This window comes from Lissotriton helveticus, chromosome 3_1 (genome assembly GCF_964261635.1).
Source record: "Lissotriton helveticus chromosome 3_1, aLisHel1.1, whole genome shotgun sequence".
Lineage (NCBI taxonomy): Eukaryota > Metazoa > Chordata > Amphibia > Caudata > Salamandridae > Lissotriton > Lissotriton helveticus.
In genome coordinates, this window is record NC_136061.1 from 2,105,428,572 (window position 1) to 2,106,005,287 (window position 576,716).

The window sequence follows — 576,716 nt, forward strand, 5'->3', positions numbered from 1 at the left end:
AGCCAGATCCAAAGAATCCAATGAAAGCCCACGACCAACACACCAAGCATCAAAATTATCCCAATGCCTGGCATAGGACCAAAGTGTAGCAGGCCTCCGGGACTGTTGAATGACCCCAGCCACAGTCACAGAACAACCCACACGAATCCGAGAATCCCTCTCAAGAGCCAGGCCCACAGACCCAGGGAACTGAACACAGGCAGAGGAAGAACAGGACCCAACAGAGGATACGGCACGAACGGCAAGGTCCACCCCGGAGACACAGCCAACTCTAACAGAAGGGGAAACCAAGGGCGACGCTTCCAACAAGGAGCAACCAGAAGCACAAAGGACCCCTCCCTCATTATCCACTGCAACACAGCTGGAAACAGGGGAACAGGGGGAAACGCATACAACAGACCCCTCGGCCAAAGGAACGAAAGAACGTCCACACTCCAGGCAGCCGGGCAAGGCAGAAACGTGCAAAAGCATCGGATCTGGGCATTCACCTGGGAGGCAAACAGGTCCACAATTGGACAGCCAAACATCACCTGCAACCTCCTGAACAACCACCGCGTGAGGGACAAGGACCCCACGGAAGGAAACACCCGGCTCAGACAATCCGCCACAGTGTTCTCCGCGCCAGGCAGGTAAAGGGCAGATAGGGACTCCAGATGCACCTCTGCCCAGCAACATATCCGACGGCAGAGGCAACGGAGGGAGCGAACCAAGCACCCCCCATGACGGTTCACAAAAGACATTACAACCTGATTGTCCGTTCGGATCCGCACACGGCGACCCCGAACAAGATCCGAGAATCTACCAGACCCAGAATGACGGCCTACAGCACCCAGCAGATGGAGGAACATGACAACACCGACTGAGGCCAAACCCCCTGAGTCGTCGAATCCCCCAGATTAGCACCCCACCCCAGCAGGCTGGCATCGGTAGAGACCATGCGGGTGGGAACAATCAGAAAGGGGCGGCCCGTGGACAGATGACCTCCGTCCAACCACCAACACAGGACCACCCGAACATCCTCTGACAAAGGAACCAAAATACCTATAACGAGGGAACAGGGGTCCCAATGCGACAAAACGCGGGACCCCATCGGGTACATGTGGAGGCGGGCCCACGGCACCGTCAAAAACGACGCCGACATCAGACCCTGAACCTTCAACCATAGGCTCATAGGATGAGAACGCCCCAACAACAGGTCACGAACCGCAGACATCAGGGACAGAATCCTGGGAGGGGGCAGGAACACCATCCCCAACAGAGTCCTGAACAGAGCCCCAACGAAAGTCAATTCCTGCGCAGGAACCAGGGAGGACATCGGCACAATCACGAGGAACCCATGATGCTCCAGGACATGGCACACCCACTGGACATGCAACTCCGCCTCAGGAAGAGAAGAAGCAGAAATCAAATGACGTCCAGATAAGGAAAAACACTGACGCCCTCCCCATGCAAATGTCCGATAAGAGGAGCCAGAACCTTAGTAAAGATCCTGGGAGCAGAGCAGAGCCCAAGGGGCAGTACCTGGAAATGGAAATGACGACCCAGCACGCAAAACTGGAGAAATCTCTGAGAGGCTGGATGAACAGGGATATGCAGATAAGCATCTCACAAGTCAATTGAAGCAAGGAAGACGCCCTGAGACATCAGAGGAAGGAGCAACCGAAGCGAAACCATTTTGAACTGTATGTGAGGGATGCAAGCATACAACCACATCAGGTCCATCATTGGCCGAAGACCCCAGTGCGCTTGGACATCAGGAACAGGATGGAATACACACCCAACCCCAATTGATCGCGGGGAACAGGAATCACCGCTCTTTAGACCACCAGGGAATCGATGCCGTCCCAAAAGCGCCAATCTCCTTACAGGGTCTCTGGGACAAGGCGCGGCCCTGAAACAGTCTGGGGAAGTCTGGGAAAACCCAAGACGAACACCCTCCGAAACCACTCGAAGAACCCGCATGTCCGACACAGTCTCGCGTCAATAGTCCATGAAACAAGGGAGACGACCCCCAACCGGGCCGACACCAGGAGCGAGCCCTACATGATTAGGGAGCGGAGGAGGCAGAAGCACCAGATAACCGGGACTTGTCAAAGGAAGGAGTACCCTGGCCACGCCCCCTTCCATGAGAGGGCCGACCATCCAAGAATGACCAAAAGCACTCAGGGAACCAAAGGCACGGAAGCGATCTCCAAAGGAGGATCAAACAACTAAACACCCGAAAAAGGGATCATCATCCGGAGAGTATACAGCGCAGCACCATCTATCCAGGAGCGAAGAACAAAGGAAAACATCAGAAAGCAGGTGCACCCGCTGCTCCAACATCACCAGAGTAGAAGAATAACTACCCTGTGAACCAACAAGCAGGCACCGATCAAAATACTTAAAGCAAAGACCGGATCGCATAAGACGAATAGGCATCACCCCTGATAGAAAAACAATGCAGCTGCAAAAGTGCGCCTCACCGCACCAACCATTACTCACAGCAAAGTCCCGCAGCGGGTATCGTGAACATAAAAACGTGAAAACGAACCCCTGGCCACATACTTCCATACATGTATCCATATCAAAAGAGAAGAATGTATAGGCAAAGAATCAGTCTCAGGGCGCCCATACCGCGAAAACAGATCGTCCACTAGATCCACCAAAAATGCAGGAAAACCAAGTTCACACGAATGTAACCCAGCACCACCATTAGGCAGCACCCAGCACAAAGCGACCTCGGACATCAACGTCCACAACATCGACAGAATCAGCAGCAGTAGCGTCATCCACCTTCGCCTCATCATCAGGATGAACAGGCACCTGACCCTGCAATGCCGAAGCCATAGCAGAAGTAATCAAAGCTGCAACAATTCAAAAGAATGAATTGCCACCTCCGACCCAGAAGTCCCATGCAAGGACCCAGGAGCAGGAAAGTCTAGAGAACCACGCCCCATCACATCCACACACGAGTGGACGAGTGGAGTCAACACAAGCAATGAACAGGACAACATGCCTGGCCGAAAAAGGCCCGAGGTTGCTAGGCAACCACATAAATCAACCCACGCATGACTCCAATAACATAAATGCATTGAAGAAGAGCCGCGCGCATGCGCAAAAAGACAGCCATATACCGCCGTGCGTGGTCGGAGAAATCCGAAAGTTGATCGCAGCTAAAGAATATGCCCAGAACTGCAGCAGGCAAGGAATCCGGCCGGGAGCCTCCGGCCCAGACAGCAAGCGCACCCGGCCCCGGCAGCAGGTAGGGAAATGCGACCGGGAGCCTCCGGCCCCCACAGCAAGCACACCCGGCCTCGGCAGCAGGGAGGGAAATGCGACCGGGAGCCTCCGGCCCCCACAGCAAGCGCACCCGGCCTCGGCAGCAGGTAGGGAAATGCGACCGGGAGCCTCCGGCCCCGAGAGCAAAGGCACCCGACCGCGCAACGCCCGCTCAGCAGGACGCGCGGTCGGAAACAAAAAACGGCTTCCAGGAACCCATGCGTCCCGCAAAACAAGCCGAAAGAACAAGCCCAGAAGTCCGCTAAAGCAGGACGAGAGGCAATAATGGCAAAAGAAGGGGGCAAGAAAATTTAAAATTACGAGACAAAATGAAAAACACAATCCACAAAGTGCATAGAAAAACAACACTAGCACAACACTACTACCCCCAAACTCAATACCAAAAGGGCAGAAGGGGACAGCTCAAGCAGGATCCCAGCCCCACTCACCTGACCAGCAGGGAACACAGCACTCGGAGAAGTGCAGAAAAAAAGAACAGGTCGTGTTGCTGTCTATGTATCCCTTTATGGGATTGGCTGGAGCCACTGGGGGCCATCTTGGAGGAGGGAGGGGAGACTAGAGCGCTGTTTTTTTATTAGACTTGGAGTTCTGTGTGGAGCCGGAGGCTCATCTGTGATTACTGTGGCGAAGAAGACAGGACGAGGAGGTAATGCCTGTCTCATGCATCGTTCTTGCATGATAGTTAGAGGTTTGAGCAGGAGTTTTTCAGCATTTCTTGTTCCTCACTGAGGTCTAGAAACTATCAGTTTTCCAACCAGGTTTTGTGGATGACTTTATGAGTACAGAATGCAGTCTTAAACTGGGCTCTTGCATCGAAGGGGAGCCATTGCAGGGTGCAAGGAATAGGAGAGATGTGGTTGAATTTCCTGTGACCAGTCACAAAGCGGCCATCCGCGTGGAGCACGACTCGTAGCGTACCTCCACCTGCTCAGGAATGAACTGCCTGAGGTCCCAGAGGAGTCTTACCTTGAGGTCTGGATGGCTGTCAAGTATAAAGCCCAACAATCCGGCGTTCTCCACAATGCCACGTTGCAATTCAGGGAAGTGAAGGATTCCAGCCACTCTTGGATAGGGAGGTTGGATTTGTTTTGGGAGATTAGCAGAAATTCAGTTTTAGGGGTATTGATTTTTGAGTGATAGTTGGACATCCATTCTTAACCTTGTGGAGGGTGGAGGAGAAAAGAAAGATCTCGTCGGAGGATGAAACCTTCGGGCAGATATGAGTATCCTTTGCATATGGATGATATAGAATTCCACATGTTCTCAAAATCTCACCAAGAGCTTCAAGAGATAGATCAAAGATGACAGAACCCTGTAGAACCCCTTGATGTGGGTTAGTTTTTCCCAAGACAGAACTCTTTATTTTCACTTTTTGTGAACAGTTAGACCAAAAAGAGGCAAACCACTTTAAGTTTATCCTATTTATGCCCATCCGTTCCTTAAGAATGCTAATCGGAGCATGGTGGTTGGCTGCATCTAAGAAAGCTGAATGGTTTAGGGGCACAAGTAGAAAGGAGGTCCATGAGTTGATGAGGTAGAGAAAGTCACCCACAATTTGCAGGAAGGCCGTTTTTGCACCCTAGCTGCCTGCAGTCAGATTGGGAAACATTGAGGAGGTTATTGAACTGGATGTGGAGTGAAAGCTGTGATGTGATACAGTTTTCTATTACTTTCCCTAAGAACAAAAGTGTAGAAACGGTGTGAGAGTTGTTCAGCTCATTGGTGTCAACATTACGTTTTTTCCAGGATGGGGGAGACCTGGCCGATTTTCAGATTGTTTAAGCAACCACCTTGTATCAATCAGGAGTTCAGCAGGGAGGGCTAGTAAGGTAGCAGCATCTTGTCCATTTATTTTCTTGCACAGTGAATCAGACCAAGTGTCAGAGAGGTGATTGGAATCTTTATCCTAATTTAGAGTGTCAAGTAACTCTGACTCAGCAATTGTGTCAAAGTGCGACCAGGTCCACTGGGCTTTGTGAGTCAGCATGCAATCATGTGGGATTGTTGATTTTGCAGAAGTGGTTGTTGGACAGACTTTACTTTCTCTGCAAAGGAGAATGTAAATTCTTCACATTTTATTGCTGTTGTGGAGATTGGTGGTGGAGGAGTGGGAGTTTGGATTTAATATGGCTAGATTTTGCTTTGAAGATGGCTCATTTGTAGTTGATCGGACTAAATCTACTTGAAGTGCTGTAACCTCAATCAATCAAATCAATCAATCAGGGGAATTGTAAGCACGCTACTCAGTGTGAGGGTCTCAAGGCGCTGGGGGCGCTGGGGGTGGTGGGGGCGGTGGGGATAAGAGCTCCGTTCAGTCGAAGAGTCAGGTTTTGAGTGTCTTCTGGAGCTCGTTCCAGGTCTTGGCCGCGATGTAGGGGAAGGCTCTTCCACCAGTTCTGGCTGTGCGGATGCGTGGGGTTTCAGCAAGGGTGAGGTCGGCAGATCAGAGGTTTCTCTTGGGTATGTGGAAGGAGATTCTCTCATTGAGGTATTGGGTTCCGATGTTGTGGAGTCATTTGTAGGCATGGGTGATAATCTTGAAAGTAACTCTCTTCTCAACGGGGAGCCAATGGAGGTCACGCAGATGTTGGGTGATGTGTTCGTGTCAAGGGATGCCGTGGACGAGTCTGGCTGCGGTGTTCTGTATGTTCTGGAGTTTGTGGAGCAAACACTTGTTGATCCCGGCGTATAGGGCATTTCCGTAGTCCAGTCTGCTGGTTATGAGTGCGTGGGTGACGATCTTACTTGATTCGGGGGGGATCCATTTAAAGGTCTTTCGGAGGATGCAGAGGGTGTTGAAGCAACTGGAGGCGACAGTGTTGACCTGTTGACTTCATGGGGAGGGAGGAGTCGACTAAGATGCCAAGGTTTCGGCCATGGTCTGTGGGGGTGGGAGGGCTGCCGAGGGCAGTGAGCCACCAGGTATGTCCCATGCTGAGGGGAAGGGTCCGAGGATGAGGACCTCTGTCTTCTTCAAGTTGAGCTTCAGACAGCTGCTGCTCATCCAGGATGTAACTTTCTTCATTTCTTCCTGGGAGTTGAGTCTGGTGGTGACGGGGTCCTTGGTGAGGAAGAGGATGAGCTGAGTGTCGTCGGCATATGCTGAGTCTGTGCTGTCTGACGATGGTGGCGAGGGGGGCCATGTAGATGTTGAAGAGCGTGGGGCTGAGCGATGATCCTTGGGGTACTCCGCAGTTGATTTCCGTGGGTTAGGAGAGGAAGGGTGGCAGTCTGACTCTTTGGGTTCTGCCGGTGAGGAAGGAGCAGATCCAGTCGAGGACGGTTCCCTAGATGCAGGCGTCGTGTAGTCTGGCGGTGAGTGTGCGGTGGGAGACGGTGTTGAACACAGCAGAGAGGTCGAGTAGGATCAGGGCTGTGGTGTGTCCTTGGTCGAGGAGGGTGAGGATGTCGTCTGTGGCGGTGAGTAGAGCGGTCTCGGTTCTGTGGTTGATGCGGAATCTAGATTGGTAGGGGGCGAGGAGGGAGTTTTCTAGATGAACTTTGTTAGCTGGGCATTGATTATCTTCTCGGTGACTTTGGCCGCAAAGGGGAGGAGGGAGATGGGTCGGTAGTTCTTGAGGTCCATGGAGTCTGCGTGGGGTTTCTTGAGCATGTATCTGACTTCTACTCATTTCCAGTCATTGGGAAAGATGCCGGTCTTGAAGGTGTTGTTGATGGAGCATCGTAGTTCTGGAGCAATGGCGGTTGAGGCTCTGCAATAGATGTGTGGCGGGAAGGGGTCCGTGGGGGCCCCGTGAGTGAGTGCCTTTGATGTTCGAAGTGATGTCTTCTGTGGTGACTGCGGTCCAGGAGGAGATGGTAGGCGGGCTGGCGTTGCTGGAGAGGGAGGTGGATTCGGGGTCAGGTATCTGGTCATCGAAGTGATCGTAGAGGCCCTTGATTTTCAGATGGAAATAGGATCCAAGCTTGTCGCAGAGGTCCTGGGAGGGGGTGATGTCTGTGATTTCGCTGGGGGGCTAGGTGAATTCCTGGATGACGCTAAAGAGTTCCTTGGAGTTGTTGGAGTTGGTAAGAATCTTGTATTGGATGAAGGTCCTTTTGGTGGATCTGATGCATTGGTGGTATTTTGTCATGGCGTTCTTGTAGGTGGTGCGATTTTCTGATGTTTTGCTGTTTCTCCACTTGTTCTCGAGACGCCTGCAGGTGCATCTGGAATCTTGGAGGTCGGTGGTGAACCAGGTGGCCTTCCTGGGGCGCTGTCTTTTGGGGTTACTTGGGTGTGCAAGTATGTCTGCGCGGTTGGAGATCCATCTGTGGAGTTCTTTGGGTACGAGGTTGGTGTCAGTCGAGGTGGTGAGGGCGTCGCAGCTGAGGGTGGAGTTGTGCTTTACTACGCCTATGTATATATGTGTATATAGTGTCCGTGTGATTTAAGGTTTCATGAGTGTTATTGAACTCTGTATACTAACAAGAATTGAACAGCACAAATTGAGTAATTGTACACAAAACATTGACTTTTTGGTGGTAAACGAGTGAATGTTGTAGCTCTACTGTATCCAAACTGCACAGTAAGCAGTCTCAGAATCAAATCATGGCTTCCCCACTTGATTAAATTGTGTGATCCATGGCCTTTCGTTTTACTTCACTATGCATAATTTTTCTTAATCATCCAGTTTGAGAGCACACTGAAGTGATTAATTTCAGTATCTGCACTCTACGAAGACATCAATCATATATGCTTAACATAAAATAATTTGTCCTCACATTTCGTGACATTGTCAGGCATGGGGGTCGTCTTCAATGTTTCATGTTTCAAAAAAATATTGTTTTCAATAAATGTCTCTAATTTCAATATTATCATCATATGTTCTTGGAAACACTGAGAAATGTTGACAAATATCGTTTTCTTTTTAAAGTCTTTATCCTGTTTTTCATTCTATATGTTGCCCCCTTTTACATGATGACTCATCTTGTGCTTTGGTATTAGAAATGTAGTGTCTCAATCAATCAATCAGGTGTTTGTTAAGAGCGACCACTCACCTGTAGGATTCTCAAGGTGCTGGGGCGAGGGGGGGTTGCAGGTTCCAGTCCATCAAGGAGGGGGTCTGTCGAACAACCAGGTTTTGAGATTTCTTGCAAAGATGAGGAGCGATGTTGCCTGTCTGAGGTGGAGGGGATGGTCGTTCCAGGCTTTGGCCACGAGGAAGGAGAAGGAGCTACCTCCCAATCTGGTCTTTCTGGTACGGGGGACCACGGCGTAGGAGAGCTGGGCTGATCCTGGGGTCCTTTGGGGTACGTGGAATTTGAGTTGGCTGTTTAGGTATGATGGTCCGGTGTCATGGAGGGCCTTGTGAGCGTGGGTGAGCATCTTGAAGGTGACTCTAGCTTCGATGGGGAGCCAGTGGAGTGTCTCCTATGCCCATGATTAGTATGTTATGTTATTTGTATACTTCTATAGCGCACGGCCAATCCACTGGAGTATCCCGGCGCTTTAACAAAGGCACCCAACCGAAGAAGGGAGGAACATAACACTAAGGAAAGCGTGCAAACACCAGAGACAGCATCACAATTAAGGGAAGAGCCAAGTCTTTAGGGCCCTACGGAACAACAGAAGACTAGAGGTCTGACTTAAAGAGATTGGAAGATCATTCCAGGCAAGAGGAGCCAAGTAGCGAAAAGACCGTCCTCCTGCTCTTGCCCGTTTGATAATGGGAACACTCATTTTTGATAAGAACGAAGATCTGAGAGATCTAGGGGGGTTATACCAAGACAGTCGTTTGGAGATATATTTAGGACCTATGCCATGTAGGGCCTTGAAAGTCATGGTCAAAGTTTTGAATAGAATCCTTTTAGCAATTGGGAGCCAATGCAGTGTAGAGAGAAGATCAGTGGCTCTGGCTTTTCTTGGAAGACCAAAGATGGCTCGGGCTGCAGAATTCTGGGCGATTTGCAGACGCCTGACCAGATATTTAGGAAGTCCCAGAAACAAAATATTTGCATAATCCAGCCTAGAGCCAATCAGTGCCTGGACAATAATTTTTCTGTGTTGAATAGAGACTAGAGGGAGAAATTTACGAAGCATCCGCAGGATGCCGAAACATTTCCCAGTGAGAGATGAAATATGTGGTCCGAAAGATAGCTTGTTGTCAATCACCACTCCCAAATTTTTTGCTTTCACAGACGAGCTAGTGGGAGGAAACATGTCTTGCGGCCACCAGGTTTTCCAGTCAGGCTCAGATGAGCAGCCAAAGAAGAGCAACTCCGACTTGTCGGAGTTGCACTTCAGCCCATGACGTCCAAACCACTCAAAAACAGCACTCAAACAGCCCTTGACCTGGGCACCATCAAACTGGCCATCCTTGTTACTTACAAAGAGGAGCTGGGTGTCGTCAGCATAGCTGACAATCCGGGCGCCGAAAGACTCCGCTGTCACCGCCATGGGGGCCATAAAGATGTTAAAGAGGAGAGGGCTCAGGATGGAACCTTGAGGGACCCCCACTTCAAGCGGTGACATTTCGGCGGAGAAGGGAGGCGCCCAGATTGTCTGTCGGCGGTCGGCTAAGAAGGATTTGAGCCAATTCCACACCGTTCCCCGCAGACCAAAATCCCAAAGTCTGGAAAGAAGAAGTGCATGGGGAACGGTGTCGAACGCCGCCGACAAATCCAGCATAATCAGTACCACTTTTTTCCCAACATCCAACTCCTCCCTGATGGCATCTGTGACTTCCAGGAGCGCGGTCTCCGTGCTGAAATTTGCACGGAAGCCAGATTGAGTGCTATGCAATAGACCCCTTTCCTCAATGAAGTTGGAAATGGATCTGTGAGCAAACCTCTCAGTCACTTTCGCCAGAGCAGGGAGTAAGGAGATGGGTCTATAGTTTGCATGGACTGAAGGGTTGAGCGCTGGTTTTTTGATGAGTGGCAGGATCATGGCGCTCTTCCAAGCTTTGGGGACTACCCCGGAAGAGAGCGACAGATTCAAGATGGGGTTTATCAGGTCATTTAATACAGGTGCCCTATTTGCTAGACACTTAGCAGGGCAAGGGTCCTGTGGAGATCCGGATTTAAGACTTGTCAGGATAGCAAGAGAACTCTCATGATCTAATAAGGGAAAATCGCACAGAAAAGGACCATAGTCTGGTAGGGGACACCCCAGACTTGTCGTGTGCTGCTGAAAAGTAGCCTGCAGAGATGATTGAATAGAGGTAATTTTCTGTACAAAATATACAGCTAATTCCTTCAGCCAGGCTTCGGAGTGAGCATGGGTCGGAGTATAGGCAGAGGGAGAGGTGAAATCTTTAACCACCCTGAAAATTTCCTTGCAAGAATGCTCCGCTTCATTTATTCTAGATAGGATTTTTTACCTTCCCAAATTAATTTATGGTAGGCTCGAGTCAGCATCTTAAAATTTAGCTTCTCAGTATGATCATAAGATCGCCTCCATGCTCTTTCTGCTTTCTTAAGATCTTGTCGTGCTTTCTTTAGATGAGGTGTAAACCAAGGGGCGGAAATTCTCTTATCTGCAGAATTATGTTTCTTGGCCGGAACCAAGCTCTCTAGACGATCAGTAAGCCAGTTATGAAAGAGAACAGTATAATCCTCTACATTGTCAGAGGTGGGACACGGGAAGTTAGTTAAAGCATTTGATAGCATCTCTCTAGTAAGAAGGTTGAAAGATTTAGAGAGAAGCTTTAACGACCCAGCTGGTTTGGACCGTGATGAAGCCATGACAGAGATGTAGAAAGTGATCAGAAAATGATCTGACCACAGAACTGGCACGGGAGGGTCAACACAGATAGGAAGAGTAGAAAAAATCTGGTCCAGCGTGTGGCCTTTATTATGAGATGGTCCTGCCACATAAGGGGATAGGCCAAGCACGGAAGTAATATCTAACAGTTTTAGAGTGTCCGGGTCAGAGCTATTGTCCATGTGAATATTTAGGTGACCTAATAGAAAGCAATGATTATAACTCTTTTCTACCCGTGACAAGTCCCCAAAGCGCTTTAATAAAAAGAAAATATAGTAACCTTAAAATGCATGTATTCAATCCTGTAGATTGCAAATAATTTTATATTTTGAAGCTCTTGAGTGTGTCTGCCATGTGCTAAACATACATTTTAATGCCCACAGTTCAACTGCATCTGACTCAATTTTGAGACTAACCGTGCACAGGACTCCAATTTAATGAACGCATTTAAGGACCAAGGCCTAGCATGTTTAGACAGAGTTGCATGCAGTCATGCATAGCTGGCATATGTAACACCTTCAGAAAGTCCCATGTTTATAGCAAATTTACTGCACATTTTGGACCCAGGAATTTTATCTTTCCCTTCATAAGCATGGGGGTTGTTTATGGCTAGTGCACAAGTCCAAGTTTTCTTTGTTCACTGTGTCTCGGATGACCCTCGGTTCAGTGATGGCGGTCCCTCTGGCAAATTCTCTTTCTCAGAGTGGGCTCCAAGTCACTCGCGGCATCACACCATGGTCAGGTTGGCTGGGAAACTGAGTTACAGAGAAAGTGCAAGGAACTGGAGACTACAGAGGAGTCTCTGGTTCCATTAATATGATGGTTCAATGCAAGGCAGGTCGTCGGATACATGCATGCTACAGTGCTTGTGAAGAGGTGTAGGGCAGAAGAACAATACACTAATGTTCATTTTCTGGCTGGCAGCAACAGCCAAACAGTGTACGAATGCCTATGGCAACTGGATCTCTGGTACCAAGGCAGCACTTGTCATGGGGTAGGAAGAGCACCTCGGGCAGCTCTCTCAAAGCAGCAGTTCGCCCCAGAGGTTTTTTCTCTCTTCTTTGACACAATGTAGGAAGAGCTCTACCAAACAAGGGTCTCTCTGTCTTTCAGGAAAATCTAGAGTGAGGTTGCAGTGTTCATGTTATATTTCTTTTTGGTCTCTGCGAGCATTGTACAGGCACAGACATTCTTCTCTTTATACATATCCTCACATCTGCTCTTGCAACATCTGGCCTTCTGCAATTTTCAGGTGATTTCAGGCAGGCTTTCCGCTTACACGGCAATTCACCTCCTTCTCTTAAGACCTAAGTACAGGAGGTCATTCTTACTAAGGCATAGTGTATGGTGCTTATTTCTTCGGGGGAACAACCAAACGTTCTGTCCCTGGTCCAAGCCTTTCCTTTGCCTACAGAGCCTTTAAGTCAAAAGGTGTATGTGAAACCTTAGTCCAAAGACTCACCTTATATAAAAACAGTGGCAGATGATGTTGGACTAACTAGACACTCATATTAAAAACTACATGTGAAATTTAAGGGATCCAGTCAATGCCAGTTGTTTCTTCATGTAGGTGTGGCTCAGTCCTTAGGGCACCACTATTCCAAGATGCTGGACTACATGGTCACTCTTGTTCCTTGTTGATGGTAAGCATCCCTATAAGGATAGCATTTCTGACTCAAACTCTCCTGCAGCCAATAACTGACTTTTGCTTGACTCAGCCCTCCTTGACAGAAATAAACAAAGGATTAGGGTGGATGAATAGGTGTCATATCTTTGATGAATTGTGCAGATTAATTTATGATCTTGCCCTCAGTTATTTGATCAGGTGTTCATCCTCTCTGAGGTAACAGGCTAATGTGTTGAAAGTGGCTTGACCCGTGAAACATTACCATAAAGATATCACTCCTGTCTTTTATGACTGGTGTGAATTCAGAACAAGGCACACAAAACCTGGATTACATTGGATGAACCAAAGAGGCGAAGCAGAGAAGCAGCAGCTCATGGGGATATCTAGGAAAGGGGAGAATGGTCAATGTTCTTAGCTATCACTATCCCTGTGCAGTACCCTACAAATTTGGGACTACATACTTACATTGACTGCCTTACAAGAGTACCCCATGTCTTATATGCCCAAACACTCCACATAAATGCCTCTACCATCAGGGATAGGGATGGGACCTAGTCATGACACACTACCCATATTTTATCAGGGATATCCAGTAGGCAACTTCTCTGACTTGGGAGCATGCAAGCAGGCATGCAACCCACAACTATTAGGTTGATGCCACCAACAATTAGTCATGTAATTGCCTGGTTATGAGGACTTCAGTAACCCATGTTAAAAGAAGTTCTACTTTGTGTGGACGCCTTAAGTCTAATGGAGCCTAGACATATTGTGAGGAACAACAACAAAATCATGTATATCACTTGCCTGATAACAAAGTGACAAGGGCCGCCTAGACAGGAAGACATACCTGGCCTCTTATAATGGTGAGATGAGGCACAGGGCAGCACTTGGTATCTGTGCCAGTGACTTGATGGTTGCAGAAATGGTGGTGAAAGAATGAGAGGTAGAGAAAGAGGTAAAAGGAGAGAAGAAAGTGGGAAATGAAACCAATAGCAAGCACCTGCCAAAAGGTGTATTGGTGCATTGTAAATCACTTTGAAACAAAGACAGCACTGTTGCTGAGTGGCATCTTTTATGTGTCTGTGGCTTTTATAACAGAGAACACCAACAATTTACAGGGACTGAACCTCTTGATCTCTTGTAAGTTTGTGAATCAAGTCCCTCAGAATACTGAGGCTGGGTTCACATCTTTAGACGTAAAGAGAATAAAGACGGGTCAGATTATCTTAAAGAAGAAATTATACACTGCATGAAGACATGGTATTCATCTCACCTCTCCAAATGGCAGTCAGATATTAATTTGCTAGTTAGTTGCAACCCATTGTAGCTGTGCTCCTCTTGCTTTGTTCTGAGCCATTCATAGTGCTGGTTTGACACTGTGGCAATGTGGATTTGATCCAGCGCTCCTATTGAAAAACTGTCTCAATAACACTACTAATTCCCACAATACTCACCATTAATAATGAATCACTTAAAGGCCCATAACACCAATGAGACAATTTTTGAGCGACTGAATCTGGTGGCCTGATTAATAAAATCTATTCACATATTATCTACATAACTATATACAACTGCAGTTTTAACTATCTTAACCATGGTTTTAAACATAAATCAATTTTTAATCAAGCCACTAAGGCGATTGAATCAACTGATGGTAACTAGATCATGAATAAACAAGACCAGCTTGTCATATTAAATCTAATTTTCTTTTCTTTATTAATCAAAAAAGAAAGCATTTAGCATTTAGAATTTTTATTTCATAAGCAATCAAGAAAACAGCATTTTAGTGAGGAAATGAATTATTAAACTGACATTTTTGAAGCAAGCTCAGAAAACATGAATTTAATAGCAGAATAACGGTTTCCATTCCCTAAATCTATTTCCCTGTCTAATTCTCACTCCACCTAGAATGGAAAAATCATTTAAAGTCTGCTGTCCAACGTGCGCCAAAAGTACGACAGCATGTCACGTCAATCAGGAATCGGAAAGAAGAGAGTTTTTTCTCTGCTCCAAGTGTCAGGTTTTATACCTTTCTTTCTAGTTAAACTAACTACATTTTGCATCTTTTCATGAAAATCCAGGCTTCTCATTGGCTGTGCAATGTCAGTCCACAATTAAATGTTAAATCACGTCCGTCACTTGACCAGGCCTGGTCTTTACATAAGCCCTATTGTCTCTCAGTACCACGTCTTCTGACTTTCTCAGAAATGATACTTTTCACGGGCTTCAAACTTTAACTTCCTAGCCTTGGCAGACACAACAAGTTCCTGTCCTTGAGCTTTTCTCCGATTGCACGTTCATCTCAGCTGTAGAAACTGCTTTTTCAATTTACGTGATGCTTGTGCAGTAAAAGTCTTCACAGCTGCCCATGTGCAGGGCATTACTCTGGACACGTTTTCATTCAGCAAGTCTGTCAGCCATACTTTTTGAATCACTTCTAGGCCTCACTTCGGAAACTATTATTAAACAAACACATGACATCAATTAATTAAAGAATTGAGACCAATACTGTTACCCACCCCTTTACTAATTAATCCTGTTAATTAAGTTACCTAGCTGAGGCACGATTAAGCAGCATTAATATCTACCTTTCATTCAGGAACTGCAGGAACTCTTTTATGAATTTTGTCACAGAAAATACATAACATAAGCACACAAAATAAGCACATGCCATTAGTTAAACAGCCGCATTTAATACTGAAAAAGACAATAGACAAGGTTAGTTTATTATTTTTCTCTTTTGCAGTTTGCAACATAAAAGCACATTTGTTATTCCGCGTGTTCTGATGCAAAAACTCTTGTACTATGTTGATTAGTATTTTCACCACAAGCATTTTAATTTAATTATAATTATGGAAGATTAACTTCGCAAGTTTGAACAAAATTTTGTTTGACACCTTGCTCCATCAACTCCCTCATCTGGTGATTTAAAAATCACCAAACAATACCCAAAATGTATAAATTTTCAACCCTTGAACATGTTTTGGACTTTCTTATCATTAGTATTTCTAGAGTTTAGATTCATTTACTTTTCTGCAGCTTTCATATTGAGTTCTCCGAAATTCTTCTACTTCTATTTCTTTTTCTTTCTCCTTTCTGAGTTTAAAAATTCTTTTCTTTTCCATTACATGTTTTCTTCTCTTGTGTATCATGCAACTAATTTTTAACAAAAGTATCACTATAGCTATGACTATTAAAGAAAAAACTATTTTACCTATAATTGAATTACCAATTTCTTGAAACCAGTGTTTTATAGCTGCAAATCTTTTACTTAGACGTTCTGAAAAACTATCATCTTCTAAAGGTTCTATTTCATTATGTAATTCAGTTATATTTCTAATGTACATTTCTATAGTCTGACTCTTATCTGGGATATATGTACAGCAATGCTGGACATGCAAAATTCCACATACTCCATCCTCTTTTGCTAGCAAAATGTCTAGAGCAAGACGATTCTGCATTACCATAGACCTCATGGCAATAAGCTCTGTATTCACTATTCACTAATTGGAAACCATTTGCAGTATCAGTTGACAATCTATCAATAATTGTAGACATTTTCCTAATCTTAATTGCATTTAGGGTTATACCCACTATTGGTATTACTGCACCAAATATGTCTCCCACTATTTCTGAAAAGCTCTCCCTTTTAAATCTATTCAGATGATTGCTAATTTCAAATGAACCTTTTGCATTTCTATCAATATGGAAAATTTTGGGAAAAACCAAACCTATATAGCATGTTCCATACCAGTGGTCAGGGAGATTATAATAAGCTTTGTTCCAACACACAAAATAAATTCCAGGAAAAATTGGATCTTTGCCTCCTTTAAATCCCCAACCCCCCATGATACGATAAGTGTCTTCACATTGACTTGCACCAACAAAATAATTATCAAACAAAGTATTATCTCTTCTAATGCAGAATTTTCCACTAACAGGTGTGTCTATATTATACTATATTAAGTTTTTCATCTTCCATCTGCCAAAATATTGACTTAGTATGTTTCAACATCTCATTTCGCTTGTAAATAGCCCTTCTCTCTTCCAACAAATTTAAGAATGATTTTTCTTCTGCTCTCAATTTACATGTTAAATTATTTCTATAAGCATACTCATAAGTGAGTTCATTAGTTACTAGGAAAAATTCCCTAATCTGTTTAGCATATTTCAATTTATTCAGGCTATCTACAACTTTTAAATTTGCAAAAATTTCATCAAAATCAGAGTAGTAATATTCTAAACGACCAGTTTCATAAAAACAAGCTAGCTATCACACTACAGGTTATGCCATAAGTAAGTGGTAACATATTATAAGTAACCCCTTCAGACACAGAAGTAGGTAATTTCACACAGATGTAGCAATCTTTTACATCCATCACCTTAACATATTCAGTCTTGAAAAGGTATTACTAGAAAAATCTCCTACAGATCTATCTTGGTGAATTTCTGGTTTGTGCACAATGATTCTATTAGTCTTATCAATTACATCATGATTAACCACAACTTTACTTGTCATATTAGTTTTGTACATTTCTTTATCTATTCCTAAAGGAAAAATGACAGCTAAAATTAACCAAACTAAAATTGTCAAGATTACACATATTAAAGAGAATTTACAACATCTCCTGAGAATTGAGCATCTCAAATTATTATTATAAGAAGGCATCTTTTCTTTCAGACAAAAGCCCTAAAAAGAAAAGAAAAATTAAAAATGACTGAATGTACGCCCCTCTTTTTTTTTTAACTAACAAATAACTTTATATTCTTTTTTTTTAAAGAAATTTTTATTAGCATTTTAGAATAAAGACATTACATATGTCATAAACAAGTGGAAAATGAAAATATTAAGAAGGATTACAAAACATATGCATTGATGAAAAAAGAAAGACAAATAGGAGAGGGGATGCAGAGAGATGGAAAAAGGGAAAAGAGATACGTGAAATAGAAAAGAATGAGAGGAGAGAGAAAGAAAGGAAAGAAAAGGTCAAAGATGGAAAGGGAAAAGAGAGAGAGGGGAAGGTAAAGAATAAGTGGGAATACTGAAAGTCCTTCAAGGAGGAGAGTTGGAAGAAAGATATGAGGTAAAAGGGAGCCAAAGGAGATCGGATTTAATTTTAAGGGGAACAGAAGAGGATGAGGCGATAGCAATCCTATGTTCATCGCAAATAAAATTCCACCAAGTGTGAACTGAAATTTTAGAGTTATCTTTCCAACATAATAAAATGACTTTGAATGCAAGAGCAATAAACAAGTCCAATAATCTCGCAGAAGAAGAGATAATATCAACATCAGACGACAACGATCCCAAGAAAATAGTCTGTAAAGATAACTGAACAGAGCAGGAAAATATTCGCATGCATAACTTCCAAACTTCTTTCCAAAATGATAAAACAGGGAGACATTCGTATAATAGGTGCTTAAGGGACCCAGTTTCTCTAGAACATTACCAACAGAGGAAAGAAGATGTTGGGGAAAACTTATGAACACTGACAGGGGTGAGAAGGACTCTATGATAAATGAAAAATAAAGATTGGGTAATACGAGCAGCAGGAGATACTTTAAACAATTTGGACCATATACGATCCCACAAAAGAACAGAGAAAGAAATATCAAGGTCATTTTCCCATGCAATCTCAACAGTTGTTTTAGGGTGATCTGTACTAGTGGACATTAACATTTTATAAACAAGGGCAGCTTTAGGTTGTTGAGTGGAAAATAAGGGATAGAGTGGAGAGATAGGAGAAAAAGAGGGTAAAACATCAGGCACAGAGAAGGAAGCTAAGTGTGTTTGAATAGCAGACGTAATAATGATAAATTCAGTAACATAAGATGCAGGCAAGTTATATAAATTTTGCAATTCTGGAAACGAAATGATAGAGGTATTATCAAAAAATTGATGAACAAATAAAACATTCTTTTATTTCCAATGCTTAAAATAAAATGATTTGCCCTTATACCGTAGAAATTTGTTATACCAAACAACAGACAATAAGAAACATTGTACAGGAGAAAGGTTGGGGGAAAAGACATTATATAACACTGTCTGGGAGTATTTTAAAATAGGAAATTTGGTTATAAAAGAGCAATTTGACATAAAAACAATATGTTGAAAGGAAAAACCTTGGAGAAGAGAGCGTTCAAGGAGAACCCAGGAAGGTGTAGGAGTTTCAGCAAAGTCATAGGCCAAAGAAAAGGATTGCTTAATCAAAAAAGCGGAGTGATAAGCTTTAAAGTTGGGAAAGCGAACACCCCCTTCAGATTTAGGGCGAATCAGCTTATTCAATGCTATTCGAGGATGTTTATCATTCCATAAAAATTTAGTACAAATAGTGTTTATGCGGGAGAAATATGAAAAGGGAATTTTGAAGGGAAGCATAGAGACGACATAGAGAACATGTGGGGCAACCATCATTTTAATAGTATCCAATCTACCCCACCAAGAAAGAAAAAGTGGGGACCAGAGTTGAAGTAGGGAGTTGAGTTTCAGTATAAGAGAACCAAAAGTAAATTTAAGGGTATCTCTCAAGGAAGGTGCGAACCAAATACCAAGGTACTTAATTTTAGAGGGACACCAAGCAAAATCAGTATGAGTACACATGAATTGATAACAAAGCGAATTAAGTGGGAGGACTTCCGTTTTGGACAAATTCAACTTATATCCCGATATAGAGGAATATAACTGGACCTCATCCAAAAAAGGTGGAAGGGAGGATTCAGGATTAGACATGTACACCAGCACATCATCCGAGTATGCAGACAATTTAGTTTCAGTAGAATGCAATTTAAAACCAGTGATGTTGGGATTAGAGCGAATTCTTTCTAAAAAGGGTTTGAGACAAAGAATAAATAAAAGGGGGGAGAGGGGACAACCTTGACGAGTGCCTCTAGATAATGAGAAGGGCTTGGAAAATTGGTTGTTAACAAAAATACTGGCACGAGGAGAGGAATAAAGGAGTTTGGCCAATTGAATAAAAGAGGGACCAAAACCAAACCAGTGTAGGGTACGAAACAAGAACTGCCAGTTGATACGATCAAAAGATTTTTCAGCATCTAGGGAGAGCGCTGCTAAAGGGACTTTAAGATGCTTGCTGTGGGTAATGACATTGGAAAACATACGTGCATTGTCCGCAGCAAGTCTACCCTTCACAAAACCCACCTGGTTCGTGTTGATTAAACGGGGAATAAGGGAATCCAGGCGTGAAGCAAGAAATTTAGCAAATATTTTGCAATCGTAATTAATTAGGGATATAGGGCGGTAATTTTTACATTGGGTATGATCTTTATCAGGTTTGGGGATTATGATAATTAGTGCATCCAAAAAGGATCCAGAAGCCTTTGCGTCTGAAATAAATGAATTAAAGAGTTGAAGGAGTTTAGGAGCAAAAAAGGAATGAAACGAGGAGTAAAATTCTACAGGTAGGCCGTCCGGGCCAGGAGCCTTAGATCGTTTGAGTGCATTAATGGCTCGAGTCACCTCCTGTAGTATAATTGCTTCTTCCAGGAGAGCAAATTCATCCGGTAAGGATGGGGGGGTGGAAGACCTTCAAAAAAGGATGATAAGTTTTCGTCAGTGGGGTGAGTGTCGTCAGTGTATAAGGAGTGATAATAGGAATGGATAATCTCCGCGATGTCTTCATCAGCCGAGACCAATGTATTGAGAGAATCATTAAAAATTGGGCCTACGTTTTTACGTTCAGATTTAATTTTCAAATAGTTTGCCAACATTTTTCCCGCCTTGTTTTGGCCACCATGAAATTTGGATTTAATTTTAAGGAGAGTGTTACATGCCTCATTAGTAATAATCTTATTAAGTTCTGTTTTGGACAAAATTAAATCTTGAAGGGAGGTGGAGGACTTAGAGGAGAAATACACATGTTCTAGGTTTTTAAGTTTTTCGAAGTTGGTCTGCATAACGATGCCTGTTAAGTTTCTTTTTCTTAGCAACATAAGATATGGTGAAAGCGCGGAAAGCAGCCTTAAAAGCGTCCCAATTATTTGGAATGGAAGTATCAGAAGGATTATTAAATGTAAATAATTCATGGAAAAATTCCGTACTTTCTTTCAAAAAAACAGAATCAGATAAAAGAAATGTGTTAAATTTCCAACGACTAAATTGAGAGGAAATCCGGGAAAGGTCAAGGGTGGTATACACAGGAGCATGGTCAGAAAGAAATATGGAACCTGTTGTAGAATGTTGAATGGAGGGGAGTAAAGATTTACTAACCATAATGTAATCAATTCTGGAACGGGTGTGATGAACATTAGAAAAAAAGGTATATTCCAACACATCAGGGTTACACAATTTCCACGAGTCATATAAAGGACGTGAGGCAATGGCAGATTGGAAGCTCTTATGAGATTTGTCAGGTTGAAATTTACTGGAGGATAATCTATCAGAGAAAGGATCTAACCATTGGTTAAAATCACCTGCAACAACAAAATCGGGGCAATCAATGGAAGAAATTAGGGTTTTATTAGCGTTCCAAAATTTAGGGTCAGGACGTACCGGACCATAAATATTTAACAAAACCAGTGTCTTATTATGGATAATAACCTTAGCCATTGCCCAACATCCTTCATCATCATGTTGAGAGGAGATAATTTGTACATTCAAAGCTTTGTGAAACAAAATAGCAACCCCCCCTTTTTTAAGAATAGCAGGAGAAAATACAACCTGACCCACCCATTGTCTCTTTAACTTGAGTGATTCAACATCAGAACAATGCGTTTCTTGAAGAAAAACGACTTGAGAACCAAGTTTGGATAAATGTGACAATACCTTTTGACGCTTGACAGGGTACCAAGACCTCGTACATTCCATGAGACAAAATTACACACCATTATGGAAAGGGATGATGGATGACACGGGGAGAGAACGCACGGCAATAGAGGCACTACAGAAAAGGAAATAACAAAGACATAAAATACGTAAAAAGAGAGCTCTCAAAAGACTCATACCAAAACAAAAAAAATCTGGTCAAGATAATGGAATACATCATGAGAGAGAACAATCTTGAAAAAGATTGCAAAGGGAAAGAAGAATGTAGAACAAAGGAGAAAAGGAAGAAAAATCCAGTGAGAAGAAAAGAGAAGAAGCCAGAAAGATAAGAAAGGAGATAAGAAGGAGGGAAGAGAATAAAGAAAAGGAAGAAAAAAGTAAACAGATCAAGGCAAATAAGCCTGATCAGTAGAGCAACGGACAACAAAAACATCAGGGGCAAGGATACACCAGGCAGGGAACAAATCCCCACGAGCTACCGAGAAAAGGACATAAAAAACAAGAACAAAAAGATATAGAAAATTGTAAGAGCAAAAAATAGGAGAAGAAACAGAAAAGACGAAAGAGAAGAATCAAAGATAGGCAGAGGAGAGAAACAGATAACCACAGTGAGAAGGAAAAAAGTTACATGGAAGAGTAATATGAGAAGTAACAATAAGTAAGATTAGGCAACAGTGTCCATCGTTGAAGGAGTAACACTCTGTAGATAGGTGTGAAGTTGTTGAGGGTCATCAAATGATCGGGTGCGACCATTATGAGTGATCTTGCATAAGCACGGATGAAGGATGCCATATTGAATGTTAAGTTGTCGCATAAGAGGTCGGAGATTCAAGAATTCTTTCCGTCGGGCATTAGTCGCAGTCGAGAGATCCTGTGAGATGAAGATGTTATGTCCGGACCACTGGAGACGTCGTTTAATCCTGGCAGCTTTTAAAACAGTCATTAACTCCGTGAATTCTACAAAGAGCATGATAACACCCCGAGGTTTGCTAGAGTTAGAGTTAATACGGCCAAGGCGGTGGGCCCTTTGAATGTTAAGGGTGTGTGACGTGGGTTGGAGGTCCAAAAGTTCCTGTGGAAATTTTTGTAGAAAAGACACCATATCAGACCCTTCCACATTTTCTGGAATGCCATAAACGCGTAGGTTGTTTCTGCGATTACGATTTTCCAAATCCTCCGTGTGTAACTTGAGTTTGTGGATTTCCTTTTCTAAAAGAGGGATTTTAGTCGAGGCATCCTGAATGTCACTAACCCTTTGCTCCAAATTTAAAACTTTGCCCTCCATAAGGACCCATCTATCTTCAATCTGTTTGAGCCGCTCATTAGTAGCAATCATAAACGGTTGGAGGCCGTGAACCTCTTCAAGGATGGAGTCTAGAACAGGATTTGAAGAAGACTTAATGGGGGAGGGCGGATCATTCTTGGACCGCTTAGGTTTGGTACCAGTTTGAGATAGTTTGGAGTCGTTCGCCATGTTACTGATGTAAGCAGGGAACAAAAGGCAAAGTAGGACACTACCCTGGAGGAAGCAATGAGGAATAATATCAGTCACTCTCAACAAGCTGAATGAAAAAAGATAAAAACGCAGCAAACATGTGATGATGGCACTGAATTGAGATGAAACACGACAACAAAATGATGCGTTAGGGCTTGAAAAGTAGAAAACCATCCTCACACGGAACAATGATAATAGTCAGCACATGAAGGGTATGGAGCAGTAGGGCCAAGACTGCAACTGGTAATACGCTGTGGCATATGTAGCAAAGTCAATCCAAATTCGGCAGTCTTAAAATGGCGGCACCTCTTCCTGTCATAGCAGATCGATTCAGTCATGAAAACGGTGGAAGGGCAAAATAAATGGCAGAACACCAGCAGGAAAACGCCACTATAATAGCGTAAATTGAACGTGTGGTAAGGTATGTACCAAACACGCTGCCTGGGAGTCAGAGCGTTGAGGAAAATAGCGACGCGGGCTCAGCGGTCAAAATGGCGGCCGCCCGCGTCGCAGTGAAGGGATAGGATTAGCGCTCTATAAATAAGACTCCACAAACAACAAAAGCCTCGTCCGGTGGCAGCATCAGGGGGTATGGAGCATTAGGGCCAATACTGCAACTAGTAACACACTGTGGCATATGTAGCAAATAAGAAAGAGAAAGTCAATCCAAATTCGGCATTCTTAAAGTGACGGCACCTCTTTCTGTCAAAGCAGATCAATTTAGGCATGAAAACGGTGGAAAGGCAAAAAAAATGGCAGAACACCAGCAGTAAAACGCCATTATAATAGTGTAAACTGACCGTGTGGTAAGGAAGTTACCAAACACGCAGCCTGGAAGTCAGAGCGGTAAGGAAAACATCGACGCGGGCTCAGCGGCTAAAATGGCGGCCGCCCGCGTCGCAGTGAAGAGATCGAATTACCGCTCCAGAAATAAGGCTCGACAAACAACGAAAGCCTCGTCCGGTGGTAGCATCAGGGTCACGGAGCCTTCCGCCATCTCTGGATTCGACTCAGCCGTCCAGGAAACTTGAAGGAGCGCTCTCACGGCATCCGCAGAGAATGTCCGATGCGGAGCTCACGGAGAAGCCGTCCACACCTGCCGGCGCGCAAGCCACGCCCCAATAACTTTATATTCTAACAGTTTTTCTTCGACCTTATGTCATACATCAATGTGTTTTCCAGCTAACACAATTTCTTCGACCTTGTGTCACCTAACACAATATCTTCAACCTTGTGTCACCTAATGAATGAAATCAATCATTATCACTTGCATCATCAAAATTACTTTGACTACTATCTACTTCTACCATCGGTGGAATTATTATATAAGTCCACTCAGGCGACTTGTACTTCTGATTAGGCTTTATTACTCTTTTTGCTCTGCTGTTTATCACTTCTATTCTCTTTCGCGCTTGAACTTTCTTATTTGATTCTTCTTCTTTTTGACTTGTTATTTCGTTTACTTGCTCTTTTGCTAATTTAAACTTTAAACTTTGGTTTTCATTTGGCCAATTATCTCCTTTTCTTGATAATTTCTTTTTCGGCTCTGTCAAATTATATTCGACTCTTCAAGCTCTTTTTCTTGAACTTTTCACTCTTGATTCATCTGCACTTTCATCTGTCTCGCTTTCTGTGTTATCAGCTGATTCATTGATAATCAGTTTTGCTGTATCTGATTCTTTTTTAGATTCAGGAACTTCTTTACCTGGCAGTTTCACTCTGTTAAGAACATCATCCTTATAGCTGGTACTTGGAATTTCTTCTTCTTCTTCTTCTATTACTTCCAACTTCCCAGTTTCAGAACTTTCGTTCCTGCTTCCAGAGCTTCCAATCTGCTTTTCAATACTCTCCTGATCTTGATCTTGAATCACTACTTCTTCAGTTTCTTTTTCTGCTTCTTGATCTAGCAGATCTTCATCATTTTCATTGTCTTCAGAATCTTGTATCACAATTTCTTCATTCAATGCTTCATTCGCAATTGAATTTACCAGATGTCGACTTTCTTGTCGATCTTCAGGATCTGGATTTCTTTCAGGTTCTTCTTCTGAATCTGAATCAGCAGTTGTATCACCTTCGTCAGGATTCTCAGGTGCTTGCACTCGTATGGTGTGGCTAGCATGAATCCATCGCTTCAATCCCTTACACTTTACTGCATTTGTTGTGACTAGTATCACCTCTCTTGCCTTCTGCCACCTTGGTACTAGGCAGTTTCTTCTTCGGTGAACTTTCGTCCTCACCCAGTCTCCAGGTAACAAATCATGTGCTTGTTCTTTCTCTTTTGTAATTACTTCAGTTCCCACCTGATGGAACACAGAAGTCACCACATCAGATAGATTTTTACAGTAATCCATTATGATGCTATCATTAATGCTTAACAGTTTATCAACTGGAACAAATGCTTGCCTCATGACCCTACCCATTAGTATCTCATGAGGGCTCAAACCTGTTTTTCTATCTGGAATGCTTCTCAAAGACATCAAAACAAGTGGAAGTGCATCAGTCCACTTCATTCCTGTAGCTAAACACATTTTTGCTATTCTGTTTTTTATTGTACCATTCACTTGCTCAACAACACCTGATGCTTATGGTCTGTAAGCACAATGCAATTTTGTTTTATGTCCAGAGATTCACAAACCAATTGTAGCAATCTGTTTTCAAAATGTGTGCCACGATCTGTCTCGATAGTCACAGGAAATCCATACCTTGGTATGATTTCTCTCAAAAGTAATTTTTCCGAAGTAATTGAATCATTGCGGCGTGTTGGAAATGCTTCCACCCACCTTGAAAACAAATAGACTATCACCAAGACATATCTGAGTTTGTTGTGAGGTGGCATGTCAATGAAGTCAAGCTATAATCTGGTAAATGGACCACCCTCCCGTCCTATGGTTCCCATGCTTACAACAGTTTTTCTGTTTGGGTTGATCTGTTGGCAGACAAGACACCTCTGACAAAGGGATTCTGCAATTATTCTGTATTTTGGATTGTACCATGTTTGCCTAAATAACCTAATCATTGAATCTCTGCCAATATATCCTGGACCATGATACATACGTGCCATGTCAGAAATCATACTGTTTGGCATTACTGGTCTGTCATCTTTGTAAACCCAAATCTCATCTTCTTCTCTCTGTCTGCATCCTGCTTTTAACCATGTGTTTTTCTCTTCATCATCTGCTTCATCTTGCAACTGTTTTACTCCCTGCCAAGTCTCAACTACAGATGTTAGCATAAGTGAGTTCAAAACATGTCCATTTGCTTTTTCCAGATTAATTACCATATTTTCTTTAGCACATAATTTTGCTATTGTGTCAGCATATGAATTTCCTTTTGTTATGTAATCTTCACCTTTTTTATGTGCTGTACATTTTACAACTGCACTTTTCTCTGGCAACTGAATTCCATCGATCAGTCTTTTAATCAACTGTGCATTTCTGATTGGTGATCCCGCAGAAGTTAAATAACCTCTTTGTGACCAGAGCTGGCCATAGTCATGGACTACGCCATATCCATACTGACTATCAGTCACTATGGTGATCTTTTGCTCTTTTCCCAATTCACGTGCACGAATCAAAGCAATCAATTCTGCTACTTGAGCTGAACGAATTCCTTTGAGACAAGATTCCTCAATTACATCTGCAACTGTGCAAACCGAATATGCTGCATTCAGAACACCTTCATCTGTTCTCAAACATGAACCATCAACAAACAGAACATAATCTGATTCAGCTAATGGGCCATCTTGTATATCCTGTCTGGGTTTTGTGCAATATTCTAATACATCCAGACATTCATGATCAACAGCCTCATCTCTGATTTCTGTTTCAGAAGTATCAGGTAATAATGTAGAAGTATTTAGATTCACACATCTCGCAATCGAAACATTATCTGAACCAAGAATAACCTTTTTATATTTTGTTAACCTACTGTTTGTCAAATGTTGTGTTCTGCTTCTTGTGAGGAGAATATCAACTGAGTGTGGTACATATACTTTTACTGGAAATCCCATTATTATTCCTTCGCTTTGTTCCAAACTTACACTGGTTGCAGCTACTGCTTTTAAGCAACCTGGTAATGCCTTTGCAACAGGGCCAAGAACAGCTGAGAAATATGCTATTGGCTTTCTCAGTCTTCCATGTCTCTGAATCAGAACTGATAATGCACATCCTTCTCTTTCACTGCAATACAGCTCAAACTCCTTCTCATAGTCAGGCATTCCCAATGCTGGAGCTTCACACAAACTTTTCTTTAACTGTTCAAAAGCTTTTAATTCTGTTTCTGTTAGGACAATCGGGTCTTTTATGTCTGCTTTTGTCAGTCTCTGCAGTGGTTTTGCAATTACTGAAAATCCACTAATCCATTGGTGACAATACCCAACCATACCTAAAAACATTCTAACCTGTCTCTGTGTTTTTGGAGGTTGCATTGCTTGAATCATTTTTATTCTTTCTGTTGTCACTTGTCTGACTCCCTTTGCAATTCTGTGACCAAGATATTTTACTTCTTGTTTGCAAAACTGTAATTTTGCAGGAGATACTTTATGTCCCTCATCTGTCAAATGATTTAAAACAGTAATGGTATCTGTTACACAATTATCTCTTGTTTTTGCATCCACAAGGAGATCATCAATATACTGCACTAACGTAGATTTTCCAGGTAAATCTAGATTTTCCAAGGATTTCTTTAGCAACTGATTAAAAATAGATGGACTTTTAGTATACCCTTGAGGGGTACGACACCATGCTGATATACGCTCTTTGAACCTGAACGCAAAAATTTGCTGGCTTTCTGGATGCAATGGAACAGTAAAAAATGCATTACATAAATCTATGACTGTGTACCATTCTGCATCATGCAGAATCTGATATAAAATTACCGCTGGGTTTGGCACAACTGGGCAACATGGAACAACAATTTTGTTAACCTTTCTCAGGTCTTGAATAATCCTGAAAGTACCGTTTGGCTTTTTAATTCCCATAATCGGTGAATTACATGGGCTGCTCTCAATTTCTTTAAGAACACCTTGTTTTATGAATTTGTCTATTACAGGAATAACTCCTTCAATCACTTCTGCTTTCATTTTATACTGAGGAATGTTTGGATAATCTGCTCCTTGTTTTACTGTTATTTTTACTGGGTCAACATTTTTCATCAAACCCATTTCATCTCCAGTGAAATCCCAAATTTTAACATTCACTGTGTCTTTTAATTCTTCTGGTAAATTATTTTTATCAAACACAGGAAATAATTTGCTTTCTTCTGCCTCAACCATTGACATTGTTAATTTGTAAAGCCCATCTTCTTCTGGAGTTTGTAGCTCAACACCATCCGGTGAGTAATATTTTTTACAATTCATCTTACAAAGGATATCCCTTCCTAAAAGATTTACAGGACTGCTATTACAAACTATAAATTTATGCATGTCTTTAAATTTACCTATTTCAACTTCAACTGGTTCAGTTAGATCTGTTTTAATTTGCTGATTAGCTACACCTACTACTTGGATCTTTTCACCAGAGAGAGGGAGGTTTTCTATTTCCACTGATCTAACAGTAGAACGGGTAGCACCTGTATCCACTCGGAAAGTAATTTCTACATCATTTACTTTACCATTTACAAATGGACCAGACTGATCTACCTCAAGAGTGGCTCCAAGCACACACTCTCCCTCCTCACTCAGGCACCGTCAGAAGTTATCATCAGATTCACTCCCACCATGTTCTTTCAACCAATATTGTTTTGACACATTTGACACATTCACTCTTGGAGATCTGTTTACCTGTTCACCTCTGGTGAATCCTGTTTCTGCACTGTATCTCTGCACATTTACACAGTTTGGAAGTGGCGGTTGTGGTATCTGACTTTGCTGATTCACTACCTGTTGCTGTAGCTGTTGCTGCAGATTTATCTCATTCTGCATCTGTGGATTCAATGATGAATCTTTTTAATTTCTGGGCGGATTCTTACATTCACGCATCCAGTGTCCAATTTCGCCACAATTAAAACATGGGAGTTTCTGTTTTAACTCATCTAAATTTCCCATCAATTTTGGCTTATTATAATTACCTTTAAATTTTCCTTGATTCTGATCAGCATTTTTATTTCCCAAAGTTGTTGATTGCTGTTCAGCCACTTTTACCTGTGCCCACATAGCTTTTTCTTTTAGCTTCTTTTGTTTAGCATCTATTTCATCACTGCAGTATTTTGCTTTGCTCAGGATCTCATCTACTGAGTTTGATTGCCAACCAACTATTCCATTTCTTATCATTTCACCAATTTCAGGTCTCAAGCCATATACAAATCTGTATATGAAATGGCTCATATCCTTTGCACTTAAATTTTCATAACCACTGTATTGTTTGAATACCAGCAGTAATCTTTCATAAAATGAATGTACTGATTCTTTTGGCTCTTGGGTAGTTCTGTCTATTTTAACCCAATCTATTTCTTTTGGGGGAATCTTGTTTTTCAAAAACACAATTACCTGATCGTATTTTCTCATTACCTCTGGTGAAGGAGCACCTGTTACTTTATGTCGAGGAAATTCCTCTGTGGGCCAATTTATACTAATTTTACATTCTGCCCAAAGATCTGATGGGACAACTATGTCAAAGAATCCATCAAGATCGATCCACAAAACTTTTGAAACTTTCACAAATCTGTCAACCTGTTGATACCATTCTACAGGTTTTTCTCTTAACCGAGGAAAATCATTTGTGAACATTAAAATGTCATGCCTTGTCCAAGGCACATGCACATACCCTCCTCCCGGTATTTCTCTCATTGGTAATTCGTTTACCACTTCCACTTCCTCTTTCTTTTCTCTGACAGGAAAAGCTAAGCTTGTTCTGTCTTCCTCTCTTTTCTTTGTCCATTTCAATCTCCATTTACTCAGTTCACCCCATGTTCTCAAAATCACAATTAAGTCTTTTATATGAATTATTCTTCCTGAGGTATTCATATTTTCAATATCTTTTTCAGAAAAATCCACCCGGTAATGTTTCTGCATGTTCTTTTGCTTATTCAAATCTATTTCTAATTCAGCAGCCATTTCCTCTAATTGATCATATTTGTTTTTAGTTTTCCATGTTATGCTTTTGCAAATAAACAGTAATTCATCATCCTGATATAGCTTCAAACTGTCAGTTTCAATTGTTCCAATTATTAATTCCTCAATATCTGCTTTCAATTTTGCTACATCAAGTAATTTACATTCTGGGGTTTGTGTTAAATCTATTTTATTCAGACTCTTTTCTGGAGTTCCAGAGTCAGATTCTGCACCAGATGGAGTTTTACTTATTAAACTTTGATTAAAAGTTAAGTCAGGCATCATCATTTTCTCTCGATGTATTTCAGACAAATCTGAATAACATTTTTCAGTCACTTTCTGTATTTCTGAATTTAATGGAACAGTCAAAGCTGAATGTCTAATTTCTTTTTGATCAAATACTGGAAGAACAGGTCCAATCGTTACAGGTACTGTTACTGCTTCCATGCTTTTGGTTAACTGCTGTATTAAATCATCCTTTGAACGATTATATTCTGAAATATTTAGTAATTCCTCCTATCTTTCTGTTCTTTTTCCATTTGGGGTTACATTTCTCTGAATTTGGGTTTCATTTCTATGGACTGGGGTTTCATTTCTATGAACTGGTGTTGCTGCATAATTTCTATTTTCACCAGATAAATCTGAACTACATCTTGTTTCTACTTTTTCAGATGTTTTTCTATGATCAGGATTTGTTTTAGGAGATGCCTCCTCAATAATCTCTCTCGGTGAGGCACTAGGAGAAGTCCAAGTACAAACTGGTTGATACGGTGGCGGTTTTCTAGTATAAATTTCTTCTAACACCGGATCTTCTAAATCACTTTCTTCACTATTTCTATTCGTCTTTTTTGTACATTTCTGTCCAGTTACCTCATCAATTAGTCTCACCGGGTACAAGCCATCACACATGTCTACACTTCTTCATCGACGCATTCTCTCCTGATGTGTTTCTCTATTTAGATCTAGCCCTGTTCCCCTTGATATTCCTCTACTTTCTCGTTGTAACTCAAACGTTTCATCCTCCCATTCAACTAGTGCTTCAAATTGAGTAGGTCTAGGCTTTGGTACAAGTTTCATAATTTTTTCTCTTAAGTTTTTCAAAACTGCCATGTTAAATGATCCATCTTCTGGCCAAGCTAATACACCATCGTTTTTAGTATATTCCATCCAATTCTCAATCCAAAGACAAGTATGATAACCATCTTCACCCAACATATACGCTGCAGGTGTTTTGTACTTATGAATTAATTTTCCACCTCGCGTTGCAATTTTCTTGTCAGGTTTAAGTTTATTTTTCAATTTCTGAAACCATGAAAGCTTCTTTTTCTTTTTCATGTAATAATAATCCATGTTTTAAAACGATTTCCCTTACTTCGGAAAAGATCGTAATAACTTCTTGTTATTCCGCAACACCAACCAATCCGTACGCGAAACTCACCAACAAGCCAATCAGGTGAAGCTACGTCAGTATTTTACTCAACCAATAGAATTTCTGCTTTTCAGGATGAGCCAATCAGCTATGGCTTGCCTTAGTCACGTGAACCAATCAGTGCGCGAACACTGTGACGTATGTTAGCCAATCACAGCACGTCTCTTGTGACGTATGCTGCTGCTGCAGTTTCCTCGTCTCTCGCTCTGCTCCTAAACTGAACCCCTCCTTCACAATTTGCAAAACGCCATATTTACAAATCCTTCAATTGAATTCTGTTAATAACTCCACAAATAAACAAACCATTTGTCCGTTTCGCTAAGTAAAGTGATAGCTTTTCCAAACATTCAAGTATTCTTTTCGCGTGAAATAGACAACGCTATTTTCACAGAATATATAAATTCGCCGATAAAGTAAGGCTACTCTACCCTTCTAGCAGGTAATAACGAACTTGTTTCCCTTTGAATGCACATACAGAGATGTTTTACACCACCTTAGAGACAATTCAGAGTTTGACTCGATCGAGTATTACAAAATCATTTACGCACATCCATACGGTAAATATCCCTAACCATGCATACATGAAATCTTTAGTAGGACTCTAACCCACCAATAGAAATCCTCATTCGCCAGTAAGATAGACGACGCTCCTTACCCTTCACTCAAGCTAGATAAATTCTACTAATCTTTTCGCAGTGAGTTTTAAAACAGGCTCCAAGTCCCTATACTCAAAAGCTACGATTTCATAGACAATCCTCACTATACATTTTACCTTACACACCTAAGATCCCTAAATTTGTGCTGTACGTCCACAACACTAGTGATATACGGCGATACCACGATTTGAAACAGAACAAATGCACTGTGTAACTTCACCTGTCACACTTCTCTTGCCGGCACAACTAGGAATTTTCACACTGCTGGAAAAAACCTTTCGACTACATATAACAAACTTAACAAACTTAACATGTGTTAGACATGAATCCTATGTAATTAGCATGTAACTTGTCAGTTACCATAGTAACCATCCTATGCTACCAAGGGATTTGATCCAGCGCTCTTATTGAAAAACTGTCTCAATAACACTACTAATTCCCACAATACTCACCATTAATAATGAATCACTTAAAGGCCCATAACGCCAATGAGACAATTTTTGAGCGACTGAATCTGGTGGCCTGATTAATAAAATCTATTCACATATTATCTACATAACTATATACAACTGCAGTTTTAACTATCTTAACCATGGTTTTAAACATAAATTAATTTTTAATCAAGCTACTAAGGCGATTGAATCAACTGATGGTAACTAGATCATGAATAAACAAGACCAGCTTGTCATATTAAATCTAATTTTATTTTCTTTATTAATCAAAAAAGAAAGCATTTAGCATTTAGAATCTTTATTTCATAAGCAATCAAGAAAACAGCATTTTAGTGAGGTAATTAATTATTAAACTGACATTTTTAAAGCAAGCTCAGAAAACATGAATTTAATAGCAGAATAACGGTTTCCATTCCCTAAATCTATTTCCCTGTCTAATTCTCACTCCACTTAGAATGGAAAAATCATTTAAACTCTGCTGTCCTTACGTGCGCCAAAAGTCCAACAGCATGTCACGTCAATCAGGAATCAGAAAGAAGAGAGTTTTTTCTCCGCTATAAGTGTCAGGTTTTATACCTTTCTTTCTAGCTCAACTAACTACATTTTGCTTCTTTTCATGAAAATCCAGGCTTCTCATTGGTTGTGCAATGTCAGTCCATGATTAAATGTTAAATCACGTCCGTCACTTGACCAGGCCTGGGCTTTACATAAACCTATTGTCTCTCAGTACCACGTCTTCCGACTTCCTCAGAAATGATACTTTTCACGAGCTTCGAAATTTAACTTCCTAGCCTTGGCAGACACAAAAAGTTCCTGTCATTGAGCTTTTCTCCGATTGCACGTTCATCTCAGCTGCAGAAACTGCTTTTTCAATTTACGTGATGCTTGTGCAGTAAAAGTCTTCACAGCTGCGCATGTGGAGGGCATTACTCTGGACAAGTTTTCATTCAGCAAGTCTGTCAGCCATACTTTTTGAATCACTTCTAGGCCTCACTTCGGAAACTATTATTAAACAAACACATGACATCAATTAATTAAAGAATTGAGACCCATAATGTTACCCACCCCCTTTACTAATTAATCCTGTTAATTAAGTTACCTAGCTGAGGCACGATTAAGCAGCATTAATATCTACCTTTCCTTCAGGAACTGCAGGAACTCTTTTATGCATTTTGTCACAGAAAAGACATAACATAAGCACACAAAATGAGCACATGCCAGTAGTTAAACAGCTGCATTTAATACTGACAAAGACAATAGACAAGGTTAGTTTATTATTTTTCTCTTTTGCAGTTTGCAACATAAAAGCACACTAGTTATCCTGCGTGTTCTGATGCAAAAACTCTTATACTATGTTGATTAGTATTTTCACCCCAAGCATATTAATTTAATTATAATTATGGAAGATTAACTTCGCAAGTTTGAACAAAATTTTGTTCGACACCTTGCTCCATCAGAAGCTTGCATGGTTGTGTGCGTGTCAAGATCCGTGGACTGCCTGTGTACGCCGGGCAGGCACAGAGCTCCACTCCCCTGAACTTCAAAAGTGCTTCAGTCTTCTGCTGCGTAGGAGGTCAGTTATGTAAGCATTGTTCGCACGCTTGATGTGAGGCTTAATGGGTGTGATGATTGCACTGCAAGACACGTGCAAGTGTCATTGTTAAACAGGCTGTCCGCAGTAAGATACAGTGGCCAAATACCCAATGTGCACAATGTAATTAATAATTACAAACTAGCTTTGTACAAAAGTTAAACCGTTATGATGTAAAGAGCCTATGTAATCTAAACAACCTTCAATGTGAATGTCTGCTCTATTCATTAAACATTAATAAAACAGATTTAAGCAAAAAAAATGAAACATGTAAGTGTAATCAATACAACCTACATATCCTAGATTGTCACCAGACTCTCAAGACTTGCAATGATGGTGGCCATCTTAGATCCATGGAGTATAAATCCTCGTGCTTCAGTGTTCCTTGCTAGGCAATCGTGATACTTTCTTTTTGCAGCTGAAACCTTTTCTCCAGGAGATGGGAATTCATTTTTCTTTCATCAAGAGTCAGCAGGGACTTTATTCTCAGAGGCATACTCTTGATAAACATTAGAGAGCGAGGATTCAGACTTTGATGTGCATTTAATTTTGGAGTCACCCTTCCAAGGATTACAAACTCTTGACACCAGAGTAATCTTTAAGAGGGCTATGTACTCTATTGCACCTATTAATGAGAGGATTCAGGTAATCAAATACGTGGACAGGCATTCTTTATAATGTGTAATCATACCTTCCTGAGCGTTCGATAGAAACCTATGGCTTCCTTATAAGTGCCTGAAGAGGTGCATATCAGTAGCAGCCCTGATGCGTGTCAGGTTCTGCCTCTCCAGTCCCCAGTGGTTCTTGATAGATGACACCACTGCCTCAAAGAGTAAGAAGTGCCCCCCACCACCACCAGGATGTCAAGTTTCTGCTGTAGCTCCAGAAACTGAATCAGTTCTCCTACCCCATATAGTCACGCGCTCGGGTAAAACTCATGGTCACCCAATTAGTCAATCCTCGCCAGTCTCCTCCATGCAATAATACCTCCAACCACTGTAATGGAATATCAGTAGAATATGGAAGATATGTGCATGTTTTTTGCAAAGATCGTAGCCAGCATTGTCTTATAACTCGGAGCTCTTCTGAACCATCTTGGAGCCTCAGATGGGACGTCAAGAGCACCCGAAACAGCTGTTGACACTCACTGCGTGAACAACTGCATCTGTACCCGCTAAATAATAAACCTCAAAGTCTGGGGTCACAAGCTCCCCAACTGTGACTGGTCACTGCAAAGTAGACAATGCCACTCTACAGCGGTCTGTACCCCATATAAAAGGAATAGTGAGCGACTCGAGCTCCCTAAAGATACTACGAGGAGCCAGTAATGGTACCACCAACAATAAATAAAGCAGTCAGGAAAAGGCAACTATTCTGGTAATAGACATACTGCCAGCCACTGAGATTAGTAATGCCCCCCAAAATGTCATATTGGACTGAAAGTCCCGAATGGCAGTCCCAACATTCCCGTACAGCACATCCCATGTATCATGATAGACATTGATCCTTAGCATGTAGGTTCTCATTTCAACCCTCTTAGGTCCTGGGTCGGTACCTGTCCTGCACACACAGTAATCAGCTAGACAGCTGCCTGTTAAAAAAGAGACCTAATACATCTCCAAATCAATCCAGCAATCCTATAGCTCCTTTAATCTTGGTGGACGGTGCCTTGTAGGAGAAAAGCATATCACCGGCATGGAGGGCAACCTCAGACCTCCACTCCACTATAGGGGACCCTGGTTCCAGCCCAACAGGCCAGAGGTTCAACAGTGAGTGCAAAAAGCAACAGGGCTAATGGGCATCCCTGCCAAGTGCCCAGTCTCACCACTTATTTCTTGAGATCACCCCATTAGTTTTAATACGGGTTACAGGGCCGAAGTATAATAGCCTTGTCCAGTTTATGAACCCATTTCCCAGTCCCATCTTAACTAGCACCCTATAAAGAAACCACCACTCTTGGCTATCAAAGGCTTTTTCAATGTCTACTGCCATAAAAACCACTTGGTGCTGATTGTATGTATCATCTCTCATCAACGCTATGAGTCACCGAATGTTGATCGGTGTGTTGCAGCCTGGAATAAATCCAGCCTGATCTGCATGGATCAATCAGGTCATATATACGTCAGCAATCGTGTGGCCAGGGCACAGTATCTTCTAATCTATGTTGAGCATCTAGAGCAACTTATAGGCCTTCATATCATGGGCCGGGTGGCCAGGTTTTAGCCATGAAATTACCAGTTCCTCACGTGTGGAGGGCAGAAGATGTTGATGGGTGCCTGCTGCTTTGCTAGTTTAGGGTTGAGGACATCCACATAAGCAGCGTACAACTTGACCAATAGGCCATCCGCCCCCGGCACTTTTCCTCGAGCCATATGTTTCAGCGCTGCTCTAATCTCTGCCACTGTGATGCCGTCTCCTAAGGCATCAGCTTCTTTGCGACTAAGCCCTAGAAATGTGAGGGGTGCTAGAAAACTATCGATTTCGGCCTGAACAGGAGCAGGGATCGTCATATATGAGGAAGTGTAGTATTCCAGGAAGTTATCAATTATATGATTCTGTATACATATAACCTCTCTTTCTGTCCATTCTCCAACTACAGTATCATAAAGTCTCTCTTTGAAGGGTTAGCCAGCCATGCCAGAAGGCAACCCGATGTGTCACTTTCATAGGTTGACTGGGCCATATATTCCCAGTAGTCAAAGCATCATAGTTTCTCTACCTGCCCTGCCAGGATCTCCTTGGTTTCCAGTAGAACCTGCTGCAAGTTGGGGCTCCCTGGCCTCCTTCTCTCCACATCCCTCAACACCTCCTCCTGAACCTGAACATCCCGCAGCAGAGTACGCTGAACTCCCACCGCCTCCACTATGCATCTCTCTCTGATCACCACCTTAAAGGCATCCCATTCAATCTGCGGTGTGAATGCCATGGTTTGATTTGTCTCAAAGTACTGCGTTATGCCATCCCCAATGGAGTTCGAGCCCAGCGCCTCAATTCTATGGAGCTATGTGAGAACAAGGAGTGCGCCAACCCCAGGCCATGCTTAATAATATTGGACTGTGATCTGAGATTGTCTGGTCAGGTACTCCACATCTCACACTGTTATATGCACCACCCCAAGAGAGCAAAGGAACGTATCAAGGCACACATGCGTGCTCGAGAAGAAAGAATAGTCTCTAATCAATAGATTTGTGAGCCTCCATGAGTCTATCAACCCCAATATGTCTGCCAACTTGTGAATTTCCATGCCAGTCACGTCACCAGGGAGTCCCACAAGGGCAGTTAGGATCTGTCCAATGCAGGGTCTGCTACACTGTTAAAGTCGCCCCCCTAATAGAACAGGGTGTGTCATATAGGGCACTAGGACTCCAAACAACTCATCTAGGAAGATTGTTTGGTTCACATTCGGGACATATATGCTGATCACTGTTAAGTCTCTACCATCTAATCTCCCTGTGACCAAAAAATGATGTATCCCCCTCTGCAACGACTTGCAACCCAGCAGAGAACAACATGGCATATTGTACTCCCATCTGGTGGAGGCACCTCTTAGTCTCAAGGAACGAGGCCCTGTGTCTCTGAACTTCCCTCATGAAGTGTTGAAAGACCATGACTCTATGGTTATCGACAACTATGTCTCCTTGCAGTCTGGCCTGTCAAAGGATAAGGTCTCTGTTCTTGTAATGGAGTAATTTGGCCACTGCAGGCCTCAAGGTTGCACCAGGCAGGAGGTCTCGCTGAGAGCCAGTGTGCTATTTTCTAAAGAATAGTAAGGGAGAGTCTTTCAAATAATTTTTCGTTGACCCATACGTTCATTAAGGCCTTGAGCCCACAAGCACTTTTACACGGTGATGCCTTCTTGGAGACTCCTGGTCTCGTTCTATAAAGGAATTGTCTGGTCATCAATGACATAGGAATGATTTTCTTCTAGTTTTCAACCTTCGTGTCAGTTCTTGATATTCATTAAAGATTTTGCTTGATTGATTTTGTCGTTTTGTCTCATACTATCGGATTCCTAAAAAAACAGACTTTTTGGTTCACCTTCATATTGAGAAGATAACTCTACTTCTGGTAGTGTTGGATGACCTTCAGAGATTCGCTTGGAAGTGCATTTAAACCAAACATTTTCCTTGGTTCAGTACTAGCATTAATCCTCAATGTGGTTTTCCTGATGAAGGTGCCATGTTTGCCAAAACGCGTGTTGATACATTGAAGAACCAGCATTGTATCATTTTATTTATCCCCATCCTTGTCCCTTATCTATCCTATTGACTTTTTGTTTTCTTGTGTGTTGTATGTACACATTGTGACGTTATGTTTATATAATTTTATGTGATTATATGATTATGCAGACTCGATCTTTATGAAATTCCATCAAAGTACCTAGAGTTGCACTAATTTTATTGTGACATAGCTATTTAATAACTTTGTCTCAAATTGTATTACAATGGTCCGTCACTTCATGTTTGTTTACTATCCATTGGCATAGAACCTAATGAATTCATGAGCTTTGAGCCATTTTTCAACAACTGTTTATATTAATAACATTGATCTTTTTATAATTAACAGTGGTACATTGAGTTTAGTGCTATTTCTGTAAATTTATGGTCTGATATATTTTATGACCATCTAGTTGTCTAGGGATTTCTCATATTCACAATTGAGGCCTCTTGCTTAATCCATTTCTCCAGAAAGTCAATCATATTGGGATCTTCAGCCCTCTCCGGCAGACCGACAGCTCCAACATTGTTTCTTCGGGCCCTATTTTCAGAATCCACAGCTCTGGATTCCAATGTTTTGACCCTCCCTTCCATGGTCTCCAATGGTTTTCAATGTCTGAAAAACAAGGAACTGGGAGTGTGGAGAATACTCAACAGTCCTTGAGGGTGGAGAGGTTCTTTCTAACCAAAGACATGAGAGAGGGGAATATATCCTCCAAGAGCTAAACCAACAGTACCTATTGAGTATGCCTCCTTACTTTACGGCACTGGGTGCAATGAGGGCGCACCTAGACTCAACTCTACTCAGAGTGTGGAAGGAAAAAAATCATTTTTTGGTCCCACCTAGGCAGCACTTGCTCTGTCTCTTTAGACCAGCTCTATCTACTGTATGGGTATTTAGCACACTCATCGCTTATGATTGGTTCCTTTATGTGCTTTTTCAAATTCCTTTGTTTTCATTGGTGAATAGCTTACATTTGTCCCTCCTTTTTATGTTTTGGTCACGCCCTGGAGACTGCCCCTGTTAGATGGATTATTTCACCATCGGCCACATACATTAGTGTCCTGCACTACTTTTTGCCTGGGCTTGTATTGTTAATTTCCTGCTCATGTCCCATGCTCGTGGTTGTAACATCAAGTGGCATCTCCTACTGCTTTTTGATTCACCTGTTATCCAAGTTGCCTTTAGCCCCTCCCGTCCCATCATGCTGTCCAAGTAGTAAATTCCACGCTCCCCTCCCATGCCTCAGGCGAGCAGAACAACAAAGGCGACATTGTGGTGCGCACTCTGTGCCACTCCCGCTCCCCTTGTCTATGTTGTTACCGTGAAGCGTGTCCGTGCCTCAGGCAAGCTGAGCATCGTACTCGACATCACTGCACGCATTCCCTGCCTCCGTGGCGAATGCTAACATGAGCCATTGAGCCATATATGTCAAATTTTAGCTTACTGTTTATCGTAGTTGTACTTTTTTTTAAAGGATACCAGTTAAAACCTGTAGTATTTAGAGCTGGTTTACGCTTCTCACAATTACACATAATTCTGAGTGATTTTGCTGTAATTACCGCTAATTATGAGAATTACGCAAGTTACGCTCATCCCTACTTAGAATCTTCTTCTAATAGTCCCTTTTACAAGGGCAGTCCCACAGTGTGTGTATATCAAGGTCCCTCTCTCTTGTCACCCACTAAGGCGCAGGTCAATATTTGGTTCTACCCATTTTAAAATAGTTACGTTCTCGTGAAGTAGACCCTGTGAGTATTTTCAACTGTACCAACCAGAACCACACATGTATGGCTACTTTTCTGGGGTACCGGCAAGCCTGCCCCAAGCTTCATCTTCTAGGACCCCCATGACCTGTTTCCATTTATTTCTGAGTGTGTCGAGAGGTGGTAGATTATTCGGAAGGGGTGTGATGTAAATTTGAGAAAATTTGAGTTTGTGAAATGGGGTTCCCAGAAGTCTGAATTCCAATGGTGTCTCCTCTTTGAAATCGCACAGCAGATCTTCAAAATTCTGTAGCATGTGTTTCACTTGTAGGTAACAAAGGATTTGACTTCCTGTCAGGTCGATTTACTTTTGAAGCTTTACAAATGGTATGATCTCGCCAGACATCCTCCAGCTTTGCAATGCCTATTAGGTTCCACTTCCCATGTCCCTTCACTGCTAGTAGCCCCCTTCATTGACTCAGAATCCCAGAGCTGTGTCTCTAGGGTGACTTTACCCTTCCACCCAACCAGGTGTCTCCTGTTCTACTAGATCTTTACCACTCTGGCCGCTGGGATAAGTAGTTTAACATTTCTACCATCCTATATAGTTGGCTCAGGTATCCTCCCCGGTCCATGTTCTTTCTGTCCACAAAAAGGGAGAACTCTTGCTAGGTCGCAACTGAGCTGCGCAGTAGTATAGTCTCAGGTTAGGGTTGGCTGCCCTGTCGTGAGGGTTCCTAGTCATGGAGGTCATGGCTATTCGTGGTGTACCACATTCCCAGAGCTGTTGACTCATTAATTCTTCTACTTCTCTAAATAAATGGTCTCGAACTTCGAACGGGGTGTTTTGAAGAATGTAGAGGAAGTTGGGTAGATATATAAACTTACATAATGCAGCCCTGCCCTGCATGGTTGGGGAGCTTCAACCAGTACCCCACGTCTCTCTTGTACCCGTCCAATTTCACTTTTAGATTGTCCCAGAAGAATAACTTGTGATTTGTAGTTATGTAGATACCCAGAAACATAATGCACCTCATTTACCAAATTTACTGGGCAGTACCAGTCTCTCTGTTGCACCCAGTTAGTCAACGGGAAAGCAATGGATTTACTCCTGTTGATGCGGATCCCAGCAAATGTACTGAACACTTTAAGGATTCGCAGTAATTCTCTGGACCGATCTCTCTGGGTCCGTCAGGGAGGTGATGGGCGTTGTGTGTCTAAAGCTAGATAACTTTCTCACAGTCCGGGTCCAATTCCAGGCCCTGGATCAGCTCATCCCCCGTATCCACCTGGCTAACAGCTCAATTGCCTCTGCAAACAAAACAGAGGACAAAGGGCACTCTACTTGTGTGCCCCTCCCCAGCCTGAATTCTTTTGAAACCGTCCTGTTGACTCAGACACAGGCCAAGAGGTCTCTGTACAGTAATTTGACCCAAGTCATGAAGGGCGGGCCAAAGCCCATGTTCTGCAGGAGTGCCATCAAGTACAGCCATGCCACCAAGTTGAATGCTTCTGAGGCTAGCAGCAGCCAATCTCACTGGACCAAGCAACCAAACAGGCATCGTAGGTTGTGTCTCGTTGCTCGATAGGGAATAAATCCTGACTTGTTTTGGGTGACCACTTTGTCAACTACTCGGATCAGTTGATTTGCCAGTACCTTAGCAACAACCTTGGTGTCCAGATTGAGGAGCGAGATTGGCTTATAGGTAGTTCACGCCACTGGCAATTTCCCCTCCTTGTTGATAAGGACAATATTGGCTTGACACAGATATCTGGGCAGCATACCCTGCTCCCTTGCTTCACAATGCATGGCCCACAGGGGAGTTCCTACTTTTTAGCTTGGTTAGAGCCTCCACGATTTACAGCACGCCCCCCCTCCAGCTACTGTCTAGCTGCCACCCAGTCCCTTATAAAACTTTCCATATTTTTCCGTTCTCTCCGAGCTGCAATTGATAGACTGGGCCAAGGTAGTCTGTAAAGGTCTGTGAGATGTCTAACGATCTGCCTGCCGAAACCCCTATCTCTATGGACACATAGTGGATCCATCTTTGGCCTTCCTATCTCTGGACTAGCCAGGCCAGCAAGTTCCCAACTTTGTTGCCCACTTCGTAGAGCCTACTGTGTGTATTTCTGTAATGTGTTCTCTCCTCTTGTAAAGCAAGGGATCTATGTTCCTCCTGTAAAGTTTCTAGACTCTTTGCCAGATCCATTGTAGGACTTGCCACATATTCAGTTTCTCTCTTCACACATTTACTCTCTAAGTCACTGAACTCATTCTCTCTTTGCCTGTTTTCCCACCACATGGGTAATCAGGTGTCCCTTCAGCACTATTTTATAGATACTGTGGGTCTCATCTACAATTGGATGCACTGCAGTGTAGTGCGTTCCTGCTGTGTTGCCGTGCATCAAAAGAAAAGGGGAGGAATGCGCTGTATCTACAAGATACAGCACATTCCTGTCCTTTCCCCCTGTGCTGGTGCACAATAGGCTGCCATTCATCAATGCAGGCACTTTTGCGCCATGGTGCATGGGTGTCTGCATTGTAGGGGTGATTGTTTATGTGCAGGAATGGACACCTTTCTGCACAAAAATAATCACAAGAGGGGGTTTCCTCTTTCTATGTGTGCTGCATATTGCAGCACACATAGATAAAGAAAAAACGAGGAATAGTATTTCTCCTCATCGTGCCACCCTAACCCCTCCCCTGGAAAGGCATAGGATTCTGACACATTCCCAGTTTCACAGAAACTTGTAAATCTGGGAATGTGTCAGATTCTATGGATATTGCATGGGAATACCCACAGCAGCCCCCGTGGAACGCCCCTTTCATGCAGAGTAATGCATGAAAGGGGCCCATATGTACCAGTCCATGAAAAATCACACTGGGTGACTTTATGTGGCCTTGTAAATATGGGCTAGCCCACTGCGCCTCAGGAGCGTAAAAATGAGTAACGTTGTGGTGGCACAAGGGGCCTCCTAAATGAGGCCGTCAGTATTTTGTGAGTCTCTGAGTCTATGATGTTATGTCAACAGATAGTCTAGTCGGGAGAGGCAACTCATTGAATTAGAGGCATACGTATATTGTAGTCTCCGGGAGGTGTTCCTCCCTCTAGGGATCAACCATTCCCACTGCATCCATGAAATCACAAAGATGAGTATCTGGTATGGGCTTCAACCCTGTTTTAGTCACCCTATTGACATCCCCTTATAGCATCAGGTTTAGGTCACCGCCCACTATTAATAGGATTTCAAGTGTCTCTGTTATCCACTCCCCCAATTTAACCAGTCAGTTTTTCCTGCAGTCCCAGGGCCAGATAGAAGGATGCCAAAGCCAGGCACATGCCGTTCCAGTAGCCACTGATCACTGCAAAGCAGCCCAGTGGACCCACCCAGGTATGAGTATAGTGCAGCTATAGAGATTTGAGCACATGCATTCCCACCCCGGTGAACCTGCAAAGAATCTGGCATGCACCAGTAGCCTGTATCGGCTCGAGGAAGGATCCTGCACTTGTCGCCTGTCAAATGGGTTTCCTGCAGCAAGTCCATATTTGGGTCATGTCTTTTGAGGTACTGGACCACAATCCCCCACTCACTTCAACCTATTACCTAGGCCACTGACATCCCAGGAGAGTATTTTGAGTGGCAGACCCCGCCCGCACCCCTTTGAGAAGTTTTGTTCATGTGCCAGCCATGTGGGATTTGACAGTGGTCCTCTATGTGGCTGTCACTCTGGAAACAAGTATGGCCCCATCCCCCCTTGGCAAACCAAAACCCTCCCCAACACCCGTTTTACCACATCCTTGTGCTGCAGGCCTGGACCTGCCCACCTCCCTAACGCTTGAGGTGTCTGTCTCCCCATCATGTTAAACATTGATAATGAGATTTGTGACCAATGAGCCACAGAAAGTCTCCAATAGTATTGCTGGCGGGGCTTGACCTGTGAAGAAAGTGCCAGTCCTCCATATTGCTGTGTTCCTCCGTGGAAGTTGTACATGATCTGGCAGGGTAGGTTAGTGGCTCCCAGCTTGTTCATATGGTATCGGCCAAAGTCATTGGGATGATCACTGGTGGTGACAGTTCTGCATCATAAAGTATGCACACTGAAGATCTCTCCAAGTGATAATGATAATGTGTGAAAGAGCCAGGTACCCCACCTCGGCAAAGCCACGTCATTCCTCGAGGTCCCGAGCCCCGCCACCCGACTCTGTGGCGTCCATGGCAACCCGGCCTCCACCCCTTTCTGCTTCGTTTCAGGAACCTATCGGAACGGTCGACCTCCAGGAAGGACTGCCCCATGACCCCGGAAGTACCTCCCATCATCCTGAGGCGGGACGAAGAAAAGCCGGAAGCAAGAGAGACCAAGCGTTCGAGCCAGCGGACTCGTGGCAGGAGAAGGCGTGCGACGAACCGGAGGAGAAAGAGGAGCGCGGAGACGAAGAAGGAGACGAAGTCTGGACCGAGGACTGGTGGAGTCCATCGGAGGAGGCTGGAGAGCGGCCGTAACTCGGATGAGAGTTACGGCGGGGCGGGTGAGTAACGAACCCTGTTTGCTGCCAAGTATAGCGATAGTGTTGATAGTAGTTACACCACGCACCCCTCACTGTAGAGAACTTGTATATACCACCCATCACTGTATATTGTTGTATAGCACCAGTGTGGCCCATCACGAGCACATCTGTATCATAGCCCTGCCCTTACCCATCACTCGTCACCCTACCGCCTTCCTAATCTCCTTCTTTCCCCTTCTGGATCTCACCCTACCTACCTCACGGTCCTCTTCTCCTCCCACCACCCCCTGGTGTCGGTAGAAGGCCACGCCCGCGTCCTGTCCACCGGAATAACTGCCCCTCTCTCTCTCTTTTTCCACACCTCCGAGAGACCCCCAACCCGACCGGACAGGCGATGAGAGACCATCAGAGGAGGACCGACACCCGACATCGTGTGAAGCATCTCGTCGGACTTCTCCTTCCAGAGTGTCTTCGGATTCATCCCTTGTGTTTCATTGATATCTTGTACTTGCACAATAAACCGGCTCAGACATAGCCCACTTTATCCGGCCTCCCCGCTTGTTATTCCGGCCCGCCTACCCCCAACGACTACAGGTGGTGTCAGAAGTGGGATTGTCCTGAAGCATGGAGGCCGCCGTCAAGAAGTTAGCAGAGACCCAGGAGCAGTTGGGGAAAATGATGGAGCAATTCCTCAAGACGGCAGAGGACGACCGAGGACAATTGCACGATGTCCTTAAGGGCCAAGGCGCAGCTCAGGACCAAGCTATGGGCAAGCTCACCGATGTATTAGGCCAGCAAAGACCGGCCACCTCCCTCCCGTCCGTGGTCCTTCAGAAGTACGTACCCGGAGAGGACCCGGATTTCTTTTTCACCAATTTTGAGCGTTTGGCTCAGGCCGCTGCCTGGCCCCTTGACCGTTGGGGTCACTACCTAGGACCTCTTCTGACTGGAGAGTTACAAGCGGCCTACCAACAGGCCAACATCCAGGGACAGACCCCGTATGCGGACATAAAAACGTGCATCCTAGAACGTCTGGGCATTGATGATGAAACCTATAGGGTAAAACTGCGCCAAGCCAAAGAAGGGCCCCAAGAAACTCCCCGGGCTCTGTCATACCGCATTAGGGACCTGGCCGATCGCTGGCTACGATCCGCCACGGCATCGAAAGAGGATATCCTCTCCAAAATTTACTTGGAACAGTTCCTGGCCTCTCTACATCCGGCCACCCAAAAATGGGTTCGCCAACATGCACGCCTTACCCTGGAAAATGCGATAGAAATCGCCAGTGCCTACAGTCGGGCCCAGGACTTTCAAAAACCCAAAGATGAGCAACCCCACCGTCCGCAAACCCATAACCCCCACCGGGGTCCGAGGCCTCCCTTACCCAGAAAACCAGAACCGGTTCCACTGTTCCCTTACCCTGTTCTGCCTCGCCCAACCCCGCCAGGGCCTCAGTGTTATCATTGCGGGGGCTATGGACACATCGCGAGAGTATGCCCCCAGAAGGAGGAACCAATGGAAGTGGGTCTCGCCCGGAACTATGTCTGTCTCCCTGCGGATACCAACCCTCCCAAGTTTCATTGCCCGGTGAATGTTGAAGGACATCCGCTGCTAGCCCTTGCTGATACAGGCTGTAGGCGGAGTGTGCTCCGACCCCAGGAACTCCCCACCCCGGTGGGGCCAGTGACCGGCACAGTAGCCATTCAGTGCGTCCATGGCGACACAAAACTGTACCCCACCGCCCGGATTGTGGTCCAACACTCCAGAGACCAGGGAAGCACCCTTACCGTGGGACTCGTGCCCACTCTGCCAGAACAGGTGATATTGGGTAGCGACTACCCCGGTCTGCCTCACCTCCTCCAAGACACTACAGACTCCCTGGAAAAGTGGTGGTCGGAAGCCCCATTTCCCCAAGGACTGCCCTGCACGGATGAAATGGCTAGGCCATACAAAACAAAAAAACAAAAGAAAAAGGAAAAGAGGAACTATGCAACCGCATTCCCCGTTCGGGTGGAGGAACACCCCTGGGAAACGGACAGGGAATTCCGCGCCGCACAACAGGAGGATCCCATTCTACAGGACGCCTGGGGACGGGCCCTGGACAATGAAGACCCCCTTCAAGTAGGTCCCTATTTCTATAAAAAGAATGGCCTTTTGTACAGAAAGGGTGGGTCCAACAAGCTCCCCAATTAATAATCCCGGGGCCCTTCCGGGATAAGGTGTTATTCCTCGCTCACAGCCACCTGTTGGGGGGTCACTTTAGCGACGAGAAGACCGGACAGGCGATCCTGGAAAAGTTCTACTGGCCAGGCGTCTACCAGCAGATAAAACAGTACTGCCGGACCTGCCCGGTCTGTCAGAAAAACAGCAGATATCGACCTCCCCGAGCGCCTCTTCAACCCCTGCCCCTTATTGACGTTCCTTTCAGCCGGGTGGGGATGGATATAATAGGCCCCATGTTGCCTTCCAGGAGCGGGTGTCGGTACGCGTTGGTCCTAGTCGACTACGCCACCCGTTTTCCGGAAGCGATACCCCTACGACAGCCCACTACCCAGAACATAGCCAAGGCACTGATAACGATCTTTTCTAGGGTAGGCTTCCCTAGGGAGATCCTGACGGATCAGGGGACTCCTTTTGTATCCGCCCTCATGAGACAAGTATGTGCACAATTAGGCATCAAGCAAATAAGAACATCCGCCTACCACCCCCAAACGGATGGGCTGGTGGAACGATATAACGCCACCCTAAAGACCACCCTAAAAAAATTGTTGTCCCTAGAGAGTAAGAGGTGGGAAGAAATGCTACCACTGGCTCTGTTTGCGATTCGTTGCAAAGTACAAAGCAGCACCGGATATTCGCCCTTCGAGCTTCTCTATGGGCGACCTCCGCGTACCCTGTTGGATATGGCCAGAGAGGCGTGGGAGGCCGAGCCCGACTGGACCCGACCCCTCCCGGAGTATGTGGAAAACCTCAGAACTCATCTGGGTCAAATCAGGGACATAGTGCGACAGAACCTGGTGTCCGCCCAAGCAACCCAGAAGCGACAATACGATAAGGGTACAAAACCCCGGTCTTTCAAAACCGGCGACCTCGTACTCCCCCTTATGCCCTCCTCAGACCATAAACTACTGGGTCAATGGCAGGGCCCCTTTTCAATCCTACGACAGGTGACACCAGTCACCTATGAGATAGAAGTAGACCCAACCCGGCAAGTCACCCAAATCTATCACGTAAACCTGTTGAAAGAATGGGTAGGCCCTCGTCCTGTGCTCAGTAACACAGCACCAGATACACCCCTCTCCTTCGAGGTATGTCTCGATGTCAAATTAGGGGAAAAGCATAAACAGACCCTCCGAGCTACCCTAAAACCCCTGCAACGAGTGTTCTCCTCCTACCCAGGGCATACGACAGTCATCAAACATGCCATCCATACAGAACCCGGGAAAACGGTGCGCCAACGACCCTATCGGGTTCCTGAAGCCTGTAGACCCGTTATCAAGGAGGAGATCACTCAGATGTTACGCATGGGGATCATAGAACCCTCTGTTAGTTGTTGGAACTCACCGATTGTGTTGGTGCCAAAACCTGACGGGTCGGTCAGATTTTGTATCGACTTTCGTGAAGTGAATAAAATCTCCTCCTTTGACACATATCCCTTGCCCCGTGTTGATGAAATGATTGAACGCATAGGGAAAGCCAAGTACATCAGCACGCTCGATCTCTGCAAGGGATATTGGCAGATTCCCTTGAGAGAAGAGGACAAAAAGAAAACGGCGTTTTCAACGCCAGAAGGCCTATACCAATTCACCGTGTTGCCCTTTGGCCTCCACGGCGCCCCCGCCACGTTTGAAAGAGCCATGAACCAGGTGTTGCGTTGTCATTCGCAGTACGCAGGGGCCTATTTGGACGATATCATCATCTACAGCGATGACTGGGAGCACCACTTAGGTCACCTGCAGGACGTCATCTCCTCCCTAGGTTCATTTGGCTTCACCATTAATCCCGCAAAAACAACTTTAGCGGCACAGTCAGTGAAGTATTTGGGATACCTGTTAGGGGAGGGGGTTATCCGTCCACAAAATAATAAGATCACTGCAATACAATCCATCCCCTTTCCCCACACAAGGAAAGAACTCCGCGCGTTTCTAGGCCTTCTGGGGTACTATAGGAGATTCGTCCCTAACTTTTCTCAGACAGCAGCCCCTCTAACCGATCTCCTAAAGAAGACCACAAAGACAGAAGAAGCACTAAGGCACCCTGACCCCTCCTTGCTGCACGCATTCAACACCCTTAAGCAATCCCTGATGTCTGGTCCTGTGCTCATCAGCCCGGACTATTCCCATACCTTCATCCTTCAGACAGATGCATCAGACCAGGGCTTAGGGGCTGTGCTGTCACAGAAAGACCCCAACGGGGAGGAACGTCCCATCCTCTTCCTGAGCAGAAAACTATTTCCTCGAGAGAAGAACTACGCGGTGGTAGAAAAGGAGGCTTTAGCTATCAAATGGGCGGTGGAGAGCCTCCGATACTACCTTGACGGACGAGAATTCACCCTATACACCGACCATGCTCCGCTGGAATGGATGGCCCGTAACAAGGGACACAATGACCGCGTCCTGCGCTGGTTTTTGTCCCTTCAGCCCTTTAGGTTCAGGACTATGCATCGGAAAAGCACAGATCAGGGCAATGCCGATTATCTGTCCCGCCACCCTTTACCTCCGCCCCGATCAAGAAGGACAGCTAGGGGAAGGGGATGTGAAAGAGCCGGGAACCCCACCTCGGCAAAGCCACGTCATTCCTCGAGGTCCCGAGCCCCGCCACCCGACTCTGTGGCGTCCATGGCAACCCGGCCTCCACCCCTTTCTGCTTCGTTTCAGGAACCTATCGGAACGGTCGACCTCCAGGAAGGACTGCCCCATGACCCCGGAAGTACCTCCCATCATCCTGAGGCGGGACGAAGAAAAGCCGGAAGCAAGAGAGACCAAGCGTTCGAGCCAGCGGACTCGTTGCAGGAGAAGGCGTGCGACGAACCGGAGGAGAAAGAGGTGCGCGGAGACAAAGAAGGAGACCAAGTCTGGACCGAGGACTGGTGGAGTCCATCGGAGGAGGCTGGAGAGCGGCCGTAACTCGGATGAGAGTTACGGCGGGGCGGGTGAGTAACGAACCCTGTTTACTGCCAAGTATAGCGATAGTGTTGATAGTAGTTACACCACGCACCCCTCACTGTAGAGAACTTGTATATACCACCCATCACTGTATATTGTTGTATAGCACCAGTGTGGCCCATCACGAGCACGTCTGTATCATAGCCCTGCCCTTACCCATCACTCGTCACCCTACCGCCTTCCTAATCTCCTTCTTTCCCCTTCTGGATCCCACCCTACCTACCTCACGGTCCTCTTCTCCTCCCACCACCCCCTGGTGTCAGTAGAAGGCCACGCCCGCGTCCTGTCCACCGGAATAACTGCCCCTCTCTCTCTCTTTTTCCACACCTCCGAGAGACCCCCAACCCGACCTGACAGGCGACGAGAGACCATCAGAGGAGGACCGACACCCGAAATCGTGTGAAGCATCTCGTCGGACTTCTCCTTCCAGAGTGTCTTCGGATTCATCCCTTGTGTTTCATTGATATCTTGTACTTGCACAATAAACCGGCTCAGACATAGCCCACTTTATCCGGCCTCCCCGCTTGTTATTCCGGCCCGCCTACCCCCAACGACTACATAATGATAATGAAATTTATAAAGCGCACAAATACCAAAAATGGTGTCTCGGCGCTAGAACCATGAACAGACACCCCACCAGCCCCCCTCACTGAAACAACCAGGTTTTCAAATTTTTTCTGAAGCCCAAAAGAGAGCTAGCCTTCCTAATTTCTGGTGGCAGCAGGTTCCACAGCTTAGAGGTGCCATATTGGAAACTCCGTCCTCCCCAGTGCAGAGTTCGAATCTTTGGTACTGCAAGGAATTTTGCCCCTGAGGAACGGAGAGATCTGCCTGGCTGATACCAAGCAAAAAGCTCCCTCGTGAACAGTGGACCCTTCTGTGTCAAGGCTTTAAAAGCCACACAGAGTGCTTTAAATTTGATACGCTGCTTCACTGGAAGCCAATGAAGCTTCCGAATCTCTTCTGAGATAGATTTGTGCCGGGGTAGACTCAGCAGTAAACAAGCTGCCGAGTTTTGGACAGCCTGAAGTTTTCTCAGGCACTGCGTTTGGGCATTCAAATATAGCCCATTGTAGTAATCCAACTTGGACTGTATCAGGGAGGCGATGACCACTTTCCTGGTTTCCTCCGGAATATAGGGAAGTACCTTCCTGATTTTTTTTATCAGGAAGTGAGAGGCAGACACGATGGCATTTGTTTGAGGAATAAACGTAAGCCTATTGTCTATCAAAATGCCCAGGTTTTTTGTCTTTGCCGTAGGGACGGGCGGGAGGCCCATTTCCACAGGCCACCACAGCCTACTCCAGGAAGGTTGCAAGTTGATAAAAATCAACACTTCCGTCTTCTCAGAATTTAATTTAAGGCAGTGACTGCTCATCCAGATGTTAATGGCGGCCATGCAGTTGTAAAACTGCACCGCAGGGGAGCTCATTTTTTTATGAGCTACGACCACAATCTGCGAATCATCTGCATATGATGTTAATGAGAAGCCGTGGTCCCTGATAAGAGATATAAGCTCAGTAACATAGACATTGAACAGCAGGGGGCTCAACGAGCTGCCCTGCGGACCCCACAAGGCAGCACATAGGGTTCCGAGTTAAACCCGTCAAGTGACACCGTTGATCTCCTCTCCTGCAAAAAGGAGGCCAGCAAGGCCAGCGCCACGCCATCCACACCAAGAGTTTTTAGTCGGCGAGTCAGGAGAGTATGATCAACGGTGTCAAATGCGGCGGAAAGGTCAAGTAATATTAATGCCGCTGTACCACCACCATCCATGACTGCTCTAATTTCTTCAGTCACCTTAATGAGAGCTGTCTCTGTTCTATGTTCCTTGCGGAAGCCAAACTGAGAATGGTCCAACAGCCCATTGTCATCAATGAACTGGGACAGTTGGGTGTTCATAATCTTGTCCACAATTTTGGCTGGAAGAAGAAGGCGCGCAATGGGGCGATAGTTTGAAGTCATGGAAGCATCTAAGGAGGGTTTTTTAAGAAGCGGGAGAACGGAAGTCTCCTTCCAAATAGTGGGAAAACTTCCTGAGGAAAACATCTTATTAAAGATGTCTGTCAACACAGGACTCACCAGGTCTGCCAGCTCTATCAAAAAACCTGCCGAGCAGGGATCCAAAGGAGAGCCCGATTTAGAGGCCAGAATGTAGTGACTCACTGTGTCAATTGACACAGGGGAAAACTCTAGGAATCTGCTCGTATCGGCAACTATCGCCTGTGTATTAGAAGCCGGCTGAGCACTTGAGCCATCTTTAAAATTACGGACGATGTCCAATACTTGGTTTTAAAATTGGACGCCATGTCATCCACAAATTGTTGACTGCCCAATTTATTCAGAGCCTTGGGGACTGTTAATTTGTTTATAACTGTAAATAACTCTTTAGAAGAGTATTTAGCTGAGTCAATCTGGGCTTTAAAGTATTTACTTTTCTCTGCAATTACTAATGCTTTATAGGACCTGATTGAAGTCTTATAACTCTGTTTATAGGAGTCATGATAGTTCAAACGCCAACGCCGTTCCACACGGCGGCACTTCTGTTTCTCCTTGCGAAGGAGATCCGAGAACCAGGGAGCAGATGGCGCCGCCCGGTTGCCGGAAATACGCCTGGTAGGAACCGCTATGCTAATGGCGTCGGATAACCAGTTGTTATAGCTATTAACTGCATTGTCCACATTAGCCGAACTTAAGGGAACGGAACAAGCCAGTTTGGTTCGAAGGGCAGTTTTGTCCACTTTACTCCAGGCTTTACGAGGGGCTGCTTGAGACTTGGGCATATGGTCCTGTTGACCAATATTTATGGGAAGGGTGAATCTAATAAGTGAATGATCGGACCAAGGAAGTAGAAACCCTTTACCAACTTTAAGTCCGGAACAAGAAGAGAAGATCCCATCCAGCGTGTGCCCCGCTTCATGAGTGGGAACACCAATCAATTGGGCCAACCCTACGGCACCCAGAGTGTCCAAGAGCACCGCAGTATCTTTGTTTTCATGATCTTCTAAATAAAAGTTGAAATCACCCAGGATGGTGAATTCCCTATTGACTAACACTGATTCAAGAAGTTCATCAAGTTTGTTCAAAAATACAGCTTTGGCTCCAAGTGAGCTGCGTTGGCGGGTAGGAGAGACTAGGCACAGACTTGCAGGCTATCTGGGAGCGCAAATCATCGGCGCTCAGTCCAGTCCTGATGAGCAGAGTCAGGATTGGCCGCAGTTGACTCCGGGAGCCTGTGTCTGCAGTGGAGAACATAGCGATGCGGCGATGCGGCAGGTAAGTGTTTTTTTCATTTATTTTATGTGTTTCTGTGATCCATCCATCCATCCCTTGCCCCCCCACTCACCCGCCCCTCCACTCTATCCACACAACGGCTGCTACTGGCCCCATGGAACCAAAATGTCTGCGTCCACAGGCCGTGTGCACCAGAGCTCGGTTCCCATGCGTCCGACTCCATTGGACCTAGGCCACATCCCCTTTGTTTTTGTTCTTGAGAGGTGCAGAAAAGCAGGTGAGACCATATCTTATGAAGGAACCATCTTGTGTGTAGTTTTAGAAGGTGAGTGCTAGATCTGGAGAACATAAAGGGAGAATTTAAAGATGAAGGAACAATGATTGACTGGAGCAAAAATGTGTGTACAGGTAAATACTTATTTCCAAAGACAAGGATTTTTGAAGAATAGCATTTAGAGCTTGTTGTTGTTAGGTGTTAAAGGTCATGTTTCATCCTGACCTTCTAGAAGCTTCAAAGTGGCATTGAGTGAGTGCAGTGCCAGCAAGGGGGGGCATGGTCCTTAGTGCAAACAGGAGAATATGGGCCTCTTCACTGCTGGCTGGCTAGTAAAGTAGTGTAATAAACAGGGTAAAGTGGGATTCTTAGGCCTCTGTGCCCTGGTGTCACTGTACATGCTGCACCAATATTAATTATCCTCCTGGAAAGTAATGTGGAAAGTGCTGTCAAGAACCAGGGCTAAGGAGCCCCCCCCCCCCCCAATGTGTCCATCAGGTGCAGCGCAAACTTGTTTTTCCGATTCACTCAAGCTGTGGTTTTCCTTTGCTATATCAGGGAAGTCAGACTGCCAAAGCATTTATAGGTGGTTCTCGAAGGATTTCCATTAATAACTAACAGGTCTCTACTTTTGACAGCTTCGTCACAGCTGTGTAAACGAAAACAGTCTACAAATAAATTTCCATTCCTCGGTGTGCTGCTAAGAGCCTGAAATGAATAAACCATAATTCACCGCGGCCAGAGAATGGAATGAGGACAGCCTGTTCTGTCTGAGCTGTGAACGGGGCAGGGTCACCCTCAGAGGGGGAGCACTGAATAGCTAAATTGATCTTACACACACGCGCACAGGATGGCAATGCATTTTGTAAATGCACATCTACCTATAGTATAGCCCGGTTAGCAGTGTATTAAAATGAACAGTATACTGTGGTGCTCTCAAATGAAATGAAATGAAAAAGAAATGTATAAAGCGCAAACCAATTACCCGAGGGTGTCAACACTTGTAAGATCTTGACACCTGGTTAGAGGTTAAACAACCATGTCTTCAGCGCCTTCCTGAATGCCAACAGGCGAGTCGCGTCCTTCAATCTCTGGGGGAGAGAGTTCCAGAGTTTAGTTGTCCCAACCAAAAAGCTTCTACCGATTGTGAGATTGAGCTGAGCGTAGCTGACGTGCAGGGACATACAGGCGAAGGTTTTGCTTGAAAAAGACTGGCTCTATATCATGAGTTGCTTTAAATGCTATGCACAAGGCTTTAAACTCAAGGTAATATACCTCCTGGCACCTGGGAGGAAACACAGGGCCTCATTTATGAAAAGTGACGCATCGCTGCGTGAAAACAGCGATGCGTCACTTTTCACTGCGCTCTCCTTGCGACACCAATGATGCGTCATATTTACAGTATGACACATCATGGCGCAAGGAGTTACAGATACGTTAGTATTTCTGACGTATCTGTATGGCGCAAAAGTGACGCATTGCTGGAGTGTATCACAAAAGTGACGCAACTCCAGCAATGTGTCCTTTCACATGGGGCAAGCCCCATGTGAAAGGGCCTGCGTCAGTCTTACGCCTGCTATGAGGCAGGTGTAAGAAATTGACGCATTTGTGTCCTAGAAGTGGCGCAGTGAAATCTTATAGATTTCACTGCATCGATTCCATGACCCTTTCTTGCGTCAAAATTCCCCCCTTGCATACATTATACCTGGCGCAGGTATAATGTGGCGCAGGGGTTTACAAAGTGACGCATCTACCTAGATGCGTCACTTTGTAAATTTGGCACAACAAGGTGCATTTTTTACGCCACTGGTGCGTCACAAAAAGTGCCAAGCAGCCCAGGTGCCAAGCCCCCTGCATCGAGTCTGACCACAACAAGAGCCAACTTCCACAGATGTATAATGAACGACTGGATGAAGGACAACTATCTCTAGCTCAACACGGACTTTCCAAAAGTCCCCATTTTTGGGAACAACACCTTGATAAGCGTGGCTCAAAACCACCTGAGCAAACTTACCTCACTCAGATATCATTCCCATAAAATAAGCCAGCCAGACAGTGGAGAAGAATTAGAAAATATTTATTAGGCCATTAGTTTCTCTATAGAGAGGACCCGTCAGGACTGCACTCCAAGAAGTGCACCGAGAGGACTGACGGTTCTCAAAACGACAATACATTATAACACGTTACAGCAACATTAGTCACGCCCCTAATGGAAAAGTACAGAACTGGAGAAATGGTGAACAATGAGCGCACACATGAGGCCCCGGCCCCTGCACCTGCGGGAGGATGGCTCTGTTATCACCACCAAGGCCACGGAGCCAAGACTCCGCTTCTCCCGGGCATGGGAACATTACTGATAGCAAAGAAACACATTTTGTTGTTAGTTTTCTGCCGATACTAACTCAAGACGAGAAACGCTGAGACCAGAGATTTTCTGCTCATAAGGGAGGGGGCATTGCAGTCTGGTTGCGGAGACATGTTCCCAAGATGGCGGCACAGAAGCTAAACTAATAAATTGCTAACTGAAACACGAAAATAACCAATTAGTCCTAAATACATATATAACACATCATTCGGTTAGACACACTATGCTAACTTATACGTCATCATGTTGAGTGAATGGAGGGGCGGGAAATGCAAAACCTATCAGACCCTCCTTTTAGCATTGTGTGGCTAATATGAGCGCAGCCTTTATTGGCCAAAAGGAGTGCCTTTACAATAACTATGGGAGAAGCAACTGGCTAATAATGTCCTCAATCCTCAAAGATGCTCTCATCAATAGCCATAAGTGATTGAATCTCTTTGTGTATCACATTATTCAAAACTGGATATTGTTGAGATTGATATTTTGAGGAGGTCATAGTACTGGCACAAAGCGAGCAACAAGGAGGAAGGCAATAAACACAAAAACAGCAAGTCAAGATAATCCCCAAAACTCCCACTACCCCCATCAAAATCTTCCAACCCCAGGAAGTGAAAGCACCCCAGAGCCACCCACTCAATGACCAGGTGCCAGTGTCCTGATGTAACTTAGCAGCCAATCGATGAAGTTTTAGTACAGCCAAATTAACAGTGGGAGCAGAATCAGGTATATAAACACAACAGGAGGTCCCAATGACGTGGCAAGCTCCACCCCTATCAGCCAGGATGACGTCAAGAACCATCCTATTTTGTAAAGTGAAAAGTCTCATAACCTGCATCTCAACGGTCATGTTGGTCACAATATCAGCTTCTGTATTGACCACCTTCTCCATAACCCTAGATAGTCTCCTAATAGCCCTACTATTGAACATGGGACCCCAAAATGGTAAAGAGGGGCTGATGGATAATTGGATTGAAGAGGTCACATTACAGGAACTGTTACCAATCTTTATAGTTCCCCTTCCTAGAATGCAGAATGGAGATTGAGGACCCACCACAGCAATAGGGACTAAGGGATGACTGCTGCTATTCCCCGGGGGAGGACGTCGGAAAATCAAAGAAGAGTTCAACTGCCAAAAACTCTCTCTAACGAGATCTGTGTCATTCAGTGCAGTATACCGTCCCACCTTTCTGTAATGTGTACTGACAAAAGTCTGGTCAAAACGTCCGTCATTAAGAAACGGTCCACAAGGGGATTGGTGTATGGGGCGTACTCGCATTGTCAGGGTGGATCCACTATTGGTGAGTAGGGGCTGCAAGAAATCAGGTTGCTGGAAGAATTTCACCAAACTGATCAGGGTGTACCATCCCACACAACTATTCACATAAGATGGAAGCGCCAACAACCTATCCTTTTTGTGTACCGCTGAAGGCAATAACCCACAAACCCAACAGTCAGTAACATTGTATACAGCATGAGCATGATGTAATGTCTTAATGAAAACATTATCCTGGTAGCCCTTACGCAATAATTCCTCTCGATAGTCTAAAGTAACCACATTATGTTCAGGAGTCGGGGTAGTGGTAGACATGAATTGGTGAACCGGGTACTTTTCATCAAGGAAAAATAGAATACCAAGAACTATTATGAATAAAATGATGATCACCACTATAACTACAATTTTTGCGTTCCTGGATAATGATGACCAGGATGAATCAGGTGCAGCTCTGCGAGGAGCCGCAAAGGGCTGCTCCTCCTCGGGAATGGGAATACCAAAAGGGTACATATTCACCTAGCTATATGTCCAATAAACTAAAATAAAGGATCAGTTCACACTGAGGCCAAACAGAGGGGATCTTCTCCCTGTGTCCGTTAAAGCCTCACAGGCAGGCTCCTATTGTTCAAGCCCTAATTCCCACGTCGGAGTTGCACAGCTTCACAACTCAAAGGAGCACTTAATCTGGGCCCAGACACGACCTAATATTCTCATAACACTGTCTCGACTAGTGCACCAGGGCTCAATCTACAGTCCTTCCCTACTTCTCTATCTTTAGTCCTTCCATATTTCCCTCGCTCAGCCCCTCTTCCAGTGCACTGTTCTCCTTTTCTGGGCCGCAGATTATAGCGAGTGCTCCCTCGCACCTCTGGATCTATGAACAAAATGGGGGGGTCAACGGCAAGGGACTTATCCACTGATGTCGAATCAGCTCGATCTCGAGAGGCTTCGTCTCTCTCAACTGAGGTCAGCCTCTCTTCGTTCTCAGCTAGTTCCTCTCCCCTCAACTGAGCATCAGAGAAGGACACATACCGAGGAACCGTTTCACTTTCCTGATCAGCGACGCCCTCCCTCACACACGCATCATAGGGCAATGGAAGTGGAACCTTCTTCACATGACTGACATGCGTCCAACGACTTGTGGCCATGGATCGTGAGTGTGGTACGTGTTGCCAGTAGTACCAATCGAGGCTCGCTCCACCTTGGCTCCAAGCAGGATTTCCGTTGATATCGACGAACCAATACCCAGTCACCGGGTTGGATGGAATGTCCAGGCCCCTCCGGTTGCGGCTTCAGCGTGTCTGCTACCTGCTGGTGAAGGGAACATAGATCTTTAGTCAAAGCATACAAGTAGTCTGTCAACAGAGGATATTCAATATCAGCAAAGCATTTAGGCCTCGGGACACCCCAAACATGAGCTGAGCGACCAAAGACCACCTCATACTGGAGATACCTGTCATGGAGTTCATTGTCACCCGAGTAGAAAGCAGAGCTAAAGGGAGTGCGGCTGGCCATCGCAGCCCTGTACTCTCTTGAATCTTAGCCAACTTTAACTTCAAAGTCCCATTATATCTCTCTACCAAGCCTGCAGATTGGGGGTGTCATGCTGCATGAAATTTCTGCTGAATTTGTAGTCCTTTACATATTAATTTCATCAATCTGGCATTAAAGTGTGTCCCGTTGTCACTCCAGATCACCCGAGGCAACCCATATCTGGAAAAATATTCCTTAATCAACACCTTTGCTGTTGCCATAGCTGTGCATTCTTTCGTTGGGAAAGACTCCACCCATCTACTAAAGGAACCCACCACCACCAAAACATACTTGAGATTGTTAACCCTCTCCATCTCAATATAATCCATCTGGATCACCTCAAAAGGGAAAGAAGGGGGTGCAAAATTACCGGAGAGAACAGGTGTCCCCCTCCCAGGATTGTATCGCAAACAGACCATGCAACGTTGTACTAATTGTGTCGCCACTCTAGAGATAGTGTCATTACGCCATACTGGGTCCAGTAATTTACAAATCCCCTTTGCACTAACATGTGCCGGTCCATGAGCCATTGTGACCACAGGAAGAACATATGCGTCAGGGAGCAACCACCTTCGTTTGTCTGATAAGTCTGTCCAACAATCATCCGAGTCCAGTCGCCCCACACTCTCCCTCCATATCTTCAACTCATCCTCTGTTGCCCCGTATGAATATCCTGTACACTCTCCAGAGTACTCATAAACATGTCATTGTCTGGTACCCACCTAGCCGGTCCTGCCACAAACATGCGTGGGAGTTTTGTCTTAGCAGTTTCTTTAGCTGTCTGATCTGCAAATGCATTACCCTGGCCCACATCCTCCACCACTGCTTTGTGTGCACTGCATTTGAATACAGCCAGTCTTTTGGGAAGTGTTAATGTTGTTAACAATCGTAGCATCAATGGGCCATGCTGTATCTTCTGTCCAGGCGATGTCAAAAAACCCCTTTCTGCCCACAGTCGCCATAACTATGAGCCACGCCGAAGGCGTATTGGCTGTCAGTATAAATATTCAAGTCCAGTCCCTCACTCAATTCACACGCTCGTAAAAAGGCTATCAACTCCGCAGCTTGTGCTGACTGATAAGGGTCCCTAGATGTCTCTACAACCATCTGCCATGTTGTTATGGGCTGCAGTCATAGTGCCATCTGGAAGTTTAAAACATGAGCCATCGACATACAATTCCCCTTGGGGTTCAATTAGGGGAATGTCTGACAAGTCTATCCGTCCCTTCGTTTCTTCCTCAGTCCGAAACAAACAATCAAGGACATCATTGTCCTTTTTATCCGAAGGGAGGCGTAGTAACGTGGCTGGATTCAGAGTGGCACATCTTTTAATTGTAATATGAGGGGCAAACAACGTCAACTCATAGCCCATGAGACGAGCACTAGTTAAATGTTGCGTCTGTGTCTTATTCAATAGGGTGTCCACAGCGTGCGGTACCATCACTGTGAGATCAGTGCCAGGGACGAGCCCCGCCGATTGTCTAATCGACACCGCAGCAGCCGATGTGGCTCTAAGACAGTTCGGCAACGCTCTTGCCACATTGTCAAGTGTAGCGGAAAAATACACACAGGGTCTCTGCTTCCCCCCTGAAACACTGGGTTAACACGGAGAGCGCGCAACCGTCCGCCTCATGCACATAAAGTACAAAAGGCTTCTGGTAATCAGGGGTGCCAAGTACAGGTGCAGAACACAGAGCAGTTTTCAACAACTCAAAAGCTTCCTGGCATGCGGGGGTCCAAGGCAAGGGATCATGCACCTCCTTGGTGGTCAAATGAAGAAGGGGCTTGGTTAGTAAAGCATCGTTAGGTATCCACTGGCGACAATACGATGTTATGCCCAAGAACTCGCGCACCTCTCGTTGGGTCTTAGGAACAGACATATTAGTTATTGCCATAACACGCTCCGGCGTCCACCTCCTCCCCTCCTTCAATAGGAGATGACCTAGGTAGGTAACCTCCTGTCGACAATACTGAAACTTAGAGAGTGACACCTTATGCCCATTACGTGCCAAATGATGCAAAAGTCGGACAGTGGCCTCCTTACAACCTTCCGCCGTGTCAGACGTAATCAACAAGTCATCTACATATTGCAACAACACATTACCCGCAGGGAGTTCCAAATCATCCAATTGCGTTTTCAATGCTTGATTGTAAATACTAGGGCTCTCAGTATAGCCCTGGGGAATTCTACAAAATCTGAAACTACGGCCAGATAACGAGAATCCAAAAAGATGGCGGCTATCAGGATGAAGAGGGATACTGAAAAATGCATTCTTGAGGTCCAAAACAGAAAAATACTTGGCCGTGGGAGGAATCATTGTCAAAATTGTTGTGATATCAGAAACTACCGGATATTGGGGCTCAACTACTTTATTAATCTGCCTCAAATCAATTACAAACCGATAAACTTCTTTTTGATCACAGCTAGCATCAGCAGAAGTCTTCTTAAGAATCGGAAGAATAGGACTATTGCACACATTGGAAGCCATCTCCTCCACCACTCTAGATTGTATCAAATCGTGAATGATCTGTAAGAGAGCCTTTTCACCCTCCTGTGAAATCGTATACTGAGGAATACGCGGTAAACAAGCTCCCTGCTTGACCTTAATGGAGACGGGTGTAACATTCAATGTACCCACATCAGTGTCACTACTTGCCCACAAAGCTTCTTGCACCTCTTTAAGCTCCAGTGGGAGAGGTTCGTCCTTAGAAAAGCATTGCTGAGCCCGTGCAACAGAGGGGCCCAGGGTAACATAAACACCATCCAGTGAACAGTAAATCGTAGAATGCAATCTCTTCAACAAATCTAGACCTAAAAGATTTTCACCACAATGGGACGTGAGAAGGAACGGAGAATCAACAGTAAAAGGACCAATCATAAGAGTGAGTGGTTTAGAAATGGGGCTAATCACCGGTGCACCTGAAAACCCAACGGAGATGTTATTCTGGCCAGACAGAGCCGCCCCAGGGACCAGGGAATGTGCCATGGAACTCTTCATAGTTCGCGTATCCACTAAAACTTCTTGGTGGACCCCAGCAAATCCGCAGTGACATAGGGCCCTCGCTGATCTACCTGCAATGACACTGGTCCCTTAATCTGCCCTACGCTGTCCTAATTGTGAGAGAAACCTGTCACTTCGTCTACATCATAGTCATCTTGATACTACTGTCTGTCCCGCTCCCCGTCACAATCTCCTCGGTAATGCTGTCTGTCCCTGTCACCATCAAAGTAGTTCCCACCTGTCCGCCGACCCTCACTAGGTTGCCAGTCATCCCTACGTACTTCCCCATGACCTCTACCTCTGCCCCGACCTCTGTATCCATCCAGCGGCGCCACTCCCGCCACCAGTGACCTTCCTTCTTACAATTAGCACACTGATTTTCCCCTAATGCCAAACTCTGCCTTCCTCCACGTCCGTACCCACCTCCACCTCGCCCGGCCGCAGTGGGTCGGGCCCTACGTCCCCGTCCTCTGGCTACTTGTTGCAACAACACTCTCGTTTTCAGGTCCTTTGCTTTTTTCTCTGCTTTATCTTTACTCTCATATTCCCTTTGCTCATAGTACTGAGCCATACTCAAAATGCCAGAAGGGGTGGACGTCGTCCACGTACTCTCAGAAGCCTGCAACCAGGCCGATATTTCCGGTAACAAGTTATGTAGAAATCTGTTCACAAAAAGCCGCACCCCGCCATCCTGCGACAAATCCTGACCACTGAAATCAAGGAATGCCTCCTCAAAGCGAGTAAAGAAGTCAGACACACCCTCCTCTTTCTTCTGATGACATGCAGTCAACTTATCCCAATCCACTTTCTTCGGTGGGAGAAGAGAATGCATGTACTTAATGATACATCCAGGCAGGGCTAAAATCTCCTGTCTTGGTTTATCCCCCGGCTTCCTTTCCTTATCCCAATCCTTAAACTCCTGCCATGTGTCCCCCAGCTCGTCTGCATGATCAGTACCACTCACTTGTCTCCATACATCCACAGGAACAAATAATCCCAAAAATAACTCTATGTCTGCAAATGTCATGACCGTTGAAGTAGCCGCCTCTGTCAATTCCTTATAATAGGCAGTCGGATTCTTTCTGGAGTCAGGTAACTGTCCCTTCAGTGCCAACACCTCACTCCTCTTCCAGGGGACATAAACCCATTGCTCTTGAAAGCGAGCCTCTACCCGCGCCCTTGTCACTGCGTTTGTCACTGGATCCACCAATTCAGGTATTTCAGGGTGAAAGACGGGGTGGACCTCATGCATGGGGTGTGCCCCAGACGTAGAGAGACATGTAGACTGTAATTTATTTCTGTAGCCAACCAATGTACGCATATTTCCATAAACGTCTCCCAAACTAGTATTGGCCCTGTAAGCTCTGTCTCTAATATCATAGATAATCTGGGGTGCCAGGTCCCCGTGGCACTGCTCCCACAACCCTATCAACGTCGCGGACATATGCCACAAGGCATGCTGCTGCATCAAAGGTTCATAATCTTTCATCGTAGACCAAATATCCTCCATTGTATAAATGGCATTCCGAGCCCATTGACATGCTTGTTTGGCCACAACCTGTTTCTCTTCCATACCCACATTAGAAGGTGTAAGTAATTTACGTACATGGTCAAATATCATACGCCCATCTGACCCCTCTCGACCCCGAGTCGGAGTCTGAGGTATAGTCTGTGGGGTAACACTCGCCGAAGCCGTAGGTAACGCAGATGCAGATAGCGGTGTAGCCACAAGGGGGGCAGACAGGACTGAAGTTCCCGCCAACAATAGAGAATCGAGGGGCGAGGTCACAGAAGTCAATGCAGCTTCAACACCTTTCAAAACACTGGAAGGAGAGGCTAGTATAGCGGAAGGGTCAGAGGAAGAGGGTGCCTGCGAAGAGTCAGAAGCAGACAGAACAGTCGGAGAAGCAGATAGCGTGGGAATTATATCGATTGCGGTGCATAAGGGGGCGGGGGGCGGGCATCCAAAAGGTCCTCTATCTCATCCTTCTCCTTCGCTCTCACCACATAACTCTTATCTGTTTGCAACCTATGAAGCCTATCTGCGCGCTCAATCCCTGCCTCAGTCTCCGCTTTATTATAGGCTCTCACTTTCTTTATCATCGACTGGGTAGCTTTCTTCTGGGCCATCTTCTCATCTCTCATCTGTCTTTGCCGAACCTCTTTTTGCCACATCCTTAGGGAATCGAACATGCTCTAACGACTGCGCCTAGCAAACAATCTCTCCTGCAAGTAATCTATCTTAGCTGCATTAAATGAACCGGTCAACGGCCATTTCAAATCCACATTACTCTTGGTGTACCGATGCCACAAAGTATTAAACAAAATCAGGGAAAGTCCATATTTCACATACATCTCAAAGTTAGGAGAGCCTTCTAAAGGAGCAGGCTGACTCTCGGCCAATCTGGCATCAGTTGAACGACAACAACACCCAAAACATCGCAACTTACTGAAACGCGGCATCTTGCCCACACAGTCAGACACCGCCAAAGAATTTACATGCACCCAGACACAAAAGGATAAAATAGCAATCCCCACAAACAACTACTCATGTCCTTACACACACTCATATCTCCTATGGGCATACATCGAGTCACCATACCAAACACGTGTTACCACAATGGGACAAGGCCCTTCGACCAAGTCCTGGGGAACCAGACCCTACCGCAGCACTGAACAGTGCAGAAACTGTTCCGGAGGCCGGAGGACAGGTCAGCCACACGGGCGGTACTATGGACCACTGCACAGATTCACCCCGGGAGACCTGGGACCCTTCCAGCAAACCCCCCTTCCCGGTTAGGCTTGGGTCCTTTCCCAGCATTCCACCAAGAGCAACCGCGACTCCGTCCGAGCACCGTCCGGCCAGATGCTCCACAACATAGGAACATCAGGCGTCCCCCCGAATCTCCACCAAACCACAAACAGTCTGTCAGAGCATCTCATGCACTCTGAGTTCCCCGGGGCACCCTAGCCCCTCGGAGCACCCTAGCTCCTTCACTCATCAGTCGGACCACTCACCTACTGTTCGCGGAACCCGACATCCACTGTTCTCCACGACCGGCTGCTTAGACCAACACGGTCAGCTCCCAAAGGTCCGCCTTCTGGACCCCGGCGCAGGATCATAAGCCGGGACCTCTCCCGATCAGCAGGGTGGGGCAGCGCTGCGAGAACCAAGCCCGGCATCAAATGGGTACCCAGACCCACCGTGCCGACCAGACGGTCCCCGGCCTTCTACAACCCACCTACGGACGAGAAAGATCCTTATCGCGGGGTCCCTGTTTGGGCGCCATCTGATAAGCGTGGCTCAAAACCACCTGAGCAAACTTACCTCACTCAGATATCATTCCCATAAAATAAGCCAGCCAGACAGTGGAGAAGAATTAGAAAATATTTATTAGGCCATTAGTTTCTCTATAGAGAGGCCCCGTCAGGACTGCACTCCAAGAAGTGCACCGAGAGGACTGACGGTTCTCAAAACGACAATACATTATAACACGTTACAGCAACATTAGTCATGCCCCTAATGAAAAAGTACAGGACTGGAGAAAAGGTGAACAATGAGCGCACACATGAGGCCCCTGCACCTGCGGGAGGATGGCTCTGTTATCACCCCCAAGGCCACAGAGCCGAGACTCCGCTTCTCCCGGGCATGGGAACATTACTGATAGCAAAGAAACACATTTCGTTGTTAGTTTTCTGCCGATACTAACTCAAGACAAGAAACGCTGAGACCAGGGATTTTCTGCTCATAAGGGAGGGGGCATTGCAGTCTGGTCGCGGAGACATGTTCCCAAGATGGCGGAACAGAAGCTAAGCTAAGAAATTGCTAACTGAAACACGAAAATAACCAATTAGTCCTAAATACATATACAACACATCATTCGGTTAGACACACTTTGCTAACTTATACGTCATCATGTTGAGTGAATTGAGGGGCGGGAAATGCAAAACCTATCAACCTCACCATGGAATGACGCATGATGGCCTGCCGTACTTGGTCCATCCCCTGTCCTGACACACCAGGCTCGCAACCTCTGCATCATCTCGAACAGCAAGCTATCTACAAAGAAACAATTAAACAAATTCTCATCCACCTGCTTCCACATCCTATACATGCTCCACAAGATTTCAGGTGGTTTCCATTTAACACCAGAAGGACTGTCATGAACGCTCTTGTCACCAGCAGACTGGACCATAGGAACACACTATGTAGGAATCACCGCATGCCTCCTGAAGAGACTACAAACTATGCGAAATTTAGCTGCAAGACTCAATCTAAACCTGCCCAGATGGACCAACATCACACCCCACCTCAGGAAGCTACATTGGCTCCCGATCCAGAAGAGATGCCAGTTCAAGATGTTGACCCACGCATATAAAGCCCTGCACAATGAAGGACCAGCATACATCAACACATGCATGACCTTCCACCAACCAGACACCTATGATCTGTCTCCATCTGATGGCTAGAGCTTGCACCTCAGGACAGCCACATTGTTGTGGCAATTCAGGAAAGGACTCAACACCGGTCTGCTCTAATTAGCAGATAACTGCAAAGCAGATAGGAACTCCAGTGCCTTGAGACCCTGACAGGTGATTTGCCACGCTTTACAAATCCTTGATTGATTGTATTCTGTTTACCCTGAAAATCAATCAATGTGCTGAAAAGAGACTTACCCTGCTCCATTCGTTTGGACAGGAAAGCATGATTGCATAGATTTGATAGTTTTTATTTGGTTTAGTCTTAGCCCACTTCTGTCCAGCTCGAAATGCTTACTCCATTTCCATTTTGTGTAAGCATTTATGCGAAAAAGTTACCTTTCCTCCAATTTACAGGTGACCTTACTCCCCTTGGTCATGGCCATGGGAGATCAGCTTACCTTGCACTGATTGCCACTTTTTGCTAATAGACTGTGCAAAATGAGTTCTTGCTTGAACCTATATTTCTTTACAATATACCAATCAAAATCCAAACAGAGGCAAAAAGAAAGGCACCCTATGAGGATAGTTTTAGACCGTAGAAACTTTGAACAGCAGCCTAATTATGTAAGGAATGGATTTGAGCTTAGGATGGATGGTTGAGTAGGTAGATGAATGAGTCCCTGCCCGATAAGGTGATAGGGGAGATGATGAGTGGGGCATTGGATGAGTGGATGGAAGAGTAGGTTGATGCTTGGGTGACTATATAGATGGACAGCTAAATGCACGAGTAGATGATGAGAACAGAGATGAATGTTTTATTAGGTGGCTGGAATGTAGGCTAATAAGTGGTTAAGTGTATGATTGAGGGAGTAAGTGGATGTTTAGATAATATATTGTACATCACACTGTATTTATCTGTTATACGCGCTGTACATAAAAGGTGTTACTACTGTCTAATTTAATAGAACTCTACTTAGTTACTTTCGAGCTTTCCAGGATTCGAACTTGGGACCTACAATACAGGCATCAGTGAAAAGAGGTTAGCTCATAGAGCCAAATTAACAGCAAGGAGTAAATTGCATGGTTTGGAAAGGTGAAGTGTCAGTGAGTGAGTTGGATGGGCACACAGCTTAATGGGAGAGTAACTAATGGATCTATAGATGATTGAGTAAGTAGACCCGTGGATGAACAAGTAGGTGAATGGTGGATACGTATGTGGCTCATGGAAGGATGAATGTGTCAGTTGATTTGGCGTGTGAGTAGCTGGTCGAACATATGCATAGGTAGATGCTCGAATGAGTAAGTGAATTGTTGATGGATGGAGATAAATGGATGAGCAGAAATTCTAACGTCCATTAAGAGGCCAGGATGTATCATTTCAAAAGCTTAACTCTTGTTGTGTGGGGTAAGAACTTGCAATCCCCACCGTGACTGTCCACCACCAATTGAGGCTGGGCAATTTTGAAATTGCCCTGAATTCCATCTATAGAGTGAATAAAGCAAACAAGTCCGACTTGTTGAAGTTAGATTCATGGGGCCTTTCCCCCAAAGAAAATGCTGGGAAAAAACGGGCCAATGGTGAATTTTGAAGCATATATTTTTAAAACAAATTGGATGAAAATTCAGAGGATATAAAAGGGAGCAAATGAAAGATTTCAATACTTTTCTGGTGTTCCTGCCAATCCCTACTCTCCTCAGGGCGTTGGCGTTTCACCCCCACAAAGAAAGTTGAACCCGTTGTGGCAGTGTAGTTTTCAGCACAATTTGCATAAACTTAGTTATAAAGCTATAGGTATCACATGCTGTTTAAAGAATCTGGGTGTCAATTTCACACGGCCTATTCAGTACTTTTTGATTTCTGCATCCATTCCCACTGCCATTCTTTTCCCCACAATGCTGTTCCAAGTAGGTTCTCATGCATATGTTTATAAGTGCAAAGGATTTGGGTGGAAACCTTAGAAATTATTTAAATGTCAGGAAGCAGACGGCAGACGTAGATGATGCAGGATATTACATCTGCTCTGGTATATCCTCGAGCATTTTCTTCTCTTTGGACCCCTATGGTTTGACTTCCACTGCGTTATGCACAGCCAGGCCTTATTAAATGCAGCTCAGCTTGACAGTCAGAACATCCTTATACACTCAATGAGGACACTAGGTTGATATTAAAAGGTGTAAAGCATTAACAGCTTGACCAACAAGAGGCAGCATGACCGGCATAGTCTAGCTAGAAAGATGAATGAACAAAATAGTCGGAAAGCCTGTGTCAGCGCATTCAGCATGAACATCATCTCCATCACAAGTGAAGCAAGAAAGACAAGTCTAGTCAGGAGATGGGCTTAGATGGTAGCGAATAAGGAAACCCTCTGTATAGAGACCTGAGGAAACCAAACCTCATCCTATGTTGGCCGTGGTAGTTCACGTCCTTTCATAACTGACTATAGTGCTAATGAGAGTATTTACCAGTAAGGTATGAAGCAGCTTTGCTACAAAGAGTCCATCTATATAATAACAAAAAATAATAATAAAGTCATTTGTAAAGCGCTTGGTTACACCTCATCGTTGTGCCCCCGCGCTGGACCAGAAAATTTGATGAGAGGTCAGATGAAGAAATGTAAAAAACAGAAAAAAACCTGCCTTGGAATTAGATCATGTTGCAAAACAGCCATGTTTTCAGATTGCTTCTAACCTCAGATTCTGAGGGAGAGGCTCTCAGGGCGCAAGAGAGTTCCACATTTTTGCAGCTAGAACGAAGGTTCTAGCTCCCATTCTGGCTTTCCTGGTCTTGGGGACTCTAGCAAGTTTTGCTTCCGAGGATCTAAAATTCCGACCGGAGATATACGCTTGAATCAGAGGATGTAATTAGCGTGGGCCTTGTTTATTTAGTATACGACGGCAGAAACCCAGGGCTTAAAAAACAATTTATTTGGACACAGGAGGCTAATGAAGCTGGTTGAGAGCAACAGAAGCTGACGATCTTTTGTGGAGATTCAGTACCATCCTTGCTGCTGCATTTTGAACTCGCTGCAACGATTTGCGACTTCCCTTTGTAGTTCTCAGATATTGTAAGTTTCCATAATCCAGCTGGGAAGTGATGAGAGCATGTACAATAGTTTTTCGAGCTGTAGTTGGAATCATATCTAACATTTTCCTAAGGGTCTTTAGAGTGCCAAAGCACTTCCCTGCTGTTTTTCTAATTTGATCTTCGAATTAAAGTTTCAAATCGAACAAAACTCCTAAATTCTTCAGCCTTTGTTTCGGGACAGGAGGTTTGCCCAAGGCTGCTGGCCACCAAGCAGGTGCCCATATTGAAAGGGTTTTTCCTACTCACAAAAGCTTGGTTTTGTTAGCATTCAATTTTAAACAACTGTCTCACATCCCTGAGGTGACATCCGATAAGCAGGATTTAAAAAGTTCAGCTGAGGTAGAATTAGGTTAAGAAAGATGTATTATAAGTTGGGTGTCATCAGCATATGACACCACTTGCACATTATATTTTTTAATATCTGCAAGTGGTCCTATGTAGACATTAGACAGTGTAGATATTAAACAGTATAACTTTTTTTTAATTTTATTTTATTTAGAAAGTTTTATATAGCGCGAACGTGACCCTTGGGTATCAGAGCGCTTCCTTGACTTTCTCCACCTTTGCCCAGCTCAGACATTTCATGGGGCTGTGGTAAAGGATTGGAGTACAAGGGACTCATTCATGGGTCTGGTGATACAACTGGCTTTGAAGAGAGGGTGGCCTGATACCTAGGTTCCTGAGATGTGTTAGAGGAGAGACACTCTGAAAAGCACAGGATGTATTTATGATAATAGGAGCACATGAAATAGAAATGGACAGAGAAGAAAGATAGCGTAGAGATCGGCTAACTTCAACCAGGACACTTTGGGGCGTTGCGATTTGGAAACAAAGAGGGATTTTGCACCACTGAGGTGCAGGGTAAGAACTTTCTTTTAAAAATTGACCCCTGCTTCAAAGACTTCTGTTGAACTGCACACATTAGTGTATAAAGCAAACTCTTCATAATATTTAGATCCTACAAGTAGGGGGTAAAGGGTACATATGTCTGTTGAAGAACTGGCAGCCTAAAGGTCCTGAAAGAGTGGTGCAACGTGCAGAAGCCACAGACCTGTGGAGTAATTCAGATTTCACTGGAGGTGCTAGGAGTACTGGGCCCAGTTGTACCAGATGGTTAAAGAGACTTTGTATGCGGAGAGATTCTGGGTGGGATACTCCATTTATTGTATCTAGATGCTGAGAAGATCCTGCCACAGCTGAATCCCGCTAAAGGGATCTCAGCCAGCCTGTGTGATGAGAGTATCTTGTGCGTTGGTACTTGGGTGTTGGAAACCAGTTTTGGAGGATATACACTGCTCTAATATGATGAGCAAGAACATTCTGCAGTTGCAAGGAGTCGATTTTACAGTATGGAATGGAACAGGTTAGCCATAGAGAGGGTCCCTATTTCTCCTCAGCTTCCTTGTCTTTGCACACCTGAGGAATCTTAAAAGGATAAGATAATTGATCCTCTGGAAACTCTGCCAATGGAAGGAGTAAGTAGGGTACTGTGGTTTGGTCTCAGGTGCTATTTGAGCTCCGTGTACAACACCTTTTGTTTAGTTTGGGGAACATTGATGGCACCTCACTCTTGCAGACAGGCAGAAAGTGAGTGGGCAGGTACGTGTGCCTGTCTGTCTGTACACTACTTTGCTGCACTTCGACAGCTGACTCAGCACTTCAGGAGGGGTAGATCTGTTTGCCCATCCTCTCGTCCTTCCAACCTTGTGGTTAGCTGGGACTGTGCCCCAAAGACTCTGCTGGGGTAGAGGTTGGTAGACATACTTCTAGGGAGTTCAGATGCATTGGAGAAGGCTTCTCTTCTTTTGTGGATTTCATGTTTGGTGGTATTTTACTTGGAGTGGGTACATGTGGCGAGAGAGAGGTTTTCAATGTGTACTGTTTTGCAGAAGATGAAACAAGATGAGTGAGCAAGAGCAGCCAATTGAGATTTCTGAGAGGGTTCTATATATTTATATTTATTTCACCTAGTTAAGTAGTTTTAGGTGGGAGGTCGAGTGGAAAATGGCATTGAATTCTGTGAAATTAAGTATACAAGGCCTGTGACAAATCATTTCCCTTCTCAATGTGTGCGAGGACTATCGTTTGAACAGTGGAACTGAAGATGAACAGAGGGTGTAAAGGTTTTCTTTATGAAAGAGATGGCTTTTTTATTATGTGCTCTTAGAAAAAGGCAAGAGGCCAGTTTTGATTAGGTGCGTGTGGCAGAATAGGCAAGAAACAAGTAAGTAGCACGACGCTGACCCATTTCACAACATGGGGTAGCAGTTTGCCTCCATTGAAGGGTTTCCAAATACATGTTGAACAACATGGGGACAAAGGGAGAGCCCAATGGGGTTCCCTGGTTGAAAGTGACACGTGGCGATTTTAATATGTTCATGTGGATTTGTTGGTGTTTGTTTGCAGCAATGTAAAGCACTTGAGGATGTGTTGGAAGATGTCCATGCAGATTTATCTTTGCCCCAGTGTGCCAGCACAAGCACCCCTCATCAAAATAATTATCTTTATGCTACCCTTGTGGACCATCATCAAGTGAATGCATGGGACTCTGCACTCCAGAGAAAATAATCCAGAGATTGCAATGGTGCCTTAAGGCGCTGTAAGAGGAGCTATCTCCCCTTCTTCAGGACTGGTGGAATCACTGAGCATTGGGGACAGGGAGGCAGGGTTACCGCCAGCTCTGAACTGCGGGCCTCATCGTGACCCCATACCTTCCATTCTCTCTGCCAAGCCACAAACAAATCAAGTGGTGAATACTGAGACTTGCCTCTTATAGGACAGAGGTTTCCCAGGTTGCTGGCAGAGGCAAGAATGCCATCATCTAGCAGGCGGTATTGCCACTTCTGCCCCTGCTTTGTTAGTGCACATGGATAGCGGCACCTTGGAAAGGAGGGCTTAGCCTCTCTCTCTGCCAAGATATAAGCATTTGCCAAAGTTCTTCACAAAATTTAAATAATGTTCACCGAATTCCGCAAACAATAATAACCAACTTTTGTTTTGGGGCCGTTGCATATTTTGAAAACTTTTATTAACTTTCACCTGTCGTCAAATGGTACCAGAAATTATAGGACACCTCTACTACTCCAGTTTGCCCTTGAAACTGCACTCATTACTCAGGCTTAAGGGTTTTGGTCTCCTCCTTCAGCCATGTGCCATAATACATGTGGGGACGGTAAGGAAAGATGCAAGAGCGCGCTCAAGGACCCATGGCCGGCCCTCCCCCTTCCTCACACCAGCCACTGCACAACCTTCCTTCGTTTGAATGTTCAGTTTCCACCAAGGAGGCTCAACACTCTTCCTTCAGTTCCGCGTATGCATAGAACATTGCACATTCTGCCACACTCTTTACATTTCTTCACCTATATGTGACATGCCTTGTTGCTGACACGATAGAACGTCCTTTCACTTTTCTGTTTCCTGTACCCTCTACGCTCCACTTTTTTGGCATGCAAGTGATCCACAGCTGAACTATTTTCTTACGATAACTCACCTACATGTGTAAAAGACTGTTTATATTTCATTTGGTTTTGAAAACATTTCTTTTGTTAATCTGAAAATAAATTGTAATGATATTTTTACATAAACTCTTTACTATTCTTCATGTAGACTGTTTTTCTTTTTTCCACACATCACTAGGTTCACCATCTTTTTGCTTTAACAAAAATACTACAAGCAGAGTATTTTCATCAGGATGGCCTCATAAAATATAGTATACATCTCTTTTGTACCTAACCAAGCTATTGTGTGGACGTTGCCCCTTCACAAGCGGTTCCTCAGCTCTAGAGTGTTGACTTATAAGACTGATTAGATAGATACTTGACGGTTCAAGGCTTTTGTTCCTACCCATGATCTTTTTAGATCGAATACTTCCAAACAGCTGTAAGGTTTCAAAAGACTTGTTAAGGACATGTTGATAGCTATCCTGGAACACAACTTCGCCCATTGCTTCCCATTGGTTTTTTGTTATGTCACTCTTATTTTCTTGCTTTCTATTAAACAGCTTTATTTGTTTTACCCCATCCATCTAGACTTTGTCCCTACCATGGAGCAAATACCATTTACCATCTATCTAATTGGCTCCTTTTATCCTTCCATATGTCTCTGATTTAATGGAACTGTTTGTATTTTTCTAAAAGCACTCCATGAGAGTGCACGTTTCCCTTATTTCCTGTTTTGCAACTTTTCCAAGGACATTTCTTTTCATAAGGTTATAAAAATGTAATTATTCCATAATTTTGTCCTTCGAGCCACTCTTATGTATTCTTCAACTCCTCTTTGTGGATTCTTCTATCCGCTCACTTCCACCCCTCCACCTTGCTCTGTCTACATTTGCTTCCCTTTCTACACCCTCCATGTGTCTCCCCCCTTGCTCTTGCTTCCTCCATCTGCGTCCCCCCCAACCCCCTGTCCACCTAGGTTCTTTCCCTCCTCCACTCATGTGACTTTTATTTGTTTACTGATCTAATTTGGATCGTTAAACTAAAAGAAAAAAAACTCGTGTCATTTTGTAAGGCATGTGCATGCCTACAAAATGATGCAATGTGCCATGTAGGCTTTGTTTCTCTGTTTGGTAGCCATGCTGATGTGCAGCATGGGTAACAACATTTTCAAACCTAATAGGACCCACATTTTTGAAAATCCCATGAGTTGAATTGTGTCAATACCCCTCATCTGTCCATCAAGAATGTGTCATCCATGTGATGGAGTTAGCCCGTTGTATTTGTGGTTCATTTTCCCACACAAAATGTCTGCCATTGAAAGAGAAGTTGTTGTGTTCAAGTATTTTGGAAAGTAACATTTTAGAGATTCACGGCTGTCCTTTCTCAAAAAGGAATTTGAAACCCAAGGTTTGACAGTTTACCTTATTCATAATGTAACGTTAGTTTACTGAAGGTTAAGATTTGTTCAGCATATAAGATTTGATTTGAGTTTACATTCAAAAACAATTCTCAACATATGACCGCAAATTATTATTTTCATAAATTATTGTGTATAAATGAAACAAAGTCAGCAGTGCTCGACCCTAGTGTTTCTATTGCATTTTACACAGCGAACTAGCTCAGTAGGCTGGACACGCACACAGTAACCTTCAGGGGAGAGGTAGGAATGCTGTCAGTACTGACTCAGCTATTCATCCTTCCGCAATTAATAGAATGAATTGGGTAATGAAAACACAGCTCACTCGGGTGCGCAGAGGCAACTCAGTCTGTGGTTTTTGAAATGTAAATAGCCACTGTTATTAAATCTCTCAAAGACATTGCTGGTGACTCACGTCTTTTGAGACATTCAAATAGATCACTGATAGATTATTCCTGCTTGACAGCAATCTTTTGAAACCTTTACATCTTTCTTATCTGCAGGTTTTATGCCAAACCTTTCCAGTGGGACCTACTTAGAACAGCCTGAAAAAAACCTGCTCCCTACTTCTAGTATTGTTTACAAGTACAATGTGTCTCCTTTTCTCCTGGACCTTAAGGCGCTGAGACCCCTCAATTAAATGTATTTAATTCATGATTCACCATGCAGCGCAGTGGCTGGTGGCCACTGCGCTGCATGGTGGGACGCACATTGCAGTATTTTTCAGTACAGTGCAGTTCATGGTACCTATATTGTAGAGCATTGGTGGAGAGAGCTCTCTTTTACCAGCAGATCATAGGTTTAAATCAGAGCGAGGACTTCGTCCTTGCACCATCGAAAACATTGGCACCTTCCAGGAGGTAAATAATATCACCCATTATTGGGCGCCAAGAAACACTTTAGTGCTTGATAGCTGTTCTGTAAAGATACGTGTTATTATTATTATTGTTATTAATAGTGGCAGTAGTGGAAGTAATATTGGGAGTATTTTATTAGTGACGCACTGCATTGTATATTAAAGCAGAGGTACAGGAAAAGCAGGATACATATGGAAATGTCAGGCTTCTCAAGCACACAGGGTGGATCAATTTGATTACTTTGAAAGCGGGTGATGCAGCGAGATTACCAGCTTGGGGTTTACTCTAAAACACCATACTCTCCTGGGCCCATAATACACGCAAACAAAAGCTGATAATCACCGCTGGTGATCAGGACTTATATTTACCTTGTGATAAATGTTACCTTTTACACCATTTCTTACCAAACCTTATTACCTTAGTTCTTAATTTCCTCTGGTCAATAGTTCAGGTTGTTAGCAGAATAGGTAGAAATTACATTTACCTTTATTATTTTGAATGACCACAGACTCAAGTGAGTTTTTAACAGCTTTATCTATGCAATCATTTTGTGAGTCAAATACCAATACATGTCAAACACCAACTTTAAGGAGAGAATGATCAAAGTAAACATAAAGACTTAGTAAAATCTCAAGAAGTTGGTACCTGAGGAAGGGTGAAAAAAGAAAACAGTACAGGGACATACCACACAGATTTATATTTACCTAGAATGGTGTGAGGACCAACCCCTGGCCAAGGAGCTGGAAAAGGGACTCCCGAGTTGTCAGGAGCCAACAGATCAGGACAGGTTCAGGACAGAACAGGTGACTTCTTCTAAGTGCAACGCCATCGTTACACCCCTCTCTGGTACTACTCTCCTCGATTCTTCCCCCTTCTGGATGGACAGATTCTTCTCCTTCAGCGATCTCTCCGGCTCTTCTCTCTCTCTCCATCTCTCCTTTCTCGATTCTTCTTTCAGAGTGCTCATGCCGCGTCTCTGACCTCCATGGCATCCGCCGTCTTCTTCTGCAGTGATGGGTTGGTGACAGGTCGGTGACAGGTCTGTGACAAGTCTGACAATCTAACTGACTGAGCCTACCTTAGTTATACTATTCTAAGTGTATAATCCCTCCCCCAATGTTTCAATATTCGTGAATCCCCTACTTCTGATTGCACAATTGGATGGGGAGAGGTCATCACACCATACTAATGTAATGTCATTTCTTAAACTTATTGTTCTATGTTCCCTCCCCTTAATTACTTTCCCAAGCTTTATTTCCCACCCAACAATTCAATTCAATCTATTTATTTTGGTTTGGAACTCCTATGGAGCTCCACAAAAACACACCAACAATTAAGAGGACATACTTTACATACAATACAAAATTCTTCCTTATACATTGCTATAAAATTATATCAGACATACTGAGAGATGTACAGATAATGCTATAAATACATAAGACAATCACATAACCGACCAATAAAAAATTCTTATATCAAACATACTAAGAGATGTGCGAATAGTGCTATGAATATATGAAACAATCAAATAACCAACCAATTGGTATTAAATCATATTTATTTCCCACCCGCATCTCACATTAGGACCAATACATTGTATGCAAATTTTGACTTTTTCTCCTTCCCCTCTCCGGGTCAAGAGGTGGTGTTCCCAGGCGCTTGTCTGGTTAAAGTGTCCTTGGCTAGGTTTCAATGTAACAGCACAGAGTTTGACAGAGTCCAGTGCGCTTGTGCATAATCAGGCAAGATTGAGATTTAAGTCACCCTCCAGGGCCAAATACGAACTAATAACAAAGTTAAAGAAAAACATGTTAGAATATGAATATAAATGAATGCAATGTATACCACTTATTCCTCTAATATCTTCTAATATCTTCAATTTTTATTTAACTATTGCATTAGCAGTTTAGTAAGACGTGCAATGTTTTAGTTTAAGCGTAGCATGTGCATTTAGCATGTGAGGTTCAAGCGGCCATTTTAAATACTACTGCGCAGCTGCAAAGATTTCCCAGCAAAGCAAAAGACGTCATACTACGTAGATGCAGTAGACGCATGCGCAGAAGATTCCCGCGTTTTCGGCAGCCATTTTAAGTCACTCGAATTACTTGTTAGTAAAGCACATTGAAAAGCTTCCCCTAGATGATGTAAAATGTAGTGTATTGCTATTATTAGTATTCACGAAACATGTTGGTTACATTATTACATGTTATTCGAGAGGATTACATCCAAACAAGTTTCTTACGTACGAAACCTTGCTCCATCAATCCCCTCTTTGATGGCATTGTATGCCAACACTAATTACTAAACCAGATGCCAACTTTAGCAATTTCCCATTTCAATTTCTTCAATTCTTTTGGAATTTTCCATTCCTTTTCTCTTTTGGAAATGATGACATGTTACTCCTTCTGCTACAGATGTCGGCAATGTCATACATACATAACAATCGCTAACTTCCATGGTTTCTACATAGTGTACTAACAGGCTAGCAAAAACATTTAGATCTGTATCATGTTTATACACGCTGTGATGTAAATCTGTCTCATCTGGTGCTTCTAGGCCTACTCTATTTATTTATTTATTCGAAGGTTTTATATAGCGCAAACTCTATATTGTTTAATGTTAGCTACCTTTCCATGTGCATTAGTGTTATTCTGTTTGTTTGCGGTCATTAAATAGGGAATGGCTATTGTCAATACTAACCATACTACAAGTACTAAAAATATACTACATATACACATTCTACAGCATCTTTTTACACAATTTTGTGGCTCTATTGTCAGCCATTTCAGACTAAAGAGATTTCTTCCCTCTTTTTAACTTTTGTACAGAATACAACCTGGGGAGTTATTTCTTCACAGTGGTCCCACTTCTTCGTCAATTCGATCAGCATTCAATTCTTCAACACTATCCCCACTTATTTCCAGATTCTCGAAATCTTCAAGAATCACATATGTCTATTCAGGACCTTTCAATCTATTATTCAGTCTTTTCAATCGTGGACTTCTCCTTCTTGGCTTTTCTGTTGATGGTCCAGATTGGCTGGTTATTTCATTTACTTGGTCAGGTTCTTCACCTATTGTCTTAAGGCGATATTTCAGTCTCTTGATAATACTAGGTCAAGTATCACCCTTCCTGATTCTTTTAGCTTGAACTGTGCTTTCAGTTTCTTCAAGAGCTCTTTTGTTTTCACACAACTTCATTATTTCCGTCTTCTGAATTCCTCTCTATCTGACATTGTCCAGGGCATATTACTTTAGCCATTTCTGCCTGGATGTATTCTTCTTTTCTAATCAGGCCCTGTTCAGGATTTTGTTTGTTTTGGCATTTTTCTTATTCCTGAACTTGTTTTTCTTTTCAGGTCCTGCTCAGGTTTTATATTTATTGATTTTCTTCTGCCTGGGCCTTTTCTCTAATGCCTATCTGTCCCTCCTCAGACTTGTGGATGTTGCTTTTATTTTCTTCTGCCTGAGTAAAGTTTTCTTTCCTTACCTGGTCCTGCTCAGGTTCAGTATTAGCTTTATTTTCTGTAATCTAAGCGCGTTCTTCCATTCCTGTCTCGTCCTCACTCTTGTCCTGTCTTTCTAATCGTGATTGACTTCTTGTTCTCACAATAATTTCAGGTATGCCCACTACTAGGATCCAGTCATCCTGACTAGTGTTAGGTTGTTCTTGTTCAGCTACTTCAGGATCTGTTACTCGTGATCCCTCAGCTGTATAACCATCAGCCTCCTCAACTGCTTGAGTTTGTTGTGGATCTACTTCATCAGGTGTTGGCACTCTCTAGGTATGGCTTGCATAAATCCAATTAGGCAAGCCTGCACACTTTACAGCTGTTGTTGTAACCAATATAACCTGATGTGGCATTTCCCACCTTGGTGCTACACACGATTCTCGAGGGTGATTTTTCACAACTACCCTGTCACCGGGATTCAGATCATGCACTTGGTTCGGCTGCCTGGCAACAGAGTCTTCCCCAACCTGTTTAGAGATAGAACGTACTTGGTCAGACAACTCTTTGGAATACTCTAGGACCAAATCATCAAACATATTTAACAGCTTGTGTCCTGGAATACATGCTTGCCTCGTTGCCCTTCCCATGAGTATTTCATGGGGACTCAAACCGGTATTTTTGTCTGGGATACTTCTGATTCCCATCAGGACAAGAGGTTGAGCATCAGGCCACTCCAGTGGGGTGGAGGCACACACTTTCCCAGTCTTGACTTGATTGTGCCATTCAATTGTTCTGCCACTCCAGAACCCTCTGAGCGGTATCCACAGTGCAGTTTTTGTTCAATTGTAAAAGCTTCACAAATTAATTGAATTATTTCATTTTAAAAATAAGACCCTGTCTGATTCAATAGTTACTGGAAAACGGAATCGAGGAATGAGTTCCCTCAATAAGAGTTTGGCCACTGTCAAGCTGTCATTCCTTCTGGTCGGGTATGCTTCCACCGACTTTGAAAATAGACAAACTATGACAAGTACATATTTTAGTCCTCGACAAACAGGTAACTGAATGAAGTCTATTTGAAGTCTTATAAATGCACCCTCTGCTTTCCCAATTTTTCCTGTGCAGACTACAGTTTTCCTACCTGGGTTAATTTGTTGACAAATTAAACATCTCTGGCATAGACTCTCTGCGACATTCCTGAACCTTGCATTGAACCAATCTGTCTGAAAAGTCTAATCATAGCATCTCTGCCTATGTGAGTGTCTCATGGTACATTCTAGCCATGGGTGCAAGCATACAGTCTGGCAGCACTGGTCTTCCATCTAGGTAAATCCACACACCATCATCAGCCCTTCTCTGACAACCTATTTTCTCCCACTCCTCCTTTTCTTTTATGTCTGTTTCATCTTGTAAGTCTCTCACTTCTTCCCATGTTCCACGCCCCCAAGTAGCATAAGTTGACAGCTGATTCCACATGCTTCAATTTTCTTATTTACTGCTATTTTGTATTTAGCACAATGTTGGGCAACTTAGTCAGCATAACAATTACCAGCGGTCACCTTATCATTTCCTGACTGGTGAGCAGCACACCTAACCGCGGCCACTTCTTTTGGCAACTGAATTGCTTCAATCAATTCTTTTACAAAATGTCAGTTTTTAATAGGGGTTCCTGAAGAAGTCATGAAATCCCTCTGCATCCATAGTTGGCCAAAGTCATGCACAACCCTGTAACCATATTGACTATCAGTGTAAATGGTTACTCTCCAATTTGTCCCAATTTTGCAAGCTTTAATTAAAGCAATCTATTCGGCTACTTGAGCAGACTTGACTCCTGGTAAATGGGATGCTTCGACTATTGCAGCCAATGTGCACACAGCATAAGCAGCACTCAATCCTCCTTCCTCATGGCGCATACATGAGCCATCTACAAAAACTCATGTTCTGCATATTTTAGGGTTTTTTACTGTATGTTTGGACAAGGTATGGTACTTAGTCCAGTGACGTAGAGACATTCATACTCGACTTCATCTTTTACTTCTTCATAATACGGATCTGGCAACTAGGTTGCTGGATTTAAGACAGTACATCTGGCTATCGTTACATTCTCAGCCCCTAATATGAGTCACTCCTATTTAGTCAGTCGACTAGGAGTAAGGTACTGAGTTCGCGTTCTTGTCAACAGAATTACAACTGAATGTAGGACGTACACCTTTACAGAGTGTCCTATTACAATTGATTCACTTTGTTCCAAACTCATGCACGTTGCAGCTACAGCTTTCAGACACCCTGGAAATGCAGATGCCACTGGGTCCAAAGTAGCAGAAAAACATGCCACAGGACATCGCATTAAGCCATGTCTCTGTGTTAGAACTGAAAGTGCACAATTATCTCTCTCATCACAGAATAATGCAAATTCTGGCATACCAAGAGCAGGTGCTTCACACAGACAGTTTCGTAATTTTATAAAAACTGGCATGCTTTCATCATCCCATTCTGCTGGATCTTTTGCCCGTTTCTTGGTCATTTGTCTCAAAGGTTTAGCTAGTACTGCAAATCCCACAATCCCCTGCCTGCAAGAACTTACGACTCCAAGAAACATCCTTATTTCTTTTTGGGTCTGTGGTAACATATGTCTTATTATTTTTACTCTTTCTGAGGTCACTTTTCTGACTCCTCTTTCTATTTAATACCCCAAATATTTGACCAAATTTTTTAAAAATTTTAATTTTTCCGGTGACACTTTATGTCTACTTTCAGTCAGGTGATTTAGTAATGCAATTGAATCAATAACACAATCACTTCGAGTTTTTGATGCGACCAATAAGTCCTCAATGTATTGCACCAAAACTGATAGTCTGGGCAACACCAGAGATTCAAGACATTTTTTCAAAATGTGGTTAAAAATCGAAGGACTTTCAGTGTACCCTTGTGGCACACGATTCCAAACGTAAACGTGCTCCTCAAATTTGAATGAAAATAAAAATTGGCTATCAGAATGCAATGGAATGGAGAAAAAGGCATAGCATAAGTCAATTACAGTAAACTATCCTGCTGTCCACGGTATCTGGTATAAAATTACTGCTGGATTTGGCACTATCGAACAACATGGTATGACAATTTTGTTAATTTTCCTCAAATCTTGGACCACCATATATTTCCCGTTAGGTTTCTTTATTCTAATTATAGGCGAATTACAAGGGCTACTCATTATTTCTTTTAGAATGCCTTGCTCAACCCATCGAACAATTTCTGCTGCTACACCTGCTTTAATTTCCAGGCTCATTTTGTATTGTCGGATATTTGGATAAATTGCACCTTCCTTTACAGTTACTTTTATTGGGTCTACATTTGCCATTAATCCTATTTCTTTTCTGGTAAAATCACAAACATCAGGATTTACTGTAGTTTGGACTTCGTCTGGTAACTTGTTTGGTGTCATCATAGAAAATATTTCATTTACTTCTGTTCCTTGTTTTGCTAGTATGATTTTGTTTACCCTGTCTTCATCAGGAGTCTGGATTGCAAAACCATTCGGTGTGCAAAATATTGTGCAGTTCATTTTTCACAATAAATCCCTTCCTAGCAAGTTCACTGGACTTGAATCACACACAACAAATGTTTGCATTTCTCTAAGGTTGCCAATACATACCTCCATTGGTTCAGTTATTGGGGTCCTAATTTGTTTATTAGAAACGCCCACTACTTGGATCACTTCTCCCGAGAGGGGTAGGTTTGGGATGTCTACTATTCTCACAGTAGAACGGATAGCACTAGCATCCAATAAGAAGGTGATGTCATTTCCTTCAACCTTACCATCTATATATGTGGACCTGACTGATCTACTGGCAAGGATGCGCCAAATTCGCATTCCTCTTCCTTCCCTTTCAGGCACTGTCATTGTATGTCATTCTCAAAAAATTAATCCTGCAAAAGAAACTGGAGTTACTGAATTGTTCTTACCACTTCCCTCCTGGAATCCGGTGTCCACAATTTACTTGGCTTGACTCACAAAATTTGGCATAGGGGCAGGTGGCAATTGACTCTGTACAACCTGCTGCGGTTGCCTCATTAGTTCAAACAAAATTGGTTCTGTCGGGTGCGATCAACAATTACTTTGTCAAAGAATACCTGAGTTCTTTTTAATTTGGAACTGGAAAGAACACAACAACAACAGCTCAAACCCCTCTGAAAACAAAAGAAGCAATTTCTTACAATCAATGACAAGAAAAGCCTTTTAAGTGACTATATATCCTCTTTATATTTTATATAAGTCACACTTTTACAAAAAACATTCTGTCAATATCTACAGTATAGTGCAAAGCAGTGAAAACAGTGAATAGTGATCACGTGACAATATATACAAAGTTAATACATTCAGATGAAATATACAAAAATACAAAAATTACAATATTCGTAATTTACAAAGGCCTTCCCTTGATGTAAACTTCCTGAACTCTTTTAATTCCTTTTAATTCGATGTAGTTCTAGAGTTATGGGGCCTGTGGGGAAATGTCGACGTTTCGACCCTGTTAGGCGCCGATTTGTGGGTCGCGACGGGTCTTTCTCAAGACCAACATAAACACGACAGTCCTAGCGTCAAAGTGCATATATGTCACCTGGAGACACGATAATTTTACGTCCTCTTGTCATAGGTTTCTGAATAACCTCGCTCTGTATACAATGGCGTATCTGTTATCTGTTATCTGTTAATAAAGTCCGCTCGTACGAACAGGCTCTGGGTTCAATGGCGCTCACTCGGGAAACGGCTGGGAACAAGCGGTTGCCTCTTTAACACCTCATTCTGCGCCTGTTGATTTAAATTTTTATTTTGGACATTATTATTCTGTATAAGCTTACACTTGTTTTTCCAATGCCCCAATTTTCCGCACCGTGACAGGGAAACTTTTTCTTTGCCTCTTCTCTGCTCATTCGCCCTCTTGGTTTGCCCCCACTATTGTCACCGTGGCCTTGCCCTTTCCCTTGACTTTCTGCCTGATTACTTAGCTGAAGTTCTTGCTGCTCTGCTAATTTAACTTGGGCCCACATCACGTTTTCTTCTAAATTCTTTTGTCTGTTGTCAATTTCATCCCCACAGTATTTTGCGTACTTGAGGATTTCGTCTATGAGCTTTGCTAGCCAGCATAACATGTGCAGTTTTCTCATTTTTTTGTTAAAACAATGTAAGTCCTCATCTCACCATAGAGCATCTGCAAATATAAGCTAGAAACCAACCTTCAATCTTGAGCGCCCAGGGTTTCTGCTATTGCAATGGCTATAGGCCTAACCAGGCCAGCTTCTTTGTACAAAGCCTGGTGTAATCATTGGACTTGGATCTTAAATCAGCCTCATTTCTTTGCCCCACTCGAGGAGCTGTGCCCAGATGCTATACTCAACATTAACCAGATGGCCCGAGTCCAGCTGGGCCATAGCCAAAGCAGCTCGTAACCAATTCTCATAGAGCGGGGGGATGGATCCTTCCATAACCTATAGATCTCTCTCCGGGCAATAAGAATCAGATACATTAATAGACCTTTCTGCCCTGCAGGCACTATAGACAGGGGATTGTTGTCAACTCCGAATATTACCATTGGTAGATTCAGCTTAAGATTGGCCTTAAAAATGGCACCAAGCGCTCAACATTCTGCCAGAACCCCTTCAAAACTCCACACTCATAGAATATATGCAAATCGTCAGCCTGAGTGGAATCACATCTAGGGCATTTTGAAGATGCAAGGGAAGCAAATTTAGCGATTTTCTTAGGGGTATAGTATAAACGGTTAATTACGTAAAAATGGTTCTTCTTTAAGGATGCGGGTTTAACTGTTTTATGTAGCATCTGCAGAGAGGGTTCGAACAATTCTGGAGCCACGGTCTCCAGGACTGACGTGTTTCAGACTGCATATTGTAAAGGGACAGTTTTATCATTTGTGATATTTCCAACCATAATCCAGACACAAAACGGTGCACAAAATGTGTCATGTCCTTGTTCTCAATATTCTCAAACCCGCTGTACTGCTTGAACACCTGTAAGAGACGTTCATAATATGCATGTACTGACTCATCCTTTTCTTGGGTTGTTCAGTCTATTATTTTTATCCAATCAATTTCCTTTGGGGGAATCTTTCCTTTCAGGAATGTAATTACCGGATTATATTTTTTCATTACCTCAGCTGATGGGGCTCCTATCTTTGCATCTCTTGGGTACTCATCATTAGGCCAATCTATCGTAATTTTACATTCTGCCCATAAATCATCAGGAACAACTATGTCAAATAAACCATCTAAATCTTTCAACAAAACTTTTGAAACCTTAACAAACCTTTCAACTTGCCTATACCATTCTACTGGTTTTTCTCTAAGCTTTGGGAAATCATTAGTAAATGACAAAATATCCTGTTGGATCCATGGGACATGTACATAACCTCCTCCTGGAACTTCACTTATTGGGCACAACATTTCAACTTTTTCTGTTTCTTCCATTAAATACTCAGATGTCGTTCGATTTGCCTCTGCTTCTTCCTTTTTCTTTGTCCACCTAGTTTCCATCTATCCAAATCTCCTCATTTTTGAAATGGTGTTAACAATTCTTTTGTCTGTAATTACCTTCTTGACACATTCATATTTTCTAAATCCTTATCAGAAAATTCTGCTCTATATGGTTTCTGTAATACTTTGGATTTCCCTATGTAAATTCCCATTTCTGAATTCATCAATTTCTCATGAAATATTTTCGTATTTCGGGTGATGCTTCTGCATATGAATAACAATTCTTCCTAACTGAAGGTATTTAATCTTGCTACCCCTACATTTCCAGCTATCATTTCTGCCAATTCTACTCTTAATTTAAATATATCTAATACCTTTGCCTGTATTTTTGACTTTTCTATTTCTCTGGTCCATCTTTCTATTTCGTTTGGGGTTACTACATTGGCACTTTTTGTTCCTGTGGATGTTTCAATCTGTACCTCTTTTGAGCATCCGGGTGTGATTTTTCTGAAGGAATCGTTTATTGGCTCTCTTATTGGCAAATCCATTAAGGAAATTATCGACTCACACTCACTTGCCTGATCATTAATTATTATATTTTCTCTTCTTAGTTGTGTGATCGGTGTAGTCAGTACAGGTATTTTAGGACAACTTTTCTTATCCCCCTACAAGGGAACAATAGGACCTATAGTCACTGGTATTTTTAGTGCCTCGGGATTTGTATTTAGCTGAGTTATTTTCTGAATTAACTCACTTCTATTTGTATGTATTGCCTCTCTTTCTTTTTCTTGAAGTACCCTTTCCATTGTAGTCTCAGGAAACAGAGAAAGTGTCCTATAATGAGCTTGTGTAAAGTGATAAGCCATATAAAAACATAAAAAGATGCATGTATAAAGTTGACATGCAGATAAGACAAAAACATTACAGGCTAATAATGAATGTTGAATGTTTAAGAACACATAGGTGCATGCAAAAACGTGGTTCTTTGTTTTTGCTTCAAGGAGGAGCTAACTCAAGAAAGGAAGAGAAGCCTATGGGAGATAACACATAGAATGCTACCAAATGAGAGTGAAAACAAAAACGATTAATGGTGTGCTGTGGTCAGGTTATAAGGCCACTATATAGAAAACAACATGTCTAGCATAGAATACACTGTCTGTATGCAATACTTAATGAAAATGAAAGTAGTTTAAGCAGAATCACTGGAGCCAAGTTCGAGGAAGACTGCAAGGCTGGCCCTGCAGATAGTTTGGGGCGGTGAGATGAACAAAAGCAATTGAAGAAAGGACAGCTTGAGTGTGGGGAGAGGGGTGTGGGGCTCTTGGGGGACAGACATAGCCAGCATTGGGGGCGGGCAGGAGGAGACACCAGAACTCGTAGCTTTGCCTCATGCTGAGCACTTAGCCAGAAGACTAGGTCTACCATTGACCAGCAGCTGTCCACCTGCAGCCTTGTGCAGCCCTGCACAGGAGCTGGAATAGTTTCTCACTGCTGCTGCGGTCTGCTGAAGCTGACCTCTTTCATGGACGTCCAGCCTTGGCCTCAGAGGTGGCAATATTAGTGCCAAGAACACAGGGGTAGCTCCACTCTCCTTGTTTTCAGTCCATTTTTTATTGTACTGATTGTGAATACTAGCATGTACTCACTATTTGTTTTATTTAGAAAAAAAATGGATCACCAGGAGCTGGAACGAGACTTTCATTGGCAGCTGTATGTAGTGTGTATGCTTGTGGGTAGCAGTGTGCTTGTGTGAGTGAGACAATTTGTATAGGTGGGTGTCTGCATGTGGGTATGTGAGTGAAAGTGAGCGAATGACAGTGGCAAATAGTGAGAGTAAGTGGCAGTGAGTCAGAGTGAGTAAGAACAGTGAGTTAAAGTGATCGCAAATATTAGAGTGGAGGAGAATTAATCAGAATGAGTGTGAAGAACTAATGTTTCTTGCAATGACTGAGCATGAGTGACATAAATAAGGGTACCTGTGAGTGAGAATGAGTGAGTCAGAATGGGTCACAAGTGGAAAAGATTGAATGTAAGAATGCGTGTGAGAGAGAAAGTATGAGTGGAAGTAAGAGTGAATGTGAGTGAAAGTGTGAATAAATGAGAGAGTCAGAGGGAGTGAGAAAGTAAGAGTAAATACAAGTGAGTAAGAGTCAATGAGTCAGAATAAGAATGAGTGAGTGTATGGCTGGAGGAGAATGAGGCAGAGTAAGAGAATGCAAAGACTGCGAATGAATGAGTGAAAGAAAATGTAAATAACTATGTGAGTGTGGGAGAGTGAATGTAAGTGAGCATAAGTAGGAAAGTGATGTTATGCTTGGAGGTCTGTTGCCAACCCTGGAATACTGAAGGTAATTATTGTCTTATAGCGACGTGCATGGCAAAATACTGGCATAATGGATGCATATCTTATATAACGGGCATCTATCACAAAATACTGGCATAGCAGAAATAATTCTTGGCATAATTAACACCCATGATAAAATACAGGTACACTAAATGAAATTCTTGGCATATTGGTCATCTATGGCAAAATGTTGGATGCTTGTTGGAAGTAATATGGAATATAAGAGGGGGAAACCATGACAAAATGCTGGCTCTGTCATACTAGACCTATTTTTTTTTACATATGGTCACCCATGGTATATGAACAGCATTAGTGGCAAATTTCTTGCACTGGCATGTTGTATGTAATTTTTGGCATAACGGGCTCAAGGGCATATGAGGGGTACCTATTAAGAAGTGTTGTCCTTGGCAAAATGGAGGTAATTTTTGACAATAGCAGGTTTTGAAAAAACATGTGGTCAACCCTTGGGGATTGTCAGGTTTCATAGGCTTGGCACACTATGAAAGAACATGAATATTTAAAAAATGCCCTTCAGAGCATATGGCTTTGTAACAAATGTAGGTGAAAATTGTATTTTGAAATGCTTTATTTACCTTATTTCTTCAAAATGTTTTCGGGAAAAACCACCTGAACTCCCCTAGATGTCTCCTTTCCTTAATTCGCCTGTTTGCTACAATTCAGGAAAAAAATTACCAGGGGTGGTTTCTTCATTAGGACGGAAGGGCATTGATCCCCCACTCAGTTTCAGTATTAAATCACGTTTATTTGGACCATGGTCCACAAACAATACATATCTTGTATAAAATACCTCTAAAAGAACACTTCAATAAACATGCTAAAATACATCTTAAAACACATTCCATGATAAAAACCCTCTGTTACCCAAATTACGGATAAGCTATTTACTAAAACTCATTTAAAAGGTGTAAAAAAGTGCCTTCACTCTTTGCATAAATTTCCCGATAGCAACGGCAATATCTAATTGGGTCATTTCAGTCAATAAGGTTACAGCCTGGGCCCTTGTTATAATCTCATATTTCTTAAATATCGGTTTTAAGAACATAATTCGTAGATCCAGAAACTTTTGATAATCTATTAAAATATGTAGCAAATCACATGAGGTGCCCAAAGTACAAGTGCATTTTCCCATCTTATCAATCATTGCACATTTTACCACTTTACTTATATAACACAGGTTCACCCCAATTCTTAGCCTAAAAACCTCACTTCTTAAACGGCAATCCGGTAACCTATCAATATAGGGAAAGCATTGATCATTTTTCCATGCGGCAGTCATAAAATGCACTGAGGTTTTGTTTGCAAAATAATTTTGGTCCAGTGCATTAGATATCTCTTTCCCCAACGTCCTAAGTATCTTCTTGTCGAGGCTAACCTTAGAGATAGTGGGGCCCAAATTAACCTCCATCATACGACATAGCTTCATCATAATCACCCTAGCCTCTCTTGCCCATTTTAGTTCGCTATTCTGTATTTCGTTTTTACACCATTGAGATATTTTGGTGTTTTTGCCTACTCCTAGGCGCTGCCAGAAGCGAAGTAGGGCTATACCGGCTAGGATGCGCCATGAAGTCAGTCCTAATTCCAGTCTAACGGCCTGGACCATTGATTGCTGATAAGGGAAGTGTACATAGATTTTTTAGATTTTTACCTTCCTCGACATCCCAGTCTTCTTTGCCACTCAAATATAACAATTCAGGGCCATACAGAAATTGTGGGGGGAACATGGCCGAATAAGCCTTTAGCACTGGTCGATCTGACAAAGCACCATAGGAACAATTTCAGGCCGCTAATCTATGCAGAGGTTCTTAATTTTGACGCCTCTAGGTGAGTGTACCATTTCATACTTTTCTCAAACCATAGCCCCAAATACCTGTATTCAGTAACTGATTCCACTTTCTCTGTCTCTATCCACCATGTGAACCCAGCCTTCCTCCGGCCAAAGCTCAAGGTTTTGGTCTTATCCATATTAATCACAAGTTTTTTCTTGGAACAGAAACTTTAAATATATTCAATTTCCTTTGCAGGCCATCTTCAGTCTGGTCCTTATTCACCAGATCGTCGGCATAAAGTAGGCATGCAATATGCTTACCATCTTGTTTCGGGCTTTCCCCAATGACGTTCCCCAAGGTCACTGGCAAATCTGCTAAGAACAAGGAAAACAGCAGGGGAGCCAATACACTTCCCTGCCGCAGCCCATTTCCAATCTCTATCTTCCCAGATAAACTATCATCTATATCTAAAATTATCTGTGCCAAGTTTTTAGTATGGAGTATTTGGATCAGACGTAACAGATCATTTGGGATTCAATATCTGATTAGGGCCTCCCACAGCAGCTCCCGGTCCACCAGATCGAAGGCTGCACGGAAGTCTACAAAACAACAAAATAAACGTCCCCGCATTTCCGTTAATTTCCGTACAATGGCCCAGAGAGCAAAGCAATGATCAATTGTGGCTATGGTAGATTCAAACCAGGAGATTCCATTTCTAAGTTGAAATTCTTCTATAGGGATTGCCTGCTGGATTAGCTTTAATTTTTAATTTTTACTTTTTTTTAATGCCTGCTTTAAACCCCCCCTGTTCCGGGGGGATAATATGATTTTCCTCTGACCAATCTTTTAATAAACCCAGTATGGTTTTTGCAAAGATTTTTCCCCCTATATCTAGGATATTTATCAACCTGTAGTTTTTCGGTATTTTGTGATCACCCTTTTTATGTATTGGTCTTATAATTGTACCCTTCCAACTTTCTGGTACAATTCCTGATCCCAAGATTACTTGGAACATCTTTACAAAAAACTGAGCCCACCATTCTGGTCTAGTTTTTATTATCACTGCCGGAAGGTTATCAGGGCCTGCATCACAGGTAAGATTAAAACTTGCTATTATTTTTTTTATATACCTTGGGGTAAAATATTCCTTTATGTCCTCCCTCACCTGTGGCCAGTCTGAAATCCTTGGCTCTTCTTGTATTGGCCATTTCCCGTAGATTTCGACCAGGTAGCCCACCCAGTCATCTTCAGGAACCATACAATCCAAGGCACATACTTTCCTACCCGCACTTTCTCGGACTAATTTCCAGAATCCTTTAACGTCTCTGGTTTCAATTACTTCCAACATATTTGCCCAATACTTATCTTTATAAATTCTTTTTTTGTTCTGAATTAGTGTTTTATATTTTAACCTTAGTTGCTGGAGCGACAGATATAAGTCCACCTTAAACCTAGCCCTTAGTCTTCTCTCCTTCTATCTAATCTGTGGCTTGGATGCTCTGCACTCGTCGTCAAACCAGGTCTTCCTTTTCTTATTACTATGGCTCCCCAATCCTGACTTTCTAGCCTTAAATTTTGTCTTTAAGGAGTCCGCCAGCTTAGCTATGGTAGATTAAAACCAGGAGATTCCATTTCTAAGTTGAAATTCTTCTATAGGGATTGCCTGCTGGATTAGCTTTAATTTTTCTATATATTCATCTGTTATACAAGTCGTCAGCCATTTTAGATAGTCCACGTGAACCTTTAGAATCCTTTCTCTATTTTTACTTCTCGGTAGTTCTGCCCTCAATGGATAATGATCACTACCTGTCATTTTCAGCACCTCAAAGTTTTTAAGTAGCTCAAAGCACCAGGCCTGGCAAAACACATAATCTATTGGGCAAACTTGCTGGCCCCTCACAAAGGTCGGTCCCGCTGGCCGATCTGGCTGAAATCTCCCATTTGCGCATACCATACCCAGTGACCCCCATCAGCTGGGTAAAAGATATGTACTGTGGTGAGATCTCTCCTCTTGGGAAGATGGCCACTTCAATATTGTAAGATTCTAAAAATTCTTTGTGCCAACTACCAACCCTTCGGGGGTCTAATCAATGATTGAAGTCATCTACCACCAATAATATATCCTTCTGGTACTTTACGCTAACGGATGCTATATCTTTTTTCAATTTTCCTTGGTTCACATTATATTCATGGTACTTTCCCTTCTGTATATATACATTTATGATACATATTCCTTGATAGCGGGGATCTGGATTCTGCAATAGAACCCTACAACCTAATGCCCAATCGCAAGGTAGTTTTACCTTTTCAGTCTTCCTAACTATCTGTGAGGAAATCAGCATTAGTTGACCCCCCGATGGCCTCCCCAGGTTATTTTTCTTTGCTGCTTTAGAGTATTGGACAAATCCTTCTGTAACTAAGGTTTCTAGGGTATCGTCACACAGCCAAGTCTCCTGTAGGCACACCATATCATTACTTTTTATAAATTGATCAAACTTAATCAGTGCCGATTTTTTCTTGTAGCCATTTATATTCCATGATAGGACTGATAGGCTGTGTGACGACCCATGTTCCTAGTCGATTTCACTCAGAAATACCTCCTCTTCATACTCCCTAAATTCTGGGGATGCTAGGACATTAAACCTATTTCCGGCAAATCTATCTTTTCCATATCTTGCAAATTCGCTATCAGATATAGTTATTGCAACACCCTCCTTCTTATTCCCATTTCAGTTAATTAACCTTATCTGCCGTAGCCCTAGACCAGCATGATTCCTCAGAAAATGCTATCCCTGTATTTCCTCCTTTCTTACCAGTCTAAACGTCTTTCATCAAGGCAGAGTAAAAAAGGACCTTGGTCACATCACCCCCTGTGCTACTTGTAACAAACCCAACTTCTCTAAAGTCCTTTGTGCCAATACTGTCGAGACTTGCACATTTTGCCATGGAGAATAGAAGTTGAGATCGATTTAATGGGTTTAGTTTTCTAACTTTTTTCCCGCCTTTACCATTGCTATAAGGTTCTAGGAAAACCCATAAGTCGGGGGTACATTCTTGCCTTACACCATAGGTTTCCCCCTTTAATCTGATTTCCCTTTTCTTTATCATAGGCTCTCCCTCATCTTTATCTATAGGGGCCTTGTCGCAACTAGGATTTCCAGATCTCACTTGTGTCATTATCCTCCTTTCAGTAACTTTCAAATCGTTCCCCTCCTTCTTACTCATTGGAGGTGCCAGACCACTTTTACTGCTCTTTGATCTTTCTAATCTTTTCCGATATTCTTCTTGTTCCACTAGGGGCTTTACCTTGATCTCTTTTGGCCTTTGCATTGTTTCCCTCTTTGTTCCATCTTTTCTCCTTTCCCTCTTCTCAGCTTCCTTACATGATGTTTTATTAAATGCCTTTTTGAAAGGGTGACCTCTCCCCCCCCCTTGATCTTGGGAATCTACTCATATAATATCTCCTTTCACCTCATTTCTTCACAACCATTGGCTGCCGGGATATATATATACAGTTGTTCCTCTTTCTTTGAATTAGCAGGCCTTAATCCAGCATCCTCTTCCTCATTACTGCCTGCCCCCTCCTGATCTCCGCCAACCGGTCTAACTAAAGCCGGCATTAGTCCTCTAATTTGAGTCAGCTCACCCAACATTGCTTTAGACTGCTCCGTTTGTGTTTTTAAGAGATCATTATTTAATACAGAAACCTCAAGCAGGCCTTGCAGGGTTTTTTGGAGGATCCACATAACCTCAAGCATGGAAGTACTCGAGGTTCCTGTAACCTCAAGCCCATGCAGTGGTGAGTGTAAAAGTCCAGTCCCTGTACCAAAAGAGCAGTCCACACCTTCGTTCTCCTTAGGATGGGTCATTGTTCCATTTATGTCTTTCAAACTTAAATCCTTGCTGCTTGATGTTACATCCTCTCCTTCACCCTCCATATCACATTCAAGTGACTGCTGGAACGTTCTTGGCGAGGAAGACAGCCGTAGATTCAAGGAAACCCCAGATATATTGAATATAGTCTGGTTTAGGGAGGTTAAATCCACCACTCACATGGACTCAGAGGTTGGGTATGCCACGGCACTTACCTCCTTGTTCGCCACATCCTTGCCCTTAAAATCCCTTCCCAAGAAGTCTTTAATCGAGTTAGACACTGAAAAGCCACCCTTTACTAATTTTGGTTTTGCTGATTTTGGCGTTAATGACAAAGATTGTACATTTCTTGTCACTTGTTTCTACCTTCCAGCTGGCTCGCTCAGCGCCCCCTTTGATTTACCTACTCCACTCCCTTCGCCAGTCACTGGAATTTTCATCTTAGACTTTTTACCGGTTTTTGTGGTTTTACGGGTTCTTGCTTTGGCCGATGCCATCTTTTTAAATTCTCTTCTTCATTTGACACCTTTGATCTCGGGTCACAAGTGCTATGGCCTGGTTAGGTACTACTTCCCCGTCCCAATCTCCGTTGGGGCTACACGGCCCCCTTTGCAAGACTCAAATTACAACTTGTGCACATAAAACTTCCGCAGTCGCTTTCATGTAAAAATAATGTCCTCAGTTGTTTAAGGAAAACAATTACAACTCTTCCACATTTAAAAAAAATAAAATAGGAAAAACTGCCCTACACTTACCTCTGTTCCACGGTTTACTGCTGCACACTTCCTACCCCTTGCTACCATCGGCAGGTTAACAGTTCAGGTGATCCCCCAATCCATGAGCTACCACAATCTCTAATTTAACGTTTTTTAACTTGATTTTGCCCCGATCCTCAGTTGCATCGCGGGTTGGGTAACTTACTCTTGAAGATGGAGTGGGGCTTGATTGGCAGCAGTGAGGTCTCTGGTGAGGGATAGAAGTAAAGTGCGTGTGTAAGGTTGGACTGGTGTCTTACTGCAGCCATAGTGACATGTGCCCTTGAGGTTTCTCGAACGTGTGCAGTGCTAGGGAGCCGGGGGGATTACAGCCGCAGGCCCCCGGTTTCTTTTTGACCACTTGTTTTGTCTGCTGCAACCAATCCTGGTGCTGCTTCCATGTTGTTTACTAACATTAGAAGCCTTTGCAATGCAATAGGCCTCGCAGTTACAAGAGTTTCAGCTATTGGCATTGTAAATAACAATGCCTTTTATTTATGTTTTTAAAACAAAAACAAAAATAAAAGGCATTATTATTTGCAATGTCAATAGCTCAAACGCGTAAATGCGAGACCTATTGCATTGCAAATGCTTGTTATTTTATGAAAATGGGTAAGTGGGTTACTGCTTTTAAGACAGGGATGCTTTTGTTGCTGGCTGTACATAAATTGTAATCCTTCTAATATAGCTCTTTGGAGTCTGAAGGAAATGTGGCTCCTACACCTTGTAACCTGCACTGTCTTATGTAACACATCCTTTATATTGATGTACACACATATGATTTATTGTCAATGTATAATCTGTACATGTGATGTAAAGCACTTTGACACCCTGCATTGGGATGAGTGGTGCTAAAGTGCTATAAATTAAATACAATTTGAAAATTGGTATTGAAATTGTTATTTGTGTAAATACTGGGGCGACCATCAGATCTGACATTCTTACAGCGTATGCATATCACTTATATACAGGGACTGAACAAAGTCAAAAGTATTCCTCTCTTAAATACCTGTGAAGTGATAAGATGTGAGCCTTTGTTTCCCCTCCATTGCATCTAGGGGTGAGGCTCCCGATAGCTCCCAGCCAGGATACTCCAACAAAAAGAGGCCTCATGGCCCCTTAACTCTGGCTTTTGTTACGGGCAAAGCTGGAATCTGACAAACCTCTTTCCTGCCTGCACGTGTCAGCTCAGAACAAAAGCAGACAATGTGCAGGCAGTGCTAAAAGTGTCCCAGTGTCAGAAAATTACACCACGACAAGTTCAGCATATGTGAATGCCAGAGAAGTAGGAAAGGAATGTGGCACTTCTCTGAAATTGGCCAGTTTTGCAGCAAGGTAGATGGCGCCTACCTGCATCTACCCTCGACTCAAGCCCTACCTGGATGGAACTGGATTACCAACTGAGAGCACAGCTCAGATGACTACATTAAATAGGAGGGTGGGGCAGGGGCTGGAGAGAAGCCTTTCAGTGCAATTGTCATTGTGTGCATGAGCACCATTTCCCCCACCACAACATTCTATGTTTGTGTGGGTTGGCACATTGCATAATTGACAATGCATGTGTGTGTGTAATAAAATGGGTGATGTTGGTATATGTTGGAGAGCTATTGTGAGTGTGATATCAGAAACAAAAAAAGCCAGACTATTGGTTTTACCAGTTCTTGTACAAAATGTTAATGTGGTGGTCAGGGATCTCATAAGCGAGCTGCACTCTCTTGCTTTCTGCAATTTGGTGGCTGCTATGACAAATTTTACTGGGGCTGCTTTTGCTACCCAACTCAACGCTGGCCTCAGTGCCAGATTGACCATTTATCCCATTGTGCATTTTCCCGGGCGGCTGGAGCCAGTGAAGGCTGGTTTTTGAGAGTGGAAAGCTGCTGTCTATTTCTCCAGCTCCTGAGATTAATGGAAGCAGAAAAAAATAATATGAGTGTCAGACAAGAATGGTTTGGGTACTTTTGCATGGACTGCTTTTGGTCCCCAGTACGGCCCTCCCTGGTCTGTTAGTGTGTCTCAACCAGCCAAAGTGCGACTGATCTGGGAATATACGGACTGGCCCGGCTGTCGCAATGCCAGTCAAGTCTGTTCTTTCACACATTTTGATGCATCCTGTATGCATGTTGCCCTAGAGTGACCAACAGGAAAAGTAGCATGCAGGCAGGCTGGGCCATTCATGACTGGAGCTTTGCGCTGGACACCGGTGAGCAACGTCAGAGTCCACAACCAAACAGCAGCACGTTCCATGTCTTCCCCTCTGCTCCTTGAATCGTGCAAGCAGGAAATCGGAACATCTACAGCCTGATTCATCAAGCTAAATTGCACTTGCAAAGGGCAAAATTCTCAGAATCTTGCCTTTTGCGAGTGCAATTTTTGCATTTGGGATTCATCAACCCAAATGCAAAAATCGCTATTAAAGAATTCGCACATTTGCGAAGAATTGCATTTAAGGAATCTCTATTTCAGATTCCTTAAATGCAATTCATGAATCATTTTAAAATTGCGAAATTGCAATTTTGGGCCGCTATTTACCGAGAGGTCAGACCTCGTGGTAAATAGCAAAAACTTAGAAAAATGCATTTAAATGCATTTTTCTAAGTTGCATGTTACACACACACATGTCCTTTGGACATGTGTGTGCGCAACACCAATGTAGATTACATTTCAGGGGTGCTACAGGGTGTCCTTTGGACACCCCTGCACCCTTGAAATCGCATCCTTATTTGCGATTAGCTAATTGCTAATCGCAAATAAGAAATAACTCCCCATTCATTCCTATGGGCCTGTGGGCCCATAGGAATGTATGGGGAGTTATTCCTTATTTGCGATTAGCAATTAGCTAATCGCAAATAAGGAACATGTAGGAATCGCAATATTTTTTGCAATTCCAACATGAATCCTGTTTTGCAAGTCCTTAATAGCGATTCCTTATGAATCGCTATTAGGGGCTCGCAAAACGGGAGATTGATGAATCAGGCTGCTAATCTCGTGGCTGTGGGAGTTTGGAGCTGGCCATTTGCGTAGGTGCTACACGAGGGCCAGCCCACACATTTTCTTTACGCACACAGTGGAGCGTGCTGGTTACAAGTGTAACGAGTCTGAGGAGACTGAAGGGGTGCGCCGAGGGTGACGCTGGTGCTGTGTGGTGCCCGCGGGACGGGAGTGTGGGAGTGAGAAGTTCCACGGATGAAGGACTCAGTCACACAGGAGACATCCAGGCGCAGAGAGCGAAGCTTCGAGCATTCCCAACACCATTGCACACAGCTGGAAACTAGGCACAAGTCACAACAATATGGTGTGCTGGTGTGACGTCAGTCAGTTGACCTGGGTGGACTGGGGGAGACGGGTCAACAGCAGGGACAGTTCAGGGGCGCTCACTTTGGTCTGTGAGAGTTAAAGAAAATATAACTTGTTTACTTGCTTACTTGCTTGTAGTGACATTGCACTGCTTTGCGTTCTGCTTGTTGTGTATTTTGCTGTGTCTTTTTTTCATGCAGACCTGCTGTGCTGTTCTCAAAATGTGGCTGATATTTCTAGAAGGCTTATTTGAACCTGGGTGATAAGTGCTAACTGGCAGTGTTTGGTGCGAGCCTGCATGGTGCTGTGTGGCCACAAATGGGATTTATGCATGGTTCTTGTGTTGGAAATTATTCAGGTGTTTATCTTAGTCCACGTGCATATGGAATACGTGCTACTGTTTGGCCTTGACACAGTGACTGTACAGTTTTGTCCTGTGATTGCCATTTAGAGAATGCGCTATGATACCACAAAAATGGAGGTTGGTGCCATACAAATGTGAGTAACACAACAATTGAATGATCCCTTCTAGACCAGAAATGTACATCTTAGATTAAAGGCCATATTGCGGCATTAAGCCTTTCAATGACGTTTAGAGACCAGTATTGACCCCAGCTGCCACTGCAACCACCTGCATGCTTGACAAGCTGTCACCGTGAGAGTGAAAGCGTTCTGCTCAAACGCCGCGAGCGCGGACAGGAGATGTACGAACGCATGCACAACTCCTGTCCTCTGCACACGAGCGTGCACATGTTCTGTCCCCCTTTTCAGCTCTGAAATGTATGTGTCTGTCTTGTATAGTTGCAGCGCTCAATGAAACTGAAAGCTAAATCAAGCGCGCGGTGGGAGAGTGTGAAAGCTAACGTCGCTAGAGAGGAGACGCCATGCGCATGCACATCTCCTGTCCGGGCACGCAGATGTCCTGTCCCCCTTCGCCCACCAAACCGACAACAATAGTCTCGCCAAAGCGTGTAGCGCATGCGCTGCATCGCTAGGCGAGACCTAAAAAGCAAGAGAGCTGGTCAGGATTTGATTTGGGTATCAGGTGCTAGGTGTCTAGTCCATCAACAACGAGGTACTTTCACATAATACGGCAAATGACTGTGTGGCGTTATTTTTAAGCCATACCGCCATTGATCATGTGCTTGGGTAGCAAAATACAACAATTGTTAGGGTTCAATGAGGCCCTAGGGGACTTTGGGTCTCGGTGCTACTGAACCTGCTGCACCACCGGTAGCTACTCCGTAAATATTGCTTGCCTCACTTCATTCAAGCTGCCCCCGACTCGGGTATGAATGATGCGATAACTGAGCTCTGTGGACAGGCAGAGGTGAGAGGGCAGAGGTGAGATGAAAGTCGAGAGTAGAGCATCTATCCGGCCGGGAGGGGTGGGCAGGGCTGTTTCGGGTGGAAAGGTGGAGGGGGCGGGCTTGAAATGGGCGGAGGAGAGAGAGGGCGGGGTGGGAGACTGAAGGAATGAAGAAAGAGGTGCTAGTGGAAACCGCGGAACAGGGCTGGAGGAGCAGGGTTGAGGAAGGGCTAAAGAGAAGGGGAGGGCAGAGAGAGTGGTAGCGGGGAGTGGAGCAGAGAGGGCGGAAGGACAGGTGTGCGCCGCCCCGGGACAGGCAGGGCTGGGAGCACCGGCCGGCAGGTGACAGCTCTCGCAGCCCGTGTGCGGTGATTCATCCGCGTGGTTTCGGCGAGAGGAGCCCTGGGGAGCGCTGCCTGTGGTGGAAAAGAGGGTCTCTCGGGCAGAGTGTCCCACCGCAGCTCCCGGACCAGGGCTGGATCAGAGACCCCCGAGGGTGGGACCCCTGGCTCTGCCTCTCTGCGCTCTCCAGTGAGTGAACACGCTCCTTCTCAGGAGTTTGGCAGACTCGCCCCCCGGACCAGGGCTGGATCTGAGACCCCCGAGGGTGGGACCCCTGCCTCTGCGCTGTCCAGTGAGTGAGCGCGCTCCTTCTCCGGACCTTGGCAGACTCGCCCCCCGGCTCCCATGGGGTCCAGCGAGGAGGTGTCCAGCCCGGAGCTGCGCCGCCTCTTCCTGGCCTGCGACGTGAACCGCTCGGGGCTGGTGGAGTTCGAGGACTTCTCCACCGTGTGCCGGGAGCTGGGGGTCAGCCCCCGCCTGGTGCGGCCGCTCTTCAGCAAGCTGGACGTGGACCGCGACGGCGCCATCGACTTCCAGGACTTCTCGGCGCGCTTCCAGGAGGTGTCCGAGACCCTGGACCTGGCCTCCTTCGGCTCGCAGGGCATCAGCGCCTGGGGGGAGTTCGAGGAGCGCCTGGGGGGCGAGGTGCACGAGCTGCCAAGGTAAGGAGAGCGCCTGCAGAGGACCATCGCTACCGGGGCACTGGTGCAATAGAATTGATTCTATAGGTGCATAGTACGGTATGTCTGTGAGCAACAGGTGCAGCGGGAATCGCAGCGTGACACTCTGGCAAAATACCGCAAGTCGTGCGTGAGGGACAAGTGCTGCGCCTAGTGCTAAGAGCATAGTGTACCGCAAGTGCTGCTTCCGCTGTCCGCGGGTGGCATTACCACATGCATAACACACCGCATATGTCCACATTGTATCAGGTCAGCTGTCAGCAAAGGTGCAAATGTTGAGTGGAGAGAATGCAGGGTGTCTACATTCTCTCCACGTAACATTATCACTTGCAAAATACCACGCGCTGTGAGTGACAGGAGTTACGCCTAGCGCTAAGAGCAAAGCACATCAGAGGAGCACACATTGTGTCGGTAGGTACGTGTACAACAGGTAGAGTGATGCAACTTCCTAGTACATGCATGCCTCCAGAAACAGATCTTCCATAGAGGCTCCCGGCTTTCAGGGGAGACACAATTGTACAGGGGGATGGTGTTATTCAATGACACCCCCGTGGGATACGCATGTAACGTGTGTGGGTAAAGACCACCCAGTATGGGCCGCACGCTAAGAGACTGGAGGGGCAGCAGTGTCAATCATCTGCACAGCTCATCAGTGACCCACATGGTAAAAGGAAGCACCATAAATACACCGAACAAGTAGTGGCAGGTCATGCTGTCTGCCTCCGTGGTTACCTGGTGTGATACAGTAGTGTTTGTGTAATGTCTACTTTTCCTCTTCTGCTTCTGTCCCTTGGCCTTTTCAATTGGTTTTTAAATGTACTTCCAGTACTCCTGTAAGTTGCCCCTTTCTGAACTCCTTCCACCCTAACAAGTCTTCTTCAGATGCCTTTGGAGCAAACCACGGCAATGCTGGAGTGTGCGCACCCCTCCTACGCCGTGCTTAGGTACCTTAGTTATTGAATTGCCATGAATGTATGATCCCTCTGATGACACTCTAGGTTTATACCATCTGCATGAACTCGCATAGCTCCCTCCCAACTAATGATCACACCCAACTCCTAATTTATCACCACACAGAAACTGGAGTAAACGAATGCAATGTTGTTCCGGACAGCAAGAGACTAATCTCAATAAGCATCAATAATCACTGGATGATTAACTACTAACTTTAGGTTCAAGGGTAACGTGCTACCCAGCATAAAGCACTTCAACGCCTTTTCAGAGGTATTAAATACTACCTAAATGCAATTACAATAAACACAATATATTTCTAGTTAGCCTGACACACCTCTCCTTAACACTGTCTATAACTCATCTTTAACACGCTGGGGCTGTGACATCCGGAAAAGGGCGAGTATAATTTAGTGTACCATAGCTGCATTTTGTTTCCATTTAGTCCAGTAATAATAAATGCCTTTTTGGATTAGACAAACATTGTATTGTAATTTCATTTATATAGCGCTTACTACCCCTGACGAGGCGTCGAAGCGCTTTTTCAGAGAGGAGCACGCTACTCCGGGACCCATAGAGGATTAGTGTTGAATTAGTTTAGTGAAACATGCAAGTACATTTTAAGTGGTGGATAGGTTAGTCAGTTATTTGGATTCGGAAAGATAGCAGAATCTTGAAGCACGCTACTCCAGAAACGCATAAAGGATTAGTGGTGAATTAGTATGATGAAATATGAAAGTAATTTGAGTGGTGAATATTAGTCAGTTATTTGGAGTGAGAAGGGTAGCGGAGGGATAAAAGGGAAGAAAGGTTTGCATTCATGTAGCACCTGTTACCCCTGATGGGTGTTGAGGCACTTTTCTGGCGAGTAGGACGCTACTCTGGAACCCATAAAGAATTGGTGTTGAAAAAATGAGTATAGTGAAGTATGAAGTAATTTGAGTGGTGGATATGGTATTCAGTTATTTGGATAGAGAAGGGTAGGTTACGGGATAGAAGAGGGAAAGAGGTTTGTATTTGCTACCCCTTGATGGGGTTTGAGGTGCTTCATTGGTGAGTAGCACGCTACTCTGAAACCCATAAAGGATTAGTGGTGAATTAGTGTAGGGAGTTTAGCCTCCCTTAGATGACGTAGGATGTGGAGGAAGAAGTTTAGATACCGGTCTGGCATGCTCCAGTAGTCTCACCGGCCTCAGCTCAACTTTTCTTCTCTGGATGGACAAGTCTTTTTGGAGATCGAGAGCAAAGATTGAAGAATGTAAAAGGCTAGGGCACTCAAAGTGTAAGACCTTCACAATCTGCGTTTTTCACAGTGTAAGACATTCACACCTTCACACTCTGCGGCTTCCACCGTTTAAGACCATTACAGGTTCACATTCTGCAGAACTCACAGTGTAAGACACGACCTCATACTCTGCGGCACTCACAGTGTAAGACATTCACAGCCTGACACTCTGCAGCACTCACAGTATAAGACATTCACAGCCTCACACTCTGCAGCTCTCACAGTGTAAGACATGCACAGCCTCACACACTGCGGCATTCACAGTGTAAGACATTCACAGCCTCACACTCTGCGGCACTCACAGTGTAAGACATGCACAGCCTTACACTCTGCGGCACTCACAGTGTAAGGCATTCCCAGCCTTACACTCGACGGAACTCACAGTATAAGCCATTCACAGCCTTACACTCTGCGGCACTCACAGTGTAAGACATTCACAGCCTGACACTCTGCAGCACTCACAGTATAAGACATTCACAGCCTCACACTCTGCAGCTCTCACAGTGTAAGACATGCACAGCCTCACACACTGCGGCATTCACAGTGTAAGACATTCACAGCCTCACACTCTGCGGCACTCACAGTGTAAGACATGCACAGCCTTACACTCTGCGGCACTCACAGTGTAAGGCATTCCCAGCCTTACACTCGACGGAACTCACAGTATAAGCCATTTACAGCCTTACACTCTGCGGCACTCACAGTGTAAGGCATTCCCAGCCTTACACTCGACGGAACTCACAGTATAAGCCATTCACAGCCTTACACTCTGTGGCACTCACAGTGTAAGACATTCACAGCCTCACACACTGCGGCATTCACAGTATAAGACATTCACAGCCTCACACTCTGCAGCTCTCACAGTGTAAGACATGCACAGCCTCACACACTGCGGCATTCACAGTGTAAGACATTCACAGCCTCACACTCTGCGGCACTCACAGTGTAAGACATGCACAGCCTTACACTCTGCGGCACTCACAGTGTAAGGCATTCCCAGCCTTACACTCGACGGAACTCACAGTATAAGCCATTTACAGCCTTACACTCTGCGGCACTGACAGTGTAAGACATGCACAGCCTCACACACTGCGGCATTCACAGTGTAAGACATTCACAGCCTCACACTCTGCGGCATTCACAGTGTAAGGCATTCCCAGCCTTACACTCGATGGAACTCACAGTATAAGCCATTCACAGCCTTACACTCTGTGGCACTCACAGTGTAAGACATTCATAGCCTCACACTCTGCGGCACTCACAGTGTAAGACAGTTACAGCCTCACACTCTGCGGCACTCACAGTGTAAGACATTCACAGCCTCACACTCTGCGGCACTCACAGTGTAAGGCATTCCCAGCCTTACACTCGACGGAACTCACAGTATAAGCCATTCACAGCCTTACACTCTGTGGCACTCACAGTGTAAGACATTCACAGCCTCACACTCTGCAGCATTCACAGTGTAAGACATTCACAGTGTAAGACAGTTACAGCCTCACACTCTGCGGCACTCACAGTGTAAGACATTCACAGCCTCACACTCTGCGGCACTCACAGTGTAAGGCATTCCCAGCCTTACACTTGACGGAACTCACAGTATAAGCCATTCACAGCCTTACGCTCTGTGGCACTCACAGTGTAAGACATTCACAGCCTCACACTCTGCGGCATTCACAGTGTAAGACATTCACAGCCTCACACTCTGCGGCATTCACAGTGTAAGGCATTCCCAGCCTCACACTCGATGGAACTCACAGTATAAGCCATTCACAGCCTTACACTCTGTGGCACTCACAGTGTAAGACATTCATAGCCTCACACTCTGCGGCACTCACAGTGTAAGACATTCACAGCCTCACACTCTGCGGCACTCACAGTGTAAGACATTCACAGCCTCACACTCTGCGGCACTCACAGTTTAAGACATGCACAGCCTCACACACTGCGGCATTCACAGTGTAAGACATTCACAGCCACACACTCTTTTGACTTGCGTTTGTTATTTGGGTATCTTCTTTTCAAGCCACTTCCCCTTTATAGAGGTATCAAAGCTTCGTTTTGGAATACAATCTGTTGGTGTACAAGGGAGCTGTCATAAGATGTCACTTTGAACCATCTAATGGTTTATTCATCCATTCTTTCACCCATGTACGCATCCTTTCAGTAACCTATTATTTCACATTTCCATACATTTAATCAACTATCCTCAACCCACTCTTCTTTACTTTCTCCTGTGCCTTCCCTTATCCATCCATCATTTTACTCCTCCATTCTTTGCCTCTTCATTACATCATTGATACATCCATCATTTTGTCCGTCCGTCCAGCCGACCGACCGACCATCCATTCTTTCAACTGTGCATCCTTCCAGACTTTGCTCCCTCCTTTCAGCCTTGCATCTATTCTTCTTTTCCAGTCCTTTCCACTCCTTTCCTCTTTTCGTTCATTCCTATTATGCTTTCTTCTGTCCTTCTTCTCACATTTCCTTCCTTCTTTATAACCGTTTCTTCTTCCTTTGAAACCGTCTTTCTTTTTACATTTCCTTTCTCAAATCCTTACGTCTACCCATCTTTCTTTTTCTAACCATATTTTTTCTTTTGTCCATTTCCTTTCCTTTCTTACTTCTTCTTTCTAATTTGTTTTTTTCCTCTCTCTTTCTTTCCCTATTTTCATCATTTCTCTTTCCCTATCTCCTCTAGGCCCTTTGCTCACTTGGCAGCATCGGCCACACACCCCTCAGCTCTGACACAGCTTTTTTTAAGTGTTAGTTATGGCCTTTTGTCTGCAGGCAGAAGACGCAATACACAACTAATCCCAACTTTGGCGACCCCGGCCTCCTAGCCCTTCAGGCCCAGAGTTAGCTCCAGCCCCCAGCGCTAGCGGATAGAGGGAGGTGGAAGGGGGGGGGGGTGATATCGCCCCTGCTCGTGTGCAAGCTGTGACCTACCTCCGGCGTCTACTCCTGCCAAGTGTTTTAAAAGAAAGAGGATGAGCGGCATCCAGTGTCATGACATCGAATCCTGTTCATTCTCCCTCTCAGCTGCGTAAATACAAGTTTATAATATTATCTAACGATAAGGAGCCCTGGCATTCCTGTTCACAGCCGCTCCTGCGTTCATGCATGCCCCCACCACTCTGCCACCATTCGAGAGCGCATTTCATGAGACGGTGTAGTGTCGTCGGTCGCAGCCCAGCTGACAGTCGTGGTCGGGCTCTTGTCGCCCTGAATTTCCTCGGGACAAGTGGAATCCTCAGTAGAAACGCGCTCTTTGCCGACCCTTTATCAGTGCAGTTTCCTTACAAAATCAGCCACGCCTACGAATTTATGCGTCGCGGTTTATATATGTATAAAGTACTGCATGAGCAAAATTACAAAAAACCTTAAACTGTACTGTTGCCTGATCGCTTCCATTTACTCGCAAGCTTCAAACATGGAGCATGAATTATGTTGAGTGTCCCACTTACTCGCACAAATCACTGCCACCAGAGTGGCAAGTCAAGCTGTTAAGTGCAAACAGTGTTATTTTTTAGGTTGTGTTTGTGGGGAGGAAAGGGGTGGATGGATTGTTAGGAGGGTGCGGGTGGATGGATAGGGGGGTGGAAGGATGGATAAAAGAACTAGGGGGACAATGAGTCCGAGACCACCTCTTCCTCATAAAAGTGACAAAGAAGGATGCCTTTGTCTACTGTGGTGAATTCGCACCGAGGTTTACAAGCATCAGGAGTCACGGTTGGCTGCCTGGGGCCTCTTCTGAGTTTTTGAATGGGGCAGTTTCAAATCCACGGCCTGGTGAAACCCAGGCAACAGTGGGTCTCTGAGACCAAGGGTGTCAAAAGGAGCCTGGAGTTGGGAGGCAGCACCTTTGTCCACACTTGTTTACAGTGGGGAGGCAGAGCTAAGCCTGTCGTTGTTGAGGACTGGGTCAAGGCACCTGTTTATATTGGACTTATTTAAACTACTGGTTAGTGAGAATGGTTGAGTGGATGGCTGCACAATCTTTGAAACATTTTTAGGAGTCTGGTCTAAGGGTGAAAAGCTCTCATGTAGACTTCTGAATGTGTGCTTGATGGTGGTTTAGCGGTACAAAAGGGGGTGGTGATGGACGGAGCATATGAACCAATCAAACACTCACACCCAGTCAAAAGATCTGGGTTTGATCAATCACCGTTCTTTAGCCCACTCTGCCACCCCAGTTCAGACATGGCTATATGCAAATCAGCCTGACCCTGTGCCTCAGGGGAACAGTCCAGCCCGAACTGCCAAGCCATGCCTTCCCTGGACCGGAAACAAGCTTCCGAGGACCGGTTTCTTGCATTCCAGCTGTCTTCAGCCCGGCTTGCTTGAATCCAGTGGCAAAGTGAGCAAGGGACTCACGTCTGAGCATACCCTGCCACACTTATGGCGGCCAAAAGCGGTACAAAAGGGGGTGGTGATGGACGGAGCATCTGAACCAATCAAACACTCACACCCAGTCAAAATATCTGGGTTTGATCCATCACCGTTCTTTAGCCCACTCTGCCACCCCAGTTCAGACATGGCTATATGCAAATCAGTCTGACCCTGTGCCTCATGGAAACAGTCCAGCCCGAACTGCCAAGCCATGCCTTCCTTGGACCGGAAACAAGCTTCCAAGGACCGGTTTCTGGCATTCCAGCCATCTTCAGCCCGGCTTGCTTGAATCCAGTGGCAAAGTGAGCAAGGGACTCACGTCTGAGCATACCCTGCCACACTTATGGCGGCCAAAAGCGGTACACAAGGGGTGGTGATGGACGGAGCATCTGACCGCGATCAGTTTCTGTTGCTGATCACTTTCACGCGCGCGCACAGAACTCCCGTCCATGGCTGCACGTCTTGTTTAAACAAACATTACCAGCTTGTTTTTAACAAATAAATTGAGCGCGTGCATTTTGTAATTTTGAATAGTTAGGCAATATTACTAAACATCCCGCCATTTACTTTTAAGGAAAACCACGTGCTCTCTCATCCAAGGCAGGCTCGCGTGGCAATTATACAATTATTTTGTACTTAAAAATACTTTTCCATCTTGTTTTGCGGGGGTAATCACAAGGGTTTTCCGCCACAAAAGAATAACAAGTTTTTGCTACCGTAGCCCATGGAAGAGACTTCACTGGATGATATTTAGTTTTTCCTAGTGCTTGGCGGATGTCTTAGCAAACTGTGAGTTCTGGGGATTCAGCAGAGTGCTTTCCCGGCCGCTTGGAAGTTTGCTTCGCATTGCTAAAAGGTACGTGGGGGTGCTTCTTTCTTACTTCCACAGTGCTTGAACTGTTCAAGATGGGGGAAATGTCGTTTGTGCTCGTTTGTGTTCATTGCGTTTCATTTTGAAGTGTTCAGCTTGCCGTTTTCGTCTGTGAAAAAGCTGAAAGATGTGAGCACATGGACAAGTAAGTGTATGCAGTGTTTACTTTGGGTGAATGTTTAGGAGTCGGGTAAGCACGCATATTAATTTGAAGAACAACAGTGAAATATCTGGCATTATCTCTGTTTAACTTTAGATCCAAAGATGGTCATAAGAATGGATGTTTGATGTGTAAATCCAATTAATATGTACATTTTGTTATTGAGAGTAAATAGATGTTAAAATATCCCAATTGTCCTTTTGGTGATGCAAAGCCAACAGAGTTGGTTGCCCATTGGATTTGCAGAACGTTCATGTTTTCAGTCATGGAATTTCCATTTATTTAAAACTTGTTATGAGGTCATCTTGTCTTATTTGGTTCAACTGAAGCAAAGTGAGACTGTAAATCACAGAATTCTATGGTTATTAAAAAGAAAACCCAGATCTGGAAACAAGGTGTCGTGCTGCTTTGGAGCCATCTGGGAAACCTGGCTCTCTATGTAAATTTAGGAAAGGCCTCTCACAGATGTGTTCAAGTATGTGAAGATTTTCTCTTGACTAATCATTGAAAAGAGTATATTTGATTACTAGCAGGAGTTTTTATTTCTGAGGAAATAATGTCAAGTTCCAGTCAGCAGCATCATGAGAGACGAGAATAAATAAAGGTTTAAACTGCAGGTCCTAGTCTATCTTCATCCTTCAACTTTGTATGCTTAGTGCGTTGTCTGTTGTGTTTTCATATTTACTGTCTAGCTGTCTTTGTAGGTAGGTGCTGACCAAGCAGTTGTAACTCCTCTTTTCCTGAAGTGCATAAAATAAGCTTTATTGAAACTCCGTATTTACATGACTCAATTAGCTTGGCCACTTTAAATTTGTGGCATCGGGTTTGGACTAGGAAAGAAACTCATTTTATGAGGGATATTATTTTAGATTGCCTATCCCAAGACCGATGTAAGAATATATCATGGTTAAGTTACATCACTGGTCTTTTAGAAGATTGCAATCTAAATGTGAATGATATTCGACCAGATTACGTAGGATATATTAGCAAGGTCGAATTAAAAAGGAGATTTTTAAGCGTGAGGGAAGCCCCAAGAGATGAGGCTACAAGATCTAAGAAAACTGTTATATCCTATCTTGAGAGTCCCATTGTTGCGGGCTTACAACCATACCTTGTATTTGTAACGAATGTACAACACAGATTCTACCTAACCAGACTGAGGTTGAGCACACTACACTAACTATTTGCCTTCCCTAAAAGGGGCAAGTGGTGCTCTAAACTTCCGAATTGTACGTGTGACGGTAGGTCCAAACAAACTACCCTCCACTTTTTACTTTTTTGTAAATTTTATATGGATATTAGGAAAATATATCTCCGTTCAATTTTTAAGGTTAATAGCCTGTTCTCCTATAAAATCGCTTTTAATTATTTAAGGAATTTGGAAAAAAATAACAGTATGTAATGGAGTGATTTGTTACATACAGTTGGCAATGAAACAAAGGAATGATTTAGCTTACTTAGAAAAACTGAATTATGAATTAATGTAAGCATATCTGTATTATGGACCTGTATACTTTTTTAGAATCATATCATAATGATGTTTTTAACATTATGTTTGGATAAAACTTAGATTTTGCTTAAAAATGAATAATTGTATTTTATAGTATGCTTTTATGGACATTTTGGATGATCTGAATAAAGCTTGATTTGATTTGAATGGCAATTACCCCAGAGTCCAGGCAGTCTGGGTATGAAAAGTTTATCTAGAACTGCAAGTTTTTTCCAAATTTTAAATGATGTAAAGCAATGGATCTGCCAGTTATCAGTACGCTAAAGATTTTTATTGTTTTGTTATGGGGGGGAGGTGCAGTTTTTGCTGCTCTCATTCTGAATAGCCCGCACCTGCTGCAACACTTTTACCATCCGCAGTCTGTTGGCTAAGTGGTACTCTAACAAACATTTATGGGAGGTTGGGCATTAGTGGTCTAGATGTAGTGGCGCTGGAACAATTTTCAGAGTGGGGGTGCTCCCATCAATGTCACAACACTGTAGTCGTAGGCATTGTGAATAATCCAGCCGTTTAACAGAGAATACGTATAGCTACTAAGCCACACCCATTCAGCATGAGAGTGGTAAGAGTGGTAAATAACTGATGGGACTACATTGTCACAAATATATTACTAAAGCATGGTGTGCTGACATGCTGTCATTAACGGACTGCACATTTTCCATAGAAATAATCATAAATTTCACCTTTACATGCAGTTTTATTGCTTAACCTATTTAGTGCACAAACGATAATGTGTGGAAATTGGGTTTCAGCAAATGTTTATCATTTGCGCATCACCAAATAAAGTGTCTTGAATTGATCCTATTAAAATCTTTTTTTCAATCTCATGCTTTCCTAACTGCTGATATATTTTGATATATGCGTAGAGTTCATTTAGAGTTATTTTAATTTGATTGTGTCTAAGATAAAACTGACATCCTACAGACTTTCCTTTCACTCTCAATTACCCAGCAAGATTGTCAGATACTTTACCTTACAAAGTCCTCTAACTTTGCATTCAGAGAATACCACTACTGAACACCAATGTGAGGAGGATGCAAACCATTCTCAGGCAGCCACAATCCTTGTCAGAGTGAACCACAGAAGTCACTAAATCAACGTGTGCTTAACCCTCTGGTAGGTTGCCACAAAAGCAGTCCAGGTTAAATTCGTGGCAGTGTGCAAAGTCTTTATACAGCACTCAAACAACAATAAAGTGAAAACACAGCACAACTGAAGTCCTAAACCAATTTCGAAAATTAGAGTACATTTTAATAAATTAAAGGCCACAAATGGCTAGAAATACAATCAGTTGAACTGGAATTATAAATTACAAGGCGTTGTTGTGATTTCAGCTTCTGGAATACCACTTTCATACCTAGGGCCAGCCTGTGGGACACCCCTTTGTTTAACACTAAAACTGGTTCTGGTCAGCTTTTCCTTTTCCCCTGGGTTTGGCTCCAGCTTGTCTAGAGAGACAAAAGGTAGGCAGACCCAGGTGTGAGCTGCATGTGCCAGTGACAGGGTAGGCATCTTCTGTAGTCGGGTATGGGCTGGATACAGTCTCAGTCCATCCTGCTTAGTAGATTAACTGTCTGGGATCAATCTACATCACACCACAGGAGAGCTGTTAACAGTCAGGTGACCCTGGACACTGACATAAAGGCACATTTGGCTTAGGCAGGATAATGGCAACTTTCTAAAAGTGATGTTTTCAGAATAATAATTAACAAGCATTGGCATAGCCAATAGGTCTCGCCTTGGGGACCCTAGAAGTGTTTAGTTATACAGCCCAATATCCTTGGTGCAACAACATCAACTGTTGCATGGCTAAACACTTATAAGGTCCCCAAATTCAACTCCGCGTCTGCTCAACAAATGACTCTCTGCAGAACCTATCTGCCCGTTAAAAGAAAATCCACCAGCCCATAGATAACATCACCACTGATACAGGGAGGCTGTTCCTGGAACATTTTCTCCTTGAACTCGCACACTGTAGTCACACGGGCAACAATCAAGCAAAATATTTACACTATTCAGGCATAAAGGTTGAGAAATTACCCAGACTACTGGAGCAAAGTAACGGTATCCGGCTGCACTTACTGTCGCTTCTCTAAAGCACCACCTTTGTGTAAACTACCAGCTTCTAGCTCTTACTAGGCGCTACATGTATACACGAACCACATACTTAATCCAGGCACTACCTTAAAGTTCCACCCTCCTTATCTGTTTGACACTTGATTATTTGATCCCCGCTTTAGCCAGCCCCGGACTCTCCTCTAGGTACATCAAAAATGATACTCTATGGATGCAATATTATTTGTAGTTTATGTGGCCCTCAGTGGAGATATCAGTCATCTGGTATCACTCCTTCAAGTCCTAGCACTGGTGTCCCTGCATGGAACCTGACAACTCTTTCATTAGATAACAAACAAAGTGTTGGGGCGGGAAAGATTTTTTAGTTTGAATTCTATTAAAATGCAAACAACTTCACACAGTGGAGACGGAGACATTTTGTTTTTAAGTTCTTATTTGTTTTGTGCTAACTTTTTTCTTGTACCTCTTTGGGCTTCTAACCTTGAGCCATTGATGGCTTATTTCAGGGGCGGCCGGCAAAGATTGGGGGTGACAGGGCAGGGGGCACAGAGGGGGGAATTGAGGTGTTAAAAAAGAAAACACATTACTTTATTGCCGCGTTTCTGCCGGAACAGGAAGTACCCAAGCTCCCCTAAGCCAATTACAAAGCAGCTGTGTGATTGGTCTGAGCGCCATAGTTTGGCGCTCAGACGGGATCTGGGTCCAGGATGTAATGCAGTCTAGGTGGAGAACATGCAAAGTCGCATGACTGCTTGACAGGCCCAAGTCGGCCGGGCATACATTCATGCGCACTTTACAGAGTGCCTACCACTTCTCTGCTGCTCAGTGATCAGAGCAGCCCCACCAAGCTTGCAGCCGGAAAAAATAAAATAACATTGAGTTATCATTTTACTTTTACTTTATTTACACTGCTGCAAAGCAGTGGGGCAAAGCTCCTCCGCCTTAGTGAATGAGCCATCCCTGCTTTATTTCACTGGCTGGCTCCAACTCACAGCCCTCCCTCCTATTTGAATTGGTGTTAAACCATGGACTTCTGGTAATGCCCTTCCTACTCACGTCATAGCCTGACAAACTTGAGGCAGTAAAGGAGGGCAACTATTACAGTGAGTTTCGATTACACATCCAGCTTGCACAGCTTGAACATGCATAGATAATGGCAGCAGATGCCCCTCCTCTAGCCAGATCCGACTTCCCCATTGTCCCCTCTCCATATGTAACCCCGCAGGCATGAAATGAGCTCCACCGTTTTGCCTTTTGACCCACACCCCACTCTTGTCTGGCCCAGGTATATAGACTGTGTCACTGACATGCACACCCATGCACATCACTCAGCCTGCAAAAACAAAGTGATACCCTGCTATCATCTCTTGAGCCAGGAAGTGCCTAAAGGCAATTCCATATATGGCATCGCACTGTTCAAGTCAAAGGTGAAATCGAACCTCCTAGGATACGAGCTGGAGCTTCAGATATCAATCAAGCTTTGGGTAAACCAATTAAACAAGCGTTGAGTAAGCCAATTGGGTCTTACCTTTGCCAATATAAAAAAGCAAAGAAAAAGCAAGGCACAGCAGCTTACACATATAGTTGCATGCATCATCATTTATGCGCCCATATGCATCATGATGCTGGGCAAGCCCAAGAATGATAACAGAGATGCGTACGTGTCCACCATGCATAAGCACATATGCATTGATGTTGTGACCATTTTTTTAAATTTACCATTCCAAAATATCCGAAAAGTTTAAAATGTTCATCAAAGCACATTTTTAGGTTTCGCCTGCGATGTGCTTGCAAAATCTCTTGTAAAAAAAAAAACTGATGCCGCGCTTTGAGCCCCTCCTATTACTTATCTTTACTTACCATTGGTTAGCTCCAACGTCACTCTATTTCCCTTGCTTCTAATTGGGGAGCGCCATCTTCTTCCCCTTTCTTTTCAGTTCTTCTGGCCTCCCTCTTCAGTTCTTCTGGTCTTCATTGGAGCTCAGATAAAGTACAGGTTTCTGCCTGCTGTCAGTGGCCTCCCACATGCAGAGGGACTTTTTTTCTTATTTCAAACTAGCACTCCATAATAGTGCATGTGTTTTAAGGCTGTCTCCATCTCTCCCCACTGCCTCCTGATCTTGTTACATGCCCTATCCCTCTAAATCCCTCCAGCATTGTCCTTTTATATACCCCCCCTCCCGCTTTGTCCTTACATGCCCCATCCCTTCCACCCCCTCCTGCTTTGTCCTTATATGTACTCTCCCCCTCCCCCTCTCCCACTTCGTCCCTGCATGTACCCTCCCTCCTAACCCCTCCCATTTCATCCTTATAGGTCCCCTTGCCCCACTGTCTGCTTTGTCCTTGTTTGCCCACCACCGGTCCCCGTTCTCAATCTTTGGCACGAGCTGGCCACTTTTTGTTTCTTTGCTTTGGCAGCCATGTATTACCCTCCTGCGATGCCACCCTGGCGGAGGTGTAATTTGGAGCTAAGGCAGCACTGGGAACCATACATTAATATTTAAATGCATATTTTAAGATTGATTATTCTGAATTCATTTTTATGCCCGATGAATACCAAGGTCAGGATAAGCAGAGACAACATTCTAAACTGTCCGATCCAGCTGTTTCCTCCAGCTGTTTCGATAAAACTGCCCCAAACAGCGTCCATCCACCTCCGAAATAAACTCCATCGCAAATACCATTTATTGTGGCAGGCCTCAGTCCTCTTCATTCATGGCGAGTTTAGGCGAATGGGCAGAAGATCAGACAGTGCCCGACTGGTGGAACAAAAAAGCAGGCCTGATTTAAAACAAGCATCGGCAAAAAAATAGGTTTTGCCTACGGAAAATCTATTGGGTTTGTCAATGTCTTTTCACATGTTGCACAACAGTTGATCTGCTGTCCAACATAGATTAAAGTTAAAAAAAATCCCACAAAAATAACTTTCCCACGGTTAATGATGGCCGCGTCATAGCGCTTTTTTATGGCATTATAGTACTTTTTTTTTTACTTTAAATCATGTTGCACAGCAGCTCAACAGCTGTGCAACATGTAAAAAAAATTTTTTTTACGAAGCCGGTAGATTTTTAATAGGCGAAACCTATTGGCTTTGCCAATGCTTATCCTTAAAACTGAGCAGCCAGCGAGTAGATTGCAGTTGCTGGGCCCTTCCAAAAAGGGTAAAAAGAAAACAATGGTGAGCAATGAGGGACGTGTAGGGTACAACAGTGGAGCGGGGTGGGAAGTTAAAAACTAACCACCACCAAGTGATGACAGCACTGAGGAGTGGGTTTAAAGGTGCAATTGAGCAGCTGGGTGGGAGAGGAGTTAAATATTAAGTTAAAACACAGAAGCCGAGTATGACAGGGAGGATGGAAGTAGCAACAGTGAAATGAGCGGGAGATAGATTAGAAACTAAATGCAACTGATTGGCGGCAGAGGTTTAAATAATGCAACAAGCATTGGCAATGCCAGTAGGTCTGACTTTAAAGGAATGAGGTTTGATAATGTGAAGCATTACAATAAAATAGCATAGGTATAAATATGCATTTCTGTGGAAGTAAAGAACTGTACAATAATATTGGTGTAGGTTTAAAAGTCAGGTGACCCTTGCACTGTCAAACCAGGCCTAAAAATACATGTAGGTTAATGGCAGCCCTCCTATCTATGCTGCTGCCTGAGATAAAACAACATCAATTATCTAGCTATGTAAGACACTTTATTGCATTCCAATGCCATGTGTGCCCCTGAAAGTTTAAGCTGGATAAACAATGTTCACATCTGTGTGGGGTGCAAGCACTTTTGTGTAGAAACACACTGCTTCTTCCCAATAAAACCTGTACTCCTGCCTCTCAACATGTCGGCGGAGCCACGGCCCCTCTCTAGTGATGCCACACAATTGCCTGCCGACCACTTCCGAACCCTAAAAAATACAAGTCGAGCAGGATGGAGATGGGTAGGAGATGCGATGGGCGAACTTGGATGGGAGCAATGGGGAGGGGGCGGGTGCTTAATTAGGAAAATGCAACACCCAGTAAAAAGAGAGCAAAAAATCACATGAACTCCAGCTGACAATTTGAAGCAAGAGAAAAAAGTAATTCCCTAATATAGAGCTATTGAAGGGTACAAGACCTCCAATTAAAAGGATGGTTAAGAAGCTGAGCTTGAGGGGATGGACAAACACAAGAAGAGGAAAGAACGCCGTAGTAAAATGCAAGCAAATAAGATTGACAAGAAAAACGTCCAGTGTTAAGCAATGGGCTGAGACAAAGCGCACTCTTCGTACTGTCATTGTTTACAATAGGTCTCTAGGCGAGACCTAAAATGGGACTTCTAATTTGCTGAACTTTTTTTGCACATCTAAGGGCTTTGTTTTTTCCTTTGCTGCTGCACGGTTGCGAAATTCTGCTTCATGCCCTAAAGGTAAATAAAAGCTGCATCAACAAAATCCACTTCCAAAAATAACAGCACACAGCCCTGTATGCAATTATTGATGTGCTCCACTTCTCGGACACATTTTCAACCTGCATCAACAGCAGAATACCAAATCATCCAATGGGGTGTTGTATCCGTTTTCACAGAGACCTAGCTTGTGGTGGGTTTGGATAAATGTGTTTTCTAGGTGCTCACTCATTTTAAAATCCCACTAGACTGCACAAAAGAAAGAAGCACACACAGATTTTTCAGATTTTTTTTTCTAAGAGCGCATTACCGTGACTCACCCTGATTCCGGAACTAGGTTTATTCTCTTCGCTGTATGTTTCCACCCAAGTTGCAGTCACAAGGCTCGTTTATAGACTTGGGAGATACCACGCACAGCAGGTGCAGGGTGGCCCATCACGCAGCCCAGAGGCTCGAGACAGGGCTGTGACGCGCCACTGAGCACTCCCTGCAGACCGCAGCCGCCGGGAGGTCTAATGCTGCCAGACCTGCTGGTCCAGTCTCTGGCGTGGCCCGGAAGCATTCCTGGGACACCTGGTGAGACCCAAGTAGTGCCTGTTTTTTGGGGATGTGGGCCAGAGGGGTTATTCTGCCTCTGTGCACAACTGTCATCTTCAGTGAGTGGCATAACACATGTCAGTGATTTCACAACTATCCTAATCTGGGGTTATGATTTTGTAGGTCTTTGTAGTGTTCTGCTCCGGGGCTACAAATAATCACTGGAGACCACACGTGTACTTCGTTAGTGGTCAGTACACAACAGTGGTCAGTGGCCACAACATTACATTCCTCCTTTACCCTGAAGTGAAACAAATCAACACAACATAACGTTACATTCAAAACATTTAACCAGTCTCTGGAACTTGCACGGGTACATATGGAACAGTCTTACTTTTCTGTAGCCTGGGGTGCCTCTCGAACCCTTTCACCATTTGCATCGGGCCACAAAGTCTCAGTACTTCTGGGATGGTCTTGGCAGGGTCGCAGATCGTACCTGCCTTGGCAGCGTTCACTTGGTGGAGTTGAAACTGGTTCATCAGAGTTCTTTGTCCCAGCTGCTTCTGAGAGATCTTGGGCCGCCGGTGATTCTAGTCCACTTTGGGCCAGAGGGGTTGAATCGGTTCTTGTGTGCTCCTCTTCCTCGCTAGGGCTGTTTCCCTCCGCCGGCCCTCGGGGGTCTTGAGTCGGTTCTGAGGACCATTCTGTGGGGTCAGGGAAGTCCTCGCTCTCTCCACCTGCGATTTTCTTGAAGAACGATACATTTCTTGTAACCCTCTCTCTACCTCTTGCCGCCATGATCATGGTGCCATTAACGTTGATGACCGTTCAGGGGTCAAGTTCGAACGGAAGGCGGAATTTCCCGCCTGGATGGCGGTCTTTCACAAGTACTCGGTCGCCCACTTGGATGGGGCTGTCTGCCGCCCTTCTCCTCCGGGATGCTTCTGTATTGGACCTTGTTCGCTGCTCCATGGATCGGTTGCAAGGAGCAGGGGCCGATGCCCACAATGGATGGTGAGGGACTCCTGTGGTACAGTGCGGTGTCAATCTGTATTCCCGTAGGAATTGGTACAAGGCTAGCTCTAGGTTTTGGCCATCTGCCACTGCGATTTGGACCGTCTTGTTCAGAGTCCTCATCAGCCTCTCAACTTCCCCGTTGGCTTGAAGCCATCTTGGGGTAATTTTCCGATGCTTGATGCGGTGCGATTGTAGGTACTCTGTTATCTCGCAGCCATTAAAAGGGGGTCCATTGTCTGTGCGTAGTATTTCCATGAGGCCATGGGTGGCGATAATCTTTTCTAGCTTGGGGATTACCTCGGAGGCTGCAGTGGAGGGCAGGATCTCAATTTCGGTGTATCTGGAGAAGTCATCTACTACCACGAACATGTACTGCCCACCAGGAAGGCTGCCAAAATCAGCGCTAGCGCGCACCCACGGGGACGTCGGTCCCTCTTCCGTGATCACAGACGCAGGAGGGTTGGGTAGGCTGGTTGCTTGGCACACAGGGCACCGCTGGATGACTTCTTCCACTACCTTGTCGAGCCCGGGAAACCAGAGCTTGCTTTGAAGTCTGTTTTTGGATTTCACAATACCCTGGTGTGAACCGTGGGCCAGGAGGGCAGCTTGCTGGGTAAGTTTGTCAGGCAGCACCAGGCGAGGGCCCCTTAGGAGACATCCTTCCGGAGAGATGGACAGCTTGTCCCGGACTTGGTGGAGAGCTCTCAGGGTCGCTTGGGCGCTCACGGTACGGAAGGACGCTGGGCTCTGGAGTGGCTTCCAGTTTCCTGACTCGATGGCTTGGATGGCGATCTGTAAGCAGTCGTCGTCTTTGGTGGCTTGCGACACGTCTTCAAGGGAGATAGGCAGGGGCCTTGATCTTTCCACTATCAACTTGACGTATTCTTCGGTGGCAATGGCTTCAGCAGCTTCCCCTGCAGTGATCGGGCGGGCGTGTCTTGACAGATAGTCGGCGGGGTTTCGGGTGCCGGGTCGATATTCCACGGAGAAGTGAAATTCTTGTAGTTGGAGGACCCACTTCCCGATGCGAGGGGGGGGCCGTGAAGATGAGCCTTTGAAGAGTGGGACCAGGGGTTTGTGATCCGTGATGACGACAAAAGGGTGTCCATATAGATAGATGTGGAAATGTCGGCACCCCCACAAGATGGCTATGGCCTCCTTCTCGATCTGCGAGTATCGTTGTTCTGTCGCCGTGAGGGTCCTACTCGCATATGCCACCGGTGCCCATTCCCCGCATGCTTGTTGTTGGGCCAGGACGGCTCCCAGCCCGGTCGGGCTTGCATCCACCACGAGCTGTGATTCGTTGCGTGGGTCGAAGTATGCCAGGGTTGTGTCCGCCGACAGCGCTGCTTTGGTCTTCTGGAAGGATTCTTGCTGTTGGGGCCCCACTCCCAGGTGGCTGTAGATTTCGTGAGTTCACGGAGGGGGCCGGTGAGGTCTGATAGATCTTTGATGAACCTCCCACAGTATGTAACCATCCCAAGGAAACTGCGGACAGCAGTCACAGAGGTTGGGGCAGGAGCTTCGTGGATGTCCTTGACTTTGTCGGGGTCAGGTCCCACACCTTGGTCCGAGAACTTGTAGCCAAAGAAGCTGATGTCCTTCCGTAAAAATTCACACTTCCCTTTTGTGAAGGGTTAGACCTCGCTCTTGTAATCTGGCAAAGACAGCTTGTAGCCGCCGGATGTGTTCCTCCAGGGTCGAGGGGTGGACCAGGATGTCGTCGCTTACATTCAACACGCCGTCCAACCCTTGCAAGACATTCTGAATAATGTTCTGGAACACCTCTGCGGCGCTCGATATCCCGAAGTTGAGCCGGGTATATCTCCACAGGCCGGCGTGGGTTGAAAATGTAGTGATCGGGCGTGAGTCTGGGTGCAAAGGAATCTGGTGGTACCCTGATCTCAGGTCCATCTTAGAAAACCACTTCGAGCCTGCCAGCTCACCTATGATGTCGTCTATTGTTGGCGTCAGGTGGCGCTCACGTTTAATGGCAAGGTTGGGGATGCGCATATCAACGCAGATCCGCACCACGTTGGGTTGCTTCGGTATCTTGGCTACCACGATGGGTGACACCCATGGGGTGGGCCCGCTCACCCGTTCGATGATCCCAGCTTGTTCGAGTACCCGCAGCTCTGCTTCCACTTTGGGTTGTAGGTGAAAAGCGATGCGTCGGTGCCTGAGAGCTACTGGGGCGACCGATTGGTCTATGTGGAGACGGATGGCAGGCCCTCTCAAACAGCCAATCCCTTCAAACAGTGAGGCGTGTTCGAACACCAGATGGTCGAGGCTGTGGGCTTGGACGGTGAGCGCAAAGTGTATGAGTCCCTGGTCTTGAGCTGTTCGGCATCCGAGTAAGAAACCGGACCCTTCTTGCGACACATAGATCTTGGTTTGTAGGTGAGCAGAATCATGCGATAGAGACGTTCGGAAGACTCCACACAGGCGTAGGGGCCGACTGGTGCCATCGGCGTATACTTGTACTCGGGTTGGATGGAGTACTGGTGGAGTGTTCAGAGTTTGGTACACGCTGGCCGCCATGAGATTGATGGTTGCTCCGGTGTCAATCAGGGCCGCTACCGCTTGATCTTGCACGTTGACTGTGCACATGGGCTCTGTAGAGGGTGTTGCTGCTAGGGTGTTGAGAATTCGCACAACGTGGACGGACGCTACGTCGGTGTCGTCATTGTCCATGTCGCTGCTGGCGGATGCGTTGTGTAGTGGTTCGAGCTGTCTCACTCTCCTGGGCGGGCCACCCTGCTTTTTCCTCTGCGATGACAGGCACACACTTGCGAAATGGTTGGCCTTTCCACAGGCGCTGCAGATCTTTCCATGAGCTGGACATGCTCCATTGTGAGGAGTTGCTCCTCCGCACCAGGCACAGGTGCGCTCGTGAGAGGAAGTGGCAGGGCTTGGCTTTCCTCATCGTGGTTGTCTCGAGCGTGTCTCCGTGGTATTGGCTTTGATGGCGCACACCGGCTCTACTTTGACTGCGACTGCGGGCTTCGGCTCTGTGTGCGGCTCTAGCTTTCGATAGCTCTTTGGATCGCCCCAACGCTAAGATGTCGCGCATGGACATGTAGTCTGTTTCTAGGACTCGCTCTCGCAGTTTCGAGGAAGCGCAGCCTTGGATGAATTGGGCGCGGATTTCGTCGTCGACATCGGGAAGGGTGCACGTGCTGGCCAACTTCTTTAGCCTCGCATAGAAAACATCCACTGATTCCTCGGGGAGTTGGCGGGCTTGCCGGAGCAGGAATCGTTCATAGTCCGCACTGGCAAATGGTTCGAAATATTCTGTGATGGCGTCGCGCAGCGTGGCGTAGTTCCGGGGTGGGCCACCTTCCGCTACGTCCTTCGAAATGTCGTGGATTGCTTCGCCTCCCAGGTGTAATAGCATCGCGCGTCTCCGCTCAACTGCGACGTCCGCCGCCACGAAGTAGTTCTGCAGGCGTTCCACCCACTTCTTCCATCGAGCTGCCTGCGAAGGTGGCGTGCCCGTGACCGCGAAGGGCTCCAGCGGGGGCACAGCAGCTGTGGCCATTGGTCGAGGTGTGAGGGGACGTCAGCCGGGTTAGCCGGGCCACCAGGTGGTTATTTGCGCTTGGACGCGCGGAGCTGGATTCCCAGGGACCTGTAGAGTCCAAAACAGCGTTGCACACGAGATGCGTGGGGAATGGCAGGCCGGCACACGCGAGATGCGTGGGGCTTGGCAGGGGCCGTGGCGTTGCACACGGGAAGCGTGAGTAACAGCGCCCGCTCAGCGCACGTGGCAGACCCAGCAGCTCAGCGAGCCGGCGCGTGTCCAGGGAGGAGGGCGGGAGCCAGTGGAGGCAGCGGAGGCACCAGGGGCAGCGAAGGCATGCACCTGAGGCTCGTGGAGTCTCCAGGGAGGAGAGGAGGGGGAGGCCGGTGGCAGCAGGCTTCCCTCACAGGAGGTGACCACACGCTGGGCGTCTGAGTGCAGCGGAGGGCCCCTCAGGAGATGGGGCACAAAGCGGTGCACGGCGAAGGAGCCGCCGGTAAGGATGTCCGCCGACGGGGAGCAGGCTCCTGGCAGGGCGCAGCGAGCGCCGTGGGGGGTGGTGTACAGCGGCAGCAGCAGCGGGCTCGGGAGGGGCTGAGCGGCGGGCTGTGCACGCGATGGGGTGGCGAGACCACCTCGTCGCCAGTGTAGTGTTCTGCTCTGGGCCTACAAATAATCACTGGAGACCACACGTGTACTTCGTTAGTGGTCAGTACACTGCCTGCCACGCCCAGGGCTCCGGCCTATTTATTTACTTTGTAACGTGCCCTTCGTAACAACGTCAGGCTGGACTAACTACCCCACGCTCGTGGGGGCGGAGACCTCAGGCTCTGTAGGCTGAAGGCCACAAATGGTTGCGCCCATCTGCCACAACATTACATTCTTCTCCCCTTAGCTGAGACAGCTGTTTGTGGTCCGTGCTGTGGAGCTGCGGGGAAGCTTTGCAATGGTTGTCGGGTAAGAGAACCTACCACCCCAGCAGTTATTTCTAAGTGAAGCAATTGTCACGTGCCACGTCCCACTAGTCGTCCATGACCCTTACCGGATATATATAATGCCAGAGAAAGAGAAGAGGGCTCTGACAGTGGTGAAGCCAATCTGATGGGAGCTCAGGAACAATATATTTATTTACCTACATGTACTTTTAATCATTCTACTAATACAATATAATTATGAAATATTTGCAACAGCCCAAAGCAGAGGCTGTGCAGAGGCGGGGCCTCTGCTGCCAAACGTTTAGCCTACATTTTCATGAGGTCCATCGAGGTGAATTGCCAAGGGCGCTATGGAAGTGCTGTGACATCTAATGCCTTTGAAAACCCTCTACTCGGTGCCAGCCTAGACCTGGTGCCAAGCAGCTGCAATATTATTGTGGTCTGTGTCCAACCACTTCAGTGTCAGTGCTGCCGTCAAGCGGAACACATTTTAATGCAGAAATCTCATTACCACACCAACCTTTTCACCCTATCACCCAGCCCACGGTTCGCCAGCACTTTCACAGTCCAGCAACACTCGCCTAAGTTCCTTGTTGAATTTGCTCTTTCGGTTTTATATATCTCTTTCAGCAATGTTAATTTAACTACATCTTAAATACTTCAGTGGCCTAACGCCCAGATCTGCCAACCTTCGAATTGGAGAACCAGAATTACTGCTGTCCTCGCTCGACATCTTGTGATTCTAGTCCAAGCACTTAATATAACCCCCCACCCTAAAAAATACAGCAACAAAACACAGAAATATAGGTATGTTATTTAATAGGTAGCAAATTCATAGGGTTAGCCAAGGTAGAGTTCGGCTTAAAGAGTGAAAGCATAATTGAACCCAAGGAAAGGTTTGGCAAAAGAAGCACACAACAAACATTCTGTAAAATATGATAAAGACCGTTCAAATCCGGACGAGTTGAGTTAAGTTTCAAAGAGTAGGGTAAATTATATTTATTGGAGTTTATCCTGGTGAAGGCCGTGTTAAATCCTATTGACTCACTTACTTGAGAATTCATAGACTTTAAACCCTTTCCGCTCTTTGAGGATACTATTGACGAAATTGAAATTCAGATATAAGACCCTCACTCTACCACTAAATTGTTTTGTAGTAAGTGGTGAAACAATCCATCCTCTAATGGTATTTGTCCAGCTTGCAAAGGAAACCCTGAATCCTTAAACCACCTGCTATTTTTTTTGTCCGTACTATGAGAATTTGAGGGCTAAGTGGATTATTCTCTTGTGTACGTCTCCGGACCTGGTCACTATCTGGATGTGCTTAGAATCCTTAGTACAGATAACAGTAAAGTAGGGGTCTTTGGCTTAGCAAACTTCTTGTTGGCTCTATGGATTAGACGTTCAAAGTGTTTTGTGTAATATCCTTATATTGTAGTCTTTTATAATAATATATATTTATATAAATGATATACATTATTATATGGTTTTTATTCTTACGTGGCATTTTTAAGTGTTCTTTATCTATAGAATACTTTATGCTCTGGTTTTTTTTTTATAATCACCTTGGCGACTAATGTATGTATGCATTTGGCTGTGATGCCCTTTTTAAGATCATGTGATAGAAAAGAAAGTTTTGATGATGAAACCATGTAGGTTTGGTGATTTTTAATTGTGCAAATCACGAATTGCTTCAAGATGCTCTCAAATTGATTCCTTGTGATAAACGAGGCATTGTGAAATAAAGTGGTTTGCCTAAGGTCACACAATTTGATCTAGTAAGGAAGGTAGGATTTTAAATTAATCAAGTGAGCGTGATTGGGAGCTCAGTTATTATGCTGAAATTACATTTATCACACTAATATGCTTAACGGCTTCTGTGACCCTTCCTTTGCGTCCAGGGAAGAAAATGTTTGATTTATAGGACTGTTGTTCCTTTTATTTGACTGGAAGTTTTACATGCATTGACCTTGCAAATGATATACCATTCATTGTGATAAATCTTATGCCCTGATGAAGCCTAACATTTGCTAGTGATAGTTGCGAAACATCTGTAGGCCCTTTTTTGGTTCTTTATAATCATTGATGATTTTTGTTGAACTGAAGGATAAAATATTATTATGAACCCTTAATAACTCCACTAATCCTGTGTCACTTGAAATTTTGTACATTATCTCATCACACGAAGAGTAACATTTGGAAGAAGCTATGAAACTAACAATAAATGCATGTGGATCTCAACCATTATTCTTTTTATTATTATATTCAAGGTTTAGTTTGAATTCAGGTCTCCTGGCTGCACAACGTGCAGTTTAGCCACTAGAAAGGCAACACCTGCATCCTCCCATTTAAACAACAAAGGTCAATGGGTTTTGTTTAGTCATTTCATGAACTAAATTAGTACACTGCATTTAATAAATACACATATTACGTTAAATCAGTTTGAGGCTATATTTATAAAACTTTATTTCTAGAGAAATTGCAATGGTAAGTGAAAAGGATGGCAGGCCGATTTGTTGTTCTTCTAAAATCTCTGGCTTCTCCTGACCAATGAAATGCAGATTAGCTTTAGGCGTGGCACTGTGACTTCAATTACATAGGTTAGCATATTAAAGCAGCATAGGAGATCCAAATACATGTGTTCTCTGGATGCAGGCTTCATGAAATGCATGTGTAGCTTGCTATAAAGATACAGTTATTTACATGACTCCCAAAACAAAAGTAGATTTCATACATCCCCTCAGCCCTACTATATTTAACAGCCATGGATAAGGGAAAGAGAGACAGCGCCTCCGGTGCTTTTCACAGTTTTCTTTTGAGTAGTAAATCCTCTTTGGAAAAGGGGCAAGGCATTGCCAATCATCTGGCCCAAGCCAGACTCCATTCTTGCTTGGCTTGCCCACCTTTGTTGTGAGAACTATAGAAAGCCCATGAAAAAATCTACTTCGGACATCCAGCATGCCCATCACCACTCCCTCGGATGTATGCACATCTGAAGTTGTAAGGTAACCTCCATGAGCCCAAACTGTACATTTCATTAGGATCAGCCATCGGTTTAACGCTACTCCTGGCTCCTTACCGGTGCTGCAGAGATTGTCTATTAGCACTCATCGTCTGGTTGACTGACCAGGTACAGTGGGGTGTAATTAAATATGACCTCTTCAATGGCACCTGCTCAGATCCTGGGTGCTACTCTATGTAGAAATGACAAGTATCAAATATATCTACTACCGCCAATCCTTTGCTCGAAAGGGATTGTCCTCCTCATACCTTCCAGCTCCATCTCGCGAGTAGTCCTTGGCCTTTTGTGTGCTGGCTCACCCTCTTCCCAGGTTCCCTTTTTGTTATATTTAGAAGGAGTAGGACTTGTTCCCTCCTCTCTTTCTTCTGACTCTCCTGATGCTCACCCATACCATCCCCACAGAGTCATCCTCGTCACACCAGGAGCAGCCCTAACCCTGCAGCGCATGCCTTCCTTTTCCTTTTTGGACCAGACTGTAGGTTCTAGGTTGGTGCCTGTAGGAACCATGCTGCGCTGTGGCAGCTAGCCTGAGAGGCCTCAGTAACTGGATGAGAGATAGGGAGTCTCTAAATCAGGATGCACATGGTGCCTCTTGGGACATTTAAGCCAGCCGAACAAGGAGTGAGCCTGAACAAAGAGCGGGTGGTGGAGTTGTGAGTCGGGGTGCTCCATGGGACTCGCGCTGGAGTAGGACCCAGGGGGCGGGGCTGTGTCCTCCAGTGGGTGAGCCTCTCGAATGTAAACAGGGGGTGGAACTGTTACCCCAAGAGGAGTAGTTAACTTTGAGGGGTTCGTCATTCACTCAGTTGTTATGGCAAAACTCACTCTTTTTTTTAAGTTGCCAAATGATTTAATTTCAGTGCCTGGTGCTTGTTTATCTAGGCACATTCCTAAAAGTGGAAATAAGCGCTTCATTGCAAAATTTTGTTTTTGTTTGATTTGAAGTTCTTTAGTTTTGAAAACACTTCTGAGTTTGTGGATTCAGAAAGATGCGTTATTCTTAGGACTTGCCGTTTCTCAGCTTTAGTTGTTTGTGTCAAAAGACCCTGTGTGTTTTATACCAATATATACAGCAGGCTTTGGCACAGCCCATTGGTGATCATTGTTTGGCCTTCTTGTCAATCTAATTTGTGTGCTTTTTGTTCAATGGCTTTCCTTCTTATTTTGTTTGTCCCCTGGACCACAGCTTCTTTACCATGCTTTTGATTGTATGACTAGTATCCTTCCACTGCTTGTATTCAGAGAACTATATGTTACTTTAGCTTTCAGCACTCAAGGGAGTGCATGTGATTTCTTACTCCCGCTCTTCTGGGTGCTTCTTCCCCATCACATCCCAGCCGTTCACACTTTCTGTATTGTTCTTCCGCCGTAGCTTGTCCGTTACTTATCCCACCTCTGCCCATCCCACTCAGCATTTTTTTATAACCCCTCCCCCGCGTCCGAGGCTACAGTGTTGCTCAACAACACCTCACTGATCACCGCCCTGGTTGCTATGATTGACTTACTCCCTCCATACTCCTCACGGCCTGCTTATCTTTTTATTGGTCCATCTGGGGGGAAACATTTTTCCCTGAGTAGAGGCCCCTCCGCCTGAATTCAATTTGAAATAAATGTAATTTAAGGTGTAGTGTTGTCAGTGTCAGAACTTGCTTGAAGGGCCGAGCAACATTTCCACCGCCCCCCTAATCTTATTTATTGTTTGTAACTTTTTAGGAGGGACCAACAGCTGAAGTCCAACAGCTGAAGTCCAACAGCTGAAGTTTTCTACAGCACTGCACCTTTCTCTAACTGCGCTTTGCTACACAGTCTGTTTATTTTTAATTTACTACCCCATGGTGGGCGTTCACCAGATCGTGGTGAATACCTGTGCACACATGGTGACTCATAAACTGCCATACATCACTCTGTGGTCCAAAAGAAGGATGTATGAGTTTGCTTGCGCCGAGATGCATGCGCACACATACATACATCATCACGTTGGGGCCAGATTTACTTTTTGACGCTTCTCAGCATGGGCAACAAGCATTGGTAGAACCAAAAAGTAGGTTGACATTTCAAGGATGCAATGCAGTTAATAATAACTCTTGTTTTTAAAATATTCTAGTCAGCTGACACGTTTCACTAGTGGCATGTATGCTTTTTCAATGTCAACACCTCCGATCATGTGAATTTACAGATGCCAAAAGTAACGTGCAGTTTATTTGCTTTATAGCATAGTGGAAAGAATCCACAGAACGCTAGGGTAGCGGGTGGTGGTGGGTGGTGTGGGGCGGGGTACAGAGGGGCAAGGGCGAGCTGTAGTAGTCAGGAAGCAGTGCAGGTCTGGTCCTGAGACTGCATCCTTGCATGGGTCCAGTTCGGAGTAATTGCAATGTATAAGTACAGTAGTATGATGTTTCATTTTGTGGTTGTTTGTTCTAGGAACATTTGGTGATAGGTATGTTTACTTGATATAAAATGATTGTGAAGACAGAGTAAAAACAAAAGTAGAGCGTAAGTAGAGGCAATACATTACAGGATACTGGGCTGCTTACGTATATCCCATCTCCAAATAATGCATATTCATCTATGGGCTTCGAAGCCTAATGGAAGGATCATGAAAGTGGAGGGAGGGAGAAAACTAACCATAATCAATGAGATTGTATCAGATGGGGGAACCGTTACTCAGGTGTATGACTGGCTGCGTGAGAGAAGTGGGAAGCAACGGCATCTCTATTATACCAATCTGACGCGGCAGTTATTGCAAATGCACTAGCCAGGAGACAGGAACCAATAAGAACCGATGCTCCCTCATTGCTTGGGAGAGTGTATGGTGCCCACCCTTATTGTAGGCCTGCACCGTCCAGTGCCTATGGATATCTGTACGGTTGCATTAGCCGTGTGGGCTTCTAGCCTCGTTTTGCTTAGGCGGGCTGTCATTCTGTATTATGCCATTGGCTCTTTGCCTTGGCTGGTACATCCTGAAGGTTGGAATTGTATTAAAAAGTCATGCATGTGTAGTCTTTAAGCTGCGGAGAATACAGAATACTCATTATAGCTGTAATTTCCAACTTTTAACCCGTCCGTTTCTTTTGTGTAGTCTCATATTCTGCAATGTGGTGGTGCCCAGCTGAACCAGGGGGCTGCTGTTGGGTATCTTTATTTCACTCATGCCACTCACAGATTTGGTTAAAAAAAACATGGCGTGTGCTATACAAGCAAATATGCTTGTGATAGATTACAATTGTTTCCTACTCCAGGATCACTGAGGTGTCCCTTCTATACGGAAAATACTGCGCTGCATTTGTTTGTAAGCAGTGCAGCTCTAACATCAGATTATAACCTGTAAATGCCCAGTTATCAGGTGAAACAGTTATAAATGTGGTATGCACACATGTTGTTCAGTGTCTGGTGGAAAACTGACTGTTGATATTAAAATACTGACTGAAACTGGCAGGTAGAGCCGATATTTGTGCTCATGCTTCAGTCTCTCTTACTTAAAGTTCAGATCTGTGCTGCTTTCCTCATCTATTACTTGGATCACAGGACAGCTGAACAGTGCAGGTGTCTGAAGCGTTCCTGACTCTTTAAAAAAACATGTATATATCTTTTTTTTGGAGTCTGCAGTTTGCTCTTGGGTGACTTTCTCTTTAGTGCTCTCGAGCATATTTTGTACCTCTCCAAATCTGAAATCCGATATCTTGTAATGGTAAAATAAGAGAAAAAAAGTGACATCCACGTCATGACGCATATCTGCGCATACCTGTCTACCCATGCACGCATATACATTGTCACACTGAGGTGTCTTTTTGTTTTTACCGATACTGTTTCACATTGGTAAACAAGCAATCTTTTCTTTTTGCTGATGAGGATCAGCATTGAAAGAAACATTGGTAAAATCAAAATGTCAGGTAACTCCACTGAAAGTCAAGACCAATTTGCTTTGCCAATTCTTGATGTCCTATCTAGGGCAACAGTGATTGGCATTTTAAGGGTGCGTGGCTAACTGGAAGAAGTGACCATTTGTGCTGTCACTTATCAGGCACATTTTTTTAAGGATTTGCTTTTCGTCATGTTACTATATGCTCAAATTCAACAGTTCAAGCTTTAACACGGCTGAGGAATACACAAGGATACCTTTCTGCCTCAACGACATACAGTTCTTTACACTTTCAGAACTGGTTAGGAAATTTCGTCTCAAATGCGGCAAAAAAGTAATACAAAATCCTGGCAGAAATAAAAGTACAACACAAAGTTAAAGGGGCCACTTATGATGGGAAACACAATTCAGGGTCGGCTTTAGTGCTGGCAGCGCCCGGTGCAACAATGTTTGTTGGCGCCCCCTCATCCATGGTGGAGGTGGTGACCACCTCCAGCAAAGATTCTCTCAACACCATCATTTAACCCCTTCCGTGCGGGGCACATTCACCCGCTGTGCTGGGGGGCGGGGAGGCGTGTACAGCGCCCCGGTGCTCATTACTAGGTCAGCTCGTCATGAGCCACGGCGCTCCGGTGCTCATGACGAGCTGAGCTCGTCATGGCCACACCCGTTCCCATGGAACGCTCAGCACAGCAGGGGAATCAGCCCAGCATGCGAGCGTTCAACGGAACAGGCGCGGTCCTGACGAGCTCGTCATGAGCATCGGAGCGCCATGACTCATGACGAGCTGACCTAGTCATGAGCACCCAAGGGGTTAACGGTGCCCCTCAAGTCTCCATAACCACTCCCTTTCAGATGCATTTAATTATTTATATAGTGCCACTCTGTAAAAAAGTAAGAGGCTTCTTATATAAAAATAGTATTTTTTTTCAAGTATGATAGGAGGAAGCACAGCACATCCGTTAGGAAGGAAGTAAAGGGAGATATAACAGTTGGGGCAGAATCTGGAACTAAGGATGTAAGATGCAGGCACGCATCACACATTCCAGGCTCCAGCACAATGAGATAAAACATAGTAAAAGAACAAGCATTGAAAAAGCAAGAATGCAACACATCTTACCCCAATAAAAGAAATTCAACACAAGTACCTACTAGGAGTTTTCTTGGGTCTAACATCAGATTTAACCCTAGAAGCAACAGACAAATCTGTATGAGTAAAACTCTGGAGAGGTACGTTAACTTGCACATGAGGAGAAGCATTGACATGTGCAGGAAGAGGCGTACTGATCTGTGTAGGTGATGGTGATGGAAGAGGGTTAGAAGAAACAGGACATTTAGCAACCCTACGAACATTCCAAACCCTCCCATCTTGTGTGGCAACACAGTTTTTAAATATTTTGACCACTTTGATTGGAGGAAAGAATTTGGAGAAACCTTTAACCAAAAAACCAGGTTTCTTTACTCTCACCCACTCACCAACCACAAAATCATGAGGTTTAACATTCATTTTAGAATCAAAAGCAAGTTTCATACACTGTTGTTTATCTTCAACACGTTTGGCAACACTTTCAATATCAACTTTAGGATCATTCCTGTTAAGTTTCTTAACCCACCAGGGGCAAATGACAGAAGAGGGTTCTCTACCCTTCAAGAGTTTGAAAGGGCTCACACCAGTGACAGAATGAGGCGTGATACGGTAGACCCAAAGTCTTTTCCTGACCACCTCTAACCAAGAATCATCGGAAGAACCAATCCCAGAAATACAATCTTTGAGGACACGATTAAAACGTTCCACCTGACCATTTTCCCTAGGCTCGTACAAGGACACAGTATGATGTTTAATACCACAGCAGTCAAGAAACTGTTTAACCTCAGAGGAAATCAGCTGTGTACCGTTATCGGTAACAAAGGTTTCTGGAAAACCTTCCCTGGCAAAGGTCTCTTTCAAGAAAAATAAAACAACCTGAGAGGAAACACTATTTACAAATTTAACTTCAGGCCATTTCGAATGGTAATCAACCAAAACAAGCGCAAATCGGGCATTAGAAGGCAACTGTTTAAAAGGGCCTGAGATGTCAAAAGCCACTTTTTGCCACGGAAATTTGGGCCAAGCCACAGGTTTAAGAGGAGCAGAAGACAAATGGAGCATTTTGTCACTGCTAATGCACTAAGAACATTCCCTTACCATTCTATCAATCATTTTGTCAATGCCAGGCCACCAAAAGTTTTCCCTAACCAGGCGCTTCATGGATGACATACCAATGTGGCCTTGGTGAGCTAACAACAAAATCTTCTCTTGTAAAGAAGCAGGGGGAATTAACTTGCCAGACTTGAACAGAAACCCACCAAATTCTTCAATTTCTGAAGCGACTTGGGAAAAGGAAGCTAAGTCAGAAGGAATGGATTTATTATTCGGCCATCCATCTTTCACAAAGCCAAAGATTTGTTGACAAATAGAATCCTTTGCCATTTCACTAAACCACTCCTCCTCAGATAATGTTAAGAACTCCTTAGATATACAATCTTCAATGGAAGCAATAACATCAACATCTTGGTCAATGGTGGAAACTTTATCGATACTGCATGGTAACTTGGACAAAAAATCTGCCGTTACATTGCTTTTTCCAGGAACATACATGATCTCGAAGTCATATTCTTGAAGGCGTGAGGACAAACGAGCAATCCTGGCAGTTGAGTTCCAACCACCACCAGGGGAGAGAATTCCTACTAACGGTTTGTGGTCCGTTCTCAAAACAAACCTGTTCCCCCAGACATAGTTTCTAAAGTGTTCTACAGCCCAAATGCATGCTAGTAGCTCCTTTTCAATAACAGAGTATCTCCTTTCAGTGGAGGATAAGGTTCTGGAAGCAAAGGCTACGCACCACTCATCCTTACCCGCAGTTTGACTCAACACAGCACCAATGCCATACAAACTGGCATCCACAGTGATGACACATTTCTTACTTATACAGAAAGATTTGAGTGTAGGGGCATTAACAATCTCACTCTTAATTTGCTTGAAAGCAATATCTTGCCTGTCAGTCCAGACAAATTTGGCTGAGCTTCTAGTCAACTCCCTTAAAGGTTCCATCTTGTTGGCGAAATTTTGAATGAATTTACTGTAATATTCGCATAACCCCGCAAAAGAGAGTAACTTCTCTTTACTATCAGGGGCTGGTGCATTCATAATTGCGTCAACAAGGTTCTTCTTTGGTACCACCCCTTCTCCAGAGAGGGTATGTCCCAAATACTCTACAGATTTACAGAAAAATTTACACTTGCTGGCTTTAATGGTCAAGCCAAACTGCTCTAACTTGGAACAGACTTCTTTAAGATGAGTATGATGTTCACCGTTATTCTTTGAAAAAACAAGAATATCGTCCTGGAAACATTTGACGAATGACAGGTCTCTAAAAATATGGTACATGGCTCTCTGAAACACTGAAGCAGCCGAAGCTATACCGAATGGCATTCTCTTGAACTGAAATAACCCATGAGGGGTGATGAAAGCAGTAAATTGTTTGGAGTCTTCAGTGAGTTCGATCTGGTGATACGCAGATCTCAGGTCTAATGTTGAAAACACGCTAGCCCCATCCAACATGCAAAGCATTTCGTTAATATTAGGAAGTGGATGACAGTCTGTGACTAAGCTCTTATTGAGTGCCCTTAAATCAACACACAGCCTAATACTTTTATCAGGTTTAATGGCTAAAACAATGGGGGAAACCCATTCGGACGATTCCACTTCTTCAATTATACCATCTTTCACCATGGTGTCAAGCATATCTCTAAGTTCGTCCCTAATACTAATAGGTACTCCCCTTAACTTCTGTTTTACAGGGACAGAGTTAGGTTTGACTTTAATCTTATGGCTAAATCCATTCAATTTGCCTAACTTGTCAGAAAACACTTTAGGAAAGGTACGAGAAATCTCTGTGAATTCAGATGATTCAGTGGAGTCTCCGTCCGATATAGCCAAAACTAACACAGGATCTTTAAGTCTAGGATTTAAAGAAACACCAAGTCTCGCTTGGTCCCTCCACCCCAAAACATTCACACCCTTCCATGCGATGTAAAGTTTCACATAAGCAGAACTATTTTTGATAGTAAGCATAACTTCCTTAAAGCCAATAATGTTGATCTTGGAGCCATCAAAATTGTAACCACGTATGTCAGGCTTAGATAAGGAATTAATATCAATTAGATCACCAAAAGACTTAATACAATACTCATGTGTGATAATGGTCCAAGGAGAACAGGAGTCCACCATAAGCTCTAGCACTTTACCGAAAACGGTAACAGGACTTTTAGGAGAGGAAAGAGTATCTGCTTGAGATAAGTCAATTGACTCCTGTATAGCAATGACAATACCAAATTCCTTAATATCTGGATCATTGCATGCATCGTCATTGATATATGATATATTACCAGAAGGACGTTTAGATGAGGAAAAGGAAGACTTCTTTGTGTCTTGGAAGGGTCTTGTGGAAGTTTTACACATTTTGGAAAAATGACCAGAGCGTCCACACTTATTGCATTGTCTAGAAATAGCTGGACATTGTGGAAAGGAAGCGATGTGGTCAGGGTTTCCACATCTAAAACAATAGAATTGTCTAGTCTTCCCATCATTCTTGTTGGAAGGCACAACATTTCTTTGTTCCTGGGGTTTAACAACACTAACTTCGCTAGAAGAAGTGGAACTAGTTGAAGAGGTGGAAGCAGTAGATGCTTTATCTAATGTTTTTATCCATTTATCAGACTGTTCAAGAGCTTTAGCAGTACTGATCGCTATTTCCAAACTAGGATCACCCAAAATCCACAACTGCTCTTGAACTTTCTTATTTTTTACATGTACAATGATCTAATCTCTGATCATTTCGTCTGTCATAAGGCCAAAATTACAATGTAAAGACAACGCACGTAAGGCTGTAAGAAAATCATCAAAACATTCTTTTTCGTCTTGGATTCTGGTATAAAACTTAAACCTATTAAGTGCGACACTAGTGACAGGCTTGAACCTCCCTTCAATTCTAGAAACTGCTTCATCATAAACATTACTATCACCCCCAGACCTTACAGGTGGTAAAGTTCTAAAAACTAACTGCCCTTCAGAGCCAAGATAGTGTAGAAAAATGTTTTTCTTTCTTTCCGCAGACATGCGTTCTCCATCCATGGCTTTGAGATATGTGAAAAATTCCTCTTTCCATCTTGTCCATGGGATGGGTGGATCACCCTTAGACTGTAAAAATTTTGATGGTGGATCAAATTGCATGTTGGCAGCAGAATGAGAATAAATGTCCAAATAACTGTTAAGAAATGACACTAAAAAATACTAAAAATATCCAGTAGATGGCAGTCTAATGAAAGGAAAATGAGTCTGCACTGAAGCTTTCCTTAGACAATTCCACAAAAATAGTTAAATTGTAATGTAGAAGCAGTCTGGAGCCATAAACGAGTCACCGAAATAGCACTCCAAAATAAAGAATATGCGCAAAATAATAAATATAGGAATAACACACGCAATAAGAGAGAGCGTGTAAAACAGTACCTTTGTCCTTTCAGTTAGCGCGAAGTTATGGAAATGCACTTGCCTGGTGAAAAGGAAATGATCCTTCGTGTGGCACTCACTCGGTGATTAAGTTGCTATGGCAACGAAGACGGCAGGCTTGCGTGAAGCGCAAGGGCTTGGGATTCAGTGCGCAGTCATACGCGATGACGCGTGATGAGTCATAGAGGTTGGTTCCCAGTAGCCAATCAGGAGCAACAAACGCTGGAAGACGTTGATTGGTCTAAGCGTCGGTATCTGTTGACGTAAGCAGCTGCCGTTTTCACGAAGGAAAAGCAAAGAAATGCATAAAAATAGTTAAAATGCTGAATACTTAGCGTAGTTTCACCGGATTTGGAGGAAAATAAATAGGAAGTACTCCGTTTCACTCCAGAAGGACTTTTGAGGCTGATAACGCGGATTCTTTTGATTTCTGCTCCTGTGCTTCGAAGAGATGTGGCAGAAAGTAGATGAGAGTCCCTCGTCGCCAGTGTAAAAAAGTAAGAGGCTTCTTATATAAAAATAGTATTTTATTTCAAGTATGATAGGAGGAAGCACAGCACATCCGTTAGGAAGGAAGTAAAGGGAGATATAACAGTTGGGGCAGAATCTGGAACTAAGGATGTAAGATGCAGGCACGCATCACACATTCCAGGCTCCAGCACAATGAGATAAAACATAGTAAAAGAACAAGCATTGAAAAAGCAAGAATGCAACACACTCTTATCGGTGTAGGGTGTCAGAGCACTTTGTATCACACACACATTAATTACACAGAGACAATCCATCATACATGTGTAAATCAGCAAATAGGAAATGTTATATAAACCAAAGGACTACAACGTGTAGGAGCGACATGTCATTCATATTGGTAGACAGTATAGTTTAAGAGTCCTCGGTCTGGAGAAGAACAAGCTCAGAATTTAAAAGAGAACACCATCGTTGGGGGTTCGCTTCAATATTAAGAATAGATTTATACCCAAATAAACCCTTTTTGCAGCATTAATCCATGCTCTAATCTATTCCTTGCAGTGTGAAGGCAGTTCTTGAGGGACGGTTAATAATTCACTGTTCTATATTAGGATGTTAACTTGTGAACTGCAAGCAACAAAAGGATGTCTCTTAGAAAAGCAGTAGCCCACTAAACTGTTTGCATTATATGCACTTTGTGATCTGAATGGTACACGTTCTGTGCAGAAGCCATATTAATCCTCTGTGCTATTTTATGATTAGTCAAAACCTCAACTAGACAAAACTCCATCTCTGTCCAGGAAGAACATTAATCACCGGAGTTATCTTGAAATTTTTTTATTGTTGCCTGGAAATTGCTGGAAGCAAGGAATGCAGCAGCAGGTGCTTTTAAACCAAAATAAACTTTCAAACACAGAGCCCCCTGAAGTCCGCACCCGGTGCAGTGGCACCGGTCGCACCACCCTAGAGGCGGCCCTGACACAATTTGGTGGCAGGAGGGTGGTGGCTTCCCCGTAGCACAAGCCAGGGTCTGACTGAGAACTCAGATGTGCACTGGCAAAAATGTTCACACCACCAGTCCCACATTTCTAGGTCTGACCAAGCATAGCAATCAAACCTGTCTTTGTGTGTTAAAGGTCTATGAAGTGTCTCTCCCAAAGAAATGTTTAGAAATATTATGTTGAAATGGTGCAAATTAGAGCACAATTTTAGAAACGCTGGGGCCTATTCACAAACAATGTTGCAGTACATTTAGCTGTACTACAGTAATGCTACTCACATACTACAAAATGCAATCACTGCCTTATGGGTGGAGATCTCAGTTTGAAAAATTTGTGCACACATTGATTATGAATGCATCCCTGATTTGGGCACACCTTAGGTTCTTCACAGAAGACTCCTATTGATGAAGATATAGCCCATGAGTCATCAGGCCGCACGAAAGAGGAATGCATTAGACAACTCCTTTATTTATCGAAGCGTCAAATTAACCAGAAGTTACATGCCAATACCCTCATTAAGTACCATAGAGCTCTACGTATTCCCCGTGGATTGAGGATAGCGTTGAAACCTTCCTTATGCAAGAAAGAACTCAAAAACTTTCCAAGAGAAATGGAATGCGATTCTTAATAAATGCAGTCTGGACCTAATACTACTTATTATAGAAGAATTGGTAGCCCGAAATGCATCGGAGCAATTGAAGAATGTTGTGTACAAATAAACCTTAAAAGATTCAAAATTCAAAAATGATATGATGGAAATATCACACAAAAGTTAAACCGTAACAAATAAAATATACCATCCCATACAGACTTGGATAGGAGTGTTCTGTGAAGAACCTAAGTTGTGCCCAAATCAGGGATGCATTCATAATCAATGTGTGCACGAATTTTTCATTACATGGATGACGTACTAGGACGGATACGTTACCTGTTGAGCACCCTACCTTTAAAAAAACAAGCGAACTTATCGACAAACCTCGTTGAGAAACTTACCTGCTGTGCACCACCCCCATTCTTTGGAGATCTCAGTTTCTCATTTCTGTTCTATGCAAGCATCTCTATCCCGAATGCTGAGATCTACACACATGTAGGCCTACGTTTTAGTAGTAAATGTGGGAGCGACAGGGGGAGAGGCTGGAAAATAAGGAATTCTTACTACTAAATGGGAGGGGTTTTGATAGAAGTTATGGGAGGATATAAGAGGGTCTTTTAAACACCATTGCCATTAACTTACTGCACTCAAAGTTATTACACCTAAGTCTCAAAACGGTTGTAAATTTACTCCTGCATGTAGTAATCTCAATACAACAGATGCCCAACCACTGAAACTGCAATACCCTTCCACAGAAAATAATGGAAGCAAGGACTTAAAATAAAAGAATATAGGAAATAATATTAACATAAATTAACATAAATTAACTTTCCCCAACCTAAAAAGAAAATATGTATACATTTTATTTAATGTTAAACAAGTGTATGTAAATATTTTGTTAATTTTTTTTTATTCACATTTTGTATAAAAATGATTTAAAATTATCTCTGTACATGACATTTAGTAATTTTCAATACATATTAAAAATAAATATTTTACTGTAGGTGTAATTTTTTCATAAATTCACATTATGCATCCATTAGATATATTTAACCCCTACCGCGCTACCGCGTTTTCCCGATGTGCGCTGAAAAAAAAAATGGCTTGTTTATGACAAAGCCATTAAATCGGCGAGGTGCTGTAGCGCAGGTAACGCCCATGACGAGCTGGCTTTGTCATCAGCACTGAAGGGGTTAAACTCATTGTTTTAATGCACGTTTAAGATAATAGTGCTGTTAAAAAAATTGTTCTAGGTTTTAAAATATGTAAAAGACATTTAAATTCATTTTTAACATTAAATATTACTACTACATTTCTAAAATGTTAATAAACTTTTTTACAATTCCAAATTATTTACTATAGGGAGCTCTCTGCGCCGATGACAGAGGCATCCGCCTACGAGCGAAAAGTTACTGATATTAATTTTACACTTGTAAATTTGACTCCGCCCTCTGGGTCTACGAGGTGGGGGTATGGAGGTCTATGCATTCGAGTTACTCAGAAATGGTGAGTACGCAAAAGAAGTAAAGTTACTACTAAATGGAAGAGTAAATTTAAATCTGGGCAAATCTACATGTTCAGATGTACCTTTGTAAATAGGCTCCACACTATCTAAGCACTCTCAGAGTTGGATCGTAGCAGCTCATCCAGTCCCTAAAGCAGCCACAACCTCCAGTCCACTGGGTAAGTGCCAGGGTACGGAAATGGGCACTCTAAACTTGCCACTTGCTCTGGTTAATGTCCCAGCACTAGTCTGGGCGCCATCTGTCGGACCTCATTCAGGAGTCTTTCATTTTTCATCAAGCAGATAGCATGCTTCTCTTTGGGCACTATGGCAAAGTAGATTGCTGGATCTGTAACTTTAAAATGCATTTATCTTTGGCTGTATGTAAAAAGCAAATGTACTGCACTAGCAAATACTGGCCTTAGGAAATCAGTAGTTGATCTAGTGTTGCAAAAGACATAAACATGGGAGACTAAGTAGGATTACTGAATCCTCCCTTCTCTTAGTCTCTGAAAGTGCCTCATAGAGGGGATTCAAAGAGACAGGGGCCAGTGAAAACGCAGCATGATGCTCCCTCTCCAAAAGTCAGGATAGATTGAGTCAGAAAGAGGATGATGTAAGCATTCATATGACTCGTAGGCTGCAAACGCACTTGCCTCTCTGTCTCTTAAGTCGACGAGGTGCTGTAATAGACCCTTGGCATTGAAGAAAACAATGGCTGCTGCATATGGACTATATAGTGCACATGCTCACCCGACTGCTCTTCGTAACCTGGGGGGACGCACCGGTCCTGGTTCTAGACTGGAGTCCGCATGTGCAGTGTCCCACACATGTTCTGTATGAACTCACTCCTGCCTCCTTGGAAGTCGGCGAGACATTGCCATACCAGAACTGTTTAGAAGGGCAGTGGGGCTAGTGCATGTGGAGTGTGTGTACAATAAAGGAAGAAGAGGCTGGTGGATTCTGAGCCCTGTTTCCTCTCAGGCGGGGCTGCTTCCCTCCTTTTGAGGTATATGAATGAATCCTCAGGCCATAGCTGTGCGGCAAAACTCGTGTCTGTATTTAGAAAGGGGTGGCTTAGAATACAACTAAGTTCAAGCAGTAAGCAATGATTTGTCCACCAAGGAAGATGTTCCTAAAACTGTTATCAAACAGTCTAAAATCACGACTGAGGAATCTAATCCTATACCTTGGATGCAAACCAAATTTTGCAAGGTCATTTCTACAAAAAGCCAGGCAACAGCGTTTTGACAAGGAAACTGTGAATGCGTAAATGCTTCGTGGCTCAACTATGAGCTGTTGAAATGGGGAATAGCATAGATTTTGACAACAATGATGCAACTATTGTATTCACGTTATTTGCGATTCAATTGGGTTGTGAAAGAAAGTTGCTTATTTGCAAGAGTACCCGTTCAGCCAAACTCTAAACAAGGCCCTAAATCGTGTTTAAGCTCACAAACTCAAAATACAGAAATATGTGAAGTAATTTACTTTACTTTATGCTTCAAAAATGTGCAGTTTTTTTTTATTAGATTTAATGCAATTATACCAAAGTATGAGCCATATTAAGACCCACACGGTCTGGGTTAATTGCTTTCGAAGCTATACAGAGACAGAGCAAACACCATCACTTACAACACATTACCACTAAGAAGGACTGGTGACGCGTATCTGGTGTACATAGGTGGGGCTCCTGTTACAAAGGTCATGCCGACCCACCCTGTCGCCTTGAATGCCTGAACAACAAAGGCCTGCACTGACAGGTATGCTGACTGATGCATATTTACAGTTCAGGTGGAGACTGAGTGCTTTCATCTGGAACCTCTGCACTATCCATACCGCGACTTAATCAGACCTATTGAAATGGCAAGCAGTGCTCCCTGGAGAGATCTTGGCAAGGTATTGTAAGAGTTATAAAAAATGTGTAACAAAGGATAACAGCTGCATCGCATATTTATCTGGTGGTGCCCCAGAATAGGGTTGCTCAATCCTCATTTTCTTTTAGTAACATGTGTTTGACAGTGCTGTGACCTTGAGGTGAGGCCCCCATTTTTCCTGATTACTCTTTCAGTTGAGCTGATGACAGCCAAATGCAGAAGCCTCACACCCCTTTGTGCCTCTGGGGTTGGGTGTTCTGTGATGGAGATGGCCCTGTTGTGAGGGGCATCCTTCTGCACAAAGGCTATGTCTGGAGAACAGCTTGGAAAGAACTTAAACCAGTTCTGCAATTTCAGACATTGGATCCACATCTATTGTTTGCCAGCTGTCTAAAAGTAGGACCCCATTTGTGGTTCCAATTACAAGTACTCTCTGTCCAAGAAAGGGAGTGTTCCATAGAGTGCAGCCAGGGTTGGAACTCTTGATGGAAGATATATATATATTACCTACTGGCGGTCGCCAGTAGGTATATATAGTTAGGATTTTTTCTCTATGGGATTTTTGAAAATTGTATGTCTAATAACTTTGGCGTTTGTGGACGGAATTGGCTGAAATTTTCAGGAAAATGTAACATTTTGTTTCTGAGCAGCAACTGAAAATTTTGGGGGGGTTTGTCAAGGGGGGGCTGAGAAAAAAGGGGGGTCCCAAAACGTGTTTTTCCCATGTTAATTTCCATAGGGCGGTTGGCCTCACTTTTAGCCCGAACGGCTGAATGGATTTCCACGAAACTTGGCAAAATTGTAGATATTGTTTGCCCGATGTGCCTTTGCTAGGTCTCAAGATATGTGCTCCTGTGAATTTTGAGTAAATTAGGTTTAAAAAAAATATATATCTAGAGCCGCGCCCCGGTGCGCGTACCTGGGAGCGCTCCGGGCGCGCCACGCGACTTGCGCACGGCAAGCTGATTGGTTCTCGGGTGTCTGTAAACATTCGAAACAGTCCGCAGCGGCCGCCATCTTGTGTCTCGGTAGGATTGAGACACAAGAGGTGGCAAAAATCAAAGGGGGAAATGAGCAAAAGGGGGCAGGGTACACCCCCCTGACCCCCTAGTTTTGATGTGGGGGCCATAAAAGGGTCCCGCGGGTAAAAAAATAAATTAAAAAAATTCGATTTTCGCGGGGGGAGCGCCAGGTACGCGCACCGGGGAGCGTACGGGGGAGCGTACCATGGAGATAAAAAATGACACTTTTTTTTAAAAAAAGAGCATTTTTTTATAAATTGGAGGTAGTTCTGAAAAGAACTTTTTTTTTTGTTTTTGTTGTTTTATATTTTTTTAGACTTTTTAAAACGATTTTATATTTTTTTTGGATTTTTGTCAGGGGAAAAACAAAAACAGGGATTCCAAAACTGCTCAACAGGAGCAAAAAAATGTGAAAATTTAGGGACTGGCAGGGCAGCGATGTTGCTGTTTCTTCATGGCAATGAGTTCAACACTCTGCTCCCCATAGCAGAGCAGTTCGTCACACTCTGTGCACAGAAATTTGATGCCTGCAAACACCGGCTGAATGTTAGGGACCATTCTTCCACGGGGTGGTCCCGAAGGTGTTGCTCCACCAGTGGAGGTGCTGCCGCCATCTGTGGGTAAATTCCGTGCCAGCTCTCTGACACTCTCCCTGGCAAAGTTGTTAGGGTGTCTTCTTTTCACATGCCTGATTAAATTAGCATTTCCAAAACTATATTTTTTCAGAGGATTGCCTCTGGATAAAGTACTACCACATATTTTGCAGGTTACTTTTGGAGCGTTGACTTTTTTTTGTCCTTCAGGGATGTCATAGAATTTCCAGATGAAATGGGTTTTTTTCTTCTGCTGAGGAGGGTCCTCATCTAAAAATCCGTTGGAATCACTGCTGGATGACTCTCTTGCAGCCATTGCTGTAGATCAGAAAAGTAGGAGATGAACACAGTACACAGAACAGCTCTTGCTCTCTCCAAGTACAAAGCAATAGTGAGAGAAATGGGTGGGTTTCACACAATTTGGAAAAAAAAAAGTTATGAACCAATGAAAAGTGTTATTTTAAAGTCACATGGTTTGACGCGCTTATGCTACGCGCCCCGGGGCGCGTCCCGGGGCGTGTTTCGTAAGCGCATCAGGGCGTTTACGTTGCGCGATCGTATGCGCTTCCGGGTGCGCTTACGCGGTGCGTCATAAGACGCATCTCGCGGCTACGCGATACGCGCCTATGACGCAAGGCGTGGCGGCTACGCAATACGTCACAATGTTGTTTTCGTTCGCGGCATTAGCGCTATCGGGACGCTCATCAGTACGCGCCCCGGGGCGCGCCGCAAGATTGCGCTTACCCGTGCGTTCACTGGTCCACGCCCCGGGAGCGCACCAAAAAGAATAAAAAAAAAAAAAATAACATAATTATACAATATAAAATTCGATTTAAAATTTATTATTTTTAAAAACTATAAAAATTTGCTATTAAAAAACCTATGAAATTCACTGAAAAAACCATAGGTTATAGACCATATATAATTAGGAATTAGCATTTACAAAACCTTGAAAATTCACTGAAAAAACCATAGGTTATAGACCATATATAGTTAGGAATTAGCATTTACAAAACCTTATTTTACTCACACAAAACCATTGAAATTCCATATATAGTTAGTTGCACTAACTATATATCGCGCACCCGCAATCCACTGCTGATGATGTCACATATTACATCATTCATGACATGGTCAGTGACATCACTGATGACATCACTGATGACATCTCAAATGACATCACTGATGACATCACTGATGACATCACTGATGACATCTCATTTGACATTACTGATCACATCACTGATAACATCATTCATGTGATGATACGATGAACCTCTTCAGACTCTAATATAACCTTAGATACACTCAGTGTAAACAGACACTCACAGACTGTCACTCATCCATGGAGTTACTCACACACCTAGTCAGTCATGCAAAGAATCAATCACACCTCCATTTCATCAACTATATAGTTATACACACCTTACTTATTGAAACATATAATAACACATATTTACTCTGTTATACAATCCCTGATACAAGTTCACAATGATCCATACAGCCACTCACACATTCACTGGCTCTTATGCACAGTTATTTATATATGTCAACTCTCACATGTACTGTGTTTTACATATGTACTTACTTTGACATGTAGCACTGAGATATCCATTCACTCACCAATACACTCATGCACACAGTCAACCGCCCATACAGCTGTTTCCACATGCACTTTTGCACCCATACATCTAGTGAATCAACTGCTCACACATCTATGCACAGTCATACACCTCCCAGACACCCACACACACACTCAGTCTCCCATACAAATACTTGGGCAACCAATCAATAACCCATATAGTTAGTCATATAGCTAATGATCAACACATGCATCAGATTACAGAACAACAGACACAATGATGCACAATTTAAAACAGTTTACTCACTAACCCATGCACTCAGTGAGACACATTTAATCACTCACTTATACAGTCAGTCATGCACCTACTAAATCCTTCATCCAGACACTTATACATCCACTCATTCTTCAATATGTAAGACATATTTTAACTTTACAGAAACATACAGTCACTGGATGTTGTCATCAGTGATGTCATCAGTGATGTCATTTGAGATGTCATCAGTGATGTCATCAGTGATGTCACTGACCATGTCATGAATGATGTAATATGTGACATCATCAGCAGTGGATTGCGGGTGCGCGATATATAGTTAGTGCAACTAACTATATATGGAATTTCAATGGTTTTGTGTGAGTAAAATAAGGTTTTGTAAATGCTAATTCCTAACTATATATGGTCTATAACCTATGGTTTTTTCAGTGAATATATATATATATATATATCTCCCCTGAGGTACCTAGAAGCATGCCTGTCTGCTGAGAGAGGACAGGAGCCCACTTCCCCTCCAGGAGGAGAGAGTGGCAGAACATCCACAGTGGCTGTGAAGTACCTAGAGGATCAAAAACTTTCCCTATTGTAGGATGAACAGCAACACGATGGCAGTGCATTTGCAGAGGTCTTGTCTGGGCTGTAAATGCGTGTTGTGGTCACCCCTAGCTGGGCTGCAACTGCTGAGGTTGTGATCAGTCTGTGCGGGGCTCCAACTTCAGAAATTGTAATTGGTCAATGTGTAGCTGATGAACTACAAGACTCCCAGAGGGTGCACTTTCAAATGCAGCTCAGCTCCTAGGGTGAGAAGCACTTGTGGTCTGCCTGCCAGCAAGCTGACCTTTCGTCACGGTGTGTAGGCATGCCTCGAGGTACTGGGCAGGCCAAGGCTGACCTGTGAAGACTGATTCCACTCAGGCATGCGTACGAGACTAACCAGACTGAGTGCATATTCTGTTCTGGAGGTGAGTTAAACTGCACCTGTGCTAGATTCCCACTAGTCCTGTTATTCCCTAGAACTAGAGAGAACCACCCAGAACCGGAGAGAGAACCTGGAGACAGAGGGAACAGTGAGGGAGCAGACTGGGTGCAGCATCTGCCGAATCTAATGCCCAGAGGCACTAAGTGCCCAATTTATACATTGGTGGTAAGGATACTCCGACTCGATGGCAATAGAGTATCCTTCATGTCACAGAAAAAAGTCACGAGTCCGAAAAGTTGAGCGAGGTCAAAATTAAGGCTTCGTCCACTTAACCAAGTGTCGGGGGAATCCCTTTTTAGGACGATTCCCCTCACACACCAAAGGTGTAATGTTTCATCATAGGGGTGCCTCCTCGCGTGAGAGACCTAGTCTCTAAGCGGGCTACAACCCCCTCTCTATGAGGGAGGAGCACAGGGATGTTTTTATGGTCCGGAGGGTGTACTAAAACCCTATGTAAGCTTGGTGTGGAAAAGTCGTGCAGTGCTGGTGTGTGTGTTACTAAAACTGGCTACGGGGTTAGCAAGCAGCAACTTTATTCCACTACCCAGTGTCAGGATTAAAAACAAATCAAACAGCTTGGGACACACAACGCTATAAGGGGCGTCTGTGTCAATACAAGACCAACATGTTTCAGCCTGGGGACCTATTCAAGTGTTGCGGCCTTCTTCATGGTCGGTTGATCAGCTAATGCGATTTAACTAAGTGTGTTGTGTACACACATGTGAAGAAAACGTGCAAAAAATTAAAAAAGTTGTTATACTAAACCAGTGGGGTATCTGTTCAGTATGTTCACTGCATAACCTGTAATAAGAGACAAGAAACAGTATATAATATGTACATACATATTCAGTGTGGGTAGATTAAGTGGACTTGGGGTCTAGTTGATCCTCTCATGCAGAACAACATATTAGACAACATTTAAACATTAGTAGAAATTAATTTAGAGATGTAGGACTCACCATAGTTGGTTATAGAGTTCTCTACATCAGTCCTCTCATATTGGCCAATTGGTACATGCGCCAAACCTATCAAAGAAGGTTCATTTTGTGTATGGTGAGTCATACATATCTAAATAGGTTTAAATGTTGTCTAATACGTTGTGCTGCATGAGAGGATCAACTAGGCCCCGAGTCCACTTAATCTACCCACACTGAATATGTATGTACATATTCTATGCTGTTTCTTGTCTCTTATTACAGGTAATGCAGTGAACATACTGAAAAGATACCCCACTGGTTCAGTATAATACCTTTTTTAATTTTTTGCATGTTTTCTTCACAGGTGTGTACACAACACATTTATTTAAATCGCAGTAGCTGATCAACAGACTCTGAAGAAGGCCGCAACACTTGAAAAGGTCCCAGGCCGAAACATGTTGGTCTTGTATTGATACAGACGCTCCTTATAGCGTTAAGTGTGTCACAAGCTGTTTGATTTGTTTTTAATCCTGACACTGGGTAGCGGAATAAAGTTGCGGCTCAGCTAACCCCGTAGCCAGTTTTAATCGCGCACACACCAGCACTGCATGACTTTTCCACACCAAGCTTACATAGGGTTTTAGTACACACGCAAGACCATACAAACATCCCTGTGCTCCTCTCTCGTAGAGACTGGGTTGTAGCCCGCGTAGAGACTAGGTCTCTCACGCGAGGAGGCACCCCTATGATGAAGCATGACACCTTTGGTGTGTGAGGGGATCCGTCCTAAAAAGGAATTCCCCCGACATTTGCTTAAATGGACGGAGCCTTAATTTTGATCTCGCTCAACTTTTCGGACCCGTGGCTTTTTTCTGTGATATGATTCAAAAGTGGGGAGGGAGTCTATGCTGGTCCTTAAATCTTCCTTAGTCCCCTTGTGTGAATTCAACAGAGTATCCTTACCACCAACATAGTGGCCTGCCAGCCAGATTTGGAAGCAGGAGGACCTTTGGTGTAGCTACAGTTGCAATTGCTCCATCTCCACCATGGTTATACCCATCCGATGGCCCGATGGAGTAAGGGCCATAGTAGATTGAACTTTATGTCCGCTCATCTAATTTAGATGGATAGACATACAGATCAGTTTTCACTGAACATCACCGCCAGGAAAACCCTGGTGGTACGGGGCAGTTAAAACTGCTCAATTCTCCCCTCGCCATGGAAGAGAGCTCCCATGGCGAGGGGAGCATATTGATTTCTTTTTCAAGGAAAATACCATTTCGAGATTTAAAAAAAATAAGTTTGATGGATGGCTCTGTCATGTTGATCGAGCCATGCGTCTAACTTAAAAAAGCATTATCAGGAACAACTGTGACAGCGATTCCAGCCAATGCTTTAGAAATGAATGCCGGCCTGACGGTTATTTCTAAATTTGGCGGGAAATTACCCTCGGCCTGGTACATTTAGTCCCCCGTCAGGCTGACCATGAATACTTCGACGGACAACATTTAAATCACCCTTAAATTGTTTCAGCTGCTAGTAATTTGTAGTATGGAGTACCATTTAGTAATAGAGTACTTTCTTTTCTTAAAAGGGAACCACTGGGCTGTACATTAACTTTATTGAGTTGCTGACTGATTGTTGAGTGCTGAGCTCAAGCACCACCACCCTACCTCCTTTAGGACTTCTCTCCCTCTTTACCCCGAGTGTAATGCACCCGGAGTGTAATGCACGGGGAGGGATGTGCTTGGCCCAGTTTGCAGGGCCAGTGCATGAAAGACCCCGCGACATCAGTTACAAACAACTTCAACGGTTGCGGCTATGTACTCCCCGTTTGTCCTATGGCCCCTTGAACGAGGTCGGACACTGCCCTTTCTGCTACTATCAGTTTTGCAGGCATAGCGTAATTCCACATGGAGCAGGCTACCCTGTTTTGAGAACCTCTTTAGCTTATACTGAATAAACAAGGACTAGTTCTGTAACAGTTGAAGATCTCGGTTAACCAATCAGAGAGCGGGCCTTCTCAGTGGCAAATCATCTGGTTGTTTTCGATAGAGAGAAGAGAGGTAGTAAGATACTAAAATTCAGGAGAATATGTTTGGGGATCGTGAAAGTAGGAGCAGAGGCTTTTTTTTAACAATGTGTGCTTGACTCCGATAGCTGTTTGTATGTGTATGTTCAACCTACACTTACAGATATATTTTCCAACAAATCTAAAAGTCATGTTAATGATTACTCTTTTAAGAAACTAACTTCCGGCCCATTGGATTGCGTCAATGGCAGTCTTGCATCTAACCCCCAGGTTGTCATTGTAGTTGGCAAGCGTGCATATTGAAGTCTGTGCCAACCTAGATTCCACCTTCTGATGCCATGGGAACTGATGCACATCAGGGACAATCATAATCGAACCGTATTCTTGCTAATACATACAATGTTTTGAACTATTTTATTTAGTCAGTGGCCCGAGGAATGCTTTTCAAGTGTTTGCTTTATTTATGGAGCATTGACCGCGTCAACAGCCCTGAATTGCTTTCAAATTTCATTTTTCAAGAATGTGTTCAATGTCAGTCCACTAAAAACAAATAAACAGACAAAAGATGCCTTGAAATTCGGATTACATTTCATTAACATCTCACTAGGTATTACATACATCTATTCTATTTATAAGAGGGGTTACGAGTCATAGTGCCTACCTTGTCATATACAATAACATATTGTTCCTATCTTCTAAACCCCACTTCTTCCAGAGACAAGTTACGCAATCCTATTTGTAATGCCTATTTTCTCCCAGTACAATCCACTCCTAATCCTACTTTTAAAATCTTTATAAAGCGGAAGTATTTAGGCAAACACATGTATTTAATGCTGTTCATCAAAACAGCGAAACCTCACTCTTCAGAGACTTTTTTGAGTCTGTGATGAGCTGGGCATGTGTTATGGGCCCCATTAACCAGAAGGGCCACAATAATTCAGGACAGACCGTCTCACCAGCACTATTTTGATATCTCCTTTATCTTTATCCTTTTCCTCTGCTACCCATGGCATGGTACTGGCAGCAGAGCAGCGTTACATAGCCTGGTCATTCTTTAAAGATGAATATATTTTGGAGTAAATCTGGGTGTAGTGTAATGCGTGTAGCAGGTTAACGAAAACTTTCCTTTCGAACTACCATGATCAGGATGTTGGATTCATTGATGTGATCCGAATTTACTGTACCACATTCATCCACCCTGCCCCTTGTTCCTATTCAATAACTGAGTATTTTTATTATTGTTTTTTGCTAATGAGCATCCTTGCTTGAAGCTCTGCAGAGTGCTCTATTCTCCAAACTGCATTTCTGCCCGCCTCATTTAGAGCCTGGCTCACCATCAGTAGGTCAACGATGGAGACTATTACTCCTCGGCCGCCAACATGCCCCTCTGAGGGATAAAAACAGCAATGGCCATTGGCGGTTTTGTCATTTGTCCACCCACCCTTTTTGGAGAAGGCAGACAAATGGCAACCTTTCACTGGCCATCACCGCCTGGTGGAACCTGGTCGGATACGAGACACTGAAAACTGTAAAAAGACCCCCATGCATTGGAAGAAATCTCCCATTGCGAGGGGCTGATCGTTGTTTTTAATTTTCAAAAACAAAATCCCAAAGTTTGACAGACAGCTCTGTTATGTTGACGGAGCCGCCCATCAAACTTTGAATTCATTTAAATGAACCATCATGATGGTGGTTGGTGTAAATGCAAGAGATTCCCACAGGACTGGAGGGCATCTCTAAATTTGACAGGCGGAATAAAGTACTCCACTGTGGCGGCGGTACTTACACCTTCTGACAAACTCCAAATCATGCACTATGGTGCCAAGAACAAGACAAAGTCCAAAATACATTCAGTGTTAGGGCATTCATATTGAGCCTCCAAAACGCATAACTCTGATAAATCCTCTGGGATCAACGTAAGGCAGATAAAAGCACATTTGAATAAAAATGCAAAAATTCCCATACACCACACCACTCAATACTCTCAAAGCTTTTTCTTCTTGTCCAATTGAGAACAGAACCCAGAACCCAGAGATAATTGGTAGACATTGACACAAGTCCCTCTACAGAGAGAAAGCTGCATGCGTATCATTGGGGCATGTGAGCAGCACTCTCCCCACCACAAAGGGTAGGGGCACCCCTAACGATTAACCCAGAACTTACCAAGTCTGGATGATGCATGTGAAGTACAACGATGCCCTCACCGCAAAGTACTGCCATTGCTCCATGGAAAAAGGACCAAGTTTAATGCCCTGTGATGACGGTCCCATTCCAAAGGAATATGGCACCATGAAGCAGGGCCAGCCCACTGTGCTAGATCTGAGGTGCATCAAGTGGGGTAGTGCCTGGCTGAACCAAGAGCTTGATGTGCTACTGGCCTCTGACCACCTTTGGCTCCAGGGCCAGCCATTTATGACCTTCAGTGTTATTAGAGGCAGAAACCTTACTAAAATGGTTGTGTTCACTTCTCAGTCGTACTACAAGGCATTACTGAGAGCCACAATCCATCTTCTTTCGGCGTCTGCTAGAAAACACTGCTACAAGATTCCCTCTCATGCCATGACACAGCCTTACCTTACTAACTCTGCTCATCAAGCACCTCGGTTAGTGGGCAGGATCTCCTATCCTTACGCTAAAGAGCCAGACTGTATCCTCATGACTTTCTTTGGGTTTATATCAGTGTGCTGGTCTTTGCAGGCATTAAAAACCGTGAACCCTGATGGAGAAAAAAACATTATCGCTGACTATATGCAAGCATCTTAGCAAGGCCATTGACTCTTCCCGGCCCTTCTCGATACATGATTCACCAAGGCCTTCAAACTGGAACTTTTTGTTTAAAAAATATTTTTGTGTTGCTGTTCTCCTTTCGATTAACACTGCTCAGTAAACAGGTTTCGTTTTTATTATGCTACAGACACTCGTTTCGTGATTGTTTTGAACTTTTACATGTTATGCTCTTTGTAGTTATATGGTTTAGGGATTATTAGGTCTACAAAGACTATTTTAGTTTTCTCTGTAGAATGCTGGCAGGGACAGCATTTTGCCAATCACGATACCTAAATATGTTTAGGAATTGGAAGATAATATTTATTATAATCTTTTTGGGATATTCCTGCATTTACTTTCAGGGTTGCTTTGTTCCCTTTTGTTTGCATCTATACCATAGTCAAATAATTCTCCCAAAAGCCGATAGCGATAGCATGGCTATGATAGAAACTCTGCCTCTCAAATCATGCTGTTGATTGTAAACACATTTAGTGATAATTCAGACGAATTGCTATACTTTCGGTTATTTTTCGCTCTAAGACAGTATTCCAGTAACCAGAAATATGAAATCTGCACCACTTGCGAGGAAATCGAAGTTGGTCTAATCATAACGGGGTCAGTGCAGACCAACCAGCCCATAGTTAACATTGATATAAGTATTTTCATTTATAAATTTTTTTCTCTCCCTAGGTGGGAGCTGTGTGCCTAGAAGTGGGTCCCAACATTGGTCTGCAATAGTGGCTCAAGCTGAACCTCACTGCTGGATCCCAGCAAGTCTAAGCCATTGTCAGTTGCTGGTGTTCACATTCAGAGGGCTCATCACTTAGCAGTGGAGTCATAACTGTGTTTTTGGAGACAGGCATGAGAGGTCTGCACATGGTTTGTCCCGATCTCTAATGGCAATCACACGCAATGGAATGGGGGTTGCCTTTTGTTTTTTAATTCTATGATTACTAGAACTTCTCTGCAAGCTAATGGTGTCTCTTTTAATACTCTTCATTTTCCTTAACCTTGCCATTCAACTGTACAAAGAAAAACTTCTACAGGTCTCACGAAGCCACCATTTCCTACATAATTATGTATTTGCCTTTGTCATCTGGACATGCTTCTCACGTTTATAAGAAAGGGGTGGCAGACCAGGATCCTCAACAATGATGGACACATTACTTTTCTCCTTGCAGTCTCCAAGATTATGGAGAAGCATTTAGCCAGTTGGCTGATTAGCTATCTAGAGGCATTTTCAGGTAGTGTTTTGCCCTTTCACAGCACAGAATCTGTTCTCCTGGCCACTCAGGATGATCAGTGTGCTACCAGGGATAAGGGCCTCCAAGTGTAGCTTCAGCGCCTAGGTCTGTCCACATGATACATTGAAGCAGGATACTTTGTTCAGATAGTCTTTTGGATTTGGACTTTGCAGAATCCAACATGCAATGGTTTAAATTTTTCCTGAGCGGTCATACTCAGTCCGTCTCTCTTTCTGCATTCTCTTCATCTATGCAGGCATTGTGTACTGCTCTCACAAGTTCTCAATGGCTAAGCCATTTATCCCGTTCCTTCAATTTACATTAAAGGCATTTAATTGTTGCTAAGGCCAGATCAGTTATCCCCCAACTCAAATCAGTCATCGTGGGTGGGTACCTTACTGCCATTCACAAATGGGCAGCTGGCAACGTCTTATAGATGAATCGGGAGAAGACAGAAATCCTGATCATTGGGAAAAATGACTCCATTTTAGATGGTGGGCTTTGGCTTGTGCTGCTGGAGACCATGCCTGTGCCAGTATGGCAGGGTAAAAATCTTGGCATGATGTTCGATTGTGACCTGTCTGTTTCCCTTTTTACCATTCTTCTGAAAAGTAGAAGTGATTCGGTGTTTTCTTACTCGATCATGGAAAAGCCCTACATCACAGACTGCCATGGGTTGGACCCAGAGGCTACAATGGGTCCAAAATATGGAGGTCAGCTTGGCCTGCTGCCTCATAAAACAGCCTCTTATCTGAGACCAGATGCTCCCAGAACTGGCCCTCCTTAAGCAAGGGATCAATCTCAAGGTACTCTGCTTTATTTACTAGCCTATTTATCTGGGCCTGCATTGGGTCATATCTCTAGGTTGCAAATGGCCCAGCTGGAGGTCTGTGATATAATTTGCTGAGCCTGCTCCAGATTCTGCATTTTAAGTGAATGCAATGTAAAGGCAGAGCCTTCACATCTTTGGGCTTTGGCTGTGGAACGAGTTATCATTGTCTCTTCTGACTGATCACCGGCTTTTTAGGAAAGAGATGCAAACTTTTTTTTGGTTGTTGCTTATTTCTTGTGCATGCTTTTGAGCATATATGTTATCCTCCGCTGAGCAATGATACCTGCATAGATGATTGTCGTGCTCTAAAAATAATATAGTAATGTGTTCCATGTTTATCATTCCTGCTGCTGCTTGTATCAATGTCTCATTATCCCAACCTTGTGTGGTTTTGTCACATGTCTTTATGGTCATGTGCTCCCCAATGCACAAATACTCTTCTTATTACAAGTTCCATGATGATGCCGTGCCTGAAATTCGTGGTGAGATTGTTGAAAGGCTTACCTGTAAGGAGATTTTTGCCATAGCCTGGTGTGAGCTCCAAGAACAGCATTCAACTGTCTCCTTCCTCTCCTCCTGATTTCCACATTTTAATGACAATTCTTTTCAGAGTCCCAGCGCCTTACCACCAAACTGTATTCTCTAGTTGCCGAGTGCTAAGTCTTGAGGGCTTGGTGAGTACGCAGGTTCTGTAACAAAGGCGCTCCACACTATTCTTATTTTTCGAACGTTTGCAGCAGTTCATTTAGAATAGGCAATTTGATTCAAGAATCTGAGGCTGATGTTCCTGGCACCAAAATACATATGATTTGTAGCATTGCCTCATGATGTTAAACCCTACGAGACAGCCTACAAAGATGATGTTGACTACAAGAGATCTTCTGGTTACTGGTGAAGATGAATACATAGATGAAATAGGTGCTGAACCATACCACTCATTTATTCTATATTGACCAGATTCTGAAGAAAATGCGGGCTAACTGTGGACCTCCATATACTGTTATTTTTATTCAGATGTGAAAGAACAAGAACCTTTATGAACCGAGTCAAATCGATCTCCTATTGAGGGAACTCTAGTAACACATTAGGGCTCTTTATTGCTCAAAGCCAAGAAAATACATAGGTAAAATGGATCTGACTCACATGGGGCAGCACTTGATAGCATGAAGACACCAAGGTCACCTGGGTTGATTCTCAAACGTGGTATCTCAAAACTAATTTGGTAATCATTTACTGTATTTGAAAGGAAGAAGGCTCCCTTACAAAAATTCTAGATCAATATAGAGATAATTTTGGGAAAGGTTTGGCTAAAGTTGAAGGTTTTGGCAATTAAATCAGACTTAAAATCAATGTTTTTCCCTGTGTAGCACAAACTGACTAATTTCCCCTTAAGTGTGAGAAAGGAACTGCCATCTTTGCTAAAAGATATGCGTAAGGATGGTGTGAGTGAACGTATCGAATCATTTGAGGTGGTCTCCCATATTGTTCTAGTAAAAAAAAAAAAATCCTGAAATTTGGATAAATCTCTAAAGTTGGGACGCACACCTTTGAATCTGGTACTATGTCCTCATCGAGTATGGGAACTGTTTAGATTGGATTTTTGAGTTCCTTCAGGCACAGAGTGATGAGTTGAAACATATTGTTGTACTAATGGATTACTATTCTAATTGGGTGAGGTGGAAATTCATGAAAGAAGTCATCGTTGAAACAGTTTGGGAGTTTTCCAGTCAATATTTCTTTAGAGAAGGAGTTAAATATTCCATTATTTCTGACAGGGGTGTACAATTTACATCACCCAAAATTACATTGTTTTTGAGAAATATTGTATTCTATGCAAATGTACACGTTTTTACTCGCCTATTTCCAATGATTTTATGGAAAGAGTGGACAGAATTTTAAGTGATGGTGTTCAGGCTGTATCATCTTATGGTAAGGATTTAAGGATATTCTTACAAAAGATGTGGAGTTACCATTTGATTTCACTTTCATCCACAGGGCTTATCCCTTTTGTGTTGCTTAAGAATCACATTCCCTATTCGGATTTCAATCCTAGTTGGCTAGCTAAACATCATACATAGAAGCGTCTGACTAGCATGAATGAATTGTAGACAAAAAACTAGGAATGTGCGAAACTTGCATAATTTGCTTTTGCGTACTTACACAAAATTAGGCAAATTTCAAATCTGTCATTTTGTGGTATTTGAAGTGCAAAATGCATCATCACATCACTTTTTGGTGCCTTTATGCATTAAAAAAAAGCATTGCGAACTGCAGATCATTTTATTTTGTTCCTGTGAATTCACCTGACCTTTTTAAGGTGAATTGTGCCATTCCCTCGAAATTTTTACCAGAACAATGCATAACTAAATGAAGGGGTGTAATTTTGGAAGTTGTGCCTAACATGCATAACACGAAATTATCGAAATTACAAGAATTACACTGGCGTTATTTAAATTTTGTCCAAGGCTATAATGAACATGAAGTCCAAACAAGAAGGAATGATATATTGGCACACTTTAAAGCACATTAGACAGACCAAGATTAAGGTGGGTGATTGGGTAAAGATCAGGATTCCCTTTGGGTAGTAAAAGGGATCATCTACATTTTTAGGTCCGCATATGGTACTAACTGGTTTAATATATTCTGCGAAGTTAGACAATGGAACAACTTGCCAACTCAACAAAAATGTCACTATGTGAGAAGGGGGTGGAACCTTGGAGGGAGCGGGCCTTATGACGAGAAGTACCTAAAGGCATATTTGCCCTGCCCCTCCACCAACCCCCTCCCCCCACTCCAAATAAAAAATGTTTTAAAAAGCTTGGTGAGGCTGGTGCTGATGTCCTGGAGTGTTTTTACAACCCTTAATGGATGTTGGCTGTGCAACGCCTCCAAAAATTAGATGGAAATCCACTGTGTTTACAATGTTTTTGGCTCGTCTCCCTGCTATTGGCACCTCACCAGGTGACCATGTGATGAAAGCCAATATTGCGTGTTGCACGGTGGCACAGTGTGAGTTGGTAGCTTTGGAAAGTGGTGGAGCCTGATTAGTTTGGCTTGCTGTAGAAGAAAACCTGTGAATGTGGATGATATATGGCACGATAGTCACTCAATTTCCTTGTGTCTCTTATAATGGACTGCTTCTTAATCAAGTGGAAAATGTATTGATGAAGGGTTGAGAAAATGTTTTAGGACTGTCAAAATTCCTGGGTATCTGTTTGTTCCAACTATATGTTTAATCCTCTTCTTTGGATTAATCTATTGAATCTGTGTAGGTTATTACGGAAGGAAACGTGTTCAGTATTTGTCGTTATCATTTTCTTTGTGTCGCAGTGTCGTTATCATCCCGAACTTGTGTGGCTTTGTCTCGAGTCTTTATGGTTGCATGTTGTCCAGAGCGAGGCCACCCTCACCCATTTGTTCTACACCCCAAGATGATGCCCTGCATGCGTTCATTGTGTGACTTTTGAGAAGCTAGACTATGGAGAGCTTCCTGCGACGGCATAGTGGGGGCTGTAATGAAGCTTCAAACTTTCTTCTGCTCCACCTTCTATTTTCCACAAATAATTAAATGAATATTTGAACAAATCATACTGCCTTATTCTACACCGAACTGCAGTTCAACTCCTTCACGGTCACTTTTACCGTCTCACCCCCTATCATATTTGAAATTGTACATACCATTAGATATCTGCAGCATCATAAGATGTTGTGTTAACTGCCTTGAACCAAACTTGTCTCCTGGTGTACACACCTTACAATTCACATGCAGCAGCAAGCTACTCAGTACTCTTCTAATGTTTGATCTATATGCATTAAAAATAATCGCAAAAAGAACACATTGCATTTACCAGCACAGTTTCATCAGATAAAGTATTTCCAACTAGGGTAAACGGCGAGGACTGTGTAAACTCAACCATCACTACACACACACTTTGCAAGGTCCTTGCTCCAGCTCCAGTAATCCAAGAGTAAAGGAGGGGTCCTCATTCCACAGGTAGAATCAACAAGGTGCTTTTTCACACAAACCCTCTGCTTCTCCACCAGGCCTCATTCCCTTCTGATTTTTTCCTTTCATACTTTCAATGCACTTCCTTTGCATTTTCGGTTCACATGTCTCTTAACTATGGCCCAGGGCCTCTAATTTTCAAACGACATCTGTCCCTCCTTCACATTAAGCTTTATACACATCCCAACATGGTTGACAACTCCTGCATCTTTCGAAACTACAAACAGAATATTATTTGCCCAGCTACCGTATAATTTTATTCTGACTCACATATGTCCATATTTGGATTGGACTTTGCCTTAGAATTTGCCTACTGTTCATTAACCCCTTCACTTGCCTTTTTGCCTAGTGTTTGGTTGTTGTTCAATGACCCTTCTTTCAATTCTTATGGCAAAGATTTCTATAGTTTTGTGTACATGAATCTAATATTCTTGGGCATTTGTAGCTTTTTATTTATACAGCAATCTTTAAATGTCAGTTGATGATTATTTAGTAATCTATTTATATCGCCAAACCATTAAATGAGCCACCAATTGTTCTCACTGTTCTTATGTTCTTTACTAAATGCACTGCATAAAATCTTTGGACTGTGAGATGTCCTATGTTACTTTAGATTTTTCCAGGGCATTCTCGCCCACATTCATACCTCATATATAGAGCATACTCTATCTGTGCCACACACAAACATTGAACAACAAGAAACATTTATCTTTTCTTTTTGTTCCTTTTCCCTAAAAAAAAAGCCTGTCTGTCTGTCTCCAGATGCTAAATATTGGAGGCACCAGTAACCCTGCTGGTAAACCTTCATTATATAACTTCAGGTTTTGATGGAAGTCGGAAATAGAGGATCTTATTATGTTTGGGGACAGGAGTGTCAGGATCTGGTGGAGTCTGACAGTCGTGGACCTGACGAGTGTAAGATGACAGACCTTGAAAGCGAGCAGACCTCTGAACTGCAGTATAAAGTAAGATGATACAGAAGGCAGTGGTACTCTGACTAGATAAATGCTTATGAATGTCCATCTTTTTTGCAGCACTTGATAGAGATGCATAGGTTACGCGCAGCATACATACATGTTTGACCAATTTTCTAAAGTGGTCAATAACTTATGTTCTGTTTTTGGCTGATTTGAATGACACTTTTCTAGATGTGGTTTATTAACTGGCTCATTATTGTCTTGCTACAGCCGGGACCAGCTCTGCGAGGTGTACCAGCAGATCCACGCCTCGTCGGATTTTGGGCTGCTCCAGCAGTACGAGAGGATGATCGAAGATGTGGCCAGAGACTTTCGTGCTCAAAGGCTCAACATGGAGAAGCTGGAGTCGGTGCTGAAAAGGTGAGTGTTTGAGATAAAGAGCCTCTGATTGCAGAACTTCATGTCGCTTGATTACTGTGCTTAAGACAAGCGGCTACTTCACAGGTCATTGGGCTATCCTGAAGAGGCCACCTCTGCGTATAGAGTTTCTTATTTATGTGCTACAATGAGGCACTCTGAGGCCCTCGAGCCACCTGACAATTGTTTTTTCTCCTTATGTTTATGGTTGACTTTTCTTCTTGAACAGTGTTTCTGGGTTGTGAAGAATAGCATAGAACTAAGCCTGGGCAAAGCACTATGCTACGCTCGCGTAGTTTGCGCTTCTTCGCACTATGAGAATTGCATGCAGCACTGTGCTAACACGCATAGCAGTTATTTTTTGCTTGCTCGCGGTCCTCATGTCAAGTTGACGACCGCGAGCAAGCAAAATGACATCCCGGTGAGACTTTTTCCTTGTTCACGATCAGCAACATCAAGTTGCCGATCGCGAGCGTGAAAAATAAACCTCTCAGCGAGATTCTCAACGTGGGGAGGTCTGGTTTCTCATTGCGAGTGGTTGCGTATGCTCGCGATGAGAAACTACCAGTCCACGTTGAGAAATCTGCCGCTAGAGTAGAAATCTACTCGAGCCGCAGAAAATGACCACTTGCACTGTGCAAGATGCAGTTTGCACTGATTGCACAGTGCGGACAAGCATCCAGCAATGTGCAATCAGTGCGAACAGCATTTTGCACAGTGCATTACGCAGTCCGCGTAGCTACGCGAAGCGCTACTTCGCAAACTACGCCCAGGGTTACATAGAACACGATTTGTATATAGTTCTTGAGCTCTGTGGTCTCCGCATCTTTATTAGAACATCAGAAGAGCTGTGCTGGGTACCAGTCTAGGACAGTAGGTGGCAGAGACCCAACCCTTGATGGATCAGAGGGTAATATGGCCATTTCAGAGGAGGTCAGAAAACAAACCAGGGGCTGGAAGCCTTGCATTTCACACAGGGTAACACACACAGTATTTCTTGGATTATCCGATTGTGTTGCTGTATGTCTTACACGGTTGCAACCATTGTGAAGTGGCCAACATGAACCATGTAAACATTTTATAAAACACCCTAATGCATACATAAGACATCAGTAGGCTTGACTTTGCACCATATGAACACTAATTGTAGGAACATTGTAACTGTTCACTTGGTCAGGACTCGAGTCGCTAAAATCCCTTCTGATCGATAAGTTTAAAGTTGGGTGAAGGTAGAATGCCATTATTAAAGAGTTAAACCCAAAGTGGCTTAAGCAATGCTGCTTTCTTTCAGCATTACTTTCCAAAATTTGTGCTGGTGGCTTACTTCACAATATGCAAAAGGAAACTGTTTAATTCAAACACTCGCCGTTCAAGAAATAAACGCATCCTTGTACTGGATGGAAGGTTGTTAGATCGCTCTCAGATTGGCTGACAGAAGTTCTTGGCACAAGCCCAAAAAATACAGGTAGTTATTTGCATAAGACAATAGATGGAATGGAATGTTATTTGGGAGGGTAAAATGTGGCGTTAAGTGACTTCTGGGAGCAACTGATTTAGAAAAAGCAAACATGTCCTCTTACCAGGTTACAATTATTATGTGCTCCTTACACTGTTCCACTTCTTTACAATCTTTTAAAGAATAGGCTGTAAGTGAAACCATGGGCCTAGCCCCATTCATCGCACCTTAGGATGAATATACATACTTGAGGTATGATACAGGCTTTGGCTATAAAGTCTGAACATCTAACATTAAATTCCCTGTTCGGCCTCTTCATGGTTGTAAGTCGTGCCAGCCCAGCTGTGTGCATCGAACAAAGGGGTGGAGTTTGGGTTATTTTTTATCATTCCTTTTCAGAAACGGGCATCGCTTACAAGGCTAAAGCTACTAAAGAGAGTTGTGCTGAGTTGCAAAGACGCCTACTCAATGTTACATAAAGATGGGTCGGTGCACACTTCTGAAACTGAAATTTAGATGGCCTCAAAAGTTGGTTCTTGCAGTAAATGTAGGAAGGAGAGCTTAGTTGTAGGTTATATTATGGTTCAGTTAAAGTCTTCGAACATAAATTATCGTTCTGTCTGGCCTTTAATGAATTTAAGGTTTTGTTCATAAGAGCTATAATTAGAACATGTGTGCACTATTGCATGGAGAAACTAACCATATTTGTGGGCGAATGGCTATGTTCCATCTCCGCATTCTTATATGGTGATGGTGATACATCCGCTTGCGTTATATACTGAGACCTGGCAGCATGAGTTTCATTGGCTGGTCTGGTGGCTCAGAGAATGAATGCATCCACTCCAAGGCTCTCTAGTTAACCTCATGGTCACGTGTCCACATCCCAGTGGGCTCACCCAGCCTTTCAACATTCTGAGACTGATACAGAGAGCACCACTGAGTTAAGAAACCAGATGCCCAGCGGTGAGCAGGCGCTTTACAAATGCACGCTGTTATTGTGACTGTGTGGCGTGATGCCGCAGTGTGTGTGTACATGTCTTGTGATCGATATACTAGTTTTATTTAACCTGATATACCTTAAGCAGTCCGGCTGGCTGCTTCAGTCAGTGCCGAGGCCACTCACTGTCTCCTTGTGTTTTCAGATCCGATACAGCTGATGGAAGATCAGTAACGAAGGCAGAATAGCACACACAGAGAGCCCATCAGGTAGGCCCGTGTCTCAGGTGTGCTGATTCTACCCCTCCCCCTCGCGTAACTATAGAAACAGACCTGGGCAGGTGGAGAGTAAACTGAGACTGCAGGGAGGCCTGTGCACCCAGGACCCCTCAGGGGGCGCCTCTCTGCACCGGGGGGAGGTCGAAGAAAGAGCGAGAGAAAGTCGGATCGGTCAGTCAGTCGGATCGGTCATTCGGTCAGTCGGTCGGTCGGTCTCCACTGGAGAGTTTGTGAGTATGCCCCTAACCCCCACCCGATCTTGAATGATCCCTAACCTCCCCCCTCCCCTGCCCATGTGTGTTTACTCCGACCAGTCTTTTTTCTGTGATATTACTTGGGATCATTGTGTCTTTCAGCAAATACAATGAGTTTGTCTCCGCCGATCCCTCTTCAAGAGATTCAGTGGCTCGAGATTTGTATGTAGAGCGCATCCTTTCCTTCTCCATTGTTGTAAATTGAATCAATCTGTTTACCCTTAACACGTGTTAGAAAAAAAAGTCAGCAATGTGCTGGTAGGAAGCCAAGATGATTAGCATTCAACAAACTTTAGAACTGCAACCGGATGTGGCAGCCGAACAATGGTGCTGCTCTGTGCATGGTTAGAGCTACAAACGTATGCATGTTTACTTTAGACTTTGAGCACTTTACGTTTTATTTCCGTTAAGGCTTTGTATCCCTGTGCTGGGGGAATTCATACTCCACGCAGGTGGGTGGTGGCTGATCTATATTATACACTTTCCTTGTGAAGGCTCCAGCAGACAGTTTGTAGATGTAAATCCTGGCTAGAGTCACAATAAAAAAAAAACATTGCAGCGTGCCTTTGTATCTGAACACCAGACTCATACTCGTTTACATAGTTTAAAACAAATGCACGTGAGCACCACACCTGAATTTTAAATTCTAATACACAAATTGCACGTGTTATTTATATACATAATTCTGCAACATAGTCAGACTTTTATTAGCCCTTATGCTTCTACGCAGAACTTCTCCAGACTCCTCTCCCTCACCCGGGCCTTTCTCATCATCCGGTCCTTGACTGCCTCTAACTCGATTCTTTCTTTCATATTCAGACCATAGCCACCCACCTCTCGGCTGCTATTTTCCAGAGAATTCAACAATGAATTAAAAAACATCCTACACCAACGAAATTCTGAAGATTCAAGAACTGGACCCAAAGCACCTCACAAATTACAGACTTATACCTAACAGGTCATTACTTGGTAAACTGACTGAAAAAGACTTATTCATTCAAATCTCAGAGTTCTTCAAGAAGACAATCTCCTCCCAAACAAAGAGATCGTTGTTGGATCAGGGACCAGAAAGCACTGAATCAGCATTGATTGCAATCCTGGATGATAGGAACATAGAAGACTCCAACAGAGTTGTTGACTCCTTCTATTTAACCTCTAATCAGGTGGCAGCTGTGGAACAGGGTGGGTGGAGAAGGAGGGTTGGAGACCAGTGGCGGCTGCCTCAGAAAGAGGGTGGTGTGGCGGGGGGTGGATTAAAAAAATTAAAACAAATACTTACCTTCTCTGCTGCATGCCTCTCCTCAGTCTGATTGAAGCACCGAGGCTTCCGGACTCTCCCAACCAATCACAACGTTGTAGAAGCAGATCGTAATTGGTCTGAGCGTCCTGTTTGGATGCCCAGGCAGTGCATGGGAGCCTGAGTATGTTCTCCACAGGGCTGTGCAACGCAACCCAATGGAGAACATGCCAATTGTGCATGACGGTTTGGCCGGTGCAAAAGGGCTGGCCAAACAGTTATGTGCACTTAGAGGAGTGCAAACCACTTCTCCCCTGCTCTGACGTCAAAGAGTCCAGCCCCGCCCAACTCCTGCATAGAAAAATAAAATGATAATAACCTGCTGTTATTATCATTTTATTTGTATTTTTGCACTGCTGAAAAAGCAGTGGGGCGACACTCCACTGCCTTAGCGAAGGAGCTGTCACTGTCTGAGACTGGAAAAATCATCAGAACTTTGAATATCTGGACTTAACGAATGCTTTCAGACAGTTAACTGGTTGTTACAAATCATGAGAAACTAAATCCCAATAAAACAGAAACCCCTAACTTGAGAAATAATAAAGACTTAAGAACCATACACAACCTGGTGTAACCTCTTCAATACAGTGGATGAACCACTTATGTTCACTGCATTACCTTTGTAAGCACCGATCTGGAAGAGGGGAGAAAGCACTAGACAGGGCATCCACCCACTAGACAGCAGGGAAAGCATTTGTGGAGGTATTGGCACTCCTGGCCAAGGACCAGGACTCGCCAATGTCAAAAAATGTTAAAAAAACAGGACTTTATAGTCCCTGAGGGGGAGGGAGTTAATTGTGGGTTTAACAAAGGGGTGCAGAAAGCCACACTAGACAACAGGGTAGAATGATCACAAAAAAAGAGAAGGGGAGGGGTGTCTGCCATCCAGACAATGCTCTCACTCAAGAACAATGCGAGCAGTTTTTCAGAAAGCCCACTAAACATCAGGGAGTATATTAGTAGAACAGAAAACATGGTGGTAGGGGCCGCCTGCCTAGACATTACTCCTGCAACCCCCCCCCCCCTCCCCAGAAAGGGTCCCACAGTCTTATTGCCTTTGGGATTTACTAAAAACAAAAAAAGTGGCACTGAGATGGGCCTACATCTGGTCATTTCTTACCCCTAAAGCCATTACAGCCTCTCTGCCCCCCGGGGGGAAGACTGGATAATTTACCCCCAGGTGCGAGCAAGGAATTTTGTGGATGCATGTAGACTCCGGATCTTTCACTCACTGAAACAGGAGATAATTGTATGATTTTAGCCACAGTTTGAGGTTTGCACAAATGTAGCGGAATCCATTCATGTCACACAACACCAGACTCTCCCAGGTGTCCGGTTCTCTGAAATGTATAAGGTTAGTGGGTTAACCTGGTTGGCAGCTGAGCCCAGGCCCAACTAACTCTGATACACTAGTCGCCAAAAGGTTATTTTTCATGGCACAAATTTGATGTATCAAAATTGCATTTTGTAGCCATACTTGTCACAGGCAATAGGCCAACTCACACAAGTGTGTTACCATTTTCCTCAGGAGAAATGTGGAAGCATGGAAATGCAGAATATATAAAATGTGTTATCAATTTAATTTCTCTCTATTTTTGGCTTCCAAATGTAATCCAGCCAGCAAGAAAAAACTCATAGATACTATTACTAAACTCAGTATCTTGGGCACATTTTCAAAAAGGTTTCATTTAGTCTATTTTTCATATATTAAATTTTACCATATGGATTGAAGCATAGTCTGTACACAATAAAAAATCATTATAAGCTACTGCTCAGTCAGTGGCTCAAATTATTGCGTGTATTCGGACCACTACAAACATTATACCCTACAACCAGAGGGTCTTGTGGACACAACCGTATAATATTTTTGTAATTTGGCCATTGTGGCAAAAAGTTACTGATGAAAACATCACCCATTTAAACCTTTTCCAATGTATTTCATAATTTTGATTTTCATTTCAATGATTAATTTCTTTGGGAAAAACACGAGTGAACTACTCAAATGACTTCTTGCTGAATTTGGAATTTTTTCTAGGTTATAGAAATGTGTATCCTTCTGGGTTCATCCATGGGTTTCACATCTGTCTCCACCACACCAAGTAGATAGAAACAACAAGACAATAGGAAAAATCCACTACCACGTACTTCTAAAACGTTTGCCTGAACCTCATCAGCTCACTCTAATCAAACCTATTTCTTTACTCTTGTTTGTGGCTGAAAATTTGGAAAAATGTGTAAATTGGCAAAGATTACTAGATCATATCCAGGCTGGCTTTCACCCCCTTCATGGCTCGATGTTTCACTTCTGGCCAGCACAGGAGATCTTAGGCAGATCCTAGCTCTATACAGCATAGCTGCTCTAATTGTCGTAGGTCTCAGCACCCCTTCGCCAGTGTCTTGAGTGCTATTTCATCTTTACCTAGGCATTCCAGACATGGTGTTGAATTGCTGTTCCTGATTCCTAAACTACAGAAATCAGGTTGTCAATATTCTGCCTTTTCAGTAATTTCACCAAATTCTGGTCTGTGGGGGTATCCTAGACCCACTTTAAGCCCTTCTCTTTTCTGCCTTTACCTGTTATAGCATTAATTTGCAGCTTTGATTCTTTTCCCCCATGCCATACATAGATGTTACCTAGATCATTGTCTCCTTCAACGATGATGATTTGGATCATTTCCAAGAGACGATCCATGCCTGTCAATCACAGTTGCTTTCTGGATGAAAACTAACATGCAAACTCTTAAAGACAGAGATCCTAATATTTGGTGGACCCCACACAAGCAGGACTCACAACTGGTATCCTCTGATTTAGATACTTCTCATATTACAGATGAATCCAGAAGGAATCTTGGTGTAATCTTTGACCATTTTCTTAAAAGAAATTAATAGAGTCTTCTTAAGGATATTCAGAAAGTTTATCACCTTCTTTCCTCTGATGCCCATGTCTGTGTCTCAAGCCATTATTCTCTCAAAAATCAACCATTGAATCTCATTCTATTTGAGTTCCCCCAGATACTTGCTGCAGAGGCATCAGACCATTCAAAATATGGTCGTTAGACATCTGCAAAACCTCATACAAACTAAATAAGATAAACATAACCTAATATGTACGTGGTTATTTATTTTTAAACTTATATTTTGTGTGTATGTGAGCTGCCGCAGTGTTTTCCTTTAACTATTCTTTCCACTCCCTCACTTCTAGTATATGATTCTCGAAGTTATGTTATGTTATGTTAAGCTTTGCTGAAGCGCAACAGCTGCCCCAGCAAAGGGGCGTCCCGGCGCTGGGTGAACCACAGAACATCCCGGAGGGCAGAGAACTAGGCAAGGCCCTAGAGGGGAGGAAATAGGTGGGTTTTCACGGCTCTTCGGAAGGCATACAGATTTTCCAGTGAGCGGATGCTAAAAGGGAGGTCATTCCAGAGTTTGGCTCCCAGCACTCTGAAGTATGAGAAAGAAGCACATGGAATTAGGATGTTGGTTTTATTCCTGCATTTGCAGTGAATTTCACATTAGTCAGTGTTTAAACTGCATTAACTAAAAATAAAATAGATTGCAAGTATCAAGCTACTGCAAAACAATTTGCCAAATTTATGAGTTATGTTCTGTGTTGATTTTTTAAACATATGCGAGTCTTTTACCAATTCAACATTTTGACTTGGTATTCCTATTGCGCAACAGTTTTTCAAGATTAATAACCTGAAAAACACACGTTCTTTAGTATATGAATCAGGTTGTTAATTCTCATCATTTTATAGCGATTTGCATATGGTCCACAAGCATTGCATCATTTTCACCAATGGTTTTTGTTTTAGTCAATAGAAATATTGTGTGACCATCTTAAGAATCTTGTGAGACAACATTCATTACTCCAATCCCAGAAGCACCAATCATTACCACACATTCAAGCTGAAAACGTGGTGCGATATATTCTATCAAACGCTATCATTCAGTGTTTATCCATTTGTAAACTCTACTTCTCCAACTGCCCCATATAGAAAGTAATTAAAGAGATTCTGGAAATACTGCACTGACTATTTTAAGCATCCCGTGCATCCTTTGGTGGAACACGGCTGAAGGGAAGCCAAACGCAACAGCATTCTTTTGAAAAACAGTACTCCCATTCAAGTGTTCAATATTATCTGCGGTCTAGATTTTAACTACAGCAAGATCTGGTGCTATTAACTAAAATGTCAACGGTACTGAAAAAACAGTCGTCATTAATTGGCATCAACATCCTTCTATTATTTATAGTGGGTTTTCTATCATTCTAGATGTTGCAATCTAGACTAAGGACAATGGATTCTAGTAACATTTACTGAAAGGTGAGGACTAATGTAACAAAGCGCAGGGTTACAGAAGACTGGTATGCTCAGAGGGTCTGTACAGCTCGGACACCTCAGCGATCTGAAATCCAAACAAGGACTGCATGCTGAAAGAATACTCAGCAGCCGAACCACTGCCAAGTGAAGGTGATTGTCACATAGATGGCCACCACCGGCATCAGGAAACAGATTGCTCCTATACAGGCAGTAGAATGGAGAATTTTACACAAGATCACCCTTGTTCCAGGGGCTCAAAGAAAGTTGTCTCCAACTTGAATGCAAGCAATGAACAACAATTGGCAATGAACACAAAATAAAACAAAACAGGAACACATGCATCGTGATGAATCCTTCTCAGATCCAATCCTGTTTATACATGCTTTACATAGAAAAATATATCACAGGAAGAAAAGTAATATCCACATTTGTATGGGATTTTAAGACTGGAAACATTGAAGAGAGCGCTATATTAAGTCTGGCATCTTAGTCTCCGGAAGCCAGCAAACTCTTCTACGGAGTACCTCAGTGCTCATCACTCAGCCCCACCGTCTTCAATGCATACATGATCTCTCTTGCCAAAGTAATCTGCGCACAACACATTAACATCCTCTCTTATGCAGATGGTATGCAACTTACACTCTTCCTCTCAGACAACACAAGAAACAAGTTCACTGCCTGCATGACCAAAATCACTAACTGTATGTAGGCCAAATGTTTCAAGCTCAACACTGACAACACAGAATTACTGATCATTGGCAAGAACACCTCACTATGAAATTCCAATTGGTAGCTGGCCGAACTCTGATTCACACCCAAAACCCACGCCAGGAACCTCTGAATAATCATCGACAGCAAACTGAACATGACCGCACAAGTTGGTGTCACCTCGGCACCCTGCTTCCACATCCTGAAGATGCTGAAAGGGCTCCCAAGCAACACTCAGAAAAATTGTCACTCAGGCCCTAGTCACCAGCAGGTTGGGCTATGGGAACACTCTCTATGTCAGTATCACCAAGCAACTCACTAAAAGATTGCAAACCATCCACAACTCTGCAGCCAGACTCGTCCTCAACCTGCTACACAGAACCCACATCACACCAAATCTCGGGGCCAACACTGGCTTCTGATAGACACACATTCTTAATTCAAACTCCTCACACGCATATTCAAGGCACTACTCAATTCATGCTTGACCTACCTGAACAGTCACAACTCCTTCCACCAACCACCCAGACATCTCCTCTTGACTCCTACTCACACATATCCAACACATACAGAAACAGATCAGGAAGTTGGGGTTTCCCTTCCATTGCTCCTAAAGTGTGGAACGAGATCCCACTCCATGTCAGAGTCTCCTCCTCTCTTCTTAAATTCCACATGAAGGCAAAGGCCTGGCTTTTCAATTAACCAACCTATCATAGGCAGGGTGAGGCACACAACTGCTTGGCACCAGGATACACACAAGCTTATCAGATTTTACCTGAGACGCACTGTCATAATCTCACACAACAAGAGGTCATACGAACACGCTGCTGCCAGTGAATCTTAGTCCGAATCATGCTCTGAGATGGAATATGCACAGGTTGATAGTAACTTCTTTTTATTGAGTGCTGTGACACCACCAGCATCAAGCTCCTATATTTTCCAGGGGCAGCTCCTCCACTAAGGAGGAGAAGCCTCGTCCCACTGCTTTCTCGGAGTGCAAGAAGCAGAAACATAAAATGGTAATATCTTATTACTATTTTGTGTTTGGTTGTCATCGGGTGGGTGGTGCTCTGCAAGCAGCCAGTGAATGGGAGGAGAGAAGTGGTGTGCCCACTCCTGAGGGCACAATGACTGTTTGGTTATCCCTCTGGGGCCACCCAAACCAGTCCTGCGCACTCTGATCTCCGCCATGCAGGCTTCAATGCAGTCTACATGGATTTCATGGCCTACCCGTAAGCCCTTGGCTGGGGGGCGTCCCCACCAATCACAATGCTGCTTGCAGCATTGTGATTAGCTTGAGGGAGGGTCTGAAGGGAGCCCCCCCACTCACAACATTAGAACACAATAAAGACCTGAACCTTGATGATTGGATTTCCCTTCGCCATCATTGGCCACACATATTATGTAAATCAACAGCAGCTACAACGATACTGTCTGTTGTAGGGAATCCATGTTCGCTTTTGTAAAAAATACTTATACTTAGTCTACCCCGGTTAGTCCCACCTTGTAGTGCAAAGAGTCAAGTGTTTAGAAAAAGTTGGTGCAAAGGCTGGCAGTGCCTTACGGGAGCAACACCATGGGAGTTTACAGATAGGTTCTCACCCGTAAACTTGGGTTCTCATCATCCGCAACTGCCATGCCACAACAAAAAAAGTGTAGTAAAGAGAAAGTCACGTGCTCAGTGTGGTGAATCGTGGGACCGGCACTCGGATAACTTATCCGTGTGCCCACCTATTCTGACCCAATAACGGAGTAGTGGGAACTGAAAGTAAATACCGCTATTCCGAAAATAGAAACGAGCTAGACAACCACTGGCTTTACTGTTTTATTCTATGCTGTGGGTCTGCTCACATTAAAACCAAGACACACTGTTGCCAACTATCTATTTTGTTATAGAGGGCCAACATGTTTCATTGCCATGATTGAATTTACCCCAATTTCTTCAGGGCAAGGGTCAGTTCTCGCCACACTGCAACAATCTTTTTATGTATTTTACAGGGTTGTTTGACCTCCTGGGCATACCTGCAACCCCCTCTTTTTCGAATGTGTGTATGAATCCACACTCCTAGAGTCTATCACCACAGCTGCTTATTGTGAGCCGGGTCTTCTAGAGTGTTTCGCATTCGCTCAACACCTCAATTGTGTTGTTAAATTAAACCCCGCCATCTCCATATTCCCCCCTCCCCCCGGGACATGCCGGCCGCAACTGATCATTTCTCCTCCTAATTATCAAACTAGAAGCCATGCCAAGAACACAGTGCAGCCTTCCATGATCGCTACAAAGATCAGTAAAACCTTTATTCAATCCAATTGTCTATGCAGCGCACACTACAAATTTAACTCCAGCTCGACACTTCAATTACATGTGGACTTACCAATTTAATACATTTATATAATTAATTTCAGATCCCTACTAAGATAAGATCTAGGGAGATGGAAGGTACTGACATATCTGTGGGGCTGAACTCATTAGGCAATTTCACCAAGTGGGAACATGCACTTTCTTTCTGCAATGACTGCCTAGCAAAGATATTCTCTCTGTTATGTCTTCAGGAAGCTGAGGTGGTGGTTCCTCTAGGGAGATACTTTCATAGTATTAGATTATCTACCATGATTGCTTGGCCAGGGCCAGCACTTGAATCTGAAATCATCAGACCACTCATAAGCCCCTCCAATAAATCCTCCAAGGTAACTCTTATAATTTGTGAGCCAGATTGAGTAGGGGCACGCCTTCATGCTATCAGAGGTGCAGTCAGAGGGCAGGGGTTAATAGACTGCTTTTGGCTTCAATCTCTGGCGTTGGTTTGCCATAGAGTACCCCAGTTCTGGACAATATCAAAGATGTGTGTTTTCTATCTAAGAATTTGGCCCCATAGCACACCTGCCAACCTTGTAAAATGTTGCGTTGTGTGATCATTATCAGATTTGTGGGGCAGGGTTGTGGGGTTGAGTGTAGTAAATAAACCCAAATCTTCGAGAGATAGCGGGGGCTTATTTGTGGGGCTGGGGTGTGGGGTAGAGAATAGCAAATAAACCCGAATCTTCAAGAGATAGCAGGGGCTTATGTGGAGGGACCCTTTCCATCCCACATGTTGTTAATAAATGGGAAAAAAGAGCAATCTGTTTCAAATGTAATGTTTAACAAGCATTGAAAATGCAATAGGTCTCGCCTTTGATTAAATTAAAGTCATTTGCTTTGCAATGGTATTGTATAGCAAAGCAAATGGCTTTAACTTAATAAAAGGCGAGACCTATTGCCTTTTCAATGCTTGTTTTTTACTGCTGTGCACGGGGGTGAGGGACCAACCCATTTACCAAGCAGACACCAGGACTTGTGACACCTCTGCTATTCATGTGCGAGGGTCCGAGGGAAGCTTGTCCGCTGGAGTGTAGCTGTCATTGGTGTAGCAGGTGCAGTGGCACCGGGTCCCAGAGCACAGACGGCTAATTGATTATTGCCAGAGGGTCCACTTCCTTTCTTACACAAGGCTACGTCCCACTGCCCATCCCACTGCTGTCTGCTCTCCTGGTTGCTGTTCTGTGTGGATAGATATTGTCCTATTGCGGTCTCTGCTGTACATAAAGTGCAGGTTTCGTTGATGCATGGTATGTTACAGCCTTCGGCCGAGCCAGCTCGCTTATTGCTGTTGGCAAACATCCGAGTGCTGGAGGTCACCCTCTTGACAGTGGGTCTGTTCATGTAGCAGATGGAGCACCCCCTTGAAGGTCGCGCTGAAGAACTCCCCCCTTCCTGCTCAGAGGAGAGTTCACCTTGAAGAGGAGCCCACTCCGGTCCAAGGACTGCTGCACTCACTCAGCACATCTGCGGGGACCGGAAATATGCCGCAGGGGCGGAATGTGAGCCGGGCTCGGGTTCTTCCCTAGAATCCTGCAGAGTAAACCCTGTCCAATGTGACCCCATGCTGGCAGCTGAGGCCGCTGACAGGCTGTGGAGCTCTGAGGAGCTAGAGGGAAACTGAGATGAGGTGCTACAGAGGAGCGAGTAAGAAGGGGATTAAAACAGAATAACCGGGATAGGATGGGGTTCAGTGCGGAGGGAATGTGGAAACAAGAATAAATGTAGATTGGAGAGGAGGGATGAGAAATGACAACCTGGGGAAAGAAGTTCAGAGGGGTGACTGAGAAAGGAACAGGAGACAGGTAGAAGAGCTCAGAGGGGTGAGCAGAAAGAGGAACAGAGCAAGAAGAGGAAGAGAGTGGGAGAGAGGTGGAGGAGAGGAGAGGAGATAAGATGCTGTACATGATTTAGTAGACTGGCTGAAGGCCGGAGCACTTTTTAAAAGCAAAAAAAAAGCTGCAGGCGCACTTTTAAAAGCAATAAAAATCAGACTGTGTACTGCCGCAGGTAAAAGTTCCAGGGTGGCAACAATGAGGTATTGACATGCCTTCAGTATAATCATTTCACTGCTTTTGGCATAATTAGTGACGCCAAACGATGCGCACAAATCAAAGCTGAAGGCGGAGATGGGACATGGCTTCAGAATCTGTATTGATTCCAATAAGCTTCTGCATAGCAGAGCAGCGCATGCGCTGCTTTTGCCAGGCCGAGACCAAAAAAGGACCGTGGTTTTTAATGGCAGTTCTGCAAGCAAACTAAAGAATAGTGTAATGCTTCAGATTTTTACGCAGAGCATTATTTCTCCACCACGTGACATCATGCATGTCCCAATTAAAAAAAATATATTCATCCAATAGAAAGACTAAGTGGGTGCACTAAATATGTCTCATGATTAAGTATTATTGTTCCAACTTCATCCCAAGCAGTGTCTTCTGTGTCTTAAGTTATATTGATGGTGATCAAGAACCTCAAAGTGTCAGCTACTGGGTCCCATTTACGATTTTGTTTGAGTAAATGTGACTCGCTCCTAAAAATCTAGTTACATCATATATGTGCATTTTTTTTAAGATTTTCTTTTTCTGTATGCATGTTCACTTTTTTCCTTGATGCGCTCCTAAATGACAGTCCCAGACATTGAAGGGTTCCTGAAGAAAAAAACACAACAAGCCAACATAATATGAATATGCCTCAACAAGTAGCTAACAAAAGGACACTGTTGATAGTACTAATAATGTGGAGCATTTCTCATTCAATCTGTGATTAAACATTTGATGCTGACCACGCTAATTGAAAAGGCTTCCTTGGATCCCAATGTCCACCAAAATGGTTGCCTAATAACTGGTCTACCTTGGGTGTCAAATTCTTTGGAGAGAACTGCGGCTTCTCAACTGCAGGAGTTCTTCAACAATGAGCAGGTAGACACCAGCCTGGCTTCTGAACCCTGCATGGCATGTAAAGAGTGCATTTCTTATTACCTGATGATGTGTTAACTCCAACAGAAGAATAACTGTTAACGTTATTCCTTGACTTATCCACTGTGGACTTCGACACAGTGAACTTCAACGTATTGCTTCATCCGCCCAGGTCAAGGGATGCAACTTTACACGTATGTTAGACTGGACTCCTTTCCATCTGCAGTAGGGTACCATCACCACTGTTATTCAGTATATCCATGCACATGTGTCTTCAATCATCACTCTTACACAGATGAATCTGCTTGTCAAGGCCAGAGCTCAGAGGAAGTTTGGAAAAGTTAGCCTGCTAGGTAAATAAAAGTGTCCTTACACTTACACAGAGCTTCAGGTGATATTCCACCAACTGCATTTCTGAGAGTTTCCATGCCCAGAATTATCAGGTTGGCATACTGCAGATGCCCATAGATTCTGGTCCCGAGTAGCTGGATCCTTTACCTCGTGGCAGGGGCAGATACTAATGGAAGCAGAACTGCCTGGGCCCATCCGACCCTTAAAGCAATTGAATGTGACTAGATAATGCACCACAGTAGTATATGCAGATACCATTAATCACCATTCGTGTACTTAAAAGTGACAGGTCCCCTCGCAGGTCTCCCGCCTGGGAAAGGCTGAGGTAAGCTATGACTGTTCGCCCCATATCCAATCCTCTCCGACTAGGATGAACAAGTTAGCAGTTTTCTCCTAGTAGGAGAAAACTGTATGGGAACAGACCTGGTAATCTGTTAGTGCAGTTATTCCCTGTTCCAGTGATAAAAGTTGTAATTGCCAGAATTTGGTGCAGGGATTCTGACCGAAATAGGAGATTCTAGTCCTGGGGTATATCTGCACCAAACATTAAACAAGAGCAATTCCTGCCTGGGTAAAACATACAATTCTAATGAAAATAGTTATACATCAAAGAGCGCAAAAATGTCACAAAAAAAAAGCTTACCACAATAAGAAAACAATCCCTTACAATGATTTCTATACTTTGTTTGATTTGTTAACTTTGGTGTTTATCATCTGTACTATTTAAGAACGTTTCTATTTTTGTCAATGTATGTGTTACATTGTATAGTATCAATGTTGCCAAAGTTATGACATATTTATATAAAAAAACAAGAAACATAAAAGAATACATTTTGTAAAAAGAAATAATTTTTGTGTTATAGAACTCATTGTAAGGGATTGTTGTCTTATTGTTTTGTGGTGGCCATTTTTTTGCGACATTTTTGTATTTTTTTACCATGCAGGAATTGCTATTGTTTAATGTTTCTTTCCCCTGGTCCTGCTGGTGTATCTGCTTTCAGGGGCCCTCTACCTTATTTTTTTATATCTGCACCAAAGCCAGCATACTTTTAGTGGGATTTAATGGGGTGAACCAAAGTGCTTCTAATAGGCTCAAGCCAGAATGTTTAAGCCAGGGTTCTCCAAAGTCGGTCCCTGAGGACCGGGTCCATGCCAGATTTTGAGCATTTGCCCATATAGTTATCTTAAAAATCTGACATTGGTCCAGCCCTCCCGAACGGACTTTTGAGAACCCTGGCCCAAGCCATCAATGGACTTCTGCAGCCTCTCAAAATCTTTAAGGGCCCCCCACACTTTACAGAAAAGAGCAAGACATCTGAGCTTTATCTGGGACTCAATATTGAGGTTCACATTAGTTGAGAGGTTTGATCTGCATTTGCAAGTATATGATAACTGACACAAACCGTGCCATACATTGATAACACTGTAAAATGTTACGGGAGAACCTTGGTGCATTACACATAAATAACTACAGTGGTTCCCTCGGGGAATGTTTAAGCTTAACACCTTCAATGCTACAGGAGATTTTCCTCCTGTGCTGCATTCCCAGATTTACCATTGTTCATGACAAGGTCAGTTCGTCATAAGCACACGACCAGTGTACTGCATGACGAGCTGAGCTCGTCATGAGCAGCGAAGGGGTTAAACCCCTAAAGCAAAATACATAATGTATAAATCATCCATAAGAATTTTGAAAGTGTATTTAATTACTGTGTGTTGGACTTGGCCCTTTTGGCAGATTCACCCCTGAACTTTTTGCTTATTAAGGTGAATTGATGGTAGTGATTTTTGGTTTCTGCGTACTTTACCACTGTGTCCCAGGGACACAGTGGTGAGGTTGGCTTGCCCTCCCATAGGAATGCATATGGAATGTATGTGTCCATGGTAGTTCCTGATGTGTGGGGAGTGCAGGCTCGAGTTTGGTATGTGCGGACTCGGGTGAGTGAATGCTGCGCGATGATGTGTGCGGCATGATTGTATCTAGTGTGGAAGTGCCACTTCTAGAAGTGGGCATGTTTGTGTAAATTATGTGAATTGGCTGTCTGGCTTTTGATTGGCTGGAGCTGGCTGGTGAGCCAGGCTCCAGGAGTCTGGATGGGTCTGCCCCGGTGGTGAGTGGAGAGATTAGCATGCTGATGTGAGGGAGGGGTGCACCTGGGACCTGAATAGGGCTGGGCTTTCCCCACACAATGCTGACTCCGCCCCCTGTGGTGCGACTGATGGCCCTAGCCTGGCCAGTGAATAGGAAGGGTGGCTGAGCACATCACAGTGCTCCAAAACCAGCTGCAACTGGTTTTTCCCCCACCCTGCCCACAGACAAAGAGGTTTTACTGTATAAAAAGGGGCTGTGTCCCCTTACAAAATGTTCTTCCTGATCCAAGCTGAGGGGGGCCTGCTGCTGATGCTGCTGGGCGCCAGGAGGACCGCCACTGGGGATTGCCTCCCTGCCTAGGAGGACCCTGTGAGCTGGATCCTGGGCCCATCCTTACCCCCCACCCCCTGAAGTACTTGGTGCTGGACTTTGGGGGTATTAGCGCATGAGAAGCGCTTTACTTTTACGTTCTTGAGCCCTACAGCGCCTGGGAGCGCTGGATTTGCCCCTAGCGCTCAGAGCGCTTTATTTTCCCTGTGGTGTCTGCACGCGCCGCATATTGCCGTGTTTATAGGCCCCTGGCAGGTGCCCACCCCGCCAGGAACCTTGTGCTAATTACCGAGGAAGCCTACCCCTCAAAATCACCGCCGGCCCAGGGATCCTCTTTGAGGCGCTGTTCCCGCCTCCACACCCCAGGGCTGTACTGCCATTGGCTGCGGCCACGACCCAGAAGTACTTTGCCCCGACCGGGAGCCCACCCCGCGCTCCGGGTTGAAGAAGAGAAGTGGCCGGTTAGAGGGAGCACGGAAGCATACCCCGCCTCCCAGGATGCCCGCGGCACCAGTGAAGCTGCCCAGAGCTCCGGCAGCCGGAAGAGGCTGCCCGCATCCCCCGCCGCCTCCCGCGAACAGACCAGTGAGTGCAGGGGCCCCGAGGAGAAGCAGAGTCCAGCCGCGGACCGAGGAGTCAGCAGGACACCTCAGATCCGGTGAGGGGGGCCCAGTGCTGTGTAGAGGAGAGGGGGGCGTCGGGGCACATTGCTGGTACCCGCCCCTTTCCTCCAGCGAGAGGCCCCGAGGGGCCTTCCTTGGCATTAGAGTCCCCCAGGGAGGGACTCCAATGACAGGCATTGTTGTTTTAGAGCCCTGAAAGTGCTCCGGGGGCATATTTGTTGAGGAGCCCTGAGTGGCTCAAGGAGCATATTTGTTGATGAGCCCTGAGAGGCTCCAGGCGGCATATTTGTTTGACGAGCCCTGAGAGGCTCTTGGGTGCCACATTTGTTCTCGAGTCCCCGAGAGGGACCCCAACGTCTAAGGGGGCATTTTTCCTTTCGTGGTAGAGCGGCCCCGAAAGGCAGCGGGCCGCTCCCACTTGCCCCACAGTTGTTCTCGAGCCCAGCGAGGCTCACGGGGCCACAAGTGTTTTGGTGGCCAGAGCCTGCGAGGCTCCACCGAGTTGACCACATCATCCATACAGCTGCCGAGCACTTAGTGGGCAGCTGCTCCGTTTAGGCTCCCTGACATTGCGGACACAGGGTGTCCTAGCCCCAGAGAGGTCAGTTGGCCTGGGGACAGTCACAGGTTGTGGCTTACGTAATTTCTGCGCAATTGTTCTTGGCTGCACCTCTGAATGTGTGTTTATGCATCATGTGTTTTCTTCCCTACACCTCTGAATGTTGTAATGCATCATGTGTAATGTGTTCATGCCTAGACCCCTAAATGTATAGTGGTTGTTCTTTCTAGTACAGGTGTTGCTAGTGAAGTCCAGGTTCCCTGCGTAATATTCTCCTAAGGTGGTTAGGGTTGCGTAGGTGGTACTTACCTGTTACCAGTGATTACTGGTTGTGTGCTCTATTTTCTATTTTGTGCTACAAGTTATCATATGTGCTAGGTCCTAAGTGTAATTCTACCAAGTATTCTAGTTCTAAAAGTGCCTATTCCTGACAGTGGTCCATGTGGCCCTGTCCTGTACATATATCCCCTGTACATTCTGCCCGTGCCTGTTGGCACATTGTAAAGTGTGTGTTTTTATCTAATGTGTTTGCTCTAATACAAAGGCTATTTTTAAATATAACCTTGTGTGGCGTTTCCTTTGTGGTGGGCCTTGGGTGTTGTTGCTGGGTGCGTGCGCAAATACTTAACTTACATAGCCTCTGGGATAAGCCTTACTGCTCGCGCCACGTTGCCTAGAGGGTGAGCAGGGGTTATCTTTGGCGTGTAACTCCCTTGCCCTGACGTAGGAATGGTGGTTTCTGCCTGACTTTGGCGCAAGCCTTAGCAAACCGGAAATCCCATTTCTGACACTGTGAAATCAGATCATTGTGGACAAGTGTCAATAGAATAGGTGCTCCATCAAACTGTCACAGGTCAGAGTCATTAGTGACAAGCACCAGCACACTCCTATTCACTCTTATCACTAATCACTTTTCACTGCGTCTTTTTGGATGATTTATGCATTCCATCTTTCGCTTTTAGGGTTCGTTTTAAGCATAAAAATGTACCTGTGGGAACCATTGTAGTTATTTATATGCATTGATAAAAAGCACCATAAAGGCCTCATGTATATTGGACTGCACCAGTGCATTGATGGGTGGCCTAATGAATTGTCAAATTGCATGACTGAGACATGCAAAATATGACTGGCACTTAATTGATGGAAAAAACACCATTACATCAGGCCTAAATCTTCTCCACTGACTACCAGAGCCCAAACACATTGCATCCTACCTGGCATGCTTGGTATAGAAATGCATCAATGGCACCGCTCCGGTTCTTCACCAGATAGCTACCCAACAGTAACCTGAGGTCATGTGATCTCATACTTCTACACATACCTAAGCTCACAATTGGAGGAAAAAGGAGCGAAGGTTTGCAGTGCTAGGACTAAAGATCTGCAATACAGGGCGAGGCCACGGAGGCGAACAAGATGGCCACCTCTGCTTGAAGCTCCGCCGGTCGGGCCTTCAAAACCTCTATTTTACGTAATGTAAGGCTATCCTGCTAACACCGGATACCTCTCAACTGCCTCTGCCTACCGATGTGCGGCCTGGGGGCTCCGAAGATCCTGGACAGCGAAGCGCTGGGCCGGCTTGGGCGGACTCTGTGCAGACGGCGGGAGTGGCCTTGCCACTGTGAGGACTCGGCAGCCTGTCTGAGCGGTGAGTGTGGCCTCGTTGTGGGTCCGGCGCCGCTTGGCTCTCCCTCCCCGCAGCGCTTTTGGTCTCTCCCTCCCCGCAGCGCTTTTGGGCTCTCCCTCCCCGCCCCCTGCGGTCCGCAACTCAATCCCGGCCCTTGCGGGGTGCGCGTGGGTCTTTTTAGGGCCTGGTGTGCGCTCCCATGCCGGGGCCTCGATTTTGGGCTGCGGCGCAAGACGTGGCGGGCTAGCGCAGAGGCCCCCAGCGGCGGTGGTGGTGCCAGGCCCTGCCAGGTGCGCGATCTCCTCTACACCCCCCGGACCCTTTCCTGTGACTGTCTGTCTGCCGGCCCGGCGGGGAGTACTGCCGGTTTGTGGCGCCTTGTGGGGCGACTATTTGTGGATGCTTCTGCCCCTTTGGGAATTGGTGATTCTGGAGGCTTTCACCCACTCTGGACGCCTGCGGCCTCTGTCATCGGACAGCGGCTCCCAGAGCTCTGCCTATCAGGACTTGTTGTTCCCCGTTATCCCTGCTACATTCTGGGGATTGAGATTGGGCATAACTGCCCTGGGCTGCTTTTGATTATTGGTCCACCTGGAGGGTTCCGCGCATGCCTCACTGCGCCATCATCCAATGCCTTCCCCCGCTCTGGACAGGGGTCCTGCTGGTGGGCCGGTTGTTTCCAGGGGGCAGTTTCTTCCAGGCCCAGACCAGTCTGCAACCAACAATACACCTGTCTGGGTCGTATCCTGTAGCCTTGCACTTTGCCGAGTCCGGAGCCTGTCACTGAGTGTGCTGCACTCTGCCCCCGGGCCCCCTCTTGAGTACGCCATTGTCCACCCTACAACGTATTACCCTCTCCTCTGAGCAAAATGGGAAAGAAAGATCCCGGCCAACGCAAGCTGACCTTTGACAAGCCTCCCGACCCCATCTCGGCAGCCCCCCCGACAACATCTAGCGGGGCCGCAGCCTTGAATGACATGGAGAGCCCTACCTCTCTTTCAACTGCCATGCTGAATGAAATGAGGGCTGATTTTAAATCGCTGGATGGCTGCTTTGATGACCTCGACAAAAAACTGGCGGAGATGTGGTCTAAGGTGCAGGCGCATGATCGGAGGCTGGATGTGGTGGAGGCAAGTGTATCGGATGTCGAAGACGGTGCGACGGCCACACTCAAGCGGCTGGATAGAGTGGAGAAAATTCTCAAGGATGTGGCCATCAAGAATGAGGACTTGGAGGCCCGCAGCCGGCGGAACAACATTTGCATCATTGGAGTTGCGGAATCGACTGTCACTGGGCGTATGGTCGATTTTGTGGAGAACTTGCTCACCGAACTGTTCAGCAGGGAAACGTTTACTCAAGGCTTTGTGGTTGAGCGGGCTCACAGGTCGCTGGGGCCTCTCCCCCGGCCTGGTCTCCACGTCCAGTCATTGCCAGGCTCTTGAACTTTCGCGACAGGGATGCTGCTCTCCATGTGATGTATTCCTATAGGTTCTGAATCGATCCCCCTATTTCTGACCCTATTCTGGTTAACAAACCAACAAGTTAACTAGCAGTCAGCCCATGAGGCAGCAAACCCCCATGATGCAGATACCGTTATCTGACGAAGCCACACTACGGCACAGGAACGTGTTATCTGATTAGGTCATAACGCTTGCGATCTAATTAGACAAGCGATATTCCTCCAGCCCCTGATAAGGCATACGGAGTTCTCTAAACAAATCAAACCTATGTCAACCTGGGAAAAACCCTGCGGCCATTGTTTTGATTTCTTCGAGAACTTCAGCAAAAGAATGTGCTAACGACCCAGTCGTATGACATCCTTATTGACATATCTATGTCCATCCTTACGTCAATCTCGGCACCTTAAAGGTATAAATATTACCGATATTGCCCTATGCAAACACACGCGGTGGTGACGAGACGGAGCAGCCATACTTGCCGAAGCCCAGAGCAGAGCAGACCCCGCTGGCGCAGCCCCGCCTTCCTGACGCGCTGAGAACGAGACGCGCTGCTTTCTCCTGCCGAGAGATCCAGCACCGGCGCTTCCGGGTAGCCCTCGCAGGCAGCCTGGAATATCGAGACCAGAGAGAGAGATACCATCCCTCATTCATCCTAACTTCCAGGTACAGAACTGAATAACCCCTCACAGAGAATTCTTTAGTCAGTCACTTGGCAAAAACAAACTTAACTTAAACTGTAACTTTCTATTCCCGCCCACGCATTAGACTTAGGTCAGGTACACGGGGTAGGCGTATTTAGAAACACCAGTTGAGTACGTTTAGTCAAATGTATATGTGTATGTAATATATTTTATTCATTTTAAACCTTCATATGGCTTAGAAACCATATCAATGTTTTTACAGTATTATTTTATACTTCTGCTTTTAATGTATGCACTTTACTTAACTATAAGTATTGCAATAATATCGATCCATTTCTCTTGTATGAGAAAAGAGACTGATCAATAAATAACATCTTTTATTGAACACGCCCGTCTCTTCCTTTTCTCTACAATCTGATGAGACTAAGAATGCACGTACTGACTGAGTAAAATAAATTGCCTTTTGTTCACACGACTCTCGAGATACACTCTTGATTAGGGGAGAGCAAAGTTGTCATGTTCTATGGTTGTCAGAAACTAAATCCCTTCTTGTCTAATCAGGGAAGTTAATTCCTTCCTGAACATTCGAGAAAGTTTCTAGTGAACTCTGAGCTAAGCTGGCAAACCCAAAACTTTAAGTCTAATATTGACAGTAGTAGACCTAGTTAACGTCTGGTCTAGGCCTATACTATTGAAGGTATTATTCCAATGCGCAGAGCCTATTGGGATGATAGGAACTACACTACATGGCGCCCAACGCGTTTGGAAAGGGCGATAAAACTAACGTAAGACATTTAGAGTAACTCAGTCGTGCTTTCTCACTCAGACCCCTTTTTCCCATAATACTCCAAAGACGTCTGGAGTGGGTGAAAGGTAATATCCTCCAAAACCTCGCAGGAGGGAACTCCTATGTATGGTTCTTGGTTTAGTCAACGTTGAAGGATACACTGTTCCAAAATATTGTGCATCTAATCTTTGTTTCCATAAGAAACCTGATCTGCAAACAAACAAAATAACCTTCCTGTCGGTAAAATGGACAGTGATGATGAAAGAGAGGCAGTTAGAATAGCAACTGAACTCGCAGCAGCTGATGCTACTATGCAGGAAGCAGACCCGGATATAATACTCATCCCGGTCATCAAAAGAAAATCTATAACCTTAAAACTTATAGAAAATGGACTGACACCTAGAGGTGGCACAGTCATATTCGTAATTGAGGCACACGAATATCGGCAGACAGAGGTATATTATTCATGGATAAATTTTCCAGCAGCAAATGCTGTAACAAAGTACTTCCACTATTACAAAATAGAGGAACCTCCTGATATTTACACTCCTTTCGAGGAGGTGGAAGTACCACTCAAATTTCAAGAGCATCTGCTCTTATTTGATGGCGCCCTAAAACATAATAATCACATCACCAGGCTCGGTCCTTTAGGTAGACCAGGAGCAACGTGGCCGGTCCTAGCCGGATACACACCACATCCAGACATCGACGGGATGTCTGCAGCAGAGCTTTTAACACAGCTAAAACAATTAATAAAAGTACATAGACAATTAGTCCAGTATGTGATGCGGACTTCAACAATTCAGCCAGCAATTAAAATTCCACAGCTGACCCCTCACCAGGGGAACACAAATAAAATTACACCACAGAACATACAATCCTGCCTAGGTAAAGTACCGGCTAAACGGGAACAAATACCATTCTGGCTAGCACAAAAAATCACCCAAATAGAGGCGGTGTTTCCAGACACCACCCCGTTAGAAAAACACAGGATTCTGACTATCTGTCTTCCAATGGGAATCGCTCCACACATTGAGGACTGTGACACTTGGGGTACAGTCTTTGCTTCCATTTACACAAAAACGCACGTTGTTCCATCCATTTCGGTAATACCAGATGTGCTAAAACAAATTTAAGACGAATATGGTCCAGAACCCGCTTTAACTCTTGGTATGAAATTACTAAAAGACTTCAAGCAGGTCTCGGCTATATTATTAGCCAACATAAAGGGAGAAGCAGCAAACGTGGCGATCCGCCAGAGGTTAAAAGAGACAGATATAGCAGACCAACCAGCTGAAATTGCCAGAATCATAGAAAAATCCTATGAGGAACTAGGTAGGGATAGTTTAGGTGGAATACCAGTAAAACCACAACTGATTGAAAGTCCTGAAAAAATATTCTTTAATAATAATTCAACATCACAGAAAAAGAGCTGGGATGGAAACAAACAATCCAATCCTAAAGAAAAGAAATTCCAGTCCAGAGGAAGGTCTCCTAGGCGAAGAGAAAAATCTCCGAACCAAAGACACAGGTCACCCCAGAGTGACCCCTCTGGGAAAAGATATAACCTTAGAAATAGGGATAATATAAAGAAGCCTGATAGATATCAAGACATTGATACACGTCCCTCTCAATCTTTTCAGACTTCCTCGCAGAAATCGGAAAGAAGAGGACGATCAGAACAAAGAGAAGAGCACGCCAAGTCCAAAGACAAGGAACCTGCTCATCTAAAAAAGAAATTACAATTTCCAAAAAAGAAGGTAGCCAGTATCAAGATAGTTAACAATGCCGAGAATACTGAGGACACAACTGAAAAACGGAGAATGGGCTCAGACAGTGCTAGACAGCGCAGCAGAAGTGAGCATAGCTCGCAAAGTCCTTATGAATCATCTGGAGACAGTGGACACGAATGAATATCTTCAAGTGGAAACTGCAGACACCAGAGTTAGCAAACCTCACAAAATATATGAAATAACATTACGTATAGAGGGGGATAAGACTAGAAAAATAAGGGGACTATTTTGGGATAATCTCTCCAAGGGCTATGACATCCTTCTAGCTGAAAAAGACTGGCCACCAGAGTTTGTCAGGGACTGCCCTCATGGCGAAGAAATAATTATGCCTGCCTTCTCAAATCATATCCCAATTCATAAAAAATACACACTTGCTAGAAAGTGGGCAGTAGCTCAAGCTCCTGCTTTATATAAAAATCATGTAGGATGGGATGAGGACTCTCCTCCTCACAAAATCCAGTTAAAATCACAACCTACTGCACAAAGGCAGTACCCAATTAAGCAAGAAGCTAAAAAACAGGTAAAAGAAATACTAGATCAGCTAGAATACCAGGGGGTGATTGAAACTTGCACCTCAGAAATGAACAACCCTTTGTTTCCGGTCTCCAAACCAGACAATTCATACCGTCTAGTTTTGGATTACCGACACCTTAACTCATGTTGCAAAACTTTTGCAGTGCAAAATTCGCATAGTGCTGCACTAATGAATAACATAGTGCGCAGAAAATACAAAACAACATTAGACATCTCTAATGGATTCTTTTGTCAAAACATAGCACCAGAGAGCAGATATTTGTCTGCGTTCTCAATAAATGGCACTCAAAAACAATTCTGTCGGTTAGCCCAGGGTTACAAGAACAGCCCGGGAGTATTCTCAGCGAGAGTAACAGAATTACTACAAATATATGATGATGAAGCATTATCTTATGTCGACGACATTTACTTAACAGATGATGACTTGGAGACTCACTTGAAGAGAGTGAACACCATAATACTTGGGTTCGCAGCAGAGGGTTACGAATTCAACTTTAAAAAATCCAGAATTGCCCATCTGACAGTCCTGTTCTTAGGATATGAATTATCAAGTGAAGGCAAAAGCCTGGCTGACAATTTCCTAGAGAAATGTGCCGTACTCCAAGCACCTAGAAGACTAAAAAACCTACAGTCAATTCTAGGCTTCCTAAATTTCGGAAGAACATACATTGCAAATTACGCAGAAAGGGTCAAACCCCTTTATGATCTAATTAAACCAGATTTTAAAAGAACCAATTGGACTCAAATACACACAGAAATTCTGAGATCCTTACAAACAGACATGTTAATTAAAACAAAATTAGAAACATGTGATAACACACGCAATCTTGTGATTCGAGTCATCCCAGGGAGATGCGGATTCACATACCTGACCTCTAATGAGGGAGAAAAGGTACCAATTGCATTCAAATCACACTTGTACACTAAAGCTGAAATGAAATTCAGCCCAACGGAAAAAATTCTAACTGCAACACAGACAGCTATAGCAAAAGAACGAGCCCTGGCACAAGGTAAACGAATAATAATCGTGACACCAATACCAGCCCTAGAGGCTGTAACAAAAACAAGCATTCCAAATGCTAAAGCGCTCCATCCAAGATGGATACAATGGGCTAATTCTCTTGCTGCAACAGACGTGGCATACGAATTTGATCCTAACTTAAAAACACAAGAATTTCTCCAATATGAATTTGAATGTCCTCCGCCGACCGAAATTCTGCCTCTAGAACATTACAGCTGTATAATATATACAGACGGATCAGCACAACCCGCAGTGGGGGGTAAACAAGCTTACAGTGCTGCGTGCGCGATTGTTAAAGGTCGCTGGCACGAAGGGAAATTTAAACCAACCCTCACTAAAACACAATAGCTAGGAGATTGTACAGCTCAGCGAGCTGAACTACTGGCATTTAAGATGGTGCTTGAAAATACCGATCGAGAATTCCCCACACTCATAGTGTGCGATTCGTATTATTGCGTTCAGTCTTACAATGAATACTTGCAGATCTGGCTCCAGAATGGTTTCAAGGATGCAAAGGGTGGCACAATCAAGCATAAGATGCTCTGGGAACAAGTAGTTCTTTTACAAAAAGAACTACCAAAGACTCACGTGATACATACACTGAGTCATCAACGTGATGGCGTTCACGTTGCAGGGAATTCATTGGCTGATGAGGCCGCGAAGGCAGCTGTGCAAACGGCTTCCGTAGCTGCCATCACACGGTCAAAAACAAAAATAGACAGCGAAATATTGCAGGCTGTCAGCGCTACAGAAAAGGATTCGATAGAAACACTCCCGAAAGGCTTTCCAGTAAAATACTCATACATAACTGATGCAAACAATGTTCCTTTTGCTCGAATCCCTGGAGTGGGGGATAGGGCAATTCCAAACATGGAACATAGGTTAGGACTCATTATAGCGGCGCACGAAGGGCTTGCTTCTATACATGCTGGCGTCTCAGCCACAGTATCATTATTAAAACAGAGATACTGGTGGCCACAAATGAGAAGACAAACAAGGAACTATGTTCTAGAATGTGAGATATGTCAAAAAATGAAAGTATCAACGGTGAGACGTCCAGCGCAGACGCCCCTTCTAATCTCGGATAAACCATTAGCCTGTGTTTACCTAGACCACTGTGGTCCCTTACAAAGGGATGGTAACTATAAATATATCTTGGTTGCAGTGGACTCATGTACGAGATTCATATGGATGTGGCCCCAGCGAACGGCTGACGCCAGAACTGTTATAAAAGATTTGCGAGTCTTTATCGGCACATACGCAATTGGGATGCTGAATTCGGACCATGGTCCTGCTTTTAGCTCTAGAGCTTATAAGGAGGCCATGGTCAGCATGGGCGTTACATTGCGGTACTCTTGTCCATTTCACCCTGAGGGGAACGGAATTGTTGAAAGAAAAAACCGTGACATAAAGCAATCTATAACGGCAAAGGTATTAGGTTCGGGAGCTGGGTGGGTCAAACATCTAATAAGTGTCCAACGTAGTCTAAATAACTTGCCAAGAAATTCTCTGAAGGGATTCAGTCCGTACGAATTATTATTTGGAACTAGGATGTTGATCTCTGACCTTGATAGTCAGACTTCAGTGGTGAAAGAAAAAAGCTTTGATATCAAAGACCGTTTGGCTATTTTGCAGGACTTAAACAAGAAAAGACCTGAGCAACATAAAGTTGAAACAACAGCCAACAACCACTGAAGAACCACCACCTGTCCCAGCAAGACCTGTCTGGATTCCAAAAGTCGGGGATCTAGTCAGAGAAAAGATCGCGGTAAAGAAGGAATTTGGGCCTTCTTACAGAAAAGCAGTTCCTGTCTTGTCTGTCAACGGGACAAGATCAGTTGTACTACCGCCGCTTGCTGGTAAAAAGGAGAACCGAGTTGTATCCATCGACCTGGTAAAACCACAATCATGTGGCCGATAACAAACAGTAGGCCAAGTGGACTCCCAATAAGTAGCAGAACACCAAGGTTTGCTACCAGTACAGAGGTCCTAACTAAGAGGCTCATTACATTCGAAACGCCTACAGAAGAACAACAAGGACTATGCAACAATGCAATTGAACTTAGACCTCTGAAAACCCAAATAAAAACATTTAGCAGAGACACACCAATTTACAATGAAGTAACAAATGAATATGCAAGAAACAGTAATCCTGAAGCAATTGGAACAATTGACAGAACTGCATCCGGCTACTTCATAAACTTCGATGATTCCTCCGAAGGTTTCACTGAATCAAAGACACAGCCATCAACAAAAACCTTTAAAGATAAAGTTAAAGTACTTTTGAAACAACTGAAAGAAACATATCTAATTTCTCCATGGATTGAATTCTGGGTGGGTTTTGGTGCATTTATCCTCATACTTTGGCTCATCATGATACTAACTTTGGGACGCTTCATTGAGGGAAAATATGCTAAAATGGACACAGCAAGTCAGAAAATTAACTTGATCCTCAAACCACACACATCTTCACACGTCGAGAAAAGAGAACTTTCTTCAGTCAACTTCACAGCCAATCCTATACCGGGTGGGGTAGCATGGGACAACACTGACTACGAAATCTATGGTCCGGTTGAAATCCTGAAATATCCACACCAAATTAAGATCTCATTGAGTGACTTTGTAGAACCAAGCACATTTGCTGATGATTGGGACTTCGAAAGCATTAATAATATGATGTCTGACTTAGTAATGTCTGCTAAATTTACCAAACATGATTATTTGCAGGGTTCTACAAATTATGATAGTATGTATTGCTACAACCACTATGGTAACCATTTTTTACATAAATCTGCACAACCTAGAAATGTTTTAAACTATAATCAATGGGAACATTGTGCAACCCCTCCAAAAGGAAGCTCAAGAACCTTTTATGACAAATATTCATACTTTTCAGGTTTTAACACAAGTAATGCTGAAACATTTTATTTCAAATTGTCAAATAAGACAGGGACAAAGACCATGATAACAAACACAAAATTGATATATTCAGACTCATTCTTTGAAAAAATGAATACCTTTGGTTTTGATTATTGGGACAAACATGTTGAATTGAAAAGTGTTTGGGGTACAAAAGAATGGCAAGTACAGGGTATAGAATCTTTGTTTAAAGCCTGCATGATCCCAGAACAAATTATATTTTTAAATGACACTGTTCAACAAACTACCTGTCTTGACTTAGCCAAAATCAAAGACTTAAATAAACCGTCTATTCCAAAACCAACAATGTACAGCAATAGTTCTACAGACGAAGAGATAGACGTAAATTATGTATTAAACGAAAACAGAACACATCCAGATTGGAAAAAGTGGTTGATCTGGCCCACAGATACTAATAACTGTCAAAACTGATTCCTGAACAAAACACATGGGTTCAAAATGACCAGGCCAGACCCTAGATATCCTCAAAGACAACACCCAGGGATAATAACCACCTACAGTGTGGGCAAATTATGCCTTCAATGGCTACAAACTTCCACACTGGCAGAAATTAAGCAACACCTTACTTTACTTACTGATGGTGCTGACTTGCGTGATTTCATTATGGGTCCACGCAAACAGCGTCAAAAGCGTTTCATAGCAGCCTCTGTATATGCAGCATATAACGAGGCCTGGAAGGTTACTCAAATTGAAACAGCAGAAAGAATACGGGAAATTGACCGTATTAATTTGGAAAAATCACTTTCTGTAGTGGACAATGGGTTAATGACTCTGTCCTCCAGAATTTTTTCTCTGGACAGCATTGTGTCTTCAGCAATCGACATAATATCGCAGGACTTACTGTTATTACAACACGGTCAGTCTCAATTGCGTTCTATTGTACAGCTTGGCTGGACGTTACAAAATCTGCGTTCAGGCTATGTGCCTTGGCGTTTAATCAACACAACGTCACTATTCCAAATCTTTAACCTTACTGATAGACAAATCAGTATGGCCCAGAAGGGTGCTGATTATACAATCCTGAGCATTGAGAAACTTGAGAGATTACCAGTGACAATGTCAGAACGACCCGTCAGTGAATGGATAATACATGGGATAATTAATATTCCAATATCAACCTTCAGGTTTCAATACTGCCAAAAATATATACAGGCTGGCATGTACGAAAAATTGGGGAAAGGGTACATTAAAACAACATGGAACTTGCCCTATTCACATGCATGTGTCAGTAATAAAGGACAGAAAGTGTTTCTTAGTGGCAATAATTGTGCGATGTCACTAAGCGGCACACTTCTGTGTAACGGAATTAGTTTGCATGGAGCCTGTGAAGGGAACTCAAATAACCTTTCATGTCACCAGCAAGGCGCACCTGCAACAGAGATAGAACCATTCTTTCAAAGACTCTATAATGGGAGTTACATTCTAATTGTAGATCGCAGATGTTGTAGTCTTATGCCCGGGACTCCTTATCTCGTAACTACGACTGCGAAGGTCAAGTGCTGTGGACACTCATTGTTCCCCAGCTCCTTTCCAGACAGGGAGGCAAGGGCATGGCCCAACTTGAAAATTACTTCTATTCGAATAGACACTTTAAGCAGAATGAAAACAGTGCTTCTTCAGACGCCTACCAGGCTAACGTCATCAAAAGAAACGTATGATCTACAAGTCGCAAGGACGACTGCAGAGATACATTCTTTGTTATCAACTAATTCCCCCATACATTTCGCAGAAATCCTGAATGAAATCTTAAATATTTCTGATACCAGTGGAGTCTCAAAGGTATTTAAGACAGTATTTTCGATGGCATTAACACCATTCAAAGCCATACTGGGTATTTTTCCAGATTTCGTCCATTCGATTTTTGGCGGACTTCCCCTCATTTTAGGACTGATTGCAGGAATCCTATTCCTAGTCCTTATTTTTCGTTATGGCAAACCGTGTCACAGACAAAACACCTGCGACAAGGGAAGAAACAATCCGAGCCATTGGATACCGGGACCGGATATCAAAAATCCTGGGACTATCCCGGCTTAGAGACCTGAACATGACTTGGTTTCTTTCATTTCGACCAATGTGGCATCGATGTGTTTTACCTGTATTAAGGTGCCTGCTATGCGGAGATGAATGCGTGTTAGACACCTGTCTGACGCTACAATCGGATGCGCCAATGGATGCAGAAACATTGTTGAGTCCGATAAAGGCTCATGCTTTGTCCTGCCCTCAACGGCTACCAATCCTGATGACGGCATTCGTGGAAGCTTCACCATCACGATTAAGGGGTAGTGAAGTTCAAGATGAAAGCAGCATCGATCAGGTACGACCTTCTGTCATCATTCCAAATCAAAACGCCAGTGGAGACAATCATGCGACCGAATGCATGGTGACACCTTTTTCCGAGTTAGTGGAACTTTCCCAGGAAGCTGTTGACAGCTTTTTCGAAAGCCTAAATGATATGATGTTCTCACCAGAGCAGAAATAGAGACTTTTGAGCAAGCTCGTACACGGCGTTCCCTGAATTTGGCCTTCAACTTTAATAACAGAATACCATGAACAATTTTCCCTCCAGTTCACGGACAGCAATTTTTTCAGCAGCCCCAAAATATTTTTGCATATTTTTCGGGACACTATCTTCTGCTTAAAGTAAGGACTATTCTTAAAGAACTAAAATTTCTAATTTTAGATAGCTTATAGACATTAGCTGCCCGCAGGAATGTTCATAATTATTTTACTCTGTGATGAAATGGTCTCGAACTTTTTTTCTGTATTAAGAGCCATTTCATGTGTAAAATTCTCATATACCAAATAGCAATAATGTATACAAATGCGTGAATACTTTAGCATTATTCTAAAGCTTGAGTGCATACTTTACATGTAACTGCATTTTTCCGTATATTTGATAATTTCAAAATGCATTTATGTATTTTGGGGTGGTAAGGTATACACAATACTCTATAGTATATTATATTATGTTTTACTATGCATAGATTAGTAAATATGTCCATAGTTAGCGTGGAGTGGGTGTGATGTATTCCTATAGGTTCTGAATCGATCCCCCTATTCCTGACCCTATTCTGGTTAACAAACCAACAAGTTAACTAGCAGTCAGCCCATGAGGCAGCAAACCCCCATGATGCAGATACCGTTATCTGACGAAGCCACACTACGGCACAGGAACGTGTTATCTGATTAGGTCATAACGCTTGCAATCTAATTAGACAAGCGATATTCCTCCAGCCCCTGATAAGGCATACGGAGTTCTCTAAACAAATCAAACCTATGTCAACCTGGGAAAAACTCTGCGGCCATTGTTTTGATTTCTTCGAGAACTTCAGCAAAAGAATGTGCTAACGACCCAGTCGTATGACATCCTTATTGACGTATCTATGTCCATCCTTACGTCAATCTCGGCACCTTAAAGGTATAAATATTACCGATATTGCCCTATGCAAACACACGCGGTGGTGACGAGACGGAGCAGCCATACTTGCCGAAGCCCAGAGCAGAGCAGACCCCGCTGGCGCAGCCCCGCCTTCCTGACGCGCTGAGAACGAGACGCGCTGCTTTCTCCTGCCGAGAGATCCAGCACCGGCGCTTCCGGGTAGCCCTCGCAGGCAGCCCGGAATATCGAGACCAGAGAGAGAGATACCATCCCTCATTCATCCTAACTTCCAGGTACAGAACTGAATAACCCCTCACAGAGAATTCTTTAGTCAGTCACTTGGCAAAAGCAAACTTAACTTAAACTGTAACTTTCTATTCCCGCCCACGCATTAGACTTAGGTCAGGTACCCGGGGTAGGCGTATTTAGAAACACCAGTTGAGTACGTTTAGTCAAATGTATATGTGTATGTAATATATTTTATTCATTTTAAACCTTCATATGGCTTAGAAACCATATCAATGTTTTTACAGTATTATTTTATACTTCTGCTTTTAATGTATGCACTTTACTTAACTATAAGTATTGCAATAATATCGATCCATTTCTCTTGTATGAGAAAAGAGACTGATCAATAAATAACATCTTTTATTGAACACGCCCGTCTCTTCCTTTTCTCTACAATCTGATGAGACTAAGAATGCACGTACTGACTGAGTAAAATAAATTGCCTTTTGTTCACACGACTCTCGAGATACACTCTTGATTAGGGGAGAGCAAAGTTGTCATGTTCTATGGTTGTCAGAAACTAAATCCCTTCTTGTCTAATCAGGGAAGTTAATTCCTTCCTGAACATTCGAGAAAGTTTCTAGTGAACTCTGAGCTAAGCTGGCAAACCCAAAACTTTAAGTCTAATATTGACAGTAGTAGACCTAGTTAACGTCTGGTCTAGGCCTATACTATTGAAGGTATTATTCCAATGCGCAGAGCCTATTGGGATGATAGGAACTACACTACATCCGTTCGGCCAGAGACATGGGTGACATCCAGTGACAGGGGAGCAAACTGGCCTTTTTCCCGGACTTTACCATCCTGGTCCAAGAGGCAAGGCGTAAATTCAATGGGGTAAAAGCTACTTTGAAAAACATCGGCCTCAAATACAGCATGCTTTATCCTGCAAGATTGAGGGTCGAGGTGAATTAGCAGGACTCGCATCTTCGATACCCCCTCAGAGGCGCACATTTTTGCCAGGACTATAGGAAAAACAACTCTGGGACTGCTGCCGCACCTAGAGCGACCTCCCCTTCTCAGGAGGGATCGCAGGCCAGCGATGATCTTTTTCTGAGCCTGCAACTGGTTAACTGATTATTATATTTCTCATGGTGTCTTGCTGTACTTTATGCTTTTTTTCCAATATTTCCTACTTGCTTGAAACCTGTTATTGATTAGTGCCTGATCGGCATGGCGTCACCGCGTCCCATGGTGAATACCAACAAGGTTTGGATTGGTGTGTTATTTTTGTGTAGTGTTTGCTCTTCTTCTAGTATTTTGGCAATGTGTACACTGCACTCATGTGGGGTTGGCCTCTTGAGGATTTGCAGGAAGTTGGGTGGTGGGTGGGGGGTGGGTGGGGGTTGGGATGTTCGTTCACTTTCGTTGTTCCCAATAGAATCACTGCTTGGTTTAGTTCTTTGTGGCATTAGAATTATGGGCATCACAACTTAATTTTGTTCAGACCGCTTCAGTTGCCCAATGGTTACTATAGGTCCGGGCTCTCTCTGATGTCTTGGAACATTAGGGGTCTTAACAACAACAAGAAAAAACGACAGGTCCTCAACTACATTGCTCGACACAACATTGATATTGTGTATATGCAGGAGACATACCTCTCTGACTCAGATTCCTCATACATTGCCAAGAGCTGGGGCTCACAAAGGTATTTCTCTAATTATAGCCGATATTCGAGAGGGTTTGCTATATTGATCCACAGACGCGTTCCCTTTGCATGGCACAAAACTTGGACAGACGCTGAAGGTTGTATTTTAGTGGTTACGGGTGCCCTGATGGGACATAAGACCTCATTTGTTGGGGTTTGCAGTCCGAATACAGATTCTCCTGCTGTCTTCCATGACCTACAGGTGTGCCTCCTTAGCTGGGTCCTGGATTGCTGATTCTGGGGGGAAATTTTAATTTACTGCTCAATCCAGCCAGGGACAGTACTTCCACCTCCCCTGCTCTCAAGCCCCGCTCCCGTCAAGCCCTTCGCGACATATGTCTCCCTGGTAGACATTGAGAACAAACTACATCCACAACTCCCGGATTTCACACACCATTCGGGGTTTCACAACACTTGGACCAGAATAGATTATTGGTTAGTCTCCCCGGGGGCAGCAGGTTGGCTTAGCGGACTGCTTACTCTCCCTCGCACTCTATCAGACCATTCACCGATTGTACTTGCAATCAATGTTCCCAGGCTTGGGGGGTACGAAAGGCAGTGGCGTTTTCCGGGCAGGGCCTTTTTAGATCCGGTTTTTACTGAGGAGATCCAACAATCCATAGAGGACTATTTTGAAATCAACACAGGCTCGGTGGACACCTGGGCGGTCCTGTGGGAGGGATTCAAGGCATACATCAGAGGAGTCTGCATCGCCAAACATGCGGGAGTGCTTCGAGACGTGCGCATTTCATTGAATCGGATTGAAACTGATCTGTATGCCCTGGACAGGGAACTATTGGTGAATGCATCAGAGGCGGGCGAAGCTCGTTTGTCTCGCACTGATGCTTGACTTTAAGGTAACAGCGGACCGTGAACAACTATTCCTCACCAAACAGACTACTGCACGTCACTATGATGAAGGCGAACGTCCGGGCAGAGTTTTGGCTCAGACTCTTCGCCTCCCACGAGAGTCCTCTTCTATCACTGAACTCTCTGGCCCAAATGACACTCTGCTTTATTCTACCCCGGACATCTGCGACTCCTTCCTTTCATATTACAAGACATTGTATACGTCCAGAATTATTGATGATCTAAGGGGTCAGGGAACTTACCTGGCTGAGATCGTTATGGTCTATTTAGAAAAATATATGCAGGACTTTCTGGCAGTTCCCATCTCCAAAGACAATATAGTTGAGGCCATTGATGCATTGCGAGGCTCTTCTGCTCCCGGCCTGGATGGCTTTTTGGCCGACTTTTATAAAACTTATAAGGATATTTTGGTCCCGCGTCTCATGGAGGTGTATGTGGGGCACTGGAGGTGGGCCGTCTTCCTCCAACATTCAGGGAAGCGGTCATTATTCTTCTCCCCAAACCGGATAAAGACCCTAAAATGTGTGGCTCCTATAGACCGCTGTCTCTATTGAACACCGATTACAAAATTCTTGCCAAGGTAATAGCGATCCGGTTGTCATTAATAATGGAATTCATCATCTCACCGGCAAAATCTGGGTTCGTGTCTCCTCTTTGAATTTGATGACACTGTTCAATGTCCTACACCGGTTTGACCCCGCCACGCCAGCTGCAGCCGTTCTTTTAGAAGCAGAAAAGGATTTGACTCTCTTGAGTGGGCCTTCTTTTTATCCATAATGAGATGCATGGGTATGCCAGAATGCTTAGTCTCTACTGTGGCGCTGTTATATACAAAGCCAACTGCGAGACTACGTCTGAATGGCACTATCTCCGCCCCTTTCAACTTGTCCCGTGGCACTCGGCAGGGTTTCCCCCTTTCCCCATTGCTTTTTATTTTGTCTATGGACCCGTTGGTTTGTGATTTCCGAGAAAAGCACCTCCATCGTGGCTGCCAATTCTGCACTGGGCCCCTCTTAATTTCGCTATACGCGGATGACACAGTATTATATGTTAGGAAGCCCCATCTCAATCTTGAGCCCCTTGTTTTAGAGATCACACGTTTCTGTGAATTTTCTGAATTAAACATCAACTGGCATAAGGAAAAATCTGGGATGGTGGATTAAAAGCAGTACACTATCTTGGACCCTGTGAGCCCCGAAGACACACATAGAATAACATTCAGGAGTCGATGCACAAAGACCAACAGAGTCAATTCAAGATCGAGACACATTGTCAGACAGAGACATGGTGATGCATTTAGACATCCCAAGACAAACTGTAGGATAGGACAACAAACCCCATCTCTGTCCATAGGGGCTATTAAGTGGACCAAAAGTTACCATTTGATATTTAAAGAATGCCATGTACCAGCAGACACCAACAAACAGCCAGAGACCAACGGACTTCATTGAACAAACTGATATTAACGGTCACAGGGTGTTATTTTACTCCCTATCTCTAAGACTGTTATGAAGTTTGCGCAATAGATGTTCCCGGCAGCGTCAGATCAAGGTTCTCTGTGAGAGTCGATGGGAGACCCCTACAGTCCATATTGGGTAGTCAGGCCTAGCTGTTATTGTGCATCATGTGGGTGATGGGACGGGTCTCCTTATTTGTTTGGTAGCCTGACGTTGTCATTCCTCACCATCCTTTGATGTAGATGGCATATCTCATCAGAGGAGGCTGCGTTCTTTGTTGGGTTGGCATCCTATGGTTGATATGGTGCTTCTCCATTTTCTGTGTGGTAGGTAGGCTTCACAATTCGTTGTGGCTGATGCAGTTATTAGACCTTACCATTCTTGTGATGGAGATGTTTGATCAGAGGTTCAATCTATGTTGGGTAGGCAGACCTAATTGCTCTCAACACTGATGTAGTTCATAGGAGGCCGCCCCATTCTGGTCTGGTTTGATTCTGATCTTCCTGTGTTTTACAGCTCAGGTCATTGAAGTATTTTTTACATGTGTTTCCCCATATTCAGCTAAGTCTTTGAATGAACTTCACTTTGTACAAAACTCAGCAACTAGACTGGCTTCTATCCTAAAGCACTCTGATTCTTTCTCCTCTGCACTAGGCGCTTTGCATTTGTTGTCTGTCAAAGAGTCCTTTTTCTTGCACATAAAGCCTTTTTAGCTAAATATAAAAAATACTCCTTGTCAGAAATTCAGCAGCTACATGCCACGGTGCAGTTTAAAGTCTGAATCAGTCGTTTTTATTTAACAATTGTTCCTAAGTTCCACAGAGTTATTCTGGACGGCAGACCTTACTATGTTGCAGCAGCTGAACTCAGGAACTCATTGCCTGATTCTTTGCATTTTCAGCAGTCTCTGCTGACCCTTAGGAAAAGATGGAAACCATAGTTATTTCCAATCTTTTAGGGTTAGGTTTTAGCCTTTTTTTCTTTGTCCATTCTTAGGCCCCACACCAAGGTACCTCTGGGTGATATGCACGCTATGAGAATTAACAGTAAATAAATAATTGGTTTGTTAGGAGGACCGCCGGTTGATGTGATTAAAGGGGTTGGTTTACTATTCTGAATGGTGGAGGGAGGAGCTCCTAATTCTTGAGTGGATGGGATGGCTTAACCATTCTTGGGTAGGGAGGAAGGGGGGCCTTACTAGCCTTGTCATGAGTCGGAATGGCTTACCCTCTGACTGAAAACACAAACCTTTAGGGCAGTCAGTCTGGCTCTAGCAATGGGATGGGGTGTCTCCCACGGCGCTTGACAGGCCATGGGAGATGCTAATCAGTATGATGACACCTGTCAAAGTTCTATTTGTGCAAAGTGTGTCTTAACAAGTGGGCTCACTGGCCATGGAGAGCTACACAGGGTACCTATGGGAAACTGATGAGGTGGGTAGCCATATCCAGTGCTTGAAATGGAAATATAGGAGTGCAGGTACTCTGTTCCAGAGTGCACATTTGCTGATTGGAAGCGCCAGTACTCACTCATTAAAACCATAGGAGAAGTGCTGAGAGGTGCTAGTACAGTCCATTCTAAATTAATGAAGTTTAAGTACTGTATATCTGCCTGTTTAAAGCACTGGCTATCTATAATCTTTAAAGGGCAACATGAAAGGGGGAGGTCTTGGTTTGGGGTTCAGTTTGCAAGCAGACCAGTTTGAGGACTGGGCAGACTTTTGATTTGTTTCTAATGTTTTCATCACACTTTTGCTTTAAAATGCTATATTTTGTTCTTCACTCGCTCGTTATATTCATGTACAAAAATTATCGCCTCACCGCTTTGAAAAACCACCAACCGCCAATACCCTTGGACAGAAAATACACGCATAAAGCAAACTTCATGAGCAAACCTGGAGACATTGAGGGATGGCATAAACAAAAGCTGAATGAACAATGTAAATAAATAAAGGTGTATGCTCTATAGGCGCCGGCTGAACTTCTCCCAGAGATGGGATTAGTAGGAAAGAGATAAGCGCTAGCCCATTACGCTTGAGCCAACCTTAAAAATGCTCCGACGCATGTCTAATAATGACCCGATACATGGTCATAATAATAGCAAGCTGCTACCGCAGGCCATGTTAGATCTGCAGTTGTAGAGTTTGTTTGAATAAAGAAACCTGAACTGTACATGTAACAAGATAAAGAAAGGACATAAATATAAAATGCACAGTAAATGTAATCACCTTTTAATAGAGGAGAAACATCAAATAAATATGAAAGCGTGCCGCTTTTAACGTTCTTTTTTTTTTTAGTTTAGAAAGCTTTATTAAGTAAAGAGAGAAAACATGGTACAAATATATAATATTATGAGTAATAACAGATCCACCAGTTGACATGTAGAACTATTTATAAAGGAAAAAGGAGAATAAACTAATACATCATAAATTACTACAAGATATTAATTATAAAAGGAAAACCTAATCATGTATTACCGTACTTAAAATAGCATTTTGGATTCTAATTTTTTGTGGGATGGTGAGAACATCGAAAGGAAAGAAAGAAAAGAGAGGAAAAAGAAGGCAAAAGAAGAAAAGGAAGGAGACAAGAGGAGGAGAAGAGAGTAGAAGAAGGGTACTGTCAATCACATACTATATCATTGATAAAGCTTTCCAGTAACTTGTAGTATATAGAATACAATCATGAATATAGGATACTTAAATACACAACGCATATAAAGGAGTAAACAGAGCAAATCAAGGTGGTTGAAAAACAGAGCACATCAAGGTGGTTGAAAAACAAAATTGCTAGCTTTGGCACGTAAAGAAGAAGGGGAAACATAATCATTGAGGGGAGACCTAAAAGTCTCTTTGCGAATAAGCTTCTGAGATGTGGTTACAAAAGCTCTATCTAGCCTGTAATGCTGACAGAGTAAGTTTCACCAAGCTGCAAAGGAAACTTTGGAGGCATCCTTCCAATTCGAGGTTATAACCTGAAAAGCAATTGCAATTGCTAAATCTATGAAAGTACCAATTTTACGGCCACCTACCCAACGTGTGGAGGAACTACCCAAAAAAAACTGAAATTATAACTAAGGGGAAAGTCAGAGAACACATTGAGGCAATAGAACTGCAAACCTTTGTCCAGAAAGTGGAGATGTTAGGGCAAAGCAGTTGGAAGATAGGGCGGGACTGAATTTGAATATAGCTAACAAGGTTTAAAAAAAGTCTGTGGTCAAAATATTAAAGTGTTTGAGTAGTACTGGCGTTGCAGGAAGTGTGATGTATCCGAGTCCAGATAGAGCCCCAAGCATGAGTAGGAAAAGTATGTTGTAAATATTTTCCCCATAAAAGTTCGATCGTACTTTTAGGACGAGGAGATAGAGGGAAGAAAATGAATTTATAAAAGTGAGAAGCCCTAACAGCAGGGGAAAAGGATAACGTTTGAGTAGAAGAATCCGAAGCGGAAGATGAAGAATCCGAAAGAAGAGAAAGCTGCTGGGTTACAATCTGTCTCAGAGACTCAAATTTTGAAGGAGAAGCGACCGATACATTGTATTTAGACTGAAATTCCTGAAGAGGAAGAAACTGCTCATTAAGCAATAACCCCCAGATTCATCAAAGCCACATTCTGCGAATTCTAAATTGCAAGAATTACCGAATCGCAATTCAGAATTCGCAGAATGGGATTCATGAAGAAATGCGATTAAAAAAAAAAGCGAATCGCAATCGGCCGCAATAGCCGTTTGCGATTTTGCTATAATCGCAAATAAATTCGCAGAATCGGCCTTTTTCAGTGTAGAAATTGCGGTCCCGCAATTACCGAAATCGCAAATTGCGATCTCGCTAATTGCGAGTTCGCAAAATCGGGAAGTCGCATTTCGAGCACAGTGATGACATCACAACCAGGAAGCAGGCAGTTCCCTCCCTCATTCAGCACACTGATCCTGAAAGTGGAAGCAGCACTGGCCAGAGCTCCACTACAGACCACCTCCAGCTGCAAATCAGGAGACAAACCACCCCAGAAAATGTCCCAAGAAGCTGCAGGGAGCAGTGAGTCAGGAAGGAAAAGAAAACTAAAATTATCCGAGCAGGAATTGGAATATTTAATAGAGGGAGTAACCAAAGATCATGACCGGCTTTTTAGGAAGGATTCAAGGAGGGTGCCTGAGGCGGAGAAGAGGCGCATTTGGCTGTGCATCCGCACCAAAGTAAACGCAGTGGGAGTGACCCAGCGCTCCATAGAGGAGCTGAAAAAGAGGTGGTATGACCTCAGGGGGCGTGCTAAGGAGAGAATTGCAGAGAGGCTGGGGGAGCGACTGGGAACCGGAGGAGGAGAGCCCACTGTACCACCCAACACCCCACTGGAGGACCTTGTGGAGGACACCCTAAATCCCGAGGCATGCGTGGGGGTAACCCGGCTGGACTCCTCCCGACCCACCCAAGAATCCCAAGGTAAGTGCCATGCGACTGCGACCCTGTCCCCTAACAATGGCCATGACTCCCGAGCTACCCATTAGAAACCCCAGTCATGCAGGGCATGCACACCAGAAAAGCCCAATTGCATTGTGGGACTTGTAGTGTGACCACATTTTCCAGATACCCCCATACAGCCAGACCTGTCCAGTGAGAGTCATTCCTAAAGCCAGTCAGGGAATGCTAGCCTGCATGCATGTGGCAACCTCCCATGTGCAAGAAACATGTCATTAATCACCGTCCCATTTACATCACATGTGACGCAGAACAACCCAGCACCGATAGTGAGGCCCTTCACATTGAGGACAATCCCGAGGACACCGAGGGAGAGGGCCATCCTAACCCTCAACCAGGACCATCACAGCCAGCACCAGCACCAGCAGCAGTAGTAACACCACCACCTGCTCCTGTGGACAGGGCCACTCCTGCAAAAACAGGCGCGCCACAACCACCCCCAGTTACACCCATGCCAGTGGCACTGGCAACTACAGCTGCAGCACGGAAGCAGACAAGGCGCACAGCCACTGTTCGTACACAGTCCAGCGGACTGGTGAGGGAGCCGCGCAACACAACACCACGCGCCGGCAGGGGGGTGATTGTCCGGGTACCTGGCCTGTCTATTGAGCGTCGGATGCTCCGTGTACAACAACAGCAGGCACGTCACTTGGCAGCCATCCACCTGCAGCTTGCCAAGACTGCACGTAATGTGGGACAGCTCAGTGACAGCATGGAAAGCATGACCGCTGCTGTCCGGGAAAACAGCCAGGTCCTAGTATGCCAGCAGGATGTCAACCGCCGCCGCCACCGCCAGCTGCTGACCCGCCTGTCAGCGTACACACGCTCCAACCACATAATTGGGAATGCCACCTCCCAGCTATCGCGTCGATCCTTAGCGATGTAAATACAAACTGTGCAATGCTGCCAGGATGTCGCTAGGGCACTGGAGCAAGTCACCACTGCAGTGCAGAGTCTGCAGGCGACTGGACATGGCCATGCAGGTGGTGGGGATGATGCTAGTGAGGGCAATTCTAGCCACAGCAGCCTGTCGGTGCCGCTGGTGATGGTACCCCGCCGCAGCACTAGGCCAAATGCAGCCTCACGGGCTAATGCTGATGTGGAGGAGGTCTAAAGGCGACTGGGAACGTCCACCCGGAGGCGCCACTGATTATTTATTATTTAACATGCAGGGCCATGCTGATGAAACAAGTATGCCCTCCTCACAAACATGGGGATGTATGAAGCAATACAGCTCTCATGCAATTTATACAAAAAAATATTACATTATTGTGAAAAAAACAATAAGATTTATTATGCTCTAGTTAATCTGACTCATGTCATTATTTCAATTGTCATGCATGAGTGAAGTGTTGGATGAGGGGAGTGGGTGCACTAGAAACAGTTCATTGTGATTTGGTTGCAGCGCCTGTGTCCTTCAGCAGGATTCTCCCCGCCTGCATGACGCACATGTGCAGGTGGGCGGTTGTCCCCTTCCGACTCACTGTCAGAGATCTCTACAGGTATCCTCCGCTTGGTAGCAATGTTGTGGAGTATTGCACACACGGCCACGATGCGACAGCAGACCTCAGGCTGGTATTTGAGGGCCCCACCAGTCTTGTGAAGTATGCGGAATCAGCGCTTCAAAAGCCTGAATGTCCGCTCAATGCATTTTCTTGTGCGGATGTGTGCTGCATTGTAACGCCGTTGCTGTGGTGTGGCAGGGTTGAGGTATGGGGTGAGGAGGTACTCACGGAGACCGTAGGCGCTGTCACCTGAATGAAAGGAGCAGAGGGTGAGTGCCTGTTATGCGCCACTACATGGTCGCAATGTACTGTTTGTTGGCATGTGTACTAACCTAGTAGGTGTCCTTCCCCAAAGTCTCTCCTGGCCAGTCGTGTGTGCAAGCCGCTGTGCCGGAATATGAAGGAGCCATGTGTGCTCCCCGGGTATTGTGCCACTATGTCCGTGATGATTGTCTTAGCGTTGCACACCATCTGAATATTCAGGGAGTGGTAGCACTTGCGGTTCCGGTACATGTATTCTGATTGTGCAGGTGGGCATATGTGGATGTGGGTACAGTCAATGCATCCAATTACATGGGGGAATTGCGCAATGTTGTAATAATCAAGCTTTGTTTGATCCGAGTCCTGTTGGATGGTTGGGAATGTGATGTAATGGTGTAGCCGGGTCAGCATTGCCTCCAGGAAACTCCTTAGGCAGCGGGACATGGTGCTCTGGGAGATCCCCCTGCAACGGCAACTATCCCCTGGAAGCTTCCGGAGGCCAGGAGGTGCAGGCTGCACAAGACCTGGACATGGGTGGGCACGGCATTGGTCCTCCTTGTTGGGTGCTGCATCAGGGGGTCTAGGTCACGGATCAGCTTTGTAATCATTGCCCCATTCAGGCGGTACTTAGAGTAGATTTGCTCCGCAGTTTGACCCAGAAGGGTGATCCGCAGTGGAAGATTCGCTCCTGGATCCTGCGTCTGTTCCTTGCTGCAGCCTGGAGCCTTCGCCGCCTGACCACCATGTAGAGTCCTGGCATTATGAAAGTCCTCATGCTCAGGCCCGCACCTGTGGCTATTTTTTTTTTTTTTTTTAATTGACTTCATGGTTACCGCCTTGTTTGGGTTCTCCTTAATTTGCGCCTCGCAAATAGCGATTTAGCGATTTTTCGCAATCTGCAATTATTCATGAATTGGCTTTGCGAGTATTTAGCGAATTCGCAACATGTTGCGCAGAATCCTTGGAATCTCGCTAATTCCGATTTGCTAAGGGGGTTCCACCTAGATTCTGCGATTTATTTTGCGAATTCGCATTATAGATTTTGCGAATTCGCTATTTATTCAATTTTCACATCATGAATTGCATTTCATTTAATTGCGATCGCGATAGCTAATTCGCAGCTATTGCGATCGCAATTTTGTTTGATGAATCTGGCTGTAAGTGTTTGACCTGTAACACACCTTTTGGTAATCCATTCTTTCCAGAAAATGGTACAATTGGTAAGCTTAATAGATTTGTTGTGCCAGATAGAAGAGTCTAAAAACAACAAACGGAGAACGTGATTTACTTAGTATCGGGTGAAGAATAGATAGAAGATGTGAAATAGTATGGGATTTGCAGGAGCGGAGAGAATGAACAAAATTAGTTAACAATCAGAAGGGGAAAGGATAAATGATGGATTCCTCTAATTTATACCAAACTGACAGGGGAGGATTCTCGATGGATGAGAAAAAGGGCATAACTTGACAAAGTAAAAAAGCGGAATGGTATTGGTGAAAATTTGGAAAATTAACTCCACCTCTATCTTTAGGGGCAGAGAGAAGAGAAAGAGAGATACAAGCTTTCCGATTATTCCAAAGGAATTTACTCATAATACTGTTAAGATTTTTGAAGAATTTTAAGGGGAGTCTAACCGGCAACATAGAAAGATAAAAATTAATTGCCGGCAACATCATCATCCTAGAGGTATCTAACCTACCCCTCAAGCCACGCCTCCTGCTTTTAACGTTCTGAAAACCATTTGGTGACATGAACCTAATATGTCAGTGTGTGCGGTGAACACACTGCCAGTAAATGTATTAATTGTTGCACAATAATAATTCATGACATAGCAGTAAAGCATATAAATAAACACTTGAAAAAAAGGCAATGTAATCCTACTGGCAGTAACAAATACAAAGCGTACAAACATTAAATATTAGCATGTTAATATTTAAACACATAAAACAAACCCACAAACACAAGTAAAAGAAAACTCCCCACTCAATGTGAGGTCGATATGCAAAAAGAAAAACATACAAACAATAAGATTAGAACATTAGCACTTGTCGACGTTGCAGTAAGGCGTGTAAATACATGATTTGCAAAGCACAATGTTAAGCATACATGCACAAACAAAAAGCACACAATTTAACTCCATTAACAGTTCCTGACATCTCTGTAAAGCATGGAAGTAAACGCTTTAACAGAAGAAGGCAGAATGTCAAAATCATCATATACTGCATTGAACGTCAAAATAAAATAGTCCCCCACTATGTGGGAAAGAGCATTAAAACTTTAAGATAAGTGCACAAACACAATGCCACTAAATGGAACTGTCACTCTCAAAAACTAAAAAAAGTCTTGCATTGAAACAGGATCTGCAAAGTAGACACCATAAGAACACACCCACTGCCACTATAAATTCATGGGATATGACGGCTGGGCCAACATTTGATTGACACTGCAAGTAACAAATGGCAAGAAAATGCCAGCCCAGCGTCTTTTTTTCTACATACATGTATATCTATTATGATGTAATAATTTTACGTAAAACACAATGGTGTCTGACAATTGAATCTGTCTCTGGGCCAAACCGAAAACAAGCATTTGCAATGCAATAGGTCTCACATTTACGAGAGTTTGAACTATTGGCATTGTAAATGGCAATGCCTTTTTTATGTGTTGTTTTTAAAACCAATAAATAAAGGGCATTGTCATTTACGATGTCAATAACTTAAACTATCACAAATGCATGACCTATTGCATTGCAAATGCGTTTGGTTCCTGTATTATAAATATTTCTTTTTAAATTAAAATAGTGTTTGGAGTGACAGTGTCATGACTGCAGGCAGGACAAAGCTATTTGAGAAAATAGTGCTTGGAGGCTGTAATTAAAGCCTACCGACTAACAACACACACAAAAGGGGGGAACCTCATGGGTGGTTACAAAATTAGACTAGGCGGTACTAAGGAGAGACTACTAAGCCTACTGACCAATGTAAAGTCACATTTTACAGTGAACAATGACACAAGCCAATGAAAAATATGGATGGAGCGTGGGCAGAGCTTCAAGCCCATGCCTGAATACAGCATGCCTCGCAGAGCAGCGCATACGCTGCCCAAGCTCGACCTAAAGAAGCCTGATGTGAAATGGGTGGTGTGTGACTAGTGAAAATTTGTCTTTGCAAAGACTCCTTAGAACCTCCTTTATTTTCCTATTTGCCATATATTATGTATTTACCATAATTGAAGAATTGGTGCAGGTGGTTCAACAAGGGTAGCTCAGGCCCTACTGCAGGCTACCAAAATGGCCCCCTACATCCTAGGATTGGGTAGTAAAAGACAGTCACAAATGTAGGGATGTGGGCCTGTCTTGCCTCTTGAGGCCTGGTACCACTCAATCTATTACACCAATTATAGCTTCTGGTTCGGCCGCAAACGGGTTTTGGGTGAAATGCTGGCATTGCCACTGGTTTCACCCATGCATGTGGCAGGTTTGTACCAATCAGAGTTCTCTATGATGTTGATATTTTATGTAGGACACAGCCATTTGCCGGCTATCAAGTACATGTTAGTTGTAGTATTTGGACACACTCATATGGGCTCAGCCAATACAGGCATGTGTTTTTGGAAAATATACTCTGGCCTCTGGTATGTTAAGGGAGGACAACCATGTGATCAAAGTAAGCTGCTTTCCTCCAGATTCTAAAAATATGAGTGACCATGATGTCCATGTATATGTAGCTCACTTGGGTGAGAAAATTCCGCCATATCATTTCTTGGGTCTGACAAAAGGTGTTGATAAACACGTACTAGACTTGCAGTCTCTGAGCCTTATCTGGATGAAAGAGACATACAGAGAGCAACTGGTATCTAAAAGCACATGCTCACCCAGAAGAACTGCTGGGGATTGTACCGCTGACCGTGATGTTGAAGACAGACCTCTGCAGTGTATGCGTATTCCACTGAGCCACCAAACCCAGCATATCACACATATGGGTTTGTAGTTGCACAGAAGTCATGAGACAAAAGTTGTGACTAATTTATTCACGTCAAGCATTACTTTCACGTAAACAAATTGATACAAATTGAAGGCTATCAGTCTTTACAGGTCTCTCCTACACAGTGCATGCTTTGTGCTGTGAGATGTATTGTTTACAATGTAGTGGGCTTACAACCCCATTCACAGCATATCATTACTTGTTTTCACTCTCATTTGCAATCTTTCAATTGCTTAGCTTCCATAGGCTTCCCTTCCTTTCTTATGTTAGCTCATCCACGCAGCATGGGGCAAGTACATATGGTATCCTTGTCTTTGTTCTTCATCGTCTTTATGCAGTGTACTTAAAAAAAATATTTATAAGCGTTTCGGTGTTATTCCTGAATGTGCGGTGTGCTTTCTTATTTGTAACACAAGCATACTGCTTCTTATTTATTTTGCTTTCACCCTATCTACTGTCTCTAATGGCACTTTACTTACACCCGCAACTGTATTACTCAACACCACTCCATTCCACTCTACACCACCACATTCCACTCTACACCATGACATTCCACTAACTATGCTAAACAGCAGCCTTGTTGCTGTACATACAACATGGCTAAAAGATATTGGCAAAGTCAGTAGCTCACATATAGGAGAAACCTATTGGCTTTGCCAATTCTGGTTTTCTCTAGCGATGCTATGTCCTCAGAAACCTGGCACCACCATGCGTTTTTCAAACGGATACAGTCTGGGCATTGCCAGTGGGAGTGTCTTGTGTTCGTCTTTAAGGTATCCTCGCCTATAATACAGAGAGATCATCCCCACTGACTAAAACCCTCCCACACATTCACAAAGCAACTGCAAAGAAAATGTGTGGTGCTTGATTTCCATGGGGTCGACATGATAGACCAATGCCCAGCATACAGAGCCCCAGCTTATTGGGAAAGAGTAATGCAGAGCATTGTTCAAGAAGACCACCTGAGCCTTCCCAAAATATTTGCTGCACTCACATACAGTGTCACTGGAACAAGGAGCGCAGGAGGGGCCTCGGCACCCTAGATAACCCTCGAGGTGTTTATATGAAAATCAGTCCTGCACAGCCCTCTGAAATGATCATCTTTTTCTTGAAACTTTTGCTTTCTGTTCAAATGAACAGAGTCAAGTGCCAGCCATGTTCAAACTGCTGCCAATCCTTTTAAAAGGATATCTGTGCCTGGTTTCTTTTTTCCCCGAAATTGAGGCAATTTTATAAATAGAACTTTTTTACAAGTCATCCTGTGCCATGGGCACCGCCTAACTTTTTTCTGACTGGTACTGGTGGTAACTGACTCTGACTCACCCTGGGTTCTGCCTAACCAGTCCCAGGGCTAGTGCTATGCTAAAGGCACACGTAGAATACTGTGAAAACACCTACATACACTAGGGTACAGTATGGGTTAGGGTACCCCTGTGATTGGCATGACCTCCCCTATAAGGCCCTAGTACATATAGGGCAGTGGGTTTGTAAATACCTTTAAATCCCTAGTATTGAATAGGGCAGGGGAGTTTAGGGGCCAGCAGCCTTTTCTGCACTTGTATGCGTGCACTGCTGGAGCCTGAGTTCAGTTTAAAATCAGCCCTGTGTTGCAGAACTGCTTTTAAAATGCAAATTGTGCCCAAACTCGACTTTTGTGTTTGAGGCACTTAAAAATTAAAAAACTATGATTTTTGGGCATAGTAGGTACCCCCAGGGTTCCCCTGGGCGTTCCAGATGTGGGGGGAGGGGGGGCAGGGGAGTCATGTACTTATAAGGAGAATCCTTATAAAAAAAGATTTTTATAGGCCCTGTGGTTAGTGAAAGTGCACATTACCCTCTACATTGTTGTAAAGTGCTTCACAACATCGACTTTTGTGCTAGGAGCACTGTGAAATGAGGATCTGTAATGTTTTTATATATTCAGCACCCCTAAAGTCTTTCTTAGGTGTTCCAGTGGTGGGGGCCTCTGGGTATAAGCAGGGTCCTTATAAAACCTGTTTTATAGGCCCTGGTATTGGAAAAATTGCCCAGTTCATTTTTCCATTGCAGATCCCAAGCCCATAGGCTAACTTTGGAAAAGGTTATTAGTTAATAACTGGAGAAAGAAAAGCCATAGGATTAAAGGTCTCAGTAGAATTGTAATGATAAATCCAACAATATGGTATTGTTGAATATATTCCAAAATGTACAGACAAGAAGTTATAAGACTTTTTTGTCTGTAAGCCAAAATTCAACCCTGTATTGCTCTGTCCTGATTGGTCAGCGATAAGCGGGTGATCCTGGCTGCTTTGAAAAGGTGATAAATGACCCCTGGGGTTAGGAAGCCTCTCTGGGAGGAGAGGTTTCTGGGCATAGGAATGCCAGACCCTGGTGAGGTTTAGTAAATTCTGCTCTTCAAGGGATGGGGGAGAAAAATAAAGACATCAGTTTCATTTACAGCTTTACCCAAGGCAGATGCTAGGCTTAACAAAGGAATAAGCAGATGCAGGAGGGAGAGAATATGGAGATTAGCCATCCTAGGGTGTGTTTAGCCAGCTCTTCTCCCTATGCAGAAAATTCTGACATATTGAATTTTGAGAATAGTGGTTCCTGGGTTAACATTTTGCCACACTTTGGAGGAAGTGGCCATACTCTGGGTGTTGCCCTGTACCCCATTGGACAGGTGTGCCACCCAGCTCGGCCCCAGAGAACACTGAATAAGTATCTGAGGGGGGCTGTGCCTTGCATATCTGCTTTTGAAACCTAAGAGAATCAGAAGGGCTCACGCTGAAGAGTTTGATGTGCATTCAGCAGGCCTGCACTCTGAAGATTACACATTTTGCACCATCTGAAACTACAGCCCTGTGGATGAAACCTGTTTCAAAAGAACTAAAGAGTGGACTCCTTGCAAGCTACAGGTTAACAGAGCTCACCTGGACCATCACCACAAAGAATCCCCAGCCTGGAGTACAACCAGTGATTTGTAAGGGTTTTTTCCAAGTGGATTGTGGGAATTGAAGTCTCACACTTTCAAGGACCCTCTTGGAGATTCCAGACCCTTGCATTGTGTGTGGGCCACATTGGGACCCGCAAGAAGAACTTCTGGAAGGGTTCTAACAGGATCAAGCCTGCTGGAGGGGGCTGCACAAGTCTGGTGAGAGATCCTGCAGAACAATTACTAAATGTGAATGTGTCCCTGTCAGAGGCAACAAACTGACCAAAAGTGGGACTGTTGGTGCCTAAGCACTAGAAAGTGACTAATCTTTAAAAATGCATATCTCTAGTTTCCTATAGAGAACTTTTTGCTTCGTTTTGGATCATTTAAAAGAAAATAATATTTCTTATATTTAGGTCGAGACTGGCATAGGCTGCGCACATGCGCAGTCTCGCCAGCAAGACTTAATGACTCTGAGTAGCGAGGGTAAACCCCGCCCCTCTTCTCCATTAGCTGGCCTCCTAAACGGCGGCCAGCCATTGGAGAAGAGGTCTCAGTGTTGTCATTCTCTCGCTGTAAACCCCGTCCTTTTCGGATTGGGGGGCATGTTTTTTCAGTTTGTTCTACCCTCTTCTCCATTGGCTGGAATGGTAAACAACAAGTCAAAAACACGCCCGTTGTTTACATTCCAGCCAATGGAGAAGAGGGGAGGAAGGAAAACACGCCCCCCCCAATCGCAAAAGGACGGGGCTTAGTTCCTTCGTGTTTACCCTAGCGCTGAACCGGCATTCATTTCAATGTAAAGTTGTCCTACAACTCGAGTGCTTGTGCAAACGTGCAGTTCCGAGCCCCCGCCCCCCAAATAAGTGCTCAGAACGCCGCCCATGACAACGGGAATTAAAACACGCAGCACGCTGGGCATTCCTCCTCACACATACCTCCTCCTTCCAGCGTGAGAGCTGCTCTGGGTTTCCAAATGTCGTTCTGTAGCCTTGCGCTGGAAGTTCAGCATGCTTCCTGCTCAGCGGCGGCCGTGCGTCTGCACCCCGGTACCCTGCAGCCGAGCACGCGCACCGCAGTGCGCCCGTCCTCGGCCGGGACCCGCGCTGCTCCTCGTCCCGCGCCTGCCGTGCAGCAGCATGACTGCATGCTCTGAGTCACCGCTGAGCTCACACAGGCATCTGGGTCCCCCGGTCCCATGCTGGCCTCAGGTCCCTGAGTGCCAGGGTCTGCTGCCCGTGCCTTGGTGCCAGATTTCCTGCCCAGTAGCCTCCCAGCTCCGCGTCACTCACTGTTCACCTCTCTCCTTCCCTAGGATGGAGCTGTAAACCCTGCGCGTCCGCCTCGTTCATTCACAAGGAGCCGAGGGGTGGTGCTGGGGGTGGGCTGGGGCGGGGATCCAGCGGCCTCTCCCTCACCGGGCTCCATGTCTGGACACAACAAGCAGGAGAACGAAGCACCGCTGGGCTGCAGGCTCCCGGCTCCGAGCAGCGGGGCCAGAGACGCGCACCCCCAAGGTACGTGCCGCCAGCTTCCTGCCCGCTCCGTGGCGCACTGACCGGTGCCATCTGAGCGGGCCTTGCCCCGCGTGCAGGAGGTCTGTCCGGGCCTCCAGAGCAGAATGCACGGGGCACAACTGTCCAAACTCGCCTGGCACCGGGCAGGTCTGCAGCATGTGGTCATTGCTTATGCACATACGCTTAGAACCCAGGACACCTGTATCTTTTAATAGTGTATTGCTCTTGAAATGTATGTGACATACTTCTTGCTAGGTAAAATCTGGGCGAAAAGTGCATTTTTAAAAGTGATGAAGAAAAAGTTGCATCCTCTGGAAAGATGCCGCTCCTTCTGTGGCATAGCGCCTCGCTGTCGGGGGTGCAGTTTTAAACGCAATATATACTGCTGCCAACTTAACTCTCCATAATGATCATTATCACAAACTCTCTTCCACACAAACTCCAGGCTTGTCTGCGCTGGTGTTGCACTATTTTATTTTCTCGCTATCTTTTTTTATTGAGCTCATCACCTGGGTGGGTTAGCCAAATTCTACGTGTACAGTCACCGGGGTGCAGAAGGTGGCAACTGATGTAAAGAAATATGATGCCAAATGCCTGTGGGTGAAACGGGACGCTCGCGCAGCAGCTTCTCTTGCACTATTGCCTCCTTGTGCCCTCTTTCCGTGGAGGAAATGAGCCGAGACCCCCGCTCCCCTCAAACAAGGAGTTGGGAATATCCTCTCGGTGTGAAGGGCCAGCATTGTTCCCTCCCTGACAGAATGAGTGTCCTGTCTCTCTGGTGTTAGTTTGCGGGGGAGGAGGGGGCGCGGGGTCAGAGGTCATGGCATGGGTCCAGCCTGCCCTCTAGTCTCTAAGCTCCCGAGAGCTCAAACTCAGCTGCTAGATTTCCGTGGTATTTTGGGAACTATCTCTAAGCGTGCAGAACGTGTTTTTGGGGTTTTACTTGCCAGCCAGAACGGGCCACTGCTTAGAGACACAGAAAGGGGGGAGTGCCATGTGGCTGTCAAACCTCTGAACATTATACGCAGAGGAAAACGTGAATTCATCCATATGGTCTTGCCTTTCTTCCACCACCCTTTACTTTACCCCGCGCCTGTTGTGCAGCAGCATGACAGCATGCTCCGAGTCATCGCTGAGCTCACGCACACACTGGCGAAAGCGGTAGGAGGCCCTCGCTGCAGGGGGGCATCATTTTGTGTTTGCGTCACTGGGCACAGCAGCCCCTCGCAGCCAAATCTCACAGCATATTGCATACACGAATAGTAGGTTATGAAGCACGACTGTTTCTGGACGGATCATATGAAATCACAGAGACTAATTAATCATCTTTTGCAGTTTCAATCCTCCCTAAGCACAATCATAAGTACCCTTGCCTGGGCTCGCTGCCCTCATGCGCGTGAACGCAGGAGTCCTACTGCAATGAAGACATCTGCGGCTGCTTGTACAGTCTGTCCAGGTTCGGTTCATTTGTTACCGGGATGTGGCTCTCTGAGTAACAACGCCAAAAACGCTAAGCTTGTGCTAGTCAATTAATATATATTTGTCTTCATTTCTCCTGATGCCCGGAGCCCTGGCAGGCTCATTAAATGAAAGAGTACAAGACGGATTGAGTGTGATTGCATCTGCACACCCAGGTGTCTGGAGTCAGGCCGAGCTACACAAAGGGGCGTGCACGGAGGAAGGGGCGTGCACGGAGAGACGGGAGGGTGAGGGGGGATTGGTGGGTGAGACAGAGGGCCGGACTGGCTGAAGCCCTTTTGATTCCCATGGGTGTTGCACGCCTGGATGTGACTTACCGGCTAGAGTGGTGTGGGGGGCTCTGTGTGTGTGTGGGGAGCTCTGTGTGTGTGGGGGGGGGCTCTGTGTGTGTGTGGGGGGCTCTGTGTGTGTGTGTGTGTGTGGGCTCTGTGTGTGTGTGTGTGGGGCTCTGTGTGTGTGTGGGGCTCTGTGTGTGTGTGTGGGGCTGTGTGTGTGTGGGGGGGGGCTCTGTGTGTGTGGGGCTCTGTGTGTATGTGGCTGTGTGTGTGTGTGGGGGGCTCTGTGTGTGGGGGGCTCTGTGTGTGGGGGGGGCTCTGTGTGTGTTTGGGGCTCTGTGTGTGTGTGTGGGGGGGGGCTCTCTGTTAGTGTGTGTGTGTGTGTAGGGCTAAGTGTGTGTGGGGCTCTGTGTGTGTGTGTAGGGCTAAGTGTGTGTGTGGGGCTCTGTGTGTTTGTGTGGCATTTGTGAGAGTAAGCTATTGGCATTGTAAATGACAATGCCATTTATTTGTCTGTTTTCAAAACCAACACATAAATAAAAAATGTGTCATTTACAATGCCAGTAGCTCTAACTTTTGCAAAGCCGAGACCATTGCATTGTAAATGCTTGTTATAAATTGGTGTTGGATTTTTATTGTGTGTTGTGTCTTAATTTTTTACTGAATTGGTGTTTTTAAATGCTTTACTTACCTGTCTTTGAGGTCAGTAGCGGCTCCTGGAAGGAGTGCTGCCAGGCAGTGACATAGGGCGGGAGAGGGGCAGGGTGTGGGGTAGTAAAGTCCGGATTATAGCCTAACGGAGGTAAGTATACAAATAAATAGATAAAAAGAATTTTGTTGCACGCGCTGCATCTCCAAATGCGATGCAGCGTGTGCAATGAAATTTGTTTTAGTTATTTATTTGTATACTTACCTCATTTAGGCCATATTCTGGACTTTGCTAACCCCCACCCAGCCCCTCCCTATGTCACCGCCTGGCAGCACTCCCACCAGGAGCCGCTACTGTTTGAGGTTAAGCCTGCTTGCTCGCAGCCACGCTACCAAGGGTAGAGCATGGGAATCATTTTTTAAGACCTGTTCTGAGCCCTATATCATGTCAATGGTATTATTGCCAGTGGTAAATGCATATCTACCACTACTAATAATACACTTTCTAACAAGAACCTAGTGGTAACCTCGCGAGGTCTGAAGACATTATGAAAAGTGAAGGCTACAGTGTGAAAATTGTTTGTTTCTCACGTCTCTTCTTAGTTTGCAAATGTAACTTTACAATATTATAAACATATATCAGCAGTATGGTAAATATATACGAGGTCCAAAATTGTGATAATACAAACAACAGCACATTTAGTTTACTCATGTTAGATATGTTTTTAAACCACAAAACAAATGTATTATTGACATTGCATGCAAACAAAACATTTTATTGACATGCAAGCGATTGATCATCCGTATGGCACATGTTTTAGAATAAAGCAAGTACTTATATATGTGTGGAAACCCCATTTTTGCATGCATTGCCGCTTGACGCGTTATCAGCCCCGAGTTAACTTGCAGTGCATAGTTTTCCTGCACCAAGATAAAACTGCATCACAGCAAGTAAAGAACAAGCATTTGCGATGCAATCGGTCTTGCCTTGGGAACTTTATATGTATTTAGCTATGCAGCAAATTAGCCTGGGTGCTGAAAGATATACTGTACTGTGTACCTGCATAAACTGCTTTTGCCAGCCCAGGGAGAAACGCTGCCACATCTACCTGAGAGCCCCAGTCAAAACGCCGTCACTGCTGCCCTCGACGCTGCTCCAACCGCTGCCTGTCTCCTCCCCCCGCCGCAGCCTCCCACCATCAGCGCTGTCGCCGAGTGGGGGAGTGGGAAAACTACAAGTCCCAGCGGCCTCCGCGACCAGAAGTCGCGTTGAGGCGGAGCGCGCCAGGAGGCGAATAAAAGCGGACTTCACCTGCCGTGGTGTGTGTACCTGCATAAACTGCTTTTGCCAGCCCAGGGAGAAACGCTGCCACATCTACCTGAGAGCCCCAGTCAAAACGCCGTCACTGCTGCCCTCGACGCTGCTCCAACCGCTGCCTGTCTCCTCCCCCCGCCGCAGCCTCCCACCATCAGCGCTGCCACCGAGTGGGGGAGTGGGAAAACTACAAGTCCCAGCGGCCTCCGCGACCGGAAGTCGCGTTGAGGCGGAGCGCGCCAGGAGGCGAATAAAAGCGGACTTCACCTGCCGTGGTGTGTGTACCTGCATAAACTGCTTTTGCCAGCCCAGGGAGAAACGCTGCCACATCTACCTGAGAGCCCCAGTCAAAACGCCGTCACTGCTGCCCTCGACGCTGCTCCAACCGCTGCCTGTCTCCTCCCCCCGCCGCAGCCTCCCACCATCAGCGCTGCTGCCGAGTGGGGGAGTGGGAAAACTACAAGTCCCAGCGGCCTCCGCGACCGGAAGTCGCGTTGAGGCGGAGCGCGCCAGGAGGCGAATAAAAGCGGACTTCAACTCCCGCGTCGCGGGAACGCGCGGGGCCGCGCCGGGCTAAGCCCGGGCAAAGGGCGGGCCCTCTGTGGCCCTCCGGGGACCGAGGAGGCCGGGACGGGGCCATCCCCCTGAGATCCTGCCTAGCTGTCATCTACCAAGGTAAACGCCAAATGCTATTTTCATCTTCTGCATCTGCAAGCCGTTATTTCTTCCATCAGCAATATTGCCTATAGCTTAAAATAACTTTGCGAAGATGAATAAATGCCGAAACACACCCGTGACCACAAGATCTGCAACTAGATTGAAAGACGTCACCAATAGCCCTCTTCCTACAATAACCGCCATAGACTTAATGCTACAAAAAACGATCAATGTCGTGGCGGATGCCATTCAGGACTCCGAAAGACGCCTATCACTTACCCCAGATCTATGTTTCCCGGACCTCTCTTTACACACCACCGGTAACATTAACATTCTGGACAATACTATAAACTCTGAGGAGTCCATCCTAACGTTGTCATTCACAGGGCTTCCTAGCCCTCAAACAAGAGACAACACACAAACAGCCTTGCCTATATCATCTATAGGCAACAGTAGGAATAACAGCCTTGCGCTAACTGGTGAAAACGGCAGTAGCACCCATCTGTCACCTATAGCCCACCTACACCCAGTAGCCCCCTCCCCGGGTGGTTTAACATCTACAACGACGAAACCTGTTACCAAAGTCAGTCACTTGATAAAGAGCAAAACTAGGCCTATTGGCACACGAGGTAAATTTAAGTCATCCATAGCCAAAAAACAAAAATCTCACCTCAAGGCTAAACATCTTAGCTTAGCTAAAGACATCTGGTCTACCTTTAGACTGGCCAAACCTGTTCCAGAAACAGCGACCTTATGTACCTTTATAAGCAGTCAAGACTCAGATCTGATCTTGAATAAAGAGACGGCAGTACCCACAAATATGCCTACACACACCACAGTCAGGGCTGATCACACAATGATAAACACAAAATCACTTCTGAGTGACCTTGAAAGCCTAATTAAGTCCCTCCTGTTACCCATCAGTGAGAGAGTCCTTAATATTGAGAACGCCTTAGGGAAATTTGAAAGGGCCCAAAATGATGCAACATCTACCTTGCTTAAAACACTGAAGGTATCACAACCAATTTCTACCTTCACACCAGCCAGTAATTCCCTCGCTTTGACTAGTAATAAAAACCTTAGGGCAAAAAAAGCCATAGCAACCCCTACCTCTGCTAGTAAGCGAAACCTGTCAACATGCCAGGAAAAGACTCCTCCAATTATCCCAGCGACAATTCAAGATAGAGGTGCTAACATATCCCACCCAGTGGCTGCCATACCAAGTAGCTCTCAAACTTCACCTGATGCTGAGACAGAAGATTGTGAATGGGCCGCCGAAAGCTCCCCGATTAAAATAGTAACTACCCAGGCAGAACAAACGAGACCAACTAAAAACCTCAAACAGGGTATACCTATAAAACAATTAGGTGTTACCCTGACAAAATCGGCGGTAGCTAAAAGACCACTTCATGTTAACCTCCCGCCTGAATCTAGCCCGTACACCATTGTAATGATTGGTGTACCTAAATTGGTGGGGGACAGGGTAGAATCTCATGGGGACCTAAAAAACAAGGTGAGCCATTGGCTCACAACTCACAGACCGATCCCTAAACATATTAATGGTCATATTGCACAGGTAAGAAGAGTAGATTGGGTGGGAAACAGATTTAAATCGACCGAGGGTGACTGTATCGTGGTAACCCTTGGGGACAGTCGTGCTGCTAGTTTCATAAGTAGCTGGAAAAGTGGTGTGACAAACAGTTTGATTCGTACCATGGCCTTAAGTTACTTTTACCCAAATAACCTTGGTCATTATCCTACACAAGTACAGCCAACCTATGGACAGGAGGGGTTGCTTGAGCCAATAGTTGATAACCAACCTGGGGCCCATACACTGCCTATTGGTCCACATACCCGAATAAACCTCACTGACTATAGGCTTGAACACCCATGGCTGAGTAGGCCTAGCAGCCATCTCAGTAGACACCAGGAGAGAAGTGAGCTTTTCACTCGCCCTCAGCAGCAGCTCTATTCATACCCCCATTACTTAGACACACAATATGGGGTACCCATTTCTAATAGATTTGATGCTCTTTACAACACCGATTATTTAGACGAGATCGATTGACAAATCGTATCTCCATCCTCCTACTCTATTTCTACTGAGTCCCCAACTAAGGTAGCTCCCCTTTATAGAGTATCAAGCATTAGTCTAGAGTGCATAAATGTTTCCTTCCCAGAGGCCAGTGAAGCGCCTATGGCAGCTCCCTTAGTACAATCCCACGAAAACACATTGATTGTGAATGGGTGTAGTCATTCATGTCCCTCAAACCAAACCCAACGCATAGTGCCCAGTTTAACCACCAGCAGTGTAACGCAAGCACACTTAATAACGGATCATGGGGTTCAAGTAATCTCTCTTTCCACAGATAAGGCCCAGATAGCAGGCTTGGGCCTCATTGAACAACGTTCCATACATCTTTTATCCTGGAACATAGCCGGTCTAGCCGTTAAGGTTAATGATCCAGCGTGGTTAGCCTATGTAAAAAATTATACAATCTTATGCTTTCAAGAAACCTGGTTAGTAGATGAAAATGTACACATTGAGGGCTTTCAAAGTTTCTTCTTACCAGCAGCCCCATCAAATAGTGGAAGATCTAAAGGGGGCCTGGCAACTTATATAAGCCTTGCACTTAGCTGCCAGGTCTCAAACAGAGCATTGGACAATAAACATATTCAAATCTTAGTGCTCAGGAACGGTAAAAAGGCATTGACCCTTATTAATTTCTACAATGCTGTGTCATCAAATAAGGAGTGTAACATTCTTAATTTACAAAACTTTTTACAAGCAAAAGCGGATAGTCTACCTCGAAATATCATCATCGCCGGAGACTTTAACGCTTACCCCTGTGGCAACCCTGAAACGACACCTATCGGCCTCTTAGGCTGCAACAACAGGTCTGGCTTTCACTTCGATCATTCGCCTCGAGGCACTTGTATCAATAACTTAATTGATGGTAGGAATCTAACCGTCGCAATGACCACGCTGGAGGACTCACACATATTTAATGTCCCCACGTACAAAGGCCACGGTAAAGGCTCCTACATAGACCACATGTTTCTTTCAAGGGATCTAGTTGATTTAGCCACTGACTTTGAAATTCAAACAAGCATCTTCAGTGACCATAATCCTTTGTCGATCAGGATCGGAGGAGGCCTTTTTGAACATAGGAAGCCTCGTCCTGATCATGGTGTCCTAAAACCCATCAATGGAAATCGTCGTCTGAAGTGGTCAAAGGTTAACAGTGACTCCTTGTACAGTTCAATCAACACTAGTTGTGGTAGTGACCTAGACCTTTGTGTTTCTCCATCCACTTTGCCCGAAGCGACTTTGATTGCCTTTGCCGCTGTTGTGTACCAATAAAGGGTCATCATGAACACCAACCAGGGTGGTTTGATCAAGCTTGTTCAAAGGCCGGACGAGATTTAAAAAAAGCACTTAAGGCTACCCCAAGAGACCCTGTTCTTATAAAGTCACTGCGATCTAACTACAAGACAGTCCTGGCAGCCCGGAAAAAAGAAGTAAAAGTTGGTGTTTGGGAGAAGCTATGCGGCCCTGCAATTCTGGGCAATAGCTCCAAGTTTTGGAGTATTGTAAATAAACCTATGTTTGACGTCCCCATTAACTCTATGGCTGGGACTAACATACCTGAGGAAGAGTGGATGTCACACTACAGTACAATTTTTAAAAGTGATAAATCACAAGCAGACTTTGTTTTTAAATCCTCTGATGAAAATGTGTTGTGCTTCACAGTGGGGGAGGTAGTAAAGGGGATACAAGGATTAACCTGTAATAAAGCACCTGGCCCTGATGGTATACCACCCGATCTATTTAAATCAAACATCCTTTTATGGGCACCAGTTATTACTGCAGTTGTAAACGCCGGAATTTTGGCTGGTTGCCCAAAAGCTTGGGGGTCTTCGACCATCGTCCCTGTTTTCAAGAAGGGTGATCGTGGTAGTGTCACATGCTACAGACCCATATCCCTGATTAACTCAGTTACAAAGGTGGTGGGGGGTATCATCCTAAATAGATTAACAGCCTGGGCAAACGATAATAATATACTGTCACCAATACAATATGGGTTCAGACCAGGCCACTCTACGATAACCCAATGTCTGAATCTATATCTAATAAACAGTAAATACACCGTAGCAAGAAAAGGGACGATCCATATGGCCTTTATGGATTTATCGTCCGCGTTTGACTGTGTAGACAGAGGCAGGCTTTGGGAGGTCCTGTTAAAAATGGGGGTGGAACAAAACCTGGTCAACCTTCTCGTTGACCTCCACTCGGACACAAGAGCAAACGTCCGCTACACCCATGACATGAAGGTAACAAGAGATTTTAGTATAACCCGAGGTGTCAGGCAAGGGTGCATCCTCGCCCCTTTTCTTTTTAATCTTTATATTAACGAGTTGGAGGAGCACTTATTAAAAACTGGTACAGACTTTCCTTATATTGGCAAGAAGGGCATACCTGTCCTATTATATGCGGACGACGCCGTTTTAATATCCAGAACGGCGCTCGGACTTCAAATCTTGTTAGACTCTTTTAATAACTTCATGAACTCCCGTGGCCTGAGTATTAATAATTCGAAATCCTTTACAATGATGACAGGCGTAACTCCCAAAAAAATATACCCTCACTTTGTAAATGGGGACAAAATACCCACCACCAAGACTTTCTCGTACCTTGGGGTCCTTTTCGATCATAAACTAACCTGGGCACCAGCAATACAAAAGAAAAAGGGTGAGGTAGTGCGGGCCAATGCAGCAATACTGGACTTCTCAAGAAAAATGGGCAATAGTCCGGTGACTGCTGTCTTGAAGTTATATCAAGCCAAAAGCACCGCAATCGCACGTTATGGAAGTGAAATATGGGGATCAGAATCACTAGGCGCCCTTGAAGTTACTGAGAATAACTTCCTAAAACAGGTCCTAAGGCTACCTAGGGGCACAGCCAACCTCCCAGTACATGAGGAACTTGGCATCCCATATCTAAGTGATAAGCTGGCCGTGAATCCTTTGCTATGCTGGCTGAATAGCTGGCTAAACACAGCCATACCTCTTACCAGAAACATTCTTCAAGAGGCACTAGAGTGGGATGGTAGACTCAAGATCCCATGGTTAAAATATGTAAGAATGTGGCTCTTTGAACTAGGCCGACCAGATTTATTTCTATCCCCCGAAACAATAACTAAAACTGATGTAACCTTTGTTAGGAATACCTTTATGCTGTCCAGGTGCATGGCACGGGAGGAAAACGAATACAAGAAAAGTAGTGTGAGACAGTATGTTTTAACCAAAACCTGTTTATACATGGAACCTTACCTGACTTGGCCCATGTCCGGTTATGACCGTTTCTTATTAACAAGGTTCCGATTTAATATGTTCCATCTTTTATTAGCTGTACCAAGTGGAGCACATAGAGGACAAGTGTTGCCAGCTTGCGGCTGCGACAATAAGTCTCCGCAAGATCTGGCACACTTTTTATTTTTTTGTCAGTTTTATACACTCCCCCGTAATCTGTTTTTAAAACCTTTACTTAAACATCTGAATTTCGTACAACTCAGACCTGCACTCTGTCACCTCCAAATGCTAAATAGTGAATGTACTATGTTTGTATGTAGTTTTTTAAAACTCGCAGTTAAACATAGAAAAATCATGGAAGGGTAACTAATTTTGCTGCTGAACGTACTCCCATTTCCACTGTATTTTTATCCTTTTTAACTATATCATTGTGTTTATGCTTGTGAATGTCTTGTTGTAATACCACTCTTCCTATTTTTATCTTTACTGTATGGATTAACTTTTATGAAATGCTCTTTTATGATTGTTATATGCAAACAATCGAATAAAGATATTCTAATAATAATAATACTGTTCTTTATCATAAAGGGAAAGTAAGCACCGAACTGGGTGACATGCGGGGTATGGGAACACATGGGGAAAAATATTGCCTTTTAGCGGGAAGTGGTATAGTCCAAAGCTCTGTTTTTAATATAAAATCAGGGCCTTCAATGGTCATATCACTGAAAATACAAGATTTGAAAAAAATATTATTGTCCAGGGTGCTTGTGGAATACCATTTCTATGGGCTGGAATCTAGAGAATACTAAAGTGATTCTGGTATTTTACTGACCTCTACTTGTCATTTTCTATCAAGACAGTTAAATAGAGGCAGTTTGAACAGAAAAAAAAGTCCCTAAGCGGAAGCAGACAAGTCCTAGGGCTGCTCTCCAGAGCCCACAAAGTACATACACATATTGGAATATACTAAAATATATACAAGAGTTATCGAGGCGTCAGAAGCTCAAGTCATGTCTTCCTTTGCATTCTCGACCTCGGGTTTCTGCATTCATTTGGGGAAAATGGACACCATTAGTGTAACCTTGCAAAGAAATACACAGGAGCTGGATAACGTGCTGGCACCTAAGATGGTGTTGTCCATTATTGCTACAGAGACAGAACACGTTTCCAGTCAATGGCTTTCCTTTTACAATCCACTACTATTGTGTGCTAGCTCAACTGAAGACTGCAGCTGCCAGAATGCATCGATTTGTTTGATTAAACCTAGGCCTTGAACTGTAGTTTATTGCTTCCAAGACAATTTATTGCTTCCAGGGCTCCTGCAGGTGGAGGGGGAGGTAAGTGCAGCATTGCCATAATGCAGCAACTTCAGTTCCAGAGATTTATTTTATTTATTTATTTATAAAACTTATAAAGCGCACTGTCGCCTTGCAGGCATCCTGGCGCTGGTGCTCCGGAGAATGAACGGAGGGAACATCAGTAAATCAGCCAACTCAAACCATAGGGAACAGCCAAGTCTTCACGGATTTTCTGAACGGGAGAAGTTTATCCAGTTGCCTAATCTCCCAAGGTAGACTGTTCCAAAGTTTGGCCGCAGCCACCCCAAAAGATCTTCCCCCTGCCCTGACTTTTTTAAATCTAGGGACTCTCACCAGACGTGCTGACGAGGAGCGCAGTGCCCTGGCAGGGGTATACCATGCAAATTTAGCTTGCAGCATTCTGGGTCCAAGCCCATGGAGGGCCTTAAAAACAAGGCAGAGAGACTTAAATCGTATTCTCTGCCTAAGGGGGAGCCAATGAAGTTCGGCCAGGGCCGCGGATGCTGATGTTCTTCTAGGCCACCCCAAGGCCATTCTGGCCGCCGCTGATTGAATTCTTTGAAGCCTATCAAGCAAGAAACTGGGAGACTCGAGCAGAAGTGCATTGCAGTAGTCGAGTCTACTCAGAATTGTACATCTGGCCACCAGGGCCCGAGCAGAGGAAGGTAAAAGCGGCATGATCTTACGAAGGGACCTAATCAGGGCAAAGCAAGAGGATACCGTTTTTGCAACCTGGGCCTCCATAGACAGCTTGTTGTCCAGCATAACACCTAGGTTGCGCACTGTTTTAACAGGAGAAACCCTAGTGGCAAATTCTGGGGGCCAAAGATTATCAGGGAGAGAGTACGGAATCTTGCTCCCCGAATAGAAGAGCAATTCGGTTTTACCTGCATTGAATTGCAGGGAATTAACCTGTAGCCAGCCAGCAACGTCCCTCAAACACTCATGGAAAACCTCAACCGATATTGAATCCTTCCCCTCAAAGGAGAGGATCAGTTGCGTGTAATCCGCATAATTAATCGTATTGATCTTATAGGACATAATCAGGGAGACCAATGGTTTTAAATAAAGATTAAACAAAATAGGGCTGATAGACGAGCCCTGAGGAACCCCATGTGGTACTGGAAAAAATGCAAATTGAAAAGGGGGGAGGGCCACAGCCTGCTGTCTGTCCTCAAGAAAGGAACGGAGCCACCGCAAGGCACAGAGATTACAAATTATTCTGTGTCTGGCTACAGTAGTTCATCCAGGCCTGTTTTTTGTTTCCACCGTGATACTGTTAGTTTCGATGAATCCGTTCTAGTTGCAGGACTGCAGTTACAGAAATCCGACGTCTCACGTGTGTGATTAGTTAAGCCAGTCCCGTTTTGTGCTTTAGTTTAGAATATGTATTGCTATAACCCTGCCTGCGCGTTTCATAATGCAAATGAAAAACATGAACGGGATGAGTTACTCACATGGGACCTGGGAAACGTCTAAGCTGTGTCAGAGTAAAATGAAGAAAAAATCCGAACTTAAGTTACGATGTGAGAACTCTTCAAACTTTAGTTCAGATCCGTTGAGATGTCGAACGACCCCGTCATCTGCGACTCCATTCAAAAGGTGTATTATTATTTTTTTTTATTCCAGCAGAACTTCCCACTCAAGCACATATAGAATCAATCTGTATTCCTGAATTAACATGTTCTAAAGTGAATTGTCGGGAGCTCCTGTGCGGGCCGAGACTGAGCATCACCCTTCCTCTGAGAGCCTGCGCTGCACTCCCTGTTATGTTATGTTAAAAAAATGTATACCGCGCTCGGTCACCAAACGGTTTCATGGCGCTCATAACAAATGCAGAGGACAGGAGCGTGTGTTTACTCGAAGGCTGACTGGAAGAGATACGTTTTCAACATCCTACGAAAGCAATCGTAGGTAGGGCAATGTCGAAGAACTGACGGGAGGGAATTCCAGGTCTTAGGGGCCAAAAAAGAGAAACAGGAACCGCCGTGTTTTTTTCGTTTGATTTTAGGGATGACTAACAGGTTGTGGTAGGAGGAACGGAGATCTCTGGAGGGGACATATCGCTTCAGGCTAGAAGAAATGAAAGCAGGGGCCAGATTAGACAGAGCTTTGAAAACCGTGCAGCCCAGTTTGAAAGTGCAACGCTTAGCCACCGGGAGCCAGTGCAGGCTCCGCAGTAGCGGCGAGACATGCTGGTGCTTAGGTTGATGGTAGACCAGGCGGGCTGCCTGATTTTGCACCAGCTGCAACCTGTGAAGAAGGTATGCAGGAATTCCCGCATACAGAGTGTTGGCGTAGTCAATTCTCGACGTAACGAGGGCCATGATGACAAGGATAAGTGCGTCTCTGGTAAGAAATCTAGAGATTTTACGTATCCTGCGCAGATGGAAGAAGCAGGATGACGTAACAGCACTGATCTGGGGCCTCATAGATAGGTCACTAGAGATGACAACGCCAAGACTCTTCACAGAGTTGACAGGGCAGGGAGGGAGCCCTAGTGAGGGAGGCCAAAAACTCGTTCCATGGGTTGGCAACTCCACCCACCAGCACAAGCTCGGTCTTGGTGGGGTTCAATTTGAGCTGGCTATGGTACATCCATTCCGATATCTCGAGCATGGTGAATTGAAAACTGGTACGGGAGGAAAGGGAGGTGTCGATGGGAAAAATTTACTGTAAATCGTCCGCGTAATTGAAGATAGTGGCTGCGGATTTGCGAAGGGAAGCAATCAAGGGCTGCATGTACAAATTAAATAACAGAGGGGATAGAGCAGAGCCCTGTGGGACTCTGCAGGATAGGGGGGAATAAGAAGCGGAAAAGGTGGACAGGTGCACTGCCTGGGAACGCCTGTCCAGAAAGGATCTGACCCATTCGAGAGCTATGCCCTGAATTCCGGCATTTTTGACACGGTCGATCAATATTACATGATCGACCGTGTCAAAAGCCGCCGATAAGTCCAACAAGACAAGTGCTTGGGAGATGTTATTATCGGCGCCCTTTCTTAGGGTGTCCATAACAGCCACGATGACCGCCTCGGTGGAATGGAGAGGGCGGAAACCGGCTTGCTGGGCCTCTAAGAAGGACGAACTCTCAATGAAAGCGCTCAAGCAGCGAGTGACATAAGTCTCCAATATTTTCCCCAAATAGGGGAGGAGGGAGATGGGCCTGTAATTGCTCAAGACCGTAGGGTCGGCGTTGGTCTTTTTTAGGATCGGTATCACAACTGCCTGTTTGAAGGAGTCCGGGACCACCCCCGTCGCCAGCGAGTTATTAAGTAGTGCCAGGGGAGGGTCGGGGCAGGCCAAGATTTCCCTGAGGACCTGGGGAGGGCAACAGTCATTGGGGGAGCCAGAGCTCACTTTATGCAGCAGTGAATAGAACTCCGAAAGGGAGATCGGGGGAAAAACGTCCAGGCAGCAAGGATTTCTAGGAGGTAAAGAAGGAGGAAAGGAGGATGAGGGCAAGGGTATATTGTTCTTGATGATGGTGATTTTATCTATGAAAAAAGCATTAAGTGAGTCGCACAAAGACTGTGAAGGTTGGGGTTGAGGGGTGACACGGTCGGGAGAGAGAGCTCATTCACAATGGAGAAGATATCCTTTGCCTTGGAGGCAGACTCCATGATTTTTTAAGATGGATTTTTTGTAGGCTCTCAGACGGTCCACAAACTCGATTTTTAGTTGATGGTCGTAGTTACGCCTCCAGCGGCGCTCCGCCTGGCGTAGGGCCAGTTTGTCCAGCTTTAGTTGGTCCGTAAACCATCGCTGGGCGTCGTGGGGGTGCCTAGTTTTTATAGTTTTCAAAGGGGCGACGGTATTACAGGCAGATAGCAGCCATTATTCTAGGAGGGATGCCTGGTGAATCACCAGGGCAGAGGTCGGAGGGACTGTGGAGGCCAGTATAGAATGAAGTTCTACCAGATTGGCTCTCTTCCAGTTCCAAGCAGTAAAATTGGTCGTGGGGGAAGGACGACTGGGGGTAGTCAGATTAAGGGAAAAAGAAATAAAGCAATGATCTGACCAAGAGCAAGGGGTCACAATAGGGGACGAAATTTCAAGATTGGCCGTCCACACCTGATCCAAAATGTGGCCTTTGCAGTGAGTGGGTACTGTGATGTGTTGGTCACAGTTCAGACCTAATAAAAGATCAGAAAATTCCTCCGAGAGGTGACTTTCCCGGCGATCAGAGGGCCAGTAATTGAAATCTCCAATAATCATAACCTTGGCATGGCTAATGACAAGTTGAGAAATGAGGTCACCAAACTGTTGAAGGAAGGAGGGCATAAGATCAGGGGGTCTGTACACAAGAACAACAATAAAAGAGGACCTGGGAGAAGTGAATTTAAGAGTGAGACTTTCCGTTCTGGGGATCGTTGCACAGGCTAAAGTAGTGAAAATATGCTGGGAGCGAATGATGGCTGCCACCCCCCCACCGGCTTGCCCCGCTGGTCGATTAGATTGCAGGATATAATAGCCGGCGGGGATGGCGGCAAGAATATCAGGAACGGAGTCCTCAGTCAACCAAGTCTCTGATAGGAGAAGGATATCCACAGCTCTATCGTCTAACAGCTGGAAAATTTCAAGCTGGTGTTTCACCATTGACCGTGTGTTGAGGTATATCACGGTCAATGGAGTGGCCCCAAGCGGTGACGGTTTGAGGCAAGAGGATATCGGCACAGAACAGGGGATCGGAATCTCACAGCTGAAGGCACCTGGAGGAACAAAGATGCCACAATCCAGAGCGGTCTCTACAGCGTGAGCCTGTAAGGGAATTGTGCGGCAGAGCAATAAAAGGTCAGCGGAAGAGTAGGTAATGAGTTGGGCGTTATGACAGGCCCCGATCGGCCGCGGATGGGCGCAGACGGGCTTAACTTTGGCGCAACTTCGGCGCGGAGTCGGCGCTCCCGCTGCGCTCGTCCGCTGCGCTTCCGCCAGGCCGCCATTTATACAGATAGTTACGTGAGCCACTAGACCGCTAACCTGCAAGGTGGAGAGGCAGGGCGGAAGTGGTGTGCGAGCAGGAAGTGGCGCTCGGTAGAACGACCCTCCGCACAAACGGCACAATGCCGGGGTCGGAACGGGGTCAAGAGCGTGAGGAGCAGGTAAGAGATGCCCAGTAACAAATGAGACAAAACACTTTGCGCAAATAATATAAATTTCAATTTAAAAAGGCAGCTATTAATCAGCTTAGTGAGTAAGTTTTAAAAACAGCAGTAGCGCAATCACACACTCGCAGCCTGAATCGCCGCGTTTGTGAAACAAATGAATACAAATAAGCCCGTTTTCTCTCTCCACACCTCCCCGAACTGCATATTTAACAACTCACCTCTTTCCTCTACAATATCCTCTTTTCACTTCCTCCTTCAAGCTCTTTCTTGTGTCTCCTTCACTTCACCCACTCAAACACACAGTGCACCCACTCACCGCTAAGCATTGCATTTTCTTTCACTTTTGCCTTGGCCATTAATTAACAAATCTCTACCTCCTCCACACACATTTGCATAGAATCACAAATGCAACTGGAATACATGGCCTTTGCTCTGTGAGCTCAGCAGAGCGGCCAAGGATTGGATGACCATGTTTTATGAACACCTTTTTGACCCACTGACAGGCACAGTGCGAAAGTCGCATCTCCTTCAGCCTCAACTCCAGAGCTCTCATTCGTGTTATCAGTTATAAAGACCTGAAGGCGACTCAGTTGAGAGTATGTAGTAAACATGTGTAATGACCTGGGCCTCTCAGCTGGGGGAACAGCCATTACAACGCGGGTTTTACCACGCATTGCTTTTACATCGCATGCATTACAACGCATGCGTTGTTACAACGCGTGGTAAAACCACGCATACCATTACATCGCATGTGCTTTTACAACGCATGCGATGTAATGTGTAATGGCGGCGGCGGCTATTCACGTCGTTGTGAGGAAACTTAGGCTGTTTCCTCACAATGACGTAAAGCAAGCAGGAAGGAGGAAGCAGGATCCGTAGGCGACCCTGGAGAGGAGAGAGGTAAGGGGGTTTGTGCATGGGGTGGGGGTTACTTATGTAGGGTTTAGGGTAGTTTAAAAGTAGTGTGGTAATGTTTGTGTTGTGTGTGTTTTTTTAAAACGATTTAGTGTGTGTTGTGGTGTTGTGTTTATTTAGTGTAGTGTATTAGGGAGGGTAGTGTAATGTTTATGTAGTGTAGTGATTTAGATTTTTGTGTAGTGTTGTAGTGTTTGTTTATTGTAGTGTATTAGGGTTTAGGGTAGTGTAGGGATGGGAGTAGTGTGGGTAGTGTAGTAGTGTTTAGGGTTTAGTGTAGGGGTGGGAGTAGTGTGGGTAGCATAGTAGTGTTTTAGGGTTTAGAGAAGTGTGGGGGTGGGAGTAGTGTGTGTAGCGTAGTAGTGTTTTGGGGTTTAGGGTAGTGTAGTGGTGGGAGTAGTGTGGGTAGCGTAGTAGTGTTTTAGGGTTTAGGGTAGTGTAGTGGTGGGAGTAGTGTGGGTAGCGTAGTAGTGCTTTAGGTTTAGGGTAGTGTAGGGGTGGGAGTAGTGTGGGTAGCGTAGTAGTGTTTTAGGGTTTAGGGTAGTGTAGGGGTGGGAGTAGTGTGGGTAGCGTAGTAGTGTTTTAGGGTTTAGGGTAGTGTAGGAGTGGGAGTAGTGTGGGTAGCGTAGTAGTGTTTTAGGGTTTAGGGTAGTGTAAGGGTGGGAGTAGTGTGGGTAGCGTAGTAGTGTTTTTAGGGTAGTGTAGGGGTGGGAGTAGTGAGGGTAGTGTAGCAATGTTTTAGGGTAGTGTAAGGGTGGGAGTAGTGTGGGTAGCGTAGTAGTGTTTTAGGGTTTAGGGTAGTGTACGGGTGGGAGTAGTGTGGGTAGTGTAGTAGTGGTTTTGGGTAGTGTAAGGGTGGGAGTAGGGTGGGTAGTGTAGTAGTGTGGTAGTGTTTTTGGGTTGGGGTAGTGTAGGGGTGGGAGTAGTCTGCTGTGTAGGTGTAGGGATAGGGATATAACTTACCTTGCATACTTTTACCATAAGTATAGCTTTACCACGCATGCCTTTGCGATGTAATGGCATGCGATGTCATTGACATCACGTTGTAATACCCGCGTTGTAATGGTATGCGTGGTATTAGAATGCGATGTAATGACATACATCCCTCAGCTGAGTTCTTTCAGCTGGAGATCCAGGGGTCTTTGTTCGCATGTTAGCCCAGCGGGGGAAGCCTCCATAGCACACCTAGGGGCTGTCAGCAAACCTCGTCAGCACAGCCTGACGGTCTGCATCTCTGCTCTTGTGACCCTGCGCGGCTCACATACAACCAGAGCAGGCCCGAGAGGGAGAAAGTGACGTTTCGCTTTGAGTTCAAGCGATCTCTGCTGGATCACCGTTACGAGCGCTGCGCCTCGAAGACTCCTTGTACCTCAAAGGGTTGCATGTCTTCAGGGACACCCTTTTCCTGGCATGGCACTGTGCTTTTCTTTAACAACACAATGCACTGTCCTTTAACACACTACATTGAGGGAGTTGTAGTGCTGGTTCTTTTCAACTGCGTCATTGGGCCAATTAGCAACTGAATACAATGATGCGTGAAAGGAAAGACCAGGACTGGAGTCCGGTGCAGGGTGCTATCAAAGGCGTAGATTCACTTGGTAGCATTAGGTAGTATCTGTCAGTGGCTCTCAGTACTGAAGTGTTTTCGGTACCACAAGACGTGCACCTTAGGAGCTATGGAACACTGGGTACTGGTTCCAGTTACTGCATAGTTACCCACTGTCCCCATACAAGCAGTGCTTAATTTGAGCCGGTGGTTTCAGTGTTCGGCACGGTCACTTATTTGTCAAAACCGGTACTTACAACAGCTGCCACATAGCGGCGCTGTCTGGCTAATTTAGAGATTAGTAGTACAGTAGTTTATTTTCATAATGTAAATTAAAAATGGCTAATAGCTGCCAGACAAGCCATTCCTATAGCTTTGGGGGCCTGAAATAGCGTGAATGTTGGCAGTGCTGGCAGGGGCCAAGGCTGATGCAAGATGCAGTGGCCTGCTGACTAGGGGCTCGGGCACTTTTTTTTTTTTTTTTACAAATTAAACACTGCATACCAGGCATGGACCTAAAAATTGGTCACTGGTACGTGTAGTCTATAAAGTGAGGCATGCAATGGAGATTGATCTAGAAGGAATGTATAGACACCAAATTGAGATCAATAGATTGCACTGATTGCACTTTAAATCTCCTATGCTGTAGCTGTTCTTCTGTGAGGAAATCTATTTTTCCCCTTTCTCTCCAGCCCGTTTATTTTGTTCTGGCATATGGTATCTCCACTATAATAACTGAGGGATCTGGGCCAGGATCTAGCTGCATGAGCTCTGATCTGAAAAATGAGCCAATTTTTTAGCTGAAGAGATGCTGTAATTGACACTCTACCTGGCCTATATATATGGGCATTTCATTGCCATTTCCCCTCCAGGCATGTGTTTTTAGAAGAGCAGACAAACCTGTGTGTATGGTGGCAAATATGCCCAAGTCTGGCTGAGGGGCTGCTAAGGGCTAAATTCTGGTCTTTATCACTACTCTGAATCCCTGATACAGCACTGCACAGCATGTCCTGTAGGTACAACTGGTATACACCGAAAAGTCTGACTGGCTTCAGCCGCCTGGTTAGCTGGGTCGCCACAACATGCACCACTTCTTTGGGCGCACACTTCTGTCTTTCCAGGTCCGAGTGACTCAAAGTCTCCTTGCACTGAAGTGCTTGGTACATTCATCTTGTTTTCTATTTCCATTCTCCAGAAATGTATGAATGGAATTGATCATCTTACATAAGGTACACATAATGAAGCAGCTCAGTAATGAGTCTTGTCAGCGTCTATGTGAGCGTACGCTGACGATACCCAAATTGTCCTCTCAGTTGCTGGCAATCAACAGGAATCAGCTGCCAATATCCACAAATGCATGCCACAAGTTAACAACTGGATGCTGTGCAACTGCTTAAAACTAAATTCTGACTAAATGAAAAAACTACTACTGTGAAACAAGATCCCCCTCTGGTCCCTTGATTGGTGGTCAGTTAATCTTGGATCGGTTCTGACCCCAGTAAAAAAGGTGAAGAATCTGTGGGTGACAATTGATAACCATCTATCTGCTTTTTTGATGCTAAAAATTCAGAGAAAGATTCTGCCTTTTATTCCACTGGAGCTAAGGAAATTAGTAGTAACCATCCTTATCCTGTCCAAAATAGATTACTGCAATGGTCTGTACATCATTCTACAGAAACGGCTTCTCTGTAAGTTACAGATCCTGCAGAATTCGGTGGCACGCTTATTGCTCGGAATACTCAGACAAAATACAGTCTCAATGGCATTATTGGAGCACCACTGGCTGCTAGTAAAGAATAGGATAGACTTTAAGACGCTTTGCATCGCTGTAAAGCCTTACAAGACGAAGGTCCCCACTGCTTTAAAAAGACATTCGTTAGATACACTCCTTCGAACCACTTCGATCCTCTTCAGTAGGCAACCTCATGGTGCCCAATTTTAAACTAGTTTGCTGGGGGGAAGAAGTTTTATCTAAGGCACAACTAAAGGGTGGAATGCCCTACCTTTCCACTTAAAGATCAGTCTCTGTCTGTTTTTAGCAAGAATGTAAAATCTTGGCTTTTTTAACTATTGCTCCCTAGCCGGGTTTACAATCTTTAACCTTCTGTGTTTTGATAGCGGGCAGACGCCCTCGGGCAATCGAGCGCTTTATAAAATAAATTTTTTATGTCATAGCAGAATAGATAAGGATGGTATTTGCACAGTGCAAACTTGAGTCTTCGCTATGTTCCCTCGGATTAACCTTTATCTCAAATTGAGGCTGAAATCACAATTTCAAAAACATTGCAATTACAGTGAAGCAGATTTTGACCCACCGTATACGACAGAGGAGTATGTTTGCAAACAATTAAGGTTTATTTGCGAATTAGTAAAGTGATAGTCTACAATGAAATCAATAACATGTGAATCAAAATTCACCTAAACACAATTTACATGAATATAATCCATATAATTCAGTTAGTGAGTGCTGGTATTGCGTTATTAAAGGCAACATATGCAAATCGTCATATCCATAAAGAAAACGCCCAACTGCTAAGCTACTGTTGTGGCCAAGTCGGGAAAATTCAGAAGCAGAAGTAGTCCGCAAATAAAGCATCAAAAGAAGATCTAAATAAAGGTTCCTGATAGAATGAGATGGAATGTGCTTGCTCTGAAGAGTAACTCTATGAACAGGAAAATAAGGATTGGTCTCAGGAGGCGGGATAGGACATCCACCTGAAAATGTGGACCAGGAAAGAGATCTTACGTACTAACATGCTTCACACAGTTAAAACATAAGTTTGCTCTAATTCACACATTTTTCAGATTCCCACTGAGTAAGAACCAATCAAAACCCCCATTATCTCTCTGTTCTTGGTGTAGGCCTCCTTCTCACAGTTTATACAATGCCCTCCGATCGGCCTGTATGATATTGCACATAGGAATATTCACCTCCTTCGTTTCCTATCCTGTGCAGGTGCTGAAGTCACTGTCCAAACTAGATAATTGATACTTTACTACCTTCAGATTATAAGCTAACAAAGAATCACATTCATAAATGAGCAAACAGTGACTCTGGTGCTTGAAACAGATAAAGTGTTATGCACAGCAAGCAAAAATGCAACGTTTATTTCAAACATGAAGTAAGGCAAGTAGGACTACTCTCTACAATCTTAAATTGTGCATATGTTAACTAAAGTTAATCAGAAACGTGATTTATTCCGTTTACTAAATATAAAGCCATGTGAAAAAATGATATGCGAAATAATATTCAAGATAATGACTTAGTCATGTATAAATCATGTAAATCACGCAGTGTTTATGCGGGTTACAGATTAACATATGATTAAACGCAAATATATGATGGTGACACAGTATCGCCACAGTCCTCCAGAATCTCTGTTGGGTTCACTTCAAACTGAGCCTAAAAACATGTGGGTGAATCTTGACTTTTTGCCTAGTTGAATGTGAAGTCAAGACACACCTGACCTCTTGACTACAGGTGCTGAGCCAACCCTGAGAATCTTCCAGGGGGTGGCTTGAGTCAGCTTAATCTTGGCTTGTTAAGTCAAAGATCATATCTTGCCCTGTCTCTCATGATGTCCAGGGTGGGTTTTCACAGTGGGTTTTGCGACTCTAGACTCCACCACCCCTGCTGTGCTACAAGGGCTGCCCTGCATGACGGCATCAATGATGCCCTTGAACCAGTTATTTGATGGACGTCATAGCTCCACTGAACTCCTTTGTTTTTGCGTTTAGCCGTACACGAGGGACGCAAACATTTGAAGACGAGTGAGTGTGGTCCTCTAGCAAGTCTTATGGTCTGAAATGTTGCAGCACCCCCAATGATGATGAGAATCCAAGTACAGCTACTTACCACCATTTATCTTCACGTAAAGGTGCGGATGTAACCAGCTCTGCTACTGTGAGCCCTTAGCATTCTGGATGGATAGATAGATATGCTTATTTGCACAATTTATTAAAATCATTGCAGTTCATACAAAAAGGACATTAAAAAGCACTTTCCACTCCCAATTAAAAAGTTCATGTTTTAAAAAAAAAAAAAAGGAAGAAGTTCATAGCTAACACTGCAGAGGTTCATCTGGGACATCTACTGGTAAAAGTGAGTTTAGCTTAATCATGAATTTTACAAATCGGGCTGCCATCTGAGCTGAGTCCCCCTTCATACACTCCTCTAGGGCTTCTTGGCATGTCCGCACATTGAGAGTTCTCCAGAGGGGGCGCAACCAAAAAATTTAAAAGAGGAGTAGGATTCTACAGATGCACAAAACGTGTATTACATTTTCTTCCCCATTGCTGCAAAAACGACACTGAGAGGGTGTATCTGCGTTATACTTCCGTCCATACTTATATGCCGTCAGCGGGATTAGGCTAAAACGTATTCTCATTAGCTGGTGTTACACTAATGGCTTCATAGACGATGACAGATAATGTGGTAAGATTTTAAGATCATAACGTTTTGACGCCCAACTGCCATGGGATAGATTTTTCACGGCTGATGCATCGTGTTCCACTGAGAGGATCTTTGCTTGTTTAGTCAAAACTTTAGCAACCACCCCTATGGGCAGCGAGCTTGCCCATAATTCACGAGCTTCTAGTGCATCCAAGCAGAATATTAAAAATGTATTCCAGGAAGTGCTGGGGTTGTTTAACAGTGACCATATACAGCTCTTCTGCATTCTGGAATAAATGTCACAGCTGGCAAACAGCACTAACCACGCAGGCCAAGCCACACATGCCATTTCCACGCAAGCTGAACACTGCTTGCCTTAACCAGGCATATGCGTGGTTAAGGCAGTCAGGGGTCTAGTAGCAGAGACCGAAAGGAAGACCGGAGAGAGGAAGGATCGGACTTGGGAGGAGGTCGTGGCTTGGTAAGTAGGGCTTTAGGAGGGGGGGCGGAAAGGGGTCGTTTTCAGTGGGGAGGGCGGTGAGTTTTCAACAAGGGGTCGTTTTACAACTCAGGGCTGGGGGAAGGGTCAGTTTTAAGGGCTGGGACTGTTTTATGGCTCTGAGTGGGGGACTGGGGTCAGGGTAGTTTTTTGGGCTGTTGGCTGTTTTAGGGCTCATGGTTTGGGGTAGTTTTTGAGGCTGGGGCTGTTTTAGGGCCCAGTGTGGGGCGCTGGGGTCGGGAGAGTTTTTTGGGCTGGGGCGAGGTGTAGCAGGGCTGGGGGGCTGTTTTTGTGACTCAGGGCAGGGGGGGGGGTCAGGTAGTGTTTAAGACTGAGGTGGAGGGATTGCAGTGCTGACAGGCACTTTTAAGGGCTCAGGGCAGGGGGGTGGGTTGTGAACTTTACTATGCATCTAACTTTACCAAGTATGCCTTTACTTCAGAATGTGTTGTAAAGGCATGCATGGTAAAGGCATGCGTAATAAATGAATGCGTGGTTAAGACGCATTCGTAGTTGCGCCAGCGTTGTTGAAGCACGTGTGGTTTAGCCATGCATGCTTCTGTCATAAACCGTCAACGCTTGGTCAGTGAAGCAGGAAATACATTCAGCCTGCCTCGCCGTGTGCTTCAGAGGAGCACGCGAGCTAGAACTGGACTAACCTGTCGTGGTTGACATGGAGTTAGGAGTGGCCTTAAGTATAGGTGATGCTGCCGGAGAGACAACAAACCACTGATTGAACTTTCCTCGCCACGAGGACACTTCTCAACTGTCTGTCATCGGTGGAGCCCTTGAGCCCAGTTGTGCACGGTTCCATCGGTCAAGCTGCGGTGGACCTATGGGCTCTTCTTGTGGTCTTCAGACGCGACTCTTGGGCGCATGTAGCTGTTTTCTGATTTACACCTTCTTGTTCCGCTTCGTCTTTGGATTTAAATGTAAGAACAAGGAACACGGTTCTGGACTGGGATCGTGAACCAGGCGTGCGTTGCATTAGGACGCCTAAAGTAAGGTTGGGTTTGGGTGTTCTGCAAGCAGTAGAGGCGAGTTGGCAAGTGTATCAAATTTTACTCCCGATTGCTTCTCGCAGGTGTGCTTATTATCTTTAATATTAAGCAAAGTGGTCTTTTGAGTACAGTTGAATGAATATTATTGTCAGTTTGTTTTGCAAAAAATACGGCCAGGTAATACCTTTTAAAACATTTTATATATTTATAATTGTTTTGTAAAGGGCAAACTTTACCCTTGCGGTTTCACAGCGCTGTAAATCCAATAATGGTTTTTCAGGTTACAATCTATATTCGAACATAAAAGTTATGCATGGGGTGGAATGTCGGTGCGCGGGTTTGGGGATTCCAGTTAGAGTACAGCATTCATTTAATGTCAGTGATGTGATTCCCTTTTCAGTACAGAGCCACACCTGTATGATTTAAAGTATAGGTGCACAGGTTTGCCGTTTCCATGTACTATAATTTCCATTCGGAATACATCAATGTATTCGTACTCTGTTTCCATTTGCAGTAACATTAGGCAGTATATCAGACTGGCTTATACATTTCTTGATTTACACCATCTTTAGGGCCCATTATTTTCAAACGTTGTTGAACGATTAGAAAGGAGGCTTCTCGCGTGCAGGTCTCTGCTTTTAAATACGTTTTCATTCGTTTTTCGACAGTGGGGGCAGACGGTGCATTTTTGATGCGGAGTGGGTGGGCACTTGGGTTTTTGGAGCCCGTCATGAGAAAGTTCTCGATAGGGCAGATCTATTTTTATCGAGTGGGAGATCGAGTGGGTTTTTATTTCTGCCTGTACGTGTCCCAGATCCACATGAGACGGAGTGCCCGTGTCAAGCATTTAAGAAGGGGTTTACGATGGAGAGCTTCAGAAACTCAGCCAAGAGAACCCCACCCCAAATCAATGGGAAATATCCACCCTGGACTGAACACCCTCCCCACTCCCATGCTTTTCAGACAGAATGCAAACTTTACTGCTTGCTCGTTACTCACTTATAAAACAAGCACTGGCGTTGCCAATAGGTCTCGCAGTAGGAAAGTTGGAGCTATTGGTTTTGTAAATGACAAAGCCCTTTATGTATTTAAAATGAAAACAAAAATAAAAGGCATTGTTATTTGCAATTGTAATAGCTCCAACTTTCCTACTGCGAGACCTATTGGCAACGCCAGTGCTTGTTTTCACCCTTCTGCGCTTCCGTCCTTACGTTGACCCGTGACTCTTGCCAGGGACTTACTTTATGAATTGATTGAACTGCGGTGGATGCAGAGAGCAGAGCTTGACTAGACCAGGCGTGTGCGCGGCCAAGGGGGTTGGCAGACAGTGCCATTTGGGAGGATGGGTGTACGTTCGTTGAATCTTGAGTAAGCCACAAGACGGGAGTGTTGTGGGTGGCTGCAGATTAAGTGGGAGGTGCATTGGCAGAGTCGGCAGGCCAGGTGAGATGCTGCAGGGCAGGAATTGGGAGACTTGGTTTTAGCAGCTTGTGGATGTTATCCACAGGCCTGAGATACTAGGGGTACTCTAACTCTAGTTATGACCGATTTGCATTGGCAGAGGCGGCTGTGAGCCATTTCCATTTTGGCCGGTGGTAGGTACTTAAAGTGGTACTTGCATGGGGGTGCAAGTAACGAAATGGCAAAGTTGTTGCGATTGTATTGGTTATGGTAAGGTGTACAGTGTATCCCTGTTCCTACTGCATGTTCACGCTTTATTAAACCTTTCACATAAGAAAGAGAGCTCAGTACTGAAATTGGGGGTCGGAGGTCTGCAGGTCAGATCTGCAGTAATAGCAAAGTAGCTGCTGATGCGCTTTGGCGGATCTGTGTATTTAAGCCAGCTTCCAGTGAAAAGTGCTACAGCTCCGGAAAGATGTGCGTGTGTTCAATTCCTGGAATGGGAGCGAGACTCCAAGAGGGGGAACGGGGCGCGTCGTTAGAGTTGAGTGGATTGAAGTACTGAGATGGTACAAATGCTACACTTCAGGATTGAAGTGCACTGACATCTGAGTGTGCGTCCCAGAACTGTAACAGAGCGGTGTGTGTGTGTGTCTTAAACCCTGGATAGCTGCAGCAGGCTGTGTTGTTGCACATCCGAGGTGCCTCGGCGGAGCTGTGGTTTTATCGGCACTGGCAGCCCAGAGTGTGTGACTGAGGCCTCTGGCTCGCTCTTATCAGTACACTTGGCTCTCGGCCCCTGCCGGGGGGAGGGGGCACATGGCTAGGAGCCCGAGGCCTGCATTGTTAGCAGATAGTGTTGGTCTGAGAGATGACTTCTGCTGTTTGTACAGGCTGCTTGCGTTGGTCAGGCTGATGGGGCTGGGGCGCAGATAGATAAACCAATAGAAGCAACCCAAGACGTGTGTCTGTTAAAGGGATGGGGGTGGGGTCTGAGCATTCGATTTACACTTTTGAGTCTGTGCTCCACATGGGGTGACCCCCATGGGCTGTTCTATGCCCTATGGTCCTCACTTATGTGTGTGTGTGTGGGGGGGGGGGGGGAGTTGATGCTCGATTGGCACTGATGTGGGTGGTTTGCACCTCCGAGCCAGACCAATGGTAGCAACGGGCGGGGGCGGTGGTATTTCAGTGTGGAATTGAGAGAGACGGTCGTGCAATGCTTGAATTGAAATCGCCCCTGATAACATCTGTGAAATGCATTCATAGCAGTGTCATTGTAGCCCTTGCAGGCCCATGTGTACAAAACATTCGTAGGTGCATTTCGTTCATTCACACGAATGAACAAAAAGACGCCTGGGACCAGACCTATCCTTTGTGAGGTATTTTGGGGGGCGTGGGCTGCTGCTAGTGCTGAGGTATGGCAAAGCTAGCGCCCTGGGGAGCGGGTCTTGCCCCTGAGAGCACATTCAGCTAACCCAGTCATGGCCTCCTGGGACTGGTGTGCAGCAGGGGGCTGTGGCGAGTCACAATGGCGAGGCGATAAGGAGTGGCACCCGGGGCTGTTTCTGTAAGACTAATTTACCCTTTTGTGGTAATGGATGCCGTATCGCGCCTGCGGCCTCACGGTCTGCGCCACTCCCTGATGGGTATTATTTAGCGTGGTTTTCTTTTCTTATTTAGCATAAGCACCAACAGGGATCAACGTTCATACTTGGGACAAATACTGAGAACGGAATGATGGCTAGGGGTGTCCTTTGCACAGAACACCACATCACAGTACAAACAAGAGACGTGTGTACTAATCCCGGCTTCCCAACCAGGCCTTATTTCTGTGCTCCTGGGCAAGTCACTTCGTCTCCATATCTCCACTGACGAAACTCAGTTAATCTATTGTAACGGGCATTTAAAAAACATACTTTTACATCTCTTCCGGTTGGATAATTAGGGCATGGGAACTTGAGTACCGAGGAAAAGAAGGCCCATGTCTGTCATGATGTCACCGAGCCTGTAACTAATTAAACATCTGTTTTTTCTAAAACTCCCCATGAGGCTGAATGCATGATTTGCAGCACGTCTCAGGCACGGCGACCCCTCTGTCTCCGGGGGCTGCACGTTCCCAGCGTCATCTTCAGTCTATGGCAGTAGCTGTCTCCAAAACCAGGCAACGCCCGCAGTTTTCCACGAATTCCCCTCGCGTTGTCATTCTGAGTGAATGAGTTTTACTGTAAAGCATGCACGACGCAACTGCGACGCTCTGAGATGGAACAATGGTTAGGGTCCCAATTTTAGAAATGCTTGGATTCATATAAATGTAGTAAGTTGTTTTGTAAAGCACTGTAAACTGACTTTCAATTACTTCCGAGCATTTTAAGAGAACCAAAATCTGTGATACGCTCACCACTTTAAAAGACGCAGTCATGAAAATAATGGTGCGAGGGCAGCAGAGAAGAATGTAAGCATGAAGTGAAGAAAGGGGAGGAGAAGTGCAGATAGCAGTCATGAAAATAATGGTGCGAGGGCGGCAGAGAAGAATGTAAGCATGAAGTGAAGAAAGGGGAGGAGAAGTGCAGATAAACAGGCATAGGGGAGGAGAAGCCGCAGAGCGCACGCTGGGCGAAGCCCTTTGATGTGCTGTAAGCGGCCGGGAAACTGAAAGTACGGCCGGCCTGCGGCCGGCCATGAATAATTAGGGGAGGAGAAGCCCTTGCCGAGAAACTGAAAGTAGGCCGTGAATGCGCGTGCTTGTTTGCTCACGTGATTCACATGAACTTCAAGAAAAACGCAGCAAAAAGCCAGTGGTTTCACGAGGATTTTGAGCACTTGAATTCTCGCTCCCTCAATGCGCTTGCGCGCATTGTAGGTCACGAGACCTAAAAAACGAGCTGAGCTCGATCCGGGTGAGGGCTGCCGCTGTCCCCAGAAGGCTGTGCCTCGGGGCTCTCTGGCACCTTCAGGGGTTGGAGGAAGGGACGTCACCAAAGCGCCGCAAGAGGTTTGGACGACCTGTCCTGCCGCAGTAACTTCCTGTATGCATGCTTTACTGATGATTTAGCGATTCAGATCAATAATTTCTCTGTGATGTCGTCAATATGCAAATAAGCATGTTTTGAATGCTACCTCTCTTTGGTCAGAGAATGATGTCAAATATGGTTTTAATTTGCAGAAGAGCATTGCTGCCTGCGTGGCTGATTCCACAATGAACTCTTTAATGTCCCCTGCTATTATTAGAACTGCTTTTTAGGTCCAGGTCTACTAGACAGCACAGCTTTCTGGTTTGGAAAGACTTCTTGGAGACTTTCAGAAAGCATCCCTAAGAATACATTCCACTCATTGCTTACCATTGCGTTTGTGTTTTGTAACTATCAGTTGCTTTCTTTCTATTTTGAGGCGTTGTTTTAGGCTGTCCAGCTTGTCTTTGTCCCTCCCACGGAGCAAAGTGTGTTTACTGTATTTTTTCCGCAAGTGCTTGCTTTCTGTAAACAGACCTTACAATTGTGTTCTTGTCTTGTCACATTAGCAGTGCTTTCAAAAACACATCTCAAATGTTGGACTCTGTCTTATGAAGGAGCTTGATGTTTACTTTTCTTTCTCTGATTTTAAAGTGAGAGGATTTATGTGACTATGATGCTGGGTACTGGGGGTGTGCTGGAGTAAGCCTGTAGAAAGTTATTTTTTCCTAGCACACAACATAATTTAAATGTCTGTAAATCCACTATGCCAACATTTCAGAATATATCAGAGTTAAGAAAGCACCGCAAAGCACATTTCTTGTAATTCTGAAGTGTAGTGGAAACAAATATTCTAATACAATCAGACCAAATCAATACACTCGGTGATGCCATATCCACACAAATATCATTTGTGCACTATATAATTTATTCAGTAAAACTGTATGTCTGTGCAAATGTAATTGTTATTTCAATTGAAAATGAGTTGTCTGTAATGGCAGAGTGCTACCACACGCTCTACTGCCTTACAACACTCTAAGAAACTCTTCTCCAGTGTACACTGGCTCACTCCACTCTACACCATTCCATGACACTATAAGATGTGTCACAGATCCACAAGACACTCCACTCCACTCTACACCACTACACTCTGTCACTCCACTCTATGCCACTTTACTCCATGGCACTCTACTCCACTCATATCTACTCCCCTCTACTTCAATCTATGACACTTCACAATACTCCACTATAAGCCACTCCACTCTATGGCACTCTTCTTCATTTCACTCCGACACTCTACTCCACCCCACTCTGTGCTACTCTATGCCACTCCATCCTCCAACACTCCACAATACTCTATGCCACTCCACTCTGCCACTGCACTCTACGACACTCTATGGCACTCTGTGACACTCTATGCTACTCTACACTACTCCACGCCATTTTACTTCATGCTACTCCACTCCACCCTTTGCTATTCCACTGTATGGCACTCCATTCTACTCTACGCACTTAACTCCACTTTACGATTCTTTACTCCACTCTTCGCTATGCCACTCTACACGACTCCACTCGATGCCCCTCCACTCTGCTTCACTCTCCTCTACAACACTCTACTTCAGTCTATGCCACTCTACGGCACTCCATTCTATGACACTCCACTCTACTTCTCTATTCTACACTATGCCTCTCCACCCTAAAACACTCTACTCCACTTCACTCCATGACCCTCCTCTCTGACACTATACTCTACAACACTCCTCTCTAGCCCAGGCTACTGTACGCTACTCCGCTCTATGACACTTTACTCCATTCCACAACACTCTACGCCACTGCACTCTGTGCCACTCTACTCCACTGTAATCCATTCTTCAACACTCTTGACTCTCCACTCTATGACATTCCACTCGACTCTACAACACTCCACTTTATGCCATGCCATTCTAACCCACACCACTCCACTTTACTCTACAATATTCTACTCCACTCTACGCCCTTCTACTCTACGCTCTTCAACTCTACAACACTGACATCCTGCTCTATGTCCCTCCACTCTGTCCCTCCACTCTGTCCCTCTCCACTCTGTCCCTCTCCACTCTGTCCCTCTCCACTCTGTCCCTCTCCACTCTGTCCCCCTCCACTCTGTCCCCCTCCACTCTGTCCCCCTCCACTCTGTCCCCCTCCACTCTGTCCCCCTCCACTCTGTCCCCCTCCACTCTGTCCCCCTCCACTCTGTCCCCCTCCACTCTGTCCCCCTCCACTCTGTCCCCCTCCACTCTGTCCCCCTCCACTCTGTCCCCCTCCACTCTGTGCCCCTCCACTCTGTCCCCCTCCACTCTGTCCCCCTCCACTCTGTCCCCCTCCACTCTGTCCCCCTCCACTCTGTCCCCCTCCACTCTGTCCCCCTCCACTCTGTCCCCCTCCACTCTGTGCCCCTCCACTCTGTGCCCCTCCACTCTGTGCCCCTCCACTCTGTGCCCCTCCACTCTGTGCCCCTCCACTCTATGCCCCTCCACTCTGTGCCTCTCCACTCTGCAACACTCTGCCACTGCCACTCCATGCCACTGAATTCCTTTCCACGACACTCTACACCACTGCATTCTACACTCACACTCCACACCATGCCAGTCTGCTCTAAGCCACTAACATTTAGCCACGCTGAACAACAGCTACCCAGGTGTACGAGAGGGCTAAAACACATTGGCAAAGCCAATAGCTTTTGCATAGACAAGAAGGGGAACCGTGCTCGAGTCTCGGCAGAGACGCTGAACATCCTATGATTCTAGGCTAATCACTTTATCTCCCCATGCCTAACAAAATGAATATGTCCATCTGTAATGCAACTGGTGCTCATGTAAAGTGCTTTGAAAGCTTCAGGTCGACTTTGCGCTATATAACTCCCCCCAAAAAAACACATTGGCTTTGTTAATGCTTGTTTATATTCCTACCCTCCACCTTCAGTGTCTTTAATGGGCAGGCAGGGAAAAGATCATTGGATAAGAGACTTTTATTGTTTGAATTTAATGGTTTATTGAACACATTATGTGCTTGCACTATTATTTCTACTTGTTTTCTAGTGGCTTGATATAATAAACTAGTCCACTGTCCCTCACTTAGCAGTGCTAGAAGTAAGGGCTATGCTTCACTGCAGGATCCCTAGATGTCATCCCAGTGATACACCGGGGTAACCTATGCTTGGTGTAAATGAGTGAAACACTAGTTTTGTGACCCACTAGACCCATACCTGGAAAAAAGAAAAACTATGTTCAGTATTACTAGTATATGAGTTAAGTTTGATATGCCCCCCTCCTCCCCTATAGAACTTGGATGTGGTGATGCTGACACTTATTAACTTGTGTGCTTTGTCCGTGTTTTTGTTTGTTTCCTCCAACTTCCTGTTTCTGTGGAATCCCATTGGCAGGAGCGAGGAGGTGACAGCCATGCAGTTGGCGGAACTGGAAGAAGACTTACAGCAGCAAGTGATGAATGCAGAGCATAAGGCCCGAGAAGAGGTGAGCCCAGCTGCTTTCATGTTGGAGTTGGTACTCTGATTCCATGCTCCCCCTAAAGACTTGATGTTTCGAAGAGATGATTACCCCCTGCTTTGCTTACCACTTAGGCACATTATACTGTGCTTCACCGGCACATAGCCAGCCTTCTTCTGCCGAAGGATTCTCTCCTTGAACATTCAAGTGCCCTTCTCCCTCTAAATGTGACACATAAAGTAGTAGGTAATACAGTAGTGTTAAAGTAGTGAATATCCACACTTCTGTCTTGAGCGCCAATCTCACACTTGACATGGCCCCAGTACTCGTAAATGAGTATATTTTTATTCATAAATAATTAAAAATATATAACCTGTGCTGCAGGATAAATCTATACATTTGATCTTCAACTCCAGAAACTGTAGGGTTTACTTTTGAAGTGTTTTAGAAAGAGTTGGTTGGCTGTAAGACTGGTTACTTTTAGTCATGCTATGGCTGCCCATACATTAAGCAGTCCATCCCCTTCAAACAAGTCTTGACTTTTCTCACCTGACAGCTGTTACCAAGTCTAGAGAGTGACACACCCACAATACATAAGTCACCATTATCGAGGGCACCCCCCAAAAACGGTTCTATATGATGGTACCACGTAGTCCAAAACCTAATTTAAGAACAACCACAGCAGGACCTATTGCACTGTATTGTTCTCACGACTCAGGGGAGCTACAGACGTAATCAATTTACACAAACTTGAACTCACAAAAATTATCAGATCAGGCAGGCGACTGTGCGTCTGGTCCATATGGCACACCACAGGCCATTTACAAAGAAAATCTGCAATTTTGGACTGACAAATTCACCATTCTTTTCAACCATGTTTCCATCTCGGGTGCAATTCCAGAGAGGTAGCACGGTTCTATATTAAACCCAATTTTTAAAGAAGGCGATAGGTCCAAACCAGGAACTATTATCTAATAGCCTTATTGGATGTGTAGGCAAAGTACTTTGTGTCCACTCTACAGGCTAAACTAACCTCCTAGTCTTGCACAAATAACATCATTCCACTAAATCATACAGCGTTTATGAGGGAATTGAGGACAACAACAAATATGTTGTCATTGGCACTCATAATTGACACACTTTCCCCCTCACCCCCCAAAAAAGCAACCCCTTTATCTAAATTTAAGTCTGTTTTTGATCGTGTTGATCGTGGGAATTATGGTCCAAGCTCGCCAAAGAAGACATTGCTCAATCCCTTTTGAGAGGGAAAGAACTGTACACCAACACTTGGATTAGAATAAAAATAGGCAATGGAACTCACGTCTCAAGGAAAATATGGAGTTATCAAGGCCTTAAACAGGGTTGTGTCCTAGCACCGTTTCGCTTTAACCTTTTTTTAGAAGACCCGTCAAGGTCTCTTGATCAGGTAAATTGTCATCCCTCGCCAGGGTCCACTGCGACTCAGTCGCCTATTGTATGCAGATGATGTGTTCCTTTGCAGTCTAACTAAGGTTGGACTTCAGCGCTTTCTAGATGCTCTTTTTCAATGTGCCCATGAAAACACATTCGCAATTAAGAGAAAAAATACCAAAGTTATGTCAATTTCGACTCATAACATTTGTTCCCAAAATTGGTCTCTAAATGGGCAGCGACTCAAGCACATTGATGTCTATAAATATTTTAGGGTCTTGATCGATAATAAAGAAACCCTTTCATTGCAAAAACAAGAACTTATAAGAAAGGGAAATACAGTGATAGCAGCTTTCTTTACCTCGTTTAACAACTTAAACGGACCTACATTCTCATCAATGCTGACAGCTAGGACTCCAAAACTTTTTCCAGCCCTACCCTACGGCAGCGAGGCTCTGAGAGGTCGAGACACTGCCTAACTTGAAGGAATAATAATTAAAACATATAGACACGTTTTAAAGATCCCAAGAACCTCATCACCTGCGCAGATCCATTTGGAACTTGGCCTTACAGTGCAAACTATTGCCAGTGTGCTTTTATCAAGTATTGCTACAGACTCCAGCGTTCTAATGAACATTCTATTATCAAAATACTGTAGTCAATAATTGCAAGCCCGCCGCTGACGCCTTTCAAATATATCTGGAAAAATCCATAGCCACTATGCAATCACAAGCCTTATGGGACTTCTCATTACCATATACAGCTTTAAAAGATGCATTCAATAAGTGCATGAGGAAAAAGTCGTTTCTAGAGGACAAGTTGGCATTGGCTAAGCGATCTCATGCCTGGATATTAATCAATACTTATAATGTTTTGAAACCTGTACCTTGTTTTGGATCCACCTTTTCAGTGTTTTTAAAACACAAACTTCTGTGCCTAAGGTTAGAATTATTTCTGTCACCGGTGGAGAAACCTCTCTCGCTTATAAATCATAGAACTGCTTGTAGGCCTTGTGAGGCACCAAAAGAGGGTCTAATCCATTTGGTTTGTATCTGCCCACAATTAAAAAACGCAAGACGAGACTTATTGAAAACGCTCCTTTACTCCAGAGGCAGATGAACACGCAGGCAGCAATTAATGCCTGTCTAAACCCGGAGGAAACGGTGCTAATCTGTCAATTTGTTACATTTCTCACTAGGTTTTAAATACGTATTGAGAAAAGATGTATCAATGTCTGAGAAACAGTCAAAATTAACATCGTAGAACTGTCTGTATTAGTTCTAAAATTATACTGATCTGCTTACATCTATTTTAAATTTAATTATGCACTTTATTTCTATATTTTATTCTTTTAATCCTGTATGAAAGGGTTCCTACGAAGGTAGTATTAATTGCAAATGCAATTAAACTAAAATTAAATAATACATAAGTAGCAGGTGCTTCTTTTGTCACAGGTTCCGAGCTTGTCCAATTTGTCCAGATGAATACATGAAGGAATACTGCGTGGGGTTTTAAAAATACATATCCTTAATTGAAATGCATACAACAGACTGAATCCTATATGTAGAGCTTAAGTACAAAACAATTACTTGCTAAATATCACCACACCCTAGGATAGCAGTTTGCCTTCCCTAGGTATTAGGAATAGGGTTGCAACATATTAGCTGCCAGTGCATGCCACTCACTGTATGTTACTTAAAGATGGCTGCTGCGTGTGGACGGCCTCTCGGTCTTCTTGTGAGTGCAGTCAGCCTTAAATAACATTTGTGTCTAAGCCCCTATTCCTTCCAGTTTCTGGCAGTGTGGTCCGTAACCCAACTCCTGCCCTATTCACAATTAATATTCATTTCACTTTTGATGACCTCAAAGAAAGTACAATCTCATAAACGTTCTATTACAATGACAAGCCAAAGTACAATTAAAAAAATATCTATATTAAAGATGAGTTTGCAAGGGTGTGCATATGTATATAAGTGTATACATGTATGTGTGTGAATATATATAATATATCCACACTGACATTAATCCCTGCTGGGTGGGTGTGTATATATATATATATATATATATATATATATATATATATATATATATATATATATATATATATATATATATATATATATATCTATCTATATATATATATATATATATATATATATATATCACACAACGTTGCTCTGACTTCCGGGGCCCCAGACCCTAGCAGGGCGGCTTCAAAGTGGCGGGCACAGAGCCTCCCACCTTAACATCCAGCACAACCTCCTCCGACAAAGAAGGACCTTGAAACCAAATTCCAGGGAATCCAGGCACTTTTATTCAAAATAGATTCATTTGGCATGCAGAATTAATGTCTGTCCCAACACGTTTCAGCTTCCTTCCAAGCCTTGATCACAGGAAAATAAAAGTTCATGCTTCCAGAAATGACCAGGGGCCCGATGTAGGACACCAAGTACCGGTCGGTAACGGACGATTTTGGCCGTTACCGACCGGTATTTGGTTTTTGAGATGTAGGGGGCCCAAATTTTAACGATTCTGTAAATTTACAGATTCAGTAAATTTACCGATTCGGTAAAATACAGAATCAGTAAATTTACCGAATCGGTAAATCTAGATGTAGGTGGCACTTAAAATAGTGCCACAGGCCCTTAAGAATTCGTTATTTACCATGAGATACTATTTCATGGTAAATAACGAATTCCTGTGTACATGCACATCTGTGCATGTACACCTGCACATGTGGTACACACACATGCCCTTAGGGCATGTATGTGTGCCACATGGCACACAAGCCAGAATCACGGGTGCAACAGGGTGTCAAAGTGACACCCTGTCCCCCTTGACAATTCGGTAATTTTACCGAATCGGTATTTACCGATTTGGTAATTGCCATAGGAATCAATGGCAATTACCGAATCGGAATCAATGGCAATTATGGCAATTACCGATACGGTAATTACCGAATCTTAACGATTCGGTAATTGTTACCGAATATTTACCTACATGGCATTTACCGATTTTGTAAATACCGAATCGGTAAAATTCGGTATTTACAAATCGGTAAATGCCATTTACCTACATCTGGCCCCAGGATTCTTAAAGGTTCCTTAATTAAGCGTTCTGTGGAGTCTTGAGTGTCATTTACAAGCACATGTAAATGACAATCAAGACTCTAAATATGAGCTTTTATTTCCTGTGATCAAGGCTTGGAAGGAAGCTGAAACGCGAAGGTCCTTCTTTGTCGGAGGAGGCTGTGCCGGATATGGATATGGATATGGATATGGATATATATATATATATATATATATATATATATATTACCTACTGGCGGTCGCCAGTAGGTATATATAGTTAGGATTTTTTCTCTATGGGATTTTTGAAAATTCTATGTCTAATAACTTTGGCGTTTGTGGACGGAATTGGCTGAAATTTTCAGGAAAATTGCACATTTTGTTTCTGAGCAGCCCTTGAAAATTTGGGGGGGGTTCGTCAAGGGGGGGCCGAGAAAAAAGGGGGGTCCCAAAACGTGTTTTTAACATTGAGTTTTCCATAGGGCGGTTGGCCTCACTTTTAGCCCGAACGGCTGAATGGATTTGCACGAAACTTGGCAAAATTGTAGGGACTGGTAGCCCGATGTGCCTTTTGTAGGTCTCAATATATGTGCTCCAGTGGATTTTGAGAAATTAACGTTTAAAAAAAGATATATATCTGTAACAGCGGACCGGGCAGCGCTCCAGTACGCGTACTTTTCGCGCAACGGAGCTTTGTGAAGCGAAGCTGATTGGTTCTCCGGCGTCTGTAAACATTCCAAACAGTCCGTAGCGGCCGCCATCTTGTCTCTCGGTAGGATCGAGAGACAAGAGGAGGCCAAAGCGAAGGGGCAAATGACCATAAGGGGGAATAGTAGATCCTTGCTGACCCCCTAGGTTTGATGTGGAGGTTTTAAAAGGGCCCCGCGGGGCAAAAAAAATAATAATAATAATAATAATCGAACGGCTGAATGGATTTGCACGAAACTTGGCAAAATATTAGGGACTGGTAGCCCGATGTGCCTTTGCTAGGTCTCAATATATGTGCTCCAGTGGATTTTGAGAAATTAACGTTCAAAAAAAGATATATATCTGTAACAGCGCTCCGCTTCGCGTAACGGAGGTTTGCGAAGCTGATTGGTCATTCTGTCACTGGGCTATAGTTGGGCTACATCTGGCTGATATTTGGGCTACATTTGTTTTTTTTGTCTCTGGCGGCCATTTTTGGGCTACATTGGGCTACATTGGGCTTCATTGGGCTTCATTGGGCTACATTGGGCTACATTTGGGCTCCAACATATATATAGGCCAATGTAGCCCAATATATATTTTTCAAAGTTAATTTTCGTAAAAACCACTGGAGCATATATCTTGAGACATAGCAAAGGCACATCGGGCTACCAGTCCCTACAATTTTGCCAAGTTTCGTGGAAATCCATTCAGCCGTTCGAGCTAAAAGTGAGTCCAACCGCCCTATGGAAATGAAGGAAATGAATGGGTAATTTGTAATTAGCAAATAGCTCATCGCAAACTAGGAATGGTAAAGAATCGCTATTTATTCCTTAAAGTTCGCTATTTAGGAAATGCAAAAAACTTTGATGATACATATGGCGGTTCATCTCTAACAAGATAAGAAGCATAGGGATAGATTTATGATGACTGGCGCATCACCAGGGATGTGTTAGTCATTCTGTGCCGCTGTTCCGTCACCTATGGTGTGCTGCATTTACAATGCGGCGCATCATGGGGCAAAAACAGCACAGATGCGTGATGTATCTGTGCCGTAAAGGTGGCGCATTGCTGGAGTTGTATCGCAAGTGTGATGAAGCTCCAGCAAGGGTCGGGGGTGCCCCTGTCGCAGGGTTTCTGTTCTCACACAGAACTGTGGACAGAGGATTGGAACCTCGGCGAATTAGGGTGCCCCAAAACTCACCTTAGTAATCAAAAACCCCTTAGCAAGCTACGTACAGTGTCACATTGGATATAACAAACTCTCAATGTTTAGACAATCCAGAATATGAAATTATAGTACCTCAGGATACGTGGAACTCATGAACAGTCGGTCGTTATATATTTCTTAGAAACCAGAACATGGAGTTAAGAAGAACACATGTGTATTTGAAATGTTTATTTACTAATGCCGTCTTCTCAGGCGTAGTATCTTAGATAATACAAGTACACATATTATCAGTAGCAAAATTACCAGCATAGTTACTAGTACATAAAAAGCGAATGGTGACAGTATGTTAACATGCTGTAAATGAATAAGAGTTAGCAACACTTATAAGCAGCCGCGGGCCGTGGAGGGAGTTACGGTGGGGCAGGGAGGCGGGGAGGGGGAGGGGCAGGGTGGAGAGGGCTCCACCCTGTCCCTCCCCCTCCCCGCCTCCCTGCCCCATCGTAACTCCCTCCACGGCCCGCGGCTGCTTATATCTCACCCTCCCTAATACACATATTATATTATTTGCTAAGAAGGTCTCTTTGTGTTGGTTTAGGGCGTGCCCATACTTTAGTGCAGTGGTTCCCAAACTGTGCGCCGCGGCACCCCGGTGCGCCGTAATGAGGTGCCAGGGGCGCCGCGGCACTATGTGTGAAATTTAACGCACAGTCATCAGCCGCCTGCCCTGCTGCGTTACACAGCTCGAGTACTGCAGTCACACGCAGTGAGAGTCTCATGGTGTCTGGACTCAGGTCACACTGTTTAGGACAGCGACGAGCCGCACATCAACATGCTTTTTTAAATAATACAGCGCCTGCTGTTCACTGTAGTGCTGCAGCCCCAATCCATTCTTGAGTCAGTCTTCAGCGTTCATGAGCGGTAAGATCTGTCAGTGTCCCACTGTTTTTCGACAGGTCTCTTTGTGCAGCTCCAGGGTCTTACGTCGCAGCTAAGAATGTAGCACCCAAAGTACTTCACAGGTCTTTAAAAGACCGTGTACTTGTGAATTAGGCTTTTGTTGTGTTTACATCCCTTTTTACAGCCGCTCTGGTTACGGGTGGATGAATTAGCCCCCCCCCCAAAAAAATCTTTTTCAGCCCACCCGAAATGTGTCTCTAGTTACCCGCCTGTCTCAGACTCACCATAAACTAGTGCAGAGAGTTAACATGCCTGCAACAAAGAATGTAGTTGTAGTTGATATTACCGAAATGTATTTTATGTAGATAGCCCGATGGGTTATTGCTTTGGCCGCAGAGATCCTTTTGTTACTTGTGGTTCAGCTGCACCTGTGACTGAGCTGGGGGAGGGCGTGCTGTGCTTAAACATAATTTATGGGTGTAAAAGCTCCTGCTAGAGTTACTCGAGGGTCCAGCAATTCTCACACAACAATAAAAACATTAAACCTAACTTATGATTAATGCTCCTGCTGGAGAGAGATCAGAGTTTTGTCAAGGAGCAGTTTTGACCCACCATAAAGAAGTGCAGGGGGTTAAAATGCAATCTGAAAAGCAGGGCACAAGTCCAATAAAAAAAATTGGGGGACTGACCAAGTTAGACACTATGCAAGTGACATCATGACATCACGACGTAGCGCTATAAAAGAAATCAAAAATAATTATTTAAATTATTTGTGTAAATACTGGAACAGACCACCCTACCTGACAGTCATACAGTGGCTGCACTTATATACAGGGACAGAACAACGGCAAAAGCATGCTCCTCGAATACCTGTGAAGAGATTGCAAGCTGTGTGCCTTTGTTTCCCCTCTGCTGCATTTACATTTAAGTGTGAGGTTCCAAGGCGCCTCCAGTCAGGAGTTTCAAAGAAGAGGAGGCCTGATGGCCCCTTAACTTCGGCCTGGATGGAGGTGAAATAAAAGCCCCCGCACTGGACAAGTTCAGCATATTTCTGTGAGACCCAACTTCCTGGCAGGGGGGACGGCGTCCACCCTGTGAAAATAGTGGGTGGACGCCGTGTACCAGCATGTACCCCCGACTCGTGCCCTGTTGAAAAGATCAGGTGCATTGCACCAGTTTAAAGATCTTTGTAGAGTTTGCTCGTTGCTCAAATATGAGCAATTTCTGATATTTATATGTTTCCCTCGTCTTCATTGCTTGATTTTGCTCATGAGAAAGTGTCACTCATAGTCCTGCGCCCTGGCACACGTAAACTAGCATCCAGGTGAGGCATGCACACACGATCAAAGAGCGTGCGTACACACTTAAGCGCTGAATGGCTGTGCGTGCACACAGAAAAGTGCACACACTTCAGAGAGAGAATCTCGAAAGTGTGCACAAAGGCAGGCACTTCTGAGCAGAGAGCGTCCACCCGCGAGCAAAGAGCATGCAAACATGGGTAACGTCCACACCCTCGAGAATGCTAACACACACAGGATAAACACATTCCAAAGAGAGAGCATGTGAAGTGTGCACATAACGCCGTTAGCATGCCTAGACAGGCGAGGCGAATGCATGCACGTGCTCATTGACCGTGTACACCAGTAAAAAAAATGGTGAGGAGCCACGGCCAACTGCCGATTAGGTCAAGGGAGCCACAGGTCAAAAGAGTTTGGGAACCACTGCTTTAGTGTCTTAGATTTGAAGGAATCACATCAGCATACACCAGCTCTCTCTTCATGTGAACCGCATCAACTGTTGTGTATGTGTGTTCGGCAAAGCAATATAAAACCCGCCTCATGCCCAGAATTGGCAGAAGTTGCACTTATGTTATGAGTATGAAGTCGTGGAGATCAGACCTCATAACAATTCTGTATCGTGTTGTTCTTGAAACTTCAGCACTCGCTGTACAGATATAGTTTAACAAGCAAAGCAGATAGTAGAGCAATAACATATTATTCTCATGTAAACCACGATGAACTACTAGGTTGAAAGCTAAAGCAACAACTAAGTGTCGTGTGCAGAAGTTGCAAAAAAGGAAAAATGGCGTTTAAACCGGTAATGAGCCCATGCTAACTTAACACGGTGTAAAGATATCCAGGACCTAGATGACACCTCCTCATGATCCGGAAACGAACTGAATAAGATAATAGAAGTGCCATCTCATGAGAGCAGATTGCAAGTTTATATGTGGACGGTCCGCAAGGTAAAGCATTAAAAACTAGGAAAATTTAATGCTAAAGAAAAATAAAACAGCCAAGTACTTTATCGAGTCTTAAGCCAATAGGCAAGCTAAATAATAAAAACTTGACAAATAAGTCAATGAATTGTCAATGAAATGCTAGTACTCAGCATATCAAACATGAAAAAGGTCTATGACATAACTGTGTATGCAAAATAAGCTGCAACAGCCTCCAATAGGAAGTCACCGTCTTCATCCGAAAAGAGTTCAGCCATCCAATTTAAAAGCGGAAAAGAACATACGTGCTCTTCCAGCACCGGATCCTCTATCACCATCAGAGGACAGCTCGGTGGGTTTTCAAGAAAGCTCTGTTCCAAGAAAGACTGTGTTGCCGCCAGTAAATTCCAGGGACCAATTAGTCCATGCATCAATGCCACAGCCATAATCCTTTCGCCAGGACAAACCAACTCGTGAGTAATGATAGGAGTCATCAGCTGATTAAAGTCGACGTCAGGAGAAACCGGTCCGCAGAGACACAAATCAATGGCCCAATCGAAATCACAGGTCAGGCAGTGAAATACAGGCTGGACACAGGAGAAGTAGGAGAATCGAAAAGATAATCCATATGCCGTGCTTAATATCGCCAACGGCATTGTGCCATAATATTCTAGCATGCGATTGCGGAACAGTGTCAGCAGCTGCAGGGCGGGAGCTTGCACAGGAGGGACATCCATATTTAAAAATGTAAAAAAGCACAAGAGCGTCCGCTGGTAATGCAAGTAAAAATGGGAATCCATGAAGCAGAGTGGAAAAAATAGAATGAAAGAAAGCAGGGATGACTCCAAAGATTTTCTCAAATGAAGTCACGAGACCACTGGTAACAACTTTAAAAAAGTGCGCCAAGGCCTTTGTGGAGGACGCGTTAAAGATAGTCCGAACCATCTTGCTGAAATGGAAAGGCAAATCTGTATTGAAAAGGGTCTGCACCTCTGTACGGGTGTTCGCTATGTGAAGCACGAAAGTTTCACGGGCCGAACTCAAGGCCACCTCTCTCTGAGACAAAAGAGCTCTTATTCTTGCCATGCCGTTGAAATCTGCTCCCAAGGTTGGTATTTGTGGCGAGATTGAAAACTCCCTATGTTCATGTGTGGGAGGAAATAGAACATTTCTGCAGCAAATAACCCGTTCACTTACTGTTACGATAAAAGGAATACTTTTAATTAACCCAGAACAATCTTCATTATTGAGCATCAAATAACTACCATTTTCCAACAACTTGAACGTGGGGATGATAGCAGGAACTGGCGTGCCTTGCAACACGCAAGCCATATTTGGTCGGTGTTTGTTGCATGAACCGTGTAACTGTATGTGCCTACACATTAGTGAATGATGTGGCGTCTCAGTGCATTCCTCTCCATTCAGATAAACTTCTTGATCATCTTTGAAACATCTGTATGTGTATGGAAGCGACCAGACCTCATGAAGAAAAGCACTACCTAAAGGTTCATAACGACCTATTGGTATATATTTCATACAATTTGAAAACTTATATAAAGCAAAAGGCAGCGTTATTAAACCGTGGATAAGGCACGTTGCCAAAAAACCCGCAATCCTCTGCTGATGATGTCACTGAGCATGTCATGAATGATGTAATATGTGACATCATCAGCAGTGGATTACGGGTAATAGTATCTCTAGTTTACTCCCCTATAGCTGTCTTTCTTTTAACATAAGTGTCTGTTTCCTTCCCTTATACTTACTGTTCTTTTTAAAAAAAAAAATGTTTGGTTCACTTCCGGTTCGCGTACCGGCGAGCGAACTGGGAAGCGAACTACGAGAAATAGAGGTTGGCACAGTTCCAAATATTGTACCAATTTTTTAATAACTGGGAGGTAGTTCTGAAAAGAACTTTTTTTTTTTATTGTTTTTGTTTTATATTTTTTTAATATTTTTCTGAACATTTTTTTACTTTTTTTGAATTTTTCTGAACAGTTTTATATTTTTTTGGGTTTTTCTTGGAGGGGGCAATGAAAACGATTCATTGTAAAGGGCTCAACAGGAGCAACAAAACAAAAAAAAAGTATTTATTATTTGGGGCGTTTCGTACAAACTTGCATATGATTGTCAATAGCTCTGTTGATCAGAGTGATGCTACTTTCTCTGTAGCAAATGAATCCATTGCAATGTACGCAGACTTGTTTTACTTCACCAAATCTCATTTGTATATTTGGCACCATCTCCCTGCCCTCTGGTCCCGTTACTTCCGGTACAACAGATCTTCTGGCCATAATAGGGAGATTATCTAGGTCGTTCCGAAACTGTGCAGCACTGTAGTTGTTAGGATGCCACCTAGTCATATGGCGATGCATTGTGTAGTTTCCGAAACTGTATTTTTTCTCGGTCCCTCTGGACAGTCTATCTTGACATATAAGGCAAGTTACGTATCTTGCATTTACTTTTTTCTGACCTTTGGGAATTTTAAAAAATTGCCAAATGAAGTTTTCTTTCCGGTGAGACGTCCTGGGCTCCTCAGGCAAAAACTGCCTCTCTTCGTGCTCGTCGTCCTGTTCCTCTTCTTCCTCTTCTTGTTGAATTATAACTTGAGCAGGTGGTCCACTCTTCCTTGGATGTGGTGGAGGTGGTGGGGAAGCACCAGCTGAAGCTACTAAAGAAGCCATTGCTCACTGGTAACAAAGGGTCTTTCTCTCACAATGATGAAAGTCAGAGTGAGGAAAGAAGGAGGGATTTTCATCATTTGGGAAAAACAAGAGTTCTCAACCAATGAAAAGTGTTCATTTTAGATTATATGACCTAGTCTTACATCATTAGGAAACCAAAAGTGAAATGAACCAATGAAAAGTGTTATTACCAAGTCACATGACCTGCTGTGTTTACATTAAGCGCTTTGCAGGGCCTCCCGGTTTGCTTCCAGAAACCTGCGCTTTGCGACTCGCTTCGCGTACCAGTTCGCTAACGTAGCACGTCATATGACGTATCACGCGACAACGTGAAACGTCATGCGGACGGGAGGCGTCACGATGTTGTTTTCTAACGCGGCAGTTGCGGTAAAGAAACGTTTACCGGCTCGCGGTCTATTTCGCGGCATCAAGGTCAGCTAACGGGAAGCTTCCCGATTCGCGAAGCGGGAACGAAGAAAAAAAAATATTTTAAAAAAAAATTATTCATAAACATATAAAATATATTTTTGGATTTAAAGAAGAATACATTTTACAGCTACAGATATTAGCTGTTAAAAAACCAATGAAATTCACTGAAAAAACCATAGGTTATAGACCATATATAGTTAGGAATTAGCATTTACAAAACCTTATTTTACTCACACAAAACCATTGAAATTCCATATATAGTTAGTTGCACTAACTATATATCGCGCACCCGCAATCCACTGCTGATGATGTCACATATTACATCATTCATGACATGGTCAGTGACATCACTGATGACATCACTGATGACATCTCAAATGACATCACTGATGACAACATCCAGTGACTGTATGTTTCTGTAAAGTTAAAATGTGTCTTACATATTGAAGAATGAGTGGAAGTATAAGTGTCTGGACAAAGGATTTAGTAGGTGCATGACTGAATGTATGAGTGAGTGATTAAATGTGTCTCACTGAGTGCATGGGTTAGTGACTAAACTGTCTTAATTTGTGCATCATTATGTCTGTTGTTCTGTAAACTGCTGCATGTGTTGATCAGTAGCTATATGATTAACTATATGGGTTACTGATTGATTGTCCAAGTATTTGTATGGGAGAGTGAGTGTGTGTGTGTGGCTGGCTGGGAGGTGTGTGACTGTGCAGATCAATGTGTACTTGTATCAATGATTGTATAAGAAGGTAAGTATGTGTTAGTATATGTTTGAAAATGTAAGGTGCTCTATGTTTAACTGTATAGACAAGAAAATGGAAGTGTCATTGATTCTTTACAGGACTGACTAGGTGTGTGAGTAACTCCATGGATGAGTGGCAGACTGTGAGTGTCTGTATAGGTGTATGAGTGCATATTATAGTGTTGTAAAGATGAGTGATTGTATGTATGAATGATTGTATGGGTGAATGAGTGAATGTGTGTGTAGACATAGGAATCAGTGAGTGCGTATGTAGTAACTAGCATTGGTGTGTCAATGGTTTCAAAAATTATACTCTGTATTTAACACTGGGTGAAACAGAGGTTATATTAAAATGTGAGGAGATGCATTGTATTGTCACATGAATGATATCATCAGTGATGTGGTCATTGATGTCAAATGAGATGTCATCAGTGATGTCATCAGTGATGTCATTTGAGATGTCATCAGTGATGTCATCAGTGATGTCACTGACCATGTCATGAATGATGTAATATGTGACATCATCAGCAGTGGATTGCGGGTGCGCGATATATAGTTAGTGCAACTAACTATATATGGAATTTCAATGGTTTTGTGTGAGTAAAAAAAAGGTTTCTTAAATGCTAATTCCTAACTATATATGGTCTATAACCTATGGTTTTTTCAGTGAATTTTCAAGGTTTTGTAAATGCTAATTCCTAACTATATATGGTCTATAACCTATGGTTTTTCAGTGAATATATAGATAGATAGATAGATAGATAGATACGAAACTGCTTCAAAGCTGCTCCCACAATATAATTTTTCAGCAAGCAGAAACGAGACCCGTTTTCAGGTGCTCGAATCACAAGTTTATTCGTCAGCCATTACACAGAGCGAGAGAAAGAGCCACTTGGAGTCTGAAGAAGTGTCCCTCTCATAGGGGCAAGTCTTGGGTCCCTCTGGAGGCTTTAGAGTTTGAAACCCTGTTCAGTGCTGCTGAGTGACCCTCTCTGTGATGCCAATAGGAAGCCCTACCTTTTTAACTAAAATAACAAAACACTTGCGTTCTAATAGATGGCATACAAAGTGCACTTCCCCTCCTTCTCCCATTCCCCTTTATAAGGAACAACTGAGTCAGTCTTTGGTCTTCACAGTGTAAACTTTATTAACTTACAGATACGGCCAATTACTCCATTGGCCTCTCTTCTATTAATCTGTGATCATCATTTATTCTTGCTTTATTTAAAACACCACAGCACGCAAATAAAATATCCAGGTTATACATTTCCATGTATTTACAATTGCCTCTCCACAGGTCCTCTTTGTATTCAGGCTGTGTCAGCAGGCCACAACCAATATACCCTGTTCTCCTTTTGCTGACGGCCCCCCGGCCAATAGAGCAGCAGGTAGATAATTTGCCACTGCTTGTGACAATCACCGGCTTCCTGGGTAGAGCCAGAGAGTCCAGAGTCACCAGCAAGTCAGCCCCCTCTCCCGCCAGCCCGGAGCCCCGATAGACTTTAAGCCCTGTTCTGGGGCCAAGCATCCCCTGACAAACGGATTCCCTGTCATTTCTCTTACCCGGGCCCCACCACAGGGCAAGGCGCTCACTGGCGGACTCGACCCCCTCCCCCCCCTGCGTATTCTAACTCCTCGGCAAGGGCTCCCAATACCTTCTGTATAAACAAATCCCAACCTGCGTCAGACAAGTGTACCCCATCCGCCGCATACAGCTCTGCCCTTGATGTCTGTATTAACTTGTGCCTGATGGTACGAATGCTGGATTTCTTTAGAATTTCCGCCACTGACTAATTCAGTCTCCTTACTGACTTATTCACTGCATTCGGGGTACCCCCGCCGCCCATACTAGACGCGGTATCACCTCGACCATAGTATTTTTGTGTTGGGCAACATGTTCTTAACCACTGACAAAACTGAAAAAATAGCGTCCTTTACACCCCTCCTTCCTGCTGGGATCATATCATTGCCACCCGAATGGATCACCAATAGGTCGGGAAGCGGCATGCCCCTGGCCATGGCACCCCACAGGTCGGTAGGCACCTCCACTAGCCGCTGTCCGCCTACCCCCACCCAATGGTGGTCAATTCCCTTTGCATTCTGTACTCTTTCCTCGCGCGACTTCTTGAAGATATGCCCTGATCTGCGAATAAAAGAGTGGTCACACCAGGATACCTGGGCCCTCTGTGCCATTGGACCTAGATCAAATTTGAAAAGGGGAAACGATCAGCATGGTACAGGAAAAGTGGAGGAGACTGACTGACTACTTATGCTAACTGAGGGTGTACATAACGCTCAAAACACCTCAACTTCCACCGACCCACCCTCTTAATGGTTTCCTATGGGAGGCCTAGGGAGGCCGCCGTCGCGGCTGCACGGATGCGGAATGAATGAGATGTGAAATGCATCGCGTCCACCCCTAGCCTTTCCAGGGCACGCTTACATATCCTAGTGAACTGAAATCTGGTGAGCGGAATGCCATCCGCGTGCAATATTACCCTGCTGTCACCACCCTTTGGTCACATCTGAAGAAAAATATTGGCCAAGCTTCCCGGGCAACATATAGCCCCCACCATTGACCCCAACTGGACCCAGGTTCCTTTCCCCAACTGGTCCGTTTTAGATCTCCGCACCCTGACCTGAAGGGACTCTCTGGTCAGGATTACATCCTCACAGCGTATGCCCCCTTCTTTGCCCGATTTTGACGCTGGTAACAATTCCGAAATCCTAAAGGCCCCCAAAAAAGCTAATGAGTATGCCAATCTAAGTAACTGCGTCTCGTAAGGCGTGAAGCAAATTCTGGGCAGAATTTCCAAGATACTTGTTAACCTGCTCCCGTCTATGGGTCTCCTACCGTCCTTCACTCCTGGTGCCAATCGCTCCCAACCCCTCATAGCTCTTCCCACTCTCGGGTCTTTTGTGGGGTCTGCCACCCCCCCTAAACCTGCATAAAATGCTATTGCCGCCAATTGTCCCCTCACCATTGCTGGAGATCTACCGCTCACTTTCTGCTGCACTATGAACTCCAGGACACTTTGTGATAAGAACATCACTACTGCCCCCGCCCCCTTAAAGTAGTCAGGTATGCTTGCCATGACCTCTCATACATACTCTTGGTCTTGGGGGCCAAAGACGCCGTTATCAACTCAGGGGCTGTGGGGCAACAAGCTTCCATAATCCCTCCGGGAAGTTCGTCATCTGTCTGTGTGCCTGTGGCCATTGGGTGCGAAACTCTGCCAACTTAAAACGGGACAAGGCGTCAGCGACTGTGTTGTCCACCCCGGGCACATGTCTGGCAGTAAAGTGTACATTGCGCTGCAGGCATCGCAAAACTAGTTCCTTCAATAGGCGCAGGACCCAGGTGCATTTTGCTCTCTGATGTGCCTATTTCCGCCATGAACGGGCAGCATTAGGCGCATCATGCTGCTCGTACTGATATTTTTTAGTCAGGAGCTCATTTTGTGGCGCAAGGTCAGAATGAACAGCACCAGATGGCGCTCCGGAGGGAGCTGCTGCTCAAGTTGATATTGCTGCCACTTGAGTAGATTTTCTAAAGCAGTTTTCTGACTACGAATAGTTTTGACCGCCAGCACTGGGGAATACTTGCCGTATTCCCTCCTAGTGACTGAAAATCTTGCTAGGGGTTGCCAAATCTCACTAATGCTTGCCAACTTATGTTGGTGAGCTGTACGCTAGAACAAAATCTACTATGCGGTGGTGGGGGAAGTTGGCCGGTACTCCACGTTACATGTGTAACGCAGAGTGGCCAAAACTACTCTGGCAGAGTGAAATTTATCGCCCATCCCTAGACAAAACACCTAGGAACTTGTCTGGTGCTATGTTGGATACAGTAATACACATCCAACTCATTTATTGTTCCTTTACCAACTCGGATACTTCCAGATCTGAGGCAGTCCTGTCCTGGATAAATGAAAAGGCCTGTCCCACCAAGGCACCATTTGCCAGGTGCTCAATAGGACCTAGTGTCCACCCATTCAACTTTTGGAAATTCTGTCTTTGAGCCAGTCATCACACCTGGGAGGAAGCTTTCCAAGTAGTCTCTCCTCCACCATCCTGTCACTAATGGAAACCTACAATTGTGCACTTCGTCTCACTTGTGTTGTAGTGCTTCCAACTGTGGGACCAGAAGGAGTTGGGCCTACCAGGCTCTGTACAGGCTCTCAACAGTGTCCTTGCACCACATAACTGCATCTGCATGATTAACCCTTGCCTCACATTTTTCAAACACATTTGCAAGGGGTGCTAGCCTAGCTATTTGATTTGTATGCATATTTCTGAAACATTGGAGAGTGGTGCACTACAAGGATACACCTCAAAATTGGCTTACAGGCTTTCTTTTTTTTAAGTCAAAGCCTACCAGACAGCACAGCTGTCTTGTTTGCTAACAACATCCTCGGGACATTCTGAAAGCTTCCCTGGGAATAGGCTGGGACTGGTCCATAGGGCAATCGGGCAGTGCCTGATGGGCTGGTCTACCAGATAATTGTGTGTGGGCTGTTTTTTCATAGTTTGTGAGCTGCTTTTATTGTCTGGTGGGACAGTTTTTACTGTTGATTTCCCTGATATTACCACGAACATTGCCTGCATCAAACACAAATGCATGCTGTCTCCTATTCCTTGCAAAATACCCATACAGCATGTCTTTACCGGCTCAAAACTGACCTGATTTGCAAATTTGGGACGACATTTTTAGCTACCTGGTTCCGTAAAGAGGGCCACTTTTGTTTTAGAGCCTGGGTCTTTCCTTGTCCCAGTCCGACCCGGTCTGTGAATGTCCATTGCTTACCTCTGGCTTTGTGTTTTGGAACTCACATTTGCTAGCTTTCTGTTTGCTGGCTTTATTTGTTTTAGGCTGTCCAGCTTGAGTTTACCCCTCCTGCGGAGCATAGCCTATTTACTGTATTCTTCCACAAGTGTTGCCTTTCTGTAAACAGGTCTTTACATCTTGTTCTTATATTGTCACATTTGCTGCACATTCAAAGACAAGTCAAATGTCAGACTTTGTCTTTCAAGGGAGCGTGTTTTTTTACTTTAATTTCTCTGAGCTCAAAGTGAGAGGATACATTTTACAATGTTGCTGTGGAAAGGAAAGTCTTTGTCCATAGCACACAACAAAATGTAAATGTCTGTTAATGAAATGTGGTTATATTTCAGAATAAATCAAAATTAGGAAAGCACAAGTCAAGCATATTGTTTCGAATTCTGAAGTGTGGTGGAAACAAATCTATTAATACGACCAAAACCAATCAGTACACTAGGTGATGACATTTCTATACATTATCGTTTGTGCACTGTACTCTTTTAACAGTAAAACTGTATGTCTCTGCATATGTAACTGTCATTTCAATTGAAAATGTGTCTTCTGTAATGGCAGTGCGCTACAACACCACGCATACTCCAAAGTATGCTACTCCAGTCTACTCTACTTCACTCTACAATACTGTACTCTATGCCTCTCCACGCCTCTCCACTCTATGCCACTCCACTCTATGCCACGCCACTCAATGCCACTCCACGACACACCACTCTACTTACACCACTTCTCTGTACTCCAAAACATGTCACTCCACTCCAAACTCCACCCCATGCCCACCAATCTATGCCCCTCCACTCTGTGCCACCGTACTTTATGACACAACACTCTACACCACTCTACTCTATGACACTCCACTGTGCATCACTTTACACCACTCTACTCCACTTTATGCCACTTTGTGACACTCCATTCTATGTCACTCCACTCTACACCACTCTGAAACTCAATGCCCCTTAACTCTACTCCACTCTATGCAACTTTACTCCACTCTACTCACACACCACTCCACTCCACTATGCCCAAGTCCACCAACGCAATCTCTATGCTCTATGCCACTCCGCTCTGATACTCAACTCTCTGCCACGCTACTCTGCAACAACAATCAATTCCACTGTATGCCACTCTTCTTTACAACACTACACTCTACTACTCCACTTCCTCTATGCTACTCCACACCATTTACTCCACTCTACGACACTTCACAACACTCTACTACACTCTACACCCTACACCCCTTGACTCTGTGTCCCAACACTCCTCTACTGTCTACACTCTTCCACTCTATGCCCCTCCACTCTACTCCCCCAACAACACCGTGACTCTCCATTCTATGCCACTCTACTCCACTCTACACCATGACACTCTGCTCCACCATACGCCACTCTTTATGTGCCACTTTACTCCACTCTGCACCACTCCACTCTCTGCCACTCCACTCCAATTACGACACTGAACTCCTCTCTATGCCACTCCACTCTGTGTCACTCGACTCCACACTGGCAGTCTGCTCCACTCTGACACTCTACTCCACGCTATGCCCCTCCACTCTATGCCCTTCCATTGTACTTCACTCCACACAGCCTACTCCACGCCACTCCATTACACTCTGTGTCACTGCATAACACTCTAAGGTATTCTGCAACACTCTGACACTCCATTCTTTGGCATTCTGCTCCACTTTATGACAATTTACTCCACAACACTCTACTCCACTGTACACAGCTCCCTCTACCCCACACCATTTTACTCCACTCCGCTATACTCTTTGACGCTATGCCACTTCTCCCTACAACACTCTACTCCTCTCTAATACACTCAACTCCACTCTACCACTCCACTCTATGCCACTTCACTGTATGACACTCTACTTAACTCTATGCCCCTAAAATCTGCACCCTTTCACTCTACTACACTGCACGCTACTCGCTCCATAACACTCCGCTCCACTTTGCGGCACTCTGCACCACTCCATGACACTCTGGTCCACTCTCCTCTATGCTAACTTTTACCCATGCTGAACAGCAGCCACAATGCCGTACAACATGACTTAATCCCCTTGGCAAAGCCATTAGTTTTTGCATAAGTGAGACCTATTGAATTCTAAAAAGTTGTTTAAATTAATTGAGGCTGAGCTCTCCAGCGTCCTCACGTGGATGTAATAATTTACACCAGGGATGCAAATTTCTTACATATGACAGGCACCTAACTGCAGTAATCTGCATGATCCCCAGGTGGTCTCCTTAATAGAATCCCACAGTGTGGTGGATGGTAACCAGACGAGAGTAAGTTACTATACAGTCGAAAGAGGCGCAATTGAGAAATCCTGCCCAGTGGAATGCTCTGGCGCTAAGAAGGCATCTACCTTTATCAGGGTTTAGTTCTGTGTTTTTTCCTCTAGGGTCATCCCAGTGGTTCTCGTGCACCAAAAATGGGAACGCTTTAGAGACCATTATGGTGGAAAGGAACAGACAATATTGTTTTGACACATTGTTGAAGACCATCAATGTAGCAGGCAATATGTAACACGCTAAAAAATCAAAACAAATTTAATTTAAGGATGCAGTAAATCTGCCTTTTAGTAATTACTAAGTAGGACAGGAGCTTTGAGGTTAATCAACTCCCACCTCTTCGCGCATTGTGTATAGCCCGTGAAATCTTAGATCTTCTCATTATATTTTTAATTAGGCTCTTTCTTCAGCCTGGCATCGTGCTTCCACGGAATCACTTGCAGATGCCCATTCTTCTGATATAACTTAGTCCGATACAGAGCAGTGTATGTATCAGACTAGCTACCTAGGACCACCCTCTCATGCTTCAGACTAGTTAGATATAGAGCACGTCCTCATGCTTCAGTTTAGTCCAATACAAACCCTGTTCTCTAACTTAAGCGCAGTCCAATCGGGACTGTCTATAATCTTCGAAAAGAACACTCCTTAAAATAACACTTTTCAAATATTAGTTCTAAAAATAAATTTGTGTTAAAAGGTACACTTCCCAGAGTGTTTGTTTGCAAAACACATACAAGTAAGGACAGTGTAGAAGAAGCTAAAGGGTAAAGCGCTTTGGGGTAATGTTCTAGGTGTTACGGGTGTGAGGATAGGGGCTACTATTATGGGTTGAAGTATATGGTTAAGGTATTGATGCATCATAGTTAGAGACTGAAGGGTAGGAGTAAGGGGCATAGGGTATATGGGTTAAAAGTATTTGGTTATGTACATAATGTTAAAGTATAGATTTAAGGATTTTTGGTACAGGATTTAGACTTGATGTTATAGGGTTAAGATGCAGGGTTTAGTGGTCAAGGGTATGAGTTGAGGTTTAGGGTTTGAGTACTAAAGGTATATTTCTAAGGCTTTTGGCAATAAAGGTTTGAGGACCAGTGTCAAGAGGTGGGGTACAGGATGAAGTTTAAAAGTGTGTGATACAGGGGTTAAGGGTTAGTAGTATTGGGTAAAGAAAGGTTATGGGGTTAAGGATAGGGGCTAATGGTTTGGTGTATTGATACAGGGCTATATGTGTGGGGTACAGGTATAAGGGTGAAGGTTATATGATTAAAGATTTGAAATACAGGTTTAAAGGGATAGGGTTAAGAATTTGGGGTGTGACAGTGTTACAATGTACAGGTCTATGGTATAGAGGTAAAGGGATTGTGGTTTATGGGTATATGGTTAAGGATATATGCAATATAAGTTAAATCTATGAACTGAGGGATTAGTGATTTAGCATGTAGTTTTTAGTGCTAAGGATTTAGGATTAACGGGTTGGGTATAGGGTTAAGTGTTTGTGGTATAGATGAAAAGGTTTTGAATGTAAATGTTAGGGGCTAAAGGGCTAGGGTTGATCCCTATGATTGCATTTGCTTGATGCCACTGTTTGAAATGTTTAATTTAACCTGTGCTGATTAGTGTTAGTTAGTTTTAGCCTATTGCAGAAATGTGTGTCTTTTCACAATAACACAACGTAATTTCGATTAAACATACTTTAGTTTTGAAGTGATGCATTTAGGAAATATTATAAATGAGCTGACGCTATTTCTCCGTAACAAATTCGACTTACTGATGCACACTTGTCTAGTCCTGACCACCGTATCTCATGAAGTCCACCCTTCTCATGCCTCTTCCTAATCTTATACAAACTCAATTTTTCATGCTTCAGTTTAGTCTTCCAATCTCACACCCACAACTCTTGACATATTTTGATCTCATCCGATATAGAGCAGGCTACCTATACTTTTGTCCAGCGGAAACAATCAGGTTGCCTTTCTCGTATCTTGACCCAATCAAATCTGTAAATCAACCTTTTCATCCTTTCGCTTTAGTTCTATACGGATCTCCCTTCACACCCCAGGAACAGAAAACATTATCTGTGCTGCTCTTGTCACTTCTACCCTTTCTGTACTTTGAGAATGGATGTCTTTGCTGTGAACCACTTATGATGGTATTGGGTGACCACATCTGCAAAGTCACATGTTTTCTTCTGAGTTATAAACCATACATTTCATAGGAGGTAGATCCTGCCATGATGCATGTGATCATCCCAAACATTCACACTTTTCTTTTTCCTTACTTTCCTAAATTTCAGGAGCACAAGAAAGTTGAAGTTGCCATCCTTGAACTGCAGAGGAGACACCAGATCGAGCTATCAGAGATGCAGTCCCTCATCGACAGGCTAAGCAAGGTGAAAGAACAAGCTTACTTAAGATCTTCCAGGAATGGCACATTCAGCTACCAGCTGATGCCATCTAAAGTACTGCTGTTAGAAACTGCAAATTAACACTAATTATCAAGCTGTTTATTTCCGGTAATTAAAAATACATTCTGCTTCGCAATGTGCATGACCTTGTAGTCCGAGTAAATTGGAAATTTAGGAGAGCTTCTTTCCCATGATTCTGCCAATGTCCACTGAATGGATTACACATTATTAGAATCAACAGAAGGGTTTAATTTGCATCGAAACAGTGGTACAATATGTAAGAATTACATTCACCCCCCCCAATTGTATGTATGTATGTGCAGAGGATTCAATATGTATCCTATCCCTAAATTGAAATTGTTGCTGGATTCAAGTGTAGCAAAAGTCATTCGGGGGAACTTGAGACCAGGCCCTAGAATGACTGCACAAGAAGGCTGTCAAAAGGTTTCAGAGAGGTGATTGTAAATAATGATTTTAATATAAGCACAGAGTTCCCATGCTGATTGAAAGGAGCTGCTGCTAAGGATGCACAAACATTTAATTGCTGGTGCACAGACGAGTAAGATAATCAACAGCTAATATGGAGCCATGTAGAATTGAGGGAGTTGCTAGTGGTAATCCCTGGTGATCCTGCAAGGCTGCCTGATTTTATGCACAAGGCAAATTTAAAGACAACCACTTCATGTCTGTGTGGAAGCACTGAACTCAGAAACCATGAATAGGAGTCTGGCCCGAAGGAAAAGAGGTTATAGATTGTTAGTATTGCAGACAGCCACTGAAACCGGCATTGAAGATTTGCCCGCCTCTGTGAAGCGGTCTTTGATACTGGTTTTCTAGACAAGACCCGCCAAAGATCCCGGTTGTAACCGATTAAAGATTTTGTAAAACAAAGTATGTATCTCTTAATTTAATTGTGCAACTATTGTTTTTATGAGAGCATGAGTCTGATCCCACTTAGAAGTCAGAGCACAATCTTTTAAAACCCTTGGTTTTCCCACATAACATAACTCCTGAATCATTCTTACACACCCCTATCTGATATAACTCTCTTATCCTTTTAAACAATAGACCCATATTTTGGACCTCTTGGAGATTAAAAGGCATCATATGGGTTAATCATCTATTTGATGGTCTGCTCCCTTGCTCTTTTCCTCAATTCCAACTTCAATTCAACTGTCCAAGATCCTTCTAGAACAAATTCACCACACTTATGGCAATAATTCTTGATTGTTACTATACTCTTCCTTCTTCCGCATCATTACCTCCTCAATCCCCTCTTCTTATTATTCTAGCCACTATCCCTAAAGCGTCCCTTATTTATAAATTCTTCTCTTCCCCGAATCCAGATCGTGTTAAGACCAAAGTGGAACTTGCTTGGGAAGTGGATTTGGAATGTGCCTGGCCCGTTGCTCTATGGGACAAAATCTGGTCCAGGTCTCTAAAAATCTCTCGATCTGCTTCTCTTACTCAATCTCTATTCTATCTATATCATAGACTCTATTATACTTCTCTTACTCTGTCTCGTTTCATACCTTCTTCTGATTCCAAGTGCTGGACTTGTGGTGCTTCCACTGCTGACCTTTTACATTTGCTCTTTTTCTGTCCTGTTGTTTCCGTCTTTTGGGGCAAAGTTTGGTCATACCTTTCTCGCATCTTCTCGCTTTCTATTCCATGTACTGCCACTATTCTTTTTCTGGGTAGTCTTTCAGATTCTTTGGATCTCCCTCCACATTCTCATAGTCTTTTTGATCTCATGCTCACTCTGGCATTTCAACACATTTCTTTCATTTTTTTTCTTTTTTTTTTTCTTTTTTTATTATTACGATCCCAACACAGGCAGAGCCAGACAAAATCTATACAATACTTCATATAAAACGTAAAACAATACATTACAGATTCATTAAAAGGAAAAGGAATAACAAAGATACATCAAAAAGCATGGGAACTAGTAGCTGGAATGGAGCGATCTGAGACCCTTATGTAGTCATAGGATTGTGTTTGAATTTCCAATTCGTTATAGGAAGCCAGAGTGACTCCCCAAGTTTCCTTGCTCTTTTTCCCCTTGTATTATATATAGCCGTCTCTATGCTATAGATTGCCAGAAAACAGGAGAGCCACATATGAAAACTTGGAGGTTCTTGCTCTTTCCATCGAGCTGCCAGAATGATTCTAAAAGCAGCGGTACCAATATAAAGTATTTTTTGCTCTGATTTTGTCAATTTTAGAGTAGTATCACAACCTAAGACATAAAGTGTATCAGAGTCTGGTACCCTGTGCCCAAAAAGCTCTTCCTAGAAATTCGAAAGCATATTCTTAATTAACACAAGTGAAGGACAGCTACTAAACATATGTATCAGGGTGGCAGGACCTTTCGAGCATCTTGGGCAAATGTCATTCTCCCTTTTCCCCCATAAAAACAGCTTGGCGGGTGTGTAATAGAGATTGAATACTGTTTTATATATTTGTGCTTTTAAGTTACTGGCCATAATCAACAGTTGGCTCATCTCTAATACACTATCAATATCTACGTCAGGATTGTTTAATTTTGAAGCCCAGCTAGATTCTGTTTTTTCCAGGTCGTCCGACATATTAATTAGAAGTAGCCTATAAAGTGCTCCTATTCTAGTATTTGTATTGTTAAGGGCTACTATTATCTCTACTCTCCCCAAGTCAATAGAGGGACGTTTTGCTCTTAGATACGCTATTACCTGCGCGAATTTAATGTAGTCACCGTTTGAGAGTTGGTATTTTTGTTTCAGGTCGTTAAAAGTGGTATCAAAATCGTTAATCAAAAAATCGCTAATTGTAGTTATACCAATCCTTTCCCATTTTCTTGCTATCACATCATAAGAAGGCGCGCAAAGAGTACTGTGTTTCCATAATAGCGTATACCTATTAAGTTTCTTAAGTTGTATGAGTTTAGCAACCTTTCCCCAAACTTTCCAAGCGCTTAACAAAATTTCAGCCTTGTATTTCTTTTTAATGTGCTTAGTGTCGATAACCTGGAGGAAAAGGCCCTTTACTTGTTTACCGAGAACCAACTCATAAATTGAAGGAATGTAGTCACTATCAACATGTGTAGTACCATTACTATTGCAAAACATAGGAGTTGAAAGTTTTAGAATTGAAGCCCAATGGTACAAGGAGCAATTTGGAACAGCAAGTCCCCCTCTTTCTATAGGGAGGGAGAGCAGTTTGTGCGATCTCCTAATCTTTCCGTGCTGCCATAGAAATTTCGACATAAGCGAGTCGAGTGTTTTTAATATCATTGAGTCTACTGCAAGCGGGATTGCACAAAAAAGATATAAACATCTGGGTAAAACATTCATTTTGAGAAAGTTAGCTCTTCCAATAATCGAAAGATGTAAATTGTTGACCCGATCTAGGTCCTGTTTAATCTTGACAATGAGGGGGTCATAGTTCATAGCTACAATATGCTTGGTATCAGGAGTTAAAGTGACTCCCAGATAGGTGGCTTTATGACTCCTTCTTTGATCACTACATACAGTATTGGGTGTAGCCAGTATAATAGTCTTTCCCCTATTCAAGGAGTAGCCCGAGTATAAGCCAAACTCCAAAGTTAATTCTTCAATTTCGCGCATAGCCACCACTGGATCAGTGGTGATGACCGCGATATCATCCGCGTAAGCTAATACTTTAGTCTCAAATGAGTGGCTAAGGATGGGAGTGATAGGTGTATGCTCTAGGAGTTTTAATATAAGTGGAATAATATAAAGTGCAAATAATAGTGGCGAACAGGGACAGCCCTGTCTAGTACCACGAGATATATTAATCTGACCAGATTCAGAACCCATAATTTGTAATTTGGCTTTGGGAGACGTGTACATAGATTTCATAGCTTTTAAAAATTTGGGGCCAAAATTATTTCGTGCCATAACTGCCCAGAGAAATTTCCATGACACCCGGTCGAAGGCCTTCTCGGCATCCAACAGGATCATTGACATCTGCCCTCCCCTGACAGCAATGGCATCGAAAACGGCCAAAGCCCTACAAGTGTGATCGGTAGTCCCTTTACCTGGAACAAAACCATGCTGCCAAGGGGAGACCAGATGTTCAACAACCCTGCCTAATCTACCGGCCATTACTTTAGCAAACAATTTGGAGTCCGAATTAATAAGGGATATGGGGCGATATGAAGTGAGCAATTCGGGTGGCTTTCCTTTCTTAGGAAACACTACTATACTGGCCTCAGACCAAGATGCAGGAGCGACTCCGTTCCATTGTATCCCTAGGAAAAGATCATGCAAAATTGGGGCTAGTTGCTCAGATAAAATTTAATACAGGTCTATTGGAATTTTATCCGGCCCGCTGCTTTTCCTGCTTGTAACGAAGTAAGTGCTGTTAATACTTCTTCAATGGAGATTTCCCCTTCCAAATCTTCGCGAGTGGTCTCGTCAAGAACTTTCTCTCCATTATCGTTACCAAGAAAATTGTTAAGGAACAGATTTATTTGGATGTCTGTGGGAGCTAGGTCTTCAGTGTATAGACTTTGATAGTATTGCTGAAATAGTTGTATTATATTAGTCGCTTTATTAAATGTTTTACCACCCTCATGAATTGAGCAAATATTACTAGCAACATTTTTTTGCCAGGTTGTTAGAGCCAATTGTCTGCCTACTTTCTCTCCATTCTCATAGAGATCTTTTCTATGGGCCCTATAAGTTTGCGCCGCTTTCTGGCTAAGAGTTGTATTTATCTCAGATTTCAATGTAATAACTTGATACATTAATTGCTTGGCGTCCTGCCCCAAAGAAATTAGTCTGGTGTGATCTGCTTCAGCTTTAGCTAGGGTGGATATTTTCGAGTTATGTTCATTAAGTTGTTTTTTTCGGATCCTATTTTGATAACTAGTAGTTTCTCCCCTAAGTGCTGCCTTGTAGCAATCCCAAACAATATTTCTTGAGGAACTGAAACGATTCATATTAAAAAATTCTTCTGTCCATTTCTTGATATACATAATGTATTCAGCGTTAACCAAGAGTTTACGATCGAATGACCAGTGCCTACGTTGCTTTTGAGGGGAGCCAAATTCAGTTGAAAGGATGAGGGCATTATGGTCTGATATTATTTGGGGACATTTAAAAATCGAAGAATGAGGGGCTAACTCCTGAGTAACAAAGATATAGTCTATACGTACATGTTTCTGATGCGGGTGCGAAAAATAAGTATACCCTGGATCCTGTTTGTTATTTTGAGCCCAGACATCTATTAAACCAAAACTATTGACTAGCCTTTTAATTGCTTTATACACTTTGGTTTTTCGACCAACATATTTTGTAATGGATCCGGTTTTTAATGAAAGATTAAGGGAGATGGTAAAGTCCCCACATATAACTAAGGGCCCCTGCCAGGTGGATAATTCTGCTTCTAAGTGTTCAAATATAGCAGGATCGTCGTCGTTGGATCCATACACATTACATATAGTAATACCAAGCGTAAATTTGACTATAGCCCATCTGCCTTGGGGGTCGGACAGATAGCGTGATATCCCCCCCAGATGTGTCTTGGTCAATATTGCGACCCCTCTAATATTTGACGTTTGGGTTGATGCTATTGCAAGATTATAGCCCCTTACATTTAATAAAGATTTCTTGTCCCAAGGCATATGTGTCTCCTGGAGACATATTACATCCACTGGATTTAAACCAATTAACTCAGCCAATCGCCTGCGTTTCTCACTGTTTAGGAGCCCTCCAACATTCCAACTTTTTATATTCAACCTACCCATTGTCGTATAGGATAATCTGAACTGGTGTAGCACTTATTCCTTTATTGGTGTTAATCCTTAATATAGTTTCCTTCTTTTCTGAAATTATCTTCATTACAGGCTCTAAGTTCATTTGTGAGGCGACTGCCATCCGGTTAGGTTCGTATTTTCTACTTTTTTGCACGCCCCCTCCCTTCCCCCCACCCCAAGTAGACCCATCTACCCACTGCCCTCCCTCCACCCCCCAATCTGTGAGGCGAACAGACTCAATTAGAGTCTGAATGATGGCTGCAGAACAATACCAGAGCTACCGCTATCTTCATATGAAGACAAAAAGAAAAAAAGCTAAGTAATAATCATAAACAGAGTGTCTAAAAAAAGGACAACATGCAATATATGACGGCTAAATGACTTAACTACCCTAACCTTTGATTACTGTATTAAATCCATACAAAAATTCCAAGGTAGCAAAAAAAAAAAAAAAAAAAAAAAAAAATATTTAGACTTTTGTGATTCTTCCGGTTTTTTTAATTTTATATTGTTACAAAGAGAGTACAATTTTTATTTTATGTCAAGCATTAATGTCCAATTTGGACATGGTTTTTTAATTGTGTTGTAATTATTGTATGAATTGTTAAATTGACTGTGTTAATAAATTTGATAATAGAGTTTTTACCAAAAATGTGTTGCAAAAAGTCTCAAATGATTAATACAGCCTAAAGTTATTTGTTGGAATTTGTGCTAGTTTAAAACTGTCCCCCTTGAGATACGGTTTATATTGTATAATACTACACTATACCTTTGCCTTTCCCGTCCATGAATTTGGCATGCTGTTCCTAACTAAACATTTTCAGTAGGAATACTGGAACTGGACATATCCCTTGTTGTCCATTTTTTAAATGGTACTTTCCTTCTTTTGTGATACTATGATTCCCCCCAGTCCCTTATAAGCCTGCGTGGGGTCCTCCTTCTTTTTTATAGATCTAGAAAAAGGACAACATGCAATATATGACGGCTAAATGACTTAACTACCCTAACCTTTGATTACTGTATTAAATCCATACAAAAATTCCAAGGTAGCAAAAAAAAAAAAAAATACCAAATAAATATTTTGAATCCAGATTTTTTTTTTCTTTTTTCCTTTTTTTTTTTCCTCCCCTTTCTCTTTTTTTTTCTTTCCCTTTCTTTCTTTTCTTTTTTTTTTTTTAAGGGCTGAAATCATGTTGCCCTTCAAATAGGCAATTCGCGCCGAATTAATTTATATGCTGGACGTACTCTTAGGGATTAAATAGATATGCGATTTTTCAATAAATTATAATCCCCACTCTTTACGGACTGAAAGAGCTACGATTTAGTACATAGTCACGCAGAACTGATTACTTCATCTGTTTTAGAAAGGCCTGGGCTTTTATTTCAGATACAAAAAATGTTGTCAGTCCCCCTTTCACAACCTTAAGTTTTGCAGGATTGTTCAGATAGGCCTGGGCTCCTTTCTCCTGAAAAGGCTTAATTAACATACGTAGTCGCCAGCGCCTTTCAACCGTTGCATGGCAAAAGTCAGGTCTCGTGAAATATGATATCTCTTGGAATGTCAGTTTATGATCCGGCCTGGCTTTCTCTGCTATAGTTTGCCTTAACAAGAAATTTCCAAAGTAAACCAGTATTGCTCTTGGATATGGGCCAGGTTTAGCAGGAGGATTAAATGGCATACGATGGGCGCACTGGATTTCCAATTCCCAGTTCCAATCCTTTAATTCGGGCAATGACTCTTTAAATAACTTAATCACAAAAGCGCGTACATTTTCCCCCTCCATTTTCTCTGGGACTCCAAGTATGCGTAGGTTATTGCGGCGCTGACGATTTTCAAAATCCTCGAGCTTCCATTTAATGTCAGTTAGCTCGGCTGCTTGGAGGTTTATATTTTCAGTATTGGCCATAGCCTCATTTTCTGTAGAAAGAACCCTTGATTCCACTTCCGCCATTCTTATGCCAATCTGTGTACATGATTTCGATAACTTTTTGACCACACCTTGCATTTTGCGAATAGCCGCCCGCGATCGTTTGCTATCCTGAGCAGTCTCTTCTCTATGGGCGGCGATAGCCTGTAGGATTGACTCTACAGCAGTATCAGAGATACCATGTATGTTGGCTCCTCCAGAATCGGAGTCCGCAGCCTGTGCAGATAGGTGAGATACGGCAGGTGCCTGAAGAGGAGCCCCAAAGTCTGTTTGGTTTAGCCTAGACATGGGCCTTAGTTTAGTTTTAATGGTGTTAGTCCTTGCATCTTCCGCCTCACTGCATTCACTACTGACGAGAGCCATATCTTCCGAGTCTACATCCTCGCCCTCCTCATCCTCCTCACCATCTTCTGACTCTGAGCTAGACCCACTTGATCCCAAATTTCCATGACCTTCCCCACCAAATTCATTAACTAATCCAGCCTCATCAGTAAATGAGTAGAACTCGCTATGATCCTTATCAGGTTCTAGGGTAGCACATTGCATATTAGACAAATGCTGTTCCTCGGGTTGTGCCCCCTTACCTCCTGCGTTAATGAGTTCGTCAGGGTAAAGAACTGTGGCCACGCTATCAGATGTAGTTGAGGCTGTTACAGAGGTTACTGCCTCTTCCGAGGCAACAGATGAGATTGGTGCTGTTACAATTAAGTCCTCCTGCATCCCCAGTATATTCGCTTCCACCCCAGAAAAAGACATAGATTGCTTTTCAGCCATCTGGGTAGTATCAGCATTATATGACTTCTCCTGTACTTCAGTAAATGGTATACTCACAGTTCGAATGTCGGGGGTCAATATAGCAGTCCCTGCTGTAGTAGCTTGCCCTTCTAGAATATTGGGGATAGAGTCTGGATTCCCCCTGGTACCCTCAGGAATTTGTAGCGGTGATTCCTGCGAAACCAAGTTTTGATTCTCTGCTGTGGGTATTTGTATGCAGGTTGCTGAAGAGAGACAAGAGGCCCCTGTTTCCTAAGTAGCATATCCATAACTGTATTGCCAGGTAGGGCCGTGCTCTGGATATTTTCTTTATTTATTTTCCTTTTGGCGGCCAATACCTCTTGCCTTGGCGTACTCTCTCCAACAGGTGGTCTCTGAGTTTTGGATTTTGCAGGGGGGTTGGTACTGCTCAAGGATTCTCCCCGCTGCCGCCTCTCCTCCTGCTCTGCCTCACGCAGAGCTCTAGTGGCTTTCGCCAGCCTGGTGCGCGCTACCGCTGCGGACGCCGCTTTAGAAGACATTTCACCGGCCCCCAAACAAGTAAATTTCAATACAGACAGCTCACCACAGACTTGCAGCAGCTGGGTTTTTATTTGGTCCCAAACTGTCTGACCGAAAAGAGGGTGTAGTACTTCAGTCAAAACGGAGCGTAGTTTATCCCTGTTGGAAATTTCTTCGCTTTCCTCGTGTAGAAGCTGGCTGCAGCGCTTTCCCTGCTGCTTCTGCTTCCCCTGTAGCAGTGAGTCAGGGAGCGCTTGGCGGAATAGAGGACAGCTGCGTGGGTCGATAGTCACGCCCAACACCTTGCCTGCAGTTCACACAAGGAGCAAGCAACGGAGCTCAAGGAGCTCAACGTATTCGGCAGAGGGTTTTCTCCCGTTGCAGCATAACATGCTGTTCCTGAGCAAAGGTGAGTCTGCCGTCTGCCGTCTGCCGTCTCTTGTTATTTTTCTCCCTTCCGTCAAGCACTCGATCTTTAATCGATCTTTAATCCCCCTTCAGAGCCGCACGTCTTCCGTGAGGGTTTCCGCTCATAGAACGCTGTCGGTAGGGTGGTAATAAGTCACACTCTGTTCAAAACGAAGCGGAGCTCCGGCGTAGTGCTGCATCGCGGTCTACGGCCAGACCGCCATCTTGCCTCGAGTGAAACCTTTTTCCTCCGTCTCACCTCAACACATTTCTTTCATCTGGAAATCCCTTTCCAAACTCTCCATACAGGGTTGGTGGAACACTTTATGTCACTTTCACAGACTTGATGTTGCTTTTGCCTCTTCATGCAAACCACCACGCAACACTGATCTTTACTGGTTACCTCTCACCTTATACCTGGATCATTTGGCTTTGAAACAGCCTGTTCCTGTCAGCTCAGAGAACTGTAAGCCTCCTTGAAAGAATTCTACTCTCTCCTTCTTGTCAATTTCTCTTTTACAATTTTTTACATGATTTGTTTCTTTTATATGCTACTTAATTTTGTCTTCGAATTGCATCATTTGTTCAATTGCCGTAACTATTCATAGCGTTATATATACTCTGCATTCATATTGTCTTTCCTCCCTTCCCCTTCTCTCCCCTCCCCTTGTCCTTTCACAAAATCCCCACAAAATGCTTCTTTGATTGCTATCCATTGACATTAGCATTTACTATTTTATACCATTTTTAAGCAATTTTATTGTATTTTCTTCTGCTGATGTCTTTGTTTGCTTATGATTCTTCTTAATAAAGCTTTTCAAACATAAAAAATACGCCAGAGCACAAGTTAGAATCCCAACAAACAGTTCATGGTTTTGTCATTCTGAGATAGATAACGTGAGCACCATTGAGTTAGGTATTAATTACACCAATCTGCCAAGTGATCAGAGGCATTGCATTCTGTAGCATGCCACTATGCCAATAAACCAGTATTATTCACTAGATCTAAAAAGTCTGGCCAGTTTATGACATTTTCGAATTACATTGGTTACAAAAGTAAAGGGATTGGTTTGAAATTCCTCTTAATTTTAGAAATATCAGAGGTCTGCTCTTTTCTGTATTGGACACAAATTGTTTTTGAAGCCTACTTGGACCATTCACGCACAAGAATGAAAGCATAAGTAAATCAGTAAACATATGTTTCTAGATTGGTGCACCCACAAGCAGCTCACTAAAATTGTATCTTTTGTATATTTTCTTGGAAGCGTGAAGAGGTTAGAAAAGCTACCGAATCCAAGGACGAGAGCCTCAAACTGAAAGACCACGTCTACAACCTCACACAGGTGAGCCCTATGCACATGTCCATTGAGTGTGTAACACTCGGTGATTCATTTGAGCTGGTGGGGACCAGCGGCACTAATTTGTGGGGTCTTGCACTTATTTTTCCACACCATACTTTGACTTAGAATAACAGAGGGAAACACAAACAAAGGGGAAAGACGGAGGAAGAAAACGCCTTCTTGAATGGTTTGCACTGTGAGATGGGCTTCATCTCAGTGCTTTATAGATGAAGTATTCCTTTATTTGGAGGGTGCTGAGGCTTCCTTTTAGAGGAAGGAACTTGAGTGGGGAAAAAAGATCCTTGGATTCTGACCTGATTGGCCAAGAATGAGTCACATTTTTCATTGTGTATGTGTCTGTTTTCATTTGAGCAAACCAATATTCTAAACATCTAGTTGTAGATGGTGGGACTGAGAGAAAGCAATGTAGATTTCCTACATAATCACAAATATTACAGCATGATTGCTTACATTGGGACTTCACACTAGACTTGAGGTGGAATTTCTCCAGCTCTGTATGAGAGAAGATATTTGGAGTTTCCAGAACCTAAAGGATACAAAGAAGCATTGTGTAAAGGCTCTTTTCGCTGGTGAAGTTTATGCCTCCTGCATCCACTGGTGCATCTTGTATTTCAGCCCTATTGCAGTTACACTTGCTAGCTCAGTTAACAGGGATCCAAACTACACAGTTCTCCCCGTAACTGAACCATCAATCAATCAACCAATCAATCAGGGGTTTGTCAAACGTGCCTACTCGCCCGTGAGGGTCTCAAGGTGCTGGGGGAGAGGGGGATGGCTGCTGATCTGCCTGCTATGGAGGTTAAGTCAAAGAGCCAGGTCTTGTGGTCCTTCCTGAACTGGGTAAATGATGCCGATTGCCTGAGGTGGAGGGGTAGCGTGTTCCAGGTCTTGGTGGTGAAGTAGGCGAAAGATCTTCCTCCGGTTCTAGGTTTGTAAATTCATGGGACTGAGGCCAGGACGAGTTGGACGAAGTGGAGTTATCTGGCGGGTGTGTGGAAAGCAAGGTGGTGGTTCAGATATTCTGGTCCTGCGTCATGGAGGGCCTTGTAGGCACTTGTGTGGAGCTAGAAAGTTATTATCTTGTTGATAGGAAGCTAGTGGAGTTGTTGGGGGTGTTGTCATGTGGCTGTGGTGGGGGATGTCGACGACCAGTTTGTCTGCGGCGTTTTGGACTTTCTGTAGATTCCTGAGCTATTTCTGAGTGATGCCATTGTAGAGTGAGTTGCCGTAGTCCAGTCTACTGTTGATGAAGGTGTGGGTGAGCGTCTTTCTGGTACTGTGGGAAGCCATCTGAAAGTCTTTAGTAGCAGACAGAGCGTGTAGAAACAGGATGAGGATATTGCGTTGATTTGGCAGTTCATGGAAAGCGAAGAGTCCAGTATGATGCTGAGGTTGTGTGCGTGGTCCGTAGCGGTGGGAGGAGTTCCTAGTGCGACGGGCCACCATGAGTCGCCCCAGGCTGAGGGTGCTGATCCGAGGATCAGTATTTTGGTCTTGTCTGAGTTAGCTTGAGGCAGCTGTCTTGCATCCCGGTGGCAACTGCCCTTATTCCGTTTTGAAAGTTGATTCTGGCGGCTGTGGGTTTGTTGGTGCAGGAGATGATCAGCTGGGTGTCGTTGGCATAAGAGACTATGTCGAGTCCGTGGCTTCTAACGATGGCTACGAGGTGAGCCATGTAGACATTGAAGAGGGTGGGGCTCAGCAAGGATCCTTGGGGCACTCCACAGCTAATCTTTGAAGGTTCTGAGTGGAACGGGGGCAGTCTGACTCGCTGTGTTCAGCCGGTCAGGAAGGAGAAGATCCAGTCCAGTGCCTTGTTGCAGATGCCGGCGTCATGGAGTCTTGTGATTAGGGTGCGGTACTCAACCCAACAAAAACGTCATGAAATTTTTAAAAAATCAGATTATCCTGCATCTATAGATTGCAATATAATTGGCCATTTAAAATCTCAAAGCCTCATATTCCTTGTTTTCTGAAGGATACTCTGCTATTTTTCCAAAAACCTTGTGCTGTGCAATGTCATAAAACCTCATAGTGAGGTCATTTTATGAAAACAAATGACCTCTAAATTGGAATGGAATGGCAGAATATTTCCAGTGCTAAATTCTAATCAGATTTTTGAAAGTCGGAGCATGAATCTATATGCCTCTAAGATTGTTAAATAGGATCAGGGTGCATCCAGAAATCTGCAGAACAGGAGCTTGAATCAGAACAGAAATTCAGCCTTCTGTCTTTCTCCGGTGATACATGTAGTTGTTCCACGTATGCAAAAACAACAGTTGATGGACAGAATGCAGAACAATGTCATACATTCACCCCCGTACAGAGATCTGGGCCTAAATCCATCGTTTTTTTTGCTCACCACACCAACCCAGTTCAGACATGGCCATATGCAAAGCCTTGACCCTGTGCCTCATGGGAACAGTCCAGCCCGAACTGCCAAGCCATGTCTTCCCTGGACCGGAATCAAGCATCCTAGGACCGGTTTCTGGCTATCAGCCGTCTTCAGCCAGGATAGCTTGACTCCAGTGGTGTGGAGAGCACGGGACTCACGTCTGAGCATACCCGTCCCACTCGGGGTGACAAATGCAAAAACAACAGTTGATGGACAGAATGCAGAACAATGTCATACATTCACCCCAGTACAGAGATCTGGGCCTAAATCCATTGTTTTTTGGCTCACCACACCAACCCAGTTCAGACCGGTTTCTGGCTGTCAGCCATCTTCAGCCAGGCTGAAGACGGCTGAAATGCCAGAAACGGTCCTAGGAAGCTTGATTCCGATCCAGGGAAGGCATGGCTTGGCAGTTCGGGCTGGACTCACTGTTCTCATGAGGCACAGGGTCAGACTGATTTGCATATGGCCATGTCTGAACTGGGGTGGCAGAGTGGGTTAAAGAACGGTGATGGATTAAACCCAGATCTGTTGACTGGGTGTGAGTGTTTGATTGGTGCAGATGCTCCGTCCATCACCACCCCTTTTTGTACCGCTTTGTTCCACGTATGACGTAAGTCCCTACAGAGATTCCAAAAACAGTAAGAAAGGTTCATTGTGCCAAGTTTAGGTGGCAATGGCTTAGCAAGGGTACCATGGACCATAATTCTAGCAAGGAAGGTGCCCACCAACCCTGGTTTGGTTGTAAAAAAACACAGCTGTAATTGGGTGCAGGGAGGCCCTCACTCCCCTGTGCCTCGGTGTATCCACGCTTGATGCACTATTGACAGCTATGGCCCTGAAAGGTGGCAGGCTGTAATACCTAGCTGGAGACTCGTGTGTTGAAATGCCTGCTGCAGGGAAAGGGGTGTGATTTTGTTTTAAACCAGCCCTTCCCTATGGCACATCAGGGTCTTTAGGGAACTATGTATTTTCAAAGTACTACTTGGTATGACATTTTGCACAAATGCTTCCTGCCAGAGCCCACTACGGGTCACACTAGCCTGGTCTGAAAAGGGTTGTATGTCGTTACAACTCATTCCGTTGCAATGCATGCCTTTACCAGGCATGCGTTACAACGGAATGCTTTTTCCACGCATAACCTTTACCACGAATATTCCTTTACCACGCATAGATTTACAACGATATTCGTTGTAAATTTATGCATGGTAAGGGCATATTCTTGGGCAAGGTTATACCCCTCCCCTGTACCTTTACATGACCCCTCAGCCCCCACTCTTTATAATTACCCCCACCCTTAACCCTTCTTTTTTTTTTTAAACTAAAATTCCCTCTTGCCTTTTCATGTCATCTCCTCTCCATCGTCCTTGGTGACGTCACTGACGTCGTACGTCGTAATGAGTAAGCAGAAGTTTCTTTCCGTTTCCACTTAAACAACGCTGTTTGCCTCCGTTTCGGAACATCAGGTGCCTTTTTTTTGGGGGGGGAGACCCCAACCACCCACCTTTTTAATCCCACACTTTATTTTTTCCTTGGGGGGAGACCCCCCAAGCCCTCTTTTTCTTTTTTTAGCATTTACCACACATGCCTTTACTACGTATCTCGTAGTAAAGGTATGAGTGGTGGCTGTTGTAACCACGCATGCATTGTAATGCATGTGTGGTAAAGGTTTTCGTGGAAACGGCCGCGTTGTAGTGGCCGTTTCCCCTGAAGAGCAAAAATCTTTGTTTCCCTAGGTTCTCCGTACCCACCCTCTCCATGATCCGTCCTGCCATGCTGACTAAACCCTGCACTGTCGTACTCTAACCTACGAATTTACACCACTAAGAACCATGAGTTCTACTTTCTGAGACCTGTTTCTCAAGTGTTTTAGCTCCTCGCTAGTAACTCTTGCTAATCCTATAAGGTCTAACTAAGCCAAAATGTTTACATAGAATGGATAGTTGCAACTCTTGATTACTTGCACTATTACTTGCAGTAGGTAACAGGTTAGTGTGTAAATAAATACCGAAACCTCAGTCAGTCTTCACTGGCACTGGAAAATATAGCTCCAATATGACAAATAACCCCAAGGTTACGTATACCAAAATATCCACTTTTGTATTTGTTACTCTTTATCATTTTAAGATAGAATCAAGAACTGCTGAACTAAAAAACGGCTTATTGTAAACTTGGTAAATGAAAATCAACCACTTAAGATATCAACGCATCCGGATATTGCTTTTTGGATATTAGAAAATTCCCTCAGTTCTTAGTGACTGTGAGTGTCATGTTAAACACCTCTGACTTGAGACTTGTATTGCCTTGAAGGCTGTCGCTTGCCTTGGAGCCTGGTTTCCCCTTCTGAATTCTGGTGTTTCGTGTACAGTTCAATTGCAATTAGCAATAACAAAGGGAAACACCCTTAGTCTTGTCCTGTCCCTTTCAGATCTCTGCTTACCCTCTCCTTGTCCCGCGGCACCCTTAAGTTGCTTCTGCTGTAGATAATGTTCCTCAAATGACCTAAAAAAGCATAAAAAAGCACAACCAGGCTGGGAAATAGAATGAGCCTTGCAAACGGCTGCAAACCAGCCGGCACTGCAGGAAGCCTGGACTGACGCCTTCAGAGTATGGATTGTTCATGGCAGGTCATCGCTCCTTGAAAGCCCTTTAGACTGCAGCTGCTAGGGAAAAGAAGATTGACTTACCAGCAAATAGACGTAGGAAGATTTGAGAACCAAGACAATGGGAGGAAGGTAGACTGTGGCGCAGTTGCAGACGGCATGTGGTTTGATTAGTACTTGATGTACATGCGTGGGTGTTGTTGTGCTCGTATGTTTCCTTTCATGTGGCAGGAGGTTGATGGACTAGTAATCTTGACTGGAGGTGAATGCTCTTTGACAGGGGGTTGCCTTTGCCCGAAAGCCTCACAGCGCAGAGCCAGACACGTATATCTTGAACCGCAGAACAGAATGTGGAGGAACCTGCAGGACTGCATTCCACAGACTTTGACATCACACGCTGCACTTGGTAAAGCACTGAGTCAAGAATACTGCAGGTTATAAATAGGACGCATTTGATGCCTAACTATCAAATGCAGTGCCTACTTTCACTCTGCCTAATCAAAGGTAGGAGAATTTCAGGACCACCGTTAAAGAAGTATGGCCTGATGTGCAACATCACAACTTATATCATAACAGAGAAAATTGTGAAGGACAGGTCCCTCCCTGACAGAAGCGCTGGAAAGTCATGAGATTCAGTCTCCTTCTAGGTACACCAAAGTGTAGGTGCAGTAGTGGCAACAATTTGCACCCGCTGAAGACTGGAGAACTGTCTCATGATGGAAGCGGGCGCAATACCCAGTTTTCTCGAATGGGCACCATGACCACTCAATGCCACTTTCATCTTTGGATTTGGTTGGCGCTGCCTGTACAGTACCAGGCCCTGTGTTGAACACGCCTCTGGGACATGACATACTGTAGGAACTTGACATACAGTGTGAATAGAAGAGACTCCATTTTGGTTGGTAGGCCTGGAAAACTCCTAATCATGAATCTCCCAAATGAAACCCACCGACATGGTGTCTCTGTACTGTACTGCACAGTTTACTTGTAGCCCATAATGAAGTGGGCCAAAACTGGAAAGTGAAAACGACTGTGGCTGTAACCCAGTGGCAGACACAACTCAAACTCGGGGTAGTTTTTTTTTTTTAAACATCTTTTTATTGGCATTTACACAATACAATACAAAGATGTACATTGAGAGCAGAGGTTACATAACATACGGTGCAATAGGTTATAGCAAACCATGGCATTGCAAAGTTCCCAGGTCACATATATATTAAAAACCTACACCAGGACATGTATAAACAATGAGCAGTAGAATGGTGAAAATAACCACCGTTTCGCCGTAAGGCCCATGTCTGCCCACCAGCAAACAGTTTCACCACATATAGCTCTATAACGCTTTAAATAAGCGAGAGTCAGGGTTGTGAGCCCTCAGTCAGTAAATATAATATTTCAAGCAAAGAGAATTACACACATGGCAACATAACAAGTCATACAATAAAGTATGCCTCAAAGTAACAACTAACAAACAGGTCACCCGGGTGTCTCATAGGTAGGAGGGTGAAAGAGTCAGTACCAGACATCCGGCCCTGGCAGCACAGTATTCCAGCCTGCGGACGGCAGGGGTGGCATATGGGGGGGCCACCTCAATAAGTGCAAAGGCTACACCCCCCTGGGACTGCATGGGCGGCCCACACCCTGCCAAGGACATTCTATTGTCAACCTGCTCCAATACTTCCTCCATCGGTGCACTGGGTGATGTGACGTGGCGGGCTTCCCATGGCACCCTTCCTCAGTAGGGCCCTCTCCTTCACCCTAGCTCAGATATCAACGTCTCCCTCCCCTGTTGCCACAGTGGGACCAATCCTATTCTTCTCCCTCAGGGCTATGCACTGCCTTGCCATGAGAGAGCCGAGATTTATAAATCTGGTTCCAGCCCTGGGCCTGTCTCTGGATAGTTATTGTCTCACTCTGCTCCTCACTCATGCTTCCTAGTGGATCCCTCTTCCTGTGTGAGTAACATCTCTCCATCCAGTCCATTTCTGGCATGGGATCCTCAACCCTCTCTGAGGGGAAGTAAACTTCCAGAAGTGTCTTACACCTCCTGTGGAAGAGGTAATTGTAATTAGTGAGACATAACTTTTCATGCTGAAGGTATGGATATGGTACCTGTGAATATCCCTCTTGGGTCCAACTACGTCATTGAGTCTGTCAACGAGCCCTAGCTTGGAGAAGCAAATACACGAGGCAATGTCTCTGTGCCAAAGTCAATGGGAAGAACCCATATTGTGGAGTACACTCACTCTGGTGCACAGTAACTACCCCACAAGATGGCAGTCCTTAGTGGTTACTTGCTATGCATCTCCAACTTACTGCCCACCAAGTCGCTGAGGGTCAGGGTTCAGTCTTTTCTTTCCATCTTCTGCACTTAATTATGATGGTCTCTTTGATATGAAGATCCTCAGGTATCTGTCAACTGGGGTCTCTGCAAGAGCCATGGTGCCTTGCTATTCAGCTCTTGGGTTCCCACAAGCATGGTCCTTACTGTTAGGATGGAGTCCTTAGACTAGCATTGATATCCCTGTTTTCAAGGTGATGGCAGGTCCCTGCAAACCATGCCAGGCATGGCACGTCCGAGGCCCCATAGGACTATCACACAGAAAGCAACCACAAGCTCCTCTCTTCAGAGATCACCTCTCAGCTAAGCTGAATAAGTGGAGAGCTCCATTCATGCATGTGCAATCCGCCAATCGGGCAACGTCATAGTCCCAGTGATGCAAGAACCAACTACATCTTTAGCCCTTGGATCATCCTTCCATTCTGGAGGGATACAGTGATAGTTCCTCTAAGGATTATAATCATTTGGCTTGCTTGTTGCACACTTAACAAGGCTTGGCACATATGTTGTGCTCCACACCCCTTTTTTATGTGTTCTTCTCCAAGCCTGCAGGGCTTAATTTTGGTTGTGCATTTGCTCCCTTAAGTGGATGCAACAAGAACTTTCTTGTGTGGACTATGTGCAGAAAAATCCCTGGCCAGCTATTACTACAGACTTCCAGTTGAGTGGTTCATTGCACTCTTCTGGCTTATCTGTTGTAAGTTATGTTGTGAACTGCAGTTTGGTCTTCGGGGTCACGTACTTCATACTTTGTAAATTGGGTCAGCGATATCAGCAGATTTAAGTGTGCAGTGCACCAGGCACACTAAGCGCAGGTGCCTGGGGCCAGCTCACTTGATGCATACAGTGGATTTGCCAATGAAAGCAACTGAGGCACACATTGTGACTGATGCCCAGACTCAAGAATTCTCTTTAAACTATTCCGTACCGGAGTGGGTTGTTATTTGTGGTGGTCCCGAGTGCAAAACGGGCCTAGTGTGGTTGGAGATCCCAAGGAAGACCTGGACCTCCAGGGGATGCAGAAACGATCATGCAAAATAGTCTATGAACTATGTTAGTTTCAGGTAAATCCTCAGCACTTTCACAGTTTTATAGAAGTATGTGGATGTTGGTTGCAGTAGGATACATGAGCATATACATTTCCCTGAATATGTTGCACTCCTGAACCTGGTCAATCACCATAAAGGTGCGCAGCCTGACCATAAATACTCAGTCTGTGTTGACTTTTCCACGTCTATCCCTTGAAATGCAATTAGTGAACCATTAGGATTATGGAGATGGGATGTTGAAGGGATCTTATGCAAAATTACCTCTCCAGGGGACGCAGTAAGTTGTTTGCACAATGGCCTTTGAGAGAACCACACATATGGGGATTTTGGGGTTGGGTCCTGCAGTTTGGAATCTGTGGCAAGTGAACAAAGTGATCAGGATTGTCTCAGTCAGTCTGAAGGTCTATTTTTATGGACTGGTGTACTTACTTTTTGTATGTCTTTTGCAGCTATAAGTCAACAAAGCCTAATAAGTTAATGGAGATTTCGCTGATGAATGTTTGTAGATTCAGTCTTATCTGTGATAATGATCGCCATGATAGTGCACTTCCACGCTGATCTTGACAATATGTGATGCATATTTGTCATTTGGTCTCGTTGCATCATGGTTCAGTAACCAATGTGCCTACAGAAATATTTATGTAGCCAAGTATTCACATTAGTCAAATCTAAACGGTGCTACACTGAGATTTTCTTGTCGCCTGTTCTACTTTCGGGAACCCTGAATTCTCTGGTTAAATTTTTTATACCAGATTGTCTACTTTTTAAGTGATTGCATAGTGATCAAACACCTGCTATTGGGCTTAAAATTATAATCATGTATTATAATATATGACATACAACTTTCATTGATTGTTTATATTGTTGTCATATGGTACAGAGTTATAGTACAGGGATCTAACTGCAGGACAAAGAGGAGGGGCTGAGTGCTTAAAGTGCTGTCTGATGCCTATCCAAATTAAAAACTTCTGAAATTCCTGGCCAAAATTTGTCCTAAAAGTGTGCAAAATTCCAGAATGTGCTACAGACTTCACTCTCTAAAGATCTCTTTAAGGGTTACTGCGTACATAGAGAGAGATGACTATTAGATATGCTTTCCATCGTTACAATACCTTCCTTCCCTATTTATGGCTACTTTCATTTAACTGGTGTCGTTTTCTAAAGTAATGCTCTTTCTTGTTTTGTGCATTTAGATAAATGTTTGATGCGTATGAAGAAGCCGATCCTCGGTAAAGCACCCAAGGTTGTTAATCAGAGCATGAGTGTAGTCAACCATGACTCCAGAAATGCAGTATCAGTATTAGAAATATCCCTTTAAGCATGCTGCATGCTCTTTATTGGAGCATACTTTTCATATCTGGCAGCAATGGGAATGCTTTATAATGATTGGATTTCAGTCGCTAGGTGGCTGTTTGGAATCATAACTGTCGTGGAGTAATCTAGTGAGCATTTTGTAACTTATTTGTGTTTTCGAATCTCTTGATGAAGAAGCGAAGGACATTTAAAGTCGTTCAACTCACATATGATTAGCTTCTTGACGCAAGTGGACTACATTCATTATCACCAAGCTAGCGGTGGGAGTTGGAGTCTTTAGCTGGTGATCATCCAGTCCTCATCAGCAGCAGTGGGTGCTGCTGCTCCATCAATAACGATGACTGTAATGACTTGCTGTCATGTGATGGTCTCTGCTAAGTTGCATGATTGCTGTACCTAGAACCTCATTGCATTAAAGTGATTCATTTGTTTCACTTTGACCTAGTGAAAATCCTGGCTTGATGGTGACTCAAAGAATCTATTACTTGTGGAGGAACATCTTCTATATCAAAGTCACCTCCTCAAACTGCATATTTATTGTTTTAGGAGATTTGGTAGTGGAGGAGCATGCATGTGGAGAAGTGTGGCTCACTGGTTAGAGGAGGCAGACCTGGAAGCAGAGGTCAGCCCGGGACCAGGGTTCAATTCCCGGCTCGGCAGGGTCTTGAGTCCTAAAATGTCCATGGACGTGACAATTCTCGCTCCAGTGCCTACTCAATTCACGGGTTCACACTCTGCGACTCTGGGCAATAGCTTGCTTAATCTCCACAGCGGCCCCTCGCGGCGGGATGCCTGGCTTTCACCTTGCGGATACCCTGCCGGGGTTATCTCACAGGGGAATACCAGGACGGGTTCCCTAAGCAAGCGCTTAGAAACCGCTCGGTGATTTGCGCTATATAAATTCCTGTACATTTACATTTACATTTACATTTACATATGTTCTTCCAACAGTACCGCTGTGGGGCCAATTTCAAGAGTTCAGATATTCAGTAATGGATAGTAACAAGTCTGTGAGTTGACTGGATATTGGACGACTCCTTGCAGGCACATACATGGTCATATCAATGCTCCTTGGTCTTCAGGAAACCAATCTTCATATCCTGGGACTGAGAAAGATTCCTATTTATAGGGCAGATTAGTGCGCCCATTAGTGGGCGTCTTGAATGTTGTCCCGACATTAAGCTACTAATCCGATTTATGTAGTGAATAGACTTGTCTAAGTATTGTGATTTAAAAAAAAATGTAATGGGATATTGCTTTGAAGAAACCTGTTTCTACATTATTTTCTTTCCCAGGAAAATGAACAACTAAGACGAAAACTGCTAGAGACCCAAACCAACGTATCATTGCTCCAGACAGAGCTGGATAAGCTGAAAAACGACTACACAGACCAGCAGATCCACCATGAAAGGTACCTCTACTTATTTGTGTTTACCATTCTTAGGTGTTTTAAAATAAAGATTTTCCCTTCTCTCTGTTGGGCTAATGTGAGAGTGCACCTGTACCAGCTGTTTGGCATCCTCTCTTTCATGTTCATGTAATTGTTGAGAAAGAGCGATCCCTGTTCTTTTTCGCCTACAAACTGAATTTTGTGTCTCAGAGTTTGGAAGTGTTTATAGCTGTTTCTATTTTTCCTTAGGGAGAAGGAGATGATGAGGCTGGCGACAGATGAGAGCAGGGGCTACAGCAGCCAAATTGAAATACTGCAGTACGTATAAACTTTGTAAACTTTTGTTACCTGTGTATTTAATGGTCATGAACAGCCCCCAATGATGATAGTTATTGAAAGTATAAATGTGAGTATTACATCTATATGTTTGAGTACCTCCTGACCTAGCTAGTTATACAATACCTTTGAGAAACTCACAATATAAAAAGTTGTTGAGAACTAATAGTTCAAAGGAAGCCGCCAATTTCGATTATCTCTATGTTCATAGAGTTTGTGTGATGGTGTATTGAGAGTTGCACCAGAAAACTGGTCACTTGAGTAAGACCGTTTCATCTTGAGGATATGGAATATATTTTTAGTCAAGCCTCCTAATAAATAAAGAAAGCTAAACCTTCAAAACTAGATGTCCTTCTCCCTCCTCCCTTCCCCCAATTAAGTAGTATGCTTCAAAAGTCCTTTGTTCACGTCTGTGGATCAAAACTTTATGGTCAATGTGGGATATGTCTACTGAAGAAGAGTCATTATTGCAGTCCAGCAAGGTGAAGGCCGAGAGAATTAACAAGGATGGGGAATGGTAATAACAGTGATGATTAGAACTTTTTTTACTTTACTTGGTCACAGGTTTGGAACACTTTTGAACACTTTCACATGTTTCTTTTTGAAACTTAGTAGGTCTCCGAGTTACCCACTCATCCGTCTCTGATGTGCCGGCATGTATAGGGAGAACCATAAAAATACCTTGAAGGTGATCTTATTTAGTGTGGGAAAGTGAAGTATTATGCAGTAAAGCTGGTTAGGCTTCAGTATGCGGTACTCTCACAATATCCCAAAATTGGTCCTTTGAATTCACACTAATAAATCCCTAGCTCAGTCCTGGTAGTGTGGCGCAGAGTAGTCCGGCTTTACTAGAGGAACATATGGTAAGCATTTCGGAGTATCAACATATACAATAAATAATTGACATGACTAGAAAGAAATCCAACACTAATTTATAAAAAATAAAGCAGATATTTGTATAAATTTAGATACCAAATGAAGATAATCTGGTGAGTATAAATTGAGTTATAGATTTTAAAACAAAAATAAATCTGTGCATTTCACTACTGCAAAACTTTAAAGTTGCTGTCAATGGAAAAAAGCACTAGTGACTTCCAGGTCGAGTTGAATGGAACCCACTGTGGGTTAAGGTGATGTGTGTTCCAGGACCAGGCTATGACAGTTAGTTGAATTTTACCTGGCTCTTAAAGTCCGGGTGCAGAGTTGTCCTGGCTGTCCCTGGTGCTGAAGTGTGAGCACTTGTTTCACCACTTAGATGGTGCTGGTGAGGAAACGGATGCAAAATCTCGACATCGGGGACAATGAGATGGTGAGTTGAAGATGCTGTGGGATTGCCTCGAGGCACAGTGTCGAACAAAGGTAGTAGTAGCCGGACTGGCCATCCGCAAGCCTTGGCAGCGGCAAACTCAGCATGGAGTTACTTCGACGTCCTGCAGTCCGGGGAAAAATGGTAGCCACCTGAAACTTGCTGCAGGTCAGGACTACATTTCCCACAATACACTGGTCCATTAACTTAAGGGCATTTCCTTGGTGGGCCCTGTGGCCAGTGATTCGTTGGTTCCAGGAGCATGCTTTGCCTGCGTGCTGCAGTGACCTAGTGCCGCAGGCTGCAGGGGACTAGTGGGAGCTCTGAAGTTGCCTTTGACCCACGGTTCACGAGGAACAAGTCTCTGGTCCGGAATGAGTTGCAGTCATGCAGTTGCAGGGTGGTGGCCCCAGGTGCAGAGTATTGCATCTTTGTTTTGTGCAGTCCCTGAAGTCGCAGACTTTGATTTCTTTTTTGTCCTTGGTTGCAGTTGAATCAGATCTGATGTTCTGATGCCAGGGGTGCCTGGAAAATCCGAGATTTAAGGGTGTTAGGGGTGCGGGTGCAAGTAGCCAATTGGCCACTAGTCCCAGTGGCTAATCCACTGCTGAGGTGACCACATCTGGGGGTAGGGAGTGCCACTTTTGCTACTCGAACCCTCTATTCTGGTACTTTAAAAAATGGCAGACCCCTTCCTTGGCTGTTCAGACCAGGTGTCTTACCCTAGGGGGTGTGGCTAGCCTTCTGGGTGTGTGCACCTCCTGACTACATAATTATACTACCTGCCCTGAACCAAAGGTGCCTGGGGCAAGTGGTTGGCTGTTTCCTTCTTTGGGAGGCACCCTGGATGCATATCAGAGGAGGTGTGAGCTTTGAAGCTCACCGCCTTGATGCGCCACTGCACTACCCAGCCTGTAAGGGAGGAAAGTGCCACTTCCTTCCTGGGCATGTCTTTGTTTCTGACTCCTGGGAGTGTTCACAGCTCCTGGCAGAGGGTCAGATTCCTATCTTGGTGGCAGCAGCTGCAGGCTGTCAGCCAGGGAACAGGAAATGCTGGGGCAACCAGGTGGGCAACCTTATAAGGTAGTCGTGCATGTCACATTAAATTTGATATATGTCAGGTTTGATGAGACAAGTTGTTTGATACTAAACATGACCCTTTTCAGAAGGTCCATAATGGACTTGGCAACCTCGGGGTGCCCGGATGCCAGCCCATATAATACTATGGCCCCCGAACACTAATAGTAGCCCTTACTGGAAAGAGGCTACTATAGGGATATATAAGCTTGCACTTATATGTTCACACCTTTAATATAATGCACTCTTCCTACTAGGCTCAGGATGCCTACCTTGGAGATGACAGACATTCATTAAAAATAGTGCTGTGACCTTGCTACTCATGGTGAGGGTGAAGTCGAGTTTGAGCAGTTTACAGTGCCATGCAGTCTGCAATGGCAGGACTGCTGTCGTCTGTTTACTTTGGTCACTCAGGATGGCACAATCAGTGTTTCAGGCCCTGCTGACCCCTTTAACTCCCATTCCCTTGGTACCACTGGTACCACTTACTAGGGACCTATGAGGGGGTTAAAGTCCTTGCCAATTGGGGCTGCCACTTTACATACATTTTATTTAGGGAGAGAGCACAGGCATTGGGGCCTGGTAAGCAGGCTTCCGTGCACGTTCAGAGTCATAACCATCAGCATTGGGGCAAAAGCTGTGGGGTGTGAGCATACATTAACTGCACTTTCCTACATACGAAATAAGCCAAAGTGTTGCATCTTCTCTGTTGTTATCATCAAGAGTTCCACACCTACGTTGGGAGGGGGGTTCCATACTTATCTTTCCCTACCCTTCAGGAGTTTCAGGTACTAGACAAACACCAGACATAAGATATCAAAATAATGTTCCTTCCAGTTTTAAAATGCTGTCTGATGTACAGATTTGCGGTGCCAGCTTTTACTGTATTGCCCCACCTTTCCTGGCAGTGGGGACCTATCTATGCTTTTACAGAGATCCAGGCACCTGGTGCCCTTGGGAGTACAGGTGATTTCCTTGCACTGACCTGCTGTAGAATTAGTCTGATTCAGAACACTGCAGTTCCGTCGTGGCCTGTATCACTTCTTGAGCTGGAGATTCAGCCACCGCTCTCCCACTCTTGTCAGGAGTGCAAGACACGTCCTTGCATCCCCTGCGGAGCAAGGAGGACTTATCATTCAGGAAAGTTTTGATAATCCATGAACTTTAAGTATTGTTGAGGAGACTGGTAGGAATTTATATTGTAGCTGGTAGAAATCATAACTTTTACAGCCTTCACTTCTATAGTTTTGTATTAGTTTATTATTTGTGCACATAAACTGCAGTTGTTTAGGCTGTCGTCCTAATCCAACGCATATCCAAATGATGTTATTTTCCTTGTAAAACGAACATGTAGTGAGATAATAATTACTTTCTCTTAAAATTTGGGACATGGGTGGTCCTCCTGATGCTTGCACTGGTAACTTCTTGTGAGATGTTGAATGTGCAGGGCCATAGTCTCTTCAGCCCTCAGCCATGGTCCCTACCCTTGAGTGTAGGAAATCTTTCGAACTATTGTCATTAATAGAATTCCTCAAGTTTGAGAATGTTTTACATACTTCTGTGACTGAACTCCCCAGCTTTCCCCTATTTCACCCATGGAGTTGAGACGAGTTGGATACTAGCAAAGCACACATTCGCCAACTGGCATCTGGGCTCTAGGGCTATCACACCACCGGATTAAAAAACAAGAGTAAAAGCAGTGGAACATATGCAGGAATTAAATTTCCAAATTCTTTTCTAAATGTGGTGAGGGCCCAGAGAGACAAAGTTTCCTGCTCACACCAGAACCGTGGTCAAACAAAGGTCTGGTTTTTAAATCATTTGAAGTCTTCCAAATGAAGTAACTGGGAACAGCAGATGAAAGGCATTAGCATAGTTAGTGATAGTTTGCTTGTCCTTACCCGGACAGAAAGTAGAACAACTGAGACTATTCTAAACAAAATAAAGAAAAAAAGATAAAGCATGTGCTGCTGCTGCTCTTCAAGGCAGTTTTCGTCATCATTCTCTGGAAGCTTTGCTGACCTATCATGAGATGAGCATTTTACATCTTGTGCTTCTCCCAAAGAAGAAGGTTTGCTTATCCATTTCTAAGAGTAACACTTGCACTTACTTGTCTTTCAGCTTACACTCTGATATTCTCCTATGATGTGGTATTGGCCTGCTCTGCTAAGTGTGTACAGACAAATCTGACTTATGTGTTCAGACTTTATCACATTGTTTAAAATGCCTTCCTTGATTTCTCTGAGTTTAATGTTTATATTTTAGCAGCAGCCGTGATATTTTTGTGCCCTTGCAATCTGGAACTCCTGGTCATGTGTCTTTGGGTCACCTTTATCTCTTTTAGGTCTTACAAAGCAAGGCTGGCTACGAAACTTACACCTCAATTTCAGAAATATTTGTAACATAATCCATGCAGAGTCTATTCAGGTTTATAAGAATGCAGGACTCCTGCTGGCAAACACCCCCCTCTCCTGGATCATATATTATCAACATTTTTCACTTTTCTACAGCAATGTACATATTTCTCTTTCATATCACTGGGAGCAGATACCCATTGCTGCTCCCATCCAGTGCAGGCAGCATCCTCAAAATTCCACATGTGTCAATCTATGAAGCCTATAGTATTCTCTCAATGGCCCCTCTATCCAAAAACCAGGAATATTTATCATAGTGTGTAACCCATTTCCTCTATTTCAATACCGAAGTTATTTCAAGATGGCAAGCCTATCTCACTTTATTTGACTCATAAATAAGAATCGATTCACTTCAACCAAGTAGTCAAAATTCGGAAATTTCTTTTTAATAAATCTATTCTGTGATCTCGGGCAAGTGCATGCCCTTGCAGGTGATTTCATGAGTAAAAACCCTAGACAGCAGCCTTGCCCATACGAATGGAAGATTTTACATGGCATCATTCAGCTCTTGAGCACCATCATAATCTAAAGTACTCCTTCATTTTCTTTAAGTTAACTACTAGATCAAGAGATCCTGCATAGATATCTGGTGATTCCATCTCAAAGAGCTTTACCTTCTCAATAATGTGTTATGAGATTTCAGAATAGCACGTGAAAGACTGCTGAGAGTCACAATCTTGTGTCTTGGTGTTTTGTGGGTATTGTGGGAATTATAGGATGTGTAAAGTGCATCTAAAATGCTCCTCGTTCATGTGCTATGGCTGGCTTTTTTGAAGCCAGCCTGAAATGCTCTACTTAATTTGTGTTAAATTAGTTTTCTGGGGTCCCTATTGTATTTCTTAAGTAGAAGAACATTAAGGTCTCTGGTCTGTGGTGGCCCCTCCCCTGCTGAGGCTCACAATAGGAGAGAAAAAGCTAATAAAATCATAAGCTGTCCCCCATACAGACCCTTACTATCATATCTTTTCCTTTTCTTTATGTTTCCATTTACTTTCTATTTCTCCTCGGGAATTGATGATTGGTGATTTAACATTCAATCCTTATTTCCATTAGGTAATATGCAATTATTGAATGTTGAGCTCTGATGCTCAACATTCTAGTCTATTGGAGTACTTTGCCATACCAAATGTTAGCTAATAGATTTTCTTATTGTTCAACCAATATTGCAATTGTATTGTAATTGCATTTATATAGCGCTTACTACCCCTGACGTAACGCCAAAGCACTTTTTCAGCGAGTAGCACGCTACTCTGGAACCCATAAAATATTAGTGGTATTATTATAGTGAAATATGAAAGTAATTTGCGTGGTGGATATGTTAGTCAGTTATTTGGATTGAGAAGGATAGTGGGGGGATAGAACAAGAACTGTTTTAGAGATGTATGACAAACTATTACTATTCAATATATATGGACAGGACTCTTTACTGAAATAGACTACTCAGTTTGTCAACTTAATTTGTCAACTCAGTTATGCACTTGCTTTGTCACACACACAGGAACCTAGCCACCTTGTTTTTAAATTGCTAATCCCGTTTTATGAAGTATTCTGGGGGAATCATAGTTATCGACTCTCACAGCCTGCTTCGCCCCCTTCCATCTGGTTTGTGTACTCTAATTTTGACAGTAACTGTCCTCCTACATTTATGCATCTTCATTCTCAATTCTCATTCATTCAATTCCTTCCCCACTCTTCTCATACATCTTGTTCTCTGTGCTGCATTGGATACAGTTGTCACTTTTCCTGACTGTTCCACCTTGCAAATCTTCCTAGTCATGTCATTAAATTGAGTTTAATCCTGCCCCTAGGATCGTTCTTCCTCAGTTTCTCATCTTTCTTCAATTTCCACACCATCCAGGCTGCCACTGCCAGTAATTGACCCACACGGCTCAGTCGTGGGACCTCTCCTCGTCTCCTTCTACTGCTCATCTCTTAATGAAATGATTGCTGTTTTGATTTTGTTCATGCCATCTCTATGCTAATGATACCCAAAGCTTTCTCCCATTCCCCAGCTTTATACATTGTTTACAGGCCCCAGGGGTCCTTCAGCCTCCACCATTCTATTGATACCAGCATCTAAGTCCTTTGTCACCTCTATTGCGCAGCATCTAAGTCCTTTGTCACCTCTATTGCGCAAGTGTCAGATGCAAACCTTCTAATTTCTTATTTCCCCTTGACACTGTTACAGGAACCAGAGGGTCTCGCTGTCTCTCACCAATGGTCTAAGGCAAGCAAACCTAGAAACAAAGGCTGGTAACTTCGGTGGTAGTAACAATAAGTTTGCATTTCCGCTTGGGAACAATCAATACATTTACATGGCTCTAACTTTGTTCCTCCACTTTGCCAAACCTGCAATGCAAATGCAATTCAGCATAGCTTTAGTTCAAGATGGTGAACAGCGCAGGTAAAATAAACTATTGTCCACTCCATTTCTTTGGGTGTAATATCCTTTTGTTTATTTGAAGTGTAGTTGAGCAACTGACACGAGCAAGCCAACTTGGCCCACAAAATTCATGTACATTGTCAATCTTTTTCTAAATGTAACTTCATGAAACACTTGTGACCACTCATTGTATGCACAGGCTTCATTGTAAAGAAGAAAGAACACAACATATAGGAGTTATAGGAGGGCATTGGAGTCGCGCGAAGGAGGGAGATCACACCACATTGTAGATGCATGCTGGCAGATGCATGCTGGCAGGAGAGAGTTTCAAAGGACTACTAGATAGGCTGGGCATGAGGCAGAGCCCTAGTCACATGTAGCCGGTGAGAGTTGCATGTGTGTGGCGCGCGTTGTAAGAGTGCTGGCGAGGAGCAAGTACTACAGCTGCTCAGGCCTTGTGACATACAAGGCACGAGCTAGGGCACAAGCCACATAAAAGCTGATATTGCAACCTGATGCCAAGCTGACAAAGACCAAGCACACGTGAAGCAAGCGCTGATACGTGTGCATGCTGCTGTAACATAGACAAGGCTGTGCGTATACATGTGCGGTACAGACATTCATGCATTACTGTGCATGCTGCAAGGTTTGGTTTAAAGAAAAAAACATTGAACTGTGCATCCTGTTTGCTTTGCCATTTAGATCTTGACTATTTGGAGCGTGTTTGATGTTTATTCACAGTGTCTAGTATACAGCCCCCTCCACCATTTTTATCTGAGCAAGGATAACCACCCATGGAAGGGAGATGTGGATTTATGCCACACTTATGCGGACGTATTGGAGGAGGGCGAACATACTCCATAAAGACAGTTATATTTATAGAAAAATTGTCCTGGCGCTGTCGGGTTAAGAGAATATAAGAATTCATCCGCTTCAGAGAATTCACAGAATTTAGATTGATATCAAGTTGCAATAAAGCAAATACTGGAGAAGTGCAGGAAGAAAGTAAATGTTTAATTAAAAAATATGCGTTCCCAGAGCCAAGCAGAGGGAAAGGTTGTTGACCAAAATGTAGACAAAAAATAAAAACTAGGACAGTCCAAAAGTGGCCCTCGTCTTACTCGAAATTACAGCTTACCTCATGGGCTATCTGTACAATGGCTCACGGATTGTGTTACACCTGAGCTTCTATCCCTTTAGATGCTCATCTCCAATTCCTGCTCCCCTCGTTCTCCTTCTCTTCACCTTAACAAGACATTCGACTCATGACGTCATGTAAGCTCAGCACTGGATATTTTCAAAATCTTCTACATCACTGCTCTGAAACAGATCTGTCATGTAGACCAGTATAACACCTGTGGGCAGGCAATGCAGTACTATATAATGTCAGTGCACACTAGATAAAACTGTCATGTGAAGCAGCAGTACCACTGCTGGCCTTGTTAGTCTCGTGTGTGTACTAAAATTGTTAACTTCACCTGGATTGCACATTGAACATCTACCGCTCCACACCACAAGATGGCTGCCTGATCTTTTATGCTGTACCCATCCAACATGGAAATTAGCTACTTTTCTGCTGCATTCAACAGCCTAACCTCAAACCTTGTTGTATAACTGTCACACCCCAGGAACATGAAAGCATTAATAAACACACCCACAGGAGTTCGATTTTCAATTGGACATTCAGACAGGCTGAAAATACATTTCCTCCCTCGCAGCCAAGAAACGTATATTCTTGCTTGTTTTTTTAAATCCAGAGTACACAAACAGCCTGACCATGAGTCTCACTATACACACTTGTTCCAGGCGGTTAGATCCTTAACCTTGGCACATGGGACCTGCCCTCTCTTCTTCCTCAGTGCACTGACTCCATGTCAGCTGATTGGCAGCAAACTACAGAGCTATTGATCTAACTTTTCAAACTCCTAAATGGCCTCTCCTCAAACTACCTCTCTTCATCCTGAGCTGACACACTCCAACTTGGAACTTATCTCCTGATCACACCTAAACTCCACTGAATGGCATCGAGATTTAGGATCTTCTAATGGGCCCCGGCAATGGAACTCTCTTCCTCCTGAAATATGCTGTAGCCCTCTGTTTACCGCATTCAAGATTGCTCTCAAGGAGCACCTCAAATTACAAGAAGCGTAGTAATTTAACAACACTCTTACCATAGGTTTACATCTATTCTGTGTCTATAAATAAAGCTTATAAATTGTCTGTACCGTTATGGCTGAACCTCCACTACCTATTAAATCCACATGTCTCTTTATGCTACCATCTCAAAGTGCTTGTTGCTCATGTAACGAGCAATTGCTGTTAAGTTCTGCATTTCTTGAGCCTTTGATCATAGGATCTGATAACATTGTGTGTCAGTGTTTAAGGTCATGGCGGTCCTTCTAGCCACAGGCCTTCCTGAACTTAGTACATAAAAGAGTTGATCACGGTTGAGAGGCACCACAACGATTTTCTGTATCAGCCAGCAAGAGGTGACATTGATGTAGCCTAAAACAAACTTTCAATTGATAGACAATTCAGGTGACACTTGAAGTCCGCACCAGTGGGTTCCAGAAATCCACAGTAAACAAAGGTTCATGTCCTTGCTTTGCAGCCTGTTTAGTCGAAGACTAAAATGAGGAGGTTACGAAGTCCTTTTCAGTCTGCAGTAAGCACCTTAAGTACCTGTCAATTCTCTAAGCAGTCGGATGTTCAGTAGTATACATCACATACTGGAAAATTGAAGTTTTTTTTTTAAATGGCCTCAAGGTCTTTGCTTGTGGTCTCTCGGCCTTTTGTAAGCAAATCAAACTAAACTAAATGAGAGTAAAGATTTTCAAACATTTTCTCCCAATATCTGTGTGCTCTGATCTCAGCCTCGACTTGGAAGTACCCTAGATCACAGTGAATGACCAGTTTAACTGTTTGAAGCATAATAGGAGGTACAGAGACAAAAATGCAATGCTTGCATTACTGCAGGGTCCCGCAAGATTCTTTAAGTCTGACCATTTTAAATATTTATGCTGCCACGCTAGTGGAACTTAAGGGCACATTATGATCGCGGACGGACTGGAGTCCGTCCGCGACCATAGAGGAGGAGGGAACCTCCGCATGTCCTGCGGAGTTCCCTCCTGTGCAATTAGGATGTGACCGCCACCCTGGCGGTCACATCCTCTATTTTTAACATTGCGGCGGGTGCGGCTTCAAGCTGCACCCGCAGCAATGTTAAAAATGCACGCATTGCATTTGCATGCACAAAGTGGCAGGCACCGCGCGGTGCCTGCCGCTCTGTGCACGCAAATGCAGGGGGGTACCATAGGTACCCCCCATGTGTACCCCCCACCCCCTCTTCACCCCTGGGGGCCCGCAACGGGCCCCCAAACAAGAATCCGTATGCCTTTGCACGGCGGACATGCCGCCGTGTAAAGGCATTAAAATACAGACATCCTAATATGGTGGACGGTGTCTGAGAGACACCGCCACCATATCAGGCCTTTTCCGCCGCGGTTGTAAGCCAACCGCGGCGGAAAAGCAGCGGACCTAAACCAGGACCCACCAGCCATCCTAATGTGGCGGTGGGTCTCTGGTGGGTCCGCAGAGGACTTTCCGCATCCTCCGGGCCGGCGGTGGCTTCCGCCGGCCCGGAGGATGCGGAAAATCCTCCATCATAATGAGCCCCTATATGTGTTTTTCTGGCTGTATGTGATGGCGAGGGCCGTACTGGGATGAAAAACCGGCCTGTACACTAAAATAAAAGTGGCCCTCATTACGGAATGAGGTAGCTAAAAAAGTGACCCATATTCGCAAGTCAAGCCAGTATTGAGATTGTAAAGGCACGCTGTATGGGTATTTTGCAAGGAATGTGTAACTGCATTCATTTGTGTTCGCTGCAGGTAGTGTTTGTGGTAATATCAGGGAAATTAACAGTAAAAAGCGGCTCACAAGGCCATAAAACACAACTGCAAAAAACTGTCCCAGACACAAATCTGTTATACCAGCCCATCGGGCACTGCCTGATTGCCCTATAGGCTAGTCCCACCCTGGATATGGCATATGCTGACGACAACCAAATTGTCCTACAAATTGACCAATATCCCCATCTTTCTTTTTATATTTGTAACTTTGGAATGGCTCATTAATTTGCTTCAGACCTCGTCTGTCTCTGTAATTACAGTATCTTGCCATAGTACGCATCTGAGAATAGCACATTTATGGCGCGGCAATGGCCTGCACCATCTTTCCCATGCTACAGTCAAGTCCGCTCAAGAGACCTTGTGTAAAGCACAATATTCACAATAATTATGCCCTACATTCTACTTATCATTCGTTTTCCAGTTTATTCATGCTTGAAATGGTTATGTTCCACTGCCCGATCTTGGTCTCATGCGTAGTCCGGTGATATGATCTCAGGTGGTTTCTGATCTGAAAGCATCAACATTTATTCCTTGCACTCGCAGATAGGTCTGTCTCATTGCAGACATGATATTGCTACTGGCGACATTCAGAGGACAGCGGCTTCTGGACTTGTTCTGACTTTGTTCAACATTAATCCTTCTATACATGTTCCAGGGCAGAGTCCCTCTTTGGTCAAGTTGTCCTCCGTATTGTGTAGGTAGACAGACCATCACTTCTTGCTCATATGCTGCGTTCACCCCTCGGCATCATTAGTCTTGGAAATAGATTTGCATCTATTCTTGATCTAAAAATGCACTTGTTTGGTAAAGAAAAACTGAACACTTAATTGTTGCACATTCTTTTCTAATAATTGGTTCTAATAATTGTGAGACTGGTGATGTCCATTATAACTTGTTGTGTTTGTGAGCAGTAGGGGGTTCATCAAATATTCGAGTATTGGTGACCTTCATCTATTGATCACCAGTTTAGAAACCACTTAACTTTAACTCCATTTTTTATGGTCTAATTTCAGCACTCGATAATTTAATAAATTTACTGCCGAACAAGCCATCAATTGGCTCTTATTGATAGTCGCATTTGATCAGCAAATTATCTAATTATTGTAGGGACTGGATTCTAGAAGGTAGGATCTGAATTATATATCTGTACCAAGTAGATAGTCTGATTTCTATTCTACATAAAGGATCAGAACTTTATATTGAGTATGGCATCTCAGAACTCCGAGCTTTATAGCTAAGGCCTATCCAAATCAATAAGGGCAGTGTTTTCGGTGCCAATTAGACACACATAATTTCACAGTGTCTCCTGATCCAGAAATTTTGGATTGACATTTTTGATTATTTAACATCAGAACGTATATTAGCAAGTGGTCTCAATGTCTTGCTGATAGTTCTTGGTTATGACCCAGATGTCAGCCTACCTGACAAAACGATTAAACTTCTTTATATTGGAATGGCAGTTGCCAGGTCACTTTTACTTCAAATTTGGCGATCAGATCTAATACCATAAAAATATGAATGGATCTGGAAAATGGAACAGGTCAAAAAAAGTGAACGAGCATATGCCATACGAAAGGATGGGCAGTTTTTAATGGGGATGCTTAACTCGACAGAATTGGTGGATTTTTAGGAAAAAGGCAGTAGCACTATACTTTGCCTATAAGGGGTTCTTGGGTTTCAAGTGAACTATTTAGGATCATGTTATACTTTTGATACATACTTTTACTGGGTTTATGTTTTAAGGAACGAAAGTTCTGAGAATATGTTGAAAATTGATGGGACTAGGGGGCAAATGATTACATTTTAGGGAAATAGGCATTTTAAGCTATTAGACTTGAAATGCTGTTTCTGATTTATAAGCTTAATGAATTCTTTATTAAGTGACTTTGCTAAATTTTAATTCCTGAAAATTCGATGATATTGATGAATTTTGAAGTATGAATTTTGACATTTGGATGTATGAATATTAAGATGCTAATTCATGTAATATATGGATTTCAAAAAAAAAAAAAAGAGTATGGCATCTCAGTTATAGATCCAATTTCAATTCTATACCGAATCAAAGTACACATTCTTTTGGTGGTTCCTTGTGCAATATTATGTTGATTGTGTTCATGAAACTACTGAACCTGGTCTAACTATGCAAACTAAATTTCAGATTCAGCTTGCTCATTAGAGCATTAGGGGCCTGAGTATTTCACCACACACAGTTTACTACAGGGTTTGCTTCCTTCTCTCGTCACATCTTCCGGAAGTGACTGATTAACAATAGATATGGGCTCTTACAGCTACCATACTCCATATTAATATAATACTCCCATACCACCAGAACTCTGGTTTTTCATTACCTCTGGATTCTACAATTGTCAAGTGCTTTGTGACTGAGGAGTTACTACGGACTGGTGATCGTATTTAACTTCTGTTTTTATGGCTTTCTGGACAGCATGCCTCCTGCCTCCCTGCCACATACCGCTAGTCTCCAAATGACAGTGTCATTGGGAAATCTTTTCCAGTCCTGGGCTTCCATTTATCAAATCACTGTTTCTGTAGGCTTAGTTCATTTGAAATGAACTGGTTAGGTTTGCACACCTTAATATGTTTCGTTAATTAAATTACAGGATTAGCAATCTCTTGTCCCATGATCTCACATAATCTGTTAACCCTTAATGTACTTATTTCATAGTTTGCTTTTTGTTTGATCATCTCCGGTTGTTTAACACAGTTTGCTTTAGATGATTTGGGTAGGCCAACATCTTCACCGTAATAGGAACTGCTGGTTATGTTAGTATGAAAAGCGAGCTGGGATTGGTTCCACCCACCTTGCCTTGGTGGCCCACAGATGGTGGGACACATCTCAATCAATGCTTGTCTAACGAGTCTGATAATTTAGTATGAGAGACCATTGAGATATAAAATTAACACTAACCTTGCTCATTGTGTTTGCAGGGCAGCCAACAAGTCACTTTATGACAACAATGACAGCCTCAGGACTGCTCTTGTGACGAGCGCCGAAAAAGAACGGAAAGGGGTAAGTGACTGTTGGGAACCTAGCTGCAATTCAGAAGTGGGCAAGAATGGATGAGGAAAAGACTAGGATTACAAACTCCACTGCACTTTGGTGGAAAAGATAAAATGCCAACTCTAGCGGGCAAGAACTGACTGAAAATAGTTTGTGAAAGTAACCTGGTGAGTGGTCAGCAAAATAATCTCAGGATACTTTGGTTCATGAACAATATTGTGATTATCTCTAGTGTGGAAGAGTTGCTTTCTGAATCTGCAAACACATTTACTACCATACTTGGAATCCATGCACATACCTGATCCAGAATCTAGTCTTATCTAATTGAAAAAAAGCAAATTTTTGGTGGATGTGTTATCTGTTTCTCTGCATAATTATGAAACTGTATGTAACTTGCAATTTTCTCTTAGTTCTCTTCCCCAGGCCGTCTCAGTCTAGCAGACCGATCCAGCCCCAATACGATACCCGTGATCACACACAGCAGGTAGGATTGAGCAGCGCTGAAGGGACCGGGTTTTGTAGGATCATCAACAAGCTGGAGCACTTCAGTCAATAGAAAGAATTGGACTATAATGACTCTTATTTATCCTTTAACTTTCTATAGTTACATAGTGGAGTCTGATTACGGGAAATTCTCGGATGTAGCGGATTGGGCGGACAGATACCTGGACAGCGGTGTTTCCATGCCCCAGAGCTTGGCTTTCAGCGACGAGGACGATTCTTGCAGTGACGTTGACAGTGAATGCACAGACAGTTCTGAAGACATAGTCACACGAAGTGGCTTGCTCTCTGATTTGGAGGTAAATGGCAGGAGACACCTAATGTACTACAGAATGCTTGGAAAAACTAGAAGAACACTTAAGTGCTACAAATAAATATTAATTGTATTTGTTAGGTTCAGGTCTGCATTTGAGCAGAGTCCATGATTTGGCTTCAGCTGATAAACAGTGATGGAATTACCAACGTCATTAATGACGAAACAAAAATGTATTGATGTAACAACTGAAGTTATTTTTAATACAGTCAGAGCTACAGGAACGCGTACCTGATTGCCACCCATGGAACAGCAACCCCACCAGTTTTCTAATTTATCACCAGATTACCAACGTTCCAGATAATGACTCCTAAAAAAACATTCTTAGCTCCTGTTCAAAATATTTTATTGAATTTTAAATGCTAGTGAAACAGAAAGACAATACAAAAAATAGTACAAAATAGCGAAAATACCTAATATATTATAAAAAAAGTTAACAAACATTACATTATAAGAGTGCAAAAGGTAATGAGAAATCGTAATGAAAAGGAAATTAAAAAGGGAAAGGGAAGGGAAAATACAAATGATTAGAATAAGAAAAAAGTGAAAGGAGCTACTGTGGTAAAGAGAAAATAACCATTATGGGCCTTATAAATGCCAGCACTAGAAGACAAAAAGGTATACCTTACTTCAAATCTAAATATAAATCAACAGGTAACCAAAATGATTGAATAGAAAGCGAATTATGAACAAGCCCCTTCAACGATAGTTGAGCACCTCTTCTTGTAAAAAGAACCCAGGACCACCATGCATGAACAGATAAAGAACAGTCTTTCCAACAATAGGTAATGGATTTCAGAGCTGCTGAAATAAGAAAATTAAAAAGTTTACATTCTAAAACATTTAAATCATGTGATAGGATATGCGATTTACAAATCAACATTTTATAAGAAATATCTTCTTGAATATTAAAAATCTTAGATATAACAGCCCAAACTTCAGACCAAAATTTGAAAATAGAAGGGCAATCAAATAACATATGTTGCAGCGTACCCGATTCAATTGTACAATGCCAACAGTCAGGAGAAGGGATAAGGTTAGCATGAAATAAACGAAAAGGGTTCCACAGTCTATTAAGTAAAATATAAGAGTTAGTTTGAAAGAGAGAAACAGGGAGCCATCCAGATATACCATTACACCAAATTTCTCTCCAAGCGTCACTGGATAAAGAAAGTGATAGTTCATTATTCCAGAAGGATGACAGCGTATCAACATTAGTACCTGATAACTTTTTATATAAAAGAGAAACACCATGGGAAGAAAAGGAAATTGTCTAAATGTATCGAGCCAAATCAACATCAACATTAGAGGAAATAGCAACAGGAAAAGAATCTAAAATTGAGTTACATAAATATTGGTATTTGATAAGATGGGATCGAGGTAAACCAAATCGAGTTTGTAACTGTTCAAACAAAATAAAATTATTATTAGAATACACATCTTTAAGATAGAAAATATCTGCATTAATCCATGAGGACCAAAAAGTGACAATCCTATTCAATTTAATAACATTGCTATACCAAAGGGAGATATCTCCAGTATTATTCATGGGAGAAAGAAAAATCAGGTCCAAATCATTAAACATCTGTTTGTTTGTTTTTTTTCTGTTTTTTTTGCAATTTTTAGAGCGCAACAATTACCCTTGGGTGTCTCGGCGCTAAAGGCTAAAGGCTGGAACCAGTAGTTAGAACTTTAAGACATTGGTTGAGGTGTTCTATAAGTCATGTCGTTGAGAAAACAGCCAAGTCTTTAGCTGTTTTCTAAAGACAATCAAGGATGGGCTAATTTTTATATTGAGGGGAAGGGAGTTCCATAGTTTTGCTGCTGCTATGGCAAAACATCTGTCTCCCCAGTTAACTTTCCTTGTTCTGGGAATCTGAAGCATATGAGCCGTATTGGAACGCAGCGTTCTGGGGGTTGCCAAAGGCTTAAAAGAACTTCTCAGGAATTTGGGTCCCATATTGTTTGTTGCCTTATAGACAATACAGAGGGTCTTGAACTTCGTGCGACTTCTGACTGGGAGCCAGTGCAATTGGTCCAGATATCCAGAAACAGAGCTGTATTTGGGAATGCCCAATAAAACTCTGGCGGAGGCATTTTGTATCAGTTGCAGTTTGGAAATAACCTTTTTTTGAGCATTGAGGAAGAGGGCGTTGCAGTAGTCAGTGCGTGAAAACACCAGTGTGGATATAAGTGTTTTTCCCGTAGCTATGGGGAGATACGGTAAAAGTTTCTTTATTTTCCTTAAGATGTTAAAGGAAGATGAAACTACAGCATTCACGTGGTGATGGAAAAGGAGCTTGTCATCAAATATCACTCCCAAATTTCTGACTTTACTGACAGGTTGAGGTGGAGTTCCCAGTTCCTCAGGCCACCATAAGGGGGACCACAAAGGTTGAATATTTCCAAAGAGCATGACCTCCGTCTTAGATTAATTGAGTTTTAAGCAGTTGGAGGCCATCCAACTGCTAATGGCCCTCATACCATTCTTAAAGTTTGCTGCAACAGTAGGTCCGTTTTTGTGTATGGATAGTACCAACTGGGTATCGTCGGCGTATGTTATCAAGTTGATGTTGTACTCTTTTATTACCCTCGCTAAGTCCGAAACATAGATATTAAAAAGGGTCGGACTTAGCGAGGAACCCTGCGGAACTCCACAAGGAAGGCTGAAAGTAGGTGAAGTGAAAGTACCCAGCTTAACTGCTTGCTTACGATCAGCCAAGAAGGATGAAATAAGGTCCCTGGCTCTGTCTAATACCGATGGCCTCGACACGGCCGATCAATGTTGCATGATCGACCGTGTCGAAAGCCGCCGACAGGTCCAACAAAATCAGGACAGCCTGTCCACCTTTGTCCATTGTGGCCCTTATTTCGTCTGCCGCCTTAATTAGGGCAGTCTCTGTTCCGTGACCTTGTCGGAAGCCGAACTGGGTGTCGTCTAACAAGTCATTAGTTAGAATGTAGCCGGACAGTTGTTTATTCATGACCGATTCAAAGATCTTAGCTGGAAACGGCAGAGAGGCAATGGGACGGTAGCTGGAGGATAGTGAGGGGTCAAGGGAAGGTTTCTTAAGAAGCGGCCTGATGATGGTATTTTTCCAGATGGTAGGGTAGGAACCTGTAGAAAACATAATGTTGCAGATGTGTGTCAGTGGTATAGTAATGATATTTGGAATATTGTTAAGTATGGATGGATGACAAGGATCCAGAGAAGAGCCAGATTTAATTGACTGAATTTTAGTAGATTTAATAATGACTGATTTATGGAAGAATGCAGTGGTGTTAGACATAGTTAACAGAGACGAAAATGGGTGAGGATTTACTAACGATTTCTCAATAGATAACCAAGTAGGTGGAGTACTTAATAACGAGGTGTTAAACCAAAGGGAACTTTGCTTCAAAATAAAAGCTTTACGATAAAGCAAGAAATCTGGAATGCCAAAACCGGCATTTCGTTTGGGAAATTTGAGCAATTTATAACTAATACGAGGTGATTTGTTATTCCATAAGAACTTAGACAAAACTTTATCAACAACTTTATAAAATTTTAGAGGAAATTGAATTGGAAGCATTGCAAGTGTATACAAAATTTTAGGTGCTAAAGTCATTTTTATAGAATCTAACCTACCCCACCAAGTAAGATGTAATGATGACCATTTGGAAATTTTGTCCCTAATATACGATAAAAGAAATTCACAGTTCAACGTAATAGTTGACTTTATAGAGGTAGAAAATAAAATCCCAAGGTATTTCAATTTATTTTTTTGCCAAAGTAAACCAGTCAAGGGAAGCATATCAGGGGTACAATAAACATTCAAAGGAAAAAATTCTGTTTTAGTTATATTTAAAGTATAACCTGAAATTGTAGAGTATTGTGTTATTATATGCAATAAAGATGGGAAAGAGGACATAGGGTCATTTAAAAATAAAAGTACATCATCAGCATATGCAAGGGTTTTAACAAGAACACCTTTAATATTGATACCCTTAATCTCATAACACTTCCGAATTGAAGAGAGAAAGGGTTCAATGCCAATTAGAAATAAAAGAGGCGAAAGTGGACATCCCTGTCTTGTACCTCTAAAAAGAGAAAATTGATGAGAAATATGTCCAGTTATGAGTAATCGAGCAGTCGGTGCTGAATATAAGGCAGAAACCATACGAATAAAGGAATCTCCAAAATTAAAAAAAGATCAGGTATGAAATAGGAATTGCCAATGGATCGTATCAAAGGCCTTCTCAGCATCTATGGCTAATATACCTGATGGGGATGATAGAGTAGGACTTTGTTCAATAACGTGAAGGAGAGTTCTGGTGTTATTAGCAGAAACTCTGTTTTTCATAAAACCAGATTGATCGGGAGATATAACAGAATCTAAAATAGGAGCTAATCTAGATGCGAGTATTTTAGCATATAACTTAGTCTTGATTAATCAAAGAAATAGGGCGGTAATTAGAAACAAGAGTGGGATCTTTATCAGGTTTTGGGAGTACAATTATGAACGCTTCAGTGAATGAACCAGAGGTTGTACCATTGGATCCACAAAAAAGTAAACAGTTGATATAAAAAGGGTAACAATATCATTTGAAATTCTTTATAAAATTCAGCTGGCAACCCATCTGGACCAGGAGACTTACGTTTCTTAAGGGACTTTATGGCAAGTAAAATTTCCTCTTTAGTGATAGGTGAATCAAGACTAAGCTTATCAGATTGGGATATCTTGGGTAAGTCACAGGAAGATAAAAAGGAGTCAATTAAAGACTCCTCGTGAAAGTCGGGTTTGCTATATAATGTAGAATAAAACTTTAAAAATTGCTTAACTATATCATTTTGAGAAAAAGCGATTTTACCATGAGAGCCCTGAATAGAGTTGATTTAAGTTTTATCTTTTTTTTTTTTTTTTTTTTTTTTTTTTTTTTTTTAAAAACCTTTATTTGAGTATGCAATAAAATACAAGGATGGGCCTACAACCACACGGGCCAGCCGCTAAAGAGGAGAAAATACACAATATACACTTCCGTAGCGGTAACGATCAATCGTCAATGCAATACTCCATATAATATACAGAACAAAAACAGATTTTGTTTTATAAAAAAGAACAGACACACAAAAAAGGCGAAAGTGTATCACTGAAGGTCAGCTCAAAGGACGGGAGGGGACAGCAACAAAAATGGAATCAAAGCTGTAAGCTCCAAAGAGCCCGGATGGGGGGGGGGGACGGGGCACGAAGGAGAAAAAGAAGGGGGGGGGGGGAGCCGGAAAACCAGCACAACCCCTATATGCAAGGTTCCAAGAACGCTCGCCTAAGGAGACCGGGAAAGCTCAATGTCATCCACAAGGGGAGGAGTACAGATGGCACCACGATACTCATTCCATTGACCCCACACCCTAGTCCATGCCCTGGGTCTGCCCCTAGCCACGTAGACAGTCTTCTCACGGAACATAGACCAATCCATGTTGTCTTCCCATTTCGATAGTTCAGGGGGCTTGGAGGCCCCCCAAAGTTGAGCAATATCTCGCTTCGCAACCATATAACCCAGGGTGGCCCACCTAGTCTGGGCCACCGAGCAGTCAGTGGGCTCCCAAACATTCAAAAGACAACGACGAGGTTCCGGACACAAGGACACCCCTGTCACCACAGCCATAACCTCAAGCACAGCCGTCCAGTAAGCAACCACCATCGGGCATTCCCAAAGAATATGTAGGAAAGTCGCACTCAAACCACATCCACGCTTACACAACCCATCGGAAGAAAAACCCATCACAAGCAAACGAGGTCCCGTAACATACACCCGATGAAGGATCTTCAATTGGACCAAACGGAGACGAGCCGGGATAGCCACCTCTTTAGGAGAAGAGAGGGCCGACTGCCAATCCTCGTCGTCAAGCTCCAAACCATCACGAACCCACGCCTCCCGAAGTCGGACCAACAGATCAGTCCGATTATTAATCAGTTTCTTATAAATCAGGGAGATAGTGCTGTCAGGAAGATGTCCGTCAAGGACACGGTCTTCAAGGGGGGAAGAATCAGGCGGAATCTCACCAGGAGCAAATACAGCGGTCAAGGCGTGCCTAACCTGTAGGTATCGAAAGAATTCCCGACCACTCAAGCCATATTCAGCCTGGAGGGCCTGAAATGTTCGCACTGAGCCCTTGGAATACACATCTCCCACTTTAGAAATTCCAATCATGTCCCAGCGATCGAAACCCTTGGTAGACCAAAGACCGCCCAGACGTTCGGAAGCATAAAGCGGCGTGGCTAACGTCATGCGATCCTCCCAGCCCAGGCTCCGAGTCGCGGCCCGCCACACCGCCAAAGCAATCGACGTAGGACCCACAAGATGGCGCCCAGCAGGGCGAGAGTAAAGCACTCTGTTAAAGTCACCTCCCGGAAGCTGAAGTCTATCCATCTCAAACGCCGGATTACTACCCGGCGAGAACATGATGTGGTTGATAGCGGACAAGTGTGAGGCCCAATAATACCTCTTAATATCGGGGAGTGCAATGCCACCGTCATACCAAGGAATGGAAAGCTTAGCAAGAGCAATACGCGGGCGTCCATCCCAGACAAGTTGTCTCTGAAGGGCCTCAATCTCCCGAAAATAGGACTGAGGGACAGGATCATAATAATTCTGGAGAGCGTAAAGAAACCGCGGTAACGACATCATCTTAAACAGGGCTGCCCGACCAAGGGGAGACAAGGGAAGCCTGCGCCAACGAGCAACGTCCAAACGCAGTCGAAGCAACGGAGGAAGGAGATTACGATCAAAGCGAAGAGACGAGTCCAGAGTAACGAAAACTCCCAAGTATCTGAAACCATCCCGGGCCACCTGAAGAGGGAGCCTGCTCGGTAATGGAGGCAAGACACCAGACAAAACATACACACAGGACTTGGTCCAATTGATTACGAGGCCCGAGTTAGCACCAAAGGACACAAGAACGTCAAATAAAACAGATAAAGACTTACGAGGGGAGGTAAGATACAAGAGGATATCGTCCGCATAGAGCGAGACTCGGTCCTCGAAGTCCGGGGCCCAGCGGATCCCTTTAAGAGACGGTTCCCAGCGGAGCCAGGCCGCCAACGGCTCAAGGGCGAGCGCAAACAGTAGCGGGGACAAGGGGCAACCCTGGCGGGTGCCCCTGCCCAGGGGGAAGGGAGCAGACACCCTACCATTCACAACAACCTGCGCCAAAGGTTCCGCATACAATAACTTAATCCAGCTAATAAACTCGCACCCGAAACCGAATTTCTCAAGAGTCGCCCATAAATAAGGCCACTCCACAGTATCAAAGGCCATGGAGGCATCCAAGGACGCCAAAATGGCCGGTTCAGTCAGTAGCCCCGCCCTCGCTATCACGCCGTGAAGACGACGTAGATTCAAAGCAGTGTTGCGATGCGGGATAAAACCAGATTGATCCGGATGAACTAAGTCCCCAAGAACCGATAGGAGTCGGGTCGCCAAAAGTTTCGCCAGAACCTTGGGTTCAACATTTAACAGGGAGATGGGTCTATATGAGGAACAAAGGTCGCGAGGTTTACCGTCTTTAGGGATGACGACTATCGTCGCCAAACGCTGATCATAGGGAAGGAGGTTACGCTCACGTGATTCCAAAAACATATCGCGGAGATATGGCGCCATTTTATCGGGTCGCAACTTGTACAACTCAATAGGCAAACCATTTGGACCCAACGCCTTGCCCGAACGGAGCGAACGAATGGCAGTAGCTATTTCATCAACCGTAAAGGGGGAGTCCAAAGCGATACGGTCCAAATCAGAGACACAGGGCAATGCAATATCACGCAAAAGGAGGCGAGAGTCAGCCACATCCCTCACAGACACAGGAGCATACACAACACGGAAATGTTCCGCAAAACGATCCACAATGGCGATTGGATCAATCACATTCTCACCACTCGCAGACTGAATCACAGGCACCACACGATTAGCTCTTTCTTTCTTGTCCAACCACGCCAGGAGTTTACCCGCCTTATCACCAACATCATACAATCTGCCTTGTTGCTCACGAAACATCACTTTTGCAGCGTCAGTAACTAGGGATTTATATGCAAACTGTTTTAGACCCAGGGCATGAAGTTTCTCAGGCGTGACACCAGATCCCAACTCGTCCTCCAAGGCAGAAATTTCCCCCTCGAGGTCCACCACCTCCCTCCTCCCGGCTTTCTTAGCTTCAACAATCAAAGAAAGGGCCTGTCCACGAATCACAGTTTTGAAGGCTTCCCACAGGGACACCGCCGAAGGGACCGACCCCTCGTTTTCCAGGAAATAAGCATCTATGGACTTGAGCAAGAGGGCACGAGTTTCAGGGGAGGAGAGATACCATGGGTTAATGGGAGCCACTCGGCCCACTGCCTCTATCCCAACCTCAAAACGAAGCCAGAGCGGCGAGTGGTCAGAGATGCCCCTTGGCAAATGTATAATCTCACGGACCGCCGACGACTGGGCAGCGGGCATCAGGAAATAATCTAGCCGAGATAGGCTACCATGGGCACCAGAGTGAAAAGTGTATTGAAGCTGAGTAGGATGTAACAGTCGCCAGCAGTCCACAAGGCCAAAAGTATCCAAAAGCCCACCCAACCAACGCTGGGCATGCGGGGTATCCCTGGGGGGATGGCGATCGTGAAGGCCAGAAAGGACTGAATTAAAGTCACCGGCAAGAAAGAGTACACTATCAGGAAGGTCCAACAAGACACGGCCTAAATCAGTGAAAGTAGCAGTTTGCAAGCCTGGGGGGACATAAACATTAAAGAGGGACAGGGTGCGGCCCTCATACCTACCCACCAGAACAATATATCTCCCACGATCATCCCGAATCACCTCATCTATCGCCAGAGGGAGGGAGTTACGAACAAGGATACCCACACCCCTGGATCCTGAAGTAAACCCCGAGTGTGCCACAAGGCTGTAGCCCCATCTATTCATTGCATTACATACATTCCCAATCAAATGGGTCTCTTGCAGGAAAACAATGTCCGGTGACAGACGTCTTATATATTTCAACACCACACTGCGCTTGATGCGATCTCCCAGGCCATTAACGTTCCAGGAAACAAACTTCAACCCCCTACCCCCCATCCCACCCACCCGAGCCAGGACCCCCCATCCAAGAGCTAGACATCAGAAACAACAGTAAAGACAGAAGCAATTCGCCTTGAAAACAACACACAAAAAAATAAGAACTTCCCATCCCCCCTCCCCCAAGCTGAAAGGAAACACCCCCCACCCTGCACCCCTGCAAAAAGCTAAAGAGCCACCCCAACCTGCAGTGTGCCTGTCGCCCCATAACCCCTAGTCTACACAAAGACCCCGGAGGAGGAAAGGTCTCCGTTCCACCCGCCCCCAGACTACAGTAAGAGCAAGAATCAACACACAAAAAATAAATAATCACATTGCAGAGGTACGCCGGCCACCACTCCTGGGAACGTATTCAAAACGAGACATCAGAGTCAAACAATCAGATCTCCACACCACCTTCGGCACCACCAGGGTGAGCGGCAGACTCAGTCTCAGGAGGACGGTCAGGCAAGGAGTCCAGCCAGTCATTAACAGCATCCGGTCTATCAAAGAACAGAGTACGCTCATTATACTCGACACGAAGTCTGGTGGGGAAAAGCATAGCATAGCGTAGACCCCGATCTCGAAGACGTTTCTTAGCACCACGAAACTCCATCCGTTGTCTTTGAACCTGTTGGGAGAAGTCCGGGTAGAAGTTCACTGTGGCATTCTCGAAGGCCACCGGGCCCTTCACCCGTGAGGCCTGCAGGATAGCGTCCCGATCCCTATAATGAAACAGTTTAGCCACAATAGGCCTTGGCGGAGCACCCGGCTTAACTTTGCCCCCCGGGACACGATGTGCGCGTTCAACCGTGAAAAATTTGGTAAGCCCGGAGGGGGCAAGATGGTTTAAAATCAGACCCTCAACCAGGAGATCAACAGAGTGGGGTTCAGGGTTTTCCGGTACACCAACCAGGCGAACATTGCAGCGACGTGCCCTGTTTTCAAAATCCTCCAGGCGTCGGGTCATGTAGTCGTTCACCCGACGAAGGTTCCCAACCTCTGTCTGGAGCTCCGAGACGTCTTTCGTGAGGCTAGATGATTTAATATCCAATGACTGCACCCTCTCATTCGTCTTGCCGAGATCAGCACGAATCAGATTCACCTCAATGGCCACGGTGTCAAGTTTGTGGGCCAAGGCCTCGTACTGAAGGCCGGTGGATTCCCTCACTCCCGAGATGGCGCCCATGATATCCTGTAGGGAAGGCTCCGCCGACTCTTCCAAAATTCGTTCAGAGGCCGTACTGTGGCCAGGTAGGGCAGCTCCGGGGGACCCCTTAGATTGAGTATAACGGTCCATGACGTTCGTCTGAACCGGCGCTCCGCGCAGAGGTGTTTTCGTCTTGCGCGTTTCTCTGTCCCCTCTGCCCGCCATTTTGAAGATGCGGCACAGGACAAGCCACCAGGGTCGACGGGCCAAACACCCAAAACTCAGGATCAAAAGTACACCAAAAAGAAGGGTTCAACTCGGGAGGAGGCCACCAAACCAGCAAATAGACAAGAGGAAAGCCCCGTGTCCGAACTGTCTCCAAGTCTCAGCCAAGCGCGATACGCACACTCGTGGCACAGGTCGAGACAGAATCGAAACCGAAACTCAGGAAGGGGGGTCTCACAAGGCCAGGTCTCCTGCCGTTGTTGTTCAATTCCAGGACGGCCACAGATCTGCACCCCGTCCCGGGCGCACCTCCAGGGCGGAGCCCAAAAGTTCAGACCACCGTAGCTCAGGAGTACGAGATCCAAAGCAAATTCCGAAAAGTGCCAGGGTAATCAGCCGAACGTCCTCTGCTTGAATTCTTACAAGAAATCAGGATCTAGTCAGGATAAATCGCCGGGAGCGGCGAGGGTCCGGAGAGCGCTGTGCTCAAGCGGCCATCACGGATGCCCGCCAAGCTCCTCCCCAGTTTTATCTTTTTTAATGCATAAATAATTAGCTAATAGTCGGCCACAGCAATTAGTATTAAAATTTGAATTCCTGCTATCTTACTAAGAATGGAATTGAATTCATAACGCAATTTTTGAAGCCTAAACCTATCTTTGGGATCATTAGAAGTTATAACGAGTCTTTCAGTTGTCGCAATTTGTTTTTGCAAATCTAAAATGGAAGCATTGAAAGTTTTATTTTCATGTGCCATAATTGAAATTGTAGTCCCCCTAATATAAGCTTTAAAAGCATCCCATCTTGTAATTAAAGATGTAGCACTTTCATGATTAAAGGAAAAGTACTCCGTTATGGCGGATAAAAGTTTTGGTTTATGTTTCTCGTTCAAGACAATATCAGTATTCATACGCCACCAAGATTGTTTAGTGTATGTGGACTGCAAATTTAAAAATAAAGAAACCAAAGCATTGTCAGATATATCGATATTACCAATCTGGGGATCTGAAACAGAATTAATTAAGTGTCTAGAAATTAATAAACAATCAATTCGGGAATGGGAATTATGAGGATTGGAGAAAAAATTGAAACTTTTTTCTGTGGGAAAGTGTAATCTCCATATATCAACTAATTTAGTGGATTGAAGAAAGGCTTTGAACGCAAAATATACCTTAGAAGGGTGGAATTTGGCTTGAGAAATTCTATCCAATAAGGGGTCATAAATGACATTAAAATCCCCAACAACAACTAAAGGAACATTTCCAACCTTCAAGACCTCCGTAGTAAGAGTGGTCCAGAATGTAGGATCGTCAGCAGTAGGGCCATAAACATTCAATAAAAATAAGAATTTATCTTTAACTTTGGTTAGTATATATCTACCCTCAGCATCAGAGTGTTTGCTTAAAATCTGGCAATGTAATCTTTTTGCAAACAAGATTGCTACTCCATTTTTCTTGCCAGATGCAGGGGAAGAGACAATGCTATCTACCCATTTCTTTTTCATATAGTTCAAACTGTGATCATCAATATGAGTCTCCTGAATAAAACAAATATCAGCATTAAGTCTTCCTAAATAATCTGATATCGTGGTACGTTTAACTCAATGTCGTAATCCTTTAACATTTAACGATACTACATTCAACTTATGAGTATTAGCCATAGTAGAAAGTGGTAGAAAAAGAGAACCAGAAGGCAAGAATAAGAGAAGGAAAAGCAAAGAGAAAATCGGCCACAGAAAAAAAAGAAGAAAAGAGTAACTCCAAAACACATATCAAAGAATAGAGGGAGAAAAAGAAACATGGAAAAAAGACAAACGAGAGACATAAATAAGAATTGTGAAAACGCACACACGGTTACAAGAATGGCCAGAACCGCTGGAGCCCTACAGAAGAAAATCTTTGCATCCCGTCAAAAGAGAAAGGCAGAATTGACATAACTCAGGTATTGGAGTCATTAGTATCCATTGAATGATGAGACTGTTGATCAAGAAAATTGCGCAGGTCATCAGGACGTTGAAAAGATTTGGAAAAATGATCCTTCCAAACACGGATCAAAAAATCCGTATTTGAAACCAAGGCGTCGAAGATGAGGACGGAAAGTAGAAAATTCTTTGCGGACATCTCTGAGCTCCTTCTTTAAACACCGGAGTAGTAGCTCCCAGTGGTGACTAGGTTTTCCACACTGGTAAGGAGGACCCATATGATGAAGCATGTCACCCTCGGGTGAGTGAGGGTTCTTATCCTTAAGGGATGTCTCCCCCAGCCATTTTACGCTAGCAGTACGTTTGAGAGAGGCACTAAACATTGGCTTACATACACATGCTCTAGACTTCAGGTGTTCTATGTGTGTAGTTATTTTACATGAGGGAACGCACACCTATTAGTCTATAATCTATCATCCCTCTAGACCCCCAATCTACGGTAGTGTTATATAAAATCACTTAATCTCCCTGTGCCTAACAAAAAAATTAATGTGTGTCCTCATGTAACGTAATTGGTGCTATGTAAAGCGCTCTAATACCCGATTGGATCAAGTTTGCGCTATATAAAACTCTGCAAAAAACAACAAGTGATGGACTGAATGTGGATCAATGTCACACACTCCCCCAGTCAAAAGATCTGGGCCCAAATCCATCGTTTTTTTGCACTCCACACCACCCTGGGTCAGATAATGGCTTTATGCAAATCAGCTCTGACCCTGTTGCCCCATGGGAACAGTCCAGTCCGAACTACAACAGCCATATCTTTCCCAGACCGGAATCAAGCATCCGAGGACCGGACCGGTTTCGAGGTAACACCTCTCTTCAGCCCGGCTAGCTTGACTCCAAGTGGTGTGGAGTGCCTGGGACCCACGTCTGGGCATCCCCAGCGCACTTAGGGCGGCAATTGCAAAAAACAACAAGTGATGGACTGAATGTGGATCAATGTCACACACTCCCCCAGTCAAAAGATCTGGGCCCAAATCCATCGTTTTTTTGCACTCCACAATTGGCAATTGCCGCCCTAAGTGCGCTGGTGATGCCCAGACGTGGGTCCCAGGCACTCCACACCACTTGGAGTCAAGCTAGCCGGGCTGAAGAGAGGTGTTACCTCGAAACCGGTCCGGTCCTCGGATGCTTGATTCCGGTCTGGGAAAGATATGGCTGTTGTAGTTCGGACTGGACTGTTCCCATGGGGCAACAGGGTCAGAGCTGATTGCATAAAGCCATTATCTGACCCAGGGTGGTGTGGAGTGCAAAAAAACGATGGATTTGGGCCCAGATCTTTTGACTGGGGGAGTGTGTGACATTGATCCACATTCAGTCCATCACTTGTTGTTTTTTGCAATTGCCGCCCTAAGTGCGCTGGGAATGCCCAGACGTGGGTCCCAGGCACTCCACACCACTTGGAGTCAAGCTAGCCGGGCTGAAGAGAGGTGTTACCTCGAAACCGGTCCGGTCCTCGGATGCTTGATTCCGGTCTGGGAAAGATATGGCTGTTGTAGTTCGGACTGGACTGTTCCCATGGGGCAACAGGGTCAGAGCTGATTTGCATAAAGCCATTATCTGACCCAGGGTGGTGTGGAGTGCAAAAAAACGATGGATTTGGGCCCAGATCTTTTGACTGGGGGAGTGTGTGACATTGATCCACATTCAGTCCATCACTTGTTGTTTTTTGCAATTGCCGCCCTAAGTGCGCTGGGGATGCCCAGACGTGGGTCCCAGGCACTCCACACCACTTGGAGTCAAGCTAGCCGGGCTGAAGAGAGGTGTTACCTCGAAACCGGTCCGGTCCTCAGATGCTTGATTCCGGTCTGGGAAAGATATGGCTGTTGTAGTTCGGACTGGACTGTTCCCATGGGGCAACAGGGTCAGAGCTGATTTGCATAAAGCCATTATCTGACCCAGGGTGGTGTGGAGTGCAAAAAAACGATGGATTTGGGCCCAGATCTTTTGACTGGGGGAGTGTGTGACATTGATCCACATTCAGTCCATCACTTGTTGTTTTTTGCAATATAAAACTCTGCAACAAAAAAAATTATATATATGTGTTGTAGAGAAATTAATTTGAGAATATCATTCTGGTTTAGTTTATCGCAATTCCAGTTCCCAATGCATAATTCCTTCTAGACTTCTGTCTCCAATGTCTCATTACCCAGTTCTATACTTGCCTTACGGTTCTTCTTTCCTTCCCCTCTTTGTTGCTTCTCTTAACTCATCTTTTTTCCTTCTTTATGCATCTTTTTGAACCTTCTGTCTCTCATTCTGACACCCTTTTTCTCTGTCACTCTCTCCATCTCCCCTCGTTTTTCTCTCCCTGCTTCACTTTCTCTCATCTACAGTCTTTCTCTGCAAGTCTTTTTCTCTGTCTCCTACTTTTTATAAACTTCACCTTCTGTCTTTCTCTAAACTCCTGCTCTTTCCTGTATTGTTCCCTTATCCCCATCACATGCTTCTATACCTTCTTCCAATATTCTCTGCCGTTTTCCTTTGTCCTGCTTTACTTTTGCTTGCATGTTGCAAGTAGGTTATCATTTACTTTCTTTAGTCCTATCTTTTCCCCCAATCCTCCTATCTTCTGCTCCTCTCTTCATCCCCCATTGTTTTGATTCCATATGGTTCCTTCCTCTTTCCGTCTGCCTATAACTTTGTCATTCTCCTCTAACTTCCTTTTCTCATTTAGCACCCATTGCGATCCTCCTTTTACCTTCTCTGTGCGATCCTACCTCCTTCCTTTCTCCTGTTACCGTTGTTCGCGCTGCTTTCCTTTTCTCTTCTGCCTCCCTAAGTGTTCTCTCTTTTTATCCAACCCCATCTTCCTTTTTCTCTTCCTTCTCCCTTCTATCCTTCCCCCACCACTTTCTCCCCCTCCTCCTTACACTTAAAAGCACAGGAAAATAATGACCATAGCAATGAATATGAATGATGTGCTGGAGTCTGGAAAGACAGAGGTGGAGACTGATAGATGCCACCATTTGGAAGGAAAGAAAAGAGAGATATAGTGAATATCGGAGTAATTTATTTCCAAATTAACTTGCATTGAGGTGGAGTAGGTTTTATGCATAAAATGCTCTAATCTCCTGTTTGAGTGGGGAGTGTGCCATGTATGAAGTTCATGCTCCATGGTCATCCTGGAGTGGTCCACTGGTGGACCCTGAGTCACAGGGAGGCAACAGTACTGCAGAAAGGCAAAGGTAAAGCTGGAGGGTAGAATGGGTAGTAAACAGGGAGACTGGGGCAGGAGGATATCCTCGGTATCAGAGGCTACCTGTGATGGATCATGTTTGAAGCAAGCCTCTTTGTGGTGGTACAATGTTGGCAAGTATGCCTTTGCCCTCTTTTTATCACACCTTTTTCATTCCTCTATTTTATCCTGTTCTTCTTAGTTGTTGTTCGTTTGCTATGCACACCTTTTATCCTGTCCCTGCACACCTTTTGAGATACCCTCTTATTCCATGCTATGACCCTCCCTTTCGCACAGCAGATCAAGCCTTTTACTACTGATCCAAACCAAAGTTTTACTACTTAACAAGTCCTCATATGAGTCTCAAAAACTGCATTTTGAAGGTTTTAGTGAGGCAACAAACTCATCTATAGTCTATCCCACTCCTCGATCCCTAGTATAAATATTACTATTCTCTAAGTTGCAGGGGTACCATTCGAGGTTACTGATGCACTCTATAAATCACTTTAAATTCAAATGCCGTTATTAAACTACCCTAATTCTTTATTTTAAATTAACTTGTATTTTTTTTATAGCCCCCACCAACTCTTCTCACTTGGGGTTGCCCTCACCATTGGCACATTCCTGAAAACTTCCTGACATTCGTACAATCAGCAGTACAGATTTGTGGCTCTCTTCCTCTCTTCCAGTCATATGCAATGTCTTTAGCATGTAGAGGCTGTTGCCAACCAATGAGTGCTGAAATCTCCTATCCATTCACCAATGGTAACTTTTGCTCCTTTTGGCTTTGAAAAAATGTAACGAGGCACATACATTTGATCCATTTTTATCAAGAACACATTTGAGAAGCAATACAAAAATACAGCGAAGAGGAATTCTATATCCTTCAAAACTTGTAGCTGTTATAGCAGAAATCACTCACTGCTTTTATTTGTCAATCAAATGGCGTATAATCGGTGTGCAGAATATTCAAAACACAAACCCCACAGTTTGTGTGGTATTAAAAATCACTCTTAGCTGTCAATTGTCCCCAGTATTTCTTAAATTGAGGTGTAAAAATCATTTGCTTACTTCCACAATGCAATAATTGACTTGTTGTATGTGATGAATGATTAAGCTGACCATTTAATATACAAGGGGGAAGGTAGAACACTGCCCCTCATCCTGGCACAGTTCGCTCAATTGCATTCTGGTAAATGCAGTACGCTTGCTTCAAAGTCGCTGTAGTTTTGCACCAAATTTGATGCAGGTAGTGCTGTTATCTCTAGACATGTGTTTCTGGATTTTGCCTCTCCTCGGTAGAGAGCAGAAGTAGTAGAGAGCAGAGAAAAGTCATCTGTGACCCAAGTCTTCACAGGTCACAGTACCACTCAACAGGTGCACAGGTGCATCCCAGGTGATCTCGTTGGCTCAAGTCAGACTTTTTAACACATGTCAGGAGGGAGCACACTGCCTCTCAGCCCTAGAACAGTTCACCCCATTGCATTATGGTAAATGCAGTTTGCTACTTTGAAGTTGCTGCAGTTTTACGCCAAAGTTGTTGCAGGTAGTGCTGTTAACTCTAGTCACACGTTTCTTGGTTTAGCCGTTGCTCCCTTGAGACAACGAGCTGACGAGTGCTCCTGGGATGCACCTGTGTGCCAGAAAGTGGTACTGCTATCTGTGAACCCAGACGACTTTTCTTTGTTCTCTACTACTTCTGCTCTCTACAGATGAAGGTCGAAACCCAGAAACATATGTCTAGAGATAGCAGCACTATCAGCACCAACCTTGTGGAAAAACTACAGCAACTTTGGAGTAAGCATGCTGCGTTAACCAGAATGCAACAGGGTGAACTGTGTTGGGAAGAGAGGCAGTGTGCTCCCTTCCTCCTCTCTGACATTTGAATATAGACATTTCTACATTTGCTGTAGACAAGTCTTTGAAATGTCTTGAATATCAGGCTATAACAAATGTTAGTGAAAGGTGATAAAAGAAATAGAGAGAGAAATGCTTATGACCTCTTTAGGCTACAGGTTATCCCTGCTAGTATATAAAATGTGTCAAAGCTAGACAACAGTGTTAGCCATTTTTACGTTTGCCCTCTGCTTTTGATGGACCTGTTTAGGACCAGTTCAGAAATACTCTAAAAACTCCTGTGCCTGTTGCCTCCTGACACTAGTACACTTTTGCAGACATGGCATTCATCAGTACTTGCATCCCTTATGTTAGGATGTAAGGATAATTTATAGAGGACTACATACACTGGGAGTTTGTTGGTGATATAAAGCATTAAATGACAAAGTGGAATCCATTTTATAAAAATATGAGGTGAGTCTTCAGTTGTTTTCCTAAAACAGAGGTGAGAGGGGATGGATCTCAGATGAAAAGGGAAGTATGTTTGCATTGAGAGATGCAAAATAGGTAAAAGCTGCATGGAAAAAGCAAACGCTTTGTTTGTCTCTGCACGGGGTAGTACAGTGGGTGTTCAGGCCTTCTGGTCCTCCACCTAAACCCACGTGAGCAGTGAAGGTGTAGCCCTTTGCTTGAGGTCTTACCATATTCCATACTCAATAGACTGGTTATAGCCCTTCCTATTCATTGGTTGGTGAATGTGTTGGTGGTGGAGGGGTACAAGGAACACTTTCACTCTTGCCTGGTGGCTTCCCACGCATCCAGGTCAGGCTTGCTTAGCAAATCAGTGTTTCTCAATTGTTTGGAGTGTGCCATTACAAATGATTGTGAAAACGATTAGCCTTTGGTCTTTAAAGTAAATATGCTGAAAAAGGATGCACTTTACCCCATCCGTTATAAAAAACCAATCTGATTATTCCCTCCCCTACCTCCCCCTTTCCTGGACAATCTTGCACCAGTTTCAAACTTCACCATGGTGCAGATGGCTTGGCCTTTGAAGAGCTGGTTTTGATTGGGGAATGGGAATCAGCTGTGGTTTGGAAGATGTGGATGAGGACAGAGAGCAGGACGTTCACAGAGAGGACAGAGAGCAGGGTAGTCTGAAGAGCCTGTCAAGACAGTGCAACTGTTGCTGAGTATGTTGATGGGAAGTCATTGAAAGATGTGGCTGCATCGTCAGTCAAGTCAAGGCTGAGGAGTGTTTCAGAGGAGGTCTGTGTTGGATATGCAGAGAAAGCAGACCTTGTTGTGAGTCGGTACATCCATGTGGAGAGATTACGTCTGAGTCGATGAAAAATGATGTGGCTCTATCGACATCACACAATAGGAATTGGCAGAAGGAGATGCTGAAGGCTTTTTTGGTGGTTGTGGCGAGAGTGCATAGGTCCATCGTGATTTGTGAATGACTGTGGGGCTTCTCAGCTTCTGTTGGATGAGTTGGTGTTCTGCACCCTGTACTGTGGGAAGAGAAAGGCATCAAAGATGCAGGTGGTGGCTGGGGAGAGCCGGATCCCCATGATGAAGGTGGCATTGATAATATGCCTTATGAATTCTACTGCATTAGCTCGAGTGTTGCTTAATATGCCCATCTGCATAACATAGAAACTGCCTTTAGAAAGGTTAGAAGCTGATCATTTTGCTTCTCTAGGGGTCGGACTATAGGGTTGAATCTCGAAGATCTCTGGATTGGAATTCATCCCGGCCACCCAGTCGCTGTGGGTCCACTGCGTCCTCCAGGAAACGGCTCCCTGCTTTTACACGAAAGGTAATGTACAATACCAAAAACCATGTTTAACGTGCTGGAAAAAATTTTGAAGAAAATTCAATGTGTGACTTTTTTGTATTGTCTAGCAGCCATGATTCACTTGTGAAATAGCCAATTTTGATGAGCATTGGGCCAGATGGTTAACCACCTTTCTATCCCTCACATTTGGAGTGTTGTTTATTGGTGTCATCTTCAAAATAGTGAATAGTACCTCTGATAAAAGCGGATTCTATAATGCCTGATAATGCTCAGGATGCCAACCTTTAAATATAATAAACGTACCTTACTTTCAAATAACACTTCACCCTATTTTTGTAGTTTTGAGCTATTAAAAAGAAAAGGTTTTGCTATTACACGAATTAATTATACTACTTTGGTCCACTTTGGATGATAATTCGGAGAGCTATAATTTTTCACAAAAGGAGATCTGATTTAAAGTCTCTTCCATTGAATGAACTACTAGTCTTCGAGTTGGCTGTGTGTTATGCAGTGACTTAATAAGTGTTTTCTCCAATAAGAAATTCATTTATCAACCCCTCAGCTAAGAGCTGTACGCTTGATCACTAAAATGATTTCCACAGTGTGACTGTGGGATGGAGTTAAGGTACGTGAGCAAATGTTTCTGTTTCCTGCGTTTTTGTGGAAGTTTTCTAGAGCATTGACAGGTATGCCTGGGAACTTGTTTTTCTCATAGCTAGAACTTTAGACCTTGTATTTTTTCCATAGTAAGCTGCTTTATTAGTTTAGGCCACATTCATTATGCCACTATTTAATACAGCCAAAGGTTTGTAATGAATGGTATTTCCATACCCACAACATCTTATACCCACAAATATAAGGGGTGTGTACTTTGAACCATATAGGTTTCTCTGAAACTCTGGCTTGTCATTGATATAGCGCCGAGACTCCCAAGGGTAATTGTACGCGCTCTACAAATGGCATTAATAAATAAATAAATAAATTTGGAGTTCCCTCATAGGTCTACAACTTGATGTAGTTCAGCATAGACATGTGTAGTAAAAGGCAGGGGGTTCCTACAAGGCCTCACTTAAAATGTAGCTGGTGTAAAAACCATCATTAAAGAGTGTTACATTGAATAGAGCTATCACTGGTATTTACTTGATATTTACATTTGCTCATAAGCATTGCAAGGTAGGTGGTAATTGAGAGGGTTATGTGTTCAGAGGAAAAGGTTTGTGAAGCTGAGTTGCTCCTGAGCCTGGGGGTTTGTGTGCGTGTCCCCCCAAGTAGATGTAATAACAATAATATGGGGTTGCTGTGTTCTCTCTATGCTTCTCCACTTAGTCACCATCGGTCTGTTCAACCAACTGAGCTTTGTGTGCTCCTATATGGTATTAAGTCTATTCCATATCTGAAAGGAATAATATAAACCACTATCTTCCGCAATCAGGGGTGCAATAAACTGCATAAAGGCTGGCGGCCGTCAAATATTTGATGGGGACAATGTTGATGGCTCTTGTGAAGACTAAAAGAAAAGTAATTATGTGAACATCATCTCTGTGTATTCCTTCTTAAATTCATGTCCTCCCTTATCAAACTTCATTTAGAAAGAAGGTGTATCGGTGGAAGATGAGAGCCAGGGTCCTGCTCTCAATTACCGGTTGGTCCTGGCTGGAGATGCTGGCTCGGGGAAATCCAGCTTCATGCTCCGATTATGTATGAATGAGTTCCGGGGGCAGATTCCAACCACATTAGGTATGGTAGAGCTCAAGTCAACCATCCTTTTATAGCCTTGATTGTTTAACATATCTTCATGCCTTGTCAACAAGTTAAGTTTTACATGTGAACATTTATTAATTGTGAGATGTCTCGATACAGCTACAATGATAAATGAAAACATCTGCTTAGATTACACGACCATCCCACCTTCATGTGATGCGGAGGCTGATGACCTTGTGCCAAAGGAACCATGGATAAATACTGTCTAGTTCTATTTTGTACTGGAGAACCATGTGTCAAAATGCATTAGCCTTTAAACGGTAACTAGGCCTCAAGCAATCAAAGTACATCCCAGGGTCCGAGAGGTCTGCTGAGTTGGTACTGCATTATGTATTTATTTATTCCTACCTAACATGACATGATCTTGTTTGTATTTAGTTGCTGTAGAGCTGCAGGTAGAAACCTATTAAAGGCCTTGAGACCTTCACTAATGAAATGTCGGTGCCCAGACTTCAGGATGATATGAGTGAACCTCTTGACGCAGAGTTGTCAAATTGGCAAATACCATAGGCCGGACAAAAAGCAGGAAATCCCCAGGCCCTAATGTCCCCCCGAGCTATTCAGATGTATAAAGCTCCATGTAGTGGGCCCACTTAGATCAATGTTCAACAGGACTTAGCAGAAGGGAGCCCTGTCCATGACCTCCGACAGGTGACGTTAGTCATAATACACAAACAAGGGAAGACTGCGCCTCCTATTGGCCAATGTAGGTCCTAAACATGGAGGCGAAAATCCTGGCAAAGGTCCTAGCCGACTGGCTTTTACAGGTGGTCGACGCGCTGGTGCCCACTAATCATTCGGTCTTCACACCCTACAGTGCAACAAAGCCATAACCTTTGAAGGCTGGCTGGATGCCTGGCACTCTATGACCAATTCGCAGGACCAGCTCTTCTCCTTGCCCTGGGCTCTGAAAAGGCCTTCGATTCACTGGAATGAGCCTACCCTACCTAATGGCACTACTGCAAAGATTGGGGATGGGCAGGAGGTTTTATCCTGGGTGAGCTTGTTATATAAGGGCCCGGAGGCCAGGGTCAAAGTGAATTGGGCATTCTCTAGGGAGTTCCCCTTTGGCAGGGACACCTCACAGGGATGCGCACTATGCCTTCTTTTGTTGGCCCTGGCGATCAAGCCACTGGCCTGCTGGTTGTGAACAGGTGCATTGATGCGGGCATGAGATGGGATCCAGACTGGGAAGATGTTGTATCCATATATGCGGATGACATCTTGCTGTACTTGGCAGATCCAGATCGGTTGGTAAACCGGGTGCTGGAGGCTGTGGAGGTGTTCAGTTCTTATTCTGGGCTAAAAATCAACTGTCACAAGTTCATCACATACCCTCTATTGGAAGGGGACTGGGATTGGGACTGGCATTACTCAGTAGCATGGCACTTAAGGGGGGGTTAAGTATCTGGGGATATTTGTTGCAAAGGACTGAGAACTGTTATTGGCGAAAACTTGGAGAAAATACTTTCCTCCTACAAAATAGATGCGGAAAGGTGGAAAAAGCTGGCACTATCTCTGATGGGCAAGGCGATCCTATAAAAAATTATTCACCTCACCAAATTCCTTTACGTGTTACAGAACACCCCTTTCGAAGTACCTGAGTATTTTTTCCAGGCAGTGGCAGAAGTGATGAGAAGTCTGTTGTGGAGGCGAGGGGAGACACTGACGATTGCGTGGACATCCCACACTAGAAAACCATTAGACAGGGCTATAGCCCTACCTGACCTGCAATTGGACTACTGGATGACCCAGTTTCAGATGGTCAATGACTGTGCCTTCTCCTCACAGCAGCAACCATTTGTGGTAGCTGATAGGCGAGCGATGGATCCAGACGGGTACACCTGGTAACTGTATGGGGGAAGGGGGTTGGCTTTGCTGCCTCCACCCATGGCAGTGGTGGTCGAGATCTGGCATAAAGCCATCAAAGCCATGAGTTGGAAAGGTAAACTAATGATGGAGACCCGCTATGGGCCTCAGATATGTTGAAGGGACTATGGGCAATGGAGGGCCACTGAAAATGGGACCTACAGGGAAAATCCAAGGTGGACGACATCTGAAGGGGTAACAAGATGATTCCATTCCCGGAACCCCAGGAACAGTATGAAATGTCTGGAGGTCAGTAATTATGTTATCCATGGCTAAAGCACCTCCTGAGGCCACATACGGTAATGCCGCGGCAGACCCCGAACAAATCACCTCTAGAAAATAGGGTCCTAGGAGCTCCCTTAACCAGCCATGCAGTCGCCTGACTGTAATCTGCCCTCCTACATTACACCTCCCCGCCATTAGAGCACTGCTGGGGAAAAATTGGAGGAGGACCTGGGCAGACTGGAAGATGGTGAATGAGGATTGGTCTGTAGATACCCCTGAGAGATAGCTATACGAGCTGGATTCCAACTCATCTAGCTGAAAGTCCTTCACAGGGCCTCTTATGCAAGAAAAAGATTGCTTCGTAAGGGAAAGGCTGAGACAGACCTTTGGTTGAAAGGATACAGGCAGAAGGGCACACTCTATATACCAGCCCCTGCAAAGATGTTGGAAACCCATCTGAACCAGCATCTGGCTGCCTTCCTGGAAACCTCTGGCCTTTTAGATCACTCGCAGCATGGATTTCGGAGAGAGCACAGCACTGAGTCAGCCCTTACCACGGTGCTTGATAACATCCGTACCAGGGTGGATAAGGGCTTGACCACTCTCCTCATCCTATTGGATCTTACGGCTGCGTTTGATACCCTGTCTCCCTCAGTGTTAACATCACGGCTGAGGGAGATAGGGGTTGAGGGGCCGGCACTTAGTCTGCTTTCCTCCTTTCTTGGCCAGAGGGAACAGAGAATCAAGCTGGGGGAGTTTCTATCTCCATCCCTCCCTGTGCGTTGTGGGGTCCCACAGGGGTCGGCATTAAGTCCGACCCTCTTTAACATCTATGTGACCCCACTCGCCAGGCTTATCAGATCTTTTGGGATGGAGGTAGTCTCCTATGCCGACGACACACAGATAATGATGTCTCTCGCCCATCCGGTCATCTCGGCTGCCTCCAATTTTAGACACTGTATGGAGGCAGTGGCTCAATGGATGATCTGCAATTCATTGAAGCTTAATGGCGAGAAGACCGAAATTCTGGTGTTCGGAGGCAAGGAGGACTTTTGGTCAGCGGAATGGTGGCCTTCATCTCTGGGAGTGTGCCCTACACCCACCGTCCTGGCTAGGAACCTAGGAGTTATGATTGACCCTGATCTGGGGCTGGGACAGCAAGTAAGCAGGACCATCTCTACTTGCTGGGGCATAATAAACATCTTGAGGAAAATAAAACATTATCTGTCCCCCCCCAGCAAGAAAGCAAATAGTACTTGCATTGATAGGCTCAAGACTAGATTACTGCAATGCCCTATACCTTGGCATTAACAAAAGTCACATCACGCGACTTCAAATGGTGCAGAATGCGGCCGCAAAGTTTGTATTAGATCTGCCCAGGCGGGCCTCTGCTACGGCTGCTAGAAAAGCACTGCATTGGCTCCCAATAGATGCCAGGATCTCGTTCAAGTCCCTCTGCTTGATCTATGGGGCCCTGGCCACGAATAGGTCAGGAGGCATAAGGGATCTGCTAAAAATGTATACCCCCTCTAGATCCCTGCGCTCGGCCAATAAAGCCCTGCTATCTATCCCCCGTGTCCGTAGAGCTAGGTGGGGTGGCAGAGCCTTCTCAACCCTGGCCCCAAGGCTGTGGAATTCTCTGCCATCTGACATTAAAACCCTTCCTTCAAAGCAGGCCTTTAGAAAGGCACTCAAGACATGGCTTTTTGCCAGTGCATATCCTTAGCTTGGTTTCTGCCTTTTTTGATCTTATTTTGTTAGGCGCCTTGATGCCTACGGGCTTAGTTGCGCGATATAAATTTCATTTAATTCATTCATTCATTCATTTGGAGTCGCCCCAAGAGTCCGACGTTTTGGGGGGAAATAGGGGCGAGTCTCTCAGCAGTCTTAGATTGCACTCTGGAACTGACTCCTCAATTGATAGCCTTAGGTATCTGGGATGATCAAACCATGGTGGAAGAGGTGTGGTGCAGCAGCCATGGCATCTGACTCTGGAGCACGGGGCTCACAATTCAATCCCAGCACCCACGTCAGGTAAGCTCCGCACCATGTGACTCTGGGCAATAGCTCGCTTAATCTTCTCGACGGACCACAACGCCTTGACGCCCTTGGGTAATTGTTCGCGCTTTACAAATACTGGATTTACAATTTTATTTATGGACCACTACTCCCTCTTTGTGACACTGCAATGATGGTGGCGAAACGCAATGTGATCAGACTGTGGGGGAGATGTGAGACTGCCATGCACCAGGCCAGGGAATCCAATGTGGACTAGTGCATGCTTTTTAAAAAAAACTGGTATCAGACATGAGGCTGCCCCAAGAAGTTTGATAAAGTACGGCGACCCTGGCAGCATGCAGAAGAACGAATTCCATGAGTGTGGGCCCAGGAGGGAGCCCTAGACGGGAACGGGGAACTGACAAAACTGCCTCACAACAGCATATGCTGATGGCTGGTTGGGAGTATTTTTCGATTATGTATCTTAGCCCAGTAGGGAACAGGGTGCTGGCTCGGCCAGCAGATTCCAGTGTACTTGGCTGTTATGTCACATGTTTAATCTGTTCATTGATGGGTGGCCACGCTCCACCTGATAGTTTTAAAACGATTAGATTACAAAAAAAAGAATTACCTACCGGCAGTAGCGATGAATATCTGGCATGCAATTTGCACAGGAATTGTACTCAGGTGCAGAATGACCATTGGACAATGTGGGATTTCTGACAACCATGTCTTCTACTTGCCCTCTGATGTCTTCCTTAGTGTAACATTAACATTCTAGTGTAACATTCTTTACTTTGTCACCTGCATTTCCTATAGGTTTTTCACACTCATATCGCATTGTAGAGGAAAGCCTGTTCTGTGTATCTTCCCCTTAAAACATAGTGGGGCACATGCATCAATCTCGTATTTTGCATCTCTAAATAGCAAATTTTACAGATTCGCTTTTTAGAAATCGCAAAATGCAATGCATGCAGGATTCACAAAAAAAATGTGATTCCTTAAAATTCCTTAATTGCGACTTACAAATTGCAAGTCACAATTAAGGAATGGCTTCCCATTGATTCCTATTTGCCGTAGGCCCATAGGAATCAATGGGAATTGCATGTGCAATTTGCGAGTACCAAATGGGTACTCACAAATTGCAGAATCAATTTTAAGGGGGATATGGGGTCCAAAAGGACACTCTGATGCACCCCTGAAAGTGCAATTAAAAAACATGTTGCACACAAACATGCCCTAAGGGCATGTTTCTGTACAACATAGAACTTTGAAAAATGCACTTTTGTGCATTTTTAAAAGTTTTTGTAAATTACCATGAACTTTAAATTGATGGTAATTTGCATTTCTTAATAGCGAAATCGCAATTTTTTGTTTGTTGTTGCATTGCATTTACGGAATTGCAATTTGTGGTTCCCTTAATGCTATCTCAATGTAGGTAATCGCAAATTTTGCGATTTACTTAAATAGCGATTTTTGCATTTGGGATGATGCATCCTAAATTCAAAAATTGCGGTCGCAAAGGGGCAGATTCTGCAAATCTGCCCCTTTGAGACCGCAAAAAGCAATGATGCATGCTCCCCAGTATCTTTAACTTTGAAATACGAGGACAAAATTACGTGGAACAAAGCTGCATTTTACTTTTTACTTAATGGCTTTGGTCCAAATCACCAGCCTAAGTTTAGATTTCTAATAAACTGACTTCAGCAGGAATAAACTTTATTTAATTATATCAATTAATTAAGCAAAACTCTTCCACCAGACTCTCTCGTTTGTGATGGGGATTCATGCAACGGTAGACACTGTATAGAATGATATCAAACTATTATTTTGCACCACGCACCAGCCAGTAAGTAATAATTTGATTAAAAGATTTAGCATACTGGCTGCAGTAGGCACTCAAAGCATATGTACATTGAGTAAAGGACTAACTCCTTCTCATGCCCTTTGACTTGAGAACTGCTTGCACATATAGAAGCTTATCTGCTGCTGCTTTCTTTAGCAAACCTGAACTAGTTCAATCAATAAACAAACGCCTGGATCCTGGAAAAAGCGACAACCAGATACCCCATAATACACTTAAAAGAGTGCTTGGATATAAGGACCTTACCAGTAAACCAAGGTGTTAATCAGGAAAATGATAAGCTTCTCAGCACTCGAGGACGTGAGCAAACATGATAACCAGTTATTTTGGGTCTATCGCAATAGGAAAAAAATTCTGCAGTCTTTGATCATTTAAACTATGGTCATAAGAAGAGTGAATAGTCTGGCAAAGGGCGTGTTATCTAACAGAGGAGTACATTAATTCTTGAAATACCCTTTCATAACCGTCGTGGCCCAAGGATTACAACAGAGTGTAGAGTAAATCAGACATCTGTACAATATGGTAATGCTTCATTTTGATTGGCTGCTAACGATCCATATCTACCCAGGAGATGCATGGCTAGATTGTGAGGGAAGCCTCATTACAGTCAGCACCCATATCTCACCACACCCTAGCTTCGCACCAGGTGCTTGCGAAGACTAATGCGTTCTAATTTCGAACTGGGGCTCGATTACAAAACCTTTTTGAGCGCTATTCAGGTAGTGCCACACCTTTTACGAAGACAGGATTCTGGAGGTGGTCATATGTGACGAACGTTGAGGCACATTTGCTGTGCGGCTTTTTGTTGCCCTGTGATATATTCTGCATTTCTTCTACTCTCCTTTTATTCAGTTATTATGCAATGTGATTTTGTTGTGATGTTTAGTTTTGACTTTTTTGTTTTGATGCCTCGTATTATGGTTTTATCGTGGTGTTGTATTGTTTTGAGCATGATATGTCAAGAATCGCTGTTATAGTTCCAGCCAAAATGTTCCCCGACGTGTCCAGTGATGGGCAACTATTTCAGGCTCTTTAAGGTGCTGAAAGTGTTGTTCGAGCTCATCAGCCACTTACGACGTGAGTCGCCCAGGATTGAGCTCCCTTTATGTGATGGGGCCCCAGTGTTCCCCTGGCTCACAGACAGCGCCCTCATTGGCAAACAGGCTGCTGAACAAGCTAGTCTTGGAATCATTAAAGTTCCAATGCAGCCGATTGATGCATTCATGAAAAATTTTCATTTATAGAAGTAAGTCTCCAAAGCATTCCTTGTTTCCACGGGTTCATTGGGTTTTATCCCACCCTTTGAACACCACTTAAGGTGCTGTGTCCGCTCCGCATTCCGTCTCCTTACTATAGTTGACTCATTGTTCAGATATCTTCTTGGGAAAATGTGGGTTTAGAAATTGTTTATTTATTTTTCACTTTATAAAAGTCTCCCCCTTTGCTGGGTAAGAGTGCTACAATTAACCATGTTCATGTAGCATTTTCATATCTGAAACATAGTATTTAGCAATGGAAAGAAACACAATATGTATTGTTTTTGGAGGAATAACGCTACTTTGATGTGCAGAACAGTACTACAGCATAAGTGTTACATAGCGGTACAAAGATCATTGTCACAGACGCAGTATGCCGCAGAAATGGCACAAGAAGGGTTGTCTGTTCATCCCGTGAACAAACTAGTGCAATTGTTTATTGTCTTGTGCAGCCATAGGAAGTCTGTGCTTTACTCCGCATGACAGATTTTTTCCTCAGGGGTAGAGGAAGCGGATGTGTGTCTTTGTTTTTAGCGTTTTTGGACCACTAGTCATAATTTCCATGAAAAACAGTTTTCTGGCAAAGATGGTTCATCAAGTTCCAGCAGAGGATCAGAATTTTTCACGTGGTGACATCACCTTAAAATATACTACAATTGCTAAAATTAGAATGGCGCTGTCTAAATAACATACATTCTGACTAAAATCTGATATTACCGTTTTATATGTTCCGTGATGTGCCCCTAAAAAACTGGCAATCCAGTGCATTCCAGTAGAAAAAACTGGCATGGCTTTATCATCAAACATAATACAGCAGTTATGATTCCTATAACCTCCACTTCTATAGCATCATGAAACGAACGCAATCTGAAAAATAAAAAAAATCTTAACTATACCCCTCATATTAAGTGTCTGATTTACAATAGTGATAACATTCTTGGACAATCCCACGCCCCTCTGACTCCACCCCAATCAGTAGCTACTTCCGAGTGCCCTCCCCATTTGATAAACAGTTGCCATTGCAGAGGTGTGCTCACCAAAGTGCTTGCTGCTTCACCTACCAATGCATGGACCGTTCAATGGACCCCTGGACTGATGAGCTGGTCGGTGAGGGGCCTGAGAGACAATCCAGCCAGAGTGTTGTTTAGAAACACAGCTCTCTGTAAATGGATGTCTGGAGGACGCATGTTAAGAGTGTAGATCAACTACAATCCCCTTACACAGGCACACTCCTTTTTATTTTGCAGATTCACTACGCATGGCTCTGGTAGGACCGTGTAATTGGTAAAATAGGACTGTCAGAGTGCACGTCAGTGCATTCCTGAGGCCAATGATGAGCCAGATAGATGAGCCAGCTTCTGACAGTGCTGTGCTCCCAGTCCTATCAAGAAGCTGGGAGCAGGCTTGGGGTGGGTCTTCCTCTGAAATCTGGCCCTGCAGCTCTGTCTGGCTCCTTGTTAGAAATCTTGGCTTTCTGGTTCCATTGCCCAGCATCTGATTCCTGCTCTGTTGACGCCATGGCGCCTCTGAGTCAATCAATCCGGTTTCTTGTATGGCGTGACAACTCACCCGTAAGTTGCCAGTAAAGAAAGAAATGTAAATTACAAAAAGCAATTCAGTGTTGTTTTTTTGTGCATGTGTGAGTGAAAGTGTGTTTGTGAGTGATTGAGAGAAAATTAGATTGAGTGAGTGTGTGTTAGTTTAATGTATTTGAGAGTGTCAATAAGAATGATGGAGTGAGAATCGGTGAGTGAGTGAGAGTGAATATGAATAAGGGAAACTAGGGAGTTTGTAAAGCCAGAGGTTGCTCCTCAGTGAGAGCAGAGGAGCGTCGCCCCACTAACAATCATGTCCCGAAGCCCCAGAGATTAAAAATAAAATGGTAATAAAGATAATTACCATTTTATTTTTCATCGGCCCATCCCAGTGCAGGCCTCCAGTACCCTCAGGAGCACGGAGAGCAGACGCTCCCGTCAATCTAGGCACTGTTCTCAGACACTTTGCCGGGGCCCGCGCTGAATACCTGACTGCAGGAGTAAGTGGATTTTATTTGATTTTTTACCCACCACTCATTTGCCTTCCTTACCACGCCCCATAGATGTCAGCCGCCACTGAGTAAAGCATTGTGAGTGAGTTAGAATGAGTGAGTAAGGGGGAGATTGTGAGAGGGAGTGGGAGTGAGTCAAGGATGGCTCTATCAATAGTGCAGCTTGTGCAGTTGCACCAGGGTACAGAGGCACCTGCTGCACTATTAAAACAGAACACCTGTAACCTAGGTGTCCACATCAGAGCCCCTATACACAAGTAGTTGTGAGTTAGGGTCAGTGATTGTAAAAGTGCAAGTGTGTAAGTTTGTTTTTGAGTGGGAAACAGGTAGTTTGATTTTTTTAAACAAGGAGGTGAACCTGTGCCAAGTATTACACGCTACCACTGTGGGGACTCATCAGTCACCACTGAAGTTCAAGTTAGAATTGTGCAGTAAAATGCACTTTTTACTCCATGCTTTTAATCCTTTCTCAGCAGGGCACTGGCACTTGATTGTCACATCTTTCACTCGATTGTCACATCTTTCACTCAACTGTGAACACCAGCACACATGGCAATCTGCCACAAGGTGGCGCTGTTTGTCTAATGAAGAGATTAGCACAATCACCGTTCTTTATTAATTCTGTATATACTAAATTGACCAATACCTGCTGCCCACGTCATTTTCATAGCTTTGGACCGCCTCGAATAGTCTGCATTGTCACACTTGCTGGAGTGTGACAGTGAGAAGTTGTGTTGATCATTAGCAGTTCTGGCAGTGGCATTGGCTGGTGCAAGCTGCTGTGGCATCCTGAGGAGGGCCCTGGCACTTATTTCTTTACAAATTAAGCACTACAGCAGGGGAAGAACCACCACTTGGGAAGAGCAGACGTCCCTTGCTAGGGTGCAGATTTGGGTTCCTCCTCACGCATGGCCCCTGTTATCACTTATTGTTTCCAACTTTCCAGTGCTCATGGAACATGACTCTTCTTTGCTTTTCCTGCTACTAAAGTTCGATCCCTCTAATAATATTTTTATTTGTCTAGAATTTTGCACTTCTCTCCTCAGTGGTCTTCACACTGAGGTGAACCTGCTAGTGGACCCACTGATTTTCAAGAGAGATTTATACTATGAGCTTCCTGTCTATTCACTAGGACCCCAGCCCATGAAAACAAGATTTTGCAAAGGAGATTGTGTACTGGGGTCCTTAGACAAGGAGTAGGTCGTCGTCAAGATTCTGTCATGAATTTGAGGACCTTGGTGAAGGTTGCTACTCACAGCACCTATGTGAAAACCTGAGATCCTACATTCAGAGGAAAGGGGATGACCTAGTGCTAACAACTGGCCAAGACCACATCCATAGAAAGATATTGTGTCCTTCCCAGAATGCAGTACACCGTACAGATGTCTCCCTCCTAGATGAAGACTAGGATCTAGGCATGGTAATCTACAGTATTTTGAGAGGAGGAACCTCCTTAATTTACACGGATATAGTACAGAGTGCACGTGTCTTCTCTGTACCATTGTGAAGCCCCTTAATTAGATGGCCAAGCACTCCCTCCGCAGGGTGCCGGCCCGCAGTTCAATCAGCAATGCTTCATTCCAGGTAACTAGGTGGATGTCCAGGAGATTCCACATTTATGAACCAAGAAACTCATGGGAGAGTTGGAATTCAAGCTCTTTTCCAGTTGTGTCAGGGTTCTGCCTGGGATTGCGGCAATTCAAACACCAATCGCGGCGTCTACAGAGCTTACTGGCCTGTTTTACCATCATTATTATTATTATTACTTCCTTCCTATCAACAAGACCACCTCCCGGGCTGTTATTATTATAGCAGTCCACCAGCAACACTGTTTAATATCCTTGACAGATTCATCTTTTTGGTCTGGTGATTTATCATTTTGATCACTGACACCACACACCACTGTGGGGCTCCATATTTGGTACCAGACCGCGATGTGGGCATAAGACTGAACTTTTTCTGTGACTACACCGGCCCTGAAGAAGTCCATTCCACGGACGAAACTCGTTGGCTGCCTTCGCTAATATGTGTGGAGCTATATAAAAGAGAGAGACAGAAAAGAAAAGAAAGACAAGAATCACAACCTTGCTTTTTTTTGGTTATTCTTGTGGTGCTTCGGGGCGTGGCTTGCGCGCCGCTTTGGAATGGCGGTTCGCGCTTGAGCTCCGGGACGAGCGAGGGCCGTCTGAGGTTCGTCTCCGCTTCCAGGGACCCCGAACTCACAGCAAACGGAGCCTTTGGTGACGGAAGGTGCCGTGTGCCGGCGGAACGTCCTTCCTGTGCTCAAAACCTCATTATGCCTGCTCTGCTCCAGATTTAAGGTGACGCTCGATGTTTCTGTGGGCGGCCGCCATTTTGGGTCGCCTTTCCTCGCCTTTCCACGCAGTTTCGAGTCTCCTCAGCAAAGGAGCTACTATGGCTACGAAGCTCTACCAAATGCCCACAAATAGGGGTTGGTGACTACTATTAACCCCTACTAGCTTATAGAGCCATCGTTTTTCATGCTGTGGTGCCTTAACTATAATCTGGTTGCATTTTACCCTACGTAATTCTGAGCGTCTTCAGTGCCTTCCACTGCTATTAACTGCTCTTTAATTCCCTGCTTTACCTGCTAGAGGTGTGCCTGCATATTTTTACTATTTTTCTTTTTTTTTTTCTTCTCTGCCTCCTGAGTGACTCATTCTCCTCGGGCTTTGGGTTTTCCTTAGCTCTCTGAAGTGTTTGTCTCTTCTATTTTTTTTTTTTTTTTTTTGGGAGGCTCTATGGCAGCAAATATGGGCTTGTCGCCAACTGCTAAAGATGCAAAGGAGTCGAAAGCTTCTCTTAAGAGACTTAAACAACTTTCTCCTACACCTGAATCCTCTCAAAAAGATACTAATTCTACTCTGGAGGCTATTCTGACACGTCTCAATGACGTACATGACATTGCGCAGTCTACTAAAACTAATACAGACTTACTGCAGGTGGAGGTATCAGCCATCAGAAATGATCTTAAGGCTCTCTCCATTCGTGTCTCTGCCACGGAGACACGCATCAGTGGCGCTGAGGATAATTTGCAGAAGCAGTCTAGATCTCTTGTACAATTCGAGCGCTCAATGGCGGCTTTGCGGAGGGATCTAACTGAGCAGGAGGACCGTAATCGTAGATCCAACCTACGCATTTTTGGCCTTCCTGAAGAGGCCGAGAAAGGTGCTCCGTCTATGATTGACTTCTTATATCAATGGTTGCCTTCTACTCTGCAAATTTCATTTCAAAAAGACTTTGAGCTGGAACGGGCACATCGTGTCCCCACTTTCCGTTCTAAATCTGCTACGCAACCACGGGCTGTCATTTTTAAACCATTGCGTCATCAGCACACGGAACAAATTCTGGCTCATATGCGGAAGATTAAAGTTCTTTCTTGGGAAGGACACCGTATTTCGATTTCTCAAGACTTTGCAAGAGACACTGTGATAAGGAGGAAAGGTTTTCTTAATCTTCGAAAGCGTCTATCTGAAATGAATATCCCTTTCTCCTTCTCTGGCCCTTCCAAATTTCGCATTACCTTCAAAGGTCGCTCTCGAATCTTCGATGAACCTGCTGACTTGGCCTCTTTTTTAGACAATCAGATGGAGCTACAGATGGAACTTCAAATGGAGGCTTCGCGTCAGCCTGGTGCTTCTGGCACTTGATGTGACTCTTTGTCTTCCTTGTCTTTTCTCTGTTTTTTCCAGGTCTATTGAGTTTACCTTTTAGACCTGCGTGCTCCGTGGTTGATGGTGCGTATATGGCTTTCTTTTGTGACTGTGGTTGTCAGTCACCTTTTTCGATGATGTTTTTATTTTCGTAGTCGGTGTGTTCTTTTTCCCGTCTTCATGATGTTGTCATTTGACATGGTTTTCTTCCTCCTTATGGTTTGTGTTGTTAGTCTTCGTTCTCTCCTTCCTTATTGATATATTAGACATATCTCCTATCTGTTTCCTTGTTACGTTTTGTAGTAGTAGTCTGCTTCTGTATGATCTTTTTCCCGGTAACCATTTTTGCGCCTATTTATTTTTGGTTATGTCGCTACAATGTGTATTCATATTTCCTCTTGCCTCTATCCCCGTCCTTGGATTGTTTATTTCTTTATCGTTTTTGGAGTAGTCTACTTTCTCACTTGATTTGTACTTGATATTCCGTCGTGTGTGCTCATTCTTTTTGTACGTCTTTAGTCTTTTTGACTTCAATTTGTCTGGTTCTGTTTCGTATTATGATACAAGCGCTGGTCATAGGCTCAGTATTATGTATTTTCTATAGTTGCGTTTAGCGGCGCTCACCATGCTATGATTATTGTACCTTGCATTTATTCATATGCTTACCTAGTTATTGTTTTAATGCTTAGACTGCTTTACTGGTCTTACATGATCTTGTCTATGAGATCTCAGATAGTGGCTCATTTTTATGTTTTTACTATTACTTGTCTAATATCATATAGGACGTTCTTATCTTTTATTGTTCCTTCCTGGTTACTTATAACGGGGTTTATATACCTTTTGCATGTCAATTCATTGATTACAAGTATCTTTCAATATGTATTGTATATTTAGGTTTACTATATGCTTACATTGCTGTTTCATTGCTTGTTCTGCTTCTCAGATATTTACTATTTTCTTGTATTGATGCTAGGCTATTGCAATTCTGTGCACTTCTCTTATACTGTATAATAAGTTATTCTACTTTTATTACACTTTTTAGCCTCTTCTTTACCCTCTTCTCTCTTCTCATATCTCTAATATGTTTCTGCACTTTCGTGTCACGTATTATGACAAGTTATCTATATTTAAAGACAATTGATTGTCTGCTTATCTTGCGTTTTTTTTGATTACTTGATATGCTCTTTGTGAATTAACTTGATATATGCGTATTCTCTTTATAAATTCGTGGAGGAACTGTTTTTGTACGCTGGAATCTGGGGACCACGGTTTGATCCCCGGCTCCGGCGGCAGGTTAGCCCAGCACCATGTGACTATGGGCAATAGCTCGCTTAATCTTCCCGACGGCCCCCAGCGCCTAGAGACCCTTACGGGTGATTGTGCGCTTTACAAATGTGGACTTTATTTCTCGGTCCCATCCCATCTTCGTACTTGCTACCAGTCTCTTTAACTGCTCCCCCTTATTCCCTCTCTTTAGACTAACTGGATTCTATGGTTATTGGTTTATGTCGCAGTTGTTCCTATATCCTAATTACGTATATTCAGTTATATACTGTTTTGGGGTTGTTCATATCAATTATAATCATTCCTCATGATGGTCCCCTTGCTCGCCTTCCCACGTTCCCCCTGGTATGAATTTGGTCTTTTTCAGACCTCCCCTGCTATTTCTCTTCTCTCTTCCTTCTTCTCCTCTCTTGTCTTTTTTCTTCTTTCGGATTTCCCTCACGGACTCTCCCGCTGCGACGTTAATGTTTGAAGTCTGCATGCCTGTATTTGTGCTGCTTGTTTTCTGTTTACCATCTATGGATTATGTTATTTTTTTCAATTTCTGTCTATGCCAGGCTTGAATGTGTTGTCCCTTAATGTTAAGGGTTTAAATCATCCAGTGAAACGATCAAAAATCTTAGATTATTGCAAATCTCTCTCCTCGGATCTAGTCCTTTTTCAGGAAGCAAAGATTTCTACCAGAGAGGCGCTATTCCTAAAGAAAGAATGGGTTTCAGATGTTGTCTGTTCCGACGCTTGTGGCAAACGTAATGGAGTCATTACTTTAATTTCCAAAAATTCCGGTCTATCCATAATCTCTTCTGAGCATGATACTGAGGGTAGGTGGCTATTAACTAAGTTGTCTGATGGTAATAATGATCTTTACGTTATGAACATTTATGCCCCTAACAAGGATGATCCGTCCTTTTGGAAGACGGTTACCAAAAAACTAAATGACACACCTCATTCTGGGAATATTATGGTTGGTGGGGATTTTAATTTACCAATGGATCCCTTTCTAGATAGGAATTCCGCTTTTCAATTTCGCCCTCCAAAATCCCATAAGCAAATGCTTAACATGTGTTCCATTAATCATCTTCAGGATGTGTGGCGTCTTCACAACCCTACTGGTAGTGATTTTTCCTTCTTTTCTTCACCTCATTCTACCTTTTCTCGTATTGATTATTTATTGGTTCACTCCTCTCTTGTTTCGTCTTCCTCCTCTCCGCTTATTCATCCTATTCTGATTTCTGATCATGCCGCGGTCACTTTTACATTGTTGTCCTTTGCCCCTAAATCAAGAGCTCGCTCCTGGAGATTAAATACAGAAATTTTGCATGATACTGCTCAGATTGATGAGTTCTCTAGTGCAATCGACACCTTTTTTCTTGAGAATGAAGGCTCAGTTTCTTCCCCAATTGTCCTTTGGGATTCGTTTAAATGTACTTTCCGTGGCCAGGTCATTAAATGTATGTCAAGGAGGAATGCTACTCTTAAAAAGAACTTACAGATCTCGCAACTGAAATAAAAAAGCTGGAATCTACCTTTCGACAGTCTAAGGATAAATCTTGCTTACAGTCCATCAAGCAGTTAAAATACACATATAACACTATAGTTACCAAAAGAGCTCATATTGGAGTTCAGGCTCAGAAATCTAAAAGGCTGTTGTTCAAAAATCGAGCTGGGAAAATTCTTGCGGCTACACTAAAATTTCAGGATTCTTCCTTCAAGTCTTCTCAAATCTCTTCTATTAACGATCACCTTGGTTCTAAAAAATTTCAGACTGAGGAAATTCTTGAAGTCTTTCGTGTTTTCTATAATAATTTATATACCCCTTCTAATCAGGCCTCTTTTGAGCAGTGTCAGGACTTCTTGAAATCTGTCCCGGTGCAGGCGGTATCCGGGGAAGATAGTAAATTTTTAAGTGGTCCAATTACTCCTGAAGAAATCATTGCCGCAATTAAAGCCACTCGTTCTGGCAAAGCTCCAGGACCTGATGGTTACCCTATTCTGTTTTATAAGACTTTTCTTCCTGTGATTGTTCCCAAGCTTCAATTGGTATTTGACGCTTTCATTAAGAATGGGTCTGTGTCTGGCACGGCGGCTGATGCTACCATTGTAGTAATTCCAAAAGAGGGAAAGGATCACTCAGATCCAAAAAACTTTCGTCCTATTTCCCTTCTTAACATGGAGGCAAAAATTTTTGCTAAAATCTTAGCCAAGAGATTAGAATCCTTTATTCCTAAACTGGTACATCCCTCCCAAACGGGTTTTGTAAAAGGCCGTCTTGCGCGTGATAATATACGTACTTTTTGCCATATTCTCGGTTCAGCTAAACGTTCTCATCTCCCAGCCGCGGCCCTAGCTCTTGATGCAGAAAAGGCCTTCGACAAGGTCTCTTGGCCTTTTCTTCGTGCTGTCTTGTGTGCTCATAATCTTGGGGACTCCTTTATTAATATGGTCATGGCTCTCTACTCTCAACCTAGAGCTAACATAAGAGTCAATGGAGCTACGTCATCCTTTTTTAATCTTCGCCAAGGCACTCGACAAGGTTGTCCTTTATCTCCACTTTTGTTTTTATTGTCCATTGATCCTCTCCTCAGATTGATTGAATTACACCCAGACATCAAAGGTTTTTCTTTTGGTCCTCATTGTATTAAAACTGCTGCGTACGCGGATGATGTCCTCATTTTTTCAGAAGATATTGCCTTGGCTATTCCTGCTATCTCGGATACGATTTCCCTTTTTTCAAAGGTCTCAGGATACACCTTAAATAGGGATAAAACTGAGATGTTCCCCTTAAATGCCTACTGTTTTTCTACGCATATGGGTTCTGCTGGTTTTAAATGGCAGTCTAAACAATTAAAATATTTGGGTATCTATTTTTGTTCGACCTTATATGCTACAATTACCTATAATGAATCCCAGACTCTTCTTAAAGTACGTCGTCTTTTGGACACTTGGTCCCCGAAACACATCTCCTGGTGGGGTCGCCTCCAGACCCTTAAAATGATGATTGCACCTATTGTTAACTTTGTGTCCTCTATGCTCCCGGTGAAGCTTTCGGATTCCTTCTTTCATGAAATTGATGTTCTAACCTCTAAATTTTTATGGAATGATAAACGGGCTAGAATTTCCTATAAATTCTTACGGAAGCCTTATGACATGGGGGGTTGCAATCTTCCTGATTGGGAGAAGTACCAAACTGCCTTTTTGGCGTCTCAAGGTGCTCTGTGGTTTTCGTCTCCCCCTAGTCCTATTCCTTCCTGGTTGTTAATCGAACAGGAGTTGGCTTCTCCGTTACCGACTGCTTCATTCTGTACTGCGTCTACCTTGTCCATCCCTTTTTCCCGCTCTATTATTCTGGATACTCTTGCAGCGATTAGGAAAATAGACAAGAAAGTGGCGATTCCACTTCACAAATCTAGATGGTCGTCTATTTGGCGGAATTCTAAAATTAAAATCAATATTGATCCCTCTCTGGTATCTTATTGGGCTGCTAAGGGGGTCTCGCTTGTTAAACATCTTTATGGAGCTAACAATGACCCCACTACCTTTTTCCTCCTTAGCTCAACAATATTCTTTAACTAACTTAGATTTTTATACCTTTCTTAAAATCAAAGTAGCGCTCGCTAAGGTGCGTCTTCATCCTACTTCTCCTACGGTTTCTCTCTTTCATATCTGGACTAAATCGGGTCATGTAGCCTCTAAAATCTATAACTTTTTATCCACTGTTTCACTGCCTACGCAGACAGTTGCCCAGACAAAATGGTTGCACCATTTTGAACATGGTCTTACTGAACATATTTCTTCAGACACTTGGCAGTTGATTGGCAAATTTTCTCTTCGCAATAAAATCGCCCCATCACTCATGCAATCTAAATTTTTCTCTGTCAACCTTCTTCATTGGACTCCTGTTCGCTTACATTCGCTCAATCTCAAAGATGATAACCTATGTTGGAGCTGCGGTTTATTGGCAGGTGACTTTCCGCATATGTTTTTTGAGTGCTCCCTCCTTCAACCCTTTTGGGATCTCATTCACAAACACCTAATGCTCATTTTTAATATTAAGTTCCCACTTTCTTTCCCATTCATTTTATTGGGTCCATTAGCTGCTCCAACCCCTCTACCCTTGGATCCATTGGAATTACAGCTGTTGGATCTACTGTTGACTATTGTAGTGAAAGTAATACTTATGGAATGGAAATCCTTCTCCTCTGTTTCTTATCATACTTGGTGGGCTTGGGTTTCCTTTTTACGAAGTGCTCATACCTCGGTTGATCACGCTCACCTGGCTCCCTCTATTGCGAGTGGGGTTTGGACTGCTCTGGATAACTATATGGAGTTGTCGTCCAAGGGGCTGGTTGACCAATATCCCTTCGACTTGTCTGGATGAATGACGTCTTGTTTGTCGTGTTTGTCGGGTTTGTTCGTTGGGAATCCTTCTCTCTTTCTTTCTCTTTCCTCATCCTTATCTATTTTCTATCTCTTTTTCCACTCTTTCCCTTTTCTGTTTCATTCTTTCTTCCTTCTGCTTTCCTGTCCTCTCTTCCCCTGATTATACCAACTGATAGTGATACTTTTGGTGGTAGACTCTGCCTAGGATATTAATTTATATTATTAATTAATCTTTCTGTTTTTGGCAGAATGCTTCTATATTTCGAAATATTTGCTATGATTCATTTTTGATTGTCAGCTTCTGATTGCTACTCAGCTGTTATCAATTGTATCACTTCTACTTATAATCTGTATCTTCATTTGCTTCTTTATAACAATAAAATTCTTTTGAAATTCTTGTGGTGCTTCTATTGATCCTACATTGTTATTTATAATCATCTTTTGGTGTATGCATCTTGGCAGCAGATGCTTGAATTGTGTACACACGTTCATATATATTCATACTTGTGGTTAATATTTAGAACCACGGCTCTGGTGCAGTCTCCATGGTCTGCTGCCTTTGCTCCATTGGTACAGAATTGAGTTTGTTGAATAAAGGATTCTTATGACTTGATGGAACAAGATCGCTGGCTGACCTGTATTGAGCCCACACCAAAAACGAATTACTTAAATGCTAGGCCAGTGAGGTAACTCAGAGAGCCGACTTAAAGGATCAGAGATAATGTCATTCCATATGATGAAAGGGCCCTTGAATAATTAAACTGGATAACTGCACGAACTAAATGGAATTTTAATCTGTATAGTTGGTGGCAAAGGCAGACATATTTTCTTCACATTAGTTCTTATCCAGATAATGGGTGTGCTGGTGCAGGGAGACGGGAAATTGGGAGATATTCCATGAAGATAACTGCCACCCCCACCCATTATCCTCCCATTGTTATCACCATAGGTGGCATAACCTGAAAGAATATTTTACGGTAATCTAGATTTTTCTTCAAACCAGAGAATGTTTACATTTTAAGTACTGCCAGTAAATATATATTTCTAGTAGATCATGTGTTGCCACAGTGCCAGATACCGCTGCCTTCCTGACCAATGCTAGGCCTCGTGTGTACAGTGGACATTGTCTCCCTCCTTGATCTGTTCCCTCGCAGTCCTACCTATTGATGGACCGCTATTCCTCTTATTTTGAGTTTATCCAAAAGGGTTATTAACTCTCTCCATTTTGGATGAATCCCACAACTTGTTGATCACATTGGATACGGGAAGCAGTTATTGAAACTGTCATGCTGTGTACGCAATCCTTATTACACCTCACAGTTCTTGCCTGCGGGCGCGTTCGTGTTTGCCTTCTCAGGGTTACTCATACCTAGTCGCCCCGAGTGAGTAACTCTTTTGTTTCCATTTCCGAGCACCTTGGGTGTTTCCTTGTTTATACCTGAATTGCAGCCTAGAAGAAGGCCATTCAAGGCGTTCTTTTATTTATTGGTCCTGGTGAGCCCTAAACCCCGCAACTGGGTTGAAACGTCATCAACACTTGTAAAATACAAACAGACCACTAGAGATACCTTAATTGTCATGAAGGCATGGATTTATCATAATTCTTGATCTATACGATTATAACTATGTGGAGGCCAACCATCTTCTGCATTCAAGTCAGTTGGGCTTTAGAGCTAATTTCAGCACGGAAACCGCCCTATTAAAAGTAGCTGAAATCATTAAAACCACACAAAGGGGGTAACGTGGTTTTGGTGCCGTTGGAACTCTCTGCGGCTTTCGATACCGTGCCCCACATTTGACTACTGAGAAGGCTCGATACTTACATGGCTCGACTCCTTCTTCAAAAACCGGCAGCAAACTATTTGTCCCCGCCTTTCTCAGCTCCCATCCCCCCATGAATGTCGGGGTCCCACAGGGCTCAATTTTTAGCCCAACATTGTTTAACTTGTATATGGCTCCTCCAGCGCTTCCCGCCGATAAACACGGGGCAAAAATAGTGTCATATGCTAATGACACACATTTGCTAATTACTTGTGTGAAGGGCGCCAAGTTCAATGGTAATGGGATTAATACCTGTCTGTCAGAGGTGTTCTCTTGGCTTAGGCAAAATCAATTTAAGTGAAATTCTGAAAAGTCAGAGATTATGTTCTTCGGCTCCCATCCCTGTGCAATTTGGCACAACTGGTGGCCGCAAGACATGTCCCCCCTGCTACGTCTGTCAACATTGTGAAAAATATTGGGGTCAAATTTGACGACTCTTTCAATGAAGACACAGATTCAATCAGTGCATGGGACCTGCTTTGGATTACTGTGAATGCTAATGAACTTTCTTCCCCTACTTCCAGTCTCTCACAGGAAGATGGTAGTCCAGGCCTTGGTGATATTGAGACTGGACCACGTAAATGCCTTGTACTTAGGCCTTCCTGATTATTTAATTGCCCGCCTACAGGTGATCCAGAATGTGGCGTCCAGAGCCATTCTTTTAGCTGGGCCGAGAACACGTTTGACTCCTCTTCCATTTTGGCTTCCGGTGCGGAAGAGGATTCATTTTAAAGCGTTAGTGCTGGTTTTTAAAGCCTTCCATAAAATAGGTGCCCCATATCTTGGGTAATGACTCCAGCAGTAAACTCCACGCCTAACCCTGAGGTCTTCTGCCCAGTTTCTGACCATTACCCCTAGGATACGGCTTTCCCGGATAGGAGACAGATCTTTTTAAGTGGTGGCTTCATGCCTTTGGAATAGCCTGCCCTCTTTCTCAGACAGGTCCAGGTTCTCTTCACTTTCAGGAGACCATTAAAAACGTGGCTTTTTAAACAGCAGCTCCTGTGTTGGTGTTCTTTGTTCTATGTTGCCGGGTTTTCTCATAGCGCCGGGACACTCCTTGGAGTAGCCGTGTGCTCTATAAATACCTGTGAACATAACATGACATATATGGTTGGTTGCTGTTCTATGGAACACGTTTGTCTGTTGTTTTTTGTTATTTGTATGTATTGTTTATTATCGTTTTTTTGTTTGGTTCCCCCTCTTCACATGAGACACTTGCACATGAAAATTATCTAAATATTGATAATTTATATATATACACCTAGTGATGACTCTTGGATAATTCATGTGGCGAACAGAACACATATATACGGCCATTGTTGCATTTGTATCCTTGTATTAACTGTATCACTAAGCAGAACCATTGGTCTCTAAAAATACTATCTGCACTGGTTCTTGTTGTGTGAGGGCTGCCGTTGTTTTTCTAAAAAATTGATTGCAAGGAGCACCATAAAATTGAAATGACCCAGCATCACATGCAACCTGCACAAAAGATGGCTATTATCAGTTTTGCCCTGGAGAACTCGCACTCAGGCACTGGCCTGGCTCGAGTGCCTACAGGGAAATCCTGGTATGTGTAATCACAGTTCACTGGCACTCTGGGGGACTGAGTCCATACCCGTAGTCCCAGTTCAGAAACGTACATCCTAATTGCGGCAAGAAGCTGAACTTTGCAGAGCAGATGCCCTCATTTGTGTTATTACCCAGAAAGAGAAACCACTGCATTGGTTTGCGGAAGGATGTGTGGATTGACCCAATACACAAGTCTGTATATCAGGAGTTGTAACACAGTTCTTCCTTGATGGCAGTAGGGCAGGGCGCACAGTCCCATTGGTTGCAGAGCTTTTTTTCCAGTGGCATACATTACTAGGGAGATGATACATGGGTGTTTTCAGTATTACAGAACAATAAGCTTATCTTCTACCAGGGGGCTTTTTAGCCAGTACTAGAGTATGACCAGCTGCCGTCCAAGTGAAATACAATGCAAGTGAAGCTGAGGCAATGTTGTTTGGGACTATAGGAAGAGCAGCTTTTGACATCAGCCTCATATAGGAGAATGCTGTTGGCCCTCTGAGAATGTTAAAAATGCAGGCTACTATTTCAATGCCACGGTGAATTTGAAACTTGTCACCAATGGAGGAAAGATTTTTTGCAGTGAGTCGAGTTTCAGTTTAGGACTCCATCTCTCAGGTTATCAGATCAGTCAACGTTTTTGACTGTATTGTTAACTACGCTTAAGTCTGTCTTAGGTGTCCACGGTGCTAAAGACCATTCAATATAGTGCCCTATATGTGCAACTAATATAAGCTCTGTAGGGAGTTTGGGAAGTCCTTCTGTTTTGTTTGTAGCAATAAAAGGGTAGAGCTGTATGTGTGAATCCACAGAACATTCTTGAGCTGATCCTAAATAACCAATGTTGTAACTTTGGATTCATATCAGTATTAGGCCCTGATTAATACATTGGGCTTTTTTGTCTTTCCAGTACATCTGACAGATCATGGAATGTTGAGTGTGGTTAGGTCTTCTCAGCTGAGACTCTGAATTTGCTGGCTTCTTGTTCTGCTGCAGCAGTAGAAGACTTGTCTTTTCTAAACATGGTGGGTTAGAAAAGACAAGGCCAAGGCCTCCATCAGTATCATAATTGGCAGTATGTTCCCTGCCTGGCAGATGCAGGACTAGTTCCGCTTTTTCTGCTTGGGTTGTACTGATGGCTTTTGGTCAAGGACATCCATGAGTCGATGAGTATAGTCATGATTTTGAAATTATGGTGTTTTTTTGTTTTTTTTTAAGTACGCTGTCCCTTTATCCTGTGATCCAATTTCATCAGCATCAGGCGTAGGAAGTAGAGACCCTGTACGAAAAACATTCAACCCTTCCTGTTTGCCTTGGGCTGTCACATTTAAGGCTGAGGTTTTCTTGGTGCAACTCCACAAAATTTGTATAATTGAAATATTCCAAAGAGATACAGGGCGCTCTATACAGAACGTTCTTGTCTCCTTTATTTGGTGCTGACTGTGTCTTGTCTGTGGCATGAAAAGGGGATCAAGTGAAGTTGTCATACTTGCTTGTGGTGTATTCCTCTATCATGATCTAGGTAACCCTGGGTGGAGTTTGCAAAGTTCTGCTATGCAGAACTCCGCAAAGTTCACAAAAAACTCTGCCACACTACGTGGAGAGCCGCGAGCGGCAGAGTTCCTTTAGATAAATGCAGTTTGCAGTGATTGTCAGTGCCAGGTGCTTGTACGCACTGTGAAATCACAGCGAACTGCATCAAGCACAGCGCAAAAGGGCGCTGCTTCTTTTCTGCCACTTGAGTAGATTTTTCCTCGAGCTGCAGCTTTCTCAACACGATCGGGTGGTTTCTTAACTGAGCGGTCGTGAGCATACGTGACGACTTGCAATGAGAAATCAGATCACCTGTGTTGAGAAATCTCACCCAGAGGTTGATTTTTCAGGCTCGCGCTCGCCATTTTGGTGTTGACTATCACAAATGAGGAAAAATCTCGCCAGGAGGTGGATTTTCCTCGCTCGTGCTCGCCAACTTGACATCGGTGAAGGTGAGCGAGGAAGAAAACTCCACTCCGCAAAGCAGAGTTTTTGGGAACTCTGCCAGCTCCGTGTAAAATGGAATGCGGAAATCTCAGCGAGCCAAGCAGAGTTCACCGCCCAGATTTAGTTCTAGGGAGCCAGAATTACACTGGCAGTCTCTCCCCAGCCTCTGTTTCTGGAATCAGGAGCACCTCCTTTCACCCAACACTAAGCCTAAACACTAGAAAAAGTCAGTAGACCACGATGCTGGGACTACCAGCATCACCTCTAGTGTCTCGCCTATCTAACGTGCACAGGAAACTGGGCCCCACGGCATCACTTGATCTACACTGTGCAGAAGACTGGAGGATGACACCCTTGAGACAGTGCAGCATGCAAAGGGGCCTAGACGTCCTTTGACGTCACTGAATTAGACATACATTACATGTGTGTTGCCTTGGGTTACTTTAGGCCCCCTCTTTTGTTGTCTCTCTGCCACAGGCATCTCGTTTAACATGCAGTGCATGGCTGTGGGCAATCTAGGTAGACCAGGTGAGGCTGCACCAACAATGGCTGAGCAGCAAACGCCAAACCACAACTGCTGAGTTGCCCAAGAACAGGCGATTCTATGGGTAGCCTAGTACTAATAACAAGCATTTGGTGCGGGTAGAAAGGAAAAAACTAACGAAGACTCCGAACATGTATCGTCTCAACTTCTTCCAAATAAGTAAAATAGTATATTAGATATGTTCTTAGAAACTGATGACTCCATATCATTAGGGAAACCATTTTCTATTTTTGGGCTTTCCTTTTCCAAAGTAACGCTTTCTGAGTTGTGATATTGCCGTAAAAACACACCTGGAACCAGTGGTTTCTTAAAGCAAAGCCTGGTGCAGGATCCTGGTCTCCCTTATGACATGGAGTCATCTGGTTGCCTTTTTTTAATTCAGTATTATTACAACTGGACATGCACTGAAAACAGCCACTTGTGGATTGCACTTTACTGAAAATATAATGTGCTGCAAAAGGAACCTCAATCAATGCCATAATTAATTGCAATAAGTGAACTCTGAGTGATGACACTGAAAAATTAATGGAAATTGCTATGAATTAAATAGCGGATTATTAAACATTACGACCAAACCTAAATGACCTAGGCCGAGATTATTTAATGATCTGTTCAATGTTAACCTCATAGCTGCTGCCGTCGGCCGCTGAACGTTCGGAGCACTACCTGGCTGGTGCTACGAACGTTCAACGGTCGACGCGTCCTCGCCCACTCTTTGGAATGCCCAGCACTGCGCCGAAATAACGGCCGCAACTAAGGCGGTATTATGTGAATCCTAAGGTTAGAAGGAATGCACACATTATTATTGGGTGGTAATAAACATCTGGTATTCGGTGCCGGGATACACATGTGTGCTTTACAAATACATATTTCATGCTACTCTCAATTAACGAGTGATTCCTTCCTGTGTAACTGATTTTGCTTTGCTTAATTTTTTGTTGTTTTTATATCTCAAGGTTTATTCCGGTCTAAACCCCCCCCCTCACACCACAACCCCTCACACCGCAAACCCTACTCAGACCTCTTACAGGCGTGTATGGTGCTAGTATCACATTGGCAGGTAGCAATACCAGCAGTGGAAGTGGCCACTCTTGGATGTAGGCAGTGCCAGCAGGCAGGGCCTGCTTAAGGGCAGTGCGATAGGTGCGGCCACACTGGGTGCAGACCTGTGGTGGGGGCGCTGACCTCAAGGGGGGCGCTGCATTTAGCAATAACTTGTGATTGGAGAGATGAGGGGCACTTTGGCCAAGTGGTAGTGAGAGAATCCGAGGAGGTGATCATGAGGTGTGAGAGCGCCAAAAATGATTGTCTCACTGGGCGTCACCAGCGCTAAAGCCGGCCCTGCCAGCAGGTTTAGTGGGTGATGGCCTTTTAAGGATTGCTTTGGGCCATGACACTTGCATTTTTAAGTACTGAACCTCAAGCCATTATATGGCCAATTAGAAATTCAGATATCCAATAAAGAAATACTACGGAAATGAATATTTAACGTCTGCATGCCTACACCTTGGAATCACCATCCACTATCTGACCCCATCATTCTGCAGCTCAGAAAAAACACACTTAACTCCCGTTTCTTCCTGCAGCGTCTTCCATCATCCCCCAAGCTATCCACTTAGAAACTTCTCTTTCTGGTAACCCAGTTATTATTCGCTCTGCTTTCAATGACTTACTCTCTATACATTCTATTATTAATGTATAGGATATGTAAACATTTCTACATAATATACTGCTTGTATAATAGGTTTTACTTACGTTAAGAATACTCGTGGGATGTGTAAATCACCTGCTCAGTATATCTTGAACCTATTATGTCTTCACTACTTTGTGTATGGTTTAGTGCTTTTATAGGGCTATAAATGTCTTTGGGATTAGGTTTACACTGTGAAAATACCCTAAATAAAAAATGAATATGCTAAAAAAAGAATAACACAACTAAATAACGGAAATACCTGTTTTAAAAACTATCACCACAACTTTGTTGCACCATTTAATGCGCTGACAAAAGATGCAAGTTTATTACCCTCTTTCAGTTACAACATTGCTTCTCATTACAATAACATGTATCTTTAAAAAGATAACATATGTTGGTTTTCTTGAACTACAGGGAACGCTTGGGTTGACAACAGGAAGTGTTCAGAGAGCAGAGGAGTTGCTCAGACTGTGTGTCATCCTGTCTGTGTGCTGTTTCATGCCGTCTAGCCATGTAGCATCCCACCAAATCAAAAGTTGACCTTTCTTTGGTCTAGTGTTGTAGTTTGGAATCCATTGCAGGATGGTACCAAAGTGTGCTGCCTCCCCCGGATTCCTGGCAGTGTGCCAGTCATTGAGACTGTAAGTCACCTTTGCTTAGGCTGTGCACTTGGTGTATTTACTACATGAACAGTATAGGGCCTTTTGTCTGCCTTGTATTATCACTCTTCCCAAGCTTACCCTTTGTGGTGTACACAGATTCCGGGTTTATCTCTCATTCTCAGGTAGTTTTAACATAGACTACTGTTACGGCGGGATTTTTGATCTATGGCTATAGGTCTAGATCCCAACTCAGGTCGACTGAACCGTTGATACCTGTCATAGAGTAAAAGGCAATCCACTACTAGGTCAATTAATAAAGACTTACACCACTCTAAAGAACCACCTACTACGAATACGTTTTAAAAGTTTATTATAAAGCCAAAGTTAACTGGAGATACAAACATCTCAATATAAGGTTCAAAAGATATACTTGTATCAATACAAACATAAATTTTCTAAAAGCTCTTAGTCGGCAAAAGAATATTACCAAAACCAATTCAAAAATCATCAGAGTTGCAAGAATAGACACAAGCTGTAGCTTATGAGTCATTTACAGAAAGGAAGAAAATTCAGATTAGACTGTCCCTACACTAGACTGAGGGCTCCATTACGATATCGGGCGGATTGCCTCCGCCAGGGTGGCGGTGGCCACCGCCACCCTGGCGGAGGCAATCCGCCCGACAACCACTCTCGTTTTCCCCTCCGCCTGATTAGGATGGCGGAGGGGACAATGGCGGACGGAAAGACCGTCCGGCGCTTTACTGCCGCGGTCGCCCTGCGACCGCGGCGGTAATAGATTAATATGGTGGCGGTGTCCAATGGACACCGCCAGCCATATTACAATGGCAATATGTAGAGGCCTTTCCGCGGCGGCAATGCCGCCACGGAAAGTCAGGCGGAGATTGGTGCGGGGGCCCCCTGCAGGGCCCCCAGGTTGCCACCAGTGTCGGGGGGCACATGGGGGGTACCTATGGTACCCCGCCACATTTGCATATGCAAAGCGACAGGCACCGCTCGGTGCCTGCCGCTTTGCATATGCAAATGCAAAAAAGCATTTTTCAGATTGTGGCGGGCGGTGCAGAGTGCACCGCCCGCCACAATGATGGGAATACAGGATGCGCCCGCCACTGTGGCGGGCGCATCCTAATGCTGGCAACGGGACCCCCGCCCTCATGGCGGCCGGTCCCTAGTACCGTGAGGATGGCGGGCGGGCAAAGTCCGCCCGCCATCCTAATGGGGCCCTGAGTGACATCCCTACTTAGCAAAATCTTAACCTAAAAAGGTGTCAGCAGTGGTGACTTCCAAAGAAGATCACTCACTTCCCTTAGTCTTCGTTGTAAATCGGTTTCTCGCAGTTAACCTATCTGCCTACCCATCCGCTCTCTTAGGTTCCTCCGACCATCTGCCCTAACTCCACCCAGGGGTGCTGTCCCTAATACAAAATCACATTTACAATAGGAACGCCCTTTAGAGACGCCCCTCACGTGGTGTCAGTTCTGGCATTTTCCATGCTGATACTCCTCTGGGCCCATCGTTAGCGTTGACCTTGCTTCTCAGACTCTTCTCCGGCAGGACGGTACCCCCCAGGAAATTCCTGAAGCCTCCTCCAGGCCTGTGCCTGGCGCCCTGAACAAAACCCTATTCATCACTTCTCTTGATTGGAACCTCCTCGCACCTGCAAACAGACACTTGTACAGTGGGCCCCAAATTCCGGCCTCCACCATATCTTCTTAGTCGTAAACCATCGAGCAGGCTCCGCAATTTAAGCTTAACATGACATTTCTCTAACTAACACATGCAGATCAAAAGAAACAAACGTATCTATTCAGGCCTATTAGAATTACATGAAACGGGCCTGTGCACTCTGTAAAACATTTAATTTTCTTAGTCTAAACAGTATTCTAACTTATTACACACAATGGTTATATGAAACACTTCTATAAAACATTTTTCAGTTCTATGATCAATAATACTTTGAATTATAACAACATTAAATCCATCTCACGTGTGTGTATAACAACCCCTTTCATTCTCTGTGAACTGCCATGTGGCCTACACATTTCTTCGTTTAGCAGCGTTAGATTCTCCTCTACAACAGCCACATAACATGGTATTTCAACATCATTACAACATCTTTACACACTTCTACATTAGCTTTTCACACTGATATATGCATTCTATTTTAATTAAACACTCGTATGTATTTTCACTCTATAAATTCGACACTCTTGTGCAATCTTTACTAAACTAATGCAATGTGCTTGTAAATATGGTGCACTTCTAAAAAAAAAATTCTCGATTTGCGCTCTCTCAGTTCCCCCCTTTGATGACTTTTAGTAGTCATCACCATCACAACACCATCCCTGAGGTATGAACTAACTCAAACTGAACTCGTTGCAGTACTCCCTCGCTTCATCATCTCTAGAGCCCTCAGACTCCTGTACTGATTATCCTGCATCGCAGCTAATCTCCTTTCCTGCTCTCTCATGGATCTCTGCAACCTATTTGATCTATACCATTGATACAGTCGCACCAATCCCCACAGGGTGATTATACAAACCACTATTATGATGATAGGTTTCAGTATGTACCAAATGAAACCCTTTCCTAGGTTGGCAAACCAACCTCCAACTTTACCCATTCCATGACCTACTTTTTCCCACACATTTACCTGTGTCAAATCCTCAATCTCATGATGAATTTCAGTGATGTTCCGTATATACTTTTCTAGAGGTTTTGAATTGTCGGGAATGTAAGTACAACATTCCTGAACCTTCAAAGCCTTACAGACTCCTCCCTCTTTGGCTAACAGAACAACTAAAGCAAGTCGGTTCTGAAGAACCATTGCCCTTATCGACTGCATCTCTCCCTCCACCAGCATTAATGATCTACCAGTACTGGCGGACAACCTATCTACAACTGTTGCCAATCTTCTGATCTTGACATCATTCAGTACTATCCCTAAAAGAGGAAACATAGCACCAAATACGTCCCCAACTACCTCCTCATCGCTTACATCCCTTCTTCCTCTAGCTTGAGTTCTTCCCTCTATTATTTCTAAATCCTTAGCATGGTATATTTTGGGGAAGACAATTGCTAAGTAACATGATCCATACCAATTATCCGATAGTTTCACGTATGCATTTCTTCCACAAACAAAATATACATTCGGGATCACCTGCATTCCCTTCAAGAAATCCTTGGTATAATATTCTAATTGGAAAGCATGTTCACAATTTACTTCTCCCGCAAACACATTCTCATCATAGGTTTTACCCCTATATGTACAGTTTCCCTTTCTTCTCTCGATCTAAAGCTATTGGACCATTACTACCCTTTCTTTGGTGTGACCTTTCTTCCTCTGTCCAATCTGTTTTCCATTGGCCTGAAGCTTTTAAGATCTTCTGTCTCCTGTACCGATCATCCACCTGCCCTATAAACCTTTTCTCAATTTCTGACACTTTACAAGTCAAATTATTTCTTCGGGCATGTGAAGTATCCAACGTTTTCCAAGGAATGAAAAATTTCTTTAGTCTATCTTCACTCTTATAATAATCCCACTTATTCATATGCTTGTAGTTTGGAACTTCTGGTAAAACAGCATCAAAATTTGAAAAATAATATTCAAACCCATCACGTTCATAGAATATACTAAGCAACAAACTACATGTGATTCCATAAGTATATGGAAGATGATGATATCTAATACCTTCGTCTACAGAGGCTGGCAATTGCATGCAGACATAGCAATCTTTAGCCTCCATAGCATCAATATATTCATAAAGCAATTTAGCATATGCATTTGATTTGAAATTTCCCTGTGATTCATCCACATGCAACCTACGAGTCTCTGCTGCTAGTAAAGCTTTATCTTTCTCTGTATTGTCCCCCTTTTTACCAGCAGTATTAGGTTTCTGTGTCAATACAATTTTTGCTTCCTTTGTAGCCTTTTCTTCATTTTCATGTCCCACTACATATGATATGGTTACTACTAAAACTATAAGGAAAATTACTCCCACTAAGTGTGCCTACTATGCATTTTGTCCTGCGGTTTGGGTTGCCAGCCTCCATGATCTCAAGGCAGTGTAGTTCTGATTTTCTTTCACAACACAGAGTCTCTTTTCTTTGCTTATTCAGTCTCTCCGAACCACATCTGGAAGCTGATAATCCCTTCAGCAAGATCAGTTTTTGTGTTCCAAAGCAAAAGACAACCCTAGCCCTTCTCCGTCCACTAAATGGGAAGCCCCTAAATTTCTTCTTCTTCCACTTGGCGCTAGGTCAGCTTTCAATCTGTTTATCTACAAAGTCTTTAACAATCTGGAATCAGACTTGTTCCAGCGGCTCTAATCACGTATTCTAATATTTCCAAACGAAGAGTGATCTCCTCATGCGTTGGCCTCGTTGGACAAAAAGTCGGAAATTCTATTCTGTTTAAAACCATGTCTCTTATCCCGCTCAGATAAGGAGGATTGGGGATAGTGAGTGTCAGCAACCCTTCGATCTCCACTCCGGGTATCACCAACACTATTTCCACTGTTATGATTGGGTCAGTACTGATCAATGTCACTTCCCTCAACCTCCCAGATCTCCGTGCACTGGACACCTGTAGCTAGGTAGGTCCACTCAGGAGTAGCGTATCTTCTGCAGGGCACTCGCACCCTCCTCGATCTTCTCGGACCTTCTTGTTCCTGTCCTTGTGCACCTTCGTCCAGATCCGAGTCTTCAGAGATAGGAGCAAGAGTTCTCTCTGGAGTTGGCTTCAAGCTCGACCTCTTCTTTCTTTCAGGCCAACTAGCTTCTCCACGCCTTGTTCTCCTATTTCTTGTCCTCACACTCGGTTCTTGATCACTCTTGTCTTGATCTGTCTCTGAGCCGTATTCACAACAACTTTCTCCTTCGGTGGCAACTTCAGTTCCACTGTCGTCCTGTCTTTCTTCTTCTGGATCTGTAGCACTCCCAACTTCTTCCGACACCCCCACAGCTTGTCTGATCCCCTCTAGTGGTTCGCCGTCCACAGTTGGATTTTCATCTGTGAGAGGAGCTGTTTCTTCTAAGGGTGCTGGAACTCTTCGAGTATGGGAAGCGTGGATCCAGTTTGGCAGCCCTCCACACTTTACAGCAGTATTCGTTGTCAAGATTATTTGGTAGGGCCCCTTCCAACGCACGTCTAGGCAGTTCTTCCGGACGTGCTTTTTAATAAGCACCCAGTCTCCAGGGCACAAGTCGTGACACAGGTCTCTTGAAGATGGAACTTCAGCAGCCTGCACCTGAAGAGACACAGAATGAATGACATCAGAAAGTCCCTTGCAATAATCCAAGATCAGGTCATCTGTAATATTCAACAAGGCTGTAGTTGGAACAGACGGAAGTCTCATTGCCCTCCCCATTAACACCTCATGTGGAGAGAGACCTGTCCTCCTGTCTGGTGTGCTACGCATACTCATGAGTACCAAGGGCAGAGCATCAGGCCAGCTTAAGGACGTCGATGAACATACTTTGGCTATTCGGGATTTTAAGGTTCCATTTATCTGCTCCACGATACCTGAAGCCTCTGGTCGATAGCTACAGTGCAACTTCTGATCAATGTTCAATGCAGAGCAAAGCATCTTCACAACTTCGCTGTTGAAATGAGTTCCTCTATCTGATTCCAAAGAGGTCGGCACCCCAAAGCGCGGGATCAACTCTCTAAGCAACAACTTTGCTACTGTGAGTGTATCGCACCTGCATGTAGGGTATGCTTTGACCCATCTGGAAAATATGCATACAACCACCAGAACATACCTAAGGCGGTTGCTTTTTGGCATCTCAATAAAGTCTAATTGCATTCTGTTGAAAGGCCCCCCAGACCTCCCAATGTGACTCATTGTAACTGGTGTTCTTTTCCCTACGTTCAATTGCTGGCAGGTGACACATCTCCGACACACTGCTTCTGCTGCAATCCTAAACCTAGGATTATACCAAGTCTGCCTAAATAACCTCAGCATGGCATCTCTTCTTAAGTGTACTGGACCATGTATCTGTCGTGCCATTGGACTCACTAGTTCATCAGGTAATACTGCCCTTCCATCTGCTGAAACCCACAAATCCATGTCACTTTTCACACAACCTGCTGTTTCCCATGCCTTTTTCTCAGTATCAGGTGCTTTTTCTTGCAGATCTTTTAAATCATCCCAAGTATCGACTGTTTCTAGCATCATGTTTAACTCTGTCTTTTCCTGAGTCCCACCTACTTCCACTTCCGTGAAAGAATATCCTTGCTCCGCACAGTAGCGGGCAACTTCGTCTGCATATCGATTACCTTGCGACACAAAATCTGTATTTTTGGTGTGGGCTACACATTTAACAACCGCAATTGCTGCTGGACCTTGTAGTGCTTCTAACAACAGTCGCACAAATTCCCCATTACGAATAGGCGAACCAGAGGAGGTCATGTAACCTCTCTGAGACCACAATTGCCCATAATCATGAACCACACCGAAACCATATTGGCTATCGGTATAAATGGTGACTCTAATTTTGCTACCTGCTAAACAGGCATGTGTCAATGCAATGATTTCAGCTACCTGAGCGGAGTGTACTCCTTCCAGGCAAGCGGCTTCCACAACTCCAGTAATGGTGCAAACAGCATAAGCTGCTCTCAACCGACCAGTATCGTCTCTTAAACATGAACCATCAACAAAGAAAATTTCATCAGGGTCAGTCAACGGCTCATCCACGATATCTGGTCTTGGCTTGGTGCATAGTTCAGTCACATCAAGGCAATCGTGATCTTCACATTCTTCGCCTTCTATATCATTAGGAAGTGGCATCAATGTAGCAGGATTCAAAACAGAGCACCTTTAATGGTCACGTTCTCCGCAGCAAGAATACCTTGCTCGTAGCGCGTGAGCCTATTATTGGTTAAGTGCTGTGTCTTGGTCCTGGTCATTAACAGTTCTACAGAATGAGGTACATACACCACTAATTGGTGTCCCATGACGATATTTTCACACCTTTCAATGCTGACACCTGTTGCAGCAACGGATTTGAGACATCCGGGCAACGCTGCGGCTACCGGATCTAAAGTAGCCGAAAAGTATGCAACCGGTCTACGGGCATTTCCATGAGTTTGTACTAAAACTGACAAAGCACAACCTTCTCTTTCGCAGCAGTAAAGTGAAAATGGTTTTTCGTAATCAGGCATCCCCAAAGCTGGAGCACGGCACAAGTCCTCTCTCAGTTGTAGGAATGCCATCAAACAATCCTTGTCCCATGGTACCGGATCACTCACCTCCTTGTGCGTCAATTTTTGTAAGGGTTTTGCTTTCAGGGAAAAGTTAGCTATCCACTGTCGGCAATAACCCACCATCGCTAGGAACATCCTGACTTCTCTCGGTGTTGTAGGCGCGTTCATCTTCATTATCGCCTCTATCCTATCTGGTGACACCTTGCGCTTTCCCTTCTCTATCCGGTGACCCAAGTACTGTACTTCTGTCAGACAGTACTGCAATTTGCTCGGAGATACTTTATGCCCATTTTCAGCTAAATGGTTCAACAAAGCGATGGTATCTATCTTACAAGCTTCTTCCGTTCCTGACGCAACAAGTAGGTCGTCTATGTACTGGACCAGAACCGAGTTCTGTGGCAGTACTAGACTTTCAAGATTTTTCTTCAATAGCTGGTTGAAAATTGATGGGCTTTCTGTATACCCTTGTGGGATACGACACCATGTTAGGACACGATCTTCCAGCTTAAAAGCGAAAAGATACTGGCTTTCTTCATCTAATGGAATTGAAAAGAAAGCCTGACAAAGATCTATCACTGTGAACCACTCAGCTTGGAATGGTATCTGAAACAATATCACTGATGGATTCGGTACCACTGGACAACATGAAACAACTATGTTATTAATCTTTCGAAGATCTTGCACTATTCTAAATTTCCCACTAGGTTTCTGCAAACCCATAATCGGGGAGTTGCATGGACTTCCCACGATTTCCTTCAGTATTCCCTGTTGGATCATAGAGTCGATTACGGGTTTTATTCCTGCAATCGTCTCCGGGGTCAATTTGTATTGAGGCGTTCTTGGATATTCAACATTTGGTTTTACCATGATCTTCACTGGTTCTACTCCTTTGATCAATCCTATCTCTTCTCCAGTAAAATCCCATACCTCTGATGACACTGTATCTCGCAAATCCCGAGGAAGGTCCCCCACAGTCAGGGTAGGATACAGTTCTACACACGCTCTCGAATTTGTAACTTTAAAGGTAGCATCCTCGTCTGTAGTCTGTACCTCTACTCCCTGAGGTGTGCAGTATATTGTGCAGTTCAGTTTGCACAATAAGTCCCTTCCTAACAGACACACAGGACTAGAATCACATACTACAAACTGATGTTCATAGTTGTGGTTTCCTATTCGCACTAGCACTGGTTCCGTCAAAGGGTTGGTCATTCTCCTATTTGCGACTCCTACCACTTGAATAGTTTCCCCCGACATTGGTAGATCTGGAACCACTGCCGATCTCAAAGTTGATCGAGTAGCTCCGGTATCTACTAAGAATTTTGTAGGACACCCTGCCACTTGAGCCTCAACAAACGGTCCTCTTTGATCCACCTCTAGAACTGCCCCGAGGGTACAGTCCTCCTCTCTACTTACACGTTGTCCCGTCAATGGATCAACGTAGTAACACTCTTCTTCGTCTATAAAAAGAGGCATTTGTCTATAGATCTTTCCCCCTGTCGTAATCTTTGGTGGCTGCGGGAACTGGGCTCGTGGAGCCGAAGTCCCCCCTTTGACCACCTTACTTTTTGGCACTGTCACCCTTTGAACTGGAACTTCTAGTACTTCCTCCTCCTCTACTTCTAGCTCTCCGTTTTCAGTGTTATAGGGACACTCGCGTTTCCAATGTCCCACCTGGTGACACCTGTGACACTTTGTCGTTTTTTTCAATGTAGCAATGTCTATTCTAAGTCTCGAGTTTTCCTCGCTGTCCTTATTCTGGCTATTTGGTTTCCGTCCCATTGTCCCTGTTCCCTGTTGCTGCTGTCCACCCTTCCCAGCCGACTGCATCTGCACCATCATCAGTTTCTCTTTTAATTTCTTTGCTTTGGAATCTATTTCATCACTGCAATACCTTGTGTATCTCAAAATTTCATCCAATGGTTTGTTTTGCCAACAAATTAAATGTTGCTGAATCATCAAACAAATATCAGGTCTCAACCCCAAAACGAATTTCGATACAAACTGTCCTATATCTTTGGGATCCATTACATCTAAACCACTGTATTGTTTGACCGTTTTCAGCAATCTCTCATAAAACTCATGAACTGTCTCCTTGGGTTCCTGTCTTGTTTGGTCTATTTTTACCCAATCTATATCTTGTGGTGGCACCTTCTCCTTCAGCCATGTCATTACCCTATCATATTTTAACATTACCGTTTCTGACGGTCCATTAGTACGAGTATCCCTTTCTGGTTCTGCAGTTGGCCATTCGACACTAACCTTGCATGCTATCCACAAGTCTCCTGGGACCACAATGTCAAATAAGGTGTTCAAATCAATCCACAATACTTTTGAAATTTTGACAAACCTCTCTACCTGCTTGTACCACTCTACAGGATTTTCCCTTAACTTCGGAAATGAGTTGGTAAATGCAGCCAAATCTCCCCTACTCCAGGGCACGTGTACATAACTTCCATTCGCTATTTCTCGCAAAGGGAATGCCTCCATCTGCAGTAGCCTTCCCTCCGGAGACATCACATTTGCACTCCGCCTAACAGTTCCCTTTTTGGACCACCTCTCTTCCCATTTGTCCAGATCTCTCCATGCTCTTATTCCCGTGATCAGTTCCCTTATGTGTGTTTTTAATCCAGTTGTCCTCCTCTCATCTAAGTCCTGATCTGAATAATGCAACCTATGGTTACCCTGCAATGCCTTTGTTCTGGACAAATCTACCATATACTTGTCTGCCAGTTCAGACAGTTTCTCATGAGTTGCTCTTGCCTTTCGAGTAATATCTTTTGCTATAAACAGCAGCTCATCTTGTTCGTACATGTCAATCCTTTCTAAAGGCAACACACCATCAATTATTTCGTCCAGGTCAGATTTTAAGCTGGTCACATCGAGTCTTTTGGCTTTTATCACAGCTTTCAGTATGCTATCTCTAGAGAGTCCATTTACATCTCTCCCATCACAGCTCCGAGTCCTACGTCTGGGCTGAGGCGTGTTATGGGGAGTCCTCCCATGCTCCCATCTCTCCAGGTCCCATGCAGTTCCATCCTCTCTGGGTGTATGGTGAAACACTTCTCTATTTCCCATAGTCCCACATTTCCCGTTCTGCCTGGTTTCTCTGGGCGCATGATAAGACATTCCATTATTCCCCATGCTTTCGCAATTTGCCTGTGATCTCTGATCACTCGACGCATGGCAAGATCCTTCGCGGTTTCCCATGTTCCCACAATTCCAGTACTGTACGTTACCATCAGGTGCATGGGGAGTGCACTTAAACCTATCCCTGTACTCTTGTGTCCTTTGGTCTCCCTCACTTTGAATGAGACGAGACGTCTCTCCACACTCCGCACTTCTACCTTTTTGCTCCTGCACATTTCCACCGTCAATATGACGTGTAACTCCTCTACTCTCCTGACTTTTACCGTCCCACTCCTGACTGCTTTCGCTAGCCCCGCAGTGAGATAATGTCCCGTTGCCTCGACTTCCCCATCCAGCTTCTGCTCTTGAACTGTCGCTCGGTGCTTCTGTGGACCTATCCCATTCCCTCAAGTCAGCCCTCAATTCTTTATAGGATTTCGGCCGTGGTCCCCTCAGGTCCATCGGTCCTCTCTGACCCCCCTGCTCTGCTACGGGATCCACTGCTGAATCCAATGGGGTGCTCCACGTTATCAGTCCTGGCAATTTCCTCCAGGCATTTGTCGTGTTATTCCTTCTTTCCATCTCAACTCTTTCTCTGTCTAGCCGTACCTGTTCTTCCTCCCTCCCTTTCTCTGGGTGATAAACCGACACTATAGGACCTATGGTAACGGGTACTTGAAGAGCATCTGGCAATCCATAAGACTCAACCCTCTCTGTTGCTGGCATCTTCTGCACCACAACCCTTCCGACTACTCTCTGTACAGGACTATGTTGAGGTGTCTCCTCACCTTTGGTAGGTACCCAATCCGTTATAGGGAGTGGCCTGTTCTCTTCTATGTCAACCCTATCTTGCTTTGGGAGTTCAGTACCTTCTATCTCCCTATTGTCCGGAGGTGGTCTATCTATCAACAACCTATTTATTAGGCCATCCTCCGACTCGCTCTCTTCATCCTCTTCTATTGGTCTCTTTTCTCCTGTAACCTCTCTCACTGTGTACAACTTATCCACTTCAATCGTCTGTACCCTCCATCTCTTGGCCTCCGCATCCCATTTGGCATCTTGCACTGCCCTTACTGATCGCCTTACCCTTTCTTGGTGCCTGTTCTGATTCCTGTCGTGCGCCGCCCTAATCCACGCATTAAGCGCCTCAAACTGTGTTGGTCTAGGCAAAGGTCTCAATGAGGACATAACTGCTTTCAGCTGATGCAACACCTCTAATCTAAACGTTCCGTATTTCGGAAAAGTCAGTTCCTCATTCCCCTCTGTAATCTTACTCCAAGTACCAAGCCACAGTATAGTATGCAACCCAACATTCGTTGCCATATAGTGAGCTGGTGTACCCTCTGGCGGTGCCTCTTCCCCGTAATAAGATTCTCTTCTTTTTCTCTTAAAGATCGCTCTCAAACATTTAAAACATTTCATGTTCAAAATCTACAACATTTCTATTTTCTCCGCGTTCGTTTACTTCCTGATGACAATCCACCAATCCCAGCGCGGTTCTCGCTAACTGGCCTATCACAGCGCGGCTTTCGCTGACGTCACACCAACCGGCCTATCTCAGCGCGGCTTCACACCAACCGGCCTATCACAGCGCGGCTCTCGCTGACGTCACTCGTCCCCCTTCGCAGCAGTTCCCCTCCTTTCTCCGCTCGTCTCCCGGTCATGCATGCGTCCCATTCATACTCTGAAAAATGATTACTTCCGACCAAGCGATCACTTTCCTTGACTGTACGCCCACAGTCTAACTGTAATTGTCACCTAAACTGACGAAATGTCTTTCCGCGTACGTCCAGACAATCGCCTTTACTGATAGGTTACTTACACACGGTAACTTTTGACCTGCGTCCGTTACCCACACACTCACTCTTGCGTTCCCCCTATCTCGGTCCTGCGGGTGATCAATGGTACCTCATGAAGTCCTTCTCTGGTCGACAACTACTCTGGATGTTCGATACACCCGAACCACTTAAGCTCTTCTCCGAACTTAAGATTTTCCCAGTTTGCCAGGTTGCGCGCGCTCACAACCCTCTCTCACTCACACTACAGGCATTCAACTCCGCATGACATTACAATACAAATACAACACAAAACACCGCAATCTGTCAACGCATGACCCTTGTTATACTCACTCTCGTCCGACCCTGCCGCTTTTCTCTCGCACCGTCAGCACCTTCTTCGGCAGGCGATTCTTCCGCTGCTCATCTCTCGATCTCTAGGGACCTTGGGGTAATCTTAACCTAGTCTAGATCACCTTCCTGTAGAAGGTAACCATCCTTGTCTGCTACCAACTGTTACGGCGGGATTTTTGATCTATGGCTATATGTCTAGATCCCAACTCAGGTCGACTGAACCGTTGATACCTGTCATAGAGTAAAAGGCAATCCAGTACTAGGTCAATTAATAAAGACTTACACCACTCTAAAGAACCACCTACTACGAATAAGTTTTAAAAGTTTATTATAAAGCCAAAGTTAACTGGAGATACAAACATCTCAATATAAGGTTCAAAAGATATACTGGTATCAATACAAACATAAATTTTCTAAAAGCTCTTAGTCGGCAAAATAATATTACCAAAACCAATTCAAAAATCATCAGAGTTGCAAGAATAGACACAAGCTGTAGCTTATGAGTCATTTACAGAAAGGAAGAAAATTCAGATTAGACTGTCCCTACACTAGACTAAGTGACATCCCTACTTAGCAAAATCTTAACCTAAAAAGGTGTCAGCAGTGGTGACTTCCAAAGAAGATCACTCACTTCCCTTAGTCTTCGTTGTAAATCGGTTTCTCGCAGTTAACCTATCTGCCTACCCATCCGCTCTCTTAGGTTCCTCAGACCATCTGCCCTAACTCCACCCAGGGGTGCTGTCCCTAATACAAAATCACATTTACAATAGGAACGCCCTTTAGAGACGCCCCTCACGTGGTGTCAGTTCTGGCATTTTCCATGCTGATACTCCTCTGGGCCCATCGTTAGCGTTGACCTTGCTTCTCAGACTCTTCTCCGGCAGGACGGTACCCCCCAGGAAATTCCTGAAGCCTCCTCCAGGCCTGTGCCTGGCGCCCTGAACAAAACCCTATTCATCACTTCTCTTGATTGGAACCTCCTCGCACCTGCAAACAGACACTTGTACAGTGGGCCCCAAATTCCGGCCTCCACCATATCTTCTAAGTCGTAAACCATCGAGCAGGCTCCGCAATTTAAGCTTAACATGACATTTCTCTAACTAACACATGCAGATCAAAAGAAACGAACTTATCTATTCAGGCCTATTAGAATTACATGAAACGGGCCTGTGCACTCTGTAAAACATTTAATTTTCTTAGTCTAAACAGTATTCTAACTTATTACACACAATGGTTATATGAAACACTTCTATAAAACATTTTTCAGTTCTATGATCAATAATACTTTGAATTATAACAACATTAAATCCATCTCACGTGTGTGTATAACAACCCCTTTCATTCTCTGTGAACTGCCATGTGGCCTACACATTTCTTCGTTTAGCAGCGTTAGATTCTCCTCTACAACAGCCACATAACATGGTATTTCAACATCATTACAACATCTTTACACACTTCTACATTAGCTTTTCACACTGATATATGCATTCTATTTTAATTAAACACTCGTATGTATTTTCACTCTATAAATTCGACACTCTTGTGCAATCTTTACTAAACTAATGCAATGTGCTTGTAAATATGGTGCACTTCTAATTTTTTTTTTCTCGATTTGCGCTCTCTCACTCTCAAACAACTGAAAATGGACACAATTAAAATGTTCTGTGGAATGGGCATCCAGGACTGTAATTGCTGATGTTTTATTTTTTATTTTTACCCTTCTCCTCTTAGGTGTTGATTTTCAAATCAAGAAGCTATTGGTGGACGGAGAACAAACAACATTACAGATCTGGGATACAGCGGGACAAGAAAGGTAAAATAATGTGACAATTAAAAAAAGAGGCACTATTTTTTCTTTACTACTGTTAGAAAATGTGGTTTTGCTATAGGAAAATTAGCTTTAAATCATCTTGTCTTTGTGCAGGTTTCGTAGCATAGCCAAGTCTTACTTCCGAAAAGCTCACGGAGTGTTACTGATGTATGACGTTACCTCGGAAAGTAGCTTCCTCAATGTCCGCGAATGGATCGATGAAATCAAGGTACCAGATGGGACTTAGTGAAGATATGATCACTTTCACGTTTAAGGCAGGAATAGAGCATAGCTCCTCAGCCCAAGCACACTCTTCCACCAGAGTAAAACAAATAGATCTCATTCCTTGATTGGCAAATGGATACATTATTTTTATTGTCTCAGTTGTAATTTAATAATTCCACCAGTTCATGTTTACATTATGAGCCTTTTTCTAAGAGTATGACGAGGCCTCGTAAAAAATCTGCGGGGACTATTGGCATTAGTTCAATGACCACAAAATCCAATTTTAGGTATCTGATTATATATAATATTGATAGCGACTGACGGGAAAGGGACCAGGTGTTACAGATTACCAAAATGTTTCCTTTACACAATATATCCAGCATATATGTTGTCTAAATATTCATGTACTCAATATTTCTGTTTGTTCATTCGATGGATAAGGTTACCTTTGTTGAATGAAGGTCAGATGATAAACGTTGCTAAATGTTTTTCCAACCTGACATTTGACACAAGTTAATGAGCAAATATTGTTAATGTACCGGACTATAGTCTTGAACTAACCTATCTAACCCTGTGCTCGCCTATATGTAGTCTTCTGCATGGGGAATGGAAAGGCTATGATGGGAAGTGTTTGAACTGCTAGCAATGAATAAAGTGTTCATTAGCAGAACTTACCCTTAAACCGTGAACATAGTTTGGAGGCGGTGGAAATCTACTTAATTGTAAACTTTAGACGTGAAAATGCAGTATTCTTAATATGGAAAGAAGTTCAATTGCGTCAAGCCTTTATTTGTTTAAGACCATTTAAAACCTTCATTTTTTACCTGGCCTGTTATCATTTCTACAGGTAGGCTAGATATTAGGAACTATTACTTTTATAATAATTTAGTTGGCCATGCAGACTAGATATAACGTATTATAGGACTACAATAAATAGTGTGGTTACTATATTCATTTCCAATGTCCCTTTTTATTATTCTAAATTAATAATATAACACTGACTTGTTTTTATACATATGTAAATTTGGAATGTAAACATTTAAAATTGCAATATAAAATACGAAATACTAAGCATTACTGATGTTCTTTGTATGATGCACTTTAAGTCCCAGTTTAGAATGGGGCTTAAATGAAGTGTGGTTACTGTAACTTCTTCAGACTGGAGAAGAATTGGCTCCCTTTTGGAAACTAACTGGAATCTTCTAAAGAAGGTGTTCTGTAGTCCTTTAAAGTGTTTCACATCCACACAGATAAATGCTAGAGTACTCTAAATAAACTACAGTGTAGGTTCTCGAACCCTAAGCATCTGCTGTTTGGGAGCATCAATGTTTAGTAATGACTTTCAAGTCTGTGCCAGATTTGGTTGTATGCCTGAGTGGTTCGTATATTTAATATGTATCTCCTGTTTTAGAGTTCCACTGATAAACCTATTCCGCTAATGGTTATTGGCAACAAGATTGATCTTCGAGAAGAAATGCCAGAATCGGTTAGCATCCACACTTCAGATGGGGAGAAACTAGCACGGGTGAGTTGGTAAATGTGAATTGGAACTGAGCCCATGTGTGTTTTAGACATACAAGGGGGGGGAACTTACATGCAATATGATCCTATTTGCAGCTCTGTGAGCATTCATTCGGATGTTTATATAATGTGTTTGGGGTCTGAAACCGAGAATGTCAACCTCAGAGAATCTTTTGAATGAATGGATTCAGCAGATGGCAAACTCAGTGATATAGTGTAAATCCATTATAAGACTACCAAAGGTGTAAGCCATCTGATGATTGACTGTTGAAATGCGTGGCCAAAAAACAGGGGAGTAGAATCAGTTCTACGAGACCCAAGATTGACTGCTTCCTAATAACTGAGGTGTGACTGTTAGCCAACCAAGCAACACCTTTTTTTGCAGCTTCCTTGACAGAATCTGTACTCATTCTGTCTGTGTACACCAACATCACTCATTTAAAGTACACTCTCTTTGCAAGTCTTCACAAGAAAGCTAGAGAGCAGGAACAGATAGAAAGTAGACGCTCCACAGCATACCTGCAACTCCTGGATGCAGACCTGAGGGTAACCTGGGAGTTCCCAAGTGGTGGCTTGAAGTAGTTTTATTGTGACCTAATCTGGAAGCAAACTCGTGAATAAAACATGATGATTGATAGAATAAGCAGTGCATTTTTAATGATGCAAAGAGCTGCCTCCTTTCAGAAATGTATGTCTTTGAATTGTCATAGATCCCCTCAATTGAAGCAACACCAATGGTTAGTGCTGCTGGGTAGTGTAGCAGGGATTCTTGAATCACAATTGTTGGTTGTAATCATCAAACAAAACCCACCACTGGCCGTTGGGACCTTTGTTAGTCAATGAGGAGAGAAATCTAGGAGCAGTCCTTGACAAACATTTCCATAACAGTGAAGACCAATGGGATTCCACAGGAAATAACAGAGTTGTAGTGAGTTTAAAGGGAAATCATTAATCATTAAGAATTTAAGTATCATCATTACAAAGTCAAATAGTCAAAATGCTGATATTTCAGTATGAGATAGAATAAAAAATTAATAACTACAAAAATAATACAGAATATACAAAAAGTGTGCTCCATCTAATTTAAGCATGTATCAGTCAGGAAGGGACATTTGGTTAGGCAAATAAGGTAAGGTGTCAGAATTAGAAAAACAAGTACAACTCTTTGATGAGAGAATATGAATGCTCAGGCATAAAGCCTGCAGAGAGGAGTTGGCCTAGCGGCTAGGGCTGTCGCCCTCGAATCTGGGGAACTGAGTTCGAGTCTCTGCAATAACAGCTGAACATCCCATTAATCTGGGTCAAATAACTTAATCTCCCTGTGCCTAACAAAAATGAATGTGTCCTCATGTAATGCAACTAGTACTATATAAAGCGCTTTGACACCCGGTTCGGGTCAAGTTCGCGTTATATAAAACTTTGTAAAAAAAAAAGGCCTCGCATTCGGGCAGTGAAGATCGGCATAGCTAAGAAGGGTCTTATTAGCTTGAATTCAGAAAGCTTCTTTCCTCTCTAGCCTTCGGACACACACTATTATTATTCAACAAGACATTAGTTTGTAACATTAGAGCTTTTTTTCACTCTCTGGGAACAGGTACCATCCCCAATTCTTAGCACTGCACAATGGTCCATGCATGTCGATGTCTTTGAGTTGTTACTCTGGCCACACTGTTTGGATACAGACCGCTCTTTACGCGAGCTGCTCTAGTTTCCTGGCACCTTCTTCTTTTTTTGTTGAGAACCTCGTTATCAGTCGTCTATTGCGAAACAATAAACTATTCACTAGGTAGCAAAAGACAACTGGGAAAACTCAGCATCTGCAATGAAAAATTACATAACGTGCAAAACAAGCAGAAATGAAATATGCGATGAAAGGCCTACTCATTTAGACATCAGCAAGATGGTAGTCACAAGAGTATGGTCAACTTTAGGTTATACTACCTTTTAAACTCGGGTGCTGTTACTAATTACAAGATGTGGTCACCTATTATAATTAATATGCACACGGTATTTAACAATGCGAATCACGTTGTGCCGTTAATTGCGTTAATTATGCAATTGTAAAACTGCGCTTTTTCAGTAATGAACCGATATTATGATGTTGTCATTCATTAAATCAGTATACAGGAAAAAATGAAGGCAGTGGATTTTCAATGGTAGCCAGCACCTCTGTTGTGTTTGCACATATAGTTTAATGGACGCAACTTATTTCAAGCGCGCTCTATGTCTTTGCACTGTGCCATCCACAGTGCTAAAAAATATATACAGAATCCTCCATATATATAAAACAATACAAAACAGTGACGGAGCACAACATAAGCAAGTATATAACTGACTAATCACAGTCAGGAGAGGTTATTTAATAAAGAGATCATAAAAAAGGATGTAACACTTTATTCAGCACATAGATCTTCACCACTGTTGCTATATTGTTACAGCAATGGTACAGCCAACACGTGTTTCGTTGCCCTTTGCGACTTTTTCAAGGCTGTTGACAAAACAATATAACAGGGTTTTAATTGTTTCACATTTTGGAAAGACTTGCAGCAACACATTACTCAAAGTGCTCAAGTTGAATATCTTATCCCATTACAACAGGGTCAGGTAGAGTTGCAAGAAATGATAATAGAGTATAGCGGAGAGTATAGAGAGACTCTCAAGACACCTCCCTGTAGAGAACAGTAGTTTTTATACACACATGCTCTAGGTTGTGCACACACCCTTGTTGTGCCTGATATAATAGAAAAAGTGAAAAAGAATCACAGAAAGCCAACGTGCCCTGTAAAATTCTAATCTATCAAAAACCACGCATGATGGTTAAATACCTTCAGTCTCTGTAACAAAAAGGTATTTCATCCAATCACGATCTTCCTATGTTCTAAAACCATGAGCGAGACCGTCGTTGAGATCCCAGTCACGAGGTCAAATGCAGAACAGTACTGAAAAACACACCAATATGTGCGTTAATTACCCTAAAAGAAGTGCCCACAAGAAACTAAAAAGCATTCATCCAGTAATCACGGGTTCAACCTATCCACAAAGGAACCCCTCATACGTGCTTGATCTAGGATTTATGGTAAAGCCAACATATTTCACACCAATATCGTAGTTCCGTATTTGTCCACTCTATGCTTGGATCACTTGTTCTAGTAAACATGAGATGCAACCCAGTGTGGTATATAAACCAATATTTTTGTCCTTACAACAGCATCTAATATTAGTTATACCGGCCACTATATGTCAACCTATTTTTGCTTTCTATTTAGTCTAATGGCAGAAACTTAAGATATCCAGGTCTCCATATGTCTTCACTTACTCTAAAGCCGTGGTTCCCAAAGTGTGCGCCGCGGCGCCCTGGTGCGCCAGGGGCGCCGCACCGCCGTGCAGGATGTGGGTCGTGAAAACTGCAGCCACAAGTCCTCCCCCTCCTTTGTGCTGCCAGGTCAATTGATCCCAGCCCTCGCCCTCTCCATCTGAATGGCTCCAGGGCTGCGCTCATCAGCCCCAGCGCCTTACCTGCTCCTGCTGCACCAGTAAAGAGCTGCTAATTACTGGACTCCCATTGTCTGTGCAGATGAGGCCGGCCAGGGCGGGGGGCTCTGTGATTACAGCTAGTGTCAGGTGTGCATTTTACCAATCTGCAATTGCCGTTGAATTAACTTTCTGTCCAAAACCGGAGAGATTGCACCCAGGAGAAGCGAAATGATGAAATATTGGTTTACATGTTGGAACATTAATATGAACACATTGTTCAAGATATTGCCGACGCAGGAGTGATGTTGCTTTGTCATGAAAGACTTTGAAAAACATTTCTTTTGATCATGTAACAGAATTAATTCAGCAACAGACTTTTTTTATGCTAATTGGTAATCATCATGCACTCGTGAAATGTTATATGCACAGCACTAACTTTGTCAGTTCAAGTGGTGATTTATGCTTGAAATACTGCTTTGTACAGAATATTAGCATTTCAGTTCACCATGACGGGGAGCATTAGTTCGAGTGTACCTTTATCTATTGTTTCGGGCATTCTGGGTAATGGAGTTTGGTGAATTAACTGCATTGGAAAAGCCAATGAGAAATCTTAGAAATCCGGTACTGAGTTTAGCGTGTACTGGTTGGCACGTGACAATTCACCTGGGGCGAGTTGGTGGAATAAAGGAAAGGTGACGTTTGATGTAGGTAAGCTGTTTCTATGCACAGGAGGAGCGGGAGCATTTCGCGGGTCTTCATTATAAAATGGTATACACCCGTTACAACGCATCTTTTACTCCGCACTACCATTACAACGCGACTTTTACTCCGCATACCATTACAACGCATTGCGGTGGGGGGCGCTCTAGGATAGGGAATAAGTATAATTTACTATCCAACACCTTCCCTAGGGTCCACGGGGACTGGAGTTAGAATAGTAAATTATACTTACCACTATCCAGCACCCCAAAGCGCTATGCGTTGTAATGGTATGCGTTGTAAAAGTCGCGTTGTAACGGTATGCGGAGTAAAAGTATGCGGAGTAACATGGTACATCCTTATAAAATGGACGGCAATAGAGTGAAACGCGAGAAGATACATTTTCTTTTAAATATGTTCTCGCTTAGAGACAGATCAGCATGTTACGGTAAGCAGTCTTGCAGTGAAAATGAATATTGTAAATCAATGCCAGATTAGAGGGGTTACAAACTTGTCAGTAAGAAAGTTTGAATTCTAGTAAAGCGAGATGGTTGGACAGCAAGAGAACTGAAATACAGGCTCATGTTTAAAGTGTTGTCAGCATAATTGGTGACGTAGTAAGAACTGTGAATAGTAGCGCTTTTTGGGTTAAATAGCGCTATAGAATACGAGTGTATTTAGTACGGTTTTTGTAATATGTATATCACAAATGAATTAATGAAGGTGAATCTTTTTGTACTATAGATACCCCTGAAGGTTTTTTACCAAAATGCATTGGGTGACTTTTTAATAAAGCGTGACATATAGAAACATCGTCAAAGCTACATCCGCCTTGGAGTAATGTCTTTTCATAATACACATATAACCCCCCTTTATCTGCAATTGCCATTCAGTTACCTCTTTCTTAATATGTATCCCAGATTCAGGATGCCTTGTGTTTAGAAACCCTGTGAGTAAACAGAGTTATGCTGATAACCATTTCCCCTTTTCCACGCTCGTCTCTGACAAAATTAGGTTAGACGTGTTGACAGAGAAAAAAAAAGTGGAATTTCTGCCTGTGAATGAGACAGATGATCTATGTGACCGTGTAGTACAGTGCACAGATTATTTTCAATATGATGGGCATTCTCCAAGATGGTTTTGGAATCTTAAAAGGGAATGCTAGTGATTTTGAGAGCTTTGGGGACCCAGATCTGTTCATTGTTCTAAAATCGCACACAAATGTCTCCACATTAGCATTGCTAATTAAGGCCACCAGTATTTCCCTGTGCGTCACGAGGAAGGAAGGTACCCTTGGGAAATGGCAACTTGTCATTTTGCTGTGCCCGCAGCAGTCTTTGAGAGGATGCGGCAGTCGGTGATGGAGGGGCTTTGACTTTGCGAGTTCGTTTCATGTGCTGTGTGATCACTGTTGGCCTGGGAGAGCTGCCTCGTCCCGATCAGGTTGGGCTCCAGCTGCAGATCTGAAGCAGCGTCTCGACTTGCCCAGTGCATGCAACTCGAGTACACCCAAGAGCATGAATGTTGTATTTGGCACGCCCAAGAAATGCTATCTTCCTTCTGTACATGACGACTTGCTACTCTATGATGTGTTGTATGCATTGCGATGTACATTATAAGATCTTTGTCATTGCAAATAAAGTTTTAAATGGTGATGGCTACTCTGAATCCTTCATCACGTCTAGGCTTGATTCTTCATGTAGACCAGTGGTTCCCAAAGTGTGCGCCACGGCACCCCGGTGCACCGGTAAAACAATGGTTGGGAGCCAAAGCCAACTGCCAATTATGTCAAGGGAGCCACGGGTCAAAAAAGTTTGGGAACCACTGCTCTAAAGTCTTGTAGTGCGTGACTTCCAAGGTACGATTAATTTAAGTGAACGGCTGAGCTGCCCGCACTCTGTATCTACGTCGTAATTGCATAAGTCAAGAGGCTGAAAACATAAACAATTTATATATGTATAGCATGGCTGTAGGCAAGCAGCAACCTTCTATGTTTCATCCACTCATTGTCACTAAAGTGGCTTATCTCATTAAAAGTCGCCTATATTTATTACCGCATAATATGCTCACCTGAAGTAAACGGGTTCCAGCGTGTGCGCCTTTCCCAAGATCGATCTCCCCAAAAAGTAAGCAGCTACAAGTGCACCAGAAAATTCCCCGTCGTAGGTCAAGTATGGTCACTGTAACATGAAATATTTCCACTATAGACAAAGTGCGGTATAATTTAACCCATATTTTCACGCACTCTGATAGAACGTTTCCTACAACCGATCTACTTAGCATGTTAAGCTCACCTTGCACAAGCAGTTTTCAAGCAAAGTTATCGATCGTCCACCTTTCGCGTCCCGCGTCCAGCATCAGTAAAGAAGTTGCCGCCACTCCCCGACGTGGTGCATGACTAAATATTTTTGCGAACAGTGCGCACGTTCAGAGGTCATGGTTCAATCGCCATTTTAGTAGTCTTTAGTATTGTGTTGTTTACACTATAAGCAAAACGCGGTGTATTCCGACATGTTTTCTCGTGCGATCTACGATAATGTGTCATACAGACCATCTGCTTTGCATCTTATGCTCACACTGCAAAAATTGTTTTTCAACCCAAAAGTCAATAGTCTGTCCTTCGCGCCCCGTATCCAACGCCAATTGAGTTGCTGCCACAACTCCCCGACGTGGGGATGAGCTAATTGCTGTAGCGAAGCTTGCGTACATTCAGAGTTCACGGTCCAATCGCCATTATTGTAGTTACTAATATTGTCACGTATTAACGCTGCGCTTCACTAGTTTCTTAGATTCAAGTGTAAATTACCAGCTAGTAAGTAAAGTGAAGTTAGTTGAGAAAAGAGATATTAAGGACAAAAGGAAGTATGAGTTTGGAGTGTATAAATTTCAACCCGCATTAAAAATTTTGTGAAGATGGCATACATCTTTACACCACATATTAATAAAAATACAGTCCGAACAGTATGTTCACAATATTTCAAAACATGAATCCAAGCAGTAATTATAGCATATATTACTGATCTTACAGGTCCGGATCAGTCTGATCAATACAGTATGGTCAGTATGTTCACAAAACTCCTAACCAATCTAAACAGTAATAATATCATATATGGCAGGTTAAACAGTGAGGATTAGTGTTAAGAAGATATATCTAGTACAATGGCTTGGTGTCACAGTTCGCGGCGATTGCCGCTTCCGGCCATCCCCGCAGATACACACACAGAATGCCGGAATACTCACTTCCGGGCGGAAGTTGAGTCCCGGTCTAGTCCTGGGCAGCGACCTGGGAGCACAGAAGCACTTCCGGGGGAATCGCATAAACATCGCATTTCCCGCCGGCTCTGTGCTTCGAATCCTTCCTGGATGCTCCTGTGAGGCGGACTTTGTTTGCCGTTGCTGAGACTCGTCAGTTACCTGCAGAGTCACGCCGCGCTGGAGCGTTGTTTTATTGCCACGTCTGCTACACGCGCAGGAGCGCTTGCTGAGACTCGTCAGTTACCTACAGAGTCACGCCGCGCTGGAGCGCTGTTTTACTGCCACGTCTGCTACACGCGCAGGAGCGCTTGCTGAGACTCGTCAGTTACCTACAGAGTCACGCCACGCTTGAGCGCTGTTTTGCTGCCACGTCTGCGCTACTTAGGAGCGCTTGCTTGTTTTTCCTCCTGGATTATCCAGGGCTGTACCTGTTTTGTTTTTATTAACCCTTGCCGCGCAGGAGCGCCTTGAAGGGGGTTAAAGGACCTTTGCACAGGAGTGCTTGTTTTGGTTTTGTTTCATTAAGACTTCGGTTTCCCCACCGCGCAGGAGCGCTACATGGGAAATAGCTCTGCTAACAGGAGTATTGTAAATAGCTTGTGTTACTTATCAGGGATGCCACATGTGGAATGACTACGTTCTATTCCCTGCTACACGTGCAGGAGCGCTTTGCTTTCCAGTTTTGACTTGGTTCATTTGCACCTGCGCAGGAGCGCTTTCTTTTGGTTTGGGCTTGGGTGCAACGCGCAGGAGCGCCTCACCTTGGCTATCCTTATCCGGAGCTGAACTTGTCTGGGTACCACTATTCCCGGAAACATTGGTGAGTTCCTAGAGGGATACTAGGTCTGTGTGTGCCTTTGTGGGGTGGTTCTTTTCTGATCTGGCTCCTTATCTGATCTGGTTCTTTTCTGGTTTCCAGCTGACACCGGGATACCCCGCCAGCTCCACGCTATCGTTTAGCCTCTACTCCCTGGCTCCCTTCCCTGCATCCATCTCATCCCTGCTGGGTTTTACCTTCCACGAGGGTCAGGTGGGTACAGGGACGGGTGCTCTTGTCGTCTCTGCGGAATTGCGTCACAAGCAGAGGTAAGTCTTGTGGGGCACCTGACAGAATTCGAAGCCTACGCTAACCATTCCGCCCAGACGACATGGGCGACCCGGAAAAAAAAGGCCTCGCATTCGGGCAGTGAAGATCGGCATAGCTAAGAAGGGTCTTATTAGCTTGAATTCAGAAAGCTTCTTTCCTCTCTAGCCTTCGGACACACACTATTATTATTCAACAAGACATTAGTTTGTAACATTAGAGCTTTTTTTCACTCTCTGGGAACAGGTACCATCCCCAATTCTTAGCACTGCACAATGGTCCATGCATGTCGATGTCTTTGAGTTGTTACTCTGGCCACACTGTTTGGATACAGACCGCTCTTTACGCGAGCTGCTCTAGTTTCCTGGCACCTTCTTCTTTTTTTGTTGAGAACCTCGTTATCAGTCGTCTATTGCGAAACAATAAACTATTCACTAGGTAGCGAAAGACAACTGGGAAAACTCAGCATCTGCAATGAAAAATTACATAACGTGCAAAACAAGCAGAAATGAAATATGCAATGAAAGGCCTACTCATTTAGACATCAGCAAGATGGTAGTCACAAGAGTATGGTCAACTTTAGGTTATACTACCTTTTAAACTCGGGTGCTGTTACTAATTACAAGATGTGGTCACCTATTATAATTAATATGCACACGGTATTTAACAATGCGAATCACGTTGTGCCGTTAATTGCGTTAATTATGCAATTGTAAAACTGCGCTTTTTCAGTAATGAACCGATATTATGATGTTGTCATTCATTAAATCAGTATACAGGAAAAAATGAAGGCAGTGGATTTTCAATGGTAGCCAGCACCTCTGTTGTGTTTGCACATATAGTTTAATGGACGCAACTTATTTCAAGCGCGCTCTATGTCTTTGCACTGTGCCATCCACAGTGCTAAAAAATATATACAGAATCCTCCATATATATAAAACAATACAAAACAGTGACGGAGCACAACATAAGCAAGTATATAACTGACTAATCACAGTCAGGAGAGGTTATTTAATAAAGAGATCATAAAAAAAGGATGTAACACTTTATTCAGCACATAGATCTTCACCACTGTTGCTATATTGTTACAGCAATGGTACAGCCAACACGTGTTTCGTTGCCCTTTGCGACTTTTTCAAGGCTGTTGACAAAACAATATAACAGGGTTTTAATTGTTTCACATTTTGGAAAGACTTGCAGCAACACATTACTCAAAGTGCTCAAGTTGAATATCTTATCCCATTACAACAGGGTCAGGTAGAGTTGCAAGAAATGATAATAGAGTATAGCGGAGAGTATAGAGAGACTCTCAAGACACCTCCCTGTAGAGAACAGTAGTTTTTATACACACATGCTCTAGGTTGTGCACACACCCTTGTTGTGCCTGATATAATAGAAAAAGTGAAAAAGAATCACAGAAAGCCAACGTGCCCTGTAAAATTCTAATCTATCAAAAACCACGCATGATGGTTAAATACCTTCAGTCTCTGTAACAAAAAGGTATTTCATCCAATCACGATCTTCCTATGTTCTAAAACCATGAGCGAGACCGTCGTTGAGATCCCAGTCACGAGGTCAAATGCAGAACAGTACTGAAAAACACACCAATATGTGCGTTAATTACCCTAAAAGAAGTGCCCACAAGAAACTAAAAAGCATTCATCCAGTAATCACGGGTTCAACCTATCCACAAAGGAACCCCTCATACGTGCTTGATCTAGGATTTATGGTAAAGCCAACATATTTCACACCAATATCGTAGTTCCGTATTTGTCCACTCTATGCTTGGATCACTTGTTCTAGTAAACATGAGATGCAACCCAGTGTGGTATATAAACCAATATTTTTGTCCTTACAACAGCATCTAATATTAGTTATACCGGCCACTATATGTCAACCTATTTTTGCTTTCTATTTAGTCTAATGGCAGAAACTTAAGATATCCAGGTCTCCATATGTCTTCACTTACTCTAAAGCCGTGGTTCCCAAAGTGTGCGCCGCGGCGCCCTGGTGCGCCAGGGGCGCCGCACCGCCGTGCAGGATGTGGGTCGTGAAAACTGCAGCCACAAGTCCTCCCCCTCCTTTGTGCTGCCAGGTCAATTGATCCCAGCCCTCGCCCTCTCCATCTGAATGGCTCCAGGGCTGCGCTCATCAGCCCCAGCGCCTTACCTGCTCCTGCTGCACCAGTAAAGAGCTGCTAATTACTGGACTCCCATTGTCTGTGCAGATGAGGCCGGCCAGGGCGGGGGGCTCTGTGATTACAGCTAGTGTCAGGTGTGCATTTTACCAATCTGCAATTGCCGTTGAATTAACTTTCTGTCCAAAACCGGAGAGATTGCACCCAGGAGAAGCGAAATGATGAAATATTGGTTTACATGTTGGAACATTAATATGAACACATTGTTCAAGATATTGCCGACGCAGGAGTGATGTTGCTTTGTCATGAAAGACTTTGAAAAACATTTCTTTTGATCATGTAACAGAATTAATTCAGCAACAGACTTTTTTTATGCTAATTGGTAATCATCATGCACTCGTGAAATGTTATATGCACAGCACTAACTTTGTCAGTTCAAGTGGTGATTTATGCTTGAAATACTGCTTTGTACAGAATATTAGCATTTCAGTTCACCATGACGGGGAGCATTAGTTCGAGTGTACCTTTATCTATTGTTTCGGGCATTCTGGGTAATGGAGTTTGGTGAATTAACTGCATTGGAAAAGCCAATGAGAAATCTTAGAAATCCGGTACTGAGTTTAGCGTGTACTGGTTGGCACGTGACAATTCACCTGGGGCGAGTTGGTGGAATAAAGGAAAGGTGACGTTTGATGTAGGTAAGCTGTTTCTATGCACAGGAGGAGCGGGAGCATTTCGCGGGTCTTCATTATAAAATGGTATACACCCGTTACAACGCATCTTTTACTCCGCACTACCATTACAACGCGACTTTTACTCCGCATACCATTACAACGCATTGCGGTGGGGGGCGCTCTAGGATAGGGAATAAGTATAATTTACTATCCAACACCTTCCCTAGGGTCCACGGGGACTGGAGTTAGAATAGTAAATTATACTTACCACTATCCAGCACCCCAAAGCGCTATGCGTTGTAATGGTATGCGTTGTAAAAGTCGCGTTGTAACGGTATGCGGAGTAAAAGTATGCGGAGTAACATGGTACATCCTTATAAAATGGACGGCAATAGAGTGAAACGCGAGAAGATACATTTTCTTTTAAATATGTTCTCGCTTAGAGACAGATCAGCATGTTACGGTAAGCAGTCTTGCAGTGAAAATGAATATTGTAAATCAATGCCAGATTAGAGGGGTCACAAACTTGTCAGTAAGAAAGTTTGAATTCTAGTAAAGCGAGATGGTTGGACAGCAAGAGAACTGAAATACAGGCTCATGTTTAAAGTGTTGTCAGCATAATTGGTGACGTAGTAAGAACTGTGAATAGTAGCGCTTTTTGGGTTAAATAGCGCTATAGATGTGTATTTAGTACGGTTTTTGTAATATGTATATCACAAATGAATTAATGAAGGTGAATCTTTTTGTACTATAGATACCCCTGAAGGTTTTTTACCAAAATGCATTGGGTGACTTTTTAATAAAGCGTGACATATAGAAACTTCGTCAAAGCTACATCCGCCTTGGAGTCATGTCTTTTCATAATACACATATAACCCCCCTTTATCTGCAATTGCCATTCAGTTACCTCTTTCTTAATATGTATCCCAGATTCAGGATGCCTTGTGTTTAGAAACCCTGTGAGTAAACAGAGTTATGCTGATAACCATTTCCCCTTTTCCACGCTCGTCTCTGACAAAATTAGGTTAGACGTGTTGACAGAGAAAAAAAAAGTGGAATTTCTGCCTGTGAATGAGACAGATGATCTATGTGACCGTGTAGTACAGTGCACAGATTATTTTCAATATGATGGGCATTCTCCAAGATGGTTTTGGAATCTTAAAAGGGAATGCTAGTGATTTTGAGAGCTTTGGGGACCCAGATCTGTTCATTGTTCTAAAATCGCACACAAATGTCTCCACATTAGCATTGCTAATTAAGGCCACCAGTATTTCCCTGTGCGTCACGAGGAAGGAAGGTACCCTTGGGAAATGGCAACTTGTCATTTTGCTGTGCCCGCAGCAGTCTTTGAGAGGATGCGGCAGTCGGTGATGGAGGGGCTTTGACTTTGCGAGTTCGTTTCATGTGCTGTGTGATCACTGTTGGCCTGGGAGAGCTGCCTCGTCCCGATCAGGTTGGGCTCCAGCTGCAGATCTGAAGCAGCGTCTCGACTTGCCCAGTGCATGCAACTCGAGTACACCCAAGAGCATGAATGTTGTATTTTGCACGCCCAAGAAATGCTATCTTCCTTCTGTACATGACGACTTGCTACTCTATGATGGTGTTGTATGCATTGCGATGTACATTATAAGATCTTTGTCATTGCAAATAAAGTTTTAAATGGTGATGGCTACTCTGAATCCTTCATCACGTCTAGGCTTGATTCTTCATGTAGACCAGTGGTTCCCAAAGTGTGCGCCACGGCACCCCGGTGCACCGGTAAAACAATGGTTGGGAGCCAAAGCCAACTGCCAATTATGTCAAGGGAGCCACGGGTCAAAAAAGTTTGGGAACCACTGCTCTAAAGTCTTGTAGTGCGTGACTTCCAAGGTACGATTAATTTAAGTGAACGGCTGAGCTGCCCGCACTCTGTATCTACGTCGTAATTGCATAAGTCAAGAGGCTGAAAACATAAACAATTTATATATGTATAGCATGGCTGTAGGCAAGCAGCAACCTTCTATGTTTCATCCACTCATTGTCACTAAAGTGGCTTATCTCATTAAAAGTCGCCTATATTTATTACCGCATAATATGCTCACCTGAAGTAAACGGGTTCCAGCGTGTGCGCCTTTCCCAAGATCGATCTCCCCAAAAAGTAAGCAGCTACAAGTGCACCAGAAAATTCCCCGTCGTAGGTCAAGTATGATCACTGTAACATGAAATATTTCCACTATAGACAAAGTGCGGTATAATTTAACCCATATTTTCACGCACTCTGATAGAACGTTTCCTACAACCGATCTACTTAGCATGTTAAGCTCACCTTGCACAAGCAGTTTTCAAGCAAAGTTATCGATCGTCCACCTTTCGCGTCCCGCGTCCAGCATCAGTAAAGAAGTTGCCGCCACTCCCCGACGTGGTGCATGACTAAATATTTTTGCGAACAGTGCGCACGTTCAGAGGTCATGGTTCAATCGCCATTTTAGTAGTCTTTAGTATTGTGTTGTTTACACTATAAGCAAAACGCGGTGTATTCCGACATGTTTTCTCGTGCGATCTACGATAATGTGTCATACAGACCATCTGCTTTGCATCTTATGCTCACACTGCAAAAATTGTTTTTCAACCCAAAAGTCAATAGTCTGTCCTTCGCGCCCCGTATCCAACGCCAATTGAGTTGCTGCCACAACTCCCCGACGTGGGGATGAGCTAATTGCTGTAGCGAAGCTTGCGTACATTCAGAGTTCACGGTCCAATCGCCATTATTGTAGTTACTAATATTGTCACGTATTAACGCTGCGCTTCACTAGTTTCTTAGATTCAAGTGTAAATTACCAGCTAGTAAGTAAAGTGAAGTTAGTTGAGAAAAGAGATATTAAGGACAAAAGGAAGTATGAGTTTGGAGTGTATAAATTTCAACCCGCATTAAAAATTTTGTGAAGATGGCATACATCTTTACACCACATATTAATAAAAATACAGTCCGAACAGTATGTTCACAATATTTCAAAACATGAATCCAAGCAGTAATTATAGCATATATTACTGATCTTACAGGTCCGGATCAGTCTGATCAATACAGTATGGTCAGTATGTTCACAAAACTCCTAACCAATCTAAACAGTAATAATATCATATATGGCAGGTTAAACAGTGAGGATTAGTGTTAAGAAGATATATCTAGTACAATGGCTTGGTGTCACAGTTCGCGGCGATTGCCGCTTCCGGCCATCCCCGCAGATACACACACAGAATGCCGGAATACTCACTTCCGGGCGGAAGTTGAGTCCCGGTCTAGTCCTGGGCAGCGACCTGGGAGCACAGAAGCACTTCCGGGGGAATCGCATAAACATCGCATTTCCCGCCGGCTCTGTGCTTCGAATCCTTCCTGGATGCTCCTGTGAGGCGGACTTTGTTTGCCGTTGCTGAGACTCGTCAGTTACCTGCAGAGTCACGCCGCGCTGGAGCGTTGTTTTATTGCCACGTCTGCTACACGCGCAGGAGCGCTTGCTGAGACTCGTCAGTTACCTACAGAGTCACGCCGCGCTGGAGCGCTGTTTTACTGCCACGTCTGCTACACGCGCAGGAGCGCTTGCTGAGACTCGTCAGTTACCTACAGAGTCACGCCACGCTTGAGCGCTGTTTTGCTGCCACGTCTGCGCTACTTAGGAGCGCTTGCTTGTTTTTCCTCCTGGATTATCCAGGGCTGTACCTGTTTTGTTTTTATTAACCCTTGCCGCGCAGGAGCGCCTTGAAGGGGGTTAAAGGACCTTTGCACAGGAGTGCTTGTTTTGGTTTTGTTTCATTAAGACTTCGGTTTCCCCACCGCGCAGGAGCGCTACATGGGAAATAGCTCTGCTAACAGGAGTATTGTAAATAGCTTGTGTTACTTATCAGGGATGCCACATGTGGAATGACTACGTTCTATTCCCTGCTACACGTGCAGGAGCGCTTTGCTTTCCAGTTTTGACTTGGTTCATTTGCACCTGCGCAGGAGCGCTTTCTTTTGGTTTGGGCTTGGGTGCAACGCGCAGGAGCGCCTCACCTTGGCTATCCTTATCCGGAGCTGAACTTGTCTGGGTACCACTATTCCCGGAAACATTGGTGAGTTCCTAGAGGGATACTAGGTCTGTGTGTGCCTTTGTGGGGTGGTTCTTTTCTGATCTGGCTCCTTATCTGATCTGGTTCTTTTCTGGTTTCCAGCTGACACCGGGATACCCCGCCAGCTCCACGCTATCGTTTAGCCTCTACTCCCTGGCTCCCTTCCCTGCATCCATCTCATCCCTGCTGGGTTTTACCTTCCACGAGGGTCAGGTGGGTACAGGGACGGGTGCTCTTGTCGTCTCTGCGGAATTGCGTCACAAGCAGAGGTAAGTCTTGTGGGGCACCTGACAGAATTCGAAGCCTACGCTAACCATTCCGCCCAGACGACATGGGCGACCCGGAGGTCACTTTGCAAGATATCGCCGTCATACTGGCTGCCATGCAGACAGAGAACCTTGCCTTGCGTCAGGACATAACGGCCCTACAGGGCCAAATGGCAGCTGGGGTCACAAATCCTTGGGGTACCACTCCTAGTCCTAGAGTCAGACAAGAAGGCCTGTTGAGACAACCTACGTTTACCTTTGGGGGGTCCTCCGCCGCCACCAACCAAAACACAGCCATTCAGGTTGTCACTCCCCATCCTGTGCAGTTGGCACCACCCGAACGCTTCTACGGTGACAGTACTAAGTACGGTATTTTCATCCATCAATGTCAACTGCATTTTATGGCTAGGATCGCGGCCTTTCCCGATGATGCCTCCAAGGTCGCATACATACTGTCTTACATGGGAGGGGATGCTGCTCAGTGGTCCATTTCCTTGGTAGAGAATGACGATCCCATGCTTAAACATCTGCCAACGTTCAAGGAAGCCATGCGGCGTATGTTCTCTCGCCATACCTTTGTACAAGCCGCAGACAACAAGTTGCTCGGCCTTAGACAAGGCAACCAAGACTTGCTCCATTACATCACCATGTTCAGCAGGCTTGTTATCGAGACCCAGTGGCCTGAGGATAAGAAGGTGTTGGTGTTCTATCGGGGGTTACGGGATGACCTGAAGGATCTTATCTCGCAGTATCGCGACCCGCCAGACGCTATAGGACCTTTCATCGACATGGTGGTGAAAATTAACTTCCGACTACAGGAAAGAAAGACAGACAAGGGGAAAGGTAGCGACAACCGTCTCTTGCCATTTGGGGACAAGGGCTTCGAGAAGGCCAAAGAGGAATCCGCTCCCCAGGGTGAAGCGTCCGAACCCATGCAGATCGGTGGCATAAGAGGACCCTTGACTAGTCAAGAAAGGGGGAAAAAAGGAGGAAGCAGAACCAGTACCTATATTTTGGCAAAAGCGGACACTTTGTGAGGGAATGCCCTGCGAAACCATCGAAACCGCGAGGCAGGAGGCCGTATGCGTTGCCCATCAGCAAGGGCGACAAGACGGGAAACGAGACAAGCCAGTAGACATAGGGATCCGTCCTCTGGGTTCTTCGTCTTGTACATCAGCGATCCCTACAGTATACGACGGTAGTCATCACGTCGGCATGGACGTGTCCATACGGAATCTGGCGTGCAGGACTTGGTTGGTGACCGCCATGCTGGATTCCGGGGCGACAGGCTGCTTTATCGATACAGCGTTTTCCCGTGCCTTGGGCATTGACACAGTGACGAAGGCCCAACCAGAACCAGTCAAGGCTGTTGATGGAATGGACCTGACTTCTGGCCCTATCAGACACCGAACAGAGAACATGACTATGTCCTTTTCTAACAACCACACCGAGTCCATTAGTTTGGACGTCATCGACGTCCCTCAATTCAAGGTGATTTTAGGTTTGCCGTGGTTGGTGAAGCACAATCCCCGCATCGATTGGGTGACCAGAATCATCCACCTAGAGTCGGAACATTGCTGTAGCACATGTTACGCGAAGGACGACCTGCCAGGCGCTCGCTCCATACAAGCACACTTGTTGCCAGTACTAGGCATGGGGATGGTTTCCCAAGGAACCATACCGAAGGAATATCTCGACCTAGCAGAAGTGTTCGACAAGAAAGGAGCCAACACTCTGCCACCCCATCGGTCATTCGACTGCCGAATCGACCTAATCCCCGGCTCCACGTTGCCATGCAGCAGGATTTATTCGCTCACGGACAAGGAGAACATCCACCTCCGCTCCTATCTGGACGAATACCTAGACAACGGGTTTATTCGTCACTCCAGATCTCCGGTTTCCTCTCCTCTTTTCTTCGTGTCGAAAAAGGAAGGGGATCTGAGAACCTGCATAGACTTTCGCGCGATGAACACCATCACCGTAAAAAAACAGGTACCCGCTACCGTTGATCTCCAATCTCCTGGACCGGGTCAAAAACGCCTCCATCTACACGAAACTAGACCTACGGGGTGCTTACCATCTTGTCAGAGTCCGGAAGGGAGACTAATGGAAGACCGCCTTCCGGACGAAGTTCGGTCTGTTCGAATACCAGGTCATGCCTTTCGGACTCTGTAACGCCACCGCAGCGTTCCAGTTCTTCATCGATGAAGTGTTGAGGGACTTCATCGACGTCTTTTGTATCGTCTACATAGACGACATCTTGATATACTCACAGACCACCGGAGAGCACGTTCAACACGTACGTTCCATCCTACAACAGTTGGAAAAACACCGTTTGTACGTGAAGTTGGAGAAGAGCGTTTTTCACGTCACATCTGTTGAGTTCCTGGGGCACATCATCACTCCGGCAGGCATCCAAATGGACAACAAGAAAGTGGAAGCCATCTTGTCTTGGCCTACCCCGGAGTCCGTAAAAGGGGTCCAGAGGTTCCTCGGTTTTTCCAACTACTACCGTCGATTCATCACAGGGTTCTCCGAGATGGTGGCCCCCATCACACGCTTGTTGCGCAAAGGGGTACGTTTTGGTTGGGACCAAAAAGCAGACGACGCCTTCCAGGAACTAAAGAGGCGATTTACCGTAGCCCCGGTCCTGGTGCACCCCGACACCGAGCAACCCTTCATAGTGGAGGCAGAGGCCTCTAGGGACGCCATAGGTGGAGTGCTATCACAAAGAAGCATCAGCACAGGACAGCTGCATGCTGTGGCCTTTTACTCCAAGAAGCTCCAACCCGCTGAACGCAACTACACCGTGTGTGATCGGGAGCTCCTAGCCATCAAGACCGCATTCGAGGAATGGTGCCACTTCCTGAAGGATACCAAACACACAGTAACCATCTACACAGACCACAGAAACCTCCAGTTTCTACGATCAGCACGTGCCCTCACAGCCCGACAGCTTCGATGGACCCTGTTCTTCAATGAGTACAACTTCGTGATCACGTTCCGGCCAGGGAAAGACAACGCCAAAGCGGATGCGCTTTCGTGACTAGCTGAATCCGACGAAGACGCCGAAGACCTCGGGCCTGTCTCCATATTACCGGAGAAACACTTCCAGGGCATAGTCGCATCTATGGATCCCATCAACCAGGCGGAACCAGACAGGAAGCAGTCCGATCCAGTGGTCCTGGCAGAAGATGAAGAAGGCGGGACATGTGTGAACGGGTCACGGTATAAAGGAGAACAGAGGTACCTTCCAGGGGTGCCTGGACAGAAAAAGGCCCTTTACCTGTGCCATGATCATGTCCTCTCCGGCCATCCTGATTACCACAAAACGCTCGATCTCGTACGGAGACGGTTCTGGTGGCCAACGATGGTGACCGACACAAAAAACCATGTAACGAACTGCGCCGTTTGTCTGCTAGGCAAGAACAGATCAGAACCGTCGGTTGGCCTTTTGCGTTCCATTCCTGTACCGCCGTTTCCGTGGCACACCATCTCCATGGATTTCGTGGTCAAGCTCCCGCTCACCAAGACTGGTCACACCACAGTTCTCACCATAGTGGACCACCTCTCCAGGATGGCGCATTTCGTACCCTTGACGAAATTGCCCACGGCGGCCGAACTGGCCTTGATCTTCGTACAAGAGGTGGTTCGCCTCCATGGCATCCCGTCTGTGGTCATAACGGATCGGGGATCGCAATTCGTGTCCCGCTTCTGGAAGGAGGTATGCAGGATACTCGAGATGGACGTACGCCTATCCTCAGCGTACCACCCCCAGACCGATGGTCAGGCCGAAAGGACAAACCACACTATGGAGCAGTTCCTCCGCTGTTTGCTGCTGACGGTCGAGAAGGAATGGTCCGAGGTGCTATGGATGGCGGAGTACGCGTACAATAACAGCAAGCATTCAGCCATCGGCATGTCCCCGTTCTTTTGCCTCCAAGGACGTCATCCCCGCACCACTGCCTGGGAGGTACCTCTGGATAGCCAACTGCCCACTGTGCGGTCTTATCATGAGTCACTGCGCGGGCTCTGGCAGCAGGCACGGTTCGAGCTGGCCAAGGCGAAGGACACCTACAAGGCGCATGCTGACGCTCACAGACAGGAGGAACCCGCTTACCGCCTGGGTGATAGGGTGTGGCTTTCCATTCAGCACCTGAACGTGCACGGACCCAAGAAGCTGTTGCCTCGTTTTGTGGGTCCCTTTATCGAGAAGGTGGTCAACCCTGTGGCCATGAGGCTGTTACTTCCTCCGCACATGAAAATCCATCCGGTCTTCCATGTCTCCATTCTGCATGCAGTCCAGTCTGGCGGCTCTATTCCCTCTCTCTCCTTCTCCGGTGGTGGTGGAGGGCCATGTTGAGTATGAGGTCAGGGCTATCTTGGGGTCCCGTCATACCAGGGGCAAGCTCTTCTACCTGGTGGACTGGAAGGGGTACGGTCCCGATGAGCGGTCCTGGGAGCCCTTATCCCATGTGCGCCACGCTCCTGTTCTGGTTCGTGCCTTCCATCTGAGTCGTCCCCTGAGCCCTCGCCCTGTCTCTCCTTTCTGATTTCCAGGGGTGTTGGGGGGTTCTGTCACGGTTCGCGGCGATTGCCGCTTCCGGCCATCCCCGCAGATACACACACAGAATGCCGGAATACTCACTTCCGGGCGGAAGTTGAGTCCCGGTCTAGTCCTGGGCAGCGACCTGGGAGCACAGAAGCACTTCCGGGGGAATCGCATAAACATCGCGTTTCCCGCCGGCTCTGTGCTTCGAATCCTTCCTGGATGCTCCTGTGAGGCGGACTTTGTTTGCCGTTGCTGAAACTCGTCAGTTACCTACAGAGTTACGCCGCACTGGAGCGCTGTTTTACTGCCACGTCTGCTACACGCGCAGGAGCGCTTGCTGAGACTCGTCAGTTACCTACAGAGTCACGCCGCGCTGGAGCGCTGTTTTGCTGCCACGTCTGCGCTACTTAGGAGCGCTGGCTTGTTTTTCCTCCTGGGTTATCCAGGGCTGTACCTGTTTTGTTTTCATTAACCCTTGCTGCGCAGGAGCGCCTTGAAGGGGGTTAAAGGACCTTTGCACAGGAGTGCTTGTTTTGGTTTTGTTTCATTAAGACTTCGGTTTCCCCACCGCGCAGGAGCGCTACATGGGAAACAGCTCTGCTAACAGGAGTATTGTAAATAGCTTGTGTTACTTATCAGGAATGCCACATGTGGAATGACTACGTTCTATTCCCTGCTACACGTGCAGGAGCGCTTTGCTTTCCAGTTTTGACTTGGTTCATTTGCACCTGCGCAGGAGCGCTTTCTTTTGGTTTGGGCTTGGGTGCAACGCGCAGGAGCGCCTCACCTTGGCTATCCTTATCCGGAGCTGAACTTGTCTAGGTACCACTATTCCCGGAAACATCGGTGAGTTCCTAGAGGGATACTAGGTCTGTGTGTGCCTTTGTGGGGTGGTTCTTTTCTGATCTGGCTCCTTATCTGATCTGGTTCTTTTCTGGTTTCCAGCTGACACCGGGATACCCCGCCAGCTCCACGCTATCGTTTAGCCTCTACTCCCAGGCTCCCTTCCCTGTGTCCATCTCACCCCTGCTGGGTTTTACCTTCCACGAGGGTCAGGTGGGTACAGGGACGGGTGCTCTTGTCGTCTCTGCGGAATTGCGTCACAAGCAGAGGTAAGTCTTGTGGGGCACCTGACACTTGGCACATATTCAGAAAAAACAACACTTTTTATCCTCTAATAGCAGGTCATGATTCATTACAAATGAAGAGTCAAGGAGATCAGAAGTATAACCTTAGTCAAGCATATTTCCTACACATATTATAGTACTCAATCAAGTGGTGTATCTTTTTAAACAGCCCATGTCCTGTAAGCTTCTAAATTAAACAATAGCAGTTGTTATTGTCTCAATCCTTGAGAAACACAAACATCTCCTTGTCAAAATTGAGCCCATATTCAACTGCTCTCAATTTACATATACAAGAAGCTTCTAATTTTCGCAGGCAGAGCACCCTCTAGTATTGTCTGGCAGGATTCTATCCCGTGAAACTTCAGAAACGGTAATTCCGCCGGGCCGTGGTTTTCGTTGAAATGTACAGCTAAAGGATAGCTGGCATTACCGTTTCTGATGGCCCGTATGCGTACTTGTATTCGCTCTTCTGCCGGTCTAATTGTACTGCCTACGTAGATTTTCTTACAGATAAATATTAAACAGTAAACCATGAATTTGGTGTTACAGTTCATGAAGGACTTAATTTTGTATTCGATCAGAAAATTTTATTTGAAGCTCTTGATTTTAACCAAAGATTATGGACAAGCTGAACAATGGCCACATTTGTGGAAACCCTCTAGTGGCCTACCTAGCCAGGTATGACCTCTGTTTTCTTCTGATTGTAAAAACTGGGACTCAACATGTTGCGCAGAGTTTGACCCCGTTTGTACACAATTGTCGGTTTTGCCCCAATTACTTTATTGATGTCTGTGTCGGCTGTACCATTGCTGTAACATATAGCAATAGTGCTGAAGATCTATGTGCTGAACAAAGTGTTACATCCTTTCTTATGATCTCTGTATTAAATAACCTCTTCTGACTGTGATTAGTCAGTTATATACTTGCTTATGTTGTGCTCTGTCACTGTTTTGGATTCATTAAATCAGTTTTGGATAACCTTTTCTAAACTTTTTTTCATAACTATCCATTCATTTTTGGGTATGGCACATAACCAGCTTCCGCTGCCTGCCAGCTTCTTGCACTCAATACAAGTAATGGATTAATAACAGAATAAGTAATTTTACAAAGGGGCTTGGGCCATTGGTTTGTAGATGTCGTTCCCATCATGGCTCGTCCCACAGTTAGCATACATAGAATGGACTAGCCTCCTTCAGCCAGTTTCATTCACATCCTGGACTGACCCCCAGGACAGCTGTTCTGAGAGCTATTATGTGTGGCACAATGTGAGGCTGGGGCAGCAACCACCGCAGATAAGTAGTTAACCCCCTCCCTGCGGGGGTAATTCCCCTATGGTGTGGGAGGGCCAGGGGGGTGAGCGTGGCGCCGCGGTGCGCGTGACGAGACCAGCTCGTCATGAGTCATGGTGGAGCTGTTCTCATAATGAGCTGGTCTCGTCACGACCCCGCTCACTGATTAATTTGCCCGCACAGGCAGGGAATCAATCAGTGCAGGTGGCGCGGAGCCGTTATGACGAAACCAGCTCGTCATGAGCACAGCTCCACTGTGACTCATGGCGAGCTATTCTCGTCATGAGCACGGAAGAGGTTAAATGACATTTGCTATGATCTATTACTCCAATGAGGTGCGCACCCTGAATTGTACATTATGTAAATGAGACTATAAGTCTATCCATCAACACTGTTATTACATCCCCCAACGCCATGGAGCTAATTCAGACAGGGGCATAACTTGCTTGGTGGGTAAATTGGGGGGGGATTCAGATTTCCCAACTATATAATGTTAAAATACATTGTACCACAAGCAGGGTGCTTGAGAGGGTATTCATGGGCAGTAAAAAGGAAGAGGAATGTGAATTTGAAGGGGTGCTAAGTGAGAGAATTCACAATATTTTGGAAAATAACCAACAGTTTTGAGAACTATAAGGACAGAGAGATAGTGTGCATGCGTTTTTGTCTGTTTATGTAAAAAGTCCGAGTGAAATCCGACAGACACCTTCCCAAATCCGACTGAAAGCAAATGTACATGAACTATTTACCAGAAAATATATTTATTCGGGTGTGTAACACCCCAAACACTCCGCCCCCGTTGAAGCTACACCCCTACATTCAGATATGGCCGTGCCACCTTTTTAATCACAATTCTAATACAGTCAGCAGTTGAGCTCTTTTCATTGGGAAAGTTCTGCTCATTCCTGTGCACTGAGGAAGGATCCGAATGGATGCTGATCTCATGGGTTTCATGCGGCCAGTGAGGTGCTCCTCGCCCCTCGCGAGCTGTCTGGTGTGTTTTATGGTTTTGCTGCAGGTTCTAGTTCTCTGTAATGCTCAATGGTGGGGCTGATCTCCGATACATCCGTACCTTTCCTGCCTGCCGCCACTGACACTGAGCCCCAGGCTCACATCCTGCACCTGCATCAAGCATGGCGTCTCCTTCTCTGCACAGATACTCCAGTACCAGCCACCACCACACATGTACACTGACACCTGCCACTGACCACACTCTGGCAGTGCACCCCCACCTGGTACATAAACGCACCTCTGTATGCATTTCTACATTGCCAGCACACTCATCCGTGCCATGCTCTCCTCTGCACTCATTCCTGGACTCGAACTTCTACTGCACAGGCACACCTGCTCTGTTCCAAACATACATGTGCTCGCTCGACTACTCCACAGGGGCACTTGTATCAGCTATGCCACTGAGCTAACGGACATGAGCCAGCTGCCCTCGGGTGCAGACACATGTAGCACCATCCTGCTGTTAGAGACACACACATGATTACCCACCAATCAGAATCACCTGTGCCAGGCCTCCAGTACATACTTGTGCACCTCCTTCAGTACTGCACATTGTGACCTTCAACTGCCCTCAAACTTCATACATACGCCTACCCTCCCTTCTATTGCTCAGACATGCATGTGCTCGTGCAGCTATTGCACATGCACACATGTTCATGTACATATGCTGCCATCATGGCACACCTGACACGATTTTCTGTTGCACAAACACCCTCCTAACACTTCCCACTGCTCAGCCTGACCTTTACCCCCCTCTTCCTGCAGAGACACACCTGTGATAGGCACGGTGCTGCAGGCACACCTGCATTCCTCCTACTACTACTCGCTCGGCAGTGCTAGGCTCACGTTATTCTTTAACAATCGCTCTCCTGCTGACCGCCCTTCCTTGCCCTGCAGCTCTGTACACAAGGAACGCCTCCCTCTAGGCTACACCCGAGCTCTTTACTGCTCAAGGGCGAGAAGTGACGCCCAGTGATGGAGTACACATACAATGTTGGTATGCGCCTTTTTACGAACCAGTACTAGTAACCTTTAAACTTCATTGATATTAACCCAAAGTCCGAGACCAGTTAGTCCTGCAGCTGTTATCCATTTGCCGATTTCGTTTTTGAGTTTATATCAAATAAAAAATTCCTATGTAAGGCGCGAACATATCACCCATTAAGGGTTTCAAGGCCCTGGGGGACGTCGGGAAAATGAAGTGAGCTATTGCCCAGAGCAGAGTCACATGATGCTGAGCTGAGTGACCACAGCCAATCGAACCGCGAGCCGGCACTCCGAAATCAGACGCTCTGGCCGCTGCACCACACCTCTCCCAATGTGAATAGTAATCAAACCATACATATACAATCCTAGCATCAATATGCTAATGTATACAAACATCGTGTTTGCATGTTTCCCATTACACATATAAGCTTATCAAAGCCACACCCATTGTCTTTGCTAGTGCTTGGTGTGTAAGAAATTGGATGCTACAATCACTTGTTCAAGAAACAGCAATTGGGTTTGATAAAATCAATGCAAATTTTCTTTTACATAGACAATATTTTCCTTTAGTAGACGATATTCACCCACAATTACCTATCGCTGCTCCAAACCTCGGGCGCCCAAACCTTGGGGGTTCAAAAAACGAAGTATTAAATACCTGTTGTTGTACCCAAGATAACGGTGCTTGTGTGAAAAAATGTTCTTAGTTAGTAAAATATTTGCATAGTACCAAGTAGTCTGAGGCTTTAGGTTTCCCCAGTCTTGAACCAGGAGACAATTAAATAGTATTAGCTTAATTTGTCAATCAGATGTTGCAGCTCTTGCGTTGTTTAAGAAATGAGAACCATATCACCTACGTATAACAATGCTGCATATTCGTAACTTAGAAAACTATTTCGAACAAAAACCTGACAATGAATAGAAATGGTTCTCTCAGACAGTCCTGTTTGATCCATCAAAGGTTTTGTTAGTGGACTATTTCCATTCCTGTCAAGCTGATTATTGGTCCGTGTGCCAGAGGGTAATTTTGGTAATAATTATGAGATTTTCTGCTTTCATTTTTTGTCATAGTTTTTTCTATAGCTTGTCTCTCTTCACGACCTCAAAAACTAATAAAGGAGCTAAACAGAGAGAAATATTTTCTGCTATTGTTCCCCAGTGTAAAACGATGTTGTTGTAGCATATGGCTACAGACCACAACAGCTGTCTGTAGACAAGCTAATTAGTGATTTACTACTAATTTGGCCTGGGCGGTAAACTCCGTTCCATTTGCTGAGTTTTCCATGCTCCACGCAGAGTTCAGAAAAACTTAGGGGTCGATTATGATGGCAGTGAATCCGCATCCTGCGGGCCGGTGGAAGGCACCGCCGGCTCGGAGGATGCGGATTCACCGCCGCGGTCCCTGACAACATCACCCACCAGATTAGGATGGCGGTGGGATCAGCGGTGGACGGCAGGTCCGTCCACCGCTGATCCGCGGGGTGTAGACCGCTATTTGGTGGCGGTGTCTGCAAGACACCGCCAGCCAAATTAGGAAGCGTGGGTAAACATGCTTTTCCGCTGCGGTTTTTCCGCCGTGGAAAAGCATGTGGACCTTTGCTTCTGGGGGGCCCTTGCGGGCCCCCAGGGTGAAGGGGGTGGGGGTGCACATGGAGGGTACCTATGGTACCCCCTGCATGTGCATGCACACAGCGTCAGGCACCGCGCGGTGCCTGCCGCTTTGTGCATGCAAATGCAATGCATGCATTTTTAACATTGCGGCGGGTGCTGCTTGAAGCAGCACCCACCGCAATGTTAAAGATACAGGATGTGACCGCCAGGGTGGCGGTCACATCCTAATTGGCATGGAGGGGACGCCGCTGCCCTTGTGGACGGTCCCTCCACCTCGGGGGTGGCGGGCGGACGCAAGTCCGTCCCCATCCTAATCGACACCTTAGTGAGGAGTTTTTTCCTCGCTCGTGCTTGCCACTTGTGGTGATATCCTTTGTGACTCTGTGTATGGCCATTGCCATCTCTTCACGGACAAAGTTTCCTTACTGGAGTCCAGGTACCACTTAAGGTCCCTTTTAGCTGATGATGGTGACACTTAGAAAATAGTGGGCCATTTCCCCAAGTTTACCAGAGGATGTCTGTCCATGTCGAGACCCGTATCTTGGGATCTTAGACTTTCAGAAGAAATTTAAACTGGAGTCACTGACAGCAAATCCAGTTAGCCCCTGGATGTTGGTTTGCACAGCAGTAAGAGGCACTTCAACTTTCTTCTTTAAAATCACCTGTACTGTTAGGGCTAGAAAGATGCTGCAGTTTAAAAAAAAATCTGGATAACCTCCTCAAGTCATCTCCCGATGCCAGGGGTCAGTGAACAACTGTCTCTTGTTCCCTGTCATGCTGAGGAAAGTTAAATATAGGGACTTTAACACACAAGAAGCCACAACCTTCTCAAGAATGAAGCTGGTGGAGCAGATCCTCAACCAAGTTGATGTTCTTTCATCCTTGTGTTAAATGATTTTTATTAAGGAAATAACCACAGAAAATACAAAAACTAGTATGTTCAAATAGTGCAGTAAATAAATTACTTATCAGAACTATAAAAGAAAAAATAGTGAAGGTAAGGATATAATAATAAATGATTACATGAACTTGTGCAAAATAATCATAATAAAACAACTGATGGTAAGGAAAAAGGAAGAGTGAGAGAATTAAAAAAAAAGAGCATTTCTGTGGAACAACTAGTAGATAACATAACTATCTTAAGACATTTTATTATAAAAAAAAAAGGGGAGAGGGGAAGAAGAAAGATGGGCAAAAGGAAGAAAAGGAGGAGAAGAGATAGCAAAAGAGAAGAAAAGTAGGAGAAGAAGAGAAGAGGAAAGAGGCAATTATGTAAAAGGCAAGTTCGAAGATAAATAAGTAGTAAACGGTAACCATAACATATCAGATTTTATCTTTAAGTGTGTTGAGGTATAAGAAATTGAAGCAATTTTGTGTTCATTACAAATGAGATTCCACCAATGCAAAACAGACAATTTAGAATTATCTTTCCAATCAGTTAATATGACCTTAACAGCGACAGAAAGAAACAAATCAAATAAAATAGATTTGGAAAAAAACTTGTCAATATCTGGAGACATGGTGCCTAAACATATATTATGGATATTAAAAGGAATAATATTTGCAAAAATCAATAAACATTTTGACCAAATATTTCTCCAAAAAGAATTAACCTTAGGACAATGGAAGAGTAGATGTATTAATGAGCCTTCAACAAGAAGGCATGACCAACAAGAGGCTGACATTCAGTGATTGGATTTATGAAGGAGAGAAGGAGTAATAACACTCTATTATAGATAAAATATAGAGATTGTGTTAATGTTGGCAGCCTTGGAGGTTTTAAATAGTTTCTGCCATAGTTTGTCTCATTGAGGAATAGACAACGTTTGGGATAAGTTGTGTTCCCATTCAAGTTCAACCTTAGACTTACTACGAGGACAGGATACAGTATATAAATGAGGAACTGGGTATAATGTTAGAAGAACATCATAAAGAGGAGTATCAGGTGAAAGTGAGAGCGGAAAAGGTTGAGAATTGAACTTCTGTATAGATTTTTGGAGAGATGTAACTAGAGCAGTATATTGTTGAATACATGAATCGGGTAGGTTATAATTCTCTTGCAGTTTATGGAAAGGCAAAATCACATCATTGGCAAACAGTTGATAAACATAAAAAATACCCTTTTCTTTCCAATGTTTGTAATAAAAGGATTTGTGATGAAATCTAATGTGTCTATTAAACCATAATGAGGAAGCCAGAAAGGATTAATAATCGTCAAAAGGTGTAAAGAAAAGAGTTTGTAATATGTGATGAGTATTTCAAAATTGGATATTGAGAAATAAAAATACAATTGGACATAAATATCACATCTTGAAAAGAAAAATCATTTAACAGTGAACTTTCAACGGAAACCCATAAAGGTTTAGATACATCTTGATAATCTTTAGACAAAGCATAACATTAGCAAATTAAAAATCCATTGTCGTACAATCTAAAGTCAGGAAATCGGACACCTCCTTTAGATTTAGGACGGTACAATTTGGAAAGTACAACACGGGCCCGCTTATTGTTCCAAAGGAACTTAGTACAAAAAGAAGTAATCTGAGAAAAATAATAATTACGAATTTTAAAAGGTAACATTGACAAAATAAATAATATCTGAGGTACAATCATCATTTTAATTGTATCAAGTCTACCCCACCAGGATAAAAATAAGGGAGACCAAGAGGATAGCAAATTGGTAACTTTAAGTTTCAGGGCAGTAAAATTATAGGACAGTGTGTCACGGATATTAGAGGAAAACCAAATTCCTAAATATTTCATTTTTTGGGAGACACCATGTAAAATTTGTAGAATCAAACATATGTTGATAACAGGAATCATTTAATGGCAACATTTCTGTTTTGGAGAAGTTTAGTTTGTATCCAGAAACTTGAGAAAATGAGGACATTTCTTGTAAAAAATGTGGGAGAGAGGATACAGTGTCAGACATATAAATAAGAATATCATCTGCATATGCAGATAATTTTATATGATGGGATTTTAGCTTAAAACCAGAAATCTGCGAGTTATTCCTGATTCGTTGAAGAAAAGGTTCCAGACATAATAGAAAGAGTAAAGGGGAAAGGTGACAACCTTGGCGCGTACCTCTTTGCAGGCACAAATATGGGGAATAGAGACCATTAACAAATACACATGCTTTCGGATCTGTATATAACAATCTAAAATATGAAATAAACTTGGGACCAACACCAAACCATTGCAAAGTATGTATCATAAAATCCCAATTAATCCGGTCATAAGCTTTTTCAGCATCTAATGATAGAGCTGCTAAGGAGGAAGGGTATTTTTTGCTGAGAGTGAGAATATTAGAAAACATTCTGGCATTATCAGAGGCCAAACGACCTTTGACAAAACCAGACTGATCTGGATTAATAAGAGTAGGGATAACATTTTCCAATCTGGTGGCAAAAAATTTAGCGTAAACTTTACAATCATAATTCATTAAAGATATAGGGCGAAAATTCTAGCATAGTTAAGGATCTTTATTTGGTTTGGGAATAATTATAATAAGTGCTTCTAAAAAAGACACAGAAGCTTTACAATTGGATAGAAAGGAATGAAAAAGTTCCAATAATTTAGGAGCAAAGATAGAAGAAAAAGTGGAAAATAATTCTACTGAAAAACCATCAGAACCAGGGGCTTTGGACTTTATCAAAGACTTAAGAGCAACAGTGATTTCCTGAAGAGAGATATCTTCCTCAAAAGAGGAAAAGATGTCAGGAGGGGTAGCAGGTTTGGGAATGTTTTGGAAAAAAGATGTGAAATCCCCCTCAGTTGGGTTAGTTGTTTCTATACATAGGTTATTATAATATGATTGAAAAGTACTAATAATATCAGAGTCAGAAGAGAGAAGTCGATTGTTTATTTCTGAATGGATAGGGCCAATATTTTTTCGTTCAGATTTAATTATTAAATAGTTTGCCAACATCCTCCCAGCTATATTTTGACCCCCATGATATTTTGATTTGATTTTAAGAATGACGTTGCATGCATCCACAGTGGCAATTTTATTTAATGTAGATTTAGCTTTAATTAGTTATTGTAACAAAGAGGGAAATTTAGATAAGAAGTAACAATGTTCCAAAGTTTTGATTAAACTAAGCGCGTCTTTATATTCTTTACTCAACAATTCTTTCTTCTTAGCTGAATAAGCATTAGTAAAGGCTCTGAATGATGCTTTAAAAACATCCCAATTGTTGTGATTTGAGGTATCAAGAGAGTTGTTGAGTTAAAAAAATTCTTTAATAAAAGAGGTCGCTTCTGAAATAAAGGTACAGTCAGATAAAAGGTAATTATTAAAACGCCAGCGACCCCGTTTGAGAGGAGATAGGGGTGTATCAATACGGGTCGAAACAGGAGCATGGTCAGAGATAAAAATAGAACCAATGTCAGATGTTTGGAGACAAGGCAACAATGATTTGGAAATTAAAATATAATTAATACGAGAACGTGTGTGGTGAACAGGAGAGAAAAAGGTAAATTCAGAGGCATCAGGGTTACATGTTTTCCAAGAGTCAAACAGGGAACTGGAGGAAATGGCTGTTTGGAATGATTTATGGGTCTTGTCCGGTTTAAATTTATAATTTGATACTCTATCATAGAAGGGATCTAACCAATTATTAAAATCACCACCAATTATCACATTAGGGTTAGAGATAGACATCAATTTCATTTTTATAGAATGCCAAAATTCAGGGTCTGGTTTCAAAGGTCCATAAATATTGAAAAAAGTAATAAGTGTTTTGTTGATGGTAGCGTCAACTATCACCCAACGACCATTAGAATCACTGTCAGATGATACAATTTGAGCCTGAATGGATGTGTGAAAATATATGGCAACATCACCATGACGATCAATAGCTGGGGAGAAAACAATTTGACTAACCCAATTGCGCTTACATTTTAGAGATTCAACATCATTACAGTGGGTTTCCTGCAAAAAAGCAACTTGAGCATTAAGTGTAGCTAGGTGAGACAATACCTTTTGATGTTTGATAGGATGACCTAGACCACGTACATTCCACAAGACTACATTAACCATGGAGTTGGATTAGGGAATATGGAAGGAAACAGGAACACGAGACTGCATATTCAACAAAAAGAAAACTGTGGGACAGATAAGAAAGACAAGAAAAACACCAATTATTCAATGATGAAAAGAGAATATTGTAAAAGACAAAACATGTAATGCACAACAAAACCGCCAATAAAAGACAAATATAGAGAAAGGGAAAAAAGATAGCTGGAGAAGGCTAGGAAGATAGAGAGAGGAAATAGGTAGATAGATCAAGGAGGAAAATACAGATCTGAAGAAAGAGAGAAATACAATTTGAGAGAAACATGGTGACCGCGAAGAACATGGACACCCATAAGAGAATAGTAACAGAAAAAAGAACCTCAAGAAGAACAAAGATAACCCGCAACTAGAAAAATATTATGCAATTCAGAGATATTGGAGTTAAGACAACAACCCTAGAAAGTAACAGTAGATTATACAGTCAGCGGACAACGAAATGATCCTGAAAGAAAGGAAACATTAGTTATTAGTCTCCATGCCATGCAATGAAATTGTATTGAGGAAAAGCTTCAGTTTTGTAGGATCATCAACGGAACATGACCGACCATCATCTTTGATTTTACAAAGGCAGGGGTGAGGAATTCCATACTTGATGTTGAGTTGCCTCATTTGTGGGCGTAGGGCAAGAAACTGTTTGCGACGGGCATTGGTAGCATTAGAAACGTCCTGGGAGATAAAGATGTTGCGGCCTGACCAAGTTAGATGACGTTTAAGTCTCACTGCCCTCAAGACATGCATAAGTTCTGTAAATTCCAACGTGGGATTGAGACGGCCCAAGCGATGTGCCCTTTGAATGTTGAGAGGAGATGACGTAGCTTGAAGATCCAGCAATTCTGGAAGAAACTTCTGTAGAAATGCAACCAAGTCAGTCCCTTCAATATTTTCCAGAAGACCTAAAAGGCGTAGGTTGTTTCTTCGATTAGGATTTTCAAGATCCTCTGGTGTGAAGTTTTTATTTGTGAATTTCTAGTTCAAGTATTGGAATTTTCACAGAAACATCCTGGATATCGCTAGCTCTTTGCTCCAAATCCAGTACCTTACCCTCCATGACAATCCATCTTTCCTCAATCTGTTTTAGTTTTTCATTAGTAGTAGTCATAAAAGGCTGCAGACCACGAACCTCATCCAATATAGAGTCCAAAACAGGATTCTGTGAGGAGAGGATAGGAGAGGGTGGGTCATTCTTATGCCTTTTCGGTTTAGTACCAGTGGAGGAGGATCTCACAGAGTGAAAGTCATTAGCCATAGATAAACAAGGGAACTTGTAAGGCAATAGATAGAAGACAGCAGGAAATTATTTTGCAAATGCTGGTATAGAGGTTGTTAAAGCAAAAGAAGCGGGTATTAGGGCTATAAGCTCACATTATCACATAAGTGAGAAAAAGAGCCCACATTAAATACTGACTGGAAAGCTTGAAGCACAGTATTGCCGAAATTCCCCTCACAGAGACCGCAGTGAGCACTGTTATGGACACCTCACAACCGGTGGAACATAAGAAACCAGTTGAAAGTGGAAAGACCTTCTGTCAGTGGACAATGCCTCCCCATAAAACATGAAGAAAGCATACAACACCTTTCACATAGGATATAGGTACTAGCTTCCACTGTTCTGCTATACTTTTTAGCCCATGAATCAGTTGAAACAAGCAAATAACTGGTCTGCGTACTCACTGCCTCAATTAATACAGTTCAGCTTAAAATTCTCAGTACCTTTTCGCTGTGCTATTAAAGTCTTCACCAGTATGTCTTCACAGCTTCCTTTTGCCATCAATATAACGACTGGAGGGGATGTCAGTACGTTGTCCTCCGCATACAGGCTAAAAATGCCATAATATTAACAATAATAGTTTGCAGGCAAAGTTCCATTAAAAAAGAAAGGAATTCTGAGACAGGGCACAAAACGGCAGGTAAAGCGGCAAGAATAAACAAATGCGAGCCCGAGCACCGCGGTAGGAAATGGCGTCCGCTCGCATTACGCTGAGGAGACAATGCCGCGATGAAAAACTCAGCGTGAGAACGAGGAAGAGCCCAGCAAAGCATTCCGGTCGACTCACCCCTCCTTCACATGTCAGCAGGTACCGGAGGAGAGACAGAGTGTAGGCGAAAGGTTCCAAATACGGCACCGAGTTCCATGTAGAAACGGAGCTCACTCGGGGTCTGCCATGTCGCTTCGGCGGCCAAGCCACGCACCCATGTTCTTTCATCCTATAGAGGAGCTAATATGGGGTGACCATGTGACTCCTGGGCAGGCTCAGTTCCTCAAGGTTTTCTCTTAACGGGCCTCTAGTCAGCTGGGCCTTGCGATGTATTTCCCAGGATAAGGGTCGCTCCTCCATTCAGGCTCAACCCTCCTCTTCCCTGATCACAGTAGAAGGGAGACTCCACAGTCTTTCTTAGAATCAGACCCAACACAAACATCTTCATAACCTGTCCCCTTGGGTGAGTAATTCAAACCATGATGTTTCTGATTTTTAAGATTCTGCATTGATTCAGTTCCCTAATTCTAAAGCTGGTTTGTCCTGAGATGGGTCTTTATAGAAATCAGATTGCAGTTACAGGAGCTATCACCTTGCAGTTGTATTGGCCAGTGAGAGTCAGGCAAGACAATAAAGTCAAGTTTCTCTGTGATGATGTGTGTTGTGATGGATGTAGGTCTCACCTGATGGTTTGGAGCTACTGGAGTGAGCCAGCAGACAGATAAAACTGGCACTAACAACTACAATGAAACCTCCCATGAGAATAGGCACTGGCCTCTACACAAAATAAAATCGTATTTATTGTATGTCTCATACACAATTGCCAACTAAGAAATACAAATATAAACCTATTTTTTCCTGCATCAGAAAATAAATAGCTAGAGAACCTCCTCAGTCATTTCATTCCGATGAAAATGGGCGGAGGTGCAGAGATTTAGGTGGGTGGTCTCAGGTGGCTAAAGATCATTGTACTTGAAATAGAGGAACCAGGAGTTTTTTGGACAGGTCCAGCACACATACTCCCTAGTAACAATAGTTTAAATGTATAGGTGTGCAGTTCCTAAGGAAAATAGTGGTGGTCAGGTCTCTGGAATAACCTCCAATTGGAGTAAGTGCCCTCACACACCCCGAAAGGTGTCATGCTTCATCATTTGGGAAGGCTTCTCGTTGGGCAATGCCCGACGGGCAACCACGAAGGGGCTCATTAGCGGAGTTCTTTTGATAAAGCTGTTTGGTGAGTTTAGGTATGTGAAAAAAATAAGTAGTTTAGTAAGTGTGTTTTAAAATAGGTATAGGGAGACTCTTATTGAATACATTTATTAATGCTTCTCGCTAACCTAAATAAAAATGGTGTCGCTTGTATCGGAAGTAATGGTTCTATAGAGCATGCGTGCTATTTAGCTTTGGTCAACATGTTTCTTGCCTCAGCAGCCCCTGATGGGTCTATTGGCAATTCATCAGGACTGAGTAAGGATAATTTCCTAATAGTCTTACACAACTGCAGGGCTGGTGCATTCAATTTTTGCAGATTAATCAACTGGCCAGCCGTGCTATGTCGTACAAGGTTGAGTGTCACCTTGTATGGCTGTATTGTTGAAAGACCCAATATTGTGTCGGTCTAAAGCTGATGGAATATTTTCCAGAGCGCATCGCTCACACACGATTCGAAGTGGCGTGATGAGTAGCCCTTCGCCTACCACAGCTTTGTCTCCCATGAGACATGTGCCTAGTACCTTATCTCTTTACTGATCATCACATGGATCCCAGGCCCTACAGTCCTTGGCTTGGATCACTAAAGATGTGTCCCTGGGAAACTCCTTGCTGGGTAGGTGAATTTCCCCAGGTTCCTTCTGGAATGTAAGAAGATTGGACTTCAATGGGAGCTTCAGAATTTCCTCCTTAATGTGTCCAGTGCCAGAGGGTCCGTTTTAGTTAGTTTGGTCCTTTGGTATGCCAGAGCTGAGAGATGATGGAGATCTGGCCTATCAGCTGGTGTGTGAGCTTATATTTGCTTTGGGGCTCGATTCCTTGCCCCTCCGAAAACCAAGGAGTGAAACTATTTTAGGCTCCCAACCTGTGCTGGTGGCGGATGGCGTAAAGGCCCTTCAGTGGGCCAGCCTGTGTAAACGTAGCCTGTACGTTTGAGCGGTTAGAGCAACCAGAGGATACAAGCATTGGAATTTGCATATCCCAGCTGTCACAATATCTCCGATCTCACCACGGGTTCCCTGCTCAGACTGGAACCATTACAGCCTGTGAAACCCTTCTCTGCCCCTGGACTTCGTGAGAGGATAATACTGCACCACCACACTTCCATTGGTCTCCCCTGCCTGGAAAGGGTCTGCAAGGGAACCTGGCCGGACAGGCCTGATGCCCCAGAAGCCGCGTCTGCTCAGAGCAGCATTTTATTATATATTGAGTTTGAGCATACACTGGTACTGGTGATTGATGTCGGAATGTTGTTGCCATCCAGCCAGGTGGGTACTCATGTTTGTGATATGCATCCTGTTGTACTTTTGTAATGCAGCACCCTTTTCACCAATTTGCTGCTTGCTACGAAAAAAATACACATCACTGATATTTGTTTTTTAAGCTTTTGCACATTTAAACTTATACATATAACCTACATCTTTTCATTAAAACGAGCAGTTCCATAAAGCTTACAACCCACATGCATGACCCCTGTTTGGAAGGTGCATACTTATATTTACAATTAGTTTTCATTAGAAAGATTAAGAGCACTTTGCATCTCACACCTATGTGGGTACATGCATTACAGTTTAAGGCCGAACAGTGATAACATTGTGATAACATTGTGACAAGCTCCTCCGTGGTTAGAGATAACAAGGTGTCTAATGGTTTCCGTTGTGTACATGTTTCTCAGGCCTACAGCTCGCTCTTCTGTGAGACCAGTGCCAAGGAGGGAACCAATGTGGTGGAAGCTGTTCTGCATCTTGCCAGGTAAACTTCACATTGCATGTACATAGGAAGTCGTTACGAAATCCTAAATCGCTTAAATTAGAATGTCAATAAACTACTAATTAATTCAGAAGCATTGATATCTTTAAGAAAATAGGGAGCAGGTATGTGTGGTTTGACTTGCATTGTAAATATAAATATACATACATATATGTGTATGTATATGTATATATATATATATATATATATATATATATATATATATATATATAATCTATGCAAAAAAGGAGAGAACTGTGGGTAGTTCTCAAATTTAGGTGGAAGGCAGCTCCTGTATAGAGCACCCTCAACACAAGTGACACTCTAAATTTGCTCACCTCAAATGTCTGCTTTTCTATCAAAGTTTTTAAGCATAGGATTAGCACAGTGCTATCCACGCCGAGATAGAAATGGACAAAGTATTTTGCCATTTGTACAGCAAAATCCAAACCAAACCAAATTCCTTGCCATGCCCCTTGGTTGTATTCCATGATGTGAATCTGATAGGATCCTTAATATGGTTTCATGGTCCTTTTAGCGAAACCCTTTAGCCTCGAACCCTAATCAGCCACAAAGACTATAAATAAATAAAACTCAATAAAGCATAATGCACAAGTAGTTTGAATCTAACATCTAAATTCAGAAAAATAAATCCTATAAAAGCAAAGCAGCGGTCAGTCTTGAACCTACATCTTCTTTCATCGCATACGACTTACTTACATTATCCTATCCTACACTATCCTAATCCTATAAGGTGTGTAACAAGGTTCCCAAAGATCAATGTAGCTAAATCCGTAAAATTTAAATAGTTAAGAAAACTTACTAGTAAGATAGAAAAGATTGTATCAAACGTAATCATATCTCACCAAAGATGTAAAGATAGATGATAAATCATGCAAAGTATAGCTGTATGGATCTCAAGAAACACTAATCACAAAGAGTAACAATTACAGATAGAATGGAATGCCAATCAACCACAAAGACTGCAAATAAAATGAGGATGAGTCTAAGATGGAAATCAATTCAAGCAAAGCCATTCTCAAAGACTACTATATCGACATAGCATTTTCTGGGGTCACCACACTAGTGCACACACAATTTCGTAGATTTCCAGCACCGAAATATGCATAAAAAACGCATTCAAATCTGCATTAAATTATACAAGAGGATTCCATCACCATCCGAGAACAAGCTTCTTACAAGCATGCTTCTGACTGAAAGCCCAAGACCCTACATGTGCATTCCTGTGCATGTCACTGGTGTTCTACAAATCCCACCAAATATCACCAATATTTGACACAATGTTAAAATTAAGGTCCCCCTTTGCAAGGAAGGTAGCCATTTGCATTCAAGTGAACTACCATACTAATTCTATTGGTAAAGTTTTCTTCAACAAACAGGCACACAAAGAAATAAAATGCAAGTCAGAATTTGGTTAAGGAGGAAATATGACTCTATTGGTGAAGCACAAAACAGAATATCTAGCAGAATGAAAATTGAATTATATTACTGTTATGAAAATTAAGTGGTTATATCTGCTTATCTAATCCATGGTCACCATGTAAATAGATCACTTATAGGTTTGTCTCTGAAGCAGGACATAGCTTAGCTAGACACGTGTTCTAATAAAGAATAAACACAGATCACCCTCAGAGAGAATCAAATGATTTGCCCAGTCCATCCCCTGTGATGTACTGTGTGATGATGTTTAGCACCCTCCAGTGGTGTAAATTTAAATGTTTCTTACAGCACACCAAGAAGTATTCAAGTAGCTTACTGGCCATGTCTTATATTGTGCTGATTTATTTAGCCTGTTTTTTTCAGATGAATTAGTTTTAATTTGGAAATCAGACTTTTGGCAAAAATTACAACTAATATCAGTTTCTTTGTTGAACTTTTGCATGAAATAACAAAATAATTGTGAGTGCAGTGTCTAATTTCATGTTGCGATGCGATCTACTCTGTACAGGGAGGTGAAGAAAACTGTGGATTTGAATGAAGAAAACAAAGACACTATCACCAAACTGAGCATTCCAGACAAGAAAAAGATTCTGCCCAACTGCTGCAATACATAGTTCATCAGAATGGACAGGACTGCATCAATACTTGCCTGAGAGGTCTACCTGCAAATAAAGTAATCGATTTTTGGGAAAAACCAATCATCTGGAAGCTAGGGTGTCTCAGTGCCGACACCTTTCCAAGACCTATCTCAATTCTGTGGTGCCATTTTATTAACTGATTGGTAACTGTCCTCTTCCTTTGAAGCAATTATCATTGAATGATCAAAGTACCTGGTGATCCCTCCAAAAAAGTACCAGAGAGATCTCTTGGAGTCTTGTGGAGAGCACCGTTCGCGATCAGACTTTGTGTCCACTTCTCTAAGATGACGCCAGTCACCAAACAATTACCTCTTTCTTCACTGCCATCAAACCCAGGAACAAGGCCAAATTTATGGTTTCACTTTCTAAGAGGATTGTTGTACTTTTTAATAACATTGAAAAGAGTTTAACATTGTATAAAGAAGGCTTCAGGAATACAAACACCTAGCTGCGGTTCTGCAGACAGTGAAAGAATTATTATACTATTTAATGGAATCCATCTAAAAATTGAAGTGACTTAAGGTCACTATAAAACAGAATTTTAAGACTGATTTACAGATCCCAAGAAACAGTTGGTGCACGTGGCTGAATGTTTTTTTTTTGTATGCGAGCAGGAACTCACCAAAGCTGTTTAAATAACCTGTGCCTGCTGACTCAAACTGGGAAATAGGTGTTACAGAAATTATATGAAAAAAATATATTATTCCAATAATAGTATGACTAATGAATATTTAAAAGCAGATTTATGGACACCGTTACATTTTTTTTTTTATAAAAAAGTAAATTTGTATTTTTTTAATAAAGTTTTATTTATGACCAATATTTCGGTGCTTGTGGGTTTGTAATCTTAAAACATGATTCATTGAAAGACAAGTAGAATGTACAAATGTTTCCAATGAAATATAAAGACACTACTGCCTGGTACGCGTCTGTAGCAACGATGTTGCACGGTATCTTTACATGCCCAATTATTTGTACAGGCCTTAGAAGTGACATACCACTATTTCTGTAGTAGGGGATCTCTGGGTATAGTCATAATCTAGTGAATAGTCCCGCCCATGTGCGTGGACCTCGGAGCAATCAAAAATAATCTCTTCAAGTGTCGAAAAATGCAGACCTGCACAGACACTTAAGAGAGAATTAAAGACAGATAATGCAGCCTATAACACAGGCTACACTGTCCAGTACTTCAACTAGAAATTCCACCAAAAAAATCCACAAAACAGCAAAGCCTGTACAGATTTCCCTTGCTTCAGCAGCAAAAACCCTCTGGAATGATAGAGAGGAGGATCTGGACAGACAAGCCCCATAGGCTGCCATTATGTGGCTCAGAACAGGATACTGTGCCTTTAAGAGAACTTTTCCAGAACTTCACAGTATCCCAGAATGCACTGCAGGTCCCTTTTACTTTCAGTTCTTTTTTCCGGCTCCTGCAAGCAGGACCCTGGAGCATTGAGCTCTCCCTTTTCAAGGGTTTATTGGTGATTTTTCACTATTAATTTCGTTTTGAGTGCTTCTAAAGTACTTTAGTGCTGTTCTTCTTGGGTTTTGCTCCTTTTTGATGTCAAATATGCCTGCATTATTTGACAAATGCCCGGAGTGCTCCAGGAAGAAGGCCAAATCAGATTCCCATGAGGTGTGTATCCTCTGCCTTCCCTCTTCCCATGTTCCAGAGGAGTGTGAGATTTGTCAGGGCTTCTCTCGCAGGACCGTGAAGGAAAGAAAGAAGATCAGGCTTCAGGGACTCGAGGAAAGAAGGCTGAAGGCACAAGGTGGGTCTGGAGGGGCTCCTTCTACCCATGCTGAGGCCTCTGGGGGCTCCCCAGGGGCAGGAAGACCAGCAAACGTGCCCACTCTCCGTCTGGGTCGATTGCAGAGACCACGACGTCGAGAGGAATGACTGCGGTCTGTTCCCCGTCCCCCCAGGGCTCTGGGGCGAAGAGCCGTCGGCGCTCGACGTCGAGGGATGTGGAAAGACCGCCGTCGAAGTCTCCGGTGACGATTTCGTCGTCATCCTCGTCGGTCTCGACATCGAGTGATCGACGTCGAAGGGCCCGGCGTCGGCGCTCGCCGTCGAAGCGACACCGCCGTTCGCCGTCGGCGAAGAGGAGGAGAACATCGTCGTCGAGGGGTTCCTCGTCGTCGAGGAGTGGTCCGACGTCGAGGCGGAAGAGGTCGCCGTCGAGGCGGAAGAGGTCGCCGTCGAGGCACAGTATCCTGTTCTGAGCCACATAATGGCAGCCTATGGGGCTTGTCTAAACAAAAAGGAATCCACTCTGGTGGTGTCGGTGATCCCTACAGTGGTGGGGAGCACCCAGTGTTGTTTTAAATACCCCTCACACACCAACAGGCCCCTTGGTGTCATGCTTCATCATCGGGGTCTTCGCAAACCTCTACGGGATGCGGCGTGCTACGACTCACGACTACGTAGAAGCACTGAAGGTGAACTATGTGTTGTTGTGTGTGAAGTAATTAAGTGTGAGTGGTGAGGTGAAAAGTGATGGTTAAAAGATACCTGGCTCGTAGGAGAAAATAACAAAAACTTTTTATTAAGCCCTCGGCTGGTATCATTAAAAAAAGTGCAGGTGAGGTTGTTTGTTACTGGTTAGGGTACGTCAACCTCAAAAGTGCGTCGACATGTTTCGGAGTTAAAGAACTCCTTCTTCAGGACGAGGATATGCACAGTTATCCTCACCTTACTCACATGAAAATGTAGATGTCAAAGTGTGCTCTACAAAAATTAAAAGGTGAAATGTACCTAATCGTGTTACAATGAACAAAGTCTGTTGCGCCCAATTGGCGTTAATATTACAGAACTTATGGATAAAGACTAAATAGCCTCATGAGCCAAAGCGTAGTATTGGGGGTTCTTTGTTCCTGCTCAATCTAGCAACGGTTACTGCAAAGCAAGGTAGGCTGTCTTCCCCTCAACGCGGCTCCGACGGTATATGAGCCTATGGGGCTTGTCTGTCCAGATCCTCCTCTCTATCATTCCAGAGGGTTTTTGCTGCTGAAGCAAGGGAAATCTGTACAGGCTTTGCTGTTTTGTGGATTTTTTTGGTGGAATTTCTAGTTGAAGTACTGGACAGTGTAGCCTGTGTTATAGGCTGCATTATCTGTCTTTAATTCTCTCTTAAGTGTCTGTGCAGGTCTGCATTTTTCGACACTTGAAGAGATTATTTTTGATTGCTTCGGGGTCCACGCACATGGGCGGGACTATTCACTAGATTATGACTATAACAGAGATACCCCTACTACAGAACTGGAGTTACAGGACAGAAACTACTCCTTAACCTGTATCAAAGAACACATATCTTACATTATGCACTTAAGGGAACATTATACAAGAGGATGACAGGATTTTCCTACAAACAAGCACTGGTGTTGGAAGCCAGGATAAGAATCCCGTTGCGCGTTTGGCAAAGCAGCCAATGCTCTCTGTGCAACTTCATAGACTATTTAAATTTAAAGTCTTTCTCTTTGTTCATGGTGCTGAGATAATTTCACAGCCACACGAAAGCCCTTCTGTTAGTGGCCGTTAGGACTAGACTCTTCTAAAACGAGTCCAGCGTTTTAGTCCCATTTGACACATGGCGCTTTGCGTCCAGCGTGAGACGTGTAAATGTAGTTTGATACGCCTGTGGTTAAGGGCGTATGAAGTTTAAGAAAGCTTCAGTTAACTAAAAGTTTCCGTTTAAATGCACAGTATGGAAATCCTTTTCTATTCACAAGGTCTTGTAATATCTAAATCCATCCAATTTGAGACTAGTCCCATGCGCTTTTCTGACTATTATTGAGAGAATAAGTACACAGATGGGACAATGTAATTTAGCTGTTGGAAAGTTACTTTCCAAAGGCAACTGACATAGACAATATTTTGTCAGTTGAATACGAGCTGTATATCACTATTACCTTTAAAGTCGAGCACGGATCACTGCTCTAAGAAAGGCCTGCCATTGGTTTAAGACTTAAGGTTTTTAAAAAACCAATTGTGTACGCTTCAAAACCCTTGACAACGAAGTCTGCAATTTAATAGAGCAATAGAACAACAAAGCTACTTTCTTTGGACTCTGTCCAACTGATGAGACTGGGGATCTGAACTCCCGAATCAACATCTGCTGCATTCACTCCTGCACTGCCTCTTTCATGTAAATACAGGCTCCTTATTGGCAAAAACATGAGTTACTCAAAATAGTCCTGGTTGCTAAGTGTTCTATTTTTGACACATTACCCTTCTTGTTCTATAGCCCTGAAAGTGTTGGAGGTACCACATATAGGGTGGGTGGGAGTCTGAGAGGAGATCCATATTCCATTGTGAATCTTCAGCACATAGACATTCAGGTCAAGCAAAAATAGGGCTTGTTATACAGATCGAGCAGCACCTCCGATATAACCTTCTCTTCAGCCTCCTTTGCCCCATCCCAGAGAATCAATAGATTAAATCAGAAGCATCAAGTACAACATAGAATGTGAAATTCAAAAAGTAGCCCCTGACATGATATGTATTGACTTCTTGTCCATAGAATGAGCAGGATCCGCTTTAAACTCTTCACAGAACAGAATCCATTTTGTTTTTGAGAAAATCATCCACAAAACTGTCCCGTTTGTAAATTCTTTGGATCTTTGGTCATAGCATTGCCTACTCCTCATCCTTGAAGGAAGTGACCCACTTAGGGCCACCCGGGTCACCACAGACCACCTGTCAGCCTTCCACACTAACTGAAAAGTCAGAGAGACAGTGGAGAATATACATCAATAATTATTTATTATATGCGCTCAGAGCGGTGCTCCGTCTGCCGAGTCTCGAGAGGGTGCTGCAGAGGGAACAGTAAGCATAAAGATACATTATATGCATTGCATTATCAACCAGTACAAGTCCACAGTGGAATTTTCCCAACAGATGTGGGTGAACAGCATAAAGACAGAAAAAAGGCTCCCCCCCTCCCGTATCTCGTATGGCTGAGAACACTTTCAAGGTCGTTCCAACCTGGGCTGCGGTCACCCCACCAGCCAGGTGGGAGAGACTCTCTAACGAGGAGAAAGCTATGCACTGTCACGAACAGTTACTCATTACAGACACAAAACTTAGCAAGGTGCATTTCTCAGAATCAAACAGTACATAAAATGGCACCTGAAAGAGAAAATGGCGTGAAAAAGAGCATCGACTGGCATCATCTAACATCTAGCTGTTGTTCAGAGATGAGAGGGCCCCCATTGATTCTAACCTACTTTTACAGATTGTGACTGTGTATTTCTCTTCCTGCTTCTTCTTGGGGAAATCCATACTGATAACGTTAATGGAAAACATTTGGAGGGTTCACAGTCGCTGACACAATAGTGTGCCACTTAGCTCATTTCAACATTTCTGACAAACGCTGCATGTTTTCATGCAAAGATTTTTTCCGCAGATTCCGTTGAAGGTTTTTTAAATATTTCTGTAGCAAGTTCCTCGACAGCAGCTTATTAACATGGATTAATATTGTCCCCGTTTTTTTAAAATCTTTTATTGTTTTTACATATTTAACAGATATTAAACTTCGCATCAGGAGTTACATATAATCAAAGAGTGCCAGACAGCTTCAATGTGTAAAAGAAAAAAGATAAATAAAACAACATGTGTACAATATAATGCATCAGTTCGTCTAGTCTATGCAGCACAGTATAACAGCCAATTATACTCCACAAGGTACATGCTGTTCGTTGTCCCATGTAGCTTGCACAAGGTGTATGTTATTTTATGCTCTCTAGTATGAGAAGAGTTCGAGTGAGCCCTGCTCTTTATGTCATCTACAAACAAATCACCTGTATTAGTTTCATACCTGAGTGAAAGGGGGGGAGCGGCGACTTCTGGGGAATTTTTTTAATATTAAACTGCCTCCGAACAGGCATTGCCTGAGGTGTGTTTTTATTAGTGTGTGTATGTCCGGGTATAGAGTACATTGGAATGAGACCGTTGGGTATGTTCTCGATAATAGTCTGTAGTCTGTCCTATGGGGGCAGTCTTATTGAGTAATGTGTTTGTGAGATGATTTGGAACACGTTTTAAAGGTTTTGCATGTGGTGGCTGGAATGAGAGATTTTATATGTCTATATGGTAGGTGGCTTGTCTTTTGTGTTGTCTGTTTGCAAGGACAAAATTCGGTCTGTGTGTTCTCCCCTGTTAGCCCTTTAATAATGGTATCCCAGGGTTGAGTAATTGGATATTTGCGGAGCCCGGCCTTTTCCTCCCGATGTAGTATTATACTTTTAGCCTGTGCCCACACTGTAAGTGATGACAGCCAGCTTGCTACCGCAGGGGAGTCGTGGTGCTTCCACCTTTTGGTTATGAGTCGTTTCGCCGCCACTAAACCCAGATCTTTAAATCTGGAGGTGACTTTGGTTTTTTTTTTAACGGAGATATATACCCAAAATGTAGGTTTCCCATGTGTTCCCCAGTAGGGTTTTCGTGCTTCTGGCAAGTGTGCTTGTTACTGTCTGCCAGTATGTATGGAGAGCGGCGCAAGACCACAGCATATGCAGGAGACCCGCATCTACCTGTTGACAACGGGGACAGGCTGAGTTGTCAGTACGGAAAAACCTGTTTAGTTTGTCCAGCGAGAGATACGCTCTGTGTATGATATAAGTTTGGATTAATTTAATTTTTCAGCTTCTTGGGATGTTAGTGGATCCAGCAAGTGCGGTGCTCCATTCCCGGTCAGTCAGCGGCTGTCCTCTGTCCTCCTCCCAGCGCTCATGGAGATGTTTTAGTGGTTTTGAAATGTGTGTGAGTAGGGCTTCCACTAGCCAGTGCACTCTATGGGAACCTTCCCCCATTGTGTGCATATATTGTAGGAGTAAATGCGTTGGGGGCTCCGACGCGATGTCGTCCCAGGCCCCTGCGAGGGAGCGTGGAATGGCATTATAAAGCAGAAACTGAATTAGGGCGCTCTCGGCATAAAGATCGCCTAGTGTTTCCAGTCCTGCTTCATTCCAGTGCGTGAATGCGATGTCAGGTGTGCGTTGTTTCCCCCTAGCCGTTCCTGTAAGTGGGATTAATGAAGTGTAGGGGATTACATGTCTACTAAGGTATAGACTTCTTTTATAACATCTGTGGGCTATTTCTAGGTGTATCTGGGAAGGTCAGGGAGGTCGTGCCAGAGGGTGAAATATATGATAAATCTGTGACTGATACCACGGTCTTTGCGTAGTCGCCGTATCCTCCAGGCATCCGCCGCTCAACCATCACGTTGGCCACTGCAGCTGAGCCACTAAGTAGTAGAGCTCCATATTAGGAACTGCCAAACCACCCTTGTCAGTGGGCGCATAGAGCTTCCATAACGCCACCCGTGGTCGCCCAGTGTTCCATATTAAATCTCTGATCATTATTTCCACGACACAGAACACTTTGACAGGGACGTGAACCGGGAGGTTTAAGAAATAATAAAGTAATTTCTGCAAAATTATCATTTTGACTAGCGCTACGCGCCCCATCACATTTATTGGCAGAGTTTTTCAGAATGGTATCTGAGCCCAAACCGCAGAGATGGCACGGGTTAGATTTCCGTCTAATAGATTGGTGGGGGTGCGGTATATGAAAAGGCCTAATAGCGAAAGGTGTCAGGGCTCCAGGCAAGGGATGTTCCATTTATGGACACCTCTATTGTAGGTACATAGTCTTTGAAGGCATATACTCCGGACTTCACCCAGTTAACTCGCAGTCCCGACACCCTCTCAAACTCACCCAGCATATCCGCTATTGATGCGGGAATGCCATAGAGATCTCGCACATAAAACAACAGATCGTATATAATGATACCGCTTGAATAGCATCCCCTAGTGGTATGCCCCATTCCTCCCCACCTCTACGGAGAAGGGTTGCCAATGGCTCCATCGCTAGGGAGAAAATTAAGAGGACAAGGGACACCCCTGTCTCATACCACGCCTAACTCGAATCTCCCCCGAGAGGGCCCTCAGGGCGCTTGTATAAAGGTTGAACCATTTGTAAATAGTGATCGCCCAGCTAAAATTTACCCAGAACCGCAGCTAGATATGGCCACTCTAAAGAGTTGAAGGCCTTCTCTAGGTCTGAGACCAGACAGCTGGATCGTGGCCAGTGCTCCATGACATAAGTTTGGACCCTGAAGAACCGACGCAAAATAAGCGACGTGCACCTGGTAGGGACAAAGCCGTTCTGGTCTGGGTGAACCAACATTTTTACCAACAGAGCTAGGCGTTTAGCTAGCATAGACGCAAAAATGTTGTAATCGGTATTTAGCAGAGCTAGGAGGCGATAGGAACCAAGGGGTTCTGCGTTACGGCCAGGTTTTAAAAGGGAAATCAATGTTGCTTCGTTCTGCGTATCTGTTAGTGTGGCGTCTTCGATTGCAGTTCCGTATACCTTCAAAAGCTGCGGTGCCAGCACACAGGTATAGGCTTTATAGAACTCCACGCGGAGGCCATCAGGTCCTGGGGTTTTGCTATTTGATAATGAAAATATACTATGGGCGACTGTGTATATACCCTGTTGCCTTGGGGTGTTTGTAGTGAGGTAACTGGGGAGGATGTCGTGTCCTGACGAATCAGCCAGGATAGCAGTCTTCCAGCATTGTCTCCTAAGTGGTGTGTCCGCGCTGAGTGCGCAGTGTAGTTGAGGCAACAAAGTCTTTCTAGCAATTGTGCATGTTTCTTCTGTTTCTCCGCTAATGCATCAGTCCCATTTGTGACTACGTCCCTTTCGATGTTGGCTAGCATGTTCTCCAAGTGTGTGAGTTCTCTGTCTAGCTGTTTCCGCATTCCCGCCTGAGTCCCTAAACAGTGTCCTCGCACCACCGACTAATATTGTCCCCATGTTTAGACCATATCATCTCTAGTAGTTGTGGCAGTCGTTTGACCTAGATCAACTGTGGTTTGCCATGTTCTGCATCACTCACTCACATTTCCCAGACTGTGAGATGAATGCAAACCTTGTTGTGGGGTCTCCATCATATTTCTGTGTTTAGCCCCAAGAAGGCAGCTGTCTCCCCTGTCCAAGTGCAAGTCAATACAATGCTTATTACTCTTCACTCTCCTTCCACAGGCCATTGTAGCTAGTTGTCTGGTTTGCATTACCAAACTCATAAATGTAACAAGCATTCGCAGAGCCCGCAGGGCATGCCAAGCTTCTGGTTTTGCCAGTGCTAGTTTGTAAAGCTTATCTAAATAGTGCATGAGACGCAAACACAAATCTTAAGGTATCTTGAAACTGTATATTTGAGTTCAATAACTGTAATCTTTCTAAATGGCACCGTTTATATTTGAAAACTTTTGGAAGATATTTTAGAAGACTAAGTAAGTGTTGTAATTTGAAGGAAAGTACTTGAAATTTACTTCACAAAGGACTCAAAACTGAAAGAAATGCTAGAGATGTTCGTGTTCATCAGCGTCCCAATGATTAGAAGTATGGGCCTTCAGAAGAGACATCTTCTTTTTAGACATGCTACATACACCTTTTACCGAAAATGCCAGCTGAGTGCAGCATTCCGCCCTCATCAAGTGGCATAAATGCTGCCTCTGTGTGCCAATGCCCGGGATTTAATTCAACATGTGGAAGTAAAACAGTAGGAAATACAACACCAACTAAATGAAACCAAATGAATGTTTTGATTTGTTCTGCATTCCGTCCATCAATTGTGTGTCTTTTGTTTTCTCGCCCTAACTGAGCCCGGTATGCCCAGACGTGGGTCCTGGGCTCACTGGAATCAAGCTATCCTGGCTTAAGAGGGGTGAAACCCCGAAACCGGTCCTAGGATGCTTGTTTCTGGTCCAGGGAGGACCTGGCTTGGCAGTTCGGGCTGGACTGTTCCCATGAGGCACAGGGTCAAGACTGATTTGCATATTGCCAGATCTAAACTGGGGTGGCATGGTGAGCAAAAGAATGATGGATTTAACCCAGATCTCTTGACTGGGGGTGAATGTTTTGATTTGTTCTAAATTCCATCCATCAATTGTGTGTCCTTTGCTTTATTCACACTCTGGCAAAAAATATACCTGCTGCTGTGCTTTAACTGACAAGTCGGTGGCATGGCTAGAAACAGTGATAGAGCAAGGCTGGGTGTGTGAGGGGGGAAAGAGCAAGAAAATAAATATACTTCCATGGAGACCACAAAGAAAAGAAATAGTTCCCTGATGTGAGCAGTGGAAGGATTCAAGTAATACAATCAAAAGGATCAAGAAACTATGCTCCAGGGGATGAACAAACAATAAGTGGAAGGAAAGCCATTGTGTATGAAGACAAGAAATTCTTGGCTCACCCAAAGTCGACTTCATGTGTCAGTTTTGGACCATTAGGTCTTTGGCAACAGGCAACTAAAAGATGCCTGTAAGCGAGACCTAAAAAGCAATGGCTCTTCGTGCTTGCCTCACTGGAGCACGCCTGTTTACATAGATCAGCCTGAAAAGAAGCAACACCTTGGCAATGAATGTGGCAAAGTGCATGGACTCTGCTATTGTCTGAACAAAAGGGTGATCTACCTGCCCATCCCTGCCTTCTATGATATGCTCTGAAAAGGTCAACTGAAGCCCAGAAATAGTCCTTGGTTGACTGGAAATCTGTCTGAAAGAAATATATACATTACCTAGTACTAGCTGCCATTATCATAAAATTAGAGACACGAACAATGCATGTTGTAATAGAACTAAACAGTACTTTTGTTGTTATTAAGTTTTTGAATTTACAACAATGTGTCTCTCTCTAAGTTCCAAGCTCCAAGTTCCCATGCAATATACCCACTGCATAATTGAATTACATTCACAAGTCCAACTTAGTAGTGTCAACAGTAGTGGAGCTTCATAACATAGTTTCCATCGTGTTATGTAGTGTATTCATGCAAAATACACAGTACACTCAATACATGTAAATTCTGTCTATTTGGTTAGCTGCCCTCCTGCCTATTAGAAGATGTCCTCTTTAGTATCTGGGCTGTGGAACCTGCAGGTTAGTTCCAACATTAAGTCTCACCTTTCTGTTCACTGAGAATGTTCCACTCAACCCCATCCCAGCACCTTTCCTCAAAGAGCCTCAAGCCAGATCTGTTAGCTTCGAGTGGGCCCCAATATCTTTTGATTTGGATCTTCCCGGCATCAAGGACCAATATTTCTCTAATTGTTTGTGGCAGTATATTACATCTCTTAACCAAGTTTTTCCGAGGGGCAGTTCCCCGTTCCCAATGCAGAGCTACAGTGCATTAGCCAGGAGTAGCCAATAATAAGAGTAATAAGTTTACTCACCTCCGGCAGCATTTCTTTGACGTAGACTAGCAGGCCACCAACAGAGTTCTCTATACATTATTACCACTCAAAATTCACCAACTTGTATCCAGAAAACCATCACAGATTGGCATCGGCAAGCGAATTGAGGACATCTGCATCATTCTCACTACCATGCCTCCTCCCGCAGCCCGTCCTCCATGAGTTAGCCGGAGTGCAAAATATTTTATTCAGATATTTGAAGTGTATCAATCAGAGTCGATACTTTGGTGAGAGTATACCGGTTTGCGTATAGAACTAACGCCAGTGATCATCTGACAATTCGTTATCAAGATAAACCTGACATTAAACTTTGGCCCTAGATTGGACAAAAGGGGCCTTCTCCTGCATACTTAGGTAAATAGGGGTAGGGATCAGTCAGTATTTCAGTCAGTTCATGCAGCTGTGGAAGCGGCGATAGATAGGTGTGGTGCAGTTCCCTACCTGTGGCACGTATTTGATAATATAATAGCACATGAAGAGGTGAGAAACCAGCTACCCGCCAGTACTTGGTAGAGTGTTATGAAGCTATCCCCAGGGTAAAGGTTGCCTGTCGTAATCAGATGCATGCATTGAATCTGGTGGCAGGACAATGCATCCTCAGAGAATGCAAACATCAGTTTCTGTTCTATAGGTATCTCATTAGCAAAGAGAAACTAAGTTGGCTCGTCTTCCTATACCGTACCGGGCCCACACCATACATGCCACGGTATAAAAGTCACCAATTGGCCCTCATGAAGTAGAACAGAAAACCGTGTTCAATGAACATAGGTGTGAATTGTCAACCTCAACCGACACTTGTGGTAGATAGTGCATAGGGTGAAATCATTGATGAGCAGATTTGGCCTGCATACAACAGTAGTCGAGGACAAAGTCTGGCGCGTGCATGCCACCGTGTTCAAAAGGCAAAGTAAGTACTTCCCATGAAACCCTGTGTTGCTTACCAATCCAAGTCAATCCTATCACCAACCATTTAAATGAGCAATGAAGGCCCTCATCAGTAGCATAGGGATGTTAAAGAAAAGATGTTAAAGAAAAGATAGAGAAACTTGGGAAGTACAACCATCTTTGCGATGGCTGTTGTCAGCAATTGAGAGCGGCAGTTTGGTCTACTTGGAGAAGTGTGGCTCACTGGTTAGAGCAGGCAGACCCTGAAGCAGAGGTTAGACTCGGGACCAGGGTTCAATTCCCGACGCGGCAGGGTCTCGAGCTCAAATGTCCACGGACTCGATAATTCTCGCTTCGGTGCCTGACCTAATCATGGGTTCACACTCTGCAACTCTGGGCATTAAGCTTGCTTAATCTCCACAACGGCCCCCCGCGGCGGGATGCCTGGCTTTCACCTTGGGGATGCCCTGTAGGGGCTATCTCACAGGGAAAAGCCAGGACGGGTTCCCAAGGCAAAGCGCTTAGAGACCCCTGGGTTATAAGCGCTATATACATCCAAACAAACAAACAAACAAACCTCCACACTCTTCCAATCATGCAATGGCTCTGCTTGTTTCTACTAAGCCAAATTCCCAAAATACTTGATGGCAGGGTCTGCTCACCTTCGAAGGAAACCCGATTCAAAATACAGTGGGAAGATTGACTTGGGCATATAGAAGTTTAATCCACTGTTAAAAAGCGGACCTGTGCCAGATTCTTGACAGCAGTGGAAACAAGTATGTCAAGGTTAGTGAATCGAAAGCTTTAGTGGCGTCTGGAGGAACAGTCATCACTCTCATTTCTGGGTTCATGGAATGTAGCACAGTGAAAAGAGTTTGCAGGTTATGCACTGTCTAGAGCCCCAGCATGAACCTTGACTGAATATGTCTCGTAACATCTGGGAGGAGGGTATAAGTCCGTTGTCAATGAGTTTAGTGCATATTTTATTTTCTACATTTATCATGGATCACGGTCAATATGAGTCACACTGATTAGGTGGCTCATCTGATATCATATTTTAAGATGGTCACTCAGCCCTGCCAAGTGCTATGCATCACGTGTTAGCCTAAGGCATTTGAAGGGAATTCCCCACATCAACGCATTAAAAATAGTTCACATACACATACATTCACATACAGAGAGAGGTAGGATCCTCACTCTCCTGTCTTCCTCATACATAGACGTGGGTCCAATATGTGGGCACATTCTTTGTAGAATTGGGTAGTCAAGCTGTCCAATCCTAGAGCTTTATCCCTGGCATGCCCTGGATAATCTATATTTTCTTCCACATCCAAGGGGACATCTTGATATTGGCGATGTGCTTCATCAAGCCACGGGAGTTGTATTGAGTCAATAATACCCTGGATTTTGTCTGAGGAGCAGGGGCATACAAGGAAATGTAATTATCAAGGACTGCCTTAGTGATGTTGCTCCTTGCGGAGCAGGTTCTTCCAGTACCATCAGGCACTGAGTTACATACGAACTCGACCACTTACTACGGAGCAGATGCGCTAGGGTCTAAACACCAGGTCTCCAATCCCATACATTCCAGCAGTGGTTTCCTTATGTGAAGAATGAACCTCTGGTGGCCACCTCCTCATGCTCAGCAAGTGTTTCTCCAAAGAGTACCAGCACATGCAGCTCTTGAACTTGATTATTTGCCTCCAAAATTTCCACAGAAGCTCCAGGTTTGTATGGGTAGTTAGCCTAACACCGATTGCTTCTATTCCTGAATGTAAGCTGGCCCTGTCAGCAAGTGGTTTAGGTTCACCTAGGATTTCAAGTATAAGCTTGGTTAATTGACACAGAGGAAGTCTTGGACTAAGGAGGTGAATCTTGGCTGCCCTTCCAGCGTCGGGGCCCGAATCTAGTACTTGAGCAAAGGCCATCTGTTGGGATGAGCTTAAAGAAGAAGGCAGCCTGGTCCGCGTGCTGATAGCAAGCCTTATTCAACTCATAAACCAGTCATCCAACAGCATGAGAGTGCACAGTACCAGAAGTTATAGTGAAAAACCATGAATAATATTATGTAAGGGACAAACATAGGGCAATCATGAGATACATGGATCAATTCGACCCGTTAATTACTAGGTTTATCTTTCTTCTTCACATGTTCATAGAATCTTGTGCTTCTCTTGCTTCCATGTACATGGGATGTATAAATATTTTGGGTAAATAAATCAGCAAACGTGTGTTTCGTTCAAAGACATCCGATGAGCCTGCGGCTTTCTCAAGGCAAGATGGCGCTGGTATTGCTCCTTATTTTGGGAGGAGGTAATGTACGTCAGGATTCTGTCAGTTGCAACAGACGAAGCATGAATGTTTAGTACAAAAAGCACCAATGTATTGTGGATGCAACTTTACCAAACTTTCTCCTGATACATCCTAAGTCTTCATACCCTCAGTGAGCACTGTTGTTTCCTGCAGAGATCCCAGCTGTAGTGCTAGCAAACAAAATGGAAGACATTTGAGGGGACCTGCTGGGTCAGGGGACAGGGTCCCTAGTCCATCAAGGTCCATAGACCCCGCACCCTGATCGGTGTCAGACCACCGTGGCTTGCTGATGTACCACCCGAGGAACAGTTGTCCCCCACATTAGACTTACGTCGTTTCAGTGCTTGTCACGTATAGAGTTGCTGTAAATAGTACTCCATGCTTTTTGTGTTGTGGCTTAAGAGAACCTTCAGTTTGGTTTCCTGCAGCCTTGAGAAATTGATGAGGCCGAAGCAACTGTCAAATGCTTCTGCTGGCTGCTATTCCAATTACATGTGCATCGTGAATTGAAAAAAGGCAACTATGAATATACAGTGCATGTGATTATACTATTATCAATTGAGGATATCGATTACCAAAATCTTTCTGACTTTCATGTGCATACTCTTATCTGTGCACCGTTAGTCTGAGTCCCTCTGTACCTTGGTAAACTTGACAATATGGTATTCTTAAATGCTTTTCTACTCTTACATTTGAGCATATCTCACCTGTGGACGTGATCAAAAATTCGATCTAAAATTAACCGCTATTACCTTTCTTCTTTAAAGCTTCAGTCAAAGAGACTGTTTTTAATTATTTTTCTGCCCCAGTTAGACTCAGGGTGCTGGTAGATACATTTCTGCTGTCCAATTCTACATTCCCATTGGAGAATTGCACAGTCTTAAACCTATCCAAGGCAAATGTTTCTTATTTTTTTAGCACTATTCCTAGTTATTAATGTTATCACTAGCCAGAAACATCACCTTGCTGCCTGTCTCCCACTACACTTGATGTCTTAATGCTTAAAAATGAAGAAAAACACAGCGTGACATACTTTTCGTTGACATAGCTGAAAAAGGCACAAAATAAAATAATGGGCATATTCATCAAGGTTTTACTTCACCCTTGTGCCACGCTAGGGCGACGCAAAACCTAGATGAGGTTTAGCATACTACGCAACTCCACCTTGCATGACCCCGAGTGGCTTGATAAATCTAGATATATGCAAGGCAGTGACAATCACTGCCTAGCGCTACTCTGCAGCATGGAGGCATGCAATTGGGTGGAGTGTGGGTGTTCCCAGGTGTCCAACCAAGGATTCTGACACATGCCCTGATTTATCCAAAACTGGCAGACCTGGGAATGCGTTAGAATTTTACACCTCCTCACCTGAGGCGCAACAAGGACAAATATTGTTATTTCTCCTCGCTGTTTCCTCTTTCTAAGTGTGCTGCATTGTGCAGCAAACTTGGAAGGAGGAAAATGCCTCTGAGGATTGTTTTTGTGCAGGAAGGGTCCCCTTACGCCATAAAAATCATCCTACCTTCAATGCTGGCACCCTTGCAACATGACACAAGGGTGCCTGCATTGGTGCTATGCAGGCAAAGGTGTGCTAGTACTATTAAAGGACAGGAATGTGCAGTATAATGGTAAATGCGTTGCATTCCTACCCTATCCCTTTAATGCACCGCGGCAAGGTGGCTTGCTGCGTTGCATGAATTTCTGAGAAACATGGGTCTCAGACTTCCCCCATTATATGTACTATGACATACAAAAGGCGCCTGGGGTTCGAAACTGCAGACTAAACTGGGAGAGTCCTAAAATCATAACATAGCCATGTACAACATTTTAAACAAATGTTCATGGAGGAGTAGATACCAAGGCTAAGTAAGTGTTACATATGTTTGGGCAAACACAATGGCATCATTACACTAACTAAACTCTAAGGCTACAGGATGACTGTGTAAATTGAACTGAACTGTCAAGGATGCCTATTTAAAATATTAGAGGTATCCTCTAACTCGTACGCTAATTTGATGGGGTGGACAGACTGATTTTAGCAGTGGCCTAGTTCACATAGACTTTTTTATGGCTGAGACATCGAAACATCAGCAAAGCAGTATTTATAGAAAGTATTTTCTAGGAAGGTTACCTCACATTGTGAATATCAGATAGCAACGGGTATTATGGTTTATCAATGTGCCTCCAGTTCATACAATGGTGAGTAGGTTACAAATATTTGATTAGGTTTTAGGGCCTATCAACATAACCTTATTGAAGATTGCAAAGCAGTAAATTGAACAATTCCCAACCCTACATAATTTCCTTCATCATTCTGCCATTGGCCCTTATACATAAAAACCTGGCAGCAGACATTTTACAGCAACAAAATATATGTTGTCTCTAGGACCTAGGAGTAGGCACCTGAACACCCAGCTTGCCACTTGCCTGTGGCCTCCAGTTTCTGCTTGTTCCAGACTGATCCAGTGAAACCGCAGCTGTCCAGGTTTTCCTGACCGAGTTTTCCCACTCACTGTTCTTCCCGCCAACAGAAGCCCACCCCCCCCATGATCTACTTAATGCAGGCCACACTGCAACTGTGCAAGGGACAGGCACAACGGGCATGCCACTTGCGTGTCAAAGACCAGTGGCATGCCCGTCTGTGCCAGTCAGTGTCTGGACCGTGCCTAGCACCACGACTCACTCCCACCGAAGATACACCATTACCGAGCTCTACACCCTCGAACCCAGACACCACAACAAACTCTGCCACCACGCCAACTTAAGCTCCACTGTAGGACCTTTCACCTGCACCCACTACCATTTTACCTTCCACTGTGTACACACCAGCCCAACGACCATCCCCACTCCGAACACACCACAGACACCACCTTAACAAAAACACCAACTCGCATGCGCCAATCTCAACACACGTTCACTATGCAAGCACTCCACTGAATTATGGGACCTCATTGCCACCCTCTCACCCGACATCGTCTTCCTTACTGAGTCCTGGCTCAACCCCACATCCACCGCAGACATTGCCACAGCAATCCCGGATATAAAATCACTCACTAGGACCGCACCAGCCATCATCCATAAACAGATCGTACAGTGTACCATAACCACCACCCCATGGAACATCTCAACTTCAAGCTCCACATGGATGACAAGACCACCATCAGAGGCACCCTCGCATACGAACTCCTAGACTCACGCTCCAGCTTTTGCAACACCATCTCAGACTTCCTTGCACCCCAAGCCTTAGACTCCAAAGGCAACATCTTCCTCGGCGACCTAGATTTCCATATAGACGACCCCAATGACAAAAACACTGCACACCATCTCGACAGTATGAGCAGCCTGGGATTGACCAAAATCGTCCGCAACCCAACACACACCGCAGCACACACGCTGGGCCCAATTTCTACATCCAACAACTTCGTCAAAAACAACCATGTAACAGACTCACATGGACTGATCGCTCCATCCTCCAATTCAGCATCTCCAGCCCCCACACCGCCACCCCCAAGATGACTAACGCCCCCCACCGAAGGTGGAATATAATATCAGAGACCAGCTCGGCGAATGCCCTCAACACCTCCAGCCCTGCTAGCACCACCAAACTCTGCCAGGGAGTGAAAAAATTCAACTCCTGGATCACCAAGTGCCCAGACAGCATCGTCCACCAAGAGGAACATCCAGAGAAAATTCTCTAACAGGGCCAGCTGTTACACCCAAGAAGTCAGAACCATGAAATGAGACACCAAACAATTGTAGAGGAGATGGTCCACTAGCAAGGACACCTCGGACAGGGCAACCTTCAAGACCTCCCTCAATCTTTAGCACTGCCTGCTGAGGGCAACTAAGAAGACAGCCATTACCATATACATTGAAACCAGCTCCAACAACACCAAGGAACTTTTTAACATTTTCAAGGAACTCCCCAACCTGGCTGCCAGCGAAAACAACATCACATCCTCACAGGAGCTGTAGTACAACTTTGCCCACTTCTTCCACAACAAGATAGCAACCATTGACAGAAGCTTCGAACCCCAACCCACACCTACGAACTTCTTCAACAGATACGTCACCACCGTAACCGTCACGAACCACACACTGACCACCTGGAACATCCTCTCCATCCAAGACACCACCTCCACCATGAAATCTATCAACTCAGGAGCTCCCACAGACCCATGCCCGCAGCACCACATCTTCAACCTTGGAAACCAAAGGATTGGCGAGGAACTCACCACCCTACTCAACTGCCTTATCAGCACCGCAACATTTCACAACACCTAGAAACACCCAGAAGCTATTCAAAAAACCATCTGCCAACCCCAGTGAACTCATAAACTATCTGCCATTCTCCCTGCCCCTGTTCCCAGCATAGCTACTGTAAAAGATTATCAACAATCAACTCATGACACACTTGAAGCAGAACCAGCTACTCAAAGCCTCCCAATCTGGCTTTCACAGCACTGAAACCGCCCTGATCACAGCCACTGCTGACATGTGAACCCTCCTCGACCAAGGAGAAACAGCAGCTTTGATCCTCCTTGACCTCTCTGCAGCCTTCAACACCGTATCCCACCACACACTGATAAAAAGACTCCACCACATCGGCATCCAAAGAGATGCACTCAGATCACCTCCTTCCTCACTGGAAGAACCCAGAGGATCCACCTTCCACCTTTCACCTCTGAACCCAAGATCATCACCTGCGGTGTCCCCCAGGGCTCATCCCTCAACCCCATTCTTGTCAATGCTTATATGACCCCACTGGCCAATATCACCAGACCCCATGGTCTCAACATAATTTCCTGCGCATATAACACCCAACTCATCCTCTTACTCACCGACGACCCCACCAGAACCAACTTCCACAGATGCATGACAAACATCATTGACTGGATGAAGAACAACTGCCTGCAGCTGAACTCAGACAGGATGGAAGTACTGATCTTTGGTGACAGCACAACGACTCCTGGTGGCCATCAGACCTAGGACCCATACCCACTACCCCCAACCATGCCAGAAATCTCTGAATCATCATTAACAACAAGTTCACCATGAAATCAAAGATTAACGCCCTTCCCGCCGCCTACTTCTCACTCTCCACATGTTACGCAAGAACTTCAAATGCTATCCCTACACACAAGGCGCACCGTGACACAAACCCTGATAACCAGCCAACTGGACCATGGCAATGCGCTCTACACAGGAATCCCTGCAGACCTTCTACAGAGACTTCAGACCATACAGAACGCTGCAGCCAGACTCATCCTCGGGGTTCCTCGATGAACCCACATCTCACCCCAACTCAGAAAACTCCACTGGCTCCCCGCACAGAAGAGATGCCAATTCAAGCTGCTGACCCACGCAATCAATCAATCAATCAGAGTACTTGTAAAGCGGACTACTCACCCGTGAGGGTCTCAAGGCGCTGAGGGGAAGGGGGTGCTGCTATTGCTTGAAGAGCCAGGTCTTGAGGAGTCTTCTGAAGGCGAGTAGATTTTGGGTCTGCCGTAGGTGGGTAGGGAGGGTGTTCCCGGTCTTGGCTGTGAGGTAGGAGAAGGATCTGCCGCCTTGAGGTCATTCGTTGGATGCGGGAGACAGCGGTGAGGCTGGCAGAGCCGAGCTGGCGGGTGGGGGTGTAGAAGCTGAGTCTGCTGTTCAGGTAGGCTGGTACGGCGTTGTGGAGTGCTTTGTGTGCGTGGGTGAGGAGCTTGAAGGTGATCCTTTTGTCGACGGCGAACCAGTGTAGGTCTCTCAGGTAGGGGTGATGTGGCTGCAGCGGGGGACGTTGACGATCAGTCGGGCAGAGGCGTTTTGGATGCGTTGTACTCGTCGTAGGTGTTTGGCTGGGATTCCTGCCTAGAGTGCGTTGCCGTAGTCCAGTCTGCTGCTGAAGAGGGCCTGTGTCACCGTTCTTCTTGTTTCGGTGGGGATCCACTTATAGATCTTGCGGAGCGTGCGGAGGGTGTTGTAGCAGGAGGAGGAAACGGCGTTGACCTGCTTAGACATGGAGAGGGAAGAGTCGAGGATGAATCCTAGTTTGCGTGCATGGTCGGTGGGTGTCGGTGCTGTTCCCAGTGTGGTCCGCCACCAGGAGTCGTCCCAGGCTGAGGGGGTGGGTCCGAGGATGAGGACCTCCATCTTGTCCGAGTTCAGTTTCAGACGGCTACTCCTCATCCAGTTGGCGACGGTCTTCATTCCCTCGTGGAGGTTTGTTTTGGCGGTGTGTGGGTCCTTGGTGAGGGAGAGAATGAGCTGGGTGTCGTCGGCGTAGGAGATGATGTTGAGGTTGTGATGGCGGGCCACTTGTGCAAGGGAGGCCATGTAGACGTTGAACAGTGTCGGGCTGAGGGATGAGCCCTGGGGGACGCCGCAGATGATGTCGGTGGCTTCGGATCGGAAGGGTGGGAGCAAGACGCTCTGGGTTCTGCCGGAGAGGAAGGAAGTGGTCCTGTCAAGGGCCTTCTCTTGAATTCCGGCTTCTTGGAGGCGTGTCTTTAGAGTGCGATGGCAGACCATGTCGAAGGCGGCTGACATGTCCAAGAGGTTGATGTTTCGCCGTTGTCTAGTTGGCGCCTGATGTCGTCTGTGGCGGCGATTAGGGCTGTCTCGGTGATGTGGTTTAATCTGAATCCGGACTGGGACGGGTCCAAGATGTTGTTGTCTTCGAGGTGGCGGGCCAATTGCATGTTGACGATTTTCTCGATGACCTTCGCCGGGAACGGGAGCAGGGAGATGGGCCGGAAGTTCTTGAGGTCCTTGGGGTCCGCTTTGGGCTTCTTGAGGAGGGCGTTGATTTTGGCGTGCTTCCAGCTTTCCGGGAATGTCGCTGTTTCGAAGCAGATGTTGATGACCTTCCGTAGTTGGGGTGCGATGGCTGCGTCTGCTTGGTTGAATACGTAGTGTGGGCACGGATCTGACGGAGATCCTGAGTGGATGGAGTTCATGACCTTGCGTGTCTCGTCGTAGTTGACGTTGGACCAGGAGGTGAGGCGGTTGGCGCTGGTGGTGTTCACAGGGAAGGTGGAGTCTGGCGTAGTCGGGGCGGTCGTGGTGTTGAAGCTTTCGTGGATGTCAGCGATCTTGCGGTGGAAGAAGATGGCCAGTGAGTCACACAGTTCTTGTGAGGGTAGGATGGCGTTGGTGCTGAGGTTGGAGAGTTCTTTTACGATGCTGAAGAGCTCTTTGCTGTCTTGTGCTTTGTTATCCAGGCGGTCTTTGAAGGAGGATCTCTTGGCTAATCTGATGAGGTGGTGATGTCTGCGGGTGGGGTCCTTGTGGGCTGCGTGGTTCTCCGGTGTGCGTTCGTGAAACCATTTCTTCTCCAGTTCCCGGCATGCGCGTTTTGGAGGTCTGGAGCTCGTCGGTCAATCAGGTGACTCTATTGCTGGCGTGGCTGTTGGAGGGTTTCTTGAGTGGGGCGAGGGTGTTGGCACAGTCGTCGATCCACTTCCTGAGGTTGCGGCCTGCGGCGTCTGGGTTGGTGGGGTCGGTGGGTGGGTTCTGGGTGAGGGTGGTGATCAGCTGGTCTTCGGTGACTTTGCTCCAGCAGCGGCGAGGCAGCTGTTGGGTGCGGTGGTGCGTAGTTGGTTTCTTGAAGATGAAATGGATGCAACGGTGGTCAGTCCAGTGGAGTTCGGTGGTGTGGTCGAAGGTGACGTGGAAGCTTTTGGAGAAGATGAGGTCCAGCGTGTGGCCGGCAGCATGGGTGGGTGTGGTGACGAGTTGTTTGAGGTCGAGGTTGGCGAGGTTGGCGGTTAGCGTGGCGGAGTTGGCGTCATTGTTGTTCTCGAGGTGGACGTTCAGGTCCCCGAGGAGGATGTAGTCATGAAGGCGAGTGCGTGGGTGCTGGCGAGGTCGGCGATGGAGTCGCTGAACTGAGCCCGGGGTCCGGGGGGGTCTGTAGACGAGTGTTCCTTTGAGGGTGGTGTTGGGGTCGGTGTGGATCCGGAAGTGCAGGTGTTCGGCGGTGTTGAGGGTGTCGTCTGCGTGGGTGGCGACCTTGAGGGTGGACTTGTGGGCGATGGCTATTCCTTCCTCCTCTGATTCCGGTGGAGCGATCACTGTGGGTGATCTTGTAGCCATCTGGGATGGCTATGGCGATGTCGGGCGCCGAGGAGTCGTTCCACCAGGACTCGGTTAGGAAGGCCACGTCTGGGGCGGAGGTGTCGAGCAGATACCAGAGCTCGACGGCGTATTTGCGTGCGGAGCGGGTGTTGAGGAGTATGCAGCAGAGGTGGTTGGGTCCAGTCCTTGGAGGTTTGGTGGCTCTGTCGCAGGTGAAGTGGCAGGTGCGGCAGGAGAGGGGGTCCGTAGGTCCGTTTCGGGGCGGCCTGGAAGCAGGTGTTGTTTTGGCCGGCGTTGAGTACGTGGAGGGTGCTGCCGTCGTAGCGGAGTCTGGTGTTCCGGCGTTTGCGGGGTCCAGGGGTTGAGGCGCTGGGCGCGGTCCAGGTGTGGACTGGGGCAGACGGGCTTACCTTGGGCGCGCCTTTGGCGCGGCCGCGCAGCATCCGGCATATATGGGAGAGGTGAGAGGGAGGAGCAGCTGGGAGGCGGGAGCAGCAAGTGGGCAGATGGGCGGGAAAACAGTGGGACAGAAAGCAGAATGGGGCGCACAGAGGGGGAAAACAGTGGCACAGAGGTAAAAAAATGGGGCACAACCAAGGGGAAAAACAAGTGGCACAGAAGCAAAAACGGGGCACACAGAGGGGGTAAAACTTTGGCACAGAGGGCACAAATGGGGCACAGAAATGGGGGTAGAGCACACTTACCAGCGGTTACTCGGCAGCGGCAGCAGGGGCACACAGGCAGAGCTGCGTGGAGGGGGAGCGACCTACCAGGAGGGTCAGGGGTCGCTCACCTCACTGCGCAGCATCTGGCATATATGGGGAGGTGGGAGGGAGGAGCAGCTGGGAGGTGAGAGGCGGGAGCAGCGAGTGGGCAGGGGGTGGGGAAACAGTGGGACAGAAAGCAGAATGGGGCGCAAAGAGGGGGAAAACAGTGGCACAGAGGTAAAAAACGGGGCACAACAGATCGGAAAAACGAGTGACACAGAAGCAAAAACGGGGCACACAGAGGGGGAGAAACAGTGGCACAGAAAGTGAAAACGGAGCACACAGAGCGGGAAAACAGTGGCACAGAGGTAAAACAATGGGGCACAACAAAGGGGAAAAACGAGTGGCACAGAAGGAAAAAACGGGGCACACAGAGGGGGAAAAACAGTGGCACAGAGGGCACAAACGGGGTACAGAAACAGGGGTAGAGCACACTTACCAGCGGGTACTTGGAAGTGGCAGCAGGGGCACACAGGTAGAGCTGTGAGGAGGGGGAATGACCTACCAGGAGGGTCAGGTGTCACTGTACACAACCAAGGACCTACCTACCTTAACCAACCTTTGAGAGGACTATGCTGCACCTTCCTTTGATGTGCCCATACTCCCCTCATCTACCGAAGCAGAAGTGGAGGATGCTCCTTCTCTGACAGTGCAGTAAAGGCCTGGAACAGCCTCCCCACACACCTCCAGACCATCAACTCACTTCTGGAATTCCGAATGGCCCTCAAGACCTGGATGTTCGAATAAGCCTCCGGGGCCTACAAGCGCATGAATACCCTAGCGGGTGATTAGCCACACTTTATAAATCCTGATTGATAGGATCTACATATCTTACGTCCAGACGACATCCGAGTAATATTCAGTAAAATACTTTTTTAACAAACCAGCCCACGGAAAAGTAAATCTAAGACACACATGAAGTTGATAATTGGCCACTGTCCTCAAGACTAAAGGGCTAAACATTATTACTCTGCTGTTGATAGGAAATGTCTTCAAACCTGCTTAAAAAAGTGTACTTTGCCATTCAAATTGTACTTCAGGCTTTCATATCCAGCCAAAGGATCATCTCTTTCATCCATTCTCTGCAGAAGCCCCCTCTAGGGATACGTTAGCAAGATTACTGCAAGAACCTGCCAATATGTCCCAACTGCAGAGACCGGGGATATTGGCCACTATACTACGATATGTGTGGTTACAGGCTTTGTAGTGAACAAGAACGCGGGCGCTGTTCGCCCTTGAACATCCGCTCATGGCAATGTTGGCCTCATAGCACCGGAGCAAATGGACTCCATTACTGGGTGGCCATTGACAGTACTACAGTTGGTGACCTATATATGGATGGGCATAGCTGCCAAGGTTTCAGATTGCTTATGTGTGACATTTTCATAATTTCAGTGTAATTATGAGTGACATTTCAACAACTATGAGTGACACTTTCACACGAGTAAAATTGAGTAATGAAGATGAGGTAAACATATCAATATCAGAAGTTACACCCATTTGAGCAACAAGAAATTCTAATTAATATCTTAAAACTGCTGCAAAAGCCCCATTAATAGTAGGGCAGTAACCAGACACAGACTGCAGACCTTAGTAACTGAAGGCTGGCAGGCACTACTGCGCCTGCTCAGAAATGCCAAACCTTATGTTTGTTAAAATGAAAAGGATGCCACCTTGGTTTGGGCCATACACACATACCTCTGTGCTGGACGTTAGAGCTCTAGTCCCACATTTGCGTCTGGTATGGCCCAAGACACTATACCGGCAGAGATGCCACCCCTACCTTAGATGCAGAGAGTCGAGAATCATGGCCGTACTATCTTGGGACCTACAGCTGTTTTGACCATGGCATAGCAAGGGGCTAGAGACACTGTTAGGTGTGGAGGTTTGGTATTGCAGGCATGGGAACTATAAGGAAGGCTGCAATGGACTCTGCGTGGCAGGTTCTGGCCGGGACCCACCTGCGGTGCCCACTTCTTTAGTCCGTGGCTGTCCTAGGTGAGTCTGCTGCTGTCCAGTGAACGCTCCTCCTAACTCTCTCATGCAGCACCCCACGAGCAACCCGCCAAAGCAGAAAGTCATTGGCCAGGTCATAACACCTCCGCATAATTCGGGCAACCTCAAAACCCTCGCGCTCACCGTCGCGTCATACCCTCACTCCACAGTTGAACCACCAGGGTGTATTTAATGTGCAAAGCCATCTTTCCGGCAGCATGAGACCCTCGGACAGCCCGAAGTCTCTGCCCGCTGAGCCCCACAATGGAGCAGCACCAACAAAGGCAGCAGTTAGGGGTTTCAAAAGCAAAAACGTTTAAATTGGGGGCATAGTTCAGAAGTAATCCACAAGAAGGCACCGTTACCTCTTTATTTCTTTGCATTATGTTCCTGACTGTGCGGCCGCAGCAATCGCCGATCACTGTTCAGTGACGTGAGGCTCGGCTGTAACTCAATTAGTCGCGGTGCCGGTCACATTAGATTTTTAACTGCAGTGCACGCGGCATGGGTCCGGTGGGGAAAGCAGAAGGACGCAGCGATACCATTCCATTACAAGAGCGCCACCTCTTTCTCCCATAACAAACTACCCGCCGGCTTTCAGCAGCAGGGCGTGAATGTACATCCCCTCCCCCCTCGCGGCGCAACAGTGACGTTATAAAATAAATCTGGCCGGTCTGTCCCGCCCCGCCCCAGCTGACGGTAGAATGGCCTGACAATGAAGTCAGGCTATCTGAGAGCGGCGCCACAGGAAATGAATCAAATACAATGTAGCAGTGAGCCTCCTGCCAGCAGCAGTCTTAGCTCAGCTACAAGGTACAAACCAGCAGGAGCAGCGCACAGATGGCAAGGGCTGTGCGGTGGCAGCTACCAGTAACAACACCTCCGCAATATTAGTTTTAGGCAGTGCTTCATGAGGCTTACACACTATGGAAATTATGCGTGACAATGCATTTCAGTGCGGTGATGTGGAGCACCACACTGAAATGCGTTGGTGTCACACCTGATGCGTGACACTTGGCAGAACTGGATGGGGTGGGTGATGAATTTGCGGTGTTGGTGACCACTGCGCCTCTCACCAGGCCTGGTCACCCCCTTGCTCCTCCTGCCGCCTCCTGCTCCTGCCTGCCAGCCTTGCCAGCCTTGCCGCCTTTTTTCGCCGCAGACGCCCCCCAGTCCCCCCGAGCGGCCCAGCCTCAGCAGAGCCGCCCGCTCGCCACTTTCCCGCCGCAGCTCGCCACAGGCCCCGCCCACCACCGGCCCATTGGCCGAGCCGCTCCCGCCGCCCAGCTGACCCGCCCTCTCGTCCCACTTCTTATGACGCCCCAGACAAGACGGAAGTCCTCATCCTGGGATCCTTACCCTCCGCCTGGGACGACTCCTGGTGGCCCCCCGCCCTAGGCAGCGCACCCAAACCAACAGACCACGCACGCAACCTAGGCTTCATCCTGGACTCCTCCCTCTCCATGACCAGACAAGTCAACGCCGTCTCCTCGTCGTGCTTCAACATCCTGCGCATGCTACGTAAGATCTTCCGGTGGATCCCCACCGAGACCAGGAAGACGGTCACCCAGGCCCTCGTCACCAGCCGCCTGGACTACGGCAACTCCCTCTACGCCGGAACCACCGCCAAGCTCCAGAAGAAACTCCAGCGGATCCAGAACGCCTCAGCACGTCTCATCCTGGACATCCCCCGCCGCAGCCACATCTCCGGACAACTGAGAGAACTGCACTGGCTCCCGGTCAACAAGAGAATCACCTTCCGACTCCTCACCCACTCACACAAAGCCCTACACAACCAAGGCCCAGGATACCTCAACAGCCGCCTCAACTTCTACGCTCCCAAACGCCAGCTTCGATCGACCGGCCACGCCCTCGCCACCGTCCCCCGTATCCGAAGAGCCACCACAGGGGGACGGTCCTTCTCCTACCTCGCCGCCAAGACATGGAACTCCCTCCCGACCCACCTCCGCCTGACCCAGGACCACCTCGCCTTCAGGAAGCAACTCAAGACCTGGCTGTTCGAGCAGTAGCGGACCCCCATCCCCCAGCGCCTTGAGACCCTCTGGGTGAGTAGTGCGCTATATAAATGCCTTGATTGATTGATTGATTGATTGATTGGTGGAAAAGTGCGATCGGTTGAAGCACTACTTTTTATTGTATAGGGCAGTGGTGGTTGTGAAGCGTGCCTGATGGCGACTGGCATGTCTGAACCACTGTTGCATGGATATCTTATTAGCAACTGTGAGGTTAGCGGGCATAGACACTCAACATCCCTGTTGTACAAGTCACTACTGGAGCAATGGGCGGAAGCGAAGCATGCTGACGAGCGATGGCCTGTAGACATGGGCACCCCGTCAGCGACTCTTATTGGAACTCATAGGATGTCAAGCAGCGCAAGATTTATGCTCAAACAATGCTACTTCTTGCATAGGGAATATATAACACCCAAGAGGATGGATCTTATGATCCGGGGTAGGTTGCCCAAGATATGGGGATCTTGATGTTGAGTTTTATAATACGGTTTGAAGTTGTCCTTCATTGAAAGCATGCTGGAACACAGTAGAGCAGTTTATAAATGAGGCAATAGATAGGACCATAGTTAAAATACTGGGGGCCGGCTTGCTGGGGTGGTTCCCGAATCCAAAACAAATGCAGTCTTGTCTAGATTTGCAGACTTATTCCCTGATCATGGCGAGGGCAGCTGGCAGTGAGCTGGAAGACCCCGGAAGGAGTTCGTTTATATGGCTTTAATATGGAGCTTACTAGGGAACATCGCTAAAGCGAGAAGCAGACTGGGCATCTATGAATAGATCGAGGCCTGGAAGAGCGTAATGCGCCTTTTACTTGTTCTAGATGACAGCGGGGGCATCATTCAACCTGCAAAGAGCGAAGACACTGAATAACATGGCATTGTGCATGTGGTGAATGGGAATTAGAGACTGAATGGCAGCCGGGTCACTCACCAGAGCCTCCATTCCATATTTTCGGCTTCGAATAAAAGGTGGGGCTGGAACATGCAGACCCCAGGAAGGGTTTCAATCCTATCCTTCCATTACCGCGTCCTGAGCTGTTGATTGGGCATTTTGGTATTTGGTGGTTAATTAGGAGGCATATGCTTAGGGTGGCATGGGACACACGTGGGCATGTCAGGCCTGTATCAGATGCTTGATGGGCGGCACACTGACCTGGTCACTTGGATTGTAACAGAAGAACCACGCAAAGTGCATTTTTGAAACATTTACGTGTATTGGGGGGGATATCATGTAATATTTGGATGTGTGCCAGATACGAATGATTAAAATCAATAACAATTAGTTTGTTTAAATCTCTTTCATCCACTCTCCATGTTTTGGTGTTTGTCAGGTTCCCTTTTCTCTGGATACAGCTCATGGCCACTGGTAAGACGTTGACAACAATCTCCTCCATCGGTTGACAATCCCTGAGATCTGTGGCAAGCAGCCAGTGCCATTTACTTGGAAAAGTCGAACCCACAGGAGGTCTTCTTAGGCCCCATACTCGAGACCACTCAAGGTGTAGGTTGGCACATGGCTACAGTATATGGAGTGTACCACAGTCATTTTGTTTCCACCTTCAACACTTGGAGTCTGTGCTAAGGTTGCCAACTTTCAATCTGGATGGCGACCAATTTAGTCATGCAAAATTTCACGCAAAAAGAACAATTGATGGACAGAATGCAGAACAATGTCATACATAGGCCTAAATCCATAGATTTTTTGCTCACCATTCCATTCATTCCTTTGGAGTACGGTATTTCAAAGATGGCAGCTTTTAGTACTAACACCCCTCCTCCAAGTTGGCCCCAGATTCTTATTTTGGACTAAATTAATGATGGAGAGAGATCTGACAGTCAGACACTTTGGGTCATATGTACAAAAAAAATGTTGGAGAGTGGTGTTACGCCAAATGTATCAATGCTGTGCTCCGACATTTTTAAAATGCAGGGATGTGCATTTACAAAGATACTGCACACCTCTGCATTTCCCCTAGCGCTGGCGCCAAAGAAGCTACCTACTGCCAGTGCAGGCTCCCTATCGCCCTGTTACAAGTGTGCCTGCACTGCAGGGACGATTGGCTATGTGCAGAAAGGGACACCTTCCTGCACATAAATAATCAATAATGGTGATTTGCTCTTTCTATGTGTGCTGCAGAATGTAGCACATATGGAAAGAGTAAAAAACTAGGAAAATGTCATTATTTCCCCTCGTATTGCCATTCTAATACCAGATATTACCTAGTTTTAGTTTTTGACACTGCCCCAGCCTTGTAAACTTGGGGCAGTGTTAAAAAGCAATGGGTATTGCGGTGGAACGCCCACTGCACCACCCCTTGCCAGCCCATTTGCTACAGCAGACGGTGGTGAAAAGGGGCATATTTGCAAGGTGGTGTTAAACCAAATTAAGTGGCTTAACGGCACAGTGTATATATGTGAAATGGCGCTACGCCACCGGAGCGTCAGAATAAAGTGCCTCTCCAGTGGCGAAAGGGGCTTGTAAATATGCCCCATTGTTTTAAATATCAAAATTGGTTTCCTTACAAGAGTCATATACCATGTTCTGCTTGTAGTATAACAAACATTTTCAGACTGTTTCCAATTGCCTTGTTATTCAACAAATTGATGCATACTTTAGTCCATGTGTTCCAGGTGAGTGGACAAAGGCCAACTGTGAGTTTAGAGTTTATCCACAAGAGTTATTCGAAACTGCAAAATCAATTTACTTTTTTCGTGATTAGAGTGCAAAGTCATGTCTGAGGAGTTTTAAAAGGGTGAACGTCTTCCCTCACTCTTCAGGGTTCACAGTGCAGTAACCCCAAATCACCTTTCTGAGGTAGAATGGATTTTTTTAGGTTTACCCAGATGGGTTTGCATTTACATGGGCTTACTTTTGTGAATTCTCCAAATGGGAATGGACCGTCGCACTCCCTGGTGAATGCTGGATAGTACAATTAGATTGTGATCTTTGTTCATCTATTTAGGTAAATCCTCCTGAGTATGAGGATAAAATATCTCTGAAAACTAGCGCTATCCCAGAGCGGGGGCGCGTCTCCAATTCACACTCAGATGTGGGATGTGCTTACTTTTTTGAGACACACCATTTGGGCCATGTAGTAAGAGGCCAGGTGTGACAGTCTTACTTGACTAGATACTTAAACATGATTGAGCCATGGCTTCCTAGAGTACCATACAATTTCTTAATACCCATACAACGCCCAGGAAGGGTGCTATCGAAGGTAAATACCTTGTTCTTCTGACAGAGGCTTCTAATCACAGATTCCTCACCTTTGAATAGACATCAGAGTAGTACCTATGTGGAGGTAGGTCAGTAAATTGGCTCAAATAAAAATCCAGTAGGACCGTGTGGGAAAAATGCCCCTCTCGGCGAATCTGGCTGTCCAGAAAGTAGTGCTCCGTGAATGTATGGAGCGGCACTCAAGAAGCCTCCTGGCATATGTCCAGGCCGGAACTCTGCAAACCAATACAGTGGTTACCAAAGTAGAGAGGGAGCCAGAGGTAGAGGCTAGATTTATCACACTGATAGTTACTTAGTTAGACAAAAATCGAGTATATCAAAGAAAACCTGCCTCTAGGGAATTAGATAGGATACCGCAACAATTCATTGTAATCCCTTGTCTAGAAAAAAAACTTTTTTTCTAAAGACCCCTCACCCACCAGGGTTGCCCCTAGGTGGCATGCTTCATCATTGGGGTTCCTCTCCATCTTCTACGGATTGAGGCGTGCAGCGACTTGCGAATTACGGAGGAGCACTTTTTTGTAGACTACCAAGGGGCACCTAGGGGCAACCCTGGTGGGTGAGAGGTCTCTAGAAAAAATGTTTTCTCTAGGAAAGGGATTACAATGAATTTTTGCTGTAGCTGGCTCTGTTCTGCTGTTTTCTCCTGTCTATCTGCTACTTTCCAGTCAAATTTGCTAGCAGGCGTTCATTTGATTCCCTTCATAAAGAACGCTGTTGGATTCAAGAGTGAAACTGTACAGTTTGGCTGTGTAATTTATTAACAGCCACCCATAACTCGAAGTGATGAAGAGATTAATGAACATCTGTAGCTGTAGAATGCCGAAAGTCAGTGGCTGCAGGAAATCATGTCTGAGTTACAGTATTCGTTCACTTAGACTTCAAAGTTTACATGTACTTTATTGTTTATAAATGTAAAAAAATAGGGTCAATTCATGTACAGATTTAATTCATTCTGCTGCAAGGGTGGTGCAAGACTTGGGGGCGTGGCGCCTTTTGAGGGAGCTCCACACGCTAGATAAATCAAATTGGCAAATACCATGCTGTGAAGACACCTGTGCCGTCAGAAACTACATGGGACGGTGACTCCAACCCCTCGGCAGGATCGGGGAAGCTTCTGAGCCCGTAGCTGCTGGTGAACTGCTGAAATCGGCGCTAGTGGCTCTGACCCGGCTGCGGAGAAAATGGCGCCCACCCGTGACCCTGTTGCCGGAGAGCGGCACTGCCCCGGGAAGCGGCGTGGCTCACCCCATCGATGTGTCGTTTTTTGTGCGGCTGCTCATCTCGCTGCATGGGACGGTGCAATACCGTCTGCGGACAACGATTAAGCTGAGGCTGCAACCGGTGTGATATGAGCTGTGGCTGGAGCTGAGGGGGCCTCAGAGATCTGCCGCGGCGTGAGCTGATGAGCCCTGTAGTGAGCTGCCGGCGGACCCGGACCACAGGGAGCTTGGCACGTCTGGTGACCTGGAGGAAGTGCGGTATGTGGGGGCGTGAGCCGCATGCTGGGCCGGGCCCTAGTTGGGCTGCACGGCCTCGTTTAGATGCCCCTGTCCTGATACATGGTGGTGTCTCTGAGGGCCTGGGCAGGCTGATTACCCGGGGCGCAGAGAGGCGGTACCGCTGCTGCTTGCTGGTGGGTGGCAGTACGGACTTGACGCCCTGTGGTGCAGAGCTGCTGGTGTGTACGCCTTGATGCGGGACCTAGCCTGCTTTTGCGAGGTAGGAGGTGTGGGGCACTACTGGCGCCTTTGGGCTGCGGGAGGGGAGGGTCGTGTCTGCACACTGAAAGCGCTTGTGGGTGCTGGTGCGGCCTGGGAGTGTCCTACGTGGCGTGGTCTGTATCACTGGCGGCGGTCATAGTATGTAGCAGGGCAGCCGCGCCTATACTGGACCACGGCGGGGAGCAGTGGTGGTGGATGCAGGTCACTGCCTTTACATTGCTTGGTGCAGCTCAACACCAGAATAGACTTGTCATTTGTGGAGGCAACCCCGGTGGTCTGCCCGGCCGCGGCCTGAGTGAGGAAGATTGCAAGCGGCGACTGAGGGCTGTGTCCGCAGCAATGCTTGCCCTCTGAGTGTCACAGCGGTGTGTGCCTTACCAGATTACATATTTACCAGCCTATTGTGGGGGGCTGCGGGGCTGTTGCACAGTTGAAAAGCTGACCTGAGAACGCGGCGGAGTGGAGCACTCGAATTGTGACCACAAAGTGCACCGCGACGGAGACGGCTCCTGGTACCCTGCTCAGGCATCGTCATCATTATGGGAAAATGTGACCCCAAACAGCCTAAGCTCCAGTTTCAAAACAAATGCAACACGTGCGCAACCGAGGCCATGGTGGATCAGTCTGGGACGCAAGGCACTTCAGGGATGGTGGAGGATTCGGAGGATGACACCAGGACAATTCTGTTAGAATTACGCTCTGTGATGAAGTCAATAGATAGTAAAATAGACGCGCTGGTGACTGGTCTCGATGTGGTGAAGAAGACGGTAGACAAGCATGCACACAGACTAGATGTCCTGGAGAACAGACTATCGGGCACGCAGGACTCGCAGGCAGAATCCCGGACCCAGATTCTGCAAATGGAGAAGGTGCTGGAGGACTTGGAAGCGCGCTCTAGGTGCAACAACCTTCGCATTATTGGCCTGCCTGAGTCCACCGCCATATCCAAAATGGAGACATTCATTGACGGCCTGCTGCGAGAACTGTTTGGTCGGTGTTGTCCACAGTAATGATTGTTGAGAGAGTGCACCGCTCTCTAGGCCCCAGGCCTAAACCAGGGGCGCCGCCTCGCCCGATAGTTGCCTACTGAACTATGCAGACAGAGACACTATTTTGAGGGAGGCCAGGGACAAGGCTCCCATTAACTACAAAGGTGACAACCTGTCCTTTTTTCCTGACTACACACCGGCGGTGCAGGCAGCGCGGAGGGAGTTTGTGCCGGTGAAGAAAATGCTGCAGTCTGCCTCGGTACCCTATGCGATGTTGTACCCTGCCAAACTGAAAATATCTCACGAGGGACAGGCTCATTTTTTCACAGACTCGAAATCAGCCCTAAAGTTTTCGAAGCATATTTGTAAATCCAGGCCCAGACAGGGTGGGGCAGGGAGCCCATCAGCTTCACCCATTTTAGATGACACAGATTAATGTTGGTGACATTGTTCTTATGTTACTGGAAATTAGTGGATTCACAGCAGGGCTGCGGTTGATTGCTGATCTGATTTTGCATCTTCTACTGGTTTCAGTTGGGGGACGTGTCCCCCGTAGATGGGTCATATAGTTGCATGTGCTTATGTTAACTAGTGTTGGGTTGGCGTATTAGACGCTGGCCACATTCATAGTTGAAAATGCACGGGCGTGTCACATAGTTGTAATCGGGCAAATCTCACCACGGACTGAGTGTTCGCTGCCGTTCCTCCCCCTAGCGGGTGTTCCCCATCTATTGAGTTGTATGAAAGATGGGATAGATGTATGGGTGGGGGTAGGTGTTGGTCTCGACCTAATTGGGAGGTTGGAATGGGCGGGGGGAGGTGGGTGGAGAGAGGGGGGGTATATGTTGTTTTTTATTTTTGTCGTTGTTGCATTGCTGTCGGTTGGGGTGAGAGCTGTACAATATGGCGAGCTGGCTGTGCGTGGCTTATCACTCTTTTGCTGTTGCTCGAGTTAATTATTGTGTGGTCAGTAGTCCTTCAGTTCCGCGATAGGTGAGTGATTCCGATTGCTGTCCTAGAATGTGAGGGGCCTCAATTCTCCTAAAAAAGTAAGACAAGTCTTAGCCTATTTGACTCGCCATGATGTACATATAGCTTTGCTGCAGGAAACACACTTGACTAGACAAACGGAGCGAGGTGTTGCTGGCAGATGGGCGGGATTTAAGCTGCCAGAGGTACGATGATTCTGATTAAACGGGGTGTAGCATTTACATCTGCTTGAGCGCATGTCGATGAGGATGGGAGGTGTGTGATGGTGCAGGGGACACTGGGAAGTTCGTTGGTAACAATAGTTAGCATGTATGGGCCTATTGCAGACGGATGTATGCTAAACTGAGAATATGGCCGGAAGCCAATATTCTGTGGGGAGGGGACTTGAACACCTACTTGAATCCTGAGTTAGATAAGTCCAATCCAATGTCGCTCCGAACTCCCAAAGTAGCCTAATGTGTTAAGAGTGCCATGGTGGAATTTGGTCTGAGTAATGTGTGGAGGGTGAGAAACCCCCTGATGAAAGAGGGAACACAAGCGACACCGTCACACACCAACTGGTCGCGGCTGGACTATTGGCTGCTGGGTTGGGATGCAGTAGAATGGGTTCTGGACGTTGTGAACCTGCCGCGTACGTTATCAGATCATAATCCGGAACAGTTAGAAATAAAGATCCCGACGGCCGTGCGTCACTCATTTACGTGGCGGCTGCGCTCAGAGGCATTACTCGATCCGGTATATGAAGCAACAGTTGAGGAGGCCATCGAACAATACTTTGTACTCAATAAAGGGTCGGTAGCCGAGGCCTCAACGCTGTGGGAAGCCTTTAAGGCTACAATCAGAGGGGTGTGCATCGGTACCACAGCAGGCATCCTGAAAGATATTAGAGCGCAACTTCAAAAGGCGGAAACCACGCTTCAGGAATTGGAGCACGACTACACAGTAGCTCTGTCGGCTGAAACCCTGGCCCGCATACACAAGCTGATCTTGGAATATGATACTCTGGCTGAGTCTGAAATACGATACCTTTCATGTAGACACACGGCACGTCGATACGGAGAAGGAGGGAGACCGGGGCGTACACTAGCAAGCAAGATTAGGGATCGCATGGAGCAACCTCATATAGATAGGATCACTGATCCTCGAGGGGGGGAGCATTATCACCCACTCGCCATTACTGATCAATTTCGAGCCTTTTACGCTGATGTATATGCGTCCCAAGGGGAGGCGACAACGGCCGAGTTTGAAGGGTACCTGGAAGATGTGGCGTGCGCTTGGCTGTCAGATGTCCATAGCGAATATTTAAGTCTACCTATCGATGTTGAGGACATTAAGGCGGCTATACAATCCCTTCCCCGATGGCCTCGCGGTCAAATTTTATAAAATATATGCTGATTTGATTGCTCCATATCTGCTAGAGGTATATGCTGAGGCACACAAGTCCGGGAAACTACCACCATCGTTGCGGCAGACACTGATAATAACTTAGCTCAAGAAAGACAAGCCCCCAGATAAATGTGACTCTTACCGGCCCTCGTCACTGATTAATATAGATTAGTCCTCAGACCTTGGTCCAAGGATCTCACCCCTCCCACCAGCTCCCCAGCAGCTCAGCGGGGCTCTACGCCGCCTCGCACCAAGCCAGCCCTCCTGTGCAGGGTTCGAGCCTGCCTGCCCTCTGCTCTCGCTTTTGCTTCTGCGCCGATTCTGCTCTCTTTTCCTTCCAAGCTCAAACCCCCCTGACTGCCAGGGTAATTCCTGCTTTTACTTCATTTTATTTATTTTACCTGATTGCCACTCTTATCTCTGGTTTACTCGTTTTGACTGCGACTGTTTTGTCTTCTTTTTGCTCACATTCTGCTCTCCCCCTTCTTCCCGCCATCTGCACCACTATCCCTGACCTATCCCTGACCCCTCCCCTCCTGCCTCACAGCTGATCGCCCCTCCCCCCTCTCCTTTAAATGGCGACCGTAGTGCGGTTGCGCGCAGCGGGCGCGCCGAAGGCGAGCTAAGGCAAACCCATCTGCGTCTATCCACGCCTGGACCGCGCCCAGTGCCAGAACCCCTGCCCCCATGAACTCCACGGCACCCGTCTCCGCTACAACTCCAGCAGCCTCCACGTACTCAACGGCGGATGACCACGAACCTGCTACCTGGCCGCCCCGAAGCGCACCCAAAACTGCCAGAACTGCAGCTTCACCAGCATCCGACCCGCTAACCCAACCAACAGGAAAGAACCCAACTACTTCCATCGCAAGATCACAGACATCCACAACAGCTTCAGCGCCACAACAACCTCAACCACCAAGGAGACTCCCGCCCCCACAACCACCACCCGCACCAACCGCCTGCTCTTCTGGACCAACATCAACAACAACGACACCATCAAGATAATGAACACCATCCACTCCAGATCCCCGTCAGACCCTTGCCCACACCACATCTTCAACAAAGCCAGCAAAGCCAGCACCGCCATCGCACCCCATCTCCGGAAAGCCATCAACATCTCCTTCGAGACAGCGACCTTACCGGAGAGCTGGAAGCACACCGAGATCAACACCTTACTCAAGAAACCCAAAGCGGACCCCAAGGACCTCAAGAACTTCTGGCCCATCTCCCTGCTCCCGTTCCCGGCAAAGGTCATCGAGAAGACTGTCAACAACCAACTGACCAGCTACCTCGAGGAGAACAACATCCTGGACCCGTCCTAGTCCGGGTTCCACAGCACCAAAACTGCCCTCATCGCCGCCACCGATTACATCAGAACCCTGCTAGACAACGGAGAAACCGTGGCCCTCATCCTTCTGGACCTGTCAGCCGCCTTCGACACGGTCTGCCACCGCACACTACGAACACGCCTCCACGACGCCGGGATTCAAGAGAAGGCCCTGGACTGGACCACCTCCTTCCTCTCCGGCAGAACACAGAGCGTCCGCCTCCACCCCTTCCGCTCCGAAGCCACCGAGACCATCTGCGGCGTACCCCAGGGCTCATCCCTCAGCCCAACGCTGTTCAACATCTACATGGCACCGCTCGCCCACGTTGTCCGACTACACAACATCAACATCATCTCCTATGCCGATGACACCCAACTAATCCTCTTCCTCATCAAGGACCCCCAACACTGCCAAAACCAACCTCCATGAAGGAATGGAGGACGTCGCTGAATGGATGAGGAACAGCCAACTGGAGCTAAACTCGGACAAGACGGAGGTTCTCATCCTCGGATCCACCCCATCAGCATGGGACGGCTCCTGGTGGCCGACCGCACTGGGAACAGCCTCAACACCCAACGACCAGGCACGCAATTTAGGGATCATCCTCGACTCCGCCCTCTCCATGACTAAGCAGGTCGATGCTGTCTCTTCCTCCTGCTTCAGCACCCTCCGCATGCTCGACAAAATCTACAAGTGGATCCCCACCGAAACAAGTCACCCAGGTCCTCGTCAGCAGCAGGTTGGACTACCGAAACGCACTCTACGCAGGAGCCTAGGCAAAACTCCTGAAAAGGCTTCAATGCAGCCAGAATGCCTCGGCACGCCTGATCCTCGTCATCCCTCGCCGCAGCCACATCACACCCCACCTGAGAGACCCGCACTGGCTCCCCGTTAGCAAGAGGATAACCTTCAAGCTCCTCACCCACGCACACAAGGCACTCCACAACACCGGACCAGCGTACCTCAACGGATGACTCAGCTTCTACACCCCCACCCACCAGCTACGCTACGCCAACCTCGCCCTCGCCACAATACCCCGCATCCGAAGAGCAACCTCCGGCGGCAGGTCGTTCTCCCACCTCGCTGCAAAGACCTGGAGCACCCTCCCCACCCACCTACGACAGACCGAAGACCTGCTGACCTTCAGAAGACTTCTCAAGACCTGGCTATTTGAGCTGTAGCAGCATTCCCCTCCTCCCAGCGCCTTGAGACCCTCACGGGTGTGTAGCGCGCTTTACAAATGCAATGATTGCTTGATTGATTGATTGATGCAAAGATCCATGAAAAATGTTGCCGATTAAATTGAAACCCCTGATGCTGTGTCTGGTACCACCTAACCAGTCGGGTTTTATACCTGACAGATCCACATCCCTCAACCTTCGGATTATCTTCTCCATGCTTCATATATTAGAGCCAAGCATGTCGGCTGCGGCATTACTGCTGGACGCACCTAAGGCGTTTGATTTGGTCGAGTGGAAGTATGTTTTTTATACTACAGTGTATGGGGTTCCTGCCTATATTTATATAGTGGATAAGGGTGCTGTATGCGGACCCATCAGCCAGCGACCGTGTTGGGGGGTTGACGTCCGACCCGTTTGATATAAAGAGGGGCACCTGGCAGGGCTGCCTGCTGTCTCTGCTGCTTTTTGCGATTACATTGGAACCACTAGCGTCTGTTATTAGGCAGAGACATAGGGAAACAGTGCTAAACTTTAATTATCGCCCGGTTGCCATCTCGCTGCATGCGGATGACATGGTGCTTTTTGTTCATGAACTCTCCCGGTATTTGGCACAGTTGCTGCCGGAGTATGTGAGGTTTGGCCATTTGTCGGGCCTTTTAGTCAATTGGAAAAAATCCATTGTTATTCCTCTGACGCAATCCACTAAACAGCCGGACATGGATTTTCCGCTAGTATGGTCTGTAGACCCAATAAAATATCTAGGGGTCTGGATCCACAGGGACCCGGATACAGTGATACGAGAGAACTATATTAGAGCATACACCAAACTGGAGCAGCAGGTAGATGTGTGGGTGGCTTTGCCGCTCTCCCTGGAGGATCGTATCGCGCTCATTAAATTGGTAGTCTTGCCGCGGTTTCTGTATTTGTTTACTAATATCCCGATTGCGCTGTCAAAGGGGTTCTTTAGCTCTGCCTCAGATTTACGATTTCTCGTAAATCTGGGGCAGTGTCAAAAAACCATGGATGTTGCTGTGAACGCTCCTAGCAGCACCCATTGCATGCTCCTTTAACGCAGAAAACTGCGTTAAACGGAACGATATGTACGAGGCAGCATTAAGCCAAAAACAGTGGCTTAGTGCTGCCTTGTAAATATGGAGCAGGCTCCTGCGTCACGGAATGTCACAAAAAGTGACGTACTGGTGTTGCAGGGGGCTTGTAAATCTGCCCCTCTGTGTTTTTTTGATGATGATACATTTCACCGTGCTCTGTGGATAGTTTAATGGAAAGAGGACAACAAAGGAAGCCTAGGTATAGAAGCACTGCCACAGTTCATGTGACAAAATGCGCTCCTCACAATCAGCCTGTTAGCTGCCACATCGATATTGTCCCGCATGAGCAGTGTCATTCCAGTGTTAGCACAGGCACGCAAGATGTCTACATGCAGACTATCCCCTCCCCACACCTTTGAAGGGTATGCCATCTCTCGAATAGGCAGACTGCGCATGAACACAGCTCATGATTCAATCTGAACTTGTTTCGTATCCCCTTGTCTAGCCGGTCCCACCTTGTTCTGTTGTCTCCTTCAAATGCCTGTGTTTTTTTATTATCTTGTCTGTGTCACCTGTATTTAAAAGCCATTCTCTCTGAAGACTGCGACTCAGTGAAGCAGCTGCAGGGCCAGCCCCTACACCAGATTTGCATGAGGCAGTCCAGCACTCATCACACCCCCTAAATCAGCAAGACTGTATGGAACTATTTACACTTTTTACTGACAGACTTCTATGATCTTTTCTAGGTCAACTTCATCCCCATTGAGCATTTCCCCTCTATGTTTAAGGCTTATTTTTCACAATTGACTTTTTATATTTTGAGTAATAAAAGATGTGCACCGTTTATTCATCGTAGAAACCAATATGGACATTTCCACTCATGAACTATTAAGACTTTCAGGCTAGGGGGGGCGTGGCTTGGACGCTGCAGCGACATGGCGGATCCTTCGTGAGCTCCGCTTTCCCGCGGACCTCATATCTGTCTGTGAGCCGCTTCCGCACTGTTTTCGCTTCTCGGAGCGACTGCAATCAGCGTCGGAAGATGCGGAGCACACTTTAACGGTGTCTTTGGCGTCTTTCTGCATTAGATGCCTGAGTTACGGCTACCTTTGGATTTCTTCACATCGCGACGCGGGCGGCCGCCACTTTAAGACGCCGCGATCGCGTCTCTTCATAACGGTGGTCATTTCAAGGAAACAATGACCTCTCATGGCTTATATTAATATTGTATAACAAAGGGGTAGAAGGAGGAACTAAAGACTAGGTCGCCCTCCTAGGACATGACATGAAAGTAGGAGCCCAAAATATTGGGTTCCAAGACCTATCTTGTGTTATGGCTACTGACCAAAGTAATAGGTAGAGCCAAAGAAGAAAGAAAGCTTTCTTTCTAGAGTTCCCTCACTCACCGGGGTTGCCCCACGGTGACATGCTTCATCATTGGGGCCATCCCAGTTCTCTACGAAAAGGGGCGTGCTACAACTTGCGAAATACGTAGGAGCACTTGTTTGTGAAAGACTATGTGTGGTGCAGAAGTGTGGTGGAGTGGGTGTAAGTGATTAAAAATACTGTGTAATGGGCCTCAACAAATGTATTTTGCTCCTAGGTTGGTATATTAAAAATGGGGTGTGTCACTGTAACACAAATTAAGACCTTGATTCACGGAGTGATGATGGCAGAATATCTTAAAATCAGTGCAGCACCGAGGGGACTAATTGTCAGGAATGAACCGTTTATTTTTCAGCAGGACAAACAATTTAAAAAAGACTGGTCACTGATATCGTGGCACTGCACCAGGGACTGGTTAGTGCTGATAATAAAAACAGCGGCACGCCTCCCTGAGACACTAAAAGAGGAAATCCACTCCCTAGAGGTTCGCCTAAAATCTTACCAAACCCCAAGTGAGCTGAAAAAGAGACTTGATGATTTAAATAAAAGTATGACGGAATTTGAGATAAGCCTGAAAGACACCAAATATGTTAAACTGTCTAAGGACCAAACATTTTTTTCCCATGAAAAAGTTTATCCTTACATTAGGGATGATTACGAACCAAGCAATAGAAATCCAGGATATAACACGGACAGCGATGGATCTGACTCTGGATCTGATAGTTCAGGCTCCGCCTAACACCTACAATTACCCCATGAACAGGAGACCTAGAAGAGGGAGAGGGAATTCTGGAAGATATCGAGGAAACCAGGCCCCCATTTGGCCTCCTTACCATGGCCCGCAACCTTACGGTCCACCCCCACCACCATTTTACGATGCCCTCAAGAATATCCCCAAATGTACCACCAACAACCATTCCAAAATTGGGGCAACAACCAAGGGAACCAAGGTCGGCCTTTTTGAGGCGGGGGCAAACCCACACAGCGGGCAAGAAACAAAACAGGTCAACACCTGCAGTGGGCACAACCGCTGGAAACAACTGGACGCCACACGCGCAGCAAGGGCCCCCAAGAACCAACAACGAGCAGCAACTAGGCCTAGTGGTCAATCTGTCCACCTTGACACTCTCAACAGTACAAACACAAGTACTAAACAAAGGTTTAGGTTTTGTACCTACCCCTCACACTGATAAATTCAAACTCTGTTGCGAACTGAAAGAGTTCCTAAGAAAATTAAAACTCCAAATCTTTTTCAAAGATAAGGAACCAACCCATCCAACTAACAGTGACACAGGATTGAAGAAAAAATCTACCTTTGTTTCCCCATCCAGCAACCTACCTATTGAGCTAGTGGCCTTTGAAAAGGCTATCATGAAAGAGGTGAAGGACCTGGACCCACGCACAGTTAAGGTGTTCCAGAACACAAGTAACATCGAATTACAAGCAATACAAGAACTATCTAAAAATGAAAGGATTACAATAAAACCAGCGGATAAGGGCGGGGCAATCGTCCTGCAAAACTCTACAGACTGCAGACAGGAATGTCTACGCCTCCTGGTGGACTCTAGGAACTATACCATCATAAAGGAAGACCCCACAGAACGTCTGAGAGTATCCATTGCATATCTAATTAAAGAATCTATTGCCAATGATTGGATGAGCAAAAAGGAGTCAGAATTTCTAGTTAACACCAAACCTGTCACGCCTTACTTCTACACAATCCCCAAAATCCACAAGCGATTGGAGAACCCACCTGGGAGACCGTTAGTATCTGGAATAGGGTCTATTTTGGAACCCCTCTCGAAATACGCGGATGCGTTCTTAAGACCAATAGTACAAAAACGGATACCTACCTTCAAGATACAAAAGATGTCCTTTGCCTACTGAAAGACCAACGTTATGACCCCTCATCTAGCATCCTCATCAGCTTGGATGTGGAAAGTCTATATACAAGCCTGCCGCACAAAGAAACCCTGGAAATACTGGAGGAAGTCCTATTTGAAGAGAATTGGAAGTACCATACACCAAGACATGTGGTGCTTGAGTGTTGCCGCCTAGCCCTCACCGAGAATTTCTTTCGTTTTGAGGAGATACTATACCGCCTTCGACACGGGACCAGCATGGGCAGTACTTTCGCGCCGAGCGTGGCTGGATTATATGTCCACCAACTGGAGAAGAACTAAATCCTGAATATTAACAATCCTTACATGAATCATATTAAGTTATGGAAGCGTTATATAGACGACATCCTGTTAATCTGGCAAGGTAATGAAGAAGAAGCTTTGAATTTTTTCTCCTGGCTCAATGAGCAGGACGGATTTCTCAGATTCACGAATACTATGAGCAGATCACATCTAGTGTTTCTGGACCTGAACATCTGGGCAAAATCTGGGACACTAACAACGACTACTCCCTTCAAACCAACCGCGAGGAACTGCCTGCTTACTTACGACAGCTTCCATCAATGACACCTGAAACAAAACCTCCCGTTTGGACAGTTCCTACTGTTGAGAAGAAACTGCACAGACAAACAGGATTATTTGTCACAAGCAGAAGATTTAAGCAAAACACTAAAGGACACTAACTACCCCATGAAACTGGTCAAAAATGCAAACAAGAGGGCAAGCAACAACAACAGGGACGCCCTGTTGGAACCCAAAGTGAGAAACACATCTGAAAACAACAGACCCATCTGCATTACCACCTTTTAACAAAGTGTCAGATCAGGTCATAAAAATAGTGAAGAAACATTGACCGATACTCAACAGTGGCGACCTTAACATACCTACCGCCAATGTTCAGTTACGGTCGCGGGATGAACCTGAAAAACTATCTAGTACATACCCGACCAAGACCAGCAGACACCACTATCAGACTGCACCCATTACCAAGTGGCCACTATCCATGTAACAATTGCAGTGTGTGCCATTTGACATCAACTATGAAGTCAGTCACCTTTAATAACAACACGACATGGGAATTACGTCACTCGAACTGTAACACATGTGGGGTAGTTTATTTGATTACCTGTTCCTGCAATTTACACTATGTGGTTGTGACCTCAAGAAAGATGAGCACCCGCATAGTGGAACACAGAAGTAACATCCGCTGTCAACGTGCAACCACACGCATGACCAATCACTTTATTGAAAAACACCATACACCGAATGACCTTACTTGGGTGGTGTTGGAGTGCGTCAAAAACAAAGATAACCTTGAAAGAACTCTACATGAACACGAGCAAAGATGGGTTTTTAAACTCTGCACTGATATACATGGGCTTAATGACGATATCCCTTGGGGTGCATTCAACAACTAATGGGAAACTCCGCCAGGAAGTGTGGTCTAGTAGTCTGTCTCTGATAAACCCAGAACAGAGTTATGATAAAAAAAAACAATTTTCCATACAAAAGCGGAAGCCACCCAGTCCACAAATGTCTAAATAATATATTGCGTACAATATTGCAAATATTGTAATCCACCTCTTCATTTCATCATTTTTTCTATAACATATGTTCTACAACATATTTCACCAGTAATTTATTCTGTTAATCACACAGAATAAAATAAAGATTGTATTATTAACCGAACAGCGACTCTGGTTGCATAACTACGGGTGAATCACCACAAAGTTCGACACATTGAGTTTTTTTAATGAACTTTATTGAGGAGCGATATTGCATCCTCCCAAGATGGCCGCACGCAGGGAAGCAGTAGCGCGGTCTAGTCATATCTTACGGCTTACCCGGAAATGCCGAATGAACAAAAACACCCCTTGCCGAGGACACACTAAGATGCGGTCCGGCGGGGAAAGAGCTAGGTATTTCTACGTGGCGCCACAAGACTGGAAGTAAGTGTATCGCCTCCTTTCTTCCAACAGGTTAAAACAGGGAACGAAAGGATTTCGAGTCAATCTCGATAGATACCAACGAAACCTTTTTTTAAAAAAAAGAACCTGAAACTAACTAAATCTCTCATTGATACTGAAGAACCGGGTTTTAGAACCCAGCAGTGCCATGGGCACGCCCAAAGTCTTCGGGTTCTCCTGTCTTGGTATACAGAGACACGGAATACTTCTGGATGGCGTCAAAGATCAAATTTATTAGCTGCAGCTAGTAACAGTAATCCCAGCAATACAACACGGTGTACAACTCAGGAAACTGCTCAATTTTCGTAGTGCAAGACATCTCTTTTTATCTACATTTTGCTCATTATAAATGCACACCCACTGCGACAAATATTGACGAATGAAATACATTTTCCCACGCATTATCACATCATAAAAGTTCGATTTACATTGTACCAACCCACAAGTTAATTATTAGGAATGTCCCAAATTCAATTTCTACAAGTCGGACACACCCATAATTGAAAGCACTATCCATGTAATGAAAAGTCATAAGAAAAGGAAATGGTTCAGATGCTGAATAGGATAAGATATGTACAAGGGCACTAAAGTTAACGATATCCTGAACATTGATTGGCAATCTCAGACAACGATCAGCCAGGAAAAATGGCTTCGCAAAGGGTCAGTTTCAGGTGACAGGGTCAGCGTCCTGCAGTTCACTCACAAGTCAGAAAAGGCCTAGTTAATGTGTACATGAACAACAAAGCCCATGCAACTTGTTCGTTCAGTTACCTCCATAGGCCTACGTGAGGGCAACACAAAATGGCGTCACGACCAACTCAAACAAAATGGAGTCCAGTACGAGAATCACAGAACCTCAGACCCTCCTTTTGCCATTACGTAGCCAATAACCTAAACTCATGTCAATCTGAATCCAGGTCTATATCTATTCTCATCAGGTCATCAAGGTGTTGCTGTAGCATCATCTTATTATCCTTCACTTCTCTCGGGACAGGTCTTCTCACACAGATCGTAGCACAAAGACTACAAATGGCGGGACCACACTGGATGCACAAACAACACGAGAAAAGGATAGCTAAAGCCATACCATGGAACATCAGAATCTTCCATCCCCATTTAGACAACAGTCCCCAAATCCATCCAGTCAATGACCAGTTCCCTTCGTCTACATGTATAGACTCAGCGGACTTATATAACTTCATGATGGCTTGGTACACTGTCGGGGCATTATCTGGTATGAAAACACAGCAACTAGACCCGATCAATTTACATACCCCACCTCTATCTGCTAATATGATATCTAAAACCATACGGTTTTGTAACGTCATAAGACGATCCGCCTGAAGCTCAGCTGTAATATTGCTAAGAGCACCTGCAGTTTCATTTATAGTGGCCTCAACCACTCTCGTAAGCTGTCGAATATTCCTACTATTGGCCATAGGACCCCAAAAGGGCACAAAACCCTTGAAGTCTCCAGCTTCTTGTGCTACAGTATCTTTCGCATCGATAACACCTCTACCATATCTTGTCTTGTGGTAATTGAAAACAGCAGTGTATGTAGGGAGAAGCAAAAATGCCACATAACATGTACCTGAAAAATCAGGTGGCAACCATGTATAGGCTCTATCGTGACAAACGAAATATGTGCCTTTAGCTGGCACGAACGGTGGAGAACTCTGGGATGCATAGACATAGGTGTGAACACACACACTCTTACCAAGCTGAGCTCTCGGATTCTGACCATTACCTTGCAGACAAAGGTGACCTCGGTGAGGTACAATCCAAATAGGGGGAGACCTTTTTCGTCTCTCCTGCTCTGTCAGACTAATGCTATATCCAGTCTTGTTCCAACCAGTAAATGCTCGTACTTCATCCTTAGGGATAGCATTATACGCATCGATATCTCTGATCATATCTACTATTCCCTGTATCAAGGCATTATTACTCGCATTATCTTTGACGGAACGTAAAGGAGATGCTTCATTCGCATAAATAAACATTGCCTGGAGTGCCCATACTGACCCATTAGGCGAAAAAGGCAAAACCAAATATGGCATTCCCTTATCTGTCGTATGAGGCATAAGACCACATACCCAGCAGTTCGTTGAATTTACTACTAGCTGATGCTGATGCAACAACTGTATAAATGAATTGTTAACAAATTCTGATCTTCGTGTCTGCTTATGTTCAGGCAAAGTGTGAAACTAATACGAAGTTACAGTAGGAAAAGAAAGAGTAGGTTGGGACGTAGGTACAGGCGTCTGTTGTGCAATATAGACAATCCAACCCACACAAGCCAATGTAATATTCAAAAGCATCAAGAAACACAATATTAAAAAACATTTGTTACGAACCAATATACACATTTTCATTTTAAAATCAATTCTCTCAACATTTTTCTCAGATACAAAAGACTCCATCCTCTAACGTGCTGCTCGCGGCTATTACCTTCTTCACTTAAGTGTGCGTCAAGATCGTACTAACGACCAAGAACCACAGACCTTTCGTCAATTCGCGGCTCACCCCTTAAGGCTGTACCGGGACCCTGCAGCTGAGTCTGGATGGTGACTCGAAAAAGAAAAAGAAAAATAGTCTCTTGTCTGAAAAAGGTGTAACTCACAACAAAAATTCAGATTTTATTTGTCCTTTCTCGGTCTTAGGTTGTAGCGCTCTCTGCCAGGCACAGTTTGCTCTTGAAAGAGTGTTTCCAGATCCGTTGTATCCAATCTTAGATGTGGGGGCACAGAAGCTTGCAGAATATCATCGTCTGCACGTTCTGACTGAGTCCATTCCAAATGTGCGTCGCTAAAAGGTACGAATCTAGGAATTCTCTCACATTCAGAATCAGCTATACCTCCCCGCACCCATTTGTCATACGGTAAGGGCAATGGAACCTTTTTACAATGGGCACCATGTACCCAATTCTTTTTACCAGCTACTCTAACTGCAGTCCGAGTTGACAGTAACACTAAATACGGTCCAGTCCACCTTGGCTCCAAGTTCTTAGTTCGTTGAAAGTTTTTCGTAAGAACAAAGTCACCAGGTTGAATTGTGTGGCCTGGATCCGCAGTCGCTGTCGGTAAGCTGTCATAGACCTGTTGGTGGAGAACACGTAATTTAGCAGTCAAGTCATGTAAGTAATCTACCAACGTAGGGTACTCAATGTCGCTATACTTCTTAGGCCTTGGCACACCCCAAACATTGGCCGGACGACCAAAAACAATTTCATATGGGCTAAGTCCCAAACGAGAATGTACTGTCGTCCTTGTTGACAAAAGGGCCAATGGCAAGGCATCTGGCCATGTAAGACCAGTGCTCGCTTGTATTTTAGCTTCAATTTCAGAGTGCCATTATAGCATTCAACAAGTCCAGCGGACTGGGGGTGATTCGCAGCATGAAATTTCTGATTGATACCCAAACCCGCACACACTTTCTTCATGATCTGGCCCACGAATTCACTCCCATTGTCGCTCCATACAATTCTCGGCAAACCATACCTAGGGAAGTACTCTTTGAGCAAAACCTTGGCTGTAGACAAGGCAGTATTATCCTTTAGGGGGTAGGCCTCTATCCATCTGGAAAAGGCACAAACGACCACAAGGACATACTTTAAGTTATTCTTTAAGTTATTGCATCCCTCCATGTGAATGTAATCTAGCTGTATCACTTCAAACGGATAAGTTGGGGGAGCAAAATGACCAGCTGGAGTTGGAGTTCCCTTGCCAGTATTATGCATCAAGCAAATCATACAATGTTTCACCAAATTCTCAGCACATTTAGGAATTCCAGCATTCTGCCATACTGGAGCCAACAACTTGCATATCCCTTTCAAACTAATGTGAGCCATTCCATGAGCCATAGTAACCACTGGGAGCACATACGCATCAGGCAACAACCATCGCTGGTGCTCCGACAACTCAACCCAACAACCTGTCGAATCCAACATACCTGTAGTTTCTCTCCACACACTCACTTCTTTTTCCGTAGCTTCAGCCTGAATCAACTTCACACTTTCTATTGTGTCTTCACACATTCCTCTTTCCACAACCCATCTTGCAGGACCCGCAACATACATTCGACTCGTCACATCCTTCGCTGTTTCTTTCGCAACTTCATACGCAAACGCATTACCTCGACCCACATCATCTGTAACCTTTTTATGCGCACTACACTTCACAATTGCAATCTGCTTTGGCAGAGTTAGTGATTCAAGAAGTTCATTCACCAATTGTCCATGCTGAATTTTCGTACCATGAGAAGTAAGAAATCCTCTCTCTCTCCACAAACGGCCGAAACTATGGGCCACACCAAACGCATACTGGCTATCAGTATAAACATTCACTCTCTTTCCTTCTGACAATACACACGGTCTAGTCAATGCTATTAACTCTGCTGCTTGCGCTGAATTCTGTGCTACACGTGCTGTTTCAACAACTGTATGTAAAGTTGTGACAGCATATGCGGCAGTCGACTCTCCATTCGAAAGCTTAAAACATGAACCATCTACCCTTAGGGTACCATCAACATTCGAAAGAGGAGTATCTTTTAAATCAACTCTAGCCTTTGTTTCCTCCTCTGTCCGGAGAACACAATCATGCTGTTCCTGAACATCTGTCTCTACAGAAATCGGTAACAACGTAGCTGGATTCAACACATTGCATCTTTTAATGTGCACATGGCTAGCCAAAAGCGTCAACTCATATCCTGACAGACGTGCACTAGTAAGGTGCTGAGTCTTCGTCCTATTCAGTAGAGTATCCACTGCATGTGGGACCATAACAATCAATGTATTATCCAATACCAAACCAGCAGACTGTCGAATAGAAACAGCCGCTGCCGCTGTAGCTCTCAGGCAACTCGGCAACGCTCTAGCTGCTGGATCTAACGTCGCTGAAAAATACGCACATGGGCGTTGCTTGTCTCCAAATCGTTGCGTCAACACTGACAATGCACAACCTTCTCTCTCGTGTACACACAATGTAAAAGGTTTACTGTAGTCAGGAGTACCCAATACCGGAGCAGAACACAATGCATCACGTAATTCAGAAAAACATTTCTGACAATCATCAGACCAAGGGAGAGGATAGGGAGTATCTTTAAGAGTTAGTGCCAACAGAGGTTTTGCTAACAACGAAAAATTGGGGATCCATTGCCTACAATACGAGGTGATACCTAAGAAAGCACGCACTTCTCTCTGTGTAGATGGTACAGTCATTTGGGCAATCGCTTGAATTCGTTCTGGGGTCAATCGTCTTCCCTCCTTCAACAAGAGATGACCTAAATAGGTTACTTCTTGTCGGCAATACTGTAACTTTGAAGGTGACACTTTATGATGAAGGTCAGACAAATGTCGTAACAAAGAAAGAGTAGCTTCTTTACAAATCTCTTCGTCATCAGCAGCAACCAGCAGATCATCAACATACTGGATAAGAGTAGCACCAGAAGGCAACACAAAATTATCAAGCTGAGTTTTCAACGCCTGACTATAGATGGAGGGACTTTCACAATAACCTTGAGGAGCTCTCTTAAACCGGAACCTGCGGCCTCCTAAAGAGAAGCCGAAAATATCTCTACTTTCCTCAACGATCGGAATGCTAAAGAAAGTATTCTTCAGATCGATAACTGAAAACCAAGCAGCTGAAGCAGGAATCAGAGTCAACAAAGCAGTGATATCCGGGACAACAGGAAACTGTGGCACCACAATCTTATTCACTTCTCGAAGATCGATCACAAACCGATACACAGGTGGCTGAGAAGCATCAGTACGCTTAAGGACAGGCAGAACAGGACTGTTACACACATTACCTCTCGTTTCTTCAACTACACCCTTCTCAACCAAATCATAAATAATCGCTAGAAGGGCTCTCTCGCCATCACTAGATATTTTATATTGGGGAATACGAGGTAGCCTAGCATTTGACTTAAGGGTAACAACATAGGGTGGAATCTGCAAAAGATCAACATCATTGGGACCTGTAGCCCAAAGTATATCAGGAAGAGAACGCAATTCCAGTGGAAGACAATCTTTAGACGAATACATCGGGGAAATCACTTTCTTACCCATCGTAAGATGTACTCCCGAAGGAGAGCAATGTAATGTCGCATGCAATCTTTTCAGCAAGTCCAAACCCAACAGATTCTCACCACAACCAGTCGTTAGAATAAGAGGAGCTTCCAATTCACAAGGACCAATAGAAAGGGGCAAAGAATTAGAAACCGGGTTACAAACTGGGGCGCCAGAAAATCCTACTGAAAAGTTGGTCAAGCCAGACAAAGGTGCGCCAGGAAGTTTAGAGTGCATAATAGAACTCTTCGTCGCACCAGTATCCAACAGAAAAGGTTCTGCCACATCTAATGTAATCAAATCAATATAAGGTCCACTCTGGTCTACTGGAACTGACACTACTACCTCTCTTTGCCCATGGCTGTCCTAACTATCATTATAACCAACACTCTCACTCTCCACATAATAATCATCAACGTAGTACTGTGCAGACTGAACAGTCGGAACATTCTGTCCGTCAAAACAATTCGTAGAATTCTGAGGGGGAAAGGAGCGCTCATTCCGGGGAAACACACCACGTCCCCTACCCCATGGAACTTGTTGGAAACCACCACGACCTCTCTGACCAGATACACCATTCGCACGCTGTAACAGAATCGGAAACTACTCTTGAAGTGACCTTCTTCTCTGTAATAAGCACACTGATTAGGTCCTAGTGGCAATCGCGGAGCGAAAAACTCGGGCTTCTGTAATAATCTCCGAAACTGTGGGGGTTGCTGAAACTGAGGCTGATTCGAACGAGGCGGATAAGCTTGCTGCAAAAGAACTTTCGTTTTTAATTCTTTAGTCTTCTTCTCTACTTTATCCTTCTCATCTTTGTCTCTATTCTCATAATATTGTGCAGTAGCCAATATCTGGGCTGACGAAGAAACAGCCCATGAACTCTCAGAGTCCTTTAACTTATTAGACAATTCGGGAAGTAAATTAAAGACAAATTTGTCCACGAACAACCGTTGACCACCTTCAGTGCTCATGTCCTGACCACTATGATCAATAAACATTTCCTCAAACCTCGTGAAGAAATCAGACACACTCTCGTCTTTCTTTTGTTTGCATGCTGCTAACTTGTCCCAATTCACTCGCAAAGGAGGCATCATAGTTTTCATCAAATTAATAATCCTACCAGGTAATTCTGCAACCAAGGGCTCAGGTTTGGCACCTCCTACCTGCCGACCATCTGCAGCAAGCAATATTAGCCCACGTATCTCCTAATACTTGCACATGATTCTCATGACGAATCTTCGCCCACAAAGGTTGAGGAACTACATTACCCATCAACATATCTATGTCAGCTAAATTCATAACACACGCATCAACTGTCTGGGACAACTCTTTGTAATAACCAGCAGGGTTCTTACGGGGGTCAGGCAAGGTCTGCTTAAGAGCCAAGACCTCTGCTCTTTTCCAAGGGACATGTACCCATACTCGCTGAAAATGTGCAGGTTCAGCCTGAATACCCTGAATAACATTAGCGACAACTGCCTCTCTCCATACAGGGGGAACCTCTCTCATAGGATACTGCTTCACTTTCCTCCTAACAGAAGAATCAGGTTCCTACAATGTCTGAGGCGGTAGTCTAGACCTAAAAACAAGTATCGTCTCTACGGCTTCCTCAACATCAGACTCCACTATCGTCCCTTTAGCAAATTCGGACTGAACATCAAGCACTTCCTGCGGAATCTGACCCAACTCATTATCTTCCCATTCCTGACGAAGAAACGTACACATTACATCAAAAACATACCTTTGCTTAGGCGGCTCCCACTGTAAGAAAACATCCATAACCGCTTGTAGATTATACATGGAAGCATTTAAAATCCATCTACGAGCCAAAAATCCAACACTGCCCGCTCTTCGGGACCAGGAAACTGACTACGACTCTGCTTACGTTCCAAAACAGGTGTCATATTTAGTGACCCAAAGAGTGGAGACAAAAGACCAGCTACAGTCTCGGCCATCCTTTGTCGAACATAGGTAGAAGAAGTTGCCATAAGGATAGGAGAAAGAGTGTTTTGAGGTGACAGAAGCATAGGGACAGAAGTAGCAGGGATCGGTGATACAGGAATGTGAGGTACAAGAGCTTGAGGCAAAGCTGATAGCAAAGCTGGCGACCCTGGAGGGGGCTGCACCGTAGGAGGGAGAACTATCTGTGCAACGGGTGGCTGAACAACAGCAGGGGGCTGAGCAACAAAGGGTGCAACAACTGGGGGTAATGGAGGTGCAGTAGCACCTTGCACATAAGGGGGTGGTAATCTCAGTAAATGAGACATCAAAGGATCCTTTTCAGAGTCTTCAGTCACTTTTGAAAGGGAAGGCGGCAAGGCCGGATAACATTTATCGATGGCCATGCAACGTTGTCTATCTGAGACTTCACTCACTCGATCTTCTTCATCTACTTTAAACTGCCTAGCAGCTGGTAGTACTGACATATTCTTATCCTTCCTATCTCTCTTTGCTTGCTTAATTTCTCGCTGTTTGGCTTCCTTACGCCAGAGGCGGAAAGAGTCAAACATTGCCGGCCGGACTTTCTTCTTAAATAGCGCAACTTCCAAATTATCTAAAATATTTTATTCGAAACCACCATGTTGGGGCCATCGTAAAACACCATCTTTCTTCGTATAGCGAACCCATACTTCATTATAAGTAATAGGACCCACTCCGTGTTTTGAATAGAGCTCATAAGTCGGAGTTCCAACCGGAGGTATCGGACACGAATCCTCCAATCGGGAATCCCTGTTGCAACCACAACTAAATCATTTCCCAAATCTGCTAAGACCAGGCATCTTATAGCTCACTAGTCTAGCTTCAAACTTCAAGGGGTTATCAACTATCGATACACTCGTAAATATACGAGCCCCTCGAATTCGACTATTGCAATAACCGAATCAAAACCAAGAAACAAAACAAAGTCGTGGGAGCGACCCACTTATACTTAACCAAAATATCTGTCACGCCACCAGAAAACCGTCTATCGTCTCGCTCTACAAAGCATCAATCGAGGGTCCAAGACAGGGTGACAGTCAGGGCAGCAGTCCTTCGTAGCCGTCGGAAAGCGGGAGGCCTCGTAGTAAAGACTTTCGGTCCACGTCGACATACAGGGGTCGATAAAGTGGTTGGCCTTCCTCCAGAATTTCCTCACGGGGCTGCTCACGATCCTCAGGCTTGGACCGGTACCGCTGAAATCGCCCCGCGTTGGGCGCCAACTGAAGAACCGGGTTTTAGAACCCAGCGGCGCCAGGGGCACGCCCAAAGTCTTCGGGTTCTCCTGTCTTGGTATACAGAGGCACGGAATACTTCTGGATGGCGTCAAAGATCAAATTTATTAGCTGCAGCTAGTAACAGTAATCCCAGCAATACAACACGGTGTACAACTGCTCAATTTTCGTAGAGCAAGACATCTCTTTTTATCTACATTTTGCTCATTATAAATGCACACCCACTGCGACAAATACTGACGAATTTTCCCACGCATTATCACATCATAAAAGTTCGATTTACATTGTACCAACCCACAAGTTAATTATTAGGAATGTCCCAAATTCAATTTCTACAAGTCGGACAAACCCATAATTGAAAAGCCATAAGAAATGGAAATGGTTCAGATGCTGAATATGATAAGATATGTACAAGGGCACTAAAGTTAACGATATCCTGAACATTGATTGGCAATATCAGACAACGATCAGCCAGGAAAATTCACTTCGCAAAGGGTCCGTTTCAGGTGACGGGGTCAGCGTCCTGCAGTTCACTCACAAGTCAGAAAAGGCCTAGTTAATACGTACATGAACAACAAAGCCCATGCAACTTGTTCGTTCGGTTACCTCCATAGGCCTACGTGAGGGCAACACAAAATGGCGTCACGAACAACTCAAACAAAATGGAGTCCAGTTCGAGAATCACAGAACCTCAATTCCCCCGCGCTTACAGCAATATACCCATAGAGTGACACCGCCCCCCCCCCCAGAGACCATGAAGTGCTATTAGGAACCAGTAGAAGTAAATATGGAGAATCTTTTTTTCTTTTTTTCGTATAAATGTTGTGTGTAATAGTGTGTCGATCGTTTATGTCACATTAAGTCCTGTGTCATTTAAATGTGTGAATTCATGCCACAACCACTCTGTATATATATTATGAGCAATGCACCGGACCTGAGAGCCTGCACGCACCTATATGGGGCAAAAAAAAACCACCATATATATAATCCACCGTGCAGCATGAAGGAGTATTGTGTACCCTATCTCTACAAGAAAGGGATGATGTGCCACTAATCATGTGTCACTTTTTTACAGAAACAGCATTGAGTACAAACGTATGTATTTTAAAAAACGCATGTCTGTAGTTTCAGCAGCGTTATATGTTGTGTATTTAAATAATTAAATCCCTAGTAAGGGTTTATAGGAGTGGCAAATACAGGGATGGTCCTGAAGAAAAGCTAGGGGTAGCTTGAAACATGTCGACCGTACACTGATCCCACCTTCATAACAGGTCGGAATATAGTGACACACCCCATTTTTAATATACCAACCTAGGAGCAACATAAATTTGTTGAGGCCCACTAGCACGGTATTTTTAATCACTTACACCCACTCCACCACACTTCTGCACCACACATAGTCTTTCACAAACAAGTGCTCCTACGTATTTCGCAAGTCGTAGCACGCCCCTTTTCGTAGAGAACTGGGATGGCCCCAATGATGAAGCATGTCACCGTGGGGCAACCCCGGTGAGTGAGGGGACTCTAGAAAGAAAGCTTTCTTTCTTCTTTGGCTCTACCTATTACTTTGGTCAGTAGCCATAACACAAGATAGGTCTCGGAACCCAATATTTTAGGCTCTTACTTATATTAATATTGCTCATGTTTTGAACTCCTATACTTATTATTATGGCTTACTGCAATATTTTTGTGGCTACTATTTTGCACTTCCTCAAAATTGTTGATCTCACGTGTCCCCTCGCCTCAAGATTGATGTGGTTGGCTGTTGTTTTTGCCCTGCTGAGCACATTGTTTTGGCAATGTCTTTTTTCTTGTATATTTTTGAGGAATTTCTCTAAGAATGCTATGAGTTGACAGCAATCTTTAACTTTCATCATTTTCTTACACGGTTCAGAGGGCTCATCACGGCAAATTGACTTCCTGTTCCCTCTGCAGCGAATTACTTTTACATGGACTTGAATTTTTCAATACAGCATAATTTGCTTCCTCTGTCATTCCATCTAATGTTGTGGTTGTGTGCGGCCGCTACTTAATAATAGCCGCTGAGCACACCTTCTTCGACACCACACAGACTTGTGCTGTTATTTTCAAGTCGTACTATTTATGGATGGTTTAAATCTCAACCCTTTGTCCCTGTCATCACATATTCTTATCTTTTTTTGACGGTTGGGTTGACCACTACCATTAATATCTTTCCTTGAGGAATTTATCTTGTGCATTATATGAGTTTTTACGTCACGTTTGAACTCATTTCAAATTTCAATTTTGCTGCATCAGTTTGATGAACTCTTACCAGAGCCCTATTGCTACCATTATGGCTAATGACTCAAACTCTTCCAGGTCATCTGTCACAGGCACAAAATCAAAACGGCAAAAAAATGACCCGCCGTCTCCAATTCATTCTCAGAACCCTGCTCTGGACTCCATCTTAGAAGAAGTGCGGGGTCTCCAGCCTTTTATGTTGGCAATGAATGAAAAATTGAAACAAATTGAGAAGAGATGGATTGTTATGGAGACCAGAGTACTGGACTTAGAACAACATGTTGGCTTCCTTCAGGATATTGCCACAAAGATTCCAATATTAGAGCAGGAAATTCATAAATTGAAAATTCATACAGAAGATTTGGAAAATCGTAATCGTCTCAATAACCTACGACTTTATGGTTTCAGGAAAATGTTGAGGGATCCAACATGGTACTCTTTCTTCAAAAATTTCTTCCAGAACTTCTTGATCTTCCATCTTCAGACATTCCCCTCAATATACAAAGAGCACATCACTTGGGTCGTCCTACATCTAACCCCGCGAAACCACGTGGTATAATTATGTTATTCCTGGAGTTTACTGAATTGATGTCTGTTCTGAAAGCTGGTAAACTCAAACGTCGTCTTATTTGGTCTGGTCACAACATCTTCATCTCGCAAGACATCTCTAATGCAACCAACGCACGTCGAAAGGAGTTTCTAGCCCTGCGCCCTCAGATGAGATACCTTAATATTCAATATGGAATACTTCACCCGTGTCTCTGCAAGATCACTCATGATGGACGTTCATGGTCCTTCGATGATCCTAAGAAATTGAAGCTTTTTCTTCAATCATTTGCTTCATCTGGAATGGATACTAATGTCTGATTCTCATCTTTTGCTCCTCTTTTTTCTATATTATATAAGCAGCTTATTAGTTCTTTCCTTTTAAACTAATATGTTTTCCTTTTTTTTTCTGATATCTTCAACATGCAATACCTTCACTTCTGTTTCATTTTTCGTATCTTATCTTTCTCTGTTCTTTCTTATTTATTACACTTGATTCCCCTCTTTTTTAGGCTCTCGTTTTTCTAGATTCTTTATTCATTCTCATGAGATCCGCTTCGCTCTGTGTCACCATGCTCTCCCCTCATTGTTTTTTCTTCTCTTTACAGGTCTGGCTGTGGTGCCCTGATCTGTTTGTTCACTTCCTTCTTTGTACTCTTTCTTCTTTTCTTTCCTTTTTCTCATCTTCTATTCTATTCATCCTTTCATGTCTCTCTATTCCTTTTATCTTTATCAGCTCAACATTCTCCTATGTCTCTGTTCTCTTATTAATGTATCCTGACATTGTGGGTATCTTCATAGTATGTCTTATATGTAATTTTTTCTTGTGGTCTATTTTTTCTTGTAGCTGTATCCTTGAAGTTTACCGAATCCAAATGTGTTATACCCTCCCATCCCTCCATTATGTGTAAATTTGTTACGTGGAACGTCCGTGGTCTTGGGACACCAGTTAAAAGGCAAAAGGTAATGTCTTATTTATCTAAACTCAATTCACAGATTGCCTTTCTTCAGGAAACTCATTGTTCGGATGTGGAATCTCTTAAGTTAAAACGGTAACGGGTGGGTCAAGTTGTTTTTTTACCTGCTTCTAACAAAAAACGGGGTGTTGCCATATTATTGCTTAAAGCTTTGGCAGTACAAACTTTATCTACACAAAATGATGATGATGGAGATGGGTAATGGCAAAGATTGTGATACACAACAAAACAATAATCTTAATAAATATCTATGGTCCTGTTACACCTGACCCTAAAATTTGGAATGTCATTAAAATTCTTCTAACTTCCATTGATTGCCCAAATATCATTATTGGGGGTGATCCCTTTTCTGATCGGTTATCTAGTTGTAAATTTCAACCTGACAAAACTCATAAAGCTTTTCAATCTGCCATTGCCTCTCGCTCCTTATATGATGTTTGGAAGACATGTATCCTGATTTACGTGAATTTACTTTTTTTTCTAATGTGTATCACACTTGTTCTAGGCTTGATTATATTTTGGTTAGTAAATCCTTACTCCCTTCAGTCCAATCCTCTGAAATTGGGTCAATTTTTATTTCGGACCATGCCCCTGTTCATGCCATTTTGGACCTTTCCCTTGCTTCCTCTCAATTCAGCCGATGGAAATGTAACACTTTTTTATTATCGGACACGACTTTTATCAAGGAAGCTTCCACTTTCATTAATGAATGTTTTATTTTCAACAACCCATTGGATACCTCTGTTTCTAATAATTGGGATGCTTTTAAAGCTGCTTTTTGTGCCTTCACTATCTCCTATGTCTCGAAAAAGAAGAAATCCACGAAGAACAAATACGAAGATCAACTACATAAACTTAAAAACTTGGAACATGTCTATTTCACCTCTCGTTCACCCTCCACCCTTCACGATCTGATCAAAGCAAAATCTGAACTTAATAAATTAGCAACATCTGAAGCATGTAATATCTTGCTCAAAATCAAATCTAAATACCATGGAGGTCAGAGCAAAGCGGGCAAGATGTTAGCTAATTATATAAAAATTAAATCTGAGCGTAAAAATATTGGCCCTGTCCTTGATGAGTCCACAAACAAACTAGTCTCATCTGATGAGGATATTGCTGAGGTATTTCACGAATATTATAAATCTCTTTATTCTGAAGATACTTTTCCCTCCTCTCCAAATTTAAACACATTTTTTTCAGGTCTCCCATCCTCGCCTTCGCTCCCTGCTGATTTCTTCGAACTAGAAAAAGACATCACTCTCCAAGAGGTAACTAATGCTATTAAATATTTAAAAACATCTAAAGCCCCAGGACCCGATGGTCTCTCTGTTGAATTTTACAATACCTTTAACTCCATTTTTGCTTCTAAACTCCTCTCACTTTTTAATTATTTTATTTCAGAGGCTAAAGCATCTGGATCCTTTATGGATGCCTTAATTGTCATAATTCCCAAACCTGATAAGGATCACTCTCATTGTAAAAACTATCGGCCTATATCGTTATTAAATTATGACTGTAACATTTTTGCTAAAATTCTTGCTTCCAGGCTCGAAACTATTATTCCTCTCTTGATCAAAACTGATCAAGTTGGGTTTGTGAAGGGTAGGCTGGCATTTGACAACGCTCGGATGTTTGCTAATATCATTTCATATGGAAAAAAATATAAATCCCCCCTTGCAGCTCTGTCTTTAGATGCTGAAAAAGCATTTGATCATATTAATTGGCAGTTCATGTTCCATACCCTCCAATGGTTTGGTTTTGGACCCTCTTTTATGTCATATGTTAAGCTCTTATAATCTTGTCCTCGAGCCAGTATTTTTGTAAACAACCATTTTTCAAAAAATGTTTCTCTCTCCAGAGGTACAAGACAAGGTTGTCCTCTTTCCCCTTTATTATTTATATTATGTCTTGAACCTTTTTGGAATGTATTCGTACTAAGGGCCAGATGTAGGTCGCCAATTACCGGCCGGTAACGGCCGATTTCGGCTGTTACCGACCGGTAATTGGTTTTCGAGATGTAGGGGCCAATATTTTACAGATTCGGTAAATTTACCGAAACGGTAAATTTACCGAATCTGTAAAATACCGAATCGGTAATTTTACCGATTCGGTAAAACCCAGATGTAGGTAGCACTGTTTACAGTGCTATAGGCCTTCAGAATTCGGTATTTTACCACCCAATCCAATTGGGTGGTAAAATACCGAATTCAGGTGTGCATGCACACCTGTGTCATGTGACAAACAGACATGCCCTTAGGGCATGTCTGTGTGCCACATGGCACACATACCTGTATTTGGGGTGCTAGAGGGTGTCAAAGTGACACCCCCTGCACCCTTGCTGAAATCGGTATTTACCGAATCTGTAAATACCGATTCGGTAATGCCCATTGATTCCTATGGGCTTCAATGCCCATAGGAATCAATGGGCATTACCGAATCGGTATTTACAGAATCGGTAAATACCGAATCTTAACGATTCGGTATTTACCGAATCTGAAATACCTACATCTCCCCCCCCTCTATTTTACCACTTCTTAAATACCGAATCGGTATGATTCGGTATTTAAGAAGTGGTAAAATAAAATTACCTACATCTGGCCCCTATTCTCTAATTACTGGTTTTACACGTAACTCTGTAGAAACTTAAATATCTGCTTAAGCAGATGATATATTGGTCTATATGTCTAACCCTGTTGAATCTCTCCCACACTTTATGAATGAAGTCCGATTATACTCTAGTATCTCTGGTTACAAACTTAACCTCTCTAAAACAGAAGTTTTACCCTTAAATTCTATATGCTATCAATTTATGTTTAGTGATTTTAATTTTGCCTGGTGCCCTTTAAAAAATAAATACCTAGGTATTTGGTTCTCTTTATCCTTAAATGATACAATTAAATTCACGTTTCATGCATTAATTGACAAAATTCAATCGCTACTCCTTACCTGGTCACCATTGTATCTTTCTTGGTGGGGTAGGTTAGATACCATTAAAATGATGAGTGTGCCACATGTTTTGTATACATTATCTATGCTTCCTGTTAAGATGACAAATGTATTTTTCTCACAAATTAATTTTATTTGTAGAAAATTCTTGTGGAACAATAAACACCCAAGAATTCCCTTAAGCAAACTTATTCGACCTAAAGAAGAAGGTGGTGTACGTTTCCCAAACTTTAAAGGTTATCACTCAGCTTTTTTGCTTAGACAATCTTTTGCACTAGCATATGATTTTATGGATATTCCTATCCCAAGATGGATTCTTTTTGAACGTTCATGCTTAAAGGACTTTTCTTTTCAGCATGTAGTCTTTATGTCAAACTGTAACCTTTTGTCCTCTAATCCTGTTTTAAAATACTCCCAAACTTTACTACACAATACATTTTTAAGGACTTTACCCCACTTCAGTGTTTTTTACCTCTACTGTATGGTATAATAAATTTCATAAATACAAAGGCAAATCTTTTTACTACAAGTATTGGAAAGAAAAGGGCAATATTTTTGTACATCAGATGCTTCACAATTATTCCATTGTTCCCTTTCATACCTTGCAGATGAGTTATCAATTGCCTGACTCTTTTCTTACTGAATATAAAAGTATTATTAAAGCCATACAATCTTACCTCACCACTTTTTCTCTCCCTCCTCACACGCCATCTATTAGACCAATTACTCCTCTTTATCCTTTATTTTCATTTCAAAGACCTAAAGCTGCTCTTATATATAAGTTACTGTTATCTGATGTAATTGAAAGACCTAAATCCCACACTGAGATTGCATGGGAAACTGATTTGTCAGTTTCTTTTTCTATTATAACCTGGGATAAAGTATGGTCAAAGTTATTCAAAGTCTCTGCTGCTGCTCGTATAACCCAATCCTTATATTTTATTTACCATAGAGCGCTTATTACCCAAGTTAGTATTTGTAAATTTTCGCCTGGTTCTTCCCCATTATGTTGGTCATGCTTCAATGAAATGGGCACGTTAAAACATCAACTCTATGATTGCTCTAATGTTTTATCCTTTTGGAAATCTGTTTGGAATACTTGCATGTCTATTTTCAAATGTAATATTACTTTAACACTACAGAATGTTTTTCTAGGTTCTTTGTCACCTGATATGAATTTTGTATCTTCTGGTTCCAAGTTATTTGACCTTTTTATTGCATTAGCCTTTAAAGTTATTTTATCATCGTGGAAAGATAACTCTAAACTATCTTCACTAACTTGGTGGAACTTTATCTGTGATGAACATAGGATTTCTACTGTTTCCTCCTCTTTATCTCAAAAAATTAAATCTGATCTTGTTTGGCTCCCTTTTACTACATATCTTTCCTCTCACTCTTCCATGCACTAACTCTCTTTTCTCTTTATAATGTTTTTTCCGTTCCTTTTTCTTTTTTCTATCTCCCCTCTTCTCTTCTCTTTTTCTTTCCTTTCTTGTCCTTTCTCCCTCTCTTCTGTCTCTTTTCTTTTCTTCTTATAAGGTTGTTCTTTCGCCACATGTTTTTTGCCTGATTATATTATTTTATTACACTGTATATGTTTCATTATGGCTTGTTTATATCTTGTGTATTTAAAAACTCAATAAAAACTTCTTAAACAAAAGAAAAAAAAAGACTTTCAGGCTAGCCATGTAAAATACCTGCACATGCGATACGTATAAATTGAATGCAATAAGGTAGGCAGGGGTATCCTGAGACTATTGTATGGGTCCGGCCCTCCTGGACCTACTCTGGATGCCTCTGCATTAATGGGTTGAAAAACAACTTGGTACAAGTAAGGTGGCCATCTCATTCTGTGTTTCCATTCCTTGCTTTAATACTTACAAATCATTGTTATCCAGTATGTTAGTGTCTAATCACTCAGAGCAATTGAAGCAATTTAAGACTACAGCTCCCAGAAAGCACTGGATTGCCGCGAAGAATCCCAGAACTATGCACCGACTGCTATTATGTCACGGAGTGAGGGGGCCATTCGGGGAGTAAATAACATTTGTATCAGAGTAGCTTTGCACCTCAGCGATTTATATAGGCAAAAAATGAGGGTTAACAAGTATAAACAAGTTTGTGTCTGTTTTTTTTTTCATTTTTCAGGGACCCGCAAACACTATTTTGCAAAGATAGTTGAAATCATTGAAAAGTACTACTTAAAAGCAGTATGAAAACATCTTTTAATGTTTGTGAGGGAAACTGTGCGTGCCAGTTTTATCAGTATCACATGGGTCTGGATCACCCCAGTTTTTAAGGTGAAACAATCGGAACCAATAATTGACGTTTTATTGACATGTTCTAATCCAAGCTATAATTATAGGGACATATTAAGGATCATATTCACATATGTTAGTGCCTTGTGGTTCTGTGTTTCCTCATTAATGGTGGAATAAGTTAAACTTTACCAGAATTTTTTTATTCAGTGCACATACTTTTACCACACTTGTGCCTGAAAGGGCTTTTCTCCTGGCATGCGTGAGATTGCTCAACGTTTTGATAGCAGTTCAAATACATGTTTCGATTCGGATAGCGCTTAGAAACAAAGTAATATATTTCAACCTTTACGCGCAGAAATGCTGAACTCGCATATTTGAAGGTGCTATTATATCTGATAATGAAGAAAAAGGCGGCTCCATAAATTAAAATATTTGCCTAGGATTGCACAATCTGAGACCAGTTTGTGGGTCAAGTACATTACAGTTAGGCTGAGTAGATTATTCAAGTTACTGGACCATTTATGCTTTTTCGAGCCTGTTCAAGAAAACCATGAGTGGGCACTAAATGTCTGTTCACTACATCTTCTGCACCTGGGGTTTTCCTCATAGAAATCTCTTTTGCAACCACAGAAAACAAACAAGCATTGGCAAAGCCAACAGGTCTTCTATGGGAGAACTATTGGCTTAGTCATTGTCTTTTAGCCATGTTGTATAGCAGCATAGCTGTTGTTCTGCATGGCTGCCTCATAGCATTTTCTTTGTCCGGTTGGAGGAGTTGGACAAGCAACACAAAACAGGAGTGTTTGAAGCGATGGGTAAGTAACAGTGGAGGCAGGGGTTGGGAGAGAAGGGCTACTTCCACTAGGCAACAGCAACAACATGGGGTGGGTTGGGTGTGGGAGAGAGACAACCTGCAAAAACATGCACTCTTTTGGAGTGCTGCAAGTAAAAGAAAAATATAGCTCCTAAAGTGCAAGCCATAAAAGAACACTAGGCAAGGACAAGGGAAATTCCACTATACTAGGATCTGTAAATGATACAAACAAAAGGTAAGCAACTATGGTTTTATGTATATCTGTTCCAAAGCATTGCAAACACTAGTGGTATATCACACCAAAGACATAAACAGATAACCCAGTCATAGGGACTGTCCATATTCCCATGTGAAAAGCACATTGGAAGCTTATGTTTGATCAAGTCAAAATTATTGGAAAAGAGCTAGCTGTATTGCTAGCATGGAAACAGCCAATTACATAAAATGTAAGCCAGCTTTAAGATAAATAAAAAATAAACCGCTGACAATAAAATGCAGATGGCCGGTGGGATTAATAAATGAGGTAGAAGGGATGCAGGGGTATCACAAAGGCGTTTATTGTGCTCTTTGAAGAGAGGTGATGCCATAATAGTGATTAAGGTAATCACAATTGTGATCAGGCAGGATCTCTCCTGAGAAAGGATGAGTGCAGCGATGGGAAGTGGAAAATTTAATTGAAGGAAGAAACAGAGATGTGACAATGAGAAGTTTCAAGTCAAGGTCGATTTTCATGCAGAGTTTTAGGAAGATACAGAGGGGCAGATTTACAAGCCCCTTACGCCACTTTTGCGTCATTTTTAACATTGGAAAAATTATGCAAAAGTGGCGCAAGGAGCTTGTAACTCTGCCCCCCAGTCTTTCACGTAGCATGCAATCTGAGGGTTCAATTCTGTAGAAAGAACAACATTATTATCATGTGATATAGTGTTCTACTTGATACTTTTGACAGGTACTAGATTCAGATGAACAGCATGCGCACTACTAAAATACCACTAAACAACCAGGAAGTAGAAAGTAGACGGGATGTGCATATCGGGAAATATCAAGAGATTTATGCAGCATTTGAAAGAACCAATAACCTTATGATCATAACAATGTGTGAAAATATAGAGGTAAATAATTCAAACATTGAAATTCTGCACATACTGAAGCTGATTTTCTTTGATATCTGCCCTTAAAGTTTGGCTTGCAGTAGTAAAATTATACATTTGGATTCTCATGGTTTAGAATTGAATAAGATGAGGTGTGTGAAAAGACTTCCTAGAGGGAGGGAAGTGGTGATCCAGATATAGAAGGGAGTAGAGTGGACCAGGAATACCTTTAGGCATTTCTTGTGGTATAGTTCTCCCTCAACACTGACTTTTGACAGATGGTAGAGCCGACAGTGAGGCTGTTGCTGTAGATCCTATTGTTCCAGGTCAAAAACTTTATTGGCCAGGCCTTGTATTTGTCTCCCTCTAATAGCTGTGTCAGAAAGGATGGAGTGAAGAGATTCACCCCTCCTTGTGCCTCTGTTGTGAGTGCTGCTGCTTGGACCCAAACGATTGACCTCTACTGTGCAGGACAAGTACACAAAATTGACAATACTCAGATGATGATAATCCAGCAAAATGCACAATAAAATAAATTGTCTATCAGAGTGTATTTCAAATTTTTAAACAGAAAACTAAAGTAGGCGGGCCCACACTGCATGTACAGTAAGAGACCACCTTTGCAGCATTCTGTTTGATGAAGTCAACAACGACCTCCTTTTGGAAATATTAGCCTACGAAGCTGCAGTCGCTTTCATGGACGAGTAACTACGTACCTGCAGCCACAACAGATTGCACATGTCCTGACACCTTGTTGCACCTTGGATGTCTGGTCACATATCCCACTACAACAGTGGACATGGCTGCATTAGCCTGGACTCCGAATACATGAGCGGACAACAATTATTATTATTAATTAGCATTTATAGAGAGCCTGCCTACCCTTAGGCATCACGCGCTATCTGAGACAGGTAAAACACCCACATGAGAAGCAGCCTCATCGAGGCAATCTCTGGAAGAGCCACGTCGTCAGCTGTTTCCGGAAGGATAGATGGTTGACGGTTGCGCGCAGTTGCTCCGGAAGGGAGTTCCAAAATGTAGCTGCGTTATAAGAGAACATACAACCCTCTGATCGTGATTTTTGGAACTGTTACCCGAGAGCAAGAGAGAACAATGCGGCTTAACACACACCTGTGAAAGGTGAGGCACTCCCCCGGAGTGGACAGCGGCGCTTGGCAATGTTCCCCCATCCGTCTTTATTCCCACGCTGGATACCGTGGGACCTGAGGTGGGTATTTTTGAAAAGGCAGTCACCCTGAAGGTGGACAAATTAATTAAATATGTCCCCATGCCACCCCCAAACCTCCCCAGATGTGAAGAGAAAATGCTGAAGAACCTGAAAGAAGACAAATTAATTACAATCAAACCCTGTGACAAGGGTGGGGGCATCGTTATTTTTGAAACCTCGACATATATTGAGAAGATGAATGAGCTCTTATCATCCCCTGAACACTACAAGAAAATTGTCAGGAATCCTGAAGCTGCCTTAAAACGCAGGCGGTTGACATGGGTTATATATGTGAGGAGGAGGCTGAATATCTAACCCCTAGGTTTACAAGGTTGCCCATTATCTATGGGGTCCCGAAGACTCACAAAAACAGCTCTAATCCCCCCCTAAGATCTATAATTTCCACCATAGGCTTTGCTACTGAGCCACTGTCCAAATATGTTGATCAATTCCTGAAGCCGCTTGTCTGCGACCTAGAATCTTACGTCAAAGACATTGGCCCATTTCATTGGAAAGATTGAAGGCACCCCTTATCTGTCCGACAGGGAATTGTTGGTCACCTTAGACCTTGAATCATTATACTCTAACATTCCCCAAAGGGGAGCCCTTAATGTGATTGAAGAATTCCTAGCCACCAAACCAGACATAAGCAATGCTCCCTTTATTTTACAATGCTTGGAATTGGTGTTATATGAGAATTATTTTGAATTCAATAGCGCCTTCTTCAAACAAATCTGTGGAGTCAGCATGGGGGCCAGTTATGCCCCAAGTATAGCTTGCCTATACATGGGGCACTTTGAAAACATTCACATTTACAATGAGGTGGCCCCCTTCTATGAAAATGTACGATCATGGTCACGATTCATCGATGACATTTTCTTCATATGGAAGGGGGACCAAGACTGCCTGGATGAATTCATCATGTGGTTCAATGCCACTGATGCCAATCTGAAATTCACAGTCCATGCCAGCAATGTCCGAATTGAGTTTTTGGACAATTGGATTGAACATCACGAGACGGAATTAACTGTATCCCTACACACCAAGCCCACCGCAAGGAATACCTTGCTTCAATATGGCAGCTTTCACCCTCGCTGCCAACGGGACAGCATTCCCTTCAGCCAGTTCCTTCAGATTCGGAGGAACTGCTCGGACATTAAAGATTTTTTGGTGCAAGCCGACATCCTGAAGCAAAAATTGACATATCAAGGCTACCCCACTAAACTGATTAAAGATTAATTTAAATGGGCCAGATATTTCAATCGGGACTCGGTTTGCACCCAAGGAAAAGGAAGCACAGGAGAAACTAGTGTGCATCACCCGTCACTCTAATCTTGATCACAAATTGAGACAGATAAATAATTCCTGCTGGCATTTCCTGAACCTGGGGGATAGCCGCTTGTCCTTACCTAAACCGATTTTTGCCTACCGAAGGAACAAGAATTTGAAAAACTATCTTGTTCAAGGCAAATTACCTGAAAGGTCCACTCATGTACCCACTGCCATTGATAATTTGAGCACGATCTATGGCAATCACCGATGCGGCAATTGCCAGGCTTTCCCCCACGCACTGACCGGCGATACCATTACTATCAGCAAGCGTACTATCTCGTTGGCCCAGAATAAGAAAATGACCAATTGCGTACATTCAATGTTATATACGTGATCCTATGCCAGTGTGAAACACCATTTGTGGGCGAAACTGGACGCGAGTGTCACCTTAGAATAGGGGAACACAAATCTAATATTCGCAATGGTAAGACCTCTGCCCCCATTGTTTCACACTGGCAGGAGGCCAACCATACTGAAAAAGATCTCAAATGGTCTATTCTGGAAAAAATCCAGGTGCCGGCAGGAACTGATCCCACTGTTATGCTCAGAAAGATGGAAGTATTCTGGATCTTCTATCTGAATTTAGTCAAAAGGGGATTGAATGAAGAATTCCCTTGGGCTAATGCCATGTTACCATCTTGAACTCTGGAGCCAGACCTAGGTCTGGCCCTCTACCCCAGGGGGGGCCCCCCTGTATGGGTTCAGTTCCCCCCTTTTTCAACATACCTGGATGGAGACCATTTCTCCTAACTCCTGGTTTTGCTTAATGTCATCCTCCATATGCCAGCTATATTTCGCCTTGTGAAAACCCTGGCAGGCAGATACTTAGTGACCTCTATTATGTCTTGGGTTTTATAGCAATTGAACTGTACTCCAGATACTATGTTACCCCTGTTACGTGATTTACGGGCAGACATCACGAATCGTGAAGAGGTCCGCCTCTGACCCTGTTTGTTTTATTTAGTTTTGTTCTGTTTGGTTATCGGTCTTTTCATTTATATATTTTGGCCCCCTTCTGTATAGTTTGATGGCAGTGAGCCTCTTTGCTATCCTGGATCTACGGCCGGAGAATGTTTATTCTATATCTACTTCTGTAATGGCCGCCGCCCTCTCTACTGCCGTTACCCTCTTGATGAGGTCCTATATCTATCCCTATCGCCCGTCGAATGATCCCTCCTTCAGGCGCTGTGGCTCGCCCTCAGCGTCTTGTTTGATTGGTGACCGCGGCATATTTTCGGGCATTTAAAAAGCGGGTTTAGAACTCCCCGTACCTGATGATTCCGGCGCGAGTATCGACGATCCTACCAACCTGACGAGAGATTTAGGGCCTGATGTAGGTAATCTCGATTTACCTACTCTTAAATACCGAATCATACCGATTCGGTATTTAAGAGTAGGTAAATTGGAAGTAGGCAGATGTAGGTAATTTTTCTTTTTCAATTACCGAATCTGTAAGATTCGGTATTTACCAATTCGGTAAATACCGAATCAGTATTTGCCATTGATTCCTATGGGCCTTGAAGCCCATATGAATCAATGGCAAATACCGATTCGGTAATTACCGAATCAGTATATACCGAATCCTGCCAGGGGGAACGGGGTGTCACTTTGACACCCTGTAGCACCCCAATGTCAGGCTTGTGTGCCATGTGGCACACAGACATGCCCTAAGGGCATGTCTGTGTGTCACATGGCACAGGTGTACATGCACACATGTGCATGTACACCTGAATTCGTTATTTACCATGCAATAGTATTACATGGTAAATAACGAATTCTTAGGGGCCTGTGGCACTGTTTAAAGCGCCACCTACATCTGCATTTACAGATTCGGTATTTTTACCGAGTCTGTATTTACCAATTCGGTAATTTTACCGATTCGGTAAATACAGATTCGGTAAAAATACAGAATCTGTAAATACATGCCCCCTACATTGGAAAAGGTATTTACCGGTCGGTAACGGCCGAATTCGGCCGTTACCGACCGGTAAAAGCCTGCCTACATCGGGCCCAAAGTCATCTATTTCAACGGAGCCAGGTAAGCGTATAGTTGGCCTCTCAGCCCCCCGCGTGCTCTTTCTCTCTTTTTTGTCCCCATCACGCATCTAGTGCGACTAAGTATGTGATGGAGTTCCAGCGTTTTTTTTCCTTTGACCCTGCTATGGTCAGGATAGTAACTGGGCTTATATCCCGTATATTGCAGATCTTGGCATCAAACCTCCGGCGATTCAGACCTATTAGCTGTGCGCATTTCTGAATGTCTGCTCCAGTGATATGGTCCTCTTACACCGTATTTAAGACGAGATGGATCCGCGCCGGACGTCTCCCTGAATACAGGTACGCCATGCCCCTGATTAATTGACACCTCTTTTTTTGGCATGCAGGTAGACTAGGCGCTGTATTAGGCAATCCGATTGATGTTTATCTGGTGGCAATACCGCCACAGTCTTTGACACTCTGCATACTTCTCTTTTTGCCCCAATAGAACCCCAACATTGAAGATATCCTGAACCCCAGATTCCCGTTGGCTGATGTCTTCCCATTAAAGATACCATTACCTGTAACTTAATATAGGTAAGCCTTGGCTCCTCCCAAACCCCATGCCTTGACATTTTGGTGTGGTCGTCTGCCTAGGCGGATAGGGGTATCGGGTGCTTAAGTACGCACCTCCTTGTTTTCTATCCGCTGGTGATGCGTATATATTACCCTTTATATACTCTGTGTATGTTTTATTATAGAATCCCTTTACTGAAGACGTCCTTACTCAGAGTATCTATGAATGGCGCTCCCTTGAAGACATAGGTGGTGAGCGATTTCTACGGATAAGCACCCTGGCTCACATAGTGCCTTGACCTACACTGTTTTAAAGTGAAGACTGGTGAGTCTTAGAAGTACAGACCCCCCCTTGAGTAAAGACCAGATTCAGGTGATTCTTTATGACCCAAAACTTGTGTTAGGATGTTAATTTCACTGTGCCGGATGGCCCAGAATGTTACATCCGCTTGGTTCTAGCCAAGCTTCCTTAGTGCTCCCCTTTAAATTGAGAATGACAGATGGTGGTTATTTCACGATCGTCCCACGAAACGCCCGCTTTTAGATTATTGTGTCCAATTGGATACTTGAGTCTCCATGGTTTGTACTATATAGGACCGAAATGGAGGCTGAATTGTGTAAGCAGGTTGGCTATTTGTATGCAATATACTGTGTGTCCTGTATGTAGGCCTATCCCAGCATCCAGGCCTCACTTGGAACTATGAGATTCATTATGAATCATTATCCCTACTAGGATGTGTGAATGTTTGAACTGGCTCTCTTTTAACATCTTAATGAGCCAGGACCAGCTATGTGATATGAATATGCATATTTATGCTTGAACTGTTCTTACCAGGCCAGCTAGTTGACTACCTGTTTATTGGGACTATCTATAAATTAATGATATATATGGACACGGAGCTCCCTACTGAATCACGAGTCTATACGATGTGAGAATGACATTGATGTTTATATGTAATGACTTAGATTTGTTAGTAACTGAAGCCCTGATTGTGAAAATAATCCTTATGTATATTCATATATATTTCTTATTCACAGATGTTCTGTCCCTCTTTCCGCATTACATCATCGCCCTGACGAAGGTGTGGTCTCACGTTGGACCGGACACCGAAACGCACGTTGGCTTTACTCTTGCCGGCAACAGAATTGTTTTGTCCATCTTTAGTCCTATCTATATTCTTGCCCCCACCGTTTCCTAATTGGATGATTTGTTTATTATTCTGTCACCCATTCATCAGATGGCATTAATGTAATATTGTGATGATGTGTTGAGTTGTGAATGAGAGATGAGGTGTATGGTTATGATTTTTGAGAGTGTATAGCTATGTATGTGAGTGGACGGTTTGTGTGGGACCATATATTCTGAGAAAGTCGTTGTTGTGTCTTATTTATAATGAAATGATTATTATCTCTGTAGCCTTTTTGTATTCCAAAAAAGATAAATAAAACATTTTTTTAATAATAAAAGTAATTGTTAAAACATCAATGATTCCTATCTCTGACTCGCGCATGGGTAGCTCCGTTGTCATAGTTAATATATAGGACCCTACGTTGGGCCGTTTGAAGATAATTTTGGCAGGGTTCCCCTCTGTTCTCTTTGAACGTTCCTCATTCTGACATACTGCTGCATTGGTCTGCATGTTGTGGCACTTATCTTGCCCGTACTGACCCGCTAATGCTAATAAAGTCTACGCACCTTCACATGTATTCAACTGCGATGAGTGTTGATTTGAATGACAATGTGTGTCTCAATCCCTATCTGAGTCACGGCCATACTGCGCATTGATAGCATTACCCAGGGAGTACCTTTTTATGGAATCACTGTCCCTACATTCATCCATACTTTCATTCTTGATTGATCATGGCCATGACACATCTGTGTGAATTGGAATGTTTTATTCACATTCAGTGGAGAGTTGAAGCTGGACCAGAACAGGGCCATGCAAACTCCACTTTACATTGTTGGCCCGTGGAGGGCCAGCCAGAGTCCTATCGGGATTGACAAGTTCATAGGGAGTGGAAGCCGCAGTGTGATTGCTGTGTCCACAGGTGTGATTGCTGTGTCATTGGTAACCAAATCAAATATGGCAGTCCATGTCGAGTTCCAAGGTGAGTGTCGCTGAGTGTATAGGGGGACAGTGGGAGGTGTTATTCCAGGGAATGATGCAGAGGTCAGAACCAAGCTAAACCCGACCATATGGCGGAGATGAATGCTACCACTTCATTCTTACCACAATGCCAGATTCATCATCATGTTCGTCCTCTGTCAGGTGCCTTACATGCGGGTGGTGGTGTTTTGTCTGCATCACTGTGTGGCAGTGACACATCAGGGGCCGGAGGTGGAATGTCTGCTGCACTGTGTGGGACTGACACTTCAGGGGGAGGAGATGTGGATGGAGTGGTAGCACCAGCATCCATATGCGCCAGGCCTTGTGATGGCAATGCCATGACGAGGATCTGCAGGGCATGGAAGATTACAGCTACATATCGCTGGTTTGCAGCCATGGCAGACATTTGTGAGGCTTGCATCTGCTCCATGTTCTCCATGATCATTCGCATGTGACGCAACTCCTTGCTGACATCGCTGGGGCCACTCAGACTAGACAGTTGTTCTTGGCACAGAGTCATGACTTAAACGATGTCAGCCATGGCGTTGCTGTGGAGCAAGAAGTTGGACAGTGGGTGTCCGTTAGGGACTGTGAGTGCTCTCTGATGGGACTTAGACACCAACGTATGGCATCAAGTTTGCTGCCATGAGGTCGTACCCATCCCGCAGCTGGTCCGACATCTCCTCCAGGCACCCTAACACACGGCATTGGAAGGCTAATGTGTTGTTCGTGGGGGTCCTGGGAGACAGCCATGGTGGTGGGTGCTTCCAGCTGTGTGGTCTGTGCAGGGGTTGGGGTCTCATGGGTGCAGCTGGGCTGCCCTGCTCCTGGAGGTGGGGTGCCGGAGCTGTCCCTGAGCTGTTGTAGTGCATTGGTGGAGATGTTGGGGAGGTCCCCTTCATCATCAGTGCTGAGTTGTCGGGTCTGCTCTGCAGGAGGTATTGATTTTCCCTCAGCAATGTGAAGAGGAGATGCAGATTGACATTTTGTTAATATGTATGTTCACGCATTGTACAAGTTTACTGTCAGACTGCATGGCAATGTACATTGAATTTGAATTTAAAATATTTGTATAGCGCTACATTCACCATGCGGTTTCTTGGCGCTTATGGAAGCTAAATTAACAGTTGGAACAACAAGCCAGTGAAGGGGGAATTAAAATCAGATAGCATTGGGAAAAGCCTGGGTAAACAAAAAGGTCTTGAGATCTTTCCGAAAGAGGGGATAATGTCTAGCTAGACGCAAGTGATCGGGAAGGGAATTCCAAAAGGATGGTGCCAAAATTGAGAAATTGGTTCCGCCCCATTTCTTGCATCGGTAGCGGGGTACCTGGAGAAGAGATTGGGAGGATGATCGGAGCTCCCGAACAGGGGTATACTCCTTTAGCAAAGAGGAAATGAAGGCAGGAGCCGTACCCTGGCGCGCCTGGAAGACCATGCAGCCAGTTTTGAAAAGGGATCGCTCCCTAACCGGTAACCAATGTAGTGCCTTCAGTAAGGGGGTGGAGTGATGGGAACAAGAGAGACCATACACCAATCTAGCCGCCTGGTTTTGAACGAGCTGGAGCTTCCGCAGACTATACGCCAGTATGCCGTTGTATAGCGCGTTAGCGTAGTCCAGCCGGGAGATCACCAGAGCGGACATGATGAGTTTAAGTGCAGGGGAAGAAAAAAAGCGAGAAACAGAGCGAATAGTTCGAAGAACGAGAAAGCAAGAAGAAACAACAGAGTTAATTTGTGAATGAAGATTAAGTTGACTATTGATTTTGACACCCAGAGTTTTAACTGAAGAAGAGGGAGTGGGAGGGGATCCTAAGGAAGAAGGCCAAAATAAGGAGTTCCAGGGACTGGAGGGACCACCCGTAAGGACCAATTCCGTTTTATCGGGGTTCAGTTTCACATGGTTGTGGTCCATCCAGTCCCTGATGAAAATCATAGTAGACTGAAAATTAGAAATAGAATGGGGAGAAGGAGAAAGAGAAAAGATAAGCTGGAGGTCATCCGCATAATTATACACGGTGACCTCCAGTTGTTGAAGAGCAAAGATCAGAGGATAGATATAGAGATTAAACAAGAGAGGGGATAGAGAAGAACCCTGGGGGACACCACAAGTGACCTTAAGTTGTGTGGCTGAAAAGTCCCCCAACCGGACCGCCTGGGTGCGGTCCCTCAGGAAGGATGATAGCCAAACCAGGGCTGAGCCCCCGACCCCCGCCGCTCCGACACGGGAAAGTAAGATGGTATGATCAACCGTGTCGAAGGCGGCGGAGAGGTCGAGGAGCACCAGAGCCTGGTAGTTGTTTTGGTCCATACCCTCCCTGAGGTTGTTCAGGACCGACACCACGACGGACTCGGTGGAGTGCCTAGGTCGAAAACCTGCCTGACGAGATGCTAGGACTCCATTGGCTTCTACATGGGCACTAAGAACCGATGCTACATGTCGCTCCAACACCTTGCCCAAATAGGGCAAGAGGGAGATGGGGCGGTAATTGACTGGAGCGGAGGAGTCCGCACCCGGCTTCTTCAGGATGGGCACTATGATGGCAGATTTAAGAGCTGGAATTACCACACCCTGAGCCAGCGAGCTATTAAGGAAAGAAATTGGTGGATTGGGGCAAGTAGTGTAGATTTGTTGTAGTATGTGAGCTGGGCAGATATCTGCCGGGGAACCAGACTTAACTTTAGGAAGTATTGCGAGGAACACCTCTTCGGTAAGCAGGGGAATAGAAGAGAGACAGCCATGGGCAACCGGGGGGTGAGGCTCAACAAAAGTAGGGGAAGGGAGGGGAATGTTGGCTTTAATGTTGCTAATTTTTTCCAAAAAATATAAGTTTAATGCATCACAAAGGGACTGGGTAGGAGGGGGCTTAAGAGTGGCCCTATCAGAATAGGCCAGGTCATGGACAATGGAGAAGATCTCCCTAGGTTTATTTTCTGCCACCAATATTTTGGCAGAGAAATAAGCAGTTTTAGCACCTAAAATGGCCCTTTTATAATCACTCAGTAGAGTCGTATAGTGAGTTTTTAATAAGGGGCAGTACTGCCTTCTCCATTGTCTCTCGGCTTGCCTGAGAGTCAACTTTTTTTTCTTTAAGTCGTCGCCGAACCATCGATTGGACTCCTTAGGTCTCCAGATTGATATCCGGCGAAAAGGGGCTACCTTATCGCAGCCTCCAGTAAGCCAAGTCTCGATGGCAGCGGCTTGAGAGATGGAAGGTAGACCCTCTAGATTAGGTGCAGAATTCAAGAGGGAAGAGGACAGCGCAGGTAGATCTACCCTGTTCCAATTCCGCGCCCAGGTGTTTTTGGCAAGCGGGATTTTTGCTATCGGCTTAAGGCAAAGGGAAAAGGAAATCAAAGCATGATCAGACCAAGAGCAGGGGGACACGATCATGGAAGAGACCAAGGTATTGAGAGACCAGACCTGGTCTAATACATGGCCGTGAATATGTGTGGGAGTCTGTGAATGAGAAACAAAGTTCAGGGATAGGAGAAAATCCGAAAATTGCTTGGAAGCAGAACATTCGTGAGGGTCTAGGGGCCAATAATTAAAATCCCCTAATACCAGGACTGAGGTGTGATTAATGGCTAAAGTGGCCAGTAAGTCCTGAAATGCTGGTAAAAACAAATGGGATGGCTGGGGAGGGCGGTACATTAATAAACAGGTAAATGGGGGAGAAAAAGCAAGGGAACGAGCCACCAGGTGCTCTGTAGGGATAATGGGAGAAGAGGACACAAGTTGAAAATTGTGCTCAGTTCGAGCTATTAAGGCCACACCACCCCCTGCCTTACCCCCAGACCGGTCAGCACGGAGGGCCACATAAGATGAAGGAAGAGCGGCCAAGAGGGAAGGCAGGGAGGACTCACAAAACCATGTTTCTGTTAACAGCAACATGTCAGGCTGGTGGGTATCAAGCAGCACAAATAATTCCTGGTGGTGCTTAACGGCTGACCTGGTGTTAAGTAACATAACGGACAGGGCGGGGAGAACAGATAAGGGATCTGGGTCAGGTACAGAGGCCAATGGAGGAATTGTATGGGAAGGGATAGTTTGATGAGGGGCAGGATTAAGCCCCAGAGCAGAGATGTGCCGAATAATAGGAACAGGCAGAGGCCAATCCCCCTGAAAAGAGCGTAATATCTCAGGAGAATAAAACAGGGCATTAGGACGCGCCCCAGGCCCCAGTCGGCCGCGGACGGGCGCAGACGGGCTTGACTTAGGCGCCACTTCGGCGCGCCTTCGTCGCGCCCGCTGCGCTCGTCCGCTGCGCTTCCTCTTTGTGCACGTTTAAGTAAGGGCGGAGCGCGGTGGGTGTGGCGCCGAGCTGGGTCGCCTGGCGATCCCAAAGGAAAATGGCGCCCACACTCCACCGAGCCCGGACCAAGTGAGTAAAAAAGTTAAGCTCCTGTTGGTTGGGAGCAAGTTAAAACAAGGATCAAGTCCTGCGCCCCAGCTCTGAATCAGCTGGGCGCAGCGTTCAATTCCACCAGACACAGTCTCGTTGTTCGCTGCAGGCGCGAACCCTCTGCCACCGGGGTCGCCTGCTTCCAGATGACGACTGAGGGGGAGGCCGCTGCTAAGTAAGGGCGGAGCGCGGTGGGTGTGGCGCCGAGCTGGGTCGCCTGGCGATCCCAAAGGAAAATGGCGCCCACACTCCACCGAGCCCGGACCAAGTGAGTAAAAAAGTTAAGCTCCTGTTGGCTGGGAGCAAGTTAAAACAAGGATCAAGTCCTGCGCCCCAGCTCTGAATCAGCTGGGCGCAGCGTTCAATTCCGCCAGACACAGTCTCGTTGTTCGCTGCAGGCGCGAACCCTCTGCCACCGGGGTCGACTGCTTCCAGATGACGACTGAGGGGGAGGCCGCTGCTAAGTAAGGGCGGAGCGCGGTGGGTGTGGCGCCGAGCTGGGTCGCCTGGCGATCCCAAAGGAAAATGGCGCCCACACTCCACCGAGCCCGCACCAAGTGAGTAAAAAAGTTAAGCTCCTGTTGGCTGGGAGCAAGTTAAAACAAGGATCAAGTCCTGCGCCCCAGCTCTGAATCAGCTGGGCGCAGCGTTCAATTCCGCCAGACACAGTCTCGTTGTTCGCTGCAGGCGCGAACCCTCTGCCACCGGGGTCGCCTGCTTCCAGATGACGACTGAGGGGGAGGTCGCTGCTAAGTAAGGGCGGAGCGCGGTGGGTGTGGCGCCGAGCTGGGTCGCCTGGCGATCCCAAAGGAAAATGGTGCCCACACTCCACCGAGCCCGGACCAAGTGAGTAAAAAAGTTAAGCTCCTGTTGGCTGGGAGCAAGTTAAAACAAGGATCAAGTCCTGCGCCCCAGCTCTGAATCAGCTGGGCGCAGCGTTCAATTCCGCCAGACACAGTCTCGTTGTTCGCTGCAGGCGTGAACCCTCTGCCACCGGGATCGCCTGCTTCCAGATGACGACTGAGGGGGAGGCCGCTGCTATGTAAGGGCGGAGCGCGGTGGGTGTGGCGCCGAACTGGGTCGCCTGGCGATCCCAAAGGAAAATGGCGCCCACACTCCACCGAGCCCGGACCAAGTGAGTAAAAAAGTTAAGCTCCTGTTGGCTGGGAGCAAGTTAAAACAAGGATCAAGTCCTGCGCCCCAGCTCTGAATCAGCTGGGCGCAGCGTTCAATTCCGCCAGACACAGTCTCGTTGTTCGCTGCAGGCGCGAACCCTCTGCCACCGGGGTCGCCTGCTTCCAGATGACGACTGAGGGGGAGGTCGCTGCTAAGTAAGGGCGGAGCGCGGTGGGTGTGGCGCCGAGCTGGGTCGCCTGGCGATCCCAAAGGAAAATGGTGCCCACACTCCACCGAGCCCGGACCAAGTGAGTAAAAAAGTTAAGCTCCTGTTGGCTGGGAGCAAGTTAAAACAAGGATCAAGTCCTGCGCCCCAGCTCTGAATCAGCTGGGCGCAGCGTTCAATTCTGCCAGACACAGTCTCGTTGTTCGCTGCAGGCGCGAACCCTCTGCCACCGGGGTCGCCTGCTTCCATTGTGACTGTTTATGAGGAGACGCCTATTTGAAGAGGGACACTTGGCATTTCTACGCCATCAGGGATGTGAGGTTGTAGTTGTACATTGTTAACTCACAGTTTCCTGTTATGCCAAATGCGAATGACCATGTTCTAAACACAAGCTGCAGCAGTTGTGTCCTCTGTTCTGTTGTGAAAATGTTGCAGTATTGCAGTTTGTACCACATTGTTGTCAATGTTAGAATGCTCTGCACCTTAGGTGTGTGTGCTGCATTGTGGGTGAGTTGCCCCTTTGGCTCTGATTTGGCTGGCCCTTATCCCTTTCAGGCGGTGTGCCTTTCACTTCTGTGCTCATACAGTGCTGAGATGTTGCAGACTTGCATAAATTGGGTCGGAGTTGCGACTCTTGGGCATGGTTTGTCCACAGATGTGCTATAATTAACTTGTGCATGTGTGCCATTGTGCCCATCTCCCCCTGTCCCCCCAGACCCTGTTCGTTACTCACCCTGTTGCTGTTGGCTCAGGTCATGTTGTGCAGTGTCTGGATCCCCAACTCCTGCCACCATCTCCCCGATGATGGTCCCAGGCTGGTCCTCCACGGGGGTTGTGGCGTTCTGGTTGTCCTCTGTACTTGTTCCGGCTACCTCCATGGTGCTTCGCAGTTGTATGTGTTTTGTTTGTGTTTTTTGTTGCCGCTTTTACAGTGATTTTTCCAGCCTGCCTTGTGGGACTTGCAGGCGTGGCGCTGCTTATCGCTGCATTTTTTATCGCAGTCGGGCACATCGCCTATTTTTTATGTTCGGGTTTAGATTTTTATTGCCGTCCTGGTGATTTTATCGCGGACATTTGACGCGTTATCAGGAGACTATCGCATGTTACCCCCAGGTTGTAGAGACCCCAAGCCTGCCTGCACCAGGCTTGGGGTCTCTACTTTCTGAATACAGGAGTCCATCATCCCAATAAGGCTTATGGGTACCACTAGCATTCACAGCAGCCTCAGCAGCAGCTTGCTGTCTGAGGGGTTCAAGAGTAGGGCAGCTCAGCTGCTCCTGACTCAGATCTGCCCTGGAACGGCCTCCTGTCCCCAAGAACTCAACCTGATCAGGCTCAAGCTTCTCTGGGACACTTCCTTCTTCAGGAGCACAATCATCTCCCTCAAGAGACTCAGATCATCACTCTGAGTGAGGGGGGAAGGCACTGTCTTAACCCTACTGCTCCTTTTCTTGGAAGGCACCTAGTCCATTATTCCAGAATCCAGGGCCTGTTCAGTGTTAGACTTTCTGACTTGTGACCTAGTCACAGCAAACACATGTGCAGGGATCCCTAACATTTCTGCATGGGTCCTTAACTCCACTTCAGACCAGTCTGAAGTCTCTAGATCAGTGTTTCCCAAACTGGGGTCCGCGGACCCCCAGGGGTCCGTGACACATTCCCAGGGGGTCCGTAGGCAGCAGTTTTAAAAGCACAGAAAAGTTTCTTGTGTAATTAGCAGCTTTCCAGCAACAATAAAAGTGTCAAGATAATGCCAGTGATTAATGTACCTGCTGGAGAGCGAGGCGAGTTTTGTTCAGTGGCAGCTTTGACTTAACTAGTGTAGGGCAGAGGGTTAATGTGCCTACTGCAAAGAACGTGTAACATGCATTTTAGAAAAGCAGTATTTTATGTGCATAGGTTCGTGGTTACTGCTTTTGTCACTGAGATTATTTTGTTACTGTGCACTTCATAAGTGGCAATCGTAATCTAGCAGAGGGACCTATAAACTCTCATCAAAGAGCTGCTTGCAAACTGCATGGTACCAGTTAGTAACTTATGTTTTTTCCCAGTTATTCATTATCCTGATGCTGCTAAAAAGATTTGTTTGGGCGGAAATACATTTTTAATGTTACTAGCCACTGTGTTATGTTCTGAATCCTGAATTTGTGCGTTTCCAGACCAAGCACTCTTTAAAAATGCCTACCAGTATGAATGACATGTGAACCTTGTAGTCCCCTTTACCTTATGTAACATTTTGTATACACACTGATTTACATGTATGATTCAATGTCTATATGTGTGTGATGTAAAGTGCTCTGACATCCTACAATGGTATGAGAGATGCTATAAAACAAATGAAATACATGTGACATAGGGGCTGTTCCTTCAATATAAAATACTAAGAGCCAGATGGGTGATCCGTTTTTATATGCCCGAATGGGTTCATGAACCCATTTGCACATGCAAAAACCTATTGGGCCATGTACATAGCCTATGTCACGAGTCGCAATTTGTTTGCGACTCGCTAAATAGGTTTTGCAACTTGCTATTTGGAAGGGGCATTCCCTTCCAAATAGCGAGTCTCAAAACCATGTACAAATGTTTTTCGGTCGCAAAACACTTGCAATTACCACCTACTTCAAGTAGATGGTAATGCATTCGCAAATGGGAAATGCATGCAAAATTATTTTTTTTAAGGGCAGGCAGAGGTCCCCTTAAAAAATGAAACTAAAATGTTTTTTTTTTTTTTAAATGCATGGTAAACGGGCTGCTTTATTTAAAAGCAGTCCCAGACATGGTGGCCTGCTGAGCCCAGCAGGCCACCATCCCTGGAAGGGCGGGCATTCCCAATGGGCTCGCAAATTGCGAGAGGCTCATTAATATTAATGAGCCCCGCAATTTGCGACCCCATTGAGAATCCCAAACAGTGTTAAACACACTGTTGTACATTTCATTTAGCGACTCGCAATTTGCAACTCGCATTGTGTCGCCAATTGCGAGGCGCTAAATGAAATGCTTGTACATCTGGCCCCAAAATTCTTAGTACTTTGAGTATTTATTTTGTGTGCACACGTGTGTTTTTTTAATTACTGTTTTAATATTTGAAATTTAACTCATACAAATTGCTTGGGGGTCCCCGGCTTCCAGTGGTGACTCAATGGGGGTCCTCAGGTGTCAAAAGTTTGGGAACCACTGCTCTAGATCATTGCCAAGCAAGCATTCTACAGGGAGGTCTGTACTCACCACAACGTTCTTAAGGCCAGTTACTCCTCCCCAGGAGAAATTAACAACTGACAGGGCATGGTTGGTCCCAACAGTGCTAGCATTGGTCACTTGGTAAGGTTCACCAACTATGATCTGTCCAGGGTCTACAAAGTCTTGAGTCACCATTGTGACACTTGCCCCAGTGTCCCTGTAGGCCAAAGCCTCTTTTCCATTTATTATAGGCTGTTGTCTGTACTTGCACAGGTTACTGGGACTCACAGTGGAGGACATATCCATGTCTCCATCACAGATCAAGCCAGCCTGAGTTGATACTCTGACTAGGCCAGAGCCCATCTCAGTACCCAGGGTTAACCCTACTACACCCTTCTGCTGAGTACCACCACTTTGAGCTGAACTAGGGGGAACAGTTGCCTAAGGGGCAATGGTCGCTGGAGTTGCATCTTTCTTGGTGCAATCGCTAGTCCAGGGGCTATTCTGTTTACAGATTTTACACCATGGTTTCTTTTGGCCTTTTCCTTTCTTAGAAGATTGGGAATCCCCCACAGTAGAAGATTTTTGGGGGCCTTGTGAAGACTTCTGGTCTTTACCCTTCTCCCCACCCTTATTAGGATCCTGCTTCTTCTGACCACCTTGGTTCTGTACCTTCTGGTTCACCCTGGTTCTAAACCATTTGTCTGCCTTCTTTCACAATTCTTGGGGAGAGGTCAGATCAGAGTCTACCAGGTGCTGATGCAACAGCTGATTCTGACAGTTATGAAGGATATGCTCCGTCATCATCAAGTTATACAATCCTGTATAATCACACACTTTAGTGCCCAGTAACCAGCCCTCCAGAGCCTTAGTAGCACAATCAACAAAGTCAACCCAGTCCTGAGGCTGTGCTTTTTGGGTATCTCTGAACTGTATTCTATACTGCTCAGTGGTTAGGTCAAACCCATCTATAAGAGCACTCTTCAGGACTTTGTAATTATCAGCATCCTCTTCTCTGACAGTGAGTAGCTTGTCTCTACATTTGTCTGCAAAGGAGAGCCACAAGATTGCTGCCCACTGCTCCTGGGGTACCTTCTGTACTTTGCAGTCCCTCTCCAGTGCAGTTATCTATTTGAGGATGTCATCCCCACTCTTTTAGGGACGGACAATCTTGCTCACGTTTTTATGGTCACAAGACCTATCCCTACCACTAGGGACATCGCTGCCACCATGGGACTCTAGTCCCATCTTTTTTCTTGCTCTTTCAAGCTCTAGAGACTCGCTTTCTAAGGCTACTCTTTGTTTCCTTATCTCCAGTTGTGCTTCTTCAAACCTCAACTGGTTTTCTCTTCTCTTGGGAGGAGACCCTCCTATGAAAAAAAACAGAAGACCCTATGGCTGTGCAAGAATGGTTAGACTCCACTGAAGGAGATCTTGGCCTTCTAGGCACACCCTCAACTCTTCCTGGGGGGACAAAGAGAGGGCCCTGCTGGCCTTCTTCATCTCCAGTTGGAGATAGTTCTCCCAGGTCTAGGTCATTGTCACCTCCATGGTCAACATCAGAGTCTGAGTCCTGTGGATTTATACCACTGGCCTCTTCCCCTTCTGTTGCTTCCAACCCACTGCCTACCCTTTCATGCTCTGTAAACCTTTCTCTGGTCATCAAGCATCAACACCTCTCAGAGATGTTGGGTGGTTGCATTTTTTGGTGTCTTCAATTTTCTCATAGTACACAGAGCCCTTAACTATTGGAAAGGGGATGTGTCATACTTGGATGACATCTGGCAGAGATCCACTGATTCCTGGCCTTGAAGACATAACTAGTGAGGTGTGGTGTATGCACTACCTTCTCTAGTTGGGTACCTACTGGACTCTCTAGAGTTGTAGAAAGGGTGTGCTTAAGCCCTTGACACACAACTCTAAGTTCAGTAGAACTTAGTGCATTTAAGCTTGTATTATATGTACTTCTGGTACCTTTAGTGGTTTTCAAATGATCAATCACATGAGATTTTACGGTAAAACAATGGCAGGCTGGAATCCCACACGCTGCACACCAATGTGCAGCCACGGCTCGTGCAGGGCGTTACACTGGGCGGTGACGTCAGGCAGAGGAGGGGCAGGGTGGGGGGTTGTAAAATGCGGGATATGGATGTTGTCAGGTAAGTACCGGAAAAAAAAACAAAAAAACGAATTTCGTTGCCCGCGCTGCATCGCCAAATGTGATGCAGCGCGCGCAACGAAATTCGTTTTTTTTTCCGGTACTTACCTGACATCGTCTATATCCCGCATTTTACAACCCCCCACCCTGCCCCTCCTCTGCCTGACATCACCGCCCGGTGTAACGCCCTGCACGAGCCGTGGCTGCCAATGTGAGAAGTTGGCCTGGCATATGCTGTCCACTATTCTAGTGGGCACCTTGCACCAGTCCAAACGACCCTTATTGATGGTAGGTTTAAAGACAACCTATAAAGAAAGCTATCCAAGTGGTAGCTGTGGAGAGCAGCCTTCAGGCTAAGTCTTGAAGGAATATAAAGCAGCTTGTTTTACCAGTCTGTAATCTCATGAATGACCAAATGAAAGGAGAACCACACCAGGTATATATATATATATATATATATATATATATATAATATATGTATTTATTCTAAACACATCCCTCTAGTCTCTTTATGAGGCTAGAGGCAAAAGTACATTCAGTAAACTTCTTTAGCACACAGTAAATTAGCACAATATATGATTTGCCCTAGGGGCGTCACAAACCATATACTAAGAAAGTGATATAAGAACCACGACTGACGTATATATAAGGCCTAGAGCCTTTAGAACCGCTGGGGCCACAAGGAAGCACCCAAGGTAGTGGCACAGGGGACCCACGGGGGACGCGTGCAGTGCCTAAACACAGCCACAAATCACGATTAACTTCTATGGGGAAAGTCGAGGTTAGAAAATTACAGATAAAGGACACTTAGAAGAGGACTTGGAGCAAACCCCTTTAGAACTAGGCAGTTCTAGAGTCAATACCCACAAGAGCACCGGAGCACTCAAGTTACCTCACCCAGGGAAGCTGGGTGCAGAGGTGTCGGGTGTCGTCGTCGATTTCAATGGAGAGCTCCTGAAAAGTGCTGCAGGCGACCAAGTGGAAAGTGTCCGGGTGGATCCAAGGATGGATCAGAGATCTGGAGAACCTGAAAGCAGAGGGGACAGAGTCTGAGTCACTAGCCAGTGACCAGGAAGGCGATGAGAAGATCCCAACCAATGTCGGGTGATTTCAGGTGAAGAAGGTGAAGCTTGACTCTTCAGCCACGAGGACCAGGAGGCGTTGAGGATGACCAGGAGCTGGATTTGAGCTGTCCTATGAAGGATGTCGAGTGCTGCGGTGTCGGTTTCCGGATTGAACCCAACACGCCTTGGCAACAGCAACCCACGCAGAAATCAGAGATTGGCTTCGGTGCAGACCAGCAAGGTCTGAGGGACTCACCCTTTGGAGGGGAGTCAGGGCACGTCTGGAGCAACAAGGAAAGCCCAAGAAACAGAAGAGTTACCTTCGTGGGGACCCAACAGTTGGTGGACCAGGGATCGCAGAGGAGCCTCAAGTGGAGATGCTTGAAGCGGGCCCACGGATCACGCGTGGAGTGTAGGCCCACAATCTTCAGTGCAAAAGGTGCTCGGGTTTGGACTACAAGTAGCCTAATGCACAACTTCAGGAAAGCTCGGAAAGTCGATGCACTTGCAAATGTGCCAGGTGTGCAGGAGTTCCAGTCCCATAACACTCTTGAGGGCAGCGGGTCTCAGCTTTGCTGGGATCTCGTGTCGGCCTCTGAGAAGTCTTTAAGTCTGTGTCCTGAGTCGCAAATCCTTCGGGATTCGGAGCCTTGGAAATGCAGACCGACAAGATGCTTCTTCGGTGCCTGTTTGAACAGGGGAGTCACTCCTTGACCCCAAGGGAGATTCTTCAGTCTTCCAGTCGAAATAGAATGTCGAAGCTCCAGGATATATGTTGCAGAGTTTCGTCCAGGGTAATCTAAAGTCCTAAGGACTGGGTTCCTATACTTATACTAAGTTTAGGGGTTGGACTTACTCTAGGGTCCCATCTATGGGAGGACCCAGGGTGGTGGTGGTTACACCCCTTTCCCTTTGTCCAGTTTTGCACCAGAGCAGGGGCTGAGTGCCCCTGCAACCAGTTTGAACTTGGATATCCACAGGGACACCAAGTGTGCCCCAGCACTGTCTGAAAAGCATTCTCTGAATGCACCCACCCAGCCCCAATACACTAAAACCTGTCTGGGAGGTGGTTACACCTCCCTGTGACAGGAAACCCATTGTCTAGGCCTCCCCTGCTGGGGTTTCGTCCAGAAGCAGGAGGTCAGACTTGTGTCTGTGGCTGCAGCATCCATTTTGTGATGCTGGGCCTCTTTTAAACTATTACCGGTTAGGTCAGTGTATACATGTCTTCTCCCTCTAGAAGGGTGGAATTCTACCTCCGCTGCCAGGACTGGCGGGGGGGGTAGGATCCCAAAGTGTTTGACACCAAACACAACATGTTTTCATGTAACCATTCCATTCCAAAGTTAGCATTTACCGCGAGGTTATAATGCACTTAAGAGTATATGGTCTGGCTGCATCACAGAACAGCTACAGAGAATAGATTCCGAAAGCTGCAGAGGGGGCCTGCTCATGCATGGGCACCCTCGGACACAAAACCAAGCACTTTGCCTTCAGGATTGATAAGGCCTGCCATAGGAATGACTTATAGGTTTATATGTGTCAGTGAATAAGGTAGATATAGGTAACCTATATCTTATTAAGGGGTGCATGCACCACCTTACCCAGGCTGCAGTAGCAGACCTGTGGTGCTATTTTGGAAGGCTTCCCAGGGGTGGTATAATACATGCTTCAGCCCCTGGTAGGCCTCTGGGGTACCTATGCCTTTAGTACCTACGGTACCATATACTAGGGACTCACAAGGGTAACCCAGTAACCAATCTAGAGTGTACCCAATGTACATGCAATCAATTTAGAGAGGAAGCATCTATGCAGGGGTCCTGGTTAGCAGGGCCCCAGCCAGACTAAATTTGAAAAACAGTGAAACACCAGCAAAAAGTGGGGGTAACCATAGTAAGCAGATCCTACTCTCCTACATCCAGGTACTAAGTCTGCCTGCTAGCACACCCGTCGCACGGGACTTTAAAAAAAACTTGCTATGCACGGTCAGGGCTCTCTGTGTGAAATGAGGAAACCTACATTCAAGGACCTGTTTCCATTTTAATGTGGTATTTTCATGGTACGTTTAGGTGGTCTTAAAGGGCCGTCTTGTGGTAGTTGGGAGTTTGTTACCATTGCATGCCTCACTGTACTGAAAATCGATTAAATAAAATCGTCTGTTCTCCTTACTAGCATACTGAAGATTTCAGCAGTCCCCTCAAACGTTTTGCTTCAGTCTTTTTTGCTGTATTTCCACATGTCAGCAGTGATCAACGTTCATTACCATCTCTGGTTAGATCATAGTAGCATACATAAGTTGAAATGTTTGCCATTCATTTGCAAGTATGCGAGATTCACACACAGCCACCACTGGAACTCAAATTGAAAATCAAACCTAAGCAGAGAAATTGAACATGGAAGTTACCTGTAGCCTCTAAACTGCCTTGCAACCCATTGCAACCAATCTTTAGGAAATCTGGCTTTGCCTTGATGCCAGGGAACCAGTTTAGTGGTGCTGGAACAATTTCCAGAATGGGGGGTGAAAACATAAATGTTACGTTATGGAAGTCATATGAGCTGTGAATAATCCAAGTGTCACACAAAAAACAATTTATGGAAAATGAGCAAATCCTATTCAGCCAGTGACTTCCTGCTTCTTGTCTCACGCATGGACCAAGCACAGATCGATGCTTGTTTGTATCTCAAAGTCTCTTTCTGCACATCTTCCAAATATCTCTGTATTGCTTTCCACACCCATCTATCTTTCTCTCAGTTTTTCTCGTACATGAAGTATAATCACTGAGTAGGGCAAATTTTGTTAAAATCAAGAGTTCTTTACAAAATTGAGGACAGTGGGGTTGGGGAGAAGGTAAGCCTATACAAAGCAGCTTAAACAGGCCCCCCAGGATATTGCGGCATGGATTAGCAAATTTAGCGGCACAAATATGGAAATTTAGCGGCACCAATATGAAAATTTAGCTGCATTTTTGGGGCACTTTATTTTCCTCATAATCATTAATTTTCCGCCTTAAATCGATGGAAACAGAGTTCTCCACTTTGAAATAGGCACGTTTAAAGTGTCTTCAGCTCTTTGGAAGCACAGCTACAATCCTAACCTCATGAGAGGGGCTTCCATTTCTCCCTGGGATGTTCTAGCACCCATGTACGCACCCCTGCAGGGCACCACTGCCTCCTGGACCCATGAGGCATGATACCTCTTCCTCAGGTGCCCTAGGGCACAGGATCGTAGTGGGTGGAAGTGCATTGCCATGGCTAATGTAAACATGTTAAATATTGCTCTACGCAGCACTGGTGTAATGAAACCAGAGGGTGCCCCCCTGCAAGGTACGTGGAGGGACCCCCTCTGGACTCAATGGGGAGCCCTCCAGCCAGAGTATTGTGCTAAGGGGGCACCATGGAGCTCAGGGGCCCACCGAACTGCGGGGGCTGCTGGGGCCTGTGTTGCGCCACTGCTACGCCGATCAGTGGCATGGGGTGGGTGTAAGCCCTTTCACAATACAGCCCCACCTCAATTTGATTTGCAGGTGCTGTGCGTGCAGTCTACATCCCAAATACAAGACTATTCCCACCACAACTCCTCTGCGAGCAACCCTCCCTCCCCAGGCTTTTGGCACAGAGATCATATTGCCACTTGTAGTTCTTACCTTGTAATCTTTCTAATACAGTCTAATGCCTTGTAGTATAGGTGATAGGGGACTCTTACACCTTGTATCCCTTTTTTATATGTAACGTCATAGACATTTAATTCACAAGTGTATGATTTATTGTCTCTGTTTAATATGTGGGTGTGATGCAAAGCACTCTAACATCCTGCATTAGAAAGAATAGCGTTATAAAAGAATTGCATTAAAAAAATTATAAGTGCTTTTGAAACTGTTGTGTAATTAGTCATACTGATCCCCCTCATTTTGTGTACGGAGGTAACTAGTCCAGTACTACATATGACGGTACCCAAGAGCATATGTTAGAAACCGGTGACCTGACCTACCGGAACATAGTGGGCAGAAGCCACAAGAAAGTTTGGCTTGTTTCGGGCTTGATGGTCTAGGAGAACCGCAAACGGAGTCTAAGCCAGGTATATGCTTGGGTTTTCAGTGGCTATCACATTTCAGAGTATTGTTTACTTCAGGGATGAAGAAAATAGGGCCCAGTATAATTACCAGAGAATTGGGAAAATTCAGGTTTGTTCCCCTGATTTTGGTCACACTTTCACCTAAAGACTTCAAGTGTTTTCAGAAGCCAACATTAACCAATTTGAAGAGTTCCATTGGCTCTCTTAATCCTGTTTGGACTGGTAGCTGCTCTTACCGGCTCCCTGGAAAATAAGAAATCTAAACTGTTTTTTTCCCCATCGGAGAAGGCACCATGAGGTCCGCTTCACGGGCCGCCATGCATATAACTTGAATATGCATTGGCACTGCGCTTTATATTTCTTCACGGCGCCCGTTTTTTTTATTTTTATTTTTCCTGCCTCCTGTTGTTTGATGCATAAGAGAGGAATGGGCTCCGGGGAAACGTGTTTTATATTACGATCACAGGCAGCCCAGAGACTCCTGGGTAAAGCTGAAGTAGTTCAGTGTGTCTCCTTTAAAATTCCTCCATTGTCATTCAAGCCCCGGACTATAATGCAGGCAGATTCTGAATGGAGTGTGGGGCTGTGGCGGGGCACAAGTACTGAACATCAGGAGTTGTGCCAGATAGTCCCAGGGTGCCAGTGTGGGAGCGTGGCTCTAACGCTGCCCCATCCTTCTCCATGAGACGAAGCTGTGGTGTTCTTAGCTCTGCTTTCTGAACAATAAACCCTCTGATAGGCGTCAATGGCAGACGTACTCACTCTATCTAACAGGGGACCAGTGCTTTTTCAGTTCATACATTGCAATTTTAGGTACGGCAAAATACAATTGTTTGCCCATGATCAGATGATTTGCGGTTTAGCACTGAAGGCAAAATTTGAGTCATGGTGCAATGGCCAGCTACAATCCCACTTTATCGTGCAGCTGTAAATAAATCTTCATTATTATTGTGATCAGGGCCGGCCTAAGGCATCTGCAAGCTGTGCACCTGCACAGGGCCGCCAAACCCCAGGGGCCGCCACGCCAATATATATCCTTAGATACATATTTGCGTGGCGGCCCCTGGCAGGGATTTGGCGGCCTCGGGCCCCTACCTACACTCCCTGCTCAGGGCCTCCGTGAGCCTAGAGCCGGCCCTGTTGTGATGTATTTCACGAAAGCTCTCGGGGGCAAGATAAACATATTTGTGGCAGCCTCGTTTGGGCATTTTGAAAATCTCTTCTCGAGCCAGTTGAAAAATGTTAGACCACACGAACGCCCACACCCAATGTAACCCACTTTTCTCCTGTCCCCTTGGACATGTGGTTCCTCTATTCACTGCAGCACGAACAATTTAGCGCCTTCTGGAGCAAGAAACAGCCACAGCTCCTTCAAACTGAACCGGGACATGCAGCGCCCTGGGAAAACAAATGAACAGATTGGTGGCATCACAACCCAGGCTAATTGTGTGAGGCCCTCACTTTCCTATCTTTGAGGGAGAGGCAGTGAAGCAGGGACAGAATGTCTGGATGTTTGCAATGCTGGGGTGCAGTGAAGCTGGGGTCTCGGCAGGAGGCAGCACCCACTTGGTGTCCCATGTACATTATTACTTTGATCCTAAGGTTCCCTTACGAAGTCGCAGTCATTTCAAAAGTAACAAGCATTTACAATGCAATGGTTTCGCCTTTGGAAAAGTTAGAGCTATTGGCATTGTAAATGACAACATTTGTATTTATGTGTTGGTTTTGAAAACAGATAAATAAATGGCATTGTCATTTACATTGCCATTAGCTTAATCTCGGCAGTCACTCTGCACTCCCTAGCACTCCCTAGTCACTCTACACTCCCTCTGCACTCCCTAGTCACTCTGCACTCCCTCTGCACTCCCTAGCTAGTCACTCTGCACTCCCTCTGCACTCCCTAGATAGTCACTCTGCACTCCCTCTGCACTCCCTAGCTAGTCACTCTGCACTCCCTCTGCACTCCCTCTGCACTCCCTAGTCACTCTGCACTCCCTAGTCACTCTGCACTCCCTCTGCACTCCCTAGCTAGTCACTCTACACTCCCTCTGCACTCCCTAGCTAGTCACTCTGCACTCCCTCTGCACTCCCTAGCTAGTCACTCTGCACTCCCTCTGCACTCCCTAGCTAGTCACTCTCACTCCCTAGCTAGTCACTCTGCACTCCCTCTGCACTCCCTAGTCCCTCTGCACTCCCTAGTCACTCTGCACTCCCTAGTCACTCTGCACTCCCTATCACTCCCTAGTCACTCTGCACTCCCTAGTCACTCTGCACTCCCTAGCTAGTCACTCTGCACTCCCTCTGCACTCCCTAGCACTCTGCACTCCCTATCACTCTGCACTCCCTAGCACTCCCTAGCACTCCCTAGTCACTCTGCACTCCCTAGTCACTCTGCACTCCCTAGTCACTCTGCACTCCCTAGTCACTCTGCACTCCCTAGCACTCCCTAGTCACTCTGCACTCCCTAGTCACTCTGCACTCTCTAGCACTCCCTAGTCACTCTGCACTCTCTAGCACTCCCTAGTCACTCTGCACTCTCTAGCACTCCCTAGTCACTCTGCACTCTCTAGCACTCACTACTCTGCACACTCACTACTCTGCACACTCCCTACTCTGCACACTCACTACTCTGCACTCTACACAAAGATCTGTTACAATTAGAATAAAATAAAACGAGGTGTAAAAAATGATATGAAGTAATCTTCCTCGAGTTTTTCTAGCACCCGATTCTCTCCCTTCCTTCCCCATTCTAGCTCCCCACCTCACCATCTGCCCACACGTTTTCAGATAATGCTGTGAATGGGTGCAAGTATTTATTTTACTTAATGCAGTTTTATATAGCGTAAACTTTTCTAGCACCCGATTCGCTCCCTTCCTTCCCCCTTCTTGCTCCCCACCTCACCTTCTGCCAACACTTTTTTCAGATTATGCTGTGAATGGGGGATGGCGGGCAAAAAGAGATGGGGTGAAGGAGGGACGAGGGGGTCGTAGGGAGGGGGTGGGGCGCCAAGGACGGATGGTGGACGTGGTATACAAGGACGAGGAGGGATAGAGGGTGTAGGGATAGGGAGGGTCGTAGGAAGTGGGTACGAAGGGAAGGGGCCGGAATGGAAGGGGGGAGACGAGGGAGGAGATGAAGAGAAGAAACGTCAGGAGAGCTGAAGGAAGGGGGCCGGACAAGCTGGCTGCAGAGGGAAGAATGGCTGAGTGAAACCGGGTAGTGGAGAGAAGGAGGGACGAAGTGAAGGAGATGTGAGAAGGATAGGATGAGAGTGTTGGAAGGGAGCCTGGCTGAGGCTCGGCAGGGGCTGGAGCTGAATAACAGACGGGATGCAGCGGGGGTCTGTGTGGAGTGATGTTGGGGTAGGTGAGGCGAAGGGTCGTGAACTGATGGTGGGAAGAAGGGGCACCAGAGGAGAAGACGGACTCAGGAGAGACAGGCAGGGAGGAGGAAATGAAGGGGAGGTGGACTGAGAGATTGGGGTAACTGGATGGCGTCTTGGAATGAAGGTTTGGCAAGTATAGAGCCGAGACAAGAGTGAAGGGATGGGTGAAAGGGGCTTAGGGGGTCGTGGTGGATGACACTGGTATAACAGGCTGGTGGGTTAAGGCCCCTGCCACTGGGAGGTCCGAGTGCAACTTGCAGGTCTTAGCTTTGAGTGCCCTGAGGGGGTTCAACTGCGTCGGTGCAAATCAAGAGTGCGAGCTGCAGAAATGCGTGCACCATTTGCGGGCCCAGTGCTAGCAAGGTAGTTCGGCAGGTTTGGAGCTTGCAGTATCAGCTCCCAGGTTTCCACTACATTCAGACCGCACAACTGTTCACCGCAGAGGTCTGAATGCCACGTCTAAAACCATTCCAGTCCTGGTAAGATAGCCAAGTGGGTTGTGCACCTGATGCGGACCTATGTCCGCTAACTACTGGTAAAAAATTCCAATTCAGATAGCTGAGCGGGTTGATGCACGGACTGTGGAGATCTGTGCATGTGTAATATGCCGATCCCAGGTTCGAATTCCAGTAAAACAGCTGGCTCGTCACTTTCTAATTTTGTTCAGTCCACCCAAGGTTACAGTCCTACATCTCATTGCCTGGCTTTGGGCTAGGAGCTTTATAGCTTCTGGTATTTGTGCGCATTATACATTGTTTTTCACTTAGTTTACTTTCATTGTGTAAAAAAGAGTGAATGAGGAAATATAAAATAGGAAGTTCAACCAAGCTCAGGAGGAAATACAGTCATAAAGTCTTGTGGGGTATGCTACTCTCACGGATGCACCTGACACTCGGAGCATCCATATGGCGAAAACCCAAGATTAGATGAGAGAGTATGGTGTGATGGAAGATCTCGATTTAAAATGTCAGGTCACTTGATCATGTTCTTTAAATTGTTACACCGATTAATGGTTATTTATTTTTAAATTTGTTTCTTCGATGTTTAGCTCTGTAAAGCACACCAATAACCCTTTCGGTGCATAGACTATTCGAAACAAGGAGGAAGAGACGTGCTTTGTGGTTTTGTCAACAAATAATTATTCAGAGTTTATACAGAGTTTCTAGGACGTTAATTACCCATACTACTACTTCAGAAAAATCTGTAGAGATTAATTCGCTATTTTGCCGCTCTACAATGTTTCAGGAGGGGCACTCCTGAGAACAGAGTTGCCTTTGTTGCCACTGTTTTTATGGCATGAGCTGTTACTCTTTCTCAAATTAACTCCAGTGCATTGGTGTTTGTGAAGGTGCTTCACCTGATCAAACCAAAGACTTCTTGTTGACAAGCCTTAGAATGTGCGCTCCCTATCTCCAGCATACGTGGTCAGGCTGGAGCTTGGTTCCAGCTCCTGGGAGGAAAGTCCAACTGACAGGCTGCATACAACCATCCTTCACGTTACAGCTGCCATGATTAAAGGTGTTATTTGCACTGAATCTTCTCACACTGCATCCGCCTGCCTTTACTGAGCGGGTCTCATAAATAGATGGCAACGTTCTCCTGGAGCCCTTTGTAATATCTGACTGTACATGATATTGCCTTTATGATGAAGGTTAGTACATTGTAGTCCTGTTAGTTTACAGTTGCGATGCCACCACCCCTCTCATTAAGGCAAACCGGATTACATATTTTATATCCCAAAGGGATCGCCATTTCAGTCACTGGCTTAGAAGTGCCAGAAAGTCATGTTTCAGTGACAAATAAGACGTGCAGTGCCTTATCACAGAGGCGGACATAAATAAGGCCCGCATGTTTTTGCATAGACGCACATTAATTAGGGCTCTATGCAGCGGCCCAAAATACTAAGAAGCACGATTTATAAAATTAATAGTGTAGATTAATTTAATTAATTTCCAAAAGAATACACAACCTTGGGTGGAAAAGTCCTCTGAGGGAAAGTCCTCTGACTTGCTTGTTTGCTACATTACTCGGCTGGTTTGTATACATTACCCATGGGGACTGGATTACCCTACTCCAGTTCTAGAACTGTGCATTGGTTCTTATGCGTGACCCTACTGGGACCCTACTACATGGGGGCTCAGACCTCTACCACCATGACCCTTCTCTCTAGCTTGTTTCCTTTCTGTTCCCCATCACCCCTAGGATGAACGGACCTCTGACTATCTCCCTGCTATGTCTGGCGAGGAAGGTGTCTGTGACTCTCAGAGCCAATTACAGCCCACACGGGATGGTTCAGACTCACCCCAAACACAGGGTGACTCAGTTTCCATCCTTCCAAAGTCGATAAACTGAGTGCTTCTAGATCTGGGTAATACCAGTGTCTGCAAATTACAGTGCTTTGAAGTGGCAGAAGTGCTCTACGTATGTAACAGCTCGCTATTACTGTGTTTTACATGTAATAGAAATTCAGTGTCTTTCACTCCAGTTGCCACTAAAGTCTCTGAGAAGGACCAGTAGAACAATTATGTACCTAGAAGAAATAATAATACATTTTGTATAGCACCAAACGCTACTATTCTGCTGTTTCTAAACACTGTAAAACATGGACTTACCACCTCTCGGAGGAATGAAAGACTGGGTCTGCCTTATTCGGATTTGAACTCATGACTTTTTCCAATAACTGAAGATAGGAGAAGATGTGGCATAATGGCAAGAGCTAGTGACTTTGGAGTTGGTGAACTAGGTTCGAATTTCACGTGGGCTCAACATCCTGTGATTCTGGGCAAATCACCTGTGTCCCTTAGGAGCACCCCAGCCAAACCTCCCGCAATTTAGGAACGAGTTGAAGACAGCTCTTTAAGAAGCACTGCGTCAGGACCAGTGACACTAGAATTATGTGATTTTGCCACCACCTTTTCCGCATAAATGAAGGATACTGAAACTGTAAGTTTCCTTTGGGGCAGAGTCAGGCTGTGGGCGCTTTGAGACAAGGCGGTATTAAATGGCATGCAGGGGTGGGGGGAGCCCTACCTTCACCCTGTACAAAAGCCAGGGGCAGGTTCGGACCTGCCCCTTGTGGAAGTGTGCCCGGCGCTGCCCTCCGTGCTAGCTCCGCGCAGAGTAGCGTCGTCGCCCGTGAGACCCGTGGGATGGGGTACAGGAAGGTACGGTACAAACGCCGGGGGCAGGTCTGCTTTCATCCCTCGCTGCCACTTTCATGACATTTTTGACTGATTTACACCTATTGGTGGCTCCTTTGGAGCTTTGGCTCTTGGAGCCAAACCAAAGTCCTCTCCCCAAGGCGGCTTGTGTCTCCCTCAAAAATACTGTGTCTCCTGCGCACGTGCGCAGGCCTGTCATAAATTGCCCCTCATGATGAATCTGCAGGGTCAATCATAACACAGCCCCTCCCCGTGCCCGCACCATAATCTGTAGAGCACACAGCTCCCTGCAGCCTGTGTATTCCCATCACACCCTGAACAATACAGACAGCCCCAGCCTTTTCATCACAATCTATTCAACACACAACACTTACAGCCTCTGTACTCCCATCACAACATGGACAACTCACAGCCTCTGCACTCCAATCAAAAAGTAACACAAAGCTTCTGTACTGCCATTACAAATGAACCACACATAGCCTCTGTACTCCCATCAGAACATGAACAACACACAGCCAATTTAGCCTCTGTACTCCCATCACAAATGAACACACAGCCTCTCTACTCCCATCTCAAACTAACACACAGCCAGCCCTCAACATCCCCTACACAACCTGTTCAACACACAGCCTCGCTACTCCCATCACAATATGAACAACACACCTTACCTGCGGCTTCTGTACTCCCATCACAACATGGACAACACAGAGCCTCTGCAGCCTCTGTACACACATCACAAACAAACACACATCCAGCCCTCTACGTTCCTAGCACAATCTGTTCAACACACAGCCTCTGCAGCTTCTGTACTTCCATCACAACATGAAACACAAAGCCTCTGTACTCCCATCACAACATAAACAACCCACAGCCCCCCGTGCTCTCATCACAACCTGCACAACAAACTGCACAACAACCGTCTTTCAGCCCCCGCATTTCGGTGGCACTGCACAAAAACTGAAATCGGGATCCACAAAAAAATGAAAAGATTTCCTGTACAAGGAAAAATCAAGAACATAATGAAATTTTAGGAGGAAAAAGCAGGAGAATAATTACATTAAATGGAAGTAATAGTAAGATGCAAGTACAGAATATTCAGTGGCATTCAACAAGTGCATGAATACGAAAAAGAGAAAGGTTCAGGAAGCTACTGTCAGAAACTGGCAGGCACACACCAAAGTAAACAGGAAAAGGGCAGCAATACAATGTGTCCGAGTAGAACCCATAAAAAGCAATGTGTAAAACAGATAACCCAGTCCGCAATTAAACACCTTGGCTGGACTTGCAGCAGATCCAGTATTTTAGTTATCAACAACAAAACGTCAATAACCCTCACACCAACTCATAAACGCCACCAAAGTGGTTGTCAGATGGAGTCTTTGAACCAGAACTCAAAATAAAGCCACAAACATCTGGTTCTCATGCACAGTTGGTTGCATTTTTTTTAATATATATTTATAAATTCTTATCCAAGATTCTTAGGAAGTTAGAGAGCGATACTGAGTCATAAATCTGAACACGTGAACCCAAAGTGAGGCGACATGGCGGCACATTTCTCACGGAGCTGTGCCAATGGGCTGCCGTCCTTTCCTGCTCCGCCCTTGCTATTATAGCACGCGGCCCTTCCTGAGTTGGCACCGGTGAACCGTGCGGAAGAACCCTGGCAATTTGGCTGACACAAAATTTTATTTGGATTACCTTTTTAGCGGAGTGATACATCTCATAGCTTTACTACTGCAATAAACTTTGATAGCAAATTCCCGTAAATTGGAATGTCGCAGTTCAAAATCAAAGCAAGAGTAGAGCAACCTGCAATGCGATTGCGAAGGACTACTTTTTTTGCGGATGGATACATCTCGTAAATTTATACGTGTTTGATTTATTTAATATTTAGCACGCGCATGTATTTTTTATAGTTTTGTGAAATGCGTGTACTGTGATTTTATGCTCTTTTTATGGTATATATTTATAAAGGAATAAAGATGTGTATGGTATTTAGTAATAAAAAAACAAAACTAAAAGGGATTCAAATTGTGACAGTAGCCTGGACTGTAGGTCACTTGTTCCGACCTTGTGTCCCAAACGAGGAGTGAAATTAAGGATGCATCCCTGAAAGTCCAGGCCGGAGTGAAATATTTCTTCCTCCTCGGTCTCTCTGAAGACAAGGGGACCCATTCACGCCGCGACGGGGTGACTCACAGAGGCGGCAATATGCTCACAGTTGGCAAACACAGCTCTGTTTGGACAGCCAGTGGGGCCATCCACTCGGCAAACACCGGCAATCCAGTTAGTCCTCGGCAAAGGGAATCAGACACTGCGTCCACTCCCCGGGCCTTCGGGGACACACCAGCCTGGCCTTCAGCACAACAGCCCCTCTCTTAAGAGCCAAAATCCCCGAAAAAAAGAAGAAACAAGCAACGGAGAGTGAAAGGGGAGGGGGGGCGGTAACGGGCACACGGGGAGGGGGGCGGAACGGACACACGGGAGGGGGGCGGAATGGACAGCGGGAGGGGGCGGGAACGGGGCACAGGACAGCGAGGGGGGGGAGGGCGGGAACGGGGCACAGGACAGCGAGGGGGGGCGGGAACAGCACACGGTCAGCGGGAGGGGGGGCGGGAAGGCAAGGAAAAGGAAAAACAAGCACTCACCCACCTGGACTTCCTCCAACGTCGGTCGGCCGCAGAATGAGAGCAACATGGCGCCGAAAAAAACAAAAACAACTCCGCCCACCGCCGCATGACTACACAGAGGGAACGCCCAGGGAAAAAATCGAGGGAACGCCCACGAATCTGGTCCGTGAATGACGGACAGATCTCTGTTCCAATGGCTAGCCTCCATTTATGGAGCTAGCCAATGGAACAGAGGGCAGATTCAAGTGTCCCTTACTGGAAGACTAGAGATTTCTCCTGGAGGCGGAGCTAAAGCTCCGTGCTCCAGGCGAAACCTAAAAAGGCGATGCAAATGCAGTTTTGACAGCATGAAACGGAAGATGCGCAGTGGGTTTTGGCGATATGTTAGAGGAATGAAAGGCGGAGTGTTCAGTATCAGTACACATGGAATGTTGTGGGAGTACTGGATACATTACTACGTGAGAATGTTGGTACCTTGCTTCACAAAGAAGAAAGAATCCTCTCTGTTCTTGAGGGAATCTTGATGAGTTTTCATTCAAATGAAGAAATGGCTATTTCGGCCGTGAAGCGGAAAGGAAAACATTGCTCGGCTTTCTCTAAAACTTTCCATCTAAAGCGCACGCAGCCACGCACATAAATGCCTTAATGCCGAAGTAAGCAGGCAGCTAGTAGGGCTGTACGTGCCCACGTGATGACGTAGGCGCATACAGCCAATAAGATGTCACCATCTTTTTTGCTGCCTGCTGAAGACCTTTTTCGTAGCCAAAAAGGTCAATATCGCGGCCATCGCGCCCTTCAGATGATTTCGCGATTATTTTGCAAATCGCGAAATCGCGGAAAACTGGAGGGTCTGCTTAAAGACTTACAGTTCTGCATACAACATTGCCTCTCATGCGCTACGCTACAATAAACATCCAAAACAATAGTATGATGTGGATTAACACATATATGTTCAAATGCAAATGTTTAACCTTTTTTTTTTTAAAGTTTGATATGATGCTGTTCTGTTCAAGTGGATAAATGTTTGGGTGGAAATTTCTGGGCCTCGGTGCAACAATTGTCAGGGCCCAATTTTGTCGTGACACATTCCTCACGAAAGGCTTCACCCCAGAGCCATTGTAAGGGTAAGTATAGAGGATAAGTGGAGATTGTGCCCTCTCGATTTGTCAGCAGTAATCCGAAAATGAAATGCAGACGTTCTTTGAAAGTTTTACGTGTGTAGTTTTTATGTCATGTTACATCTGTGGATAAAGGACAGCCAACATGTGTTTCGCCTGGTGGCCTATAGGCCGTGGGCTTTTTCAAGGCAAGAGTCTGGTGTTGGTGCAGGTAGAGATCATGATTCTCTTAAAAAGCACGGTATCTCGTCTCTGCGGTCCTGGAACAAAGGACCGCAGAGACAAGATATCGGCTTTCTGTACAGCCACACAGCAGCCCTGTAACGCAGTTGATGACAGACCTGATCAGGATCCCCCCTCTTACCCTCTTAAATCATATTATTTCATCAGGTGATGAATACGGGTGGGTTGAGTGAATCTGTGTGGGTTGCATGTTTATTGGATCGATGTTTAAACTCCACCATTCCTTGTCCACACACATCTGAAACCCCTTGCTCCAAAATGAAGGAACGTATCTTTAAGTCAGACACTAATTCACAGACACTCGAGTAACTAATTCAGATGATGCCTTACTGTCCACCATGTATAAAACCGTTGACAAAGACAAATAGATTTTGCATAGGGGAAACCTATTGACTTTACCAATGCTTTTTCATACACTGTTGTGCCTATCTCTGCATCAGGGGTATTGCAAATGCAGGAATTTAGCTACCAAGTCTCACTTCAACTTCTCTGATTCAATCAGAAATACATTTCTTTTCTTGCAGCAAGGTTAAATCTGCTGCTTTGGCAGCCAAACACAAAAGAGGATTTTTTCTTTTTAGAAGTCAATGAGGCCATTCTCAAAGAGAGAAGATATTAGGGTCTTCTGTTGCCCTATAACTGCCAGTTGGGATGCCCAGTTGTCTAGCTATGTAGAGGTTCCGCCAATAGCATTAGGTTCTAAAGGTCCAAGATCTACAAAGTTGCTTTCCTCACTGTTTTACTAAACTGAGTCACCATGCAAAGAGTATAGAGGGTCACAGTGTTGCTATATAGCATTCCTAGTGATCCGTAAGCACAGTGGTGCATTAAATAGAAAATAAAGGGGAATATTTCCAGTGGTCAGAGTAAATCGCCTCCTATTCATCTAAACTTTGATCAAACAGGGTAACCTCTCGGGTTCAATTGCCCCAAGGGTCACCATATTTATTGCAGTCATATACAGTTAACAAGGTCAGCCATATAGATTTAGAAATATTATGTGATGATGATTTGTATAGTGTAACTTATCCCCCATGAGGGTATCCAGGCGCTAGAGCATGAACCAGACGGAGCTCCTAGTTTAACAGCCAGGTCTTCAGTTTCTTACAAAATTTGAATAGCGATGGGCTGGTCCTGATGTGCTCAAGGAGTTTATTGCAGGTGATGTAGGAGGAGTCTATCCTGCCTTGCTTACGCGGATGCGGGGACACGTGCGGGAACGAGTGAGCTGGAGAGTAGATGTCTGGTAGGAAGGTAGAGTTGAAGTTTTTCCGCTGAAGTAGCAGGTCCGGTGTTGTGTAGGCCTTTGTAGGTGTTGATGAGCAGCTTGAATTGGCATTGTTTGTAGTTTTATGAGACAGAACTCGGGTCTGGGTGGGTGTAAGTTGACACACTCCTTACAGTCACAGTCCCAACTCCATGTTCCTAGCAATAACTCATTTTCTTGTGTGAACTGTTATGTAATCTACACGAGATAGATTTCTAATAGTAACCAGGCATTAGTCACATTCCTATTATGTTGCATAGGTAAAAGGTCTTTCAAAGAAAAAAACACGTTGTGATTAAGGGGGAAGGGCCAGTGGATAGGTGGAGTTTATGAGAAAGAAAATATGATTCTCCATGGAGTTCCTCCACTAGTGGACATCTAGATTAGTCCCAGTCCCCAACAGTTGAACCTGCATTAGGTCAATATTCGTCAGCCCATCACCTCTTGATGGATTCTAGACTTTCACCTTGAAAGAGTATACTTTTCTGGAACGCTTCACAGCCTGGTACGTCCATCCCTATCGTGTAGTCAGTAGACTGTGCGGTCTCCACTGTAGCCACCTTCAAATATTCTAGGAATTTCTCGAAGTCTTCTGTCTCATGCAATTCCTTCTGTTTCTTGCCTATGGTTGGCAGCCTGGTGGCACCTTTCACTAGACCACACATGATCTTCCTTTTCGTTGTTGCGGTCTTAATGGCAGGAATTTCCTGCACTTTATGTTGGCATCTTGTGAAAAGTCTAACAATATACAGACTGCGTGAATTGTTGTTAATGAACAGACCACTCGCTTTCTTGCAGCGGAGATGTCTTCCCGGACTGGTCGATGTAAGAAAAAAAAACAAGTATTAGTTAGGGGATCGCGCATTTAAATCTTAAGCAGTGCGCTCGTTGGAATGTCCAATGGTGGGTCAAAAGATTAATTCATTCATGTTGGTATCGCCTCCAGGCATTCTGACAATCTTACATTTGCCCACCGGCTTCTGGCTAGGGGTGGGCATAATTTAGTGTAGCATAATCACGCTAATTTCCTGAGATTTCCGCAAGATGCTTAATTACATGAAAAGAGTAAATCTACATTTAGCACTTTATCGTAGTGCAAATATACCTCCTAGTGTCTAAAACAGGACACGAGAATGCATTTTGTGTCCAGAATAGTTCTGAATGCAACAAAACACAAATAGCAGGTGCAAGGAGCTGCTCACTCTCTCTAAATATGCTCTTGGGGTAGGACTTTTCCTCTAACTTACTCTGCATTTAGCGCTATTTCCTTACCGAAAATTTCCCCTGGTATCTAAAATGGCAGAGAATGCATTTTGCACTAAAAAATAGCGCTAAATGTGCTCTTGGTGTAGGATTTCCCCCCCAACTCATTCTGCATTTATTGCTATTTGCTTAGTGCAAAATTACACGAAGATGCACTTTGCACTAAGAAACAGTACTAAATGTACTAGAATACAATAATAGCGAGCATGAGCAGAGCAGCCACTTGCTAAATGTGCTCTTGTGGCAGGATTTCCCTCCACCCCAAAATTACTCTATGCGTGCAGGAGTAATTATTAGTAATCCAGCATTCAAGAGTAACGTGTGGAATTACCAAGGTCACTCCAGGCAATTGAAAAAACATCCGGGTCTACTTCGGACCTTAAGATCAATGGTTTTCTTGAGCCGATTTCAAAATTCTTGGCCCGTCTGGTGCCTTATTGAGGTGGTCTAGATGATCTACCACTTCTATTCACTTTTTGTTGCATCTAGTTTGCAATAGAAGCTATTTTTGTTCGGAATTTCACCTCAGTCACACAATAACTTTAGCAGTATCAACTACCTTCTGATATGTTTTGACCCACCTGTAACGTTTATTACCGGGCTTCTGTAATTCCCACACAAATCCCCTCTTAGCAATCTTTGTCATGGTGTAAATCATCATTCCCACTTTCCAGTATGGCCCCTAAGAAGTTATTTTATCTTCTTTTCACTTACCAGTGGCATGTCAGCAAAAACCAAACAACCAGTTCATCGCTCTTCTTGGTATAGTAGGTTTGTCCACTGATGAATGAGTCAACAACGAGTGCACCTACACAACTTCAAGTGATGCCCTGACATTTAATGTTGATGGGTACAGCAGTCTCTGTATTGGAAACACCCCGCAGAACTCTGCCTCACATGTACCAGAGATTCCAAACATCTTGTGTATGAGTTCCATTCATACTGTGGCAAACATCTCATTTAGTGCGTAGTGTCTGCCAGGACACTCGAATTCAATCTCAGTCTTCAATCTCAGTCAAACACGTGCACACCCGAGCTGAGACTCACTAGTTTTGCAGGTGCAGTAGGCCTCGCTTTGTAGTGGAAAATTACAAATCAGTGACCAATCTCTGTACCATCACAGACACTAAACTGAATGCATAATTGTCGTTTCAAAATGCTCCCAAGCACTTTGTGTGAATTCAAATACACTCAATGGCAGCCACTAAGTAGGCTGGGCACTTTAGGAGTACAGCCATATCATAGCTGAAGGTTGCCCTCACTTCTCACTTTAAATACTTCAGGGGGTTCCACAGCTCCGTGATGCCTAGTACTGGCAGTTGCTTTTGAGAGTCAGTTATATTTTTCCATCTCACAGGGGTGGGTCTCCAAACACTAAATGATTTACTTTTTCTTTTTTAGTTCGAAACCTGTCAGACGGCAGAGCTACCTGGTTTGCTAAAGACATGTTGGGGACATTCAGAAAGTTTCCCTGGGAATTCATTCCACTCATTGCTTACCGTTGGCTTTGTGGTTTGTAACTTAAATGTTCCGGCTTTCTATTTGCTGGCTTAGTTTTAGGATGTACAGCTTTAGTTGGTCCCTACCAAAGAGCACAGCATCTCCACACTACCACTCCTTATATTCTTCCATGAGTGCTCCTGTCTATAAACAGGCCTGTAAATCTTGTACTTTTCTTGTCCATTTGCTGTGCGTTCAAAGACAGGTCAAATGTCGGGCTCTGTCTTCTGAGGGAGCTTGGTGTTTACTTTACATTCTTACTTCAAAGTGAGAGGATTTATGTGACAATCTTGCTGGATACTGGGGGTAGAGGAGTTTTTTTCTATCACACAACATCTAAATAAATTGTGCAAGCATTTCAGAATATATTAGAATTAGCAGAGCAGAAACGAAGCATATTCTTTGATAATTTTGAAGTGTTGGAAACAAATACTTTAATATGACCAAAACATTTAATACACTAGGTGATGAGTGAATGAATAAATAACGTTATTGTATGATTACTTAAAACCAGTATAAAAATATAGTAAAAAAACAAGCTAAAAATTTAGAGGCAGGTACAAAAAAAACAATTTTTTTGTCCATGAATATATTTAAATGCAGTAGACAATTACACCAAAAACGGATGAAAAAACAGCAAGTGCTCAATACTAAAAACTAGGCTGCTCACTGCTAGAGAACGGGGCACAGTCTGACAGTTGCGGTGCGCCTGATGTATAAATGTTCCAAATTTGGCCATCTCAATCACGGTTTCCTAGGAAAATAGAAGGTTTTGAGCCTCTGCGACAGACCATATGCCATGGTGTAAAAAGATCTGCCTCAGGGTGTGCAGCAGGCATTGTGTAGTGCCAGGCAGCAGCATAGTAAGTGGGCCAGCGATTCCTTTCTATAGTCGCACAGTCTGCAGCATACAATGTTTTTAAGCGATTTCCAGCTGGCGTTCAGTTTACTTTTTGGGAGGGGAACCAGTCTTGCCTATAGTATTAGTTTTAAGCCACATCTGCTTGAAGATGCAATAATTTGCTTGACTGGTTTATTTGCGCTGTTAGGGAGGCGTGTATGCCCCTTTCCTGTAAGGCTTTAGCGACACTTTCACGTGAGCGGAGATACAATCGCTTTTTTATAGCAGGTTTAATGGCTGTGTAATGGGTGGCGTTTTGAGTCTAATTTGCTTACAGCTAGTTGTAGCTTCTTCTTCGTCATTTTTAGATTCCTGTGCCAAGGATTACTCATTACATTCTCAGGCAACAGTAGTCTGATAGAAATAGTTCCGGTGAGTATGCACTTGAGATTTTGATCAACAAGGCCAAATTCAAGTCCGATCAAAGTATTCTGCGTGTAGGAAGGCAATTGGAAAACATGCTTGGAACCTATGCATTGAAGCTGGTCTAGTTTAGCCACTAGCACACTGAGAAACACTTGCTGTGCGTGATTGATCAACGGCATATGTTTTGCCATAATCACCCTCTTCATGGCCTTGGACCGTAAAGAGTTCAATTTAATTTACAGAGAGTGTATGACGATCTTTCCTTTGTTCTTCATTTTTTTTGCAGATGTTAAGTCGTTTTTTCCTTTCACAGAGCCATGCCCCAAGACAATTGTAGCTCGTAAGCATTCTAGCCTTCGCGACCCAAGCCACCATTTCTGGACCCTTTTTTCCAGATATTACCCGAAGATCACAACTGTGATTTTACTCGCAATGGCGATATGTTTGTTCATTGTATTATTATGTATGCTCAATGAGTTGAGTGCCTTCTGGAGGCCACCTTTCGAATGATCGACGAAGTATTCATCGTATTCCAGAAGATAATTTTTTTTCTCTCCAATCCTCGTGGTAGCTAGGTTCCCATCTGTTATTTTGCCAAGCCCAGGTCTGCTGTATAGAAGTTGAATAAAATTGGGGCAAGCACACAACCTTGTTTTAGTCCTCGATCCGTTGTGCTTTTTGTGGTTGCTATATCACCAGAGAGCTTAACTTGGACACATGTCCTGGTGTAGAGTGACATGATGGCTCTCAATAATTTGGGGGCCACTTCTAGCTTTTTAGGTCTCGCCTACGCAGCGCGCATGCGCTGCATAGTAGGGGACCATTTGAAATCGATTCGCTTTTTCGCCCAAAAACATGCACGCTTTGCATTGCTTTCAATGGCAACGTGTGCTCGTTTGCCGATTCCCTTGCAGGAGCGAGCTTTGGCTACATCCGTTTGCACTTATCTTGCAAACAGATGGTGCCCATGCTCGCTCCCGCATGGGAAACTGGCGCAAGGGCCATATTTTTAATTAGCGTGGCCTTTCACTTTCATGGCTACGTAACTTTTTTGGACGTTTTCCCCGCCGAGCACCAACGCATTTGTGCTGAGACATATATCCACATTTTCAGCGAAGAACTATGGGTTGTCGCGTCCCGGCAGCCGACTGACAGAAGCTTCTTAATTGTTGATTCACTTTTTCTCCTTTCCCCACCCAAAAAAAGGAATATCACCAAGTATGAAAACAAAGGGGTCAATTTTCTCTTGGTTGACGCCCACGGACTTATAAAGCGGCATGTTTTCGGCTTTATTTCTTATTTCTTGACCTAAAACATTTTTTATTCAGATAAAATGCACAGTTTGCTTGTCAGGACACCGGACGCTGCACGCAGACCCGCCAGGATGCTGTGCCCAAATCACACTCTGGCACTGCAGACAGGTCAAACCGGACCCTGTACACAGATCACGCTCGGACACTGAGCGCACACACCCCTCCAGACACTGAAAGCCCAGCCATACGTCTGCAACCATAAATCTACTTTTGGTCGAACGTGCCCTCATCTGCATACCAGGAACTCAGATGCTTTAATTGCTGCACTAATCAGTTTCGTGATCATAAGTGCTCAATCCATCTTCATTTTGGGAGAGTTTTATTGACACCCCCCCACCTCCGGGGAAAGCGGTCCTTTGCCCTCGGAACGATGGAAATGTAGCCGCAGGACGTCGGCGCTCCCATGCTGTCGCCAGCATTGAAAGCATCGTTGCCATTGAAAGCAAAAGCCAAGATGGCCGCTAAGAGGGAGCCCTAGTGAGGAGCTCCGGGGCTAGGGATCTCCAAACTGGATTAAATCCCCGAACAACCCCAAAATGCGACCCAGGACCAAGCGGAACCAATTCTAGCTGATAGGCACATACAGAAAGCATAAAGAACACAAGAGACGCAGGACGCTGAAGGAGAATACTGTACCTGGTCGGTTGACAAGGCTGCCTACGCTCTTCGGACCCCTTGGACGGCGGACCCCTCGTGATGCTGACAACTGGATGTGGAGCAATCGTGAAGGACCCACAGCTGACGTCTATTTGCCATAGATAAGCCAGCGGACCTGGGGACTCGGAGGACTTAGCGGCGGGAAATCCGGTGTATGTGGACACAGGCGGGACGTCCTGGAAAGGCGGAGCTGAGGGACCTCGGCGACCGACAGGAGAGGTACGTCCATCCTCACCCCCGACGCGGCCCCACCAGCATGCAAAGGAGAAAAACGAGCAACAGCAAAGACGAGGGGAACGGAAAGCGGCGCGCCTGACCTTAAAATGGCGGCCGCGTTAGACACACGCAGCCACTAGATGCTGCCACTCTCTAACCCAGGGGCATAGACAGCGAAGGAGGACTGGCGACCCGGAAAAGGAAGGAAGACACACTAGACCCCCCTCCCCTCCGAACTGACGAGTAAAAGTGAAAAGGGACAAACAAGTCCAGGATTGGAAAGTGAGATGAAATGATGAACAGCGAAAAGGGACCAAACAACTAATTTTGAAGGGGAATAAGAGAAAGTCTGTTCAGGAGATCATCAGGGACAAAGCCGGCTGACATCTCGAACTGTTTAACTCTTCACTGACATTACACTGGTTACTTATCTCCAGACAACTCGCTTTCACATTTAGGGATAATCAATTAATTAATTAAATACTATTGAGGCCACCATAATTACTAAGGACTGATGAGAATAAGATAACATAACTAATAAGGATCAATTAATCAGAGGATCCAATATGAAACAGTAGTTTGGAAGTCACTTTCAACTTCTACATCTGCCACGACTACAAAGGTATAGACCCTCCGCAGACCCTCAACGTGAAGTGGAAATGGACGGAAGAAACCTAGGACCGACAGAGTCCATTGCAAAAAGCATAGAATACCCTTCAACCCTATCCAAAAATGCTGCCAAAAAATTCAAACACAATACCTTGAGAAAAAACCCGGACATGCTGTTCTCTGACCCATACTTTGATAGAGTTAAAGGCATCAAGATGAATGACCTTATATTCTACACAGACAAAACAGCTAAATGGCGCAACGCCCTTACAAAAATGCTGTTCACTAAAACTATAAAAAACATACCATATGGCACAAAAATAACGACTTCATTAACTAAAAGAAGTAAGACAGAATTATGCATTACCATGTATAAAACGGGAATAGTGCTGATACAAGCAACCAACAGAGAACTCGAGAAATTTGAGACAACTTTCCAAAACTTAAAGAAATACATAGAAGGAACAAACTACCAACAAAACATGATACCACTAGATGTCACACTTGAAAACAACGACTCCAACACTAGAGACACCAGTCAAACGGACGGCCAGAACAACCAAACCTCTAACACTGGAGATTTAACCGAAAACACGATGGTATCACCAGATAATGAGATAGAAAGGATAGCGATATCTAATAACCTTGGAATCAAAGAGAATAACCAGGCACCAAGGAAAGTGCAGTTGCCACTAACGCACAACTCCACCGCGCCTGAAGAGTGCACCCCAGCTCCAAACGAGTCCCTTCATGAAGTTAACGGAATAAACAAGGTAGATGATATCGACCTTCCCCATCCTCCCTCGAATGCGAGACTTGAGTCCCATAGAGCCCTATTCACAAAAACACCCCTTACATCCCATAACATAGGAAGTAATGGGGACACCTCTAATAGAGCCAGAAATCTCAACCAAACTAAGGATACCAAGAAAAGATTTGTGGCAATGAGAACAGATCATTCACGGAGTAGAGCAAATTGCAATACCCATCCAGCCAGATCTATCTCACATAAGAAATCACCCCGAACACAGAAAGAAGTCAAGGAGCTCCAGAAACTCGTAGGAAACCTGGCACAAAACTCGATGAAAATATCACAGACAATTGGAAAAATCTGGGAGATGGCGATAAGTACGCACACCAAGGTCTCACACATCCAGAATCTGGTACTCAGACCCAACAGACCTAACAGGACCAAGCCCTTGTCAAAAGAAGAAGCTCTGGCCTTACTCCGATCTTATGAACAAACTGCCCTTGGTAGGGAGAATATCAAAACAGTACCTATTGACTCTAATAGAACGTCCAGAAAGAATGACAGGAAAGCAATTCACCAAAACCTACAACATATTCAGCTAACAGCAGCCGAATCTGATAATGGAAAACTCGTTAAATCACAGAAACCCCTGAAGTGCCTACTACTTAACAGTCGTTCAGCAACTAAACATGCATCAGACATAGCTGCCCTCATCATTAACAAGGAAATTGACCTGGCCATCCTCACCGAAACATGGCTCAATGAATCATCATCGCCTACCATGGATCTCTTAATACCACCACAATATAACATCGTCAGGTTAGACAGACCTAGGAATGTGGGAGGAGGCATAGCTTGCATTCACCGTTCAGAGATTGAGGTCTGCCAATTCCAATCTGACCCCCTAGAATCCTGTGAATACCTTGGTATTAATGTGAGAACACCAAATAATCAAAGTTGCAACTTGCATGCATTCTACCACCCACCAGGAGAGAATGCAAAGTTCACAGAGCAACTGATAGAGATCATAACGACCAACTCTAACTCGGATGCCAATAACATATTCCTAGGCGACTTTAACCTCCACTGGGACGACGGCAATGACAAACTGGTTAACTCGCTTAAAGTCTTCCTCAGTGAGCTAAAACTTACACAAGCATGCAACCAACCCACTCACACACAAGGAGCGACCTTAGACTGGATTATTTCAAGAAATACAGAGACATCAATCATCGCTATAGACCCATGTGATTGGTCTGACCATCACATCATAACATTCGCGATACCTACAATGAAAAAGGGAAAGACCGTGCAACCACGCAAGCTCAAGAAACTGACCCGAGACACAAAAGAGGCTAATATTGAACTACTGGTTGAAAGGTGTGAGAAAGACCTGAAGCCACCCAACAATAAGCAAAATGTCAATGAGCTGACGGATCACTACATAACCTCGATCGGTAATATCGTCAATGACACCATGCCCCAAAAGCTGAAAAAAGTCTCAGAGAAGCCAAAAAATCCTTGGTTTAATGAGTCACTGAACGAGGACAGGCGCAAACTGAGAATGGCCGAAAGGAAATGGAGACAACATCCCTCCTCCCCTGAGCTGAAAGCCCTCAGAAAAACAAGAAAAGAATACAACAAAAAGATAATCAACTCCAAAAAAGAATTTATCAGAGCTGAACTGGACAATGCCAGAAACAGACCACGAAAACTATTCGAGATCTTAAAACAACAGTCAAATAAACTAGCCAAAACGGTTCAAGAGAACACAAAAACTCCCATAAGCTGCGAGGAATTCTCCTCATTTTTCACGGAAAAATCAAAAATGCTAGAAGTTGAACTCACAAATGCAGCAGCTAACCTTATGACCCTTCCTCCACCTATAAATGAGGCCAACGTGTCAACAGAGGGTCTCCAAACAACAAAAAACAAGGCAAACTGGGACACATTTGAATTATACGACCAGGAAAAGATCGCCAAAACGCTGGCGGAACTTAGACCAAACAACCACTATCAAGACCCTCTACCGGGTAAGTGTGTAAGAGAAATCAGCCACACTCTAGTTCCAATCTGGACTGAGATAATAAATGCCTCACTTGCACAAGGGATCCTCCCTGACTGCCTAAAAACAGGGCAGGTAGTGCCCATCATCAAAAAACCGACAGCTGATGCAACAGACCCAAATAACTATCGACCAGTGACTAACATCCCTCTACTGGCCAAACTCATTGAGAAATGCGTGCAGGGCCAACTAAGCCAACACATCGCTAAGTTCTCGCTATTAGATGATTGCCAATCAGGTTTCAGAACAGGGCACAGTCATGAAACTGCGATTCTGCATATTGTCGATGACGCCCTACAAGCCCTAGACCGAAATCAAACATGCCTACTGATCCTTCTAGACCTGTCATCAGCATTCGACACGGTAAAGCACGAAGTACTAATGACCAGGCTACAAGACAGGATGGGCTTGTCCGGAAACGTGCTGAAATGGTTCAATTCTTTCCTACAGAACAGGACTCAGCGATTCCAGGTTAACCAAGCAATCTCTTCCCCGAGCCCCAATACAATCGGGGTCCCACAAGGCTCAACGTTATCCCCTGATCTATTCAACTTGTATGTAGAACCTCTCACAGAGATCCTTCAAAAATCACAGATATCCTATCACATGTATGCAGATGACACGCAAATATACATGAAGATCGCCTCCCTTGAGGACATTGACCGAATAAACAAGACACTAAAGAGAGCCTTGCAATGGTTAACAATGAACCATCTGAAACTAAACGCCCAGAAAACAGAATTCCTACTAATCTCACCGACAAGGAGCCAATCTGAAGTTAAGGAATGGACTAAACTGGTGACGCCGCTAAATTGCACCCCGACCCTAGTTAACTCAGCTAAATCACTAGGAATCACACTAGATGAAAACCTCGACATGAAAGAACATATTAACTCAATGGCCAAGAGCGCCCGCTTCCACTTGAATTATTTAAGAAAATTGAAACCCTTTATCTCAGTGATGGATCTAAAACTGGCTATCCAATCACTAGTTATCTCGAGGATCGAATACGGCTGCACCACATTAGCTGGCCTACCGAAAACATCCACAGCACCACTAAAAGCCTGCCTCAACGCAGCGGCTAGACTCATTACGGGAACGAAGAAATTCGATCACATATCTCCTCACCTGAAAGCACTAAACTGGCTACCTTACGAGGCCAGAATTCAAATGAAGATGGCCTGTATTACACACAAAGCGGTTCACTACAACATGCCTAGATACCTAACCAAGAAACTTAAGCTATCAGGAGGTAACAGACCAACTAGAAGCGCAAAAGAGTTACTATTGCGACCAGCCTTTTTCCACAAGATAAAGACCTACAACAGCATTCTCCGGAGCTGCCCCCAGAATCTGGAACTCACTCCCTCCAAACATCAGGAAGATTCAAAATACAGTAACATTCAAACGAGAAGTGAAGACTCACTTGATGAGTAAATACCCTACATAGAGAATCCGACGGATTACTGTGATGATCATCTACGCTACCAGAGGGTTGTCCTATTCATAAAATTGGAAGATTTATATCTGATAACTGACTGTTTTCCATGGTCAAGCCGAGGCTAGACACGTTACTGCTACCTCATATACTTGTGAACTTATAACTATCTCACAGACATAATCTATATAACCGCTACCTCACCCTATTTATTTATCCTTATTATCCCTGATATGCACTGGAATGCCTTATAACCCTACCTCACCGAGCTTGGATTGTTACCATGACACAAGCTAAGCCTTGTTCGTCACCTAATGCTAATTGCACAGACATTAGGAATTATATATCTAATCACGTCCATACAGTATATTACCTTCTACCTCATAACTATGTTTTTGTTATTACTGCTACTATAATGTCTACCTGTAATTCTTTCCTTGTTAAGCGCTCTGATCCCCACGGGTCTTGTCCGCGCTATACAAAACTCTATAAATAGAATAAGTCAAAGGCAATACCTCATAGCGCAAACTTCGCCAGAGATTATTAAAGCGCTTTACATCTGCGGCAGAGGTTTTACACTTCAGGGCATGTTTTTCTGTTTTTGTGGCACTGGGGTTTAAGTGATTTGCCCAGAATCACAGGAAGTTGACCCCCACACAGGGATTGACCTCCTCCATGCCCCGGAGACAGAAAGGTAGACTTTGGTGTAGAAGATGTGCTTGTGCTTCTCATGTAAAACGCTTTAATGCTTGGTTTGTATTTTGGTTCCACAGGTGCTCAAACTTACCCTGCTCTTGAACGCTTGCTCGAAATATATGACAAAGCAATGCCGTGCACGGTGTCATCTGACGTTTGTTATGACTCTGGCATTACTAGAACTCCAATGTAGCATCTTGTAGTGCCTTGTTTTGAATGATAGAATGGTCATGAAGTACGAGTCCGCCTCTAATACCTAGAAATTATCCCCAGAGAGGTCAGTTAGTTACATCGTTCAAGGGATCAAAGTCATTAAGACGGAGGCGCCAATGCATGATTTTTTCGTGGAGGTTTAGCTTAACCCCCCTGAAGTCCGCAACAGCATATTCTTGCAGTGGGGTCTCTTATCTTGGTATTCTGAAGGTTGACTACTTGTGCCCCCCAGAGGCATGTCAGGAAACAAAGAAAAGCCAGGCAAACCGGGATGTATTTTCCTGCTAAAGGCCATACGTGTAATAAGTGTAAATTCCTGGCAGACGTCAAAGGCACAATGTTAATCTTATCCCCATCCCCAAGTCTTCACACACCCCTCCCTCACTCTCCATTTCCTGCACCTCCAGGCTCCGTTTCTGTTCACTATGCTCTGCAGTCGCCATGAGTTGAGGGCATAGCTCATGACCGAGAAGGGATGGGTGAAAGCCTTGGAATGTGCTCAAGTTTCCCAGTTCTCTAGCTCATCCAGGCCTGATTTTCCTTTGCATTCTGGGGACTCTCAGTCCTGGATTGATATTAGGAATAAGAAAACGACAACACCCTGATTTGATTTTTTTAATAACACTTGTGCAAGGGTCGGAGAAACCCGTCAGCTTTGGTCCCTCCCAGCCTTCCACTTTCTCACCTTCTGGATTGCTCACTCTTTACCCTGAAAGGGCGCAGCATAGGTGAGGGGAAAAGCAGTAGATAGTCAGCGGTGGTGTCATAAATGTTTTTTTTTTTTTACTTTCAGTCCTGCTGCAATGGAACTTGGCTCCCAAAACAAATTAACAAGCATCGGCATAGCCAATAGGTCTCGACTTTGGGACCTGATAAGTTATTTAGTAAGAATGTAGGACCCCATTTTGGTCACAAACTTGACACCCCTCACAGAGATGTGTCAGCTACTGGGCGAAAGCTTCAACATGTAGGGCCCCTCGAAGGCACCAAAAATGCCTCTTGCTATACCCGGAAACAGATTTATATATTATTTTTTTTAAACCTTGCCTTGGGCGGAGCTTGTGAACAGGCTGCTATTGTTTGTAATCTGCAGATAGCTGTGCCGCCATATGGACATAAATAATAAACACATTTGCACAACGTTCGAGTAGGCCTTATACGCAGTGTTCTGACAAAGTTTGTGTAAGCAAGATCAGTGTTTCAAAAGAACTAACCCAAGTGTCACATATGCAAATGTCTGTCATAAGTTGATGTAAAAAAGTGAAGGCAACTTTAGGAAAGATCCATGTACATATAGAATTGTTTGCACAAGATTCAACAGAGAAAGGACTGAAGCCCAAAACTAGGGGTCTTCTCTCAAAGATCCAGGCAGGCCATTTTGTCGAGGGGCCCGTCTTTTTGAATGTTCTTCAGGACCTTAATTACCACCTGGGTGCCCGGTGCTGGATGTTCCACTTTCATATATTGTGTCACATCATCCACTTCCTTTCCCCTTTGTGGAGACTCTAGTTTGGTTTTTCGTGTAGCAGCTTGTCTGGGTACTCCATGTAAAGGTTTGTAACACGAGGTACCCATTGTCTGCAGGCACAGATGCAATTCCGATGGCAAAGGGTGTTGAAATACTGCCAGAATAGTTGTTTATTGGCTGCTATTTTGATCAAACATTTTGATCCACTTTGCCTCATGAATTTTTCTTTTGTTCTCCCATAAAAATTGCTTACGATCCTTTGCTGCTATTTTATCGCCTGCCTGGAGGTGGTTGTTTTAGGTTATGGTTTGCACTTAATGCTGCCGTTAGTTTCTGGGTGCTTTTTGTGATCTCTGGCACAAATCCCATTGTATGGTTTACTGCCTTTCTGGTTTTGTGTTGGCTAATCCTTTTAAGGAGCAGCGCAATTCTGAGACCAGAGGGGTCCAGTCTTTAATAACATCCTAATTTTGTACCGTGATTGGTCAGCCTCCCATTGGCAACTTCGTCCCTCTATCTTCTCTGCCCGCTTTGAAATCCGATACAGCTTTACTCGGACCCTGCCTCAAAAATTCGTAGTCAACTGTGGTTTAGTTGTTGAAGGTATGTGGGCAACTATTCAAAGGTTTCTTTTTTTTGCTGTCGTATGCACAGACTCCAGGTACAGGTCTGTAAAAAGGTATTAACTCTCCAGATTGTTCCGCTGAGACACCGAATGGTTGTTTTGTCCGCTTCCCAAGTAACACATATTGAAATCTCCCAATATATTAATTTGAGGCCTTGCGAGTGCTGATTAGTTTCTCCAGGGGGACTATCGGCTTTTCTGTTTTTTCCAATGTGCTTCTAGCGTGGGAGTTAAAATAGACGATGATTAAAGTCGAGTGGGCACCTTTGTTACCTCTCAGGGCCTTTAGAATTAGTGCTCGTATCATTTCCAACTTGCTGTTTATTTTCGAGATGGAAGTTTAACTGAGTGCTTTATGTATATCGATACCCCTGCCGAGGACCAACCAAATAGATGGATATTTTGGGCGGGCTTGTGGTATTCCACATACCCTGGTAGCAACATGGGTGTTGATGCCGATGTCTCTTGGAGGCAGATGACATCAGCTTCATCCAGAAATGAAAGTGCGGCCTTGCTCTGTAGAATCTTCGTGATTCAGGATGAACTCAAAGTCTCTATTTTGGTTGTTTCTCCCCAGGTTTCCGTGCTCCCAATCTGCATGTACTTTGTGCTGGAGGTCTGATGAAAGTTCTTTGCGGGTTTTTTGCGTGCTTTTTTTATTTGCTGCGTTTTGATAGATTTTTGGCACTTTGGGCTTTGTTTTTGCTCAGTCAGCTGTGCAACTGTGTACTGTTACCACATCATCTGCAGTCAAGTTTCCTTTTGTTCATTTGTATTTTCACTTATCATAGGGTATGCATTTTGGGCTGCCACCACCTCAGTCTTCGGCTCAAAGGCCGCTTTACGTCTGTCGTCATGATCTGCATTCCAGCCTTGTGTGCTCTGCCTTCCATTACCTCAGTGCCTGGGCTAGTGTTTCGAGGATGGTGGGTAGCGTGGACCATTTTTCCACTATGTCGGGGCAGAGACAGGCTTTTCTGGTCGTCACCTTTTTTGTTAATCTCGTCAATTTTTTTCAATCTTCTTGTCCAGTTCTGCGAGTGTGAGCGCTATTACTTGTAGGATTTCATCTGAACTCAAGTTTGTGGAACTGCCATATCAGAGCGTTTGTGGCCATAATCAGTGAGGATTTAATGGACCAAAGTAGGTTGTCCTGCATACAAGGTCCAAAGAAGAGTGAGTCCCCCTCTCACTCTTCTTTGGACCTCTCTTGTATGCAGGCCTCCTTTGTAGAGACGCCGGAAACTCTGTTGATGCCGCAGTTGCTGAGATTTGAAATTTTGGGTACACCGCTCAAGGCTGGTCCTTCAATTTGACTTGTCCACAGGGTACAAACCCACCCGTCTCATGTACGTACTTGTGGAGGAACTGCACGGCAGTTGATGCCAAGTGTTGGTATGGGATGTGTGTGAGGGGTGGGTCTCTTGCCTTGGAGGACATCATACACCAATTTCTCGTGAAGGTGAGCGGTCTAGTATTGTGGAGGATAACTATTATTGAGCTTATGTCCCACAGATTGACATGAACCTAGTCTTTCTTCTGCAGTTTACCGGGCCATATAATATGCCCTGGCTCCAATTGAGCTTGTGTGATTGAGCAAAATGAGGGATTTGGAGTTCTGAGGGGGAGGGGGGGAACCTCTTCCCTTTTTCATGAAATATGCAGCGATTCCATCAGCTGATTTCCTGCCGTTGTGTGTTGCTTCCCCTGGGATACTCCGCTGAGTTGGGAACCCTTGGGGTCTTAGAGGTAGCCCAGTTAACAGAGTTCATTTCATTGTAGTCTCTATTTTGGGTGGCGAGGACATTCCTATTCCAGTTTATGACTGTGCCCTACTCTCAGGCATTGCTGCAGCTCTCCTGTATGTGGAGGCTTAATATGATAGCTTCAAGTTTCCACAAGGGAGAGTTCCTTATGTTTGCTTCGGACTGGGCACTGATATTAGATGGTTTGTCACTTGTGCTGGTCTAGCTCCTGGTGGGCTTCTTCGCTACATGGTTTCTCATCTGGGCTGTGTGAGAATTTCACCAGAGCTCACATAGCTCTGCTCCTTTTGGGGCTTGTTAGGGTGGCAAAAGGGGTGGAAGATTTATCAGCTTGGAGATTGTGGCTTATGCATACGGCATTTGAAGTGGCGGTGCCTCTGTGGACGTGTCAATTGGAAGCAGGCAAGATTTTATTTTATACGTTTTAAGTTAGGTTAGTTGGCTAAAGTCCTTTTGTGAACGAAGATTGTGGGGAGAGAGGGGGGACGGACACACCGAACGCCGTGCAACCAAGTCGCACCCCAACCTAATGAGCTGCTTCCACATGTCATGGGGGCAAGTTTGCTCTGTTGTATAAATTAGTGTACCCCTGCTGCTGCCCCACTTCGGGGGTCTCCAGCTGCCTGTGAGAGGTTGCGTGGCCCCATTTAGTAAGGACATGCGAGCGTTCAGGTAAAGGGGGGACCTGGGTGGTATTGCGTAGGCAGATTTCCAATTTGGCGCCACTTTTCTGTTTTTAGCCAACCTCTTGTGAGCACTCACCTGGCACAAGCACAATGGGCAGGCGGTTAGAGGTGCGGAAGGCTGCTGCGCTTGCCTTTTACCACCACGGGATCCCCTGCTGCTTTATCCGTCTGCCGATTGCCAACCGCTTTTCGGCAGCGATGGTGATAAAGCGCAATGGGTGGGAAGAGCACAAAGAAACCGGGGCCTGCAGAACAGACTACCTTTACCTTATCAGGGTGTGTTCTCTATGTTTGTACTGAAGCTTTCTCCGGCCTTGGCTTCTCCCGCAACCTCTCACTCACACAGTGGTATGTCCCTACATCCTCGAAGTTCAACATCGGCCCAAGCACACATCACAGAACATACTGCTCAAGTGATGCCATTTCCATACATTATCGTTTGTGTGATGTAGTTTTATTAATATAACTGTATGCCTGTGCAAACGTAAGTCATTTTAATTGAAAACGTGCAGTCCCTAATGGAAGTGCGAGCCCACACCATGCATACTTTAATGCACTCCACTGAACTCTCCTGCACTCAGCACCACTCCACTCCAGGCAACACTAATCTATGGTACTGCATTCTTTGACGCTGCATTGTTCCCCTCTGAATTTCACTAAACACTCACTTTGAGCCATGCTGAGCAGCAGCCATGCCGGTGTACAACATGGCTAATAAAACACACTAGCAAAGACAATAGTTCTTGCATAGGGCGAGACCTATTGGCTGCCAATGCTCGTTTTTCATGCAGATTGTGTCATGAATTACATTTTTCTTTCTTCGTGCAACGTCTTTTCGCCACTTTTCTAGTCATCACGCCTGCAATTTCTGTGATGTGCTCAGGTCGGTGAAAAAATGGCCTCTTGGAGAACTACTCACCCTTGATCAACAGGTGAAAATGACTCCTTACTGGACTGCAGGGCCCTGAAACCGTTTCAGAATCTTCACGACACTGTTTCACTGCCCTTCAAGGACATTTAATCGCTCCCAACAGTAGGCAGTAATCTTGTGCTTTTACTCAATTTAACCGAAAACACAACTAAAGATTTTTAAGAAATATTTTGCGCTCGTTAAAATGCCATAACTGAGAAGGAAGGTTAACCAAACTGCAGATTAAATTACCCATCCACGTCCCATAATAGTTTTTCAAATAATCTGCGACCCAAAAATCTGGTGCGGTGATAGTACTCTGGCAATACCAAATGCGTAGGTAAGTGCAAGTAACAAGTTAATGGTGTTCAGACACCATTTATTGTTGATCGTAAAGGAGGTCAGCCCAGCCGGCAGTCTTTTCAGCAAAGACACACGCAAGACACATTTGTAACCATATTGGGTCCGGGTTACTTTTGCAACTTAAAATGAGTCAACTTAATAAAAAAATACGAACATTAGGAAATAAAAAAAGTTATTTATTAAATATTTTTCAGTGGGCCCAACATGCATACAAAATGTATGGTTTTCTCTTGCTTCATTTTACTGGACAGCTTAGCATTACATATGCAGTATACAAGTAGCCCAAGTGAGGAAGAAAAACCATAAATGCAAAATTGGTAATTAAAAGACGAGAAAAGACAGTTATTTATAATATATACACGCACACACAAAGGCATGAAATTAACCAAAGAATTTATGCATTCTATTGTAAAATCAGAGCAGTGAAATATCCAGATCAAGAGGAAAAAATACAGGGTAATGAATGCACCATAGGTAGATGTTTTACAACAAAGGCAAATTGAGAAAACAGGTGTGAAGGTGATTTCTTCTTTGTCAAGTTCGTCTGCTTTGGTCAGGAAACAATGCTATTTTGGCTCCTCCTTCTTCTCTGCTGCCTTTTTCTGTTTCTGCTGCATGATCTCAGCGTCCCTGTATATGCAAAAATGTCACAAGTCAGCAAAACGACCACAACGCTGAATACCAACTACCCCTTCAAGGACTTGACCTCTGTCTTAGAAGCATAGCAAACGTGACAAGATAAAAACAAAATGTAAACACATCTTTATTGCTCTTTCACAACCCACCAGAAATCAGCTTGAGATCCATCGTTTGAGAAACACAGATCTGTAAGCATAATTAATCATACGGAGACCTGCCTAACCACAACCGCAAAAGACTCTTCCCCAATGGGCCATAGCAATCACGAAAGGAACCCTTGCCCATTGGGAACAAGCAAGAAACCCCAACTAGCATGCACAAATCTTAATCTAGTACATCGCAAAAACTCTGCTGTAGGGCAGGTATGTTGCTTTTGCGAATAGAGGGAGATGTTAAATTATGGCATTTCCACATAGAATATCGCCACAGGAAGAAGACAGCAATCGGGGAGCCTGAGCAAAACCATCAGTATATAGAAAGTCAGAGCAGGCAAGAAGTCAGACTTTCTGGGGCACTTAATCAAGTTGTAATTTCTACTGTAAAGTCTACATTCAAAATATGCCTAAATAACCACTCTGCCGAGGAAGTGTATATATGATCAGAGGGTTGAATGTACAATGTGCCGAAATATCCACATACATAATGATGCTTACTAGATACATCTGGGGCATAAACGTTCTTGATTTGCAGCAAAGTAAATTCTACATCAACCCAAGAGCTTTACATTACACGTTTATTATTTAATGAGTTATGACCAGAAAACGATATTTATCATCATGGCACTCAAGTTGATTTATAAAAACATCGTATAGATTAGCACTGATATGAATTGCATATGTACCGACTAAAATTTATGTGTTTTTATACATGTGACTCTTTTGTATCTGTAAACTATTTAGTGGTACAATAATAATGATCAAGGATGTAAACATAATGGTATCATGTTTTTAAACTGTGTAAATGTTTGAACTTTTGATTTGTTTCTACGAATCGAAATAAAGTTATCATGAACGAACGAGTTATGACCTGTATTTAGGCAGATACCTCAACTGATGGGCATAAGCTAAATTTAACATTAACCAATTTACTGAAACTTGGTACGACCGACTTACAGTATTTGTATATTATGCTCCATTAAACTGCACAGTTGCAACATTACACACACTGCTCTCCTCTACATGAAGCAAGTCTGTTGACAATGCTAGGTTAAAAGATCTTCCTATCTGTAGTTAAAATACAGTATCTGGATGGATCCAGAGATTCAGGGTGTTCATGGATTCAAAAGTGCCAGGTTCGGAGGAAATAAGATAAGAAAAAAACCACTTTTCGTTTTAGTACTGTCAAACGTCTGCCAGAGGATCGCAGTTACCCAAGTGTTTGACCAAGACATTGTATAGAACCACTTTTTTGCTTTTCTCCAAAGGGCAATCAGTAACTTCACTGTCCCGCACACCAGGAACATAGCCAGCTTCTATTGCACATGCCCTCATCCTGCAGGACCAGACTAATTCACACTGGGCAGACCAGCTGCTAAGGCATTAGGCAGACCCTCCGCTTCTCCGGCATGGTGCAGACTTCAGGTGATTTCTCCTCACCTCTAGGAGACTGGCTGTCATGAAGACACCAGTCCTGGTCACAGAGCAGCTCCTGAGAGCACACTGCAGAGCACTCCCTTTATTGATAAAGAAACGCTTGAAGCAGAAAAAAAGTGGAGTTGTTACTTGTATACACATGTTCAAGACAGGGGACATGAATTCACTTTAAGACTTCAGAAACAGTTTGGGTAGGCTCTCTTTCAAATGTCATTTTTTTGGCTATTCCTCAGATGCCTTCTAGGTGCTTATCCAGCAGGAAGCATCCAAAACAAGGGATTAATGAAGTGAGATCTCTGCAACTGCCTTGCATCAGTCTTATTGAAGCAGTTATCAGGGACAGACAAAAGCACGTTCTAGTCTAAAAACTCCCTCACGACCAATAAACAGCAGTCCCATCCCTCACCCCTATCATCTATCAAATAGCAGTGCTACGGAAGAATTAATTAGCAGCCCATTGACAGCAATGTCTTCGTGTTTTTTTAATATAAGTCCAGCCTCCACCCTGCCTCGCTTTAGCATATGGTGCCACCCCCAGGAAAGCATGCAATATGCCCTTCCCAGCCTGGGAAAGCTGTTCTCATCCCCTGCTTTATGGACCCAAAATGGTTCAACTCTCCCCATACTCTGACTCAACTCAAAAAAGTCCTACTATGATGTATGTTTTTCATATACTAGATATAGATGCAAAAGGAAATGTCGTTATATCGGTCAGTGTCGCATAACAGTGGAACAGTACATGACCGGAAAAAATAGGCTCAACTCTCCGAGAGATATATATTATATAGAACTAGTGTTCGTACCAATTCACAAAACTGGATACACTGCTTTACATGATGCACCCAGGGGAAGGTTAGTCCAATGCCCTAAAGGAGATACACTTGATTCACTACTCCAGGCCACAGAAAAGAGATGGTCCAAAGTCTGTGGGCACAGGCTGGGTTAGTGAGATGGCAGGATATCAATTTTGCGAGCATTTGGGCACTTAGGGAGGTGTACATGCCAGTTTACCATGCTACAACTTCTTGCTATAGTGCACATAAACTCCTGAAATCTTCGAGGCGAGATTCATTTGAGTCATGAAGTTAGCATGCAAAAGCTTGTGTAAACAACCAGGTCTTTAATTCAGAATTTCAGATTCTATTCTCAAGTGAGGTGGAAGAGAGGTCTAGAAGGCGGGAGCACAAAAAGGAAGAGCTAGGGCCTACCATGGTCACTTTTGCAAATATGGGTATTTAAAGAAGATATTCTGAATCGGAGTGCACACTGATGAGGTATGCCTCAATGAATTCTGCATGAGATGAAAAATAGGTGCCAGATTGTGAATGGTTTAAATACTATGCATAAGAGCTTAAAAGTAATTCTATATTTTACGGACAGCCAAAAGAGTGGGTGCACCAAGAAACATCGAATCTTCTGGGAGAATTAAGAGTTAAGTTGTGCTATGGTATTTTACACAATCTATATAGCAGCTTTCATTCTTGGTCTGGAAAGCCCAAATATAATTAAAACGTGTAATCTAGTTGAGACCATATTAAGACGGCTAATGCAGATTTAAGAGCATCTGTGGAAAGGTGGACAATTTTCTTAATCTGTCTAACCAGAAAAAAATCTTTTAGACACTATGGAAAAGATTTGGAATACAAAAAAAGCTCCCAGTCAGTAGTCACTCCCAAACTCTAAGCTGAAGGTTTTGATATGGGAGGCAGGCCTAGTACAAGCGGGCAATACGTGTCAGACCGTTGGTCTGTTTTATTGTTCAACCCCATCACCTCTGTTTTATCTGCATTACATTTTAGGAAATTTCACCCATTCAAAACCAGATATACCACATTATGTTCTGAAAAGCAAGTTTTTATGGCGGGCGACTCAAGTCTCATCAAAATTTGCACACATAACATAGGTTAAAAATGTGAAAAATTGTGGGACAGCAACAGTCACAGGGTGCAATTTTCTCATAAAGGGAAAGAGTTTTATTGCCTAAAATCATTCTGTGAAAAGGAAAAAAAAAGGAAATGGAATCAATTCACTGTCAGGCCTCCGATTATTGCAATGGTATGTCCGATAACACGGTCGTGTCTAATCTACAATGGAAAGCATAAATTACCCACTGTTGTGTCTCAAACAAAAACGTGCCTGGTTAAGTGTCAAGGAGCTCCTTGGACAAGGGTGCCAGAGTTGTATCCACATGGGCTTCCGTTATTTTGGCACAACATGAATAACGAAATTGGTGAAAAAATGTTCATAGTGGCATGGTCATTGTTAGATGCCTTCAAAAAAGGCTAGGGCCAGTAGCTTTTTAAAAAGCTACTCTACTAGGCTTTTAGAAAAAGAGGAATTAACCAATGCTTTCAGCGGTTTGACCAAAAACAGGCCACATTTGAAGCGGAATAGAGCAGACATGCAAGCGACAATACAGTCTCCGCAGATTCCTTTTTAGGTTTCGCTGGGGAACGGAGCGTAAGCTCCGCCTCCAGAGAAATCTGTAGTTTCTAGTAAGGGTGCCTTGAATACGCCCCTCTATTTCATTGGCTAGCTCCATAAATGGAGGCTAGCCATTGGAACAGAGAGGCGTCCGTCATGGCCGGACCAGATTCGGGGGCGTTCCCGAGAATCTTTGGCTTTTGGCTACGTCATGCTACGTCAGCCAAAAGCCGGGAACGCCCCCGAATCTGGTCCGGCCGGGCCGTGCTTGCTGCTGTCCTGCCTTCCTCCGTGTCCCTCCTCCCGCCGTCCCCCCTCCCCTCGCTGTCCTGTGCACGTTTCCCGTCTCCCTCCCGCCGTCCGTGTCCTCTCCCGCCCCCCCCCCCCCTGTCCTCGTAGGTGCTTGTTGTCTTGTAGTTTCACTTTAAGTAACTAAGGCCTAAAAAATTCCAGGAGGCGACCTCTAAGCTCAGTTCATTGTAAATTTGCCCTGTCACGCATCAGGCGGTGACATCCGCCAACCTTTAAATGCACTTTTGGCAGAGGCAGAGCACACACATGCCACAAGCCTGGGCTGTATCGTGTTGTGAGTTGCAAGGCACCCTTTTGCCTGGAAAGGCTTCTACCCACCAGAACTGGGGTCCCGATTGGATGATTCGTTTTGCCCGAGCACAGGAGGAGGCGTGGCCGAACCTCGCTGACCGCTCGCCTGTACTGCAGCAGGACCTGCAGCACGAGCCCTCTTCAGCTGTGAACCCTGCCACCATGAGCGCGCGCCCGGCTTTCATAGCGGCAGAAGTCGTCGAGGAGTTTTTAAGATTTCCTGAACTCATCCAGCAGCTGGAGAGAGCCCTGGCCAACTTCTCCCGTGGCGCTGAAGGGGGAGTTGTCCAGCCGCTGCGGACCATCGTTCCAGTTGCAAAGTACAGCGGGTAAGAGTGCCTTACTACTAGTGCAGAGATTCTGGGCGCTGCACCAGCCGAGAGACGGGGAGATGCGTGAACTGCCTCGTTATTTCTGCCTTAAACAGTCATGATGCTTCTGCAGTACATATGCAAGGTCAGTTAACAATGTCCTTTCACTGACCCGAACATTCCGGGACTTTGGAGTCCGTTCTTGGTAAATTAAAAAGATAAGAGATGCGTCAATGGGCAGAATGCAAATTGTCCTCCTGTAAAGCAGAGGTGGCCAAAGGCATTAGTCACATTCATAAGAGCGTGCGAGCCTCCTGGCGTCCATTTCGTAGGGTTGAGATCGGAACTCTTCACCCACATCATTAATTAAGTTATTCACACAGACATATGTTCCCCATCCTCAGAACAAATGATCTTAAAATATGTGAATATTTCTATTTATTTAATTCTTTTTTTGCAAAGATCTCACTCGTTTAGAAAGTAACTTTCACTTTGAATTCAACAGAGCCTATATATAGGCTTTTTTTATGGGCAGACGGACCCTCTCTCCTATAAACTATAGGGCGGAATGTGCGCGACCATCTGCTTTATTGTATTTTCTCAGACAACTTTGCCGACTCTGGTAAGTGCAACGAAATTGCGTGGTAATTTGTAGTCCCTGTCGGGGATGCAGAAATATTATAAAAAGGTGGTAGTTTAACCTGGAAAGCGTGACACTTGACAGGGCTGCACAAGGCAATCCGAGTAAATCCAGGGTCTTGCTTCATCCCAAGAGTGAATAGAACCACGGCCCGGCCAGTGAAGGAATTAGCAGCTACGCATACAACAGTTAATATAAAAGAACCTATGCTCAGCTCTCACAGTTAATTCGTTGGCTCGCCCACCTCCATTGTTATTTAATTATCATTGGATTTTGAGTGACATCCTGGAACGTTCTCTCTCTCCAAACAATCCTCCTTCCTCTAACTCCCATCGCCGCTTTAAAAGAGCAGGACTGCCGTTGCCCTTTTAAGAAAGAGTGTTGTCGCTGTGAGGAAGTTCGGAGAGCAGAGCATTGTGTGTTTTGGGTGTGGAGTTTAGAAGGGAGATGAGGAAGAAGTAAGTGAGAGTAAAGAGAAGAGCCCCTTTCGAAATATTAAGTGAAACATTCTTTGACGACTGGGAGTCCTTAAACAGTGGAGAAGATACGGGCTCGGATCTGTCCAATAAGACTTGTACCTGCAGAGAGAGAATGTGTGAAGTGAAGTACTAGGAAGTACATTTCCAATTATTATACTGAACGTTGCAGGCCAAGCTGGGGGCTGAGTAAGACTTACGAGTTACTGGTTGAATTCTGCTCTGCCCAGCTGTGACTATCCCTGCTCCGAGACCGCCGTTCGTAGGGTATCAGACAAAGGGCTTCCCTGACATCCTGTTTGTGCATTATTTTGAACCGTAACCACAGACCACAAAGTGAATTGATAGAGCTTAAAAATGAGGTGAGTACATCAACCGTTCGTGTGCAGTGCACTGGTGCCCTGTGTAAATTCACTTCCTCATTTACTTACATCTTTTTTTCACGGACTTTAATCATCCGCTTCAGATGCAGCCTGCCCTGTGTACTGAGTGGATGCTTCATACCTAGTTCCCCTATGTCAGTCACGGGAGCCCTGGAGAATGCACCCAGGCTACGTGGAGCAGAAATGACGGGGTGTTTTAACTCACAGGCGGCCTCTCTCTCCACATAAGCACACTCCAGGCAGTCCCCTCTCCTCGGTATTTGATAAAATTGAGTGCAGAGTGTGAGTGCAGAGTGCAAAGTGAGTGTGCAGAGTGCAAAGTGAGTGTGCAGAGTGCAAAGTGAGTGTGCAGAGTGCAAAGTGAGTGTGCAGAGTGCAAAGTGAGTGTGCAGAGTGCAAAGTGAGTGTGCAGAGTGCAAAGTGAGTGTGCAGAGTAGTGAGTGAGCAGAGTAGTGAGTGAGCAGAGTAGTGAGTGAGCAGAGTAGTGAGTGAGCAGAGTAGTGAGTGAGCAGAGTAGTGAGTGAGCAGAGTAGTGAGTGAGCAGAGTAGTGAGTGCAGAGTGCATAGGGAGTGCAGAGTGCATAGGGAGTGCAGAGTGCATAGGGAGTGCAGAGTGCATAGGGAGTGCAGAGTGCATAGGGAGTGCAGAGTGCATAGGGAGTGCAGAGTGGAGAAGGGAGTGCAGAGTGGAGAAGGGAGTGCAGAGTGGAGAAGGGAGTGCAGAGTGGAGAAGGGAGTGCAGAGTGGAGAAGGGAGTGCAGAGTGGAGAAGGGAGTGCAGAGTGGAGAAGGGAGTGCAGAGTGGAGAAGGGAGTGCAGAGTGGAGAAGGGAGTGCAGAGTGGAGAAGGGAGTGCAGAGTGGAGAGGAGAGTGCAGAGTGGAGAGGAGAGTGCAGAGGGAGTGGAGAGTGCAGAGGGAGTGGAGAGTGCAGAGGGAGTGGAGAGTGCAGAGGGAGTGGAGAGTGCAGAGGGAGTGGAGAGTGCAGAGGGAGTGGAGAGTGCAGAGGGAGTGGAGAGTGCAGAGGGAGTGGAGAGTGCAGAGGGAGTGGAGAGTGCAGAGGGAGTGGAGAGTGCAGAGGGAGTGGAGAGTGCAGAGGGAGTGGAGAGTGCAGAGGGAGTGCAGAGTGCAGAGGGAGTGGAGAGTGCAGAGGGAGTGGAGAGTGCAGAGGGAGTGGAGAGTGCAGAGGGAGTGGAGAGTGCAGAGGGAGTGGAGAGTGCAGAGGGAGTGGAGAGTGCAGAGGGAGTGGAGAGTGCAGAGGGAGTGGAGAGTGCAGAGGGAGTGGAGAGTGCAGAGGGAGTGGAGAGTGCAGAGGGAGTGGAGAGTGCAGAGGGAGTGGAGAGTGCAGAGGGAGTGGAGAGTGCAGAGGGAGTGGAGAGTGCAGAGGGAGTGGAGAGTGCAGAGGGAGTGGAGAGTGCAGAGGGAGTGGAGAGTGCAGAGGGAGTGGAGAGTGCAGAGGGAGTGGAGAGTGCAGAGGGAGTGGAGAGTGCAGAGGGAGTGGAGAGTGCAGAGGGAGTGGAGAGTGCAGAGGGAGTGGAGAGTGCAGAGGGAGTGGAGAGTGCAGAGGGAGTGGAGAGTGCAGAGGGAGTGGAGAGTGCAGAGGGAGTGGAGAGTGCAGAGGGAGTGGAGAGTGCAGAGGGAGTGGGGAGTGCAGAGGGAGTGGGGAGTGCAGAGGGAGTGGGGAGTGCAGAGGGAGTGGGGAGTGGAGAGTGCAGAGGGAGTGGAGAGTGGAGAGTGCAGAGGGAGTGGAGAGTGCAGAGGGAGTGGAGAGTGCTAGAGAGTGCAGAGTGACTGCAGAGATTAAGCTAATGGCAATGTAAATGACAATGCCATTTATTTATCTGTTTTCAAAAGCAACACATAAATACAAATTTTGTCATTTACAATGCCAATAACTCACTTTTCCAAAGGCGAAACCATTGCATTGTAAATGCTTGTTAATCTTTGAGCTTGTGGCTTTCAAGCAAATTTTCTGCATTACTGGTGGAGTTTCGAAACACCAAGGCCACTTGCATAAAAAAAGTGCTAAAACTTTTCTAGTCCTTCACTAGCCCTCAGTTTGTGTACATTTCAACAGTAATTGTTCAGGTGTAGTCTCAATGCAGAAAAGCATTTCCGGTGCAAAAACCACCCTCCAGTTCCTGTCTATATAACTATTGATGCTTTGGCTCAGAGAGGATTTTGGCAACAACGTCCACATCCCTCCAAATCAACTTTTTAAATTGACTGCTTGGCCGGGTCTAACCATACACGACACAGTAAGAATCCTCACAGCACTAGTATTTATTCGCATAGGGGCCCATGATCAGCTCTGTACTGATTATACTTACAGTCTATATAAAAGTAAAGACGAAGATTATATAGGGAGTCACAGGATACCAGAAAAACGAATCCAGTAAACAAAGTTTAAGAATCAATTCGTATAACTGGGTATAATCTATGGTGGGCTTTGTCCAAATCAAAGTGAGCAATTTGAAGTGCCCAATAATACACTGAGGTTGACAGCACATTACATTTTCGGATTTTTGTTCCCACTAAGGCACGCATTCAAGATCCTATTCATCCACAGGTTGGGTGGTGGTGCGCAAGGTCAGGTTTACAGCTACTACAATGTGGTTTACAAGTTTACCTATATTTCATCTTAAAGAGCATTTTGTTGGAGGCCACGTACTCATTTAACAGTCCGGCTATTAAAATCACAGGATACACAGGAAGACACGTCCACCGATAGGGAACATACAACCATGATCACAAAGTGTTCCCAAGCACATCTGGTAGTTTCCTCTGTTAGTTTCCTCAGATTTAGCTTAGGGAGTTTCGAATTTGCTTCCGAGATGAGCTCTGTCCGTTTTCCACTCACCTGTACATACACGGAAGGTCTCTCAGATTTAATATCTTTTTGTGAAGTTGTCAATAGACTTTGGAACAGTAGACTGGCACAATCATGGCAGAAAATGAAATAGATTTTAATTCTTTTCATAAACCTCATATGACCTAAACTGTTGGATTCCACGTAGATGCTAATTATGAATCATGATCTACAATACAGTGGTAAAAGGTGGCAGCAATACAGTCCCAGTTATTCACAAAACTAAACGCTTCTGAAAAAGTATGGTTATTTGGGTTGTGAGCTTAGTAAAATTCAAGCTTTGCAATGAGGATATACGTGTTCCCTCTGTCAACAAGAAAATGAGACAGCCAGACATGCAGACTTGCGAGGGATTTGGTGTATATTCTTTGGAGTTGCTGGCCAACTATCTGAGCTTCCCTCTGTATGAGGTATTCATAAATAACCTCAAGGATCAAAAAATAAAAATGTAAAATGGATACTCTATGGCGGTTCCCAAACACCAACTTCCACTAACAGCAAAGCTGTAAAAGCTTTAGGGGGGAGACAGTGGCAGACAATTAAGCACAAAGAAATAGAACGTGAGAGACATTAAACTGACACTTAACGGTCATGTTCAACATCTAAACACTGCAGACTGCCATAAACACAATGGCTGCGTTACACAGCACAGTTATTCATATGGCAAATAAGGGTACTAAACATCGAGAGGTACTGTCTGCATAAATAAAATGCCAAACAATATCCAGTTTTATTTTTGCTCCACAAATTAGTACTTCTTAGTATTTGCTCAATGCAAATTTTCTTTGGTAGTGTGCTGGGGCTGAGCAGTCATTTACAAAGTAGAAATAGTTATTCTCCTACTTTAAAAAAGTTAGGTTGAGGCTCTTAATTAAAATAATAACAGTCCCTAGAAAGCTGAGTGCAGGTGTGCTGTATAATAAAGCCGATGAGTGGCATTCCCTCACACCATCCTCTTCGAAGCTTCTTCCTCAGTTTCTCATGCCTGCATCTTGTGACTTCGACTAATGAGAGATGGTCTGACTTCTCGTTAAACCTGAAAATAGGTGAGTGATCTTGTTAGAATAATCACTTATCCATTAGCCTTGCATCTTCCAAATTCTACACATTTATACAAACAGCAGTTTTGCTGTTAGGCCCAGCAGGTGCTGGGCGTTCCAAGTCCATATTTTTCCTTACGGTAACCTCAGCTTGTGCAACACCCTTTTAAGCCCAATATTGCAGCCCAGCTACCATCCCAAGTTGCAGGAACTACCACCACTCCAACCTGCTCAGCAGCAAATATGAACAGAACTAATAGTTACAGATGGCATTGAGCTTTTTACTTCTTGCACCCTGTAGTGTTCATTTAACCATTAAATTGGATACATCTTAAATCTACTGGATTAAGTGACAGCAGAGGCCAGTCTGCCTTGTGACTTTCAGATTCTGGTCACAAACAGATTTTCTTTTTTTACTGTTGTACTGTCACCACATGAGCATCCTTGTTGGTTGTACCAATGTCTTCCTAGAATGTTTATTTACTGATTAGAATGTATGATGCGGCTAGAAGCCAAAGTATTGGTGGCCCATTAAAAAGTAAATTTTTTCAAATGGGCGATATTCATGGGTACCAAACCCCACCTGTTATTGGGCAGCTGAATTTCACCTAGACCATAGCCAGAGAATTACCACATGTAAGCTTACTTCATTTTCCATCTTATTCTTCAGCATCCGTGTACATTCTGAAGTTCTACAAGATGCATGAAAGCTTCAGCTTTTAAACCTACAGGGTTTCTTAAGCCTTTGATGGAAATGAATGGAGAAGACCTCGGGCAGTTATAGTCGCAATAATGGCTACCCGCCATCCACGAGTGCTCAGTCAATTCATGCACCACATCAACCTCATCCTCCGAGTATTATCAAATGCCAAGTCACTAGTACCCTACACACCACCACTAGACCAGCCTAAATGACATGCTTGACACTACTTTAAAGACAGCTTGGCCTCTGGTTTCTTTCTGGGGTCATGCAAGATTGCACCAGGACTGAAACACTACCGGGTAGCTAGTTTGAAGGCACCCATTCTTGGTCCCTGACTGACATCACCACGTTCGCCACCGCAGCTAGAGCCATTGTAGGTACAAGTGGACCCTCTATGCACTCAATTTCTATTCTTGTTATAACCAAGTTGTTCTCTATAACTATCAAAAGACCATGTTGAACCCCAAAAACAATTCGCCAATGGCCGGAGGTTTGAGGGTGCCGTTAATTTAGGCTACTGTATACAATGCTAACCCCCAAACTAATCTGCCAGATCTGAATCCGGCTGACTAAACTGAAGCTATGAAAGTCAGTAACAATTTGCAACATCATTTCCCAAATTTGAAGATTGTTTCTAAAATAGGTGACTGAGTAGTAGTGCAAGCAGATGGCTTTCAGGTTTGAAAATAAATAAAAATGTAAAAAGGTGTGCAGTAGCAATTGGCTGATGGATGTTTTTAATCTTTAATTGTTCCACAAACAATTCAATCAAATCAGAACAGCTCATTTCAATGACTGCACATCAGAGAGTGCCCATATACATCCTGCTATGCAACGGGAATATTCCAATCCTGGTAGTTCATCTCCACCAAATCTAAAAGTTCTGAGTCTAATCTTAGCAAACAAGCTTGAAGACGTGAATCAAGAAATAGTGTTTCCCATTACTATATCGTCTGGATTTTGTGTTGTGAGAATTTACCTCTGCTTGCGGGCAGCAGCAGAAAGGCCATCTTCTGGCTTTTTCCCTTTATCCGTAGTCTTCTTCAAGTTCTTTTGTCTGGCAAGTTCACGCTGGTTTCCACCTGCAAAAACGCCAGTATGAATAAATCTTTTTAAATGTTCAAGAAACCCAGGAGTATACCCTCCACATTACCCTGCTATTTTATTTTTAAAAATAAATAAAAGACAGAGCGGGTTTATGCAGCTTGCAAAAGCTGGTTCCCTGGCAATCAATGAATCAGGAAACAGCTGTTTTTACTAACCTTATGGCTAGATGTACAACCAACCTCTAAAAATATAGGTTAACATTAGTATGTTAATTTGAAGCCTAAGCTGGGTTGCGAATTCTTAGATTAACAATACCCATTTAACCACAGGATTACTCTTTGCAACAATGATCTCTAGTTTAGGAAACTAGAGCAAAGAAGTGCCAATGCACACAGCTTGGGCCTTGGGCCTAGATTCTATGTCAGGACAGGAGGCGAGATTACGCTGTACTCCACTTTTTTATTGCAGCCATTAGGTGAACAACAACAAAAAGACAATTTCCTATGAACCCCAAGGAACAGAATTAACAGACCAACAATAAAAAATGTCCAATCAGATAGAGACAGGACACATTGATAGTACTTTGTTGTCAGCACTTCTTTCCTCGTTGCTCCGGGAGGAGTTAAGTGTCTCTAAACCTGCAACGGTATAGTATTAAAAAGGCCAAACTGTGTAATTGGTCTCAAATTGAAGCCAATGCGGTGCTTGCTGATTGTTAGTTGTTGTGCAGCTGTAGGAACCCTAGTCGCTCCTACGCAGCCACTTCCGATTTACATTTAGGAACAGGGTCGCCCGGGGGCCTTGCGGTGCAGAGTTTCTGCCACTATAGGGAGCCACAATCCTATATCGCGCGTTTCGCTGACCCTAGCTGGCACACATTCATTTTCATGTCAGCCGAGCAGTCTGCCAGGATCCTACAGCCTCTACACAGTGCCCAGCATGCAAGGAGCTTGACACCCTCAGAAGAGGGTCTGTAGCATAGCACTTTTAATTTGAATACTGGGGACACTTACCCAGACATGCCCAATACCCTACTGAGAGAAAGGGTTGCATAGTGTCCCGCAGGGCCTAATAACCCAGCTATCCCCTGGGGCTATATCTAAAAGCCCTCCCAGTAACCCTCAACTGATTTGCTGCAAAACCCGGCTTATATATCTACCAAACCTAGTGCCTGGGTATCTCATAGTAATCCCCAGCCATGCGTGATATTGAAGAGAGACCACAAGTGTGGGCCACTTACTTCCCTGTTAATGACCGCTTCTTCGAGGTTGTGGACACCACAATATCCAAAGTAGTCCTGCAGGCGGCAGCCTCCCTGGAAAGGACATTACTGCAATATGCAGAATGTGGTTTTAAACCCCTCCCTAGAAGTGAAGGCCCCCCTGGGACTATTGTCTCTACCTCTAGCAGGGCGTGCCCTACCAGCAACGCTCCAAAAGCATAATAAGGGACCCACACCCAGCATGGACTCCTATGAGAGGTCAAAGGGGGCCTTTATGGACCACGCCCAACCCCGGCCCACAGAATTGGGGCCTTCATGGTTGCACCCCACAGGGTAATATTTCCTCTCAGACCCACACACAACCCCACAGGGAACGAACTACCGATCAGATTCAAAAGTGGAGCACGAGCCAGGATCTAGTCCATAGCGCCCCTCACCCACAATGCCCTAGAAAGGTTAGCGGACGAAAGACCCCAACCGGACTCAAATATGCTTAATCTGACAAGCTTGGCACATAGACGCTCCTCTAAATGGGCTTCTGCAAGAAAAGTTGTAACATTCGACATGGGGCGGCTTTGTAAGCCGCTAGACAAAGAGGTGCGCAACTGCCTGCAGGCAGAAGCCAACACTCATCCTTGGGAGATAAAGTTGAGCTCATTCCAGATATTGCAGAAGCTTTTGGTAAATGCATGCCGCCCCTGCCCCCCCCCCCCGGTCCTTGAGCTCACCTGAAATGGTCTGTATGGGCAGGACCATTATCTTTTTAGGGAACACGAACTAATCCTTCACTGAGCGGTGCTGTTGACTCCTCTTAAAGGGCGACCCTAAACTAGAGATCTTGCCACATACAAGCCGGCCCCCCCTGTCCAGGGGGGTTGGTTTGGTGACCCCTTTCGTTCGAGAATTAGGGAAATACTGGCAGACCATCAACTCACTGGACAAAGCCCAGGAGTCAATGAAATGCATGTTTAAAATCAGGGTTTTCATCGAGGCAAGCCAAATTAGCTTGCGTTTGGCCTGGTCAACAAGGTGCCAGAGGAGGACACCGTGGCAACCAACGAGCCAGCCAATGACAGAGTTTCCAGTCTCCTTGGGGTGAGGTATGTGGAGGGCCGGGGGGGGGGGGGGGGGGGAGGAGGCTAAAAAATGTTGCCAACAACTGTTCTGATCCTTCCCCATGCAAGGGACTTCGCAAGCAATCTTTTTCTGGTTGACAAAAGGGACAGCTACATGCGATAAAACTGAAGGAATTCAACGAGTGGTGGGTATATCGCCACTTGAAGACGGGGGACATCCATCTGTTGCGGGACCTCCTTTTACCCAAAGCCTAAATGGCGTGTCTCAAGCGCAAGAACGCCTATCTAACCATCCCGATCCGTCTCTATGACGCTTCCTTCAATTTTAATGATTTGGGGACGTTAACCAGGGATGGCTTCATCCTGGAATGGCAACAGGAATAAGGTTATGCTTTTCTCCTGTTCACAATGATCATGCACCTTTCAGCCCAAGTCCGATGACAAGTGGCAGATGTCGTTCTAGTGACCATGAACTGGAGATCTGGTATCCAGTTCTTCCAGAATGTTCTTGGGATTCTCCAATCCTACCACTCTTTCCGGATCTCCTTGAGGACCCGGTGGGGAATCCCCATTGTCTAGAGTCGGAGGAGGCATCAGTCACCTATGGCCTGGAAGATTACAGGGGATGTTTGAAAGCCCTGTCTACGGCCTGGGCAGACAGTACTATCAAGCGATATGGGTCAGCATCCACTAGATCGCTGGGCTCATTCGAGAAATCTGGATCGCGGGGGACGGGGGGGACATTGTCCAGGTTTTTAATGTCCTAGCTTCTCTGATCAGATGGGCTGGCGTATCAATCGGTCAACGCATTCAGATCAGCAATTTCAGCAGGTCATTTGCCCGTATATGGTCAACCAGCTGGGGAACATCCCTTGGTATGTAAACTGCTGTGAGCATTCGCCCTTCTTTGCCCCGGAACCCAGGTATACTGTTTTATGCGATATCAACCAAGTCCAGATACTGATTGCATTAAAAAAAAAAAATTTAAACGTACAAAGTGGTCTCTCCCCCCTACCATCGTCAGATGGGCCATGAAGGAAGCTGGTACTGAAAACAGTGTTTGGGGACCATTCAGGCAGCAGAGCTATGGCGTCAAAAGCATATGCCCGTGGGACTCGCCTAAAAGATATCCTCAACATGGCAGACTGGTTTTCAGATTCCACCTTTAAGAGGTTTGATTGTTGGTTGTGGATAAGTTCTGAACCAGCATAATCCTCACCTCCTGTCCCGACATAAAATGAAAAATGTCCTAGCTATTGTCAAGGAAAGTTTCCATTCTATTAAGGATAGGGAGGCGAAGATTAACCCATCAGTCTTTGGACCTCTCCCTTCCATATGAGCAGTTCCTCAGTCACGTTAAGGTGGGTATGTCTGCATATGGAGATTTATACGTGGTCTTTGTAGTGAATTATTAATATGGATTATGCTAGGAAGTTATGTAACTCATGTAATCTTTCCAGCCTTATACACCCATATTTTTTATCCCCAGAATCTTAAGGGGCGAAACAGGCACAGAATAGTCACTATCCGCCTGCAGTCACAAAGAAAGAAGGCGCTGACAACAGAGGCCAATCAAGGAGTCCTGCCTCTATTTGACTGGACATAGTTTATTGGAATGTTGACTCTTTTCCCTGGGGTTCATGGGAAATTAATTATTTGTTGTTCACCTAAAAGCTGCTGTAATTAAGTGGAGAGACTATATCATAATCCTCGCCATCCTAGTGTCCATAATAGAACAGAAAATTCCCTTTACGATAGCTGGGAAATATTTCATTCTTACAGCAATTTAGCTGTACAGCCATATCTAACCAATAGGCTAAGCTGCTAGGCATGCAACACAGCTTAAAGCAACAGTACACCAAGGCCCTAATTCAAGTGTCAAATTATAAATTAGCCTGAGATCCCTGCAGATTTTTCCTCAATATACTACCTGTTTTCAAGATGTGAAACTCCTCAGTGGAATATCACCCACCTGTAGTGTCCCTCCCTGCTGAGTTTATAAACCCTATGGGGGGGAAGTTAGCAGGCCCATCAGAATTAACGGCCAACTTGTAACAAGTGCCCAAGTAGTCACTGAAGAGCTAAAGTTGAGCAGTTCCTTCTATGTATTCATCGATTTAAAAACCATTAACACCATCTTCACACATGCCCGTCAGAAAATAGTTAAAACAACTATGCACTTAAAGTCTACGATTGTGAGTCCTCTTTAACAGGGTGATGTAAGGGAGCCTAACGTATAAAGAGGATAATGTTTGAGGAGTTTATGCACTAACAGACACCACAAAACTTGAAACTGGGGCCCAATGTATCACCTCAGTGAAAAAGATTATATTATACTAGAAAAACAGTGGGGGCGGCAAACTATTTCAATTAATGAACTTATGTTCAATTGGACATGTTTAAGAAATGTACTTAATCTGCACTACAAGCTAGCACACAACAGATTCCCTTCCCCCACAAAAAAATGTGGTTTGAGCAATAGTTACCTGTCAAAATCTTCAAGCTAACCAATAAATATTTTTAAAAATATCTTAAATGAAATAACTATTGGAATAACATCCGAATTCAAGGTGAGGTTTTTTCCATGTCCATTGAAAGCTGCTAGTACAGAAAGTTGTGAGTAATGTGGCAACCGACTTACTAGTGCCGCTACTGAAAAGTATAAATCTAGCAAGGAAAAGTGACCATCTCTTCCCTCCACAAAAATGATCTTCAACAGGAGTCTGGTCGATAATAGACTGGAGTGCTTTTTTTTTTTTTTTAAATTGAAACTAGTATTTTTCTGATAAAAGAAACGGTTCTACCAGTATGTGGTAGCAAGAAATTGACTGCACGTCAAAATCTTAATTTTTGGCAGTTATGGAGGAGACAGTTATTTGCATTTTAGTTAGTTTGTCCATACTGGTTGTTGAGTAATCTTCCAGATCAGATATTCTCCACTCCCATCCATCCAGTCTGGCCTTTTATCAATTAGTTCCATGAGGTGATTGAGTTGAGAGTCCAGAGTCTATTATTGTGTCATGAAGTTACTACAGTGCACTTTTAAAGAGGACTTCAAATGCGATACCTGTACAATTCTTGCATAATTAGAAAGCTTGCCTAAACAGAGTGCATGCCTAAATAGAGACCCAGCATGTGCAGGGTCCGTGAATAGTCGAAGACTTCCTGGTACGTTCAGAATCCACCATATTTAAAAAATTCATCGATTAGTCTAGCTAGAAACCAAGCCGACTCATTATGTCCCAGACATTATCAAAAAGGTTACCTCTGCTGTAAATAGAAATCTGTGGTAATTTGCCATCACACTTCAAGTCCCCAAATGGGACAAGTGCATGTTTCTACTATACACTGATTTTCTAAGCAGCTAGTCCTTTGGGCAAACAAATATTTTATAAAATGCCATGCCCCGTGAGCTCATAGGACCTAAATTTCTTAATACATTGTGGTAGGATGTAAACTCAGCAACCAAAATAATATTACTGACATCTGCCCTTATAAACGTATGTTCCTTACGTAAATATAAATGAAAGACGACTAGGGCATTAATTTGAAATACGTTTTTTTTAAATCGAAACTTTGCTAAGAGGAGTCAGGCCTCATCCTTGCCAGAGGCATAACCTCTCCCACCGGCAACCACCATTACAGGGTAGTTTCTAAATGTCGAAAATACAGTGTGGGAGGGTACAGTTGCCGGCGCTTAAACAGTAGATTAAGGTTTTGAAGGTAGGAGAAAAGTGGCCCCTTTTAGATTATGTGTCGATTATTCAGTGCTTAGTAGGGGAGGATACAATAACTTCTTTAGGGCTTCTGTAGCAGCCCCCTTCAGCTAAACCAAAGTATTTAGAAAATCTAGTTGATCTTGTAGGCCTTGCCACGAAAATTGGATGATTAAATAAACTTTTAAGATTATGACGACATGAAGCTCTTTTTAGAGCATAAACTGCACTCTATAAATTAATTTGATAAAAGGATGTGGGTAACATTACATTAAGTGAACGAACCCACCCATGTCAAGGGACACGACTGATCTAATTGCAGCTCAGTTTGGCATATACGTAAAGGTCAATAAATGTCTGCCAATGATTTGGATCATCATTTAATCACATTTTGGATAACTGTTGATCAACAAAAATCAAAAGGGAGGAAATTGATGCCATCAAGACCTGGGAACAGTAAAGACTTCTCCAAACACCAGAGTGTTGGTTGCCTCTCAGATGCCATTGATGGCACTGTCCCATACACAGCCACTTGTAGACGCGACAGACTGAGAAATAATACGTTTTTTATGAGACTGGACAGAGCTTAAACTAGTAGACAAGCTACATTAAGTGGTAGAGAAAAAAAAACACCCAGAAAAGACTATTCTCCAAAGACGTCCTTTCCAGGTTGCACTGAATCTTATACATTTCGCAAATCAGGCCTGAAATGAAATCTGAAGACTTCCACTACTGCTACCTCTACCACAAAGAAAAAATACACAGATGGGGCTCTTTCTCTGCTTCATGAAATAGAGGAGACTAGACTTCAGTGCCCTGAAATTTGGTCCATCGGATTATACGTGCCCAGTCAGAATTTTAACAGATGACCAAATAACAGGAATGTCCACCCAATACACAGAGTACCTCTTTGCCAGAAGCAGAAGACCTGGCTTTTTGAGTAAGCACTCCCTGTGGCTGGCTTAACACCTTTTACAGAATACACAGATACGGCTGTGTGCGATTACACGCTATAAAAAACACTGATAGCAATAGTTTCAGTTATTGCTATTATAATTTTTTTGTTTGCAAGTGTGACTGTACCCAAGAAAAAAATCTGCTTTTAAACCTCTGCTGCGCAAAATAGAGACCTATTTCATCGTTACCTGCAATAGCTCTTCTTTCTGTATCTGTCGCACTAAATTTGGAATGTGGACCATGAAAATCCCGACTACCTCATGTGGCTCTCTTTGTCGCTTTTGATATGGTGATCACAGTGTTTTGAATGGAAATCCGGGGGAGGGAGAAATAAGAGGGTCCGCATTAAAACTGTTCTGGTCGTTCTTGGAACATGTAAAGTTAAATTAAATCAGAAAATGTGGAGGTATGCTTGAACGTGAACCCCAATGGATGACTCACAGCTACTTGAAATTAAAAGGGGAATAAGATCAATATCTTACTACTTAGAAATAATTTTACACCATGCCCATCTCTTGTACCACTAATTTAGGGTCACCACCAAAGCCAAAAAGTAAAACAACTGCTCTAGGATTCCTAATAGACAGTGATACAATGTGTGTGTGTTAGAAGGGCGGGCCCAACAGTGTGCCTGAAATTAATTTGATTAAGTCCTGCTTTTTTCAGGTTAAGATCGTAAAGAAAGTTCTGACCTAAATTCCAAATTGCTTGAAAACTATGGCTATTACAGTTCTCAATTCTAGGCTTTACTGTTCAATGCTCAAATCTTGGGCTCTTAACCAAACCATTGCAAAGGTTGCAAGATATCCACAGTCAGGTTTAGGGAGATATTTTTAATCTTTGTAATCAACTCCTGCGCCTCGAGGCTCTCACCTCTGTTTCTCCACGGTCTATATCTGCAACTTTCGTGACATCACTCACACTATTTCTGCCTTTTCCTCTCACTTTTACTGTGACTTTTATAAGCAGTTTCTCTCGCTCTTTGGCCTCTTTGTGGGCTTCTTTGCCCTTACTCTTTGTGCCATTTCTGTGACTTTTCTGAGCACTTTTCCATCTCTTTTTGTCGTTTCTAGCTCTTTTCTCCGACTTTACAGTGAAGTTTCTCTTTACCATTTCTCTAACTCTCCAGCTTATCCGCACACATTTTCTGCCATCTGGTCACTCACTCCCTCTGCACGCCTCTCCTTCACAACTGTCACGCTCCTCCTCAGCCCTACCCATGGCACCCTGCACACCCCCACTTCCCATGAGCTACTTAATGGCAGCCGCCGTTAGCAAGTGTGCAGGCCAAACGCAAGCCAGTTTGCTGCCATCTACATCTGGACTGATACAACACCAGAAAACCTGCCCCCACTCCACATAACTACTGTGCTGCTCTCCTTTGCTACTAAAATCCAGGACACCACAGCACTCGCTGCTGGCATGCCACACAACACAGGAGGAGTCTTCACCAGCAACAGCACACATGCAATACCTACCAACAAACAGACCCGCAACCCCCCCCCCCCCCCCCCCCACACACCACCAATAGCATGCATGCTTGTAAACACCTGCTCAGAAGGAAGCACACCACAGCAAACTGGGATCTGGCACAGCCTCCCTCTTCTACAAAGAGACACGGCTGACCACAACTTCAACACCAGACATTGCCACAGCAATCCCTTCCGGATACAAGATCTCCAATCAAGACTGCCAAAACAGACCGGATGAGGAATCCACCACCACAAATATATTATACACACACACACCGTAATAAGCGCCATCGAACCCATAACAAAATCCATGGAGCACCTCAACTTCAAATTACAAATCACAGCAAATTTCGCCCTGGTTGGGACCTTAGTCTACAGACCCCTCACCCTGAAACAATGTTGCAAACAAAATCACGGACTCTGCCACCCCGCAAGTTCTCAAATGCCAGCACTTACATCCTCCTAGGAGACCCCAGTTCCCATCTTGGAAATCAGACCAACCCCAACTCAGCTGTTCTTTTTCACAACCCCGGGAAACTGGGACCAAACCAACACCTCAAAGCCACACACATCCTAGATCTCATCTTCAATATTATGAAGAACACACCAAGAACAGTCACCCGGACAGGCCACGCCATAGTCTATTTGACAAATTGACATCCATCAACAATGAAGAGCCCCCACAATATAAAACCTTGGAAATAATGGGCTAAGAACGCTGACACTGGAACAACCTGACAGAGGCACACTAGATGACTGCCCTAATCGAGAACAAACCAGAATCCACAGGCATCATGGCACACACCATTGAGAACTTCAACAAGTGGATCACCAACACTCTGGCCCGCATGAAGCAACACAGTAAAAACAATAACAAGCCAGCTGGCACACAGATTACCTCGAAATGGCCAAGTGATACTGCAAACAACTGGAAAAGAAATGGAGAACAAGCAATGGGGAAGTAGAAAAATATGTCTTCAGAGACACTCAGAGGAGGTACCACAAGCTCGGGTAATGTTCGCGCTATAGAAAAATCGCATTAAATAAAATAAAAATAAATAAAATAAAACCAAGAGGAGAGTCCCAGTCAAATAAACTGTCCCCACACCTAACCAAACGTTGGACTGCCCTACCCCTCAACTTAAAGACCAGTTATTCCATGTTCATTTTTAGGAGGAATGTTAAAACCTGAATTTTTAATCTATAGCCTCTGCTATAGTTGCCATAACCATCCCTCTGCTGTGCTTCCAGCGCCATCACACCCTTGGGCATTCAAGCACCTTATAACATGTATTTTATTTCATTTACAAAGCACTATACAACATTGGACCTGCCTATCACGAGCCACATTCACTTATCAACCTTCCAGGCACCTCTGCAGATGTCTCACATACCCCAAACATACATAAAAGTAGTACATGTCTCCTAAAGCCTGGAACGACCCACCACCACACATCAGAGCCTCCTCCTCTCTTCTTCACTTTCACAAGAAGCTGGAGACCTAGCTTTTCGACTAACCCCCAGGGCTGACCTCATACACCTGCTACAAATCGACTCGATACCAACTGCGAATCACAAGCCCTTTTGTTCCTGGTCTGTTGCCATTTAATGACTTTTAAGACCTTCGCGTATCTACTGTTGAGTGCGAAGGGGACCGAGCACAAAACCGGTATCCAGGTTGTCATCGAGGACGAGACGCTACCTCTAAAGTAGTTGAAGTTCTAAGAATCAACAAAGGGATTAGATAACAAATGTTTACCGTTTTTAAGAGTTGCACCAAACATGTATTACAGACACAATTGAATACATCAATATAACGACCCTTAAATTGTGAACATTTCGGTTACACATGTCATGACTGAAACTGGCCTCGCTAGGTCACAAACACGTCGAATTCAGACACTGAACTCGCGCGGCCGCGTTGCTTTGTCCGGTGGAGGAGAGAAACCGAGACTCGGGAGGTCCGTGCTGTCACGGGGGCAAAGCAGGCCTACCTTCATTGTGTTTGCGACGTAGCGAGGTAAGTAGGAGTATTAGGTGGTCTAGAGGGGCTATACCGAAAACGGGGAACACTCGCTATACCCTTGGACGGGTGATCTTTTTAGACTCTGCAACGAAGCCTCGGGCGACGGGTACTGTAAACAGGATGGGAAGTGGATGATGATAGTGTACTTAGAAACTGATCGAAGGCATGCAATGTTTGAGGTGGTAGCGCCATGGGGCAATATCGTGTCACGCACACTGAAATGTCATAAGGTGTAAAGTACAACACAAGGCTTAATGGAAAATGATCAGTGCAAGGCCCGCCAGCCGCTCCCTGGTATCCCACTAGGCCGGTGACGTGGCGACGGCAAGGAGGAAGAGGACGCACACAACGGAAGCCCGTTCCCGCCCCACGCACATTTATTTCAAAACCCACTCTCAACCCAGTTAAATTAAGCAGGGAAGCGGAGAGTACCGGTTGGCGAAGGTTCAGAGTGTGAAGAACCAAAAGCCCTCTGTACAACAGCTAAGCAATCTAGCCTTGCACGTATACCAGACGCCGAACCCCTTTCTCAGCAAGACCCCCATTCTATGTACTCACGGGTCATTGCTGGCCTTGCTCCAAGGTTCGCAGGCACCGAAACTCCGCTCTTTCGTACTCTCCTGACGTCACTGACTGCCGCCGGACCGACCGAGCGCCGTTTACTGAAAAACGGTTTTACTCCGCCCTCGAGACCATACACCCTATTGGTTAACTAGATAACACGTGATTCATGCGTGGCGACATTCCTTATAGGCTTCCGAACGATAAGAGCGAAGTGCAGACTGCCAATGAGCTTCCGTTTTACTCTAGCCAAAGGATTGCCCGTTTTAAAATATATGGGAAGTACATCGAATGTCAACTTAAAAAGAAAATACATATTAGGAAAGTTATTCAGTGTACTTTCTCGTTATTAATAGGTATTGGTATCGGTCACATTATTTTGAACAATTAGTCTACGGCAGACAGTGTAAATTGTAAGAAGTGAAAAACGTATTAAAACTTCGTGTGCATTACACGTTAAAACAATATCACGCCATTTTTACTTGAAAATAGGTTACTTTTACCCCGAACAGCATCTGACTCCAATTACTACATCTCTTACTGGAGTTTGTCTTTTATCTATTTCTATTGTACATCGTCTTGTTGCAAAACTGCCAAGGTTTCAGATTGCCATGTGTGTGACATTTCATAATTTCAATGTAATCATGAGTGACACTTCAACGATTATGAGTGACACTTTCTCACGAGTAATATAAATATTAGAATTAACACCAGAGAGTGAGGCTGAGACACACATAGCCAGGTTATTATTTCAAGACTACTATAGCAGCCTCAACCCTATTAAAAACAGTTAACCCTAACTAAGCAGTCCTCCCCATTTGGCGAGCGGTGCCTATGTGCCCAGCCCTGCAGCAAGCACCAGATCACTCCAGCCGCAGGCAGCCTGTCACAGAGCTAAAGGCTCTATTGAGAGTGATGCTGCTGATCAGTGCTGAAAGTAAAGTAGTTGCTATTGGACCCAGTTTGACCCGCACATTAATGAAGGGAAAAATGAGAGGGAGAAGGTTCCAGTCGCTTCTGACAGCTCTATGTATCCATAAGCAATGCTTCTGTGACTGCAGGTTGACAGATCCATGCTCGTACCCGTGCAGTGTGGATGCCTCAATGGTGAGGAGTGCTGCCTACTTTCTTCTGGAAGTTATAAGAGTTTGAGGTAGAACTCCATCCGGTATATAGGGAAGAGACACTATAATGTACTTAGAGATGAGAAAACGGGGATCCAATGACAGACATCAGTACGGTGACAAGATAACCCTATGTTACCAAGGATGCCTTGCACCTGTTTTCATTCAACAACGAATCTACTGCATTCTGATAATTGCAGTCCTGGCTCGCATCCTTTGAACTAACAGAATATCCCAGGACTACAGCATTGTGTCCCTACTTACATGGAGTAATCTAATTACCTTAGACATCAGAATCAACAGGAAAGTTCTGTTACCCAGTAGAGGCCTTAAAACACACCAAGACCCACCAGAGGCAGCAGGCCTGATGTGTGGGAGAGTGGAAAAAAAGTGGTATATCATCACACAATGTTCTTTTAGGGAGAAAAGCTAATATCATGACCCTAGCAAAAGGAGGATCAAGTGCAAGCAAACCTTTCCCACAGAAACACAGCTGCAGTGGTGTTCGTACTGCATGTCTCTTCTTATGTTCAATTTTAATTGAATCTCTTGGCCCTGTTTAGGAACGCAGTATTTACAAGCGAGTCAAGAACCACTAAAAGCAGCATTAGTATGAGCAAAGTACAAAGACTGATGTAGCTCACTCAGTACTTGATATAATTATCTTATTTTTGATCTCAGTACAGCTTTTTACGTATGCTGTATACATTTCAGATAAGAGCATGTTTTAATATATTTCTGTGTTTAAAAAAATGGTCTTATCTGAAATGTATACAGCACACGTAAAATTAATTTAAGAGGATTAATCAAGTGTGCACAGCAATGTAGAATACCTCCGAGGGGTGCTTGCTTGTGATATGCAATGAAACTGTCTGCATGTCACAGAAAAAGAGAATAACGTAACAACGTTTATGTACACCTCCTGGTAGAAATGAACAATCTGGGCAAGCCGAGCAAAGACTTGATGGCAGACCCTCTTCTCGATTTTTTTGTATTAGAAGATGTCGTGTCCTCACAGACACTGAATGCCTTTATTCACGAGCTTTATTTTCTGCTTCTTGCTCGGTCCAGGTCCCTATTCTAACTGCCCCTTTCCTGCTCGTGCCCCTCCTCTTCCTCCACCCCATGACTCCGCCAACACACCCAACTACTAGAATGCTCAAAACATAACATCTCCCCCTTTCTGAACAAAAGAATGAACTGACTTTATTAGAGTTCTTCAATCAGTCTCTGAGGCCTGTGAATGTTCCTTCGAGGTCGCAGATTCATGCCACCATCACTCAATTCAGCTTCAGTCCTCTGATCAGGTCTCTGAGCTGTGCCCGTTTGATTGGGTCCTGGTGTTTCCGATGGATTTCCATCCTGTTCAAGCGCCTCTTTCATGCCAGGCGTGCACTTTTGAAAATGAGACACATTCCTGGTGATCCTTCTATTTTCGGACGCCGCCGTGACCATGGTGCCCTTTTGTTGGGTGACAACCAAGGGTTCATCTTTGAACGTGCAATCTGTTTTTTGGGATTGTTCTTGTTTGACCACCACACAGTCCCTTGTCTGTAGTGAAGGAGACTTGGCTCTCTGTCGAGTGTCCGCATACAATTTCATTTTGCTCTTACTGGTTTGATCAGCCAGGGCCACTTCTTGGTGGACGTGTGTCGGAGACACTGGTCGCAGAGCACCTTCCCACGTCGGAATCCTTGTTCTGATGGGTCGCCCAAGCATAAGAGTGGCCGGACATTTTCCGGTGGTGGCATGGGGTGTAGTTCTGTATGCTCGCAGGACTTCATTGAGGGCAACTTGCAAGTCTTTCTTCTCGAGCGTGGCCTGTTTGAATGTTTTCTTCAGAGTCGCCATAAACCGCTCAATGGTGCCATTGGCCTGTGGCCACAGAGGCGTGACCTTTCGATGTCTAAAGTTAAGGTGCCTTGCGAACTCGCTAAACTCCTGGCCATTGAAAGGAGGACCATTGTCTGTTTTGAGTTCCTTTGGGACACCCCATGCGGCGAACACCTCATCAAGCACCGCAATTGTGCAAGAAGCATTAGTGGATGACACGAATCGGGCTATCGGAAACCTCGAGTACTCATCCATGATAGCCACCACATACTTGCCAGATTGGAGAGGTCCGTAAAAGTCCATGGCTAGTTCTTGCCATATCCCACTGGGTAACTTAGTCATTTGAAGCGGAGCTGTGGGTGTTCCATGGCTAACTAGTTGACACTGGGGGCAATCCTTGAGGGTGGCCTCAACCATGGAATCAAGCAGCGGGAACCAGACTCGCTTGCGGAGATTTCTTTTGGTTGCAACCACTCCTCTGTGGCCCTCATGAGCCAGGTTAATGACTCCTTGTCGTAGCTGCTTCGGGATGACAATCCGATGATCTCTCAGGAGGAGCCCCTCCGAGGTGGCAGATAGCGCATCACTGATGTGCCTGAACGCTTGCATTTCTTGGCGGACCTGAGGATCGGTATTCTCTTCCTCACTGTCATGCCTCCATCTATGAGAGCGCAGCCGGCGCATCACTTTCTGAAGAATGTTATCTTGGGCGGTGGCGTCCTGGATTGCGTCTAATAGAATGGCTGGAGGTCGGGCTGATCCTACTACAAAGTGTATGTATTCCTCAGCTATTGACGGAGGCGAAACCTGGGATGCCTGAGGGTGTTGGGACATATAGGCCGCAGGGTTCTCCCCGTTTGTGTATGATTGTGTATGTGTACTCCTGTAGGCGCAGGCCCCATCGTTCAATTCTAGGTGGCATCTTGGCATTGGGGTTGCCAAATATGGTGACCGACGCCTGGTGGTCCGTTATCATGGTGAAATGTTTACCATATATGAAGACGTGAAAGTGCATGCAAGCCCAGACGACTGCGAGGCTCTCCTTTTCTGGCTGAGAATAGGCCCTTTCAGTTTCAGATAGGCTGCGACTGGCATAGGCCACGATGTGTCGTTGATCAGTGTCTTTGTCGTACTGGGCTAAGATGGCACCCAAACCCACTGGACTGGCATCCACCGTTATTTCAGTCTTCCTCTTGGGGCTAAAGTATGCTAGGTTGTCCGCAGCCTCAACGGCCTGTTTGATTTCCCGAAAGGCCCGCTCACACTGGGGGCTCCACACAAACGGTTCTCCTTGCTTGGTGAGTGTTCTCAATGGATGACTGATGGTGGCGTAGTCTTTTATGTATCTGGCACAATAGCTTGCCATGCCCAGAAATGAACGAATGTCACTAACATCTTGAGGACTCTTGGTCGCATTGAGTGCAGTCACTTTTTCCGGGTCAGGCCTCATGCCCGCTCCCGAGAACACATGGCCAAAGAACTTGAGAGTGGATTGGTGAAACTCACACTTGTCCTTATTTAAGGTCAGGTTGGCTTCTAGGAGGGCTTGGCATACTCGATCTAGCGCCTTGTCATGCTCCTGTGTATTCCACCCATACACCAAAATGTCATCACTGTAGTTCAGCGAGTTGGGTATGTGTCTGATGGTCTGACGATTCATTTCCTGAAATATTTCAGCGGCTGATGAGATGCCAAAGCTTAGTCTCTTGTATCTAAACAGACCTAAATGGGTAGCGAAAGTGGTTATATATCTTGACTTTTCATTAAGCATGGGCGGATTTTGCGGATTCGCAATCCGCGAATTTGCGGATTTGCGAATTTGCGGATTGCGAAAATACGCAAAGTCCGCGAATTCTCGCGGATTTTGCGGATTTTTTGGGGGGGGTGTGTTCGCACGGGTTTCTGCAAGTTCGCGAGGGTTTTGTACAATTTCGCAAATTGCGAACTTACTTGTCGGGTCGCCAGTTTTGCGAACTTGTTGTTTCTACGTGCCCAGCCTGTTTGCAAGGCTTTCTTCATCACTGCCACCCTCTGTCACCACTGGCACTCTCTTTGTTCACCCATGCCACCCTCTGGCTCACCCATGTCACCCTCTGTGTCATCACAGCACCCTCTGGTTCACCAGTGTACATTATTGGGGCAAAGCAAAGCACTGCCATCCTCTGTCAACACTGGCACTCTGGTTCACCCATGCCACCCTCTGGCTGGCACACCCATGCCACCCTCGGTGTCATCACAGCACCCTCTGATTGACCAGTGAGTGTACATTATTGTGGCAAAGCAAAGCACACCTGCTAAGTGCTTTAAGTTTTGCAAACAACAACACCTGCCCTGCCCCAACTGACATTAATGAAGGCTGGCACCTGCTTGTCTGCTCCCTTTCCTTTTTGTTGCAATGTAAATTTTTTTAACAGGATGCAATGGCATACTTCTAACTATTCTGTGACTGTCAGAGCAGGGTCACACAATAGTTGCAAGTAGGCAACCGGATTCTGGAGGGCCCCTTCAGGAAGCACTACAGGGAAATGGTTACAAATGATGAGCTCGAACTTTTGCACCTGCTCGTTGGTTTTGCTTTTGCAAAACTCGTTTTTCGGTAATTTCGCCCTATTCGCGAGGTGCGGCGTCGTGCGAAATCGACCGTGGAAGCCGCAAACTCGTGCGAGTTACCCCAAGGTTGAGTACGGGCGCCGCCATTTTGTTTGCGTGACGTATTTCTGTTTCCGCCCGCTATGTGTAATCTCGCGGAATGAGCGCCTTGCGAATGCAAGTTCGCACGAGTTCGCGAGAGAAATCGCGTGCGAACTTACTTACGCGCACGTGATCGGGCCGCCATCTTGTTTTTCATTCATTCCTATGTGTCTGGGCATGGTGTTTCTATGCTCTCTATATCTCTGCCATCCTTTGCTTGTTTTAATATTTTTTTGATCTATTTAACTTTTTTCTATCCCTCTAGTTTTCTAGGTCTATATTTTTGTGTTTTAGTCTACTTTTGTTTACTTTTCAACTACTTTTTTAAACTTTTATTTTCTTCTTCCCTAGTCTTATTATTTTTCATTTTGCCTCCTTGTTGCTAACACCTGCCCAGACCATGGTGAAGACAGCTGTGAAGCTGCCCAAGACGGGCCCCGCAGCCCGTGCCCGGCTCCCGTGTGGCCGTTTGAGGGCGGAAATGGTGGTGCCCAGTGAGATCTTCAGCCCTGAGGAGGTGGGCGCACCCGTTTTCTATGTACAGCGCCGCCTCCCCAGGACCATCGCGGCAGGCGGCAGGATCGCTGGTGGCTACACCAACCGCCAGGAGCGACGGAAGCGGTGGGAGCAGGTGTGCCGGGCCCTGTTTGACATCTCGGGGGTCCAGCGCACCTACAACCAGGTGACCCACCGCTGGACCGATATCCTGGACCGGGAGCGCGACCTGCTCGACCTGCTGGGAGTGGAGGTCCCCGGGCTTGGTGAGTAGTAGTAGCAATTTTTTCATCACTCACTACTCTGTTTTTTCTCCTGCTCTGTGTGTTATATTGCAAATGTTTGCTTTAACTTTTTTACAAAGAGCAATAATGCTGCCGATTACATTGATAGGAGAGGTAAATTAATATTTCAAAATCTTCTGTGCATTTCAGGTGCACTGCTCTCCTTCTCTGTGACGGTGCCACTGCTTATTTGTTTTCTATTTTGTGTTCATTTAATTGGGCTGAGTAATGTATGAGTGTACTTTACAGAACTGCGTAATGCTAGACACAAAGGGGCAGATTTACAAGCCCCTTGCGCCACGTTTACGCTGCCTTACCTGACGCACAGCGACGTAAACGTGGCGCATCCCTGCGAGTCATGTACAACGTGATGCATCTAGGGAGATGCGCCACGTTAAGGCCTGGGCCTGCGCCACAATGGGTGCGTTCCCACGCAGGACGGTGGGGGGGGGTTGCGGTCAGGCAGCTGTGCGCCTCGCAAAAGTGCCTGCGTGAAATCTACAAGATTTAACGCAGGCACTTCCGCGACGCTACTACGTCAATTCTTTCTGCCTGCTTGCTTGAAGCAGGCGTAAGGACTGATGCGGTATGTTGAGTATTGTGCAGCCCTGAGCATTGCTAGAGTTGCATCGCGCCTGCGACGCGACTCTAGAGATGCGCCCCTCTTTCATCACGAGATGCGTCACGCATCTGCCTACCCTTGCGCCAGGGTTTGCCGCATTGTAATTGCGACGCATCTGCCGTGACGCAAGGTTAGTTTTGCGTTACGCATTTGTTCTGGTGCACCTCTGGAGGTGTGCAGCCCAGAACTCGTAAGTATGCCCCTAAGTGTCAGATTAGCAATTACCTGCGCATCCCTGCAAAGTGTGCGGCACGCCAGCACCACCCATGGTGCGCCGTATTTACAATGCGGCACACCATGGTCCCAAAACGTCACCGAAGCGTTACGCATCGGTGCCGTAAAGGCGGCTCATTGATGGAGTTGCGTTGCAACGATGGCGCAGCTCCAGCAATGCTGCGTCAAGCCTTACGATTGCTTCATGCAGGCGCAGGGTTTCAGTGACGCATCATTGTCCTAAATGACTGATTGAAATTTTATATATTCCCCATAGCCACTTTTAGCATGCGTTCCTGCGCAGGAACGCCCTCCCTTGCGCTGGAACGCTCCCTTATGGCGCAGGGCTTTAGAATGGGATGCATCTCCCATATGCGTCACGTTGTTAATATACGCCACACCATGGCGCCTCTCTTGTTGTGGCGCTGCGTCACAAAAGTGACGCAAGAACGGAGCAAAAGAGCTGCAAGGGGCTTGTAAATCTGCCCCTAGAGTAGAGGCTCAGGTGCAGTCCTTCCTTTGTAGCCCTCTTTTTGGCTGAAATAGTTGGTTCTTGTTCTTTCTAAATGTTTGATTTGGTTGACAAGGACATCGACAAGCAGCAATCATCAATGTTTTCTGGTCTTTCTTTCATGTTGTACGTCAGGTCCGCCCAGGGGCAAGCGGACGGAAAAGGAGGATGCTGTGGCTCCAAAGGAGGAGTATGCAGGCCAGGGCGGCGAGTGCTCTTTTGCTGGCCCCAGTAAGTTTTCATTTAAATATAGAGGACCTATTGTTGTCCAAGTGTTCCTAATTTAATTTTTTCGAAATAGTGTTTAGATAGGAGCAAAATCCATAATACTACTGTTGCAGGGACAATTCTCCACAAACCGAACTATGGACACCAAAGACCAGAGTAATAATATTTCAGAGTGGCGTGTTTGGCACACTGTATAAACCTGGTAGTGTCAGCGGCACGGACTCCTCCTTGCAAAAATTGCAAAACCTTTCGCTCAGTCACTCTAGTCTGGAGGACCAAAAACCACAGAGTCTATTCAAGTTTAAAAGCTTTATTAAAAGTAAAAGTAAACACATATATTAAAATAAAGTTAGCTGGAAATAGAAAAGTGCTTGGTGCTGAGTTGATGAGTAATGGAACACATTTCTTGTGGTCGAGCCGAGCTTTCACCTAGTTTGAAGTTGATGTTGCTCTTGTCCTTAGAAGTCCAGCTTCTGTCTGTTCAGAGAAAAATGGTGTGTGTTAAAATTAAGCAAGCATTCATCAATTGTGACAAAAAAGTGCAGCAAGACAACAGCCTTCCCTGGAAGGAGGGACATTTTTACTTTAGACTAGAGTAGACAGTCAATTACTTTTTCTGTTGTTTTCACATTTCTTCATTCCTAGACCAAATACTAGTGAGTGGTGTAATCTAACATTCTTAAATCTACTTTGTAGGTGGAACATCTGGTGGCGGGGCCAGCTCGGATGTGGTGGTGGTGATCGACTCCGAGTCAGAGGACAACTCTGGGGAGGAGGCGGCGCAAGAGGGCCAAGAACAGACTGTGAGGAAGCAGACAGTGGTGGTGGCGGGTACAGGTAAGCTGGATCATGGTACTATCTGACTCTTAGATAGCATATGATGTGTATCTACAGAGAGTAGACGGTCACTGGATGAACTACGAAAATACTATGAAATGTTTCCAGGGGGGGGTGCAACATCATCACCATCTCCTGAGTCCTACTCCTGAAATGATTGAGCACAAGTATTAAATACATTTTTTTGTAAATCTAACACGACATAGAGCTTAAATAAACAAAGAACCCCATAGGGGGAAGAGAAAAATCTTGTGCGGCACCACAGCAGACGACCTGGCAACTACATTAAAACAGAGGGAAAAACAAAAAATGCCAGAAAAAAACAATTCAATCTAAATCAGGAGGATGTGGTTATAGAGCATGGGTCCTCACAAACTTTTTCTCGGGGCCAAATTGACAGTGTGGTTTGTGGCCAAGGGCCGCACCGAAGGGGGCAGGGTCAGTGGGGGAGGGGGGTGGATCTAGAGCAACAAAAAAAACTATGACCATGAGGTTGAACTCATGCCCCTGCAGCGGATGCCTTCGTCCACTGAGCCACCAGACCTGGCATACACATTACACGCATCTTTCTTTCTCTCTCTCCCTCCCTCTCTCTCTGTCTCCCTCCCTCTCTCTCTGTCTCCCTTCCTTTCTCTGTTTCCCTCTCTCTTTCTCTCTCTGTCTCCCTCTTTCTGTCTCCCTGTGTCTCCCTCTACCTCGCTGTCTCTCTCTCTCTGTCTCCTTCCCTCACCCTCCCTCTGTCACCCTCTGGCTCCCTCCCTCTCTCTCTCTCTCCTTCTGTCTTCCTCTCTCTCTGTCTCTGCCTCTATCTGTCTGTCGGTCCCAGTCTGCTGTAATTACCATATTGTAATTTGTCACTGGGCCAGCACTGGATGGACCTGCGATCCAGGGGGGGGCAAGCGCCCCCCCCTTGCCCCTCCCTGCGGACGCCCATGATACTGGCCTCCCTTGCCCCTCCCTGCGGACGCCCATGATACTGGCCTGAATAGTTTTGTACTGCGCTGGCTAGTTGCTAGTTGTACTGTGACTCAACTTCCTGCTGAATCATTTTGTGTTAATCATATTCTTAAAGAGCATTGGTTACAGAGATTATGTCTTTCTTTCTTCATATAGTTGGTCATACTAAAACATCAAAACCAACAAGGAGTATGCAGGCTGTACTGGCCCGGCAACGGAGGCTGGATGCTACTGTTGCCCAATATCGGCGGCTGGTGGAACTGGAGGGGGACGACATGCAGTCCAGTACATCGAATGGGACATCTGCATCCTCCTCCGTGACCCCACGTTCTGCCGGTCAGCGCAGTGCTCTGGCGAAACGGAGCCGTGCTGGCAGACGCCACCGCCGAGCAGCAAAGGCTGCCCCCCTCACATTACTCTAAAGGCTCGCTTGCGCCGTGCAATCCACAGAGTGTCCGACCTGGAGGCGGAGGTCCGGAAATTGAAAAAATATCAAAATTTGTTGGAGGGCCTCCGCTTAGACCACGCCACCCTCCGGGAGCACTACGATGCCCTGGCCCTAAGGCATGATGCCCTGGAGGCCAAAGTCAACACCATGCATCCCTAGAGTGTCCCTTGCCCCTTTTTTAGAGACTTTTGGGGGGTGGGTATTGGGAGTTGGGGTTTTTGGGGACTTTTGAAGGACTATTTATTTGTTGGGGTTAGGGAGGGTCTTGCGGGAGATTATTTTGTTAGGGATATAAAAATTTACTTTTTCAAACTTTATCTGAGCATACCTGTTTTTTACTACTTTTGAGCCTGGTGGGTGGTGATTTTGCAGTAAGTTCGTTTTACTGAACACTGTCATCGTGTTGGTTCACGTGTAATTGGCCAAATGTTTTCCAAAGTAAATGCCTGTCACAGAGTTTGTTAATTCAAGAGTCCTAGGACTTTACTACTAGTACCACTGTCACTCTCTCGCCTCTCCTAATACTCCATTATACTACCTCCCATCCAAACGCTTATCTTACCTGTAATTTGTATTTGAGGGCTGGCTCCACCTGGAATTCACATTGTCCTAAAGCGTTCTGCAGCAGGGCCCCAAATGGAGTTTCCCGGCATGGATTTTCTGCAAAACAAAAGCAATCAACATTAGAAATGTGGCAGCGGTGCTCAAAGACCCCGAAAACCTAGAAGCCCCACAGACAGCACCCCTAAGACAGGCAAGCGAGCAATAATAACGCCTAAACGTTCACGTGTAATTGGCCAAATGTTTTCCAAAGTAAATGCCTAACCAATTTCATCCCTTAATAGACCTTGCCAGCAATGGCCCAGCCAAGACCCGTAAACCCAAGCGCAAACAAGTTTGACACCCCCCAAACAGCCAAAAAGCAACTCGGGGAAAAAAAGTCACACTTAGCAAAATGTATTTAAATGAGGACTCACTACTTCCAGTCCCTCTTTAGGGGACTCGTCAACGTAAGTTTCTTCATTGTGCAGAATCCAGGCATCAGCATTACGGGAAATGGATAGGGTGAGTCTGGAAGAGGAGGATAGACGACCAGGACTGAGGTCTTGTCAACTAACTGTTGTGAACCTGAGGAATGCTGCGGCATCAAAATCAAGACAGTTCTGCTGATGGGCTTGTTGTTTGATTGGGTGATTACAGTTTTGTTGTGAATGTGATGAAGCACTTGCTAAACAAAGAAAGACAGACACACAGGAATAAAAGTGAATAAGGACGAAAAATAAAGTTAATGAATAATTGACTCATTTTCAGAACTCGCTGTCAGGGAAGCAGAGCTCGTCCTCAAACTCTGCAAATTGAGTCGGTAGTACTTCTGGTAACTGAGGAGAACTTTCCTCAGGTAGGTCGGTGTCCTCTTCTTCCTGCGTGCATTCTCGTACTTTGTAATCTGGTGGTATGAAGTGCTAGTTCATCTTTATCATGGTGAGCCGCTCCACATTTGCGGGCAAGAGGCGGGACCTTTTGCAAGTCACAATGCCACCAGCAGAACTAAAAACACGTTCTGAAGACACGCTTGCGAGTGGGCAAGACAAGTAATTGATAGCCAGGTTGGTGAGCTCTCGCCATATGTTTCTTTTCCCATGCCAATACGCCAATGGGTCCTCAGTAATATTGACCGCTGTTGAGTCATCCAGATAGGCCTGCACCATTGAAAGAATGTCCTCCCGGATTCCTGTACTTTGCACTTCTGTGTCCTTTCTGGGACAAGGAAACCCTAGCTCACTTAGCCAATCCGCTTCAGACATATCGCCTGGGCCTGGTGCAGATGATACGGTTGCTGGTGTGGTTAACGGCTCAGAGGAAAAGTCACTCACTTCTGCCACAGGCACAGATGCAGCAGTGTTTTGTTGGGACGCCTGATGGCCTGCTGATTCACTAGTAGTACTGTCTTCTCCTACAGTTTCCTTCCGCTCTCTTTCAAAACGAATGGCTGACTGAGCTAGCCAACCTTTGTACTCTGTAACATCTGATGTTTCAAAAGGAATTATTACTTTGCCAAACAATGGCTTTTTGTAACGTGGATCCAGAATAGTAGCACAAATGTAGTGCTGTTGTTTCTTGATATTTACAAGCCGTTTATTGCTAACTAGGCGTTGTAATAATCTCTGCGCCAACTCATATGCTTCATTCTTTCCAGCATCTTTTAATTCTGAAGACACCACTTTGACTTGGTGCTCGAGCTTCAGCAACAATGGGATAGCTTTGCTCAAAGAACAGTCCTCCCTGCTGACGTCACGCGTGAAGACCTCAAAATGACGAAGCATGTCTGTCAGGCTTTTAACTAGCTGCCATTGCTCCACCGCTAGCATCATTTCTGTCGTATCACCACCCAGGTTGTAGAAATACTCATTGACTACTGGAAACAGCTCATGCAGATGCTCAAGCATGTAGAAGGTTGAGTTCCAACGTGTTGCCACCTCCTGGATAAGTGCTTTCACTGGCATTCTACGTACATTTTGCTGGCGCCTCAGCTCCTTCCGGGCCTTAAAAGAATGGTTGAAATGTGTGCATATTCTTCTGCAGATGGTCAGTATTTTGTCGACTGCAAGTTCTTTTTTCAAGAACTTTTGCACGACAAGGTTCATACAGTGCGCCAAACACGGTAATAGTAACCGTTCTCCATGGCCTTAACTACATTGCTGCCATTATCAGTAGAAACATAACCAACCATGCAATTTCTTGGGGGCAGCCGTTGCGAGACCTTTTTGTTAAAGTCATCCAAAATGTTGGCTGCAGTATGAGTTTTCTCCATGTCAAACATGGCTAATGTTGCATGTTTACGAGCACCCTTAAAAATCTCGACCAAGTCACCACCTGCATTTATCTGTTTTGCAACCCCTGAAAAAGAGACCCAGTGTGCAGTGATGCACATGTAATCAAGGGCTTGGCAACTGGTCCACATGTCTGTTGTCAGGTGTATAGTGTGAACAGCACTCTTCTGCAAAGCTGCCCCAACCAACTCAAGCACCACTTTATGTAGTGCTGGAACAGCAACCCTGGCAAAATAGAACCGGCTAGGAACCTTCCATTTAGGGGCCAGTGTTGCCACGAGTTCAAGAAAACCCACACCTTCGACAAACGAAAAAGGGAGAAGGTCCACCGCTAGCATTTTAGCCAGCTTAGTGTTATACAGGCGTACAATTGGGTGGTTGCGTTGAAATTGCGCATCTGAGGAGAACATGTTTGTAATGGTGCGCTGGACAAATTTACTGGATGATGCTGATGCCTTCTTCGACCCACTTCTGCTCAGTGTTGACATTTTCCGCATTGGTGTGTCTCCCAGACTCTCAGTGTGCCTCCTATGTGTTCCGGAGGGTGTGGTGCTGCCAGGGGTACTGGGTGCAACCGGACAAATGTCTGACGCTTCTTCCACCTCCCCGTCATCTTCAGATGAAACACCTAGTATGGGTATATTTTGGCCACTTGCCCTTTGGGATTGCTTTCCCTTGATGTTTGCTAGGTGCGCAAACCATTCGACAGCGTGCCTTCTTTTAAGATGACCTATCTGGCCTCCGGTTCCATAGTTGGTACCAGTCTTACCACGGCTAACTCGAGTCTTACAAATGCAACAAACGGCTATGTTATCATACTTTGCATGGACACTAAAAAAGTTCCAAACTGGGGACTGGAAACTTCTGGTTTTGCCGCACGAGATGATACTGCCAATGCCAGATGAAGCAGTGGTGGATGAGCCTTGCAGACATCTACTGGGTTGTGCAATTATTGCAGCAACCCTACTTGAGGGAGTCGAGCTGGATGGAGTCCCCCTCTGGGGAGAAAATATGGGAGCTGTAGGTTTTGTTGAACTTGTTGTACTACTTGACTGCGTTGGTGGTGCTACCAGTGCCACGTCGCCAGGGTCACGCTCAGCATGACTTCGGGATAGGGTATAAATGTCTGTCTGCTGCATGGCCGGTGTGGCTGGAATGACGTGTGTGATGACTAGGTCATTGCTGTCATCCTGTTCAACAACATCAGAATGCACCACTTCATCAAGTCCGACGTTCGGATCCATAAGTATGAGCTTTCCGGGGCCCTTCCTTTTAACATTTGATACCTTTCGCAGCTCATGGTGTGCCTCCCTCTCAGACGTCGGAGATGGTTGCCAATCTAAATCCAGATCATCTGATAGAGCGGGGCTTGAAGAGGAACTTCTACACACACTCCTTGATCTTTTCCTTGCTGGGGAGCTGGGAGAAAATGAATCATCAGGAGGAGTGCCTTCGTCTTCCTGACATGATACCCCGGCTCCAAAGTCAATTTCCTCCTGTGCCCCTACTTCTGGAAGAACAACCATTGTGGGCACTTGCACCGCTCCATGCGCCGCTACATGGGCCTCTTCACTGACCTCTACTTGCAACTCTCCATGGACCTCTCCTTCTCGGCCTTCTCCTTCTCGGCCTTCTCCTTCTCGGGCTTCTCCTTCTCGGCCAGCTCCTTCTCGGCCAGCTCCTTCTCGACCAGCTCCTTCTCGGCCAGCTCCTTCTCGGCCAGCTCCTTCTCGGCCAGCTCCTTCTCGGACAGCTCCTTCTCGGCCAGCTCCTTGCGCATGTACTTGTGCTTGTACTAGTAGCCCATTCAGTTGTTGTTGCGGCTTTGGTTGTTGAATAGTACTTGTGAGATGAGTTACAACCTGTGTTGATGGTGTGCTGCTACTTTCTTGCGATGAGCCAACATCACTGGTCGTTGGTGATTGAACCACTAAACAGGCTACCTGTGCAGCACTCATGGTGGGCCTTTGTTTTTTCCACAAAAATGTAGTGGTCGAGCCACCAGTCTCCTTGGTAAGTGGTGCCACTTGCTTCTTCTTCTCCTTAGTAGAGACATCTTTCTTGCAAGAGGAGCTGCGGGCACCTCTTTTTGGAGCCATCTTCTTCAGATGTCGGAACAGCAGGCCGCAGCAGGACTTCTTCCTGGCACTGATGCTCAACGATGATGCGGAGTTATTGACTTTGTGCACCTAAAAGCAAACGAAGACAGAGGAACATCAGTAAATATATGTTGCATATGTAGCGCTTCAATAAATAGTTTGCAAGTAGGCATTTATGAATACACACGTGCACACCACACAATATGGAAATTTCAAAATTAAGAATTGCTAAATTTTTGGGAAACAGGAATTTAACATTGATCCAAGAGAGCACACACAGAGAGGGTTATAGTTTCATGTACCACTGACTCCCCCTGGGCACAATGGGTGAAAGCAAGGCAAAATGGGTGCAGGCCTATGGCACAAAGCTCACTGCCTGCCTTCAAAATGGCCGCTTGACCCCCATCCACATGGCCAGGACCATGCCTCAAAATGGCCCCCACCAACATAGCCAGCCCCCAACCCCTACTCCAAAAAGTCAAAAAACACAACACCAATCAAATCGCCACAATCCAATGCCACCCATCAAGTTTCAGAAGGTTTATGCTGCCTGCTGGTGGTTTTCTGGTGCAGAATTGCAATTTTTGCAATTTCGCGAGTGCGAGATTGTTGCTTCACGACGCGAACGTGGCGAAAAACCAGCAAAATCCGCGAACAGACCGATTCTGGGCCCCCTGGGCATGATAAAATCACAGCACACTGGGTGCAGGCCTATGGCACAAAGCACACAAACTGGCTTAAAAATGGCCCCTAGACCCCCACCCACACGGGACCAGGCAATAAAATGGCCCCCACCCACATAGCAAGCCCCCAACACCACCCCAAAAAGTCGTAAAGCACACAAAAATCACCACAATCCAATGCCATCCATGCCCTGGCCAGAATCATGTTAAAATTCAACAAAACAGTTGTATCATGCATGCACCCATAACTAAGCCTGGTAGTTTTCAATTCATGTGCAGAATTGTAATTTTTACAATTTCGCGAGTGCGAGATTGTTGCTGCGCGGGACGCGAGCAGTGCGAACACAGGCAAAAAATGTTTTTAAAAATCCGATTTTCGGGTAATCCGCGGGAGTTCTAGGCCCCCTGGGCATAATGAAAGAAATCAGAGCTTGACCCCATCCACATGGCCAGGACCTGCAGGACCATGCCTCAAAATGGCCTCCCACCAACATAGCCAGCCCCCAACCCCATCCCAAAAAGTCGAAAAACACACACAAAAATCACCACAAACAAACAACATCAACTTATCAACTTACTTGTGAAATCAAATTTCGAATCCAAAAGTAATCCAAAAGGCCTCAAAGCCAAATCTCCAGCAGCATCCACAAAAAGTAATCCTTCCCAGTCAAGATCGAATTCAAAGTGGCCAGGAAATGGACTAAGCAATGGGAGGAGCTTGCTGGACAGGAACAGGAAGTTGGAGACTGGGTCACTTCCTTCACCCCTCCCCAATTGTAATTTTTGTAATTTCGCGAGTGCAAGATTGTTGCTGCCCGCGCCGCGGACCGCGAGCAGTGCGAACACAAGCAAAAAATCCGCAGCGCGCGGATTTGCATATGTTCGCTACATCCGCGAGAGTTCGCGGATTGCGGATTTACCGAAAATCCGAAAAATCCGCGAGCGGAACGGATTTTACGCCCATGCTTACTTTTCATGGAGTTCCAGCTGGTGATAGCCTTTATTCAAGTCAAGCTTAGAGAATACTCTGGCTCCATTCAGGGCGGCTATCATGTCATTCAGGTGGGCTCCTGGGTGACGCTCCCTCTCTATGGCAGTGTTGGGAAGTCTCATGTCCACACACAAACGCACTTTGTCCGGAGTGCCTTTCTTTGGGACAATGACGACTGGTGACACCCATGGTGTGGGTCCATCTGTTTTTTCAATAATGTCAGTTTGTAGCAACTCCTGAATCTCATCTTCCACCGCTTGCTGAAGATGAAAAGGCACTCGTCGGGGGTGTTGAGCTACAGGGCGCACTTGATCGTTGATGTGCAGACGGATCTGACATTTATTCATCTTTCCGAGCCCAGTGAATAGCTTAGGGAAGTTACGGATTATATCTGGATCATCGCTGACTCTGTAGAGGATCTCCACGAGGTGGAGACGTTCTGCAGTCGGCAAGCTGAGGAGGCACCCAGCCTCAGGGCCTTCAATGACATGGATGTATGCTGTCACAGATTTGCCTTCATGGGTGAGAGTTGTTTCAAATGTACCCAGACATGGAAGTGGTTTCTTCGCCATCCAGGTGAATACTCTTACGTGTGCTGGACTCAGTTGAGGTGGTGATTTCATTTTCTTATATTCTGTCACGGGCATGTAGTTTAGGGATGCTCCACTGTCGAGCATGAATTGTGTCTCATGGGTCCCCACTCTTATGTTCAGTGGGGGATACCTTTTTAGTTGATCTGGGTCTGATACCATGCAAACATATTCATCTGTGTAATCAGACTCTGCGGACGTCGATCTTGATTCCCTAGATGGTGATCGCTTCGGTGACCTCCTGGTCCACTGGGATCCATGAGAATCTCGGCTGGAACGGGACGATCCAGAGGAGGACATCGCCCTGTCTTGCACTGCTTTGGCGTGATGTGTTCTGGGATCAGGCTCGTGTCACCTCTTCTTTCTTTGTTGTATATACCACACATCGCTTCGAAGTGGTTCTTTCGTCCACACTTGTGGCACCGTTGACCCATCGCCGGACATACATCTGCATGCGGATAATCGTACCTTCATCAATAGCATTTTCTAGACCGTTCTGACTTTCTTGCATGTTCGGCCTTCTTGTCTCTCCAGGTAGACCCGTAGTGTCGACGTCCTTTGTGGTGATGACGAAAGGCTGGTCTGGATCTTCTCTGTTATTCACTTGATCTCCTGCTAGTGTTGGTGTTTTGCGTCCAGAATGCTTGTTCTTTTCTCTCACTTCTTCCTATCTCCATGCATTTGGCGTGTTCCTCCGCTTGATCATGTACCCTTGTCATTTCTTCTATCTCATCAAGATTATGGCTTTTTCTCAGCAATATCCTCCGCAGTGTCTCAGAGTGGCAATCCTCGATCACTCGGAGAACACATCAAAGTTGCAATACTGAGATAGTCGACGTAGCCTGGAGATGAAGGTGCTCATCCTTTCTTCTTTGTCTTGTCGAGCTTGGTGAAATACATATCTCTCATAGTCCACATTCCTTTTGTGTATGAATTTCTTATTCAGCGCCTCTTTCGCTTTGTCATATGTTCCTTTGTCGTCTGCTGGCAGCTCTTTAATCACTTTGCTGACTTACCTGCCAACCAAATTACGCAACGCAATGAGTTTTTCTCTATCTACGGTGACCTTTGACCCTTTAAGATAGTCCTCAAAATCTTCTAGCCACTCCTGCCATCGGGGGCCCATGTTTCCACCAGCCACCAGCGTTAGTGGTTCAGGGGGACGCAGGTGTGATATTTGAGGCTCAGCTGGGGTCGCCACAGTGGCATCGCCACCATTCTGCTGTGGTGGGTTTGACATCTCTGCAAGTGATTGTCAGCGTCACCTTTCTTTTCACTGGTGTTGGTTGCGTTTTTCATTTATTAATGCTTGTTTCCAATTACCAATGCTTGTTTTTGCATTTGCCAGTGCTTGTTTTTGCATTTGCCAGTGCTTGTTCTGCTTGGGCCCTGTGCTGCCTGACTTCAAAATGGCCGCTTCCACACTGCACAGGGGTTTGTCCTGCTTGTTGCCTGCTTCAAAGATGGCCGCCAGACAGAAACTCTCATTCCTTATGAGATTTGGCTGCATTCATTCTCCAGGCTCACCGAGCTTCATTTGGCACTCACCGGCAGCCACTTCCACAGGCACCAGGGATTCAGCAGTGTCTCGCACACCTTTTGGCCACTCCGCCTATCCAGGCAGGCTCTGGGTAAGCTCCCGACTTCTTCCTTCGTGCGGGTGCCGTTTCTCACGCATCGGGGGTGAGCTTCAGTTTCGGCAGTGCAACGCTTCTCTTTCCGGCACTCCTCGCAATCTCCCCGCTCATTGCAATTACCGCTGGCCTTCAGCTGCAGGCGGCGGTCTTCTCGGGGCACACGTGTCGCGCCGGTGACCTTTCCTCGCGATACCCAGGGACCGGACAGTGTCGTCTCTTCAGGGTTCATGGACAGCAGGCTGCTGATCCCACAATGGTCGCCAGTTGTCGTGTCCTCACACAATAATGACAGACACTGAATGCCTTTATTCACTAGCTTAATTTTCTGCTTCTTGCTCGGTCCAGGTCCCTACTCTAACTGCCCCTTTCCTGCTCGTGCCCCTCCTCTTCCTCCACCCCATGACTCCGCCCACACCCAACTACTAGAATGCTCAAAACATAACAGAAGAGACGGCCTGCACAGACTCCAGCCACTGCAATACCCAACTACCCACTGGTGCGAGGCAGCACAGGTCAAGTACAACACAGCCACCCTCAGCACTTAAACAGTTTTTAAAGATCCAGATGACCTCTGGAGTTCTGTGCACTCCACTGTAAATGCTCTCAATTGTGTGACCTGTCCTTTCACTTTCATTAAACAAATTGTAGTGCGACTCGTAGATTTCTGCAATTCTGATTACCGCGGTGATCTCCTGGTCCCTCCAGCTGGGCCCCTCACTGCACTGTCCCAAGCGCAGCCTCGCCTGAACGGTCAGCAGTGACATGATGACGCACAGAGGCCACTTGCAGGTCTCCCGCCGGATTATTTAGCAGCAGGGCTGGGCAGAGCAGCGCACTACCAGGTTGAATCCTCCGCCACTTCCTCACTTACTCTAAAGGACGTGACAACTTGGCAGTGGTGAGGTCCCATCCGGATAGCATTCCCCCTTCCCCCCACGGTGCCACACAGCCCCAGTAGTAGCAACTACTGCGCAGGGCAGACCCCGCCCCCAGTTCTGATTCGGCAGTGTCAGTCAGTGACTGACAGCCGCGCCGCGGGCAGGATTCAACGGCAGAAGGGTGGCTGATTTGCAACATTGTAGCACAGACAAACTCTCAGCCAGAGCTGAGCAGAGTAAGATGTAGTTAACTGTTTATTAACCAAACAGTCTGAGCCAGTGCTGCTGGCAAGCCTGCAGGGAGAAGTAGAGTCGGCGTGCAGGGGCACAGAGGTGGCATTAAAAATGCGTGACAATGCATTTCAGTGCGGTGATGCGGAACACCACACTGAAATACGTTAGAGTCACACCTGATGCGTGATGCTTGGCAGAACTGTTGTTGGAACGAAAGATCCAACTTGAAAGGTGAACGAGTGGCGGCTGTTTTGAGAACACTATGGGGCATATTTACAATAGCATGCGACAATTATTGCAAATCGCGCTTATCGCGTTTCTTATTATCGCCGCCTATCGTTGGTTGACATCGCCGTGTTAGCGGCGTATTAGCAACGCTTTGCACAGAGGCGATGTCAAAACCAGCGATAGACAGCGATAAGCAGAAATATAGTGTGAAATCCTGCGATTATCATGCATCGCTAATGTAAACCTTGATAATAGGCATGTGTGCACTTAACCATTTAATCCACCTCCACCTCCCATTCACAGGATGCCTAAGTCAAGTGTCAAACAGGTGTTAGATTTCTGAAATAAATGCGCTTAGCGTGAGTTTTCCTATCGCTTCACGGGTCTGGGTCGGCATTATTAATAGGGCGAATAAATATCGCTAACATGCAAAGTAGAAAAAAAAATGGCAGGACTCCCAAGAAAGCAAGCGCTAACGCATGTTAGCAAGTCCTTGTAAATAGTGCGATGGGAAATTCACAGCTTATTCAGTGAATATCGCCGAAAAAGCAGCGAGAAATCTCTTGATAATATGCCCCTCTGATTTTTAGGTCTTGCCTGCGTTGCAGCGCAAAGCACTGCTCGCTGGACAAGAGATTTTGTAGGAGAGTAGATTTGAGAAGGGAACTTGAAGCCCCTCCCCTCATTTTCATTGGCTGGCATCACCGTTTATGCTAAACGGTGGCCTGCCATTTGGGCAAGAGATTTTGTAGGAGAGTAGATTTGAGAAGGGGACTTGAAGCCCCGCCCCTCATTTTCATTGGCAGGCGTCACCGTTTATGCTAAACGGTGGCCTGCCCTTGGAAATTAGTTTTTTTTGTTGACACCCTTTTGCTTCCGATCTGGACTGGGTCGCCTGCTTTGCTGCTGTCGCAAAGCACTTTCTTATCTTTATGGGCCATGTGTTGCACGCTAATAAAGCTAAGAGATCAATGCTTGTTATTTTGGTGCCCAGGCTTGCTTTCTGTCCCAGTCGGACCCAGAAGGTGGGAAGAAGGAAGGAAATCTGCCCCCCCTTCTGGACTCGGAGGATGGGGGAAGGGAAAAGACAAGGAAAGTGGACTTTGTCACCATCTGCACCACCGAAAGAACTGTGGCCAAAAAACGAATGCGATTTGGGATGGTGGGCATCCTTCCCAAGTCTTCCTTTTTAGGGATATCCTTTTTTCTTATATATATTACTCGTTTAAATATCTTAGTTCATTTTATCCTTGCTAAAGTACTACATACCTTTATGTTCACTGCTGGTTCTATCCTAACATTGCCACTCCTGCTCTCAGTGCCCATGCGTATACTATCCCCTCTGTTTCCCCATAGCACTTTGAAGTGGCCTTAGGCACTATATAAGGAGGGTGTGTGAGTGTGTGTGTGTGATACAATATCCTTTCCTCCCTCGTCACTGTACTTTCTATCCCTTCTTTTCTCTGTTACTCTGGTGGCCTTCATTCCACTCACTCTTGTGTCTGCCAAGAGCTGCGAGACAGAATAAGGGCAGCGAAGGTGCTATGCAAACAACAAGCATGGCTTGAAATAGCGTCTGAGAACCCTATGCAAGACAGTCAGGATAGAATATTCTGATTAGATTATTGGATCAGGACAGCAGCTCGTTACGTTTGGAAGGCAGTTACTCTGACCTTAGCCACAAGTGAGATGAACGCAGTGCCTTGAGGATGCTCTGTGAAACTTCCAGCGAGCTGGTAGGATTATCCTGCCCCCCAGCACACCCTTCTGTAGTTGGGTGTCGTTGGTGTATGACCAAAGAGACCCCTTGGCTCCATTACCTGTTACTAGCATCACATGAAGGAAAGGCTGGGTGTGCGGAGACTCAGCCAATGCACCTTCAGAAAGGCACATCAGCAGGGCTCTGCCTGCTCACTTATTTCTCTGGCTCAGACCGGTGACCTTGCGCATCCAGTTATTGAGCACAGGGTGAGAGAAGGAGTGTCAGAAAGAAGAAGAAACAAAGCGAGAGGAACAAAAAGAAAGAATAAGAGACCGGGACATGGGGAGAACGAGTAAAAGTAAGCTTGCGAGACAGACGGGGAGAGAAAAACATGAGCAAATGGGAATATTGTAGACGGAGAAGAGTGAGTAAAAGAGAGGGAGAAACATAGGAAGATAACAATAGCAAAAGAAGAAAAGAGCAAGAAAGATAAATCAGATAAGACTACGGTGGAACCAGAGCCCGCTGAGAAATGTACATGATTATTTAATGCCGCCTCGACTCGTGCTTTGGCTTTTAGAGCCAAGCCAGGCTCGGCTCTTCACATTATTTCTCAGGCTCGTCTCTGGTGCAGCAAGATGTGTTCGGAATGTGCAGTATTTCTGAAGGGACACTCAGATTTTGGGAGGATGGTAGGAATGCGGCCAGCTTAGCCGTGGTGGGGGGGTCCGCTGGCAGGTAGAGGGAGGGGTCGGTGATGTATTTAAGTCCTCCCAGCAGGTGACTGTAACTTGAACCCACGGACACCTCCGTAGGCCACCAGTGTAACCTTAACTCAGACGCTCCCAGCTGCAGAGGAAGATAGAGGAACGCCTGCTCCGGCTGCAGGAAGAAGCGAGCAGGTAATACGCATGGATTATACTTTAACCAAGGGGATGTGTGTCGCTTTAGGGCTACCGTACCGGCACGTCATTACTATCTGACGCAGTGCCACAGGAAGGGGACGAAATCTTTCCCAGAGATGGCTGACAAGTTTACGATCAGAAATGATGCTAGAGATGCGCCGGACATACGCCGCATCCGGTTTTCATTAAATGTTATATGTTGTGGGCCTGACGACAGGGAGATAAAGTTCAGAAGCAGCACGACTATGGCGCAGCACAAACTTTTCCTGACCACAGAGGCCCCTGCTTGAAAGCTAACCCACAGTGCCTTCGTTCTAATGTTGTGGTTTAAATAAAAGGGAGCTATATGTATAGCAAATGGGCTTCTGGCACGAACATGGCGATGGACTGCTCTTTTATGGACTTTTACTCACTTCCACAACAGTGATTCGCAAGCCTGATAGCTCCATTATTATTATTATTATTTTTTGTAGCTTTATATAGCGTGAACTCGACCTGAAGGTATCAGAGCACTGCATTACAGACGGACACATTTATTTTAGGCACGGGGAGATTAACAGATTTGCCCAAAACCACAGGATGACTGTGTGTCCCTGCCGAGACTCAAGCCTGGTTCCCCAGCTTCAAAGCCTGCGGGTCTAGCCGTTAAACCACCCCCTCTCCCCTTAATTCCCAGACCGAGCTGCTGCGGGCACTACACCAGTAGCCGTTCACTTAGGTAGAACACCTTTGCAATTTGGGAAGGAGCAGACCACAAACCCAGTGATGTGTTAAAAAGGCTGCTTTATTGAAACAGGTGCACATCACATAATAAAATCCTTGGCAAACGCCTAATAAAACTAAACCTCACCAACCAACCAAATACCTGACCCCAGGCCCGCCCCTAAAATTTTCTTGAACCCGCTGCCACCCGTACATTACAACATTACACAGCAATGCAACAAAATATATAACCCCCAAATTCCAACCTTCCGTTAAACAACTTGCCTTGACTCCTTCTTTATCACTGTCAACCCCCCAAATCTGCGTAACTTAGATATAACATAACTTGCCTACTCCTTCCCTGTCGATAACCCAGCTCCAACAATAACCAAAACGTCTTTTAACCCTGTCAAAAATTCAATCACCCCGCACCGCACCTGTTCCAAGCGACAAACAAAGCCATTACCCTGCGCACCTGTTCCAGCAAAAACCGCCTATGAACCACCATATATCCTGTTGAAAAAATCCCAAAGAAAAAACTAAAAAGAGGGAGGGAGGGAGGGAGGGAGGAAAAAAATCACAATCTACGCCTAAGCTCCCAGCCACCAGGTCACCAAACCTAAAATGGTGGCTGGGAGCAGGAGCCCAACCCCTTTACGGTTGGGCTCCTTTGGGCTACATTTGGGCTATACATTTATAAAGCCCAAAAAACAAAATGTCCGGCCTGGGCCTGACATACCCCCTACCCCCCGCCCCTCCGAAATCACCAGGGGGAACCTCCCTGCGGTCGGCCACTCCCCCTAAACTCCCCTTGGGAGGGAGCAGACCACAAACCCAGTGTTGTGTGAAAAAGGCCGCTTTATTGAAACAGGTGCACATCACATAATAAAATCCTTGGCAAACGCCTTACAAAACTAAACCTCACTAACCAACCAAATACCTGACCCCAGGCCCGCCCCCGCCCCTAAAATGTTCTTGAACCAGCCTCCACCCGTACATTACAACATTACAACATTACACATCAATGCAACAAAATATATAACCCCCAAATTCCAATCTTCCGTTAAACAACTTCCCCTGCCGCCTTCTTTATCATTGTCAAACCCCCAAACCTGCGTAACTTAGATATTAACATAACTTGCCTACCCCTTCCATGTCGATAACCCAGCTCCAACAATAACCAAAACTTCTTTTAACCCTGTCAAAAATTCAACCACCCCCGCCACCCAGAAAGAAGGGGGGGAGAAAAAGTACCCCCCTTTCTGCCCCCCCAACTAGGACCACGGCTTCCCCTTCACCCAGAATGCGCCTGTACTTGCAAACACCGTGCCAACACTCCCCTAACCTCCAGCAAATAGAGGTCCATGCCAAGCCTGGACAAATGTACCCCATCGCCCTTGAAAAATTCAACTGACTCAAACCGAAGCTCCCTATGTGCTACTCTGCCAAAACCGAGATGACGACAAAACCGAGAGATTTCTGAGTTGACCTTCCTCCGGGCCCTGTCAATGGCCCTTGGGTTCAAAGCACCCCTCCACACTCTGTGCAGCACCATCTCTGTCCATAAAAGGTGGCACCCAGCCCATTGCTCCTTCAAACGCGTTAAGGCTTTTTTCATGGCCCTCATCAACACCACAACCTTCACACCTACCAGATCGTTCTCTCCTAGATGAATCAGCAACACATCCGGGCACTTGAGCCGACCAACCATCTGTTAAGGCACAGGATCAGTTCTTTCCACAACATCCCTCCCTTACCCTTCAAAACTATTTGATACATCTGCTCATTAAACCCCAACATTTCACCAAAATAACGGCGGCATGCTTGAAACTGTGCCCACTTTACAAAAGAATGGCCCACAATCCATATGGTCAGCTCTGGGGAGTGGGGCCCAGCCACAGAACCTGTAACGAGAAAGACAAATTGAGACTCAAACAAAAGAGGATGACGCATGCGCCTCCTCCGCGCTCAGCCTTATGTAGCGGTTATAACAATCAGACGACCAGCGTCCCAACCTCATTATATCTCCCTGTGACCAGCCCCTGTTATGGGCCACTGTGGCCACCCCAATCCTGAAAGAATGTGTCCCATACTCCGCCCCATCCAAACCCACATTGCACAAAGCCTTCCTCAACACCATACGCAGCTGGTAGTCCTTCACCCTCTTCCCATTAGCATGCCGGAAAACCGCCTCTGGTCCCACGCTCTGCGACATAGCAAGCCAATGGCTAGCCCATCTGAGGGGGCAGGTAGCGGCCGGCACTGCTGCCTCCAACCTCACCCCTTTTCCCAACCCCCTCTGGTCCGTTTTTGAACTAGCCAACCAAAAATGTATCCCCTCCTCCCCTATGGCCACATCTGCCCACTGCACCCCCGTCTTTCGCTTGTTGCCCAGGATCTCAGACACCCAGAACGCCCCGAAGAACATCCACACCATAAGGGTGGAGAATAAACAGGCCTCGAAGTCATCCCTGCAGACCGCCGGCAATTCCGCCAGAATACGTGATCGTTTTTGCCAGGTGAGAGTGGTACGCGCCTCACTCTCCCCCCTCTCCCTAGCCCACCCTTCCAACAACCTCCTTCCCACTTCCCCTGCTGATGGAGTGTATCCCCAGAGGAGTTTCCCCATGAAAGCGACACCTGCCAACTTCCCTGCGATGGTAACCTCCGTGAGGCCCCTGTCAATGAGTACTAAAATGAACTGAATCACATCCTCCGACTGGCGCCAAACATCTGTTCGCTTACGTGCCCCAGATGCTAAGAAAACCCTCCATGCCAGATTGCACGCTGACCACGTCAAAGCCGATAGGGAGCCTACCACCAGTTGTAGCACCCTACGTTGCCTACATACCAAAGATGCTCTGGCATTGGGGTCGGTGTCCTGTCCACCTCCTTGGCAAGCCCACAGAATCTCCCCCACTGTGTACGAGACAAAGCATCAGCTATGTCATTGTCCACACCTGGTATATGCAACGCCCTGAAAGCAATGTCATGTCATAGGCAGCCAAGGACAAGAACCCGCAGCAATTTCAGAATTTGTTCATTTCTTGCAGACTGTCTGTTAATGACCTCCACCACCGCCATGTTATCCACCCGAAACAAGACTGTCTTATGTGCCAACTCTTTGCCCCACAGTGACAATGCCACCAGTAACGGGAAAAAGCTCCAGGAAAGCGATGCTCCTCCCACCATCCTTCCACTGCTGTGGCCACTACTCGGCGCACCACCTGCCCTGCCAGTTAATGCCAAATCCTTCACCACCTGCCGCACCGGAAAAAATCTGCACGTCCCACTGGACGTCTTCCTCTCTGGCCATTGAAAGACTGGAGAAAAACTGACCACATACGCAAATCCTCCTTCACCCCTGCAGATAGGCGAATATGGTGGTGCAGTAAATGTTGACCTGCTAGCGCCCTTCCCAACCGCCTGCAAAATGTCCTCCCTGCTCTGGCCACCCTGCATGCACAGTTAAGATGCCTGAGGAGTACCTGTATGTCCTTCACTGTCACCTTCAATTTAGACACCATACCATCCAACAATTGTAAAATTTTAACTTTCATGTCATCTGGCAAGCGAGCCCGCATTGCCACAGAGTCAATCTGAATTCCTAAGAAGGACATGGCCGTGCAAGGACCCATTGTCTTCTGGGGTACCAACGGCACCCCCATGTCACCCATGAGCTCATGGAAGGTGTCCAGGGCTGCCTGTCACTCTGTGGAGCCCATTGAACCGACAAAGAAGAAGTCGTCAAGGTAGTGAGTCACCAGTGTGTGCCCTATGTGTCTAATGAAGTACCACGGTAAGAAGGTGCTAAAGCATTCAAATAAAGCACATGACATGGAACAACCCATCGGTAGAACGTTGTCCACGTACCATTTCCCCTCAAAATGGATCCCCAGAAGATCCCAGTCATTTGGGTGGACCGAAAGTAACCGGAAAGCGAACTTTATGTCACACTTTGCCATTTCTGCAGTCGTGCCCGCGGTCACAACTAGTGACATGGCCACGTCAACTGAGGAATAAGAAACAGAGGCCATGTCCTCATCAATGAAGTCATTAACTGATGACCCCTCAGGCCATGACAGGTGCTGAATCAGCCTGTATTGTCCTTCCCCCTTTTTGGGCACAACCCCGATTGGTGATATAATCAGGTTTTCCGTCGGCCAATCCTCAAAGGGGCCTGCCATTTTCCCTTCGTGCACCTCCTTGTCCAATTTCTCTTGCACCACCACCCTGTGTTCTGCCGCTGATTTCAAGTTGTCTGCCCACCGTCTCTGTTGTGGACCCCGATACCCCAAATGGAACCCCCACTGAAACCCGTGAATCAAAACCTCTGCTGCCCCCTGGTCCCCACACCCCCTCAGCCCCTCCACCAGCTTCTCCAGTCTAACTGACGTAGGAGCTCTTGGGCCCAGCACCTTGCAGTCCCTTGCCCTCCCCCCTATTGCTCTGGAATTGCTGAGGGGGGGCAGGGGTGCTGCTACCTGCCTGCTGCCACTGCTGGTTTCCCTGTGGTTTGACGCCCCAACACTCAACCAGGGGGTGGTGCTTCCCATACATCGAGCACTTGTGCCGAAACTTGCAGTATTCCCCCCTCGTGCATAGGCCTTTATTAAAGTCCCAGCACGCTCCCGTCCCTGATTGTGATGTCCCTGTACCTCCCACCCCTCCCTGGGTGGGCTTCCCCTCAGAGGGCTGGTACACTAAAGGCAGCCCGCTCGCCGTATACACAGTCTTACCCCCTGTGGTCGACCCCATGGTATGTTGCCACAAATCTGTGTCTAGTTTCCCCCATTTGGCCTCCGGATCCCATGCCATACGTGCCCGAAATTCCTCATCATACCGAACCCACGTGTATCCGCCCCCGTGATCTGCGCCTTCCTGATGACATCCATGTATTTGAATAAGGCTACGCAGCGCTCAGGAAACTTCTCACAGTATACACTGGTGTATATTAAAAATGCCGCCGTCCAAATCTCAATCATCACCGGCACCTTAGGCCTTTTAGCCAGCTCATATTCCTCTTCTTTAGAGCCCTTACCTCACTGTGCAAGAGTTTCAATAATTCTATGTATTCCCCCTTCCATATACGTTCTTTGGTGGCCAACATTAAATGTGCCCCCAAAGGTTTTGTCACCCCCATATATGGCAGTTTCTTAATTTTCAACTCCTTGCTCTGTAAGGGGTCCTTGCCCCGCCAGCCGCCTCCGTGTTCGTCCCGCTCTCCACCTTAGCGTACGGATCCACCCCCCAGCCTCAGTTCCCACTGATGTGTCTCTAGCATACTTACCCCTGTGTAGTCTCCCCTCATGCACCCCCCCCCCACCCTCATCACTTCCCGTCCCTACAGACACCATTTTTGGCCCGTGGTCTATCAACCTCACCTGGTTCCAAAGAGGGTGCCCGGACAGGCGCTGACCGCTTCGCCGCCTCCTCCACATAAGCCGCTGGCCAAGGAGCTCTCCCCTCAGGGCCGTGTTCTCTTGTGGACCTAGCCACCGTTGCCCTTCTGATCACCGGTGCCTGCAACACACCATGAGAAACATGAAAGGGCCCCCCCATCCACCTCCCTCAGCTCCCCCTCTTCGGGGGTATCCTCATCATAATCAAGCACAATAGCCCCCTCTTCTTGAAGTACCTCTGCTGCAAATTCTACACACCGGCCATACGGGGCCCAACCTGTCCCATACCAGCCCTAACGGCCCCTGCATGACCTCCGTGCGGGGGAGCCGACTGTACACGCCGATGCTCCTCCATGCGTTGACCTCGATACAACTCCCTATCTGCCGGTAAAGTTGACCATCGTGTTCCACTTGACATTGGGGCCAGCAAGGCTGTGCCGGGCCTTCGTGTGCTGGCCGGTACGGGATCCCGCACTGGTACGGGATGTGCCGTGCAGGGCTCTACCCTCCCTTCTCCTCGGTGTACGTGGGCCGCACCCCACCCTACCAAGTCCGCCATGCTGTGAAGAAAAAGTTTGGACTGATGTGCTGAGCCCCTCAATCTGCTCTGTCGCACCCTCCTCCTGATAGCCCAATGAACTCTCACCCTTTCGCCTGCCCCTATCTAACCCAGAACTCACCATGCGCCCACCCGAAGGGGAGTTCCCCACCCCCTCATCCTCGCTCCAATCTAGCATGGCCTGTACCACCGCCGAGGCCGGGCCCCAACTCTGTCCCAAAATCCCAAGCTGGCCTTGCACCCCCCCAGCCCCTTACCTTCCAGCAATTCTGTGGAAAAGCGCGTTCCTGCCCCGCCATGAGTGAGGGGCCTGGTGTCCGGATGCCCCCTCTCCCTGCTGCCCCTAACCCCTTCTGACCACGAGGTTAATATATTCAACTCCTCCCAAGCCTGAGCTCCACCAGCCAGTTCCAAAACCCCGGATGCCTTCCCCTCGCCCCTCCACAAGGCACCGTCAGCCACTGCCTCCCCTCCATCGCCCCCCTTCCAGACTCGGGGCACCTCCCCCCACCACACCGCTGGCATGAGAGGGTGTCCTGTCTGGTCCATGAGCCCTGCCGGGGACCAAAATCTGCCTCTCCTCCCACCCTCCCAATTGTGCCCATTCCCCCTCCCCCAGAGAACTCCCCCTCCACTGGCAACCTCCCCCCCCCACTAGGACACGGTGGGGAGAACAGAAGGGGCTATACAGGAAACCCTCCCTCGAGTTCCCTGCCTCATGAGCCAAGGGCTCACTAACACCTGCGTGCCCAGAGGAAACCATACTGGCCAAATCCCTCACGCATTCCTGTGCAGACTCCTTGCTATGCCTCCCAATCCCTCCTCACCGGCGCCTGCCTCGGCCGAACTTGCGCGTCTACTTCCCCACCGTCACTCCTCCAGCCCCCGGCTCCTCCAAGAAACCGCGAACCCCTGGTCTGCCGTCTCGGCTCCCTTCTTCCCCCACCGCACCATCCCCAACAAACAAAAGAGAGGGGAAGTGCCACTTATTGGCTTACGCTCCCCCCACCTACCCGCACCACGGAGGTGGAAACAGGCCTCTCCCGCAAGCCAGAAGGCGAGAGAGGTTCACCACACGGCCCAACAATACCGCCTGAGACAGGAGCGGCCCCCCCACCCCCATGCCCAGGCCCTCCGACTTCCCCTGACCACACTCCCTTCCCCGCCTGCACCATTACCGCAGGGGCCGCCTTCTTAACTCTCGGGCGGCCCCTGTCACTCACCGGTGAAGTCCGGACCCTCTTTTACATGCGGCCACCGCCGCGGCCATGTCGGCAGAGACCTGTCACGCCGGGCGCGACGGGCCCGCTACCTCGCCCACCACGAGGTCCATCCGGCCTGCTTCACTGAGCAGCCGGAGGGCTTCCAGGACACGGTGATCTTCATGCGCCATAGCCGCTTATAACGTCGAAAATCAGCCGCTGCCTGAATTATCACCTAACTAACCTAACCAAATATACCACAAAAAAGCACAATCTACGCCTAAGCTCCCAGCCACCAGGTCACCAAACCTAAAATGGTGGCAGGGAGCAAGAGCCCAAACCCTTTATGGTTGGGCTCCTTTGGGCTTCATTTGGGCTATAAATTTATAAAGCCCAAAAACCAAAATATCCGGCCTGGGCCTGACAACCCCCCTACCCCCCACCCCTCCCAAACGGCCTGGGTGGGGGGGACCTCCCTATGGTCGGCCACTCCCCCCAAATCCCCTTTCTGATTAACCGGATACGACATACCTGAGAAGCCGCAGCCTTATATTTGATTACTTTTATCGTATATGCGGCAAAAAGCTGCAGTACATAACCTCCAAGGCTTCCTTTTATTCCATAAGGATAATGGTACGGAATCCCAGCACGCAGTGCTACCTGCAAACAGTTGGCATGGAGGGTATTCTCAGGGTTTAGTCCCCATGCGTCTTCTTAAAACACCAAACAATTATTGGCGCTGTGCTTTGGTTCAGTTCTGTAGTGTTTAAACCTGAGCTAGGGATTCATGGGAATCACGCACCCAAACATGTATTAAACAGTGCTCCAAGCTGATGTGTAAGGCCCCTGCTGAGCACAAAGCAAAGGGGAGTTGGGGGTGTGAAGGGAAGGGGCGAGACTGTCAGGCATGAAGAGAGGGCGAGACCATGGAGGGGATTGCTACAAGTGCAAGATTGTAACAGGGGATTTAGAGGGCATGAGTATTTTTGTGTGTGTGTACCTTTAGCTTACCATCGAGTTGGTAATGGCTTGATTCTATCTGCTCTGATTTCCGAGTGGGTTGGTGGTTGGGGGGATGCTCAGGCATCTCAAGAAACATTAGAGCCAATATAGGCAACTCACCCCAATATGGAGACATAGCATGGACAGCAATAAATAACCACAAGACTTGTTTGTGGGAAAATGTTTTGCTGCAGGTTTATTTCATACAAGAATTATGCCAACATGGTGGGTTAACTTGCGGGCGATCCAAGGGCAGGCAGCAGTGACTAAACTAAGCTGCCCTGCCCGCCTGATGAGCCAGCTGCATAGGCGCAGCCATGCATGTAGAGTCAGATGATGGCGTAACAGACAGAAACACATACATTACTGAACTACATGTTTTGAGGGTCTGGTTACTGTTATTTAGGGGTGACAGAATGCCCTTGAAGCAAAGGGGTGCTCCAGAAGGGGCCCAAACAGCATCAATTGATTGCTGTGAAATGGTACTCACTGGTAAAGCCCAGAATGAGTCAGTTCATAAATTCCTCAATATGACAGCTACCAGCGGTCAAGCAGTGGCAGGACCAAGTTTTAATCTTGGCCAGACCCACTTCAACAGAAGCTGTGACCCTGTCTTTGAAGCAGGCCGCTCACCGCTTGTTGACCATATTCAAATGCATTCTGTAAACCAGAGCCTGGAGATCTGCACAAAACGTGGTTTGCTTGAGGGCCTTTGACTTGTCCATTCTTGTTTTATAGGTAGCCAACATGTAATTGTAGGGTCATTTTATCCCCTTTTAATTTTGGGTGTTGATGTTTAAATAGCTAACCACAGAATGTTTTAGCAGCAGCACCACCAGGGACAAACTGAGCATAGACCAGAGCCAATGCTTAATTTGTGCCAGTGATTGCAGAACTTGACTGGCTGGGCAGCCTCGATGGAAAGGGCGGGGCTAAGCATCACAACTTACACTGTAAACTTACTTCAGCTGAGACCACATAACTCGCTCCTGGGCTGGGGAAGACCTCCTGGAGGGACCTCAACCGGACAAGGTTCCCATTTCTAGACATGTCTAGAAGCTTATCTATATGATTACTGATGAGTCCCCTGATGAAGGTGGTTCCTTACATTACATCCTTTTTAATACGTTCCATTTGAGGGAAAGCACATTGCACTTATATATGAGAAATGCAGTAAAGCATAAGCAACAGAGAATTCATAATTCCCTCTAGCATGTAGTCAGTCTTGGATATTCCTTGCAGAAATACGAGCCATTTTTGTACACTTATCACTTACTTCACAGCAACAAAGCCTTACTGTTTCCTTTGTACCAGAGCAATTACTATGATTTTTAGATCGAGCATTCAAAACATCTTGTATATACTATAGTATATAC

The 576,716-nt window shown here is 44.8% G+C and overlaps 1 protein-coding gene across 1 annotated transcript; it reads left to right on the plus strand.

Moving 5' to 3' along the window:
- The first annotated feature begins 98,283 nt into the window (after window positions 1–98,283).
- Window positions 98,284–402,826, plus strand: LOC144824148 (ras and EF-hand domain-containing protein-like). Its single transcript, XM_078683278.1, has 17 exons — window positions 98,284–98,875; window positions 155,839–155,988; window positions 239,798–239,888; window positions 262,592–262,687; window positions 273,337–273,414; window positions 284,430–284,545; window positions 284,774–284,842; window positions 298,898–298,979; window positions 299,381–299,454; window positions 299,575–299,770; window positions 318,938–319,054; window positions 320,623–320,770; window positions 361,818–361,899; window positions 362,011–362,125; window positions 363,533–363,646; window positions 399,832–399,908; window positions 401,875–402,826. Exons 1-17 carry the CDS (start codon window positions 98,559–98,561, stop codon window positions 401,978–401,980), a joined length of 2,028 nt encoding a protein of 675 aa, XP_078539404.1. The 5' UTR covers window positions 98,284–98,558; the 3' UTR covers window positions 401,981–402,826.
- The last annotated feature ends 173,890 nt before the right edge of the window (window positions 402,827–576,716 follow it).

What these genes read in the sequence shown, in the direction of transcription:
- LOC144824148 (XM_078683278.1), top strand. Translation starts at nt 98,559, where the DNA reads ATGGGGTCCAGCGAGGAGGTGTCCAGCCCGGAGCTGCGCCGCCTCTTC. An exon ending in CAGCAGATCCACCATGAAAG is followed by an intron (nt 284,546 to 284,773) that starts GTACCTCTACTT and finishes ATTTTTCCTTAG; the next exon opens with GGAGAAGGAGATGATGAGGC. An exon ending in GCTTGCTCTCTGATTTGGAG is followed by an intron (nt 299,771 to 318,937) that starts GTAAATGGCAGG and finishes TTGCTTCTCTAG; the next exon opens with GGGTCGGACTATAGGGTTGA.